Genomic DNA, 552,473 nt, shown 5'->3' with positions numbered 1-552,473 from the left:
CTCAGACCACCTCCAGAGAGCTGCAGCATCAACTTGCTGCAGATGGTGTCACTGTGCATCAGTCAACTATACAACACACTTTGCACAAGGAGAAGCTGTATGGGAGAGTGATACGAAAGAAGCTGTTTCTGCAAACACGCCACAAACAGAGTCGGCTGAGGTATGCAAAAGCACATTTGGAGAAGCCAATTTCCTTTTGGAAGGTCCTGTGGACTGATGAAACCAAGATTGAGTTGTTTGGTCATACAAAAAGGCGTTATGCATGGCGGCAAAAAAAACACAGCATTCCAAGAAAAACACTTGCTACCCACAGTAAAATTTGGTGGAGGTTCCATCATGCTTTGGGGCTGTGTGGCCAATGCCGGCACCGGGAATCTTGTTAAAGTTGAGGGACGCATGGATTTCTCTCAGTATCAGCAGATTCTTGACAATAATTTTCATGAATCACTGACAAAGTTGAAGTTACGCAGGGGATGGATCTTTCAGCAAGACAATGATCCAAAACACCGCTCCAAATCTACTCAGGCATTCATGCAGAGGAACAATTACACTGTTCTGGAATGGCCATCCCAGTCCCCAGACCTGAATATCATTGAACATCTGTGGGATCATTTGAAAAGGGCTGTCCATGCTCGGCGACCATCAAACTTAACTGGAATTGTTTTGTAAAGAGGAATGGTCAAAAATACCTTCATCCAGGATCCAGGAACTCAATAAAAGCTACAGGAAGCAACTAGAGGCTGTTATTTTTGCAAAAGGAGGATCTACTAAATATTAATGTCACTTTTCTGGTGAGGTGCCCATACTTATGCACCTGTCAAATTTTGTTTGAATGCAGATTGCACATTTTCTGTTAGTACAATAAACCTCATTTCAAGGCAGAAACATTACTGTGTCCAACAGTTATTAGATATGTGAAACTGAAATAGCTGTTGCAAAAAAAACTATTTTTATAAAACATTAAGCTTAAGATTAATAGGGGTGCCCAAACTTTTTCATATAACTGTATATTATATAGAGTCATTACACACAGAGTGATCTATTTCACATGTTTATTTCTGTTAATGTTGATGATTATGGTATACAGCCAATGAAAACCCAAAAGTCATTATCTCAGTAAATTATCTGGTGACCGCCTATCACCTCTGTTGTCAGTATTTGATGACTGCCTGCCGCCTCCATCATCAGTATCTGGTGACCGCCCGTCTCCTCCATCATCAGTATCTGGTGACCGCCCCTTTCCTCCATCATCAGTATCTGGTGACCATCTATCACCTCCATCATCAGTATCTGGTGATCGCCCATCACCTCCATCATCAGTATCTGTTGACCGCCCGTGTCACCTCCATCATCAATATCCCGTAACCTCCCGTCACCTCCATCATCAGTATCCAGCAGGGCCGCCATCAGGGCATTACTGCCGTGACTGGCGTATGGGGCACGGTGGGCAGAGGGGGCCCGCTCACCGGGCCCCTACCGGCAGCCGCAGGCCGGCACTGCAGCTGTTTAACGCTATTGACGTGCGGGCCCGCACGTCAATAGTTAACGGCCGCCAGCCAATCTGAGGCTGGCAGTTGACGTCAGCCGCAGCGTGCATGTCGCCGGCGTCTGACGTCATTGTCAGTCGCCGGCGAGTGCACGCTTCAGCTGCGTGGAGAGAGCAGGAGCGCGGCAGGTAAGCAGAACTTGTTTTTTTGGTTTTTTTTAATTTTGAGCGGCGATCCGGGCGGCCCAGGGCAGAACGCTGGACACACTGGGGCAGAATGCTGGACACACTGGGGCAGAACGCTGGACACACTGGGGCAGAACGCTGGACACACTGGGGCAGAACGCTGGACACACTGGGGCAGAACTGGAGACACGGGGGCATGACTGGAGACAGATGGGGCATGACTGGAGACAGATGGGGCATGACTGGAGACAGATGGGGCATGACTGGAGACAGATGAGGCATGACTGGAGACAGATGGGGCATGACTGGAGACAGATGGGGCATGACTGGAGACACTGGAGGCAGGATTGGAGACAGATGGGGAGATCATATGGGGCAGGATGGATACTCATTAGGGCAGGATGGGAGAACATATGGCTGACGCCAGGAATGAGACACACGGGGGCTAGGATGGGGAATATTATTACCATAGGGGCTAATTAAGGGATATTATTACTGCAGTGATGTATTTATTTTATTAGTACACTGTTTTAAATGGAGGGGCGGTCCTATTACTGTGTAGAGTGATACTATGTCGCCTTCTTCATGTGGTGTAATGTAGAAGTTGGGAAAATTAAGTAATGTGTTCTGCAAGTGGAACTCGAGATAACTGTGTTATTTCCTGCAGAGACGAGTCCTGGCTGGATGAAGTGATGGCGGTCTGTGCGGGATGAAAGATGAAGGACTTCACCTAGAGACGTCACTGGTGAGTCAGTGTGTTACCTATACACTGACACTATACACTGTATACTATATACAGAGGTCCTGTGTATGTCACCGGTGATCACTGGATTACCTATACACTATATACAGAGCTCCTGTGTATAATGTCACTGGTGATCACTGTATTACCTGTACACAGACACTGCATAACTAAGTACAGATCTCCTGTGTATAATGGCACTTATGGTGATAGTATTGTGGGGGTTTTTTTTATTATTGATCAGTATTGTAGTATTCAGTCACTATGTGGTGGTAATATGTGGTCTGGTCATGATGTTGTGGTATTTGTTCCTTGTATTTGATATTATTCGATCACTGTGGTGGTAATATGTCATCTGGTCATGGTGTGGCGGTATTTGTGCCTTGTAGATAGTATTATAGGTCACTGTGGTGATAATATGGTGTCTGATCATGGTGCTGTGGTATTTGCTCCTTGTATGTGGTATTATAGGTCATTTTAAACATTGAAAAATAAATAAAAATATACCTAAATTGTATTGCATATTTTAACAAATATTTAATAGGTTACAGTAGAGTAGGGCCCGGCCAAAAGTGTCTACCTTGTCATTTTCGTGGCTTAAATCTTTTGGCCAAAACAAAAGCTGCCGGCTATATGTGTGATCTCGTGATGGGAACTGTCAATGTGTGATAGGTGAGAAGTGGAGATTTTCCAAGAGAGAGCGGTGGGACTGTGGACAGTTTGAGGGGTGGAGCGTGGAGGCGGTGCTGGGGTGAAGAAATTTTGCCAGTATGGGGCCCCGAAATTTCTAGTGGCAGCCCTGGTATCCAGTAACCGCCCGTCACCTCCATCATCAGTATCCGGTAACCGCCCATCACCTCCATCCTCAGTATCTGGTGACCGCCCGTCTCCTCCATCATCAGTATCCGGTGACCGCCCGTCCCCTCCATCATCAGTATCCGGTGACCGCCCGTCCCCTCCATCATCAGTATCTGGTGACCGCCCATCACCTCCATCATCAGTATCTGTTGACCGCCCGTCACCTCCATCATCAGTATCTGGTGACCGCTCGTCTCCTCCATCATCAGTATCTGGTGACCGCCCGTCCCCTCCATCATCAGTATCCGGTGACCACCCGTCATCTCCATCATCAGTATCTGGTGACCGCCCGTCTCCTCCATCATCAGTATCCGGTAACCGCCCGTCACCTCCATCATCAGTATCCGGTAACTGCCCGTCTCCTACATCATCAGTATCTGGTGACTGCCCATCACCTCCATCATCAGTATCCATTAACCACCCGTCACCTCCATCATCAGTATCCAGTAACTGCCCATCTCCTCCATCATCAGTATCTGGTGACCTCCCCTCTCCTCCATCATCAATATCTGGTGACCCTCTCCTCCATCATCAATATCTGGTGATCGCCCCTCTCCTCCATCATCAATATCTGGTGATCGCCCGTCTGCTCCATCATCAGTATCTGGTGACCTCCCGTCTCCTCCATCATCAGTAACTGTTGATCGCCCGTCTCCTCCATCATCAGTATCTGGTGACTGCCCGTCACTTCCATCATCAGTATCTGGTGATCGCCCGTCTCCTCCATCATCAGTATCTGTTGACCGCCCGTCACCTCCATCATCAGTATCTGGTGACCGCCCGTCTCCTCCATCATCAGTATCCCGTGACCGCCCGTCCCCTCCATCATCAGTATCCGGTGACCGCCCGTCACCTCCATCATCAGTATCTGGTGACCGCCCGTCTCCTCCATCATCAGTATCCGGTAACCGCCCGTCACCTCCATCATCAGTATCCGGTAACTGCCCGTCTCCTACATCATCAGTATCTGGTGACTGCCCATCACCTCCATCATCAGTATCCATTAACCGCCCGTCACCTCCATCATCAGTATCCAGTAACTGCCCGTCTCCTCCATCATCAGTATCTGGTAACCTCCCCTCTCCTCCATCATCAGTATCTGGTGACCTCCCCTCTCCTCCATCATCAATATCTGGTGACCGCCCCTCTCCTCCATCATCAATATCTGGTGACCGCCCCTCTCCTCCATCATCAATATCTGGTCATCGCCCGTCTGCTCCATCATCAGTATCTGGTGACCTCCCGTCTCCTCCATCATCAGTAACTGGTGATCGCCCGTCTCCTCCGTCATCAGTATCTGGTGACTGCCCATCACCTCCATCATCAGTATCTGGTGATCGCCCGTCTCCTCCATCATCAGTATCTGGTGATCGCCCGTCTCCTCCATCATCAGTATCTGGTGACCGCCCGTCTCCTCCATCATCAATATCTGGTGATCGCCCGTCTGCTCCATCATCAGTATCTGGTGACCTCCCGTCTCCTCCATCATCAGTAACTGGTGATCGCCCGTCTCCTCCATCATCAGTATCTGGTGACTGCCCGTCACCTCCATCATCAGTATCTGGTGATCGCCCGTCTCCTCCATCATCAGTATCTGGTGACCTCCCCTCTCCTCCATCATCAATATCTGGTGACCGCCCCTCTCCTCCATCATCAATATCTGGTGACCGCCCCTCTCCTCCATCATCAATATCTGGTGATCGCCCGTCTGCTCCATCATCAGTATCTGGTGACCTCCCGTCTCCTCCATCATCAGTATCTGGTGACCGCCCCTCTCCTCCATCATCAGTATCTGGTGACCGCCCCTCTCCTCCATCATCAATATCTGGTGATCGCCCGTCTGCTCCATCATCAGTATCTGGTGACCTCCCGTCTCCTCCATCATCAGTAACTGGTGATCGCCCGTCTCCTCCATCATCAGTATCTGGTGACTGCCTGTCACCTCCATCATCAGTATCTGGTGATCGCCCGTCTCCTCCATCATCAGTATCTGGTGACCTCCCGTCACCTCCATCATCAGTATCTGGTGACCGCCCGTCTCCTCCATCATCAGTATCTGATGACCGCCCGTCTCCTCCATCATCAATATCTGGTGACCGCCCGTCACCTCCATCATCAGTATCTGGTGACCGCCCTTCTCCTCCATCATCAGTATTCGGTAACTGTAAACACTAATGACACATTGTCTACAGATCGCGTCTTTTACTTTGTGGACGAGAAGAATCAGATTAAACTCAAATCTGCCGCAGAAGATGAGATAAAAGCAAAAATCGCTAATCTGTAATCTCCATAACGGAAAATATCAGAAAATCGTCCGGAGCCGACATCAATCACTGGCGTCATCTGGCCTCCGCAGCAGCGCTCAGAGCCCGGACCGCGACTCCAGACCTGCGCGACCCGGCATCATCGGTGCCGATAATTCTCACATAGTCACAGAAGGAAAAAACGAAGTGACGACCGAAGCAGCAGCCACAGCCTGCACCGCCGCCCGAGCCGCCACGTGCACCACCGCCTACACAGCCACCGCAGCCTGCACCATCACATCAACTGCACCACCGCCTACCACCGTTTGCACCCACCTGCACCAACACCTGTACTGTGGTGACAGAAAAGGCTACAAATAGACGGCACAGATCAGAGATGTCTGCGCACAGTGTCAGCAGAGTCCCAGCATTTCCAGAGATGTCAGACACGAGTGCACAAAACATCTACACTGCAGATTGCCATCACTACACTGCAGCTCTGGAGGTGACTTGAGGATAAGACTCGATGTAACAGACTAGTGACTGCAGCTCTGCAGGTGACTGGAGGACAGGTGCCCACAATCAGTCACACCCTGCTAGGAGCAGCACCTGTCTTGTGAGCTCCAGCACTTCCAGCAGGAGGCCCAGAGTCTGCCTCTCTTCTCCCCAGGGAGAGGCAGGCTTCCTGGGAGGCCGGCATGGCTTCCCAGGCTTCTGTTCCCCGGTCTGTGCCGGCGGGGGACAGAGAGCAGCAGCAGCAACCGGCCCAAGAGGGACTGAGGAGGTCAGGACGGGTGAAGAAAACCATACCCACCTACTCCAACCCTGAGACGGCTCATCGTCCGCCCAGAGAGGGAGACAGGGGCACCCCAGGCCCCAGGAACGAGAGCCCAGGAACATCCTGGGGGGAGAGGAGCTCCGGCGAGTCCACGAGTACCTTCTCCTCCCGAGTGGTCGCCATGCTACGTGAGTATGAGGACGCCGGCAAAGCACTGACCGGGCTGAAGGAGAAGCTGCAGGAGGCACGGATCCTGAACACCCGAGCCTCTAGCAAGGAGAGACCTGCGACCTCCCAGAGGTTCAGAGCCCTCAGAGATGAGGTGGCCCGGTTAGTGCTCCTCCGGGAGGGGATTGAGAAAAGTGCAGGTCCCTTCCTGGAGAGGTTTAAGAACCAGCGGCGGTTCTCAGAAATGAAGGGGTTAAATACCTCAGGAGAGCCGCCAGCCGGCGTCCTAAGCGACGAGGAGGAGGGGGACGACGACGTGGCTGTAACTGGAGTCCTACAAGCTGGAACCAGCCGGGAGAGTGAGTCGCAGAGCCGACAACAGGGGAGCGGCCTCCCGGCACGGCAGAGGACTCCGACAGCACAGGCTGGAGTGTCAGCGGAGGAAGAGGAGGAGGGCGGTCTGCTACAGGAGATCCGACAGCTGGAGTCTCCAGTGAACCTGGACCGCTTCTCCTTTGGTGAGGACGAGCCAGCAGAGGAAACAAAGAAGAGGAAGAAGACAACGAAGGAGACCGCACGGGAGGTGGTGAGTTACAGATATGTACTGATGGATGATGTTACACCTACCACCTCCTGTGTAAACCCCACCAAACCTAAAGGCACGGGCTCTGCAGTGGGTCCGGGGCATAGGCAAGGTGGGGAGAGGAGGCGGACGTCCGGCGGTGCTACCGTCTGTGCGGGGAACAGTGCAGGGGGCGAGGCTGTGGAGGTACTCACGGCACCGGACATAGGGGCCCCCGAGGAGTTTCCCTCCCTGCCCTCTGCGGCTAAGCCGGTTATCGCCGGGGCTGAGGGGGGCGAGGGGGATGTCCATGCCGTTGCGAAAGGGGGACGGTGTGGGCAGACTCCATCCCTGCTCACTACGGCTGAGCCGGCCGACGCCGGGGCTGTGGGGAGCAGGTCCGAGAAACATGGTGCGGCGAAAAGGGGGCGCACTGTTGTGACAGGGGCGCAGTGCGCCTCAACAGAGAAGAGGCACGCGGCTGCGATAGGGGAGCAGCGAGTCCAAAAAGAAAAAAAAAAAACAGGAAAAATCATCTGCAGGGAACACTGGGCGCCCTGCTGCGACGGGAGGACAGAGTGCTCCAGCACCCACATGTGACACCAGGACCCCGAAGTCTGTGGGTGCGGGGCAGGCAGTGCCCTCCAACAAGCAGCAGGCCCAGAATAATAAAATACAAACTGCTGCAGTAGGGGGGCAAGGAGATCCAGAGAAACAGCAAAACACCAATGAAGGGAAAACGGGTGTGGTGCTGCACCCCTCCCCCGATCCAGCAGGTGTGAGTGCAGAGAAGCCAGACACAAGTGAGGAAGGAATGGATGTTACTGTGGAAGGTGCAGAGAACACTGGGACAAATGGTGGTGAGAATACTGGTAATAAAGTGATGGGAAGTGGTGAGGGGAATGATGGGAGTAGTAGTGGAGTGAATGGTGGGAGTAGTGGTGGAGTGAATGGTGGGAGTAGTAGTGGAGTGAATGATGGGAGTAGTGATGTTGCAAATGATGGGAGTAGTGGTGGAGTGAATGAGGAGAGCATTACGGGTGTTGGTGGAGGGGAAGCAGGTAGTGGTCCTGCTGCCCCCCCAGTGGTGGCGGGGGCATCAGCCCCAAGCTATTCAGGAGCTGTCACTGCTGGGGGTAGTAGTGCGCCCTTGTCTGGTGACCCTGAGGATGGTGACTTGCAACAGCGCTTCCTGGACGCCCTGAGGAGAGGGGAGAGTTCTATCAATGTAGAGGGGAGGGAGGTTGATCTGTCTTTCTGGATAGAGAGACACGGTCTTTCCGCCTTCCGAGATAGAGGGACAGAGACTGTCTGGTCTCTGCCGACACCGGGGCAGAGGAGTAACCGTAGGAACGTGGCCCGTCTCCAGTGGGTAAGCAAGGATGCCTGTCCTGATCGGTCAAAGGTTGCTGAGCTCCTGCTGGGGATGGGCTTCGTGGCATGTGACATCTTTGCCTTGATCCATCCCTATGGGACCTCCTACTTCGATGTCAGCTTCGTGAGACCGGAGGGCCTTGAGATTTTCTGGTCTCGCCATGAGTTGGCTCGGGGTCGCCCCGAATGGCAGGGTTTCCTCGCTGTAGCAATATCCCGCCAGAACTTGGTCAGGAAGGTGACCGTTTTGACCAGTAACGAGTCACTTTCCTGTGTCGACATCTCCACCTGGGTTGGACGATACGGCGACATCGTCGGTATTCCCGAGAAGACCCTCGATGAGCATGGTATCTGGTCAGGAGCCTGGACCTTCATGGTGAAATTGAAGGTTTCAGGAAACACCGTTACCCATATCCCTTCCTCAACATTTTTGGGGAGGGACAGGATCTTGATTTTCTACCGGGGGCAGCCTAAGGTCTGTCACAGGTGCGGCAGCCCCACACACTTCAGTGCGCAGTGTACCACCCAGAAATGCGCACTGTGTGGGGACCTCGGCCATCTTGCTGCTACCTGTGGCAGGATTAGGTGTAACCTGTGTGGTGACCTCGGTCACCCGTTCAGTCGCTGTCCGCGTTCCTTTGCCAATGCGGTCCTGAAAGCGGCGAGTGCGGGACAGGCGAAAGCCGGGACTAATCTCGCCGGTGAAGGGACCAGCAGAGGCGGAGGAGGCAGGGAACCGGTGAGGAGCAGGCTGCCGCCATCCAATATCAGGCGGCAGCAGCAGCGCCGTGGGAACAGGGGGCAGGGAGTAATGACCCTAAACTCTGACCCGGGTGCTTCACTTGCAGCTGAGGATCCTAAAGACGGCGAATTGAACGAGGAAGTCAAGAGACTTGAAAGGGAGGAGCAAAAGGATGCCATGTCTGCCCAGGAACCTTCATCCGGTGACAGTCTGGATGAGGGAGAGGGGGAGTGGTCACAGCAAAAGAAAAAGGGTAACAGGAAAACAACTAAGGATAAGAGGGGGTCCGGGCCTCGAGCCTCCTTGGAGTGCGACCCCTCTGACTCCGTAGCCCTGATCCAGGTGCCATTGGAAGGTCCAGCCGCCCCCCCTCTGGTGGATCTCTCTAACCGGTTCCGGGCCCTCCAGGACTCCCCTCCAGAGGGGGGCGATGGGGACCCGGGGCCGGAGGTTGCGGACAACTTTGTTGGGGCTCAGGAGGTCGCTGGATCTTCTTCTCAGGGGGCAAATACAAAGCCTTCTGGGGGGGGGGACTAACTCAGGACCACCAGACAAGGGCCAGAGTGTATGTAAGGAGAGAATGGATGAGTCTGTTTGTCTTAAGCGCACTAAAAACTCATCATTGTCAGAGGAAGAGGGTGAAACTGTTGGGGGTGGGAAGAAAAAGGCTATTTAATTCAATCAATCATGATGGCGGCACCCACCCCATTGACGCTGGCAACCATTAATGTTGCCAGCATAAAGTCAGATGCGGCAAGGTACACGGCCTTTCATTTTCTCGGCCAACTTGACGCCGACATTTTGTTTTTGCAGGAGACCAGGTTGACCGACCTATCAACCATGCATAAAGCAAGGCGGGAGTGGAGGCACGGGCCCTCCTACTGGTCTCTTGCGGCCGAGCCGTATAGCGGGGTGGCGGTCCTTTTTAAGACCGCAGCGGTTGAATGCAGACGATTGATCGAGTTAGAAATGGGGAGATGCTTGATCCTAGATGTCTCCATGGGGGGACAGGAGCTTCGGCTCATTAACATCTACGGTCCCCAGTCCAAGTGGGACCGCAAGTGTCTCTTCATGAAGATCAAACCTTACTTATTTTCGAGTCGGCAGGTGGTCTTTAGAGGGGATTTCAACAACGTCACGAGACCCTGTGATAGAGGAGGTTCCGGAGACCGGCTGGCTTACGATTCGTCGCGCTAAATAGGATAGTAAGTGAGGCATGCCTGGTGGATGTCCACATCCGGCACAACACAGGCCACGCGGGGTTCACCTTTTTTAGAGGTAGTCAGTGCAGGTCTAGGTTAGACAGGTTTTATTTGAAGGAGGAGGCCGTTTCCTCGCCGTTGTCGGTTGTGGAGGTGGAATTCTCCGATCACTGTTTGATTATGTTTTCTCTGAGCGTTACAGAGACTCCTCGGATGGGAAGAGGTTATTGGAAGCTGAATTCGTCACTCCTTGAGGAAGAAGCTGTAAGACGGTCCTTTGAGGAATTTCTTCAGAGCCAGGTACCGCTGCTGGGCCTAAGTAACACTAAGTCTGAGTGGTGGGAGATGTTCAAACATCGGGTGGCGAGATTCTTCCGGCAACTCTCGAACCTCAGAAGCCTGAACCGGGATCACCTGTATCAGAGCCTGAGGAGGAAACTCGAGCATCTTGTCTCGACTGGGGGTAGCCGCGAGGCGATCTCCAGTGTGAAGTCCTTGCTAAAGAGGTGTCAGTACGATAGGCACGCATCTTTGGTTTTTGAGAGGGACTACGGGAAGTACTACTCGCCCGACCCTTACAGAAGCTGCAAGATGTCAGTGAATAGTAAGATAGTGACAGGGCTGATGGACAGTACGGGATCCCTGAGAAGGTCCAGATCAGGGATCTTGGAGGTCGTCAGTTCATACTACTCGCACCTCTTGAGAAGGAAGGAACTGGATCGTGACAGGATGTCGGCTTTCCTGGCTGAAGCTGTTCCTGAGCCAGGGGCTGACCTCTCGCTGGGCGGTTTGGCAGAAGCGATCAAAGAAGAGGAAGTGAGACTGGCGATCAGAGGAAGTGAGACTGGCGATCGATGGGCTCCGGCCTAAAAAATCGCCAGGTCCGGATGGCTTAACATCCGAGTTCTTTAAGACCTTTAGGGACTCCTTGGTCCCCCTCTTGACTCAGGTGTTTAATGAGTGTCTCTCCTCAGGCACTCTGCCGAGATCATTAAGGAGGTCGGCTTTGATCATTTTGTCAAAGGGTAAGGATCCGTCACGCATTGAGAATTGGCGTCCCATATCACTTCTCAATGTGGACAGGAAGGTTTTGGCTAAGATACTCTTCAATAGGCTGGTGAAGTTTGCACCGCGGCTCCTTTCGGAGGCCCAGCACTGTTGCATTCCTGGCCGTAGCACTTTCAGTGCTGTTCTGGGTGTCCGAGAGGCCGTGGAGCAAGGCAGGGCGGGCCTTTGGAAGGGGTTCTTGCTGACCCTGGATCAGGCAAAAGCCTTTGATCGGGTCGACCACGAGTACCTCTGGTCCACTCTTTGAGGTATGGTCTGCCTGGAGGGTTTGTGGACTGGCTTAAGACCTTGTACGCAGGGGCTGAGACTTTCCCTCTGGTAAACGTGTGGATTGGACAACCTTTCGGGGTGGGATCTGGTGTCCGCCAGGGCTGCCCTCTTAGTCCTTTGCTTTACACATTTGCGATCAATCCCTTCCTCAGAAGGGTTGATTGTGGACCGTTGGCGGGGGTGAGGATGGGCGGGTTGGCGCCAGAGGCTATCCTGAGGGTAGTGGCCTACGCGGACGACGTTACTGTCTTTGTTTCTTCGCAAGAAGAGGCGATGGTGGTGATGTCAGAAGTGGAGAGCTACTCGGAGGCATCCGGGTCCAAGGTCAACCAGGACAAGTGTGAGAGTCTCTGGCTGGGAGGCGGGGATCCCACGTTTGATCTTCCGGACACCCTCCCCGAACCCCAAGAACATGCCAAAGTCCTAGGCATCGAATTTGGCCAGGGTGATTACCCCACGAAAAACTGGGAAGGCAGAATCAAGGGTGTCGCCCAAAAAGTGGACCAATGGAAGGGTTGGTCTTTGACCCTGAAGGAAAGGGTTGACCTGTGCAAAGCTTTCCTGCTCCCCTTGCTGGTCTACCTGGGCAGCGTCTGTGTCTTGCCGGAGCCTCTCTGGACACAGGTCTACAGTCTGTTCTTCCAGATGTTATGGGGGAATAGACTGAACTTAGTCAAACGGGAGGTCACTTATCGCACGAGGAGACTAGGGGGGTTGAATATGGTGAACCCCGTGGTGTTTCTAGTGAACACCTTTTTAAAAGTTAACTTGGCAAACCTCTGGAAGGAGAGGGCTCCTCCGTGGGTATTCTCCTGCAGGGGATGGTTTCAGCCTTTCTTCCAGGAATGAGAGACAGGGGGAAGATTGAAGGATCTTCGCACACCGCACGGGCATCTCCCGGCTTATGTTACCCCGGTTCTGAAAATGATGCGCCGGTGGGGTCTGGGAATGTGGGAAGTGAGGTCCCTCCCGAGGAAACTCCTCGACATGCGGGTCTTGCTTTCGCATTTTCAGAGACCACTGGTCCTCAAGGACTGCCCGAGTCGGGATCTAGAGGTTGGGTTAAGTTTGTTAAATTCTAGCAGGATCCCCAAGAAGTATTGGGACTTGACTTGGCGCTGCTTCCAAGGTAAGTTGTATGTGAGGGACAATTTGAAGCACAGGAGCTCCGTGGACAGGAATTGTCCCCGTGAGGCTTGCGCTACCATGCTGGAAAGCATGGAGCACTTCCTGCTTCATTGTCCCTTTAATACAGAGGTGCACAACAGGGTGGGCGCTTCCATTGGTTGGCCGCGGCTGGCCACTCTGTCCTATGCCGAGTAGGTCTATGGAGCGTTCAGAGACCTCGGGAGAAGGGACCGAGCCACTTTATTCTTAGTCAGCGCAGTGGTCAGGTACTTCACGTGGAACGCACGAGTTTTAGTTACGACGCAGAGTAAAATCCTCCGTGTAGATGAAGTTTGTAGCAGCATCCTAGGTGCCCTGGTGAAGGTGCGTTCTCTGGAGTGCGAAAGACTGGGTGCCCGGAGGGCGGCCCATCTCTGGAGGGGTTTCTCCTTCGGGGTGCCTTAGTCCGTTAGCGCTCCTATATCCTGGTGGTGATAAACCACCAAAGCACAGAACGCGATCAGAAAAGGCCAGAATATAAAAAAGTGAAAAAACTTTATTATATATATAGTTAGGCAGGATAATAACAGTGGGTACAACCACAGAACAGTTGCATTATCAAACAAGAAAAAACGCGGGACATGGAGAGATGATGGCACATAAATAGTAATAAATAGTAACAATAGTAACCCTCATGGCAGTAAACATTATATTGAGTCGCAGGACACAGCAAAACCTTTTAACAGGGGGAAGATAGTCAATGTACTGGTGTCACCAATGAATGATTGTAATAATACCGACACCAATAGTAAAGAGAATATAGCATACCTGTATGGCTAACCAAAGACCACCGGGATGTTACAGGAGGGAGCCGATAATGCTGTCCACGTCACCCCGACGCGCGTTTTGGCAGAGCCTTCGTCAGGGCGTCGGGGTGACGTGGACAGCATTATCGGCTCCCTCCTGTAACATCCCGGTGGTCTTTGTTTAGCCATACAGGTATGCTATATTCTCTTTACTATTGGTGTCGGTATTATTACAATCATTCATTGGTGACACCAGTACATTGACTATCTTCCCCCTGTTAAAAGGTTTTGCTGTGTCCTGCGACTCACTATAATGTTTACTGCCATGAGGGTTACTATTGTTACTATTTATTACTATTTATGTGCCATCATCTGTCCATGTCCCGCGGTTTTTTTTTTTTGTTTTTTTTTTTCTTGTTTGATAACACGTCAACAAAAAAAAAATTTTTTCTGGTGTCCAAAATATTTTAATGAATTTGGGGTATTTTTGGGGTGCTGATTCTGAATATGCTATCAGTTTTGCCAGATTGGCTCAAGTTTTTGACATTTTTGGTATCTTATTTATAGCACTTGTTGGTAAATGCGACGCATCATCTCATTAATTTCTTTGGATTAGTACTTGAACTGAGCAGTTCTCAATATGGTTTTGTGTTAATTAGTGTTCTAAAAGTTTGTTCATAGCTTGATTTTTGCACTAACTTTATGTTGTTGTCTGTTTTCCAGTGAAAAGCATGAACTCATCAAGAAGAAGTTGTCTTAACGATCCAGACTCATTCTGTTACATTTGTGGTGAATACACACTGCCAAAACATAGAAGAAACATAACAGACTTCGTAAAAAAAGTGTATTTTGCCTATTTTGGGGTTATGCTTGGGGACCAAGACAAGTTTTGGGCACCACACATAGTGTGCAAAGCATGTATCGAATTATTACGAAAATGGAGCAAAGGACAAAGAAAAAGCTTCAAATTTGGTGTTCCAATGGTGTGGAGAGAGCCAAAAAATCATCATGATGACTGTTATTTCTGTGCAGTGCAAGTGCAAGGATTCAATAAGCATAAGAAACGAAAATGGGAGTAACATGGAATCTGCAAGAAGGCCTGTCCCTCATTGTGAAGATGTGCCTGTACCTGTGTTTACCATAAATAACAGTCATCATGATGATTTTTTGGCTCTCTCCACACCATTGGAACACCAAATTTGAAGCTTTTTCTTTGTCCTTTGCTCCATTTTCGTAATAATTCGATACATGCTTTGCACACTATGTGTGGTGCCCAAAACTTGTCTTGGTCCCCAAGCATAACCCCAAAATAGGCAAAATACACTTTTTTTACGAAGTCTGTTATGTTTCTTCTATGTTTTGGCAGTGTGTATTCACCACAAATGTAACAGAATGAGTCTGGATCGTTAAGACAACTTCTTCTTGATGAGTTCATGCTTTTCACTGGAAAACAGACAACAACATAAAGTTAGTGCAAAAATCAAGCTATGAACAAACTTTTAGAACACTAATTAACACAAAACTATATTGAGAACTGCTCAGTTCAAGTACTAATCCAAAGAAATTAATGAGATGATGCGTCGCATTTACCAACAAGTGCTATAAATAAGATACCAAAAATCTCAAAAACTTGAGCCAATCTGGCAAAACTGATGACATATTCAGAATCAGCACCCCAAAAATACCCTAAATTCGATGAAATATCTTTGGCACCAAAAATGCTGTTGACCAGTGTAATATTTGGTTTAGTATAATGTGTTTATAGTGTATATATTGTATATAATATTGTATATAGGACGGTGTGAATGTAGTTGGGGTTGTATATAGTAGTATGAATGAAGCTGGGCCGGGGGTCTTACATGATTTTATACTATTTATTATTTATATTTATATTTTTTACAGGGGTATTCATGTAGTTATGAGTATTTTGTTTGTCGTCTTTTAGTTTTGCTTTCTTTATTTTTATTGGAATTTTTGTTTCTCGGTCCTGATTTGTAGGTAATGAACTTTCTCCTTTTTTGTTCCATTTCCGGTTTATTTCTTTGTGATTTTTGTCGTTTGTTGCCGTCTGATTGGAGCTTTGTTCTTATGTTTTGTTCTGTTGTGTTTTATTTGTAACGTATCTTAGTTATTGTCATGTAAAGTATTTTATTTTATTTAATAAAAGACCTGGAGGATAAGACACGATGTAACAGCAGAATAGTGACTGCAGCTCTGGAGGTGACTGGAGGATAAGACAGGATGTAACAGCAGACTGCATTATCAGTGGTGAACGGCTGCCTGGCCCGCTGTAGCCGCATCCACTGCCCAATGGGATTATAAAGCAGAAAGCCAGAAATTAGCAACTGAGGCCGCAACGAGCTGCAGACGAACGGAGAAAGCACCGGATCCATTCACAGGATTGTGGGCGACGGACAGATGACGAGATCTGTGCCCTCCTGCACCATGTGAACAGCGCACTGCGAGCAACCAGCAGAGCAACACAACACCTACTGTCACTAAGGGAAGCCTGCAGAGTGCAGCTCCGGAGTATAAGGCTGGGTGTAACTCAGGATGAGTAATGTAATGTATGTACACAGTGACTGCACCAGCAGAATAGTGAGTGCAGCTCTAAGGTATAATACAGGATGTAACTCAGGATCAGTAATGTAATATATGTACACAGTGACTGCACCAGCAGAATAGTGAGTGCAGCTCTGGAGTATAATACAGGATGTAACTCAGGATCAGTAATGTAATGTATGTACACAGTGACTGCACCAGCAGAATAGTGAGTGCAGCTCTAAGGTATAATACAGGATGTAACTCAGGATCAGTAATGTAATATATGTACACAGTGACTGCACCAGCAGAATAGTGAGTGCAGCTCTGGAGTATAATACAGGATGTAACTCAGGATTAGTAATGTAATGTATGTACACAGTGACTGCACCAGCAGAATAGTGAGTGCAGCTCTGGGGTATAATACAGGATGTAACCCAGGATCAGTAATGTAATGTATGTACACAGTGACTGCACCAGCAGAATAGTGAGTGCAGCTCTGGAGTATAATACAAGATGTAACTCAGGATCAGTAATGTCATATATGTACACAGTGACTGCACCAGCAGAATAGTGAGTGCAGCTCTGGAGTATAATGCAGGATGTAACTCAGGATTAGTAATGTAATGTATGTACACAGTGACTGCACCAGCAGAATAGTGAGTGCAGCTCAGGGGTATAATACTGGAGGTAACTCAGGATCAGTAATAAAATGTATGTACACAGTGATTGCACCAGCAGAATAGTGAGTGCAGCTCTGGAGTATCGGTATGTTTCCACGTTCAGGAAACGCTGCGTGTTTGACGCTGCGCAGAGCCGCAGCATCCAGATGTTACCGCATAGTGGAGGGGATTTTATCAAATCCCGTCTCCACTATGCGTGGTAACACGCACCCGGCGGCCCTGCGATTTCGGACATGCGGCGCGTCTTTTAAGATCGCAGCATGTCCGTTTACCTTGCGGCGCCGCTGCGCCGCCGCAAGGTAAAACACAGGGCCCTATGTGTGGGGTGCGATGATGCCGGATGTGTGCAATGAACACATCCGGCATCATCGCGTCACAGAAGGGGCGGAGCTTAGAGCGGAGCGGGATTGCCACTCCGTCCAAACCGCCGGCCATCCTGAAAGTGGACACATACCCTAATACAGGATTTAACTCAGGATCAGTAATGTATGTACACAGTGACTGCACCAGCAGAATAGTGAGTGCAGCTCTGGAGTTAAATACAAGATGTAACTCAGGATCAGTAATGCAATGTATGTACACAGTGACTGCACCAGCAGAATAGTGAGTGCAGCTCTGGGGTATAATACTGGATGTAACTCAGGATCAGTAATGTATGTACACAGTGACTGCACCAGCAGAATACTGAGTGCAGCTCTGGAGTATAATACAGGAAGAGGCGGAACCTGCTTGCCGTGTGCTCTGTGTGCTGCCTAGAGAGAGCTCCTGGGAAGGGAGGTAAAGTTTTTCATCCAGGACTTTTTGTCTGCCCCCTTCCCAGGAAAGAAGGCTCATTTTGGGACTGGCCTCCAGGGCTGGGCCCCCGGCTCCCACCTCCCGGTCCAAGCCGGCGGGGGGTGGGAGGACTCCAACTCCGGCTAGGGTCACAAGATCTGGCCAAGAATCAGGCAAGGGATCCAGCATGAAGACCCGTAGGAACCCTGAGGCCGCGGCGGCTCCTTCCCCCGGAGGTAGGCTGTTATGGTTCTCAATGGCAAGAGAACAGAGCCCAGCAAACATAAGTACTAGCTCTTGGAAGGATGGAAACTAAACTGACCATGAACTAAACCTGCCGCACAACTAACAGTAGCCGGGTAGCGTTGCCTACGTTTTTTATCCCTAGACGCCCAGCGCCGGCCGGAGGACTAACTAATCCTGGCAGAGGAAAATATAGTCCTGGCTCACCTCTAGAGAAATTTCCCCGATAGGCAGACAGAGGCCCCCACATATATTGGCGGTGATTTTAGATGAAATGACAAACGTAGTATGAAAATAGGTTTAGCAAAATTGAGGTCCGCTTACTAGATAGCAGGAAGACAGAAAGGGCACTTTCATGGTCAGCTGAAAACCCTATCAAAATACCATCCTGAAATTACTTTAAGACTCTAGTATTAACTCATAACATCAGAGTGGCAATTTCAGATCACAAGAGCTTTCCAGACACAGAAACGAAACTACAGCTGTGAACTGGAACAAAATGCAAAAACAAACGAGGACCAAAGTCCAACTTAGCTGGGAGTTGTCTAGAAGCAGGAACATGCACAGAAAGGCTTCTGATTACAATGTTGACCGGCATGGAAGTGACAGAGGAGCAAGGTTAAATAGCGACTCCCACATCCTGATGGAAACAGGTGAACAGAGGGGATGATGCACACCAGTTCAATTCCACCAGTGGCCACCGGGGGAGCCCAAAATCCAATTTCACAACAGTACCCCCCCCTCAAGGAGGGGGCACCGAACCCTCACCAGAACCACCAGGGCGATCAGGATGAGCCCTATGAAAGGCACGGACCAGATCGGAGGCATGAACATCAGAGGCAGTCACCCAAGAATTATCCTCCTGACCGTATCCCTTCCATTTGACCAGATACTGGAGTTTCCGTCTGGAAACACGGGAGTCCAAGATTTTTTCCACAACGTACTCCAACTCGCCCTCAACCAACACCGGAGCAGGAGGCTCAACGGAAGGCACAACCGGTACCTCATACCTGCGCAACAATGACCGATGAAAAACATTATGAATAGAAAAAGATGCAGGGAGGTCCAAACGGAAGGACACAGGGTTAAGAATCTCCAATATCTTGTACGGGCCGATGAACCGAGGCTTAAACTTAGGAGAAGAAACCCTCATAGGGACAAAACGAGAAGACAACCACACCAAGTCCCCAACACAAAGCCGAGGACCAACCCGACGCCGGCGGTTGGCAAAAAGCTGAGTCTTCTCCTGGGACAACTTCAAATTGTCCACTACCTGCCCCCAAATCTGATGCAACCTCTCCACCACAGCATCCACTCCAGGACAATCCGAAGATTCCACCTGACCAGAAGAAAATCGAGGATGAAACCCCGAATTACAGAAAAAAGGAGACACCAAGGTGGCAGAGCTGGCCCGATTATTGAGGGCAAACTCCGCTAAAGGCAAAAAAGCAACCCAATCATCCTGATCTGCAGACACAAAACACCTCAAATATGTCTCCAAGGTCTGATTCGTCCGCTCGGTCTGGCCATTAGTCTGAGGATGGAAAGCAGACGAGAAAGACAAATCTATGCCCATCCTAGCACAGAATGCTCGCCAAAATCTAGACACGAACTGGGTTCCTCTGTCAGAAACGATATTCTCCGGAATACCATGCAAACGGACCACATTTTGAAAAAACAGAGGAACCAACTCGGAAGAAGAAGGCAACTTAGGCAGGGGAACCAAATGGACCATCTTAGAGAAACGGTCACACACCACCCAGATGACAGACATCTTCTGAGAAACAGGAAGATCCGAAATAAAATCCATCGAGATGTGCGTCCAGGGCCTCTTCGGGATAGGCAAGGGCAACAACAATCCACTAGCCCGAGAACAACAAGGCTTGGCCCGAGCACAAACGTCACAAGACTGCACAAAGCCTCGCACATCTCGAGACAGGGAAGGCCACCAGAAGGACCTTGCCACCAAATCCCTGGTACCAAAGATTCCAGGATGACCTGTCAACGCAGAAGAATGAACCTCAGAAATGACTTTACTGGTCCAATCATCAGGAACAAACAGTCTACCAGGTGGGCAACGATCAGGTCTATCCGCCTGAAACTCCTGCAAGGCCCGCCGCAGGTCTGGAGAAACGGCAGACAATATCACTCCATCCTTAAGGATACCTGTAGGTTCAGAGTTACCAGGGGGGTCAGGCTCAAAACTCCTAGAAAGGGCATCCGCCTTAACATTCTTAGAACCCGGCAGGTAGGACACCACAAAATTAAACCGAGAGAAAAACAACGACCAGCGCGCCTGTCTAGGATTCAGGCGTCTGGCGGACTCAAGATAAATTAGATTTTTGTGGTCAGTCAATACCACCACCTGATGTCTAGCCCCCTCAAGCCAATGACGCCACTCCTCAAAAGCCCACTTCATGGCCAAAAGCTCCCGATTCCCAACATCATAATTCCGCTCGGCGGGCGAAAATTTACGCGAGAAAAAGGCACAAGGTCTCATCACGGAACAATCGGAACTTCTCTGCGACAAAACTGCCCCAGCTCCGATTTCAGAAGCGTCGACCTCAACCTGAAAAGGAAGAGCAACATCAGGCTGACGCAACACAGGGGCGGAAGAAAAGCGACGCTTAAGCTCCCGAAAGGCCTCCACAGCAGCAGGGGACCAATCAGCAACATCAGCACCCTTCTTAGTCAAATCAGTCAATGGTTTAACAACATCAGAAAAACCAGCAATAAATCGACGATAAAAGTTAGCAAAGCCCAAAAATTTCTGAAGACTCTTAAGAGAAGAGGGTTGCGTCCAATCACAAATAGCCTGAACCTTGACAGGATCCATCTCGATGGAAGAGGGGGAAAAAATATATCCCAAAAAGGAAATCCTTTGAACCCCAAAAACGCACTTAGAACCCTTCACACACAAGGAATTAGACCGCAAAACCTGAAAAACCCTCCTGACCTGCTGGACATGAGAGTCCCAGTCATCCGAAAAAATCAAAATATCATCCAGATACACAATCATAAATTTATCCAAATAATCACGGAAAATGTCATGCATAAAGGACTGAAAGACTGAAGGGGCATTTGAAAGACCAAAAGGCATCACCAAATACTCAAAGTGGCCCTCGGGCGTATTAAATGCGGTCTTCCACTCATCCCCCTGCTTAATTCGCACCAAATTATACGCCCCACGGAGATCTATCTTAGAGAACCACTTGGCCCCCTTTATGCGAGCAAACAAATCAGTCAGCAGTGGCAACGGATATTGATATTTAACCGTGATTTTATTCAAAAGCCGATAATCAATACACGGTCTCAAAGAGCCATCTTTCTTAGCCACAAAGAAAAAACCGGCTCCTAAGGGAGATGACGAAGGACGAATATGTCCCTTTTCCAAGGACTCCTTTATATATTCTCGCATAGCAGCATGTTCAGGCACAGACAGATTAAATAAACGACCCTTAGGGTATTTACTACCCGGAATCAAATCTATGGCACAATCGCACTCCCGGTGCGGAGGTAATGAACCAAGCTTAGGTTCTTCAAAAACGTCACGAAATTCAGTCAAGAATTCAGGAATCTCAGAGGGAATAGATGATGAAATGGAAACCACAGGTACGTCCCCATGCGTCCCCTTACATCCCCAGCTTAACACAGACATAGCTTTCCAGTCAAGGACTGGGTTATGAGATTGCAGCCATGGCAATCCAAGCACCAACACATCATGTAGGTTATACAGCACAAGAAAGCGAATAATCTCCTGATGATCCGGATTAATCCGCATAGTTACTTGTGTCCAGTATTGTGGTTTATTACTAGCCAATGGGGTGGAGTCAATCCCCTTCAGGGGTATAGGAGTTTCAAGAGGCTCCAAATCATACCCACAGCGTTTGGCAAAGGACCAATCCATAAGACTCAAAGCGGCGCCAGAGTCGACATAGGCATCCGCGGTAATAGATGATAAAGAACAAATCAGGGTCACAGATAGAATAAACTTAGACTGTAAAGTGCCAATTGAAACAGACTTATCAAGCTTCTTAGTACGCTTAGAGCATGCTGATATAACATGAGTTGAATCACCGCAATAGAAGCACAACCCATTTTTTCGTCTTAAATTCTGCCGTTCACTTCTGGACAGAATTCTATCACATTGCATATTCTCTGGCGTCTTCTCAGTAGACACCGCCAAATGGTGCACAGGTTTGCGCTCCCGCAGATGCCTATCGATCTGGATAGCCATTGTCATGGACTCATTCAGACCCGCAGGCACAGGGAACCCCACCATAACATCCTTAATGGCATCAGAGAGACCCTCTCTGAAATTCGCCGCCAGGGCGCACTCATTCCACTGAGTAAGCACAGCCCATTTACGGAATTTCTGGCAGTATATTTCAGCTTCGTCTTGCCCCTGAGATAGGGACATCAAGGCCTTTTCCGCCTGAAGCTCTAACTGAGGTTCCTCATAAAGCAACCCCAAGGCCAGAAAAAACGCATCCACATTGAGCAACGCAGGATCCCCTGGAGCCAATGCAAAAGCCCAATCCTGAGGGTCGCCCCGGAGCAAGGAAATCACAATCCTGACCTGCTGAGCAGGATCTCCAGCAGAGCGAGATTTCAGGGACAAAAACAACTTGCAATTATTTTTAAAATTTTGAAAGCAAGATCTATTCCCCGAGAAAAATTCAGGCAAAGGAATTCTAGGTTCAGATATAGGAACATGAACAACAAAATCTTGTAAATTTTGAACTTTCGTGGTGAGATTATTCAAACCTGCAGCTAAACTCTGAATATCCATTTTAAACAGGTGAACACAGAGCCATTCCAGGATTAGAAGGAGAGAGAGAGAGAGAAAGGCTGCAATATAGGCAGACTTGCAAGAGATTCAATTACAAGCACACTCAGAACTGAAGGGAAGGGGGGAAAAAAAATAAAAATCTTCAGCAGACTTCTCTTTTCTCTCCTTTCTCTGTCAATTAATTTAACCCTTTTTGGCCGGTCAAACTGTTATGGTTCTCAATGGCAAGAGAACAGAGCCCAGCAAACATAAGTACTAGCTCTTGGAAGGATGGAAACTAAACTGACCATGAACTAAACCTGCCGCACAACTAACAGTAGCCGGGTAGCGTTGCCTACGTTTTTTATCCCTAGACGCCCAGCGCCGGCCGGAGGACTAACTAATCCTGGAAGAGGAAAATATAGTCCTGGCTCACCTCTAGAGAAATTTCCCCGATAGGCAGACAGAGGCCCCCACATATATTGGCGGTGATTTTAGATGAAATGACAAACGTAGTATGAAAATAGGTTTAGCAAAATTGAGGTCCGCTTACTAGATAGCAGGAAGACAGAAAGGGCACTTTCATGGTCAGCTGAAAACCCTATCAAAATACCATCCTGAAATTACTTTAAGACTCTAGTATTAACTCATAACATCAGAGTGGCAATTTCAGATCACAAGAGCTTTCCAGACACAGAAACAAAACTACAGCTGTGAACTGGAACAAAATGCAAAAACAAACGAGGACCAAAGTCCAACTTAGCTGGGAGTTGTCTAGAAGCAGGAACATGCACAGAAAGGCTTCTGATTACAATGTTGACCGGCATGGAAGTGACAGAGGAGCAAGGTTAAATAGCGACTCCCACATCCTGATGGAAACAGGTGAACAGAGGGGATGATGCACACCAGTTCAATTCCACCAGTGGCCACCGGGGGAGCCCAAAATCCAATTTCACAACAGTAGGCCTAGTACGAGCAGGGGTGCTGCAGCGGTGCCCCTTGGTTGGGGTACCAAGGCGGCTAGAGAATCCGCCGTGGGCTATGGTTCACGCATCCATGCGCACCTCTGCGAGTATGAGGACACCTCGAGGAAGTTAAAATCCCTCTGGGGGGAGTTGAGGGTAGCTAAGGAGAGGTCTGACAGGGCCTCCGGCAATAAGAAGGCTGAGCTATCCTGTTGTGGATTCTGTTTTTGGGCTCCCTCTGGTGGTTACAGCTGGTACTGGGTGACTTTGGTGGGTTGCGGTCTCTGGTTTCCACCTGTCCATCAGAGGCTGGGTGTTTCCTATTTAACCTGGCTTTCCTGTCATTCCCTTGCCGGCTATCAATGTATCAGTGTGTCTCTGTTACCTTTGCTACCTGCTCCTAGGCCTTCAAGACAAGCTAAGTCTGGATTTCCCTGTTTCATGTTTGCTTTCATGTTTTTAGTCCAGCTTGCAGATATGTAATTCTCTGCTGCTGGTTGCTCTAGTGGGCTGAAATTACCACTCATGTACCATGAGTTGGCACATGAGTTCAAGTAATTTCAGGATGGTATTTTGAAGGGTTTTAAGCTGACCGCGCAGTTCACCTTTTGTATCCTCTGCTATCTAGCTTAAGCGGGCCTCATTTTGCTGAATCTGTTTTCATAACTACGTTTGTGCCTTCCTCTCATTTCACCGTCATTATATGTGGGGGGCTGCTATTTCTGTGGGAATATTTCTCTGGAGGCAAGATAGGTCTGTGATTCTTCTGATAGGGGTAGTTAGATCTCCGGCTGGCGCGAGACGTCTAGAGTCCCCCCAGGAACGTTCCCCGGCTGCTGTTAGTTGAGTGTTGAGGTTCAGGATCGCGGTCAGCTCAGGTTCCATCACCCTAGAGCTCGTCCTGTTTTTGCCCGTGTTATGTGTTTAATTTCCTGCCATTGGGAACATGACAGTATAGCCGGCCACAAAGTGTTAATTGTTTGGGCTGAAGCAGGAGAAAAAGAAGTGTTGAAGGGAAATTTTTATTTTTTTTTTCCCTCAGAGTTTTGCTGCCTAGCCCTTAATTGCTGTCTAGCTGCTTCTTACCTCCTCTTAACCCTTGAATGGCTCTGACCTTAGCTGTTTAACATGGATGTCCAGAGTTTGGCTTCCAGCCTGAATAATCTTGCTGCAAAAGTTCAAAACATACAGGATTTTGTTGTTCACACTCCTATGTCTGAACCTAGAATTCCTATTCCAGAGTTTTTTTCTGGAGATAGATCTAAATTGCAAATTGTTTCTTTCTTTGAAATCTCGCTCCTCTGGAGACCCTGCTCAGCAGGTCAAGATTGTAATATCTTTCCTGCGGGGCGACCCTCAGAATTGGGCATTTGCATTGGCACCAGGGGATCCTGCATTGCTCAGTGTGGATGCGTTTTTTCTGGCACTGGGATTGCTCTATGAGGAACCTAACCTGGAGATTCAGGCTGAAAAGGCTTTATTAGCCCTCTCTCAGGGGCATGATGAAGCGGAAGTATATTGTCAAAAATTTCGGAAATGGTCGGTGCTTACTCAGTGGAATGAGTGCGCCCTGGCTGCAAACTTCAGAGATGGTCTTTCTGAGGCCATTAAGGATATTATGGTGGGGTTCCCTGCGCCTACAGGTCTGAATGAGTCTATGGCTATGGCCATTCAGATTGATCGGCGTTTACGGGAGCGCAAACCTGTGCACCAGTTGGCGGTGTCTTCTGAACAGGCACCTGAGACTATGCAATGTGATAGAATTCAGTCCAGAAGTGAACGGCAAAATTATAGGTGGAAAAATGGATTGTGTTTTTATTGTGGTGATTCAGCTCATGTTATATCAGCATGCTCTACACGCACAAAAAAGGTTGATAAATCTTTTGCCATTAGTACTCTGCAGTCTAAGTTCATTTTGTCTGTAACTCTGATTTGTTCACTGTCATCCATTTCCGTCGATGCCTATGTGGATTCGGGTACTGCCCTGAGTCTTATGGATTGGTCATTTGCCAAACGCTGCGGTTTTAGTCTGGAGCCTCTGGAAGTTCCTATTCCTTTGAAGGGAATTGACTCTACACCATTGGCTATGAATAAACCGCAGTACTGGACACAAGTGACCATGCACATGACTCCCGTTCATCAGGAGGTGATTCGCTTCCTTGTACTGTATAATTTACATGATGTACTAGTGCTTGGTCTGCCATGGTTACAAACTCATAATCCAGTCCTGGATTGGAAAACAATGTCTGTGTTAAGCTGGGGATGTCAGGGGTTTCATGATGATGCACCTCTGATTTCAATCGCTTCATCTACTCCTTCTGAGGTCCCTGCGTTTTTGTCTGACTATCGGGATGTTTTTGAGGAGCCTAAGCTCAATTCGCTCCCTCCTCATAGGGATTGTGACTGTGCTATAGAATTAATTCCTGGCAGTAAGTTCCCTAAGGGTCGTTTATTTAATCTGTCAGTGCCAGAGCATACTGCTATGCGGTATTATATTAAGGAGTCCTTGGAAAAGGGACATATTCGTCCATCTTCGTCCCCTCTGGGAGCAGGTTTTTTTTTCGTGGCAAAAAAAGATGGTTCCCTGAGGCCTTGTATAGATTATCGCCTTCTGAATAAGATTACAGTAAAATATCAGTATCCATTGCCATTATTGACTGATTTGTTTGCTCGCATTAAGGGGGCTAGGTGGTTCACTAAGATAGATCTTCGCGGTGCGTATAATCTTGTGCGGATAAAGCAGGGTGATGAGTGGAAAACCGCATTTAATACGCCTGAGGGCCATTTTGAGTATTTGGTAATGCCTTTTGGACTTTCTAATGCTCCTTCAGTCTTTCAGTCCTTTATGCACAATATTTTCCGTGAATATCTGGATAAGTTTATGATTGTGTATTTGGATGATATTTTGGTGTTTTCTAATGACTGGGAGTCTCATGTTCTACAGGTCAGGAAGGTGTTTCAAGTCCTGCGGGCCAATTCTCTGTTTGTGAAGGGCTCAAAATGTCTCTTCGGAGTCCAGAAGATTTCTTTTTTGGGGTACATTTTTTCTCCTACTATTGAGATGGATCCCGTCAAGGTTCAGGCGATTTGTGACTGGACACAACCTACATCTGTTAAGAGTCTTCAGAAGTTCTTGGGTTTTGCTAATTTTTATCGTCGGTTCATTACTAATTTTTCCAGTGTTGTTAAACCTTTGACTGATTTGACTAAAAAGGGTGCTGATGTTGCTAATTGGTCTCCTACGGCTGTGGAGGCCTTTCAGGAACTTAAGCGCCGGTTTTCTTCTGCTCCTGTGTTATGTCAACCAGATGTTTCACTTCCTTTTCAGGTTGAGGTTGATGCTTCCGAGATTGGAGCGGGGGCGGTTTTGTCACAGAGAAGTTCCGATGGCTCGGTGATGAAGCCATGTGCGTTCTTTTCTAGAAAATTCTCGCCCGCCGAGCGCAATTATGATGTGGGTAATCGGGAGCTTTTGGCCATGAAGTGGGCATTTGAGGAGTGGCGTCATTGGCTTGAGGGTGCTAGACATCGTGTGGTGGTCTTGACTGATCACAAAAATCTGATTTACCTTGAGTCTGCCAGGCGTCTGAATCCTAGACAGGCTCGTTGGTCGTTGTTTTTTTCTCGTTTCAATTTTGTGGTTTCATACCTGCCAGGTTCAAAGAATGTGAAGGCAGATGCTCTTTCCAGGAGTTTTGTGCCTGACTCTCCTGGAGACTCTGGGCCTACTGGTATCCTTAGGGATGGGGTAATATTGTCCGCCGTCTCCCCAGACTTGCGACGTGCATTGCAGGAGTTTCAGGCGGATAAACCTGATCGTTGTCCACCAGAAAGACTGTTTGTTCCGGATGATTGGACCAGTAGAGTCATCTCCGAGGTCCATTCTTCTGTGTTGGCTGGTCATCCTGAAATATTTGGTACTAGAGACTTGGTGGCCAGGTCTTTTTGGTGGCCTTCCTTGTCAAGGGATGTGCGCACCTTTGTGCAGTCTTGTGAAGTGTGTGCTCGGGCTAAGCCTTGCTGTTCTCGGGCCAGTGGGTTGTTGTTATCCTTGCCTATCCCGAAGAGGCCTTGGACGCACATTTCCATGGATTTTATTTCAGATCTCCCTGTCTCACAGAAAATGTCCGTTATCTGGGTTGTGTGTGACCGCTTTTCTAAGATGGTTCATTTGGTACCCTTGCCTAAGTTGCCTTCCTCCTCTGAGTTGGTCCCTTTATTTTTTCAGAACGTGGTTCGTTTGCATGGGATTCCGGAGAATATAGTTTCTGACAGGGGATCCCAGTTTGTATCTAGATTTTGGCGGACGTTTTGTGCTAAGATGGGCATTGATTTGTCTTTCTCATCTGCATTCCATCCTCAGACGAATGGCCAGACGGAGCGAACTAATCAGACCTTGGAAACTTATTTAAGGTGTTTTGTTTCTGCTGATCAAGATGACTGGGTTGCCTTTTTGCCACTGGCCGAATTTGCCCTTAATAATCGGGCTAGTTCTGCTACTTTGGTTTCTCCTTTCTTTTGTAATTCGGGGTTTCATCCTCGTTTTTCCTCTGGTCAGGTGGAGCCTTCGGATTGTCCTGGAGTGGACGTGGTGGTGGACAGGCTACATCAGATTTGGAATCAGGTGGTGGACAATTTGAAGTTGTCTCAGGAGAAGACTCAGCAGTTTGCTAATCGCCGTCGCCGCGTGGGTCCCCGACTTCTTGTTGGGGACTTGGTGTGGTTGTCTTCTCGTTTTGTCCCTATGAAGGTCTCTTCTCCTAAGTTCAAGCCTCGGTTCATCGGTCCTTATAAGATCTTGGAGATTCTTAACCCTGTATCTTTTCGTTTGGATCTCCCAGCATCGTTTGCTATTCATAATGTGTTCCATCGGTCGTTGTTGCGGAGGTATGAGGTGCCCGTTGTTCCTTCGGTTGAGCCTCCTGCTCCGGTGCTGGTGGAGGGAGAATTGGAGTATGTTGTTGAGAAGATCTTGGATTCTCGTGTTTCCAGACGTAAACTCCAGTATTTGGTTAAGTGGAAGGGTTATGGTCAGGAGGATAATTCCTGGGTGGTCGCCTCTGATGTTCATGCGACTGATTTGGTCCGCGCCTTCCATAGAGCTCATCCTGATCGCCCTGGGGGTTCTCGTGAGGGTTCGGTGACCCCTCCTCAAGGGGGGGGTACTGTTGTGGATTCTGTTTTTGGGCTCCCTCTGGTGGTTACAGCTGGTACTGGGTGACTTTGGTGGGTTGCGGTCTCTGGTTTCCACCTGTCCATCAGAGGCTGGGTGTTTCCTATTTAACCTGGCTTTCCTGTCATTCCCTTGCCGGCTATCAATGTATCAGTGTGTCTCTGTTACCTTTGCTACCTGCTCCTAGGCCTTCAAGACAAGCTAAGTCTGGATTTCCCTGTTTCATGTTTGCTTTCATGTTTTTAGTCCAGCTTGCAGATATGTAATTCTCTGCTGCTGGTTGCTCTAGTGGGCTGAAATTACCACTCATGTACCATGAGTTGGCACATGAGTTCAAGTAATTTCAGGATGGTATTTTGAAGGGTTTTAAGCTGACCGCGCAGTTCACCTTTTGTATCCTCTGCTATCTAGCTTAAGCGGGCCTCATTTTGCTGAATCTGTTTTCATAACTACGTTTGTGCCTTCCTCTCATTTCACCGTCATTATATGTGGGGGGCTGCTATTTCTGTGGGAATATTTCTCTGGAGGCAAGATAGGTCTGTGATTCTTCTGATAGGGGTAGTTAGATCTCCGGCTGGCACGAGACGTCTAGAGTCCCCCCAGGAACGTTCCCCGGCTGCTGTTAGTTGAGTGTTGAGGTTCAGGATCGCGGTCAGCTCAGGTTCCATCACCCTAGAGCTCGTCCTGTTTTTGCCCGTGTTATGTGTTCAATTCCCTGCCATTGGGAACATGACACTATCCGCCGCGGTCAAGAAGATCAAAAAATCCATACAAGACCTGGAAAGCCGGAGGTGAGAGATCCTGGATGGCAGCGGGCCCTTCCGTGAAAAGTTGGAAAATGACGACCGGTTCAGAGCCATGACCGGTGGGGCTCTGGAGGGGTCACAGAGCTCCGGCCAGGTGGTGGAGGAGGATGATGAGGAAGAGGAATGCGAGGAGGAGGTCGCGCCCTACCCACCGCCTGGTGGCCTGGTAAGAGATATCCAGGCGTCGCATAGCGGGATAGCCCCCGAGCAGGTGGCTCTCCCATCAGATTCTGGCCCTTCAGGGGACAGCGGGAGCGAAGGGGAGGATGAGGATGGTGGTAGTAGCAGCGAGGGGGGCTGCCTCGTCATGCAGCAGATCCGGCAGATCGAGTCCCCGGTCCGTTTTAACCAGCTGAGGTTCGGGGATGAGATCTGCGAGGACGAGGCAACCAGGAGGGGGATGAAGAGAAAGGCTAAGAAAAGTAAGAAGAAGAAAACATCTACTGTGGAGAAATATGTGTATGTCCCCCTCTCTGGGGCCCCCCGATCCCGCTGTGCGGCACCCGCTACCCACCCCGGCTCGGATTCTGTTGTGGGTCCGCAGCGAGGAAGCGGGGAGATTACAGGCCATGACATGCAGGGCGCTGCCTCTGTTTGTGGTAACAGAGGGGGTAGTGATGTGTCTGATATGGAGCATGATGTGGAAGGTGGCCCAGAGGTGGGCAAGAGAGTGACAGCCGGGACCGCATCTCCGGCGGTGAGCGCTGGGGTGTCCGAGTCCCCCACTTACGGATCCGATAAAGCTGGATCGCTTCTGGGGACCCAGGCACCTAGTAAAGTAAAGGGGGAGGGGCCTGCGGCTCCGGCCGAACCGGCTCATAAAAAGAAAATGGTGGGGGCTCCCCTGGCGGGGTCTGCGGTGAAGTCGGGGCCTCCTGCATTGGGGGCACGCCACCGCCGCTGGTGGATGCTGAGGGGGAGTGGCCTAGCCTGGGGCCGGCTGCTGGAGTTGCTGTGGCCAGGCTGTTTGTGGCCCAGGGTGTGGTGGTGGGGGGTGCTGTGCCTCGGGGGACTGGTACCGCCGGGGGGATTCCTGGGGGTGGATCCAGCTCTGGGTCGGCTCTGGGGGTCCCGCTGCAGCCGGTCTCGGGGGGCATGGCCTCCTCGGCACCCGCTGCCCATGCAGGTGCAGCTTTGGATAGCTGTGCTGTGCAGCTGGAGGATGGGGGTGTGGCTTCCCAAGCAAAAGAAAAAAAAATGAACTTAGCTGCGGTCTGCAATGGAGCAGGGACTGCAGCTGCAGCAGACAGCAGCAAGGGCGCCTGCCTGGCGGGGTCCCCTGAGTCTGGGGGCTTACCTGCGGTGGGGGCTCCGGTGACAAGGCAGGATCGAGCTGGAGGCGGGTCTGCACCTGGCTTCCTACCTGCCAGTGAGGGAGGAGGCTCTGCGCCTGCTGTGGTGGAAAGTCAGGCTGTGCTGCTTAAGTCCCATGGCAGCGCGACCCTTAAAGGGACACAAGCGCTGTGTGTGCCAAACCCCCCAGCAGGGAAGATGCCACCAGTAGGTGGCGGTAGCAGAGGGGAAACAAAACCTGTAAATACCCAAAAGGTGAGGCAAAATAATACTGACCCCAGTGTGCATGTGAGTGAGAGTGGGGTGACTGATGGAGTGGATGAGGAGGGTGCAGGTATGGAAGTGTCTATGGTTGAGGATGCGAGTGGCAGTGCGTCTAAGGTGGCAAGTATGAATAGGGTGGCAAGTGTGAGTACGGTGTATGATGGTAGTGGGAGAAGGGGGCTAGTCCTTCTGCCCCCCCCCCCGCCGGCCACAGGTTCTCTGAGTTATTCGGGGGTGGTGGCTGGAGCCTCGGGGTCTAGTCAGGGGGTTTCCTCGCCTCTGGACCTCAGGGATAGCGTCTTGCGGCGCCGCTTCCTGGAGGCCCTCAAAAAGGGAGAACGGACGATCGAAGTAGAGGGAAGAGTGGTGGACTTGGCCTTTTGGCTGGATAGACACGGCCAGGCTGCCTTCCAAGATAAAAGGGAAGGGGAAACAGTTTGGTCCCTCCCGACAGCCGGGCAGGGGGTGGCCAGGGGGAATGTGGTCCGTCTTCGGTGGAGGGGCAGTGAAGCGTGCCCGCCAAGGGCGAGGGTTGTGGAGCTCCTTCTGAAGATGGACTTCAGGGCGACGGACATCTTTGCCCTGATTCATCCGTTTGGCACCTCCTTCTTCGATGTCAGTTTTGTTCGGCCAGAGGGCTTGGAGCTTTTCTGGTCGAATTTCGAACTGGCAAAGGGGGAGCCTGGCTGGCGAGACTTTGCCGTGCAGGCGGTGTCTCGCCAAAATAGTGTAAAGAGGGGGTGACCGTTCTGACAAGTAACGAGTCACTCTCTGGGGTCGACATAATGACGTGGCTTTCCCGTTATGGGGAAGTCACCGAGGTCCCTAAAAAAAAATAGGGACGAGTTTGGCATTTGGTCAGGGGGCTGGACCTTCATGGTAAAGTTGAAGGTTTCAGGAGGTACGGTCACCCACATCCCCTCCTTCAGCATTTCTGGGGAGGGACAGAATCCAGATCTTCTACCAGGGGCAACCGAAGGTCTGCCACAGGTGCGGTGATCCCCGCCATTTCAGCGCAGGCTGCAAGGTGCAGAAATGTGCCTTGTGTGGCGGGGTAGGCCATCTTGCCGCGGCCTGTGGTGACATTAGGTGTCACCTGTGTGGTGACCTAGGTCACCCGTATAGCCGCTGCCCCCGTTCCTTTTCCAGCACCATCTCTGGCCCGGCAGGGGGGAGCCAAGGGGGGGGGTCCCCGGTGGTGCAACTTCTGCTGGGGCTGAGGGTGGAGGCGTGAGGGGAGCTGAGGGGTCGGTGAGGAAAGGCGAGGCTTGTACCTCTGCCCACCAGTGGCAACAGGTGAGGCACCGTAAGGGCAGGGGGCAGGATAAGCCTCAGGCAACTGGGGTGATGACTGCCCCCACCCTGGAGACGGCAGCCGAAGCCTCTGAGGCCCGGGGGGAGAAGGCGGTGAGCAAGGAGACCTGGAGGATGGAGAGGGAGGATTTGGCTGCTTCTCATAACTCTTCCCAGTATGAAAGTCTGGATGAAGAGGTGGTGGAGCAGCCTAAAAAAATGGGTGACAATTGAACCGGTAAGAGTCGGAAGAAGAGGAAGAACAAGGCTAAAAAATCTAAGCCCCCCCCTGACCACTAGGGTGCCTACGGAAGGGCTCACCGACTCCCCTCTGATCCCCCTCTCCAATCGGTTCCAAGCCCTCGATGACTCTGCTGTGTCGGAGGTCGGGGGTGAGGGGCCGGACACAACATCTGGGGTGCCTTCGGGGAGTGGTGAGGTCTGTCCTCCGGGGGATTCACACTCCTCTGGAGGGGGGACTACCTCGGGGTCCAGGGGCGAGGAATCTATTTCTGGGAAGTCCAGTGCTGTAAAGAAGGATATGGACACCTCAGTATCTTTAAAGAGGAGGGGTGAGTCGGGCTCCTCCTCAGAGGGGGAGAGGAAATCAGGGGGTACGGTTAAAAAACAGGCCATCTAACTCAATCACCCATGATGGCGGAACCTACCCCGTTGACTCTGGCGTCGATTAATGTCGCCAGCATAAAGTCAGATACGGCTAGATTTACGGCCTTTGATTTTTTCACCCGGGTTGAGGCTCATATTTTATTTTTGCAGGAGACCAGACTAACGGACCTGGGGTCCAGCTACAAAGCAAAAAGGGAATGGAGGAGTGGGCCCTCATACTGGTCTCTTGCGGCCGAGCCGTATAGCGGGGTAGCGGTCCTTTTTAAGACCGCGGAGGTGGAATGCAGATGGGTGATCGAGGTAGAAATGGGGAGATGTTTGGTCCTTGACGTCTTCATGAGGGGACAGGAGCTTCGGCTCATCAATATCTATGGCCCGCAATCCAAGTGGGACCGTAAATGTCTCTTCCTGAGGATCAAGCCCTATCTTTTTACGAGCCGGCAGGTGGTCTTCGGTGGGGATTTTAAGACCGGAGACCGGCTGGCTTATGATAGTGTAGCCTTGAATAGCATAGTAAGCGAAGCTCGCCTGGTGGATGTCCACATCCGGCACACCCCAGGTCACCGGGATTTCACCTTTTTTAGGGGAAGCAGTAGGTCTAGGATAGATAGGTTTTTTTTAAAGGAGGAAGCCGTCTCTTCTGCAGTGTCCACTGTTGAGGTGGAGTTCTCCGATCACTGTTTCATTTTCTTTACTTTGAATGTTACAGAGACCCCCCGGATGGGGAGAGGCCTATGGAAGCTGAATTCATCCCTTCTGGAAGAGGCGGAAGTAAGATAGTCCTTTGAGGAATTTCTTCAGAGCCAGGTACCTCTCTTGGGTCTTTGTAGCAGTAAGTCTGAGTGGTGGGAGATCTTCAAAAGAAGGGTCGCAGGGTTCTTCCGTCAGCTCTCGAGCCTCAGGGGCCTGAACAGGTACCGCCTGTATCGGGAGCTGGGGAGGAAACTCGAGCAGCTCGTCTCAACTGGAGGGGACCGAGAGGAAATCTCCAGGGTGAAGACCTTGCTCATGGGGTGCCAGTATGATAGGCACACATCCTTGGTTTTTGAGAGGGATTTCGGGAGGTACCGCTCGCCCGACCCTTACAGAAACTGCAGGTTGTCAGTGAATTGTAAGATGGTGAGAGGACTGATTGACAGTACGGGGTCCCTGAACAGATCCAAATCAGGGATCCTGGAGGTGGTCGGATCCTTCTACTTGCACCTCTTGGGGAGGAGGGATCCTGATCGGGATGAGATGTCGGCTTTCCTGACTGAAACCATCCCTGAGCCAGGGGATGACCCCTCTCTTCATGTTTTGGCAGAAGCAATCAGGGAAGAGGAAGTGAGACGGGCGATTGATGGGCTCCGGCCCAAAAAGTCGCCCGGTCCGGATGGCTTAACATCCGAGTTCTACAAGACTTTTAGGGAATCTTTGGTCCCCCTCTTGACTGAGGTGTTTAATGAGTGCCTCTCCTCGGACATTCTGCCCAGTTCAATGAGGAAGTCAGCCCTGATTATCCTGTCAAAGGGTAAAGACTCGTCCCGTATTGAGAATTGGCGTCCCATAGCGCTTCTCAATATGGACCGAAAGGTTCTGGCAAAGGTGCTTTTTAATCGGTTGGTGCAGTTTGCGCCCCGGCTCCTTTCGGGGGCCCAGCATTGCTCTGTTCCAGGCCGCAGTACATTTAGTGCTGTGCTCAGTGTCCGGGAGGAAGGTGTAAAACCGAAACGTGCGTCGGGGAGGACGCACGGACCCTGTGGACGTTCCACCCAGCTCTCCACTTGGAGGTAAAATTATACTTTTTGTGCCCTATATGTATGTGCTGTATTGGTTAGTCATTACCTTGCTTGCATTGGAAAGGACCTGTTTCTAGGTCCAAACGGAGGCTTTTTTACAGTTCAATATGTGCAATATATATTTATTTATGAGATTCTTTGTGGCACATGTCCTGATTACTATGGGTGTGTACGTCCTGGGTTCCATGCGCCCTTAGTTTGTTTGTTTTTATTATCTTGCGGTGTTGAGGCACACCTTGCAGCACCTGATACTCACCTGTACCTTTTATATGTAATGTATGTTATATTTTGTATTTTGTACATGAATCTTGTGGATTAATAAAGTTATTTAAATAAACTTTCTTACATACATTATTCTATTTTTGGATATAATGGTCGTTGTTTCTAGGTCCTTGTGACCCACATCTTTTTGTTGTCCTCCATTTAAGCGACTTATCCTGTACTATAGTCCTATTAGATTTTTTTATAGCTGTATATCATTGGTGAGCTTTTTATGGCTTCTACATTGAAATCTTGTTCAGCTATGTGTTTTTTTGTTGTTATTTTGTTTATTCAGTGTCCGGGAGGCAGTGGAGCAGGGCAGGGCAGGTCACTGGAAGGGGTACTTGCTGTCCTTAGACCAGGCGAAGGCCTTTGACCTGGTTAACCATGAGTACCTCTGGTCCATGCTTCTGAGGTATGGTCTGCCTGGGAGGTTTGTTGATTGGTTGAGAGTTTTATACAATGGGGCAGAGATTTTTCCGCTCGTGAACGGTTGGGTCGGACACCCTTTTGAGGTGAGATCTGGTGTCCGCCAGGGCTGTCCTCTGAGCCCACTGTTATACGTGTTTGCGATCGACCCCCTTTTAAGGAGGGTGGAGCGTGGACCGTTGGTGGGAGTCGGGATGGACCAGGCGGAGCCAGAGGCCGCCTTGAGGGTAGTGGCGTACGCTGACGATGTTTCCCTTTTTGTATCCTCGAGAGAGAAGGCAGATTGGGTGATGTCTGAGGTTGAACGCTACTCGGTGGCATCCGGGTCGATGATCAACCGGGACAAGTGTGAGAGTCTCTGGCTGGGAGGGGGAGATCCAAGTTTTGATCTCCCGGACACCCTTCCAGGGCCTCAGGCCACAGCAAAAATATTAGGCATCAGTTTCGGCCTGGGGGACTATCCCCAGCAAAACTGGGAGGGCAGACTTAAGATTGCCGCCCAGAAGGTGGATCAGTGGAAGGGTTGGTCTTTGACCCTAAGGGAAAGGGTAAGTCTTGCCAAGGGCTATTTGCTTCCTTTGCTAATATATTTGGGCAGCGTCTGCATCTTGCCAGAGCCTCTTTGGACACGGGTCTACAGCCTGTTTTTCCAATTATTATGGGGAAATAGGCTGAACCTAATCAAGAGGGAGGTCATGTACCGCACGAGGAGACTAGGAGGGTTGGGTATGGTCAACCCAGTGGTGTTTCTAGTAAACACCTTTCTTAAGGCAAACATCGCCAACCTCTGGTTAGAGAGGGCTCCTCAGTGGGTATTCTCCTCTGGGGGGTGGTTTCGGCCTTTCTTCCAGGAATGGGAGACAGGAGGGCAGGTAAAGGACCTTCGTACACCTCATGGGCATCTTCCGGCTTATGCTACCCCGGTTCTGAAGGTGATCCGTCGGTGGGGTCTGGGAGTGTGGGAGATCAGGACCATGTCGAGAAGGTTTCTTGACAATAGGGTCCTGTTGACCCACTTTCAGAAGCCCCTGGCGCTCAGGGATTGCCCAAGCCGGGATCTGGAGATGGGGCTCGGGTTATTGAACTCTAAGCGGATCCCCTTGAAGTTTTGGGACTTGGCTTGGCGCTGCTTCCATGGGAAGCTGTATGTGAGGGACAACCTGAAGTGCAGATGCTCTGATGACCGGGATTGTCCCCACGAGGAGTGTGGCGGTATGCTTGAAAGCATGGAGAGAGAGGCGCGCAGCAGTGGAACGGGGGACAGGTAAATATAGCAAGTGCCGGGGGCCTGAGCTAGCGGCGACTCCGGCACCTGATCCCCACAGCGCGCCGGTGTCCCCGCCTGCTCAGGCCCCCAGCACTCGGCACCCAGCACAGCCGCCCGCACTCTCAGCACCACCCCGCACAGCCGCCCGCACTCACCACCGCCACGCACAGCTGCCCGCACTCTCAGCACGACCACGCACATCCGCCTGCACTCACCACCGCCACGCACAGCCGCCCGCACTCACCACCGCCACGCACAGCCGCCCGCACTCTCACCACCGCCACGCACAGACGCCCGCACTCACCACCGCCACGCACAGCCGCCCGCACTCACCACCGCCACGCACAGCCGCCCGCACTAAGCACAGCCACGCACAGCCGCCGGCACTCAGCACAGCCGCCCGCACCCAGCACAGCCGCCCGCACCCAGCACAGCCGCCCGCACTCAGCACAGCCGCCCGCACTCAGCACAGCCGCCCGCACTCAGCACAGCCGCCCGCACTCAGCACAGCCGCCCGCACTCAGCACAGCCGCCCGCACTCAGCACAGCCGCACTCGGGCAGTAGAGCCGGAGAGAGAAAGATGAGAGCAACATATGGCAGAATGGAAACAGGAACAGGCAGAATGGGTGCAGCACATTACAACAGAATGGGGGCACAGGATGGGAGCAGCACATGACAGAATGGGGGCGCAGGATGGGAGCAGCACATGACAGAATGATTGCGCACGATGGCAGCAGCACATGACAGAATGGGGCGCACACATGACAGGATGGGGTTGCAGGATGGGAGCACATGACAGAATGGGAGCAGCACATGACAGGATGGGGGCACAGGATGGGAGCAGCACATGACAGAATGGGGGCACAGGATGGGAGCAGCACATGACAGAATGGGGGCGCGCACACATGACAGGATGGGGGTGTAGGATGGAGCAGCATATCACAGGATGGGGGCGCAGGATGGGAGCACATGACAGGATGGAGACGCAGGATGGAGCAGCACATAATAGGATGGGGGCGCAGGATGGGAGCACATGACAGGATGGGGGCGCAGGATGGAGCAGCACATGACAGAATGGGAGAGCAAGATGGGAGCAGCACATACCAGGATGGAGACCATATACCAATATAAATGCTCGCCACCCGGGCGTAGAACGGGTTCAATAGCTAGTGTTATTATAAGGTTGTATATACACTCACCGGCCACTTTATTAGGTACACCATGCTAGTAACGGGTTGGACCCCCTTTTGCCTTCAGAACTGCCTCAATTCTTCGTGGCATAGATTCAACAAGGTGCTGGAAGCATTCCTCAGAGATTTTGGTCCATATTGACATGATGGCATCACACAGTTGCCGCAGATTTGTCGGCTGCACATCCCAAAGATGCTCCATACAAGGCAGGATGGATCCATGCTTTCATGTTGTTTACGCCAAATTCTGACCCTACCATCCGAATGTCGCAGCAGAAATCGAGACTCATCAGACCAAGCAACGTTTTTCCAATCTTCTACTGTCCAATTTCGATGAGCTTGTACAAATTGTAGCCTCAGTTTCCTGTTCTTAGCTGAAAGGAGTGGTACCCGGTGTGGTCTTCTGCTGCTGTAGCCCATCTGCCTCAAAGTTCGACGCACTGTGCGTTCAGAGATGCTCTTAGGCCTACCTTGGTTGTAACGGGTGGCGATTTGAGTCACTGTTGCCTTTCTATCAGCTCGAACCAGTCTGCCCATTCTCCTCTGACCTCTGGCATCAACAAGGCATTTCCGCCCACAGAACTGCCGCTCACTGGATTTTTTTTCTTTTTCGGACCATTCTCTGTAAACCCTAGAGATGGTTGTGCGTGAAAATCCCAGTAGATCAGCAGTTTCTGAAATACTCAGACCAGCCCTTCTGGCACCAACAACCATGCCACGTTCAAAGGCACTCAAATCACCTTTCTTCCCCATACTGATGCTCGGTTTGAACTGCAGGAGATTGTCTTGACCATGTCTACATGCCTAAATGCACTGAGTTGCCGCCATGTGATTGGCTGATTAGAAATTAAGTGTTAACAAGAAGTTGGACAGGTGTACCTAATAAAGTGGCCAGTGAGTGTATATGTTACATGTGTACTATGATGCGTGTAGGGGGGATTTAGTTTAGGTGGGGTGGGGGGTTTCTTGGGGGGTGGGGGGATGGGTTTTCGAGAATGGACGTCCGGCGGGATGCCAGGAAGAGGGGTAAAAAAAAAAAAAGGCCATAAACTTTTATGGACCTTGCTGTATAGTAAAGGCCACAAACTCTTGTGGGACCTGGTGTGATAGGCCACAAACTCTCGTGGGACCTGGTGTGATAGGCCACAAACTTTCGTGGGTCCTTTGGGGGAATGGTGGTGGTTTACTTTAGGAGGGAAAAATAAAAAATAAAAAAAATAAAAAAAAATATATATATATATATAAAATAAAACATTTTTTAAAAATATTTATATATAAAAATATATGATTAGGTGTCGGCCAGGTGGCCTATTTACTTTCTTTAAGGCAGTTGGCCGACTTTTGTTTATTTTTCTAGGGGTGAATGCATGGGTATGTGTGTATGAGGGGAAAAAGGTACAAGGGAAGTGAAAAAAGGATATAGGTTGAGGTCTCTTCCCTTGCTGGGGGGTATTAATGAAATGGAGGAACATTTTGTTTGTATAAATCTGCTGGACATTGGACTTTTGGGTATTGTGAATAATTTGTTTTGTTATTGAGTTTGTCTGTTAGCTTTGCCTGTAAGTTTTGTTTTGTACTTTTATAATATAAAAGAGATACAGGATGTAACTCAGGATCAGTAATGTAATGTATGAACACAGTGACTGCACCAGCAGAGTAGTGAGTGCAGCTCTGGGGTATAATACATTACATTACTGATCTTGAGTTACATCCTGTATTATACCCCAGAGCTGCACTCACTATTCTGCTGGTGTAGTCACTGTGTTCATACATTACATTACTGTTACTGAGTTACATCCTGTATTATACCCCAGAGCTGCACTCACTATTCTGCTGGTGTAGTCACTGTGTTCATACATTACATTACTGTTACTGAGTTACATCCTGTATGTACTCAGTGACTGCACCAGAAGAATAGTGAATGCAGCTCTGGAGTATAATACAGGATGTAACTCAGGATCAGTAATGTAATGTATGTACACAGTGACTGGACCAAGCAGAATAGTGAGAGAAGCTCTAGAGCATAATTTTTTATTGCTGAATGTATTTTATATATATTGTATACTTTCTCCCAGTAGACTGTGGATTGGCATCTCCCATTTAATAAGGAGCAAACTCAGTAAAGTAAGTTTTTCGTACATATTGATTACCTAAGGTAATAATATGTTTGATGATTCTGCAGTAGATTGTGTGATATAATTTCTCACCCTGAATCTGCGCCCCTCGTTCTTCCTCCTGGGGTCACAGGATGAGGAGAATGGTCGTGGGGTCGGAGGCTGTAAATCATTGTTTTACTCTCAGTTCTGGGGTTCGGATGGAGAATGAGGCCTCAGTGTCCGTAGCGTCGTCACCCCCCGCAAAGCGTTTATTATCCAATTAACTTCACATCTTAATAAGAAACTGGATTTCCCATTAAATTCTAAGATTTTTTTACAGTTCCCGGGTGACACATCCTGATGGCGTCAGAGACTCGTCAGCACAAGACTGTGGCCCGGGGAGAACATAAAGATTTGTTCTGAGAAATTAATCTACATAAAGAATCAGGTTACAAAGTGCAGAAATCGATTTTGATATAAAATCACAACGATTGTTAAGGGAAGAAGATGGAGAAGAACTTCACCAATTCTCATGATATACAACGAGGCTGATGCTAAGAAACATTGTCAACTTCCAAGAAAGGTAAAAGCCTCTCATACAGATAAGTATCGGAGAAAAAAAGAGAAAAAAGTTCAGAAATCTACAAAAGGTAACGCACAATATATACACACCAAAAACTAATACCTTTAATATGCACCTTTTATTTTAACCAATTGAAACAGATACTAATAACTCGTTACCAGGCTAAATGTCAGAATCAGTCTAGTGGTATTAGAGCCTCGGTGACCCTAATATTCCCAGTGCGGAGGTCGGCACCCTATTATGAATGCAAATTGGCGTCCCGCTCAACGATGGCTGCCCCTAAGTTACCCCTATAATTCCCTGACTGTTTAACAGATGTGCAACAAAATATATCCAAGACAGAGTAACTGCGCCCGGCCCCCCAGAACCAAACTGACAATACATATCAGTACAGAAAGAGGGTGATGCGGGAGAGAAGGCAGAAAAGACGGTAAGGGGGGGGGGGGGGGGATTTCATTTATATAGGCGCTAGTAACAGTATCAAACTCCAAGGTCCACAATACTCCCAATGCTATGAAGCCTATCGCCTCAATGCCATTTAAATGACCGTTAAGTGGGGCGCCATATTGCGTACATGGCGCCAACATCCGTGGCAAGGAAGGGACGATTGATTAGGGACACTGGAGGGGGAGTAATGATTCTTCAAACCCCATCGGTAATCCCAAAAGTCATTTGATCTGCTTATCGCTGTATATCTGATCATCAGACTTTTTGGTCTGTTTTTTTGTCATTTCAATGCCTATCTGCATTCAACATAGGGGGACAACCTCCGCAGTAAGGTGGGGGTGCACTAGGGAATATTACGGTTACCGAGGCTCCATCGTGGAGCCCGCAGCGCACCATTGTACTAAGGCTACGTTCACACTAGCGTTGTGCGGCGCAGCCGCAGCGATGCATGCGTCATGCGCCCCTATATTTAACATGGGAGGCGCATGGACATGCGTTGTCTTGCGTTTTGTGACGCGTGCGTCATTTTGGCGCAACTGTCAGGGCGCAGAGGACGCTGCATGATGCAGTTTTTTCTGCGCCAAAAATAATGCAAAAAATGAACGCATGCGTCACAAAACGCTGCGTTGTGCATGCGTTTTGCATGCGCTGTGCGTTGCGTCGCCGATGCTGCGCCGCACAACGCAAATGTGAACGTAGCCTAATTCTGACTTTTTTTTTAGCCTGGAAACGCGTGATTAGTGTCTGTTTTAATTAGTTAAAATAAAAGGTATATTTTGAAGGTATTACTTTTTGGGGAGCATTCATTCTGCTAAGAAGTAACTATCGATATTGGATTTTTTTAAACATACAATATAGAAATATAAGCAACAAAGAAAAAATCCCTTCACAGTAATTTCACCATAGGGAATATAGGTACTATATTACTGCCCCTATGGACATGAATATAACTACTATAATACTGCCCCCTATGTACAAGAAAATAACTACTATAATACTGCCCCCTATGTACAAGAAAATAACTACTATAATACTGCCCCCTATGTACAAGAACATAACTACTATAATACTGCTCCTACGTACGAGAATATAACTACTATAATACTGCTCCTATGTACAAGAATATAACTACTATAATACTGCTATGTACAAGAATATAACTACTATAATACTGCTCCTATGTACAAGAATATAACTACTATAATACTGCTCCTATGTACAGGAATATAACTACTATAATACTGCTCCTATGTACAAGAATATAACTACTATAATACTGCCCCCTATGTACAGGAATATAACTACTATAATACTGCCCCTATGTACAAGAATATAACTACTATAATACTGCTCCTATGTACAGGAATATAACTGCTATAATACTGCCCCTATGTACAAGAATATAATTACTATAATACTGCTCCTATGTACAAGAATATAACTACTATAATACTGCTCCTATGTACAAGAATATAACTACTATAATACTGCTCCCTATGTACAAGAATATAACTACTATAATACTGCCCCTATGTACAAGAATATAACTACTATAATACTGCTCCTATGTACAAGAATATAACTACTATAATACTGCTCCCTATGTACAAGAATATAACTACTATAATACTGCCCCCATGTACAAGAATATAACCACTATAATACTGCTCCTATGTACAAGAATATAACTACTATAATACCGCTCCTATGTACAAGAATATAACTACTATAATACTGGGAAAAGCAGAAGTCCAGCGTGGGTGATGTCCATAAAAAATACCTTTTATTCCATTTTTGTTAAAAAGCACATAAATCCAAAGTCCATCTTCATATCCATAGACACAAAAACGGGTGATTCCTACCAGTGACAGTCACAGGCTTAAAGTGCATTAAAATCAAACGCGTTTCAACGGTCGTGCCGCCTTACTCATTGTGATAAAAATAAAATGAAAGAGGGCTGCCATATAGGACTAGGCCCATTAGGTTACACCCCCTGATCTTGCAGACAACAGAAACAGGGCAACACCTACAGGTAATTAGTGAGTTTAGCCTGACATTTGCATGTACAAATACTATGGTTGGGGCAGGAAAAAACAAACAAAAAAAAACAAACACATATATGCAAGAATTATAACTTATCATTCATAATAATTCATAAGATCCTGCCGGATATTCATGCCTAGGGGGGCTCTGGACTTAAGTTGATACATCCACCATATCTCTCTGTTGGTTATTTTTCTTTTTATATCGCCCCCTCGAAATGGGGCTTTAACCCTTTCAATCCCGCGGACCTCCAGTGAGCTGACGTCCCCATTGTGTTTATGGATGAAGTGTTTGGATGCAGCAGAGCTCTTATGAGTAATTTTATTCACTGCATCAGACAGGTGCCTCCTTATTCTCACCTTCAGGGGACCCCCTGTGCACCCCACATATTGCTGGTCACAGGTGGTGCAGTTAATCAAATACACCACATTGGAGGTGTTGCAGTTAATGTAGTGGTTAATTTTGTACGTCTTTTTAGTGACAGATGAGTGGAATTCCTTACTGGTCACCATATATTTACAGCAGGTGCAGATATTGTGCCCACACTTGTAGGTGCCTTTAGTACTGAGCCAGTTTTCTTTCTCTTTTAACCTTTTGTCCTCACTAACAAAGAGGCTGGGGGATAAGATGTTGTTCAGACTAGGGGCTTTTTTAGCGATATAGCGCACTGGTTTGGACAGGATTTGGTTCAGCTTTTTATCCTGGCTCAGCATAGGGATTCTTTTTCTGATGATGTCAGTAATCTCTTTTACTATATACTATTTTCTGACTTGAACGTCCCGCCCTTCTCCAGGTTTTAATTACATCTCAACACAGTTGGTTCTGAGCCTCCTATATAAGTAGGCTTTATCCTGTTATTAGCCATAGGTAAGTGTTCACATTAGGCAGTCAGCTCAGATACCATAGGTAAGTGTTCACACCAGGCAGTCAGTGTAGTTACCCATTCGATCTGAGATTACCTTGACGTTTTGGTGAATGGGCTCACAACGTTTGCAAATCTTGTGCTAAAAATCTCATGTGTTTGTTCATAAAGTTCATAAGCCAGTATGCTATTCACATTTCACATATTTCACATTTCCTTAGTTTTTAGCACAGACAAATGTGGCCATTGATCTATTTTTGTATTTGACTTTTTTTGGCTACAAATTATTTATATATATATATATATTGTTCGGTCAGTTGATCTATTTTCCTAACACATCCTAGACACCTCGACACAGCCGGAGGACTAAATACCCCTATAGATGGAAATGGGAATTCTATCTTGCCTCAGAGCAGAACCCCAAAGGATAGGCAGCCCCCCACAAATATTGACTGTGAGTATTAGAGGAAAAGACACACGCAGACAGAAATCAGGATTTAGCAAAAGAGGCCACGCTAGCTAAATAGGAAAGGATAGGACAGAATACTAAGCGGTCAGTATTAAAACCCTAAAAATATCCACAGCAGATAATACAAAAATTCCACATCTAACTAAAGACATGGAATGTATATCTGCTTCTCCTGAGAATCCAACTTGACTGAAAATATCCAAACACAGTCTAAGCTGGACAAGAAAAAACCATGAATAGCACTGAATTGTAAAGCACACAGCATGTGTGCTGTAGAAACAAAAACCAGACACTTATCTTTGCTGATTTGGCAGCAGGGCAGGAGGAACCAGACAGAGATGCAAAACCTCCAAGAAACAATGGACAACTGGCAAGGGCTAATGAATCCTGCACACCTAAATATCCCAGTCAGAGCTGCAATCAGCAGGGACACCTGCCCAGGATTGCAACCCAGGGACAACTGCATTACTATCAACCACCGGAGGGAACCCAAGAGCAGAATTCACAACAGTACAGCTCACTAAATGCTTCATATCATATTTCTTCACAGTCTATGAAGAGGGGAGGAAGGAGGGAGCATGTTTGTGCTGAAGCATATTGCAGAACACACACACAAATATATATGTTCTCATTGATCCTGTTACTGTATTTCTGAATTTGAGATGTTAGAAAACAGTTTTTCCCCTTATATTTTATGTATAGTGTATATAAGTCATCAGGGCAGCTAATTTCTCCAAACATGAGTCAAGAGGAAAAGCAAACTAAAACATCAAGAATACAGAGACAACATATACTAGACTATTGATTTATAGATCCTACAGAGAACTGTGGAGTATAACATCCCAAAAATCAGAAACTGAACTTAATTATAAAAATACAAATTTTTATTGAACAAATATAGACAAAACAAGTAAAAAATCCAGTGTTTGGAAAGAAAGAATGGTGATGACACAATGACAAAAACGACACACCTAAAAACCATGTGTTGCCAAAGATGGCATTGCACCATGGTGGCACAATCAAAGGTGTAGGTACTGATAATAATACAGAGGCACTATAAACTAAATCAGGGAGACAGGTGTGATTACCCGCATGAACTGTGCATGCAACACGGGCCTAAGTTCAATAGGGAGTATGGTACCTGCGATACTCAGAGTAAAAGTACAAAATTACATGTGCCTGACCTTAAATCAGTCTAAATAAAGTGCCACATGCCTACAGAAAGTGCCATATATAGTGCTTACCCATGTGGGACATGGAGAAGATGCGTACACTGTCAAGAACCCCAACGCACGTTTCGCGCTAATGGCTTCCCTCAGGGGGCCTTGTGAGGGAGCATGTTTGTGCTGAATCATATTGCAGAACACACACACAAATATATATGTTCTCATCGATCCTGTTGCTGTATTTCTGAATTTGAGATGTTAGAAAACAGTTTTTCCCCTTATATTCTATGTATAGTGTATATATAAGTCATCAGGGCAGCTAATTTCTCCAAACATGAGCTAAGAGGAAAAACAAACTAAACCATCAAGAATACAGAGACAACATATACAGTACTGGACTATTGATTTATGCACAGTTTATTGAAAGTTTAAAAATGCTTTAAGAAGTACTTGCCTTAATCCTGCTTTCCTGTTCACTCCAGAAGTTCTGAGATGAATGCAGGCTTTCCTTCCCTGTGTGTGTTATTTTTTCCCCTTATCTGTAGAGGAGGAGCATCACTACTTATGAACATAAACTGCAGCACAGATTCATCTCAGCTAAAAGTCTAGACCTTAGATCAGGAATAAGACAAACATTTATAGGACATTTCTTAACTTTCCCTAATTCTTATGATACAAATATTCCCCACAAACTGCATTGAACTACCATACCCAATTTATTATATATTTTAGGAGTCGGAGTGGGTCCATATACCGACTCCACCAAAATGGGCTCAAACTCCAACTCCACCACTCAGACTCCACAGCCCTGGGTACCGATACGTCCTGAGTCCAAAGGTCCAAGGACTCTACAGGGCCCTCAGCTCTCTCGCTCTGTAGTTGCGGCTCTGGTTCGGGTGCCAGAGCTGTACTGACTCTTAAGCTCAGCGTGACCGGTACAGTCCACCATTCGTCATCGTAATCTTCGACTAGGGGTATGTTGCTCCTGCTGAGGTTGTTTGGGGGAGGTTGAGGGGGATCAACAGGGTCAAAGAATGTTCCAATGTAGTCGGCGTACTGGACCGGATCCGTCTTCTCGCTTCACATCGTACACTGGTCCATTCAGGTTTACCTGCTCCAACACCTTGTAGGGTCTTGACTCCAGCGAACATCCAACTTTCCAATGGCAGTCTTTACACGGAGCAGCACTCTGACCCCCGGGTGTGAACGGTTCAGTATGGACTGGACCACAGTCTCAAGGTAACTGATTTTGTTGCTTGTCTCTTTCCAATGGGTGAATAGTTTCCAGTCTGAGTCGGTGCTCCTGCGCCCATCAGTCTGGGGTGTGGTGTTCTTCTTGAGGTGCTCAAGGTATGTTCAGACACTTCTCTTCTGGACTGTCCGAATAGTAACATGTCAGGAGTGTCACCAGTAGTGCGGTGCTCTCGGTTATTGTAGAGCACTTCAATCTGGTCACCACAATTTCTTGTCTCCCTCCAGGGTTCGAAGCATCTGCAGCAATGTTTGATTAAATCGCTCACAGGCGGCATTTCCCTGTGGGTGATACAATGTTGTTCAGGACCACCAGATCCCATAAATCTCATAGAGCTTTTCCATGACTTTTCCTTGAATGCATGCTCCTTGGTCAGAGTGAACAGTCCTCGGACATCCATATACCAGAATGAAGTGTCTACACACAACACTAGCTGCTGTCTCTGCAGTGTGTTCGCGGGTTGGTACAGCCATCGCATACTCTCAAAAGTGATCTGTCATCACTAAGCATTACTGTAGCCCTCCTGCGGCAGGCCCGACCAGTAGATTATCGATTAGCAAGATCTCCAGGGGTACAGCTGACCAGATGACTTGAGTCTGTGTCCTCTGCTCCGATGTCTTCGCCAGCTCCCAAGCTCTGCGTTGCTGGCACACTTCTCTAAGGATCTGCTCCAGCTGAGGACAGGACACACATTGCTGAATCCATTTGTCAATCTTCTCTGGACCCTCCTTAGCCACACTCCGAGCTAGTCTGCTAGGATTCTCGACTTGCCACTTCTTTTCTCTCTGACAGCAAATACACTGTCCGGTACATGATGCCATCTTTAGCACAGAGTCTTTGCCATTGATGCAGAATCTTCCAGCCATCTGAGGACAATTCGGCCCGAGCCATCACTGAAGGCTATTCCCCTTCTAGTATCCAGCCCTAGACCATCAGGATTACAGGGTTGTCATCTTGGATCTGGGTCCATTCCGGCCGGTGTCCTGCTGAGCTTCATCATCTGTTCTGCTGTTACCCCCATTAGTGTTTTCTACGGAGGCCACGGGTTTCACTCGACCCAAGTCTGGTATCTCCATCTCTTCTTCTTCATCCAGCTCTCTGGAGGAAACGGGAAGGGAGACTCAAGACAAAATGTCAGCATTAACATTCTCTTTGCAGGAAGGGAACTTGGAGTAATTACACTTCACCGTCCAGGCGACCCATCTCTGTTCCAGGCCCCCGGCTTCGCACTTTGCAGATGGGCCAATGGATTATTGTCATTCCAGATCAAGATCTGGGCTCCAGTGAGGTATTCAGGGGAACTTCTCGGTCATGGCCTAGACAAGCAATGACGTCTCCAGCTTAATCAAACAGTAGTTACCAGAGTTTCATTCGGACTCCCAAGGACTGACTGGTACACTATCGCTCGTTCATGGCATTCATCCTCCTGGGCCAGCACCGCTCCCAATCCTTGAAGAATTTAGTCCATACATAGAATGAATGGACAATCATATTGAACGTATGCCAACACTGGGGATTGGTTGAGGCTTTTGTCAGCTGATCCAGGGCTCATTGTTGCGAGGGACCCCAGGGCAATGGGACGATTCTCTGGGCCTTTTGCGGTCCCCTTCAGTAACTTGTGAAGTGGCATGGTGATCTTAGCGAAGTTCTAGATGAAATGTCGATAATATACTGTTAGTCCCAGGAAGGCTCGCAGTTCTTGAATGGTCCGTGGCGGAGGCCAGTTCCTTACAGCTTCCACTTTGCTTCAGCTGGGCTGACCCCATCCGAAGACACCGCATGCCCTAGATATTTGATTTCTGTCTGAAATAAATGACACTTTCGGGGCTCCATCTTCAGACTGTGGGCCTGTAGACGGGTCAGCACTTGTAGTCTTTATAGATGTTGCTCGAAGTTGGGTGCATGAACGATGATGTCGTCCAGATAGATCAAGATGGATTCAAACTTCAGCTTTCTCAAACAGCGCTCTATGAAACATCCCCGATGTATTGGTGAGTCAGAAAGACATTCTATTGAACTTGCATGGGCCCATTGTTAAAATGAAAGCTGTTTTGGGCTTGTCTCTTCCAGCCACAGCAACCTGCCTTGGCCTGTCCAAGCACCGTCAGGGACTCTTCTACTCTATGCAAGGGGTAAGCGGTGACACTATTCATCATGCGATAGTCGACACAGAATTTCAAGCTTCCGTCCTTCTTTTAGGTGAGCACCATCAGTGCGGCCCATGGACTCGGACTCTTCCGAACTACTCAGCTTCTGTGATAGCATGGATTTTACTTCCAGGTACATCTAAAATAATCTTCATTTTTGGGGAAAGCAGCTTGAAACCCCCAGAACAGGTCTTCTACTCACCGAATTTGCTTGAAGGAGAACTGACTGGTGTCCTGTATTATTTCGAGGATCTCCCTGCCATTCCACTCCAGAGTCGCTCTGTCCTCGGAGCTTCGGACACAAAGTCCACAGTTCCTGTTCCTCAGCAATCAGGACCAATTAGACTTCGTGGAATGTCTCTCCTCCATACACGTACAAATCCGCAACTTTTTCGCCTTCCATTGAGTGTTCGGTGGTTTCCCACATCCATCTGTGCGATCTGCTCCTGATGAGGCAAGATAATATTTTGACTCCCTGGTGGGACAGTCACAATCCGCACCCTTCATCTTTAGGAACACTGTAGTGAATCCCACATACCTGGATGAGTCTCTCGAGCGCCTTCTGTGTGGCCGATGTTTGGTGACTCTCTGCCAGTTTCCCGGGACATCTTTGTGGAACATCAACAGGTCCAGATCACGCAGGACATTCATTCCTAATGTAATCGAGGTCCCTGACCGTGAAAGCCCATCCACCATCACAACCCCTTTTTGATCCCCATTGAGGTTTCCAATCTTCCCGTGCATCCACGCTATCCTGTGGACTGGAATCGTCATCTGATTAACGGTCGGCAGCTTAATCAGTTTTCCTCGCTCGGCTTTAACAAAGTGACCGAAATGGGTCTTGAAGAACTCCAGTAGCATTGTGGAGACTTCGGCACCTGTGTCCACTAGGCAACGCACGGTCTTGTCTTCAATCAGTACGTCCATCACTGGACACCAGGTTCTTAGGGCATTTCAGGCCTTGCCTACATGGGGCATTTTCTCCAGTGCGCCATACCGCTGGAGGTGATCCTCGCATAAATGTCCTGGCTCGCACTCTACCACCCGTTGTCTGAGCTGGGGGCAGATCTGGGAGACATGATCTCTTTCTCAGCACCTCCAGCATATGGGGCCCCATGATTGAGAGCGTGCAGGTGTTCTCAGGTTGGGTCCTGGTTTGAACGACATTGTCCTTGAGGGTGGGTCAGGACGCGCTGAGGCCGTGGGGTCCCAGGTCTCTTCTGGTGACCTATACAAAGGGATGTTTGTCAGATATCTCTGTTCTTCCCACATCATCTGTTGGGGCGACAGGTCATACGTTGATTGGACCAGCTTTCCCCATCCCACTTGACGGAGCTTGAGACTTTCGTAGCTGATCCACTGATCTGTTTTTTTTTATTTTTCTGTGTTAGCTGTTTTTGATACTAGTGGTAGAACTCGCAAGCAGGAGGACCCTTGACGTTGGGTTGCGAGCTTATCTATTTTGTCAAAAATATTAACGGATACCTCATTTAATGTATTTAACATATGCATTAACTTTTTCATCTTTTATTGCACTTTTTATCATTTTTTGCAGGATGCAGCTAGGCCCTTTTGTTGGCTTGATGTACTGAGGCGTCTGTCTCTGTGGGGTGCATATATATAGTGCTGGGCAGCCCGCCTGATAATACTATGGTGTCCATCAATAGGCTATTAGCCAGACACTTTGCACCACACTTAGGTCTCTCACACTTTAGTCTTTTTGTTTCAGTCAAAATCCGTCGTTGTGAAAAAAACGGATCCAGCGAATTTGCCTGCTGGATCTGCCTTTTTCTCATAGACATGTATTAGCAACGGATTACGATGGATGGCCTCACGTTTCGTCTGTTGTGCGCTGGATCCGTCGGAATTTGTTTATCCGTCGTCTGGAGAGGACGGACAAAGTAACATTTTTGTCTGTGTCGAAAAGATGGACAGTGACGGATCCAGTGGCGTCAGTCGTTGGCTAGAATGGAAGCCTATGGGCACAGGATCCGTCGCTATGCATCAAATTACTGAATCCAGCGACGGATTCCGTTTTTTTTTTTTTACACTAAGCATGCTACAAATCGGTATTCGCAGCTGCCTTCCTTCCTCCTTTTCCCGAACAATCACTGCCAACCTATTGGCCTCAAAAGCAAAATCAACATACATGGTCACAATATTTGCTAGAACTCTTTCCATTTCTGCCACTTGCTCTCTCAAAGATGGGGTGTTAAAACACTCATTATATAGGTCTCCATTATTTTCCAGTAGCCAATCACATTTGGGAGCCTCCCATTTGGAGGTATGAAAAAACGGAACCATCGAAAAAGTGGAAGAAACAGATGAAAAAAAACAAATGCAATAGATTTGGTTTTTCGACGGATCCGCTATACGGATTCGTGAAAAACAGGATCCGTTGTTTCCGTTTTTCACTATTTTTGACGGATCCGTCGCAACGACGGATTTTGACTGACGCCAGAAGACTGAAGTGTGAAATAAGCCTCACCTATGTGACTAGCGTCCTATTCAAGCCCTATTTGCGTGCAATCTTTCTACTAGGCAGCCAACCCCTCCATAATTTGCTAGGTGTGTAGGTGGTTGTTTTTATCAGTAGTTTGCACCTGTGCTGCCCCTGCCTTTATCAGTGGGGGCTGCTGCATCCTGCTAGAACAATTAAGGACAGCCATTTAACTATTTGCTATGTAAGTTGTTTTTGGTTATGCACCAGTTCAGACGACTAGTTCTCTGTTCAGTCAGTTTACAATTACTTGCATCCTGCTAGTGCATTTGTATCGGACAGGTTTTGGGAAGGCCGTATCCTTATGGTAGCAGCTCTATGATGCCCGGCCACTGACTTCATGGGAGTAGTAACATGGCAGCGCTGAGCACAGGCCCTTTAATGCAGCAGCTACGCCCTTCTACTGTAAATGCATGTCCCTAAGGGGTTAAAAGACAGCGACTTCCCAAAACTCTGCCCGGAGTTCTGTGTGTCGCCACCTAGTGGCTGTGATGATTTTTGCTCTTAGGTTATGACATTGCATTTAAAGTGAACCTGTGATTATATCATTAACTCAAAACTGAAAATAAAGATTCCACAACAACCACAAGACAGATTTCATCACCAGGTATCAGTGCAATCAGTATAACGGCGCCGACCTGACACTGCCTGTAGTCACAATCCTGCTGACAGGGGCACTTTAAGGGTTTCTCCCCCACTCAGCCCCTTCTCCAGCGCTGCATCCCCCCCATATAAGATAACAGCCTGTACCCCCCTCCAGTGCCGGCTCTATTCCTGGGGCTATGTCATGTGATCCCTGCAGCCAATCAGCAGCTGTTTCACTTCCACCAGATGAATCTCACACCCAGAAGACGTGCGAGCGGCTGCTGCCTCCGACCTCTGGATGTTGGCCGTGTCCCATGGAAGGAAGAGCGAAGCATCGCTGATTGGCTGCAGGGATCACATGACATAACATGATGGGAGCGCAGGAGCCGCCATCACCAGAGGTGTAATATATACCAGGGGAATATAGCGGCCGCCGAGAACTGGAGACTCCTTTTACTTTGCATCATCAGAATTCCTGTTCTTTTTAGAATATTACACGTCTGTACAGTGTGAATCATCCCCAACCAGAAAACTAAGTCTGCGAGCGGTGCGACCCCCGTGATGGCATTCACTCTTCTGAATCCCTCGCGCTCCCTGATAGGAGCGTCATTACTACGAGCAGCCTTGATTCCAAGGGCAAAGAAACACAAAACCTACAAAATCCGAGGCGCGGAGCGGGAGCAGCCTTGAATCCTCCTCATCTGCGTAATGGACGTCGTCATGACCTCAATCAAATATTTTGTTTTTAACTTTCAGTGAAAATGAAAAAAATAAAAAAGATTTCTGTTATTAGGACTGAATGATACATTGTCTCCATATGTAATGAGGCTGAAAATCACTAGTGGGGGAGGAAGAGTCACACGGCGACAGCCGCGGAGAGCGGGAACTTCCAGCAGTCACAAAACAGTGTTACCGGAGACCAAGTGATACAGTGCCGACATCGCATACATATATAATATATACAGGAGATGCCCAGGTTATACCAGCTGTACATATATAATATATACAGGAGATGCCCAGGTTATACCAGCTGTACATATATAATATATACAGGAGATGAACAGGTTATACCAGCTGTACATATATAATATATACAGGAGATGCCCAGGTTATACCGGCTGTACATATATAATTATATACAGGAGATGCCCAGGTTATACCAGCTGTACATATGTAATATATACAGGAGATGCCCAGGTTATACCAGCTGTACATATGTAATATATACAGGAGATGCCCAGGTTATACCAGCTGTACATATATAATATATACAGGAGATGAACAGGTTATACCAGCTGTACATATATAATATATACAGGAGATGCCCAGGTTATACCAGCTGTACATGTATACATATATAATATATACAGGAGATGCCCAGGTTATACCAGCTGTACATATATAATATATACAGGAGATGCCCAGGTTATACCAGCTGTACATATATAATATATACAGGAGATGCCCAGGTTATACCAGCTGTACATATGTAATATATACAGGAGATGCCCAGGTTATACCAGCTGTACATATATAATATATACAGGAGATGCCCAGGTTATACCAGCTGTACATATGTAATATATACAGGAGATGCCCAGGTTATACCAGCTGTACATATGTAATATATACAGGAGATGCCCAGGTTATATCGGCTGTACATATATAATATATACAGGAGATGCCCAGGTTATACCAGCTGTACATATGTAATATATACAGGAGATGCCCAGGTTATACCAGCTGTACATATATAATATATACAGGAGATGAACAGGTTATACCAGCTGTACATATATAATATATACAGGAGATGCCCAGGTTATACCAGCTGTACATATATAATATATACAGGAGATGCCCAGGTTATACCAGCTGTACATATCTAATATATAATTGTCTAAGGGTTTTTCCGTCTGTCTGTCTGTCTGTCTGTCTGTCTTTCTGTCTGTCTGTCTGTCTGTCTGTCTGTCCTGGAAATCCCGCCTCTCTGATTGGTCGAGGCCGCCGGGCCTCGACCAATCAGAGACGGGCACAGCATGGCGACGATGATGTCACAATGGAAATCCCGCGTCTCTGATTGGTCGAGGCCGCCAGGCCTCGACCAATCAGCGATGGGCACAGTATCGACGTAGATGTCATAATGGTTGCCATGGCGACGATGATGTCATAAAGGTTGCCTCGACCAATCAGCGTCGGGCACAGTCTGCTGCGAATTCTGGAATCATCATTGTCCATATACTACGGGGACATGCATATTCTAGAATACCCGATGCGTTAGAATCGGGCCACAATCTAGTCTATATATATAATTGTCTAAGGGTTTTTCCGTCTGTCTGTCTGTCTGTCTGTCTGTCTGTCTGTCTGTCTGTCTGTCCTGGAAATCACTCCATATAAGGTATGGTCTACAAACAGGATACCTTATATGGAGTGGTCGGCGGTTTGTAGACCATACCTTATATGGAGTGGTCGGCGGTTTGTAGACCATACCTTATATGGAGTGGTCGGCGGTTTGTAGACCATACCTTATATGGAGTGGTTGGCGGTTTGTAGACCATACCTTATATGGAGTGGTCGACGGTTTGTCGGGCGGCCTCGACCAATCAGAGATGGGCACAGCATGGCGACGATGATGTCATAATGGTTGCCATGGCGACGATGATGTCATAAAGGTTGCCTCGACCAATCAGCGACGGGCACAGTCTGCCGCGAATCACATACTACGGGGACATGCATATTCTAGAATACCCGATGCATTAGAATCGGGCCACAGTCTAGTATATAATATATACAGGAGATGCCCAGGTTATACCAGCTGTACATATGTAATATATACAGGAGATGCCCAGGTTATACCAGCTGTACATATATAATATATACAGGAGATGAACAGGTTATACCAGCTGTACATATATAATATATACAGGAGATGCCCAGGTTATACCAGCTGTACATATATAATATATACAGGAGATGCCCAGGTTATACCAGCTGTACATATGTAATATATACAGGAGATGCCCAGGTTATATCGGCTGTACATATATAATATATACAGGAGATGCCCAGGTTATACCAGCTGTACATATGTAATATATACAGGAGATGCCCAGGTTATACCAGCTGTACATATATAATATATACAGGAGATGAACAGGTTATACCAGCTGTACATATATAATATATACAGGAGATGCCCAGGTTATACCAGCTGTACATATGTAATATATACAGGAGATGCCCAGGTTATACCAGCTGTACATATATAATATATACAGGAGATGAACAGGTTATACCAGCTGTACATATGTAATATATACAGGAGATGCCCAGGTTATATCGGCTGTACATATATAATATATACAGGAGATGCCCAGGTTATACCAGCTGTACATATGTAATATATACAGGAGATGCCCAGGTTATATCGGCTGTACATATATAATATATACAGGAGATGCCCAGGTTATACCAGCTGTACATATGTAATATATACAGGAGATGCCCAGGTTATACCAGCTGTACATATATAATATATACAGGAGATGAACAGGTTATACCGGCTGTACATATATAATATATACAGGAGATGCCCAGGTTATACCAGCTGTACATATATAATATATACAGGAGATGCCCAGGTTATACCAGCTGTACATATGTAATATATACAGGAGATGCCCAGGTTATATCGGCTGTACATATATAATATATACAGGAGATGCCCAGGTTATACCAGCTGTACATATGTAATATATACAGGAGATGCCCAGGTTATACCAGCTGTACATATATAATATATACAGGAGATGAACAGGTTATACCAGCTGTACATATATAATATATACAGGAGATGCCCAGGTTATACCAGCTGTACATATGTAATATATACAGGAGATGCCCAGGTTATACCAGCTGTACATATATAATATATACAGGAGATGAACAGGTTATACCAGCTGTACATATGTAATATATACAGGAGATGCCCAGGTTATATCGGCTGTACATATATAATACTAGACTGTGGCCCGATTCTAATGCATCGGGTATTCTAGAATATGCATGTCCCCGTAGTATGTGATTCGCGGCAGACTGTGCCCGTCGCTGATTGGTCGAGGCAACCTTTATGACATCATCGTCGCCATGGCAACCATTATGACATCATCGTCGCCATGCTGTGCCCATCTCTGATTGGTCGAGGCCGCCCGACAAACCGTCGACCACTCCATATAAGGTATGGTCTACAAACCGCCAACCACTCCATATAAGGTATGGTCTACAAACCGCCGACCACTCCATATAAGGTATGGTCTACAAACCGCCGACCACTCCATATAAGGTATGGTCTACAAACCGCCGACCACTCCATATAAGGTATCCTGTTTGTAGACCATACCTTATATGGAGTGATTTCCAGGACAGACAGACAGACAGACAGACAGAAAGACAGACAGACAGACAGACAGACAGACAGACAGACAGACAGACGGAAAAACCCTTAGACAATTATATATATAGATATACAGGAGATGCCCAGGTTATACCAGCTGTACATATGTAATATATACAAGAGATGCCCAGGTTATATCGGCTGTACATATATAATATATACAGGAGATGCCCAGGTTATACCAGCTGTACATATGTAATATATACAGGAGATGCCCAGGTTATACCAGCTGTACATATATAATATATACAGGAGATGAACAGGTTATACCAGCTGTACATATATAATATATACAGGAGATGCCCAGGTTATACCAGCTGTACATATATAATATATACAGGAGATGCCCAGGTTATACCAGCTGTACATATGTAATATATACAGGAGATGCCCAGGTTATATCGGCTGTACATATATAATATATACAGGAGATGCCCAGGTTATACCAGCTGTACATATCATCAGTGGTGCGGTGGAGCTGCGGTGGTGGAGCTGTGTCAGTGGTGCGGCGGAGCTGCGGTGGTGGAGCTGCGTCAGTGGTGCGGTGGAGCTGCGGTGGTGGAGCTGCGTCAGTGGTGCGGCGGAGCTGCGGAGGTGGAGCTGCGTCAGTGGTGCGGCGGAGCTGTGGTGGTGGAGCTGCGTCAGTGGTGCGGCGGAGCTGTGGTGGTGGAGCTGCGTCAGTGGTGCGGCGGAGCTGTGGTGGTGGAGCTGTGTCAGTGGTACGGTGGAGCTGCGGTGGTGGAGCTGCGTCAGTGGTGCGGCGGAGCTGCGGTGGTGGAGCTGTGTCAGTGGTGCGGCGGAGCTGCGGTGGTGGAGCTGCGTCAGTGGTGCGGCGGAGCTGCGGTGGTGGAGCTGCGTCAGTGGTGCGGCGGAGCTGTGGTGGTGGAGCTGCGTCAGTGGTGCGGCGGAGCTGTGGTGGTGGAGCTGCGTCAGTGGTGCGGCGGAGCTGTGGTGGTGGAGCTGCGTCAGTGGTGCGGCGGAGCTGTGGTGGTGGAGCTGTGTCAGTGGTACGGTGGAGCTGCGGTGGTGGAGCTGCGTCAGTGGTGCGGCGGAGCTGCGGTGGTGGAGCTGTGTCAGTGGTGCGGTGGAGCTGCGGTGGTGGAGCTGCGTCAGTGGTACGGCGGAGCTGCGGTAGTGGAGCTGCGTCAGTGGTGCGGCGGAGCTGCGGTGGTGGAGCTTCGTCAGTGGTGCGGCAGAGCTGCGGTGGTGGAGCTGCGTCAGTGGTGCGGCGGAGCTGTGGTGGTGGAGCTGCGTCAGTGGTACGGCGGAGCTGCGGTAGTGGAGCTGCGTCAGTGGTGCGGCGGAGCTGCGGTGGTGGAGCTGTGTCAGTGGTGCGGCGGAGCTGTGGTGGTGGAGCTGCGTCAGTGGTGCGGCGGAGCTGCGGTGGTGGAGCTGTGTCAGTGGTACGGCGGAGCTGCGGTGGTGGAGCTGCGTCAGTGGTACGGTGGAGCTGTGGTGGTGGAGCTGTGTCAGTGGTACGGCGGAGCTGCGGTGGTGGAGCTGCGTCAGTGGTACGGTGGAGCTGCGGTGGTGGAGCTGTGTCAGTGGTACGGCGGAGCTGCGGTGGTGGAGCTGCGTCAGTGGTGCGGCGGAGCTGCGGTGGTGGAGCTTCGTCAGTGGTGCGGCAGAGCTGCGGTGGTGGAGCTGCGTCAGTGGTGCGGCGGAGCTGTGGTGGTGGAGCTGTGTCAGTGGTACGGCGGAGCTGCGGTAGTGGAGCTGCGTCAGTGGTGCGGCGGAGCTGCGGTGGTGGAGCTGTGTCAGTGGTGCGGCGGAGCTGTGGTGGTGGAGCTGCGTCAGTGGTGCGGCGGAGCTGCGGTGGTGGAGCTGTGTCAGTGGTACGGCGGAGCTGCGGTGGTGGAGCTGCGTCAGTGGTACGGTGGAGCTGTGGTGGTGGAGCTGTGTCAGTGGTACGGCGGAGCTGCGGTGGTGGAGCTGCGTCAGTGGTACGGTGGAGCTGCGGTGGTGGAGCTGTGTCAGTGGTACGGCGGAGCTGCGGTGGTGGAGCTGCGTCAGTGGTGCGGCGGAGCTGTGGTGGTGGAGCTGTGTCAGTGGTGCGGCGGAGCTGCGGTGGTGGAGCTGCGTCAGTGGTACGGTGGAGCTGTGGTGGTGGAGCTGTGTCAGTGGTGCGGCGGAGCTGTGGTGGTGGAGCTGCGTCAGTGGTGCGGCGGAGCTGCGGTGGTGGAGCTGTGTCAGTGGTACGGCGGAGCTGCGGTGGTGGAGCTGCGTCAGTGGTACGGTGGAGCTGTGGTGGTGGAGCTGTGTCAGTGGTACGGCGGAGCTGCGGTGGTGGAGCTGCGTCAGTGGTACGGTGGAGCTGCGGTGGTGGAGCTGTGTCAGTGGTACGGCGGAGCTGCGGTGGTGGAGCTGCGTCAGTGGTGCGGCGGAGCTGTGGTGGTGGAGCTGTGTCAGTGGTGCGGCGGAGCTGCGGTGGTGGAGCTGCGTCAGTGGTACGGTGGAGCTGTGGTGGTGGAGCTGTGTCAGTGGTGCAGCGGAGCTGTGGTGGTGGAGCTGCGTCAGTGGTACGGTGGAGCTGCGGTGGTGGAGCTGCGTCAGTGGTACGGTGGAGCTGCGGTGGTGGAGCTGCGTCAGTGGTACGGCGGAGCTGTGGTGGTGGAGCTGTGTCAGTGGTACGGCGGAGCTGCGGTAGTGGAGCTGCGTCAGTGGTGCGGCGGAGCTGCGGTGGTGGAGCTGCGTCAGTGGTGCGGCGGAGCTGCGGTGGTGGAGCTGTGTCAGTGGTGCGGCGGAGCTGTGGTGGTGGAGCTGTGTCAGTGGTGCGGCGGAGCTGTGGTGGTGGAGCTGCGTCAGTGGTGCGGCGGAGCTGCGGTGGTGGAGCTGTGTCAGTGGTACGGCGGAGCTGCGGTGGTGGAGCTGCGTCAGTGGTACGGTGGAGCTGTGGTGGTGGAGCTGTGTCAGTGGTACGGCGGAGCTGCGGTGGTGGAGCTGCGTCAGTGGTACGGTGGAGCTGCGGTGGTGGAGCTGTGTCAGTGGTACGGCGGAGCTGCGGTGGTGGAGCTGCGTCAGTGGTGCGGCGGAGCTGTGGTGGTGGAGCTGTGTCAGTGGTGCGGCGGAGCTGCGGTGGTGGAGCTGCGTCAGTGGTACGGTGGAGCTGTGGTGGTGGAGCTGTGTCAGTGGTGCGGCGGAGCTGTGGTGGTGGAGCTGCGTCAGTGGTGCGGCGGAGCTGCGGTGGTGGAGCTGTGTCAGTGGTACGGCGGAGCTGCGGTGGTGGAGCTGCGTCAGTGGTACGGTGGAGCTGTGGTGGTGGAGCTGTGTCAGTGGTACGGCGGAGCTGCGGTGGTGGAGCTGCGTCAGTGGTACGGTGGAGCTGCGGTGGTGGAGCTGTGTCAGTGGTACGGCGGAGCTGCGGTGGTGGAGCTGCGTCAGTGGTGCGGCGGAGCTGTGGTGGTGGAGCTGTGTCAGTGGTGCAGCGGAGCTGCGGTGGTGGAGCTGCGTCAGTGGTACGGTGGAGCTGTGGTGGTGGAGCTGTGTCAGTGGTGCAGCGGAGCTGTGGTGGTGGAGCTGCGTCAGTGGTACGGTGGAGCTGCGGTGGTGGAGCTGCGTCAGTGGTACGGTGGAGCTGCGGTGGTGGAGCTGCGTCAGTGGTACGGTGGAGCTGCGGTGGTGGAGCTGTGTCAGTGGTGCGGCGGAGCTGTGGTGGTGGAGCTGTGTCAGTGGTGCAGCGGAGCTGTGGTGGTGGAGCTGTGTCAGTGGTGCGGCGGTGTAATGCGCAGTTCTATCTTCTGTTGCACTGTGTCCTGCATTGAGAAGTCGTCATCGATATTCCGGGGACAGTGAAGGAACATGGCCGCCAGTGAGAATCAATCTTCTAATGGTTCGTTGCTTTAAATACCAGTTGAGGAAACAAACAGCGACCACAATGCGACATAAACCACATATCAATTACAGTAACTGCGCTTCACAGGCCGCGCCGTCTCTGCGCAGCATTAACCCCCCTGCAGGAGCCGATAATGCCGCCGCATTGTTCTCGCACATATGGCGGCCTGATAAGCGCTGCCTGCGCCCAGATGATAATGCACAATGAGCCGACGTAATGTCGCTGCTGGGGAAATTTCTCGGGTCTCCGTAAGAACTTCTATTAAGCCCACTGACCCCAATTGAATATTAATTAGCTAATTAACAGATTGATTGTTCCCGGTAATTTCTGGAGAGGCTTTTTTTTTTCGAGTGCCATTTTTCCTCTCCGCTCCTTTGCTTTGCGTATAATTGAATCTTTGCATCTGCCAGGAAATTTCTCTCTCGTCGTCTTTTCTGCATTTTGGCAGAGAAAATGAGAAACGGAGAAAGGGTGGAGTTGGTTTCTGCCGGAGGAACACTCTGTGACTCCTTTATCATGGGGCTTTTGGATGCAGCAGGGCCCCTTAAAGGGATGGCAAAGACTCGTCAAGTGGCGGCAGGTGCAGTGGAAGCTGCCATCCGGGTATTTGGGGCGGGAATACAATTATTCAAAATCTTAAATAAATGTAACCATTCAGTTCATTTGTTGCCAAAGAAGAGGCCGAGCGTAAATATTCACTCCCCACCCTGTGCTGTGTTCATAGAGATCAATGGGAGGACGGGATCCGCTTACACTCTAAGGCCGGCGTCACACTAGCGAGATTAACGGACGTATGAGAGGTGCAAAAACTACGCATTGCACACGGACCAATGATTCTCTATAGGGCAGCTCCTATCTGCCGTATATTTCTCGGCTGTATCCTACGGGCTGAGAAAATTGCAGCATGCTGCGTTTGTCACCGTATTGCGCAAAAAATCCGCCAATGAAAGTCTATGGGGGCAAGAAAAATACGGATTACACACGGACCAACAGTGTGACTTGCGAGAAATACGCAGCGGTGTCCTATAGAAAAGCCGGTAATTCAGTGCGGTGTACAGTAACATCACACTGACAGGTTAGAATAGAGAAAATAAATGTCTACACATAGTATGGGGAGATATATATATATATATATATATATATATATATATATATATATATATATATATATATATATATATATATATATATATATAATATGTCAGTGAGACACATTATATTATGGATTTCATACAGCGCTAGATAGCAGAAAAGCCTGTAATTCAATTGCCGGCTTCTGCTATCTCCTTAGCAAACCTGACAGGATATGAGACATGGTTACATACAGTAAACCTTTTCATATCCCTTTTTTTTTGCATAATCCTCACTAGTAATGTTCCAAGTGTCTGTGTGCAAAATTTGGGGGCTCTAGCTGTTAAAATAAAGGGTTAAATCGCGGAAAAAAACTGGCGTCAACGACTGAGGGCAGATATTAATAACCTACAGAGGGACCATGGTTATAGGACCCCCCCGGCTAAAAACATCTGCCCCCAGCCACCCCAGAAAAGGCGCATCTGGAAGATGCGCCTATTCTGGCACTTGGCCACTCTTTTTCCACTCCCGTGTAGTGGTGGGATATGGGGTAATGAAGGGTTAATGTCACCTTGCTATTGTAAGGTGACATTAAGCCAGGTTAATAATGGAGAGGCGTCAATAAGACACCTATCCATTATTAATCCTATAGTAGTAAATGGTTAATAAAACACACACACATTAGGAAAAAAGTATTTTAACCCCTTTCTGCCAGCTGACGGAATAGTACGTCAGCTGGCAGATCCCCTGCTTTGAGGTGGGCTCCGGCGGTGAGCCCACCTCAAAGCCGTGACATGTCAGCTGTTTTGTACAGCTGACATGTGTGCGCAATGAGTGCGAGTGGAATCGCGATCCGCCCGCGCCCATTAACTAGTTAAATGCCGCTGTCAAGTGCTGACAGCGGCATTTAACTAGCACTCCAGGCCGCGCGTCCGGAAGTGCTCGCACCGCTGACCCCCGTCACATGATCGGGGGTCAGCGGTGCATTGCCATAACAACCAGAGGTCTCCTTGAGACCTCTATGGTTGTTGATGGCCGATTGCTTTGAGCGCCACCCTGTGGTTGGCGTCCAAAGCAACCCTGCATTTCTGCTACATAGAGGTGATCTGTGAGTCTTTTATTAAATAAAATACTTTCACATGACACTAACTATGATACACTACAAATAGAACACAACAAAACAAAACATAAGAACAAAGCTCCAATCAGACGGCCACAAAAGACAAAAAAGAAACCTACTAATCAGGGACAAGAAAGAAAATTCCAATTAAATAAAGAAAGCAAAAAGAAAAGACAACAAACAAAATACTCATAACTTACATTAATACCCCTGTAAAAATTATAAATAGTAATAAAATCATACAAGACCCCCGGCCCAGCTTCATTCATACTACTATATACAACCCCAACTACATTCACACCGTCCTATATACAATATAAACAATATATACACTATAAACACATTATATACAGATTTATACAACGCCGCAAACACAGCAAAACCCTACTGGTCCCACTGCCTTACCTTACAGCCACCCACTTGCACCGCCACATACACCCTACAACAAACCTAAATACAATACACTATACAAAATTATTATTATTAAATTTTTTTTTTTTTTTTTTTTTTTTTTTTTTTTTTATTATTTTTTTTTTTTTTTTTTTTTTTATATATATATACACACACCTACACTAACTATCCCGCCACCCCTGATCCAGCTCTGGCCACAAAGTTCAGGAATTATCCGAGCTAGGATCAGGCCCCAAAGTTTTTCCCCAGGCGGGGCCTGGGCCAGGCCAGATCAGTCTCATATCACCGCTGTTGAAACCCCCCAATCCCCCACCCAACCTAACTAAGACCCTCTATTATACACACTATATACAATATATACAATACACTATATACAATATATACATAAACCAACTTCACAACCTACATACTCACCACCCAAGGCTCAAGTTCGATGCCTGCAAACCTTCTATTCAGGGAACAGAGATACAAAACAAAAATCTAGGGTGTGAAGATATCAGCCCACCACCAGGATATAGGAGCGCTAACGGACTAAGGCACCCCGAAGGAGAAACCCCTCCAGAGATGGGCCGCCCTCCGGGCACCCAGTCTTTCGCACTCCAGAGAACGCACCTTCACCAGGGCACCTAGGATGCTGCTACAAACTTCATCTACACGGAGGATTTTATGCTGCGTCGAAACTAAAACTCGTGCGTTCCACGTGAAGTACCTGACCACTGCGCTGACTAAGAATAAAGTGGCTCGGTCCCTTCTCCCGAGGTCTCTGAACGCTCCATAGGCCCACTCGGCATAGGACAGAGTGGCCAGCCGCGGCCAACCAATGGAAGCGCCCAGCCTGTTGTACATAGAGGTGATCTGTGCTTTACCTCTATGTTGTAGAGCCGATCATATAGTGCATGCTTCTAGCCTCCTATGGAGGCTATTGAAGCATGCCAAAATAAAAAAAAAAAGTGTTTAAAAATATAAAAAAAAATAAAAAATATCTAAAAAGTTCAAATCACCCCCCTTTCACCCCAATCAAAATAAAACAATAATAAAAAAAATCAAACCTACACATATTTGGTATCGCCGCGTTCAGAATCGCCCAATCTATCAATAAAAACAAAGGATTAAGCAAATAAGGCAGCACACTGCAGCACTGAAACATGCAAACATGAAACACGAAAATTGAACTGCATTACTGCACTAGAAATATGAAAAATGAGAGCGTTTAGCGCATAAAAATGGCCAATTTTATGTGTACCTTGTAGCCACTTTACGGCATCTCTCTTATACCAGGTCCTACGCTTTCCTTTCCTCGCTGAGTGTGCTGCCTTATTTGCTTGACTATATAAGAGTTGGTGACTCTAGGTTCAGCACCTGTTCACACTTAGTCTATGTTTGGATGTGACGGTCAGTTTTTTCAAATGTAAAAACAAAGGATTAACCTGACCGCTAAATGGCGTAGCTAAAAAAAAAAATCAAAACGCCAAAATTACGTTTTTTTGGTCGAAGTGACATTGCATTAAAATGCAATAACGGGCGATCAAAAGAACGTATCTACACCAAAATGGTATCATTAAAAACGCCAGCTTGGCACGCAAAAAATAAGCCCTCACCTGACCCCAGATCATGAAAATTGGAGACGCTACGGGTATCGGAAAATCGCGCAATATTTTTTTTTTTTTTTAGCAAACTTTGGAATTTTTTTTCACCATCTAGATAAAAAATAACCTAGATATGTTAGGTGTCTATGAACTCGTAATGACCTGGAGAATCATAATGGCAGGTTAGTTTTAGCATTTCGTGAATCTAGCAGAAAAGCCAAACAAAAAACAAGTGTGAGATTGCACTTTTTTTGCAATTTCATGACACTTGGAATTTTTTTCCCGTTTTCTGTTACACGGCATGGTAAAACCAATGGTATCGTTCAAAAGTACATCTTGTCCCGCAAAAAATAAGCCCTCACATGGCCATACTGATGGAAAAATAAAAAAGTTAGGGCTCTGGGAAGGAGGGGAGCGAAAAACAAAAACGGAAAAAGCTCCGGGGGTGAAGGGGTTAATGAAATAAAGACACAGGGTGTTGTAATAGTTTATTACACTCTTAATCCAAATGATGACCCTCGCTCTGTAAAAAAGGAGAAATAAAAAAACAACAATATCCCATACCTTTCCGGAGCTCAGTCATGTCCCATGAATTAAATCCATCTGAAGGGGTTAAATAATTTTACAGCCAGGAGCCTGCTAATGCAGCTGTGCTCCTGACTGTAAAATCTGGGGGATGAATGGGAAGCAGGGGAACGTAGCTACCTAGACTTGTGGTGCTGCGCCCCCTGCTGGCATAAACTCATATGAACTCGAGCGTGAGAAAATAATCAGAAAAATTCCCAAGCTGGAGTTCATATGAGGCCGGTTTCACACGTCAGTGGCTCCAGTACGTGAGGTGACAGTTTCCTCCCGTACCGGAGACACTGACACACGTAGACCCATAAAAATCAATGCATCTGTGCAGATGTCATTGATTTTTTGCGGACCGTGTCTCCGTGTGCCAAACACGGAGACATGTCAGTGTTCGTGGGAGCGCACGTTTTACACGGACCCAATAGAGTCAATGGGTCCGCGTAAAACACGCACCTCACACGGACATTCTCCGTCTGGGGTCCGTGTGCGTGCAGGAGACAGCGCTACAGTAAGCGCTGTCCCCCCCACATGGTGCTGAAGCCGGTATTCATATCTTCCCTGTAGCAGCGTTTGCTATAGAGAAAATATGAAGAATAGTGTTAAAAATAAAGATTTAGGTGTCCGCCGCCCCCCCCCCCCTGTGCGCCCCCCCCGCTGGTCAGAAAATACTTATCCGGGTCCCCTGTCGGCTGTCGCTCCTTCCTGGTCTGGCCGCGCCTCCTACTGTATGCGGTCACGTGGGGCCGATCAATTACAATCATGAATAGTCGGCTCCGCCCCTATGGGAGGTGGAGCCACATATTCATGACTGTAAATGATCGGGCCCACGTGACCGCATGCAGGAGAAGCCGCGGCAAGACCAGGAAGGAGCGACAGCCGACGGGGGACCCGGGTAAGTATTTTCTGACCAGCGGGGGGGCGCACAGGGGGTGGGGGGGCGGCGGACACCTAAATCTTTATTTTTAACACTATTCTTCATATTTTCTCTGCAGCAAACGTTACTGCAGAGAGGATATGAATCGCAGCTTCAGCACCATGCAGAGTGGGTACCACACGCTCCGTGTGGTACCCACTCGCCATACGGGCGGCACACGTGTGCCGCAGGTATGGCCTCCGTGAGTTCCCAGGCACACGGACACGGATAACTCCGGTACCGATTTATTCCGGTACCGGAATTATCTGGACGTGTGGGACAGCCCTGAGGTTATGCCAGCAGGGGGCGCAGCACCGCAAGTCTAGGTAGCTACGTTCCCCTGCTTCCCATTCATTCCCCAGATTTTACAGTCAGGAGCACAGCTGCATTAGCAGAGCTCCTGCTTGCAAAATTATTTAACCCCTTCAGAGGGATTTACATCGTGGGACATGACTGAGCTCCGGAAAGGTATGGGATATTGTTTTTTTATTTTTCCTTTTTTACAGAGCGAGGGTCAACATTTGGATTAAGAGTATAATAAACTATTACAACGCCCTGTGTCTTTATTTCATTAAAAATACTTTTTTCATAATGTGTGTGTGTTTTATTAACCATTTACTACTATAGTATTAATAATGGATAGGTGTCTTATTGACATCTCTCCATTATTAACAAGGCTTAATGTCACCTTACAATTGCAAGGTGAGATTAACCCTTCATTACCCCATATCCCACCGCTACAGGTGAGTGGGAAGAGAGAGGCTAAGTGCCAGAATAGGCGCATCTTACAGATGTGCCTTTTATGGGGTGGCTGGCGGCAGATGTTTTTAGCCAGGGGGGGTCCTATAACCATGGTCCCTCTCTAGGCTATTAATATCTGCCCTCAGTCACTGGCTTTCCCACTCTGGTAGAGAAAATTGCGCGGGAGCCCACGCCAGTTTTTTCCGCGATTTAACCCTTTATTTTAACAGAGCAACCAAATTTTGCACACACACACTATTAACATTAGTAGTGAGGAATATGTAATAAAAGAAGGGATATGAAAAGGTACTGTATGTAAACCATGTCTCATATCCTGTCGGGTTTGGGAAGGAGATAGCAAAAGCCGGCAATTGAATTACTAGCTTTTCAGCTACCTAGCGCTGTATAAAATATAAATTTATGTATATATATATATATATACAGTTAGGTCCATATATATTTGGACAGAGACAACATTTTGCTAATTTTGGTTATAGACATTACCACAATGAATTCTAAACAAAACAATTTAGATGCAGTTGAAGTTCAGACTTTCAGCTTTCATTTGAGGGTATCCACATTAAAATTGGATGAAGGGTTTAGGAGTTTCAGCTCCTTAACATGTGCCACCCTGTTTTTAAAGGGACCAAAAGTAATTGGACAATTGACTCCAAGGCTATTTCATGGACAGGTGTGGGCAATCCCTTCGTTATGTCATTCTCAATTAAGCAGATAAAAGGCCTGGAGTTGATTTGAGGTGTGGTGCTTGCATTTGGAAGGTTTTGCTGTGAAGTAAACATGCGGTCCAAGGAGCTCTCCATTCAGGTGAAACAAGCCATCCTTAAGCTGTGAAAACAGAAAAAATCCATCCGAGAAATTGCTACAATATTAGGAGTGGCAAAATCTACAGTTTGGTACATCCTGAGAAAGAAAGAAAGCACTGGTGAACTCATCAATGCAAAAGACAACAGTGGTGGATGATCGCAGAATAATCTCCATGGTGAAGAGAAACCCCTTCACAACAGCCAACCAAGTGAACAACACTCTCCAGGAGGTCGGTGTATCAATATCCAAATCTACCATAAAGAGAAGACTGCATGAAAGTAACTACAGAGGGTTCACTGCACGGTGCAAGCCACTCATAAGCATCAAGAATAAAAAGGCTAGACTGAACTTTGCTAAAAAACGTCCATGATCAACCTCTACCAGAATGATGGAAAGAGAAAAGTATGGCGAAGGCGTGGTACAGCTCATGATCCAAAGCATACCACATCATCTGTAAAACACGGCGGAGGCAGTGTGATGGCTTGGGCATGCATGGCTGCCAGTGGCACTGGGTCACTAGTGTTTATTGATGATGTGACACAGGACAGAAGCAGCCGAATGAATTCTGAGGTCTTCAGAGCCATACTGTGTGCTCAGATCCAGCCAAATGCAGCAAAACTGATTGGCCGTCGTTTCATACTACAGATGGACAATGACCCAAAACATAAAGCTAAAGCAACCCAGGAGTTTATTAAAGCAAAGAAGTGGAATATGCTTGAATGGCCAAGTCAGTCACCTGATCTGAACCCAATTGAGCATGCATTTCACTTGTTAAAGACTAAACTTCAGACAGAAAGGCCCACAAACAAACAGCAACTGAAAACCACCGCAGTGAAGGCCTGGCAGAGCATCAAAAAGGGGGAAACACAGCGTCTGGTGATGTCAACGAGTTCAAGACTTCAGGCAGTCCTTGCCAACAAAGGGTTTTCAACCAAGTACTAGAAATGAAAATTTTATTTAAAATTATTGAATCTGTCCAATTACTTTTGGTCCCTTTAAAAACAGGGTGGCACATGTTAAGGAGCTGAAACTCCTAAACCCTTCATCCAATTTTAATGTGGAAACCCTCAAATGAAAGCTGAAAGTCTGAACTTCAACTGCATCTGAATTGTTTTGTTTAAAATTCATTGTGGTAATGTCTATAACCAAAATTAGAAAAATGTTGTCTCTGTCCAAATATATATGGACCTACCTGTATATATATGTCTCACTGACACATATTATATACATATATATATATGCAGCGCCCCCACTGCCGCAGGGCCGAGGGGTACCCGGTACCGGGCCTCTGAGTCTCTGCTCTGGGGTTGTCACGGTGGCTAGACCCGGTCCGTGACCCTGCTGAGGGGCGCCCAATGAAAGGTGTGCGTGATGGTGATGATGTTGTAGTGGTGCGGTGCAGGTTGCAGTAAATAACGAGGACACCAGGTTGCAGTCTCTTTACCTCTTTACTGAAGGCTTCAGGATCCTCAATCCGGAATACGGTTAACCGGGCTGCGCAAGCCTGGCCGGTCCGATGGCACATCCAGAGCTCCCTTTGCAGGTGGAAATCTGTGCCTACCTTCTAGCGCTTGTGTGTTGTAGTCCTTCCCTGCTGAGCACCATGGGATAGTCCTCACAACTGTTGTGTCTGTTTCTCGTGTTCCCTCACAACTCAATTCTGATGTTCTTCCACGTCCCCCAGATCTTATGGTTAGGACGCACCCGTATGACGGGGAGGCTCGGAGCTCTTCCGGGACTCTAGCATCGCCCCACTCCTGTTGTTACCCCCCTTGTGTCTTCCTAGGTCAATTGGGTGAGACAGCCCGCCTATAACTGACTGTCCAGCCGTAGGTTTGAAGTTTGGCCTGGAGCTCTATACTTCCTCGGCGTTCCGGCCACCGGTTATGCGCCTCAATAGGATGTTGCCTCGTCTTACAGCACGACTCCTACTGGTATTCTCCTTGTTGCGTTGATCTCGTTTCTCACTCAGCACAATAAACCTCGCTTCTTGTCCTTTCTTGGGGTACCGCCGCTATATCGTGCAGGCGCGGTCCCGTAACGTTCTCTCTGTTTGCTAGGCCTCTGTCAGGATCCCACCCCTGACAGGGACCCCTCTGAATCTTCCCCTACAACACCCTCTGCCACAAGGTGTTGCCTGGTTCCAACCCAGTCCGCTTTCTCTCCTAACTTCCTGCCTAACCCCCAGTTTTACCAGATTGTGAGCAGTGGCCTAATAAATAGAACCCTTAGCTCCCCCTGGAGGCCAGACTGTGAAATGTATTGGTGTCTGTGATACCTGGTCAGATGAACTCCTTCAGTGCCATCAGACGTACCATGGCCCCCCTTAGCGGTGGAGCAACAGTACTGCAACGACCAGGACTCTGGGGCGCTGCACTCCCCCCCGGTTAAATCCAGTACTCCTGGACTGGGAAGAAAACAACAATACATGTCAGCAAATAGACATACAATTTTGAAAATGCAAGTACAAGTAAACTTTTTAACAGAGCTTCCCTTTACGGGAGGTGAGGACACTTGAACGTTACAAACATGGTTAAATACTTTAAGTAACATACTATAAATACTTTTCTTACCCAACCGGGTATTCTACTAAGTGCAAAATTTTTGAACAATAATTTAACATTGCCTTTAAGGACGTACTCGCTGAATCCACTAAAGACCTTCTTATAAAACATTATAAGGCTAATCAACTTTTATGCATTCTCCTTCTTTACATCTGCAGGACCGCCTGTCCTAACTGCTCCAGACCTACTGCCTCTCCTTTCTGTTACAGGACCACCCCTTTCTGCCCGGGCCTACTGTCTTTCTACTACTATACACAGTATAGAACATATCATCCATCTTTCAGTTCAGGATTACTGAGCCATCTCTGTATGGCTCCTAAGAGGACTCACCACTAACCCCTACGGGTTCACTTCCTGTCCCCATTTTCTAGCACATTATTAAACATTTTCTATTAAATAAAACATTAAACTTCCTTCATTACTTTCTTACTGACTTGTATGCAGGACGCTATGTCTACCCCTACGGGTCTGCTGCATCTTTCTTCTAACTTTCACCTTTACAGGACTTTATTTCAGAGCACATTACCAACATTTCTTACAACCAACTAGTTAGTTACATTTAACTTCTTCTTTCAAGACATTATTGCCATTTAACCATCTTAAGGCAACACTGTTCATAAGTGCAATATGTGAACATTCCCTTTAAGAGGGAACCAAGTCTCTATGAGGTAGTGCAACTTCTCAAGCTGCAAGTCTGTTCGCAGTAAGGACTCCGATGCTGGTTCCAAGAGCAATGTCTTCGCAAAGAGTCCTTTCCTTGTGTAAAACCAGTAGAGAGCATCTTTAAGAAGGTGCAAACTATTTACAAAAAGTTTGTAATCATGCATTGTTCGTGATTCAGCAGTTCTTTCAATGATGAATAAACAGGAAACAAAACAAAAAGCAGACGAAGGGATCCCGGGTAAACAAAGGGATCCCTTTAAGAGTTACCCTGATCGGGTTATAGCAGCAAGAGAACAAACAGTTAATTATTTACATACTCGTGGTTCCGAGGTTTACTCTCGCTCTGGCGGCCGTAGCTCCGCATAGACCTCGCCCGGCAAGGTGATCGGCGAGATCGGGGCCTTTAAGAAGTGCTCCATACCCAGGGCCTGATTCCAGGGTGTAAGGCGCTGGAGTCTATAGGTCCCAGGGAGAGGGGGTGCCGTGACGGGGCCTATCAGCAGGTCCTCTGCTGGCGGGGCAGGGTCGTTCTTCATACCTGCTTCAGATGCGGTCCCTCTGGTGCCGATCTGCTCCGTCTCCGCTGGGATCTGGAACGCTGGTTGCAGGGCCTTGCTCTGCGGCGCTGTCATCTCCGTTTGCAGCATCTCGCTTTCCGGCAGGGCCTTGCTTTCTGGCTTCGGAGCGCTGGAACTTCTTTCCGGCTCCGGACCAGACGAGGCTGCCAACAGGCGTCTGATGAGGTTCCCGATGAAGGTCTTCTTCCACCCGGCCTCAGTGCTCAGCTGCGTCTGCCGGAGTTGGTCGCCGAGCTCATCCACTCCGGCCTGCAGGAAGTCAATATCATCGGTGGAGTCCTGGTTGCGGTGCCCCTCCGGGTAGCTGGGGGAGTCCTCTGCTCTGACCCCACGCTCCGGCTCTGGGCGGCTGGCCATGGCGTCCTCCATGTCACTGACTTCTTCTTCCTCGTCCTTTTCCCGCTCTCTCCTTCGTGGGCGGTTTCTTTTTCTTTGTCTCCGCCCACCATTGAGGATTAGGAGGCGGATCTCGGCTGCTGACGGACACGTCCTCACGGTGCAGAAATACTTAGACTGGGCGGCCATTGTCTTTCACGCTCTTCAGCTCGTTTACGCCCACTTCCACTCCCTTCTTCTTCTCCTGCGCTCTCCTCAGCGCTGCAATGGCGGCGGGTTTGGTGGGAACTTTTGGCGGCAAGTAGCAATACACAGTCTTTGCAATAAGTCACAGTCCAAGTATAATAAATCACAGTTCCAAGGCACACATGACCTGATTCTTCAGGCTTAAGTAGATCCTGTTCGTGACGCCAAAATTGCAGCGCCCCCACTGCCGCAGGGCCGAGGGGTACCGGTACCGGGCCTCTGAGTCTCTGCTCTGGGGTTGTCACGGTGGCTAGACCCGGTCCGTGACCCTGCTGAGGGGCGCCCAATGAAAGGTGTGCGTGATGGTGATGATGTTGTAGTGGTGCGGTGCAGGTTGCAGTAAATAACGAGGACACCAGGTTGCAGTCTCTTTACCTCTTTACTGAAGGCTTCAGGATCCTCAATCCGGAATACGGTTAACCGGGCTGCGCAAGCCTGGCCGGTCCGATGGCACATCCAGAGCTCCCTTTGCAGGTGGAAATCTGTGCCTACCTTCTAGCGCTTGTGTGTTGTAGTCCTTCCCTGCTGAGCACCATGGGATAGTCCTCACAACTGTTGTGTCTGTTTCTCGTGTTCCCTCACAACTCAATTCTGATGTTCTTCCACGTCCCCCAGATCTTATGGTTAGGACGCACCCGTATGACGGGGAGGTTCGGAGCTCTTCCGGAACTCTAGCATCGCCCCACTCCTGTTGTTACCCCCCTTGTGTCTTCCTAGGTCAATTGGGTGAGACAGCCCGCCTATAACTGACTGTCCTGCCGTAGGTTTGAAGTTTGGCCTGGAGCTCTATCCTTCCTCGGCGTTCCGGCCACCGGTTATGCGCCTCAATAGGATGTTGCCTCGTCTTACAGCACGACTCCTACTGGTATTCTCCTTGTTGCGTTGATCTCGTTTCTCACTCAGCACAATAAACCTCGCTTCTTGTCCTTTCTTGGGGTACCGCCGCTATATCGTGCAGGCGCGGTCCCGTAACGTTCTCTCTGTTTACTAGGCCTCTGTCAGGATCCCACCCCTGACAGGGACCCCTCTGAATCTTCCCCTACAACACCCTCTGCCACAAGGTGTTGCCTGGTTCCAACCCAGTCAGCTTTCTCTCCTAAGTTCCTGCCTAACCCCCAGTTTTACCAGATTGTGAGGAGTGGCCTAATAAATAGAACCCTTAGCTCCCCCTGGAGGCCAGACTGTGAAATGTATTGGTGTCTGTGATACCTGGTCAGATGAACTCCTTCAGTGCCATCAGACGTACCATAGCCCCCCTTAGCGGCGGAGCAACAGTACTGCAACGACCAGGACTCTGGGGCGCTGCATATACATATATATATGCATATATACTGTATATATGTTTTCATGAATATTTGAGCCCTTGGATCCATTCTATGTCCATTTTGCAAGGCGGCGAGAAAATCTCACCGTACGGATGCCATATGGATTACATACGGAGGATGACATGCGTAAAATACGGTGCCACACCCTGCCTACGAATGACATACGGATCACTGTTTTGGGATCATTTCTGCGTATTACGTATGTAAAATACAGATCGTATTTCCATACGCTGAGTGTGACGCCGGCCTAACCGTCTGCACACACCCGTCTACATCCACTCCCTAACACCCAACATCGTGCGCTCATGCCTACTCGGCCACCTTTGTCCACTCCTTCCCGCCCTGCATCGTCCGCTGGCGCCCGCCTCCATCCGCTCCCAGCATCATCCACTCCCATCCAGCCAGCATCATCCACTCACACCCATCTTCGCCACTCACACGCACCCGTCTTCATCCACTCCCTCACACCCAGCATTGTCCACTCATACCTGCTTCTGCTCACCCGCTCCCGCCTCCATCCGCTACCAGCCACCCAGCATCGTCCACTCACACCCATCTTCGCCACTCACACCCACCTGCCTTCTTCCAAATCCCTCCCACCTAGCATCATAAACTCGTTCCCACCCGCCTCCATCCGCTCACACCCGCCTCTGCCCACTCGCTCGTACCCACCTTCGACCGCTCCCACTCACCCGCCTTTGTCCGCTCCCACCCCCATTGTCTATGAGGGGGCTTCTTAGCATTACAGATGCGCACTGATAAGTCTTGTATAAGGTGCCGGGCACATACGTGTAGTGCATCATGCCAGCTTACAGCCCACACTATTAGCTCAGATGGCCCCCAGCACTATGTCAGCACAACCCACAAGGACCAATACCCTAATGTCCTGATTAATGACCAGTAGGTTGTTCCCAGCATGTCCTGACATCAGTTGTGTTTGTGTCCTCAGGTCACAGATGCAGCGAGGCTGGATCGGCCAGCAGAGCGGCAGGCCAATCCCCCGGCGGGCCCCAGTACAGGAGGGGCCCTTCCATCGGCGGTGCTTGGATGCTCTATTGGCTGTAAGCCATAATCATCAACATTAACAGAAATAAACACGTGAAATAGATCACTCTGTGTGTGTGCAGCGCCCCAGAGTCCTGGTCGTTGCAGTAATGTTATCTTCCACCAGGGGGAGTGATATTACATCTGAAGGCAATAAAGGAGATCTTCTTACCAGGTATCACAAACCATACAGCACACCACACTCCAGTCCACCAGGGGGAGCCTTGCTCCTATTCACTAGGGCACTCCTCACAATTAGGTAAAACTGGTGCGTTGGATAGAAAGTTAGTCAGAGGCTGACTGGGCTTCGCCCAGGCAACATCGAGTTAGAAGCTGGCTGAGCTTCGCTCAGTGCAGTCCCTGTCAGGCAGACAGAGGGGAAGGAGGAACATCACCGAGCTGCAGACAGAGAGGTCCCTGACAGGGGTGGGATCCTGTCAGAGGCCTAGACAGAAGGCCACGGAGCTGCGCCTGCCCCACATGCGGCAGCATCCTAAGGAAGGACACGAAAGAGAATTGTATTGTAGAGGGTGAGAAACGAAGTCATAGCACAAGGAGAGGAATCCAGAAGGAGTTCTGCCCTGTAAAAGGCTGCCTCCTTCTGAGGCGCAGAAGCCGGTAGCCAGAACGCCGAGGGAGTAATAGTCTCTACGCTTTACTTCAGAGACTGGCAGGACAGTTAATTCCACGTTGGCTGGCCGACCATATACCCAGGAGGCACGGTGGCAACTTGTGGGGGATGGGGCGTCGTAGGATCCCTGTAAAAAGCCTCAGGCCACCAGTCATACGGGTTTGTCCTATCCATACCATCTGGGGGACAGAGAGGAAGACATAACATCTAGAACATCTACAACAGTTGTGAGGACCTTACCGAGAAGCTCAGCAGGGAGGTACTACAACACACAGGCGCTAGTGGAAGGCTACTGATTTCCACCTGGATAAGGGGACTCTGGATTTGCCTTCGGACCGGTTGGACTCTGCCTACCCTGTGGTCTGTACCCTGGACTGTGGATGCTGAAGCCTTCAGTAAAGGTAAAGAGACTGCAACCTTGTGTCCTCGTTATTTACTGTGCCTCACATCATCCACCATCCATCACCTACACTCTGGGAAGCCCTGGGGATATACTTCACCTGTGGGAAGGTATACCATCTTTCTGCCATAACACCACCCCAGCGGACCCCTAAGCAGCGTCGGTCACCCTGACCGAATACCACAGGTGGCGTCACGAACACTATTCTCATAGAAACTATTCCTTTTATTGGACGTCCCTCAAAGGGCCACGGACCGGGTCGGGCCACCGTGACCTCCCCACTGAGAACCGAAGGACCCGGTACCGAGTACCCCAATGCCCTTACGTGGAGGAGCTCCATGTAATGACTCTATATGATATTGGAGTTTCACTTTATGTAATGAAGAACTGAAATAAATTCACTTTTTGATGATATTCTCATTTTGTGAGATGCACCTGTATATATATTCCATGCATTGGAACAGTCGGTGTACTGTATATACCATACACTCACTGAGTCCCCCAATATCCGGCCTAGTAGTGGAAGCAGCCGCGGCCTCGCCCATCACTTATCACCCGTCAATTGCATAATTGTCCCAATGATTGGAGGCATCGGAGCTGCGTCTCGCTGACAAACTGGTAGTGGTGGGATCTGCGTGCCCCCTGTTATTCTAGACAAATTGGTGGGATATCTCGGAGTATTATTGATTTGGGTTGAACAATCATTCCTGACTTTAAAAACTTGCCCGGTCCCTGCGAGGAATCTGTGCAGTTCAGGATCAGACTCAGTGTTCATTTATACCTGGGACATTATTATACATGTAGCCATACCTCCCAACTTTTGAAGATGGGAAAGAGGGACAAAGTTTGCCGTGCGCTACGCGTGCCGCTGCAGATTTTAGGCCACGCCTCTGACCACATCCATTCATAACTAGCCACACCCATATCCACATCCCAACCACACCCATTTAGCACTGCTGATCACACTGTTTCATAAAGAATAATTATAGACAAAAAAATATGGCCACACAGTGCTCCATACTGTATAATGGCCACACATGATGCTCCATACTGTATAATGGCCCCACATGATGCTCCATACTGTATAATGGCCACACATGATGCTCCATACTGTGTAATGGCCCCACATGATGCTCCATACTGTATAATGGCCCCACATGATGCTCCATACTGTACAATGGCCCCACATGATGCTCCATACTGTATATTGGCTGCACATGATGCTCCATACTGTATAATGGCCCCACATGATGCTCCATACTGTATAATGGCCCCACATGATGCTCCATACTGTATAATGGCCATACAGTGCTCCATACTGTATAATGGCCACACATGCTGCTCAATACTGTATAATGGCCACACATGATGCTCCATACTTTATAATGGCCCCACATGATGCTCCATACTGTATAATGGCCCCACATGATGCTCCATACTGTACAATGGCCCCACATGATGCTCCATACTGTACATTGGCTGCACATGATGATCCATACTGTATAATGGCCCCACATGATGCTCCATACTGGATAATGGCCCCACATGATGCTCCATACTGTACAATGGCCCCACCTGATGCTCCATACTGTATAATGGCCCCACATGATGCTCCATACTGTATAATGGCCCCACATGATGCTCCATACTGTATAATGGCCATACAGTGCTCCATACTGTATAATGGCCACACATGCTGCTCAATACTGTATAATGGCCACACATGATGCTCCATACTGTATAGTAGCTGCACATGATGCTCCATACTGTATAATGACTGCACATGATGCTCCATACTGTATAATGGTCACACATGATGCTCCATACTGTATAATGGCCACACATGACGCTCCATACTGTATAATGGCTGTTGTGATTTTGCTTTTTGCTCCCTCTAGTGGTCATTAGTGATTTGACTCTGGAGCGTCTGTCTTTTCCTATATCCTCACCTGGGCCGTTAGTTCAGGGGCGTTGCTATATAAGCTCCCTGGACCTTCAGTTCAATGCCTGGCATAGTTGAAATCAGAGCTAATCTTTTGTGCTCTTGTCCTCTGATCCTGGTTCCTGTTTTTCAAGCTAAGTCTGCTTCTTTGCTTTTTGCTTTTGTTTTGTTTGGTATTTTTGTCCAGTTTGTTCCTATCTGTATCCTGACCTTTGCTGGAAGCTCTAGGGGGCTGGTGTTCTCCCCCCGGACCGTTAGACGGTTCGGGGGTTCTTGAATCTCCAGCGTGGATTTTTATAGGGTTTTTGTTGACCAGATAAGTTATCTTGCTTTATTCTGCTATTAGTAAGCTGGCCTCTCTTTGCTGAACCTGGTTCATTTCTGTGTTTGTCATTTCCTCTTACCTCACCGTTATTATTTGTGGGGGGCTTGTATCTTGCTTTGGGGTCCCTTTCTCTGGAGGCAAGAGAGGTCTTTGTTTTCTTCTCCTAGGGGTAGTTAGATTCTCCGGCTGGCGCGAGTCATCTAGCGATCACCGTAGGCATGATCCCCGGCTACTTCTAGTGTTGGCGTTAGGAGTAGCTATTTGGTCAACCCAGTTACCACAGCCCTATGAGCTGGATTTTTGTATCTTGCAGACTTACACGATCCTCTGAGACCCTGTCCACTGGGGTCATAACAGTATGCCAGGCCAGTATTAAATGTTTAATGCATTGCAGAAGTGGGATTATAAGAAAGAAAATTTTGAGGTTTTTTTTTCCCTCTCTCATTTTTTTTTTTTTTTCTTTTCCCCTTTACCTCAGAGTGGCTTAAGCTTGCTGCAGACATGAATGTCCAGACCTTGATTACAAGTGTGGACCAGCTTGCCGCTCGTGTGCAGGGTATACAAGATTATGTTACCAGAAATCCTAGGTCTGAACTCAAGATTCCGATTCCTGAACTGTTTTCAGGAGACCGATTTAAGTTTAGGAATTTCAGGAATAATTGTAAATTATTTTTGTCCCTGAAACCTTGTTCGTCTGGAGACTCTGCTCAACAAGTAAAAATTGTTATTTCATTCTTACGGGGTGACCCTCAGGATTGGGCTTTTTCGTTGGCGCCAGGAGATCCGGCATTGGCTGATATTGATGCGTTTTTTCTGGCGCTCGGTTTACTTTATGAGGAACCCAATCTTGAGATTCAGGCAGAGAAAGCCTTGCTGGCTATGTCTCAGGGCCAGGACGAGGCAGAGGTGTATTGCCAAAAATTTCGGAAATGGTCCGTGCTGACACATTGGAACGAGTGTGCACTGGCCGCTAATTTTAGAAATGGCCTTTCTGAGGCCATTAAGAATGTTATGGTGGGTTTTCCCATTCCCACAGGTCTGAATGATACCATGTCCCTGGCTATTCAAATTGACCGGCGGTTGCGGGAGCGCAAAACCGCAAATTCCCTCATGTTGTTGTCTGAACAGACACCTGATGTGATGCAATGTGATAGAAAAACCGCAAATTCCCTCATGGTGTTGTCTGAACGGACACCTGATTTGATGCAATGTGATAGAATCCTGACTAGAAATGAGAGGAAAATTCATAGACGCCGGAATGGCTTGTGCTACTACTGTGGTGATTCTACACATGTTATCTCAGCATGCTCTAAACGTATAGCTAAGGTTGTTAGTCCTGTCACCGTTGGTAATTTGCATCCTAAGTTTATTCTGTCTGTAACTTTGATTTGCTCACTGTCATCTTATCCTGTCATGGCGTTTGTAGATTCAGGTGCTGCCCTGAGTCTTATGGATCTCTCATTTGCCAAGCGCTGTGGTTTTATTCTTGAACCATTAGAAAATCCTATCCCTCTTAGGGGTATTGATGCTACGCCATTGGCAGAAAATAAGCCGCAGTATTGGACACAGGTTACCATGTGCATGACTCCTGAACACCGCGAGGTGATACGTTTTCTTGTTTTGCATAAAATGCATGATGTGGTTGTTTTGGGTTTGCCATGGTTGCAGACCCATAATCCAGTCTTGGATTGGAAGGCCATGTCAGTGTCTAGTTGGGGCTGTCGTGGTATTCATGAGGATTCCCTGCCTGTGTCTATTGCTTCTTCTACGCCTTCGGAAGTTCCGGAGTACTTGTCTGATTATCAGGATGTCTTTAGCGAGTCCAGGTCCAGTGCATTGCCTCCTCATAGGGAATGTGACTGTGCAATAGATTTGATTCCAGGCAGTAAGTTTCCTAAGGGAAGACTGTTTAATCTGTCGATACCTGAACATACCGCTATGCGTTCATATATCAAGGAGTCTCTGGAGAAAGGACACATCCGTCCGTCTTCTTCCCCTCTTGGTGCGGGATTCTTTTTTGTGGCTAAAAAGGACGGATCTTTGAGGCCTTGTATTGACTATCGGCTTTTAAATAAGATCACTGTCAAATTTCAGTATCCTTTGCCGCTGTTGTCTGACTTGTTTGCCCGGATTAAAGGTGCCAAGTGGTTTACCAAGATAGACCTTCGTGGTGCGTACAACCTTGTGCGCATTAAGCAAGGGGATGAATGGAAAACCGCATTCAATACGCCCGAAGGTCATTTTGAGTACTTGGTGATGCCTTTTGGGCTCTCTAATGCCCCTTCAGTTTTTCAGTCCTTTATGCATGACATTTTCCGGAACTATCTGGATAAATTTCTGATCGTTTATCTGGATGATATTCTGGTTTTTTCTGATAATTGGGACTCGCATGTGGAGCAGGTCAGGATGGTCTTTAAAATTTTGCGTGAAAATTCTTTGTTTGTCAAGGGCTCAAAGTGTCTTTTTGGTGTACAGAAGGTTCCCTTTTTGGGGTTCATTTTTTCCCCTTCTGCTGTGGAGATGGACCCAGTCAAGGTCCGAGCTATTCTTGATTGGACTCAGCCCTCGTCAGTTAAGAGTCTTCAGAAGTTCTTGTGTTTCGCTATCTTCTACCGTCGTTTTATCGCTAACTTTTCTAGCATTGTGAAACCTTTGACGGATATGACCAAGAAGGGCTCCGATGTGGTTAATTGGGCTCCTGCTGCCGTGGAGGCTTTCCAGGAGTTGAAACGTCGGTTTACTTCGGCGCCTGTTTTGTGCCAGCCTGATGTCTCGCTTCCCTTTCAAGTTGAGGTGGATGCTTCAGAGATTGGAGCAGGGGCCGTTTTGTCGCAGAGAGGCCCTGGTTGCTCTGTTATGAGACCTTGCGCCTTTTTCTCTAGGAAGTTTTCGCCTGCGGAGCGAAATTATGATGTGGGCAATCGGGAGTTGTTGGCCATGAAATGGGCATTTGAGGAGTGGCGTCATTGGCTCGAGGGTGCTAAGCATCGTGTGGTGGTCTTGACTGATCACAAAAATCTGATGTATCTCGAGTCTGCTAAACGCCTGAATCCTAGACAGGCCCGCTGGTCATTGTTTTTCTCCCGTTTTGACTTTGTTGTCTCGTATTTACCAGGTTCAAAGAATGTGAAGGCCGATGCTCTTTCCAGGAGCTTTGTGCCTGATGCTCCTGGAGTCGCTGAACCTGTTGGTATTCTTAAGGATGGTATTATCTTGTCAGCTATTTCTCCAGATCTGCGACGTGTGTTGCAGAGATTTCAGGCTGATAGGCCTGATTCTTGTCCACCTGACAGACTGTTTGTGCCTGATAAGTGGACCAGCAGAGTCATTTCCGAGGTTCATTCCTCGGTGTTGGCAGGTCACCCAGGAATTTTTGGCACCAGAGATCTGGTGGCCAGATCCTTTTGGTGGCCTTCCTTGTCTAGGGATGTGCGGTCATTTGTACAGTCCTGTGGGACTTGTGCTCGAGCTAAGCCTTGCTGTTCTCGTGCCAGCGGGTTGCTCTTGCCCTTGCCTGTCCCTAAGAGACCTTGGACACATATCTCCATGGATTTCATTTCTGATCTTCCGGTGTCTCAGGGCATGTCTGTTATCTGGGTGATATGTGATCGCTTCTCCAAGATGGTCCATTTGGTTCCTTTGCCTAGACTGCCTTCCTCTTCCGATCTGGTTCCTGTGTTTTTCCAGAACGTGGTTCGTTTGCACGGCATCCCTGAGAATATTGTGTCAGACAGAGGATCCCAGTTCGTTTCCAGATTCTGGCGATCCTTTTGTAGTAGGATGGGCATTGACTTGTCGTTTTCATCTGCTTTCCATCCTCAGACTAATGGACAGACGGAGCGAACTAATCAGACTTTGGAGGCTTATTTGAGGTGTTTTGTCTCTGCTGATCAGGACGATTGGGTGACCTTCTTGCCGTTAGCTGAGTTTGCCCTTAATAATCGGGCTAGTTCCGCCACCTTGGTTTCGCCGTTTTTCTGCAACTCTGGTTTCCACCCTCGTTTTTCTTCGGGTCATGTGGAACCTTCTGACTGCCCTGAGGTGGATTCTGTGGTGGATAGGTTGCAGCGGATCTGGAATCTTGTGGTGGACAACTTGAAGTTGTCACAGGAGAGGGCTCAGCGCTTTGCCAACCGCCGCCGCGGTGTGGGTCCCCGACTACGTGTTGGGGATTTGGTGTGGCTTTCTTCCCGCTTTGTTCCTATGAAGGTTTCCTCTCCCAAATTTAAACCTCGTTTTATTGGTCCTTACAAGATATTGGAAATTCTTAATCCTGTATCCTTTCGCCTGGATCTTCCTGTGTCGTTTGCTATCCACAACGTGTTTCATAGGTCCTTGTTGCGGCGGTACGTTGTGCCTGTGGTTCCTTCTGCTGAGCCTCCTGCTCCGGTGTTGGTTGAGGGCGAGTTGGACTACGTGGTGGAGAAGATCTTGGATTCTCGTCTCTCCAGGCGGAGGCTTCAGTACCTGGTCAAGTGGAAGGGCTATGGTCAGGAAGATAATTCCTGGGTGGTCGCCTCTGATGTTCATGCGGCCGATTTAGTTCGTGCCTTTCACGCCGCTCATCCTGATCGCCCTGGTGGTCGTGGTGAGGGTTCGGTGACCCCTCACTAAGGGGGGGGTACTGTTGTGATTTTGCTTTTTGCTCCCTCTAGTGGTCATTAGTGATTTGACTCTGGAGCGTCTGTCTTTTCCTATATCCTCACCTGGGCCGTTAGTTCAGGGGCGTTGCTATATAAGCTCCCTGGACCTTCAGTTCAATGCCTGGCATCGTTGAAATCAGAGCTAATCTTTTGTGCTCTTGTCCTCTGATCCTGGTTCCTGTTTTTCAAGCTAAGTCTGCTTCTTTGCTTTTTGCTTTTGTTTTGTTTGGTATTTTTGTCCAGTTTGTTCCTATCTGTATCCTGACCTTTGCTGGAAGCTCTAGGGGGCTGGTGTTCTCCCCCCGGACCGTTAGACGGTTCGGGGGTTCTTGAATCTCCAGCGTGGATTTTTATAGGGTTTTTGTTGACCAGATAAGTTATCTTGCTTTATTCTGCTATTAGTAAGCTGGCCTCTCTTTGCTGAACCTGGTTCATTTCTGTGTTTGTCATTTCCTCTTACCTCACCGTTATTATTTGTGGGGGGCTTGTATCTTGCTTTGGGGTCCCTTTCTCTGGAGGCAAGAGAGGTCTTTGTTTTCTTCTCCTAGGGGTAGTTAGATTCTCCGGCTGGCGCGAGTCATCTAGCGATCACCGTAGGCATGATCCCCGGCTACTTCTAGTGTTGGCGTTAGGAGTAGCTATTTGGTCAACCCAGTTACCACAGCCCTATGAGCTGGATTTTTGTATCTTGCAGACTTACACGATCCTCTGAGATCCTGTCCACTGGGGTCATAACAAATGGCCACACATGATGCTCCATACTGTATAATGGCCACACATGATGCTCCATACTGTATAATGGCCCCAGATGATGCTCCATACTGTACAATGGCCCCACATGATGCTCCATACTGTATATTGGCTGCACATGATGCTCCATACTGTATAATGCCCCACATGATGCTCCATACTGTATAATGGCCACACATGATGCTCCATACTGTATAATGGCCACACATGATGCTCCATACTGTATAATGGCCACACATGATGCTCCATACTGTATAATGGCCCCAGATGATGCTCCATACTGTACAATGGCCCCACATGATGCTCCATACTGTATATTGGCTGCACATGATGCTCCATACTGTATAATGGCCCCACATGATGCTCCATACTATATAATGGCCCCACGTGATGCTCCATACTGTACAATGGCCCCACATGATGCTCCATACTGTATAATGGCCCCACATGATGCTCCATACTGTATAATGGCCATACAGTGCTCCATACTGTATAATGGCCACACATGCTGCTCAATACTGTATAATGGCCCCACATGATGCTCGATACTGTATAATGGCCCCACATGATGCTCCATACTGTACAATGGCCCCACATGATGCTCCATACTATATATTGGCTGCACATGATGCTCCATACTGTATAATGGCCCCACATGATGCTCCATACTGTACAATGGCCCCACATGATGCTCCATACTGTATAATGACCACACATGATGCTTCGTACCGTATAATGGCCACACATAGCTACTCCTACATACGCGGCTGCGCTCCGTACACACGCGCTCCACTCCATACACCTCATACACACACGCGCTCCGCTCCATACACCTCGTACACATGCGGCTCCGCTCCGTACACCTCGTACACATTTAGCTCCGCTCCATACACCTCACACACACACGACTCCGCTCCGTACAGCTCGTACACACACGCGCTCCGCTCCATACACCTCGGACACACGGCTCCGCTCTGTACACCTCGTACACACACGGCTCCACTCCGTACACCTTGTAAACACACGCGCTCTGCTCTGTACACCTCGTACACACACGCGCTCCGCTCCGTACACCTCGTACACACACGGCTCCACTCCGTACACCTCATACACACACGCGCTCCGCTCCATAAACCTCGTACACACACGGCTCCGCTACATCCACACTGTACACCTCCTGACCCCACACATGGCAGCTTACCTCATCCAGCACCATGGCAAGTTGGCAACCAGCAAGACGAGTCCTGCAATCCACGAGGTCCCGATCATGTGACCCCTGACTCCTCCCCCCTGTGACCTCATCACAGGTCCTGTGGCCACGAAGCAGCCAATTTGTGCTGTGCTCAGCTCAGGCAGCTCTTCGGGTGCGGGGATGAGGCTGACCGCCTGATATTGCAGCACACCTCCCAACCACTGCGGGACAACTAAGGTCCCGCCCGGGATCGCGGGGCTGACTGTCAAAATTAGGACAGTCCCGCTGTATCCGGGACGGTTGGGAGGTATGATGTAGCCATTACACCCCTCCTTCGTCCCTTATTTTGTCTTCTGTTCCATGTCTTATTTGGCGAGTGACTGCCAATATGGCAGCTGCAGATAAGAAGCACGAGTCCCCCTGCTGGACACATGTATATTTTATATTTTTTATATATATTTTTTGCATATGTGATTGTTATATCTGTCTACATATTGATTTTTTCAATAGGACATATTGTGATTTTAATTCTTTTTTAATAAAATATTTTTTGTAGTGTCATTTGTTTATTACATTTATTGCTAATTTTGTGTGTAATCATGATTTTATTATTTATTAAATAAAAAATACAGTAAAATATTTTTTAGTCTTTTGGATACTTTTGTTGGGTAATCTGGTGCTACATCATCTTGATGCCTGGCATCATCCTCCACCAAGGCACAGATCAGCATCTCTTTGGTCTTTTCTGACCCATCGAGACCTCGCTCCTCACAAACACCATTCAGCAAAGGGCATAAAATTATATTAAACCATACCACCAGCAAGAAAATAAATGAATAAAAAAATATTAATCTAATATATAAAGCTGAATGTGTGTATGTGTGTATGTCCGGGATTGGCATCTGAACCGTCGCAGCTACAGCCACAAAATTTTGCACAGTCACACATCTGGACCCCGAGAGCGTCATAGGCTATGTTGTGAGGTGAAATTTTAACCCCGCGCTTTCCAATTCACCAAACAATTTTGCCCCTATCTACATAATGGGGAAAAAGTGAAAGGAAAAGTTTTGGAGGCGTCGCAGCTACAGGCACAAAATTTTGCACAGTCACACGTCTGGACCCCGAGAGCGTCAAAGCTATGTTGTGAGGTGAAATTTTAACCCCGCGCTTTCCAATTCACCAAACAATTTTGCCCCTATCTACATAATGGGGAAAAAGTGAAAGGAAAAGTGTTGGAGGCGTCGCAGCTACAGGCACAAAATTTTGCACAGTCACACGTCTGGACCCCGAGAGTGTCAAAGCTATGTTGTGAGGTGAAATTTTAACCCCGCGCTTTCCAATTCACCAAACAATTTTGCCGCTATCTACATAATGGGGAAAAAATGAAAGGAAAAGTGTTGGAGGCAAATTGACAGCTGCCAGATGTGAACAAGGGGGACTTAAAGAATGAGAGCGATGGCGCCAAAGAGTATGTAACGTACAGTTGCTAAGGTGGGGCCCCGACATGGGATAATCACCACACCACCACGGGGATATGAACACACACACAAAATGCGCCACACACTACCACGTGCTCGAACACATATACCACCCTCAGCGCACATTTCACCACACATACACCAACCTCGCCACATAAAAGTCGAAACACAAAAGTCGCCGCTCAAAACTCGCCACGCGCAAAACTCTCCACATGCAAAACTCGCCACACGTGCAAAACTCACCTCATGGAAAACTCGCCACACGCAAAACTTGCACACGCGGAAAAATTGCCACATGCACAAAAGTTGCAACACATGCAAAAGTTGCCTCACACAAAACTTGCACATACTCAAAAGGCACCACACATAAAACTCGCCATGCGCAAAACGCGCCATGCGCAAAACTTGCTGCACACAACTTGCTACACTAACCTGTCTGTCATGATTCCCAATGGCAGGGAAACATCAGAACACAAAAATAACGGACGAGCTCTGGGTGATGGAATCTCGAGCTGACCGTGAGCTAAATCTACCACACAACTAATAGTAGCCAGGGAGCATACCTATGACTTCCTAGATGCCACGCGCCAGCCGGAGGACTAACTACGCCTGGTAGAGGAAGGAACAGACCTGGCTTACCTCTAGGGAAATACCCCAAAAGATGATAGCAGCCCCCCACATGTAATAACGGTGAGTTAAGAGGAAAAGACATACACAGTATGAAAGTAGATTTAGCAAAGAGAGGTCCACTTACTAGATAGCAGAAGGATACAAAAGAAGACTTCACGGTCAACTGAAAACCCTTTCAAAAAACCATCCTGAAATTACTTTAAGACTCCTGTGTCAACTCATGACACAGGAGTGGCAATTTCAGCCCGCAAGAGCTTCCAGCTACAGAGAATAACAAAACTGCAAACTGGACAAAATATACAAAACAAAAGGACAAAGTCCACTTAGCTGATCAGCAGACTAGTAGCAGGAACATGCAACCGAAGGCTCTGGTTACAATGATGACCGGCAAGGAAATGACTGGAGAGCAAGGCTAAATAGGAAACTCCCAAACACTGATGGGAGCAGGTGAACTGAGACAGCAAAGCACACACAAGTCACCAGTACCACCAGCAACCACCAGGGGAGCCCAAAAAGCGGATTCACAACAGTACCCCCCCCTTAAGGAGGGGGCACCGAACCCTCACGAGAACCGCCAGGGCGATCTGGATGAGCCCTATGAAAGGCACGAACCAAATCCGAGGCATGAACATCAGAGGCAGTTACCCAAGAATTATCTTCCTGACCATAGCCCTTCCATTTAACCAGATATTGAAGTCTCCGTCTGGAAATACGGGAATCCAAGATCTTCTCTACAACGTACTCCAATTCACCCTCCACCAGCACAGGAGCAGGAGGTTCAGTAGAAGGAACCACCGGTACCTCATATCTCCGCAACAACGACCGATGGAATACATTATGGATAGCGAAAGATGCCGGGAGGTCCAAACGAAAGGACACAGGGTTAAGTATCTCCAAAATCCTATAAGGACCGATGAACCGAGGCTTAAACTTAGGAGAAGAAACCCTCATAGGGACAAAACGGGAAGACAACCACACCAAGTCCCCAACACGAAGGCGAGGACCAACACGACGACGGCGGTTAGCAAACTGCTGAGTCCTCTCCTGGGACAACTTCAAATTGTCCACCACTTGTCCCCAAATCTGATGCAACCGATCCACCACCGCATCCACTCCAGGACAATCCGAAGATTCCACCTGACCAGATGAAAAACGAGGATGAAACCCTGAATTGCAAAAGAAAGGAGAAACCAAAGTGGCAGAACTAGCCCGATTATTAAGAGCAAATTCTGCCAACGGTAAAAAGGCAACCCAGTCATCCTGATCCGCAGACACAAAACACCTCAAATAAGTCTCCAAAGTTTGATTAGTTCGCTCCGTCTGGCCATTAGTCTGAGGATGGAATGCAGACGAAAAAGACAAATCAATGCCCAACCTGGCACAGAATGCCCGCCAAAATCTAGACACGAACTGGGTTCCCCTGTCAGAAACGATGTTTTCCGGAATACCATGCAAGCGAACCACATTTTGAAAAAATAGAGGGACCAACTCAGATGAGGAAGGCAACTTAGGCAATGGTACCAAATGAACCATTTTAGAAAAACGGTCACACACCACCCAGATGACAGACATCTTCTGAGAAACAGGGAGATCAGAAATAAAGTCCATAGAGATGTGCGTCCAAGGCCTCTTCGGAACAGGCAAGGGCAACAATAACCCACTAGCCCTAGAACAACAAGGCTTGGCCCGAGCACACACATCACAAGACTGCACAAAAACACGCACATCCCGAGACAGGGAAGGCCACCAGAAGGATCTAGCCACCAAATCTCTGGTACCAAAAATTCCAGGATGACCTGCCAGCGAAGAAGAATGAACTTCCGAGATGACTCTACTGGTCCAATCATCAGGAACAAACAGTCTACCAGGCGGACAACGATCAGGTCTATCCGCCTGAAATTCTTGCAAAGCACGTCGCAGATCTGGGGAGACAGCAGACAAAGCCACCCCATCCTTAAGGACACCAGCAGGTTCAGAATCCCCAGGAGAGTCAGGCTCAAAACTCCTAGAAAGAGCATCTGCCTTAACATTTTTAGAACCCGGTAAGTATGAAACCACAAAATTAAACCGAGAAAAAAACAACGACCATCGTGCCTGTCTAGGATTCAGGCGCCTGGCAGACTCTAGATAAATCAGATTCTTGTGATCAGTCAAAACTACCACCTGATGTCTGGCACCCTCAAGCCAATGACGCCACTCCTCAAATGCCCACTTCATGGCCAAAAGCTCCCGATTACCAACATCATAGTTTCGCTCGGTGGCCGAAAATTTTCGAGAAAAGAACGCACAAGGTCTCATCACTGAGCAGTCGGAACTTTTCTGCGACAAAACCGCCCCAGCTCCGATCTCGGAAGCATCGACCTCAACCTGAAAGGGAAGAGAAACATCAGGCTGGCGCAACACAGGAGCAGACAAAAAGCGGAGCTTAAGCTCCCGAAAGGCCTCCACAGCAGCAGGGGACCAATTGGCAACATCAGCACCCTTTTTGGTCAAATCCGTCAGAGGTTTAGCAACGCCAGAAAAACCAGTTATAAATCGACGATAAAAATTAGCAAAGCCCAAGAATTTCTGAAGACTCTTAAGAGAAGTAGGCTGCGTCCAGTCACAAATAGCCCGAACCTTGACAGGGTCCATCTCAATAGAAGAAGGGGAAAAAATGTACCCCAAAAAGGAAATCTTTTGAACCCCAAAAACACACTTTGAACCCTTTACACACAAAGAATTCTCCCGCAAAACCTGAAAAACCCTCCTGACCTGTTGAACATGAGACTCCCAGTCATCAGAAAAAATCAAAATATCATCCAAATACACAATCATAAATTTATCCAAATATTCACGGAAAATATCATGCATTAAGGACTGAAAGACTGAAGGTGCATTAGAAAGGCCGAAAGGCATTACTAAATACTCAAAATGGCCCTCAGGCGTATTAAATGCGGTTTTCCACTCATCCCCCTGCCTAATTCGCACCAAATTATACGCCCCACGAAGATCAATCTTAGGCTACGTTCACACTAGCGTTGTGCGCCGTTGCGTCGGCGACGCAACGCACAATGCACGCAAAAACGCGTCAAAACGCACGCAAAAACGCTGTGTTTTGCGACGCAAGCGTCGGTTTTTGCCGAAAATCGGACGCAAGAAAAATGCAACTTGTTGCGTTTTCTTGGTCCGACGCTTGCGGCAAAAAAGACGCATGTGTCGCACAACGCAAAAAAAAAACCGCATGCGTCCCCCATGTTAAGTATAGGGGCGCATGACGCATGCGTCGCCGCTGCGTCGCCGACGCAAACCCGACGCACATTAGCTTAACGCTAATGTGAACGTAGCCTTAGAGAACCACTTAGCCCCCCTTATGCGAGCAAACAAATCAGTCAGCAAAGGCAACGGATACTGATATTTGACTGTAATTTTATTCAGGAGTCGATAATCAATACAAGGCCTCAGAGAGCCATCCTTTTTAGATACAAAGAAAAAACCAGCTCCTAAAGGAGATGAAGAAGGACGAATATGTCCCTTTTCCAGGGACTCCTTAATATACTCTCGCATAGCAACATGTTCAGGTACAGATAAGTTAAACAAACGACCCTTTGGAAATTTACTGCCAGGAATCAGATCTATGGCGCAATCACAATCTCTGTGAGGAGGGAGTGAACCAATTTTAGGCTCCTCAAAAATATCACGATAATCAGACAAAAATGCCGGAATCTCAGAGGGAATAGATGACGAAATGGAAACCAAAGGTATGTCCCCATGAGCCCCCCGACATCCCCAGCTTAACACAGACATTGTTTTCCAGTCAAGGACTGGGTTATGAGATTGTAACCATGGTAATCCAAGCACCAAAACATCATGCAAATTGTACAACACAAGGAAGCGAATCACCTCCTGATGGTCTGGAGTCATACGCATAGTCACTTGCGTCCAGAATTGTGGTTTATTACAAGCCAAAGGCGTGGAATCAATACCCTTCAGAGGTATAGGGACTTCCAGAGGCTCTAAATCAAACCCACAGCGCCTGACAAAGGACCAATCCATAAGACTCAGAGCGGCGCCAGAGTCCACATAGGCATCCACGGTAATAACTGATAATGAACAAATCAAGGTTACAGACAGAAGAAATTTAGACTGTAAAGTGCCAATTGAAATAGACTTGTCAACCTTCCTTGTACGTTTAGAGCATGCTGATATAACATGAGCAGAATCACCACAATAGAAGCATAACTGTCATGATTCTCAATGGCGAGAGAACATAGCCCAGCATATATGAGAACTAGCTCTTGGAAGATGGAAACTATACTGACCATGAACTAAACCTGCCGCACAACTAGAAGTGGCCGGGTAGCATGCCTACGTTTTTTTATCCCTAGATGCCCAGCGCCAGCCGGAGAACTACCTAATCCTAGCAGAGGAAAAGACAGTCCTGGCTCACCTCTAGAGAAATTTTCCCAAAAGGCAGACAGAGGCCCCCACATATATTGGCGGTGATTTAAGATGAAATGACAAACGTAGTATGAAAATAGGTTTAGCAAAATCGAGGTCCGCTTACTAGATAGCATGAAGACAGAACGGGCACTTTCATGGTCAGCAGAAAACCCTATCAAAACACCATCCAGAAATTACTTTAAGACTCTAGCATTAACTCATAACACCAGAGTGGCAATTTCCACTCACAAGAGCTTTCCAGACACAGTAACGAAACAGCAGCTGTGAACAGGAACAAAATGCAAAAACACACAAGGACAAAAGTCCAACTTAGCTGGGAGTTGTCTAGTAGCAGGAACATGCACAGAAAGGCTACTGATTACATTGTTGACCGGCATGAAACTGACAGAGGAGCAAGGTTATATAGCGACTCCCACATCCTGATAGGAGCAGGTGAACAGAGGGGATGATGCACACAAGTTAAATTCCACAAGTGGCCACAGGGGGAGCCCAGAATCCAATTTCACAACAGTACCCCCCCCTCAAGGAGGGGGCACCGAACCCTCACCAGAACCACCAGGGCGATCAGGATGAGCCCTATGAAAGGCACGGACAAGATCGGAGGCATGAACATCAGAGGCAGTGACCCAAGAATTATCCTCCTGACCGTATCCCTTCCATTTGACCAGATACTGGAGTTTCCGTCTGGAAACACGAGAGTCCAAGATCTTTTCCACAACGTACTCCAACTCACCCTCAACCAACACCGGAGCAGGAGGCTCAACGGAAGGCACAGCTGGTACCTCATACCTGCGCAACAATGACCGATGAAAAACATTATGAATCGAAAAGGATGCAGGGAGGTCCAAACGGAAGGACACAGGGTTAAGAATCTCCAATATCTTGTACGGGCCGATGAACCGAGGCTTAAACTTAGGAGAAGAAACCCTCATAGGGACAAAACGAGAAGACAACCACACCAAGTCCCCAACACAAAGCCGAGGACCAACACGACGACGGCGGTTGGCAAAAAGCTGAGTCTTCTCCTGGGACAACTTCAAATTGTCCACCACCTGCCCCCAAATCTGATGCAACCTCTCCACCACAGCATCCACTCCAGGACAATCCGAAGATTCCACTTGACCGGAGGAAAATCGAGGATGAAACCCCGAATTACAGAAAAACGGGGACACCAAGGTGGCAGAGCTGGCCCGATTATTGAGGGCGAACTCCGCCAAAGGCAAAAAAGCAACCCAATCATCCTGATCCGCAGACACAAAACACCTCAAATATGTCTCCAAGGTCTGATTAGTCCGCTCGGTCTGGCCATTAGTCTGAGGATGGAAAGCAGACGAAAAAGACAAATCTATGCCCATCCTAGCACAGAATGCCTGCCAAAATCTAGACACGAATTGGGTCCCTCTGTCAGAAACGATATTCTCCGGAATACCATGCAAACGAACAACATTTTGAAAAAACAGAGGAACCAACTCGGAAGAAGAAGGCAACTTAGGCAAGGGAACCAGATGGACCATCTTAGAGAAACGGTCACACACCACCCAGATGACAGACATCTTCTGAGAAACAGGCAGATCCGAAATAAAATCCATCGAGATGTGCGTCCAAGGCCTCTTCGGGATAGGCAAGGGTAACAACAATCCACTAGCCCGAGAACAACAAGGCTTGGCCCGAGCACAAACGTCACAAGACTGCACAAAGCCTCGCACATCTCGTAACAGGGAAGGCCACCAGAAGGACCTTGCCACCAAATCCCTGGTACCAAAGATTCCAGGATGACCTGCCAACGCAGAAGAATGAACCTCAGAGATGACTCTACTGGTCCAATCATCAGGAACAAACAGTCTACCAGGTGGGCAACGATCAGGTCTATCCGCCTGAAACTCCTGCAAGGCCCGCCGCAGGTCTGGAGAAACGGCAGACAATATCACTCCATCTTTAAGGATACCTGTGGGCTCAGAATTACCAGGGGAGTCAGGCTCAAAACTCCTAGAAAGGGCATCCGCCTTAACATTCTTAGAACCCGGTAGGTAAGACACCACAAAATTAAACCGAGAGAAAAACAACGACCAGCGCGCTTGTCTAGGATTCAGGCGCCTGGCAGACTCAAGGTAAATTAAATTTTTGTGGTCAGTCAATACCACCACCTGATGTCTGGCCCCCTCAAGCCAGTGACGCCACTCCTCAAAAGCCCACTTCATGGCCAAAAGCTCCCGATTCCCAATATCATAATTCCGCTCGGCGGGCGAAAATTTACGGGAAAAAAAAGCACAAGGTCTCATCACGGAGCAGTCGGAACTTTTCTGCGACAACACCGCCCCAGCTCCGATTTCAGAAGCGTCGACCTCAACCTGAAAAGGAAGAGCAACATCAGGCTGACGCAACACTGGGGCGGAAGAAAAGCGGCGCTTGAGCTCCCGAAAGGCCTCCACAGCATCAGGGGACCAATCAGCAACATCAGCACCCTTCTTAGTCAAATCAGTCAATGGTTTTACAACATCAGAAAAACCAGCAATAAATCGACGATAAAAGTTAGCAAAGCCCAAAAATTTCTGAAGACTCTTAAGAGAAGAGGGTTGCGTCCAATCACCAATAGCCTGAACCTTGACAGGATCCATCTCGATGGAAGAGGGGGAAAAAATGTATCCCAAGAAGGAAATCTTCTGAACCCCAAAAACACACTTAGAACCCTTCACACACAAGGAATTAGACCGCAAAACCTGAAAAACCCTCCTGACCTGCTGGACATGAGAGTCCCAGTCATCCGAAAAAATCAGAATATCATCCAGATACACAATCATAAATTTATCCAAATAATCGCGGAAAATGTCATGCATAAAGGACTGGAAGACTGAAGGGGCATTTGAAAGACCAAAAGGCATCACCAAATACTCAAAATGGCCCTCGGGCGTATTAAATGCGGTTTTCCACTCATCCCCCTGCTTGATTCGCACCAAATTATACGCCCCACGGAGATCAATCTTAGAGAACCACTTGGCCCCCTTTATACGAGCAAACAAATCAGTAAGCAGTGGTAACGGATATTGATATTTAACAGTGATTTTATTCAAAAGTCGATAATCAATACACGGCCTCAAAGAGCCGTCTTTCTTAGACACAAAGAAAAAACCGTCTCCTAAGGGAGATGACGAAGGACGAATATGTCCCTTTTCCAAGGACTCCTTTATATATTCTCGCATAGCAGCGTGTTCAGGCACAGACAGATTAAATAAACGACCCTTAGGGTATTTACTACCCGGGATCAAGTCTATGGCACAATCGCACTCCCGGTGCGGAGGTAGTGAACCAACCTTGGGTTCTTCAAAAACGTCACGAAAGTCAGACAAGAATTCAGGAATCTCAGAGGGAATAGATGATGAAATGGAAACCAAAGGTACGTCCCCATGAGTTCCTTTACATCCCCAGCTTAACACAGACATAGCTCTCCAGTCGAGGACTGGGTTATGAGATTGCAGCCATGGCAATCCCAGCACCAAAACATCATGTAGATTATACAGCACCAGAAAGCGAATAACCTCCTGGTGATCCGGATTAACACGCATAGTCACTTGTGTCCAGTATTGTGGTTTATTACTAGCCAATGGGGTGGAGTCAATCCCTTTCAGAGGTATCGGAGCCTCCAATGGCTCCAAATCATACCCACAGCGTTTGGCAAAGGACCAATCCATAAGACTCAAAGCAGCGCCAGAGTCGACATAGGCGTCCGCGGTAATAGATGACAAAGAACAAATCAGGGTCACAGATAGAATAAACTTAGACTGTAAAGTGCTAATTGAAACAGACTTGTCAGGCTTCTTAGTACGCTTAAAGCATGCTGATATAACATGAGTTGAATCACCACAATAGAAGCACAACCCATTTTTTCGTCTAAAATTCTGCCGCTCGCTTCTGGACAGAATTCTATCACATTGCATATTTTCTGGCGTTTTCTCAGTAGACACCGCCAAATGGTGCACAGGTTTGCGCTCCCGCAGACGCCTATCGATCTGAATAGCCATCGTCATGGACTCATTCAGACTCGCAGGCACAGGGAACCCCACCATAACATCCTTAATGGCATCAGAGAGACCTTCTCTGAAAATCGCCGCCAGGGCGCACTCATTCCACTGAGTAAGCACAGACCATTTGCGGAATTTTTGGCAGTATATTTCAGCTTCATCTTGCCCCTGAGACAAGGACATCAAGGCCTTTTCCGCCTGAAGCTCTAAATGAGGTTCCTCATAAAGCAACCCCAAGGCCAGAAAAAACGCATCCACATTGAGCAACGCAGGATCCCCTGGTGCCAATGCAAAAGCCCAGTCTTGAGGGTCGCCCCGGAGCAAGGAAATTACAATCCTGACCTGCTGTGCAGGGTCTCCGGCAGAGCGAGACTTCAGGGACAAAAACAATTTGCAATTATTTTTAAAATTTTGAAAGTGAGATCTATTCCCCGAGAAGAATTCAGGCAAAGGAATTCTAGGCTCAGACATAGGTGCATGAACAACAAAATCTTGCAAATTTTGTACCTTTGTGGCGAGATTATTCAAACCTGTAGCTACACTCTGAAGATCCATTTGAAACAGGTGAACACAGAGCCATTCAAGGATTAGAAGGAGAGGAAGAGAGGAAGGCTGCAGTATAGGCAGACTAGCAAGTGATTCAATTAAGAGCACACTCAGAACTAGAGGGAGAAAAAAAAAAAAAAAAAATTGTAGCAGACTTCTTTTTTCTCTCCTTTCTCAGCCAGTAATTTAACCCCTTTTTTGGGCCGGTCAAACTGTCATGATTCTCAATGGCGAGAGAACATAGCCCAGCATATATGAGAACTAGCTCTTGGAAGACGGAAACTATACTGACCATGAACTAAACCTGCCGCACAACTAGAAGTGGCCGGGTAGCATGCCTACGTTTTTTTATCCCTAGATGCCCAGCGCCAGCCGGAGAACTACCTAATCCTAGCAGAGGAAAAGACAGTCCTGGCTCACCTCTAGAGAAATTTTCCCAAAAGGCAGACAGAGGCCCCCACATATATTGGCGGTGATTTAAGATGAAATGACAAACGTAGTATGAAAATAGGTTTAGCAAAATCGAGGTCCGCTTACTAGATAGCATGAAGACAGAACGGGCACTTTCATGGTCAGCAGAAAACCCTATCAAAACACCATCCAGAAATTACTTTAAGACTCTAGCATTAACTCATAACACCAGAGTGGCAATTTCCACTCACAAGAGCTTTCCAGACACAGTAACGAAACAGCAGCTGTGAACAGGAACAAAATGCAAAAACACACAAGGACAAAAGTCCAACTTAGCTGGGAGTTGTCTAGTAGCAGGAACATGCACAGAAAGGCTACTGATTACATTGTTGACCGGCATGAAACTGACAGAGGAGCAAGGTTATATAGCGACTCCCACATCCTGATAGGAGCAGGTGAACAGAGGGGATGATGCACACAAGTTAAATTCCACAAGTGGCCACAGGGGGAGCCCAGAATCCAATTTCACAACACATAACCCATTTTTACGCCTATAATTCTGCCGCTCGCTTCTGGACAGAATTCTATCACATTGCATTTTCTCTGGCGTATCTTCAGAAGATACCGCCAAATGGTGCACGGGTTTGCGCTCCCGCAAACGCCGATCAATCTGAATAGCCATTGTCATGGACTCATTCAGACCTGTGGGCGCAGGGAACCCGACCATAACATCTTTAACGGCATCAGAAAGGCCCTCTCTGAAATTTGCCGCTAGGGCGCACTCATTCCACTGAGTAAGCACAGACCATCTACGAAATTTTTGGCAGTATATCTCAGCTTCATCTTGCCCTTGAGATAGGGCTATCAAAGCTTTTTCAGCTTGAATCTCCAAATTAGGTTCCTCATAAAGCAACCCTAAAGCCAGAAAAAACGCATCCACGTTGAGCAACGCAGGATCCCCTGGTGTCAATGAAAATGCCCAATTTTGAGGGTCACCTCGCAGCAAAGAGATTACAATCTTAACCTGCTGGACAGGATCTCCAGAGGAGTGAGGTCTGAGAGAAAGGAACAATTTACAATTATATTTGAAATTCAGGAACCGAGATCTATCTCCGGAAAACACCTCTGGTGTAGGAATTTTAGGTTCAGACATCGGAGTATGTATAACAAAATCTTGTAAATTTTGAACCTTGGTAGCAAGATTATTTAAACCTACAGCCAAACTCTGAGGGTCCATCTTTAAACAGGTGAGATCAGAGCCATTCAAGGATTAGAAGGAGAGAAAGGCAAAGGCTGTAATTAGAGCTGAAATACAACTGATCCAACTATGGAGCAAGCATAGGGGGGGGGGAAAAAAAAAATAAATCTACAGACTTCTTTTTTCTCTCCTTTCTTCTGACAATAACTTTAACATTGGCCGGTCATACTGTCATGATTCCCAATGGCAGGGAAACATCAGAACACAAAAATAACGGACGAGCTCTGGGTGATGGAATCTCGAGCTGACCGTGAGCTAAATCTACCACACAACTAATAGTAGCCAGGGAGCATACCTATGACTTCCTAGATGCCACGCGCCAGCCGGAGGACTAACTACGCCTGGTAGAGGAAGGAACAGACCTGGCTTACCTCTAGGGAAATACCCCAAAAGATGATAGCAGCCCCCCACATGTAATAACGGTGAGTTAAGAGGAAAAGACATACACAGTATGAAAGTAGATTTAGCAAAGAGAGGTCCACTTACTAGATAGCAGAAGGATACAAAAGAGGACTTCACGGTCAACTGAAAACCCTTTCAAAAACCATCCTGAAATTACTTTAAGACTCCTGTGTCAACTCATGACACAGGAGTGGCAATTTCAGCCCACAAGAGCTTCCAGCTACAGAGAATTACAAAAACTGCAAACTGGACAAAAGATACAAAACAAAAGGACAAAGTCCACTTAGCTGATCAGCAGACTAGTAGCAGGAACATGCAACCGAAGGCTCTGGTTACAATGATGACCGGCAAGGAAATGACTGGAGAGCAAGGCTAAATAGGAAACTCCCAAACACTGATGGGAGCAGGTGAACTGAGACAGCAAAGCACACACAAGTCACCAGTACCACCAGCAACCACCAGGGGAGCCTAAAAAGCGGATTCACAACACCTGTCACATGCAACTCGACACACAAAAAGTTGCTACACGCATGTCGCCACACAAAACTCATCTCACAAAAGTCACTACATGCATGTCGCCACACGCAACTCAACACACACAACTTGACACACGAAACTCGCCCTAAAACACACACAAGTCTGGTATTATCCCTCAAAAATAAAAATCTGATTAATAAGCAGACAAACTACAAGAGCAACAAATGTACCATATAGGAATCCGGCAGCTGTCAGTCACATGACCAGTCTATTTTGTGTATGTGTGAGCTAATATATACTGCCAGGGGGTGGGCTTACTGTTGGCTGGGGATTTATCAGGCTGCCAATTTAGCTTACAAATACTGAGGTAAAAATACTGACCAAATAACGTGTGAACGAGGTCTAATACAGGAGGAGATGACATACAGATATATACTATATACAGGAGATGACACACAGGTATATACTATTTACAGGGGAGATGACACACAGGTATATACTATATACAGGAGGAGATGACACACAGATATATACTATATACAGGAGAGATGACACACAGGTATATACTATATAGAGGAGGAGATGACATACAGGTACATACTACATACAGGAGGAGATGACATACAGGTATATACTATATACAGGAGGAGATGACACACAGGTATATACTATATACAGGAGCAGATTACCTACAGGTATATAGTATATACAGGAGGAGATGACATACAGGTATATGCTATATACAGGAGGAGATGACACACAGATATATACTATATATAGGTGAGATGACACACAGGTATATACTATATACAGGAGGAGATTACATACAGGTATATACTATATATAGGAGGAGATGACATACAGGTATATACTATATACAGGGGAGATGACACACAGCAGGTATATACTATATACAGGGGAGATGACATACAGGTATATACTATATGCAGGAGATGACATACAGGTGTATACTATATATAAGGGAGATGACAAACATGTATATACTGAGGTGAAAATGAGAGGTGTGAGGTGAAAATGAAAAGGTGTGAGTGCAAAATGAGAGGAGTGAGGGAAAATAGTGGAGTGATCGGAAAATGACAGATGTGAGGTCGAAATGACAAGTGTTAGGGGGGAATGAGAGGAGTGAGGGGGAAAATAGGAGTGAGGGGGAAAATGAGAGGTGTGAGGGAGAAAATGAGAGATGTGAGGGGGAAAATGAAAGATATGATGGGGAAAATGAGAGGTGTGATGGGAAAATAAGAGAAGTGAGGTGCTATAACCAACCACAGATATTTACTATGCCCAGGCAACGCCAGGCTCTTCAGCTAGTACTATATAGAGGAGGAGATGACATACAGGTACATACTACATACAGGAGGAGATGACATACAGGTATATACTATATACAGGAGGAGATGACACACAGCTATATACTATATACAGGAGCAGATTACCTACAGGTATATAGTATATACAGGAGGAGATGACATACAGGTATATGCTATGTATAGGAGGAGATGACATACAGGTATATACTATATACAGGAGGAGATGACACACAGATATATACTATATATAGGTGAGATGACACACAGGTATATACTATATACAGGAGGAGATTACAAACAGGTATATACTATATATAGGAGATGACATACAGGTATATACTATATACAGGGGAGATGACACACAGCAGGTATATACTATATACAGGGGAGATGACATACAGGTATATACTATATACAGGAGATGACATACAGGTGTATACTATATATAAGGGAGATGACAAACATGTATATACTGAGGTGAAAATGAGAGGTGTGAGGTGAAAATGAACAGGTGTGAGTGCAAAATGAGAGGAGTGAGGGAAAATAGTGGAGTGATCGGAAAATGACAGATGTGAGGTCGAAATGACAAGTGTTAGGGGGGAATGAGAGGAGTGAGGGGGAAAATAAGAGGAGTGAGGGGGAAAATGAGAGGTGTGAGGGAGAAAATGAGAGATGTGAGGGGAAAATGAAAGATGTGATGGGGAAAATGAGAGGCGTGATGGGAAAATAAGAGAAGTGAGGTGCTATAACTAACCACCCATATTTACTATACCCAGGCAACGCCGGGCTCTTCAGCTAGTAAAAAATAAAATTGATACCACACAAAATAGATGTGCAAATGAATAATACGTGTGAAAAATGCGTGAATACATACACCTAAAAATCAATAGTGGTAAAAAAGTGAGGAAAAATATATGATATGAATCGACAAAACCACTAATTGAAACCAAGTGCAACAATGTGAAAAAGTGTGTTAATAAATACCAATGTGGATTAATGATTATACAGCCACAATAAAAATATAAATAATAATGATCAAGTGATCCAAAAACCCACAAGCGCTGGGGTATAGCAGCGTAAGAAATAAATCACATAATGCTAAATGCTCACCAGCGAAAAGCTCCACCATCCCCTGCTCACACCACTCCAACGCACGTTTCGCTTCCGCTTCGTCAGGGAGTGATGTGGCAGGGGTCCGGAAGATATATATATAGGGGACACAGCTGTATCAGATAACAATCAGCGGCGCTATATTATCTGACGCCGCTCTCTGAGTCATGCAGCCGCCATCACCGCACGCCAGACACCCGGAAGCACGTGACCGAGTGCGACTGAGGTCACAGTCAATCACATGACAGCCGAGCGGCCAGAGAGACAGGGAGGCGGGCGCATGCGCAGGGCGGCGTACAGCGCGGCTGCAGCCATGTTAAAAGTGGGCAAATCAAAAGAAATGGTATAGGAGAGAAGGGCATAAGTGTAAGAAGTTTATATATAATATATAATAGCAGACAACATTGTCAGTGAATCAAAATTCATAATAGGTATTAAGCAAGGTAAACAATACCACAAAATGAATATAATCAATATCTAATGAATATATTAAAGATATACATGTAAAAAAACATGTATATTGAAATAACCCATAACTCTGAAAAGGTATTGTGACCCTAATCAATGTAAGTAAAATACATGACAATAAACCAAATAAGGTGAAAATAATTAATGTATATATATAAATAAATAAATGTGTGCTATATATACCAATTTCCTTAATAATAAATACCAAAAATAAAAACTGAAAAAAAAAAAAATAATAATAATAATAATTTTTATTTATATAGCGCCAACATATTCCGCAGCGCTTTACAACTTATAGAGGGGACTTGTACAGACAATAGACATTACAGCATAACAGAAATCACAGTTCAAAATAGATACCAGGAGGAATGAGGGCCCTGCTCGCAAGCTTACAAACTATGAGGAAAAGGGGAGACACGAGAGGTGGATAAAATATATATATATATAATAAAAAAATATATATGATAAAAATAAAAATATACACCGAATATGTGCAAAAAAATGCTGAATCTATTACACATTATAGCCCATTAATCTAATGTGCAAAAGCACATACACATGCCAACTTCTACCAAATAGTTGATTAATTAATATGTCAAAAGACACACTAAATTAATATCTACAACAAATATTTGTCCAAACCTAAAATATCCTACCCATGCTATAATCCATATGTAAGGCACACTATATTTCCCCAAAAAATAATAAATGATAAAAGAAAAAAATGATAAAAGAAAAACTATCCTAGGGAAGCCCCAACCAAACATCCCAATACCGATGAAAAATAAAAAAATAAAAAATCTTTTAAGAAAGAGGAATCCAATGTCTATACTACACAGAGACAACCTAAAGGAAACTAGCAAAACCCCACTGCTCATTTAAACCGTTAGGTATCATACACTGCAACATTGTAATCCATTTGCACTCTTTTTGTGCCAATTTTTTATTACAATCACCTCTCCTATTGCCAGGATATAAACGGTCAATACCTCTAATTTTTAACAAATGAGACTGGCCCTGATGGTATTTCCGGAAATGACGTGCCAAAGGTTTAAGTTTGGATAAATTCCCATGATCTTCATTTTTTAATTTTTCTGCCGCTTTGATATCTTTGATGTGTTCCAGGGTTCAAACGCGTAGTTCACGTGTGGTCATCCCCACATATATGAGATTGCACGGACACGTGGCTAGATATATTACATTTGACGTGCGGCAATTAATAAAATGCAAGATTTTATATTTTCTTTTACCACTTGAATCCTGGAACGCATCAGTTCTTACCATATATTGACACGCTTTGCATGTACCACAACTAGCACTACCCCAATTGGGGCCTTTAGAGTCAAATATACATTGTGAAGAATGAGGAACATAATGACTGTGAATCAATGAATCCCGCAGAGTCTTACTACGTTATGCAATAATAGAAGGATGATCATCAGACAAGAATTTTGATAATGAAGGATCTTGTGTGAGGATTGGCCAAAACTTCGAAACAATATTATTCACCTCACGCCACCTCGAGTGGTAATTGGTGATGAAACGTGTTGTGAACTGTGTTTCTGGGCTCCCTCTGGTGGTCACTAACGGTATTGTGTTAGGTATGTCTTGTTGCAGGCCTGAGCTCCAGCTGTGTCGTTAAGCAGCGGGTGTTTCCTATTTGAGTCTCCTCTGGACTCAGTCTCTTGCCTGGCATCTTTGTATCCAGACCTATTCCCTCACAACTCGATTAGATGATGTTCTGCTAATCCTCCGTCCCTCCCGGTGTTATGGTTGGGACGCACCCGTATGACGGGTAGGCTCGGAGCTCTTCCGGGACCCTAGAGTCGCCCCTCTCCACAGGTTGCCCCCTATGTCTTCTTAGGTGATTTAGGTGAGACAGCCCGCCTATGACTGACTGTCCTGCCGTTGGTTTGAAGTATTGCCTGAAGCTATATATATAGAAATACTTCCTCGGCGTTCCGGCCGCCGGCTGTGCGCCTCAGTAGGATGTTGCCTCGATCTTACAGCACGACTCCTACTGGTATTCTCCTTCTTGCTTTGATCTCGTTTCTCACTCAGCACAATATATCTCGCTTCTGATCCTTTCTTAGGGCACCGCCGCTATGCTGAGCAGGCACGGTCCCGTGACGTTCTTTCTCGTTGCCAGGCCTCTGTCAGGGTCCCAAACCTGACAGGGACCCTACCGAATCTTCCCCTACAACACCCTCTGCCACAGGGTGTTGCCTGGTTCCAACCCAGTCAGCTTTCTCTCTAACTTCCTGCCTGACCCCCAGTTTTACCAGTATGTGAGGAGTGGCCTAATGAATAGTACCCTTAGCTCCCCCTGGAGGCCCGACTGTGAAATGTATTGGTGTCTGTGATACCTGGTCAGATGAACTCCTTCAGTGCCATCAGACGTACCATAGCCCCAAATAGTGGCGGAGCCACAGTACTGCAATGACCAGGACTCTGGGGCGCTGCAAGAACACAAAGCAGAGCATGAGTTTGCAGAGTGACAGGCTAAGAGAGCTGAGTGACAAGCCGAGCGACAGGCCCAGGCCGAGCGAGCGACTGAGAGAGCGAGCGAGAGGCTGTAGAGAGACAAAGAGAGCTGATCAACAGGCCCAGGCCGAGCGAGCGGCTGAGAGAGCGAGCGAGAGGCTGTAGAGAGACAGAATAAGAGCTGAGCAAAAGGCCCAGGCCGAGCGAGCGGCTGAGAGAGCGAGCGAGAGGCTGTAGAGAGACAAAGAGAGCTGAGCGACAGGCCCAGGCCGAGCGAGAGGCTGTAGAGAGACAAAGAGAGCTGAGCGACAGGCCCAGGCCGAGCGAGAGGCTGTAGAGAGACAAAGAGAGCTCAGCGACAGGCCCAGGCCGAGCGAGAGGCTGTAGAGAGAGACAAAGAGAGCTGAGCGACAGGCCCAGGCCGAGCGAGAGGCTGAGTGAGCGAGCGAGAGGCTGTAGAGAAACAGAATAAGAGAGCTGAGCGACAGGCCCAGGCCGAGCGAGAGGCTGAGAGAGCGAGCGAGAGGCTGTAGAGAGACAAAGAGAGCTGAGCAACAGGCCCAGGCCGAGCGAGAGGCTGTAGAGAGACAGACTAAGAGAGCTGAGCGACAGGCCCAGGCTGAGCGAGAGGCTGAGAGAGCAAGCGAGATGCTGTAGAGAGACAGACTAAGAGAGCCGAGCAACAGGCCCAGGCCGAGCGAGCGGCTAAGAGAGCGAGCGAGATGCTGTAGAGAGACAGATTATGAGAGCCGAGCAACAGGCCCAGGCCGAGCGAGCAGCTGAGAGAGCGAGCGTGAGGCTGTAGAGAGACAGAATAAGAGAGCTGAGCGACAGGCCCAGGCCGAGCGAGAGGCTGAGAGAGGGAGCGAGATGCTGTAGAGAGACAGACTAAGAGAGCTGAGCGACAAGCGGAGCAACAGGCCCAGGCTGAGCAAGCGGCTGAGAGAGCGAGCGAGAGGCTGTAGAGAGACAGACTAAGAGAGCCGAGCAACAGGTCCAGGCCGAGCGAGAGGATGAGTGTTGTGAATTAGACTTTTTTGGCTCCCTCTTGTGGTCACTAGTGATATGACTCTGGGATTGTCTTTCCTCAGTTTGGCACCCACCTGGGTCATTAGTCCAGGGGTGTTGCTATATAAACTTCCTGGATTCTCAGTCCTGTGCCTGGCATCATTGTAATCAGTTCCTTTCTGTTTGCTCCTGTCTGCTGGTCCTGGATCTTTCAAAATTAAGCTAAGTCCTGCTTCCTTGTTTTTTGGTTATTTGCATAGCTCTTATTTTTTGTCCAGCTTGTACTAAATGTGATTCCTGATTTTGCTGGAAGCTCTAGGGGGCTGGTGTTCTCCCCCCGGGCCGTTAGACGGTTCGGGGGTTCTTGAATACCCAGCGTGGAAATTTTGATAGGGTTTTTGCTGACCGTATAAGTCATCTTACTATATTCTGCTATTAGTCAGTGGGCCTCTCTTTGCTAAATATCTAGTTCATTCTTATGTTTGTCTTTTCTCCTTACCTCACCGTTATTATTTGTTGGGGGCTTGTATCCAACTTTTGGGGTCTTTTCTCTGGAGGCAAGAAAGGTCTATCTTTTCCCTTCTAGGGTTAGTTAGTTCTCCGGCTGGCGCGAGACGTCTAGAACCAACGTAGGCACGTTTCCCTGCTGATGCTATTTGTGGTGCTAGGATTAGATATATGGTCAGCCCAGTTACCACTGCCCTAAGAGCTGGTTTTTTTGTGTTTGCAGACTTGGTATGTACTTTTGAGACCCTCTGCCATTGGGGTCATAACAGTATGCCAGGCCAAGGTTGAATGTTTAATGCATTGCAGAAGTGGGATTACAAGAAAGGAAAGTCTGAGTTTTTTTATTTTTTTTTCTTTCCTCTCTTTTTTCCTCCCCTTTACCTCTGAGTGGCTTGTGCTTGCTGCAGACATGAATGTCCAGACTTTGATTACAAGTGTGGATCAGCTTGCTGCTCGTGTGCAGGGCATACAAGATTTTGTTACCAGTAGTCCAATGTCTGAACCTAAAATACCTATTCCTGAACTGTTCTCTGGAGACCGATTTAAGTTTAGGAATTTCAGGAATAATTGTAAATTGTTTCTATCTCTGAGACCCCGTTCATCTGGAGACTCAGCTCAGCAAGTAAAAATTGTTATCTCTTTCTTACGGGGCGACCCTCAGGATTGGGCCTTCTCGCTAGCGCCAGGAGATCCGGCATTGGCAAATATTGATGCGTTTTTTCTGGCGCTCGGATTGCTTTACGAGGAACCCAATCTTGAAATTCAGGCAGAAAAAGCCTTGCTGGCTATTTCTCAGGGTCAGGATGAAGCTGAAGTGTATTGCCAAAAATTTCGGAAATGGTCCGTGCTTACTCAGTGGAATGAGTGTGCTCTGGCCGCAAATTTCAGAAATGGCCTTTCTGAAGCCATTAAGAATGTGATGGTGGGTTTCTCCATTCCTACAGGTCTGAATGATTCCATGGCGCTGGCTATTCAAATTGACCGGCGTTTGCGGGAGCGCAAAGCCGCGAATCCTCTGGTGGTGTTGTCTGAACAAACACCTGATTTAATGCAATGTGGTAGAATTCAGACTAGAAATGAACGGAAAAATCATAGACGTCAGAATGGGTTGTGTTTTTACTGTGGTGATTCTACACATGTTATATCAGCATGCTCTAAACGCCTAACTAGGGTTGTTAGTCCTGTCGCCATTGGTAATTTACAACCTAAATTTATTTTGTCTGTGACTTTAATTTGCTCATTGTCCTCCTACCCTGTTATGGCGTTTGTGGATTCAGGTGCTGCCCTGAGTCTTATGGATCTGTCGTTTGCCAAGCGCTGTGGTTTTGTTCTTGAGCCGTTGGTAAATCCTATCCCTCTTAGAGGTATTGATGCTACGCCATTGGCGGAAAATAAACCGCAGTTTTGGACACAGGTAACCATGTGCATGACTCCTGAACATCAGGAGGTGATTTGTTTTCTTGTTCTGCATAAAATGCATGATTTGGTCGTTTTGGGTCTGCCATGGTTACAGACCCATATTCCAGTCTTGGATTGGAAGGCAATGTCTGTATCAAGTTGGGGCTGTCAGGGAATTCATGGTGATTCCCCGCCGGTGTCTATTGCTTCCTCTACTCCTTCGGAAGTTCCTGAGTATTTGTCTGATTACCAGGATGTATTCAGCGAGTCCAGGTCCAGTGCTCTTCCTCCTCATAGGGACTGTGACTGCGCTATAGATTTGATTCCAGGTAGTAAATTTCCTAAGGGAAGATTATTTAATCTGTCTGTACCTGAGCATACCGCAATGCGTTCGTATATCAAGGAATCTCTGGAGAAGGGGCATATCCGTCCATCCTCTTCCCCTCTTGGTGCGGGATTCTTTTTTGTGGCTAAGAAGGACGGATCTTTGAGACCTTGTATTGACTATCGGCTTCTGAATAAAATCACTGTTAAATTTCAGTATCCTTTGCCTCTGTTGTCGGACTTGTTTGCCCGGATTAAAGGTGCCAAGTGGTTCACCAAGATAGATCTTCGTGGTGCGTACAACCTTGTGCGCATTAAGCAAGGAGATGAATGGAAAACTGCATTTAATACGCCCGAAGGTCATTTTGAGTACTTGGTGATGCCTTTCGGGCTCTCTAATGCTCCTTCAGTGTTTCAGTCCTTTATGCATGATATTTTCCGGAAGTATCTGGATAAATTTATGATTGTTTATCTGGATGATATTTGTTGTGGATTCTGTTTTTGGGCTCCCTCTGGTGGTTACGGCTGGTACTGGGTGACTTTGGTGGGTTGCGGTCTCTGGTTTCCACCTGTCCATCAGAGGCTGGGTGTTTCCTATTTAACCTGGCTTTCCTGTCATTCCCTTGCCGGCTATCAATGTACTCAGATGTGCTCAGTTTGGTTCCTGACTACCTGCTCCCAGATCTCTCAGGATAAGCTAAGTTCTGTTTTTCAGTTGTTTGGTTTTTTGTCCAGCTTGCTAACTATGACTCTATGCTAGCTGGTAGCTCTAGTGGGCTGAGGTTCTCCCCATGTGCCATGAGTTGGCACATGGGTTCTTGTAATCTCAGGATGGTTTTTGATTAGGGTTTTTTGCTGACCGCTCAGACCCCTTTTGTATCATTCTGCTTTCTAGTTATAGCGGGCCTCATTTTGCTAAATCTATTTTCATCTCTATGTGCGTGCCTTCCTCTCATTTCACCGTCAATACATGTGGGGGGCAACTATACCTTTTGGGGTTCATTTCTCTGGAGGCAAGCTATGTCTTTATTTCCTCTGCAGTGCTAGTTAGCTCTTAGGCTGGCGCGTGGCGTCTAGAATCAACGTAGGCACGCTCCCTGGCTATTTCTAGTTGTGTTTGTCAGGAGTAGGGCAGCGGTCAGCCCAGGTTCCATCACCCTAGAGCTCGTCCGTTATTTTTGTTATTTTGCTTGTCCAGTGCGATCCCCAGCCATTGGGATCCATGACAGATATTCTGTTTTTTTCTGATGATTGGGACTCGCATGTAGAGCAGGTCAGGATGGTGTTTCAGGTTTTGCGTGAGAATGCTTTGTTTATTAAGGGCTCAAAGTGTCTCTTTGGAGTACAGAAGGTTCCCTTTTTGGGTTTTATTTTTTCCCCTTCTGCGGTGGAGATGGACCCAGTCAAGGTCCGAGCTATTCATGATTGGACTCAACCCACGTCAGTTAAGAGTCTTCAGAAGTTCTTGGGTTTTGCTAACTTCTACCATCGTTTTATCGCTAATTTTTCTAGCGTTGTTAAACCTTTGACGGATATGACCAAGAAAGGTTCTGATGTTGCTAACTGGGCTCCTGCAGCCGTGGAAGCTTTTCAAGAGTTGAAGCGCCGGTTTACTTCGGCGCCTGTTTTGTGCCAGCCTGATGTCTCACTTCCCTTTCAGGTTGAAGTGGATGCTTCTAAGATTGGGGCAGGGGCCGTTTTGTCGCAGAGAGGCCCTGGTTGCTCTGTAATGAGACCATGTGCTTTTTTCTCTAGGAAGTTTTCGCCTGCTGAGCGGAATTATGATGTTGGCAATCGGGAGTTGTTAGCCATGAAGTGGGCATTTGAGGAGTGGCGTCATTGGCTCGAGGGTGCTAAGCATTGTGTGGTGGAGAAGATCTTGGATTCTCGTCTCTCCAGGCGGAGGCTTCAGTATCTGGTCAAGTGGAAGGGCTATGGTCAGGAGGATAATTCCTGGGTGGTTGCCTCTGATGTGCATGCGGCCGATTTAGTTTGTGCCTTTCACGCTGCTCATCCTGATCGCCCTGGTGGTCTTGGTGAGGGTTCGGTGACCCCTCCTTAAAGGGGGGGTACTGTTGTGAATTAGACTTTTTTGGCTCCCTCTTGTGGTCACTAGTGATATGACTCTGGGATTGTCTTTCCTCAGTTTGGCACCCACCTGGGTCGTTAGTCCAGGGGTGTTGCTATATAAACTTCCTGGATTCTCAGTCCTGTGCCTGGCATCGTTGTAATCAGTTCCTTTCTGTTTGCTCCTGTCTGCTGGTCCTGGATCTTGCAAAATTAAGCTAAGTCCTGCTTCCTTGTTTTTTGGTTATTTGCATAGCTCTTATTTTTTGTCCAGCTTGTACTAAATGTGATTCCTGATTTTGCTGGAAGCTCTAGGGGGCTGGTGTTCTCCCCCCGGGCCGTTAGACGGTTCGGGGGTTCTTGAATATCCAGCGTGGAAATTTTGATAGGGTTTTTGCTGACCGTATAAGTCATCTTACTATATTCTGCTATTAGTCAGTGGGCCTCTCTTTGCTAAATATCTAGTTCATTCTTACGTTTGTCTTTTCTCCTTACCTCACCGTTATTATTTGTTGGGGGCTTGTATCCAACTTTTGGGGTCTTTTCTCTGGAGGCAAGAAAGGTCTATCTTTTCCCTTCTAGGGTTAGTTAGTTCTCCGGCTGGCGCGAGACGTCTAGAACCAACGTAGGCACGTTCCCCGGCTGCTGCTATTTGTGGTGCTAGGATTAGATATATGGTCAGCCCAGTTACCACTGCCCTAAGAGCTGGTTTTTTTTGTGTTTGCAGACTTGGTATGTACTTTTGAGACCCTCTGCCATTGGGGTCATAACAGATGAGAGAGCGAGCAAGAGGCTTTACAAAGACAGGCTAAGAGAGCTGAGTGAAAAGCCAAGTGACAGGCCAAGGCCAAGCGAGAGGCTGAGAGAGAGAGCGAGACGTGATAAGCTGAACGAGAGGCTGCTGTGCGACAGGCTGACAGAGAGCACCAGCTGGCAATAGCCCGATTCCAGAAGGAGCCATCTTCCCTATCCGTGAGTCCAGTAATGCACCACTTTTAAAACCACTTTCCATGCATTTTCCACTCATGGACGTGAATCTCTACACATTTTTGTGGGGACATGAAAAGGCCCACAGACAGTACCGCCTACCTGATTCCCAGTGGGCCCAATATTTAACCCCAGGGCTACGAGGCAAAACTCTGTAGGCTTTCACCGTTCTCCCTTGAGGTCAAGACAGACACTATAAGGCCATCAAACAGGCCCTGATAAAGAAATATCAGCTGATGCCTGATGTGTACCGCAAAAAGTTCCAGACCCTTCAACGTGGACCCCACCACAGCTTCACTGATGTGGTGGTCAGGCAGTGGGTCCCGGGACTATCGGTCACCAACTTCGAGGAACTGAAGGATATGATGCTGAAGGACCAATTTCTTCAGATTTGCCCTGTGGAGGTGAGACAGTTCGTGCTGGACGGGGTGGCAAAGGAGGCCACCAAGGACGCACAGATGGCAGACGCCTATGTTGCCAACCAATGACTCAGGTGTGGAAGTCAGCCATCGCCAGTTGGAAAGGGGGTAAGTCAACAACCATCACCAATGCCCCTGCCTGCCAGTCCTTAGGGGGTCTCATGCCATCTTCCAGCATCTGGCGCGTAGTTGACTCTGGCCGGTGCTCTACCTGCAGCCGAAATGGTCACATCAGCCTCATCTGCCCAGAGAGAAGATGAACCCCATACCTAAGGCCCAGGAGCCAAGTACAGCCATTCTTTTTGTGGGCCGGGCGGTTGGGAGAGCCTGTGAGAATTTGTAACCAGTTACTATGGGTGACAACATCACTGATTGGCTCAAGGACACCGATGCATGCCCTCATCCACCCTGAGTTTGTGTTACCAAAGAACTCGTCCCTCGGAAGACCCCGACTGTCACCAGGTTTGGGGATGTGCGTTGACCTTTACCGTCTGCCAGGGTTTTCCTAGACAGGAACCTCCCCACAAATGTTATTAGGGACTGATCTGGGACGGAAATCCTCCCAGATCTGGTAAATCATATGATTCCACTGTCAATAACGAGGATGTCAGGGTCATCTATGAGGATAATGTGTTCTGTGGCAAGAGAACTTGGCCGCGTCAAGCTGCGGGGTGATGTTACTGAGGATCCCCTAAAAGGAGGCAGCGACAGTGCTGAGGGCAATAGGAACAGGTACGGGAATCATAAAGCAGGCGGTCCAGTGCAGCTGACCGGTGTCACAACGGACGGTGACATGGCCGGTGGTAACAGCCCAATATTAGCAATGGTTTTATCCCCAGCCTGACAGGCTGATGGGGATGTGGTGTTATCCCCCTGGGACGAAAGCCTACAAAAGCCACAGTCACCATTAGTCACAGTGCCCAGAACGCAGGTAACATGGCCTTCTGGACCCTCATCCTGCAGCAGGATAATAGAACCGGCTGCGGACCCAGAGCCGGTCACAGACTGTTCCAGTGAGGTTGAGGCCTTAACGTCGCCTCTAGCTGCCTCTAACCATGAGTTCCAGGTGCTCCTCACTCAGACGCCAGAGTCCGATAAGAAAAGGATATTCTGGGACCAGGGGAGGTTGTACCGGGAGACGGTTCTGTGTAACCTCCAACAGGAGTGGATGAGGGAAAGACAGCTGGTTGTGTTAAATCAGTTTAAGGGATAATTGTTGCAGTTTGTCCATGAGATCCCGCTGGCCCGACACTTGGGGATCAACAAAACCAAGGCCCAGCTGTTCCACCAGTTCCTTTGGACCAAAATGGGGACACATGTTGCCAACTACTGCCGCTCCTGTATCCCGTCAAAGAGTGGGGAAGTCAGGACCTGCTCCCAATCTTTCCCTGATCCTTTTGCCAATGAGAGGAGCCTTTCCAGAATATTGCTGTGGATATCGTTGGTCTGCTGGCCATCCCCAGCAGCTTCATGCAGTGCTCTGATTAGGTATTCATGTGTATGGCTTCTGACAGGTCACTGATCCCTCACTGACATGCCCCCTAGTTTACAAAAAAAAATCCCCTTCTGCAGGCAGGTGCCGGCGGGTACCATCTTGCCAGAGAGAAATTTCATACAGATGAATACCTAAGCAGAGTGTAACAACTTTGCTGGCATCACTACATGGCCTCCCATCCCTCACACACCATCTTACTCACTGCTCATGTCATGTCATGTCATGTTGTGTTCTGTCTGTTGCCAGCTCCATATTCTGTGTCTCTGCTCTCTGCATGCTTCCTGGCTGTGTGCATAGGGGGGCGGCGCCTTAACTCTCTGGTTCTTATAGGAATCAGGTGCACCTGTCTAATCTGTTCCTGACCAATTACCAAGAGGCCTCCAGTATTTAGGGCAGCTCCACCCAGTTGACTGGGCCTGTGCAATGTGTTAACTCAGTTTGTGTTTTGCTTCTGAGCTGCCAGGCCTTGCTCTGTGTTTCTCCTTCTCTGGAGGCTCTACTCCTTAGCTTTGCCTTGTTCTTCTTGGTCTGCCCTCCAGGAGGCTGTATATCCTGGTCTCAGTGTCTGTGTCCTTGCTTTGCCTTATTTTGGTCTGTCCGCCCTCCAGGAGGCAGAATATCCTGGTCCCTGTGTCTTTGTTCTTGTACCTTGTCTTGTTTCATTACCTTGTCTGAACTTTGTCCTACCTCTGTCTCCTTGTCTGTGGCTTCTTTCCCTGCTGTGTCTTTCCTTGTGTCCTCTGTTTGCTTATGCTCCACACTCTTACGGCTCTTGTGACTTTACCTGTGCTCCACTCTCTTGCTGCTTTACCTCTGCACCGCACTACTGCGGTTCTGCTCTGCTGCTGCAGAAATCTCTTGCTGCAGCTCCTCTCCGCATTCCTTGTGGTTCTGCCCTGCTTAGCTTTTGGTTGCTGTGCTATCTCTTGCTGCTCTACCGCTCCTACCCGCAGCCTTGCGATTCTCTTTCTGTGTGAACAGGTCCCAACCTGTTCCTTCATTCTCCTTTCATTCTCCTTTCCTTCTGGCTTGTTTCCTTACCTGCACATCCTGTGTGAACAGGACCCTACCTGTTCCTTCATACTAGATATCCGTACCTGCATCTCCAGTGTGAACAGGTCCCAATCTTTTCCTTCATACACCACACCAGCCAGCCCTGTGTCTCTGCTGTGCCTGCCAGCCATGTGTGTCTGCCGTTCCTGCCATCCCTGTCTCCGCCAGCCCTGTGTCTCAGCCGTGCCAGCCTACTTGTCTGAGTTTCATCCGTGCTCATCTGCTAGTCCTGCCTGATGCCCTCACCTGTCCTAGTGTTCCTGTTCTCCAAGTGGGATCAGCAACCACAGCCAGACACCACCCTGGAGTAGCACCTGGCAGCTGCCTGCCGCACAAGCCAGACCTCACCATCAGAGGCTCCAGTGAAGACCAAGGCAGCTGTCATAGTCACGCCCCTTCCAGGGTAGTCTGGTATGTGGCACAGTGGGGCCACAAACCCCGCAATCTCATGCCCACCAGTCAGGGCGTGAGCGTGACAGTTTGCACAGGTCATGGCCTCTGCTATATCCCATTTCCACCGCTCGCAGAGCATGGTGAACGTTCTCTCTACCCGTATGAGCAACCTGAAAAATTTGTTCCACCAAAAACGCTCAAACGCTCTCTTTAAGCAACTTCAGGCCTATGAGGAGGAGCACGACCCAGCAGACCCGCCTAGGTTCTATGGGAATCCAGAAGAATGCCAAAGCTTCCTGGAACAGTGCTTGCGCTACATCCTGCAGAATGCAGCTTGTTTCCCCTCTGACTGGGTTAAGGTGGGTTACATTATGTCCTACCTAGCAGGAGATGCTTTATTATGGATTTGTCCCCTCTGGGAAGCAGGGGATCCTATCGTCATGAACCTAGGGGTCTTCCTGGTGGCCTTCTGTAGAGTCTTTGACATGCCTCGTCCTGCTGCTCCTGTGAAGTCTTCCCTATCTACAGGTCCTTCTCAAAAAATTAGCATATAGTGTTAAATTTCATTATTTACCATAATGTAATGATTACAATTAAACTTTCATATATTATAGATTCATTATCCACCAACTGAAATTTGTCAGGTCTTTTATTGTTTTAATACTGATGATTTTGGCATACAACTCCTGATAACCCAAAAAACCTGTCTCAATAAATTAGCATATCAAGAAAAGGTTCTCTAAACGACCTATTACCCTAATCTTCTGAATCAACTAATTAACTCTAAACACATGCAAAAGATACCTGAGGCTTTTAAAAACTCCCTGCCTGGTTCATTACTCAAAACCCCCATCATGGGTAAGACTAGCGACCTGACAGATGTCAAGAAGGCCATCATTGACACCCTCAAGCAAGAGGGTAAGACCCAGAAAGAAATTTCTCAACAAATAGGCTGTTCCCAGAGTGCTGTATAAAGGCACCTCAATGGTAAGTCTGTTGGAAGGAAACAATGTGGCAGAAAACGCTGTACAATGAGAAGAGGTGACCGGACCCTGAGGAAGATTGTGGAGAAGGACCGATTCCAGACCTTGGGGAACCTGAGGAAGCAGTGGACTGAGTCTGGTGTGGAAACATCCAGAGCCACCGTGCACAGGCGTGTGCAGGAAATGGGCTACAGGTGCCGCATTCCCCAGGTAAAGCCACTTTTGAACCATAAACAGCGGCAGAAGCGCCTGACCTGGGCTACAGAGAAGCAGCACTGGACTGTTGCTAAGTGGTCCCAAGTACTTTTTTCTGATGAAAGCAAATTTTGCATGTCATTCGGAAATCAAGGTGCCAGAGTCTGGAGGAAGACTGGGGAGAAGGAAATGCCAAAATGCCTGAAGTCCAGTGTCAAGTACCCACAGTCAGTGATGGTGTGGGGTGCCATGTCAGCTGCTGGTGTTGGTCCACTGTGTTTCATCAAGGGCAGGGTCAATGCAGCTAGCTATCAGGAGATTTTGGAGCACTTCATGCTTCCATCGGCTGAAATGCTTTATGGAGATGAAGATTTCATTTTTCAGCACGACCTGGCACCTGCTCACAGTGCCAAAACCACTGGTAAATGGTTTACTGACCATGGTATTACTGTGCTCAATTGGCCTGCCAACTCTCCTGACCTGAACCCCATAGAGAATCTGTGGGATATTGTGAAGAGAAAGTTGAGAGACGCAAGACCCAACACTCTGGATGAGCTTAAGGCCGCTATTGAAGCATCCTGGGCCTCCATAACATCTCAGCAGTGTCACAGGCTGATTGCCTCCATGCCACGCCGCATTGAAGCAGTCATTTCTGCCAAAGGATTCCCGACCAAGTATTGAGTGCATAACTGAACATTATTATTTTATGGTTTTTTTGTTTGTTATTAAAAAACACTTTTATTTGATTGGACGGGTGAAATATGCTAATTTATTGAGACAGGTTTTTTGGGTTATCAGGAGTTGTATGCCAAAATCATCAGTATTAAAACAATAAAAGACCTGACAAATTTCAGTTGGTGGATAATGAATCTATAATATATGAAAGTTTAATTGTAATCATTACATTATGGTAAATAATGAAATTTAACACTATATGCTAATTTTTTGAGAAGGACCTGTAGATCCGAGAGGCGCTCCAGATGGGCGAAACCCGTGAAGAAACCTCCACTTCAAGCCATGACTGTCTGTGATCCTCCAGTTCCTCTACTCGTTAAAGCAGCTACCCAAGTGAAGCCTAAGAAGGTTGATGAGAGTGGGCTGGTAAAGCAGCAGCCTGAAATCAGCCATAAGAAGGGCATACGGTGTTGCTGCAGTTGTGAGGAACACCTGGAAGGCCTCTGTCCAGGGGATCTAAAGCTCCAAAACCTTGGGTCAGTAGGAGAGACTACCCTCGGTGAGAATAACTCCCTTCCATTAAAGTCTGTGTCTGTTCTGGTGCCTTGTGGGAGCTTCGGCCCTGCAGATGTATTCAAGCTGCTAGCCAGATGGAGTCTAAGTGTGGTTCCTGTTCCACTGCTCCAGAATCCTGTGAAGGTGTTTGGTGATGGCAGAGCCCTACTTATGAACAGTCCAGTGTCGAAGGGACAACTACAGCTTCAAATTGGAGCATTATATTTGAAGAAATTTGTTTTCCACTTGTTGACCAGTCCGCCCGTCAGTCGTTCTGAGCCGGATAATCTGCTGCCCGTTCCGGTCCGAAGACCCAGCGTGGTTCTGCGTTTGGAACTGTCAAGTCTCCAGAGTTTTCTTGTTCCTAAACTGCAAGGTCAATCTACAGTGTTAACATTCTCTTCACCTAATCAGCTGGCTATTGAGTCACAGTGTGCTGACCTTACTGAAGTAAAGGAAGCAGTGGCGCCCTCTCCGCACACCTCCAGTGACAATACCAGTGACCAGTTCCCAGGAACATCCCTGTTGCTTACAATTTTTTCTCTGAACTATGGGCAGAAGATGCTTCCTGTAAAGACGCCTTCAGACTCCATGTGGCAGGTGGATGAAGAAGTTGAAGCAGAAGCTCTTGTATCTCTGTTCTTCACCAATCCGGAGGAAGAGATGGTCCAGTTTTGTCAGAGTAACAGGCTGATGGGACTTCCTAAGTCTTCCTAAGAGACTTACTCATCCTCTAATCTAGAAGAGGAGGTCCAGTTTTCTCAGGGTACCAGGCTGAAGATGTTTCCTGTACGTATGCCTACAGCTTCCTTGTGGCCTTTGGGTGAAGATCCCAAGACAGAAGTGTTCTCATCTTTTCTTTCCACCAGTCTAAAGGAGGAGGTTCAATTTTCTTGTGATGATGGGCTTAAGTTGGATCTAGTGAAGGTGTCTTCAGTTTCCAAAGAATCAGATTATGTTGAGGTCAAAACAGAAGCTTCCAAGTCCCTGCTTTCAGTCAACCAGGTGAAAGAAGTCCTGGCCCTTGTATCTTCAGCGTGGGAAGCTGATCTTGCTGGACTCAAAGAGTCTGGGCAACCTGAGATCTCTAATATCTCATCTCCCTCACTCTACCAGAGGAATGTTGTGATGGCTCTGACTATGTGTGCTCCTATCCTTCTTCTAGAAGTAATTCTGGCAGGCTTGAAGAAGAGGGGCCGTAAAGGGGGGGTACTGTAACAACTCTGGTGGCATCACTACATGGCCTCCCATCCCTCACACACCATCTTACTCACTGCTCCATGTCATGTTGTGTTCTGTCTGTTGCCAGCTCCATATTCTGTGCCTCTGCTCTCTGCATGCTTCCTGGCTGTGTGCATAGGGGGCGGCGCCTGAACTCTCTGATTCTTATAGGAATCAGGTGCACCTGTCTAATCTGTTCCTGACCAATTACCAAGACGCCTCCAGTATTTAAGGCAGCTCCACCCAGTAGAATGGGCCTGTGCAATGTGTTAACTCAGTTTGTGTTTTGCTTCTGAGCTGCCAGGCCTTGCTCTGTGTTTCTCCTTCTCTGGAGGCTGTGCTCCTTAGCTTTGCCTTGTTTTTCTTGGTCTACCCTCCAGGGGGCTGTATATTCTGGTCCCTGTGTCTTTGTTCTTGTGCCTTGTCTTGTTTTATTACCTTGTCTTAACTTTGTCCTACCTCTGTCTCCTTGTCTGTGGCTTCAGTACCGGCGCCTGCCTAGGAGTGGTGTTGTGAATTCTGCTCTTGGGCTCCCTCCGGTGGTTGTTAGTCGTAGTGCAGTGGTCTCTGGATTGTAAGCAGGACAGGTGTTTCTGCTTATTGCAGCTCTATTAGGTATTTAGGTGTGTAGGATCCATCAATCCCTGCCAGTTGTCCATTGTATCTTGGAGGGATTGCATCTCTGTCTGGCTCCACTTGCCCTGCAGTTATTTCAGCTAAGGTAAGTGTCTAGTTTTTGTTCTCTGTAGCACGCATGCAATGTGCTTTTATGTGCAGTGCAATCTATTGTGTTTTTGTCCAGCTTAGACTTGTTTGGATTTTTCTGTCATGCTGGATTCTTTGGAGATGCAGATATAAATCCTATGTCTTTAGTTAGATGTAGTGATAGTATATTCTGCTGTGGATTTTTCTAGAGTTTCAATATTGACCGCTTAGTACTCTGTCCTATCCTTTTCTATTTAGCTACAAGTGCCTCTTTTGCTAAAATCTGTCTTTTCTGCCTGTGTACGTATTTCCTCTTAAACTCACAGTCAATATTTGTGGAGGGCTGCCTATCCTTTGGGGCTTTGCTCTGAGGCAAGATAGGATTTCCCATTTCCATCTTTAGGGGTATTTAGTCCTCCGGCTGTGTCGAGGTGTCTAGGCCATGTTAGGTACATCCCACGGCTACTTCTAGTTGCGGTGTCAGTATTAGGATTGCGGTCAGTATAGGTACCACTTACTCCAGAGATAGTCACATGCGGCTCCAGGGTCACCGGATCATAACAGAGTGGTACCTGGTGGCTGCCTGCAGCCCAGCATGTCTCCACCACCAGAGGTTCCAGCGAACACCAGGTAGCCGCTTAGTTACGCCCCTTCCATGTGTGCCACTTGCAGACGTGACACTCTTAATTCCGGCTGAGACCCTCTAACTCTCTCCTCTGCAAACAGGTAATTGAAGTTATGATCCGATAGATAACAGACAGGAATTCCATCCTCAGCTTGAAGACAAACGTGGAGGGCAACAGATTTTTGGCCTGTGGAGACACCCTATGGCTTTAGCCTCCCTGTGTACAGAGCACTGCAAACAGACTGCTTAGTTCCATGAACAGATTATGAATATTAGGTTTTTTATGGACACCCAGGGTCCAACAGTTATTAAAGTCAAATTTATGGCGTTGTGACAAAGCGCCACAAGTAACAAATTGTCTTACAACACTGGACAGTAACGGTAACATTTCCAAACTAGATATCAGAAGGATGATGCTATCAATGCCATATGCCCTCTCTATGGATAAATAAAATCATGATAAAAGAAACATGACAGTGATTTCTCCCACCTGGGACCTTCAGGGGCTTAGATATTGTGGATTTTGGGAATCCCATAATTTGCTAAATACTGAGCCACATTCCTAACCAGCCCTCTTATGAGTCACGGGAGGGGAGGTATGTGAGCGAAGCTTGTGTTAATAAAAGCAAATGACACTATAATCTGTCAGTCCTGGGGAACACAGTTCATTGTAGTTCTGTCAGTTTGTAAAAATGAACAGTTCATGTTCATAAAAGTCAGGGCCAACCCTGCGACATCAGGTTTAGTTCATTTCTTCTGTTTATAGTTTTTATTTCATGTAATTGTATATACTGTTTTGTCCATTTTGATGCATCATTTGTATGTTTTTTTATAAGCACTGCCTACTTTTCAGATTAAATATATAAAATGTAATAGCTTTGTTCCTCTTGCTCTATAAGCTGCACCCTGAAGCCATAAGCTACCTGTAACTGGTGTCCAACCGGCCTGTATAAGCGATTGGCGATGGCAGCTTGTAGTTCCTCTTGATATTGTGGAGTTTGGCAGTGAACGTATGGGTATATATATATATATATATTCGTGTGTTGGAATTGGATGTATTTATACTAGAAAATCACAGCGAGTTCCCACAATGACTGGCTTAGTATGAAAAATAGCTGCGGTCCCATCCATCACTCATCGGTCAACTGAGTGTTTCTCCTGATGATTGGAGGCAGGGGCTGTGATCCAAGACAAATTCATGGCAGTGGGCTGTTATCTTTGACAATCACATCCATGTGCTCTCTGGCACCAGTCATCAGTGAGGACCATCACCACCATGTGCTACCCGGCTGTCATGGTTCTCAATGGCAAGAGACCGTAGTAAGCATACAAAAGGACTAGCTCTTGGAAGATGGGAACTCGAGCTGACTGTGAGCTAAACCTACCGCACAACTAACAGTGGCCGGGTAGCGTGCCTACGTTTTATCCCTAGACGCCCAGCGCCAGCCGGAGAACTGACTGACCCTAGCAGAGGAAAATACAGACCTGGCTTACCTCTAGAGAAATTTTCCCCAAAAGGCAGACAGTAGCCCCCACATATATTGTCGGTGATTTTAGAGGAAAATGACATACGAAGTATGAAGATAGGTTTAGCAAATTGAGGTCCGCTTACTAGATAGTAGGAAGACAGAAAAGGGAACTTCACAGTCAGCTGAAAACCCTTTCAATACACCATCCTGAAATTACTTTAAGACTCTAATATCAACTCATGACACCAGAGTGGCAATTTCAGCTCACAAGAGCTTCCAGCCTCAGAAATATTCAAAAACAGAGAACTGGAACAAAAATGCAAAACAATCTTAGGACTACAAGTCCAACTTAGCTGATAGTAGTCTAGGAGCAGGAACATGCAACAGAAAGGCTTCTGGTAACATTGTTGGCCGGCATAGAAATGACTGAGGAGCAAGGCTAAATAGAAACTCCCACATCCTGATGGAAACAGGTGAACAGAGGAGATGAAGCACACAAGTTCAGTACCACCAGTAACCACCGGGGGAGCCCAGAAACCAAATTCACAACAGTACCCCCCCCTCAAGGAGGGGGCACCGAACCCTCACCAGAACCACCAGGGCGATCAGGATGAGCCCTATGAAAGGCACGGACCAAATCGGAGGCATGAACATCAGAGGCTGTCACCCAAGAATTATCCTCCTGACCGTAGCCCTTCCACTTGACCAAATACTGAAGTCTCCGTCTGGAAACACGGGAGTCCAAGATCTTCTCGACAACGTACTCCAACTCACCCTCAACCAACACCGGAGCAGGAGGCTCAACGGAAGGCACAACCGGTACCTCATACCTGCGCAACAATGACCGATGGAAGACATTATGAATAGAAAAAGATGCAGGGAGGTCCAAACGAAAGGACACAGGGTTAAGAATCTCCAATATCTTGTACGGGCCGATGAACCGAGGCTTAAACTTAGGAGAAGAAACCTTCATAGGGACAAAACGAGAAGACAACCACACCAAGTCCCCAACACAAAGACGAGGACCAGCACGACGACGGCGGTTGGCAAACTGCTGAGTCTTCTCCTGGGACAACTTCAAATTGTCCACCACATGCCCCCAAATCTGATGCAACCTCTCCACCACAGCATCCACTCCAGGACAATCCGAAGACTCCACCTGACCGGAAGAGAAACGAGGATGAAACCCTGAATTACAGAAGAAAGGAGAAACCAAGGTGGCAGAACTAGCCCGGTTATTGAGGGCAAACTCCGCCAAGGGCAAAAAGGCAACCCAATCATCCTGATCCGCAGACACAAAACACCTCAAATAAGTCTCCAAGGTCTGATTAGTTCGCTCGGTCTGGCCATTAGTCTGAGGATGGAAAGCAGACGAAAAAGACAAATCAATGCCCATCCTAGCACAGAACGCTCGCCAAAATCTAGACACGAATTGGGTTCCCCTGTCAGAAACGATATTCTCCGGAATACCATGCAAGCGAACCACATTTTGAAAAAACAGAGGAACCAGCTCGGATGAGGAAGGCTATTTAGGCAAGGGGACCAAATGGACCATCTTAGAGAAACGGTCACACACCACCCAGATGACAGACATCTTCTGAGAAACAGGGAGATCAGAAATAAAGTCCATGGAGATGTGAGTCCAAGGCCTCTTCGGAATAGGCAAAGATAACAACAATCCACTAGCCCGAGAACAACAAGGCTTGGCCCGAGCACAAACATCACAAGACTGCACAAAACCTCGCACATCTCGCGACAGGGAAGGCCACCAGAAGGACCTAGCCACCAAATCCCTGGTACCAAAGATTCCAGGATGACCTGCTAACGCAGAAGAATGGACCTCCGAGATGACTCTACTGGTCCAATCATCCGGAACAAACAGTCTACCAGGCGGGCAACGATCAGGTCTATCCGCCTGAAACTCCTGCAAGACCCGTCGCAAGTCTGGGGAAACAGCAGATAATATCACTCCATCCTTAAGGATACCTGTAGGTTCAGAATTACCAGGGGAATCAGGCTCAAAACTCCTAGAAAGGGCATCCGCCTTCACATTTTTAGAACCCGGTAGGTAAGAAACCACAAAATTAAACCGAGAGAAAAATAACGACCAGCGCGCCTGTCTAGGATTCAGGCGCCTGGCAGACTCAAGATAAATCAAATTCTTGTGGTCGGTCAATACCACCACCTGATGTCTAGCCCCCTCAAGCCAATGACGCCACTCCTCAAAAGCCCACTTCATAGCCAAGAGCTCCCGATTACCAATATCATAATTTCGCTCAGCGGGCGAAAATTTACGAGAAAAGAACGCGCAAGGTCTCATCACGGAGCAGTCGGAACTTTTCTGCGACAAAACCGCCCCAGCTCCGATTTCTGAAGCGTCGACCTCAACCTGAAAAGGAAGAGTAACATCAGGCTGACGCAATACAGGGGCGGAAGAAAAGCGGCGCTTAAGCTCCCGAAAGGCCTCCACAGCAGCAGGGGACCAATCAGCAACATCAGCACCCTTCTTAGTCAAATCAGTCAACGGCTTAGCAACATCAGAAAAACCAGTTATAAATCGACGATAAAAATTAGCAAAGCCCAAAAACTTCTGAAGGCTCTTAAGAGAAGAGGGTTGCGTCCAATCACAAATAGCCTGAACCTTGACAGGGTCCATCTCAATGGAAGAGGGGGAAAAAATGTACCCCAAAAACGAAATCTTTTGAACCCCAAAAACACACTTAGAACCCTTTACACACAAGGAATTAGAGCGCAAAACCTGAAAAACCCTCCTGACCTGTTGGACATGAGAGTCCCAGTCATCCGAAAAAATCTAAATATCATCCAGATACACAATCATAAATTTATCCAAATATTCACGGAAAATGTCATGCATAAAAGACTGAAAGACTGAAGGGGCATTTGAAAGACCAAAAGGCATTACTAAATACTCAAAATGGCCCTCAGGCGTATTAAATGCGGTTTTCCACTCATCCCCCTGCTTAATTCGCACTAAATTACACGCCCCACGAAGATCAATCTTAGAGAACCACTTGGCCCCCTTTATTCGAGCAAACAAATCAGTAAGCAGTGGCAAAGGATACTGATATTTAACCGTGATTTTATTCAAAAGCCGATAATCAATACACGGCCTCAAAGAGCCATCTTTTTTAGATACAAAGAAAAAACCGGCTCCTAAGGGAGATGACGAAGGACGAATATGTCCCTTTTCCAAGGACTCCTTAATATATTCCCGCATAGCAGCATGTTCAGGCACAGATAGATTAAATAAACGACCCTTTGGAAACTTACTGCCCGGAATCGAATCTATAGTACAATCGCAATCTCTGTGCAGAGGTAGTGAACCAAGTTTAGGCTCCTCAAAAACGTCACGATAATCAGATAAAAATTCCGGAATCTCAGAGGGAATAGATGACGAAATGGAAACCAAAGGTACGTCCCCATGAGTCCCCTGACATCCCCAGCTTAACACAGACATTGCTTTCCAGTCGAGGACTGGGTTATGAGATTGCAGCCATGGCAATCCAAGCACCAACACATCATGTAGATTATACAACACAAGGAAGCGAATAATCTCCTGGTGATCCGGATTAATACGCATAGTTACTTGTGTCCAGTATTGTGGTTTATTACTAGCCAATGGCGTGGAGTCAATACCCTTCAGAGGTATAGGAACTTCCAGAGGCTCTAAATTAAACCCACAGCGTTTGGCAAAGGACCAATCCATAAGACTCAAAGCGGCGCCAGAGTCGACATAGGCGTCCGCGGTAATAGACGATAAAGAGCAAATCAGGGTCACAGATAGAATAAACTTAGACTGTAAAGTGCCAATTGAAACAGACTTATCAACCTTCTTAGTACGTTTAGAGCATGCTGATATAACATGAGTTGAATCACCACAATAGAAGCATAACCCATTTTTTCGCCTAAAATTCTGTCGTTCGCTTCTGGACAGAATTCTATCACATTGCATAATCTCTGGCGCCTTCTCAGTAGACACCGCCAAATGGTGCACAGGTTTGCGCTCCCGCAAACGCCGATCAATCTGAATAGCCATTGTCATGGACTCATTCAGACCTGTAGGCACAGGGAACCCCACCATAACATCTTTAATGGCATCAGAGAGACCCTCTCTGAAATTCGCCGCCAGGGCGCACTCATTCCACTGAGTAAGCACAGACCACTTACGAAATTTTTGGCAGTATATTTCAACCTCATCTTGCCCTTGAGACAGGGCCATCAAGGCTTTTTCAGCCTGAATCTCTAAATGAGGTTCCTCATAAAGCAACCCCAAAGCCAGGAAAAACGCATCCACATTGAGCAACGCAGGATCCATTTTAATCAGGTGAAATCAGAACCATTCAAGGATTAGAAGGAGAGAGAGACGAAGGCTGCAGTAAGCAGAGATGCAAGTGAATCAACTAATGAGCAAACTCAGAAAAAAAAAAAAAAAAATTCTCTGCAGACTTCTTTTCTCTCCTTTCTTCTGCCAATTATTTTAACTCTTGGCAGGCCAAACTGTCATGGTTCTCAATGGCAAGAGACCGTAGTAAGCATACAAAAGGACTAGCTCTTGGAAGATGGGAACTCGAGCTGACTGTGAGCTAAACCTACCGCACAACTAACAGTGGCCGGGTAGCGTGCCTACGTTTTATCCCTAGACGCCCAGCGCCAGCCGGAGAACTGACTGACCCTAGCAGAGGAAAATACAGACCTGGCTTACCTCTAGAGAAATTTTCCCCAAAAGGCAGACAGTAGCCCCCACATATATTGTCGGTGATTTTAGAGGAAAATGACATACGAAGTATGAAGATAGGTTTAGCAAATTGAGGTCCGCTTACTAGATAGTAGGAAGACAGAAAAGGGAACTTCACAGTCAGCTGAAAACCCTTTCAATACACCATCCTGAAATTACTTTAAGACTCTAATATCAACTCATGACACCAGAGTGGCAATTTCAGCTCACAAGAGCTTCCAGCCTCAGAAATATTCAAAAACAGAGAACTGGAACAAAAATGCAAAACAATCTTAGGACTACAAGTCCAACTTAGCTGATAGTAGTCTAGGAGCAGGAACATGCAACAGAAAGGCTTCTGGTAACATTGTTGGCCGGCATAGAAATGACTGAGGAGCAAGGCTAAATAGAAACTCCCACATCCTGATGGAAACAGGTGAACAGAGGAGATGAAGCACACAAGTTCAGTACCACCAGTAACCACCGGGGGAGCCCAGAAACCAAATTCACAACACCGGCACCAGTCATTAGTGAGGACCATCACCACCATGTGCACCCCAGCACCAGTCATCAGTGAGGACCATCACCGCCATGTGCTCCCGGCACCAGTCATCTTTGAGGACCATCACCACCATGTGCTCCAGGACATCAGTCATCAGTGAGGACCATCACCGCCATGTGCACCAGTGAGGACCATCACCACCATGTGCTCCCCGACACCAGTCATCAGTGAGGACCATCACCACCATGTGCTCCCTGGCACCAGTCATCAGTGAGGATCATCAGCTCCATGTGCACCCCGGCACCAGTCATCAGTGAGGACCATCACCTCCATGTGCTCCCGGCACCAGTCATTAGTGAGGACCATCACCACCATGTGCACCCCAGCACCAGTCATCAGTGAGGACCATCACCGCCATGTGCTCCCGGCACCAGTCATCGTTGAGGACCATCACCACCATGTGCTCCAGGACATCAGTCATCAGTGAGGACCATCACCGCCATGTGCACCAGTGAGGACCATCACCACCATGTGCACCCCGACACCAGTCATCAGTGAGGACCATCACCACCATGTGCTCCCTGGCACCAGTCATCAGTGAGGATCATCAGCTCCATGTGCACCCCGGCACCAGTCTTCAGTGAGGACCATCACCTCCATGTGCTCCCGGCACCAGTCATCAGTGAGGACCATCACCACCATGTGCTCCTGGCACCAGTCATCGGTGAGGGCCATCACCACCATGTGCTCCCCGGCACCAGTCATCAGTGAGGACCATCACCACCATGTGCACCAGTGAGGACCATCACCACCATGTGCTTCCCGGCACCAGTCATCAGTGAGGATCATCACCTCCATGTGCTCCTGGCACCAGTCATCAGTGAGGACCATCACCAACATGTGCTCCCGGCACCAGTCATCAGTGAGGACCATCACCACCATGTGATCCCGGCACCAGTCATCAGTGAGGACCATCTGCACCATGTGCTCCCCGGCACCAGTCTTCAATGAGGACTATCACCACCATGTGCTACCCGGCACCAGTCATCAGTGAGGACCATCACCACCATGTGCACCCCGGCACCAGTCATCAGTGAGGACCATCACCGCCATGTGCACCAGTGAGGACCATCACCACCATGTGCTCCCCGACACCAGTCATCAGTGAGGACCATCACCACCATGTGCTCCCCGGCACCAGTCATCAGTGAGGATCATCACCTCCATGTGCACCCCGGCACCAGTCATCAGTGAGGACCATCACCTCCATGTGCTCCCAGCACCAGTCATCAGTGAGGACATCACCATGTGCTCCCGGCACGTCATCAGTGAGGAACATCACCTCCATGTGCTCCCGGCACCAGTCATCAGTGAGGACCATTACCCTTGTCCCGCCTCTCTATATGGGAGTAATGGATTACCGATCATTGCGACTGTAGAGATGATATTTTATGGCCGTGGGTCTCCAGCAGACACCATGCATTTCAATTTTGAAAGTTGTTTTTTTTTCTTACTTTTTTGTATTTTTTTCAAAGCCAATGATAAAAAGCCAAAGCGATTGTTTTATCTTCAGAGCGATTGTTAGAAGTGAAGTCGTTTACGGGACATAAAATAAAGAAAGAAATGAATTTCCAGTATAAAGAGCGTGATTAATTGTAACTTCTTCCATCTTGGAATCCGCCGTCGCTTTTTGGTTTGAAAACACAGAATCCTGCGACTTCCAGATACTTAGCATTAACTGCTAATTGCAGAGGAGCGGTGGGCGTTTTTTGGCACAATATTAGCGACGCCACTTCATGAATAATTTGCATACAAAATGCTTTATTTTGGCAATCTATTAAAGCAGCGAGCAGTATTTGTGGCTTATCGCAAGCAGGCAGGACGCGTGGACGCCGCCATCTCGTTACATTCTGTTGATGCATAACAATTTAAAACATGGCAGCAGCTGCAGTGACATTTAAAGGGGCCTCCGCTGAATTCTGCCGCACAAACACCCACTTGTTCTCCGCAGCGTTTGATGTGGATGGGGATGAAGGCGGATAATTAATCTGCACATATCCTACAGCAAACACTCCCACCCCAAATACCCTCTAAGTTTTAGGGGATTTCTGATTGTTGTGAAGAAGTTTTTTAACCCCTTCCTCCGTGTTCTTAGAATATCGACTGCCGTCATGACATAGGCCACACTAACTCTCATCCTGCCGAAGGCACGGACACTCTGATGTGGTAAGTCAGCGGCTGGCGACATTATAGTGGCTATGCATCTAAAGAGCAGAACTGCAGTGTAAAGCATGGAGAGGCCGGAGAAGCTCTCAAGCCTCTGATACGGGAGTATCTCTTCAGACCCTCGGGCTGTGTGCACATGTTGCGTTTTTGTGGCGTTTGTTGTAAAAGCTGAAGGGTTTTTTGATGCAAAGTGAATGAGAATCCTCAGGTGTCGTGCACACGTCGCTTACTTGTGATTTGCAGAATTAAATCCGTAGTGTCAATTGTTTCAGTGTCTTTGCTGAAGATTTCTCCCATACTAAGGAGTTGGGAAAAATTTGCACCAAAAACACTAATCAAAACAGGCAGCAAAAACGCACAAATTTTATTTTTTTTTCCTGCCAAGAGATGTAGAGAATTCTGTATCAGTTACGTTCCGTGTGCGCAGACCCTCAGACCCCAATATGGAGACGCTGGTCGGACCCGTCCACTAAGGATTCCTCAGCACAGTGACCTCTGGGGCTTTTTGGCTTGAAACTATAAATTGTGAGCACCCTGATCCTTCTGTCAATCCCATATCTTGGCATCCACTTTATCTGCAGCGCTGTGCTGTCTCCCCGTGCGCCGGATTTCTGCACACACTGACAATGTGAATGTCTGCGGCATTACTGCCATATAGACTTCTACACCGCAGGCACTTAGCGCACAAACCGGACAGTTCCTGCGCCCACCGGCCACAACAAGGTCGCCTTTTGTTTAATGGGATGTGAACCTTTCCTAAGAAATCTACGTCTCCCAGGAGCCAGAGCTACAAATGGAAAGAGCCAGTGGGATCCGGCCCTGATCACTGAGCGCCAACCATGGCCGAGCGTCTCCCGTCAGTCTGCGGCTGTGTTCACACAGAGTTATTGCAGCATTTTTTATGCCTATAAGAAGCTGTGTTTTTCTCTACCAGCTATAAGACTTCAGAAATGTCCTGCACACGCCTGGGTGTCCTGACTGAACATGAGAACTGACAAAACCTGGAATAAAACCGGCGTGAGCGAATCCTGCAGTGTGAAAGAGGAGACTTGTTAGTTACTGGATGGATCTAATAATGTAAAAGCCGCGACACGGTGCGGTCAGGATGGATCTCCCTCTGTACGTCACCGTGCGGCGTGCCAGCAGACCTCAATAGTCGGGGGCAGAGCAGGACCATGACCTGTGGGGGCTAAATACAAAACAAGGGGAGACCAAGCCCCTGAATCCACACAGTACAAAAAGACTTGTACTGGCGACAAATCACATGTAAATTGACACAAAAAAAACAGATGGAAAAATGCTGCAAAACCCTAACAAAACCTGGGTTCATGCAGTGTATTTACTGCCAGAAAGCAGAAATAGGCTGCAGAGGTGTCCTACAGTCCTTTCCATGTAGCGGTGCGATGGTCAGGCTTTATGGGAAGGGAACCTTGTTGGCCAAGTCGGATAAAGAGTCAGCTTTTCGCCTTTTGCCGGTTCATCCGTCATGTGACCGTTTCTTGGGTTGCATGTCGGATGATTGTGGACATGTGTTTGCCTATGGGAGGCTCCATCATGCTAGTATTTGGAGGTTCTCTCTTCATTCCTTGGGTCATACATTATCTAGACGATGTTCTTTATCGGTTCGGTAACATTTGTGATTATTTGTTGCACATTTCCCGCCACTTGATGAATAGAATAAAGGTCCCGATTGTTAGTGAAAACACTGAAGGTTCTGTTACAAATCTTCCCGTCTTGGGCATGGAGTTGGACACAGTGGTTTTTCGGCTACCAGATGAGAAATTGGTAAAGTTGACATCCCGTATTCATCAGTTCGTGGTGGCGAAGAAAGCCAGGTTAAAGTAGGTTCAATCCTTTTTCGGTTTGCCGTTTTTTACCTGTAGGATAATTCCTATTGGACGTGGTTTTATCTAGACGTTTGTCTTTGGCAACGAGGGGAGTAGAGCGGCCCAATTATTTTGTCAGGATTTCTAGGTCCATAAATGAGGATATGGCAAACCCTCTTACATTCTTTTGATGGTAAGGTGAAATGTCAGGAGGATGAAGTGTTGAATTTTGATTTGCAGTTACGGACGTGTCGGGTGGTTGCGGTTTTAGTTCTTGATTCACGGGTCTGATTGGCCACCTGCGTGGTAGGACTTACCTTTCATATAGAACCTTACTTTGTTAGTTTTTTCCCATCATTGTGGAGATAGACATTTGGGGTCTTACAAAATAGACGGGTCCGCTTCTGGTTGGATAATTTGGCTGCAGTCAGTGCTGTTAATTCCTTATCATCCTCTTCTCTGCTGGTGTTAGCTTTGCTGAGGCATGTAGTCCTCCGGTGGCTGCAGCTGAATATATGGTTCGTAGCGCGGCATGTGCTGGCGTGGATAGTAAAGTTGCGGATGCTTTGTCTCCTTTGCAGATGGAGCTTTTCAGGGCGCTGCATCATTGGGCGGAGGACACAGGTTTCAGGTGCCCGGACCACTTGTAGATCATCGTAGAGCGAGATAGCCCACTTAGTGCAGACATCAGTGACTCGCTCGATGTGGAAAAGTCATGGCATGAAGTCAGTGGTTGGTGTTTGCCGGGGGCAAGTTTCCTACGTGATGGGTCTCATGTAGAAACTACTCTGTCACTGCTGGAAGTTTGGAGGACGAAAGGTCTGTCGGGTTTTAGGCTGTCGGGAGAAGCGTTTATGCTAAAACTTTGAGGTTGTAGAGACAGAACGCCCACCAGGGCCGTGAGGGTACACTGTACCGCGTCTGGTCATTATTAAAGGGGTGGTCACGGTGGCAGCAGCCCGGTCCGTGCCCTGGGCGCCCAAGTAAAAGGGATTGTCTTTAAAGGGATTTGTAAAGTAGAAGTTTGTGACGCCACCTGTGGTACTGAGTCAGGGGTGACCGACGCTGCTTAAAGGGGTCCTCTGGGGTGGTGTTATGGCAGCAGGGATGGTATCGCTTCCCACAGGTGAAACTGGGTCCCCAGGGCTCCCGATGTATTTGGCAAAGGGTGATGCGGTGCCGGAAAATAAACGTAAGACACAGGGTTGCAGTCTCTTTACCTGGGTTACTGATGGTAGACAGCCTCAGTCCAGGGTACTAGCAACAGGTGTCGATGGAGTCCAGGCAACCTGAAAAAGAGTGGAATTCCCTTTTCCAGGTCAGATTGGGAGCCTTCCATTATGCGTTGGTTACTAGTCCCTTGCTGCCTATGGCTTCCTTCAAAGTCCTCTCTCTTACTCTTTGACCTGGGACAGTACCTGCATGGTAGGCAACGAGAGCCGTTTCCTTGGGGTCGCTCTCCACGGTGACTCCAGGCTCTAGATGTTGCTGTACCTCAGGTGTAATGTGGGCAAGTCACTTTCAATTTCCTGCCCTCCGGTTCTGCTGTGGGACTTGTAGTTCCATACAGCCTCGGGCTCCCGTGCCCAGTTTCTGCGTTTCAGCTTAGAGCGAGCCCTATTGCAGCTATCCTCTAGCTCCTGGCTTCTCCTATGCTCCTTCACTGTTCCTTTTCTGCTCCAGACTAACTCCTCCTCCAGGCCAGAATGTATATCTATCTAGGGAAGCTCCCCTGAAACCGGGTTCAGAGCTCCCCCTTCTGGCCTGGAGTCAGAATATGTTGCATGTACAGGTTACCTGCCAAAGGGATTCCCCTCATTTCCAGGCATGGCATCACCCTCCCCGAAAGGAAGGCAGTACTCATGGGGTGCCACATTCTCCCCCCGTTAAATCCAGTACTCCCGGACTGGGAAAAGAAAACAAACAATACAGGTCAGAAATGTGCAGAGTTTCTGAAATGCATATAAACAGGGTATACAAGTACAAACTTTTTCTTCCCTTACGGGAGGCACTTTTCTATAACATTTGATGTAACAAGGATGTAACCTTCAAGCTCCGAGGGGGATGGGGCTTCATCAAGGAGCAAGGGCTGTATGCGGAGGTCTTTGTGAACAGGAGGGATGTGGAGTCCCACCTCTGGGAAGGCCACCCAGACCGAGACCTTTACCCAGGAGACACCGTTACTTACACCAGACATTTCAGTGAAAAGGGCTGGTTCAGCTTAAATGTGCACAAAAGGAGAGACATTGTGGCACATCCTACAAAAGCCCCAGCTAAATTGTCTCTTGTGGCAACGGTGCCACCTTGCGTCCAGACTACTGCTACGACTACCACGACCACTGTCACCCCCACCTATACCGCGACTCGGATTACCACTTGCACTGTCACCACGACTGAAACTGTTGTGGCTACTGAGCCAACACCCATGGTGGCCCATGCCAAGATTAGCCCTGAGAGGAAAACAGTGGGTTCTCCGACCCCCAAATGGGATGAGAGACCTCCCTATGTAGTACCAGGCGGTAGCCAATACCTAAAAGGACTACCCCCGCGGTACTACCTCCTGAATGGTTTAAATAAACCTCGAAACCACGACAATGTAAATAGTTAACTATTCATTCCTTCTTTGCTGCTTTAAAACCCGTCCAGGGTTAACTCTTAAAGGGATCCCTTTGTTTACCCGGGATCCCTATTGTTTCAAGTTTGCACAAGTTTTCTACTTTTACAAAAGGACTACAGAATCATGGACGTGAATGATTCACAAACTGCCTGTATATAGTTTGCACCTTCTTAAAGGTGCTCTCTACTGGTTTTACATAGGAGGCTTTTACAGAGACTGCCTCTTAACAGAAACTGCTGTTAATTATGCTGTAAAAATAACTGCTTTGCCTTACAGACCTGAAGAAAAACCCGTTGGTGCGGCAGAATTCCGGGTCAGGATTACACGTCTTGTAGCCCACCCAAGACCAACGTTTGGGGGTTCGTAACGGGTCCCTCCTATCACGTCATACCACTTTAAACAAACTTGGAAATTGATGATGTGATTATTTGCACTACCTCTGAAAAGACTTGGAGTTTCCTCTTAAAGGGAATGTTTACTTATTGCACTTGGATAATGTTGCTTTAAGAAGTTAGATAGCCATAATGTTTTACATAGTGATAGTATGTAGCCAAGAATAGTAAAATGTTTGATAAATGTTGAGAGTAAAATGTTTAATGATGTACTTTGAATAAAATTGAGGACAAAAGAAATTGGAAGAAAGATATGGTGAGCCCGTAGTGGGGGTGAAACCTGTTCTGCATTTCAATAAAGTGAACCCGTAGGGGTTAGTGAGTCCTCTAGAGAGCCTTAGGAAGTGAGTTAAAAGACTTTGTACTTAGAGAAGAACAACGGTTTTATGCTTGAGTAAAGAAAATGTTAATTTATTGTTGTGTAAATGCACTTAGTAAATAGAATACCTGTATGGGTAATTGTGTTTCATAAATAGATAATAACTGTTTCCCAAATGCCTTATGCACAATGTAAATATGTTCTTGTTTGCAACGTTCAAGTGTTCTCACCTCCCATAAATGGAAGCACTGTTTAATTAATTTGTTTTATAGCATTCCAAAAATGCAGCGCCCCAGAGTCCTGGTTGCTGCAGTAATATTATTCTTCCACCAGGGGGAGTTATATTACGTCTGATGGCACTAAAGGAGTTCACATTACCAGGTATCACAAAACACACACTACACTTCACACTCCAGTCCACCAGGGGAAGCCTTGCTCCTATCTATTAGGGCACTCCTCACATTAGGGTAAAACTGGTGGGTTGGATAGGAAGTTAGGCAGAAGCTGACTGGGCTCGGCCCAGGCAACACCTGTCAGGCAGACAGGAGGAAAGGAGGAACATCTGAGCTGCAGACAGAGGGTCCCTGTCAGGGGTGGGATCCTGACAGAGGCCTAGCACGAGACAGAAAGACACAGAGCTGCGCCTGCCCCACGTGCGGCAGCATCCTAAGAAAGGACAAGAAAGGAATTGTATTGTGGAGAGTGAGAAACGAAGTCACAGCACAAGGAGAAAACACCGGGAGGAGTTCTGCCCTGTAAAGGCTGCCTCCTTCTGAGGCGCGTAGCTGGTGGCCAGAACACCGAGGGAGTAATTGACTCTACTCATTACTTCAGAGACCGGCAGAACAGTCAATTCCAAGTTGGCTGCCCGACCTTAATACCTATGAAGACACAGTGGCAAATTGTGGGGGTCGGGGCGTCTCTAGGGTCCCTATAAACAAGCCTCAGACCATCAGTCAAACGGGTTTGTCCTATCCATACCATCTGGGGGACAGAGAGAGAAAGACATCTAGAACATCCACGAAAGTTGTGAGGACCTTACCGAGTTGCTCAGCAGGGAGGGACTAGAACACACAGGCGCTAGTAGGAAGGCTACTGATCTCCACCTGGATAAGGGGACTATGGATTTGCCTTCGGACCGGCCGGACTCTGCCTACCCTGTGGTCTGCACCCTGGACTGTGGATGCTGAAGCTTCCAGTAAAAGGTAAAGAGACTGCAACCTTGTGTCCTCGTTATTTACTGCGCCCTGCATCATTTACCATCACTGCCTACACTTCTGGGAAGCCCTGGGGATACACTTCACCTGTGGGAAGGTATACCATCTTGCTGCCATAACACCACCCCAGCGGACCCCTAAGCAGCGTCAGTCAGCCTGACCGAGTGCCACAGGTGGCGTCACGAACCTTATACAAACTACACCTTTAATTGGACGCCCCTCAAAGGGCCACGAACCAAGTCAGGCCACCGTGACATCCCCCGAACCGAAGGACCTTGCGTGGGGGCGCTCCATAGTGACCTGACTGAATTCACTATCCTTGCTACCACTGCTGTAGTGCACTCTCTTATGGCTACACTTCTAGTGATTCTACTTAGCACAGGTGTACTTGATCTCCTGGGACTACTTCTGCTCACTGTGGGCATGACAGATTCACCGATAGCATGGGGTGGATTCTCTGGCTCCACTGCTGGTGTGACATCTGCTGCTTGAGCCCGCTGGTGTAGAGTCTCTTCTGTTTCAGGACGGTTTTGAGTCACATCTCTTTCTGGTACTTCCAACTGGGGAAAGGTCAAAACAGGTACCACTACGGCTTGATTTACCAGAGTCCATGACTGGGGAAAGTCTCTGAGAACGGTATGGATTCTCTTTCCTCTTCTTCCATGGGTTCAGAAGTACCCGGGTCTTTCTCTGTCTCTCAGTTGGTCAGTTCATGCTTTAAGATGATCCCTTGATACCGCAGGTTTCTCCTCCGTCCTTGCTTATGAGACATACTTTAGTGTTATCAAAGTTTGATGGAAAGATGGTAAAGGAATTATTAGATCGCAAAAAATTGGAAAAAGGAGAAGTGATCGCAGGACAAGAGGGGTCCGGTGTGTCTTGCTTTATTGTCGCAGCTCATTAGTTGGTTACTGGCAGCCCTTTGACGCGGGTGCTTTCAGCGGCTTTCCCTGTGGCTTTTAACTTTGTTGCGTGTCGGGGAGTTGGTTGCACCGAGCACAAAGGGCACGGACAGTTTAGCAGCCGGTGACGTTATCATTAGTGTTGAGCGATACCGTCCGATACTTGAAAGTATCGGTATCGGAAAGTATCGGCCGATACCGGCAAAGTATCGGATCTGATCCGATACCGATACCCGATACCAATACAAGTCAATGGGACTCAAGTATCGGAAGATATCCCTGATGGTTCCCAGAGTCTGAAGGAGAGGAAACTCTCCTTCAGGCCCTGGGATCCATATTAATGTGTAAAATAAAGAATTAAAATAAAAAATATTGATATACTCACCTCTCCGACGCAGCCTGGACCTTACCGCTGGTAACCGGCAGCCTTCTTTGCTTAAAATGAGCGCGTTCAGGGCCTTCCATGGCGTCACGGCTTCTGATTGGTCGCGGCCGCCCATGTGACCGCCATGCGACCAATCACAAGCCGTGACGTAATTCTCAGGTCCTAAATTCCTAGAATTAGGAATTTAGGACCTGAGAATTACGTCACGGCTTGTGATTGGTCGCGTGGCGGTCACATGGGCGGCCGCGACCAATCACAAGCCGTGACGTCATCTAAGGCCCTGAATGCGCTAATTCTTAGGAAGGAAGGCTGCCGGAAAGAAGCCGAGGGTGAGTATATTCCTATTAGGTATATACTCACCCTCGGACGCGCCCTGCTTCTTTCCGGCAGCCTTCCTTCTTAAGAATGAGCGCATTCAGGGCCTTAGATGACGTCACGGCTTGTGATTGGTCGCGGCCGCCCATGTGACCGCTCACATGACCAATCACAAGCCGTGACGTCATCCCTCAGGTCCTAAATTCCTAGAAGGGAATTTAGGACCTGAGGGATGACGTCGCGGCTTGTGTTTGGTCGCGTGGCGGTCACATGAGCGGCACGCGACCAATCAGAAGCCGTGACGTCATGGAGGGTGCTGAACGCGCTCATTTTAAACAAAGAAGGCTGCCGGTTACCAGCGGTGATGTCCAGGGGCCTCCGGACAGGTGAGTATATCAATATTTTTTATTTTAATTCTTTATTTTACACATTCATATGGATCCCAGGGCCTGAAGGAGAGTTTCCTCTCCTTCAGACCCTGGGAACCATACACTGGAAACTTCTGATTCCGATTCCCGATACCACAAAAGTATCGGATCTCGGTATCGGAATTCCGATACCGCAAGTATCGGCCGATACCCGATACTTGCGGTATCGGAATGCTCAACACTAGTTATCATTCATCAAGGTTGTTTAAATGTGTGTGAACTACATGGCTTCCGACGGCCATGTAGTCCAGTATAAGCAGTGAAACAATTCATGGCGATCGGTGAGTGACCATTCTCTGGTTCATGAACCTGGTGCTTCACTGACATTGTATCAGCTCACGGCCGTATTCAGGGCATGTCTGGACCATATCGGTAAGGAGGCGTCTCAGGTCTGATAGGAGCGGATACGGAGGCTAATACTTTAGCTTTGGGTGAGGAAGCGATAAGGCAGCAGGGTAGATGCACGTCTTCGTGTTTCTTACGTATGTGAGACCGGACTTGTGGTAATTAGGGGATAGTAAGTTTCTGTTTTATCTTTCATTGATGCCTCATATATGGATCATCGGCCGTTCGCTTATATATTGGGCGGAGAGACGGGTGAGAATCGCCCTCTGGGCCTGAACTTAGGTCAAGCTGATGCGGTTTTACATTGAGAAGGTTCAGACGCTCGGTACGGTAGAGGCGATAAATAGGCTGTTGTGTCAGTCATACACGCGGGGGGTAATAATCTGGGGAAAATAAAGTTGGCCAAACTCATTGATATAAAATCAGATTGTACAAGGTTTAGAAGATTGTTCCTAAAAAATGCGTATTTGGTTTAGTCCGAGGTGGTACCCCGAAGGTGTTGGAGGGGAGAGCGCAACTTGGGAGCCCTGGAGAGATCGCTGAACATGGAGGGCGACAACGGAGAGGTTTTGTTAAATGGTTTGCAAGAAGGTGTTGAAAATGCTTTATCCTTGTTGGGTGGCAGTGGTCGGAGGGTCGAATAGGTTTTTTGGCCTCCTCCCTTGGCGGTAAATTGTGGCCCATTATAATAACATGCTCACTGTGATACAGAGAGTGGCAAGATGGGAGTTGTTACAGAAGAAAGTTGGGTCAAGTGATTGTGAAGTTTAAAGAAGAAACTTAAAATAACACTGTGGCAACTGTTCTGGTCTTAGTTCATGTTACAAGAGATCATCCAGGGTAAGAATATATAAAAGCAGCCGCACCTTCCTGGTGTGCAGCGCCCCCTGTGGTCTCCTTGGTGACTGGTTCCCGCACTCTGCACCTTCATTGTGTACAGCGCTGCCTGTGGTCTCCTCGGTGTCTGGTTCCTCGGCCTTCACTTGCTCCTAGGAAGACATCATTGCGTTACTTTGTCCTTGGATGTGATCCTGAGGCCACATCGGAACAAGACACAGAGTTCGTCTAGGGGAACAATGTTCTATGTGACCGTGAGAAGAAAACAAGAGAGAGAAACATCTGAGGTCACAGAGACAAAAGAGGAAACCAAGCAGAACCTGCAGAAAGCCATGTACACGATGACGTCACAGGTGGGAGGACACGGCCGGTGACATCACAGGTGGGAGGACGCGGCCGGTGACGTCACAGGTGGGAGGACGCGGCCGGTGACGCCACAGGTGGGAGGACGCGGCCGGTGACGTCACAGGTGGGAAGACACGGCCGGTGACGTCACAGGTGGGAAGACACGGCCGGTGACGTCACAGGTGGGAGGACGTGGCCGGTGACTTCCTGCACATAGAGATAGTGATGATAATGTCACATCGGAGGACACAACATTCAGGTTCTATTTGGAAACTACACTGCTCAAAAAAAATAAAGGGAACACTTAAACAACAGAATCTAACTCCAAGTAAATCAAACTTCTGTGAAATCAAACTGTCCACTTAGGAAGCAACACTGATTGACAATCAATTTCACATGCTGTTGTGCAAATGGAATAGACAACAGATGGAAATTATTGGCAATTATCAAGACACCCTCAATAAAGGAGTGGTTCTGCAGGTGGGGACCACAGACCACATCTCAGCACCAATGCTTTCTGGCTGATGTTTTGGTCACTTTTGAATGTTGGTTGTGCTTTCACACTAGTGGTATCATGAGACGGACTCTACAACCCACACAAGTGGCTCAGGTAGTGCAGCTCATCCAGGATGGCACATCAATGCAAGCTGTGGCAAGAAGGTTTGCTCTGTCTGTCAGCGTAGTCTCCAGAGGCTGGAGGCGTGACTAGGAGACAGGCCAGTACACCAGGAAACGTGGAGGGGGCCGGAGGAGGGCAATAACCCAGCAGCAGGATCGCTACCTCAGTCTTTGTGCAAGGAGGAGCAGGAGGAGCACTGCCAGAGCCCTGCAAAATGACCTCCAGCAGGCCACAAATGTGCATGTGTCTGCACAAATGGTTAGAAAATGACTCCATGAGGATGGTCTGAGTGCCCGACGTCCACAGATGGGGGTTGTGCTCACTGCCCAACACCATGCAGGACGCTTGGCATTTGTCACAGAACACCAGGATTGGCAAATTTACCACTGACGCCCTGTGCTCTTCAGAGATGAAAGCAGGTTCACACTGAGCACATGTGACAGATGTGACAGAGTGTGGAGACACCGTGGAGAGCGATCTGCTGCCTACAACATCCTTCAGCATGACCGATTTGGAGGTGGGTCAGTAATAGTGTGGGGTGGCATTTCTTCGGAGGGCCGCACAGTCTTCCATGTGCTTGCCAGAGGTAGCCTGACTGCCATTAGGTACCGAGATGAGATCCTCAGACCCCTTGTGAGACCATATGCTGGTGCGGTTGGCCCTGGGTTCCTTCTAATGCAGGACAATGCCAGACCTCATGTGGCTGAAGTGTGTCAGCAGTTCCTGCAAGATGAAGGCATTGAAGCTATGGACTGACCCGCCCGTTCCCCAGACCTGAATCCGATTGAGCACATCTGGGACATCATATCTCGCACCATCCACCAATGTCACGTTGCACCACAGACTGTCCAGGAGTTGGCGGATGCTTTAGTCCAGGTCTGGGGGAAATCCCTCAGGAGACCATCCGCCGCCTCATCAGGAGCATGGCCAGGTGTGGTAGGGAGATCATACAGGCACGTGGAGGCCACACACACTACTGTGCATCATTTCCTTGTCTTGAGGCATTTCCACTGAAGTTGGATCAGCCTGTAACTTCATTTTCCACTTTGATTTTGAGCATCATTCCAACTCCAAATCTCCATGGGATATTAGTTGTGATTTACGTTGATCATTCTTAGGTTTTATTGTTCTCAACACATTCCACTATGTAATGAATAAAGATTTACAACTGGAATATTTCATTCTGTGATATCTAGGATGTGGGATTTTAGTGTTCCCTTTATTTTTTTGAGCAGTGTATTTTTTTTCCTTTTCCGGCTTCTGTGCGGCGCGCCCCCACACCGCCGCAGGGCCGAGGGGATACCCGGAGCCGGGCCTCTGGGTCTCAGTCTCGGGGTTGTCACGGTGGCTAGACCCGGTCCGTGGCCCTGTCCGTCAGTGGGGGACGTCCGGTGTAATAGGTGGTAGTAATGATAGCGGTGGAGCGGTGCAGTTGTGGGGTGTAAGTCGCGGTAAATAACGAGGACACCAGGTTGCAGTCTCTTTACCTCTTTACTGGAGATCTCTGAGTCCTCAGTCCAGAACACGGTTCACCAGGCTACGCAAGTCCGGCCGGTCCAATGGCACCTCCAGAGTTCTCCTCTCAGGTGGAAATCTGTGCCTTCCTTCTAGCGCTATGTGTTGTAGTCCTTCCCTGCTGTGCTTACGGAAAGTAACCCCACAACGGTTGTGTCTGTTTCTTAAGTTCCCTCACAACTCGATTTGATGTTCCTCTGTAATCCACCCCTTCCCTGTATTCAGGTTGGAATGGCACCCGTTTGTCAGGTAGGCCTGGAGTTCTTCCGGGACCCTAGAGTCGCCCCTCTCCCGCAATTGCCCCCCAAGACTTCATAGGTGATATGTGGTAGACAGCCCGCCTAAGACCGACTGTCCTGCCGCTGTTTGGAGTATGGCTTGAAGCTGTATTCTAATCCACTCCCTCGGCGTTCCGGCCACCGGTATTGCGCCTCAGCAGGGTGCTGCCTCTTTCAACAAAACCCCTGCTGGTATTCTCCTTCTGCTTGATCTCGTTTCTCACTCAGCACAATCTGTCTCGCTTCTAGTCCTTTCCTTGAGTCCCGCCGCTTCCAGGAGCCTGCGCGGACCCGTTACGTTCTTTCAATGCCAAGCCTCTGCCAGGATCCCACCCCTGGCAGAGACCCTACAGTCTCTCCCTTCACAACACCCCCTGCCACAGGGTGTTGCTCCGTTCAATCCCGTCAGCGTTCTCTCTAACTTTCTGCCTGACCCCCAGTTTACCCACTATGGTGGGGAGTGGCCTAATGAATAGCACCCTTAGCTCCCCCCGGAGGCCCAGCTGTGAAACATATTGGTGTCTGTGATACCTGATTGGAGGAACTCCTTCGGTGCCATCGAACGTACCATGGCTCCCCTTAGCGGCGAAGCCACAGTACTGCAACGACCAGAACTCTGGGGCGCTGCATCTGCCTGGAGCTTCTCAATGTTTCCCGATTGCTTTTCCTCTCGCTTTGCAGATTCACTGCCACCACTTTGTGTCACTGCTGTAAGATTGCACTTACTAAGTGTATTGGGGGACACTCGCTTGGCACGGGATTCGAGCACATGGGCACGGTTTTTCACACAAAACAGTCCATGCGGTTTATTAAAGTGTCATAAACCGGGTTATGCACAGTTCATATTATACATTTCATAGAACACAATAGGCACCAACTGGTGATATTAACTTGCAGCTTTATCTTTAACACTTCATATACGGCTTTGTCTCACAGACACTAAACATGCTGGACCTCTCACTTCATCCAGTTACCATGGGTGTTAATACGCCGAACAGTTCACCAATGTCCCTAGTCATATAGCGCATATGACATTGGGTCGCGGTCTCTAAACACGCTGAACCTCACTCTGTTCAGTCACCGTGGGAGACCACACAGTTCATAGACTATTACAAGCACCAACAGTCAATGGTACCTTATGGGAGCTCCTGCTCCACCTGCTGACTCCTCGTCAGTCCTCTCTCCTGGGAAAACTGCCTTATGGGGTTCACCAACTTGCCTGGCCGGCACACATCAGTCAGTCCAGAGCCACCGAAGGACGGTAGCTTCCCCAACACAGACCATCCAGAACCATAGTCTTACTGTGCGCTATTCAGGATGTCCATCCCACATGGGACAGTCCAACACACTGGCATGTGCTCTTCAGGATTCCTACTCCCAGGAAATCCAACACAGGTTGTGCTCTTCAGGAAGCCTACTCCCGCCCATCTCTCATAACTAGCCTAGTAAGTCTCCCTTCATAACTATACAAACTCTTGAGGGACTACAGGTCCCAGAACAACAACATTGCATCAGACTTACCACGCAGACTCCCTCTGCGACACATATTGGCCACTCACAATTCTGCCAGTCACTGTTTCACCACCATTATAACAACAGATATGCCTCCATGCATATCAGAAGGAGCACACACAGCGCCCCCTAGCTGCAACAGGGGTCACTGCATCACACAGCATACAGCGGATTCCGGTTCATACAGTGACTTGAAACCCATCGCTTGGTCCCATTGGTGCTGCACTGTAGTGTTGTCACTGTATAATTCAGTGGGGGGGATAGGGACCCCTTTACATTTGTGGGAACAGAGCATTACATGGATCGGATTGATGCCTCATTCCATGTTCAAGCAGTCGATCGTCTAGAGATCTCGGCTGGACATTCCCACAGTGGACAATTCCTTTAAGTCTCAGGAGGCCACAGTTGCAAGACCAGTGCAAGGGGCAGAGGTAACAGGGCCTTCTGGATGTAAGGCCTGACGCGAGGCTTGATAAAGGGGAATAGCTATCCTTAGGCCTGTTTCACACATTAGGTTTTCGCTGTCAGGCACAATTCGGCAAATGTTGAAAAAAAAAACAGATCTGTCGCAGATTGTGAATAACTGATGCGACGGATCCATTTTATCGACGGATCCGACTAGCTGATCCAACTAATTGGATCCTAAAAAAATCTGAGCATGCGCAGTTAAAAAAAACAGAGTCCGGCGCCGGAATTCGTCATTTGAAGGATCCGGCGCCCATAGGCTTCCATTCTAGCAAAAAGCCAGAAGCGCCGTATCCGGCGCTGTCCAGTTTTTCGCCGCAGACAAAAAACGTAACTTTGTACATTTTTTCCAGACCCCGGAAATCCCCTTTTCGCCAGAGGGGGCAAAAGACGGACGAAACATAAGGCCATCCGGTGCTAATACAAGTCTATGAGAAAAACACAGATTCAGCGACAGCTTTCGCTGGATCCGTTTTTTTGTTGTTGTTTTTTTTTAAACCGAATTTAGCCTGGCGGCGAAAACCTGATGTGTGAAAGGGGCCTTAATTAAATCTCATCACCCTACACAGGACTCAGTGATCATTAGAACTGTATAGTGATACATTGTGGCGACTTTTCTTGTTCTAATGGCGCCACCTAGAGGTAATATTTGGTATTGCCCATTCCTTGTGACTGAGAATCAAAGACATCCAGGCTTATAAATCACCTAGAGCAAAGGTCAACAATTGGGGTGAAACTACAACTCCCAGCATGTCTTCACAGTCATACAGGCATGCTAGGCAGCTCCACCCCCCAATAATGTGGCACCTCCTGGGTGGCGTGCATCTGGCACTTGTTGTACATTTGTTGATTTTTTGCAAAACTTCAATTGCGGAAAACGGCAAATTTGTGCAAAATGTAACCAACAAAATTGATACAAAACCAGCAAATGTGATGTTGTGATGCTGAGGACAGGGCTGCTGTCAGGAACAGAAGCTAAAGGGCAAAACGGATCTTCAGGAGCTGCCGTCACGTGACGAGCACAAGGTGGTCCAGAGGGGGCCGGATGGTCATTTCCAGATTACAACACTTGATTTGATAGATATTTGCACTTTATGTCCTGAGGTCGCTTATATCACATTAATCTTCCTGCTTCATATTTTGGCAAATAAAAAAATGCAATTCTGCAGTTTTGATGTTTTTCTTTAGAGCCTTTACTGAACATTTTACTAGTTTGGACTTTTATGGACTTTGCCCCATAGATATATTTTTAGATGTGAATGTTTCCACTTTATTTTCTAGCTCCCTTCGGTACTTTCACCTGCGATTGATGATTATTTGATGTTTTGTTATTATTGATTTCTATGTTATCGCTTCTTCATTCCGCGATAGTGCGGAGTTCAGCTCAGGGGGTCACACCGGCGACGTCCCCCTGCTCCGCGCACAACCTTCACCCGAGCGGAGAAAGAAGAACAATCAGCGATGATCAAAAGTCAATTGTCATTCGGCCTCTTTAGAAATAATTCCATTAAAGATAACGGCGGTTTTTAATTAGATGAAGGTTCCAATTACTGTAATTACAATGAATAAATATTCCCGTCATGGAGACGACCCGAAGAGAAGGGTTAGCCCAATAATTAGTGCCTTCATACGAAGCCCGTGTACTGGAGGAGGTCTGCGCCGGGGCCACGTCTGGAGGTCGGTGCAATGAATATTTATGGCGAGCGCGTGCACGGCTGAGATTATGGCAGAACGCGATCCTCCGACGCACGGCGTTACCCAGGGGTGAAGTCTATGGAAAAGGCACAAATAATGGACATGGAGGAACCCGTCCGATCACGGACTCACCGTTGTCATTAATGCAGCAAGCGAGGAGGGCGGCGATGGAGGCTCACTAGTGAATATAGTCCGCCAGCCCCGGCATCGGATTATCAGACCTTCTGGACTATCGGAATAATGTACAATAGGTTATATAGCTATGGAAATGTAGAGAGAAAGCCTTCACTCCAGCACTAACCCCGCCTCTTCTGCATTAAGCCACACCCCTTAACTGCTCAGACCTGGTGGCCCCTGCTCGCTCCAGGAACCGCACCATTTATCCGCTGCTGCAGTGTGAATGCGCACCTATACCAACATGTGCTCTGCCTTAAAGATGCCCAGGTTATACCGGCTGTACACACATAATTATATTATACAGGAGATGCCCAGGTTATACCGGATGTACAGTTAGGTCCATATATATTTGGACAGAGACAACATTTTTCTAGTTTTGGTTATAGACATTACCACAATGAATTTTAAACAAAACAATTCAGATGCAGTTGAAGTTCAGACTTTCAGCTTTCATTTGAGGGTATCCACATTAAAATTGGATGAAAGGTTTAGGAGTTTCAGATCCTTAACATGTGCCATCCTGTTTTTAAAGGGACCAAAAGTAATTGGACAGATTCAATAATTGTAAATAAAATGTTCATTTCTAGTACTTGGTTGAAAACCCTTGGCTGGCAATGACTGCCTGAAGTCTTGAACTCATGGACATCACCAGACGCTGTGTTTCCTCCTTTTTGATGCTCTGCGAGGCCTTCACTGCAGTGGTTTTCAGTTGCTGTTTGTTTGTGGGCCTGTCTGAAGTTTAGTCTTTAACAAGTGAAATGCTGCTCAATTGGGTTGAGATCAGGTGACTGACTTGGCCATTCAAGAATATCCCACTTCTTTGCTTTAATAAACTCCTGGGTTGCTTTGGCTTTATGTTTTGGGTCATTGTCCGTCTGTAGTATGAAACGACGACCAATCAGTTTGGCTGCATTTGGCTGGATCTGAGCACACAGTATGGCTCTGAAGACCTCAGAATTCATTCGGCTGCTTCTGTCCTGTGTCACATCATCAATAAACACTAGTGACCCAGTGCCACTGGCAGCCATGCATGCCCAAGCCATCACACTGCCTCCGCCGTGTTTTACAGATGATGTGGTATGCTTTGGATCATGAGCTGGACCACGCCTTCGCCATACTTTTCTCTTTCCATCATTCTGGTAGAGGTTGATCTTGGTTTCATCTGTCCAAAGAATGTTCTTCCAGAACTGTGCTGGCTTTTTTAGATGTTTTATAGCAAAGTCCAGTCTAGGCTTTTTATTCTTGATGCTTATGAGTGGCTTGCACCGTGCAGTGAACCCTCTGTATTTACTTTCATGCAGTCTTCTCTTTATGGTAGATTCGGATATTGATACGCCGACCTCCCGGAAAGTGTTGGTCACTTGGTTGGCTGTTGTGAAGGGGTTTCTTTTCACCATGGAGATTATTCTGCGATCATCCACCACTGTTGTCTTCCGTGGGCGCTCAGGTCTTTTTGCATTGATGAGTTCACCAGTGCTTTCTTTCTTTCTCAGGATGTACCAAACTGTAGATTTTGCCACTCCTAATATTGTAGCAATTTCTCGGATGGGCTTTTTCTGTTTTCGCAGCTTAAGGATGGCTTGTTTCACCTGCATGGAGAGCTCCTTTGACCGCATGTTTACTTCACAGCAAAACCTTCCAAATGCAAGCACCACACCTCAAATCAACTCCAGGCCTTTTATCTGCTTAATTGAGAATGACATAACGAAGGGATTGCCCACACCTGTTCATGAAATAGCCTTGGAGTCAATTGTCCAATTACTTTTGGTCCCTTTAAAAACAGGGTGGCACATGTTAAGGAGCTGAAACTCCTAAACCCTTCATCCAGTTTTATTGTGGATACCCTCAAATGAAAGCTGAAAGTCTGAACTTCAACTGCATCTGAATTGTTTTGTTTAAAATTCATTGTGGTAATGTCTATAACCAAAATTAGAAAAATGTTGTCTCTGTCCAAATATATATGGACCTAACTGTACATGCATAATTATATACAGGAGATACCCAGGTTATACCGGCTGTACATATATAATTATATACAGGAGATACCCAGGTTATACCAGCTGTACATATATAATTATATTATACAGGAGATGCCCAGGTTATACCAGCTGTACATGTATAATTATATTATACAGGAGATGCCCAGGTTATACCGGCTGTACATATATAATTATATACAGGAGATGCCCAGGTTATAACGGCTGTACATATATAATTATATACAGATGCCCAGGTTATACCAGCTGTACATATATAATTATATGCAGGAGATGACCAGGTTATACCGGCTGTACATATATAATTATATACAGATGCCCAGGTTATACCAGCTGTACATATATAATGATATACAGGAGATGCCCAGGTTATACGGGCTGTACATAGATAATTATATACAGGAGATGGCCAGGTTATACCAGCTGTACATATATAATTATATACAGGAGATGCCCAGGTTATACCAGCTGTACATATATAATTATATTATACAGGAGATGCCCAGGTTATACCGGCTGTACTTATATAATTATATACAGGGGATGCCCAGGTTATACCAGCTGTACATATATAATTATATTATACAGGAGATGCCCAGGTTATACCTGCTGTACATATATAATTTTATACAGGAGATGCCCAGGTTATACCGGCTGTACATATATAATTATATACAGGAGATGCCCAGGTTATACCGGCTGCATATAAATTACTATATTATACTGGAGATGCCCAGGTTATACCGGCTGTACATATATTATTATATTATACAGGAGATGCCCAGGTTATACCGGCTTTTTATATATATAATTATATACAGGAGATGCCCAGGTTATACCGGCTGTACATGCATAATTATATACAGGAGATGCCCAGGTTATACCGGCTGTACATGTATAATTATATACAGGAGATGCCCAGGTTATACCAGCTGTACATATATAATTATATACAGGAGATGCCCAGGTTATACCGGCTGTACATATATAATTACATACAGGAGATGCCCAGGATATACCAGCTGTACATATATAATTATATACAGGAGATGCCCAGGTTATACCAGCTGTACATATATAATTATATACAGGAGATGCCTAGATTACACCGGCTGTACATATATAATTATATACAGGAGATGCCCAGGTTATACCGGCTGTACATATTTAATTATATACAGATGCCCAGGTTATACCAGCTGAACATATATAATTATATACAGGAGATGACCAGGTTATACCGGCTATACATATATAATTATATAGAGATGCCCAGGTTATACCAGCTGTACATATATAATTATATACAGGAGATGCCCAGGTTATACCGGCTGTACATAGATAATTATATACAGGAGATGCCCAGGTTATACCAGCTGTACATATATAATTATATACAGGAGATGCCCAGGTTATTCCAGCTGTACATATATAATTATATTAGACAGGAAATGCCCAGATTATACCGGCTGTACATATATTATTATATACAGGGGATGCCCAGGTTATACCAGCTGTACATATATAATTATATTATACAGGAGATCCCCAGGTTATACCTGCTGTACATATATAATTTTATACAGGAGATGCCCAGGTTATACCAGCTGTACATATATAATTATATACAGGTGATGCCCAGGTTACATAGGCTGTACATATATAGTTATATACAGGAGATGCCCATGTTATACCGGCTGTACATATATAATTATACACAGGAGATGCCCAGGTTATACCATCTGTACATATATAATTATATACAGGAGACGCCCAGGTTATACCAGCTGTACATATATAATTATACACAGGAGATCCCCAGGTTATACCAGCTGTACATATATAATTATATACAGGAGATGGCCAGGTTACACCGGCTGTACATATTTAATTATATACAGGAGATGCCCAGTTTATGCCAGCTGTACATATATAATTATACCCAGGAGATGCCTAGGTTATACCAGCTGTACATATATAATTATATTATACAGGAGATGCCCAGGTTATACCTGCTGTACATATATAATTTTATACAGGAGATGCCCAGTTTACACCGGCTGTACATATATAATTATATACAGGAGATGCCCAGGTTATACCTGCTGTACATGGAGCGGCCCCCAAACGCAGGACAGCGGGGTACTTGGATCCGGGTCTCTTGGTTCTGAGGATGTCACGGTGGCCCGACCCGTTCCGTGGTCCTGCTAAGGGGCGCCCAATAAAAGGTGTAGGTGGTGGTGTAGGTCGCAGTAAATGACGAGGACACAGGGTTGCAGTCTCTTTACCTCTTTACTGAAGGCTTCAGCATCCACAATCCAGAGTACTGCTAACAGGGCTGGCTGAGACCGGCCGGTCCGAAGGCACATCCAGAGTTCCCTTTGCAGGTGGAAATCAGTGCCTACCTACTAGCGCCTGGGTGTTGTAGTACTTCCCTGCTGAGCACCACGGGATAGTCGTCACAACTGTCGTGTATGTTTCTGTTCTCTCTCTCCGTCCCCCAGATGATATGGATAGGACGCACCCATATGACGGGGTAGGCCTGGAGTTATTTTATAGGGACCCTAGAGACGCCCCTCTCCCACAATTGCCTCCGTTATCTTCATTAGGTGATTAAGGTGAGGCAGCCAACCTAAAGTTAACTGCCCTGCCGTTGGTTTGAAGTAATGCGTAGAGCCCAATACTTCCTCGGCGTTCCGGCCACCGGCTACGCGCCTCAGTAGGATGTTGCCGATCTCGGGGCACGACTCCTCCTGGTTCTATCGCCTTTGTGCTGTGATCTCGTTTCTCACTTCTCCACAATATACTTCGCTTCGTGTCCTTTCTTAAGATGCCGCCGCAATGAAGTGCAGGCGCGGTTCCGTAACGATCTGTCCTTTCGCTAGGCCTCTGTCAGGATCCCACCCCTGACAGGGACCCCCCTGGATCTTCCCAAGCAACGCTCTTCTCTCACTAGATGTTACCTGGGCAAAACCCAGTCAGCTTCTCTCTGACTTCCTTTCCAACCCCCAGTTTTACCAGAGTGTGAGGAGTGGCCTAATACATAGAACCTTTTGCTCCCCCTGGTGGCCAGAGTGTGAAGTGTAGTGTGTGACTGTGATACCTGGTCAGGTGAACTCTTTTAGTGCAATCAGACGTACCATCACTCCCCTTAGCGGCAGAGCGACGTTACTGCAACGACCAGGTCTCTGGGGCGCTGCAGGAGCGTAAATCAGAGGTTGAATGCTGGACTAAGAGTGGGGAGATAGATTAACCCTTGCAGGCACAACCCCAAGCAGGGGCGGACTGGGCCGGGCGGCAGGAATGCATATGCCCCCCGGGCCGGTGTCTGAGCAGCTGCACAGGGCCGCTGGAGGACCGGCAGCGATATTAATACATAGCGCGCTGCATCCCTACAGCCGACCCTTTAATTAGCCAGGTCCTGTGTGTGCGTGTTGCCCACACTGATAAGTGCCGCGGCGGCCCATGCTAGTGCGCGAGAACGGCCGCGGTCCTAGTTCCTGCGCATGATCGTCTGCTGCCCGTGTCAGCGCGGGCAAGCAGGAGACCACGCACGCACATGGAGTTATTTGAAAAGGCCGGCGCGCATAGGGTGCCTCCACCTGACTGTGTCTGAGGCTGGCCGGCCTGCACCAGCGTCAGAGAAGACGACTCACCAATGCCTGGGATCCTCTTCACCGCCAACCCTGGACAGGACCCGACCCACCTCAGCTCTTCATCCTCCCGACCTCCCCCCTATCTCAGGGACCTGGGTGAGTCCGAAGATGATTTTTTTTATGTATATACAGCAGTTGCACCTATATAATGTGTATAGACTGCTATATATACATCATATAGGTGATGTTGCTGTGTATAATTACTATACCACTATAATGTATGTATAGCAGTCTATATCTTATATAGGTGACACTGCTACTGATGCGTATATACCTTATATAGGTGACACTGCAGTGTGTGTGTATATATACATATATACACACACACATGTATGTATACACATATATGTACATGTATACACAGCAGTATCACCTATATAACTTATATACACATCAGTAGCAGTGTCACCTATATAAGATGTAGACTGCTCTACATACATTATATACAGTAGGTGGTATAGTGATTATATACATCATTATCAACTATATAATGTATATATAGTAGTCTATACACATTATATAGGCAATACCGCAACTGATGTGTATATAGGTGATACTGCTGTGTATATATGTCGTTATATAGGCAATACTGGTGTGTGTGTATTCACACACATGTACATATATACACAACAGTATCACCTATATATAACATATACACATCAGTAGCAGTGTTGCCTATATAATGTACATAGACTGCTGTATACATGATATATAGGTGATACTATCATTATATACAGCAGTAGCAGTATCGCCTGTATAATGTGTATCCAACATTTGCAGTATCACCTGTATAATGTATAGACTACTGCATATACGTTGTATAGGTGATACTGCTGTGTATAGCAGCACTATTCATCTGTGTCTAATATATATATATATATATATATATATATATATATATACATATATATATATATATATATATACAGTATATGTATATATATATATATATATATACGGTATTTATTTTTTTCAGTTTCATCTATATAATGTGTGTACAGCAGTCACAGTATCACATACAATATATAGGTGATTCTACAACTATACACATCAGTCGCAGTGTCAACTATATATTGTATATACAGTAGTTTCAATGTGATATATGTTCAGCAGTCGCGGTGTCTTCTATGTACATCAGCCTCGGTGTCTCCCATGTGATGTATGCATCATAATATAGTATAATGCTGTCCTAATTACCGTATATTGAAGAGATGTGTGTGTGTGTGTGTGTGTGTGTGTGTGTGTGTGTGTATATATATATATATATATATATATATATATATATATATATATATATATATAACAAATCAGCACTCCCAATGTGAACACGTGCAAGCTGCAAACTGCAACACATAGATAAAAAATCACAGCAGCACATGTACATGAATCGGCCATGTGAAAACACAGACAAATACACATTTCTCTAAAATATTTTTTCATAATTTTTTTTTTTTTCCAAAAATTTTGTTTTCATAAAACTTACAGTTAAATAGAGATTCTTAGCGCATAAATTGGCCAATTCATGTGTGCCCATCAACCACGGCAAGGTGATCTCCCCCTGATGGGTCCTACTCTACCGTACATGCCACTCTTGGGCCACCAGCCTACAACTCTGGACAAAACATGTCACTTTGGGCTAAGCCTACAATTTATGGGCAGGTGGAGTTGATTACCGCCACCTGCAAGGTAAAAAAAAATAAAAAAAATGTATATTTGTCTGTGTTTTCACATGGCCGATTCATGTACATGTGCTGCTGTGATTTATATATATATATATATATATATATATGTATATTTGTCTAAGGGGTACTTCCGTCTTTCTGTCGGCAACTTCAGTCACGGAAATCCTGCGTTGCAGATTGGTCTCGCCAGCTGCCTGTCATGGCTGCCGCGACCAATCAGCGACGGCCACAGTCCGATTAGCCCCTCCCTACTCCCCTGCAGTCAGTGCCCGGCGCCCGCATACTCCCCTCCAGTCACCGCAAACACGGGGTTAATGTCAGCGGTAACTGACCGCGTTATACCGCAGGTAACGCACTCCGTTATCGCTGCTATTAACCCTGTGTCCCCCCAACTTTTTACTATTGATACTGCCTATGCAGCATCAATAGTAAAAAGATGTAATGTTAAAAATAATAAAAAAAACAAAAAACCTGCTATTCTCACCTTCTGTCCTCCAACGATGCGCTCGCGCCTGCCGTCATCTTCCGTTCCCAGAGATCCATTGTGAAATTACCCAGAAGATTTAGCAGTCTCGCGAGACCGCTAAGTCATCTGGGTAATTTCGCAATGCATCCTGGGAACGGCAGATGGCGGCAGCCGCGCTCGCATCACCAGAGCTTCGCTGGATCCCGGCGGGTGAGTATATAACTATTTTTTATTTAAATTATTTTTTTTTAACAGGGATATGGTGTCCACACTGCTAAATACTACGTGGGCTGTGTTATATACCGCGTGGCTGCTATATACTACATGGGCAGTGTTATATGCTGCGTGGGCTTTGTTATATACTGCGTGGGCTGTGCTATATACTACGTGCCCTGTGTTATATACTGTGTGGCCTGTGCTATATACTACGTCGCCTGTGTTATATACTGCGTGGCTGCTATATACTGCGTGGGCTGTGTTATATAGTACGTGGGCAGTGTTATATACTGTTTGGGTTGTGTTAGATACTGCATGGCCACTGTTATATACTGCGTGGCCTGTATTAATGCATCGGATATTCTACAATATGTATGTATATAGCAGCCACATAGTATATAGCACAGGCCACGTAGTATTTGTCTACTATATACTACATGGCTCCTATATACTATGTGGCCTGTGCTATATACTATGTGGCTGCTATATACATACTGTACATACATACATATTCTAGAATACTCGATGCGTTAGAATCTGGCCACCATCTAGTATATATATAATATAGAGAGCGAGAGTTTAGAGATGTTTGTATAGTGTAGAGATGTTTATATAGTATGGCGCTATGTATATAGTGTGGAATTCACACTATATATATACACTGCTGCCACATCTCTACACTATATAATATATACACCGCTCTATATTCCTTAACACGGTATATAATATGCCTCTGTGTATATAATAGATTGTAGTATACCATATAAACTCGTGTATAACCTGAGTTTTTCAGCATATTTTTTTTGGCCTGAAAACACCCCCCTCGGCTTATACACGAATCGTTGTCCCAGAAAAATGGAGGGGGAGCAGCGGGTCACAGAATATTCCAGCACCGTGAATATTCATTTCTCTTATAGCGTTCACAGCCACAGCCGCCGGCTTCCAGCACACATCCTACTTACCTTCCCTGCGCTCCCTCGCTGCATCTCGTTCCGGCGCCAGCAGCTCTTCAGGCCGAGCGATCACGTGTCTTCCGCTCATTAAGGTAATGAGTATTCACCCCTCTCCACTCCCATAGGCGTGGGTAAATATTCATTACCTTAATGAGTGGGGGACACGTGATCACCCGGCCACAGGAGCTGCTAGCACCAGAACGAGATGCTGCAAGGGCGTACAGGGAAGGTAAGTAGGATGTGTTTTTTTTTTTTTTATCGGAACCATGCATACATGAACAAGGAAGGAGCCATGCATACAAGGACGGAGATAAGGAGCCATGCGTACAAGGACGGGGATAATGAGCCATGCATACAAAAATGGGAATATGAGGCCCATGCATACAAGGACGGGGATAGGGAGCCATGCATACAAGGACGGGGATAAGGAGCCCATGCAGACAAGGATGGGGATAAGGAGCCATGCATACAAAGACGGGGATGAGGAGCCATGCATACAAGGACGGGGATAAGGAGCCATGTATACAAGGACGGGGATAATGAGTCATGCATACAAGGACGGGGATAAGGAGCCATGCATACAAGGACGGGGATAAGGAGCCATGTATACAAGGACGGGGATAATGAGCCATGCATACAAAAATGGGAATATGAGGCCCATGCATACAAGGACGGGGATAGGGAGCCATGCATACAAGGACGGGGATAAGGAGCCCATGCAGACAAGGATGGGGATAAGGAGCCATGCATACAAAGACGGGGATGAGGAGCCATGCATACAAGGACGGGGATAAGGAGCCATGTATACAAGGACGGGGATAATGAGTCATGCATACAAGGACGGGGATAAGGAGCCATGCATACAAGGACGGGGATAAGGAGCCATGTATACAAGGACGGGGATAATGAGTCATGGATGCAAGGACGGGGATAAGGAGCCATGCATACAAGGATGGGGATAAAGAGCCATGCATACAAGGATGGGGATAAGGAGCCATGTACACAAAGACAGGGACGAGGGAGCCATGCAGACAAGGATGGCGATGAGGAGCTATGCATACAAGGACTGGGACGGGGGAGCCATGCAGACAAGGATGGCGATGAGGAGCTATGCATACAAGGACTGGGATCAGGAGCTATGCATACAAGGACAGGGATGGGGGAACCATGCATACAAGTACGGAGATGAGGAGCTATGCATACAAGAACGGGGATAAGGAGCCATGCATACAGGGACAGGGGAGCCATGCATACAAGGACGGGGATGTGGGGACAATGCATACCTGGCTTATACTCGACTCAATAAGCTTTCCCAGTTTTTTCTGGCAAAATTAGGTGCCTCGGCATATACTTGGGTCGACTTATACTCAAGTATATATGGTATATTGTGGAGCTGTGTATACTTCTACTGTCCTGCATAAATGGTGTAATTCTCAGTATCTATTCTTATTATGTATGTGTGTGCATCTGTCTATCTATCACTCCGATTAATTGTGAGAAAAGTAGCGGACTCTTCATTGGCCCTTGTGGCAACGTTTCGGATCCATAACTGCACATTTCTCTGATATGGAAGTGAAATGTTGCCACATGGGCTAATAAAGAGTATAAAAAAAAAAATTGGTTCCATTTTCTTCCACAAAAGTGGTACAATTCTCTTCTCACTTGCTGTCCGTGTGCAGTCATTTGGTTTTTTTCTCAGCAGATGTTGCAGTCTGATACACGGCGAGTCAGACCTTTGAGGAGATGGAGAAATTAATTTCTCCGTCTCCTCCACACTTGTGCTGCGAGAGCATTGGAGCACGGACACTTGGCTCACGCTCACAGCAGAGCAAGAGCCGGGTATCATTGGCAGATCACATCCGATGCCATATGCTACTGTGATTCCACCCTAATGAGCACCTGTATTAAAGGGAACCTGTCACCCCCCCAGGTGTTTTTAACTAAAAGAGCCGCCTTGTGCAGCACTACTGCTGCATTCTGTGAAGGTGGCTTTTTTAGTTCTGGTCCCTTCGAATGCTGAAGTAAACGTTTTTAGAATTTGCCTGTCATACCTGTAGTTTGTCAGGGGGGCATGTCTTTTCCCCTCTGACCCAAACGCCTTCCAGCCATCACTCAGTACTCTGCGCACCGGGCGCCGCCTCCTCTTCCTTCTTTAGCGTCCCCGGCGCCTGCGCTGTAAGTTTTTTATCGGGCATGTGCAGTTTGCACTGCCCTTCAAACTTACAGCGCAGGCGCTGGAGACGCTAATGAAGGAGAGGAGGCAGCACCTGGCTCCAGAGCAGAGACTGCTGGGCGGCAGGAGGAGCGCTGGTCCCCTGTGAGGGAGATGGCACCTCTGCTGTGACTCCTCTGCAGAGTGGTCACTGGGCGCTGTCCTCTTCAGTCCTCTACCATCCTCTGGGCTCTCCTCGTCCTCAGGGTGTCTCCGGTGCCTGCCTGCGGTGTAAAGAGCACCATGTAAATGGACCTGTGGTCGATCATGCGCACTGCGGCGCCATTCACATGTGGCTTTTCAAATAATACCTTTAAGAGGAGTGTTGAAGGACAGGACATAGTATAGCAAAATTCACTGATCGGGGATGGGGAGTGTTATAGTATGTGGGCTGGTGGGGTTTGTGTGGCAGGGCTGTTTTTTTTGTCCCAGTCCGGCCCTGTGTGTGTGTGCTTATACAGTGTGTGTGTGTGTGTGTGTGTGTGTGTGTGTGTGTGTGTGTGTGTGTGTGTGTGTGTGTGTGTGTGTGTGTCCATGAGATTATACAGTGGGGCTGTGCAAGAGATTATACAGTGGGGCTGTGCCTGTTATTATACAGTGGGGCTATGTGTGTGTGTGCCATTAATTATACAGTAGGGTTGTGCGTGTGTGTGTGTCATTATACAGTGGGGCTGTGCGTGTCATTATATAGTGGGGTTGTGCCTGTCATTATACAGTGGGGTTGTGTGTGTGTGTGCCATTAATTATACAGTAGGGTTGTGCGTGTGTGTGTGTCATTATACAGTGGGGCTGTGCGTGTCATTATATAGTGGGGTTGTGCCTGTCATTATACAGTGGGGATGTGCCTGTCATTATACAGTGGGGTTGTGTGTGTGACTGTCACTATACAGTGGGGCTGTGTGTGTGACTGTCACTATATACAGTAGGACTGTGTGTGTGTCAATATATATATCTATATATAATTAGACAATTATATAATTGTCTAAGGGGTACTTCCGTCTTTCTGTCCTCAACTTCTGTAACGGAAATCCCGCGTCGCTGATTGGTCTTGCCAGCTGCCTGTCATGGCTGCCGCGACCAATCGGCGACGGGCACAGTCCGATTAGTCCCTCCCTACTCCCCTGCAGTCAGCGCCCGCATACTCCCCTCCAGTCACCGCTCACACAGGGTTAATGCCAGCGGTAACGGACCGCGTTATGCCGTGGGTAACGCACTCCATTATCGCTGCTATTAACCCTGTGTGTCCCCAACTTGTAATGTTAAATATAATAATTCTCTCTACTCTCAAGATCGCATCTCACCACCTGTGCACTTGACCCGCTCCCAACCCACCTCATCCCAAACCTCACCACAATCTTCATCCCAACCCTAACCCATCTCTTCAACCTATCACTAACAAATGGTGTTTTCCCCTCAAGCTTTAAACATGCCTCCATCACACCTATCCTAAAAAAGCCCTCTCTTGACCCATCCTCTGTATCTAGCTATCGCCCTATATCACTTCTCCCCTATGCCTCAAAACTACTGGAACAACACGTCTACCTTGAACTGTCCTCCCATCTCTCTTCTTGCTCCCTCTTTGACCGCTTACAATCTGGCTTCCGGTTACACCATTCCACTGAAACTGCCCTAACTAAGGTCACCACTGACCTTTTAACCGCCAAGAGCAAGCGACACTACTCTGTTCTCCTCCTCCTCGACCTGTCGGCTGCCTTTGACACAGTGGACCATTCCCTATTATTACAGACCCTCTCATCCCTTGGCATCACAGACTTGGCCCTATCCTGGATCTCATCATACCTAACCGACCGGACATTCAGCGTCTCCCACTCACACACCACCTCCTCACCTCGCCCCCTCTCTGTCGGAGTCCCACAAGGTTCAGTCCTTGGGCCCCTGCTCTTCTCCATTTACACCTTTGGCCTGGGACAGCTCATAGAATCTCATGGCTTTCAGTATCACCTCTATGCTGATGACACACAGATCTACATCTCTGGACCAGATATCACCTCCCTACTAACCAGAATCCCTCAATGTCTGTCCACTATTTCATCCTTCTTCTCCGCTAAATTTCTGAAACTTAACATGGACAAAACAGAATTCATCATCTTTCCCCCATCTCACGTGACCCCCCCAACGAACCTATCCATTACAGTAAATGGCTGCCCACTCTCCCCAGTCCCACAAGCTCGCTGCCTCGGGGTTATCCTTGACGCTGATCTCTCCTTCAAACCACATATCCAAGCCCTTTCCACTTCCTGCCGACTTCAACTCAAAAATATTGCACAAATCCGTTCATTCCTCAACCAAGAATCTGCAAAAACCCTAGTCCATGCCCTCATCATCTCTCGTCTTGACTACTGCAACCTCCTGCTCTGTGGCCTCCCCTCAAACACTCTCGCACCCCTCCAATCTATTCTAAACTCTGCTGCCCGACTAATCCACCTGTCCCCCCGCTATTCTCCGGCCTCTCCCCTCTGTCAATCCCTTCACTGGCTCCCCATTGCCCAGAGACTCCAGTACAAAACCCTAACCATGACGTACAAAGCCATCCACAACCTGTCTCCTTACATCTGTGACCTCATCTCCCGGTACTTTCCTACACGCAACCTCCGATCCTCACAAGATCTCCTTCTCTACTCCCCTCTTATCTCCTCTTCCCACAATCGTATACAAGATTTCTCTCGCGTATCACCCCTACTCTGGAACCCTCTACCACAACATATCAGACTCTCGCCCACCATCGAAACCTTCAGAAAGAATCTGAAGACCCATCTCTTCCGACAAGCCTATAACCTGCAGTAACCACCGATCAACCAAACCGCTGCATGACCAGCTCTACCCTCACCTACTGTATTCTCACCCATCCCTTGTAGATTGTGAGCCCTCGCGGGCAGGGTCCTCACTCCTCCTGTACCAGTTATGACTTGTATTGTTCAAGATTATTGTACTTGTTTTTATTATGTATACCCCTCCTCACTTGTAAAGCGCCATGGAATAAATGGCGCTATAACAATAAATAATAATAATAATAATAATAATAATAATAATAAAAAAACAAAAACCTGCTATTCTCACCTTCTGTCAAGGCGGGCGCGGCTGCCGCCATCTTCCATTCCCAGAGATGCATTGCGAAATTACCCAGAAGACTTAGCGGTCTCGCGAGATCGCTAAGTCATCTGGGTAATTTCGCAATGCATCCTGGGAACGGAAGATGGCGGCAGCCGCTCGCGCATCGCCAGAGCTTCGCTGGATCCCAGCGGGTGAGTATATAACTATTTTTTATTTTAATTATTTTTTTTAACAGGGATATGGCGCCCACACTGCTGTATACTACGTAAGCTGTATACTACGTAGGCTGTATTATATACTGCGTGGCTGCTATATACTATGTGGCCAGTGTTAGATACTATGTGGGCTGTGTTTTGTACTGCGTGGGCTGTGCTATATACTACGTGGACAGTGTTATATACTGTGTGGGCTGTGTTAGATACTGCGTGGCCTGTGTTATATACTACGTGGCCAGTGTTATATACTGCGTGGCTGCTATATACTGCGTGGGCTGTGCTATATACTACGTGGGCTGTGTTATATACTGTTTGGGCTGTGTTATATACTGCGTGGCCACTGTTATATATTGCGTGGCCTATATTAACGCATCGGGTATTCTACAATATGTATGTATGTATATAGCAGCCACATAGTATATAGCACAGGCCACGTACTGTTTGTCTGCTATATACTACATGGCTCCTATATACTACGTGGCCTGTGCTATATACTATGTGGCTGCTAGGCCACCATCTAAAATATATATATATATATATATATATATATATATATATATATATATATATATATATATATATATAATCGCATGCTTGCAGTCACAAGACCACCTGTTCCCGGCGCCGTCACCAGAGAATCCTCACAGTGCGCACGATATGAGGATTCACATATAGTGACTGTAGACATGTAGCATAAGATCCGACAACCCCTTTAAGGATGGGCCGCGACTCATGGGCCACTGCTGTGTGCTTGCCCCCCAGGATAAAATTTGCCAGCCAGCCCCTGTGTAACATTGTATCATCGCTGTAGCTTTGCATGCTCTCACTATGTAACGCCGTTTCCTGACTGCTCACATGGAGGGATAGATGCTGGGGATGCAGGTCTGGCAGGAGTGAGCATGGACCAATAGGGCGGCTGGCATCACGGTCCAATCGGATTGCGTGTTGCATTGTCCGCAGGCTGCAGAGGAGCAGCCATTGGTGCAGCAGTTCATTCTGACACTGGAGATGTCCTGTTTTCTTGCAGCCGTGATCTCCAGGACAGTGTGATCCAACATGGCCTTATCCACCATCCAGAAGGTGGTCATGTTCTCCGGCCTGGTGCTGTGTGTGTCCCTGCTCCTACCCAAAACCTTCCTGAACAGGGGGAAGCCGTCCCTGCAGCAGCCGGAGGGTAAGCTGCCAGCGCTGCATGTTGTGGGCTGGGAGGGAGCGTGACAGAAGAAACATCCCCCACCCCAGTCTGTAATCTAGGGGCATTGTGTGCCAGTGAGGAGATGGGGGTCCTGTCATGTGGCCCCTCGTCACCAGTCTATCTATAGCTTGCAATCATTTTTCTCGCTGTATCTAAATACCTGAGCGAGGAACAGAGATTCCTGGAACTACATGTGTCAGAGATGAGCGAATACTTTGAAATTTGAATTTGTCAAATTTTTATCAAAAGTGCAATTAGCAGAGAAATGATATGTCCTTACAAGCAGAGAGAAAGTGTGTGCAACACTCTGAGGTCTCCTAGGACTGTAGTGAACACATCCCAAGCTGTTAAAGGGGCGCCGTCAGCCCAGAATGACTGCTCAAGCCAAGTCCAGGCGCCCAGTGCTCACGACGCCACATTTATCTTCCCCGTCCCACCTGCTTGTTTTCCATCTATCTCTGCCCTTCTCCACTCTATGAAGCCAGAGCTGTCAATCAAAGAAGAAGAGGGGGGATGGGAGATAGAGGGGAAACAAGCAGGTGAGAAGCTGCACTCTAATGTTTGGCCGCCATGATGCACAGAGGCGCCTGTGCTTGGCTTCAGCAGCCATTCTGTCCTGACGGCGCCCCTACAGAGACACACAGCCTTAGGCTGATTTCACATGTCCTGATATTTCCGGTACTGGAGAAGACAGTGTCCTTGTGTTTAATACGTACGGAACACATGTGCCAACCATGTGCCGCACCAGTGCCACACGGACAGGCGCCAGGGAAGAAGTGCTACAGCAAGCACTGTCCCCGGCGATCAGCGGAGAAAGAGGAGCGTTATATTCAAGTAATATCAATGACAGCAGGTGGCGGCTGATGGGAGTATTTATCACCCGCAGCCTGCGCTGGAAGCAAATAAAAAAAAAAAAAAACGGTGTAAGTTCCCCTCTATGTTCTATAACCAGCCAGGCAAAACTGACAGCTGCGGGATACAACCCTCAGCTGCCATCTTCAGCATGGCTGGTTATCAAGAATAGAGGGGAACCCATGCTGCTTTTTTAAATTATTTCAATAAATAATTTAAAAACTGTGTGGGGTCCCCCCCATTTTGGACAACCAGCCTTGCCGAGAGTCGCACAAGTGATATCCGTGTGGTCACCCGTGTGTAAAGCATTTGCAATGCGATTTTCTTGCACCTATGGATCCGTATGACATGCATACTGCTTTACATTTCTCACTGCTTTTGAATTTAATTGCTCAATGGGCTGAAATGAGAAAAATGTGTGCGTATTTGTCGAAGGCTAGACAAATGATCCATGTAGTGTCAGTTTTTCTTGCACCCATTGACTTGCATTGGCGAGTCTCGGACGATACACGCGTACAATCGCCGCATGCTGCAACTTTACACACATGTCAAATACGCCAGAGAAAAAAAATAGGGTGATGTGAGCTGCCCCATAGATTAACACTGGGCCGAGTGCTATGCGATGTTTTCATCCATTAGGTGCTTTGCCCGGTTTTTCCCACTTGCCCTGTAGCGGTGGAAAGTGGGGTTCATATACCCTTACCAGCCCTAGAATGCCAGCCCCCAGCTGTCAGCTTTAGCAAGGCTGGTTGTCAAAACAGTGTGGGGACCCATCTATTCTTGATAACCAACCTTGCTAACACTGACAGCTGAGGGTGAATTATTTACGTCCAGCGCAGGCACGGCTGATGAATACTCCCATCAGCCACTGCCTGATGAATACTCCCATCAGCCACCACCTGCTGTTGCTGTTATCACTTGCATATAACTCATCATTCTCCGCTGATCGGCGGCAGAGCAGGGGAGAACGATGAGAGCCGTGTTCATCGCTTACTGTAATGCTTCTTCCCTGGCGCCAGTGTGTGACACGGATGACACCCACGTGTGTCATCCATGTACGTGTGCGGGACGTTTTGCGGCCCATGCTGATGGTAAAAAACGGACATGTCAGTGTGTTTTGCACACGGACGCACGGTCCATGGAAACACACTGACGTGGGCAAAGACCCATTCACATGAATGTGTCAGTGTCTCCGCTACATGGGTAAACGGTCACCACACAGGAGACACTGACATGTGAAGAGGCCTTAGTTATGTCCGAGTGACAGGACAGCAGAGGAGCCGCTGCATCCATCCGTGATGTCACTATTTGGTCAGTATCACATCAGTGTTTCTATTTCAAAACCAAGACTGAAACTCTCAGAAAAAAAGCTACAATTGAAAGATTGACGCCCGTCCTGTGTCCTGGAGACTCACCTGGTTTGGGCACAAAATACTGATCAGTGAATGAGGCCTTAATCAGTGTCTTCTGTCCGTTTTCTCTATTGCTGCGCTGTGACGACCCCTCACTATCCAGATTGGCTATCACTCCCTCTGCATTCCCTGCCTCAGCTTTTATACAGGTTATGCTAGTCTCTGCTTGGCTGCACGGCTTTATGGGTTAGCTCCCAAGGGGCTGCACGGCTTTATGGGTAAGCTCCCAGGGGGCTGCGCGGCTTTATGGGTAAGCTCCCGGGGGTCGCGCGGCTTTATGGGTAAGCCCCCTGAGCCGCACGTGACATCAATATAACCTTCTCTGGAGGAACCAATCTTCTGTTGTGTGTAAAATGGCATCAGGCAATTTTTGCTGATTCGCACAAATCAAATCATGAATATTAGAGTTCTACGGGTCCAGCCAATTATCTAGAACACGGCACATTGTAATCATATCCATTTGATAATTTCTAGTATTTATTTAACTACAGAAAACAAAGCTCGACCTGATATCAGAGCAGATCACTGAATGTGTAAAAAGTGCTCAACAACCAGCAGGGGGCAGGAGGGAGCGGACACTGGAGCCGCCACACATCTACATCATCCATCGCCATTCACTGTATGAGGTTACTAATAATAATCACCAACCTCTGATCACCATGTGATGTCATCACTGGAGGGCGGGGCTAGAGTATAAGGGGTGTGGCCTCATGTCATATCAGTGATGTCATCACCGGGGGCGGGGCTGTTGAATTAGGGGTGCGGATCTCCGGTTTGGGTAATGCTGACAGTCTTCGCTTTGGAGGGTCACACGTCTCTGGGTCTCATCTCAATTCTTCCTTTCTCTGATTATGGGCCTCTTCGCCGCTGTGCGCAGTAAAGTTGCGGCTTCGATGTTGGCCGCAGTCACCACTGAAATTAATATTGATTGTTCCTTTCACCTTTACATCAAGCAACTGTCCCGACTGAGCGGCGGCTGAGCGAGTCCTCAACATCACACATCATAGGAACTGACATTTAATTACAGAATGTTCAGATACAAAACCGTCCAACAATGTAATCCATCATTACAGACACCAGAAAGCTCCGCAATCACCGCGAGAGCGCCAACGTCCAGAACCGCAACATATACCGCCAAATGCACATTATCCCAAATCCTGTGTATAATGACCGGCGTCATAGATACAGAGGAAGCCAGAAGTTTCCATGCACTATATATAAAGCAAAAAGAAAAGAAGCCAGCACTGCTGAAGGTCAAAACGCAATTTCCAAAGTGCATATGCACATAATAAATTCTGACTGTATTTCAAATATGAGATATTTAGCAAATAATTGATCAATTCTTTGAGCTACCCCGCCACTTCACGGCAATCTCATAATGGGGCAGTCCTAACTCTACGTTTTTTATTACAATGTGCCATTACGGCCTCCTAAATGTATGGAGAGTGAGAAAAAAAAAAGGACAAACCACATTATATAACATTACATGACAAACTGTACCTGGAGCATTGACAGAATCACTCCCTTAGTGCCAGGAAGGCGAGCGCGGATAGAGGCCGATCAGGTCCTGTGCTGACATATCAGATCTGGCCCCCACACTGCCAACCCAACACCAAAGTTAAAGGATGAAACTGGCTGAGGCACAGCTGCCTAATTAACTAGAGCCTGAGGCAGGGCAGGGCTGCTGTGTGTGTGTGTGCACAGCAGCCTATCAATCATAGTGAACCCAGAGGCTACGTTCACACGATCCGTTTTTTGCTGCGGATCCGTAGCGGAATTGCAGCTACGGATCCGCAGCCGTTTTCCATGCAGGGTACAGTACAATGTTACCCTATGGAAAACAAAACCCGCTGTGCCGACGATCCTTTTTTTCGCTGGAAAATCCGCGCGGATTTGCCAACGGAAAAAAGAAGTACCATGTCAATTCTTTCAGCGGATTCCGCTGCGGGTTTCCAACAGCACCAATAGGAAACTGCAGTTGGAAACCCGCAGTGGAATCCGCAGAAGAAAAAGGACACAAATCCGCCGAGAGAAGCACCGCCGTTTTCCACTGCGGATTTCCCCGAAAAAGGACCGGAAAAATCCGCAGTGAAAAACGGATCGTGTGAACGTAGCCAGACAGAATGGCGCATATGACCTAGCGTGCGCGGCAACAGTGGTGGTCAGCCACATACCAATACAGAAGCAAAAAGAAAAGAAGCCAGCACTGCTGAAGGTCAAAACGCAATTTCCAAAGTGCATATGCACATAATAAATTCTGACTGTATTTCATACATATTATGTGCATATGCACTTTGGAAATTGCGTTTTGACCTTCAGCAGTGCTGGCTTCTTTTCTTTTTGCTTCTGTATTGGTATGTGGCTGACCACCACTGTTGCCGCGCACGCTAGGTCATATGCGCCATTCTGTCTGGGTTCACTATGATTGATAGGCTGCTGTGCACACACACACACAGCAGCCCTGCCCTGCCTCAGGCTCTAGTTAATTAGGCAGCTGTGCCTCAGCCAGTTTCATCCTTTAACTTTGGTGTTGGGTTGGCAGTGTGGGGGCCAGATCTGATATGTCAGCACAGGACCTGATCGGCCTCTATCCGCGCTCGCCTTCCTGGCACTAAGGGAGTGATTCTGTCAATGCTCCAGGTACAGTTTGTCATGTAATGTTATATAATGTGGTTTGTCCTTTTTTTTTTCTCACTCTCCATACATTTAGGAGGCCGTAATGGCACATTGTAATAAAAAACGTAGAGTTAGGACTGCCCCATTATGAGATTGCCGTGAAGTGGCGGGGTAGCTCAAAGAATTGATCAATTATTTGCTAAATATCTCATATTTGAAATACAGTCAGAATTTATTATGTGCATATGCACTTTGGAAATTGCGTTTTGACCTTCAGCAGTGCTGGCTTCTTTTCTTTTTGCTACTATATATAAAGACACAGCTGCAGGTTTTTCTCAATATCTGACATGAAAACAGAATAAACCTTCCCCGTTTTAGGACAATTAGGATTACCAGAATTATTAATATTTGCCAAATGCCAGAATATGAGAGAGAATGTTTTAAGGCATTTTTATTACTTACTGCAAAGTCAGAAGTTTCCATCCCTTTCATTAGTATTTGGTGCCATTGCCCTTACACTGAGTGACTTGGGTTAGACGTTTGGGATCTCCTTCCACAAGCTTCTCGCAATAGTTGGTCGGAATTTAGGCCCATTCCTTCTGACAGCACTGGTGTTAGGGCTGGCAGAACGCACCAAGTATATTTAGATATTATTATTGGTGCGTTCGCAGCCCGGGGTCTACCGTGCAGGAGACGAACCTACTGCTAGCAAATGGCGCACAATATGGCGGTATAAGCGAACTCTGTTACTTCACAGAGTCGAACAGAAGGGAAAACGCTGTGCCCTGTTAGCGTCACAGGGGAACACAGCTGCCTAACAGAGCAAAAGCAATCAGTGGTCAGGGAGTAGCAAGCACACAAACACCTCCTCTACGGTGCAGCCGGAATTCTAATGGCTTTACGCCAGCCCTGAATTCACAATACAAACCCTCACCAGAGGTGCCGGTATTCTAGTGGCTTATTTCAGCCGGACCCTGACCACAAGCAGACATGACCACTGAGTAGCTAAAGCTCATAACATAAGCTGATACTAGCGCATGGCCATGCGGCCATGCGAACCTTTTATAGCTGCAGCAACTTCAGGACCTTCCTAGAGGACCAATGGGAGCTGCTACAGTACCTTAGCAACTTCAGGACCTTCCTAGAGGACCAATGGGAGCTGCCACAGTACCTGAGCATGTGACCCGTGACCTCCAATGAGAGGTCTTACCCTGGGCATGCTTAGAAGGGGAAAAGCATGACTTAGTCCCAGAGACGTCTGCTCGCCGCTGACCAGTACTGGTTACAATGGCTGAGCCTGGAAAGGAAGCAGTAACCATCCGCACAGTATCAGGCTGAGCCAGAAGCTGGGACCGATGTCTCTGCTGAGCAGGCTCCACTGTGGTAGGAGAAGAATGGGAGACTGCAGTGGAGATGGTTCGAGACTCCCCCTGTGCAGAGGTGGGGACTCGACCCCTAACAACTGGTGTAACTGATCCAGGTTTGTAGGTCGCCTTGCTGGCACCGGCCTTTTCAGTTTTGTCCATATATTTTCACTAGGATTGAGATCAGGGCTTTGCGATGGCCGCTCCAAAACTTCAACTTTGTTATCCTGAAGCCACTTTGTTACTATTTTGGCGGTATGCTTCGGGTCATCTTCCATCTGGAAGACTCATTTCTGCCCAGGCTTTAACTTCCTGGCTGATGTGTTGAAATGTTGCTTCAGTATTGCCACATAATTTTCTCATGATGCCATCTATTTTGATAAGTGCACCAGTCCCTTCTGCAGCAAAACAACCCGACAACAAGATGCTGCCACCGCCGTGTTTCACAGTTGGGATGGTGTTCTTAGTAAAGATGGGCGGACACCTGGATGTTTGGTTCCAGCACGTTTGGCTGAACAGTTATAAAAAGTTCAGGTTCTAAAACAGTACCCGAACCTGGACCCCATTCACTTGAATGGGGGGCCAGAACATCCAGTGTTTGCCACTGTCATGCACATGACAGCGCAGCAAACACCGCTTCTGATCGGAAGTGAAATCATCCCCGCAGGTCAGAGAGCCGCGGTTCCCACGCTGTCAAAAGACAGCGGGAACACTCAGCTGTGATCAGAGGTATACAGGTTACCTCCGGTCACTGGTGTCAGCAGATGGAACTACTGCTCCAATCATCTGACACCTGCTGCCGCTAATAACAGCGAGAAGGAGCAGCTGATGGGAGTAGTCATCAGCCGCTCCTGAGCTATGAATAAATAATTAAAAAAAGAAACCGCTATGGGGGTCCCCTGTATTTTTGATAACCACTCACACAAAACTCACAGCTGGGGGCTGCAACCCTCAGCTGTCAGCTTCAACAAGGCTGGTTATCAAGAACAGAGGGGTCCCCACGCCATATTTAATTATTTAAATAATTTTTAAAAACGGCGTGGGGTCCCCTCCATTTTTGACAACAAGCCTTGCTAAAGCAGACAGCTGGGGGCTGGTATTCTCAGGCTGGTAAGGGGCCTGGATGTTGCCCCATCAGCCTAAAAATAGCAGTCTGCAACTGCCCAGAAAAGGCATATTTATTAGATGCGCCAATTCTGGCACTTTGCCCGGCTCTTCCCACTTGCCCGGTAGCAGTGGCAAGTGGGGTTCATATTTGTTGGGTTAATGTCACCTTTTGTATTGTCAGGTGACATCAAGCCCACAGCTTAGTAATGGAGAGGCGTCTGACACCTATCCATTACTAATCCTATAGTTACATGGTAAATAAAGACACGGCCAGAATAAAGTCTTTTATTAGAAATAAAACAAAACACAGTTTTCCTTTTTATTTAAAAATAACAAACACAGCTATACTCACCTAACGCACATTCCACTGAATCCCTCGCCTCCTGTAATAAACCAAAAATAAAAAAAACAACAATATCCCTCACCTGTCCATCGTTCTGTCCCACACCGTAATCCATGTCTGGGGATAAACAGTTTTCAACCTGGACGGTGACAAGATGCGACCGGCCAGGCTGAGAACCACTGGTGAATGAGCTGCTACGAGCGTCAGTGACCGGCGGTGACGTTATAGAGGTTACCTCCGGTCACTGAGACTGGATTCCCAGCCGAGCTGAACTGTCGTGATCTCGGCGAGATCCCCACTAGCACCGTGAGAAAAACCATGAGAATACTCCCATCAGCCGCTCCTGCTCTCACTGTTTTCAGCAGAGGCAGGTGTCGGATGACGAGAGCTGTAGTCCCATTCACTGACCGAAGCTAAACTGCATACCTCCGATCACTGGTGCACGCTCACTGACCGGCGGGGATGATTTTACCTCCGATCAGAAGCGGTGTTTGCCGCGCTGTCAGGCACATGACAGCGTGACAAACACCCGGTGTTCGGGCAGCCGAACCCGAACAGTAACACGGACTTCCTGATGAAGTCTGTACACGAACTGTAGGTGTTCGGTATGGATGCCGAACTTAATCGTTCGGGTTCGCCCATCTCTAGTTTTTAGGCTTCCAAGCTTCTTCCTTTTTCCTCCAAACGTAATGATGGTCATTATGCTCAAAAAGTTCAATTTTAGTTTCATCAGACCACAGGACATCTCCAGAAATATAGGTCTTTGTGCATTTGCAAACATTACAGGTCCTTCTCAAAAAATTAGCATATAGTGTTAAATTTCATTATTTACCATAATGTAATGATTACAATTAAACTTTCATATACTATAGATTCATTATCCACCAACTGAAATTTGTCAGGTCTTTTATTGTTTTAATACTGATGATTTTGGCATACAACTCCTGATAACCCAAAAAACCTGTCTCAATAAATTAGCATATCAAGAAAAGGTTCTCTAAACGACCTATTACCCTAATCTTCTGAATCAACTAATTAACTCTAAACACATGCAAAAGATACCTGAGGCTTTTAAAAACTCCCTGCCTGGTTCATTACTCAAAACCCCCATCATGGGTAAGACTAGCGACCTGACAGATGTCAAGAAGGCCATCATTGACACCCTCAAGCAAGAGGGTAAGACCCAGAAAGAAATTTCTCAACAAATAGGCTGTTCCCAGAGTGCTGTATCAAGGCACCTCAATGGTAAGTCTGTTGGAAGGAAACAATGTGGCAGAAAACGCTGTACAACGAGAAGATGTGACCGGACCCTGAGGAAGATTGTGGACTGAGTCTGGTGTGGAAACATCCAGAGCCACCGTGCACAGGCGTGTGCAGGAAATGGGCTACAGGTGCCGCATTCCCCAGGTAAAGCCACTTTTGAACCATAAACAGCGGCAGAAGCGCCTGACCTGGGCTACAGAGAAGCAGCACTGGACTGTTGCTAAGTGGTCCCAAGTACTTTTTTCTGATGAAAGCAAATTTTGCATGTCATTCGGAAATCAAGGTGCCAGAGTCTGGAGGAAGACTGGGGAGAAGGAAATGCCAAAATGCATGAAGTCCAGTGTCAAGTACCCACAGTCAGTGATGGTGTGGGGTGCCATGTCAGCTGCTGGTGTTGGTCCACTGTGTTTCATCAAGGGCAGGGTCAATGCAGCTAGCTATCAGGAGATTTTGGAGCACTTCATGCTTCCATCGGCTGAAATGCTTTATGGAGATGAAGATTTCATTTTTCAGCACGACCTGGCACCTGCTCACAGTGCCAAAACCACTGGTAAATGGTTTACTGACCATGGTATTACTGTGCTCAATTGGCCTGCCAACTCTCCTGACCTGAACCCCATAGAGAATCTGTGGGATATTGTGAAGAGAAAGTTGAGAGACGCAAGACCCAACACTCTGGATGAGCTTAAGGCCGCTATTGAAGCATCCTGGGCCTCCATAACATCTCAGCAGTGTCACAGGCTGATTGCCTCCATGCCACGCCGCATTGAAGCAGTCATTTCTGCCAAAGGATTCCCGACCAAGTATTGAGTGCATAACTGAACATTATTATTTGATGGTTTTTTTGTTTGGTATTAAAAAACACTTTTATTTGATTGGTCGGGTGAAATATGCTAATTTATTGAGACAGGTTTTTTGGGTTATCAGGAGTTGTAGGCCAAAATCATCAGTATTAAAACAATAAAAGACCTGACAAATTTCAGTTGGTGGATAATGAATCTATAGTATATGAAAGTTTAATTGTAATCATTACATTATGGTAAATAATGAAATTTAACACTATATGCTAATTTTTTGAGAAGGACCTGTAATCTCGGGTGTTTTTTTGTTTCTTTTGGAGTAATGCCTTCCTCCTGGTAGAGTGGCCTTTCAGCCCATGTTGATACAGTAATTGTTTCACTGTGGATATTGATACAATCTTACCAGCTTCCGCCATCATCTTCACAAGGTCTTTAGCTTTTGTCCTTGGCTTGATATGCACATGTAGGACCAAAGCACGTTCATCTCTGGGACACAGAACCCATCTCCTTCCTGAGCGGTATGATGGCTGGACATTCCCATCTTGTTTGTACAGATGAACGAGGCACCTTCAGATATCTTGAAATTGTACCCAAGGATGAGCTGGACTTATGCAAGTCCACAATTCTCTTCCTGATATCTTGGCTGATTTCTTGAAACTTTCCCATGATGCTACACAAAGAAGCAGCGTGTTTCAGGTGTGCATTAAAACACATGAACTCATCATATGGGCATTCCAGGATAGTTTAAAAGCATAGTAACCTTAGTGTATGTAAACTTTTTACTTTGCAGTAAGTAATAAAAATGCCTTAAAACATTCTCTCTCTCATTCTGGCATTTGGCAAATATTAATAATTATGGTAATTCTAATTGACCTAAAACGGGAAAGATTTATTCTGATTTCATGTCAGATATTGAGAAAAACATGCAGATGTGTCATTCTATCTAGTGAATGGAAACTTCTGGTTTCAGCTGTATGCACAGCCGGTATAACATGGGCATCTCCTGTATATAATTATATATGTACAGCTGGTATAACCTGGGCATCTCCTGTATATAATTATATATGTACAGCCGATATAACCTGGGCATCTCCTGTATATAATTATATATGTAAAGCCGGTATAACCTGGACATCTCCGGTATATAATTATATATGTACTGCCGGTATAACCTGGACATCTCCTGTATATAATTATATATGTACAGCCTGTATAACCTGGGCATCTCCTGTATATAATTATATATGTACAGCCGGTATAAACCTGGGCATCTGCTGTATATAATTATATATGTACAGCTGGTATAACCTGGACATCTCCTGTATATAATTATATATGGACAGCTGGTATAACATGGGCATCTCCTTTATATATATGTATGTGCAGCGCCCCAGAGTCCTGGTCGTTGCAGTATTGTCGCTCTTCCACCAGGGGGAGTGATGGTACGTCTGATGGTACTAAAGGAGTTCACCTGACCAGGTATCACAGTCACACACTACACTTCACACTCTGGCCACCAGGGGGAGCAAAAGGTTCTATCTATTAGGCCACTCCTCACACTCGGGTAAAACTGGGGGTCGGATAGGAAGTTAGTCAGAAAGCTGCCTGGGTGAGACCCAGAGAAGACCTATCAGGCAGACAGGGAGAGAAGGAGGAACATCTGAGCTGCAGACAGAGGTCCCTGTCAGGGGTGGGATCCTGGCAGAGACTTAGCAAGAGACAGATCGTTACGGAGCTGCGCCTGCACCTCATTGCGGCAGCATCCTAAGAAATGACAAGAAGCAAAGTATATTGTGGAGAAGTGAGAAACGAGATCACAGCACAAGGAGATAATACCAGGAGGAGTCCTGCCTTAAGATCGGCAACATCCTTCTGAGGCGCGTAGCCGGCGGCCGGAACACCGAGGGAGTAATAGGCTCTGCGCATTACTTCAAACAACGGCAGGACAGTTAATTCCAAGTTGGCTGCCCAACCTTTAACCTAATGAAGACAACAGAGGCAAATTGTGGGAGAGGGGCATCACTATGGTCCCTATAAAATAGCTCCAGGCCTACCCCGTCATACGGGTCGTCCTATCCATATCATCTGGGGGACGGAGAGAGAATATCAGAAATATACACGACAGTTGTGAGGACTATCCCGTGGTGCTCAGCAGGGAAGTACTACAACACACAGGCGCTAATAGGAAGGCTACTGATTTCCACCTGCAAAGGGAACTCTGGATGTGCCTTCGGACCGGCCGGATTCAGCCAGCCCTGTGAGCGGTACTCTGGACTGTGGACTCTGAAGTCTTCAGTAAAAGGTAAAGAGACTGCAACCCTGTGTCCTCGTTATTTACTGCGACCTACACCATCATCATCTACCTTACTGGGAAGCCCTGGGGACATAATTCACCTGTGGGAAGGTATTCCATCTAGCTGCCATTCCATCACCCCAGCGGACCCCTAGCAGCGTCGGTCACCCTGACCGAACACCACAGGTGGCGTCACGAACACTTGACAAACTACACCTTTAATTGGGCGCCCCTTAGCAGGGCCACGGACTGGGTCGGGCCACCGTGACATTCCCAGAACCGAGACAGAGGAACCCGGTACCGAGTACCCCACTGCCCTGCGCCTGGGGGCGATCCATATGTACTGTCGGTATAACCTGGACATCTCCTGTATATAATTATATATGTACAGCTGGTATAACCTGAGCATCTCCTGTATATAATTATATATGTAAAGCTGGTATAACCTGGGCATCTCCTGTATATAATTATATATGGACAGCTGGTATAACCTGGGCATCTCCTGTATATATATATGTATGTACAGTCGGTATAACCTGGACAACTCCTGTATATAATTATATATGTACAGCCGGTATAACCTGGACATCTCCTGTATATAATTATATATGTACAGCTGGTATAACCTGAGCATCTCCTGTATATAATTATATATGTAAAGCTGGTATAACCTGGGCATCTCCTGTATATAATTATATATGGACAGCTGGTATAACCTGGGCATCTCCTGTATATATATGTATGTACAGTCGGTATAACCTGGACAACTCCTGTATATAATTATATATGTACAGCCGGTATAACCTGGACATCTCCTGTATATAATTATATATGTACAGCCGGTATAACCTGGGCATCTCCTGTATATAATTATATATGTACAGCTGGTATAACCTGCGCATCTCCTGTATATAATTATATATGGACAGCTGGTATAACCTGGGCATCTCCTGTATATAATTATATATGTACAGTCGGTATAACCTGAGCATCTCCTGTATATAATTATATATGTACAGCCGGTATAACCTGGGCATCTCCTGTATATAATTATGTATGTACAGTCGGTATAACCTGAGCATCTCCTGTATATAATTATATGTGTACAGCCGGTATAACCTGAGCATCTCCTGTATATAATTATATGTGTACAGCTTGTACAACTTGGGACTAATCTACTTTACACTAATCTTCCTTCATTGACTCTGCAGGAAATCCTGGCCGTTTTCCCTCTGCGGTTCCTCATGGGAAGCCCGTGGATGGCAGGGGAGGGGGCTTTTCGCGATCCCACCTCTCTGAAGCTGTGTCTAAGGCGAAGGCTGGCGGCGGAGGCAGTAACAGCCGGCAGAGTCTGGTGGGGCAGATCATACCCATCTATGGATTTGGCATATTATTATATATCCTCTATATACTTTTCAAGGTGAGGGACATGTTTGGTTCTGATGTGTTCTGCAGAGCGGTCAGTGGTGTAATAATCTGCAGAACATTTCTCTCTGGGTCTTCGCAGATCATTTATGGACTTGGAGACTTTTCTGTTATCACTTTTCGGGTTATTATTTTCAGCTTTCGTCTAAAGGCAGAAATGTGAAGACTGAGCCCAAAAGTGTCCCCATTGCCAACGGGAACCTGAAGAGGAAGATCAGTGAGTGCCACGTAATGATTGTCCGCTATAATAATCTCTTCATACAAAGGGGCGGGGCCTTCCTTACACAAGCCCCACCCTCGCTGGGCTATATTGGTAGCTGTCCTGTTGTTACAATGTATCGACTTCTGTTCTCAGCGGATTACGAGCTCAGTCAGCTACAGGATAAACTGAAGGAGACGGAAGATGCCATGGAGAAAATCATCCACCGCCTGGGGCCCGACAACGACAGGTGAGGGGCCCATGTGTACTAGACATGGGGCTATTCTTTCTATTTGTGGGTTGCAGGTCAGACACATCGGGTCTCCTCCATCAGGTCTGGGGTTTGCGCTCAGGACCTAATGTGGAGCTCTCTGCACTGCACTGGGAGGATTTATCCTGGGGCGCACCGAGGTCCTGAGCTGTATCAGACACCACCACTGCTGAGAAGGAAGGAACGGCAGGGAGAACTCAGCAGTATGGGGGAGGCCCCCCGGCCTCGCGTCGGAACAGGAGCCCCCCGGCCTCACCGTCGGGACAGGAGCCCCCCCGGCCTCGCCGTCGGGACAGGAGCCCCCTGACCTCACCGTCGGGATAGGAGCCCCCCCGGCCTCGCCGTCGGGACATGAGCCCCCCCGGCCTCGCCGTCGGGACAGGAGCCCCCCCCGGCCTCGCCGTCGGGACAGGAGCCCCCCCCGGCCTCGCCGTCGGGACAGGAGCCCCCCCCGGCCTCGCCGTCGGGACAGGAGCCCCCCGGCCTCACCGTCGGGACAGGGGCTGCTGTCAGAGAAATTATAGAGAATTTTCCCTCACCCTCCTTTCAGATCAATTCCAGCAGCAGCTGCGGCTCCTCCATAGGGACGGCACAAGCCTTGCACAGGACACCGCAGGGGCAGCATTGTTAGATCATCTCTACACAGCAACATTTTTTTTTAAATACATCCAGTTGTCAAAATGCTTAATTTTCCATTAGCTATTTAGTTCCCATGACGTCTAGGCTAATGATTTCAGATCTGCAGGAAAGCAAGACATCTCCTGTCTGATTCTAGCCGTCTCCAGTTATATGTTCTCCAGTCTGAGGTCGTTTACAGGAGAGCAGAACCGAGGACGGAGCCGACAATGTGCAAACCAGAGCGAGGAGACATGCTACCCTCACTTATTTACTAAAAGTGGATACATTGTATCAATGTGAATGTAGGGGTGGGGAAAAAAGAACAGAACATCTGGGAAATCACTACATGTGACTACAATCTATTACTCCCCGTTATCAGCCATTACTGGGGGAGGAGACTGCAATCTATTACTCCCTGTTATCAGCCATTACTGGGGAAGGAGACTACAATCTATTACTCCCTGGTATCAGCCATTCCAGACTGCAGAGAGGGTGACTAACTTCCTCCCCTGTATTTTCGCATTACTGGTAACTGCTCTGGGAATTGATTTTGAATCAAAAAGTGAATTTATTTCAGTTCTTCAATACAAAAAGTGAAACTCATTCTATAGAGTCATTACACACAGAGTGATCTGCCTGTGGCGCTGCTGAGGGGTTATGGAAGCCCAGGTTGCTTTGATAGCAGCCTTCAGTTCATCTGCATTGACATGGCTCCCCAAACCATCACTGATTGTGGAGACTTCACACTAGACCTCCAGCAGCTTGGATTGTGGCTGTAACGAATGGAAACGGAGGCACAGATGTAGAAGTTCACATTCGTATTTATTAAGGTTTGATGTGGAACCACTAGACCGCGGTCCGTGGGGCTCCAAAGGGGGCGTTACTGCGTGAGCCCCAGACACCTGTAGTAAGTCCCCTCAAACAGGGACAGAATGGAATGCCTGGAGGACACAGGTGCTACCTTCAGTTAGACCCCGAACTCGTGGCGGCTGTCCCAGCGGAACAGACGGTCCAGCAAGGTTAGCGGATGTTGCAGAGCTGACTGGAGGATACCAGGTGTAGGAGTAGAAGCTGGCACCAGGAGTACTGGCGTGGTCCGGAAGTGAGGCTAGCGGACTGGCAGGACTAGACGAGTCCAGTGTAGATACTGCGGAAGCAGTCCAGAATAACCGGGTAACTGGTAGCAGAAGATCTGTGGAGACAGACAGAATGAGCGGAGTTCCCTGCAGATACTTCAGAAACAGAAGCGCAAGATAACAGGAACTGGAAGTTAGCAACAGTATGCACTTTTTGCTCCGGCGCCCTCCCTATGGTGGAGGGGACAAAAATAGCAGAAAAACACGCCATTGGCTAGAGACAACATTTGTAAAATGCACACTGTCTCTTTAACCCCTTTCTGTCATTGGACGTACTATTCCGTCCATGTGGGGTGGGCCCTACTTCCCAAGGACGGAATAGTACGTCCAGCACGATTGGAGGCGCTCACGGGGGGAGCGCGGCCGAGTGTCAGCTGCCTATCGCAGCTGACATCCGGCGCTATGTGCCAGGAGCGGTCACGGACCGCCCCCGGCACATTAACCCCCGGCACACCGCGATCAAACATGATCGCGGTGTGCCGGCGGTATAGGGAAGCATCGCGCAGGGAGGGGGCTCCCTGCGGGCTTCCCTGAGACCCCCGCAGCAACGCGATGTGATCGCGTTGCTCCGAGGGTCTCCTACCTCCTTCCTCGCTGCAGGTCCCGGATCCAAGATGGCCGCGGCATCCGGGTCCTGCAGGGAGGGAGGTGGCTTACCGAGTGCCTGCTCAGAGCAGGCGCTGGTAAGCCTGCAGTGCTCTAAGTCAGATGGGTGATCTGACAGAGTGCTGTGCAAACTGTCAGATCACCAATCTGTGATGTCCCCCCCTGGGACAAAGTAAAAAAGTTTTAAAAAAAATTTCCACATGTGTCAAAAAAAAAAAAAAAAAAAAAAAATTCCTAAATAAAGAAAAAAATATATATATTATTCCAATAAATACATTTCTTTATCTAAATAAAAAAAAATCAAACAATAAAAGTACACATATTTAGTATCGCCGCGTCTGTAACGACCCAACCTATAAAACTGTCCCACTAGTTAACCCCTTCAGTAAACACCGTAAGAAAAAAAAGAAAAAACGAGGCAAAAAACAACGCTTTATTATCATACCGCCGAATAAAAAGTGGAATAAAACGCGATCAAAAAGACAGATATAAATAACCATGGTACTGCTGAAAGCGTCATCTTGTCCCGCAAAAAACGAGCCGCCATACACCATCATCAGCAAAAAAATAAAAAAGTTATAGTCCTCAGAATAAAGCGATGCCAAAATAATAATTTTTTCTATAAAATAGTTTTTATCGTATAAAAGCGCCAAAACATAAAAAATGATATAAATGAGATATCGCTGTAATCGTACTGACCCGAAGAATAAAACTGCTTTAGCAATTTTACCAAACGCGGAACGGTATAAACGCCTCCCCCAAAAGAAATTCATGAATAGCTGGTTTTTGGTCATTCTGCCTCACAAAAATTGGAATAAAAAGTGATCAAAAAATGTCACGTGCCCGAAAATGTTACCAATAAAAATGTCAACTCGTCCCGCAAAAAACAAGACCTCACATGACTCTGTGGTCTCAAATATGGAAAAATTATAGCTCTCAAAATGTGGTAACGCAAAAAATATTTTTTGCAATAAAAAGCGTCTTTCAGTGTGTGACGGCTGCCAATCATAAAAATCCGCTAAAAAAACAGCTATAAAAGTAAATCAAACCCCCCTTCATCACCCCCTTAGTTAGGGGAAAATTAAAAAAACGTATTTATTTCCATTTTCCCATTAGGGTTAGGGCTAGGGTTAGGGCTAGGGTTAGGGCTAGGGTTAGGGTTAGGGCTAGGGTTAGGGTTGGGGCTAGGGTTAGGATTAGGGTTAGGGTTGGGGCTAGGGTTAAGGCTACAGTTAGGGTTGGGGCTAAAGTTAGGGTTGGGGCTAAAGTTAGGGTTAGGGTTTGGATTACATTTACGGTTGGGAATAGGGTTGGGATTAGGGTTAGGGGTGTGTCTGGGTTAGAGGTGTGGTTAGCGTTACCGTTGGGAATAGGGTTAGGGGTGTGTTTGCATTAGGATTTCAGTTATAATTGGGGGGTTTCCACTGTTTAGGCACATCAGGGGCTCTCCAAACGCGACATGGTGTCCGATCTCAATTCCAGCCAATTCTGCGTTGAAAAAGTAAAACAGTGCTCCTTCCCTTCCGAGCTCTCCCGTGTGCCCACACAGGGGTTTACCCCAACATATGGGGTATCAGCGTACTCAGGACAAATTGGACAACAACTTTTGGGGTCCAAGTTCTACTGTTACCCTTGGGAAAATACAAAACTGGGGGCTAAAAAATAATTTTTGTGGGAAAAAAAAAGATTTTTTATTTTCACGGCTCTGCGTTATAAACTGTAGTGAAACACTTGGGGGCTCAAAGTTCTCACAACACATCTAGATAAGCTCCTTGGGGGGTCTAGTTTCCAATATGGGGTCACTTGTGGGGGGTTTCTACTGTTTAGGTACATTAGGGGCTCTGCAAACGCAATGTGACGCCTGCAGACCAATCCATCTAAGTCTGCATTCCAAATGATGCTCCTTCCCTTCCGAGCTCTGCCATGCGCTCAAACGGTGGTTCCCTCCCACATATCAGGTATCAGCGTACTCAGGACAAATTGGACAACAATATTTAGGGTCCAATTTCTCCTGTTACCCTTGGAAAAATACAAAACTGGGGGCTAAAAAATAATTTTTGTGGAATAAATTTTTTTTTTATTTGCACGGCTCTGCGTTATAAACTGTAGTGAAACACTTGGGGGTTCAAAGCTCTCACAACACATCTAGATGAGTTCCTTAGGGGGTCTACTTTCCAAAATGGTGTCACTTGTGGGGGGTTTCTACTGTTTAGGTACATTAGGGGCTCTGCAAACGCAATGTGACGCCTGCAGACCATTCCATCTAAGTCTGCATACCAAATGGCGCTCCTTCCCTTCCGAGCCCTCCCATGCGCCCAAACGGTGGTTCCCCCCACATATGGGGTATCAGAGCACTCAGGACAAATTGGACAACAACTTTGGGGGGGGCAATTTCTCCTGTTACCCTCGAAAAAATACAAAACTGGGGGCTAAAAAATAATTTTTGTGGGAAAAAATTTTTGTTTTATTTTTACGGCTCTGCATTATAAACTTCTGTGAAGCCCTTGGTGGGTCAAAGTGCTCACCACACATCTAGATAAGTTCCTTAGGGGGTCTACTTTCCAAAATGGTGTCACTTGTGGGGGGTTTCAATGTTTAGGCACATCAGTGGCTTTCCAAACGCAACATGGCGTCCCATCTCAATTCCTGTCAATTTTGCATTGAAAAGTCAAACGGCGCTCCTTCCCTTCCGAGCTCTCCCATGCGCCCAAACAGTGGTTTACCCCCACATTTGGGGTATCAGCGTACTCAGGACAAATTGTACAACAACTTTTGGGGTCCAATTTCTTCTCTTACCCTTGGGAAAATAAAAAATTGGGGGCGAAAAGATAATTTTTGTGAAAAAAAATGATTTTTTATTTTTACGGTTCTGCATTATAAACTTCTGTGAAGCACTAGGTGGGTCAAAGTGCTCACCACACATCTAGATAAGTTCCTTAGGGGGTCTACTTTCCAAAATGGTGTCACTTGTGGGGGGATTCAATGTTTAGGCACATCAGTGGCTCTCCAAACGCAACATGGCATCCCATCTCAATTCCTGTCAATTTTGCATTGAAAAGTCAAACGGCGCTCCTTCCCTTCCGAGCTCTGCCATGCGCCCAAACAGTGGTTTACCCCCACATATGGGGTATCGGCGTACTCAGGACAAATTGTACAACAACGTTTGGGGTCCATTTTCTCCTGTTACCCTTGGTAAAATAAAACAAATTGGAGCTGAAGTAAATTTTTTGTGAAAAAAAAATGTTCATTTTTATTTAAACATTCCAAAAATTCCTGTGAAACACCTGAAGGGTTAATAAACTTCTTGAATGTGGTTTTGAGCACCTTGAGGGGTGCAGTTTTTAGAATGGTGTCATACTTGGGTATTTTCTATCATATAGACCCCTCAAAATGACTTCAAATGAGATGTGGTCCCTAAAAAAAAATGGTGTTGTAAAAATGAGAAATTGCTGGTCAACTTTTAACCCTTATAACTCCCTAACAAAAAAAAATTTTGGTTCCAAAATTGTGCTGATGTAAAGTAGACATGTGGGAAATGTTACTTATTAAGTATTTTGTGTGACATATCTCTGTGATTTAATTGCATAAAAATTCAAAGTTGGAAAATTGCGAAATTTTCTAAATTTTCCGTTTTTTTTCACAAATAAACGCAGGTAATATCAAAGAAATTTTACCACTTTCATGAAGTACAATATGTCACAAGAAAACAATGTCAGAATCACTGGGATCCGTTGAAGCGTTCCAGAGTTATAACCTCATAAAGGGACAGTGGTCAGAATTGTAAAAATTCACCCGGTCCATAACGTGCAAACCACCCTTGGGGGTAAAGGGGTTAAGAGACCAGGAGCGAGCACGCGTGCGACGTAAGAACCCTGCCAGGGAACCTGCTGGCTACACGCCAGGAAGCAGGAGAGGAAGGAGGGGTGGGGGCTGTGTCCAGACAGCATGAGACCGGCACAGAGCTAGAGACCCGACAGAGACCCCCTGGAGGTACAGTAAACAGACCGGGTGTAAGGCCATGTGCACACGTTAAGTATTTTTCGCGTTTTTTCGCTATAAAAACGTGATAAAAACGCGAAAAAAACGCTTACATATGCCTCCTATTATTTTAAGTGTATTCCGCATTTTTTGTGCAAATGTAGCCTTTTTTTCCGCGAAAAAATCGCATCGCGGAAAAAAAAGCAACATGTTCATTAAAATGCGGAATTGCAGGGGATTCCGCACACCTAGGGGTCCATTGATCTGCTTACTTCCCGCACGGGGCTGTGCCCACGATGCGGGAAGTAAGCAGATTATGTGCGGTTGGTACCCAGGGTGGAGGAGAGGAGACTCTCCTCCACGCACTGGGCACCATATAAGTGGTCAAAAAATAAGAATTAAAATAAAAAACAGTCCTATACTCACCCTCGATGTCTTCCCGCCTCTCCACTGCACGCTGTCGCTTCGGTTCCTGTAGCTGGTGTGCGGTGAAAGACCTGCCGATGACGTCACTGTCCTGTGATTGGTCGTGAGCGGTCATGTGACCGCTCACGTGACCGTGACGTCACGGAAGGTCCTGTGCGCACAGACCAGCTATAGGAAGAGGAACGGACGCCGCTGAGGAGATGTCTGGGTGAGTATAAGCATTTTTTTATTTTTTTTATTATTTTTAAACATTCTATCTTTTACTATAGATGCTGCATAAGCTGCATCTATAGTAAAAAGTTGGTCACACTTGTCAAACGCTATGTTTGACAAGTGTGACCAACCTGTCAGTCAGTTTTCCAAGCGATGCTACAGATCGCTTGGAAAACTTTAGCATTCTGCAAGCTAATTACGCTTGCAGAATGCTAAAAAAACGCGAAAAAACGGGGAAAAAATGCAAAAAACAAAAATGCGGATTTCTTGCAGAAAATTTCCGTTTTTCTTCAGGAAATTTCTGCAAGAAATCCGCAACGTGTGCACATACCCTAACAGTGGCCTCTCCACTCTTCCTCCAGACTCTGGAACCTTGATTTCCAAATGAAATGCAAAATTTACTTTCATCTGAAAACAACACCTTGGGCCACTGACAACAGTCCAGTTCTTCTCCTTGGCCCAGGTAAGAGGCTTCTGGCGTTGTCTATTGGTCATGAGTGGCCTGACACAAGGAATGTGACACTTGTAGCCCATGTCCTGGACATGTCTTTGTGTGGTGACTCTTGGAGCAATGAGTCCAGCAGCAGTCCGCTCCTTGTGAATCTCCCCCACATTTCTGAATGGCAAGGGATCCTGTCACCCCCAAAATCGAAGGTGAGCTAAGCCCACCAGCATCAGGGGCTTATCTCCAGCATTCTGTAATGCATTCTGTAATGCTGTAGATAAGCCCCCGATGTAACCTGAAAGGTTAGAAAAACAGGTTAGATTATACTCACCCAGGGGCGGTCCCGCTGCGGTCCGGTCCAATGGGCGTCACGGTCCGGTCCGGGGCCTCCCATCTTCTTACGATGATGTCCTCTTCTTGTCTTCCTGCCGCGGCTCCGATGCAGGCGTACCGATCTGTCCTGATGAGGGCAGAGCAAATTACTGCAGTGCGCAGGCGCCTTAACAGGGCAGACAAAATACGCCTGCGCCTGCGGCGCAGCGTGAAGATAAGAAGAGGACGTCATCCTATGAAGATGGGAGGCCCGGACCGGACCGCGACACCCATCAGACCGGACCGCAGCGGGACCGCCCCTGGGTGAGTATAATCTAACCTCTTTTCTCCTCTTTCAGGATACATCGGGGGCTTATCTACAGCATTACAGAATGCATTACAGAGTGCTGGAGATAAGCCCCTGATGCCGGTGGGCTTAGCTCATCTTCGATTTTGGGGGTGACAGGTTCCCTTTAACAATCCTTCCAAGGCTGCGGTTTTCCCTATCGCTTGTGCACCTTTTTCTACCACACTTTCCTTCCACTCAGTTACTGAAACAGACTAAGGACCTTTATAAACACTTAGGAGCCTTTACAGGTGTTTTATGTTAATTATTCTAATTTACTGAGATAATGACTTTTGGGTTTTCATTGGCTGTAAGCCATAATCATCGACATTAACAGAAATAAACACGTGAAATAGATCACTCTGTGTGTAATGACTCTATAGAATATATGAGATTCTCTTTTTGTATTGAAGATCGGAAATAAATTTACTTTGTGATGATATTCTAATAGTGTGAGAAGCCCCTGTATATGGGGGGTCCTCAGTTATTATCAGTGTGGGGGGGTGCAGCTGTCGATGTCTTTGGTTATAATCTTGTATTTATCGCAGAGAAAATAACGTCAGTAACGACGAGGAGCAACAACTGCTGCAGAGACTGAAGGAAATCACCCGGGTCATGAAGGAAGGAAAGATCCTGGACAGCATCTCACCTGAGCAAGAAGCCGAAGAGGCTCCATACATGGAAGAATGGGAAGGTGAGGAGAGGGAATCTGGAAACAGTCAGCATTAAGATTAACCATTCTTTGCTTTTCATTCTTGTCACTGGGACTCGTTTCCATTTTTCCCTTTATATCCATTTCACTCAATGAGGTGTTAGGTTTGGATATGAGAAGAATCAGGACAATGGTCGGACGGTTATATTGTTCCTATTGCAGTGCAGTTCCCCTAGTGACTACATAACACTGCTGTTGAGCAATGTCTTCTGCTCCATGGGAACGAGCCCCCGGTTTTAAAGGTCCACTACTCAGACAGCCCCTTCTGAATCCCTATGTTCCCTCTCAGTAAGGTAATAACTCCTGTACTCCCCTCCAGTGGTGTCGGCACTGGCTCTCCGGGCTTATGTAGTATTATGTCAGGCAATCCCTGCAGCCAGCCCACAGCTGCTCCACTCTCCTCTACCTCAGACATGGCTGGCTCCTGGAGGAATCAGGGCAGATTCTTCATTCTCCTCTACCTCATACATGGCTGGCTCCTGGAGCAATCGGGGAAGCTGCTTCATTCTCCTCTACCTCAGACATGGCTGGCTCCTGGAGGAATCGGGGAAGCTGCTTCACTCTCCTCTACCTCAGACATGGCTGGCTCCTGGAGGAATCAGGGCAGCTTCTTAACTCTCCTCTACCTCAGACATGGCTGGCACCTGGAGGAACCGGGGCAGCTGCTTCACTCTCCTCTACCTCAGACATGGCAGGCACCTGGAGCAATCGGGGCAGCTGCTTCATTCTCCTCTACCTCAAACATGGCTGGCACCTGGAGGAATCGGGGCAGATTCTTAACTCTCCTCTACCTCAGACATGGCTGGCACCTGGAGGAATCGGGGCGGCTGCTTCACTCTCCTCTACCTCAGACATGGCTGGCACCTGGAGGAATCGGGGCAGCTGCTTCATTCTCCTCTACCTCAAACAGCTGGCACCTGGAGGAATCGGGGCAGATTCTTAACTCTCCTCTACCTCAGTCATGGCTGGCACCTGGAGGAACCGGGGCAGCTGCTTCACTCTCCTCTACCACAGACGTGGCTGGCACCTGGAGGAATCGGGGAAGCTGCTTCACTCTCCTCTACCTCAGACATGGCTGGCACCTGGAGGAATCGGGGCTGCTGCTTCATTCTCCTCTACCTCAAACATGGCTGGCACCTGGAGGAATTGGGACGGCTTCTTCACTCTCCTCTACCTCAAACATGGCTGGCACCTGGAGGAATCGGTGCAGCTGCTTCACTTTCCTCTACCTCAGACATGGCTGGCACCTGGAGGAATCGGGGCAGATTCTTAACTCTCCTCTACCTCAGACATGGCTGGCACCTGGAGGAATCGGGGCAGCTGCTTCATTCTCCTCTACCTCAGACATGGCTGGCTCCTGGAGGAATCGGGGAAGCTGCTTCACTCTCCTCTACCTCAGACATGGCTGGCACCTGGAGGAATTGGGGCTGCTGCTTCATTCTCCTCTACCTCAAACATGGCTGGCACCTGGAGGAATTGGGACGGCTGCTTCACTCTCCTCTACCTCAAACATGGCTGGCACCTGGAGGAATCGGTGCAGCTGCTTCACTCTCCTCTACCTCAGACATGGCTGGCACCTGGAGGAATCGGGGCAGCTGCTTCACTCTCCTCTACCTCAGACATGGCTGGCACCTGGAGGAATTGGGGAAGCTGCTTCACTCTCCTCTACCTCAGACATGGCTGGCACCTGGAGGAATCGGGGCAGCTGCTTCACTCTCCTCTACCTCAGACATGGCTGGCACCTGGAGGTATCGGGGCAGATTCTTCACTCTCCTCTACCTCAGACATGGCTGGCACCTGGAGGAATCGGCGCAGCTGCTTCACTCTCCTCTACCTCAGACATGGCTGGCACCTGGAGGTATCGGGGCAGATTCTTCACTCTCCTCTACCTCAGACATGGCTGTCTCCTGGAGGTATCAGGGCAGCTGCTTCACTCTCTACCTCAGACATGGCTGGCACCTGGAGGAATCGGGGCAGCTGCTTCACTCTCTTCTACCTCAGACATGGCTGGCACCTGGAGGTATCGGGGCAGATTCTTAACTCTTCTCTACCTCAGACATGGCTGGCATCTGGAGGAATTGGGGCGGCTGCTTCACTCTCCTCTACTTCAGACATGGCTCGCTCCTGGAGGAATCGAGGAAGCTGCTTCACTCTCCTCTACCTCAGACATGGCTGGCACCTGGAGGAATCGGGGCAGCTGCTTCACTCTCCTCTACCTCAGACATGGCTGGCTCCTGGAGGATTCGGGGAAGCTGCTTCACTCTCTTCTACCTCAGACATGGCCGGCACCTGGAGGAATCGCGGTAGGTGCTTCACTCTCCTCTACCTCAGACATGGCTGCCTCCTTGAGGAATCGGGGCGGCCGCTTCACTCTCCTCTACCTCAGACATGGCTGGCACCTGGAGGAATTGGGGAAGCTGCTTCACTCTCCTCTACCTCAGACATGGCCGGCACCTGGAGGAATCGGGGCAGCTGCTTCACTCTCCTCTACCTCAGACATGGCCGGCACCTGGAGGAATCGGGGCAGCTGCTTCACTCTCCTCTACCTCAGACATGGCTGGCACCTGGAGGAATCGGGGCAGCTGCTGCTCTCACTTCTTGTGGATGTCTGATTTGTCCGAAGGCAGCGAGAGTGAAGCAGCTGCTGACTGGCTGCAGGTATTGCCTGACATAATGTCACATGAGCCCGGAGAGCTAGTGCTGACACCACCAGAGCGCCGGAGGTGAATATAAGTGATGTTATTTACTGGCGGGGAAACATAGGGATTCAGACGGGGTTGTCCGAGTAATGGATGACCCCTTTTAATGATGCAATAATTGGGGGCAGTGCAGCTTGCACCGTGGAGGTCTGGAGAGCAGATTTCTGTCCTTGTGGAGGCTACTCTGGACATTGTTACAATGTTGCAGTCAAGTTTTCTCTTGTCCCAGGTTACCCAGAAGAGACGTATCCAGTTTACGACGGGACCGAGGGCAAGAAGAGACCCAGTACGATTCTGGTGGACCCCTCGCTGCTGGACCAGCCCTCGGCGGAGGAGATAGCTGAGCAGATGGAATTCATGGAAGATTACAATCGTTACTACACAGAGGAGCCAGCGGAGGACGGGAGGACAGGGCTGACGATGTGTGAACCTTGTGAGGACGACCGGCACAGCCCTCTCCTCAGCCCGCAGGACGACGAGATGTGCACCGAGGAGCAGAGCGATGATGAGGACCCCGCCATTATAGCGGAGAACGCTGGCTTCAGCTCCCACACAGACAGTGACGGGGAGCAGGGACCGGAGGCTCCGAGGACAAATCCTGCTGTGAACGGAAACTTACCAGAAATAATCAGCAATTCAGTCAGTGATGAGGCTCAGTCTCTGCGAAAGAGGAGCAAAAAGACACCAGACTGCTAAACACCCAAAATGTGCTGGGAGAAGAGATACTGTAGAAGTGGGGCGACCAAGGAGCCACCACAGAGCAAAAAGAACCGACACCAACGTGGGATACACCTGACAATATGCAGTACAGGGTGTATATAGCAAAAGTATTCACACTTGTCTAACATGCTCACATCGTTGTCACACTGTGCTGAAAAACAAAACAAAACACTGGACCTCTGAACCCCCAGACACAGAGCTCAGACAGATGTATCATGGTTATTACTGTCCTCCATATTGAAAAAATACATTGCTGTATGACAAAGACCCAACTCTCCAGTACAGACCAAGAGTCACATGAAACAAATCAGCAGCCACCACTAGGGGGAGCTCCCTGTATTCAGAGATACATAAGATCCAGTCACAGTCACCACTAGGGGGAGCTCCCTGTATACAGAGATACATGATAAGATCCTGTCTGCAGCCACCACTAGGGGGAGCTCCTTGTATACAGAGATACATGATAACATCCTGTCTGCAGCCACCACTAGGGGGAGCTCCCTGTATACAGAGATACATGATAAGATCCTGTCTGCAGCCACCACTAGGGTGAGCTACCTGTGTACAGACATGCATGATGAGATCCTGTCTGCAGCCACCACTAGGGGGAGCTCACTGTATACAGGGATACATGATAAGATCCTGTCTGCAGCCACCACTAGGGGGAGCTCCCTGTATATAGAGATACATGATAAGACCCTGTCTGCAGTCACCACTAGGGGGAGCTCCCTGTATATAGAGATACATGATAAGACCCTGTCTGCAGCCACCACTATGGGGAGCTCCCTGTATGCAGAGATACATGATAATATCCTGTCTGCAGCCACCACTAGGGGGAGCTCCCTGTATACAGAGATACATGATAAGATCCTGTCTGCAGCCACCACTAGGGTGAGCTACCTGTGTACAGACATACATGATGAGATCCTGTCTGCAGCCACCACTAGGGGGAGCTCCCTGTATACAGAGATACATGATAACATCCTGTCTGCAGCCACCACTAGGGGGAGCTCCCTGTATATAGAGATACATGATAAGACCCTGTCTGCAGCCACCACTATGGGGAGCTCCCTGTATGGAGAGATACATGATAATATCCTGTCTGCAGCCACCACTAGGGTGAGCTACCTGTGTACAGACATACATGATGAGATCCTGTCTGCAGCCACCACTAGGGGGAGATCCCTGTATACAGAGATACATGATAAGATCCTGTCTGCAGCCACCACTAGGGTGAGCTGTTGTGAAATTGGATTTTGGGCTCCCCCGGTGGCCACTGGTGGAATTGAACTGGTGTGCTTCATCCTCTCTGTTCACCTGTTTCCATCAGGATGTGGGAGTCACTATTTAGCCTTGCTCCTCTGTCACTTCCATGCCGGTCAACATTGTAATCAGAAGCCTTTCTGTGCATGTTCCTGCTGCTAGACAACTCCCAGCTAAGTTGGACTTTAGTCCTTGTTTGTTTTTGCATTTTGTTCCAGTTCACAGCTGTAGTTTCGTTTCTGTGTCTGGAAAGCTCTTGTGATCTGAAATTGCCACTCTGATGTTATGAGTTAATACTAGAGTCTTAAAGTAATTTCAGGATGGTGTGTTGATAGGGTTTTCAGCTGACCATGAAAGTGCCCTTTCTGTCTTCCTGCTATCTAGTAAGCGGACCTCAATTTTGCTAAACCTATTTTCATACTACGTTTGTCATTTCATCTAAAATCACCGCCAATATTTGTGGGGGCCTCTGTCTGCCTTTCGGGGAAATTTCTCTAGAGGTGAGCCAGGACTATATTTTCCTCTGCCAGGATAGTTAGTCCTCCGGCCGGCGCTGGGCGTCTAGGGATAAAACGCAGGCTACGCTACCCGGCTACTGTTAGTTGTGCGGCAGGTTTAGTTCATGGTCAGTTTAGTTTCCATCCTTCCAAGAGCTAGTTCTTATGTTTGCTGGGCTATGTTCTCTTGCCATTGAGAACCATAACAGTTTGACCGGCCATAAAAGGGTTAAATTAATTGACAGAGAAAGGAGAGAAAAGAGAAGTCTGCTGAAGATTTTTTATTTTTTTTTTCAGTTCTAGTGTGCTTGTAATTGAATCTCTTGCAAGTCTGCCTATATTGCAGCCTTTCTCTCTCTCTCTCCTTCTAATCCTGGAATGGCTCTGTGTTCACCTGTTTAAAATGGATATTCAGAGTTTAGCTGCAGGTTTGAATAATCTCACCACGAAAGTTCAAAATTTACAAGATTTTGTTGTTCATGTTCCTATATCTGAACCTAGAATTCCTTTGCCTGAATTTTTCTCGGGGAATAGATCTTGCTTTCAAAATTTCAAAAATAATTGCAAGTTGTTTTTGTCCCTGAAATCTCGCTCTGCTGGAGATCCTGCTCAGCAGGTCAGGATTGTGATTTCCTTGCTCCGGGGCGACCCTCAGGATTGGGCTTTTGCATTGGCTCCAGGGGATCCTGCGTTGCTCAATGTGGATGCGTTTTTTCTGGCCTTGGGGTTGCTTTATGAGGAACCTCAGTTAGAACTTCAGGCGGAAAAGGCCTTGATGTCCCTATCTCAGGGGCAAGACGAAGCTGAAATATATTGCCAGAAATTCCGTAAATGGGCTGTGCTTACTCAGTGGAATGAGTGCGCCCTGGCGGCGAATTTCAGAGAGGGTCTCTCTGATGCCATTAAGGATGTTATGGTGGGGTTCCCTGTGCCTGCGGGTCTGAATGAGTCCATGACAATGGCTATCCAGATCGATAGGCGTCTGCGGGAGCGCAAACCTGTGCACCATTTGGCGGTGTCTACTGAGAAGATGCCAGAGAATATGCAATGTGATAGAATTCTGTCCAGAAGTGAACGGCAGAATTTTAGACGAAAAAATGGGTTGTGCTTCTATTGCGGTGATTCAACTCATGTTATATCAGCATGCTCTAAGCGTACTAAGAAGCTTGATAAGTCTGTTTCAATTGGCACTTTACAGTCTAAGTTTATTCTATCTGTGACCCTGATTTGTTCCTTATCATCTATTACCGCGGATGCCTATGTCGACTCTGGCGCCGCTTTGAGTCTTATGGATTGGTCCTTTGCCAAACGCTGTGGGTATGATTTAGAGCCTCTTGAAACTCCTATACCCCTGAAGGGGATTGACTCCACCCCATTGGCTAGTAATAAACCACAATACTGGACACAAGTAACTATGCGGATTAATCCGGATCACCAGGAGATTATTCGCTTTCTTGTGCTGTATAACCTACATGATGTGTTGGTGCTTGGATTGCCATGGCTGCAATCTCATAACCCAGTCCTTGACTGGAAAGCTATGTCTGTGTTAAGCTGGGGATGTAAGGGGACGCATGGGGACGTACCTGTGGTTTCCATTTCATCATCTATTCCCTCTGAGATTCCTGAATTCTTGACTGAATATCGTGACGTTTTTGAAGAACCTAAGCTTGGTTCATTACCTCCGCACCGGGAGTGCGATTGTGCCATAGATTTGATTCCGGGTAGTAAATACCCTAAGGGTCGTTTATTTAATCTGTCTGTGCCTGAACATGCTGCTATGCGAGAATATATAAAGGAGTCCTTGGAAAAGGGACATATTCGTCCTTCGTCATCTCCCTTAGGAGCCGGTTTTTTCTTTGTGGCTAAGAAAGATGGCTCTTTGAGGCCGTGCATTGATTATCGGCTTTTGAATAAAATCACGGTTAAATATCAATATCCGTTGCCACTGCTGACTGATTTGTTTGCTCGCATAAAGGGGGCCAAGTGGTTCTCTAAGATTGATCTCCGTGGGGCGTATAATTTGGTGCGAATTAAGCAGGGGGATGAGTGGAAAACCGCATTTAATACGCCCGAGGGCCACTTTGAGTATTTGGTGATGCCTTTTGGTCTTTCAAATGCCCCTTCAGTCTTTCAGTCCTTTATGCATGACATTTTCCGTGATTATTTGGATACATTTATGATTGTGTATCTGGATGATATTTTGATTTTTTCGGATGACTGGGACTCTCATGTCCAGCAGGTCAGGAGGGTTTTTCAGGTTTTGCGGTCTAATTCCTTGTGTGTGAAGGGTTCTAAGTGCGTTTTTGGGGTTCAAAAGATTTCCTTTTTGGGATATATTTTTTCCCCCTCTTCCATCGAGATGGATCCTGTCAAGGTTCAGGCTATTTGTGATTGGACGCAACCCTCTTCTCTTAAGAGTCTTCAGAAATTTTTGGGCTTTGCTAACTTTTATCGTCGATTTATTGCTGGTTTTTCTGATGTTGTTAAACCATTGACTGATTTGACTAAGAAGGGTGCTGATGTTGCTGATTGGTCCCCTGCTGCTGTGGAGGCCTTTCGGGAGCTTAAGCGCCGCTTTTCTTCCGCCCCTGTGTTGCGTCAGCCTGATGTTGCCCTTCCTTTTCAGGTTGAGGTCGACGCTTCTGAAATCGGAGCTGGGGCGGTTTTGTCGCAGAGAAGTTCCGATTGCTCCGTGATGAGACCTTGTGCTTTTTTCTCGCGTAAATTTTCGCCCGCCGAGCGGAATTATGATGTTGGGAATCGGGAGCTTTTGGCCATGAAGTGGGCTTTTGAGGAGTGGCGTCATTGGCTTGAGGGGGCTAGACATCAGGTGGTGGTATTGACTGACCACAAAAATCTAATTTATCTTGAGTCCGCCAGACGTCTGAATCCTAGACAGGCGCGCTGGTCGTTGTTTTTCTCTCGGTTTAATTTTGTGGTGTCCTACCTGCCGGGTTCTAAGAATGTTAAGGCGGATGCCCTTTCTAGGAGTTTTGAGCCTGACTCCCCTGGTAATTCTGAACCTACAGGTATCCTTAAGGATGGAGTGATATTGTCTGCCGTTTCTCCAGACCTGCGGCGGGCCTTGCAGGAGTTTCAGGCGGATAGACCTGATCGTTGCCCACCTGGTAGACTGTTTGTTCCTGATGATTGGACCAGTAAAGTCATTTCTGAGGTTCATTCTTCTGCGTTGGCAGGTCATCCTGGAATCTTTGGTACCAGGGATTTGGTGGCAAGGTCCTTCTGGTGGCCTTCCTTGTCTCGAGATGTGCGAGGCTTTGTGCAGTCTTGTGACGTTTGTGCTCGGGCCAAGCCTTGTTGTTCTCGGGCTAGTGGATTGTTGTTGCCCTTGCCTATTCCGAAGAGGCCCTGGACGCACATCTCGATGGATTTTATTTCGGATCTTCCTGTTTCTCAGAAGATGTCTGTCATCTGGGTGGTGTGTGATCGTTTCTCTAAGATGGTCCATTTGGTTCCCCTGCCTAAGTTGCCTTCTTCTTCCGAGTTGGTTCCTCTGTTTTTTCAAAATGTGGTCCGTTTGCATGGTATTCCGGAGAATATCGTTTCTGACAGAGGTACCCAATTCGTGTCTAGATTTTGGCGAGCATTCTGTGCTAGGATGGGCATAGATTTGTCTTTCTCGTCTGCTTTCCATCCTCAGACTAATGGCCAGACCGAGCGGACGAATCAGACCTTGGAGACGTATTTGAGGTGTTTTGTGTCTGCGGATCGGGATGATTGGGTTGCTTTTTTGCCTTTAGCGGAGTTTGCCCTCAATAATCGGGCCAGCTCTGCCACCTTGGTGTCTCCCTTTTTCTGTAATTCGGGGTTTCATCCTCGATTTTCTTCTGGTCAGGTGGAATCTTCGGATTGTCCTGGAGTGGATGCTGTGGTGGAGAGGTTGCATCAGATTTGGGGGCAGGTAGTGGACAATTTGAAGTTGTCCCAGGAGAAGACTCAGCTTTTTGCCAACCGCCGGCGTCGGGTTGGTCCTCGGCTTTGTGTTGGGGACTTGGTGTGGTTGTCTTCTCGTTTTGTCCCTATGAGGGTTTCTTCTCCCAAGTTTAAGCCTCGATTCATCGGCCCGTACAAGATATTGGAGATTCTTAACCCTGTGTCCTTCCGTTTGGACCTCCCTGCATCTTTTTCTATTCATAATGTTTTTCATCGGTCATTATTGCGCAGGTATGAGGTACCGGTTGTGCCTTCCGTTGAGCCTCCTGCTCCGGTGTTGGTTGAGGGCGAGTTGGAGTACGTTGTGGAAAAAATCTTGGACTCCCGTGTTTCCAGACGGAAACTCCAGTATCTGGTCAAATGGAAGGGATACGGTCAGGAGGATAATTCTTGGGTGACTGCCTCTGATGTTCATGCCTCCGATTTGGTCCGTGCCTTTCATAGGGCTCATCCTGATCGCCCTGGTGGTTCTGGTGAGGGTTCGGTGCCCCCTCCTTGAGGGGGGGGTACTGTTGTGAAATTGGATTTTGGGCTCCCCCGGTGGCCACTGGTGGAATTGAACTGGTGTGCTTCATCCTCTCTGTTCACCTGTTTCCATCAGGATGTGGGAGTCACTATTTAGCCTTGCTCCTCTGTCACTTCCATGCCGGTCAACATTGTAATCAGAAGCCTTTCTGTGCATGTTCCTGCTGCTAGACAACTCCCAGCTAAGTTGGACTTTAGTCCTTGTTTGTTTTTGCATTTTGTTCCAGTTCACAGCTGTAGTTTCGTTTCTGTGTCTGGAAAGCTCTTGTGATCTGAAATTGCCACTCTGATGTTATGAGTTAATACTAGAGTCTTAAAGTAATTTCAGGATGGTGTGTTGATAGGGTTTTCAGCTGACCATGAAAGTGCCCTTTCTGTCTTCCTGCTATCTAGTAAGCGGACCTCAATTTTGCTAAACCTATTTTCATACTACGTTTGTCATTTCATCTAAAATCACCGCCAATATTTGTGGGGGCCTCTGTCTGCCTTTCGGGGAAATTTCTCTAGAGGTAAGCCAGGACTATATTTTCCTCTGCCAGGATAGTTAGTCCTCCGGCCGGCGCTGGGCGTCTAGGGATAAAACGCAGGCTACGCTACCCGGCTACTGTTAGTTGTGCGGCAGGTTTAGTTCATGGTCAGTTTAGTTTCCATCCTTCCAAGAGCTAGTTCTTATGTTTGCTGGGCTATGTTCTCTTGCCATTGAGAACCATAACAGTGAGCTATCTGTGTACAGACATACATGATGAGATCCTGTCTGCAGCCACCACTAGGGGGAGATCCCTGTATACAGAGATACATGATAAGATCCTGTCTGCAGCCACCACTAGGGGGAGCTCCCTGTATACAGAGATACATGGTAAGATCCTGTCTGCAGCCACCACTAGGGTGAGCTACCTGTGTACAGACATACATGATGAGATCCTGTCTGCAGCCACCACTAGGGGGAGATCCCTGTATACAGAGATACATGATAAGATCCTGTCTGCAGCCACCACTATGGGGAGCTCCCTGTATGCAGAGATACATGATAATATCCTGTCTGCAGCCACCACTAGGGGGAGCTCCCTGTATACAGAGATACATGATAAGATCCTGTCTGCAGCCACCACTAGGGTGAACTACCTGTGTACAGACATACATGATGAGATCCTGTCTGCAGCCACCACTAGGGGGAGCTCCCTGTATACAGAGATACATGATAACATCCTGTCTGCAGCCACCACTAGGGGGAGATCCCTGTATACAGAGATACATGATAAGATCCTGTCTGCAGCCACCACTAGGGGGAGCTTCCTGTATACAGAGATACATGATAAGATCCTGTCTGCAGTCACCACTAGGGGGTGCTCCCTGTATAATGAGATACATGATAAGATCCTGTCTGCAGCCACCACTAGGGGCAGCTCCCTGTATACAGAGATACATGATGAGATCCTGTCTGCAGCCACCACTAGGGGGAGCTCCCTGTATAATGAGATACATGATAAGATCCTGTCTGCAGCCACCACTAGGGGTAGCTCCCTGTATACAGAGATACATAAGATTCTGTCTGCAGTCACCACTAGGGGGAGTTCCCTGTATACAGAGATACATGATAAGATCCTGTCTGCAGCCACCACTAGGGGGAGCTCCCTGTATACAGAGATACATGATGAGATCCTGTCTGCAGCCACCACTAGGGGGAGCTCCCTGTATACAGAGATACATGATGAGATCCTGTCTGCAGCCGCCACTAAGGGGAGCTCCCTGTATACAGAGATAAATGATAAGATCCTGTCTGCAGCCACCACTAGGGGCAGCTCCCTGTATACAGAGATACATGATGAGATCCTGTCTGCAGCCACCACTAGGGGGAGCTCCCTGTATACAGAGATACATGATAAGATCCTGTCTGCAGCCACCACTAGGGGGAGCTCCCTGTATACAGAGATACATGATAAGATCCTGTCTGCAGCCACCACTAGGGGGAGCTCCCTGTATACAGAGATACATGATAAGATCCTGTCTGCAGCCACCACTAGGGGGAGCTCCCTGTATACAGAGATACATGATAAGATCCTGTCTGCAGCCACCACTAGGGGGAGCGCCTTGTATGCAACAAGCAGCACGCAGGCGCAGATGGAAACTACACATGAATTCCGCTTGCATGTAGCCATGGAGACATAAATCCAGATGTGTAAACTAAATGTTCTGATGTTTTTAATCAAGACTATTTATTACTTTGCGTTACTTAAAAATTTTGGATACATTGATGTAATAAAAATGAATTGCAAAGATATACCCCGCACTTTCCTCCACTACTGTATAACGAAACATTTATACTGGGTATCTGAATTCCTCACCTCTGCTTGAAGTCAGTGAGTTAGAATATTTTTTACATCATGAGGCTGAAGCTCACCCGGATCCATTGTTACAATCTGGTTAAAGGGAACCTGTCACCCCGTTTTTTCCGTATGAGATAAAAATACTGTTAAATAGGGCCTGAGCTGTGCATTACAATAGTGTATTTTGTGGACCCCGATTCCCCACCTATGCTGCCGAAATACGTTACCAAAGTAGCCGTTTTCGCCTGTCAATCAGGCTGGTCTGGTCAGATGGGCGTGGTGTCTTCCCCCAGATCTTGCTTATCTGTATGTTGGCAGAGCGCTCCATCTGCGCACGCGCGGCCACAGGAAGATGGCCGCCCCCACCGATCACCAGGGGAATAGCGCAGATCGCGCTCTTTTCCCTCCCCTGTGCAGTGGATTCTGGACTTGGGCATGCGCAAACCACTACGCCACCAACGGAAAACTAAGCAAGATCTGGGGGAAGACACCACGCCCATCTGACCAGACCAGCCTGATTGACAGGCGAAAACGGCTACTTTGGTAACGTATTTCGGCAGCATAGGTGGGGAATCGGGGTCCACAAAATACACTATTGTAATGCACAGCTCAGGCCCTATTTAACAGTATTTTTATCTCATACGGAAAAAACGGGGTGACAGGTTCCCTTTAAAGATCTTTGTTTTCGCTTCCAGGAGTTCTGTTCTTACACTGTAAAGAGCACCTCAGCTGTGAGCAGGACGAGGCCATCACTTGCGTTATTCTTAGAGGTCACTTTCCTTTTTTGTCTTGTGTTATTAGTCGCTGTTGTTTTTTTGCATCAAATTCTTGAAAATGGGACAAGCGATTCATGAGTCAAAAAATAGCTTCTCCTGTCTTACTGTATTGATAACCAGGGCCAGTTTTAGACAAAGTGGGGCCCAAATGAACACATCACAGGCACATCACATCACAGGCACATCGCATCACATGCATATCACAGGCACATCCAGGGCCGGACTGGCCATCTGGCAATTCTGGCAAATGCCAGAAGGGCCTGTCCGGTCACGGGCTGCCTTGTCTGCTACGTTGTTAACAGAATCGGCGTGTTCTCAAGACACCCATACTGTTAAGAGTTGTGATGGAGCACAAAGTCTCTGACTCCATCACTTACCCCAGCAGGCCACGGGTATCATTAGAAATATTGGTCTTGTAGAAAATCTTCCTTTCTTCCATCCAGGATAATGGTAGTAATATATCCCATCTGGTTCATGGGGACAGCATGGGCCTGTGTGATTTCAAATGCCAGGGCTGAATTTCAGCCCCAGTCCATACCTGGGCACATCACACCCATATCACAGGCACATCACACCCATATCACAGGCACATCACACCCACATCACACCCACATCACAGGCACATCACAGGCACATCACAGGCACATAACACCCATATCACAGGCACATCACAGGCACATCACACCCATATCACAGGCACATAACACCCATATCACAGGCACATCACAGGCACATCACACCCATATCACACCCACATCACTGGCACATCATACCCATATCACAGGCACATCACACCCATATCACACCCATATCACAGGCACATCACACCCATATCATAGGCACATCACACGCACATCACACCACACCACAGGCACATCACACGCACATCACACCCACACCACAGGCACACCACACCCATATCAAACCCACATCACAGGCACATCACAGGCACATCACACCCATATCACACCCATATCACAGGCACATAACACCCATATCACAGGCACATCACAGGCACATCACACCCATATCACACCCACATCACTGGCACATCATACCCATATCACAGGCACATCACGCCCATATCACACCCATATCACAGGCACATCACACCCATATCATAGGCACATCACACGCACATCACACGCACATCACACGCACATCACACCACACCACAGGCACATCACACGCACATCACACCCACACCACAGGCACACCACACCCATATCAAACCCACATCACAGGCACATCACACCCACATCACACCAACATCACACCCCCATCACACCCACATCACACCCACATCACACCCCCATCACACCCACATCACACCCACATCACAGGCACATCACACCCACATCACAGGCACATCACACCCACATCACACCCACATCACAGGCACATCACACCCCCATCACACCCACATCACACCCCCATCACACCCACATCACACCCACATCACACCCACATCACAGGCACATCACACCCATATCACAGGCACATCACATGCACATCACACGCACATCGGTTGTATTTACAAGCGCTGAGTTCAGGCCGCTAACCGAGTGTGATTGACAATATTGAAGTGCTTCGCGCTTGTTTCCTGGCCTCTTTTCACCAGCTGAGGAACAATGATGGGAGGAACGATCACTGTTAGAGCAATCTGTCCACACACAGCATCATGTTATCAGCAGCACATCTGCAGTTAGCACCAGGTGATGTGCTGCTGAGAACAAGGATTTGTGTTCCAGCCCAGTCACTCGATGAATAGGCAGCATTTTGCTTGTTTAGTATAATTCACACAGTATAAAGCGCTGCGGAATATGTTAGAGCTATATAAAAATAAAGATTATTATTATTATTATTCACCACATAGTACAATACACCCCGTGGCCCCCCACATATTACAATACACCCCGTGGCCCCCCACATATTACAATACACCCCGTGGCCCTCCACATATTACAATACACCCCGTGGCCCTCCCCATAGTACAATACACCCCGTGGCCCCCCACATAGTATAATACACCCAGTGGCCCTCCACATAGTACAATACACCCGCGGTAACTTTGATGACGTCACCACTGCACACTGTTTTCAGCAGCTCATTCATCACTAGTTCTCATCATGGACGGTCGCATCTTGGCACAGTCCAGGTTGAACACTGTTTATCCCGCACATAGATTACGCGTGGGACAGAACGACGGATAAGTGAAGGATATTGTTGTTTTTAATTTTGTTTTATTACAGGAGACGGTGGCTTCAGTGGAGTGGGCGATGTGAGTATGGTTTAATTTAGATTCATTAAAGGAGTCCGTGTCATTCTTTCATTTAACCCCTTCCCGACATGCGCCATTCTAGTACGGCACTGCTATTTCCGGTCATCGCGCGGTGATGCCGTGAGGATGGCTGCTGTTCCTGATAGCAGACTATCCCGGCATGTCACCAGGTGGGGCTGATTCCCCCCCGCATGTCGGCGATCGCTGTGATTGACTGGTGAACTCTCACCAGCCAATCACAGCAAAGTTAGCAATAAAGTTGTAAAAAAAGCATTTGACAGTGTGATCTGTGCTGTATGACGTAGCACCAATCACAGCCGTCACAATGGGTGGGGTAATCACCACGTCACCTCACCTGATTAACCCCTATGGCACCGATTGGCTGAGCAATAGCTTCTAGCCAATCAGCGCCAAAGGGATTAATCTAAAATAGGGATCACCTCCCTGCACGCCATCTTTACCTCAGATTTGGCATGCAGAACGGTTCTCCCAGCCCCTCTGTGTACCTGAGAGAAAGAATCAATTGGTGGCCAGTGCGATCAACCCGGCGATCTCCTGCCCTCCTGTGCTGTGTGCTGCTCCACTGAAATCTCCTGCGATCTGTGCTGTGCTGCAATCTGCCTGCTGTGTGACTCCTGTGATCACAGCAGCAGCACCTCCCCCACCCCTTTCCCAGTCCCCCAATCCCTGTTCCAGTACCCCTCTTCCCCCTCCAATTGAATTTTTAGCGCACTTTTTTGCTGTTTTTTTAGTGCGCGGCGTCCTGTGCAGAGCATTCGTGCTCTTCCTGTGTCCGCAGCACTCTGATCAGTATCGCTGCTGATCAGAGACTGCGTGTTAAATATTAATTATTAATTGAATTATTCTTATTCAATCCTGTACTGAGCACATTGCTTCTTACTGACATTACAAAGGGCTATTTCTGTGCATGAAGCTCAGAGTATAAGTCAACTCCATATAAAGGGCAACACGTGGTCTGTGGGACACATATAAATAACGTCTCTTAGGAGGGTGGGGGGCTTTTGTCACGTGGGGTTGTCACCTCCTGCCTTCACCATCATTCTCCATGGACGTCCGACAAAGAAGGAACAGCTGGTAGCCATGATGATTTCGGACTTCATACAAACAGACGGCTTTTACCATTCAGAACTTTTGGAAAGATGAGTATCAAGTGCTGATATCTACACATGGACAATCTGTTCGTAACTATTTCATCTATTTTATGTTTTGCTGCTATGTGGTTTTTCTGTGGACAATTCAATAAACCACTACATTTTTTATGAGAATCTCATGACATTTTTCTTTAAGAGTAACGCACCTGGTTAAGTCCTGATTAAATAAATGTGCAAAATAAGCATATTTAACACTGCTCCACGAGAATTTTTCTTTTTTAAACTAGTTAGCGTAGCGGACTTCACAGTCTAAGCTACGTCCGATTTTTTTTAATTTTTTTTTTTTTTTAAGAAAAAAATAATAATCGTAGTTAGTACACTGTCGTTTTAGATGTAGCAAGGTAGTGTAGCCGGAGTCACATAATTAGTGATGACCGATCTTCTTTTAGAGAAAAAAAAAAATTGTACAGCGTAGTTTTAGTGGTAGCGTGTTAGTGTAGCCGGCGTCACAGCGTCAGTGACGACCGATCTTGTTTTAGGAAAAAAAAAGTGCAGAGTGGTTTTATAGGTAGGGAGGTAGCTTTTTTTTTTTCTTGCATAAAAAGTGCATTAGGGGAGCGTACGTCACATAGTTGGTGACGTCCATTTTTCTTTGGTAAAAAAGAATTTGCATCCGATAAATTTATAAAAAGGGCATTAGTTTAAGCAACGTCTGTATTTTTTCTTATGTAAACTTTTTATTTACTTTTGATTTTTCTTTCCATTTTTTTTCTTCTACATTTTATGTCTCTACTTTTTTTTCTCTCTGATTTGTTATAATAAAGAGTACCCTATACACAAGCCCTACACATTACACATGTAAAAGCACCACTTACATACACATCCCCAGGGTTTGGAAATTTTTTTTAAAAATGGCCTATTTGACAAGAAGGCGCCACTCACAAGAGGAGGCTTACGCCATCCTTTCGTCCAACACGGATTCAGCCAGTGAGGAAGATCCCACATTCCTCTATTCCTCTTCATCTGGTGAGGAAGGACCCCCAACAAGGCGCCCTAGGACCCAGGCAACTCCTGCAGCAATCGATCCCGTATGGATTGCACCCCCCGAAAATTATCAGCCCATCATTCCGGATTTCAGCAGCAGCTCAGGAATACAGTTTGACACTACTGGCCTCACTGAAATTGACTTCTTCAAATTCTTTTTCAGTGATGAAGTAATAAATCTTATGGTGGCCCAGACGAACCTGTATGAATTTTTCACCCAAAATCAGACGTCATCATACACCAGATGGACCCCCGTAAATGCAGCAGGGATGATGACATTTTGGGAGAGTGGGAATTTCTGCACCCACTGCTGGATAAGGGTTATCACCTCTACATTGATAACTTTTAGGCTGTGTGCACACCTAGCAGATTTTTTGCGGTTTTTCGCTATAAAAATGCTATAAAACCGCGAAAAAAACGCTCACATTAAGCATCCTATTTAATAGAATGCAATCCGCATTTTTTGTGGACATGCTGCATTTTTTTCCTGAGCGGAATCGCATTCCAGAAAAAAACGCAGCATGTTCATTAAATTTGCGGAATCGCGGCGATTCTGCACACATAGGAGTGGGCACCATATAATTGGTTAAAAAAAAAAGAATTAAAATAAAAAATAGTGATATACTCACCTTCTGGTGGCCCGATCTCCTCCGCGGCTTCCGTTCCTATAGCTGGTGTGTGTGAAGGACCTGCGATGACGTCGCGGTCACATGACCGCGATGACGTCGCGGTCATGTGACCACGACGTCAATGGAAGGTCCTGCACACACAGCATCTATAGGAATGGAAGCCGCTGAGGACATCGGGCCACCAGAAGGTGAGTATAACCATTTTATTTATTTTTTTTAATTATTTTTAACATTCTATCTTTTACTATAATGCGGCATAGGCAGCATCTATAGTAAAAAGTTGGTCACACTTGTCAAACACTATGTTTGACAAGTGTGACCAACCTGTCAATCAGTTTTCCAAGCGATGCTACAGATCGCTTGGAAACACTAGCATTCTGCAAGCTAATTATGCTTGCAAAACGCTAGTTTTCTGCGGGAATATGCATGCCAATTCTGCATGCGATATACCCGCGGCAGGAGGCGCAGAATTGCCGCGGAAATTTCCGTGGCAATTCTGCAACGTGTGCACTTAGCCTTATACTAGCGTCCCGTTCTTCAAGGCCCTCTCTGCTAGAGGTACACTTGCATGTTGCACCGTGCAAAAAAATCAGCGAGGCCTCCCTAAGCCGCTAATTGGGCAAACGCTCAGAAAAAGGGAAAGCAGAGCCCAATGAAGCAACAACATGGTGGTGGTCAAGTATAAGGACAAAAGGGATGTCCTTGTCTTGACCACCAGACACTGTGACAACAGCAACCTTGTCACTGTTCGTGGGACCACAACAGGAGTCCAAAAGACAGATTGTATCTTGGATTACAATCCCATCACCTACACTGTCTAGCGTGTGACTGGTGTGTGTGTGTCCTGTGTCTAGCGTGTGACTGGTGTGTGTGTGTGTCCTGTGTCTAGCGTGTGACTGGTGTGTGTGTCCTGTTTGTGTGTCCTGTGTCTAGCGTGTGACTGGTGTGTGTCCTGTGTCTAGCGTGTGACTGGTGTGTGTGTGTCCTGTGTCTAGCATGTGACTGGTGTGTGTGTGTGTCCTGTGTCTAGCGTGTGACTGGTGTGTGTGTGTCCTGTGTCTAGCGTGTGACTGGTGTGTGTGTTTATGTCCTGTGTCTAGCGTGTGACTGGTGTGTGTGTGTGTGTCCTGTCTCTAGCATGTGACTGGTGTGTGTGTCCTGTGTCTAGCGTATGACTGGTGTGTGTGTGTCCTGTGTCTAGCGTGTGACTGGTGTGTATCCTGTGTTTAGCGTGTGACTGGAGTACATGTGTCCTGTATCTAGCGTGTGACTGGTGTGTGTGTGTGACTGGTGTGTGTCCGGTGTCTAGCGTGTGACTGGTGTGTGTGTGTCCTGTGTCTAGCGTGTGACTGGTGTGTGTGTCCTGTGTCTAGCGTGTGACGTGTGTGTGTGTCCTGTGTCTAGCGTGTGACTGGTGTGTGTGTCCTGTGTCTAGCGTGTGACTGGTGTGTGTCCTGTGTCTACTGTGTGACTGGTGTGTGTGTCCTGTGTCTAGCGTGTGACTGGTGTTTGTGTCCTGTGTCTAGCGTGTGACTGGTGTGTGTGTGTGTGTGTGCCTGTGTCTAGCGTGTGACTGGTGTGTGTGTGTGTGTCCTGTGCCTAGCGTGTGACTGGTGTGTGTGTGTCCTGTGTCTAGCTTGTGACTAGTGTGTGTGTGTGTCCTATTTCTAGCGTGTGACTGGTGTGTGTGTCTTGTGTCTAGCGTGTGACTGGTGTGTGTGTCTGTCCTGTGTCTAGCGTGTGACTGGTGTGAGTGTGTGTGTCCTGAGTCTAGCGTGTGACTGGTGTGTGTGTGTCCTGAGTCTAGCGTGTGACTGGTGTGTGTGTGTCCTGAGTCTAGCATGTGACTGGTGTGTGTGTGTCCTGTGTCTAGCGTGTGACCGGTGTGTGTGTGTCCTGAGTCTAGCGTGTGACTGGTGTGTGTGTGTGTGTCCTGTGTCTAGCGTGTGACTGGTGTGTGTCCTGTGTCTAGCGTGTGACTGGTGTGTGTGTGTGACTGGTGTGTGTGTGTCCTGTGTCTAGCGTGTGACTGGTGTGTGTCCTGTGTCTAGCGTGTGACTGTTGTGTGTGTGTGTCCTGTGTCTAGCGTGTGACTGGTGTGTTTGTCCTGTGTCTAGCGTGTGACTGGTGTGTGTGTGTCCTGTGTCTAGCGTGTGACTGGTGTGTGTGTGTCCTGTGTCTAGCGTGTGACCGGTGTGTGTGTGTCCTGAGTCTAGCGTGTGACTGGTGTGTGTGTGTGTGTCCTGTGTCTAGCGTGTGACTGGTGTGTGTCCTGTGTCTAGCGTGTGACTGGTGTGCATGTGTCCTGTATCTAGCGTGTGACTGGTGTGTGTGTGTGACTGGTGTGTGTGTGTCCTGTGTCTAGCGTGTGACTGGTGTGTGTCCTGAGTCTAGCGTGTGACTGGTGTGTGTGTGTGTGTCCTGTGTCTAGCGTGTGACTGGTGTGTGTCCTGTGTCTAGCGTGTGACTGGTGTGCATGTGTCCTGTATCTAGCGTGTGACTGGTGTGTGTGTGTGACTGGTGTGTGTGTGTCCTGTGTCTAGCGTGTGACTGGTGTGTGTCCTGTGTCTAGCGTGTGACTGGTGTGTGTCCTGTGTCTAGCGTGTGACTGTTGTGTGTGTGTGTCCTGTGTCTAGCGTGTGACTGGTGTGTTTGTCCTGTGTCTAGCGTGTGACTGGTGTGTGTGTGTCCTGTGTCTAGCGTGTGACTGGTGTGTGTGTCCTGTGTCTAGCGTGTGACTGGTGTGTGTGTCCTGTGTCTACCATGTGACTGGTGTGTGTGTCCTGTGTCTAGCGTGTGACTGGTGTTTGTGTCCTGTGTCTAGTGTGTGACTGGTGTGTGTGTGCCTGTGTCTAGCGTGTGACTGGTGTGTGTGTGTGTGTCCTGTGCCTAGCGTGTGACTGGTGTGTGTGTGTCCTGTGTCTAGCTTGTGACTAGTGTGTGTGTCCTATTTCTAGCGTGTGACTGGTGTGTGTGTCTTGTGTCTAGCGTGTGACTGGTGTGTGTGTGTCCTGTGTCTAGCGTGTGACTGGTGTGTGTGTGTGTCCTGAGTCTAGCGTGTGACTGGTGTGTGTGTGTGTCCTGTGTCTAGTGTGTGACCGGTGTGTGTGTGTGTCCTGAGTCTACCGTGTGACTGGTGTGTGTGTGTCCTGTGTCTAGCGTGTGACCGGTGTGTGTGTGTCCTGAGTCTAGCGTGTGACTGGTGTGTCTCTTGTGACTGGTGTGTGTCACAAGGACTGCAGGGTCATCTGAGCCCGGCCTTGTGCTCTGTATATTAGATGTCAGAGACTGATCTGTACTCTCTGCCGGTGCAGCAGAGCTGAGTGTGGTGTTACATAGGACTGCAGGGTCATCTGAGCCCGGCCTTGTGCCCTGTATATTAGATGTCACAGACTAATCTGTACTCTCTACCGGTGCAGCAGAGCGGAGTGTGGTGTTACATAGGACTGCAGGGTCGTCTAAGCCCGGACTTGTGCTCTGTATATTAGATGTCAGAGACTGATCTGTACTCTCTGCCGATGCAGCAGAGCGGAGTGTGGTGTTACATAGGACTTCAGGGTCGTCTGAGCCCGACCTTGTGCTCTGTATATTAGATGTCAGAGACTGGTCTGTACTCTCTACCAGTGCAGCAGAGCGGAGTGTGGTGTTACATAGGACTGCAGGGTCATCTGAGCCCGGCCTTGTGCTCTGTATATTAGATGTCAGAGACTGATCTGTACTCTCTGCCGGTGCAGCAGAGCTGAGTGTGGTGTTACATAGGACTGCAGGGTCGTCTGAGCCCGGACTTGTGCTCTGTATATTAGGAGATGTCAGAGACTGATCTGTACTTTCTGCCAGTGCAGCAGAGCGGAGTGTGGTGTTAGATAAGCCTGCAGGGTCATCTGAGCCCGGCCTTGTGCTCTGTATATTAGGAGATGTCAGAGACTGATCTGTACACTCTGCTGATGCAGCAGAGCTGAGTGTGGTGATACATAGGACTGCAGGGTCGTCTGAGCCCGGCCTTATGCCCTGTATATTAGGAGATGTCAGAGACTGATCTGTACTCTCTGCCGATGCAGCAGAGTGGAGTGTGGTGTTACATAGGACTGCAGGGTCGTCTGAGCCCGGCCTTATGCCCTGTATATTAGGAGATGTCAGAGACTGATCTGTACTCTCTGCCGATGCAGCAGAGTGGAGTGTGGTGTTACATAGGACTGCAGGGTCGTCTGAGCCCGGCCTTGTGCCCTGTATATTAGGAGATTCAGAGACTTCTCTGTACTCTCTCCTGATGCAGCAGAGCGGAGTGTGGTGTTACATAGGACTGCAGGGTCATCTGAGCCCGGCCTTGTGCCCTGTATATTAGGAGATTCAGAGACTGATCTGTACTCTCTCCTGATGCAGCAGAGCGGAGTGTGGTGTTACATAGGACTGCAGGGTCATCTGAGCCCGGCCTTGTGCCCTGTATATTAGGAGATTCAGAGACTGATCTGTACTCTCTCCTGATGCAGCAGAGCGGAGTGTGGTGTTACATAGGACTGCAGGGTCGTCTGATCCCGGCCTTGTGCCCTGTATATTAGGAGATTCAGAGACTGTTCTGTACTCTGCAGATGCAGCAGAGCGGAGTGTGGTGTTACATAAGACTGCAGGGTCGTCTGAGCCCGGCCTTGTGCTCTGTATATTAGATGTCAGAGACTGATCTGTACTCTCTGCCGGTGCAGCAGAGCTGAGTGTGGTGTTACATAGGACTGCAGGGTCATCTGAGCCCGGCCTTGTGCCCTGTATATTAGATGTCACAGACTAATCTGTACTCTCTGCCGATGCAGCAGAGCGGAGTGTGGTGTTACATAGGACTGCAGGGTCGTCTGAACCCAGCCTTGTGCTCTGTATATTAGGAGATGTCAGAGACTGATCTGTACTCTCTGCCGATGCAGCAGAGCAGTGTGTGGTGTTACATAGGACTGCAGGGTCGTCTGAGCCCGGCCTTCTGTCCTGTATATTAGGAGATGTCAAAGACTGTTCTTTACTCTGCAGATGCAGCAGAGCGGAGTGTGGTGTTACATAGGACTGCAGGGTAGTCTGAGCCCGGCCTATTGCCCTGTATATTAGGAGATGTCAGAGACTGATCTGTACTCTCTGCCGGTGCAGCAGAGCGGAGTGTGGTGTTACATAGGACTGCAGGGTCATCTGAGCCCGGCCTTGTGCCCTGTATATTAGGAGATGTCAGAGACTGATCTGTACTCTCTGCCGATGCAGCAGAGCTGAGTGTGGTGTTATATAGGACAGCAGGGTCATCTGAGCCCGGCCTTGTGCCCTGTATATTAGGAGGTGTCAGAGACTGATCTGTACTCTCTGCCAGTGCAGCAGAGCGGACTGTGGTGTTACATAGGACAGCAGGGTCATCTGAGCCCAGCCTTGTGCCCTGTATATTAGGAGATGTCAGAGACTGTTCTGTACTCTGCAGATGCAGCAGAACGGTGTGTGGTGTTACATCGGACTGCAGGGTTGTCTGAGCCCAGCCTTGTGCCCTGTATATTAGGAGGTGTCAGAGACTGATCTGTACTCTCTGCCGGTGCAGCTGAGCGGACTGTGGTGTTACATAGGACTGCAGGGTCGTCTGAGCCCGGCGTTGTGCCCTGTATATTAAAAGATGTCAGAGACTGATCTGTACTCTCTGCCGGTGCAGCAGAGCGGAGTGTGGTGTTACATAGGACTGCAGGGTTGTCTGAGCCCGGCCTTGTGCTCTGTATATTAGGAGGTGTCAGAGACTGATCTGTACTCTTTGCTGGTGCAGCAGAGCGGAGTGTGGTGTTACATAGGACTGCAGGGCCATCTGAGCCCAGCCTTGTGCCCTGTATATTAGATGTCAGAGACTGATCTGTACTCTCTGCCGTTGCAGCAGAGCGGAGTGTGGTGTTACATAGGACTGCAGGGTCGTCTGAGCCCAGCCTTGTGCTCTGTATAATAGATGTCAGAGACTGATCTGTACACTCTGCCGATGCAGCAGAGCTGAGTGTGGTGTTACATAGGATTGCAGGGTCGTCTGAGCCCAGCCTTGTGCTCTGTATAATAGATGTCAGAGACTGATCTGTACACTCTGCCGATGCAGCAGAGCTGAGTGTGGTGTTACATAGGATTGCAGGGTCGTCTGAGCCCAGCCTTGTGCTCTGTATAATAGATGTCAGAGACTGATCTGTACACTCTGCCGATGCAGCAGAGCTGAGTGTGGTGTTACATAGGATTGCAGGGTCGTCTGAGCCTGGCCTTGTGCCCTGTATATTAGATGTCTTCAGTCTGCAGTGTGATGCTATAAGTGTGTCCTAGAAGTGTGGATTAATCTAGAATTAAAACCAGAATTGAACCAGAAGGGAACTGAAGGTAACTGGCCAGTCACTGTAAACAATGTTTCTGTTTGTTATCACTTTCACCCCTATAATCCTTCACTTTCTGCTAACTCCCCTGATCCCTACACCAAGTAAGGAACTGTTCATCTCGTCTTCAATCCTCCTCATCCACCTCACCTCCTCCTCAGAACTGTTCCTTAACATACAATCCTCTGTCTCCAAACACAGACGCCCCCTCATGCCCTCTCCTGCTCCCACCTGCTAACACTTTCTCTGCTTTTTCTCAGTGCTGGTGACATCTCTCCAAATCCTGGTCCTCCTCACCACATTCCCACAGTCATTTCTACCTCCCATCCACGCTCTATCACAACCTTCCGTAACCTCTCTAACATTATACCCATTCACCCAGCCCCCGCTTCCCCAGTCCCACTAACAGGAGCTCTGTGGAACGCTCGCTCTGTGTGCAACAAGCTTTCCTGCATCCATGATCTTTTTGTTACTACCAAACTTTCCTTCCTCGCCATCACCGAAACCTGGCTCACCCCTTCTGACACAGCCTCTAATGCTGCACTTTCGTATGGTGGCTTCCACCTTTCTCACACCCCCCGCCCCAGCAGCAAACATGGCGGAGGAGTTGGTCTTCTCCAGTCAGATACCTGCTCCTTCACCCCAATCCCACTGCCACCCTCTGTTACCCTCCCTTCCTTTGAGGTGCACTCTGCGCGCATCTACTCCCCCTCCAACCTCCAACTGGCTGTCATCTACCGCCCCCCAGGGCCAGCCACCACCTTCTTTGACCACTTCACCACCTGGCTACTTCATTTCCTTTCCGCGGACATCCTTACTATCATCATGGGCGACTTCAACATCCCCATTGAAACTTCCCTCTCAGCTGCCACTAAACTTCTATCTCTCACTTCCTCCTTCGGCCTCACTCAATGGTCTTCTACAGCCACCCACAAAGATGGCCACACACTGGACCTCATCTTCACCCACCTCTGCTCCCTATCTAACCTCTCTAACTCACCTCTTCCTCTCTCTGACCACAACCTTCTCACATTCTCTTCCCTCTCCACTCCATGTCTACAATTCCCACCCCACAAACTTTCACACCCTCGCAGAAATCTTAAACACCTTGACCTACACTCATTCTCTGAATTCCTCCTCCCTCTCACAGATATAAGTTCCTTACACAATGCGGATGACGCTGCCGCTCTATATAACACCACAATAGCTGTAGCTTTGGAATCTGCTGCCCCACTTACACATACCAAAGCTCGCAAAATCAACAGACTGCCCTGGCACACCAGCCTGACCAAAGAACTGAGGCGAGCTTCCAGGGCAAAAAAATAAGCCCAAAATGGAGGGTAAAATTCCAATTATCTCTACCATGCTCTACACCACAGTGGGGAGAGCTTACAGGGTCGAGACTCAATCAATCAAAAGTATTTAGGACACTCCTAAACAGCTAGATACACAACGAAAGACAATGGAGTCCATGTCCATGAATAACAAAATACAGTTTTATTAGAACAAAAGATCACAAGATACAAATATGTACAGATCAGTCAAAAACAGTACTCATTCAGATTGAGAAGGACCGGGTAGCACAGACCAAAAACAAGTGTGAATCCTGAAAGACATCATATGCCGCCATAAAGTGCATAGTGCAATAGTACAAGGATATTGAACCAGGGGTGTATTAAAGAAATAAGAGACAATAGATGAGCCATGTACACAGGCTCAAACACATATCACAATCGTAACAATTTACCCTCCCGGTTCTCACCCAGATGCTGGCGTCTGACAGCTGCTGACAACTGCTGAGCGCAGATGGAAAAGATCCCACTCCAACGAGCACTTCATCGCATTCAAACAGTCCCTCACTACTTTCAAGTCCATACTCGCCACAGCTAAACAAACCTACTTCTCAGCTCTCATATCCTCCCTGTCTCACAACCCTAAACAGTTATTCAACACCTTCAACTCTCTCCTCCATCCCCCAGCACCTCCTCCCTCCCCACTCACCTCAGCTGAAGACTTTGCCTCATTTTTCAAGCAGAAGATTGATAACATTAGAGACAGTTTTGGTCATCAACCCCAAGAGCCCTTCCTCCCGACTTCCCAGCCCTCCACCTCCAAAACCAACTTCTCCACCATTACAGAAGATCGACTCTCCACTCTACTCTCAAGATCACATCTCACCACCTGTGCACTTGACCCGATCCCATCCCACTTCATCCCAAACCTCACCACAGTCTTCATCCCAACCCTAACCCATCTCTTCAACATATCACTAACAACTGGTGTTTTCCCCTCAAGCTTTAAACATGCCCTCTCTTGACCCATCCTCCTAATCTAGCTATCGCCCTATATCACTTCTCCCCTATGCCTCAAAACTACTGGAACAACACGTCTACCTTGAACTGTCCTCCCATCTCTCTTCTTGCTCCCTCTTCGACCGCTTACAATCTGACTTCCGGTCACACCACTCCACTGAAACTGCCCTTACTAAGGTCACCAATGACCTCTTAACCGCCAAGAGCAAGCGACACTACGCTGTCCTCCTCCTCCTGGACCTGTCGTATGCCTTTGACACAGTGGACCATTCCCTGTTATTACAGACCCTCTCATCCCTTGGCATCACAGACTTGGCCATATCCTGGATCTCATCATACCTAACAGACCGGACATTCAGCGTCTCCCACTCACACACCACCTCCTCACCTCGACCCCTATCTGTCGGTGTCCCACAGGGTTCAGTCCTAGGGCCCCTGCTCTTCTCCATTTACACCTTTGGCCTGGGACAGCTCATAGAATCTCATGGCTTTCAGTATCATCTCTATGCTGATGACACACAGATCTACATCTCTGGACCAGATATCACCTCCCTACTAACCAGAATCCCTCAATGTCTGTCCACTATTTCATCCTTCTTCTCCGCTAGATTTCTGAAACTTGACATGGACAAAACAGAATTCATCGTCTTTCCCCCATCTCACGTGACCCCCCCAACGAACCTATCCATTACAGTAAATGGCTGCCCACTCTCCCCAGTCCCACAAGCTCGCTGCCTCGGGGTAATCCTTGACGCTGATCTCTCCTTCAAACCACATATCCAAGCCCTTTCCACTTCCTGCCGACCTCAACTCAAAAATATTTCACGAATCCGTTCATTCCTCAACCAAGAATCTGCAAAAACCCTAGTCCATGCCCTCATCATCTCCCGCCTCGAATAATGTAACCTCCTGCTCTGTGGCCTCCCCTCTAACACGCTCGAACCCCTCCAATCTATTCTAAACTCTGCTGCCCAACTAATCCACCTGTCCCCCCCGCTATTCCCCAGCTTCTCCCCTCTGTCAATCCCTTCACTGGCTCCCCATTCCCAGAGACTCCAGTACAAAACCCTAACCATGACGTACAAAGCCATCCACAACCTTTCTCCTCCATACATCTGTGACCTCGTCTCCCGGTTCTTCCCTACACGCAACCTCCGATCCTCACAAGATCTCCTTCTCTACTCCCCTCTTATCTCCTCTTCCCACAATCGCATACAAGATTTCTCTCGCGTATCACCTCTACTCTGGAACCCTCTACCACAACACATGAGACTCTCGCCTACCATCGAAACCTTCAAAAAGAGCCTGAAGACCCACCTCTTCCGACAAGCCTATAACCTGCAGTAACCACCGATCGACCAAACCGCTGCATGACCAGCTCTACCCTCGCCTACTGTATCCTCACCCATCCCTTGTAGATTGTGAGCCCTCGCGGGCAGGGTCCTCTCTCCTCCTGTACCAGTTATGACTTGTATTGTTCAAGATTATTGTACTTGTTTTTATTATGTATACCCCTCCTTACATGTAAAGCGCCATGGAATAAATGGCGCTCTAACAATAAATAATAATAATAATAATAATAATAATGTCAGAGACTGGTCTGTACTCTCTGCCGGTGCAGCAGAGCGGAGTGTGGTGTTACATAGGACTGCAGGGTCATCTGAGCCCAGCCTTGTGCTCTGTATATTATATGTCAGAGACTGATCTGTACTCTCTGCCGATGCAGCAGAGCGGAGTGTGGTGTTACATAGGACTGCAGGGTCGTCTGAACCCGGCCTTGTGCTCTGTATATTAGAAGGTGTCAGAGACTGGTCTGTACTCTCTGCCGGTGCAGCAGAGCGGAGTGTGGTGTTACATAGGACTGCAGGGTCATCTGAGCCCAACCTTGTGCTCGGTATATTAGATGTCAGAGACTGATCTGTACTCTCTGCCGATGCAGCAGAGCGGAGTGTGGTGTTACATAGGACTGCAGGGTCGTCTGAACCCAGCCTTGTGCTCTGTATATTAGAAGGCGTCAGAGACTGATCTGTAGTCTCTGCCTGTGCAGCAGAGCTGAGTGTGGTGTTACATAGGACTGCAGGGTCGTCTGAGCCCAGCCTTGTGCCCTGTATATTAGGAGATGTCAGAGACTGATCTGTACTCTCTGCCGATGCAGCATAGCGGAGTGTGGTGTTACATAGGACTGCAGGGTCATCTGAGCCCAGCCTTGTGCCCTGTATATTAGATGTCAGAGACTGATCTGTACTCTCTGCCGATGCAGCAGAGCAGTGTGTGGTGTTACATAGGACTGCAGGGTCGTCTTGAGCCCGGCCTTGTTCTCTGTATATTAGGAGATGTCAGAAACTGATCTGTACACTCTGCCGATGCAGCAGAGCTGAGTGTGGTGTTACATAGGACTGCAGGGTCGTCTGAGCCCGGCCTTGTGCCCTGTATATTAGATGTCAGAGACAGATCTGTACTCTCTGCCGATGCAGCAGAGCAGTGTGTGGTGTTACATAGGACTGCAGGGTCGTCTTGAGCCCGGCCTTGTTCTCTGTATATTAGGAGATGTCAGAAACTGATCTGTACACTCTGCCGATGCAGCAGAGCTGAGTGTGGTGTTACATAGGACTGCAGGGTCGTCTGAGCCCGGCCTTGTGCCCTGTATATTAGATGTCAGAGACTGATCTATACACTCTACCAGTGCAGCAGAGCTGAGTGTGGTGTTACATAGGACTGCAGGGTCGTCTGAGCCCAGCCTTGTCTCCTGTATATTAGGAGGTGTCAGAGACTGATCTGTACTCTCTGCTGGTGCAGCAGAGCAGAGTGTGGTTACATAGGACTGCAGGGTCGTCTGAGCCTAGCCTTGTCTCCTGTATATTAGGAGGTGTCAGAGACTGATCTGTACTCTCTGCCGATGCAGCAGAGTGGAGTGTGGTGTTACATAGGACTGCAGGGTCCTCTGAGCCCAGCCTTGTGCCCTGTCTATTAGATGTCAGAGACTGATCTATACACTCTACCAGTGCAGCAGAGCTGAGTGTGGTGTTACATAGGACTGCAGGGTCGTCTGAGCCCGGCCTTGTCCCCTGTATATTAGGAGGTGTCAGAAACTGATCTGTACTCTCTGCTGGTGCAGCAGAGCGGAGTGTGGTGTTACATAGGACTGCAGGGTCGTCTGAGCCCGGCTTTGTGTCCTGTATATTAGATGTCAGAGACTGATCTGTACTCTCTGCCGGTGCAGCAGCGCGGAGTGTGGTGTTACATAGGACTGCAGGGTCGTCTGAGCCCGGCCTGGTGTCCTGTATATTAGATGTCAGAGACTGATCTGTACTCTCTGCCGGTGCAGCATAGCGGAATGTGGTGTTACATAGGACTGCAGGGTCGTCTGAGCCCGGCCTTGTGTCCTGTATATTAGATGTCAGAGACTGATCTGTACTCTCTGCCGGTGCAGCGCAGCAGAGCGGAGTGTGGTGTTACATAGGACTGCAGGTGACACTCTTACCTGCAGTATACCTCCTTCCACGTACTTGGGGCCCTGTTGTTCTGACTCGTGGGGGCCCCAGTGGTGCGGCTCTTAGGAAGCACTTCGAGTTAAATGTTGGTTCAGGGGAAATCCACAGGTCATATCGGCCATGGTGCAGACACTTGTGGCTTCTCCCGGGTTTTGCTTCTTTCTCTACCATTTATTGGAATCTTTGCTGTTTCCTCTTCTTTCCTTCTGATGATTTTTCATGTTCTGATCATTAACCTCACAGACCTGGATCATAGGGACCCCCGGCCAATACCGTGACCCCAATAAATAAAATCACTTTTTATTTAGACCTTTTCTTAATTCAGCATTAACAGATATAAAAAGTAACAAAATGTCGCGGGCAGACTAGGTGAGCGAGAGCTAATAACCCGGGCCCCTGCAATTTCCCTCAGACTAGGGAAATCCTGACTGACCCTCTACCTGGAGTTTACACTGATGGTGTGCATGTCCAGGCCTCAAACCTCATCCTGTCTCCTGTTTCAACCCTAGGCTGAAACCTCCGCCCACCACCCAGTGAAGAGGTAATACACCAATACCCACAGTTAGCACAGACAAGGATAAAGCAAAATACACACCACACCGCAGTCACACAGGAATACACTATAAATGTGCAGGGCAAAATAAATACTAATATAGGAAGGAGTAAATAAGACAAAGGAAAATACACCACCAGCAACGAATCTCCAACAACCAGCTCTCCAGACCGAGATAACAACGCACAAGACAGAAGCAATAATCGGCGACGCCCAATGATCAGGAGAACTATTTAAAGGCAATGGGCATGGCCCAGCTTCCAATCCGAGGATCAGGTAAATTAACCCCGGAACAGCTAGATAAAATCTAGCGACGCCAATGAGCACATAGTGGTCAAAAGCGTAATTACCGTTGTCTGTCGAACGACCTGGTCTGAACAGCGTCCGACATGACAGTACCCCGCCTTCTACGAGGGACCTCAGGGCCCTCACGGCTTATAGGACCCGGCTTGTCTGGATGGCGACGATGAAAAAATCTGACCAGCCGATCCGCATGAATGTCCGAGGCTGGTACCCAGGACCTCTCCTCAGGCCCATAACCACGCCAGTGTACCAAGTACTGTAAAGTCCGGCGCACTACACGAGAGTCAACCACCTTGAAGACTTCAAATTCCAAATTACCATCCACCAAGACTGGAGGTGGCATGGGCGCCGCGTCCACAGAACCCACCACCTTCTTTAGAAGAGACCTGTGGAACACGTTGTGTATCTTATACACCGTAGGGAGCTCCAATCGGTACGCTACTGGGTTAATGACGGCGGTGACCCTAAATGGACCAATAAACCGTGGACCCAATTTAAGGGACGGTATTTTGAGTCTTATGTTTTTTGTGGATAACCACACCCAGTCATCCACACTCAGGTCCGGACCTGGCACACGCCTACTGTCAGCCACACGTTTGTACCTAGCACCCACACTCAACAGGCGCTGTTTAACTCTCCTCCAGACTGACGACAATTGTGCTCCCAACTGGTCCTCCTCCGGAACGCTGGAAGAGACCCTCTGACTCAAAGTACAAAATTGAGGATGTAGCCCGTAAACACAAAAAAACGGAGACTCCCCAGACGACTCCTGGCGGTGATTATTGATGGCAAACTCAGCCAAAGGAAGAAAGGTAGACCACTCCTCCTGGTTATCAGAGACAAAGCAGTGTAGGTACTGTTCCAAATTTTGGTTCATACGCTCAGTCTGACCATTTGACTGATGAAACGCCGAAGAATGAGACAACTTGATCCCCAGCCGTGAGCAAAATGCTTTCCAAAATTTTGCCACAAACTGAGACCCCCTATCAGACACGATGTCAGACGGAACCCCATGAAGTCTGACCACCTCCTGTACAAATACCTGAGCCAGAGTCTTAGCGTTAGGCAACGAAGGCAAAGACACAAAGTGCAACATTTTTGAAAACCGATCAACAATCACCAAGAAGACCGTGTTCCCAGCTGATGAGGGCAAATCAGTGATGAAATCCATGGAGATTTCCGTCCATGGCTTACTAGGTACCTCAAGAGGAAGTAGTGTGCCAACAGGACGGGAGCGATGCGTCTTAGCCCTAGCGCACGTGGTACAAGCTGACACGCATGAGACCACGTACTGTCGGATCTTGGGCCACCAAAACCGACGTGACACCAACTCCAAGGTACCTCTAACCCCTGGGTGGCCAGCCAGGACAGCATCATGATGCTCCGCCAAAACCTTTAAGCGGAGATGAAGCGGTACAAAAGATTTGTTGATGGGAAGCTCAGATGGTACCTCCTCCTGAGCCTCGGCAATCTCAGCCTCAACCTCGGTAGTGAGAGCCGAAACCACAACACCCTTTTGGAGGATGGGTACTGGATCATCCCGAGGTTCTCCCCCCGGAAAACACCTGGACAGAGCATCCGCCTTAGTGTTTTTAGACCCCGGTCTGTAAGTGACAACAAAATTGAACCGCGTGAAAAACAATGCCCAGCGAGCCTGCCTGGGGGACACACGCTTGGCTGACTCCAAATACAGCACATTCTTATGATCAGTAATAACAGTAACCTGATGTACCGACCCCTCCAAGAAGTGTTGCCATTCCTCAAAGGCCAACTTAATAGCCAACAACTCCCTGTTGCCGATATCGTAGTTACGTTCGGCGGACGACAGTTTCTTGGAGAAATAGACGCACGGACGCAAACCACTCAAAGATGAGCCTTGAGATAGTACCGTCCCCACACCAACCTCAGACGCATCGACTTCCACAACAAAGGGTTTCGATACGTCTGGCTGCACAAGGATGGGGGCTGAAACAAAACTGTTCTTAAGAAATTCCAATGCGCGCACAGCAGCCTCAGGCCAAACGGAGAAATTGGTACCCTTTTTAGTCATGTCAGTTAGCGGTTTAGCAATGATGGAAAAATCCTTGATAAATTTCCTATAGTAGTTAGAAAACCCAAGGAACCGCTGAAGTGCTTTCAGGTTATCAGGATGTTCCCAATGCAGCACCGCTTGCACCTTAGCGGCGTCCATTTTAAAACCAGAAGCAGACACAATATAACCCAAGAAAGGCAACTCTTGAACAGAAAATACACATTTCTCAAGTTTCGCATATAGCTTATTCTCTCTGAGAAGCTGTAACACCTGCCTGACATGATCTAAATGAGCATCACGGTCGCAAGAATATATGAGAATGTCATCTAGGTACACGATAACGAATTTCCCCAAAACATGCGAGAACACATCATTGATGAAATGTTGGAACACTGCAGGTGCGTTAGTCAACCCAAATGGCATCACCAAATTTTCAAAATGACCCTCAGGGGTATTAAAAGCCGTCTTCCACTCATCACCTTGACGGACTCTTATGAGGTTGTACGCCCCCCTGAGGTCAAGCTTGGTAAACCACTTAGCACCTGCCACCTGGTTGAACAAATCTGGTATCAGTGGCATAGGGTATGGATCACGAACCGTAATCTGGTTCAACTCCCTGAAATCCAAACACGGGCGTAATCCGCCATCTTTCTTCTTCACGAAGAAGAACCCTGCTGCCACTGGCGAGGATGACGGCCTGATGTGCCCTTTGCTCAAGCTTTCAGCAATATAATCATTTAACGCTTGTCTCTCCGGACCCGAGATGTTAAACATCCTTGCTTTAGGCAATTTGGCCCCTGGCTTAAACCTGATAGAACAGTCATAGGGACGATGTGGTGGCAACTCTGAACAACCCTTCTCAGAGAACACATCCACAAAATCCAGAAGTGACTCCGGAACGCTTGAAGTCACCGCAGCCACACATGTGGCCAGGCAATTCTCCTGGCAGAACTCGCTCCACTGAATTATGTCCTGAGTTTTCCAGTCAATTACCGGGTTGTGCATAGACAACCAAGGAAAACCCTAAACCACCTGAGCAGGAAGATTCCTGAGTACCTTACATGTAACCCGCTCGGAATGTAGAACCCCAATGTGGAGTTTCACCTCAGCCACAAATTCAGTAATCTCCCCCTGAGAGAGAGGAGCAGCATTGATGGTGACCACGCGGATAGGATGAGACAGTTTTTCAATCCTAAAACCTGCTGTGCGCGCAAACTCCTCATCAATGAGATTTGTGGCTGAACCACTATCCACAAAAACAGTAATTGGCAGCTCACTGCCAGCGATAAAAACCTTAGCAGGGAGCATGCATTGAGAAACCACCATGGAGGATATACATAAGCTCAGATTGGTCTCCTCCACACCCTCTGAGCTTAGAAGTTTTCCGCCGTTGCATTTTTCTTAGACAGCAGAGGACAGATGTTAATAAAATGACCAGTTTTACCACAGTAAAAAAAGGCTCCCTGCTTCCTGAGCTCAGGGGCTCGACGCTTCACATGTGACACCCCTGCGATTTGCATAGGCTCCGTGGGCTCACCTGCAGCAACCTCACGTGAACCTAAACCCTCTCCCATAGGCGGTGTCTCATGCTCCCCCTGACACAAACGGCGATCAATGCGGACAACCAGACTCATAGCGGAATCTAGAGAAGCAGGAGTCTCGTACATCAGAAGGGCTTTTTTAACCCTTCCAGAAACCCCATGAATAAACTGACTCCGCAATGCTGGATCATTCCATTGTGTATCGATCGCCCAGCAACGAAATTCAGAACAGTAATCCTCTGCAACTCGCTCCCCCTGGCGAATAGTGCGTATCTTAGATTCTGCTAGAGCCATTCTGTCAGGTTCATCGTAGATTTTTCCAAGAGAGGAAAAAGAACTCTCCACAGAGTCAAATGCAGCAGAATCAGATGGCAAGGAAAATGCCCATGCTTGGGGATCCCCGCTTAACAATGACAACACCAGGCCCACATGCTGAGCCTCATTACCCGAGGAGATCGGGCGCATATGGAAATACAGTTTGCAAGCTTCACGAAAAGAAACAAAATTTACTGCGTTCCCCAGCAAATTTTTCAGGCAAAGGAAATTTAGGCTCAGCAACTCTTCCTGTCGCTCTAGCTTGCACATTAGATACTGCTAGTCCCTGTTGCTGTACTGCCCCCCTCATCTCAGTGACCTGTAGGGACAGCGCCTCCAACTGGCGGGTTATGGAAGTCATGGGATCCATGACAAAACACAAAAAAAAAAGAACCCCCTTTTTTTTTTTGTTGTTGGGCCGATTATAATGTCACGGGGAGACTAGGTGAGCGAGAGCTAATAACTCGGGCCCCTGCAATTTCCCTCAGACTAGGGAAATCCTGACTGATCCTCTACCTGGAGTTTACACTGATGGTGTGCATGTCCAGGCCTCGAACCTCACCCTGTCTCCTGTTTCAACCCTAGGCTGAAACCTCCGCCCACCACCCAGTGAAGAGGTAATACACCAATACCCACAGTTAGCACAGACAAGGATAAAGGAAAATATACACCATGCCGCAGTCACACAGGAATACACTATAAATGTGCAGGGCAAAATAAATACTAATATAGGAAGGAGTAAATAAGACAAAGGAAAATACACCACCAGCAACGAATCTCCAACAACCAGCTCTCCACTCCAGACCGAGATATCAACGCACAAGACAGAAGCTATAATCGGCGACGCCAATGATCAGGAGAACTATTTAAAGGCAATGGGCATGGCCCAGCTTCCAATCCGAGGATCAGGTAAATTAACCCCGGAACAGCTAGATAAAATCTAGTGACGCCAATGAGCACATAGTGGTCAAAAGCGGAATTACCGCTGTCTGTCGAACGACCTGGTCTGAACAGCGTCCGACATGACAGAATTCTCCAAGGGAGCTATTTTCACAAAATTGTGAACTCTATAATTTCATAGTACAGAACCATAAAGAGAATTGTGATCCGACCGTAGATACAATTATTACTGTGACATTTACAGCCACCAATCAGACGCAGGGATAGAGCGGGGGTTAATCACTGCTGGCTGAAATTAATAATGGTGCAAGATGTAATGATCGTGTCCCCAGGTAGAAGTCGCCCGATCAATGGCGAGATCCCCAGTGATCTGATGTGTACAGCATATATGGAGCCGCGGTCAGGAGAACAGATCACTGGGGATCTCGCCGGTGATCAGCTGTTGGGACCTGTACTAGAATCTTCTCTGGTTTATGGGGTGAAGATCTGAGGTTGGAATAATCACCTAGGCAGGGGAACGATGCAGCTATATTTTATTCCGAATCATTACATACACGTTTTTACAGCAACTCCGGGTACATGGTCAAAATACATTGCCCCCAGTCCACAAGATCCCCTCCCCGCTGCCGATGGTCCCACTGCTCCCGTACCAGGTGATACTTTCCCAACTTTTGGTTGGCCCACAGATCTCGTATCTCTCGCCAGTATAGTCTGTAAGTCACAGTCCAGGCTCCTCTAGACGACAGGTAACACAAGCAACGTCCATGTATCAAGCAGGAACAGTCCTTAAGAAAGTCCCTGAAATCCAGAGGACAGATACTTCAACAGTAGCACGTGTGTGTCAATCCCAGCCGGCAACCGATCTCCACACTCCATAGCCTATCCATGGCTCCAGGACCTCATCCTCCATCCTTTCCCTTCTACATCACTCTCCCAACTTCCTGACTAAGGGTACCGTTACACTAAACGATTTACCAAAGATCACGACCAGCGATACAACCTGGCCGTGATCGTTGGTAAGTTGTTGTGTGGTCGCTGGGGAGCTGTCACACAGACAGCTCTCCAGTGACCAACGATGCCGAAGTCCCCGGGTAACCAGGGTAAACATCGGGTTACTAAGCGCAGGGCCGCGCTTAGTAACCCGATGTTTACCCTGGTTACCATCGTAAATGTAAAAAAAAAAAAACAGTACATACTCACATTCCGGTGTCACGTCCCCCGGCGTCTGCTTCCCGCACTGACTGAGTGCCGGCCGTAAGGCACAGCACAGTGGTGACGTCACTGCTGTGCTCTGCTTTCACTTTACGGCCGGCGCTCACAGTCAGTGCGGGAAGCAGACGCCGGGGGACGTGACACCGGAATGTGAGTATGTACTGTTTTTTTTTACATTTACGATGGTAACCAGGGTAAACATCGGGTTACTAAGCGCGGCCCTGCGCTTAGTAACCCGATGTTTACCCTGGTTACAAGCGAACACATCGCTGGATCGCTGTCACACACACCGATCCAGCGTTGACAGCGGGAGATCCAGCGACGAAATAAAGTTCCAAACGATCTGCTACGACGTACGATTCTCAGCAGGGTCCCTGATCGCTGCTGCGTGTCAGACACAGCGATATCGTATGGATATCGCTGGAACGTCACGGATCGTACCGTCGTAGCGACAAAAGTGCCACTGTGAGACGGTACCCTAACATGTGGCTTCTTCCCCCCTCCCTGGGATCAGCCATCTGAATGGGCAGAAGTGTTCACACCCTCCCCCTTAAACATTTTGCTTTTATCTTAAAGAATGAAGCATATTCCATAAGTCCCTTACCTTACCTACTATCGCCATCCACACAATGGGCCTAGTGGCCAGGAGCACAATGACGAGGCTCCTGAGGCACAGATGAGATTGATAGGATGAGTGTTTTATATGTACCCTTAGCAATCTCCTGTCTGGCCTTAGCTATACATCCAGCCTGCTCGTCTTCCTCTGCTTACTGTCACTGAATGGAAACATTGATCCCTGAGAATGAACTGATGAGCGGGGAAATCACTAGTAATACACAACAATATATAGAGGTAACCGCAGATTGCTCCAATAGTCTTGTAGAGGCCGGCTCCTCACATCCGGTAAGGTGGAGACATATGATGTTGGGGTTCCGGGACATTTCCTATACCTGACACATATACTAGTGATCCCCGGGCAGTTTGTAGTATTATATACATCGTCATGGCAACATAACCAGGGACACGATCATTATACCTTGCACCATTATTAATTTCAGCCAGCAGTGATTAACCCCCGCTCTGCCACTGTCCCTGCGTCTCATTGGTCGCTGTAAATGTCACATTGTAGATAATTCCATCTGCGGTCGGATTAGAATTGTCCTTGTGGTTCTGTGCTATCACATGATACATTTTGCAATTTTGTGAAAATAGATTTATTACCAGTGCGTCTCCTTGGAGAACTCTTACTTTTTATGTATATTAATTCTGATTTTAGAGGCACAGTATCTGCCGGGGGTCCCTATGACTAGAGGTCCCTATGAATCGGGGGTCCCTATGACTCGGGGCGTCCCTATGACTTGGGGGACACTATGACTCGGGGGGTCCCTATGACTCGGGGGGACCCTATGACTCGGGGGGGTCGCTATGACTCGGGTGACACTATGACTCGGGGGTCCCTATGACTCGGGGGTCCCTATGAATCGGGGGGACCCTATGACTCAGGGGGGGTCCCTATGACTCAGGGGTCCCTATGACCCAGGTCTGTGCAGGTGCATCCCACATTATATATAAAGGTTGATTCAAGGATTGTTGATAACGTCTCCTCCTCCCACCGCACGGATAATCCCCCCATGACTCCGGTGCTGAGGGCGGGCTCTGAGACCAGAGAATAACCACAGACCACCGGCTCCAGATATTTCTTTTTAATATATAATTCACTTCCAAAATAGTCATCACCGTCTTTTACAGATGCTAAAAAAAAACAAAACAATAAGTTTGCGGCAATTTAAGGCGAACTGTGCGCCTGTCCGGGTCCCCAGCGACCGAAGGGTTAACGATAGAAAACAGGATGCAAAACGCTATAATCACGAGAATATCAGCAGTGACTGAAGCTCATTAGTAGAAACACGGGGGAAAAAGAACAAAGTTAAAACTGTAAAAAAACAAACAAACAAAAGAACGGAAGTGAGGCACTGACGTTACATGGGGGAGGGGCTTGTGGCAAGGAAACTCCTCCCAAAACATTGATAAAATATCGAATGATTGGCCTGACCTCTGACCCTGAAAATGTTACAGAAACCATTCTATAATTCAACATTTGGCCTCTAGGTGGCGCAGGGAGTAAAGTGAGACTGCACTCCTAGGATCAGCCTGCAGAGGTCACTATGGAGTAAGCATGATTTGTGGAGTTTTCAGAGCAGAATTCTCAGAGAAAAGGCAGAAAATCGAGAAAAAAGTGGAAAATCATGTGAAAAATTATCACTCCGGAGCAGGAGCGCATCCCCAACACTTCTCCATCTTGGGCCCCCAGGGGCCTCCATTGCCTTCACTCCTGATCATAATTATGGTGGAAATCGCTCAAACTTGCTTGCTGTCAGTGGATAGAAACATTCATCATTTACATTCACAGGTAGAAAACTAATCGTGACTTAGTCCAGTTGCCACAGAGCTGAGGTTTTTGTTACCATGCATCAGTCTGGACAATCCTGTCTGGATTCTGTCTTGTGCTGAGAATTTGTTACACTGTGTCAGAGCTGTATGCTGTCTGTATAGTAACAAGCCCACAGCGAGGGTTGGGGGTGTGTGGGGTGCCCCTCCAGTTTTAGTGGTTCTTGGGCAGGACCGTATTTACCAACATATATATTGGGATATAAGCCTCCCACTGTGACTGATCACTGAAAGCAAGCAGAGATCTTGAAGGTGACAAGGACACGGACCACCACTTAGAGATGGGCTGGGGTCCGATCACCTATTGCATAACGTCACGATGGCAGAAATTGGGGGACAGTATCTGATCTTTCCCGTGATTGGGCAGAGCGCCCCGTTCTGCTGCCCCTTGTGAATAGTAACCTATCCTCGTGATTGGGCAGAGCGCCCCGTTCTGCTGCCGCCTGTGAATAGTAACCTATCCTCGTGATTGGGCAGAGCGCCCCGTTCTGCTGCCGCCTGTGAACAGTAACCTATCCTCGTGATTGGGCAGAGCGCCCCGTTCTGCTGCCGCCTGTGAATAGTAACCTATCCTCGTGATTGGGCAGAGCGCCCCATTCTGCTGCCCCTTGTGAATAGTAACCTATCCTCGTGATTGGGCAGAGCGCCCCGTTCTGCTGCCGCCTGTGAATAGTAACCTATCCTCCTTGTGATTGGGCAGAGCGCCCCGTTCTGCTGCTCCTTGTGCTTCCATAGGTCAGTGGCGGCGTGTTAGTAACGATCTGTGCAGTTGCCATTAGTAAACTAGTAAGCAGAAAATCCCTCTCCAGGCTGCTGCCAGTGGGGGGTGCCGCCACTACCATGGGGAATGGTGGGTCCAATCACCCCTCCCCCACCACCGGCCTCAATAGAAACAAATACAAAAATAAAATGACAATTTCCACGATTGTAGAATCCGGAGCTGAGCGCGGAAGAAGGAAAGTTTTACAAATGTGTTTTCCTCCACAACGAGCGACCTCACGCCTATTTACAAAGCGACTTCTCCAGAGAAAGCGGCTGCAAGGACACGAGGCGCGCTGGTGTCCAGCCACAATACACACATACAGGCTCACTGTCCGGCTAGGAGGGTAAGACGGTGGCCTTGGCGCGGCCATTACTCGCACGCCAGTTTACTATCAAAGCTGGACAGTGCAATAGCGAAGGCCTGGAGCGCGCACATCGGGTAGTTGTAGTCCATGGTGAAGACGTCCTCCGCCACCCGACCAAACTGCATGACGATGTAATCCGCTGCAAGACAGAGAGGCAGGGTGAGATCGAGGTGAGCGCAGGGTGAGATCAGGGAGAGCACAGGGTGCGTGCACGGTGAGATCAGGGAGAGCGTAGGGTGAGATCAGGGAGAGCGTAGGGTGAGATCAGGGAGAGCGCAGGGTGCGTGCAGGGTGAGATCAGGGAGAGAGCAGGGTGAGATCAGGGAGAGCGCAGGGTGAGATCTGGGAAAGTGCAGGGTGGTGCATGCAGGGTGAGATCAGGCAGAGCGCAGGGTGAGATCAGGGAGAGCGCAGGGTGAGATCAGGGACAGCGCAGGGTGAGATCAGGGACAGCGCAGGGTGAGATCAGGGAAAGTGCAGGGTGAGATCAGGGAGAGCGCAGGGTGAGATCAGGGAGAGCGTAGGGTGCGTGCACGGTGAGATCACGGAGAGTGCACGGTGAGATCAAGGAGATGGCAGGGTGAGATCAGAGATTAGGGAGAGCACAATATGCATGCACGGTGAGATCAGGGAGAGTGTATAGGGAGATCAGGGAGAAGGCAGGGAGAGCGCAGGGTGAGATCAGGGAGCAGGCAGGGTGAGATCGAGGTGAGCGCAGGGTGCATGCACGGTGAGACCAGGGAGAGCGCACAGTGAGATCAGGGAGAGTACAGGGTGCGTGCACGGTGAGATCAGGGAGAGTGCAGGGTGAGATCAGGGAAAGCACAGGGTGCGTGCAGGGTGAGATCAGGGAGAGTGCAGGGTGAGATCAGGGAGTGCGCAGGGTGCGTGCACGGTGAGATCACAGAGAGTGCACGGTGAGATCAGGGAGATGGCAGGGTGAGATCAGAAAGAGCGCAGGGTGAGATCACGGAGAGGGCAGGGTGAGATCAGAGAGAGTGCAGGGTGAGATCGAGGTGAGGGCAGGGTGAGATCAGGGAGCGGGCAGGGTGAGATCGAGGTGAGCGCAGGGTGCGTGCACGGTGAAATCAGGGAGAGCACAGGGTGAGATCAGGGAGCGTGCATAGTGAGATCAGGAAGAGCGCAGGGTGAGATCATGGAGAGGGCAGGGTGAGATCAGAGAGAGCGCAGGGTGAGATCGAGTTGAGGGCAGGGTGAGATCAGGGAGCAGGCAGGGTGAGATCGAGGTGAGCGCAGGGTGCGTGTGCAGCGCCCCAGAGTCGGGTCGTTGCAGTAACGTCGCTCTTCCACCAGGGGGAGTGATGGTACGTCTGATGGCACTAAAGGAGTTCCCATGACCAGGTATCACAGTCACACATTACACTTCACACTCCGGCCACCAGGGGGAGCAAAAGGTCCTATCTACTAGGCCACGCCTCACACATGGGTAAAACTGGGGGTTGGATAAGAAGTTACACAGAAAGCAGCCTGGGAGAGTTCCAGGGAGGACCTGTCAGGGGTGGGATCCTGACAGCGGCCTAGCACAGACAGAGCGTTACAGAGCCGTGCCTGCACCTCATTGCGGCGGCATCCTAAGAAAGGACAAGAAGCAAAGTATATTGTGGAGAAGTGAGAAACGAGATCACAGCACAAAGGCGATAGACCCAGAAGGAGTCCTGCCATAAGATCGGTAACATCCTTCTGAGGCGCGTAGCCGGTGGCCGGAACACCGAGGGAGTAATAGGCTCTACGCATTACTTTGAACTACGGCAGGGCAGTTAACTCTAGGTTGGCTGTCTCACCTTTTACACCTAACGAAGACAACGGAGGCAATTGTGGGAGAGGGGCGTCTCTATGGTCCCTATAAAATAACTCCAGGCCTACCCCGTCATACAGGTGCGTCCTATCCATATCATCTGGGAGACGGAGAGAAAGAACAGAAACAAACACGACAGTTGTGAGGACTATCCCGTGGTGCTCAGCAGGGAAGTACTACAACACACAGGCGCTAGTAAGAAGACTACTGATTTCCACCTGCAAAGGGAACTCTGGATGTGCCTTCGGACCGGCCGGACTCAGCCAGCCCTGTTAGCAGTGCTCTGGATTGTGGATGCCGAAGCCTTCAGTAAAGAGGTAAAGAGACTGCAACCCTGTGTCCTCGTTATTTACTGCGACCTACACCGTCACCTACATCTTTAATTGGACGCCCCTTAGCAGGGCCACGGACCGGGTCAGGCCACCGTGACATCCCCAGAACCGAGGGACCCGGTACCGAGTAAACCGCTGCCCTGCGTTTGGGGGCCGCTCCACGTGCACGGTTAAATCAGGGAGAGCGCAGGGTGAGATCGAGGTGGGTGCAGGGTGAGATCAGGGAGAGCGCTGGGTGTGCGCAGGGTGAGATCAGCGTGATCGCAGAGTGAGATCAGGGAGCATGCAGGGTGAGTTCAGGCTGAACACAGGGAACGCTCGGAGTGAGCAAAGGCCACGGGGGCAGCCTTAGAGCCCCGCAGCCAATCAGCTAGCTGCACTTTACTATGGATGTCCAGAGCTGTACTCACAATTCTGCTAGCTTCCTCTGGCTGCAGACACTCCATTCTCACTGCTGCCCCCTGTAGATTTATTATGCTGTATACATGCTGACAGGGTAAAGCACTGCGAATCTGAGTGGCTGAAGTGCTCACAGGAAGTGACATCACTGCGGCGGCCCCAGAGGGGCATATCATGGTCCGCAATACTGCATTATGGGAGATGCAGTGTCTGCACCAGGCAGTTTTCTGCTACAGAAGAACCCCCCCACAATGCACTGCAGGGAACGGGCATCATGGGAATACATCTCAGATTCCGATAGTCAGCCAGCTGGCTTGTGAATGCAGCTCTGGATCTGACTACAGTATATAACATAAAGTAACAATTAGCAGAATTATAAATGCAAAACATTGTAATGTTACAAAATTATATAAAAAAAATTGTGAAACAAAATTCAGACATGTGACTGCAGCTCTGGAGGTGACTGGAGGATAAGACACGTTGTAACAGCAGAATAGTGAGTGCAGCTCTGGAGGTGAGTGGAGGATAAGACACCTTGTAAGAGCAGAATAGTGAGTGCAGCTCTGGAGGTGACTGGAGGATAAGACACAATGTAACAGCAGAATGAGGAGTGCAGCTCTGGAGGTGACTGGAGGACAGGTGCCCACAATCAGTCACACCCTGCTAGGAGCAGCACCTGTCTTGTGAGCTCCAGCACTTCCAGCAGGAGGCCCAGAGTCTGCCTCTCTTCTCCCCAGGGAGAGGCAGGCTTCCTGGGAGGCCGGCATGGCTTCCCAGGCTTCTGTTCCCCGGTCTGTGCCGGCGGGGGACAGAGAGCAGCAACCGGCCCAAGAGGGACTGAGGAGGTCAGGAAGGGTGAAGAAAACCTTACCCACCTACTCCAACCCTGAGACGGCTCATCGTTCGCCCAGAGAGGGAGACAGGGGCGCCCCAGGAAGGAGAGCCCAGGAACATCCTGGGGGGAGAGGAGCTCCGGCGAGTCCACGAGTACCTTCTCCTCCCGAGTGGTCGCCATGCTACGTGAGTACGAGGACGCCGGCAAAGCACTGACCGGGCTGAAGGAGAAGCTGCAGGAGGCACGGATCCTGAACACCCGAGCCTCTAGCAAGGAGAAACCCGTGACCTCCCAGAGGTTCAGAGCCCTCAGAGATGAGGTGGCCCGGTTAGTGCTCCTCCGGGAGGGGATTGAGAAAAGCGCAGGTCCCTTCCTGGAGAGGTTTAAGAACCAGCGGCGGTTCTCAGAAATGAAGGGGATAAATACCTCAGGAGAGCCGCCAGCCGGCGTCCTAAGCGACGAGGAGGAGGAGGAGGACGCCAATGTGGTTGTGACTGGAGTCCTACAAGCTGGAACTAGCCAGGAGAGTGAGTCGCAGAGCCGACAACAGGGAAGCGGCCTCCCGTCACGGCAGAGGACTCCGACAGCACAGGCTGCAGTGTCAGCAGAGGAAGAGGAGGAGGGCGGTCTGCTAGAGGAGATCCGACAGCTGGAGTCTCCAGTGAACCTGGACCGCTTCTCCTTTGGTGAGGACGAGCCAGCAGAGGAAACCCAGAAGAGGAAGAAGAAAACGAAGGAGACCGCACGGGAGGTGGTGAGTTACAGATATGTACTGATGGATGATGTTACACCTACCACCTCCTGTGTAAACCCCACCAAACCTAAAGGCACGGGCTCTGCAGTGGGTCCGGGGCATAGGCAAGGTGGGGAGAGGAGGAGGACGTCCGGCGGTGCTGCCGTCTGTGCGGGGAACAGTGCAGGGGGCGAGGCTGTGGAGGTACTCACGGCGCCGGACATAGGGGACCCCGAGGAGTTTCCCTCCCTGCCCTCTGCGGCTAAGCCGGTTATCACCGGGGCTGAGGGGAGCGAGGGGGATGTCCACGCCGTTGCGAAAGGGGGACGGTGTGGGCAGACTCCATCCCTGCTCGCTACGGCTGAGCCGGCCGACGCCGGGGCTGTGGGGGGCAGGTCCGAGAAACTTGGTGCGGCAAAAGGGGGGCGCACTGTTGTGACAGGGGCGCAGTGCGCCTCAACAGAGAAGAGGCACGCGGCTGCAATAGGGGAGCAGCGAGTCCAAAAAGGAAAAAAAAAGCAGGAAACATCATCTGCAGGGAACACTGGGCGCCCTGCTGCGACGGGAGGACAGATTGCTCCAGCACCCAAATGTGACACCGGGACCCCGAAGTCTGTGGGTGCGGGGCAGGCGGTGCCCCCCAACATGCAGCGGGCCCAGAATAATAAAATACAAACTGCTGCAGTAGGGGGGCAAGGTGCTCCAGAGACACAACAAAACACCAATGAAGGGAAAACGGGTGTGGTTCTGCACCCCTCCCCCGGTCCAGCAGGTGTGAGTGCAAAGAAGCCAGACACAAGTGAGGAAGGAATGGATGTTACTGTGGAAGGTGCAGAGAACACTGGGACAAATGGTGGTGAGAATACTGGTAATAAAGTGATGGGAAGTGGTGAGGGGAATGATGGGAGTAGTAGTGGAGTGAATGGTGGGAGTAGTGGTGGAGTGAATGGTGGGAATAGTGGTGGAATGAATGATGGGAGCAGTGGTGGAGTAAATGATGGGAGTAGTGATGTTGCAAATGATGGGAATAGTGGTGGTGGTGGAGTGAATGAGGAGAACATTACTGGTGTTGGTGGAGGGGAAGCAGGTAGTGGTCCCGCTGCCTCCCCAGCGGTGGCGGGGTCTTCAGCCCCAAGCTATTCAGGAGCTGTCACTGCTGGGGGTAGTAGTGTGCCCTTGTCTGGTGACCCTGAGGAAGGTGACTTGCAACAGCGCTTCCTGGACGCCCTGAGGAGAGGGGAGAGTTCCATCAATGTAGAGGGGAGGGAGGTTGATCTGTCTTTCTGGATAGAGAGACACGGTCTTTCCGCCTTCCGAGACAGAGGGGCAGAGACTGTCTGGTCTCTGCCGACACCGGGGCAGAGGAGTAACCGTAGGAACGTGGCCCGTCTCCAGTGGGTAAGCAAGGATGCCTGTCCTGATCGGTCAAAGGTTGCTGAGCTCCTGCTGGGGATGGGCTTCGTGGCATATGACATCTTTGCCTTGATCCATCCCTATGGGACCTCCTACTTCGATGTCAGCTTCGTGAGACCGGAGGGCCTTGAGCTTTTCTGGTCTCGCCATGAGCTGGCTCGGGGTCGCCCCGAATGGCAGGGTTTCCTCGCTGAAGCAATATCCCGCCAGAACTCGGTCAGGAAGGTGACCGTTTTGACCAGTAACGAGTCACTTTCCTGTGTCGACATCTCCACCTGGGTTGGACGATATGGCGACATCATCGGTATTCCCGAGAAGACCCTCGATGAGCATGGTATCTGGTCAGGAGCCTGGACCTTCATGGTGAAATTGAAGGTTTCAGGAAACACCGTTACCCATATCCCTTCCTCAACATTTTTGGGGAGGGACAGGATCTTGATTTTCTACCGGGGGCAGCCTAAGGTCTGTCACAGGTGCGGCAGCCCCACACACTTCAGTGCGCAGTGTACCACCCAGAAATGCGCACTGTGTGGGGACCTCGGCCATCTTGCTGCTACCTGTGGCAGGATTAGGTGTAACTTGTGTGGTGACCTCGGTCACCCGTTCAGTCGCTGTCCGCGTTCCTTTGCCAATGCGGTCCTGAAAGCGGCGAGTGCGGGACAGGCGAAAGCCGGGACTAATCTTGCCGGTGAAGGGACCAACAGAGGCAGAGGAGGCAGGGAACCGGTGAGGAGCAGGCTGCCGCCATCCAATATCAGGCGGCAGCAGCAGCGCCGTGGGAACAGGGGGCAGGGAGTAATGACCCTAAACTCTGACCCGGGTGCTTCACTTGCAGCTGAGGATCCTAAAGACGGCGAATTGAGCAAGGAAGTCAAGAGACTTGAAAGGGAGGAGCAAAAGGACGCCATGTCTGCCCAGGAACCTTCATCCGGTGACAGTCTGGATGAGGGAGATGGGGAGTGGTCACAGCAAAAGAAAAAGGGTAACAGGAAAACAACTAAGGAAAAGAGGGGGTCCGGGCCTCGAGCCTCCTCCTTGGAGTGCGACCCCTCTGACTCCGTAGCCCTGATCCAGGTGCCATTGGAAGGTCCAGCCGCCCCCCCTCTGGTGGATCTCTCTAACCGGTTCCGGGCCCTCCAGGACTCCCCTCCAGAGGGGGGCGATGGGGACCCGGGGCCGGAGGTTGCGGACAAGGTTGTTGGGGCTCAGGAGGTCGCTGGGTCTTCTTCTCAGGGGGCAAATACAAAGCCTTCTGGGGGGGGGACTACCTCAGGACCACCAGACAAGGGCCAGAGTGTATGTAAGGAGAGAATGGATGAGTCTGTTTGTCTTAAGCGCACTAAAAACTCATCATTGTCAGAGGAAGAGGGTGAAACTGTTGGGGGTGGGCAGAAAAAGGCTATCTAATTCAATCAATCATGATGGCGGCACCCACCCCATTGACGCTGGCAACCATTAATGTTGCCAGCATAAAGTCAGATGTGGCAAGGTACACGGCCTTTCATTTTCTCGGCCAACTTGACGCCGACATTTTGTTTTTGCAGGAGACCAGGTTGACCGACCTATCAACCATGCATAAAGCAAGGCGGGAGTGGAGGCACGGGCCCTCCTACTGGTCTCTTGCGGCCGAGCCGTATAGTGGGGTGGCGGTCCTTTTTAAGACCGCAGCGGTTGAATGCAGACGATTGATCGAGTTAGAAATGGGGAGATGCTTGATCCTAGATGTCTCCATTGGGGGACAGGAGCTTCGGCTCATTAACATCTACGGTCCCCAGTCCAAGTGGGACCGCAAGTGTCTCTTCATGAAGATCAAACCTTTCTTATTTTCGAGTCGGCAGGTGGTCTTTGGAGGGGATTTCAACAACGTCATGAGACCCTGTGATAGAGGAGGTTCCGGAGACCGGCTGGCTTACGATTGCGTCGCGCTAAATAGGATAGTAAGTGAGGCACGCCTGGTGGATGTCCACATCCGGCACAACACAGGCCACGCGGGGTTCACTTTTTTTAGAGGTAGTCAGTGCAGGTCTAGGATAGACAGGTTTTATTTGAAGGGGGATGCCGTCTCCTCGCCGTTGTCGGTTGTGGAGGTGGAGTTCTCCGATCACTGTTTGATTATGTTTTCTCTGAGCGTTACAGAGACTCCTCGGATGGGAAGAGGTTATTGGAAGCTGAATTCGTCACTCCTTGAGGAAGAAGCTGTAAGACGGTCCTTTGAGGAATTTCTTCAGAGCCAGGTACCGCTGCTGGGCCTAAGTAACACTAAGTCTGAGTGGTGGGAGATGTTCAAACATCGGGTGGCGAGATTCTTCCGGCAACTCTCGAACCTCAGAAGCCTGAACAGGGATCGCCTGTATCAGAGCCTGAGGAGGAAACTCGAGCAACTTGTCTCGACTGGGGGTAGCCGCGAGGCGATCTCCAGTGTGAAATCCTTAAAGAGGTGTCAGTACGATAGGCACGCATCTTTGGTTTTTGAGAGGGATTACGGGAAGTACTACTCGCCCGACCCCTACAGAAGCTGCAAGATGTCAGTGAATAGTAAGATAGTGACTGGGCTGATGGACAGTACGGGATCCCTGAGAAGGTCCAGATCAGGGATCTTGGAGGTCGTCAGTTCATACTACTCGCACCTCTTGGGAAGGAAGGAACTGGATCGTGACAGGATGTCGGCTTTCCTGGCTGAAGCTGTTCCTGAGCCAGGGGCTGACCTCTCGCTGGGCGGTTTGGCAGAAGCTATCAAAGAAGAGGAAGTGAGACTGGCGATCGATGGGCTCCGGCCCAAAAAATCGCCAGGTCCGGATGGCTTAACATCCGAGTTCTTTAAGACCTTTAGGGACTCCTTGGTCCCCCTCTTGACTCAGGTGTTTAATGAGTGTCTCTCCTCGGGCACTCTGCCGAGATCATTAAGGAGGTCGGCTTTGATCATTTTGTCAAAGGGTAAGGATCCGTCACGCATTGAGAATTGGCGTCCCATATCACTTCTCAATGTGGACAGGAAGGTTTTGGCTAAGATACTCTTCAATAGGCTGGTGAAGTTTGCACCGCGGCTCCTTTCGGAGGCCCAGCACTGTTGCGTTCCTGGCCGTAGCACTTTCAGTGCTGTTCTGGGTGTCCGAGAGGCCGTGGAGCAGGGCAGGGCAGGCCTTTGGAAGGGGTTCTTGCTGACCCTGGATCAGGCAAAAGCCTTTGATCGGGTCGACCACGAGTACCTCTGGTCCACTCTTTTGAGGTATGGTCTGCCTGGAGGGTTTGTGGACTGGCTTAAGACCTTGTACGCAGGGGCTGAGACTTTCCCTCTGGTAAACGGGTGGATTGGACAACCTTTCGGGGTGGGATCTGGTGTCCGCCAGGGCTGCCCTCTTAGTCCTTTGCTTTACGCGTTTGCGATCGATCCCTTCCTCAGAAGGGTTGATTGTGGACCGTTGGCGGGGGTGAGGATGGGCGGGTTGGCGCCAGAGGCTATCCTGAGGGTAGTGGCCTACGCGGACGACGTTACTGTCTTTGTTTCTTCGCAAGAGGAGGCGATGGTGGTGATGTCAGAAGTGGAGAGCTACTCGGAGGCATCCGGGTCCAAGGTCAACCAAGACAAGTGTGAGAGTCTCTGGCTGGGAGGCGGGGATCCCACGTTTGATCTTCCGGACACCCTCCCCGAACCCCAAGAACATGCCAAAGTCCTAGGCATCGAATTTGGCCAGGGTGATTACCCCACAAAAAACTGGGAAGGCAGAATCAAGGGTGTCGCCCAAAAAGTGGACCAATGGAAGGGTTGGTCTTTGACCCTGAGGGAAAGGGTTGACCTGTGCAAAGCTTTCCTGCTCCCCTTGTTAATCTACCTGGGCAGCGTCTGTGTCTTGCCGGAGCCCCTTTGGACACGGGTCTACAGTCTGTTCTTCCAGATGTTATGGGGGAATAGACTAAACCTAGTCAAACGGGAGGTCACTTATCGCACGAGGAGACTAGGGGGGTTGAATATGGTAAAACCCGTGGTGTTTCTAGTGAACACCTTTTTGAAAGTTAACGTGGCAAACCTCTGGAAAGAGAGGGCTCCTCCGTGGGTATTCTCCTGCAAAGGATGGTTTCAGCCTTTCTTCCAGGAATGGGAGACAGGGGGAAGATTGAAGGATCTTCGCACACCGCACGGGCATCTCCCGGCTTATGTTACCCCGGTTCTGAAAATGATGCGCCGGTGGGGTCTGGGAATGTGGGAAGTGAGGTCCCTCCCGAGGAAACTCCTCGACATGCGGGTCTTGCTTTCGCATTTTCAGAGACCATTGGTCCTCAGGGACTGCCCGAGTCGGGATCTAGAGGTTGGGTTAAGTTTGCTAAATTCTAGTAGGATCCCCAAGAAGTATTGGGACTTGACTTGGCGCTGCTTCCAAGGTAAGTTGTATGTGAGGGACAATTTGAAGCACAGGAGCTCCGTGGACAGGAATTGTCCCCGTGAGGCTTGTGCTACCATGCTGGAAAGCATGGAGCACTTCCTGCTTCATTGTCCCTTTAATACAGAGGTGTACAACAGGCTGGGTGCTTCCATTGGTTGGCCGCGGCTGGCCACTCTGTCCTATGCCGAGTGGGCCTATGGAGCGTTCAGAGACCTCGGGAGAAGGGACCGAGCCACTTTATTCTTAGTCAGCGCAGTGGTCAGGTACTTCACGTGGAACGCACGAGTTTTAGTTACGACGCAGAGTAAAATCCTCCGTGTAGATGAAGTTTGTAGCAGCATCCTAGGTGCCCTGGTGAAGGTGCGTTCTCTGGAGTGCGAAAGACTGGGTGCCCGGAGGGCGGCCCATCTCTGGAGGGGTTTCTCCTTCGGGGTGCCTTAGTCCGTTAGCGCTCCTATATCCTGGTGGTGGGCTGATGTCTTTACACCCTAGGTTTTTGTTTTGTATTTCTGTTCCCTGAATAGAAGGTTTGCAGGCATCGAACTTGAGCCTTGGGTGGGGAGTATGTAGGTTGTGTTCTGTGAAGTTGGTTTATGTATATATTGTATATAGTGTATTGTATATAGTGTGTATAATAGAGGGTCTTAGTTAGGTTGGGTGGGGGGGATTGGGGGGTTCAACGGCGGTGATAGGAGACTGATCTGGCCTGGCCCAGGCCCCGCCTGGGGAAAAAATTTGGGGCCTGATCCTAGCTCAGATAATTCCTGAACTTTGTGGCCAGAGCTGGATCAGGGGTGGCGGGATAGTTAGGGTAGGTGTGTGTATATATATTAAAAAAGGAAAAAAAAATAAAAATAAATAAATAATAATAATAAAAAAAAATTTTGTACACTGTATTGTATTTAGGTTTGTTGTGGGGTGAATGTGGTGGTGTAAGGGGGGGGCTGTAAGGTAAGGCAGTGGGACCAGTAGGGTTTTGTTGTGTTTGCGGTGTTGTATAGTGTTCGGTTTAGTATAATGTGTTTATAGTGTATATATTGTATATAATATTGTATATAGGACGGTGTGAATGTAGTTGGGGTTGTATATAGTAGTATGAATGAAGCTGGGCCGGGGGTCTTATGATTTTATACTATTTATTATGTAAAATTTTTACAGGGGTATTCATGTAATTATGAGTATTTTGTTTGTTGTCTTTTAGCTTTGCTTTATTTTTATTGGAATTTTTGTTTCTCGGTCCTGATTTGTAGGTCATGAACTTTCTCCATTTTGGTTCCATTTCTGGTTTATTTCTTTGTGATTTTTGTCGTTTGTTGTCGTCTGATTGGAGCTTTGTTCTTATGTTTTGTTCTGTTGTGTTTTATTTGTAATGTATCTTGGTTATTGTCATGTAAAGTATTTTTATTTTATTTAATAAAAGACCTGCAGGATAAGACATGATGTAGCAGCAGAATAGTGAGTGCAGCTCTGGAGGTGACTGGAGGATAAGACTCGATGTATCAGCAGAACAGTGAGTGCAGCTCTGGAGGTGACTGGAGGACAGGTGCCCACAATCAGTCACACCCTGCTAGGAGCAGCACCTGTCTTGTGAGCTCCAGCACTTCCAGCAGGAGGCCCAGAGTCTGCCTCTCTTCTCCCCAGGGAGAGGCAGGCTTCCTGGGAGGCCGGCATGGCTTCCCAGGCTTCTGTTCCCCGGTCTGTGCCGGCGGGGGACAGAGAGCAGCAGCAGCAACCGGCCCAAGAGGGACTGAGGAGGTCAGGAAGGGTGAAGAAAACCTTACCCACCTACTCCAACCCTGAGACGGCTCATCGTCCGCCCAGAGAGGGAGATAGGGGCACCCCAGGCCCCAGGAAGGAGAGCCCAGGAACATCCTGGGGGGAGAGGAGCTCCGGCGAGTCCACGAGTACCTTCTCCTCCCGAGTGGTTGCCATGCTACGTGAGTATGAGGACGCCGGCAAAGCACTGACCGGGCTGAAGGAGAAGCTGCAGGAGGCACGGATCCTGAACACCCGAGCCTCTAACAAGGAGAGACCCGCGACCTCGCAGAGGTTAAGAGCCCTCAGAGATGAGGTGGCCCGGTTAGTGCTCCTCCGGGAGGGGATTGAGAAAAGCGCAGGTCCCTTCCTGGAGAGGTTTAAGAACCAGCGGCGGTTCTCAGAAATGAAGGGGTTAAATACCTCAGGAGAGCCGCCAGCCGGCGTCCTAAGCGACGAGGAGGAGGAGGACAACGACGTGGCTGTGACTGGAGTCCTACAAGCTGGAACCAGCCGGGAGAGTGAGTCGCAGAGCCGACAACAGGGAAGCGGCCTCCCGGCACGGCAGAGGACTCCGACTGCACAGGCTGGAGTGTCAGCGGAGGAAGAGGAGGAGGGCGGTCTACTACAGGAGATCCGACAGCTGGAGTCTCCAGTGAACCTGGAACGCTTCTCCTTTGGTGAGGACGAGCCAGCAGAGGAAACCCAGAAGAGGAAGAAGAAAACGAAGGAGACCGCACGGGAGGTGGTGAGTTACAGATATGTACTGATGGATGATGTTACACCTACCACCTCCTGTGTAAACCCCACCAAACCTAAAGGCACGGGCTCTGCAGTGGGTCCGGGGCATAGGCAAGGTGGGGAGAGGAGGAGGACGTCCGGCGGTGCTGCCGTCTGTGCGGGGAACAGTGCAGGGGGCGAGGCTGTGGAGGTACTCACGGCGCCGGACATAGGGGACCCCAAGGAGTTTCCCTCCCTGCCCTCTGCGGCTAAGCCGGTTATCACCGGGGCTGAGGGGGGCGAGGGGGATGTCCACGCCGTTGCGAAAGGGGGACGGTGTGGGCAGACTCCATCCCTGCTCACTACGGCTGAGCCGGCCGACGCCGGGGCTGTGGGGGGCAGGTCCGAGAAACATGGTGCGGCGAAAGGGGGGCGCACTGTTGTGACAGGGGCGCAGTGCGCCTCAACAGAGAAGAGGCACGCGGCTGCAATAGGGGAGCAGCGAGTCCAAAAAGGAAAAAAAAAGCAGGAAACATCATCTGCAGGGAACACTGGGCGCCCTGCTGCGACGGGAGGACAGAGTGCTCCAGCACCCAAATGTGACACCGGGACCCCGAAGGCTGTGGGTGCGGGGCAGGCGGCGCCCCCCAACAAGCAGCAGGCCCAGAATAATAAAATACAAACTGCTGCAGTAGGGGGGCAAGGCGCTCCAGAGACACAACAGAGAGCCAGCACCAATCAAGGGAAAACAGGTGTGGTGCTGCACCCCTCTCCCGGTCCAGCAGGTGTGAGTGCAAAGAAGGCAGACACAAGTGAGGAGAAAATGGATGTTACTGTGGAAGGTGCAGAGAACAGTTTTACAAATAGTGGTGTGAATACTGGAAAAAAAGTGACGGGAAGTGGTGGCAATGGTAAGAAGAATGAAAGCAGCTGTGCAGGAAATGATGGGAGTAGTAGTGGAGTGAATGATGGGAGTAGTGGTGGAGTGAATGATGGGAGCAGTGGTGGAGTAAATGATGGGAGTAGTGATGTTGCAAATGATGGGAGTAGTAGTGGAGTGAATGATGGGAATAGTGGTGGAATGAATGATGGGAGCAGTGGTGGAGTAAATGATGGGAGTAGTGATGTTGCAAATGATGGGAGTAGTAGTGGAGTGAATGATGGGAGTAGTGATGTTGCAAATGATGGGAATAGTGGTGGTGGTGGAGTGAATGAGGAGAACATTACTGGTGTTGGTGGAGGGGAAGCAGGTAGTGGTCCCGCTGCCTCCCCAGCGGTGGCAGGGTCTTCAGCCCCAAGCTATTCAGGAGCTGTCACTGCTGGGGGTAGTAGTGCGCCCTTGTCTGGTGACCCTGAGGATGGTGACTTGCAACAGCGCTTCCTGGACGCCCTGAGGAGAGGGGAGAGTTCCATCAATGTAGAGGGGAGGGAGGTTGATCTGTCTTTCTGGATAGAGAGACACGGTCTTTCCGCCTTCCGAGACAGAAGGGCAGAGACTGTCTGGTCTCTGCCGACACCGGGGCAGAGGAGTAACCGTAGGAACGTGGCCCGTCTCCAGTGGGTAAGCAAGGATGCCTGTCCTGATCGGTCAAAGGTTGCTGAGCTCCTGCTGGGGATGGGCTTCGTGGCATATGACATCTTTGCCTTGATCCATCCCTATGGGACCTCCTACTTCGATGTCAGCTTCGTGAGACCGGAGGGCCTTGAGCTTTTCTGGTCTCGCCATGAGCTGGCTCGGGGTCGCCCCGAATGGCAGGGTTTCCTCGCTGTAGCAATATCCCGCCAGAACTCGGTCAGGAAGGTGACCGTTTTGACCAGTAACGAGTCACTTTCCTGTGTCGACATCTCCACCTGGGTTGGACGATATGGCGACATCGTCGGTATTCCCGAGAAGACCCTCGATGAGCATGGTATCTAGTCAGGAGCCTGGACCTTCATGGTGAAATTGAAGGTTTCAGGAAACACCGTTACCCATATCCCTTCCTCATGGGAGGGACAGGATCTTGATTTTCTACCGGGGGCAGCCTAAGGTCTGTCACAGGTGCGGCAGCCCCACTCACTTCAGTGCGCAGTGTACCACCCAGAAATGCGCACTGTGTGGGGACCTCGGCCATCTTGCTGCTACCTGTGGCAGGATTAGGTGTAACTTGTGTGGTGACCTCGGTCACCCGTTCAGTCGCTGTCCGCGTTCCTTTGCCAATGCGGTCCTGAAAGCGGCGAGTGCGGGACAGGCGAAAGCCGGGACTAATCTCGCCGGTGAAGGGACCAGCAGAGGCGGAGGAGGCAGGGAACCGGTGAGGAGCAGGCTGCCGCCATCCAATATCAGGCGGCAGCAGCAGCGCCGTGGGAACAGGGGGCAGGGAGTAATGACCCTAAACTCTGACCCGGGTGCTTCACTTGCAGCTGAGGATCCTAAAGACGGCGAATTGAGCGAGGAAGTCAAGAGACTTGAAAGGGAGGAGCAAAAGGACGCCATGTCTGCCCAGGAACCTTCATCCGGTGACAGTCTGGATGAGGGAGAGGGGGAGTGGTCACAGCAAAAGAAAAAGGGTAACAGGAAAACAACTAAGGATAAGAGGGGGTCCGGGCCTCGAGCCTCCTCCTTGGAGTGCGACCCCTCTGACTCCGTAGCCCTGATCCAGGTGCCATTGGAAGGTCCAGCCGCCCCCCCTCTGGGGGATCTCTCTAACCGGTTTCGGGCCCTCCAGGACTCCCCTCCAGAGGGGGGCGATGGGGACCCGGGGCCGGAGGTTGCGGACAAGGTTGTTGGGGCTCAGGAGGTCGCTGGGTCTTCTTCTCAGGGGGCAAATACAAAGCCTTCTGGGGGGGGGACTACCTCAGGACCACCAGACAAGGGCCAGAGTGTATGTAAGGAGAGAATGGATGAGTCTGTTTGTCTTAAGCGAACTAAAAACTCATCATTGTCAGAGGAAGAGGGTGAAACTGTTGGGGGTGGGAAGAAAAAGGCTATCTAATTCAATCAATCATGATGGCGGCACCCACCCCGTTGACGCTGGCAACCATTAATGTTGCCAGCATAAAGTCAGATGTGGCAAGGTACACGGCCTTTCATTTTCTCGGCCAACTTGACGCCGACATTTTGTTTTTGCAGGAGACCAGGTTGACCGACCTATCAACCATGCATAAAGCAAGGCGGGAGTGGAGGCACGGGCCCTCCTACTGGTCTCTTGCGGCCGAGCCGTATAGCGGGGTGGCGGTCCTTTTTAAGACCGCAGCGGTTGAATGCAGACGATTGATCGAGTTAGAAATGGGGAGATGCTTGATCCTAGATGTCTCCATGGGGGGACAGGAGCTTCGGCTCATTAACATCTACGGTCCCCAGTCCAAGTGGGACCGCAAGTGTCTCTTCATGAAGATCAAACCTTTCTTATTTTCGAGTTGGCAGGTGGTCTTTGGAGGGGATTTCAACAACGTCACGAGACCCTGTGATAGAGGAGGTTCCGGAGACCGGCTGGCTTACGATTGCGTCGCGCTAAATAGGATAGTAAGTGAGGCACGCCTGGTGGATGTCCACATCCGGCACAACACAGGCCACGCGGGGTTCACCTTTTTTAGAGGTAGTCAGTGCAGGTCTAGGTTAGACAGGTTTTATTTGAAGGAGGATGCCGTCTCTTCGCCGTTGTCGGTTGTGGAGGTGGAATTTTCCGATCACTGTTTGATTATGTTTTCTCTGAGCGTTACAGAGACTCCTCGGATGGGAAGAGGTTATTGGAAGCTGAATTCGTCACTCCTTGAGGAAGAAGCTGTAAGACGGTCCTTTGAGGAATTTCTTCAGAGCCAGGTACCGCTGCTGGGCCTAAGTAACACTAAGTCTGAGTGGTGGGAGATGTTCAAACATCGGGTGGCGAGATTCTTCCGGCAACTCTCGAACCTCAGAAGCCTGAACAGGGATCGCCTGTATCAGAGCCTGAGGAGGAAACTCGAGCAACTTGTCTCGACTGGGGGTAGCCGCGAGGCGATCTCCAGTGTGAAATCCTTGCTAAAGAGGTGTCAGTACGATAGGCACGCATCTTTGGTTTTTGAGAGGGACTACGGGAAGTACTACTCGCCCGACCCTTACAGAAGCTGCAAGATGTCAGTGAATAGTAAGATAGTGACAGGGCTGATGGACAGTACGGGATCCCTGAGAAGGTCCAGATCAGGGATCTTGGAGGTCGTCAGTTCATACTACTCGCACCTCTTGGGAAGGAAGGAACTGGATCGTGACAGGATGTCGGCTTTCCTGGCTGAAGCTGTTCCTGAGCCAGGGGCTGACCTCTCGCTTGGCGGTTTGGCAGAAGCGATCAAAGAAGAGGAAGTGAGACTGGCGATCGATGGGCTCCGGCCCAAAAAATCGCCAGGTCCGGATGGCTTAACGTCCGAGTTCTTTAAGACCTTTAGGGACTCCTTGGTCCCCCTCTTGACTCAGGTATTTAATGAGTGTCTCTCCTCGGGCACTCTGCCGAGATCATTAAGGAGGTCGGCTTTGATCATTTTGTCAAAGGGTAAGGATCCGTCACGCATTGAGAATTGGCGTCCCATATCACTTCTCAATGTGGACAGGAAGGTTTTGGCTAAGATACTCTTCAATAGGCTGGTGAAGTTTGCACCGCGGCTCCTTTCGGAGGCCCAGCACTGTTGCGTTCCTGGCCGTAGCACTTTCAGTGCTGTTCTGGGTGTCCGAGAGGCCGTGGAGCAAGGCAGGGCGGGCCTTTGGAAGGGGTTCTTGCTGACCCTGGATCAGGCAAAAGCCTTTGATCGGGTCAACCACGAGTACCTCTGGTCCACTCTTTTGAGGTATGGTCTGCCTGGAGGGTTTGTGGACTGGCTTAAGACCTTGTACGCAGGGGCTGAGACTTTCCCTCTGGTAAACGGGTGGATTGGACAACCTTTCAGGGTGGGATCTGGTGTCCGCCAGGGCTGCCCTCTTAGTCCTTTGCTTTACGCGTTTGCGATCGATCCCTTCCTCAGAAGGGTTGATTGTGGACCGTTGGCGGGGGTGAGGATGGGTGGGTTGGCGCCAGAGGCTATCCTGAGGGTAGTGGCCTACGCGGACGACGTTACTGTCTTTGTTTCTTCGCAAGAGGAGGCGATGATGGTGATGTCAGAAGTGGAGAGCTACTCGGAGGCATCCGGGTCCAAGGTCAACCAGGACAAGTGTGAGAGTCTCTGGCTGGGAGGCGGGGATCCCACGTTTGATCTTCCGGACACCCTCCCCGAACCCCAAGAACATGCCAAAGTCCTAGGCATCGAATTTGGCCAGGGTGATTACCCCACGAAAAACTGGGAAGGCAGAATCAAGGGTGTCGCCCAAAAAGTGGACCAATGGAAGGGTTGGTCTTTGACCCTGAGGGAAAGGGTTGACCTGTGCAAAGCTTTCCTGCTCCCCTTGTTAATCTACCTGGGCAGCGTCTGTGTCTTGCCGGAGCCTCTCTGGACACGGGTCTACAGTCTGTTCTTCCAGATGTTATGGGGGAATAGACTAAACCTAGTCAAACGGGAGGTCACTTATCGCACGAGGAGACTAGGGGGGTTGAATATGGTAAACCCCGTGGTGTTTCTAGTGAACACCTTTTTGAAAGTTAACGTGGCAAACCTCTGGAAAGAGAGGGCTCCTCCGTGGGTATTCTCCTGCAAAGGATGGTTTCAGCCTTTCTTCCAGGAATGGGAGACAGGGGGAAGATTGAAGGATCTTCGCACACTGCACGGGCATCTCCCGGCTTATGTTACCCCGGTTCTGAAAATGATGCGCCGGTGGGGTCTGGGAATGTGGGAAGTGAGGTCCCTCCCGAGGAAACTCCTCGACATGCGGGTCTTGCTTTCGCATTTTCAGAGACCATTGGTCCTCAGGGACTGCCCGAGTCGGGATCTAGAGGTTGGGTTAAGTTTGTTAAATTCTAGTAGGATCCCCAAGAAGTATTGGGACTTGACTTGGCGCTGCTTCCAAGGTAAGTTGTATGTGAGGGACAATTTGAAGCACAGGAGCTCCGTGGACAGGAATTGTCCCCGTGAGGATTGCGCTACCATGCTGGAAAGCATGGAGCACTTCCTGCTTCATTGTCCCTTTAATACAGAGGTGTACAACAGGGTGGGCGCTTCCATTGGTTGGCCGCGGCTGGCCACTCTGTCCTATGCCGAGTGGGCCTATGGAGCGTTCAGAGACCTCGGGAGAAGGGACCGAGCCACTTTATTCTTAGTCAGCGCAGTGGTCAGGTACTTCACGTGGAACGCACGAGTTTTAGTTACGACGCAGAGTAAAATCCTCCGTGTAGATGAAGTTTCTAGCAGCATCCTAGGTGCCCTGGTGAAGGTGCGTTCTCTGGAGTGCGAAAGACTGGGTGCCCGGAGGGCGGCCCATCTCTGGAGGGGTTTCTCCTTCGGGGTGCCTTAGTCCGTTAGCGCTCCTATATCCTGGTGGTGGGCTGATGTCTTTACACCCTAGATTTTTGTTTTGTATCTCTGTTCCTTGAATAGAAGGTTTGCAGGCATCGAACTTGAGCCTTGGGTGGTGAGTATGTAGGTTGTGTTCTGTGATGTTGGTTTTTGTATATATTGTATATAGTGTATTGTATATATTGTATATAGTGTGTATAATAGAGGGTCTTAGTTAGGTTGGGTGGGGGGATTGGGGGGTTCAACGGCGGTGATAAGAGACTGATCTGGCCTGGCCCAGGCCCCGCCTGGGGAAAAACTTTGGGGTCTGATCCTAGCTCGGATAATTCCTGAACTTTGTGGCCAGAGCTGGATCAGGGGTGGCGGGATAGTTAGAGTAGCTGTGTGTATATATATATATTAAAAAAGAAAAAAAAAATAGTAAAAAGAGAAAAATAAAAAAAAATGGAAATATAATAAAAAAAAAAAAAATGTGTTAGGCTGGGGTCACACATGCGAGTTTTACGGACGTAAGAGCGCAGAAACTACGTCCGTAAAACTCGCATTACATACGGCACAATTATTCTCAATGGGGCTGCTCCTATTAGCCGTATATTACGGTTCAGTATTATACGGCTTTCTACGGCCGTACAAAATCGCAGCATGCTGCGTTAGTCAGCGTACTGCGCAAATAATACGCCAATGAAAGTCTATGGGGGCGCGAAAAATACGGATTCCACACGGACCTGCAGTGTGACTTGCGAGAAATACGCAGCGCTGTTAGTGATAAATCGGTAATTCAATTGCCGGCTTTTCATTTCTCCTGCACAAACCCGACAGGATATGAGACATGGTTTTCATACAGTAAACCATCTCATATCCCCTTTTTTGTTGCATATTCCACACTACTAATGTTAGTAGTGTGTATGTGCAAAATTTCAGCGCTGTAGCTGCTGAAATAAAGGGTTAAATGGCGGAAAAAATTGGCGTGGGCTCCCGCGCAATTTTCTCCGCCAGAGTGGTAAAGCCAGTGACTGAGGGCAGATATTAATAGCCAGGAGAGGGTCCATGGTTATTGGCCCCCCCGTGGCTAAAAACATCTGCCCCCAGCCACCCCAGAAAAGGCACATCTGGAAGATGCGCCAATTCTGGCACTTGGCCACTCTCTTCCCACTCCCTGTAGCGGTGGGATATGGGGTAATGAAGGGTTAATGCCACCTTGCTATTGTAAGGTGACATTAAGCCAGATTAATAATGGAGAGGCGTCAATTATGACACCTATCCATTATTAATCCAATTGTAGGAAAGGGTTAAAAAACACACACACACATGATTTAAAAGTAGTTTAATGAAATAAACACAGCGGTTGTTGTAATAATTTATTGTTCTCCCATTCCATTTCCAGGACCTCGCTTGGCAACATAATAAACGCACAAGATACATACCTTCTGCTGTCAGATCTCGTCCCACGAAGTAATCCATCTGAAGGGGTTAACTAATATTACAGGCAGGAGCCCTGCAAATGCAGCTGTGCTCCGTGCTTGTAATCCCCGGGGAATGAATGAAATGTAGGTCATTGACCTACATTTCCTTCAGTTGCGGTGATGCGCCCCTGCTGGATGTTCTCATGAACTGCAGCCTGGGACCTTTTTCCCACGCTCCAGGTCATATGAGGACATCCACCAGGGGGCGCATCACCGCGACTGAAGGAAATGTAGGTCAATGACCTACATTTCATTCATTCCCCGGGGATTACAAGCACGGAGCACAGCTGCATTTGCAGGGCTCCTGCCTGTAATATTAGTTAACCCCTTCAGATGGATTACTTCGTGGGACGAGATCTGACAGCAGAAGGTATGTATCTTGTGCGTTTATTATGTTGCCAAGCGAGGTCCTGGAAATGGAATGGGAGAACAATAAATTATTACAACAACCGCTGTGTTTATTTCATTAAACTACTTTGTAATCATGTGTGTGTGTGTTTTTTAACCCTTTCCTACAATTGGATTAATAATGGATAGGTGTCATAATTGACGCCTCTCCATTATTAATCTGGCTTAATGTCACCTTACAATAGCAAGGTGGCATTAACCCTTCATTACCCCATATCCCACCGCTACAGGGAGTGGGAAGAGAGTGGCCAAGTGCCAGAATAGGCGCATCTTCCAGATGTGCCTTTTCTGGGGTGGCTGGGGGCAGATGTTTTTAGCCACGGGGGGGCCAATATCCATGGACCCTCTCCTGGCTATTAATATCTGCCCTCAGTCACTGGCTTTACCACTCTGGCGGAGAAAATTGCGCGGGAGCCCACGCCAATTTTTTCCGCCATTTAACCCTTTATTTCAGCAGCTACAGCGCTGAAATTTTGCACATACACACTACTAACATTAATAATGTGGAATATGCAAAAAAAAAGGGGATATGAGATGGTTTACTGTATGTAAACCATGTCTCATATCCTGTCGGGTTTGTGCAGGAGAAATGAAAAGCCGGCAATTGAATTAGCGGCTGTTCACAGATATCGCGCTGAATGAAATCTAAATACAGAATATATATATATGTGTCTCAATGACATATATATATATATATATATACTGTATATATGTTTTCCCTAACATTTGAGCACATAAATCCATTAGATGTCGGTTTTGCAAGCCTGCGCGAAAATCTCGCAGTACGGATGCCATACGGATTACATACGGAGGATGCCATGCGCAAAATACGCTGAAACACCCTGACTACGGATCAATATTTTGGGGACATTTCTCCGTATTACGGCCGTAGTACGGACGTATAATACGTGGCGTATTTTCTTACGCCATGTGTGACCCCAGCCTTAATGTTAATCTTGTACACTGCATTGTATTTAGGTTTGTGGTGGGGTGAATGTGGTGGTGTAAGGGGGTGGCTGTAAGGTGAGGCAGTGGGACGGGTAGGGTTTTGTTGTGTTTGCGGTGTTGTATAGTGTTTGGTTTAGTATAATGTGTTTATAGTGTATATATGTATATAATATTGTATATAGGACGGTGTGAATGTAGTTGGGGTTGTATATAGTAGTATGAATGAAGCTGGGCCGGGGGTCTTACGTGATTTTATACTATTATTTATATTTATATTTTTTACAGGGGTATTCATGTTGTTATGAGTATTTTGTTTGTCGTCTTTTAGTTTTTGCTTTCTTTATTTTTATTGGAATTTTTCTTTCACGTCCCTGATTTATAGGTCATGAACTTTCTACATTTTTGTTCCATTTCTGGTTTATGTCTTTGTGATTCTTGTCTTTTGTTGTCGTCTGATTGGAGCTCTGTTCTTATGTTTTGTTCTGTTGTGTTTTATTTGTAATGTATCTTTGTTATTATCATGTAAAGTATTTTATTTTATTCAATAAAAGACCTGGAGTGCAGGATGTAACTTACGATCATTATCATGTATAATTTGGAAGTTCTTCACAGAAGCCTGTGTCACCCGGCCGTGGAAGTTGAGGACGTAGGACTGGGTGTCGTCGTTCCAGACGGGCGTCTTGTTGTGCAGCTCGATGACGCTCTCCGTGTTCTTGTTCTGCCAGCGGGAGAGAAGCGTTTCGTGTTCCTGTAATAAAGTCCCCATGAAGGTTTGGCGGATTTCTGCTGTGGAGTGAATGGTGCCCGGACCCTCACTCACATTGCGGGGGCGTATGGAGACGCGCTCGTGGTCCATGTTCATGCCGGGGATGATGACGCTCATCTTCCGAGGGCCCTTAAAGCCCAGGACGTTGGTTTCCTGAAGAGAAATTCAATATTTGTCAAATCTCAGAACGGGCGAGTCCACGGACACAGAGGGTCACCCCATTAATGTCCACATCACGCCCCGAGCTTCATACTGCGGCATGTAAAAGTCTGTGCACCCCTGGTGAAAATGACAGTTATTGTGAACAGTTCAGAAGATGAAATGATCTAAAAGCCGAACGTTACGACAAATTTCCAATGTGGAGGGAAAAGGGGAGAGAGATACAGGATAACAGGAGATAGACGACACATTCTTTATATTTTAGGCAAACAATATATAGAGGTTTTCATCTTTTACATCTTCAAAATTACAAAAAGGATAATGGCCCGATGCAAAAGTTTGAGCACCCTTGGGGATTTGTGTGCTCAGATAACTTTGACCAACGTTTCAGACATTAAAGGGCGTTCTCCACCACCAGGACCACCCCTGCTTGAACTAAATGTGTGGCCCTGATAAAATAAAAAGACCCTATCTTCACCTCGCCAAACAGTCCTACTACACCACCCTGATCTCCTCACTATCCAACAACCCCAAGAAACTTTTTAACACCTTTCACTCCCTCCTCAGGCCAAAAGCACAAGACCCTATCACAGACATTTGTGCTGATGACCTGGCCTCCCACTTTATAGAGAAAATAGACAATATCCGTCAGGAAATCCGCTCTCAGACACCAAGTGCAATGACTCCCATTCCTCCCTGCATCTCCCCTGGCTCACTCTCCACATTCGATCCCATCACAGAAGAAGAAGTCTCCAAGCTCCTCTCCTCTTCTCGTCCGACTACATGCACCACCGACCCCATTCCCTCACACCTCCTCCAGTCTCTCTCTCCAGTCGTCACAACTCACCTAACTACAATTTTTAATCTCTCCCTTTCCTCTGGCATTTTTCCCTCCTCCTTCAAACACTCTATCATTACTCCATTACTAAAAAAACCCACCCTTGACCCATCATGCACAAACAACTACAGACCGGTCTCCAATCTCCCCTTCATCTCAAAACTCCTGGAGCGCCTAGTCTACTCCCGCCTTACCCGTTACCTCTCCACTCATTCCCTCCTAGACCCTTCACAGTCCGGGTTCCGCCCCCTACATTCGACAGAAACTGCACTCATCAAGGTGACCAATGACCTTCTGACAGCAAAATGTAACGGTGACCACTCTCTGCTCATTCTCCTCGATCTTTCTGCAGCTTTCGACACGGTTGACCACCCTCTCCTACTCTCTAGGCTCCAGTCACTAGGCATTAAGGACACGGCTCTCTCCTGGTTCTCTTCCTATCTTTCTGAACGCTCCTTCAGTGTTCTGTTCTCTGGCTCCACTTCATCTCCTCTTCCTCTCACTGTCGGGGTACCTCAGGGCTCAGTCCTTGGCCCCCTTCTCTTCTCCCTCTACACGGCCCCAATTGGACAGATCATCAGCAGATTTGGCTTTCAATACCATCTTTATGCTGATGACACACAACTATACACGTCATCCCCTGACCTTACCCCCGCTGTACTACAGAGCGCCACTGGCTGTCTGTCTGCAGACTCCAACATCATGTCCGCTCTCTATCTGAAACTCAACCTCTCCAAAACTGCACTTCTTCTGCTCCCGCCTTCTACTAACCTCCCTAAATCTGACATTTCCCTCTCCGTGGGTGGCACCATAATAACACCCCGGCAGCAGGCACGCTGTCTGGGTGTTATGTTTGACTCCGATCTCTCCTTCACCTCCCATATACAATCTCTTGTCCGCTCATGCCGCTTACGCCTAAAGAACATCTCTAGAATCCGCCCATTTCTCACCATGGAAACAACAAAAACTCTCACTGTCGCCCCAATCCACTCCCATCTGGACTACTGTAACGCTCTATTAATTGGCCTCCCCCTCACGACACTTTCCCCTCTCCAGTCTATCCTTAATGCGGCAGCTAGGGTTGTCCATCTGGCTAATCGTTACTCGGATGTGTCCGCTCTTCGCCAGTCGTTACACTGGCTGCCCATTCATTACAGGATACAATTCAAAGTACTTGTTCTCACCCACAAAGCTCTCCACGGTGCGGCACCCCCTTACATCTCCTCCCTCATTTCTGTCTATCGGCCTAACCGACCACTGCGCTCTGCAAACGACTTTCGACTAACCTCTGCACTAATCCGTACCTCCCACTCCCGACTCCAAGACTTCTCCTGCGCTGCGCCAATCCTCTGGAATGCTCTACCCCAAGATATTAGAACCATCCACAACTTGCATAGTTTTAGGCGCTCGCTCAAAACTCATTTGTTCAGAGCGGCCTACCACGTTCCCTAATCAAACTAATTTTATGTTTGTGTGTGTGTAGCCCATTCACTATCTCCATCTACCTCCCACCCCCTGAAGATGGCTGGACCATCATTGTAAATACATCATTGTAAATACACACCTGTACTTTGTATCTCCCCCACCTCATTGTAGATTGTAAGCTCTCACGAGCAGGGTCGTCTTATTATGTCTTATTTTGCTTTATTACTGTATTGTTAACATTGTTACCCATGACTGTTGTGTTTGAAACTGTTAAACTGTAAAGCGCTGCGGAATATGTTGGCACTATATAAGATTATTATTATTATTATTATACTCCCCTCATGTGCTGTTATGACACATGAGCCTGGCCCCCAGTCAGCGATGGCGTTACTGTCTGCAACTTCGTATGGAATATGATAAATCTACCGCACTCCCTAAGTGGAATATCTCATACAGAAATATAGATTTTGAAATGCTAATTTATTCAAATACAAGTAGAAATTAGAATCAGTCATATATATCGGATCAAAACAAAGGTGACTTGGTACAATGTGTACATGCGACACAACAATCGGACGTTTCGACCCTCCCGGGTCTTAGTCTAAGGTCGCTTAATCCAGGTATAATGAGTGGCTTTATTAGGAGCGAAGTATCCCTGTAATTTCCAGGGGCGGTAATTGCTCTCTAGATGTGTGACCTGGTTAGTGATCGGTTTCAGAATGGGGACCTTAATGGGTAGTATGTGGTCTAAGCGGCATCTGCATCTTGCTAATATAAATTCCTTAATGAATATGGAAACCTTATCAGGTGAATGAGCGACGCTCCTGCGTCCTGCTGTGTGCTGTGACTACTAGATACCAGGTACTTTCAGCTGCATCACATCTAATGTGGTGTACCTAATTATTTGTACTAAATGTCCAACTGGGGGTCTGTATGTGGGGGAGACAGGGCAAAAGCTTAGAACATGAATGAATTCTCACCGCCATACAATAAGAGAAAAAGAATGGATCTACCTGTGGCAATACATTTTTGTCTCCCAAATCATAGCATTATGGACATGAAATTACTTGTATTGAAAGGTAACTTCAATCTCAGAGAGACAGAAGAGTCTGGGAATATAAACTGATGACGACCTTTGACAGTCTTAGGGTATGTGTCCACGTTCAGGATTTGGTCAGGATTTTTCATCAGTATTTGTAAGCCAAAACCAGGAGTGGAACAATTAGAGGAAAAGTATAATAGAAACATATGCACCAATTCTGTATTTATCACCCACTCCTGGTTTTGGCTTACAAATACTGATGAAAAATCCTGACCAAATCCTGATGCAATCCTGAACGTGGACACATACCCTTAGTGGTGGAATGAATGTGTCGCATGGATTTATGTCTTTTTACATCAACTAAGGAACTTGCCCCTCAGACCATGTGGGGTCATCACAACAGAACGAGACCCCAATCAGAGGACAATAAAACATTCCTTATCTAAGAACTGGCCCAATATTTATGGACATAACTGTTTATCACTCATGGTAATTCTGCTTCATGCCACCTGTCTTATCCATGATTTTTTTTTTTTGTTCTGTGCTATGTTGTGCATAAATATGTGATTCTTCAGAATTTGTATTAGTCTATGCCTGATGAAGACACCCGAGTAGTCTCGAAAGCTTGTAATTTGTTACCATCTTTTCAGTTAGCCATTAACCCCTTCCTGACATCTGACGTACTATGCCGTCGAGGTGGGGTGGGCCCGTATGACCACCGACGGGATAGTACGTCATACGCGATCGGCCGCGCTCACGGGGGGAGCGCGGCCGATCGCGGCCGGGTGACAGCTGCATATCGCAGCTGACATCCGGCACTATGTGCCAGGAGCGGTCATGGACCGCCCCCGGCACATTAACCCCCGGCACACCGCGATCAAACATGATCGCGGTGTACCGGCGGTATAGGGAAGCATCGCGCAGGGAGGGGGCTCCCTGCGGGCTTCCCTGAGACCCCCGGAGCAACGCGATGTGATCGCGTTGCTCCGAGGGTCTCCTACCTCCCTCCTCGCCGCAGGTCCCGGATCCAAGATGGCCGCGGCATCCGGGTCCTGCAGGGAGGGAGGTGGCTTACCGAGTGCCTGCTCAGAGCAGACACTTGGTAAGCCTGCAGCCCTGCACAGCAGATCGCAGATCTGGCAGAGTGCTGTGCACACTGCCAGATCAATGATCTGTGATGTCCCCCCCTGGGACAAAGTAAAAAAGTAAAAAAAAAATTCCCCACATGTGTAAAAAAATAAATAAAAAAATATCCTAAATAAAGAAAAAAAAAATAAATATTATTCCCATAAATACATTTCTTTTGCTAAATAAAATAAAAAAAACAATAAAAGTACACATATTTAGTATCGCCGCGTCCGTAACGACCCAACCTATAAAACTGCCCCACTAGTTAACCCCTTCAGTAAACACCGTAAGAAAAAAAAAAAAAAACGAGGCAAAAAACAACGCTTTATTATCATACCGCCGAACAAAAAGTGGAATAACACGCGATCAAAAAGACTGATATAAATAACCATGGTACCGCTGAAAACGTCATCTTGTCCCGCAAAAAAAGGAGCTGCCATACAGCATCATCAGCAAAAAAATAAAAAAGTTATAGTCCTGAGAATAAAGCGATACCAAAATAATTATTTTTTCTATAAAATAGTTTTTATCGTATAAAAGCGCCAAAACATAAAAAAAATGATATAAATGAGGTATCGCTGTAATCGTACTGACCCGACGAATAAAACTGCTTTATCAATTTTACCAAACGCGGAACGGTATAAACGCCTCCCCCAAAAGAAATTCATGAATAGCTGGTTTTTGATCACTCTGCCTCACAAAAATCGGAATAAAAAGCGATCAAAAAATGTCACGTGTCCGAAAATGTTACCAATAAAAACGTCAACTCGTCCCACAAAAAACAAGATCTCACATGACTCTGTGGACTCAAATATGGAAAAATTACAGCTCTCAAAATGTGGTAACGCAAAAAATATTTTTTGCAATGAAAAGCGTCTTTCAGTGTGTGACGGCTGCCAATCACAAAAATCCGCTAAAAAACCCGCTATAAAAGTAAATCAAACCCCCCTTCATCACCCCCTTAGTTAGGGAAAAATAAAAAAATTAAAAAATGTATTTATTTCCATTTTCCCATTAGGGTTAGGGTTAGGACTAGAGTTAGGACTAGAGTTAGGGCTAGGGTTAGGGCAAGGGTTAGGGTTAGGGTTGGGGCTAGGGTTGGGGCTAGGGTTGGGTCTAGGGTTGGGTCTAGGGTTAGGGCTAGGGTTAGGGCTAGGGTTAGGGCTAGGGTTGGGGCTAGGGTTAGGGCTAGGGCTAGTGTTACGGCTAGTGATAGGGCTAGGGTTATTGCTAGGGTTAGGGCTAGGGTTAGGGCTAGGGTTGGGGCTAGGGTTGGGGCTACAGTTAGGGTTGGGGCTAAAGACAGGGTTAGGGTTTGGATTACATTTACGGTTGGGAATAGGGTTGGGTGTGTCTGGGTTAGAGGAGTGGTTAGGGTTACTGTTAGGATTAGGGTAAGGGGTGTGTTTGGATTAGGGTTTCAGTTATAATTGGGGGGTTTCCACTGTTTAGGCACATCAGGGGCTCTCCAAACGGGACATGGCATCCGATCTGAATTCCAGCCAATTCTGCGTTGAAAAAGGAAAACAGTGCTCCTTCCCTTCAGAGCTCTCCCGTGTGCCCAAACAGGGGTTTACCCCAACATATGGGGTATCAGCGTACTCAGGACAAATTGGACATCATCTTTTGGGGTCCAAGTTCTCCTGCTACCCTTGGGAAAATACAAAACTGGGGGCCAAAAAATAAGTTTTGTGGGGAAAAAAAGATTTTTTATTTTCACAGCTCTGCGTTGTAAACTGTAGTGAAACACTTGGGGGTTCAAAGTTCTCACAACACATCTAGATAAGTTCCTTGGGCGGTCTAGTTTCCAATATGGGGTCACTTGTGGGGGGTTTGTACTGTTTGGGTACATCAGGGGCTCTGCAAATGCAACGTGACGCCTGCAGACCAATCCATTTAAGTCTGCATTCCAAATGGCGCTCCTTCCCTTCCGAGCTCTGTCATGCGCCCAAACAGTGGTTCCCCCCCACATATGGGGTATCAGCGTACTCAGGACAAATTGGACAACAACTTTTGGGGTCCAATTTATCCTGATACCCTTGTGAAAATACAAAACTGGGGGCTAAAAATCATTTTTGTGAAAAAAAAAAAGAATTTTTATTTTCACGGCTCTGCGTTATAAACTGTAGTGAAACACTTGGGGGTTCAAAGCTCTCAAAACACATCTAGATAAGTTCCTTAGGGGGTCTACTTTCCAAAATGGTGTCACTTGTGGGGGGTTTTAATGTTTAGGCACATCAGGGGCTCTCCAAACGCAACATGGCATCCCATCTTAATTCCAGTCAATTTTGCATTGAAAAGTAAAATAGCGCTCCTTCCCTTCCGAGCTCTGCTATGCGCCCAAACAGTGGTTTACCCCCACATATGGGGTATCGTCGTACTCAGGACAAATTGCACAACAACTTTTGTGGTCTAATTTCTTCTCTTACCCTTGGGGAAATAAAAAAATGGGGGCGAAAAGATCATTTTTGTGAAAAAATATGATTTTTTATTTTTACGGCTCTGCATTATAAACTTCTGTGAAGCACTTGTTGGGTCAAAGTGCTCAACACACATCTAGATAAGTTCCTTAAGTGGTCTACTTTCCAAAATGGTGTCACTTGTACAGGGTTTCAATGTTTAGGCACATCAGGGGCTCTCCAAACGCAACATGGCGTCCCACCTCAATTCCAGTCAATTTTGCATTGAAAAGTCAAATGGCGCTCCTTCCCTTCCGAGCTCTGCCCTGCGCCCAAACAATGGTTTACACCCACATATGGGGTATCAGCGTACTCAGGACAAATTGCACAACAATTTTTCGGGTCCAATTTCTTCTCTTACCCTTGGGAAAATAAAAAATTGGGGGCGAAAAGACCATTTTTGTGAAAAAATATGATTTTTTATTTTTACGGCTCTGCATTATAAACTTCTGTGAAGCACATGTTGGGTCAAAGTGCTCAACACACATCTAGATAAGTTCCTTAAGGGGTCTACTTTCCAAAATGGTGTCACTTGTGGGGGGTTTCAATGTTTAGGCACATCAGGGGCTCTCCAAACGCAACATGGCGTCCCATCTCAATTCCAGTCAATTTTGCATTGAAAAGTCAAATGGCGCTCCTTCCCTTCCGAGCTCTGCCATGCGCCCAAACAGTGGTTTACCCCTACATATGGGGTATCAGCGTACTCAGGACAAATTGTACAACAAATTTTGGGGTCTATTTTCTCTTGTTACCCTTGGTAAAATAAAACAAATTGGAGCTGAAATAAATTTTGTGTGAAAAAAAGTTAAATGTTTATTTTTATTTAAACATTCCAAAAATTCCTGTGAAACACCTGAAGGGTTAATAAACTTTTTGAAAGTGGTTTTGAGTACCTTGAGGGGTGCAGTTTTTAGAAAATTCAAAGTTGGAAAATTGCGAAATTTTCAAAATTTTCGCCAAATATTCGTTTTTTTCACAAATAAACGCAAGTTATATTGAAGAAATTTTACCACTATAATGAAGTACAATATGTCACTAGAAAACAATGTCAGAATCGCCAAGATCCGTTGAAGCGTTCCAGAGTTATAACCTCATAAAGGGACAGTGGTCAGAATTGTAAAAATCGGCCCGGTCATTGACGTGCAAACCACCCTTGGGGGTGAAGGGGTTAAAAGGTATCAACCACTGAGGACTCTCAATTCTAAACATTTTCATTAAGGAATTTATATTAGCAAGATGCAGATGCCGCTTAGACCACATACTACCCATTAAGGTCCCCATTCTGAAACGGATCACTAACCAGGTCACACATCTAGAGAGCAATTACCGCCTCTGGAAATTACAGGGATACTTCGCTCCTAATAAAGCCACTCATTAGGGAGTGCGGTAGATTTATCATATTCTGTTATTAGACCATACGGTCTGTCTTACCAGCACCCCGACCTATTATAGAGTGCAGGCCAATATTTAGATTTATGCAACTTCGTATGGACTGAACATGATGAGGAAGTCCGGGATCAGCTGCAGCTCATTACATAGAGGTATTTTGCATGTGAGTCCTCCAGCATTCGCATCATTAGGTGGAGGGACTGTGCGTGTGTGTCCTCCAGCCCTCAGCTCATTAGAAGGGACTGAGCGTGTGTGTCCTCCAGCCCTCGGCTCATTAGGTGGAGGTGACTGAGCGTGTCCTCCAGCCCTCGGCTCATTAGGTGGAGGTGACTGAGTGTGTGTGTCCTCCAGCACTCGGCTCATTAGGTGGAGGGAATGAGCGTGTGTGTTCTCCAGCCCTCAGCTCATTAGGAGGGACTGAGCGTGTGTGTCCTCCAGCCCTCGGCTCATTAGGTGGAGGTGACTGAGCGTGTGTCGTCCAGCCTTCGGCTCATTAGGTGGAGGTGACTGAGTGTGTGTGTCCTCCAGCACTCGGCTCATTAGGTGGAGGGACTGAGCGTGTGTGTCCTCCAGCCCTCAGCTCATTAGGAGGGACTGAGCGTGTGTGTCTTCCAGCCCTCGGCTCATTAGGTGGAGGTGACTGAGCGTGTGTCCTCCAGCCCTTGGCTCATTGGGTGGAGGGACTGAGCGTGTGTGTTCTCCAGCACTCAGCTCATTAGGTGGAGGGACTGAGCGTGTGAGTCCTCCAGCACTCAGCTCATTAGGTGGAGGTGACTGAGCCTGTGTGTCCTCCAGCACTCAGCTCATTAGGTCGAGGGACTGAGCGTGTGTGTCCTCCAGCACTCAGCTCATTAGGTGGAGGTGACTAAGCCTGTGTGTCCTCCAGCACTCGACTCATTAGGTGGAGGTGACTGAGCGTGTGTCCTCCAGCACTCAGCTCATTAGGTGGAGGTGATGGAGCGTGTGTCCTCTAGTACTCGGCTCATTAGATGGAGGTGACTGAGTGTGTGTCCTCCAGCACTCGGCTCATTAGGTGGAGGGACTGAGCGTGTGTGTCCTCCAGCCCTCAGCTCATTAGGAGGGACTGAGCGTGTGTGTCGTCCAGCCCTCGGCTCATTAGGTGGAGGTGACTGAGCGTGTCCTCCAGCCCTTGGCTCATTGGGTGGAGGGACTGAGCGTGTGTGTCCTCCAGCACTCGGCTCATTGGGTGGAGGGACTGAGCGTGTGTGTTCTCCAGCACTCAGCTCATTAGGTGGAGGGACTGAGCGTGTGTGTCCTCCAGCACTCAGCTCATTAGGTAGAGGTGACTGAGCCTGTGTGTCCTCCAGCACTCGGCTCATTAGGTCGAGGGACTGAGCGTGTGTGTCCTCCAGCACTCAGCTCATTAGGTGGAGGTGACTAAGCCTGTGTGTCCTCCAGCACTCGGCTCATTAGGTGGAGGTGACTGAGCGTGTGTCCTCCAGCACTCAGCTCATTAGGTGGAGGTGATGGAGCGTGTGTCCTCTAGTACTCGGCTCATTAGATGGAGGGGACTGAGCGTATGTGTCCTCCAGCACTCAGCTCTTTAGGTGGAGGGGACTGAGCGTGTGTGTCCTCTAGTACTCGGCTCATTAGATGGAGGTGACTGAGTGTATGCGTCCTCCAGCACTTGGCTCATTAGGTGGAGGTGATGGACTGTGTCCTCCAGCACTCAGCTCATTAGATGGAGGGGACTGAGCGTGTGTGTCCTCCAGCACTCGGCTCATTAGATGGAGGGGACTGAGCGTATGTGTCCTCCAGCACTCGGCTCATTAGGTGGAAGGGACTGAGTGTATGTGTCCTCCAGCACTCGGCTCATTAGGTGGAGGGGACTGAGCCTGTGTGTCCTCCAGCACTCGACTCATTAGGTGGAGGTGACTGAGCCTTTGTGTCCTCCAGCACTCAGCTCATTAGGTGGAGGTGATGGAGTGTGTCCTCCAGCACTCAGCTCATTAGATGGAGGGGACTGAGCGTATGTGTCCTCCAGCACTCGGCTCATTAGGTGGAAGGGACTGAGTGTATGTGTCCTCCAGCACTCGGCTCATTAGGTGGAGGGGACTAAGCCGGTGTGTCCTCCAGCACTCGGCTCATTAGGTGGAGGGGACTGAGCCTGTGTGTCCTCCAGCACTCAGCTCATTAGGTGGAGGTGATGGAGAGTGTGTCCTCCAGCACTCAGCTCATTAGATGGGGGTGACTGAGCATATGTGTCCTCCAGCACTCGGCTCATTAGGTGGAAGGGACTGAGTGTATGTGTCCTCCAGCACTCGGCTCATTAGGTGGAGGGGACTAAGCTGGTGTGTCCTCCAGCACTCGGCTCATTAGGCGGAGGTGACTGAGCGTGTGTGTTTTCCAGCACTCTTCTCATTAGGTGGAGGTGACTGAGCGTGAGTCCTCCAGCGCTCAGCTCATTAGGTGGAAGTGATGGAGCGTGTGTCCTCCAGTACTCGGCTCATTAGATGGAGGGGACTGAGCGCATGTGTCCTCCAGCACTCGGCTCATTAGGTGGAGGTGATGGAGAGTGTGTCCTCCAGCACTCAGCTCATTAGATGGAGGGGACTGAGCGTGTGTGTCCTCCAGCACTCGGCTCATTAGGTGGAGGGGACTGAGCGTGTGTCCTCCAGCACTCGGCTCATTAGGTGGAAGGGACTGAGCCTGTGTGTCCTCCAGCACTCGGCTCATTAGGTGGAGGTGACTGAGCCTGTGTGTCCTCCAGCACTCAGCTTATTAGGTGTAGGTGATGGAGAGTGTGTCCTCCAGCACTCAGCTCATTAGATGGAGGGGACTGAGCGTATGTGTCCTCCAGCACTCGGCTCATTAAGTGGAAGGGACTGAGTGTATGTGTCCTCCAGCACTCGGCTCATTAGGTGGAGGGGACTAAGCTGGTGTGTCCTCAAGCACTCGGCTCATTAGGCGGAGGTGACTGAGCGTGTGTGTCCTCCAGCACTCTTCTCATTAGGTGGAGGTGACTGAGCGTGTGTGTCCTCCAGTGCTCAGCTCATTAGGTGGAGGTGATGGAGCGTGTGTTCTCTAGTACTCGGCTCATTAGATGGAGGGGACTGAGCGTATGTGTCCTCCAGCACTCGGCTCATTAGGTGGAGGGGACTGAGCGCGTGCGTCCTCCAGCACTCGGCTCATTAGGTGGAGGGGACTGAGCGTGTGTCCTCCAGCACTCAGCTCATTAGGTGGAGGTGATGGAGTGTGTGTCCTCCAGCACTCGGCTCATTAGGTGGAGGTGACTGAGCGTGTGTCCTCTAGCACTCAGCTCATTAGGTGGAGGGACTGAGTGTGTGTGCCCTCCAGCACTCCGCTCATTAGGTGGCGGTGACTGAGCGTGTGTCCTCCAGCACTCGGCTCATTAGGTGGCAGTGACTGAGCGTGTGTGTCCTCCAGCACTCGACTCATTAGGTGGAGGTAACTGAGCGTGTGTCCTCCAGCGCTCGGCTCATTAGGTGGAGGTGACTGAGCATGTGTCCTCCAGCCCTCAGCTCATTTGGTGGAGGTGATGGAGCTTATGTCCTCTAGTACTCAGCTCATTAGGTGGCGGGGACTGAGCGTGTGTGTCCTCCAGCACTCGGCTCATTAGATGGAAGGGGCTGAGCGTGTGTGTCCTCCAGCACTCGGCTCACTAGGTGGAGGTGATGTATGTGTACGGTCACTGACAGTAAGCAGAGATCTCGAACATGGTCCAGATGTGAAGCCCAGAGTCGATCAGTAAGCTACAGTCCCTGTCACTCACATAGCAGATGGCAGCGAGTTCCTGACGTAAGTTGCTCGCCTCCAGACTCGAGGAAGTCTTCACCGGGTTCACCCCGTTATCGTAGACTGTGAACTTGGTGCCCATCAGGTTTGACCTGCAATGATTACGTGGTTACTGTCGTCCATGTGACTCTTATCTGGGACATTGATCTGTAATCTCATTACCGGAGTTTGCCGATGAAACTCTCTCCTCCCCGCGACAAGTCGGTTGGATCTATGGAGATGAGATAATTCGAGGTTTTACTCTTCTTCCGTTTTCTTCCAGCCAATAGAAAAACCTAAAAACATTAAAATCTCACAATGTAATCGAGATTCATTGTCTGTAATTGTAAAGTGCCGCAGAATATGTTGGCGCTATAGAAATACAATGATTATTTACTGAGGAAGGGGATGTGTGGTCGCTGCGGTCTGCCCCTGGTGGCTGCTGCAGGAACAGCAGCTGCTTAGTTATTTCCACATTGGCAGTCGTCATTACAAAGTGCAGTATGTGCAGGACTATTATTAATAGATTAAACACAACATAAAGCTTCTTTCTTCTATCCTTTTTTTTATTTTTTCTTCTGTACCTGTCCCACGGTGCATCCAGTTTCTCAGAACTAAAAGGCCCTATTCATATCTACTAAAACCACATTTCCCAGTAGCACCCTGCTCCTCCTCAGTGCTGTAGATCCCTGTCATATCTGCTTCTCCTCAGTGCTGCAGATCCTTGTCATATCTGCTTCTCCTCAGTGCTGCAGATCCCTGTCATATCTGCTTCTCCTCAGTGCTGCAGATCCCTGTCATATCTGCTCCTCCTCAGTGCTGCAGATCTCTGGCCTCTCTGCTCCTCTTCAGTGCTGCAGATCCCTGTCATATCTGCTCCTCATCAGTGCTGCAGATCCCTGTCATATCTGCTTCTCCTCAGTGCTGCAGATCCCTGTCATATCTGCTTCTCCTCAGTGCTGCAGATCCCTGTCATATCTGCTTCTCAGTGCTGCAGATCCGTCATATCTGCCCCTCCTCAGTGCTGCAGATCCCTGTCATATCTGCTCCTCCTCAGTGCTGCAGATCCCTGTCATATCTGCTCCTCCTCAGTGCTGCAGATCCCTGTCATATCTGCTTCCCCTCAGTGCTGCAGATCCCTGTCATATCTGCTTCTCCTCAGTGCTGCAGATCCGTCATATCTGCTTCTCCTCAGTGCTGCAGATCCCTGTCATATCTGCTTCTCCTCAGTGCTGCAGATCAGTCATATCTGCTTCTCCTCAGTGCTGCAGATCCCTGTCATATCTGTTTCTCAGTGCTGCAGATCCCTGTCATATCTGCTTCTCAGTGCTGCAGATCCGTCATGTCTGCTTCTCAGTGCTGCAGATCCGTCATATCTGCTTCTCAGTGCTGCAGATCCGTCATATCTGCTTCTCAGTGCTGCAGATCCCTGTCATATCTGCTTCTCCTCAGTGCTGCAGATCCCTGTCATATCTGCTCCTCCTCAGTCCTGCAGATCCCGGTCATATCTGCTCCTCCTCAGTGCTGCAGATCTCTGGCCTTTCCACTCCTCCGTGCTGCAGATCCCTGGCCTCTCTGCTCCTCCTCAGTGCTGCAGATCTCTGGCCTCTCTGCTCCTCCTCAGAGCTGCAGATCCTTGGCCTCTCTGCTCCTCCTCAGTGCTGCAGATCTCTGGCCTCTCTGCTCCTCCTCAGTGCTGCAGATCTCTGGCCTCTCTGCAGATCCCTGTCATATCTGCTCCTCCTCAGTGCTGCAGATCCCTGTCATATCTGCTTCTCCTCAGTGCTGCAGATCCCTGTCAGATCTGCTTCTCCTCAGTGCTGCAGATCCCTGTCATATCTGCTTCTCCTCAGTGCTGCAGATCTCTGGCCTCTCTGCTCCTCTTCAGTGCTGCAGATCCTTGTCATATCTGCTTCTCCTCAGTGCTGCAGATCCCTGTCATATCTGCTTGTACTCAGTGCTGCAGATCCCTGTCATATCTGCTTCTCCTCAGTGCTGCAGATCCTTGTCATATCTGCTTCTCAGTGCTGCAGATCCGTCATATCTGCCCCTCCTCAGTGCTGCAGATCCCTGTCATATCTGCTCCTCCTCAGTGCTGCAGATCCCTGTCATATCTGCTTCTCCTCAGTGCTGCAGATCCCTGTCATATCTGCTTCTCCTCAGTGCTGCAGATCCGTCAAATCTGCTTCTCCTCAGTGCTGCAGATCCGTCATATCTGCTTCTCCTCAGTGCTGCAGATCAGTCATATCTGCTTCTCAGTGCTGCAGATCCCTGTCATATCTGCTTCTCCTCAGTGCTGCAGATCCCTGTCATATCTGCTTCTAAGTGCTGCAGATCCCTGTCATATCTGCTTCTCCTCAGTGCTGCAGATCCCCGTCATATCTGCTTCTCAGTGCTGCAGATCCGTCATATCTGCTTCTCAGTGCTGCAGATCCCTGTCATATCTGCTCCTCCTCAGTCCTGCAGATCCCTGTCATATCTGCTCCTCCTCAGTGCTGCAGATCTCTGGCCTCTCTGCTCCTCCTCAGTGCTGCAGATCCCTGGCCTCTCTGCTCCTCCTCAGTGCTGCAGATCTCTGGCCTCTCTGCTCCTCCTCAGTGCTGCAGATCCCTGGCCTCTCTGCTCCTCCTCAGTGCTGCAGAACTCTGGCCTCTCTGCTCCTCAGTGCTGCAGATCTCTGGCCTTTCTGCTCCTCCTCAGTGCTTCAGATTCCTGGCCTCTCTGCTCCTCCTCAGTGCTTCAGATCCCTGTCATATCTGCTTCTCCTCAGTGCTGCAGATCCCTGACCTGCCTGCTTCTCCTCAGTGCTGCAGATTCCTACATTTCGACCCCCGTAATGGGTCTTTATCAAATCTCACTTTTGGTAGAGATAAGAATCGGGAGAAGCCGCCGTGGAAAAATGTAGGGGCTCCCAGGTAGGGCTATAGGCAATATATGAGAGAGTCCAGCAGGGCACGGAGAAGGACAAGGGTCCCGGTGAGAGCTGCGGAAGCTGTAGAAGGTGCCTGTGGTGATGGGAGCTCCTACATTTTTCCACTGCGGCTTCTTCTCCCTATTCTTATCTCTACCAAAAGTGAGGTTTGATAAAGACCCATTACGGGGTCGAAACGTTACCTTGACACTTTAATATTACTGTTGTGACTTCAATAAACTTCATCTATATTACACATTTGAAAATCCATATCTTGAGTGCGGCTGTTTCTTCAATTATATACTTCAATTACACATACAGAACTCTCAGCTGCAGTTTCCTGTACCTGCGTATGTAATCCTAAACCCCTCATTTCCCCCTCCTTCAGGAATGTTTATGTCTTGGTGCTGCGAAAGCCAGACTCTGTGTAAAATCCCTCATCCCCCCTCCCACCTGATACTGGCTAAAATTGGTACAGCAAGTGTTGTGAATTCCGTTCTCGGGCTCCCTCCTGTGGTCATGAGTGGTACTTTGTGAGTTCTGTTCTTGGGCTCCCTCTGGTGGCTTTGAGTGTTACGGCTGGTCTGTAGCTGGACTCCAGCTGCCTCGTTTCCTGCTAGGCTTGCTGCCTATTTAATTCCACCTGGACCTTTACTTGTTGCCTGCTGTCGTCGTATTCAGTACTGGTTCAGATCTCTCTGGGACTTCCCTTGTGACCTGTCTCCTCGTGGAGAAGCTAAGTTCATACTAGTCCATTTTTGCTCATTGCTTTTTGAAAATGTTTCTCAGTATATGAGGAGTTCAGTCCAGCTTGCTTATATGCTATTTGATTGCTAGCTGGAAGCTCTGGGGTGCGGAGTTGCGCCCCTCACATCGTGAGTCGGTGTGGGGGTCTTTTTGTATTCTCTGCGTGGATAATTTTTGTAGTATTTTATACTGACCGCACAGATTCCTTGCTATCTTCTGACTATTTAGTTACTAGCGGGCCTCATTTGCTAAAACCTATTTTCATTTCTATGTTTGTGTTTCCCTCTTAACTCACCGTTATTATTTGTGGGGGCTGCCTACTCTTTGGGGAAAATTTCTCTGAGGCAAGTGAGGCTTTGTTTCTCTCTAGGGGTAGCTAGTTTCTCAGGCTGTGAAGAGGCGTCTAGGCCGAGTCAGGTACGCTCCACGGCTGCCTATAGTGTGTGTTTGATAGGATCAGGATTGCGGTCAGTAAAGTTCCCACATTCCCAGAGCTTGTCCTTATTTTGGTTTACTTATCAGGTCAGTTCATGTGTTCCTAACCACCAGAACCATAACAGTACAGCAGGCCTGTAAAGTGTTAATGCATCGCAAAAGAGGGATAAGAGAAGCTCTGAGGTTTTTTTTTTCCTCTGCAGTGTTTTTAGCCTCTCTCCTCCCCTTAATCTCTGGGTGGTTCAGGACTCAGCTGCAGATATGGACGTTCAAGGTCTGTCCTCTTGTGTGGATCAGCTCGCTACAAGGATACAAAGCATTCAGGATTATGTAATTCACAGTCCTATGTCTGAACCTAAAATACCAATTCCTGAGCTGTTCTCTGGAGATAGATCTAGGTTTTTGAATTTCAAAAATAATTGCAAATTGTTTCTTTCTCTGAGACCTCGTTCCTCTGGTGACCCTGCTCAGCAAGTTAAAATTATTATTTCTTTGTTACGTGGTGACCCTCAAGATTGGGCATTCTCCCTGGCGCCAGGAGATCCTGCATTGCTAAATGTGGATGCGTTTTTTATGGCGCTTGGATTGCTTTATGAGGAACCTAATCTAGTGGACCAGGCAGAAAAGATTTTGCTGGCTCTCTCTCAGGGTCAGGATGAAGCAGAGGTTTACTGTCAGAAGTTTAGGAAGTGGTCTGTGCTCACTCAATGGAATGAGTGTGCCCTGGCAGCGATTTTCAGAAAGGGTCTTTCTGAAGCCCTTAAGGATGTTATAGTGGGGTTCCCCACGCCTGCGGGTCTGAATGAGTCAATGTCTTTGGCCATTCAGATTGATCGGCGTTTGCGGGAGCGCAAACCTGTGCACCATCTGGCGGTGTTTTCTGAACAGAAGCCCGAGTCTATGCAATGTGACAGGATTCTGACCAGAATTGAACGGTAAGATCACAGACGTCAGAATGGGTTGTGCTTTTACTGTGGTGACTCCACTCATGTTATCTCTGACTGTTCTAAGCGCACAAAAAGGTTCGCTAAGTCTGTCACCATTGGTACTGTACAGCCTAAATTCATTTTGTCTGTTACTTTGATTTGCTCTCTGTCATCCTACTCTGTTATGGCTTTTGTGGATTCAGGCGCTGTCCTGAATATGATGGATTTGTCATTTGCCAGGCGCTGTGGTTTTATCTTGGAGCCATTGCAATTCCCTATTCCACTAAAGGGAATTGATGCTACGCCATTGGCCAAGAATAAGCCTCAGTACTGGACTCAAGTGACTATGTGTACGACTCCTGCACATCAGGAGGTTATTCACTTTCTGGTCTTACATAATTTGCATGATGTTGTCGTGTTGGGTCTGCCATGGCTGCAGGTTCATAATCCAGTCCTGGATTGGAAAGCAATGTCGGTGTCAAGTTGGGGTTGTCAAGGGGTACATGGCGATGTTCCTTTGGTGTCAATTGCTTCTTCTACTCCTTCTGAAGTCTCTGAATTTTTGTCGGATTACCAGGATGTATTTGATGAGCCCAAATCCAGTGCCCTACCTCCTCATAGGGATTGTGATTGTGCTATAAATTTGATTCCTGGTAGTAAGTTCCCTAAGGGTTGACTTTTTAATTTATCTGTACCAGAACATACCGCTATGCGGACTTATATAAAGGAGTCTTTGGAGAAAGGGCATATTCGTCCGTCCTCGTCACCTTTGGGTGCAGGGTTCTTTTTTGTGGTCAAGAAGGATGGTTCTCTGAGACCCTGTATAGATTATCGCCTTCTAAATAAAATTACGGTCAAATTTCAGTACCCTTTGCCTCTGCTGTCCGATCTGTTTGCTCGGATTAGGGGGGCCAGTTGGTTCACCAAGATAGATCTTCGAGGAGCTTATAATCTTGTGCGTATAAAGCAGGGCGATGAATGGAAAACAGCATTTAATACGCCCGAAGGTCATTTTGAGTACTTGGTGATGCCTTTTGGGCTTTCTAATGCCCCTTCCGTGTTTCAGTCCTTCATGCACGACATCTTCCGAGAGTATCTGGATAGATTTATGATTGTGTACCTGGATGATATTTTGGTCTTTTCTGATGATTGGGAGTCTCATGTGAAGCAGGTCAGGTGTTATGACCCCAATGGCGAGGGTCTCAGAGATATCAGCAAGTCTGCGAAGTACAAAAATCCAGCTCATAGGGCAGTGGTAACTGGGTTGACCATATATCTACTCCTAACGCCAACACTAGAAGTAGCCGGGGAACATGCCTACGTTGGTCGCTAGATGTCTCGCGCCAGCCGGAGGACTAACTACCCCTAGAAGAGGAAAACAAAGACCTCTCTTGCCTCCAGAGAATAGACCCCAAAGGTTGGATACAAGCCCCCCACAAATAATAACGGTGAGGTAAGAGGAAATGACAAACACAGAGATGAACTAGGTTTAGCAAAGAGAGGCCCACTCACTAATAGCAGAATGTAGTAAGATAACTTATATGGTCAACGAAAACCCTAACAAAAATCCACACTGGAGATTCAAGAACCCCCGAACCGTCTAACGGCCCGGGGGGAGAACTCCAGCCTCCCTAGAGCTTCCAGCAAGGACAGGATACAGATTATGTACAAGCTGGACAAAAATGCAAACAAAAACAATAGCAAAAAAGCAAGAAAGCAGACTTAGCTTAATCAAGCAGGAACCAGGATCAGTAGACAAGAGCACTACAGATTAGCTCTGATATCAACGTTGCCAGGCATTGAACTGAAGGTCCAGGGAGCTAATATAGCAACACCCCTGACCTAACGACCCAGGTGAGCATACAAGGGATGATAGACATACCCAGAGTAAAAACACTAGTAGCCACTAGAGGGAGCCAAAAGGTAAATTCACAACAGTACCCCCCCCCCTTAGTGAGGGGTCACCGAACCCTCACCAAGACCACCAGGGCGATCAGGATGAGCGGCGTGAAAGGCGCGAACTAAATCGGCCGCATGCACATCAGAGGCGACCACCCAGGAATTATCCTCCTGACCATAGCCCTTCCACTTGACCAGGTACTGAAGCCTCCGCCTGGAGAGACGAGAATCTAAGATCTTCTCCACCACGTACTCCAACTCGCCCTCAACCAACACTGGAGCAGGAGGCTCAGCAGAAGGAACCACAGGCACAACGTACCGCCGCAACAAGGACCTATGAAATACGTTGTGAATGGCAAACGACACCGGAAGATCCAGGCGAAAGGATACAGGATTAAGGATCTCCAATATCTTGTAAGGACCAATGAATCGAGGCTTAAATTTGGGAGAGGAGACCTTCATAGGAACAAATCGAGAAGACAGCCATACCAAATCCCCAACACGAAGTCGGGGACCCACACCGCGGCGGCGATTGGCAAAACGCTGAGCCTTCTCCTGTGACAACTTCAAGTTGTCCACCACATGATTCCAGATCCGCTGCAACCTATCCACCACAGAATCCACTCCAGGACAGTCAGAAGGCTCCACATGTCCCGAGGAAAAACGAGGATGGAAACCAGAGTTGCAGAAAAATGGCGAAACCAAGGTGGCAGAACTAGCCCGATTATTAAGGGCAAATTCAGCCAACGGCAAGAAGGTCACCCAATCATCCTGATCAGAAGAGACAAAACACCTCAAATACGCCTCCAGAGTCTGATTAGTTCGTTCCGTTTGTCCGTTAGTCTGTGGATGAAAAGCGGACGAAAACGACAAATCAATGCCCATCCTACCACAAAAGGATCGCCAGAACCTGGAAACAAACTGGGATCCTCTGTCCGACACAATATTCTCAGGAATGCCGTGCAAACGAACCACGTTCTGGAAGAACACAGGAACCAGATCAGCAGAGGAAGGCAGCTTAGGCAAAGGAACCAGATGGACCATCTTGGAGAAACGATCACATATCACCCAGATGACAGACATGCCTTTAGACACCGGGAGATCCGAAATGAAATCCATAGAGATGTGTGTCCAAGGTCTCTTCGGGACAGGCAAGGGCAAGAGCAACCCGCTGGCACGAGAACAGCAAGGCTTAGCTCGAGCACAAGTACCGCAGGACTGCACAAATGACCGCACATCCCTTGACAAGGAAGGCCACCAAAAGGACCTGGCCACCAGATCTCTGATGCCAAAAATTCCCGGGTGCCCTGCCAACACTGAGGAATGAACCTCGGAAATGACTCTGCTGGTCCATTTAGCAGGCACAAACAATCTGTCAGGTGGACAAGAGTCAGGCCTACCAGCCTGAAATCTCTGCAACACACGTCGCAGATCTGGAGAAATCGCTGACAAGATAATTCCTTCCTTAAGAATACCCTCAGGTTCAGCGACTCTAGGAGCATCAGGCACAAAGCTCCTAGACAGAGCATCGGCCTTCACATTCTTAGAACCTGGTAAATACGAGACCACAAAGTCAAAACGGGAGAAAAACAATGACCAGCGGGCCTGTCTAGGATTCAGGCGTTTAGCAGACTCGAGATACATCAAATTTTTGTGATCAGTCAAGACCACCACCCGATGCTTAGCACCCTCGAGCCAATGACGCCACTCCTCAAATGCCCACTTCATGGCCAATAACTCCCGATTGCCCACATCATAATTTCGCTCTGCCGGCGAAAACTTCCTAGAGAAAAAGGCACAAGGTCTCATAGTAGAGCAACCAGGGCCTCTCTGTGACAAAACGGCCCCTGCCCCAATCTCCGAAGCATCCACCTCAACCTGAAAGGGAAGTGAGACGTCAGGCTGGCACAAAACAGGCGCCGAAGTAAACCGGCGTTTCAACTCCTGGAAAGCCTCCACGGCAGCAGGAGCCCAGTTAGCTACATCAGAGCCTTTCTTGGTCATATCCGTCAGCGGTTTAACAACGCTAGAGAAATTTGCGATAAAACGACGGTAGAAGTTAGCAAAACCCAAGAACTTCTGAAGACTCTTAACTGACGAGGGTTGAGTCCAATCATGAATAGCTCGGACCTTGACTGGATCCATCTCCACAGCAGAAGGGGAAAAAATGAACCCCAAAAAGGGAACCTTCTGTACACCAAAGAGACACTTTGAGCCTTTTACAAACAAAGAATTTTCACGCAAAATCTCAAAAACCATCCTGACCTGCTCCACATGCGAGTCCCAATCATCAGAAAAAAACAGAATATCATCCAGATAAACAATCAAAAATTTATCCAGATACTTCCGGAAAATGTCATGCATGAAGGACTGAAAAACTGAAGGTGCATTAGAGAGCCCAAATGGCATCACCAAGTACTCAAAATGACCTTCGGGCGTATTGAATGCGGTTTTCCATTCATCGCCCTGCCTAATGCGCACAAGGTTGTACGCACCACGAAGGTCTATCTTGGTGAACCAGTTGGCACCTTTAATCCGGGCAAACAAATCTGACAACAATGGCAAAGGATACTGAAATTTGACAGTGATCTTATTTAAAAGCCGATAGTCAATACAAGGCCTCAAAGATCCGTCCTTTTTGGCCACAAAAAAGAATCCCGCACCAAGAGGGGAAGAAGAAGGACGGATATGCCCCTCCTCAAGAGACTCCTTGATATATGAACGCATCGCGGTATGTTCAGGTAACGACAAATTAAACAGTCTCCCCTTAGGAAACTTACTGCCAGGAATCAAATCTATTACACAGTCACATTCCCTATGAGGAGGCAGTGCACTGGACTTAGACTCGCTGAAGACATCCTGATAATCAGACAAATACGCCGGAACTTCCGAAGGCGTAGAAGAAGCAATAGACAAGGGCAGGGAATCTCCATGAATTCCATGGCAGCCCCAACTTGACACTGACATAGCCTTCCAGTCCAAGACTGGATTATGGGTCTGTAACCATGGCAAACCCAAAACAACCAAATCATGCATTTTATGCAGAACAAGAAAACGTATTACCTCCCGATGTTCGGGAGTCATGCACATGGTAACCTGTGTCCAAAACTGCGGTTTATTTTTTGCCAATGGCGTAGAATCAATACCCCTAAGAGGGATAGGATTTTCCAATGGCTCAAGAACAAATCCGCAGCGCTTGGCAAATGACAGATCCATAAGGCTCAGGGCCGCACCTGAGTCCACAAACGCCATGACAGGATACGATGACAGTGAGCAAATCAAAGTTACAGATAGAATAAATTTAGGTTGCAAATTACCAATGACGACCGGACTAACAACCTTAGTAAGACGTTTAGAGCATGCTGAGATAACATGTGTAGAATCACCACAGTAGTAACACAAGCCATTCTGGCGTCTATGAATTTTCCGCTCATTTCTAGTCAGGATTCTATCACATTGCATTAATTCAGGTGCCTGTTCAGACAACACCATGAGGGAATTTGCGGTTTTGCGCTCCCGCAACCGCCGGTCGATTTGAATAGCCAGGGCCATAGAATCATTCAGACCTGTGGGAATGGGAAAACCCACCATCACATTCTTAATGGCTTCAGAAAGACCATTTCTAAAATTTGCAGCCAATGCACACTCGTTCCACTGGGTCAGCACGGACCATTTCCGAAATTTTTGGCAATACACTTCAGCCTCGTCCTGGCCCTGAGACATAGCCAGCAAGGCTTTTTCTGCCTGAATCTCAAGATTGGGTTCCTCATAAAGCAAACCGAGCGCCAGAAAAAACGCATCAATATCAGCCAATGCCGGATCTCCTGGCGCCAGCGAGAAAGCCCAATCCTGAGGGTCGCCCCATAAAAAAGAAATAACAATTTTCACTTGCTGAGCGGAGTCTCCAGAGGAACAGGGTCTCAGGGACAAAAACAATTTACAATTATTCCTGAAATTTCTAAACTTAAATCGGTCTCCGGAAAACAGTTCAGGAATCGGTATCTTAGGTTCTGACATAGGATTTCTGGTAACATAATCTTGTATGCCCTGCACACGAGCAGCAAGCTGGCCCACACTTGTAATCAAGGTCTGGACATTCATGTCTGCAGCAATCACAAGCCACTCAGATGTAAAGGGGAAAAGAAAAAAAAAAATGAGAGAGAGAAAAAAAAACTCAGAACTTTCTTTCTTATAATCCCGCTTCTGCAATGCATTTAACATTTAATACTGGCCTGGCAAACTGTTATGACCCCAATGGCGAGGGTCTCAGAGATATCAGCAAGTCTGCGAAGTACAAAAATCCAGCTCATAGGGCAGTGGTAACTGGGTTGACCATATATCTACTCCTAACGCCAACACTAGAAGTAGCCGGGGAACATGCCTACGTTGGTCGCTAGATGTCTCGCGCCAGCCGGAGGACTAACTACCCCTAGAAGAGGAAAACAAAGACCTCTCTTGCCTCCAGAGAATAGACCCCAAAGGTTGGATACAAGCCCCCCACAAATAATAACGGTGAGGTAAGAGGAAATGACAAACACAGAGATGAACTAGGTTTAGCAAAGAGAGGCCCACTCACTAATAGCAGAATGTAGTAAAATAACTTATATGGTCAACGAAAACCCTAACAAAAATCCACACTGGAGATTCAAGAACCCCCGAACCGTCTAACGGCCCGGGGGGAGAACTCCAGCCTCCCTAGAGCTTCCAGCAAGGACAGGATACAGATTATGTACAAGCTGGACAAAAATGCAAACAAAAACAATAGCAAAAAAGCAAGAAAGCAGACTTAGCTTAATCAAGCAGGAACCAGGATCAGTAGACAAGAGCACTACAGATTAGCTCTGATATCAACGTTGCCAGGCATTGAACTGAAGGTCCAGGGAGCTAATATAGCAACACCCCTGACCTAACGACCCAGGTGAGCATACAAGGGATGATAGACATACCCAGAGTAAAAACACTAGTAGCCACTAGAGGGAGCCAAAAGGTAAATTCACAACAGTCAGGATGGTGTTTCAGGTCCTGCGTGCCAATACCTTGTTTGTGAAGGGCTCTAAATGTCTCTTTGGAGTCCAGAAGGTTTCCTTTTTGGGCTTTATTTTTTCCCCTTCTACTATCGAGATGGATCCAGTTAAAGTCCAGGCCATCTATGACTGGACTCAACCTACATCGGTGAATAGTCTTCAGAAGTTCTTGGGCTTTGCTAATGTTTACCGTCGCTTCATCACTAATTTTTCTAGTGTGGTTAAACCTTTGACGGATTTGACTAGAAAGGGTGCTGATGTGACGAATTGGTCTTCTGCGGCCGTTGAGGCCTTTCAGGAGCTGAAACGTCGGTTTTCTTCGGCTCCTGTCTTGCGTCAGCCTGATGTCTCTCTTCCCTTTCAGGTCGAGGTTGATGCTTCTGAGATTGGAGCAGGGGCTGTCTTGTCACAGAGAAGCTCTGATGGCTCGGTGATGAGACCATGTGCTTTCTTTTCTAGAAAGTTTTCGCCTGCCGAGCGGAATTATGATGTTGGTAATCGGGAGTTGTTGGCAATGAAGTGGGCATTCGAGGAGTGGCGACATTGGCTTGAGGGAGCCAAGCATCGCGTGGTGGTCTTGACGGATCACAAGAATTTGATTTATCTCGAGTCTGCCAAGCGGTTAAATCCTAGACAGGCTCGATGGTCGCTGTTTTTCTCCCGTTTTGATTTCGTGGTTTCGTACCTTCCGGGCTCAAAGAATGTGAAGGCTGATGCCCTTTCTAGGAGTTTTGTGCCCGACTCTCCGGGAGTTTCTGAGCCGGCTGGTATCCTCAGAGAGGGGGTGATTTTGTCTGCCATCTCCCCTGATTTGCGGCGGGTGCTGCAGGAATTTCAGGCCAATAGACCTGACCGTTGTCCACCGGAGAGACTGTTTGTCCCAGATAGATGGACCAGTAGAGTTATTTCCGAGGTTCATTCTTCGGTGTTGGCGGGTCATCCTGGGATTTTTGGTACCAGGGATCTGGTGGCCAGGTCCTTTTGGTGGCCTTCCTTGTCGCGGGATGTGCGTTCCTTTGTACAGTCCTGTGGGATTTGTGCTCGGGCCAAGCCTTGCTGTTCTCGTGCCAGTGGATTGCTTGTGCCTTTGCCTGTCCCGAAGAGGCCTTGGACGCATATTTCCATGGATTTTATTTCGGATCTTCCAGTCTCTCAGAGAATGTCTGTCATCTGGGTGGTGTGTGATCGTTTTTCTAAAATGGTCCATTTGGTGCCCTTGCCTAAGTTGCCCTCCTCCTCTGATTTGGTTCCGCTGTTTTTTCAGAATGTGGTTCGTTTACATGGTATTCCGGAGAACATTGTGTCTGACAGAGGATCCCAGTTTGTGTCCAGATTTTGGCGGTCCTTTTGTGCTAAGATGGGCATTGATTTGTCTTTTTCTTCGGCCTTCCATCCTCATACAAATGGCCAAACCGAACGAACTAATCAGACCTTGGAAGCCTATCTGAGATGTTTTGTTTCTGCTGATCAGGATGATTGGGTGACTTTTTTGCCATTGGCTGAGTTCGCCCTCAATAATCGGGCTAGTTCTGCTACTTTGGTTTCGCCTTTTTTTTGTAATTCTGGTTTTCATCCTCGTTTTTCCTCGGGTCAGGTTGAGCCTTCTGACTGTCCTGGGGTGGATTCTGTGGTGGATAGGTTGCAGCAGATTTGGAACCACGTAGTGGACAATTTGACGTTGTCACAGGAGAAGGCTCAGCGCTTTGCTAATTGCCGTCGCTGTGTGGGTCCCCGACTTCGTGTGGGGGATTTGGTATGGTTGTCATCTCGTTACGTTCCTATGAAGGTTTCCTCTCCTAAGTTTAAGCCTCGTTTCATCGGTCCTTATAAAATTTCAGAAATCCTCAATCCTGTGTCATTTCGTTTGGACCTCCCAGCATCTTTTGCCATTCATAATGTGTTCCATAGGTCATTGTTGCGGAGGTATGTGGTGCCTGTGGTTCCTTCTGTTGATCCTCCTGCTCCGGTGTTGGTTGAGGGAGAATTGGAGTATGTGGTGGAGAAGATCTTGGATTCTCGTATTTCGAGACGGAAGCTTCAGTACTCGGTTAAATGGAAGGGCTATGGTCAGGAGGATAATTCCTGGGTTGTTGCCTCTGATGTCCATGCTGCCGATTTGGTTCATGCCTTTCATTTGGCTCGTCCTGATCGGCCTGGGGGCTCTGGTGAGGGTTCGGTGACCCCTCCTCAAGGGGGGGGGGTACTGTTGTGAATTCCATTCTCGGGCTCCCTCCTGTGGTCATGAGTGGTACTTTGTGAGTTCTGTTCTTGGGCTCCCTCTGGTGGCTTTGAGTGTTACGGCTGGTCTGTAGCTGGACTCCAGCTGCCTCGTTTCCTGCTAGGCTTGCTGCCTATTTAATTCCACCTGGACCTTTACTTGTTGCCTGCTGTCGTTGTATTCAGTACTGGTTCAGATCTCTCTGGGACTTCCCTTGTGACCTGTCTCCTCATGGAGAAGCTAAGTTCATACTAGTCCATTTTTGCTCATTGCTTTTTGAAAATGTTTCTCAGTATATGATGAGTTCAGTCCAGCTTGCTTATATGCTATTTGATTGCTAGCTGGAAGCTCTGGGGTGCGGAGTTGCGCCCCTCACATCGTGAGTCGGTGTGGGGGTCTTTTTGTATTCTCTGCGTGGATAATTTTTGTAGTATTTTATACTGACCGCACAGATTCCTTGCTATCTTCTGACTATTTAGTTACTAGTGGGCCTCATTTGCTAAAACCTATTTTCATTTCTATGTTTGTGTTTCCCCCTTAACTCACCGTTATTATTTGTGGGGGCTGCCTACTCTTTGGGGAAAATTTCTCTGAGGCAAGTGAGGCTTTGTTTCTCTCTAGGGGTAGCTAGTTTCTCAGGCTATGAAGAGGCGTCTAGGCCGAGTCAGGTACGCTCCACGGCTGCCTATAGTGTGTGTTTGATAGGATCAGGATTGCGGTCAGTAAAGTTCCCACATTCCCAGAGCTTGTCCTTATTTTGGTTTACTTATCAGGTCAGTTCATGTGTTCCTAACCACCAGAACCATAACAAGCAAGCATGGGAGTCTTGTTCTTTTAAGGTTAGGTATCTTGGCAACGATCCGGGCTAGAGATATAAGGATTATATATTCCGATGTCCATCGAGAGATCTATAGCTCACTGAAATCGCTAGGAGCTAAACCCACAGAGTACAAGAAGTGGGTTCCTCCGTAAGCGGGTCATGTAACTACGCAGTGTTAACACTTAAAAGATTCCCCCCGATGTGGTGCACATCCTGATAATTGTGTCGTTCTTATACGAGGTTCATACAGCGAGCTAGGTATAAAAATAGTTTGTCATAACTCTAAGAAAGGGGAGGATTCAGCCCCTGAGTGAGGTCACCACAGGGGGAGTGCCTTGGTTTTGGGCTGGGAGATAACTGAGTGGGACATAAGTCTTCCAGGGTCTTTTGTCCGGGGTCTAGCTGCTAGATAGATGTGTGATATGCATCTTGATGTGTCCCCCTGAGCACATGGTCAGCCATGAGATGAAATGATCTGAACAAAATGTAAGTGTTTTTTCAACTTTAATCCCATTTTATTTGTAACTGTACTGTACATACGATACTTGTCTTCTTTATAATATCTTTTTATTCTTCTGTAAACACTGCCTACCTTTTTTGGAGTAAAATATATAAAATTACTAGCTTTGTCTCTCCTTGCTCTATAACGAACTGTCACGTCCTCTGAAGTGAATTACGCTACTAATCTGGATTGGCTCCGGACCCGTTAATATTTAAGAAATCTGAGCTGGTGGCAGAGGATTTGTCCTGTGCGTTTGGGAGGCTTTGTAGCGACTGGCGGCATTGATAATTATTGTTCCCGCCTGAGTGGGAGTAGTTATATCGCCCTCGCTGCAGTGTGCCCAATAGCCAGTACAAAGTAAGGCAGTCTTTCTGGCGACTAATTATCCTATGTTCAGTACCCTGACTGACCTGAGGGTAAGGGGTGCCAGAGAGCTGCAAGTTCCAAGTCGGAACTAGGAAGTGGGATATACAGGTCCTTCTCAAAAAATTAGCATATAGTGTTAAATTTCATTATTTACCATAATGTAATGATTACAATTAAACTTTCATATATTATAGATTCATTATCCACCAACTGAAATTTGTTAGGTCTTTTATTGTTTTAATACTGATGATTTTGGCATACAACTCCTGATAACCCAAAAAACCTGTCTCAATAAATTAGCACATCAAGAAAAGGTTCTCTAAACGACCTATTACCCTAATCTTCTGAATCAACTAATTAATTCTAAACACATGCAAAAGATACCTGAGGCTTTTAAAAACTCCCTGCCTGGTTCATTACTCAAAACCCCCATCATGGGTAAGACTAGCGACCTGACAGATGTCAAGAAGGCCATCATTGACACCCTCAAGCAAGAGGGTAAGACCCAGAAAGAAATTTCTCAACAAATAGGCTGTTCCCAGAGTGCTGTATCAAGGCACCTCAATGGTAAGTCTGTTGGAAGGCAAAAATGTGGCAGAAAACGCTGTACAACGAGAAGAGGTGACCGGACCCTGAGGAAGATTGTGGAGAAGGACCGATTCCAGACCTTGGGGAACCTGAGGAAGCAGTGGACTGAGTCTGGTGTGGAAACATCCAGAGCCACTGTGCACAGGCGTGTGCAGGAAATGGGCTACAGGTGCCGCATTCCCCAGGTAAAGCCACTTTTGAACCATAAACAGCGGCAGAAGCGCCTGACCTGGGCTACAGATAAGCAGCACTGGACTGTTGCTAAGTGGTCCCAAGTACTTTTTTCTGATGAAAGCAAATTTTGCATGTCATTCGGAAATCAAGGTGCCAGAGTCTGGAGGAAGACTGGGGAGAAGGAAATGCCAAAATGCCTGAAGTCCAGTGTCAAGTACCCACAGTCAGTGATGGTGTGGGGTGCCATGTCAGCTGCTGGTGTTGGTCCACTGTGTTTCATCAAGGGCAGGGTCAATGCAGCTAGCTATCAGGAGATTTTGGAGCACTTCATGCTTCCATCGGCTGAAATGCTTTATGGAGATGAAGATTTCATTTTTCAGCACGACCTGGCACCTGCTCACAGTGCCAAAACCACTGGTAAATGGTTTACTGACCATGGTATTACTGTGCTCAATTGGCCTGCCAACTCTCCTGACCTGAACCCCATAGAGAATCTGTGGGATATTGTGAAGAGAAAGTTGAGAGACGCAAGACCCAACACTCTGGATGAGCTTAAGGCCGCTATTGAAGCATCCTGGGCCTCCATAACATCTCAGCAGTGTCACAGGCTGATTGCCTCCATGCCACGCCGCATTGAAGCAGTCATTTCTGCCAAAGGATTCCCGACCAAGTATTGAGTGCATAACTGAACATTATTATTTGATGTTTTTTTTGTTTGTTATTAAAAAACACTTTTATTTGATTGGACGGGTGAAATATGCTAATTTATTGAGACAGGTTTTTTGGGTTATCAGGAGTTGTATGCCAAAATCATCAGTATTAAAACAATAAAAGACCTGACAAATTTCAGTTGGTGGATAATGAATCTATAATATATGAAAGTTTAATTGTAATCATTACATTATGGTAAATAATGAAATTTAACACTATATGCTAATTTTTTGAGAAGGACCTGTAGATAAATCCCTTTCAGAAGGCACCAGGGGAAACCAAACAACCCTGGTTCATGACAAATTGGTGTGAGTGGTGGGGATGATAAAGGTATCCTCCCCGTGAACCGTGACACCTGTACTGTGAAATGCAGCTAGAAGTTAGCATTAAAAAATATATATAAAACAACCGCCTGATATGAACATAGCCTAAAGGAAAGAATTACTCTCCCCAACTGTCTCTCTCCTTCCCTGTGTCTTTCTCTTTCCCTGTCTTCTCTCTCTTTAACACTTTTTCTTTAATTCCCCCCTTATTTCATTCTGTTTCCCTCTTTTGTATGTCCCTTTCCTTTCTCTCTTCCCGTCTCTCCTTTTGTATCTGTCCCTATCTCCTCTGTCCTGCAGGCATAGCAGAGCGGAGCACAACAGATCGGAGCATAGCAGGGCTGAGCAGAGCGGAGCATAGCTGAGCGGAGCTGTGTTAGAACAGCTGTCAGAGCAATGAGTTTGCAGTGAGGGGTCTGAGGGATGTGTCATTACTCGGGGTCATTTGGGTCATCTACTTGTCATTAGGGTCTTTAGGTGCATCTTCAGCTGGTATCAGTGGGATCTTCAGAGCATTTGGCAGAATGACGAGGCGGCCATGAGTGTCTTCTACCTCATATAGGTATTAGGTAATCTGCGCATGCTCAACCAATAGCATTACAGCTACTGGAGAAAGATCCAGTGACACCAGAGGTAAGCAGATCCCTGCGGGCGTGATTAGGGTGATAGCTGCAGCTCAGCGCAGATTTACATGATTAATTCTAGACGTACAGAAAACTGACAGCACATAACGATTTTGTGGCAATAGACCGATGAAACATTGCTTTATGTCCTTGGCTTCATTCACCAGCAAGGACAGTAGGATAACGGTAGATGGAAGGATTCTTTACAGTAAGGGGATGTGAGGAGACAAGAACCTGTCTGTGATCACAATGATCCAACTTCATGACAGATATTGGGAAGTTGATGTCATTTTGACCTTTTTACCGTCCTCCCGCTCCAGGTGCAGATAATAAGTGGGGTACATGCCCCGGTCCATGCCCTTCTTGTCTCTGGTAATCCGGCACTTAATGGTGACCCCCTGGGGAGCCGGCCGCATCGAAAACTCCTCCAGGTCTTCCACATCGATGGGGGGCTCGTTGGTGGCAGGGCTGGGGGCTGACGCCGTCTCCTGTGGGGGGACACACTGATAGAGACTGATCTGAGAAATATCCCCCAAGTCCTCGGCCCCCCAGATCTAGCAATCTGATGGCCACCGCTCAGCGCCCACAGAGGTTGTTAAAGATCACACACAGGTGCGTCTCACAAAATGAGAATATCATTAAAAAGTGAATTTATTTAAGTTCTTCAATACAAAAAGTGAATCTGCCATATTCTACAGTCATCACATACAGGAGCCGGCCAAGTATTGAGGGCATTTACTGAACAGACGTTTCAGTAGGGAACATTCCGGATTTTACAATCATTTTTCATGCTGGTGTTATAAAGTATTCTAATTTACTGAGATAATGACTTTTGGGTTTTCATTGGCTGTAAGCCATAATCATCAACATTAACAGAAATAAACACGTGGAATAGATGACTCTGTGTGTAATGAATATAGAATACGAGATTCACTTTTTTGATGATATTCACATTTTATGAGAAGCACTTGTATCTCTGACCCTCGGGGAAGGATTCTCGCGGCGTGGAGCAGACGCCGTCCATGGAATTTACGGACCTTATTGGATTTCTTGCTGGTGGCGGAGCCCGGTCTGGTGTTACTGTTCAGCTGGGACGAACTTGAACTGTCCTCATCCTCCTCATCCTCTTCTTCATCGAAGTTCATGCTGCTGGATATTCCTGCGGATAAAATCAGAGAGCGACTGATGACACCCGGGGGCGAGCGGAGCGGCCGGCACGGACTGCCCCGTCGGGCTCCTCACCTTTCTTCTGCATGGTCGCCCTCAGGTCCTGCTTGCTCTGTGGTTGACCGACGCTCGGCGTTTCTGCTTCGTCCTCATCATGGCTGGACTGGCTGACGGTTAATATCTGGACGTGGCTCCCTGTGTCCGTGGCCTCATCCTGGAAAGCTGCTGCGGGACCATCGATACCTGAGGGGGCAGACACCGGCAGTGAGTGGGTGCAGAACCACCAGGCAGCAGAGACAGGACAAGGGTGAGGGTTTCCTGACGCCAATCAATGGGCGTCCATTAGAGCGGGCCGTCATAGAAAACACCACAGAATGGCCCCCCGAAAAGAGAAGGAAATCACTGCAAACCCCCCACCACTACTGTGTACAGAGAAGCCACACCTGCCCCATCAGGACACACAAGACCTTCATGCTAACGGAGTCCACCCTCTGCTCAGAGGCATGGAGAGAGCAGACCCCACAACCGCCATGGAATCTGTGAGCGGCACCACCCCAGATCCCCACCTGTCGCCATCACGTCAGTGGTGTCTGCGCCCTCAGATAAAGGGGAGTAGAGCGGGGTAACAAAGCCAACGGCTCCCTCTTCCATCCTTCAGCCTGAGCGTCGGCGGTGTGATGGTGTCACTACATGGCGCCTGCTGTGCGGAGCGTCAGTCTGCACACTCACAGGATGAGGCAGCCGAGGGAGATGGGGAGAGGCGAGAAGATTTATTTCTTAATGTAGGGGTCATAATAATTTATGTGAGCGCCATCCAATGATGTGGGGGAAACCTACCTTCTGTGTGCGGGAATTTACTGCAGTCATTAGGGGGCACCATACTCTACGAGGGCCATGAAAAGGGAATGGTTGGGGTAAAGAACTCTAAGGGGCTTGAGCAGGGGCACAATTACTGTCTACATGCCCCAATAAATGTTATTTTACAGACTGTGGACAGAGGGCAACTAATAAGACCTTTTGCTTTGTAACCTATGACTACAAGGAGCTCCCCCTAGTGGTGGCTGCAGACAGAATCTCATCATGTATCTCTGTATACAGGGAGCTCCCCCTAGTGGTGGCTGCAAACCCCTAGTGGTGGCTGCAGACAGGATCTTATCATGTATCTCTGTATACAGGGATCTCCCCCTAGTGGTGGCTGCAGACAGGATCTTATCATGTATCTCCGTATACAGGGAGCTCCCCCTAGTGGTGGTTGCAGACAGGATCTTATCATGTATCTCTGGATACAGGGAGCTCCCCCTAGTGGTGGCTGCAGACAGAATCTTATCATGTATCTCTGTATACAGGGATCTCCCCCCAGTGGTGGCTGCAGACAGGATCTTATCATGTATCTCAGTATACAGGGAGCTCCCCCTAGTGGTGGCTGCAGACAGGATCTTATCATGTATCTCTGGATACAGGGAGCTCCCCCTAGTGGTGACTGCAGACCGGATATCATCATGTATCTCTGGATACAGGGAGCTCCCCCTAGTGGTGGCTGCAGGCAGGATCTTATCATGTATCTCTGTATACAGGTAGCTCCCCCTAGTTGTGACTGCAGACCAGATATCATCATGTATCTCTGTATACAATGAGCTCCCCCTAGCGGTGGCTGCAGACAGGATCTTATCATGTATCTCTGTATACAGGGAGCTCCCCCTAGTGGTGGCTGCAGACAGGATCTGATCATGTATCTCTGTATACAGGGAGCTCCCCCTAGTGGTGACTGCAGACAGGATCTTATCATGTATCTATGTATACAGGGAGCTCCCCCTAGTGGTGGCTACAGACAGGATCTTACCACGTATCTCTGTATATAGGGAGCTCCCCCTAGTGGTGGCTGCAGACAGGATCTTATCACATATCTCTGTATACAGGGAGCTCCCCCTAGTGGTGACTGCAGACAGGATCTTATCATGTATCTCTGTATACAGGAAGCTCCCCCTAGTGGTGGCTGCAGACAGGATCTTATCATGTATCTCAGTATACAGGGAGATCCCCCTAGTGGTGGCTGCAGACAGGATCTTATCATGTATCTCTGTATACAGACAGCTCCCCCTAGTGGTGACTGCAGACCGGATATCATCATGTATCACTGGATACAGGGAGTTCCCCCTAGTGGTGGCTGCAGACAGGATCTTATCATGTATCTCTGTATACAGGGAGCTCCCCCTACTGGTGGCTGCAGACAGGATCTTATCATGTATCTCTGTATACAGGGAGCTCCCCCTAGTGGTGACTGCAGACCGGATATCATCATGTATCTCTGTATACAATGAGCTCCCCCTAGTGGTGGCTGCAGACAGGATCTTATCATGTATCTCTGTATACAGGGAGCTCCCCCTAGTGGTGGCTGCAGACAGGATCTGATCATGTATCTCTGTATACAGGGAGCACCCCCTAGTGGTGACTGCAGACAGGATCTTATCATGTATCTCTGTATACAGGGAGCTCCCCCTAGTGGTGACTGCAGACAGGATCTTATCATGTATCTCTGTATACAGGGAGCTCCCCCTAGTGGTGACTGCAGACAGGATCTTATGTATCTCTGTATACAGGGAGCTCCCCCTAGTGGTGACTGCAGACCGGATATCATCATGTATCTCTGCATACAGGGAGTTCCCCCTAGTGGTGGCTGCAGACAGGACCTTATGTATTTCTGCATACAGGGAGCTCCCCCTAGTAGTGACTGAATACAGGATCTTATCATGTATCTCTGTATAGTGAGCTCCCCTAGTGGTGACTGCAGACAGGATATCATCATGTATCTCTGTATACAGGGAGCTCCCCCTAGTGGTGGCTGCAGACTGGATCTTATCATGTATCTCTGTATACAGGGAGCTCCCCCTAGTGGTGGCTGCAGACAGGATCTTAGGTATCTCTGTATACAGGGAGCTCTGTTATGATCCCAATGGCAGGGGACCTCAAAGATTACAGCAAAGTCTGCAAAACATAAATACCAGCTCATAGGGAAGTGGTAACTAGGCTGACCATATACCTGATCCTAGCGCAAACACTAACAGCAGCCGGGGAACGTGCCTACGTTGGTCCTAGACGTCTCGCGCCAGCCGGAGAACTAACTACCCCTATCAGGGAAAATAAGACCTCTCTTGCCTCCAGAGAAATGACCCCAAAGTAATACAAGCCCCCAACAAATAATAACGGTGAGGTAAGAAGAAAAGACAAACGTAAGAATGAACTAGATTTAGCAAAGAGAGGCCCACTGACTAATAGCAGAATATAGTAAGAAGACTTATATGGTCAGCAAAAAACCCTGCAAAATATCCACGCTGAATATCCAAGAACCCCCAAACCGACAGGGAGCTCCCCCTAGTGGTGACTGTAGACAGGATCTTATCACATATCTTTGTATACAGGGAGCTCCCCCTAGTGGTGGCTGCAGAAGGGATGTTATCATGTATCTCTGTATACAGGGTGCTCCCCCCTTCTGTGTGCGGGAATTTACTGCAGTCATTAGGGGGCACCATACTCTACGAGGGCCATGAAAAGGGAATGGTTGGGGTTAAGAACTCTAAGGGGCTTCAGCAGGGGCACAATTACTGTTTACATGCCCCAATAAATGTTATTTTACAGAGTGTGGACAGAGGGCACCTAATAAGACCTTTTGCTTTGTAACCTATGACTACAAGGAGCTCCCCCTAGTGGTGGCTGCAGACAGGATCTTATCATGTATCTCTGTATACAGGGAGCTCCCCCTAGTGGTGGCTGCAGACAGGATCTTATCATGTAACTCTGTATACAGGGAGCTCCCCCTAGTGGTGGCTGCAGACAGGATCTTATGTATCTCTGTATACAGGGAGCTCCCCCTAGTGGTGACTGCAGACAGAATCTTATCATGTATCTCTGTATACAGGGAGCTCCCCCTAGTGGTTGCTGCAGACAGGATCTTATCATGTATCTCTGTATACAGGGAGCTCCCCCTAGTGGTGGCTGCAGACAGGATCTTGTCATGTACCTCTGTATACAGGGAGCTCCCCCTAGTGGCTGCAGACAGGATCTTATCAGGTATCTCTGTATACAGGGAGCTCCCCCTAGTCGTGGCTGCAGACAGGATCTTGTCATGTATCTCTGTATATAGGGAGCTCCCCCTAGTGGTGGCTGCAGCCACACTTGCTTGGTTACAAATACACTTGCGCACATCATCGATAATGCAGATTGTGTGATGTTGTCCACGTGCAGGGAGGGTCATGCTGTTCTTGCTGGATGGGCACACACAGTGGTCATGCAGCTGTATGGGGGCTCATGCAGGGGTCGTCATGCATCTGACCTTTCTGCTTTCCTTTTTTCTCTTTCCTGGCGCTGCTAGATGGACAACTAGCGGCAGCTGCTGCTTTGTTCTTTTTGGTAGATTTTGGAGGTTGAGCCTCGTCTGCCACCTGCGTGTCCTCCTGCTCGGCCTCCTGCACTGCTCGGTGTACACAGGAGGAAACAGAGAGAAATGACATTACAGCAGAGTCACCGCTGTCCACACCGAGGACCACCAGGATGTACAGCCCATAATGACAAGATCACAAAGGGTCTGCCTGCAGAGAATTGCCGTTATACACAATGCCCCGTCATGGATCCCTTCTCCGTGGTGTCACTTATTCGTCATGTGCCTGCTCTCACACGTGAGTTGGGATTGTGCCTGCAAGGATTAATCCATCTCCTCTCACTCAGTCCAGCATTCAACCTCTGTCCTATGCTGTAATGGGAGCATAAATCACACACCGACCCAGGCCACACACCCGCTCATACACACTGCCACCACTCACTGAACACTCGGGCGATGAGTCACGGAACTAATAATACTAATTATGTTTATCACTCATAAGGCTCACACACCTTAGGCTATGGATTCTTTTAGAACATTCAAGGTTCACCTTGTTAAAGTTTTATACTTTAATAACAAAAGGTTCAATTCTTATAATAAGAAAACGGAATAAAATTATATTATAATAAAAAGACATACAACTTATGCAAAACAGTATAAAATAAAGAGGAGAAACTTACAGAAATTATCTAACTGGCAGTTGCTTTCTGCTCCCTAAGGGTAGGACGAATGTAGATTGGATCAGCTTCTCAGGCTGCTCCCATCATGTGAACACAATTTTCTGTCTGCAGCCTAAATTTATAACTTTGGTCTGGAGGTCAGGTTTCTAGACTGGCCCCTCAGGTTAACATCATAACTGCTGCCTGTTTGATTGGGCCACGGCCCCGCCCCCAATGAATACATTATTTTCTCTTGAGATCTTTTGTGTAACAGCTCTCCCAGAAATAGATAACCTCAGGCCGCAATTAGCATCTCCCCTCCAAGACCTAGGAGGTGCCAAATGTTACCTTTCTTCTTGGCCCTAGCTAGACCTCCTGGTGAAATATGGAGACACAATTTCTACTAGTCCCAAGGAAGTACCTATTAACACCTAGGTGCGACTTGCCTTCAGGACAGATGTTACATTATCACTAGTCACACATATAACCCTAGACATATGTCACTACACACATATAGATATATATATATACACACATATTTCACCACACCCCCACACATTAGTTCCTTTAGCAGCAGGTAATGGGGGAGCGACATTCTCTGTGGCCCCTCTCCCTGCTGTGCCCACTCATCATGGCGCAGGCAGGTGGACGCGGAGCATTTCCTACCACATCCACCTTTCTCCCCCATCCCAGCTCTCCTGTAGATTGCCCCAATACTTGTTATTTTCAGTCCTGCAGGGAATCTGCCATGTAGAATGGTTACACATCAGGCAGGTTTGTGGAATTGCTTTATATGCAGTTTTCTCATCTAGAAGTGAAGGGTCAGTAGAGACCTTGACAACATCATGGATACACGGAGACAGATAAGATGTCGCATACCGCAGATGAGCACTGAAAAATAACATTTCATTGTTGTCATCGTCCTTGAAATTCCAGGATCTTATAAAATACAGAAGTGGAAACATGGAGCGATGAGCAGGAAACGTGGCGATCCACCGCAGATCACAGGCGCCCTATGTTCCACTCACAGGTAGAGCTGCGCTTTAGCTCTCTATTTCATGTCCCGAATGTGCAAGAGGAATGGTGGATGCAGCTTTGGATGTGAGTGGAGTATCAGACATGAGATTCAGGATCGGCACACACAAAACTAACGATTTACATGGGGACTCCACTTTCTATGTAGTAAAGCGACATGGCTGCTTCACATCAGACGGTGGAGTCGTCACTGCGTCATTACTATTCACCCCGGGAGGATTTGGACTTCCTGCATGCTCAAGGGTTTCTCTACTTTTGGAAATATTTTTTTTCTTACTTAAATGCATATAATTTGGGCTAAAAATCATGTTCACATTTGTGCTGCAATAAACCTCATGCTCTGTGTTGTACTGTCTATTACTGGCTGCAGATTGAGTTAACTGAGAACCCATCAGTAAGCGCTCTAGGAGGGTCTGACAGAGGGTTTGTTTCCTGTTCTTTTCTGAGCTGTTCTCAGCTGAGCTATGACCACATCAAATGTGAAGGAAGCAAAGCGCCAATAGAAGCCAGGCAGGGTGACGACTTCCAATAAATCGAATACCAAGAATGCTTTTTTTTTTGCACCCAATAGATGCAATAAGTGAGCACAATGTCCACACAGGAGGCCTACACCTTTAAGTGTCATTTGTGTTTTTATTAATTTTGTGCCCCTTCTGGCAGTAAAGCCCGGTGACCACCACCAGGATTCCATAGAATATTGCTGCGGTCGCGTCCAGCGTCTGTTCGCACCATTGAGCGCAGTCACTTTTGGGGGATTCAGCCATTTTGCTAGAGTTGTTTTCCGGCTGAAAAAGTGATGATGACCACAGCTCCGGACTCACAGACTTCTCTCAGTCAGATCATCAGTGAGGCCACTCGGCAGCGCCTCCAGCGTAATGCTGCAGAAATGAGCACTGCGGTCAGGCGCACAGAGGAGGACGGCTACAGCAGATGATGGGGGTTGTGAGGAATGACCAAAGTGTCCTCACTATGGACCCCCCTAGATTAGGGAGCAACGCTGAGGACAATGTGGCAATGAAACCTGGAGATCATTAGTAACAATGTTCCAAATTTCAGTAAAGACGTTTCACTATTTTGTAAATATTTTATCTATAACAAATAATAGACTTAAAGGGCCGGCATCCTGTCTCTGGAAATAAAGCTTCATCTTTCTATAGATAAGTGACTTTGCATTTTCATTTCGCACTACTTTTTAAGCACTGTAAAATCACACTGGGTTGCAAGATGAAATGGAAAGTATAACTACATCCAAAAGTACACAACCAAACAATAGAGGTATCAAATACACAACATTGTAATAAATGCACTTGGACAAAAAAGGTGATTGGAAAAAGGAGCGGCAACAACACCAGCACAAGAGATGTAAACTAAATGCTGGGAAGAGGCACAAAAAATCCAGGCATCCTAACTACACCATCACGCCGGGATATGCCCATGAATCAAAAACTTTTTGCGAGAAAATTAATTTTTTAAAAATATTTTGCCTCCAAATCTGATCCTTCTTTGTCTCCAATTGACCTTCAGGTCTTGAGTGACCTGGAATCCTTGGAGGCGGAGAATATTTGTTCTGAGTCTCCTTCGGTTCCTTCCTACACACTTATATCGGCGATCACGTACCTTTCCGCCCTTGTCCGCCTGCCCCTCAGTGGAAATATTTGTCAAATTGGTGGGGAAGGAGACTGATAGATTGAATATTGGTTCTGTTCTTGACAACCTTACCCCCTCAATGAGGAAGGCCATCAAGGAGTTGAGTAATATGAAAGATGTGGTTATCAAGCAGGAGGACAAGGGCGGCAACGTCGTGATCTGGCCTGTTTCGCTTTATGAGGCTGAGGCATTCCGACAGCTTTATAGACCTGAACACTACAGAAAGCTGGATACTATACCCTTACCAGGTTTCCAACGGAGATTAAAATCTCTCTTGGATGAGGGTGTGGAATGCTCAGCAATCACTTGTAAGATGAGAGATGCTCTCTTTCCTGAATTCCCTGTTGTTCCGACCTTTTATTTGTTGCCCAAGGTTCACAAGGATCCCTCATGCCCACCGGGTAGACCTATTGTCTCAGGCATGGGGGTGGGTCTTTGTGAGCCTTCGTGCCAATTTATCGATTTTTATTTGAAAAAATGTGTGGAGACTCTTCCATCATTTGTGAAGGACACCACGGATGTTTTGAGAAGGCTGGATGGCCTTGCTCTTGAGGAGGACATGTGGCTGGTTACTTGCGACGTGGAGTCCCTGTATACGACGATAGGCCATAGCCACGGGATGCGGGCTGCCAAATTTTTTTGGATATGACTAATCTTGGACCGGAACTTATCAATTTTATTTTGGAATTATTGGAGTTCATATTGACCCATAATTTTTTTGTGTTCAAGGACCGCCCCTTCCTACAGCTCCAGGGCACCGCTATAGGGGCGTCTTGTGCGCCCTCGTATGCGAATTTGTTCCTGGGGCTGTGGGAGAGGGATGTGGTCCTTGACACACCCGGCCACAGCTCCGTCATCTCGTGGCTACGCTATATCGACGACATTTTTTTCATCTGGCAGGGCTCCACGTCGCAATTGGACACCTTTTTGAATTCCTCAATGTCAACACACTCAATATCGGGTTGACTTGGAAGTATAGCCAAACTTCCATTGATTTTCTGGATTTGGCTATCTCCAAGTTACCCGATGGTACCTTAGCCACGGATGTTTTCCGCAAGAGCACGGCCACCAACGCACTCTTACATTTCTCCCCATCTCATCCGCCTAAACTTAAGAGCTCTATACCGATAGGACAGTTTCTGCGGGCTCGCAGAATCTGTTCTGATGACACTTTCTTTAAGAAGGCAGGAGAGTTGACACGCCGGTTTAGGGATAGGGGCTACAAAACATGCTGATATCCAGAGAGGTTACTCGCGGGCATTACATTCGGACAGGTCCTCTCTCTTAGCAGGGCCGACCAGGAGGCCTCCGGTTAATACTGAATCAGCACCACGATTTATTACACAATTTAATTCAAATTGGTCTGAGATTAATGACATTTTCAGAAGACACTGGCCGGTCCTTTTGACAGACAAGGACCTGTCCGGACAACTAACTCCGTACCCACTTATTACGTGGCGTAGATCCCGCACTTTGGGTGATACACTTTGTAACAGCCACTATGTCCCCCCGAGAAGTAACCCATTTGGTGCGAATTTGAAAGGCCCCCCTTGGGGATGTTTCCCGTGTGGCAACTCTTCTGCCTGCAAGTATGTCTCCAGAACTAAGGAATTTACCAACTCCGCTGGGGACAAAACTTACAAAATAGTGCATCATATTACATGCAACACGGAAGCCATAGTATACTATGCCCAATGTCCGTGCAATCGTATATATATTGGCATGACAACTAAGGCCTTTAAAACTTGAGTACAGGAGCATGTCAGGGACATCAAAAATTCAGCCACTTGTTCTGAGCCTCTTTTATTGAAGTCTATTCCGAGACATTTTTTTGATGTTCACCACAGTAATCCCAAGGGTCTAAGTTTTCGTGGTATTGACCTTGTTTATATGGGGATTCGTGGTGGAAACATCAAACAGAAACTCCTTCAAAAAGAGACACATTGGATGGTCAATTTGGATACACTCTCACCGATGGGCCTAAATGAGGCCATCAGTTTCAAGTCTTTTTTATGAATCTAGGTTGTTTTTAATTTTGTGTGTTGGGGTTAATAATTTTATTCAATTTTTTATGTTCATTGTCCTTGTTAGGGTTCATATTTGTGTTCTCTTATGGTGTTACTTAGTTTTCATTTTTTGTTTTTGATTAGATGTTCATCCATTTTCTTCTTTGACCGCTTCATCTCTGGTGGGAACTTGTGGTGGACCCCATCTATCAGAAGATCACCTCACCTACTGGGACATTAATGCTTCATCTACTGCGGAGCGGTTTATCTATATTACCTCTGGCCCGGGGACAATGTTCTTCTTTTAGGCCTATGTGGATACTTGGGGCTGTTGGTCAGCATGACTTAATAATTTGTTTTTTGTATACAGTAGATTGTTCTAACATGCTTTGTCTTGTACATTGTCAGGCCGGTTGGCACGATATTAATCATGTACCAGTTATTGTATCCTTTTTCAATGTCAGTATATTGGTTTGGGGTGTGTTTTTTCTGGGTTTTTATTTGGTCTGCATTGTGTGTGACAGTCCCAGGAAATGTATTTCATTCCAGTATTTTGGTCGATGATTACATGCCTCTTTGCTTAGTCATTTTACATGTTTATGTTCCATTATCACTTCTTGGGGCATTATATTTCATTTATAATTTTTTTCTTTACTAGAGCTTGTCCCCCCTTTTTTAGCGGCATGACTAGGGGATTATTGGCTCTTTTTCCATTATGGGAGCCATTTCCCTAGTCAATTAGATGTTCAGTACTCCCTGTATATAGTATGTCCCTTACCCATTTCATTTGCGGTGCGGTTCCTCTTCTGTTTTCCATCCTGGTCTGAGCGTGCCCCACGCATGCGCTGTGGGGTCCTCGGCCGTGTCGGGTGCTTGCGGCGTTGCCATGGAGATGGGCGGAGATGACGTTGGTCCTCCCACCCATACTCCGTAGTGCGCGGCTGCGCCCGCCGGAGACTTCCGCATCATGATGGGCGTGCGCCGATTGGCCAGTCAGTCCCCCTAGACCCCTATTTATACCCCAGTCCTCTCCCAATTAAGCCACGCCTCCTGACGAAGCCCGCGACGGCGAAACGCGCGTCGAGGCCCTCTCCTGCTCCCACCACGCCGGCGTCCTGCCACTACCATGTCCCAAGGTAATGTTCTTATACCATCAGTAGCATGCATGTACTTTTCCTAGGATTTGGGTGTGCCGGTGACATGTACACCTTTATGCCCTGTATCATTTGAATACAGTTATACTTTTCTTATAAGTTTTCTCATTCATTTTGATGGACAACCTCCATGGGCTTACTATTTATTATACATTTTTTTATGTTGTGATGTCCTCCTGGAGGGTTGTCCATCCGTGCAACTTTTTTCATTTTTTGATTCATGGGCATATCCCGGCATGATGGTGTAGTTAGGATGCCTGGATTTTTTGTGCCTCTTCCCAGCATTTAGTTTACATCTCTTGTGCTGGTGTTGTTGCCGCTCCTTTTTCCAATCACCTTTTTTGTCCAAGTGCATTTATTACAATGTTGTGTATTTGATACCTTAATAAAAATTGTCTTTGATACCTCTATTGTTTGGTTGTGTACTTTTGGATGTAGTTATACTTTCCATTTCATCTTGCAACCCAGTGTGTTTTTATAGGTCTACATGTTTCGGCTTAGAGGTATGCCCTCTGCTGGCCGAGAGGGCATTTTTGGTTTAGGTGTTTTTTTTTTTTGTTTGTTTGTTTTTTTTAAGCACTGTATTTAGTGTCTCTGCTTGCTGTCATTGAACAGGAACGTTGTGGTTTCCATTCGATGCTGAACATTGCCCAGTCCTGGCCGTGATTCACATTAGGGAGTTGGCTGCAATCGTCTGCAGTCTTCCTTACATCTCTCCTGAGCTATATTGTAACGGATCCTCAGCTGTGTGAGCAGGAGGGGTCAGGATTCGTTTTAGCCTCTACAGATGGTTTCTTGTGAACTCAGTCACCCTGTAGAGACGCTGGAAACACGTGGAGTGGGGGGGATTCTGCATTGTCAGGGTGAAGTGTCCCCCAGACACACGGGAAGAATAGATGAAAATGCCACATAATTAATGTTAATGAGTCGTCTTACAGCAATCAGCAATTTATCCGAGGATTTCACTGCAATCTCTCAGGTCTCAGGGACAAACTCAAAGAAGTGATTGATGAATGTGTGCCAAGGTTTAATGAGTGCGACCTTGGAGGAGGGGTTAATTCATGATAGATCAAGACACGGACGTGTATGAGCGGGGGGGGGGGGGGGGGGGGGGAGGGCAATCAGTGCGACCGCATAAATCAGTGGCAAATGTCACTCAGAGCCTCCAAACATCAATGTAGCAAATGTGCGGGAATAGTAGAAACAATTTGATATATTGTCCAGTGGGTCGCGGTCTCTATAGGACTCAATATGGACTCGCTCACACAACCGTAGATCTCTCAGAGAATCAGGTGGATTCTCAGACTCTGATCCGAGTGTCACAGTGTGATCCTATTCTCTCAGATAAGGGAATCGCAGCACAGGTGAGGAGAAGACTGAGAACAAGATTTCTTCATCTTCTCCATTCTGTGAGTGCACAGATATCGGACGGCACTCAGGTGTCATCCGAGTGCAGAACAATGTTTTCCATGCATCCATAGACTTGAGGTCATACGATCACGCAGCTGACGTCACTCGCTGAAGCTGCAGAGGTGCAAAAGTGCAAAAAAGGATGCAGACACTGTATGGTGAGTGGGGGGATGTGTGCAGACACAGTATGGCGAGTTGGGGGATGTGTGCAGACACAGTATGGCGAGTGGGGGGGTTAGTGCAAACAGTATGAGGAGCAAGTGTGAAAATGTATGCGGACACAGTATAGGGAGCGAGGGTGATGGGATATGCAGACAGTATGGGGAGTTGGGGGGGGATGTGCAAGGAGGCAGCATGGAGAGGGGGTAAATATATGAGGAGATAGAGTGGCTATCTGGGGATGTGAGAGGAGACAGTATTAGGAGGGGGAAACGTGTGAGGGGAATACTGTGAGTAAACAGTATGGAAGGAGAAAAGCGTGGGTGAGCTCAGAATAGAAACTGAGTAGTGTGGGGGGGGGGGATAGCTTGGGGTAAGCCAAGGAGGGGAGTGTGGTGGGGAGCACAGTATAGCAACTGGGCCCTATTTGGGGGCCCAGTGTGAGAGGAGAGTGTGAAGAGGGGGCCGGTATGGAAAGGAGAGCACGAATTATAAGGCTATGTGCACACGTTCAGGATTCTTTGCAGAATTTTCCTGAACAAAACCGGACTCGCGCTCGCGGTTTTATTGCCTTTTTTTCGTGTATTTTTTGAGTTTTTATGCAGATTTTTCCAGAGCTTTCCACTACTATATTATATACACTGTGTTCCAAATTATTATGCAAATTGGATTTAACCCCTTCACCCCCAAGGGTGGTTTGCACGTTAATGACCGGGCCAATTTTTACAATTCTGACCACTGTCCCTTTATGAGGTTATAACTCTGGAACGCTTCAACGGATCTTGGCGATTCTGACACTGTTTTCTCGTGACATATTGTACTTCATGATAGTGGTAAAATTTCTTCGATATAACTTGCGTTTATTTGTGAAAAAAACGAATATTTGGCAAAAATTTTGAAAACTTCGCAATTTTCCAACTTTGAATTTTTATGCCCTTAAATCACAGACATATGTCACACAAAATACTTAAGAAGTAACATTTCCCACATGTCTACTTTACATCAGCACAATTTAGGAACCAAAATTTTTTTTTTGTGACGAGTTATAAGGGTTAAAAGTTGACCAGCAATTTCTCATTTTTACAACACCATTTTTTTTTTTTTAGGGACCACATCTCATTTGAAGTCATTTTGAGGGGTCTATATGATAGAAAATACTCAAGTGTGACACCATTCTAAAAACTGCACCCCTCAAGGTACTCAAAACCACTTTCAAGAAGTTTATTAACCCTTCAGGTGTTTCACAGGAATTTTTGGAATGTTTAAATAAAAATGAACATTTAACTTTTTTTCACACAAAATTTATTTCAGCTCCAATTTGTTTTATTTTACCAAGGGTAACAGGAGAAAATAGACCCCAAAATTTGTTGTACAATTTGTCCTGAGTACGCTGATACCCCATATGTGGGGGTAAACCACTGTTTGGGCGCATGGCAGAGCTCGGAAGGAAAGGAGCGCCATTTGACTTTTCAAAGCAAAATTGACTGGAATTGAGATGGGACGCCATGTTGCATTTGGAGAGCCCATGATGTGCCTAAACATTGAAATCCCCCACAAGTGACACCATTTTGGAAAGTAGACCCCCTAAGGATCTTATCTAGATGTGTGGTGAGCACTTTGACCCAACAAGTGCTTCTCAGAAGTTTGGGGTCTAGGGGGTAACGTTTCTCCTTATGGAGAGTGACATACCAGCTGGCTTGTCAAGGTAAGAAGGCTTATTCGCCGTGCAATGCTCCTCTGGGAATTTAAATATGCAAATTGCCTCTGCTGAAAAAAGAGGACTTAACTCTATAGCGCCACCTATTGGAAGTAGCGATCCTACAAGTCACAATCAACCCTTTAACGAGTCGTGCAATATGACTTAGGATAAAAGCCAAATCAGTATCTCAATTCGCAGACACGGTGTTTCGGGCTGTTGGCCCTCGTCAGTGCGAAGCATGAGAACTGATTTGGCTAGGTGAGAGGCTCTGGACTGGGGTCTAGGGGGTAACGTTTCTCCTTATGGAGAGTGACATACCAGCTGGCTTGTCAAGGTAAGGAGGCTTATTCGCCGTGCAATGCTCCTCTGGGAATTTAAATATGCAAATTGCCTCTGCTGAAAAAAGACCCCAGTCCAGAGCCTCTCACCTAGCCAAATCAGTTCTCATGCTTCGCACTGACGAGGGCCAACAGCCCGAAACACCGTGTCTGCGAATTGAGATACTGATTTGGCTTTTATCCTAAGTCATATTGCATGACTCGTTAAAGGGTTGATTGTGACTTGTAGGATCGCTACTTCCAATAGGTGGCGCTATAGAGTTAAGTCCTCTTTTTTCAGCAGAGGCAATTTGCATATCTCAGAAGTTTATAATGCAGAGCCGTAAAAATAAAAAATCATATTTTTTCACAAAAATGATCTTTTCGCCCCCAATTTTTTATTTTCCCAAGGGTAAGAGAAGAAATTGGACCCCAAAAATTGTTGTGCAATTTGTCCTGAGTACGCCGATACCCCATATGTGGGTGTAAACCATTGTTTGGGTGCAGGGCAGAGCTCGGAAGGGAAGGAGCGCTATTTTACTTTTCAATGCAAAATTGACTGGAATTAAGATGGGATGCCATGTTGCGTTTGGAGAGCCCCTGATGTGCCTAAACATTAAAAACCCCCACAAGTGACACCATTTTGGAAAGTAGACCCCCTAAGGAACTTATCTAGATGTGTTTTGAGAGCTTTGAACCCCCAAGTGTTTCACTACAGTTTATAACGCAGAGCCGTGAAAATAAAAATTCCTTTTTTTTTTTTTCACAAAAATGATTTTTTAGCCCCCAGTTTTGTATTTTTACAAGGGTATCAGGATAAATTGGACCCCAAAAGTTGTTGTCCAATTTGTCCTGAGTACGCTGATACCCCATATGTGGGGGGGAACCACTGTTTGGGCGCATGACAGAGCTCGGAAGGGAAGGAGCGCCATTTGGAATGCAGACTTAAATGGATTGGTCTGCAGGCGTCACTTTGCATTTGCAGAGCCCCTGATGTACCCAAACAGTACAAACCCCCCACAAGTGACCCCATATCGGAAACTAGACCCCCCAAGGAACTTATCTACATGTGTTGTGAGAACTTTGAACCCCCAAGTGTTTCACTACAGTTTACAACGCAGAGCCGTGAAAATAAAACATATTTTTTTTTCCACAAAACTTATTTTTTGGCCCCCAGTTTTGTATTTTCCCAAGGGTAGCAGGAGAAATTGGACCCCAAAAGATGATGTCCAATTTGTCCTGAGTACGCTGATACCCCATATGTTGGGGTAAACCCCTGTTTGGGCACACGGGAGAGCTCTGAAGGGAAGGAGCACTGTTTTCCTTTTTCAACACAGAATTGGCTGGAATTCAGATCGGATGCCATATCCCGTTTGGAGAGCCCCTGATGTGCCTAAACAGTGGAAACCCCCCAATTATAACTGAAACCCTAATCCAAACACACCCCTTACCCTAATCCCAACAGTAACCCTAACCACTCCTCTAACCCAGACACACCCCAACCCTATTCCCAACCGTAAATGTAATCCAAACCCGAACCCTATCTTTAGCCCCAACCCTAACTGTAGCCCCAACCCTAGCCCCAACCCTAACCCTAGCCCTAACCCTAGCAATAATCCTAGCCCTATCACTAGCCCTAACCCTAGCCCTAACCCTAGCCCCAACTCTAGCCCTAGCCCCAACCCCAACCCTAGCCCCAACCCTAGCCCCAACCCTAGCCCCAACCCTAGCCCCAACCCTAGCCTGTTGTGATTCGGTTCGTGGGCTCCCCCGGTGGTCTCTTGTGGTACTGGTGTCCTGCAAGCTTTGCCTTCTCAGTTCACCTGTTCCTATCAGGATGTGGGAGTATCCTATTTAACCTTGCTCCTCAGTCATTCTAATGCTGGCCATCAATGTATCCAGAGTGATTCTGTTGCATGTTCCTGCTCCCAGTTTTCTGCTCAGCTAAGTTGGACACTTTAGTCCTTAAGTCTATTTTTGTATGTTTTGTCCAGTTTGCACTTATGTGAATCTCTGCAGCTGGAAGCTCTTGTTGGGCTGAAATTACCACTCCAGTGGCATGAGTTGTCACATGAGTGAAGGTAATTTCAGGATGGTGTTTTGAAGGGTTTTGCAGCTGACCGCGAAGTCCTCTGTTGTATCTTTCTGCTATTTAGTTAGCGGGCCTCTCTGTGCTAAATCTGCTTTCATACTATGTGTGTCTTTTCATCTGCTCTCACCGTTATTATATGTGGGGGGCTGCTATCTCCTGTGGGGACATTCTCTGGAGGCAAGCCAGGACTGTGTTTTCTTCTACCAGGGGTAGTTAGTTCTCCGGCTGGCGCGCGGCATCTAGAGACAACGCAGGAATGCCCCCTGGCTACTTCTAGTGTGGTGTGTAGGTTTAGCATCGCGGTCAGCTCTAGTTTCCATCACCCGAGAGCTTGTCCGTTTATTCTATGCTTCTGATGTTTCCTTGCCATTGGAAACCATAACACTAGCCCCAACCCTAGCCCCAACCCTAGCCCCAACCCTAACCCTAGCCCTAACCCTAGCCCTAACCCTAGCCCTAACCCTAGCCCTAACCCTAGCCCTAACCCTAGCCCTAACCCTAACCCTAGCCCTAACCCTAACCCTAGTCCTAACCCTAGTCCTAACCCTAGCCCTAACCCTAATGGGAAAATGGAAATAAATAAATTTTTTAATTTTTTTATTTTTCCCAAACTAAGGGGGTGATGAAGGGGGGTTTGATTTACTTTTATAGTGGGTTTTTTAGCGGATTTTTATGATTGGCAGGCGTCACACACTGAAAGACGCTTTTCATTGCAAAAAATATTTTTTGCGTTACCACATTTTGAGAGCTGTAATTTTTCCATATTTGAGTCCACAGAGTCATGTGAGATCTTGTTTTTTGCGGGACGAGTTGACGTTTTTATTGGTAACATTTTTGGACACGTGGCATTTTTTGATCGCTTTTTATTCTGATTTTTGTGAGGCAGAGTGATCAAAAACCAGCTATTCATGAATTTCTTTTGGGGGAGGCGTTTATACCGTTCCGCGTTTGGTAAAATTGATAAAGCAGTTTTATTCGTCAAGTCAGTACGATTACAGCGATATCTCATTTATATCATTTTTTTTATGTTTTGGCGCTTTTATACGATAAAAACTATTTTATAGAAAAAATAATTATTTTGGTATCGCTTTATTCTCAGGACTATAACTTTTTTATTTTTTTGCTGATGATGCTGTATGGCAGCTCGTTTTTTGCGGGACAAGATGACGTTTTCAGCGGTACCATGGTTATTTATATCAGTCTTTTTGATCGCGTGTTATTCCACTTTTTGTTCGGCGGTATGATAATAAAGCGTTGTTTTTTGCCTCTTTTTTTTTTTTTCTTACGGTGTTTACTGAAGGGGTTAACTAGTGGGGCAGTATTATAGGTTGGGTCGTTACGGACGCGGCGATACTAAATGTGTACTTTTATTGTTTTTTTTTATTTTATTTAGCTAAAGAAATGTATTTATGGGAATAATATATATATTTTTTTTTTCTTTATTTAGGATATTTTTTTTATTTTTTTTTTACACACATGTGGGGAATTTTTTTTTTAACTTCTTTACTTTGTTCCAGGGGGGGACATTACAGATCATTGATCTGGCAGTGTGCACAGCACTCTGTCAGATCGACGATCTGCTGTGCAGGGCTGCAGGCTTACCAAGTGTCTGCTCTGAGCAGGCACTCGGTAAGCCACCTCCCTCCCTGCAGGACCCGGATGCCGCGGCCATCTTGGATCCGGGACCTACGGCGAGGAGGGAGGTAGGAGACCCTCGGAGCAACGCGATCACATCGCGTTGCTCCGGGGGTCTCAGGGAAGCCCGCAGGGAGCCCCCTCCCTGCGCGATGCTTCCCTATACCGCCGGTACACCGCGATCATGTTTGATCGCGGTGTGCCGGGGGTTAATGTGCCGGGGGCGGTCCGTGACCGCTCCTGGCACATAGTGCCGGATGTCAGCTGCGATATGCAGCTGACACCCGGCCGCGATCGGCCGCGCTCCCCCCGTGAGCGCGGCCGATCGCGTATGACGTACTATCCCGTCGGTCGTCATACGGGCCCACCCCACCTCGACGGGATAGTACGTCTGATGTCAGGAAGGGGTTAAGTGTCAAAGATTTAATTGTTTTGTTTTTCAAATAAACTCGTGGATGGTATTGTGTCTCAGGGCTCAATGGATCACTGAAATCAGTCTTAAACACATGTGATAATTAGTTTTCCAGGTGATTCGAATTAAAGGAAAACTACTTAAAAATAATGTTCCACATTATTAAGCAGGTCACAGTTTTCAAGTAACACGGGAAAGAAAAAGGATCTCTCTGCTGCTGAAAAGCATCGAATAGTGCAATGCCTTGGTCAAGGGATGAAAACATTAGAAATTTCCCGAAAACTTAAGCGTGATCATCGTACTGTTAAGAGATTTGTGGCTGTATCTGAGCACAAATGTGTTTGTGCTGATAAAGGCATAATGAGGAAGATTTCTGCCAGGCAAGTTCATCGGATTAAGAGAGCAGCTGCTAAAAAGCCATTACAAAGCAGCAAACAGATATTTGAAGCTGCTAGTGCCTCTGGAGTCCCTCGAACCTCAAGGTGTAGGCTTCCTTCAAAGGCTTGCTGTGGTTCATAAACCTACTATTCGGCCACCCTTAAACAGTGTTCACAAGCAGAAATGGTTGCATTGGGCCCACACATACATGAAGACTAATTTCCAAACAGTCTTGTTTACTGACAGGGTTGAGCAACCCTGGATGGTCCAGATGGATGGAGTAATGGATGATTGGTGAATGGCCACCATGTCCCAACAAGGCTGCAACGTAAGCAAGGAGGTGGAGGAGTCATGTTTTGTGCCGGAATCATGGAGAAACAGCTGGTAGGGCCCTTTAAGGTTCCTGAAGGTGTGAAAATGACCTCTATAAAGTATATAGAGTTTCTGACTGACAACTTTCCTCCATGGTATAAAAAGGAGAAACGTGCCTTCAGGAGCAAAATCATCTTCATGCATGACAATGCACCATCTCATGCTGCAAAGAATCCCTCTGAATCATTGGCTGCTATGGGCATAAAAGGAGATAAACTCATGGTGTGGCCACCATCTTCCCCTGACCTCAACCCTATAGAGAACCTGTGGAGTATCATCAAGCAAAAGATCTATGAGGGTGGGAGGCAGTTCACATCAAAACAGCAGCTCTGGGAGGCGATTCCAACTTCATGCAAAGAAATACAAGCAGAAACTCTCCAAAAACTCACAAGTTCAATGGATGCAAGAATTGTGAAGGTGATATCAAAGAAGGGTTCCTATGTTAACATGTAACTTGGCCTGTTAGGAGGTTTTGGAGTTAAATAGCTTTTTGTTCAGTGAATGTGACCTCCTAATGCTGCAAATTCCACAAATGAGCATTTTAATTTCTTTCAAACATATCAAATGTCTGGAAATTCTACTGTGCCTAATAATTTGGAACAGCGCATTTTGAGTTTTTATTCATTTTGGAGATTATACTGTTATCATTGGGAGGTTTCTCCAATAAAATTTGATGTATACTCTAACGGGTGATTACTTTTATTAGACTGACTGTCATTTGCACCGACCATTTAGGAAAATCAGAGAAAAATGTCATTTGCATAATAATTTGGAACATAGTGTAGTTGCAAATCCGGAGATTTTCCTCAAAATTAATGGTGCATTTTATTTCGCGATGCTTTTTTTTTTGCGGAAAAAAATGCAAAATGTGCACAAAAATTGCAGATTGCATTCTAATAATAGGATGATTAATTTAACTTTTTTTAACGTTTTTGCAGTGGAAAACCGCGAAAAATCCTGAACGTGTGCACATAGCCTAAGAGGGACAGCGTGGGGTCATATTTTGTGCAGACAATATAGTGAGGGCAATTATTTATTCTGGGGCTCAGCGCAGGGCAGATATTATTATTCGGGAGCATTATAATGACACTGCTGCATAAGGGCGTCGTGTGGGGATGTGCTGCACAAGACCGGAGAAGATGGAAGTCTGCAGAGACGGCTGTGGATGAGAAGAGTCATCATGGCGTCTGGAGAAGATGAAGAAGAACGGCTCCAGAGACGACGTCATCTATCAGGTACCTGGATGGGAATGTTATTTGTGATACTGACTAATTGTCATATTGTTATTTATGTTAGGAGCATTAAAGGGGATGTCCAGGTCTGTGCGGAGTCTGCAGTCATTCTTTGTGACTGCAGACTTCTGGATTCTCACAGCGCTCACTGCACGCTGTCAGGATTCTCTGGTGCCGGTGATTTACATACATGCGGTCATGTGCTGACTAGACATGCAGGGCTCACGGAAGACCTTCATCTCCAACCTGGACGCCCTCTTTAATTATGAAATGAAGCCCTGCCATCAATGCACGCAGCGTGTAATATCCTCACTGTCAGGACCTAGCAGTCATCACATGGCAGCGTCACTCACATGCGACTTTCGTACTTGTGGTCCTGTGACAACGAGCTTCTCTTCTGCTTCTCTCAGCTTTTCACTGAACATCGAGAGAATCAGGGCGAGCGGCTCGCCGGCATGTGACTAAGTGTGGCTTCTGTGCTGGAGAATTGTGGGGGGCGACAAACAGTTCTTGCCCCAGGTGCCAAAAAACCTACATCCACCTCTGCCTACAGCACTCGTCCGACATATACGCCGGTGTGAGCGAGTCCTATATACTGGAGAAACCTGCCGTTCAGGGATCTAGAAAAGCTGGAGGCAAACAATACGGCGACCGCAGCCACACAGCGGCTGGGAAATCTGCGCAGTTAGGCCACGTACACACCGTCAGTATTTACATCAGTATTTGTAGAGAAAATCCAGAGGAGAAGTCTAATAGAAGCCCGTCACCGCTTCTGTATCTCACCAGATTCATCATGCAGGAGTCTGGGAAAGCTGAGTGACGTCCTGTAATAATGGAGATATAGGCGCCAACTCAAATTTCCCAGGGTCAGACAACATTTGAGCAATGTTCCCCTCCATCTTATTCCATTAGAAGTCGCATGGATGGACGGCACAAGGAGTAAAAGCCGGAGTCACCAGCCCAAGCAGCAGAGTGTGAACTTACAAGATTTGTTACTTTCCTTCCTTGTGATTGGACGTCAGTGATAAAATAACAACATGATTGAGCAGAAACTGACACATAGGAGATCACGAGGGAGAGAAGAAACTGCCGATTACGGATCCTGCCGAGTATTGAGGTCATGGGGAACTGACCCGGTGCTGTTCCTGACCATTGCTGATCCTTCTGGTTACTGATCCTGCTCAGTAATGATCCTGCTGAACACTGATCCTGCTCAGTAATGATCCTACCACATACTGATCCTGCTCAGCACTGATCCTACCATACACTGATCCTGTTCAGCACTGATCCTACCATACACTTATCCTGCTGGTTATTGATCCTGTTCAGCACTGATCCTACCACCATACACTGATCCTGCCATTACTGATCCTGCTGGTTATTGATCCTGCTGGGCAGTTTCCTTCCATTACTGATCCTGCTGGTTATTGATCCTGCTGGGCAGTGATCCTTCTGGATACTGATCCTAACTGTCTGATCCTGCAGGCTGCTGAGCTGAACACTGCTGGTTATTGATCCTGCAGATGAAATTGATTCTGACAGGTAGGAGTCCCACATCGGGCTGTGTTCACACCTGTGTTTTGCTATACTCCTCTATTCTGTTATAATTAAGGTGGAGAATGGATCTGTTACATAATGGATCCAACAGCACCAAAAAAGACCCCACTATCTACAGCGGGCGGTCTCGCTGCCATCATAGTGACCTTTTACTGGAATAAATAGTGCAGCGCACAGGTATGATCAGAGCCTTGGCTGGCTCAGAGGGTAAGAGCTCTGACTGAACGGCAATGGTCTTACAAGGGACACTGCAGCCATTTTATGTGAGGATCATGTCATGTTTCGGCTGATTAATCCCAGAGGAGCAGATTCTCTTATTACTGATCTCATGTGAAAATGGATCCAACGTCTGTAAATGTTACAAAATATCAAGTGAACATGTAACGGAATCGGCGGCTCCGCTGGAGAGATTTGCTCTAATTGTCTGCGGTTTGTGATTGGAGGCCGACCTGCTGCAGTTCTGCGAGACGGTTACATTAATATTGGCCCTTGTGACTCCGGGAGGCTCACACTGGTTTCCGCTTTCTGGCTCTATGTGCACAGTCGGAGCAGATTACTCCAGACGACGGACTGGAAATTAATATTTGATTTTGTATTCGTTTTTTTAGTGAATATCTCTAGAACACAATGTCTGAAAGATCTGAACCCGGACTAAGACCCCCAGAAGCCCCCGATTCACCCTTGTGCCAGGATTGGTGCAGATAGGTGCTGTGAATAAAGACTGCACAGAGAGCAGGTAACTCACCGTGGTATATGGTGCTGCTATTACTGCTGTTATAGGACTCCACCAGAGGAGCTTGTTCCTCCGACTGCTTCATCCTGCGAGTCCGAGCGCGACTGTCCACATTAGACTGGACCATGAGCGGCTCCTGACGTTTCTTCTTCTGCTTCTGTTCTAACAGAGCGCGCTGTCCGAGAATAAGGGACAGTACGGGGTTAATGACATCCACACCCTTATATTCCAGGGCTGACCACCTGCCTATGCTGTGTGACAGGTTGTCAGCCCCGTTCACTGATACAATTGTAACATATTGTCGGGGAACTCACCTGTCTGTCAAGTTTTTGTTGTCGTAGACTACTGCTCTCATCATCCAAGACACTGCAGATACCAACACAAGATGCAGGTTAGGATTATTATATTAATAAGAGAGTAAGTGACAATTCTGCGAGTCTGCGGCCCATCTGACACTACAACTCCCAGTATGTCCTGACAGTCTGTAGCCTTTATGTTATTCCATAGGTTGGAGATTCTGTCTCCCAATAAACGGCTAAATACCGAGCTATCGTCCCCCGGCGCTGAGCCGCACGCTGTGTGTCGCTATAATGGCTCCATCGTGTCCTTTGTTATCTTGTTACATCGGGGTAGAAGATGCTGTGCACGGTGTCCACCAGTACAAACACCCGGGGGTCCCGAGCTCAGGTCCAGCTGATGCCGCTAAGCTCCCACACCAGTAAATGCAGCTCTGGATGTGACTGGAGCACAAAGCGTGGACCAGACTTGGCCAATGTATTTAGCGTATTCTGGTTCACACGAGCTGCCCCCACGTCCTCTCTGCAGAACCACAGGTGGAGGCAATTCTCCATGTAATGGTGGGTAGGATTGTGATCGCACTAATGGACCATGGATCTGCTCCCTGATCATTGGGGGCCTCCGGCACCAGACTGCAGAGACGCCTCCTGGCGGGGAAGCACATTGTCGATGGGAGATAAGTGGCAGCTCGGAGCAGCCCTGTTATTCTGCATCTTCTTCATTTCAGGCTTTTATTACATCAGAGCTGTTTAATTGGGCATTAGAGGAGGCTGGGAAGATCTACAAGTGATCTGTGATGTCTCCTGTGTCCGGGGACACGACAGTGAGAGAAAACAGCAGCCGAATGTCACAGATCCCTGAATACAAAGCACCCATATATTTACCACTTCAAGAACTACAAGTACCACCTAGAACCCTGGTCGTCACATTCTGCAATGAAAGCGCCTACAGGAGTGATCTCGTGCTGTGGTCTAGAAACTGTCAGCAAGTTGCTGGCGACGGATCTGTCGTTCTCTATTGTTCTGAGAGACAAACAGAACGATATTAGAGGCTGCTCCACGGGGGAGAGGGACATGTCTGACCGGGCAGTGGGTGACCTGCCATCCGGGATGGTCATTCTGCACCAGGAGAAACATTGGCTTTTACCCTGCGTCATGTGACGAGGCTCATTAATTAAAGGGTCGCTATTGACTTTAAGGGTTACTCCATGCAATAGGGGGCGCTAGAGTTCCTGTCCTGGTCCTTTCTGATGAGGCAGCACAACACACTGCTTTGGGGGCTCAACGGGCAGGAGTCCAAAAACGGCACCTAGGCTCCTCCAGTACCTGTCTGCTGAGGTAGGGGGCGCTATAAAGAGAGGGTCACTTATATGGGACAGCGATGGGGGTCAGCACCGCGCTATTCAGTGATTGATGTGAGAGATTCCATCAGTGCAGAAATATAACAATGTCATAAAGAATGTAACAATGTAACAAGGCAGAAACCTAAATGTAAATATTGTCGGGTTCCTTTTCCCCCCGGTCTGCACAGCGTTCACTGGTCACAGCAGCAGTTTGTGCTCCAGAGCTGCCATTGACAGTAACTAGACAGATTTGCCATTCAGGGGGCTGGGAAAGCCAGTGTCGGGGGCTTCATGATTTTGGTACATGTTGAATGAACCTTGTTCTGCAGGACATGAAATGTCTGACCCCGGAAGGAGGCACAGGAGGCGCATTATGTGACCCCCGGCCCCCTATTCATGTGTCTGGGCACAGAACCCCAGTCTTGTGGGGGGACAGTTATCTGCTCTTCCTCAACACCTGCAGCTGCACAAATGATCTAAGGAGAAGTCCGGACGGACGCTCAAAGCTCCACATTCATCCCCGAGGCTCTGGGAAGGAAGCGGAGCCCGAGCCCCCCATAGTCACCGACAACGGGGGCATTCATGCTGAGAAGAAAGTGGGGAGGGGAGGCCAGAGGAAGTAGTACTCCCATCATCCTGCACCCAGGAGCTCACACTCACAGAAGGCAGCATCACAGGATAGGATGGAGAGGATTAGATACACGGCTCAGCAGTCAGTATCACACAGGAGAGGATTAGATACAGGGCTCAGCAGACAGTATCACACAGGAGAGGATTAGATACACGGCTCAGCAGTCAGTATCACACAGAATAGGATTAGATACATGACTCAGCAGTCAGTATCACAGGATAGGATTAGATACACGGCTCAGCAGACAGTATCACAGGATAGGATTAGATACACGGCTCAGCAGACAGTATCACAGGAGAGGATTAGATACAAGGCTCAGCAGACAGTATCACACAGGGGAGAATTAGATACACGGCTCAGCAGTCAATATCAGACAGAAGAGAATTAGATACATGACTCGGCAGACAGTATCACAGGATAAAATTAGATACACGGCTCAGCAGAAGAGTGAGTGCAGCTCTGGAGTATAATACAGAATGTAACTCAGGATCAGTAATGTAATGTATGTACACAGTGACTGCACCAGCAGAAGAGTGAGTGCAGCTCTGGACTATAATACAGGATGTAACTCAGGATCAGTAATGTAATGTATGTACACAGTGACTGCACCAGCAGAATAGTGAGTTCAGCTCTGGGGTATAATACAGGATGTAACTCAGGATCAGTAATGTAATGCATGTACACAGTGACTGCACCAGCAAAATAGTGAGTGCAGCTCTGGAGTATAATACAGAATGTAACTCAGGATCAGTAATGTAATGTATGTACACAGTGACTGCACCAGCAGAATAGTGAGTGCAGCTCTGGGGTATAATACAGGATGTAACTCAGGATTAGTAATGTATGTACACAGTGACTGCACCAGCAGAATAGTGAGTGCAGCTCTGGAGTATAATACTGGAGGTAACTCAGGACCAGTAATGTATGTAGACAGTGATTGGCAGCTTGGACAGCCCTTTTCCAGGACATATCATTGGTGCAAACTATGTGGCCGCACAGGGGCCCAAGAGGTAAGGGGGCTACATCTACCTCTAAAGCAACTGGAAATGGGTACTGTAGTGAAATATGTATAGGTTTATATGTGTGACTAGCAGTAATTTAACATCTGCCCTGAAGGCTGCAGGTCTCACAGCATATGTTATCCTGAGCAAGCAGTCTACTGTCTCCAATCTCGACAGGGGGTCTGGTCTGGCTGGGAACCAGGAAGAAGGGGAACATTTCACACCTTCGGCTCTTTTGAAGAGAGATGTCAATTACAGCCTGACACTATCTGTGGAAAACTTTACACAAAGAATTTCAGAGAAAATATTATATTCATTGGTGGAGTGGCCATGGGCCAATCAAAAAACAAGCAATTATAATACCAACCTGAGAGGCTGGTCTAGAAATCTAGACTCTATAAATTAGGCCTGTATACATAGAATCGTGTTCACAGATTGAGGGTCAGCCTAGCTGATGTGTTCCAATTCATATTCACCCCTCCCCCCCCTCAGGGAGCAGAAAGCAGACTACAAAGTTTGCTAGTTCTGAAAGTTTTCTCCTGTTTATTTTTATAACTGTTTTGCATATTTGTGTGTCATTTTATTACCATATTTTTATACATTTTCTTTATTGTAAGCACTGTACCTTTTTGTATTATAGTATAAAACTTTAACAAGTTGAACCTTGTATGTTCTAAATAGTACATAGCCTTAACCTATGTGATAGCCTTATGAGTGGCAGACAGCAGTAGTAAGTTTCCGGGACTCTTCGCCCGTGTATTCAGTGAGTAGTGGCAGCGTGTATGAGCGGGTGTGTGGCCTGGGTCGGTGTGTGATTTATGCACCCATTACAGCATAGGACAGAGGTTAAATGCTGGACTGAGAGAGGGGAGATAGATTAACCCTTGCAGGCACAACCCAAGTCACGTGCTGTGAAATGGGTACATCACAAATTGGTGGCAGCACGGTGGGATCCGTGACAGGTACTATGAGGAGCTTTTAGGTTGCACTGGTCCCTTCGCTTGTTTTTGCACAGGGGCCCCTTTCTGTGTCGGCCCGTGCTCTATTCGTGCACATTCCCACCTTCCTTTGTCATCTCTGGGACTTATCTTGTCCATGATTAGTTTTTCCAGTACCATGAAGCTTTTGTGTTTCTTCTGTGAGCGGGCTGTACTACTACTCTCATTATTGTGAGATGTACATTGCTTTGCAGGCATAGTTGGACAGTTCGGAGCTCTGTACCCTGCGGTGCCTCATCCGTTGGCTGTACTACTACTCTCAATATTGAGATGTACAGTGCTTTGCAGGCATAGTTGGGTGGTTCGGAGCTCTGTACCCCGCGGTGCCTCATCCGTCAGCTATACTACTACTCATTATTGAGAGATGTACAGTGCTTTGCAGGCATAGTTGGGTAGTTCGGAGCCCTGTACCCCGCTGTGCCTCATCCGTCGGCTGTACTACTACTCATTATTGTAATATGCACAGTGTTTGCAGGCATAGTTGGGTGGTTCGGAGCTCTGTACCCTGCGGTGCCTCATCCGTCGGCTGTATTACTACTCATTATTGTATTATGTACAGCGCTTTGCAGGCATAGTTGGGTAGTTCGGAGCCCTGTACCCCGCTGTGCCTCATCCGTCGGCTGTACTACTACTCTCATTATTGTGAGATGCACAGTGTTTGCAGGCATAGTTGGGTGGTTCGGAGATCTGTACCCCGCGGTGCCTCATCCGTCGGCTGTATTACTACTCATTGTGAGAAGTACATTGCTTTGCAGGCATAGTTGGGAGGTTCGGAGCTCTGTACCCCGCGGTGCCTCATCCGTCAACTGTACTACTACTCTCACTATTGTGAGATGTACAGTGTTTGCAGGCATAGTTGGGCGGTTCGGAGCTCTGTACCCGCGGTTCCTCATCCATCCTGGGGCAATGACAGAGTGTGCCTGGCTGCTATGGAGAGAGGACAGCTGGCGCCTGAGGGCACACAGCAGCCCAGGTCACATGACGGGGTGGTTGTGCCTGCGGCCCGCTGCTGCCACTCTGACAGGACGTCTGCACCTCAGGGTCTCCTGATTGCCAGTGCACAGTATGGATGTCAGCGAGCGTCTTGTCCGTTATTGCCGCAGTCACAACCCTCTGCTTACAGACCTAAGAAAACACCAAAGGAAACTTTGGAGCATCCACATGACGACCCCCAATGTAAACCCCCACTGTGAGGTGTCATTCACAGGTGCGAAGCCCCCATAACAGAGGGCTGCTCACCAGTCTGTGCTTTCTGCTGCCTGAGCCTCTCAGCTCAGTCTCCTCATAGTCAGCCTATGGCTCAGTGACGACTCTGGAGCTCACTGATGGCTTTCCAGTTGCATCCTAGCTCTGTCTGTTGTTCACTATCAGTTTATTCTGCAGAAGAGAAAAACTGATGAAACAGATAGAGAAAACGGACGAAACACTAAAGGGAACCGACCCGTCACAGTGATGACATTCACTCCGATGTCGACCTCTGAAAATGTGAGAGCGGAGGCTAAAAAAAAACCGACCTCCAACCCGACCAAGAGGGGAACAAGTCTGATAATAGCGTCACCACCATAAAACCAGCTTCTATACACCATGACCTGAAATACAACTGTGCTGCTGTGAGGCATCCTCCATAGCTCCGGTCTCTATCCTTACAGCAGCCAGGAGATAAGAAATGGGGCGAGTCATTACTCCATCGTCACCCTAAAAGGGTCACTGACAAACTGCCCAGACCCCTAACACTAACAAAGAGGGAGGCTGGGGATGGGTCACTGCGGATCAGAGGAGGAGAACAATAGTCAGGAGCAGAGTCAGGGGTCCTGGAAAAACAATGACCGTGCCAAGAACAGGAAAAATCTCCAGGGAAGAGAGAAACAAAGTATCAACACAGGAGCGAACTGATAACATCACAGCAGCGAATTCCCCAGATATCCAGTATGTACAGTATGTGTATAACATATGTACATATACATATATACACACAGGACAGGAGGAGTGGTACTGTGCAGTGTATATACGGGAGGAGTGGTACTGTGCAGTGTATATACAGGAGGAGTGGTACTGTGCAGTGTATATATACGGGAGGAGTGGTACTGTGCAGTGTATATATACAGGAGGAGGGGTACTGTGCAGTTTATATATACAGGAGGAGTGGTACTGTGCAGTGTATATATACAGGAGGAGGAGTACTGTGCAGTGTATATATACAGGACAGGAGGAGTGGTACTGTGCAGTGTATATACATACAGGAGGAGTGGTACTGTGCAGTGTATATATACAGGACAGGAGGAGTGGTACTGTGCAGTGTATACATACAGGAGGAGTGGTACTGTGCAGTGTATATATACAGGACAGGAGGAGTGGTACTGTGCAGTGTATATATACAGGACAGGAGGAGTGGTACTGTACAGTGTATATATACAGGACAGGAGGGGTGGTACTGTGCAGTGTATATATACAGGACAGGAGGAATGGTACTGTGCAGTGTATATATACAGGACAGGAGGAGTGGTGCCGTGCAGTGTATATACAGGACAGGAGAAGTGGTACTGTGCAGTGTATATATACAGGAGGAGCGGTACTGTGCAGTGTATATATACAGGACAGGAGGAGTGGTACTGTGCAGTGTATATATACAGGAGGAGGAGTGGTACTGTGCAGTGTATATATACAGGACAGGAGGAGTGGTACTGTGCAGTGTATATATACACAGGAGGAGTGGTACTGTGCAGTATATATACAGGACAGGAGGAGTGGTACTGTGCAGTGTATATATACGGGAGGAGCGGTACTGTGCAGTGTATATATACGGGAGGAGCGGTACTGTGCAGTGTATATATACGTGAGGAGCGGTACTGTGCAGTGTATATATACGGGAGGAGCGGTACTGTGCAGTGTATATATACACGGGAGGAGCGGTACTGTGCAGTGTATATATACGGGAGGAGCGGTTCTGTGCAGTGTATATATACGGGAGGAGCGGTTCTGTGCAGTGTATATATACGGGAGGAGCGGTACTGTGCAGTGTATATACACAGGAGGAGCGGTACTGTGCACTGTATATATACAGGACAGGAGGAATGGTACTGTGCAGTGAATATGTACAGGAGGAGAGGTACTGCGCAGTGTATATATACAGGACAGGAGGAGTGGTACTGTGCAGTGTATATACAGGACAGGAGGAGTGGTACTGTGCAGTGTATATATACAGGACAGGAGGAGTGGTACTGTGCAGTGTATATATACAGGACAGGAGGAGTGGTACTGTGCAGTGTATATATACAGGACAGGAGGAGTGGTATTGTGCAGTGTATATACAGGACAGGAGGAGTGGTACTGTGCAGTGTATATACAGGACAGGAGGAGTGGTACTGTGCAGTGTATATATACAGGACAGGAGGAGTGGTACTGTGCAGTGTATATATACAGGACAGGAGGAGTGGTACTGTGCAGTGTATATACAGGTCAGGAGGAGCGGCACTGTGCAGTGTATATATACAGGAGGAGTGGTACTGTGCAGTGTATATATACAGGAGGAGTGGTACTGTGCAGTGTATATACAGGTCAGGAGGAGTGGTAATGTGCAGTGTATATATACAGGACAGGAGGAGCGGCACTGTGCAGTGTATATACAGGAGGAGCGGTACTGTGCAGTGTATATATACAGGACAGGAGGAGTGGTACTGTGCAGTGTATATATACAGGACAGGAGGAGTGGTACTGTGCACAGTATATATACAGGACAGGAGGAATGGTACTGTGCACTGTATATATACAGGACAGGAGGAGTGGTACTGTGCAGTGTATATATACAGGACAGGAGGAGTGGTACTGTGCAGTGTATATATACAGGACAGGAGGAGTGGTACTGTGCAGTGTATATACAGGAGGAGTGGTACTGTGCAGTGTATATACAGGAGGAGTGGTACTGTGCAGTTTATGTCAGACGATATGGTTTAGTATTTTGGCATTTTCCCCGTTCTCCTTCCTTTCTTATTCTGTTACCGTCACTTCTTGCTTGGGTTGATATTTGCAGTTTCTCTCACTTCTTTTTTTTCCAATTGTAATCTGAACTCGATCCTGTTATAGAATTTCCTGTTCCTTCACGGCTAAGTCTGTGGCGATACATAAATCCGCGCTGCTTTACATCCAGGCACCTTATGTCGTCATATATAGGCATTATCTGGAGCTTTACACCTAAATCTTTACGTTTTTTATCTTAGACTATGAATTGTGTCCGATTAACCCTGGAATATAGCAGCTTAGTGGGTTAATGGCTCTGGTTTCCACAGCTGAGATTTTAGAGGCATCAGATTCCCTGGTACCTACAGTACAGAGCAAGAGTTTGGACACACCTTCTCATTTAAAGATTTTTCGGTATTTTCATGACTATGAAAATTGTGCATTCACACTGAAGGCATCAAAACTATGAATTAACACATGTGGAATTATATACTTACCAAAAAAGTGTGAAACAACTGAAAATATGTCTTATATTCTAGGTTCTTCAAAGTAGCCACCTTTTGGTTTGATGACTGCTTTGCACACTCTTGGCATTCTCTTGATGAGCTTCAAGAGGTAGTCACCGGGAATGGTCTTCCAACAATCTTGAAGGAGTTCCCAGAGACGCTTAGCACTTGTTGGCCCATTTGCCTTCACTCTGCGGTCCAGCTCACCCCAAACCATCTCGATTGGGTTCAGGTCTGGTGACTGTGGAGGTCAGGTCATCTGGCGTAGCCCCCCCATCACTCTCCTTCTTGGTCAAAATAGCCCTTACACAGCCTGGAGGTGTGTTTGGGGTCATTGTCCTGTTGAAAAATAAATGATGGTCCAACTAAACGCAAACCAGATGGAATAGCATGCCGCTGCAAGATGCTGTGGTAGCCATGCTGGTTCAGTATGCCTTCAATTTTGAATAAATCCCCAACAGTGTCACCAGCAAAGCACCCCCACACCATCTCACCTCCTCCATGCTTCACGGTGGGAACCAGGCATGTAGAGTCCATCCGTTCACCTTTTCTGCGTCGCACAAAGACACGGTGGTTGGAACCTAAGATCTCAAATTTGGACTCATCAGACCAAAGCACAGATTTCCACTGGTCTAATGTCCATTCCTTGTGTTCTTTAGCCCAAACAAGTCTCTTCTGCTTGTTGCCTGTACTTAGCAGTGGTTTCCTAGCAGCTATTTTACCATGAAGGCTTGCTGCACAAAGTCTCCTCTTAACAGTTGTTGTAGAGATGTGTCTGCTGCTAGAACTCTGTGTGGCATTGACCTGGTCTCTAATCTGAGTTGCTGGTAACCTGCGATGTCTGAGGCTGGTGACTCGGATAAACTTATCCTCAGAAGCAGAGGTGACTCTTGGTCTTCCTTTCCTGGGGCGGTCCTCATGTGAGACAGTTTCTTTGTAGCGCTTGATGGTTTTTGCAACTGCACTTGGGGACGCTTTCAAAGTTTTCCCAATTTTTCGGACTCACTGACTTATTTCTTAAAGTAATGATGGCCACTCGTTTTTCTTTACTTAGCTGCTTTTTTCTTGCCATAACACAAATTCTAACAGTCTATTCAGTAGGACTATCAGCTGTGTGTCCACCAGACTTCTGCACAACACAACTGATGGTCCAAACACCATTTATAAGGCAATAAATCCCACTTACTAAACCTGACAGGGCACACCTGTGAAGTGAAAACCACTCACGGTGACTACCTCTTGAAGCTCATCAAGAGAATGCAAAACAGTCATCAAAGCAAAAGGTGGCTACTTTGAAGAACCTAGAACATAAGACATATTTTCAGTTTTTTCTCATTTTTTTTGTTAAGTATATAATTCCACATGTGTTAATTCATAGTTTTGATGCCTTCAGTGTGAATGTACAATTTTCATAGTCATGAAAATACAGAAAAATCTTTAAATGAGAAGGGGTGTAGAGACAGAGACAGAGATAGAGACAGAGATAGAGACAGAGATAGAGACAGAGATAGAGACAGAGATAGAGACAGAGATAGAGACAGAGATAGAGACAGAGATAGAGACAGAGATAGAGACAGAGATAGAGACAGAGATAGAGACAGAGATAGAGACAGAGATAGAGACAGAGATAGAGACAGAGATAGAGACAGAGATAGAGACAGAGATAGAGACAGAGATAGAGACAGAGATAGAGATAGAGACAGAGATAGAGACAGAGATAGAGACAGAGATAGAGACAGAGATAGAGACAGAGATAGAGACAGAGATAGAGACAGAGATAGAGACAGAGATAGAGACAGAGATAGAGACAGAGATAGAGACAGAGACAGAGACAGAGATAGAGACAGAGATAGAGATAGAGACAGAGACGAATCACCTTGGAAACCACAAGAATCCTCCCGAGAATGTGTCTGTATCAGCTGCACAGTTCACCGTCTCCCAAACTTCAGCACTGAGACCAAGTCTCCAAACCTGCAAAATCTGTGTATACATCAGCACAAACCCCCAGCAAATCACTCCCAAAATGTCACCAGGACCAATAATGTGATGTAATGGAGAGGCAACATTCTTATCAATAGCTACAGAGCCCAGAATTATTAACCCCTCACATTACTAAGTGACTGGGTACAGCCATGGGTCCATCCACAACCCCAAATCAGATGCTGAACAGAAATTCATGGGGGTCCTGGCACCTGGACCCATGAGACCCTTTCCTTTTGGACTCTACACCTTATTTGATCTGGCACCTACACACTCAAACATTTTTGGTCCAAACTGGAGTTTCTACAGTCTCTTGTTGGTCGAGTTGCAATCTTAGGAAGACAAATTGTTCTTGACAGCGTCCTCTATTCTGGGGAAATGGTTTGTGTGGGATGTTAAATACCAATAGTATAAATAGTTCTATTTGCTTTATATTGGGTTGCACAGGTCTTTTTAGGTATGAGGTTTAATTTCCAATTTTTAACCCCCAAGGGTCATGAGATAGCATAACGAGGTATTCCCATAGAAGACATATATGGCATAATGACGACCTACCCCAGGTGTATGGTTGACCTCACACACTCCTGCCTATCATGAGGCTAGCAGCCCTCTGCTCACTTGGTTCTCTGTCTTTCTTAATTGTAGTTAATGGAATTTAAGGAAATAGAATTTACATGGAGCTGGAGGCCTCACATAATGGTACCGTGAGCCATACATGATTCCCTGGCTGCATGTTGTGCCATCGACACTAAACTAGATGCCATCATCTCAATAATCAGCCCAACGGCAGTCAGTAACCTAAACTTCAGGAGCAACCACTGAATATTATTACTGTGCAACACATGGATTAAGATAAACTAAAAGAGGAATACCCCAACCCATCTACAACACTCAGCCCAAATCTCCTCTATCACTGACCCCAAATCAAATATTAACCCAACCAAGTGACATCCATCATTCATAACACTAGCCCCAAATACGTCACCAAGCCCAAATATGACACTCAATCCAAATCTATTCTACTGCGAAGTCCAATACTAAACTCCATCATAACAGAGACCCGCAAATAAATCACTGAAGACAAATATATCACTGAGCCCAATCCTAATCCTAACTAGTCATATCACCAGCTGTACGACTAAAACTAAAAACACCAACACCATTCCTCATACTAAATTTAGCACTAACCAAACCCTAAATCAATCATTATATTAACCCGAAACTTATAATAAGCCCAACCACAGCGCTAGCCCCCAACCACGGCGCTAACCCCCAACCACGGCGCTAGCCCCCAACCACGGCGCTAGCCCCCAACCACGGCGCTAGCCCCCAACCACGGCGCTAGCCCCCAACCACGGCGCTAACCCCCAACCACGGCGCTAGCCCCCAACCACGGCGCTAGCCCCCAACCACAGCGCTAGCCCCCAACCACGGCGCTAACCCCCAACAATGGCGCTAGCCCCCAACCACGGCGCTAGCCCCCAACCACAGCGCTAGCCCCCAACCACGGCGCTATCCCCCAACAATGGCGCTAGCCCCCAACCACAGCGCTAGCCCCCAACCACGGCGCTAACCCCCAACAATGGCGCTAGCCCCCAACCACAGCGCTAGCCCCCAACCACGGCGCTATCCCCCAACAATGGCGCTAGCCCCCAACCACAGCGCTAGCCCCCAACCACGGCGCTAACCCCCAACAATGGCGCTAGCCCCCAACCACAGCGCTAACCCCCAACAATGGCGCTAGCCCCCAACCACAGCGCTAGCCCTACACCTAATAATAGCCAGAACCTTAACGCTGAAACCAACCTGAGATTTACATCTAACCATGTAACCCTATCACTACCACCCCCCTCTAAAGCTGAAAGCATCCGCGAGCCCAGTAATCTCCGGCATCTACAGGGTTACAGCCTAATGGAATAATGACATTAATAACATCAGTGCCTCCACAATAGATCCAATGTATCCTGCGCTGCACTGAGGCCGGGGTCCTGCCGGTGACTGACGGCGCCGCTCTCTGCCGGGAGGGAAGCCGAGGACGGTACCTGTAGGGAATCCAGTCAGACTGGTGCTTAGAAGTCATCGCTCCTCACAGCCACGGGCCCGACCCTCCGGAACAAGAGAAGGCGGCGAGACCCCCTGCAGAGCTCGGCCATGTAGCCTGCAGCATCTTCGGGGAGCAGCAGAGCAGGAGCAGCGGGGTCTCTCCCGGCCAGGAACGGTCCGGAGCGGAGGCAGCCGGGCACCAGGGCGGGATGTGGGGCTACAGCCGCCTCCTGTCACCGCTGAGGCCCCGATGGAGCCGCTCCGCCCGGTCCTGCTGCACCATGATGCTCAGTCCGCTCCACCTGCGGCAGCGACAGCATCGAGTGCGTTCATTCAGGAGCAAATCCACAGCAGCAGCAGCAGCGGCCACAACCCCCAGTGATGTCATCTGCCAGTCACCAGCTGACTGCAAAACCCGAGCTGGAGCCTGCAGGAGGAGGAGAGGGCACCGGAGCCCTGCAGGAGGAGGAGAGGGCACGGTGCCCCGGAGCCCCTGCAAGAGGAGGAGAGGGCACCGGAGCCCTGCAGGAGGAGGAGAGGGCACCGGAGCCCTGCGAGAGGAGGAGAGGGCACCGGAGCCCTGCAGGAGGAGGAGAGGGCACCGGAGCCCTGCAGGAGGAGGAGAGGGCACGGTGCCCCGGAGCCCCTGCAAGAGGAGGAGAGGGCACCGGAGCCCTGCAGGAGGAGGAGAGGGCACCGGAGCCCTGCGAGAGGAGGAGAGGGCACCGGAGCCCTGCAGGAGGAGGAGAGGGCACCGGAGCCCTGCGAGAGGAGGAGAGGGCACCGGAGCCCTGCAGGAGGAGGAGAGGGCACCGGAGCCCTGCAGGAGGAGGAGAGGGCACCGGAGCCCTGCAGGAGGAGGAGAGGGCACCGGAGCCCTGCAGGAGGAGGAGAGGGCACCGGAGACCTGCGAGAGGAGGAGAGGGCACCGGAGCCCTGCAGGAGGAGGAGAGGGCACGGAGCCCCTGCAAGAGGAGGAGAGGGCACCGGAGCCCTGCATGAGGAGGAGAGGGCACGGTGCCCCGGAGCCCCTGCAAGAGGAGGAGAGGGCACCGGAGCCCTGCGAGAGGAGGAGAGGGCACCGGAGCCCCTGCGAGAGGAGGAGAGGGCACCGGAGCCCTGCAGGAGGAGGAGAGGGCACCGGAGCCCTGCAGGAGGAGGAGAGGGCACCGGAGCCCTGCGAGAGGAGGAGAGGGCACCGGAGCCCTGCAGGAGGAGGAGAGGGCACCGGAGCCCTGCAGGAGGAGGAGAGGGCACCGGAGCCCTGCATGAGGAGGAGAGGGCACGGTGCCCCGGAGCCCCTGCAAGAGGAGGAGAGGGCACCGGAGCCCTGCATGAGGAGGAGAGGGCACGGTGCCCCGGAGCCCCTGAAAGAGGAGGAGAGGGCACCGGAGCCCTGCGAGAGGAGGAGAGGGCACCGGAGCCCCTGCGAGAGGAGGAGAGGGCACCGGAGCCCTACGAGAGGAGGAGAGGGCACCGGAGCCCTGCGAGAGGAGGAGAAGGCACCGGAGCCCTGCAAGAGGAGGAGAGGGCACCGGAGCCCTGCAAGAGGAGGAGAGGGCACCGGAGCCCTGCATGAGGAGGAGAGGGCACGGTGCCCCGGAGCCCCTGCAAGAGGAGGAGAGGGCACCGGAGCCCTGCGAGAGGAGGAGAGGGCACCGGAGCCCTGCGAGAGGAGGAGAGGGCACCGGAGCCCTGCAAGAGGAGGAGAAGGCACCGGAGCCCTGCAAGAGGAGAAGAGGGCACCGGAGCCCTGCAGGAGGAGGAGAGGGCACCGGAGCCCTGCAGGAGGAGGAGAGGGCACCGGAGCCCTGCAAGAGGAGGAGAGGGCACCGGAGCCCTGCAAGAGGAGGAGAGGGCACCGGAGCCCTGCATGAGGAGGAGAGGGCACGGTGCCCCGGAGCCCCTGCAAGAGGAGGAGAGGGCACCGGAGCCCTGCGAGAGGAGGAGAGGGCACCGGAGCCCTGCGAGAGGAGGAGAGGGCACCGGAGCCCTGCAAGAGGAGGAGAAGGCACCGGAGCCCTGCAAGAGGAGAAGAGGGCACCGGAGCCCTGCAGGAGGAGGAGAGGGCACCGGAGCCCTGCAGGAGGAGGAGAGGGCACCGGAGCCCTGCAGGAGGAGGAGAGGGCACCGGAGCCCTGCAAGAGGAGGAGAGGGCACCGGAGCCCTGCATGAGGAGGAGAGGGCACGGTGCCCCGGAGCCCCTGCAAGAGGAGGAGAGGGCACCGGAGCCCTGCGAGAGGAGGAGAGGGCACCGGAGCCCTGCGAGAGGAGGAGAGGGCACCGGAGCCCTGCGAGAGGAGGAGAGGGCACCGGAGCCCTGCGAGAGGAGGAGAAGGCACCGGAGCCCTGCAGGAGGAGGAGAGGGCACCGGAGCCCTGCAGGAGGAGGAGAGGGCACCGGAGCCCTGCAGGAGGAGGAGAGGGCACCGGAGCCCTGCAAGAGGAGGAGAGGGCACCGGAGCCCTGCGAGAGGAGGAGAGGGCACCGGAGCCCTGCGAGAGGAGGAGAGGGCACCGGAGCCCTGCGAGAGGAGGAGAGGGCACCGGAGCCCTGCGAGAGGAGGAGAGGGCACGGTGCCCCGGAGCCCCTGAAAGAGGAGGAGAGGGCACGGTGCCCCGGAGCCCCTGCATGAGGAGGAGAGGGCACGGTGCCTCGGAGCCCCTGCATGAGGAGGAGAGGGCACGGTGCCCCGGAGCCCCTGCATGAGGAGGAGAGGGCAGCGTGCCCCGGAGCCCCTGCAAGAGGAGGAGAGGGCACCGTGCCCTGGAGCCCCTGCATGAGGAGGAGAGGGCCCGGAGCCCCTGCATGAGGAGGAGAGGGCACGGTGCCTCGGAGCCCCTGCATGAGGAGGAGAGGGCACGGTGCCTCGGAGCCCCTGCATGAGGAGGAGAGGGCACGGTGCCCCGGAGCCCCTTCATGAGGAGGAGAGGGCACGGTTCCCCCAGAGCCCCTGCATAAGGAGGAGAGGGCAGCGTGCCCCGGAGTCCCTGCAAGAGGAGGAGAGGGCAGCGTGCCCCGGAGCCCCTGCATGAGGAGGAGAGGGCAGCGTGCCCCGGAGCCCCTGCATGAGGCGGCTGCGGACCACTGGAGGCCTCAGTATACCCCTGTACATTCACCGCTGGCCCCCGCCATTCCAGATGTTCCCCCCTATCGCTAGCGCGTTTCCGTCTGTATCGCAGCCAGACCCATTAACCCTGCAGGCTCCTTGTATAAACAGATGAGCAGAACGTCACCTCCGGAGCAGAATTCAGCAATTACGTGTAAGGGGGCACTTATTTTTGCAGGGTCATTGCATGCCGTCTAATATAAGTGGAGACTCCTCTTCTGGAACAGTTGGATGGCGGCTATCTGGAGTGGGGTGACTGCTCCTCCAGAAGTGCAGGTGACAGGTGGCAGTGGTGAGACGTTGCGGAATGGTGCAGGTAACAATCCTTCCTCTCCCTAATGAAGCCACCTCTTGGGGTCCGCGTAGTCATGGAAACTCATAGAACAAATCCCCATCATCACCAGTCATCAGATGATCGCTAATAATAACCCACCCCATAGTAACACCTGAATGGAGGCCGCTCCTCACATGTCCTGACACTACAGGTGTCTCCTCCAGGGCGGCGATATCATCCAATGCCGGCCTCAAGACCTTGCATTCCCCAGAAATATCTGTTCCAGAGACGCCCTGTGAGTGACAACCACTGAGAGCCGCCATGACAGGGCAGCAAACACCCGGGGACCATGCAAAGTTCACACAGGATGTCACCACTGGACCCTGCAAGACAACCATGCGACCCATCGAGCCACCTATGTAGAAGACCGGACATTGGGGAGGGGGCCGCAATCTGAGCTCTGGATTCTTCCAGTGTCTTTATACCGGATGTGAGGAGCCGGCCTCTACAAGACTATTGGAGCAATTAGAGCGGAGTCCGCGGCTCTAAGGGACGCAGACTGTTCCAGCACGGGGCAGCGGTTACCTCTATATATTATTGTTGTGTATTACTAGTGATTTCCCCGCTCATCAGTTCATTCTCAGGGATCAATGTTTCCATTCAGTGACAGTAAGCAGAGGAAGACGAGCAGGCTGGATGTATAGCTAAGGCCAGACAGGAGATTGCTAAGGGTACATATAAAGCACTCATCAATCTCATCTGTGCCTCGGGACCCTCCAGCCATTGTGCTCCCGGCCACTAGGCCCATTGTGTGGATGGGGAGAGTAGACCCAGGGGAGCCATCACCACAGGGGGTCTCACATGCAGTCCCAGGTAAGGGACTTATGGGATATGCTTCATTCTTTAAAAGCAAAATGTTTAAGGGGGAGGGTGTGAACACTTCTGCTCATTCACGGTGCTGATCCCAGGGAGGGGGTAAGAAGCCACGTTAGTCAGGGAGTTGGGAGAGTGACGTCAAAGGGAAAGGAGCTAGGATGAGGTCCTGGAGCCACGGATGGCCTATGGAGTCTCCCTTGCAAGCCTCACTTCATTACTGTCTTTAGCTCTTCTAACTCTTGCCCTGCATTCCCTGCAGACAGCATTATGTTCTTCTTTAGATTTGCCCCCTCTTTCCATTTAATATACATTTCTTTTTTCCTTTTTAGCTAGTAATTAAAGAGAACCTGTCAGCAGTATTGTGCTCAATGACTACAGACAGTGTCAGGTCAACATCGTTATACTGATTACACTGATACCTGCTAATGAAATCCGTCTTGTGGTTGTTGTGGAATCTGGATTTGATTTGCAGTTAATGAGATTCTCGTGGTCCGGGGCAGGTGTCGCGATAATGTAAAAATGTCATATTGTGAGTTTAGTTCCAGAAGGTTCCATGGCAGACACACGCTGTCGGGCATTCTGCCCCCCCCCCCTCTTCTGACTCTGCCTGCTGCCTATGTGTGGGAATTCTAAACCCCTCATTTCCCCCTCCCACAAGAATTTATATGGTTCTATGCTGCAGGCAGACCAGTCTCCCTAAACTACTCATTCCCTCCTCCTGCATAATACCGGCCAAAACTGGTATAGTCACTTCCAAACTGCATGGGTCTCTTTGTTCTATTAAAGAGATATATTTGCACCGATCCTGGCTAGAGATATAAGAATTATATATTCCGGATGTCCCTTGATAGATCTTCACTCACTAAAACCACTAGTAGCTAAACGCAACGAGTGCAAAGAGTGAATTTCTCCATAAGTGGATCATGTGATTACTTAAAAGAATTCCCATGATGTCGGGCACATTCTGATCATCGTGTCTTTCATATACGATATTCATACAGCAAGCTAGGCATAAAAATAGTTTTCAAAATTCTAAGTAAAGGGGAGGTTTCAGCCTCTATTTGAGGTCACCACAGGGAGAGGGCTTTAGTTTTAGGCTAGGAAATAACTGTGTGAAGCAGGAGTCTTGTGTATTTTTTGTCCGGGGTCTAGCTGCTATACAGAGGTGATGCATCTGGATATATGCTCCCCCTCCTCCACAGCACACGGCCAGACACGATGATGCAATGACATAACAACCTGTAAGTGTTCTTTTCACTTTCAATCCTTTTTTATTTTGCAAATGTATTGTACATATAATTTGTCTCCTTTATGATATCTTTGTATACTTTGTAAAAAAGAGTAAAATATAAAACTACTAGCTTGTCTCTCCCTGCTCTGAACAAACTGTCATGTCCTCTGAAGTGAATTACGCTACTGATTTGGGTTGGCTCCGGACCCGTTAATACTTGGAAAATCGGAGCTGGTGGCAGCATAATTTGTCCTGTGTGTTTGGGAGGCTTTGTAGCGACGGCGGCGTTGATAATTATTGTTCCCGCCTGAGTGGGAGTAGTTAAATCGCCCTCACTGCAGTGTGCCCAATAGCCAGTACAAAGGCAGCCTTTCTGGTGACTAATTACTCTAGGTGCAGTACCCTGACTGACCTGAGGGTAAGGGGGTGCCAGAGAGCTGCAAGTTCCAAACCTGAACTGGGAAGTGGGATATAGTTAAATCCCCTTCAGAAGGATCCAGGGGCAACCACCCCGGTTCATGACAAATTGGTGTGAGTGGTGGGGATGATAACCTGGGAACCGTGACATATTGGTGGGATCCCTGACATATCCGATGGTATTCCTGACAGCAGGGCTGTGGGTGGGGAAGTTGCCGGGAGTGTGGGCAGGGCTTTATTTGGTGCCCTGCTTAAATATGCATCCTTCTGGGTTTATGACAGGTCACTGATCCGTCACTGACCCGCCTCCTATTTTACATACTGCATAGAATATTGTTTGGAAAAAAATCAAGAATGATCAGGCAGCAGCAGCACCTGCGCTGTCGCATGATATGATGGATAATATGCATGTGTTCACTTGATTTTGTTATATAATTTTGTTGGGGAAAAAAAAATTATCTAAATCAAAATGGCGGCAGATGCGCCTGCGCAGTACCATCATTCGGAACTCGATAGCCACTACCATACACTGTTGACATCACCGAGACCCGGCCAAGCTTCACTGTAGAGATCACCGAGCCCCCGCCGTGCTTCACTGTCAACATCAACAAGCCCCCACCATGCTTCACTGTAGACATCACGGAGTCCCCGCCGTGCTTCACTGTCGACATCACCGAGCCCCTGCCGTGCACTGTAGACATCACCGAGCCCCCATCATGCATCACTGTAGACATCCCCGAGACTCCACCATGCTTCACTGTAGACATTACCGAGCCCCGTCGTGCTTCACTGTAGATATCATCGAGCCCCCGCCGTGCTTCGCTGTAGATATCATCGAGCCCCGCTGTGCTTCACTGTAGAGATCATGGAGCCCCCGCCATGTTTCACTGTAGAGGTCACCAAGCCCCCACTGTGCTTCACAGTAGACATCACCGAGCCCCCACTGTGCTTCACTGTAGATGTCACCGAACCCCCGCCGTGCTTCACTGTCGACATCAGCGAGCCCCCACCATACTTCACTGTAGACATCACCGAGGCCCTGCCGTGCTTCTGGAGCGCCCCCACAGTCGCAGGGCCGAGGGGTACCCAGTACCGGGCCTCTCTGTCTCGGTTCTGGGAGTGTCACGGTGGCTAGACCCGGTCCTTGACCATGCTAAGGGGTGTCCAATGAAAGTTGAGAATGATGTTGTGTGGTGCAGGTCGCGATGAATAACGAGGACACAGGGTTGCAGTCTCTTTACCTCTTTACTGAAGGCTTCAGGATCCTGAATCCAGAGCACTGCTAACAGGGCTGGCTGAGACCGGCCGGTCCGATGGCACCTCCAGAGTTCCCTTTGCAGGTGGATATCTGTGCCTTCCTTCTAGCGCCTGTGTGTTGTAGTCCTTCCCTGCTGAGCACCACGGGATAGTCCTCACAACTGTTGTGTCTGTTTCTGATGTTCCCTCACAACTGATTCTGATGTTCTTCTCCGTCCCCTAGATGATATGGCTAGGACGCACCCGTATGACGGGTAGGCCTGGAGTTCTTCCGGGACCCTAGTGACGCCCCTCTCCCACAATTGCCCCCTATGTCTGCTTAGGTGATTTAGGTGAGACAGCCCGCCTATAACTGACTGTCCTGCCGTTGATTTGAAGTAATGCTTGGAGCCAGTACTTCCTCTGCATTTCCGGCCACCGGCTACGCGCCTCAGTAGGATGTTGCCTCGATCTTACAGCACGACTCCTACTGGTGTTTTCTCCTTGTTGCTATTATCTCGTTTCTCACTCTTCGCAATAAACCTCGCTTCTTGTCCTTTCTTGGGGTACCGCCGCAATGAAGTGCAGGCGCGGTCCCGTAACGTTCTTTCCTGTTCGCTAGGCCCCTGTCAGGATCCCACCCCTGACAGAGACCCCCCTGAATCTTCCCCTGCAACACCCTCTGCCACAGGATGTTGCCTGGTGCCAACCCAGTCAGCTTCTGTCTAACTTTCTATCCAACCCCCAGTTTTACCAGGTTGTGAGGAGTGGCCTAATGCATAGTGCCCTTTGCTCCCCCTGGAGGCCAGACTATGAAGTGTATTGGTGTCTGTGATACCTGGTCAGATGAACCCCTTCAGTGCCATCAGACGTACCATAGCCCCCCTTTGTGGCGGAGCAACAGTACTGCAACGACCAGGACTCTGGGGCACTGCACTTCACAGTAGATATTACTGAGCCCCCACCATGCTTCTCTGTAGACGTCACCGAGCCCCCGCTGTGCTTCACAGTAGACATCACCGAGCCCCCTCTGTGCTTCACTGTAGTCACTGAGCCCCCACCGTGCTTCACTGTCGACACCAGCGAGCCCCCACCATACTTCACTGTAGACATCACCGAGCCCCCGCCGTGCCTCACTGTAGACATCACCGAGTCTCTGCCATGTTTCACTGTAGACATCAAGCCCAGCCATGCCTCACTGTTGACATTACCGAGCCCCCGCTGTGCTTCACTGTAGACTTCACCGATCCCCCGCTGTGCTTCACAGTAGAGATCACCGAGCCCTCACAATGCTTCACTGTAGACATCATCAAACCCAGCCAGGCTTCACTGTAGACATCCCCGAGCCCCCACCATGCTTCACCGTAGAGATCACTGAGCCTTCACTATGCTTCACTGTAGACACCAAGCCCAGCCATGCTTCACTGTAGACATTACTGAGCCCCGTCGTGCTTCACTGTAGACATCCCCGAGCCCCCGCAATGCTTCACTGTAGAGATCATGAGCCCCGTCGTGCTTCACTGTAGACATCATCGAGCCCCGCCATGCTTCACTGTCGACATCAGCGAGCACCCACCATGCTTCACTGTACACATCATCAAGCCCAGCCATGCTTCACTGTAGACATTACCGAGTCCAGTTGTGCTTCACTGTAGACATCCCCGAGCCCCCGCAGTGCTTCACTGTAGAGATCACCGAGCCCCGTCGTGCTTCACTGTAGACATCATCGAGCTCCCACCATTCTTAACTGTAGACATCACTGAGCCCCCACCATGCTTCACTGTAGACATCAAGCCCAGCCATGCTTCACTGTAGACATTACCGAGCCCCGTCGTGCTTCACTGTAGACATCCCTGAGCCCCCGCAGTGCTTCACTGTAGAGATCACCGAGCCCCGTCATGCTTCACTGTGGACATCATCGAGCCCCTGCCATGCTTCACTGTAGAGATCACCTAGCCCTGCCATTCTTCACTGTAGAGATCACCGAGCCCTCACCATTCTTCACTGTAGAGATCACCGAGCCCCGTCGTGCTTCACTGTAGAGATCACCGAGCCCCCACCATGCTTCTCTGTAGAGATCACCAAGCCCCCGCCATGTTTCACTGTAGACATCCCCGAGCCCCCACCATGCTTCACTGTAGACATCCCCGAGCTTCTGCCGTGCTTCACTGTAGACATCCCCGAGCTCCTGGCATGTTTCACTGTAGACATCCTCGAGTTCCTGCCATGCTTCACTGTAGACATCCCCGAGCTCCTGCCGTGCTTCACTGTAGACATCCCTGAGCTCCTGCCGTGCTTCACTGTAGACATCCCCGAGCTCCTGCCGTGCTTCACTGTAGACATCCCCGAGCTCCTGCCGTGCTTCACTGTAGACATCCCCGAGCTCCTGCCGTGCTTCACTGTAGACATCCCCGAGCTCCTGCCGTGCTTCACTGTAGACATCCCCGAGCTCCTGCCGTGCTTCACTGTAGATATCCCCGAGCTCCTGCTGTGCTTCACTGTAGATATCCCCGAGCTCCTGCTGTGCTTCACTGTAGACATCCCCGAGCTCCTGCTGTGTTTCACTGTAGACATCCCCGAGCTCCTGCCGTGCTTCACTGTAGACATCCCCGAGCTCCTGCCGTGCTTCACTGTAGACATCCCCGAGCTCCTGCCGTGCTTCACTGTAGACATCCCCGAGCTCCTGCCGTGCTTCACTGTAGACATCCCCGAGCTCCTGCCGTGCTTCACTGTAGACATCCCCGAGCTCCTGCCGTGCTTCACTGTAGATATCCCCGAGCTCCTGCTGTGCTTCACTGTAGATATCCCCGAGCTCCTGCTGTGCTTCACTGTAGACATCCCTGAGCTCCTGCCGTGCTTCACTGTAGAGATCACCGAGCCCCCGCCATGCTTCTCTGTAGAGATCCCCGAGCCCCCGCCATGCTTCACTGTAGTTAGGAAGTGCAGCTGGTGCTCTTATGTGAACACTGCCATTAGATGTACCTAGGAACAGTCACTGCTGCTGCTACTTTTTGTGTCCCCCTTGTCTTTGCAGTCATGTCTCCAATTATTTTACCACTTTCTTGACAGCACAAGATTATTAGTGACCTGTTTGTTTGGTTTATTGCAAACTGTGGAAAGTTTGAGAATTTTACTAGTAATCTGAATTTGTAATGGAGAGGAGAATAACTTAATTTCTTCTGTATATTAAAAAGGTGACAGGATCCTGTATGCAATCAGGGCGGCTGCATCTGCGGGAGATACAAGTGTAATTCCTCCAGTTCTTTTATTTCTTCCACAGCAGCTGAGGGATCACAGCCATCCCTGCACCTGGTTGTCATACAGCTCAGTGCAGTCTGCAAGAGAGATACGCCCCCTGCTGGTCAAGACAAGGATGACAGGAGCATTAAATGACCGCATGTGAGAGGTCAGGCACACACAGATGCAATGTACCCGGAATACAGACTGAATCATCCCCCTGCCCTGATACATTGTAACAAACTATGAGAGATTGGTGCAGCTAAAATATTACCAGGCTGATAAATGTGCAGACTAAATACAACTGTAGCAAATCCTCACCTGTGAGAAGTGATGGCCTCTGCCAGGGCTGTAACTACAATAGGTGCAGGGGTGGAGATCACACCCGGGCCCTGGAGCCTGAGGGGCCCAAACATCCCTTTGGACCATTACTATTAAAGACCTGCAGTAATTGGGGCCCCGCTGGGGCTTTGGCGTTGGGGCCCATGAGCTTCAGGTTAGACCACTGGCCTCTGCTTTTGAACATGAAAGATCCCATTCACAAAAAGCAAGCAGAGATCTTGAAAATAGTGAGAATTTCTTGGTTCTGACACATGAAATGTGCGTTGTTTTTCATCGCAGTCAGTAATTCCACATTCCAGTATAATAAACCTGATTAATTGTTGGGGACACCCGCGTCCGTGGTAACTGCAATTTACTATGGATATTGGTTTCTGGTTTGTCGCTCATATGCTCATCAAAATGAAGCGATTGCCGCTCCCCTCCCCCGAGCACAGTAATATTTCTCCAAGCGTCCGAGTCACTCGCGGAGTCTCGGGATTCATTTCCTGTGGCCGCTGTTATCGGCCACATCTCCTCCTGTTATTTCTTCTCCTATAGACAATATCTAACAGTATCATACACCCACGATGGGAGAATGGGGGTGGGGAGAAATCAATAATATGGAGGGAAGATTGACAGGTGCTGAGCCAAGAGACATTTCCGAAGGCATCGTTATCACTCATCATCGTCCTTGTCACCAATCATCATTACTTATCATCATCATCATCGTCCCCATCACCACTCATGATCGTCATCACTCATCATCAGTCATTATCGTTGTCAACATCACTCATCACTGATCATCACTCATAATCGTCATCATCCCTCATCATTATAATATAAGTAGGGTACCACAAGGCTCTGTCCTGGCTCCAGTGTTACAAGTGGGGACCACAAGGCTCTGTCCTGGCCCCAGTGTTACCAGTGGGATACCACAAGGCTCTGTCCTGGCCCCAGTGTTACAAGTGGCGACCACAAGGCTGTCCTGGCCCCAGTGTTACAAATGGGGGCCGCAAGGCTCTGTTCTGGCCCCAGTGTTACAAGTGGGGACCACAAGGCTCTGTTCTGGCCCCAGTGTTACCAGTGGGATACCACAAGGCTCTGTCCTGGCCCCAGTGTTACAAGTGGGGGCCGCAAGGCTCTGTTCTGGCCCCAGTGTTACAAGTGGGGACCGCAAGGCTCTGTCCTGGCCCCAGTGTTACAAGTGGGGACCACAAAGCACTGTCCTGGCCCCAGTGTTACAACTGGGGACCACAAGGCACTGTCCTGGCCCCAGTGTTACAAGTGGGGACCACAAGGCACTGTCCTGGCCCCAGTGTTACAAGTGGGGACCACAAGGCTCTGTCCTGGCCCCAGTGTTACAAGTGGGGTACCACAACGCTCCGTCCTGGCCCCAGTGTTACAAGTGGGGTACCACAAGGCTCTGTCCTGGCCCCAGTGTTACAAGTGGGGTACCACAACAATCCGTCCTGGCCCCAGTGTTACAAGTGGGGACCACAAGGCTCTGTCCTGGCCCCAGTGTTACAAGTGGGGTACCACAACGCTCCGTCCTGGCCCCAGTGTTACAAGTGGGGACCACAAGGCACTGTCCTGGACCCAGTGTTACAAGTGGGGATCACAAGGCTCTGTCCTGGCCCCAGTGTTACAAGTGGGGTACCACAAGGGTCTGTCCTGGGCCCAGTGTTACAAGTGGGGATCACAAGGCTCTGTCCTGGCCCCAGTGTTACAAGTGAGGTACCACAAGGCTCTGTCCTGGACCCAGTGTTACAAGTGGGTTATCACAAGGCTCTGTCCTGTCCCCAGTGTTACAAGTGGGGTACCACAAGGCTCTGTCCTGGGCCCAGTGTTACAAGTGGGGATCATAAGGCTCTGTCCTGGACCCAGTGTTACAAGTGGGTACCACAAGGCTCCGTCCTGGCCCCAGTGTTACAAGTGGGGACCACAAGGCTCTGTCCTGGCCCCAGTGTTACAAGTGGGGACCACACAGCTCTGTCCTGGGCCCAGTGTTACAAGTGGGGACCACAAGGCTCTGTCCTGGCCCCAGTGTTACAAGTGGGGACCACACAGCTCTGTCCTGGGCCCAGTGTTACAAGTGGGGACCACAAGGCTCTGTCCTGGGCCCAGTGTTACAAGTGGGGAACCACAAGGCTCTGTCCTGGCCCTAGTGTTACAAGTGGGGTAGCACAAGGCTCTGTCCTGGCCCCAGTGTTACAAGTGGGGATCACAAGGCTCTGTCCTGGCCCCAGCGTTGTTCAACATTTTTATAAATGATCTAGATAAGGGAACTGAAGGTAAACTAAAGGTACCGTCACACTAAAGGATATCGCTAGCGATCCGTGACGTTGCAGCGTCCTGGATAGCGATATTGTTGTGTTTGACACGCAGCAGCGATCAGGATCCTGCTGTGATATCGCTGGTCGTTGATTAAAGTTCAGAACTTTATTTGGTTGTCAGATCGCCGTGTATCGTTGTGTTTGACAGCAAAAGCAACGATACCAGCGATGTTTTAGAATGGTAACCAGGGTAAATATCGGGTTACTAAGCGCAGGGCCGCGCTTAGAAACCCGATGTTTACCCTGGTTACCAGTGTAAAATGTAAAAAAACAAACAGTACATACTCACCTTCATGTCCCCCGGCGTCCGCTTCCTGCACTGACTGAGCGCCGGCCGTAAAGTGAAAGCACAGCACAGCGGTGACGTCACCGCTGTGCTGTTAGGGCCGGCACTCAGTCAGTGCAGGAAGCGGACGCCGGGGGATGCGAAGGTGAGTATGTAGTGTTTGTTTTTTTACATTTTACACTGGTAACCAGGGTAAACATCGGGTTACTAAGCGCGGCCCTGCGCTTAGCAACCCAATGTTTACCCTGGTTACCCAGGGACCTCGGCATCGTTGGTCGCTGGAGAGCGGTCTGTGTGACAGCTCTCCAATGACCAAACAGCGACATTGCAGCGATCGGCATCGTTGTCTGTATCGCTGCAGCGTCGCTTAGTGTGACGGTACCTTAAGCAAATTTGCAGAGGTAGGAGGGATGGCTAATATTAGAGAAGACAGAAAGGATTTGGGAGGATCTAGATAAGCTTTAACAAAGGGCAGCGACTAATAGAATGGTATTTAACAGGGAGAATTGCAAGATTCTACATTTGGGCAAGAAAAATGAAAATTACATCTGTAGAATGGGAGGAATGGAACAAAGCAACAGCACATGTGAAATAGACTTGGGTATACTAATAGATCACAGACTGAACATGAGTTAGCAGTGTGATGCAGCCACAAAAAAAGGCAAACACAGTTCTAGGATGTATTAAGAGAAGCATAGCGTCTAGATCATATGAAGTAATTCTACCCCTCCTTGTTCAGGCCTCATCTGGAATACTGGGTCTAGTTTTGGGCACCACACTATAAAAATGACATTAAAAAACTGGAGCAAGTTCAGAGAAGAGCGACCAGGATGGTGAGCGGACTGCAGAGTATGTCCTACGAGGAACGGTTACAGGATCTGGGAATATTTAGCTTCAAGAAAGAAGGCTAAGAGGAGACTTAATAGCTGTTTACAAATATCTCCAGGGCTGTCACAGTGTAGAGGGATCATCATTATTCTCATTTGCACATGGAAACACGAGTAGCAATGGGATGAAACTGACAGGGAGAAGATACAGACTAGATATTAGAAAACACTTTTTGGCAGTGAGGGTGATCAATGAGTGGAACAGGCGGCCACGAGAGGTGGCGAGTTCTCCTTCAATGGAAGTTTTCAGAGGCTGGACAGACATCTGAGATGGTTTAGTGAATCCTGCATTGAGCAGGGGATTGGACAGGAGGACCCTGCGGGTCCCTTCCATAGGTAGCATTCCAGGGTTCTATAACCATCACAAGCGGTCCAATAATATCCACTTTCATATCACAAAACATATTCCTAGCACTGATGGATCAGTGGACGGGGCCTTTTGTGATGGAGGAAACCTGTCATCAGGGCTCCAGCCGATCCCTCGTTATTACATTTAATCTGCTTTAGGGTATGTGCACACGTTGCGGTTTTTGCTGCGGATCCGCAGCGGATTTGAAGCTGCGGATCCGCAGCAGTTTTCCATGCGGTGTACAGTACAATGTTAACCAATGGAAAACGAAAACCGCAGTGCACATGCTGCGGAAAATTCCACGCGGATTCGCTGCGGAAAAAAAGAAGTAGCATGTCACTTTCTGCGGATTCCGCAGCGGTTTTCAACCTGCACCAATAGGAAAGTGCAGTTGAAAACCCGCAGAGGAATCCGCAGAAGAAACCGTGTGAAAATCCGCAGTGAAAACCGCAACGTGTGCATATACCCTAAAAGTGGTTGTCTGCTACTCGGATAACATCTGCGCAAACTTTGTTTCCCACTTGTAAAAAAAATAAAACCTATACACACCTTCCGTGCCGGCACCGTTCCCGCGATGTCGGTGCTCCCTATTCTGGGGCTCATACAGCATTATGTCATGTGATCCCTGAGGGTGTAATAACTTTACTGTCCACAGACAGAGGAATTGAGCAGAGTCTCTCGGAGCAGATTAAAAAACAGAAGGAAAACAGAGAATCCAGAGATGATGAAAGAGCAATCAATGGCAAAGACATGGAGATCTGAAGATTGTTACAGGAGACTCACCAATAACAGAGGAAGATACAAAGTAGCAAAAAAGACACAAAGGACTGATGAAGATATTAACCCTCTACATACAGGGAGGAAAAGTGAGACTGACACCAATATGGAGGAGAGGAACTGTGCAGTGTATATATACAGGAGGAGTGGCACTGTGCAGTGTATATATACAGGAGGAGTGGTACTGTGCAGTGTATATATACAGGAGGAGCGGTACTGTGCAGTGTATATATACAGGAGGAGCGGTACTGTGCAGTGTATATATACAGGTCAGGAGGAGTGGTACTGTGCAGTGTATATATACAGGAGGAGTGGTACCGTGCAGTGTATATATACAGGACAGGAGGAGTGGTACTGTACAGTGTATATATACAGGTCAGGAGGAGTGGTACTGTGCAGTGTATATACAGGAGGAGCGGTACTGTGCAGTGTATATATACAGGAGGAGAGGTACTGTGCAGTGTATATATACAGGACAGGAGGAGTGGTACTGTGCAGTGTATATATACAGGAGGAGTGATACTGTGCAGTGTATATATACAGGACAGGAGGAGTGGTACTGTGCAGTGTATATATACAGGACAGGAGGAGTGATACTGTGCAGTGTATATATACAGGACAGGAGGAGTGGTACTGTGCAGTGTATATATACAGGACAGGAGGAGTGGTACTGTGCAGTGTATATATACAGGAGGAGTGATACTGTGCAGTGTATATATACAGGACAGGAGGAGTGGTACTGTGCAGTGTATATATACAGGACAGGAGGAGTGATACTGTGCAGTGTATATATACAGGACAGGAGGAGTGGTACTGTGCAGTGTATATATACAGGACAGGAGGAGTGGTACTGTGCAGTGTATATATACAGGACAGGAGGAGTGATACTGTGCACAGTATATATACAGGACAGGAGGAGCGGTACTGTGCAGTGTATATATACAGGACAGGAGGAGTGGTACTGTACAGTGTATATATACAGGACAGGAGGAGTGATACTGTGCAGTGTATATATACAGGAGGAGTGGTACTGTGCAGTGTATATATACAGGACAGGAGTAGTGGTATTGTGCAGTGTATATATACAGGACAGGAGGAGTGGTACTGTGCAGTGTATATACACAGGACAGGAGGAGTGGTACTGTGCAGTGTATATATACAGGACAGGAGGAGAGGTATTGTGCAGTGTATATATACAGGACAGGAGGAGTGGTACTGTGCAGTGTATATATACAGGAGGAGTGGTACTGTGCAGTGTATATATACAGGACAGGAGGAGTGGTAATGTGCAGTGTATATATACAGGACAGGAGAAGTGGTACTGTGCAGTGTATATATACAGGACAGGAGGAGTGGTACTGTGCAGTATATATACAGGACAGGAGGAGTGGTACTGTGCAGTGTATATATACAGGAGGAGTGGTACTGTGCAGTGTATATATACAGGAGGAGCGGTACTGTGCAGTGTATATATACAGGAGGAGTGGTACCGTGCAGTGTATATATACAGGAGTGGTACTGTGCAGTGTATATATACAGGAGGAGTGGGACTGTGCAGTGTATATATACAGGAGGAGTGGTACTGTGCAGTGTATATATACAGGACAGGAGGAGTGGTACTGTACAGTATATATATACAGGACAGGAGGAGTGGTACTGTGCAGTGTATATATACAGGACAGTAGTGGTACTGTGCAGTGTACATATACAGGACAGGAGGAGCGGTACTGTGCAGTGTATATATACAGGACAGGAGGAGTGGTACTGTGCAGTGTATATATACAGGAGGAGTGGTACTGTGCAGTGTATATATACAGGACAGGAGTAGTGGTATTGTGCAGTGTATATATACAGGACAGGAGGAGTGGTACTGTGCAGTGTATATACACAGGACAGGAGGAGTGGTACTGTGCAGTGTATATATACAGGACAGGAGGAGAGGTACTGTGTAGTGTATATATACAGGACAGGAGGAGTGGTATTGTGCAGTGTATATATACAGGACAGGAGGAGTGGTACTGTGCAGTGTATATATACAGGAGGAGTGGTACTGTGCAGTGTATATATACAGGACAGGAGTAGTGGTATTGTGCAGTGTATATATACAGGACAGGAGGAGTGGTACTGTGCAGTGTATATACACAGGACAGGAGGAGTGGTACTGTGCAGTGTATATATACAGGACAGGAGGAGAGGTACTGTGTAGTGTATATATACAGGACAGGAGGAGTGGTATTGTGCAGTGTATATATACAGGACAGGAGGAGCGGTACTGTGCAGTGTATATATACAGGACAGGAGGAGTGGTACTGTACAGTGTATATATACAGGACAGGAGGAGTGGTACTGTGCAGTGTATATATACAGGAGGAGTGGTACTGTACAGTGTATATATACAGGAGGAGAGGTACTGTGCAGTGTATATATACAGGAGGAGTGGTACCGTGCAGTGTATATATACAGGACAGGAGGAGTGGTACTGTGCAGTGTATATATACAGGATAGGAGGAGTGGTACTGTGCAGTGTATATATACAGGAGGAGTGGTACTGTACAGTGTATATATACAGGAGGAGAGGTACTGTGCAGTGTATATATACAGGAGGAGTGGTACCGTGCAGTGTATATATACAGGACAGGAGGAGTGGTACTGTGCAGTGTATATATACAGGACAGGAGGAGTGGTACTGTGCAGTGTATATATACAGGAGGAGTGGTACTGTACAGTGTATATATACAGGAGGAGAGGTACTGTGCAGTGTATATATACAGGAGGAGTGGTACCGTGCAGTGTATATATACAGGAGGAGTGGTACTGTGCAGTGTATATATACAGGAGGAGTGGTACCGTGCAGTGTATATATACAGGAGGAGTGGTACTGTGCAGTGTACATATACAGGACAGGAGGAGTGGTACTGTGCAGTGTATATATACAGGAGGAGTGGTACTGTGCAGTGTATATATACAGGACAGGAGGAGTGGTACTGTGCAGTGTATATATACAGGACAGGAGGAGCGGTACTGTGCAGTGTATATATACAGGACAGGAGGAGCGGTACTGTGCAGTGTATATATACAGGAGGAGTGGCACTGTGCAGTGTATATATACAGGAGGAGCGGTACTGTGCAGTGTATATATACAGGAGGAGTGGGACTGTGCAGTGTATATATACAGGAGGAGTGGTACTGTGCAGTGTATATATACAGGAGGAGTGGTACCGTGCAGTGTATATATACAGGAGGAGTGGTACTGTGCAGTGTATATATACAGGACAGGAGGAGTGGTACTGTGCAGTGTATATATACAGGACAGGAGGAGCGGTACTGTGCAGTGTATATATACAGGACAGGAGGAGTGGTACTGTGCAGTGTATATATACAGGACAGGAGGAGTGGTACTGTGCAGTGTATGTATACAGGACAGGAGGAGTGGCACTGTGCAGTGTATATATACAGGACAGGAGGAGCGGTACTGTGCAGTGTATATATACAGGAGGAGTGGGACTGTGCAGTGTATATATACAGGACAGGAGGAGTGGTACTGTGCAGTGTATATATACAGGACAGGAGGAGTGGTACTGTGCAGTGTATATATACAGGACAGGAGGAGCGGTACTGTGCAGTGTATATATACAGGAGGAGTGGCACTGTGCAGTGTATATATACAGGACAGGAGGAGTGGTACTGTGCAGTGTATATATACAGGACAGGAGGAGTGGTACTGTGCACTGTATATATACAGGAGGAGAGGTACTGTGCAGTATATATATACAGGACAGGAGGAGTGGTACCGTGCAGTGTATATATACAGGACAGGAGGAGTGGTACTCTGTAGGGTATATATACAGGACAGGAGGAGTGGTACTGTGCAGTGTATATATACAGGAGGAGTGGGACTGTGCAGTGTATATATACAGGAGGAGTGGTTCTGTGCAGTGTATATATACAGGAGGAGTGGTACTGTGCGGTGTATATATACAGGAGGAGTGGTACCGTGCAGTGTATATATACAGGAGGAGTGGTACTGTGCAGTGTATATATACAGGACAGGAGGAGTGGTACTGTGCAGTGTATATATACAGGACAGGAGGAGCGGTACTGTGCAGTGTATATATACAGGACAGGAGGAGTGGTACTGTGCAGTGTATATATACAGGACAGGAGGAGTGGTACTGTGCAGTGTATGTATACAGGACAGGAGGAGTGGCACTGTGCAGTGTATATATACAGGACAGGAGGAGTGGTACTGTGCAGTGTATATATACAGGACAGGAGGAGTGGTACTGTGCAGTATATACATACAGGACAGGAGGAGTGGTACTGTGCAGTGTATATATACAGGACAGGAGGAGTGGTACTGTGTCGTGTATATATACAGGACAAGAGGAATGGTACTGTGCAGTGTATATATACAGGAGGAGTGGTACTGTGCAGTGTCTATACAGGACAAGAGTGGTACTGTGCAGTGTATATATACAGGACAGGAGGAGTGGTACTGTGCAGTGTATATATACAGGACAGGAGGAGTGGCACTGTGCAGTGTATATATACAGGACAGGAGGAGTGGTACCGTGCAGTGTATATATACAGGAGGAGTGGTACTGTGCAGTGTATATATACAGGAGGAGTGGTACTGTGCAGTGTATATATACAGGACAGGAGGAGTGGTACTGTGCAGTGTATATATACAGGAGGAGTGGTACTGTGCAGTGTATATATACAGGACAGGAGGAGTGGTACTGTGCAGTATATATAAACAGGACAGGAGGAGTGGTACTGTGCAGTGTATATATACAGGACAGGAGGACTGGTACTGTGCAGTGTATATATACAGGAGGAGCGGTACTGTGCAGTGTATATATACAGGAGGAGTGGTACTGTGCAGTGTATATATACAGGAGGAGCGGTACTGTGCAGTGTATATATACAGGAGGAGAGGTACTGTGCAGTGTATATATACAGGAGGAGTGGTACTGTGCAGTGTATATATACAGGACAGGAGGAGTGGTACTGTGCAGTGTATATATACAGGACAGGAGGAGTGGTACTGTGCAGTGTATATATACAGGACAGGAGGAGCGTTACTGTGCAGTGTATATATACAGGAGGAGTGGTACTGTGCGGTGTGTATATATACAGGAGGAGTGGTACTGTGCAGGGTATATATACAGGACAGGAGGATAGGTACTGTGCAGTGTATATATACAGGAGGAGCGGTACTGTGCAGTGTATATATACAGGACAGGTGGAGTGGTACTGTGCAGTGTATATATACAGGAGGAGCAGTACTGTGTAGTGTATATATACAGGACAGGTGGAGTGGTACTGTGCAGTGTATATATACAGGACAGGAGTAGTGGAACTGTGCAGTGTATATACACAGGACAGGAGAAGTGGTACTGTGCAGTGTATATATACAGGACAGGAGAAGTGGTACTGTACAGTGTATATATACAGGAGGAGTGGTACTGTGCAGTGTATATATACAGTAGTGGCACTGTGCAGTGTATATATACAGGAGGAGTGGCACTGTGCAGTGTATATATACAGGACAGGAGGAGTGGTACTGTGCAGTGTATATATACAGGAGGAGTGGTACTGTGCAGTGTATATATACAGGACAGGAGGAGTGGTACCGTGCAGTGTATATATACAGGAGGAGAGGTACTGTGCAGTGTATATATACAGGAGGAGTGGTACTGTGGAGTGTATATACACAGGACAGGAGGAGTGGTACTATGCAGTGTATATACAGGACAGGAGGAGTGGTACTGTGCAGTGTATATATACAGGACAGGAGAAGTGGTACTGTGCAGTGTATATACACAGGACAGGAGAAGTGGTACTCTGCACTGTATATATACAGGACTGGAGAAGTGGTACTGTGCAGTGTATATATACAGGACAGGAGGAGTGGTACTGTGCAGTGTATATAAACAGGACAGGAGGAGTGGTACTGTGCAGTGCATATATACAGGAGGAGTGGTACTGTGTAGGGTATATATACAGGACAGGAGGAGTGGTACTGTGCAGTGTATATATACAGGAGGAGTGATACTGTGCAGGGTATATATACAGGACAGGAGGAGAGGTACTGTGCAGTGTATATATACAGGGGGAGAGGTATTGTGCAGTGTATATATACAGGAGGAGTGGTACTGTGCAGTGTATATACACAGGACAGGAGGAGTGGTACTATGCAGTGTATATACAGGACAGGAGGAGTGGTACTGTGCAGTGTATATATACAGGACAGGAGAAGTGGTACTGTGCAGTGTATATATACAGGACAGGAGGAGTGGTACTGTGCAGTGCATATATACAGGAGGAGTAGTACTCTGTAGGGTATATATACAGGACAGGAGGAGTGGTACTGTGCAGTGTATATATACAGGAGGAGTGGTACTGTGCGGTGTATGTATACAGGAGGAGTGATACTGTGCAGGGTATATATACAGGACAAAAGGAGAGGTACTGTGCAGTGTATATATACAGGACGGGAGGAGCGGTACTGTGCAGTGTATATATACAGGACAGGAGGAGTGGTACTGTGCAGTGTATACAGGACAGGAGGAGTGGTACTGTGCAGTGTATATATACAGGAGGAGTGGTACTGTGCAGTGTATATATACAGGACAGGAGGAGTGGTATTGTGCAGTGTATATATACAGGACAGGAGGAGTGGTATTGTGCAGTGTATATATACAGGACAGGAGGAGTGGTACTGTGCAGTGTATATATACAGGACAGGAGGAGTGGTACTGTGCATTGTATATATACAGGACAGGAGGAGAGGTACTGTGCAGTGTATATAAACAGGACAGGAGGAGTGGTACTGTGCAGTGTATATGTACAGGAGTGTCACGATTCACCCCGTGACCGTCACCCCTACATCACGGATCGGGGTGACTTTAGGCCAACAGACGGCTATCACATGTGCAGGGGGCTTATCTTATCCCTCCACTGCTACAATGTGTTGATAAAACAACACAAGGCTATTGACCTCTTAGTTTACAGCAGGGGCTTATTTTAGTTATCCCACTGCTCTTCAATATACCACGAACTGCAGGGATTTACGTATATCCCGCTTTACAGTTCCGCTTGAAATTGCAGCTCTCTGGCGCCCCCCCTTACCCTCAGGTCAGATTAGGTACTGCACCTAGGGTAATTAGTCGCCAGAAAGGCTGCGTGCTATGTACTGTCTATTGGGCACGCTGCAGCGAGGCGATATAACTACTCCCACACAGGCAGGAACAATAATTATCAACGCCGCCGTCGCTACAACAACTCCCAAAGGCACAGAACGAGATATGCTGCCACCAGCTTCGAATAAACAGGTTCGAAGCTAACCCAAAACAGTAGCGTAATTCCCTTCAGAAGACTTAGGGTACTTTTTAGAGCATGAAGAACGAACTAGTAATTTAGATATTTTATTCTGAAAGAAAAAGGTGGCATTTATAAAAATATTACAAGGATGTTACAATAAGAGACAATTGGAGCTATGTACAACAGTAATTATAAAATAATAGGGGTTAAATGAGAAATGAACACTTACATGTGTTCAGATCATTTTTCGGCAGAACCATGCTAGTGGGCGGAGCTCCCAAATGTCCCAATGCATCAGGTCTGGCAGTCACAGCTCCTCTGGTAAGACTAACTGCTGGGGGCCTGGCAGAAACTTATAAACCGCAGCCCGTGACATCACCAACAGGGCTGGTTTACCCAGACCCTCCTCTCTCCTCAGCCTTACCAAATTTAACACTAATCTGTATAAGGCTCGTATCTCCGCTCCAGAACATGTCAGAATCCCAGCACAACCCTCATTCATCTTCTTTTACCATTGGCTTTCTATTGGTACTAAATTCGGGCTCGTTGGGATGCCCGGTTCCGGAGAAATCTGTACTCTGTCCCTGTTGGAACTAGAGGCTCATGCTTACAGGGGCTGACAGACCCGCCAATGGACGTTAGCAATATGTATTTATTATTTTCCTAGCCCAGGTCGGTGGCCCAGAATCTAACCATATTAGAACAAAGACCCTCATGGATTTTGGAGAACTTCTATATCAGTTCTAGCTGGTACAGTTGGGAGGGGGACGAGTAAGTTGCCCAGAGCCTGGAATTTACAGCCAGAGCAATAAAACCTCTTCTACACATACACATCTCAGAAACACAGAGGGAAGGGGGGTTTCAGCCCACAGCATGGGCTGGCAAGAGAAACTAAAACTTATCTTATACATTATCCTCACACCTCCCCCCTCTGTTGTGCACTACAGAGGCAGGACCACTCGGTGCTCCTCCATGTGCACCTCAACAGGTTCACCCCGGCGGGCAGTCCATCTGCATTGCCATGCTCCATGCCCATTTTGTGTTCAATGGTGAAGTCAAACTGCTGAAGGGCAAGGCTCCAGCGTAGCAACCTTCTTTTGGTTCCGCACAAGCCGTTTAGCCAGCGCAGAGGGTGATGATCAGTCAACACAGTGAAGGCATGGCCATATATGTAGGGCTGCAAGTGCTGCAGGACCCAGGCTATGGCCAGGCACTCCTTCTCGACAGTGGAGTAGGCAACTTCCCTCGGCAGAAGTTTCCGGCTCAGGTATAACATGGGGTGCTCTTGGTCCTCCGAGTCAACCTGGCTGAGCACAGCACCGAGGCCAAACTCACTGGCGTCGGTCTGTACCAAGAACGGTCGACTGCTGTCAACTGCTTTCAACACGGGCGTTGCACAGTGCTGTTTTCAATGCCTGGAAGGCCCCCTCACAGCCATCGGTCCAGTTGACGATGTGGGGTAGCTTCTTCCTGGTGAGGTCCGTCAAAGGTTTTGCCAGGCTACTATAGTGCTGTACTAAGCGCCTATAGTACCCTGCAGTGCCCAGGAAGGACATCACCTGTTTCTTGGTCCTGGGAGTGGGCCAGTTCACGATCGCTCCCACTTTTTCAGGCTCTGGCTTTAGGGTGCCTCCGCCTACCCGGTGCCCCAGGTAGTGGACCTCCCTCATGCCCATCTGGCACTTTCCCGGCTTGATAGTCAGTCCAGCTCGGTGAATTCGCCTGAGCACCTCCTCGAGATGCTGCAGGTGTTCCTTCCAGGAGGAACTGAAGATGGCAATGTCATCCAAGTACGCCATGGCGTACTTCTCCAGTCCCTGAAACAGGAGGTTGACCATCCGCTGGAAAGTGGCAGGGGCATTCTTCATGCCGAAGGGCATGACCGTGGACTCGTACAGTCCGAAGGGTGTGATAAAGGCGGACTTCTGCACCTCGGGGCTCAGGGGAATCTGCCAGTATCCTCGACTCAGATCCATTATGGTCAGGTATTTTGTGCCAGCTAACCTCTCAAGCAGCTCCTCGATGCGCAGCATTGAGTGCACGTCAGAGGCTGTGATGGCGTTGAGCCCCCTGTAATCCACGCAGAACCAGGTGGTCCGGTCCTTCTTGGGCACGAGAATTACAGGTGAGGCCCACGCGCTCTTTGACCGTCGAATCACCCCCAGCTGTAACATCTCATCGATCTCCTGGCGCATAACCTGCTGCACCTGGTCGGAGATTCGATAGGGTGTTCGCCGTAGTGGGGCATGATTCTCGGTGTCCACCTCATGGACTGCTAACTCAGTCCTTCCAGGTCGGTTGGAGAACACGACCTGGAAGGGTTCCAGTGTGGTTTGCAACTGCAACCGCTGGGGTTCAGTTAAAGAGGCGCTTACCTCCACGTCCTCGATGGACCCACTGGCCTTCGCTTGGGCCAGCATGTCCAGGAGGGTGTCTTCCTCCCTGTCTTCGGGCAAGCTGCAGACCGGTAGGATGACAGGTTCACATTCGTGATGAGCCTTCATGTTGACATGAAAGGCCTTTCGCCTACCCCGAGCGTGGTCAAGCGTGACCACGTAGGTGACCGGGTTGAGCTGTTGGTGGACGACATACGGGCCCTCCCAGGCTGCCTGAAGCTTATCCGTTGGCACAGGGACCAGCACCCACACCTTTTGACCCACGTGGTAGGTCCACTCCCGGGCGTTCTGGTCGTACCAGTGCTTCTGATCAGCCTGAGCCTGCGTCATGTTGTCATGCACCAACTGCGTCAAGGTCTGCATCTTGTCATGGAAGCGCATGACATACTCCACTATGGACACTTCAGAAGGGTTCGGCTCCTCTTCCCAGGATTCTCTGACCAACCCAATGGGTCCCCAGACTCGCCTGCCATACAGGAGCTCGAAGGGGGAGAACCCCATCGAGGCCTGCGGAACCTCTCGGTAAGCAAATAGCAGGTGGGGAGGTACCGCTCCCAGTCGTGCCCTTGGGTCTTAACCAGCAAGCGTAGCATCTGTTTGAGGGTACCATTGAAGCGTTCACACAAGCCATTGGTCTGTGGGTGATACGCACTCGATACCAGGTGCTTCACCTGCATTCTCTTACAGAGAGCCTCCATTAGGCGAGACATGAATTGGGTCCCTTGATCAGTAAGCATCTCCCTGGGAAATCCTATACGTGAAAAGATAGCCAACAGGGCATCCGCCACCTTATCTGCCCTAGTTGACGACAGAGCTACTGCCTCTGGGTACCGGGTAGCGTAGTCTACCACAGTAAGGATGTATTGCTTTCCAGAGCTGCTGGGGACGACCAGCGGGCCCACAATGTCAACCGCAATCCTCTGGAAAGGCTCCTCTATCACTGGCAAAGGGACCAGGGGAGCCTTAAGAGCAGGCCCCGCCTTCCCCACTCTTTGACAGGTGACACAGGAGCGGCAGTAGTTTGACACATCTGTCCCCATCTTAGGCTAATAGAAGTGTTGAGACAGCCGGGCCTTTGTTCTGCTGATCCCCAAATGTCCAGCTAGCGGGATCTCATGGGCAATCCGTAACAACTCACCCCGGAATTGCTGCGGGACGACCAGCTGTCTTTCCCTCAACCACTCCTTTTGTGATTTTCCGGGTACTGTCTCCCGGTACAACCTTCCTCGTTCCCAGAACACCCTCTCCTTATCAGTCATGGAGGTGGGCCTCTCGACGAGTTGTCTCAAACTCTCTAGGCTCGCATCTGCGCGCAGAGACGCGCCTGAAACTCCTGGCTAGGGGAAGCCAGAAGCGACGTCATGGTCCCTTCCCCACGGGAACCCTATGGGACCTGCTCTGGGTCCACCTCTGGTTTAGTAACAACGATGACTGAGGAGGGTCCGGAAGGCAGACAGTTATCTGCGTTCCGGGCACTCTGACTGCGGGTGACAGCAGCTACGTAGGCTGTCTCCCTGGGGATTTCTACAGACCCATCAGCCGGCGCTGCTATGGGCTCTACCTCCCCATCCACCCCCATTACCTCAGGAGCAGTGCTACTTTTGGGCCAGTTACCTTTCTCGGTGGCACTGGTCAATTGCATGGCATCACCTTCCTCACGGTTCCCATGTATCTCCCCATTTTCTGTAGCACCGACACTTGCCCCTGCTAGGGGTTCCTCAGCCGTCTCACTCCGCAGAGCGACGGGGCTGAGCACTCCTGTACCTATGGACACATCAACTTTCACAGAAAAATCATTATCAGGTTCAGTTGGCACAGGTACAACATTTTCACCATCAATCCTAGGGAAAAAATGGTTATCAGATGCATCATTACAAGATAAAGCATGGTCAGGTAACACATGCGATTTCCCATCATCATCATCATCAGGGTTAATGTTACCCTTATTAGCAGATTGGGGAGGGGTGTCAGGGACGTAGTATGCAAACATCCTCCCCAAATCAGTCCCCAACAAAACATCAGTGGGCAAATTATCAGACAGCCCCACTTCCTTCACCCCTGCTCCCGGCACCCCAATCAATATAAACTCGGGCCACTGGCAGGGGACAGCTGATGCCCCCAATCCCAGTGACAGTTAGGGTTTTCCCCGGAATGATTTCTTCAGGGGCCGCAAGTTTGGGTCGGATGAGGGTTCGTTTAGCCCCGGTGTCCTTGAGGCAGATAGCAACATGGCCTCCCACGGTGACGTGCTGTACGTTGTAACACACCCTCCCAGCCACACCACCCACCAAAATAACTGCTGCATTAGGCCCTTGGGCCTTGTGTTGTGAATTTGGTTTTTGGGCTCCCCCGGTGGTCGCTGGTGGTACTGGACTTGTGTGCTTCACTTTCTCTGTTCACCTGTTTCCATCAGGATGTGGGAGTATCCTATTTAGCCTTGCTGCTCAGTTATTCTAGTGCCGGCCATCAATGTAACCAGAGCCTTTCTGTTGCATGTTCCTGCTTCTAGACTACTATCAGCTAAGTTGGACTCTTAGTCCTAAGTTTGTTTGCATTTTTGTTCCAGTTCACAGTTATGTTATGTTTCTGTAGCTGGAAGCTCTTGTGGGCCGAAATTACCACTCCGGTGTCATGAGTTGACACATGAGTCTTAAAGTAATTTCTGGATGGTATTTTAATAGGGTTTTCAGCTGACCGTGAAGTTCCCTATTGTATCTTCTTACTATCTAGTAAGCGGACCTCGCTATGCTGAACCTACCTTCATACTGCGTATGTCTTTTCCTCTGAACTCACCGTCAATATATGTGGGGGGGCTTCTGTCTCCTTTTTGGGGGAATTTCCCTAGAGGTAAGCCAGGTCTGTTTTTTCCTCTATTAGGGTTAGTTAGTTCTCCGGCTGGCGCTGGGCGTCTAGGGATAAAACGTAGGTACGTCACCCGGCCACTGTTAGTTGTGTGGTAGGTTTAGCTCACGGTCAGCTCGAGATTCCATCACCCAAGAGCTAGTCTGTTATTTAAGTTCTCTGACGTTCCCTTGCCATTGGGAACCATGACAGTATGGCCGGCCAAGGGTTAAAACCGTTGGCAGAAGAAAGGAGAGAAAAAGAAGTCTGCAGTTTTTTGTTTTTTTTCTTCTGAGCTTGCTCTATAGTTGACTCAGTGGCATTTCTGCTCTAATTGCAGCCTTTGCCTCTCTCTCTCCTTCTAATCCTTGAATGGCTCTGATCTCACCTGATTAAAATGGATCCTCAGAGTTTGGCTACAGGTTTGAATAATCTTGCTACGAAGGTTCAAAATTTACAGGATTTTGTTATTCATGCTCCTATGTCTGAACCTAGAATTCCTATACCAGAATTTTTCTCCTGGGATAGATCTCGTTTCCTGAATTTCAAATATAATTGTAAATTATTTCTTTCCCTGAGATCTCGCTCTGCTGGAGATCCCGCACAGCAGGTTAGGATAGTAATTTCCTTGCTGCGGGGTGACCCTCAACACTGGGAGCAGATTAAAAAACAGAAGGAAAACAGAGAATCCAGAGATGATGAAAGAGCAATCAATGGCAAAGACATGGAGATCTGAAGATTGTTACAGGAGACTCACCAATAACAGAGGAAGATACAAAGTAGCAAAAAAGACACAAAGGACTGATGAAGATATTAACCCTCTACATACAGGGAGGAAAAGTGAGACTGACACCAATATGGAGGAGAGGAACTGTGCAGTGTATATATACAGGAGGAGTGGCACTGTGCAGTGTATATATACAGGAGGAGTGGTACTGTGCAGTGTATATATACAGGAGGAGCGGTACTGTGCAGTGTATATATACAGGAGGAGCGGTACTGTGCAGTGTATATATACAGGTCAGGAGGAGTGGTACTGTGCAGTGTATATATACAGGAGGAGTGGTACCGTGCAGTGTATATATACAGGACAGGAGGAGTGGTACTGTACAGTGTATATATACAGGTCAGGAGGAGTGGTACTGTGCAGTGTATATACAGGAGGAGCGGTACTGTGCAGTGTATATATACAGGAGGAGAGGTACTGTGCAGTGTATATATACAGGACAGGAGGAGTGGTACTGTGCAGTGTATATATACAGGAGGAGTGATACTGTGCAGTGTATATATACAGGACAGGAGGAGTGGTACTGTGCAGTGTATATATACAGGACAGGAGGAGTGATACTGTGCAGTGTATATATACAGGACAGGAGGAGTGGTACTGTGCAGTGTATATATACAGGACAGGAGGAGTGGTACTGTGCAGTGTATATATACAGGAGGAGTGATACTGTGCAGTGTATATATACAGGACAGGAGGAGTGGTACTGTGCAGTGTATATATACAGGACAGGAGGAGTGATACTGTGCAGTGTATATATACAGGACAGGAGGAGTGGTACTGTGCAGTGTATATATACAGGACAGGAGGAGTGGTACTGTGCAGTGTATATATACAGGACAGGAGGAGTGATACTGTGCACAGTATATATACAGGACAGGAGGAGCGGTACTGTGCAGTGTATATATACAGGACAGGAGGAGTGGTACTGTACAGTGTATATATACAGGACAGGAGGAGTGATACTGTGCAGTGTATATATACAGGAGGAGTGGTACTGTGCAGTGTATATATACAGGACAGGAGTAGTGGTATTGTGCAGTGTATATATACAGGACAGGAGGAGTGGTACTGTGCAGTGTATATACACAGGACAGGAGGAGTGGTACTGTGCAGTGTATATATACAGGACAGGAGGAGAGGTATTGTGCAGTGTATATATACAGGACAGGAGGAGTGGTACTGTGCAGTGTATATATACAGGAGGAGTGGTACTGTGCAGTGTATATATACAGGACAGGAGGAGTGGTAATGTGCAGTGTATATATACAGGACAGGAGAAGTGGTACTGTGCAGTGTATATATACAGGACAGGAGGAGTGGTACTGTGCAGTATATATACAGGACAGGAGGAGTGGTACTGTGCAGTGTATATATACAGGAGGAGTGGTACTGTGCAGTGTATATATACAGGAGGAGCGGTACTGTGCAGTGTATATATACAGGAGGAGTGGTACCGTGCAGTGTATATATACAGGAGTGGTACTGTGCAGTGTATATATACAGGAGGAGTGGGACTGTGCAGTGTATATATACAGGAGGAGTGGTACTGTGCAGTGTATATATACAGGACAGGAGGAGTGGTACTGTACAGTATATATATACAGGACAGGAGGAGTGGTACTGTGCAGTGTATATATACAGGACAGTAGTGGTACTGTGCAGTGTACATATACAGGACAGGAGGAGCGGTACTGTGCAGTGTATATATACAGGACAGGAGGAGTGGTACTGTGCAGTGTATATATACAGGAGGAGTGGTACTGTGCAGTGTATATATACAGGACAGGAGTAGTGGTATTGTGCAGTGTATATATACAGGACAGGAGGAGTGGTACTGTGCAGTGTATATACACAGGACAGGAGGAGTGGTACTGTGCAGTGTATATATACAGGACAGGAGGAGAGGTACTGTGTAGTGTATATATACAGGACAGGAGGAGTGGTATTGTGCAGTGTATATATACAGGACAGGAGGAGTGGTACTGTGCAGTGTATATATACAGGAGGAGTGGTACTGTGCAGTGTATATATACAGGACAGGAGTAGTGGTATTGTGCAGTGTATATATACAGGACAGGAGGAGTGGTACTGTGCAGTGTATATACACAGGACAGGAGGAGTGGTACTGTGCAGTGTATATATACAGGACAGGAGGAGAGGTACTGTGTAGTGTATATATACAGGACAGGAGGAGTGGTATTGTGCAGTGTATATATACAGGACAGGAGGAGCGGTACTGTGCAGTGTATATATACAGGACAGGAGGAGTGGTACTGTACAGTGTATATATACAGGACAGGAGGAGTGGTACTGTGCAGTGTATATATACAGGAGGAGTGGTACTGTACAGTGTATATATACAGGAGGAGAGGTACTGTGCAGTGTATATATACAGGAGGAGTGGTACCGTGCAGTGTATATATACAGGACAGGAGGAGTGGTACTGTGCAGTGTATATATACAGGATAGGAGGAGTGGTACTGTGCAGTGTATATATACAGGAGGAGTGGTACTGTACAGTGTATATATACAGGAGGAGAGGTACTGTGCAGTGTATATATACAGGAGGAGTGGTACCGTGCAGTGTATATATACAGGACAGGAGGAGTGGTACTGTGCAGTGTATATATACAGGACAGGAGGAGTGGTACTGTGCAGTGTATATATACAGGAGGAGTGGTACTGTACAGTGTATATATACAGGAGGAGAGGTACTGTGCAGTGTATATATACAGGAGGAGTGGTACCGTGCAGTGTATATATACAGGAGGAGTGGTACTGTGCAGTGTATATATACAGGAGGAGTGGTACCGTGCAGTGTATATATACAGGAGGAGTGGTACTGTGCAGTGTACATATACAGGACAGGAGGAGTGGTACTGTGCAGTGTATATATACAGGAGGAGTGGTACTGTGCAGTGTATATATACAGGACAGGAGGAGTGGTACTGTGCAGTGTATATATACAGGACAGGAGGAGCGGTACTGTGCAGTGTATATATACAGGACAGGAGGAGCGGTACTGTGCAGTGTATATATACAGGAGGAGTGGCACTGTGCAGTGTATATATACAGGAGGAGCGGTACTGTGCAGTGTATATATACAGGAGGAGTGGGACTGTGCAGTGTATATATACAGGAGGAGTGGTACTGTGCAGTGTATATATACAGGAGGAGTGGTACCGTGCAGTGTATATATACAGGAGGAGTGGTACTGTGCAGTGTATATATACAGGACAGGAGGAGTGGTACTGTGCAGTGTATATATACAGGACAGGAGGAGCGGTACTGTGCAGTGTATATATACAGGACAGGAGGAGTGGTACTGTGCAGTGTATATATACAGGACAGGAGGAGTGGTACTGTGCAGTGTATGTATACAGGACAGGAGGAGTGGCACTGTGCAGTGTATATATACAGGACAGGAGGAGCGGTACTGTGCAGTGTATATATACAGGAGGAGTGGGACTGTGCAGTGTATATATACAGGACAGGAGGAGTGGTACTGTGCAGTGTATATATACAGGACAGGAGGAGTGGTACTGTGCAGTGTATATATACAGGACAGGAGGAGCGGTACTGTGCAGTGTATATATACAGGAGGAGTGGCACTGTGCAGTGTATATATACAGGACAGGAGGAGTGGTACTGTGCAGTGTATATATACAGGACAGGAGGAGTGGTACTGTGCACTGTATATATACAGGAGGAGAGGTACTGTGCAGTATATATATACAGGACAGGAGGAGTGGTACCGTGCAGTGTATATATACAGGACAGGAGGAGTGGTACTCTGTAGGGTATATATACAGGACAGGAGGAGTGGTACTGTGCAGTGTATATATACAGGAGGAGTGGGACTGTGCAGTGTATATATACAGGAGGAGTGGTTCTGTGCAGTGTATATATACAGGAGGAGTGGTACTGTGCGGTGTATATATACAGGAGGAGTGGTACCGTGCAGTGTATATATACAGGAGGAGTGGTACTGTGCAGTGTATATATACAGGACAGGAGGAGTGGTACTGTGCAGTGTATATATACAGGACAGGAGGAGCGGTACTGTGCAGTGTATATATACAGGACAGGAGGAGTGGTACTGTGCAGTGTATATATACAGGACAGGAGGAGTGGTACTGTGCAGTGTATGTATACAGGACAGGAGGAGTGGCACTGTGCAGTGTATATATACAGGACAGGAGGAGTGGTACTGTGCAGTGTATATATACAGGACAGGAGGAGTGGTACTGTGCAGTATATACATACAGGACAGGAGGAGTGGTACTGTGCAGTGTATATATACAGGACAGGAGGAGTGGTACTGTGTCGTGTATATATACAGGACAAGAGGAATGGTACTGTGCAGTGTATATATACAGGAGGAGTGGTACTGTGCAGTGTCTATACAGGACAAGAGTGGTACTGTGCAGTGTATATATACAGGACAGGAGGAGTGGTACTGTGCAGTGTATATATACAGGACAGGAGGAGTGGCACTGTGCAGTGTATATATACAGGACAGGAGGAGTGGTACCGTGCAGTGTATATATACAGGAGGAGTGGTACTGTGCAGTGTATATATACAGGAGGAGTGGTACTGTGCAGTGTATATATACAGGACAGGAGGAGTGGTACTGTGCAGTGTATATATACAGGAGGAGTGGTACTGTGCAGTGTATATATACAGGACAGGAGGAGTGGTACTGTGCAGTATATATAAACAGGACAGGAGGAGTGGTACTGTGCAGTGTATATATACAGGACAGGAGGACTGGTACTGTGCAGTGTATATATACAGGAGGAGCGGTACTGTGCAGTGTATATATACAGGAGGAGTGGTACTGTGCAGTGTATATATACAGGAGGAGCGGTACTGTGCAGTGTATATATACAGGAGGAGAGGTACTGTGCAGTGTATATATACAGGAGGAGTGGTACTGTGCAGTGTATATATACAGGACAGGAGGAGTGGTACTGTGCAGTGTATATATACAGGACAGGAGGAGTGGTACTGTGCAGTGTATATATACAGGACAGGAGGAGCGTTACTGTGCAGTGTATATATACAGGAGGAGTGGTACTGTGCGGTGTGTATATATACAGGAGGAGTGGTACTGTGCAGGGTATATATACAGGACAGGAGGATAGGTACTGTGCAGTGTATATATACAGGAGGAGCGGTACTGTGCAGTGTATATATACAGGACAGGTGGAGTGGTACTGTGCAGTGTATATATACAGGAGGAGCAGTACTGTGTAGTGTATATATACAGGACAGGTGGAGTGGTACTGTGCAGTGTATATATACAGGACAGGAGTAGTGGAACTGTGCAGTGTATATACACAGGACAGGAGAAGTGGTACTGTGCAGTGTATATATACAGGACAGGAGAAGTGGTACTGTACAGTGTATATATACAGGAGGAGTGGTACTGTGCAGTGTATATATACAGTAGTGGCACTGTGCAGTGTATATATACAGGAGGAGTGGCACTGTGCAGTGTATATATACAGGACAGGAGGAGTGGTACTGTGCAGTGTATATATACAGGAGGAGTGGTACTGTGCAGTGTATATATACAGGACAGGAGGAGTGGTACCGTGCAGTGTATATATACAGGAGGAGAGGTACTGTGCAGTGTATATATACAGGAGGAGTGGTACTGTGGAGTGTATATACACAGGACAGGAGGAGTGGTACTATGCAGTGTATATACAGGACAGGAGGAGTGGTACTGTGCAGTGTATATATACAGGACAGGAGAAGTGGTACTGTGCAGTGTATATACACAGGACAGGAGAAGTGGTACTCTGCACTGTATATATACAGGACTGGAGAAGTGGTACTGTGCAGTGTATATATACAGGACAGGAGGAGTGGTACTGTGCAGTGTATATAAACAGGACAGGAGGAGTGGTACTGTGCAGTGCATATATACAGGAGGAGTGGTACTGTGTAGGGTATATATACAGGACAGGAGGAGTGGTACTGTGCAGTGTATATATACAGGAGGAGTGATACTGTGCAGGGTATATATACAGGACAGGAGGAGAGGTACTGTGCAGTGTATATATACAGGGGGAGAGGTATTGTGCAGTGTATATATACAGGAGGAGTGGTACTGTGCAGTGTATATACACAGGACAGGAGGAGTGGTACTATGCAGTGTATATACAGGACAGGAGGAGTGGTACTGTGCAGTGTATATATACAGGACAGGAGAAGTGGTACTGTGCAGTGTATATATACAGGACAGGAGGAGTGGTACTGTGCAGTGCATATATACAGGAGGAGTAGTACTCTGTAGGGTATATATACAGGACAGGAGGAGTGGTACTGTGCAGTGTATATATACAGGAGGAGTGGTACTGTGCGGTGTATATATACAGGAGGAGTGATACTGTGCAGGGTATATATACAGGACAAAAGGAGAGGTACTGTGCAGTGTATATATACAGGACGGGAGGAGCGGTACTGTGCAGTGTATATATACAGGACAGGAGGAGTGGTACTGTGCAGTGTATACAGGACAGGAGGAGTGGTACTGTGCAGTGTATATATACAGGAGGAGTGGTACTGTGCAGTGTATATATACAGGACAGGAGGAGTGGTATTGTGCAGTGTATATATACAGGACAGGAGGAGTGGTATTGTGCAGTGTATATATACAGGACAGGAGGAGTGGTACTGTGCAGTGTATATATACAGGACAGGAGGAGTGGTACTGTGCATTGTATATATACAGGACAGGAGGAGAGGTACTGTGCAGTGTATATAAACAGGACAGGAGGAGTGGTACTGTGCAGTGTATATGTACAGGAGTGTCACGATTCACCCCGTGACCGTCACCCCTACATCACGGATCGGGGTGACTTTAGGCCAACAGACGGCTATCACATGTGCAGGGGGCTTATCTTATCCCTCCACTGCTACAATGTGTTGATAAAACAACACAAGGCTATTGACCTCTTAGTTTACAGCAGGGGCTTATTTTAGTTATCCCACTGCTCTTCAATATACCACGAACTGCAGGGATTTACGTATATCCCGCTTTACAGTTCCGCTTGAAATTGCAGCTCTCTGGCGCCCCCCCTTACCCTCAGGTCAGATTAGGTACTGCACCTAGGGTAATTAGTCGCCAGAAAGGCTGCGTGCTATGTACTGTCTATTGGGCACGCTGCAGCGAGGCGATATAACTACTCCCACACAGGCAGGAACAATAATTATCAACGCCGCCGTCGCTACAACAACTCCCAAAGGCACAGAACGAGATATGCTGCCACCAGCTTCGAATAAACAGGTTCGAAGCTAACCCAAAACAGTAGCGTAATTCCCTTCAGAAGACTTAGGGTACTTTTTAGAGCATGAAGAACGAACTAGTAATTTAGATATTTTATTCTGAAAGAAAAAGGTGGCATTTATAAAAATATTACAAGGATGTTACAATAAGAGACAATTGGAGCTATGTACAACAGTAATTATAAAATAATAGGGGTTAAATGAGAAATGAACACTTACATGTGTTCAGATCATTTTTCGGCAGAACCATGCTAGTGGGCGGAGCTCCCAAATGTCCCAATGCATCAGGTCTGGCAGTCACAGCTCCTCTGGTAAGACTAACTGCTGGGGGCCTGGCAGAAACTTATAAACCGCAGCCCGTGACATCACCAACAGGGCTGGTTTACCCAGACCCTCCTCTCTCCTCAGCCTTACCAAATTTAACACTAATCTGTATAAGGCTCGTATCTCCGCTCCAGAACATGTCAGAATCCCAGCACAACCCTCATTCATCTTCTTTTACCATTGGCTTTCTATTGGTACTAAATTCGGGCTCGTTGGGATGCCCGGTTCCGGAGAAATCTGTACTCTGTCCCTGTTGGAACTAGAGGCTCATGCTTACAGGGGCTGACAGACCCGCCAATGGACGTTAGCAATATGTATTTATTATTTTCCTAGCCCAGGTCGGTGGCCCAGAATCTAACCATATTAGAACAAAGACCCTCATGGATTTTGGAGAACTTCTATATCAGTTCTAGCTGGTACAGTTGGGAGGGGGACGAGTAAGTTGCCCAGAGCCTGGAATTTACAGCCAGAGCAATAAAACCTCTTCTACACATACACATCTCAGAAACACAGAGGGAAGGGGGGTTTCAGCCCACAGCATGGGCTGGCAAGAGAAACTAAAACTTATCTTATACATTATCCTCACACCTCCCCCCTCTGTTGTGCACTACAGAGGCAGGACCACTCGGTGCTCCTCCATGTGCACCTCAACAGGTTCACCCCGGCGGGCAGTCCATCTGCATTGCCATGCTCCATGCCCATTTTGTGTTCAATGGTGAAGTCAAACTGCTGAAGGGCAAGGCTCCAGCGTAGCAACCTTCTTTTGGTTCCGCACAAGCCGTTTAGCCAGCGCAGAGGGTGATGATCAGTCAACACAGTGAAGGCATGGCCATATATGTAGGGCTGCAAGTGCTGCAGGACCCAGGCTATGGCCAGGCACTCCTTCTCGACAGTGGAGTAGGCAACTTCCCTCGGCAGAAGTTTCCGGCTCAGGTATAACATGGGGTGCTCTTGGTCCTCCGAGTCAACCTGGCTGAGCACAGCACCGAGGCCAAACTCACTGGCGTCGGTCTGTACCAAGAACGGTCGACTGCTGTCAACTGCTTTCAACACGGGCGTTGCACAGTGCTGTTTTCAATGCCTGGAAGGCCCCCTCACAGCCATCGGTCCAGTTGACGATGTGGGGTAGCTTCTTCCTGGTGAGGTCCGTCAAAGGTTTTGCCAGGCTACTATAGTGCTGTACTAAGCGCCTATAGTACCCTGCAGTGCCCAGGAAGGACATCACCTGTTTCTTGGTCCTGGGAGTGGGCCAGTTCACGATCGCTCCCACTTTTTCAGGCTCTGGCTTTAGGGTGCCTCCGCCTACCCGGTGCCCCAGGTAGTGGACCTCCCTCATGCCCATCTGGCACTTTCCCGGCTTGATAGTCAGTCCAGCTCGGTGAATTCGCCTGAGCACCTCCTCGAGATGCTGCAGGTGTTCCTTCCAGGAGGAACTGAAGATGGCAATGTCATCCAAGTACGCCATGGCGTACTTCTCCAGTCCCTGAAACAGGAGGTTGACCATCCGCTGGAAAGTGGCAGGGGCATTCTTCATGCCGAAGGGCATGACCGTGGACTCGTACAGTCCGAAGGGTGTGATAAAGGCGGACTTCTGCACCTCGGGGCTCAGGGGAATCTGCCAGTATCCTCGACTCAGATCCATTATGGTCAGGTATTTTGTGCCAGCTAACCTCTCAAGCAGCTCCTCGATGCGCAGCATTGAGTGCACGTCAGAGGCTGTGATGGCGTTGAGCCCCCTGTAATCCACGCAGAACCAGGTGGTCCGGTCCTTCTTGGGCACGAGAATTACAGGTGAGGCCCACGCGCTCTTTGACCGTCGAATCACCCCCAGCTGTAACATCTCATCGATCTCCTGGCGCATAACCTGCTGCACCTGGTCGGAGATTCGATAGGGTGTTCGCCGTAGTGGGGCATGATTCTCGGTGTCCACCTCATGGACTGCTAACTCAGTCCTTCCAGGTCGGTTGGAGAACACGACCTGGAAGGGTTCCAGTGTGGTTTGCAACTGCAACCGCTGGGGTTCAGTTAAAGAGGCGCTTACCTCCACGTCCTCGATGGACCCACTGGCCTTCGCTTGGGCCAGCATGTCCAGGAGGGTGTCTTCCTCCCTGTCTTCGGGCAAGCTGCAGACCGGTAGGATGACAGGTTCACATTCGTGATGAGCCTTCATGTTGACATGAAAGGCCTTTCGCCTACCCCGAGCGTGGTCAAGCGTGACCACGTAGGTGACCGGGTTGAGCTGTTGGTGGACGACATACGGGCCCTCCCAGGCTGCCTGAAGCTTATCCGTTGGCACAGGGACCAGCACCCACACCTTTTGACCCACGTGGTAGGTCCACTCCCGGGCGTTCTGGTCGTACCAGTGCTTCTGATCAGCCTGAGCCTGCGTCATGTTGTCATGCACCAACTGCGTCAAGGTCTGCATCTTGTCATGGAAGCGCATGACATACTCCACTATGGACACTTCAGAAGGGTTCGGCTCCTCTTCCCAGGATTCTCTGACCAACCCAATGGGTCCCCAGACTCGCCTGCCATACAGGAGCTCGAAGGGGGAGAACCCCATCGAGGCCTGCGGAACCTCTCGGTAAGCAAATAGCAGGTGGGGAGGTACCGCTCCCAGTCGTGCCCTTGGGTCTTAACCAGCAAGCGTAGCATCTGTTTGAGGGTACCATTGAAGCGTTCACACAAGCCATTGGTCTGTGGGTGATACGCACTCGATACCAGGTGCTTCACCTGCATTCTCTTACAGAGAGCCTCCATTAGGCGAGACATGAATTGGGTCCCTTGATCAGTAAGCATCTCCCTGGGAAATCCTATACGTGAAAAGATAGCCAACAGGGCATCCGCCACCTTATCTGCCCTAGTTGACGACAGAGCTACTGCCTCTGGGTACCGGGTAGCGTAGTCTACCACAGTAAGGATGTATTGCTTTCCAGAGCTGCTGGGGACGACCAGCGGGCCCACAATGTCAACCGCAATCCTCTGGAAAGGCTCCTCTATCACTGGCAAAGGGACCAGGGGAGCCTTAAGAGCAGGCCCCGCCTTCCCCACTCTTTGACAGGTGACACAGGAGCGGCAGTAGTTTGACACATCTGTCCCCATCTTAGGCTAATAGAAGTGTTGAGACAGCCGGGCCTTTGTTCTGCTGATCCCCAAATGTCCAGCTAGCGGGATCTCATGGGCAATCCGTAACAACTCACCCCGGAATTGCTGCGGGACGACCAGCTGTCTTTCCCTCAACCACTCCTTTTGTGATTTTCCGGGTACTGTCTCCCGGTACAACCTTCCTCGTTCCCAGAACACCCTCTCCTTATCAGTCATGGAGGTGGGCCTCTCGACGAGTTGTCTCAAACTCTCTAGGCTCGCATCTGCGCGCAGAGACGCGCCTGAAACTCCTGGCTAGGGGAAGCCAGAAGCGACGTCATGGTCCCTTCCCCACGGGAACCCTATGGGACCTGCTCTGGGTCCACCTCTGGTTTAGTAACAACGATGACTGAGGAGGGTCCGGAAGGCAGACAGTTATCTGCGTTCCGGGCACTCTGACTGCGGGTGACAGCAGCTACGTAGGCTGTCTCCCTGGGGATTTCTACAGACCCATCAGCCGGCGCTGCTATGGGCTCTACCTCCCCATCCACCCCCATTACCTCAGGAGCAGTGCTACTTTTGGGCCAGTTACCTTTCTCGGTGGCACTGGTCAATTGCATGGCATCACCTTCCTCACGGTTCCCATGTATCTCCCCATTTTCTGTAGCACCGACACTTGCCCCTGCTAGGGGTTCCTCAGCCGTCTCACTCCGCAGAGCGACGGGGCTGAGCACTCCTGTACCTATGGACACATCAACTTTCACAGAAAAATCATTATCAGGTTCAGTTGGCACAGGTACAACATTTTCACCATCAATCCTAGGGAAAAAATGGTTATCAGATGCATCATTACAAGATAAAGCATGGTCAGGTAACACATGCGATTTCCCATCATCATCATCATCAGGGTTAATGTTACCCTTATTAGCAGATTGGGGAGGGGTGTCAGGGACGTAGTATGCAAACATCCTCCCCAAATCAGTCCCCAACAAAACATCAGTGGGCAAATTATCAGACAGCCCCACTTCCTTCACCCCTGCTCCCGGCACCCCAATCAATATAAACTCGGGCCACTGGCAGGGGACAGCTGATGCCCCCAATCCCAGTGACAGTTAGGGTTTTCCCCGGAATGATTTCTTCAGGGGCCGCAAGTTTGGGTCGGATGAGGGTTCGTTTAGCCCCGGTGTCCTTGAGGCAGATAGCAACATGGCCTCCCACGGTGACGTGCTGTACGTTGTAACACACCCTCCCAGCCACACCACCCACCAAAATAACTGCTGCATTAGGCCCTTGGGCCTTGTGTTGTGAATTTGGTTTTTGGGCTCCCCCGGTGGTCGCTGGTGGTACTGGACTTGTGTGCTTCACTTTCTCTGTTCACCTGTTTCCATCAGGATGTGGGAGTATCCTATTTAGCCTTGCTGCTCAGTTATTCTAGTGCCGGCCATCAATGTAACCAGAGCCTTTCTGTTGCATGTTCCTGCTTCTAGACTACTATCAGCTAAGTTGGACTCTTAGTCCTAAGTTTGTTTGCATTTTTGTTCCAGTTCACAGTTATGTTATGTTTCTGTAGCTGGAAGCTCTTGTGGGCCGAAATTACCACTCCGGTGTCATGAGTTGACACATGAGTCTTAAAGTAATTTCTGGATGGTATTTTAATAGGGTTTTCAGCTGACCGTGAAGTTCCCTATTGTATCTTCTTACTATCTAGTAAGCGGACCTCGCTATGCTGAACCTACCTTCATACTGCGTATGTCTTTTCCTCTGAACTCACCGTCAATATATGTGGGGGGGCTTCTGTCTCCTTTTTGGGGGAATTTCCCTAGAGGTAAGCCAGGTCTGTTTTTTCCTCTATTAGGGTTAGTTAGTTCTCCGGCTGGCGCTGGGCGTCTAGGGATAAAACGTAGGTACGTCACCCGGCCACTGTTAGTTGTGTGGTAGGTTTAGCTCACGGTCAGCTCGAGATTCCATCACCCAAGAGCTAGTCTGTTATTTAAGTTCTCTGACGTTCCCTTGCCATTGGGAACCATGACAGTATGGCCGGCCAAGGGTTAAAACCGTTGGCAGAAGAAAGGAGAGAAAAAGAAGTCTGCAGTTTTTTGTTTTTTTTCTTCTGAGCTTGCTCTATAGTTGACTCAGTGGCATTTCTGCTCTAATTGCAGCCTTTGCCTCTCTCTCTCCTTCTAATCCTTGAATGGCTCTGATCTCACCTGATTAAAATGGATCCTCAGAGTTTGGCTACAGGTTTGAATAATCTTGCTACGAAGGTTCAAAATTTACAGGATTTTGTTATTCATGCTCCTATGTCTGAACCTAGAATTCCTATACCAGAATTTTTCTCCTGGGATAGATCTCGTTTCCTGAATTTCAAATATAATTGTAAATTATTTCTTTCCCTGAGATCTCGCTCTGCTGGAGATCCCGCACAGCAGGTTAGGATAGTAATTTCCTTGCTGCGGGGTGACCCTCAACACTGGGCATTTGCATTGGCACCCGGGGATCCTGCGTTGCTCAATGTGGATGCGTTTTTTCTGGCTTTGGGGTTGCTTTATGAGGAACCTAATTTAGAGATTCAGGCTGAAAAAACCTTGATGGCCCTATCTCAAGGGCAAGATGAAGCTGAAATATACTGCCAAAAATTTCGTAAATGGTCTGTGCTTACTCAGTGGAATGAGTGCGCCCTGGCGGCGAATTTCAGAGAGGGTCTCTCTGATGCCATTAAAGATGTTATGGTGGGGTTCCCTGCACCTACAGGTCTGAATGAGTCCATGACAATGGCTATTCAGATTGATCGGCGTTTGCGGGAGCGCAAACCTGTTCACCATTTGGCGGTGTCTTCTGAGAAGGCTCCAGAAAATATGCAATGTGATAGAATTCTGTCCAGAAGCGAACGGCAGAATTTTAGGCGAAAAAATGGGTTGTGCTTCTATTGTGGTGATTCAACTCATGTTATATCAGCATGCTCTAAACGTACAAAAAAGGTTGATAAGTCTATTTCAATTGGCACTTTACAGTCTAAGTTTATTTTGTCTGTGACCTTGATTTGTTCATTATCGTCAATTACCGCGGATGCCTATGTCGACTCTGGCGCCGCTTTGAGTCTCATGGATTGGTCCTTTGCCAGGCGCTGTGGGTTTGATCTAGAGCCTCTGGAAGTTCCTATACCTCTGAAGGGTATTGACTCTACACCATTGGCTAGTAATAAACCACAATACTGGACACAAGTGACTATGCGTATGAATCCAGACCATCAGGAGACGATTCGCTTCCTTGTGTTGTACAATCTACATGATGTTTTGGTGCTCGGATTGCCATGGTTACAATCTCATAACCCAGTTCTTGACTGGAAAGCAATGTCTGTGTTAAGCTGGGGATGTCAGGGGGCTCATGGGGACGTACCTTTGGTTTCCATTTCGTCATCTATTCCCTCTGAGATTCCGGAATTTTTATCTGATTATCGTGATGTTTTTGAGGAGCCTAAGCTTGGTTCACTACCTCCTCACAGAGATTGCGATTGTACCATAGATCTGATTCCGGGCAGTAAATTTCCAAAGGGTCGTTTATTTAATCTATCTGTACCTGAACATGCTGCTATGCGAGAATATATTAAGGAGTCCCTGGAAAAGGGACATATTCGTCCTTCTTCATCTCCCTTAGGAGCCGGTTTTTTCTTTGTATCTAAAAAAGATGGCTCTTTGAGGCCGTGTATTGATTATCGACTCTTGAATAAAATTACAGTCAGATATCAGTATCCTCTGCCACTGCTGACTGATTTGTTTGCTCGAATAAAAGGGGCTAAGTGGTTCTCTAAGATTGATCTCCGTGGGGCGTATAATTTGGTGCGAATTAAGCAGGGGGATGAGTGGAAAACCGCATTTAATACGCCCGAGGGCCATTTTGAGTATTTAGTAATGCCTTTTGGTCTTTCAAATGCCCCTTCCGTCTTTCAGTCCTTTATGCATGACATTTTCCGGGAATATTTGGATAAATTCATGATCGTGTATCTGGATGATATTTTGATTTTTTCGGATGACTGGGATTCTCATGTCCAACAGGTCAGGAGGGTTTTTCAGGTTTTGCGGGCTAATTCCTTGTGTGTGAAGGGTTCTAAGTGTATTTTTGGGGTTCAAAAGATTTCTTTTTTGGGGTACATTTTTTCCCCCTCTTCCATTGAGATGGATCCTGTCAAGGTTCGGGCTATTTGTGATTGGACGCAACCTTCTTCGCTTAAGAGCCTTCAGAAATTTTTGGGCTTTGCTAATTTTTATCGTCGATTTATAACTGGTTTTTCTGATGTTGCTAAACCTTTGACTGATTTGACCAAAAAGGGTGCTGATGTTGCTGATTGGTCCCCTGCTGCTGTGGAGGCCTTTCGGGAGCTTAAGCGCCGCTTTTCTTCCGCCCCTGTGTTGCGTCAGCCTGATGTTACTCTTCCTTTTCAGGTTGAGGTCGATGCTTCCGAGATCGGAGCTGGGGCGGTCTTGTCACAGAAAAGTTCCGATTGCTCCGTGATGAGACCTTGTGCGTTCTTTTCTCGAAAATTTTCGCCCGCCGAGCGAAATTATGATATTGGTAATCGGGAGCTTTTGGCTATGAAGTGGGCTTTTGAGGAGTGGCGTCATTGGCTTGAGGGGGCTAGACATCAGGTGGTGGTATTGACCGATCACAAGAATTTGATTTATCTTGAGTCTGCCAGGCGCCTGAATCCTAGACAGGCGCGCTGGTCGTTGTTTTTCTCTCGGTTTAATTTTGTGGTCTCATACTTACCAGGTTCTAAAAATGTGAAGGCGGATGCCCTTTCTAGGAGTTTTGAGCCTGATTTCCCTGGTGATTCTGAACCTACAGGTATCCTTAAGGATGGAGTGATATTATCTGCTGTTTCCCCAGACCTGCGACGGGCTTTGCAGGAGTTTCAGGCGGATAGACCTGATCGTTGCCCGCCTGGTAGACTGTTTGTTCCTGATGATTGGACCAGTAGAGTCATCTCGGAGGTTCATTCTTCTGCGTTGGCAGGTCATCCCGGGATCTTTGGTACCAGGGATTTGGTGGCTAGGTCCTTCTGGTGGCCTTCTCTGTCTCGAGATGTACGAGTTTTTGTGCAGTCTTGTGATGTTTGTGCTCGGGCCAAACCTTGTTGTTCTCGGGCTAGCGGATTGTTGTTATCTTTGCCTATTCCAAAGAGGCCTTGGACTCACATCTCTATGGATTTTATTTCTGATCTCCCTGTTTCTCAGAAAATGTCATCTGGGTGGTGTGTGACCGTTTTTCAAAGATGGTTCATTTGGTGCCCTTGCCTAAGTTGCCGTCCTCTTCCGAGTTGGTTCCTCTGTTTTTTCAAAATGTGGTTCGCTTGCATGGTATTCCGGAGAATATCGTTTCTGACAGGGGGACCCAGTTCGTGTCTAGATTTTGGCGGGCGTTCTGTGCTAGGATGGGCATTGATTTGTCTTTTTCGTCTGCGTTCCATCCTCAGACTAATGGCCAGACTGAGCGAACTAATCAGACCTTGGAGACTTATTTGAGGTGTTTTGTGTCTGCGGATCAGGATGACTGGGTTGCCTTTTTGCCGTTGGCGGAGTTTGCCCTCAATAATCGGGCTAGTTCTGCCACTTTGGTTTCTCCTTTCTTTTGCAATTCGGGGTTTCATCCTCGCTTTTCTTCTGGTCAGGTGGAGTCTTCGGATTGTCCTGGAGTGGATACTGTGGTGGATAGGTTGCATCGGATTTGGGGACAGGTGGTGGACAATTTGGAGTTGTCCCAGGAGAAGACTCGGCATTTTGCTAACCGCAGTCGTCGTGTTGGTCCTCGTCTTCGTGTTGGGGACTTGGTGTGGTTGTCTTCTCGTTTTGTCCCTATGAGGGTTTCTTCTCCTAAGTTTAAGCCTCGGTTCATCGGCCCGTATAAGATTTTGGAGATTCTTAACCCTGTGTCCTTTCGATTGGACCTCCCGGCATCTTTTTCTATCCATAATGTCTTCCATCGGTCATTATTGCGCAGGTATGAGGTACCGGTTGTGCCTTCCGTTGAGCCTCCCGCTCCGGTGTTGGTTGAGGGTGAATTGGAGTACGTTGTGGAGAAGATCTTGGACTCCCGTGTTTCCAGACGGAAACTTCAGTATCTGGTCAAGTGGAAGGGCTACGGTCAGGAGGATAATTCTTGGGTGACAGCCTCTGATGTTCATGCCTCTGATTTGGTCCGTGCCTTTCATAGGGCTCATCCTGATCGCCCTGGTGGTTCTTGTGAGGGTTCGGTGCCCCCTCCTTGAGGGGGGGGTACTGTTGTGAATTTGGTTTTTGGGCTCCCCCGGTGGTCGCTGGTGGTACTGGACTTGTGTGCTTCACTTTCTCTGTTCACCTGTTTCCATCAGGATGTGGGAGTATCCTATTTAGCCTTGCTGCTCAGTTATTCTAGTGCCGGCCATCAATGTAACCAGAGCCTTTCTGTTGCATGTTCCTGCTTCTAGACTACTATCAGCTAAGTTGGACTCTTAGTCCTAAGTTTGTTTGCATTTTTGTTCCAGTTCACAGTTATGTTATGTTTCTGTAGCTGGAAGCTCTTGTGGGCCGAAATTACCACTCCGGTGTCATGAGTTGACACATGAGTCTTAAAGTAATTTCTGGATGGTATTTTAATAGGGTTTTCAGCTGACCGTGAAGTTCCCTATTGTATCTTCTTACTATCTAGTAAGCGGACCTCGCTTTGCTGAACCTACCTTCATACTGCGTATGTCTTTTCCTCTGAACTCACCGTCAATATATGTGGGGGGCTTCTGTCTCCTTTTTGGGGGAATTTCCCTAGAGGTAAGCCAGGTCTGTTTTTTCCTCTATTAGGGTTAGTTAGTTCTCCGGCTGGCGCTGGGCGTCTAGGGATAAAACGTAGGTACGTCACCCGGCCACTGTTAGTTGTGTGGTAGGTTTAGCTCACGGTCAGCTCGAGATTCCATCACCCAAGAGCTAGTCTGTTATTTAAGTTCTCTGACGTTCCCTTGCCATTGGGAACCATGACAGCCTTGGATGTGGGGTTCTTCGGCTTGTCTGGACAGTGGGGACTGATATGACCAGTCCGCTTGCAGAAGAAACACTGGCGAGGTTCGGTGGTAGGTCTGGTGCTGTTGGCCACGGGGACAGGACCTCTGGTGTGTTGGCTGGCAGGGGTACTGGCGTTGGTTGCAGGCTTACCCCCTCTCCAGCTGGTGGTGACTGGCTTCCGCACTTCCGATCTATGGTTGGCCTCATAGGCATCGGCAATCTGCGCTGCTTTCGTCACGTCTTTGGGTTCTCTGTCCATCACTAACTGTCGCACCTCAGCTGGGCAAAGAAGTAAGAATTGCTCTTTGATCATCAGGTCTCCCAGCTGCTCAAAGGTGGCCACTAGGGTTGAGCGACCTTTACTTTTATAGGATCGGGTCGGGTTTCACGAAACCCGACTTTTCCAAAAGTCGGGTCGAGTGAAATCGGCCGATCCTATAAAAAAGTCGGGGTCGGCCGAAACTCGAAACCCAATGCAGTGCATTGGGTTTCCAATGGTTCCCAGGGTCTGAAGGAGCGGAAACTCTCCTTCAGGCCCTGGGATCCATATTTAAGTGTAAAATAAAGAATTAAAATAAAAAATATCGCTATACTTACCATCTGACGGGCCCTGGTACTAACCGGGAACCTTCCTTCCTTAGAATCAGCCTTCCAGGACCTCGCGGTGACGTCACGGTGACGTCGCGGCTTGTGATTGGTCGCGCGGCCGCCCATGTGACCGCTCGCGCGACCAATCACAAGCCGCGACGTCACCGTGACGTCACCGAAGGTCCTGGAAGGGCTGATTCTTAGGAAGGAAGGCTGCCGGAACGAAGCCGAGGGTGAGTATATTCCTATTAGGTATATACTCACCCTCGGACACGCCCTGCTTCGTTCCGGCAGCCTTCCTTCCTAAGAATCAGCCCTTCCAGGACCTTCGGTGACGTCACGGCTTGTGATTGGTCGCGCGAGCGGTCACATGGGCGGCCGCGCGACCAATCACAAGCCGCGACGTCACCGTGACGTCACCGCGAGGTCCTGGAAGGCTGATTCTAAGGAAGGAAGGTTCCCGGTTAGTACCAGGGCCCGTCAGATGGTAAGTATGGCGATATTTTTTATTTTAATTCTTTATTTTACACTTAAATCTGAATTCCGATACCAATTCCCGATATCTTAAACATATCGGGAATCGGTATCGGAATTCCGATTCCAGATTCAGAAGATCGCCGACTTCATGGCCGACCCCACACAGGGGTCGGGTCGGGTTTCATGAAACCCGACTTTGCCAAAAGTCGGCGACTTCTGAAAATTGCCGACCCGTTTCGCTCAACCCTAGTGGCCAATTACAGTCCTTGGATCCACTGGTTAAAGTGGGTCCTGAGTCCATGCACCACATCGCCGTAGCTGTCATGCGGGCCACGTTGGAGGTTCCAGAACTTTCTACAGTAAACCTCAGGTGTAAGCTGGTACTTTGTTACCAGGGCCTGCTTGATGGCCTCATAGTCACCATCTTGTTCTTGAGGGAGGGCAGCAAATGCCTCCAGAGCTTTGCCTCTCAGCCCTGGTGTCAGGTATCATGCCCATTCGTCTGTAGGCAGCTGGTACTGTCTGCAGGCTTTCTCAAAGGCCCGCAGAAAAGTGTCCAAGTCCCCGTCCTTTTCCATAACAGGAAAGTGATCGGGCCGGGGCTTCGGTATCTGAGCGCTGTTGGGCTCACGACTCCGGCCGGTGGAGGGCATCACCCCCTGCCGGAGCATCTCCAGTTAATATTCCCGCTGAGCTTGTTGGGCCTGGGCCTCCCACTCAGCTCTCTCAGCCTCCCGCTCGGCTCAGGCCTCTCGCTCAGCTTGCTGGGCCTGGGCCTCCTGCTGGTATTGCTGAATCAGCTGCCGACATCCATCATGGTCGTCAGTGGGGAATTCTTCCAAGGCCGCCATGCAGGTGGGGGTCCAATTTGCCCTGATTGCTAGTAGGGCCTGCATTCAGTGGTTGGACCTCTACTGCAGCACCCCCTCTGCTTGGGCCGGGTTCTGCGCCCACTGGGCTCTGGCCGGTTTCCCGTTGCACCAGAGCCACGACCAGTTGGCCTTTGTTTTTGTTCGTGGCGTCGATCCACCACACCCCGCACAGGGCAATAAGAGTGTCTTTCTTAAGCTGCTTATACCACTCTTTTCCCATTGCAGCCATGGTTGCCAAATAAAAGATAGGACAGAAAAACAAAGAGAAGTGAAGGGGATAATTACCAGTACACACAATTGTCTCAGGACTAATAAACACTGAGTTCGTTCTCCAAACTTATTTGCGTAGAGTCCTCGCAAGAACTTTGCACGTTTTTAGTGAGAGGAATGATTGCTCAAACCAGATCACTAATGCTCTAAGATCCCACCGCGCTGCCACCAATATGTCACGATTCACCCCGTGACCGTCACCCCTATGTCACGGATCGGGGTGACTTTAGGCCAACAGACAGCTATCACATCTGCAGGGGGGCTTATCTTAGCTATCCCTCCACTGCTACAATGTGATGAAGAAAACAACACAAGGCTATTGACCTCTTAGTTTACAGCAGAGGCTTATTTTAGTTATCCCACTGCTCTACAATATACCACGAACTGCAGGGATTTATGTATATCACGCTTTACAGTTCCGCTTGAACTTGCGGCTCTCTGGCGCCTCCCTTACCCTCAGGTCAGATTAGGTACTGCACCAAGGGTAATTAGTCGCCAGAAAGGCTGCCTGTTATGTACTGGCTATTGGGCACGCTGCAGCGAGGCGATATAACTACTCCCACTCAGGCAGGAACAATAATTATCAACGCCGCCGTCGCTACAACAACTCCCAAAGGCACAGAACGAGATATGCTGCCACCAGCTTCGATTAAACAGGTCCGAAGCTAACCCAAAACAGTAGCATAATTCCCTTCAGAAGACTTAGGGTACGTTTTAGAGCATGAAGAACAAACTAATAATTTAGATATTTTAAAGAAAAAGGCAGTTTTATAAAAATATTACAAGGATGTTACAATAAGAGACAATTGGAACTATGTACAACAGTAATTATAAAATAATAGGGGTTTTTGGCAGAACCAGGCTAGTGGGCGGAGCTCCCAAATGTCCCAATGCATCAGGTCTGGCAGTCAGAGCTCAACTGGTAAGACTAACTGCTGGGGGCCTGGCAGAAACTTATAAATCGCAGCCCGTGACATCACCAACAGGGCTGGTTTACCCAGACCCTCCTCTATCCTCAGCCTTACCAAATTTAACACAAATTTGTATAAGGCTCGTATCTCCGCTCCAGAACATGTCAGAATCCCAGCACAACCCTCATACATCTTCTTTTACCATTGGCTTTCTATTGGTACTAAATTCAGGCTCGTTGGGATGCCCGGTTCCGGAGAATTGTGTACTCTGTCCCTGTTGGAACTAGAGGCTCATGCTTACAGGGGCTGACAGACCCGCCGATGGACGTTAGCAATATGTATTTATTATTTTCCTAGCCCAAGTCGGTGGCCCAGAATCTTATCATATTAGAACAAAGACCCTCATGAATTTTGGAGAACTTCTATACCAGTTCTACCTGGTACAGATGGGAGGGGGAGGAGTAAGTTGCCCAGAGCCTGGAATTTACAGCCAGAGCAATAAAACCTCTTCTACACATACACATCTCAGAAACACAGAGGGAAGGGGGTTTCAGCCCACAGCATGGGCTGGCAAGAGAAACTAAAACTTATCTTATACATTATCCTCACAAGGAGGAGTGGTACTGTGCAGTGTATATAAACAGGACAGGAGGAGTGGTACTGTGCAGTGTATATATACAGGACAGGAGAAGTGGTACTGTGCACTGTATATATACAGGACAGGAGGAGTGGTACTGTGCAGTGTATATATACAGCACAGGAGGAGTGGCACTGTGCAGTGTATATATACAGGACAGGAGGAGTGGTACTGTGCAGTGCATATATACAGGATAGGAGGAGCGTTACTGTGCAGTGTATATATACAGGAGGAGTGGTACTGTGCAGTGTATGTATACAGGAGGAGTGGTACTGTGCAGTGTATGTATACAGGAGGAGTGGTACTGTGCAGTGTATATATACAGGACAGGAGGAGTGGTACTGTGCAGTGTATATATACAGGACAGGAGGAGCGTTACTGTGCAGTTTATATATACAGGAGGAGTGGTACTGGGCAGTGTATATATACAGGACAGGAGGAGTGGTACTGTGCAGCGTATATATACAGGACAGGAGGAGTGGTACTGTGCACTGTATATATACAGGACAGGAGGAGTGGTACTGTGCAGTGTATATATACAGGACAGGATGAGTGGTACTGTGCAGTGTATATATACAGGACAGGAGGAGTGGTACTGTGCAGTGTATATATACAGGATAGGAGGAGTGGTACTGTGCAGTGTATATATACAGGACAGGAGGAGTCGTACTGTGCAGTGTATATATACAAGACAGGAGGAGCGGTACTGTGCAGTGTATATATACAGGACAGGAGGAGCGGTACTGTGCAGTGTATATATACAGGACAGGAGGAGTGGTACTGTGCAGTGTATATACAGGACAGGAGTGGTACTGTGCAGTGTATATATACAGGACAGGAGGAGTGGTACTGTGCACAGTATATATACAGGACAGGAGGAGTGGTACTGTGCAGTGTATATATACAGGACAGGAGGAGTGGTACTGTGCACTGAATATATACAGGACAGGAGGAGTGGTACTGTGCAGTGTGTATATACAGGACAGGAGGAGTGGTACTGTGCACTGTATATATACAGGAGGAGTGGTACTGTGCAGTGTATATATACAGGAGGAGTGGTACTGTGCAGTGTATATATATATATATAGGACAGGAGGACCGGTACTGTGCAGTGTATCTATACAGGATAGGAGGAGTGGTACTGTGCAGTGTATATATACAGGAGGAGTGGTACTGTGCAGTGTATATATACATGACAGGAAGAGCGGTACTGTGCAGTGTATATATACAGGAAAGGAGGAGTGGTACTGTGCAGTGTATATACAGAACAGGAGGAGTGGTACTGTGCAGTATATATACAGGACAGGAGGAGGGGTACTGTGCAGTGTATATACAGGACAGGAGGAGTGGTACTGTGCAGTGTATATATACAGGACAGGAGGAGTGGTACTGTGCAGTGTATATATACAGGACAGGAGGAGTGGTACTGTGCAGTGTATATACAGGACAGGAGGCGTGGTACTGTGCAGTATATATACAGCACAGGAGGAGTGGTACTGTGCAGTGTATATATACAGGACAGGAGGAGTGGTACTGTGCAGTGTATATATACAGGACAGGAGGAGTGGTACTGTGCAGTGTATATATACAGGACAGGAGGAGCGGTACTGTGCAGTGTATATATACAGGACAGGAGGAGTGGTACTGTGCAGTGTATATACAGGACAGGAGTGGTACTGTGCAGTGTATATATACAGGACAGGAGGAGTGGTACTGTGCACAGTATATATACAGGAGGAGCGGTACTGTGCAGTGTATATATACAGGACAGGAGGAGTGGTACTGTGCAGTGTATATACAGGACAGGAGGAGTGGTACTGTGCAGTGTATATATACAGGACAGGAGGAGCGGTACTGTGCAGTGTATATATACAGGACAGGAGGAGCGGTACTGTGCACTGTATATATACAGGACAGGAGGAGCGGTACTGTGCAGTGTATATATACAGGACAGGAGAAGTGGTACTGTGCAGTGTATATATACAGGACAGGAGGAGCGGTACTGTGCAGTGTATATATACAGGACAGGAGGAGCGGTACTGTGCACTGTATATATACAGGACAGGAGGAGCGGTACTGTTCAGTGTATATATACAGGACAGGAGAAGTGGTACTGTGCAGTGTATATATACAGGACAGGAGGAGCGGTACTGTGCAGTGTATATATACAGGACAGGAGGAGCGGTACTGTGCACTGTATATATACAGGACAGGAGGAGCGGTACTGTGCAGTGTATATATACAGGACAGGAGGAGTGGTACTGTACAGTGTATATATACAGGACAGGAGGAGTGGTACTGTGCAGTGTATATATACAGGACAGGAGGAGTGGTACTGTGCAGTTTATAGACAGGACAGGAGGAGTGGTACTGTGCAGACTGTCACACACCTCCCCTTGATGACTCAAACAGGGCTGGTCATGGGATGTGGCTTCAGTTTCAGAAAATTATGAGATTCCCAACATTCATGATATCTTCACTCCTGACAATCACAGGCATTCGATATCGACATTATATTTTTTTTATTGTGATTTTACCTTTTCATAGATGAAAACATGACATGGCTTTTGTCAGCGATCTGACCAATATTAATTTGGTGCTTATAGGCATGTGTCCCCATTATGGAAAGATATTCATATTCTTCCCCTATTTGTCCTGAAGTAGAAAATGCACGTCCCATCAATATCGGATCTAAACAAACCCCAATATTCATAACTTTCCATCAGTGTCCAAGTGTCTAGATGAAGATGTCCAGTTTCCTCTGAAGAGCACAAGAGTTACCTACTTTTAACTTTCGCCCAGTGCCGCACAATATCTAGAACTGGCCCTGCCTATCATAGCAGCGTCTCTATCATGTCCCAGGTACCAGCAGTCTTATAATTTACAGATAAATATGCAGCCCCATAGATATATATCTTCAGTCAACCATGTCTCCATTTAAAAAGCTCTGCTCGCTGATAGTGAATGGGGATATTAGTGTTCGAAAATACAGCATAAAGTGGAAATAAAACATAACTTTTACTGACAATACATAGATAAAAGTCAAAACAATATCACCCAAAGTGCTATAAAAGCATGGGGTAAGGTCCACACCACGAGACCTACAAAACCCCAGGTAGGATTCAAAAAACTCCGCCTGCAGAGGCACTTGCGGAATTAAAGCAGACCAAAGTATGATTCAAACCAAAACTGCCAGAATCATATTCATATGAATGGCAGAGCAAAGCTCCATACAAATGGTTGCATGTAAACAATCATCACTCAATAACAAAATATAGCACCTACAAAATGGCATTACTAATAATTGTTAAGGTGAAATGGAAAAGGAACAATCTCACCGATTCCAACATGAATGAGCAGGAGCACCGGAAGACCTCTGGTCATGGAGTAATCCGGGACTTGATGAAGAGAGATGACATTCCCCTGTCATTCCCTATGGGGACTACCGGTAAGCTATCCCCAGAGCTCCCGCCCTTACAAGGGCAGTCCACATCTACCCCTGTCACAACATGCCCTGCACTCTCCCTATGGTCAGTCCCGACGGGTTTCCTCCAAGCCAATCATCAGGGGACCTGCTTGTGTAGAGAGATCAGTGCCTACATGCTCGAAAAGGGAGACAATAAGTTCTGCCACCCCCTATGCTATCTAGCAGAGTGAACAGACTATAGGGCCGGTCTTTAAATAGGAAGTGGTTAGTTCATTTATCCACTTAAGTTGGAGCAATCAGAACACCTGTCTGGCGGCTATGTGTCACACATGACATCTGAATGTTGATAGGCCAATGCGATCAAGATGTATATTTCTTCCTAGCTATCCACATAGGTGGATCCAAATAACCAATACACAAAGCGCTGTGAGCGCTATGGAAGGTAAACTCACCTATGGTGACGTCACACGCTGAAGATCACGAGATGCACATGGCGCCTGCATGAATAAAAGGAAACAGAGGCCAGCGCTTGCAGACATGCGCAGTGTAGACCGGACGCCGTCATTGCTAGGTAACTATGGACGCGCAGTTGCCTAACTCTGTACTGTGCTAGCGGATGTCATCATTCATTGTTCCTCAGGGTCTATGACTGAACAGAATATTCAAATCATCAATCTCTCTAATAGGAGTATTGATATTGATGAAATGTCTGTATTGAAAAAGGGTCTCTCCTTCGTTCCTAATAGTGATTTCGATCTTTTTAGAACTGTCAAAGATCTTAACCTTTTTACGTAAAATTAGGTGGAAAAAGTTCTTTCACAAACAGGATTCCCGCACATGTGCGGATCTTGGCATTCCAGCAGATATGTTGGCTGATGTTAGGCTACTGCACAGTATTGGCGAGATAGATCCCAATCAATGGGATATGGGTCCTTTTACACAACTGAAAGCCAAGAGCCATAGGATGCCTCCACCCTCTAGTGATCTCTCAGCTATAGACATTTTTTCCAATTTGGTAACGTCCGAACTCATTTGTCTTTCTCAGTCTCGTATACCATGTAGGTTTAATTGGTCTAAAAATTAGATAGAAGCAATTAATCGTCTAGAGCGTGATGACACCATTGTAATTAAGCCCTCTGACAAGGGTGGCAATGTTGTCATCCTTGATACCACACATTACCAGCAGATTTGTGATTCTATACTTTCCGACAGAGACTCTTATGAGATTCTCGCACGCAATCCAACCAAGGAGTATAGCGAAGAATTATGCCAACTTTTACAGGAGGGTTTGGAGAGAGGTGTTATTGATAAGACAGAATTTGACTTTATCTTCCCTCGCCATCCTATAATGGCTACCTTCTACTGCCTTCCCAAAGTTCACAAGGGCCTGACCCCTCTAAAAGGCAGCCCCATTGTGTCCGGGGTGGGCAGTTTATGCCAGAATGCGGGTATCTATTTAGATCGTGTGTTGTCTCCATTTGTGTCCTCTTTACAATCCTTTGTGAAAGACACGCCTGATTTGTTACGTCGTCTTGAAGGCCTTTCTGTCGATCCGAAGGCCCATCTTGCAAGTATTGACGTGGAGGCCCTCTATTCCTCCATTCCCCATGAGAAAGGTTTGGAGGCGGTGGAATTTTTTCTCCAAACAAGAGGACAACATCTCCAAGAACATAACCAGTTCATCCTAAAACTTCTCCGGTTCTGTTTAACACATAACTATTTCACGTTCAATCGTCATACCTACCACCAGCTGAGGGGGATGGCCATGGACAGCCCTTGTGCCCTGGCCTATGCCAACCTCTTCCTCGGCTGGTGGGAGGAGACTACGGTTTGGAATGGCGACTTAGAAGAGGGTGGTTTCTCTATGTATTGTGTCTCAGGAATATGGACACGATACATAGATGATATTTTTTTGATTTGGATGAGCTCTAGAGATGATTTTGAGGGTTTTGTGGACAGGCTCAATCACAATACCATTGGGCTGTTTTTCACATCAGTGATTGATTTCTCTTCACTACCCTTCCTAGATATCCTCATTACCAAAGGAATAGATGGTGAATTGGTGACATCCAATTTTAAAAAACCTACAGCCACCAATGCTCTTCTACATTGGAGTAGCTACCATCCAGAACATCTCAAGAGGGGGATTCCTAAGGGGCAATACCTCAGAATTCGGAGGAATTGCTCTATTGAGGATTCTTTCGAGTCCCAAGCTAAGGAATTGAGAAAAAGTTTCCAAGATAGGGGCTATCCATCTCAAGTCCTCAAAAGAGTGTATCATGATGCAAAAAGCAGGGACAGAACAACTCTGCTTAATCCCACGCAGAGGACACAGAATGATGAAGTGGTACGATTTATTACCACTTTTGATAACGGTGCCACCTACGTAAGAGACATCATTAAAAAATATTGGTCCATTTTACAAATGGATTCAGATATTTCTTGCTATTTGGGGGACAACCCGGCAATCACTTACAGGAAAGCACGTTCGCTTAACGACAGACTGGTTCACAGCCATTTCTCGGGCCCTAGTAATGAGACCTGGCTGAGGAGCAATATTATTGGCTGCCATAAGTGTGGACATTGCACAGCCTGCCAATACATTAATGTGAGCAATAGCTTTGTGAGCAATGTTACTGGCAGGCAATATGAGATCAAGCAATTTATGAATTGCAGCACAAAAGGGGTTGTCTATAGGGCATCCTGCTCCTGTGGTGTCGAATATATTGGCAAAACCATCAGAGAATTCAAAAAAAGAGTCGGCTAACATGTGGGTGATGTTGAGCATAGGAGAGATACTCCTATCTCTCGGCACGTGAATCAGGTGCATGATGGCCAATCCAAACATCTTAAATTTATGGCCATTGAGAAAGTCACTAAACCTATACGTGGGGGCGACTGGGACCAGTTGCTCATCCAACGAGAGGCTAAGTGGATTTTTTACCTTAATACTCTCTCCCCCCATGGTCTTAATGATCAAATTAATTACAGTTGTTTCATCTGAATTTGTCTTTTGTGCCTCTTTTCTTTTGGTCATTTTCTATCACACAGTCAATTGTTATTATCTCTAGGCCTAAGTCCTTTTCTGTCACCCATAATTATTGGGCTTTGCATGTCTACTTTAATCATTCCTTTTTCTCAATATGGGGCTCACCTGTTTTGCGGCAATTTTACGGGCTATGTCCTCAATTTTATAACGGTAACTATCTTTGGGTATACCATTGCCTTCTTATGAAATCATATGTGTCGCGCTTTGTTTATGCCAATTGCTGTATAAAGATTTATCTATTATAGCACTCATACCGATATATTATCCTGTAAGGTCCCTTTGTTTCATTGATTTATTTCTTGCCTACATTGGTTATACACAAAATCCCAGTGTATCGCGGTATTGCTCGGTATATGTTTATAACGGCACCTTACATAATTGTTTTGACTCACATACGCGGGGATTATATGTTTTCAGTACTCCGCCTGTAATCTCTTCTGGCATGCTGCCGACACAGTATGTATATGGGCAGTTGCGCGTCCCTAGTTACCTAGCAATGACGACATTCGCTGGTATAGTACAGAGATAGGCAGCCGCGCGTCCTTAGTTACCCAGCATTGATGGCGTTTGGTTCACACTACGCATGTCCTTAAGCGCTGGCCTCTGTTTCCTAGCAATGATGACATCCGCTAGCACAGTACAGAGTTAGGCAACTGCGCGTCCATAGTTACCTAGCAATGACGGCGTCCGGTCTACACTGCGCATGTCTGCAAGCGCTGGCCTCTGTTTCCTTTTATTCATGCAGGCGCCATGTGCATCTCGTGATCTTCGGCGTGTGACGTCACCATAGGTGAGTTTACCTTCCATAGCGCTCACAGCGCTTTGTGTATTGGTTATTTGGATCCACCTATGTGGATAGCTAGGAAGAAATATACATCTTGATCGCATTGGCCTATCAACATTCAGATGTCATGTGTGACACATAGCCGCCAGACAGGTGTTCTGATTGCTCCAACTTAAGTGGATAAATGAACTAACCACTTCCTATTTAAAGACCGGCCCTATAGTCTGTTCACTCTCTGCAAGATAGCATAGGGGGTGGCAGAACTTATTGTCTCCCTTTTCGAGCACGTAGGCACTGATCTCTCTACACAAGCAGGTCCCCTGATGATTGGCTTGGAGGAAACGCGTCGGGACTGACCATAGGGAGAGTGCAGGGCATGTTGTGACAGGGGTAGATGTGGACTGCCCTTGTAAGGACGGGAGCTCTGGGGATAGCTTACCGGTAGTCCCCATAGGGAATGACAGGGGAATGTCATCTCTCTTCATCAAGTCCCGGATTACTCCATGACCAGAGGTCTTCCGGTGCTCCTGCTCATTCATGTTGGAATCGGTGAGATTGTTCCTTTTCCATTTCACCTAAACAATTATTAGTAACGCCATTTTGTAGGTGCTATATTTTGTTATTGAGTGATGATTGTTTACATGCAACCATTTGTATGGAGCTTTGCTCTGCCATTCATATGAATATGATTCTGGCAGTTTTGGTTTGAATCATACTTTGGTCTGCTTTAATTCCGCAAGTGCCTCTGCAGGCGGAGTTTTTTGAATCCTACCCGGGGTTTTGTAGGTCTCGTGGTGTGGACCTTACCCCATGCTTTTATAGTACTTTGGGTGATATTGTTTTGACTTTTATCTATGTATTGTCAGTAAAAGTTATGTTTTATTTCCACTTTATGCTGTATTTTCTGATATTGTTTAGTGGTTTCATCTGTTGAATTTACAAATTAAGTACAGATTGTGCTATTGTCGGATATTAGTGTTCACATCCATACTAAATATCCATATATACCATGTCATTCTCACAGCTGAAGATTTGTTACAATTCCATCCAGTGCTCACAATCCTGTGTGAGCTACAGAGCGAGAAATTCAGACTGATATATTGTAACAAGGAATCGAGTAATTGGTGAGCAAAATGAGGGTGGAACCAGCTCAACACACCGGAAGAATTAAAAAAAAAATCACAAAATCTTTATTGAAAACCCTTAAAAATAAAAATAATTAAAAAATGGGCATCTCAGACAACAAAGCAATAAAAGGGGTGGTGTGTGTAACAGAGATAAATCCATACGCGTTTCGAGCTACATGACTCTTGAACACAGGATTTGTTGTCCGAGATGCCCTTTTTTTCCATTCTTTTTATATTTAAGGATTTTCAATAAAGATTTTGTGATTTTTTTAAAATTCTTCTGCTGGTTCCACCCTCAGTTTCCTCATTTCACTACAGCACTGTGCAGCAGTGGGGACACCGTGCTCCTCCCGGATTGGAATTGCATCTCAGGTGTGAGCTAATTTTTTTCTTTATTATTTATTGAGTAACTAGCTGAAGAGCCCGGCGTTGCCTGGGCATAGTAAATATCTGTGGTTAGTTATAGCACCTCACTTCTCTTATTTTCCCATCACGCCTCTCATTTTCCCCATCACATCTTTCATTTTCCCCCTCACATCTCTCATTTTCTCCCTCACACCTCTCATTTTCCCCCTCACTCCTCTTATTTTCCCCCTCACTCCTCTCATTCCCCCCTAACACTTGTCATTTCGACCTCACATCTGTCATTTTTTGATCACTCCACTATTTTCCCTCACTCCTCTCATTTTGCACTCACACCTTTTCATTTTCACCTCACACCTCTCATTTCCACCTCAGTATATACATTTTTGTCATCTCCCTTATATATAGTATACACCTGTATGTCATCTCCTGTATATAGTATATACCTGCTGTGTGTCATGTCCCCTGTATATAGTATATACCTGTATGTCATCTCCTCCTATATATAGTATATACCTGTATGTAATCTTCTCCTGTATATAGTGTATACCTGTGTGTCATCTCACCTATATATAGTATATATCTGTGTGTCATCTCCTCCTGTATATAGTATATACCTGTATGTCATCTCCTCCTATACATAGCATATACCTGTATGTCATCTACTCCTGTATATACTATATACCTGTAGGTAATCTGCTCCTGTATATAGTATATACCTGTGTCATCTCCTCCTGTATATAGTATATACCTGTATGTCATCTCCTGCTGTATGTAGTATGTACCTGTATGTCATCTCCTCCTCTATATAGTATATACCTGTGTGTCATCTCCTCCTGTATATAGTATATATCTGTATGTCATCTCCTCCTGTATTAGACCTCGTTCACACGTTATTTGGTCAGTATTTTTACCTCAGTATTTGTAAGCTAAATTGGCAGCCTGATAAATCCCCAGCCAACAGGAAGCCCTCCCACTGGCAGTATATATTAGCTCACACATACACATAATAGACAGGTCATGTGACTGACAGCTGCCGGATTCCTATATGGTACATTTGTTGCTCTTGTAGTTTGTCTGCTTATTAATCAGATTTTTATTTTTGAAGGATAATACCAGACTTGTGTGTGTTTTAGGGCGAGTTTCATGTGTCAAGTTGTGTGTGTTGAGTTGCGTGTGGCGACATGCGTGTAGCGACTTTTGTGAGATGAGTTTTGTGTGGCGACATGCGTGTAGCAACTTTTTGTGTGTCGAGTTGCATGTGACAGGTTAGTGTAGCAAGTTGTGTGCAGCAAGATTTGTGCATGGCAAGTTTTGCGTGTGGCGAGTTTTATGTGTGGTGCGTTTTGAGTATGTGCAAGTTTTGTGTGAGGCAACTTTTGCATGTGGTGCAACTTTTGTACATGTGGCAATTTTTCTGTGTGTGCAAGTTTTCCATGAGGTGAGTTTTCCATGAGGTGAGTTTTCCATGATGTGAGTTTTGCACGTGTGGCGAGTTTTGCGTGAGCCTAGTTTTGCATATGGCGAGTTTTGCATGTAGCGAGTTTTGCGCGTGGCGAGTTTTGAGTGGTGACTTTTGTGTTTCGACTTTTATGTGGCGAGGTTGGTGTGTGTGTGGTGAAATGTGTGCTGAGGGTGGTATATGTGTTCAAGCACGTGGTAGTGTGTGGCGCATTTTGTGTGTGTGTTCATATCCCCGTGTGTGGTGAGTATCCCATGTCGGGGCCCCACCTTAGCAACTGTACGGTATATACTCTTTGGCGCCATCGCTCTCATTCTTTAAGTCCCCATTGTTCACATCTGGCAGCTGTCAATTTTCCTCCAACACTTTTCCCTTCACTTTTTCCCCATTATGTAGATAGGGGCAAAATTGTTTGGTGAATTGGAACGCGCGGGGTTAAAATTTCACCTCACAACATAGCCTATGACGCTCTCGGGGTCCAGACGTGTGACTGTGCAAAATTTTGTGGCTGTAGCTGCGACGGTGCAGATGCCAATCCCGGACATACACACATACATACATACACACATTTAGCTTTATATATTAGATATACCTGTATGTAATCTCCTGTATATAGTATATACCTGTGTGTCATCTCACCTATATATAGTATATATCTGTGTGTCATCTCCTCCTGTATATAGTATATACCTGTACTGTATCTCATCTCCTCCTATACATAGCATATACCTGTATGTCATCTCCTCCTGTATATACTATATACCTGTAGGTAATCTGCTCCTGTATATAGTATATACCTGTGTGTCATCTCCTCCTGTATATAGTATATACCTGTATGTCATCTCCTCCTGTATGTAGTATGTACCTGTATGTCATCTCCTCCTCTATATAGTATATACCTGTGTGTCATCTCTCCTGTATGTAGTATATATCTGTGTCATCTCCTCCTGTATATAGTATATACCTGTGTGTCATCTCCCCTGTAAATAGTATATACCTGTGTGTCATCTCCTCCTGTATATAGTATATACCTGTATGTCATCTCCTCCTGTATATACTTTATACCTGTGTGTCATCTCTCCTGTATATAGTATATGCCTGTGTGTCATCTCCCCTGTATATAGTATATACCTGTGTGTCATCTCTCCTGTATATAGTATATATCTGTGTGTCATCTCCTCCTGTATATAGTATATACCTGTGTGTCATCTCCTCATGTATATAGTATATACCTGTATGTCATCTCCTCCTGTATATAGTATATATCTGTATGTCATCTCCTCCTGTATTAGACCTCGTTCACACGTTATTTGGTCAGTATTTTTACCTCAGTATTTGTAAGCTAAATTGGCAGCCTGATAAATCCCCAGCCTACAGGAAGCCCACCCCCTGGCAGTATATATTAGCTCACACATACACATAATAGACTGGTCATGTGACTGACAGCTGCCGGATTCCTATATGGTACATTTGTTGCTCTTGTAGTTTGTCTGCTTATTAATCAGATTTTTATTTTTGAAGGATAATACCACACTTGTGTGTGTTTTAGGGTGAGTTTCGTGTGTCAAGTTGTGTGTGTTGAGTTGCGTGTGGCGACATGCATGTAGCGACTTTTGTGAGATGAGTTTTGCGTGGCGACATGCGTGTAGCAACTTTTTGTGTGTCGAGTTGCATGTGACAGGTTAGTGTAGCAAGTTGTGTGCAGAAGTTTTGCGCATGGCGAGTTTTGCGCGTGGCGAGTTTTATGTGTGGTGCCTTTTGAGTATGTGCAAGTTTTGTGTGAGGCAACTTTTGCATGTGTTGCAACTTTTGTGCATGTGGCAATTTTTCCGCGTGTGCAAGTTTTGCGTGTGGCGAGTTTTCCATGTGGCGAGTTTTGCACGTGTGGCGAGTTTTGCATGTGGAGAGTTTTGCGCGTGGCGAGTTTTGAGCTGCGACTTTTGTGTTTCGACTTTTATGTGGCGAGGTTGGTGTATGTGTGGTGAAATGTGCGCTGAGGGTGGTATATGTGTTCGAGCACGTGGTAGTATGTGGCGCATTTTGTGTGTGTGTTCATATCCCCGTGGTGGTGTGGTGATTATCCCATGTTGGGGCCCCACCTTAGCAACTGTACAGTATATACTCTTTGGCGCCATCGCTGTCATTCTTTAAGTCCCCCTTGTTCACATCTGGCAGCTGTTAATTTGCCTCCAACACTTTTCCTTTCATTTTTTCCCCATTATGTAGATTGTTATGATCCTTAGTGGTTGAGGATCACAAATTACTCCAGCTAAGTAACAAACATAGGACAAGCTCTAGGGAGGTGGCAAGCTGGACTGACCGCAAATCTGAACCTAACCAAACACACTAGAAGTAGCCGGTGAATGTGCCTGAATTCCTAGACGTCTCGAGCCAGCCTAAGGAACTAACTACTCCTAGAGAGAAAGAAAGACCTCTCTTGCCTCCAGAGAAATAATCCCCAAAGATATAGAAGCCCCCAACAAATAATAACGGTGAGGTAAGAGGAAGGCACATACACAGGGGTGAAAGCAGATTCAGCAAATGAGGCTCACTAATACTAGATAGCAGAAAATAGAAAAGGGAATCTATGCGGTCAGTAAAAAACCCTTACAAAATATCCACTCTGAGATTTCAAGAACCCCCACACCAACTAACGGTGTGGGGGGAGAAACTCAGTCCCCTAGAGCAACCAGCAAGCGAAGAAATCACATTTTAGCGAGCTGGACTAAAAACATAATGAACACTGATAATCAAAAAATGATCAAACAAAAACTTAGCTTGTCTTGGAGAGACTGGGAGCAAGGTAGACACACGGAATCTGAAGAGCACTGAATAAATTGATAGCAGGCAAGGAACTGAGTATCCAGGTGGGCTAAATAGAAAACCAACCAAGGATAACGAACCAGCTGATGAAGCCAACCTGCAGAAAGACAACACTACACAGTACCGCTTGTGACCACTAGAGGGAGCCCAGAAATAGAGTTCACAACAGTACCCCCCCCTTGAGGAGGGGTCACCGAACCCTCATCAAGACCCCCAGGGCGATCAGGACGAGCTGCGTGGAAGGCGCGAGCCAAATCGGCCGCATGAACATCAGAGGCGACAACCCAGGAATTATCCTCCTGACCATAGCCCTTCCACTTAACCAGATACTGAAGTCTCCGTCTAGAGATACGAGAATCCAAAATCTTCTCCACCACGTACTCCAATTCGCCCTCAACCAGCACCGGAGCAGGAGGCTCAACAGAAGGAACCACAGGTACCAAATACCTCCGCAACAAAGACGTATGGAACACATTATGGATGGCAAACGTTGCCGGGAGATCCAAACGAAAAGACACTGGGTTAAGGATTTCCAAGATCTTATAAGGACCGATGAAGCGAGGCTTAAACTTAGGAGACGAGACCTTCATAGGAACATACCAAGAAGACAGCCACACCAAATCCCCAACACGAAGTCGGGGACCCACACCGCGGCGGCGGTTGGCAAAGCGCTGAGCCCTCTCCTGTGACAATTTCAGATTGTCCACCACATGGCTCCAAATCTGCTGCAACCTATCCACCACAGAATCCACCCCAGGACAGTCAGAAGACTCAACCTGACCCAAGGAAAAACGAGGATGGAAACCAGAATTGCAGAAAAAAAGCTAAACCAAGGTAGCAGAACTAGCCCGATTATTAAGGGCAAACTCGGCCAATGGCAAAAAAGTCACCCAATCATCCTGATCAGCAGAAACAAAACATCTCAAATAAGTCTCCAACGTCTGATTAGTTTGCTTGGTTTGGCCATTAGTCTGAGGATGGAAGGCTGACGAAAAAGACAAATCAATGCCCATCTTAGCACAAAAAGTTCGCCAAAACCTGGACACAAACTGGGATCCTCTATCAGACACAATATTTTCAGGAATGCCGTGCAAGCGAACCACATTCTGAAAAAATAGAGGAACCAAATCGGAGGAGGAAGGCAGCTTAGGCAAGGGCACCAAATGGACCATCTTGGAAAAACGATCACACACCACCCAGATGACAGACATTCTCTGAGATACTGGCAGATCCGAAATAAAATCCATGGAGATGTGCGTCCAAGGCCTTTTCGGGACAGGCAAAGGCAAAAGCAACCCGCTGGCACGAGAACAGCAAGGCTTAGCCCGAGCACAAATCCCACAAGACTGCACAAAGGAACGCACATCCCGCGACAAGGAAGGCCACCAGAAGGACCTAGCCACCAAATCTCTGGTACCAAAAATCCCAGGATGACCCGCCAACACCGAAGAATGAACCTCGGAAATAACTCTGCTGGTCCATCTATCCGGGACAAACAGTCTCTCTGGTGGACAACGGTCAGGTCTATCCGCCTGAAATTTCTGCAGCACTCGTCGCAAATCTAGAGAAATGGCAGACAAAATCACTCCCTCTCTAAGAATACCAGCCGGCTCAGAAACTCCCGGAGAGTCAGGCACAAAGCTCCTAGAAAGTGCATCAGCTTTCACGTTCTTCGAACCAGGCAGGTATGAGACCGCGAAATTGAAACGGGAGAAAAACAACGACCAACGAGCCTGTCTAGGATTAAGGCGCTTGGCCGACTCGAGGTAAATCAGATTTTTGTGATCAGTCAGGACCACCACACGATGTCTAGCTCCCTCGAGCCAATGACGCCACTCCTCAAATGCCCACTTCATAGCCAACAACTCCCGATTACCAACATCATAATTTCGCTCGGCAGGCGAAAACTTTCTTGAAAAGAAAGCACACGGCTTCATCACAGAGCCCTCAGAACTTCTCTGTGACAAAACAGCCCCTGCTCCAATCTCGGAAGCATCAACCTCGACCTGAAAGGGGAGAGAGACATCTGGCTGACATAAGACTGGAGCTGAAGAAAACCGGTGCTTAAGCTCCCGAAAGGCCTCCACGGCCGCAGGAGACCAATTAGTCACATCAGAGCCCTTCCTGGTCAAATCCGTCAAAGGTTTAACCACGCTAGAAAAATTAGCGATGAAACGACGGTAAAAATTAGCAAAACCCAAGAACTTCTGAAGACTCTTAACAGACGTGGGCTGAGTCCAGTCATGAATAGCCTGGACCTTGACTGGGTCCATCTCCACAGCAGAAGGAGAAAAAATAAAACCCAAAAAGGAGACCTTCTGTACTCCGAAGAGGCATTTTGAGCCCTTCACAAATAAAGCATTGGCACGCAGGACCTGAAACACCATCCTGACCTGCTTCACATGGGACTCCCAATCATCAGAAAAGACCAAAATGTCATCCAGATAAACAATCATAAATTTATCCAGATATTCACGGAAAATGTCATGCATGAAGGACTGAAACACAGAAGGAGCATTAGAGAGTCCAAAAGGCATCACCAAGTACTCAAAATGGCCTTCGGGCGTATTAAATGCTGTTTTCCATTCATCTCCCTGCTTAATGCGCACAAGATTATACGCACCACGGAGATCTATCTTGGTGAACCAACTGGCACCCTTAATCCGAGCAAACAAATCAGATAATAGTGGCAAAGGATACTGAAATTTGACTGTAATTTTATTCAGAAGGCGATAATCTATACACGGTCTCAAAGAACCGTCCTTCTTGGCCACAAAAAAGAATCCTGCACCAAGAGGGGAAGAGGATGGGCGAATATGTCCCTTCTCCAAAGACTCCTTTATATAACTCCGCATCGCGGCATGCTCTGGTATAGACAAATTAAAAAGTCGTCCCTTAGGGAATTTACTACCAGGAATTAAATTTATAGCACAGTCACAATCCCTATGAGGGGGCAGGGCACCGGACCTGGGCTCATCAAATACATCCTGGTAGTCAGACAAAAACTCAGGGACCTCAGAAGGAGTGGAAGAAGCAATAGACACCAATGGAGTATCGCCATGAATTCCCTGACAACCCCAACTAGACACAGACATAGCTTTCCAATCTAAAACTGGATTATGAGCCTGCAACCATGGCAGACCCAAAACGACAACATCATGTAAATTATGCAGAACAAGAAAGCGAATCACCTCCTGATGAACGGGAGTCATGCACATGGTCATTTGTGTCCAATACTGCGGTTTATTCTCAGCCAATGGCGTAGCATCAATTCCCCTCAGAGGAATAGGAAATTCCAAAGGCTCCAGGACAAAACCACAGCGCCTGGCAAATGACAAATCCATCAGATTCAGGGCAGCACCCGAATCCACAAAGGCCATAACCGAGTAGGACGACAAAGAACAAATCAAAGTAACAGACAAAATAAACTTAGGCTGTATAGTACCAATGGTGACAGGTTTAGCGACCTTTTTTAAGCGTTTAGAGCATGCTGAGATAACATGAGCAGAATCACCACAGTAAAAGCACAACCCATTTTGACGTCTATGACTTTGTCACTCAATTCTGGTCAGAGTTCGATCACATTGCATAGACTCAGGTCTCCGTTCAGAAAATACCGCCAAAGGATGAGCAGATCTGTGCTCCCGCAAACGTCGATCAACCTGAATGGCTAAAGCCATAGAATCACTCAGACTTGTAGGGGTGGGGAACCCCACCATAACATCCTTAATGGCTTCAGAAAGACCTTCTCTGAAATTTGCAGCCAGGGCACACTCATTCCATTGAGTAAGCACTGACCATTTCCGAAATTTTTGACAATACACCTCTGCTTCATCCTGCCCTTGAGAAAGGGCCAGCAACGCTTTTTCTGCCTGATTCTCAAGATTAGGCTCCTCATAAAGCAGTCCAAGAGCCAGAAAAAACGCATCCACATTAAGCAATGCAGGATCTCCTGGCGCCAGAGAGAAGGCCCAATCCTGAGGGTCGCCACGTAACAAGGAGATAACAATCTTTACTTGCCGAGCGGAATCACCAGAGGAACGAGGTCTCAGAGATAGAAATAACTTACAATTATTCTTAAAATTCTGAAACCTAGATCTATCTCCAGAAAACAACTCAGGAATGGGTATCTTTGGTTCTGACATAGGGCTATGAATAACAAAATCCTGAATACTTTGCACCCGTGCAGCAAGATGATCCACACTAGAAGTCAGAGTCTGAACATCCATGTCTGCAGCTGAGCTCAAAACCACCCAGAGTTCAAGGGGATGAAAGAAGCTAAACAGACTGCAGCAAAGGAAAAGCGGGAGGAAGGAAAAAAAAAATGTACTCAGGTCTTCTTTTTATCCCACTTCTGCGATGCATTAAAAACTTTTTGGCCTGCTATACTGTTATGATCCTTAGTGGTTGAGGATCACAAATTACTCCAGCTAAGTAACAAACATAGGACAAGCTCTAGGGAGGTGGCAAGCTGGACTGACCGCAAATCTGAACTGTCATGATCTCCATGGCCAGAGAACTAGCATAAGCCTCAATAGGAACAAGCTCTTGGAAGATGTAACTATACTGACCATGAACTAAACCTACCGCATCATCTAGAAGTAGCCAGGTAGCATGTCCTACTTTTTATCCCTATATGCCCAGCGCCGGCCGGAGAACTAAATAATGCTAGCAGAGGGAAATATAAGACCTGACTCACCTCTAGAGAAATGCCCAAAAAGGAGACAGAGGCCCCCCACATATATTGGCGGTGATATGAGATGAAACAACAAACGCAGCAGGAAAATAGTTTTAGCAAATTTGAGGTCCGCTTTCTAGATAGCAGAAGACAGAAAGCATACTTTCATGGTCAGTAGAAAACCCTAACAAAACACATCCAGAAATTACTTTAGGACTCTGGCATTAACTCATAATACCAGAGTGGCAATTCCTGATCAACAAGAGCTTTCCAGACACAGTAACGAAACTGCAGCTGTGAACTGGAACCAAAATACAAAAACAAAACATGGACGAATGTCCAACTTATCTAGTAGATGTCTGGGAGCAGGAACAAGCACAGAGAGGCTTCTGATAACATTGTTGACCGGCAAGCATCTAACAGAGAAGCCAGGTTATATAGCGACACCCAGATCTAATCAGAACAGGTGAACAGGGAAGATGATGTCACAAGTTCAATTCCACCAGTAGCCACCGGGGGAGCCCAGAATCCAAATTCACAACAGTACCCCCCCCTCAAGGAGGGGGCACCGAACCCTCACCAGAACCACCAGGGCGATCAGGATGGGCCCTATGAAAGGCACGAACCAGATCAGAGGCATGAACATCAGATGCAGTGACCCAAGAATTATCCTCCTGGCCGTATCCCTTCCACTTGACCAGATACTGGAGTCTCCGTCTGGAAACACGGGAGTCTAGGATTTTTTCCACAACGTACTCCAACTCACCCTCAACCAACACCGGAGCAGGAGGCTCAACGGAAGGCACAACCGGTGCCTCATACCTGCGCAATAACGACCGATGAAAAACGTTATGAATAGAAAAGGATGCAGGGAGGTCCAAACGGAAGGAAACAGGGTTAAGAATCTCCAATATTTTATACGGACCGATGAACCGAGGCTTAAACTTAGGAGATGAGACCCTCATAGGGACAAAACGAGAAGACAACCACACCAAATCTCCAACACAAAGCCGAGGACCAACACGACGGTGACGGTTGGCAAAAAGCTGAGTCTTCTCCTGGGACAACTTTAAATTGTCCATCACCTGCCCCCAGATATGATGCAATCTCTCCACCACCGCATCCACTCCAGGACAATCCGAGGATTCCATCTGACCGGAGGAAAATCGAGGGTGGAACCCCGAATTACAGAAAAACGGGGACACCAAAGTGGCAGAGCTGGCCCGATTATTGAGGGCGAACTCCGCCAATGGCAAAAAAGCAACCCAATCATCCTGGTCAGCAGACACAAAACACCTCAGATATGTCTCCAGGGTCTGATTAGTCCGCTCGGTCTGGCCATTAGTCTGAGGGTGAAAAGCAGACGAAAAAGACAAATCTATGCCCATCCTAGCACAGAATGCCCGCCAAAATCTAGACACAAATTGGGTTCCTCTGTCAGAAACGATATTCTCAGGAATACCATGCAAACGAACAACATTTTGAAAAAACAGGGGCACCAACTCGGAAGAAGAAGGCAATTTGGGCAGGGGAACCAAATGGACCATCTTAGAAAAACGGTCACACACCACCCAGATGACAGACATCTTCTGAGAAACAGGCAGATCTGAAATAAAATCCATCGAGATGTGTGTCCAAGGCCTCTTAGGAATAGGCAAGGGCAACAATAATCCACTAGCCCGAGAACAACAAGGCTTGGCCCGAGCACAAACGTCACAAGACTGCACAAAGCCTCGCACATCTCGTGACAGGGAAGGCCACCAGAAGGATCTTGCCACCAAATCCCTGGTACCAAAAATTCCAGGATGACCTGCCAATGCAGAAGAATGTACCTCAGAGATGACTCTACTAGTCCAATCATCAGGAACAAACAACCTATCAGGCGGACAACGATCCGGTCTATCCGCCTGAAACTCCTGCAAGGCCCGCCGCAGGTCTGGAGAAACGGCTGACAAGATAACTCCCTCCTTAAGAATACCTGTGGGGTCAGAGTTGCCGGGTGAATCAGGCTCAAAACTCCTAGAAAGGGCATCCGCCTTAACATTCTTAGAACCCGGTAGGTACGATACCACAAAATTAAACCGAGAGAAAAATAATGACCAGCGCGCCTGTCTAGGATTCAGGCGCCTGGCGGTCTCAAGATAGATCAAATTTTTGTGGTCAGTCAATACCACCACCTGATGTCTGGCCCCCTCGAGCCAATGGCGCCACTCCTCAAACGCCCACTTCATGGCCAAAAGCTCCCGATTCCCAACATCATAATTCCGCTCAGCGGGCGAAAATTTACGGGAAAAGAAGGCACAAGGCCTCATCACGGCGCAGTCAGAACTTTTCTGCGACAACACTGCCCCAGCCCCGATCTCAGAAGCGTCGACCTCAACCTGAAAAGGAAGAGTCACATCAGGCTGACGCAACACAGGGGCAGAAGAAAAACGGCGCTTAAGCTCCTGAAAGGCCTCCACAGCATCAGGGGACCAATTAGCAACATCAGCACCCTGTCTAGTCAAATCGGTCAATGGCTTAACGACATCCGAAAAACCAGAAATAAATCGACGATAAAAGTTGGCAAAGCCCAAAAATTTCTGAAGACTTTTAAGAGAAGAGGGCTGCGTCCAATCACAAATAGCTTGAACCTTGACAGGATCCATCTCAATGGAAGAGGGAGAAAAAATATATCCCAAAAAGGAAATTCTCTGAACCCCAAAAACGCACTTAGAACCCTTGACACACAGAGAATTAGACCGCAAAACCTGAAAAACCCTCTTAACTTGCCAGACATGAGAGTCCCAATCATCCGAAAAAATCAGAATATCATCCAGATACACTATCATAAATTTATCCAAAAAATCGCGGAAAATATCATGCATAAAGGACTGGAAGACTGAAGGGGCATTAGAAAGACCAAAAGGCATCACCAAATACTCAAAGTGGCCCTCGGGCGTATTAAATGCGGTTTTCCACTCATCCCCCTGCCTGATCCGCACCAAATTATACGCCCCACGGAGATCAATCTTAGAGAACCACTTGGCCCCCTTTATGCGAGCAAACAAATCAGTCAGCAACGGCAATGGGTATTGATATTTAACCGTGATTTTATTCAAAAGCCGATAATCAATACATGGTCTCAAAGAGCCGTCTTTTTTTGACACAAAGAAAAAACCGGCTCCTAAGGGAGATGACGATGGACGAATATGTCCCTTTTCCAAGGACTCCTTTATATATTCTCGCATAGCAGTATGTTCAGGCACAGACAGATTAAATAAACGACCCTTTGGGTATTTACTACCCGGAATTAAATCTATAGCACAATCGCACTCACGGTGCGGAGGTAGTGAACCCAGCTTGGGTTCTTCAAAGACGTCACGATAATCAGACAGGAACTCAGGGATTTCAGAGGGAATAGATGATGAAATGGACACCAAAGGTACGTCCCCATGAGTCCCCTTACATCCCCAGCTCAACACAGACATAGCTCTCCAGTCAAGGACTGGGTTGTGAGACTGCAGCCATGGCAATCCCAGCACCAAATCATCATGTAGATTATACAGCACCAGAAAACGAATAGTCTCCTGGTGATCCGGATTAATACACATAGTCACTTGTGTCCAGTATTGTGGTTTATTATTAGCCAATGGGGTGGAGTCAATCCCCTTCAGAGGAATAAGAGTCTCCAAAGGCTCTAAATCATACCCACAACGATTGGCAAAGGACCAATCCATAAGACTCAAAGCGGCGCCAGAGTCGATATAGGCGTCCGTAGTAATAGATGACAAAGAGCAAATCAGGGTCACAGACAAAATAAATTTAGACTGTAAAGTGCCAATGGGAACGGATTTATCAAGCTTTTTAGTACGCTTAAAGCATGCTGATATAACATGAGTAGAATCCCCACAATAGAAACACAACCCATTTTTCCGTCTAAAATTCTGCCGCTCGCTTCTGGACAGAATTCTATCACACTGCATGTTTTCTGGCGTCTTCTCAGTGGACACCGCCAGATGGTGCACTGGTTTGCGCTCCCGCAGACGCCTATCGATCTGAATGGCCATTGTCATGGACTCATTCAGACTTGCAGGCACAGGGAACCCCACCATAACATCCTTAATGGCATCAGAAAGACCCTCTCTGAAAGTAGCCGCCAAGGCACACTCATTCCACTGAGTAAGCACAGACCATTTACGGAATTTTTGGCAGTAAATTTCAGCTTCATCTTGCCCCTGCGATAGGGACATCAAAGTTTTTTCTGCCTGAAGTTCCAAATGAGGTTCCTCATACAGCAAGCCCAAGGCCAGAAAAAACGCATCCACATTGCGCAACGCAGGATCCCCTGGTGCCAATGCAAAAGCCCAATCTTGAGGGTCGCCGCGGAGCAAGGAAATCACAATCCCAACCTGCTGTGCAGGGTCTCCAGCAGAACGAGATTTCAGGGACAAAAATAACTTACAATTATTTCTAAAATTCTGAAAGCTAGATCTATTCCCTGAGAAGAATTCCGGCAAAGGAATTCTCGGCTCTGATACCGGAGCATGAACAACAAAATCCTGCAAACTTTGCACTTTCGTGGCGAGATTATTCAAACCTGCAGTTACACTCTGTAGATCCATTATAGACAGGTGAACATAGAGCCATTCAAAGATTAGAAGGAGAGAGAAAAAAAAGAAAGACTGCAGCATAGACAGACTGGCAAGTGATCCAATTAAGAGCACACTAACTACTAGAGAAAAAAAAAAAAAAAAAAAAAAATTTTCAGCAGACTTCTTATTTCTCTCCTTTCTCAGCCAAGGATTTTAACCCTTTAGTGGGCCGGTCAAACTGTCATGATCTCCATGGCCAGAGAACTAGCATAAGCCTCAATAGGAACAAGCTCTTGGAAGATGTAACTATACTGACCATGAACTAAACCTACCGCATCATCTAGAAGTAGCCAGGTAGCATGTCCTACTTTTTATCCCTATATGCCCAGCGCCGGCCGGAGAACTAAATAATGCTAGCAGAGGGAAATATAAGACCTGACTCACCTCTAGAGAAATGCCCAAAAAGGAGACAGAGGCCCCCCACATATATTGGCGGTGATATGAGATGAAACAACAAACGCAGCAGGAAAATAGTTTTAGCAAATTTGAGGTCCGCTTTCTAGATAGCAGAAGACAGAAAGCATACTTTCATGGTCAGTAGAAAACCCTAACAAAACACATCCAGAAATTACTTTAGGACTCTGGCATTAACTCATAATACCAGAGTGGCAATTCCTGATCAACAAGAGCTTTCCAGACACAGTAACGAAACTGCAGCTGTGAACTGGAACCAAAATACAAAAACAAAACATGGACGAATGTCCAACTTATCTAGTAGATGTCTGGGAGCAGGAACAAGCACAGAGAGGCTTCTGATAACATTGTTGACCGGCAAGCATCTAACAGAGAAGCCAGGTTATATAGCGACACCCAGATCTAATCAGAACAGGTGAACAGGGAAGATGATGTCACAAGTTCAATTCCACCAGTAGCCACCGGGGGAGCCCAGAATCCAAATTCACAACACTGAACCTAACCAAACACACTAGAAGTAGCCGGTGAACGTGCCTGAATTCCTAGATGTCTCGAGCCAGCCTAAGGAACTAACTACCCCTAGAGAGAAAGAAAGACCTCTCTTGCCTCCAGAGAAATAATCCCCAAAGATATAGAAGCCCCCAACAAATAATAACGGTGAGGTAAGAGGAAGGCACATACACAGGGGTGAAAACAGATTCAGCAAATGAGGCCCACTAATACTAGATAGCAGAAAATAGAAAAGGGAATCTATGCGGTCAGTAAAAAACCCTTACAAAATATCCACTATGAGATTTCAAGAACCCCCACACCAACTAACGGTGTGGGGGGAGAAACTCAGTCCCCTAGAGCAACCAGCAAGTGAAGAAATCACATTTTAGTGAGCTGGACTAAAAACATAATGAACACTGATAATCAAAAAATGATCAAACAAAAACTTAGCTTGTCTTGGAGAGACTGGGAGCAAGGTAGACACACAGAATCTGAAGAGCACTGAATACATTGATAGCAGGCAAGGAACTGAGTATCCAGGTGGGCTAAATAGAAAACCAACCAAGGATAACGAACCGGCTGATGAAGCCAGCCTGCAGAAAGACAACACTACACAGTACCGCTTGTGACCACTAGAGGGAGCCCAGAAATAGAGTTCACAACAGTAGATAGGGGCAAAATTGTTTGGTGAATTGGAAAGCGCGGGGTTAAAATTTCACCTCACAACATAGCTTTTGACGCTCTCGGGGTCCAGACGTGTGACTGTGCAAAATGTTGTGCCTGTAGCTGCGACGCCTCCAACACGTTTCCTTTCACTTTTTCCCCATTATGTAGATAGGGGCAAAATTGTTTGGTGAATTGGAAAGCGCGGGGTTAAAATTTCACCTCACAACATAGCCTATGACGCTCTCGGGGTCCAGACGTGTGACTGTGCAAAATTTTGTGGCTGTAGCTGCGACGGTTCAGATGCCAATCCCGGACATACACACACACACACACACACACACACACACACACACACACACACACACACACACACACACACACACACATACACACATTCAGCTTTATATATTAGATTGCTACATGAACTATGAGATGCTGCTACTTTTCATAATAAAAAGAATAACAGCTATTTACTGACATCAGAAATGCGCTCATTAGGGTTGAGCGAAACGGATCGGACAAATTCAAAAATCGCCGACTTTCGGCAAAGTCGGGTTTCATGAAACCCGACCCGATCCTAGTGTGGGATCTGCCATGAGGTCGGCGATCTGCGCGCAAAAGTCGCGTTTTGTATGACGCATTCAGCGCCATTTTTCAGCCAATGAAGGAGGACGCAGAGTGTGGGCAGCGTGATGACATAGGTCTCGGTCCCCACCATCTTAGAGAAGGGCATGACAGTGATTGGCTTGCTTTCTGGGTCACAGGGGCTATAAAGGGGCGTGCACTCCGACCGCCATCTTACTTCTGCCGATCTTAGCATAGGGAGAGGTTGCTGCAGCTTCATCAGAAGAAGGGATATAGTTAGGGAGGGAAGATTAACCCCCAAACTGCTTGTGCTGTAGCGATTTCCACTGTCTAACACCACCTTTTTTTTGCAGGGACAGTGGAGGCTATATTTTTGTGCATCAGCTCTGTAGCTTATAAGGCTCCCTGATAGCTGCATTGCTGTTTGCACGCTGCTGTGCAAACCAACTGCTTTTTTAAAAGCAAAAATCCTGTTCCTCCTTTCTGCACAGTTATCTTGTTTATTTGTCCACACTTTTTTGTGCAGCAGTCCTTTTTATTGCTGCCATACTTGTCCTGAGATCATTGTAGGCAGACTGAAATTGTACTACAGTCCTTGTATTTTTTCATATATCTTCCAGCCACTTTCTGCCACTTACATTGCCACTTACATTGTGTTGTTTTATGCACAGGGCCTGAGTTTTGGTTCAGTCTCCCAAAAAAAGGGAGATTTAAATTCTCAACAAGTTTATATACACCTTCTACTTTGTTTTACAGTACCATATAACGGTTGTTATTTTGGTCAGATTTTCCAAAAAATGATGAAGTCTGGTGGAAGAGCCCATGGGCGGTGGTTGCCAGCTGGTACTGATGGTGGTGGTGGTGGTGTGCAGCGCCCCAGAGTCCTGGTCGTTGCAGTAATGTCGCTCTGCCACTAAGGGGAGTGATGTTACGTCTGACTGCACTAAAGGAGTTCACCTGATCAGGTAACACTCACACTACACTTCACACTCCGGCCACCAGGGGGAGTGGTTCTATCTAGTAGGCCACTCCTCACACTCTGGTAAAACTGGGGGTTGGACAGGAAGACAGTGAGAAGTAACTAGGAAGTGCTAGAGAGAGGACCTGTCAGGGATGGGATCCTGACAGATTCCTAAGAAAGGACAAAAAGTGGGAAAACGGGAATACAGCAAAGAGGCGATAGGACCAGAAGGAGTCGTGCTGTAAGATCGAGGCAACATCCTTCTGAGGCGCAAACAGTCGGTGGCCGGAACGCCGAGAAAGTAAGGGACTTTAAGCATTACTTCAAACCACGGCAGGACAGCCAATTATAGGTTGGCTGTCTCACTTAAACACCTAAGCAGACAACGGAGGCAGCTGTGGGAGAGGGGCGACTCTAGAGTCCCGGAAGAACTCCAGGCCTACCCCGTCATACGGGTGCGTCCTAACCATATCATCTGGGGGACGGAGAGAACGAACATCAGAGACAGACAGAATAAGTTGTGAGGACTATCCCGGGGTGCTCAGCAGGGAAGGACTACAACACACAGGCGCTAGAAGGTAGACACTGATTCCCACCTGAAAAGGGAGCTCCGGATGTGCCGCTGGACCGGCCGGTCTCAGCCAGCCCTGTTAACAGTACTCTGGATTGGGTCCCTCCAAACCTTCAGTAAACCAAAGGTAAAGAGACTGCAACCTGGTGTCCTCGTTATTTACTGTGACCAGCACTGCACCGCATCATCACATCACCCCCACCAACACCTTCATTGTACGCCCCTCGGCAGGGTCACGGACCGGGTCTAGCCACCATGACAACCCCAGAGCAGAGACTCAGAGGCCTGGTACCGGGTACCCCTCGGCCCTGCGGCAGTGGGGGCGCTACAACTTGGCGTCACGAACAGGATCTACTTAAGCCTGAAGAATCAGGTCATGTGTGCCTTGGAACTGTGATTTATTGTACTCGGACTGTGACTTATTGCAAAGACTGTGAATTGCTGATTGCCGCCAAGAGCTCCTGCCACAATTCGCCATTGCCGCACACGGAGTGAGGAGCCTTAGCTTCGTGGGCGGAATCGGTTAAAAGAAGCGCGGAACGAGAAAGCGCGGTAAAGTGCCAACCCCGGAAGAGAAACTCCAACCTCCAGCAGGTTAGTGGGAGGAAGGGACAGCCATGTCCGAGTCAGGGGAAGCGGAGGCGGCGGTCGCAGCCGTGAACGCAGAGGCAGCTCCGGTCCCCTTAGCGGATGTAGCCGCGGCCCTAATATCGCCACCGGTGGCCGCAGAGGCCGCTGCCCCCATCAACCAGCCGGACACTGCCGCTACCACAAAGGCCATAATGCCCTTCTCTATGCCATACCTGCCCGGAGCGGCCTGGCTCCCGCGATACTCCGGGGAGTCGCACACCTTAACTGATTTTAAAGAGGGAATCTGCAGCCTGCTCAAGTTCTATCCCCTGACGGAGCCACAGAAGGTTCATATGATAATCGGCCAACTCTTCGGGGCGGCTCTGAGAGAAGTGAAGTCCTGGCCCGCCGCGGATAAGGGAACTGCACAGCAGGTTTTTGCAAAGCTTAAAGCCACCTTCGATACCCGCACTGCTACAGAAATTAAACTGACTTTCTATGGATGCAAACAGAGACCGCAGGATAGCTTACGGGACTATGCCCTTAATCTCCAGGAGGCGCTGCAGGCCATTAAGCAGAGTGACCCCGACAGCATGCAGGATGAGGATAAACTCCTGAAGGTGCGATTCATTGAGGGGCTCCTGTGCAGTCACCAACGGGGCCAATTGCACTTCCTGGCCATGCAAAATCCAGACTTGACTTTTGCGCAATTCAAGGATAAAGCTATCCAGGCATTGCAGGAGCGACAGCCCAGCCGTGCAGTGCCTCCCAGGCATCCCGCTCTCACATACCACCAGGAGGTGGCGTCAGATGCCCCAGTCGCCGCCGAGGCTGACGCCCAGAGCCTACAGGACGACTCCCCTGCAGGACTCCGCCTCCAGATGCAGGAGCTGACCAAGAGCGTTGCTGCCCTGGCCCGGACGGTGCAGTTACTACAGGAGGCCCCCAAGGAGAAGATCCAGCTGGCCTCCAGACCAGAAGATGTGCCCTGGATGCGACAGAGGAGGACTCCACCGACCAGAGGCCGGGACAGCGATCGCTTCCATCCGGACGGACGACCCATCTGCCGCCGCTGTCACCAGGTGGGCCACCTTGCAAGGTACTGTCCTTTAAACGAGCAACCCCTGGGGCAAAGGGCCGACCCCCAGGAGTAGGACGATCAGGCCCGCAGCATTGGAGAGCCAAATACATTGGAGGGCGACCAGTTCTTCCTGTAGTGGTTGACGGTATCCCCATGAACGCTTTGCTGGACACCGGTTCTCAGGTGACGACTATGCCTTACGTGCTTTATAAACGGTATTGGGAGGACACTGATATTACTCGTGGCCCCGATGACGATTTCACCATAATAGCCAGTCAACGGTCAGCCGTTGCCACAAGTGGGGTATAAAGAGGTCACCATCAAGGTGGGGCGGGTGGAATTGGAAGCCCAAGGGATTGTAATTGTTGATATTGACTGCCAAGAATGTAATCCCATGATGACTATCGGTACTAATGTTATAGAAAATTGTCTTGCAGAAGTTATTGTTTTGTTGCAACAGGTAGCAGAAACCTCTGGCCACAGTGAACAACGCGCCCTACAAAAAGAAATCAGAGCTCTGATGCAGAGACAGCAGGTGGAGCTGACTGGTGGTGAGATTGGTCGTGTCACTGTGAATGATTCCAACCCCATCGCGATACCCCCCAGGAGTGAGATGTTAATATGGTGTCGGGCAGCCATAGGCCTTAGGGGTAAGGACTACCAGGCCTTGGTAGAACCCGTATATTCAGACAATAGGCCTACTATCCTGACAGCCCGGGGGGGTGGTGTTGTGAACTGTGTTTCTGGGCTCCCTCTGGTGGTCACTAACGGTATTGTGTTAGGTATGTCTTGTTGCAGGCCTGAGCTCCAGCTGTGTCGTTAAGCAGCGGGTGTTTCCTATTTGAGTCTCCTCTGGACTCAGTCTCTTGCCTGGCATCGTTGTATCCAGACCTATTTGGGTCTCCTCCGGATTCCTTTCAGTCTGCCTCATGCAAGAAAAGCTAAGTCTGTTTTGTACAATTTGGATCGTTTGCATTATTCAGTGTTTTTGTCCAGATTGCTTTACATTTGATTTTTTGACTCGCTGGAAGCTCTAGGGGGCTGATATTCTCCCTCCACACCGTCAGTCGATGTGGGGGTTCTTGAATGTTCAGCGTGGATGTTTTGTAGGGTTTTCTGCTAACCGCATAGTCCACTATCTATTTTCTGCTATCTAGACTATTGGGCCTCACTTTGCTGAATCTAGTTCATCTCTACGTTTGTGTTTTCCTCTTGCCTCACCGTTATTATTTGTTGGGGGCTTTCTATATCTTTGGGGTTCAATTTCTCTGGAGGCAAGCGAGGTCTTATTTTTTCCCTCTAGGGGTAGTCAGTTCTCCGGCTGGCTCGAGACGTCTAGAACCAACGTAGGCACGTTCACCGGCTACTTTTAGTTGTTTGTGTCAGGATCAGGTATGCGGTTAGCCCAGTTTCCACCTCCCTAGAGCAGTATTTATATTTTTGCTATCTTGCCGGAATATCAGAGATCCTCTGCCATTGGGATCATAACAGGGTGGTTGACGTCCGCCAGGGGAGGGTGCCCGTCCGTGTCCTCAATTTTGGGGAGGAAGAGTTTCACCTCACCAAGTATGCCATGCTCGCCAATCTGTTCGCTGTCAATAATAGTGTGATACAGACACCTGAACCCTTGGTCCCGTCAAAAGTGGCGGAGGACAACGGTTCTGCAGGGCACTCGAAAGATTGGTGTCGGGAATTGCATGTGGGCACTGACTCTACCCCATCCCATCAGAAACAGGGGGCCTACAGGGTGGTTCACGAGTACGAGCAGGTATTCAGCAAACACCCCTTAGATTTTGGACAGGTGAAAGGGATCCAACATCACATCCCCACGGGAGATCACCGACCCATAAAAGAGAGATATCGCCCTGTACCCCCAGCTCATTACCAGTGTGCCAAGGACATGTTGCGAGAAATGAAGGAGGCCGGGGTGGTGAGAGACAGTTGTAGCCCCTGGGCAGCTCCATTAGTCCTTGTTAAAAAGAAGGATGGTACAATGAGGATGTGTGTTGATTACAGGCAGTTGAATCGCATTACACATAAGGACGCATACCCACTGCCCAGGATAGAGGAGTCTCTGGCTGCCTTAAAATCTGCTAACTACTTCTCTACCTTAGATCTCACCAGTGGGTACTGGCAGGTTCCCGTGACGGAGGCGGACAAGGAGAAGACGGCCTTCACGACACCGATGGGTCTCTGCGAATTTAACTACATGCCCTTTGGATTGTGCAATGCCCCGGGGACGTTCCAGAGGATGATGGAGTGCTGCCTGGGGCACAAGAACTTTGAAACCGTACTGCTGTATTTGGATGATGTCATTGTCTTCTCTAAGACCTACGAAGACCATCTGAAGCACCTGGCTGAGGTGTTTGAAGCCCTGTCCAACTTTGGCTTAAAGGTGAAACCGTCCAAATGTCATCTGCTGAAACCTAAAGTGCAGTACCTGGGCCATGTGGTGAGCGCCGAAGGAGTGGCCCCAGACCCCGACAAGGTCACGGTGATCCAGGACTGGCCAAAGCCCAGCAACCTCCACGAAGTCCGGCAGTTCCTCGGGCTGGTAGGCTATTACCGGAGGTTCATTAAGGACTTCACCAAGAAGTCCGCCCATCCTCTGCCCCACCATGGATGGGCGGAGACCCAGGATGGTGACCCCGCGGTCCGTCGGGTGAAAGAGCTCTTGACGCAGGCAGGGTTGCATCCCGGTCCAGACGATCCACAGGAGACCCAACAGCTGTGGAAGGGGAGAAGAAAACTGTTTATCCATGATGGCAAGCTGTGCCGGAGAAGCATCGACCCACGTACTCACGAATTGGTATGGAAGATAGTAGTGCCAAGGCGAGATGCGCCCATGGTTCTGGGAGCCTACCACGATGGAGCCGGACACTTCGGATGGAGGAAGCTGGAGAGGCTACTCCGAGGGAGGTTCTATTGGATTGGCATGAAGAGAGCCATTGAGAAGTGGTGTCGAGAGTGCGGTCCATGTAGCCTACGCAGGAGGGACCGTGGCAGCCAACGGGCTCCCTTGCAGCCTATCATCACCAAGCGGCCGCTCGTACTGGTCGCGCTGGATCATGTGAAGCTGACACCTAGCCGGTCAGGCTATGTCTACGCTCTTACCATCGTGGATCACTACTCCAGATTTTTGGTGGTTGTGCCTGTCAAGGACCTAACGGCCAGGACGGCCGCCAAGGCTTTCCAGCAGTACTTTTGTAGGCCCCATGGCTACCCGGAGAAGGTACTGACTGATCAGGGACCAGCATTCGAAGCGGAAGTGTTCCAAGAGTTCTGCCAATTGTACGGGTGTAAGAAGATCAGAACCACACCGTACCATCCCCAAACCAATGGGATGTGCGAAAAGATGAACCAGGTGGTGATCGACTTACTAAAGACCTTGCTCGTAGAGGAACGGAGCCTGTGGCCAACGAAGTTGCCTGACTTGGTGGACATATATAATCACATCCCAGTAAATTCCACCAACTGCACTCCAGCGTACCTGATGCGAGGAAGGTCTAGCAAGTTACCCGTTGATCTGGACATGGGGGTCCTAACCCCCGAGGATACCTCGCCGGATGCCGATTGGGATACCGAGAGGCAGCAAAGGTACCGCAAGGTACAGGAGTGCGTGGAAAGAAGCCTTGCTCAGGCCAGGCAAAAACAGGAAAGGGACTACAACCAGCATGCCCCTGCAATTCCCTTGCCACCTGGTGAGCACGTACTCAAACGAAAGAGGAGGCTACACAAACTCGACGACCAATGGGAAGCGGAACCGTATACTGTCCTGCCATCCGATTTCGACAACACGAAGGTTTGCCTCATCAGCAAGGATGGAGGGGAGACCTCGACGGTGATATCCAGGGACCACCTTAAAGCCTGCCCTGAGAAACTGAGAGCGAGGGAAATGGATCCAGGAACCTCCCCACCTGTAGAAAAGGAGAAGATGATCCACACTGTCCTTGGTGACTTTCCCCAGTCCTGGACTCAGATAAATCAGGCCATCGTGGTACCTGTTCTAACGTTCCCACAGCCGAATCCACCAGAACCAATGGTGGTACCAGATCATCCGGCCCCGCAACCTCAACAAGCCCTACCTGAAGATGCCGTGCCGACCGTTGAACTGGCAAATCCTCCCTCTGCTATCGGCGAGCCTGCCGTACCCACTGTTGCTAGCAGCAGCCCTGAGAACCCCAGCCTGCCAGTGCTACCCAGACTCACTAGAAGTGTAGCTAGAAGGCAGTGCACTACACCAGCAGTAGCCAGCATAGTGGGCCCTGTTAGGCTAGTAGCAACCCCTGCCCTGCGAAGGTCTACGCGCAGCACTCAGAATCAAACTCCCCTCCGCTACAAAACTTGGAGGTATTAGTGAGGGCTGCTATTTAGTTAACAATTGTTTGTGTGCATATCTTTTGTTACAGGTTTTAAAATGGACAACGGAGTAATGGACAGTGAATTACTCCAAAAACTTCTAAAAGGGGACCCCTTTGTTTACCCGGGGTCCCCGCTGTTTCAACCACTGAACTGAGAGTCATAATCTGTGCATGACCTAACTTTCGCAACGTTCAAGAGTCCTCACCTCCCATAGAGGGAAGCACTGTTATGTTTAATTGTTTATGGTATTTCAAAATTTTGTGTGTTTTCTGTTAACATGTATTGTTGTTCTTGTTTTCCCAGTCCGGGAGTACTGGATTTAACCGGGGGGGAGTGCAGCGCCCCAGAGTCCTGGTCGTTGCAGTAATGTCGCTCTGCCACTAAGGGGAGTGATGTTACGTCTGACTGCACTAAAGGAGTTCACCTGATCAGGTAACACTCACACTACACTTCACACTCCGGCCACCAGGGGGAGTGGTTCTATCTAGTAGGCCACTCCTCACACTCTGGTAAAACTGGGGGTTGGACAGGAAGACAGTGAGAAGTAACTAGGAAGAGCTAGAGAGAGGACCTGTCAGGGATGGGATCCTGACAGATTCCTAAGAAAGGACAAAAAGTGGGAAAACGGGAATACAGCAAAGAGGCGATAGGACCAGAAGGAGTCGTGCTGTAAGATCGAGGCAACATCCTTCTGAGGCGCAAACAGTCGGTGGCCGGAACGCCGAGAAAGTAAGGGACTTTAAGCATTACTTCAAACCACGGCAGGACAGCCAATTATAGGTTGGCTGTCTCACTTAAACACCTAAGCAGACAACGGAGGCAGCTGTGGGAGAGGGGCGACTCTAGAGTCCCGGAAGAACTCCAGGCTTACCCCATCATACGGGTGCGTCCTAACCATATCATCTGGAGGACGGAGAGAACGAACATCAGAGACAGACAGAATAAGTTGTGAGGACTATCCCGGGGTGCTCAGCAGGGAAGGACTACAACACACAGGCGCTAGAAGGTAGACACTGATTCCCACCTGAAAAGGGAGCTCCGGATGTGCCGCTGGACCGGCCGGTCTCAGCCAGCCCTGTTAACAGTACTCTGGATTGGGTCCCTCCAAACCTTCAGTAAACCAAAGGTAAAGAGACTGCAACCTGGTGTCCTCGTTATTTACTGTGACCAGCACTGCACCGCATCATCACATCACCCCCACCAACACCTTCATTGTACGCCCCTCAGCAGGGTCACGGACCGGGTCTAGCCACCGTGACAACCCCAGAGCAGAGACTCAGAGGCCCGGTACTGGGTACCCCTCGGCCCTGCGGCAGTGGGGGCGCTACAGGTGCATCTGGTGGTAGTGGCAAAAGCACAATAGCACCTAAGGCTGGAGGTGTTGAGCCAGCGCCATCGTCTGGCTACACAAGGCCTCGAAGGCTCCCTTATCTGGGAGTAGGAAAACAGCTTTCCTTGCTGACTCAGCCTCTAGCTCTTTCGCCTCCTCTTCAGAAAGTTCCAAATATAAAATCAGCGAGTCGTCAGTGGATGCTCCCGGTCAGGAACAAGACGTTTCCTTGTGTCCTTCACCCAAACCAAAAGTGAAGGATGCATCAGGCGATGCTACAGGTTACTCCATGAAGCTCTTTACACATACCGTGCCTGGGTTAGAAAGGGAAATTGTTAACTGTCCATTACAAGATGAATCGGACATGGAGTGCACAGATGCACAGCCACAGCTAGATTATTATGCTGTTCCATTGACTCAGATCACTACATTGTCCTCGCAGTGTACAGAGCCAGAATCTGACCTTGATGAGACTATGGTGCCCCGTCCCGAACGCTATAGCACCTTACACGTTGACACAGAGGAAGATGCACATGACATTGAAGAGGAGGTGATAGATGACCCAGTTGTTGACCCAGATTGGCAGCCATTGGGGGAAGAGGGTGCCGCTGCCAGAAGCTCAGAAGCGGAGGAGGATGATCCACAGCAGCCATCTACATCGCAACAGCTGTCATCTGGCAGGCCCGTATCAGGCCAAAAACGTTTGTCAAGAACAAAAACAGTTTTAGGACAGCGTGGCCATCCAGTGAAAGTAGCACAGCGTGCAATGCCTGAAAAGGTATTCCATAGTAGGAAGAGTGTAGTGTGGCAATTTTTAAACCAAGATCCGAATGATCAGTCAAAAGTTATCTGTAAGAAATGCTCAAAGACCTTTAGCAGAGGGAAGAATCTTCAAAATTTAAATACAACGTGCATGCTTAGACATTTAACCAGCATGCACTTGCAAGCCTGGACTAACTACCAAACGTCCCGAACCATTGGTGCACCTGCTCAGAATGAAGGTAGTCAGCAACGCTACATTGCTTCCCTCACTGTAAGCCCACCAGTTAGGACACCACCAGCAGCAAATGTGGAGGTATCGTCGCAAGGCCAAAGCAGTCAGGGAATCACAAGGTTATTGGTAGGAAACACTGTATGTAGGCCAACATCAAGAATACCATCAGCAACCCTCTCTCAATCCGCCATGTCCACCACCACCACTGCTAGTTCCACCATACGCAGCTCTCCAGTCCAGCTCACCCTACAAGAGACTTTCGTTAGGAAAAGAAAGTACTCATCCTCTCATCCGCGTACACAGGGTTTGAACGCCCACATTGCTATACTAATCTCGTTAGAGATGATGCCCTACCGGTTGGTTGAAAACTAAGCTTTCAAAGACCTGATGGCCTACGCAGTACCCCGCTATGACCTACCCAGTCGGCACTTCTTTGCAAGAAAAGCCATCCCAGCCCTCCACCAGCATGTCAAAGACCGCATTGTCCATGCACTGAGGCAATCAGTCAGTGGAAAGGTGCACCTCACAACAGATGCATGGACCAGTAGGCATGGCCAGGGACGTTACGTGTCCATCACGGCGCACTGAGTTAATGTGGTGGATGCAGGGTCCACAGGGGCCAGCCATAGTGGGACAGTTCTGCCTAGCCCACGGTCTAGGAAACAGTTGGCTGTAGGCGTTCGTCACCCCTCCTCCTCCTCCAGAATCGAAAGCTCGTCCACAGAGCGCAGTCGCACGACCACTCCATTCGCAGCTGCCAGTGTTGCACACGAGGTGTCCCATTATCGAACAGCTAGTGGTAAGCGTCAGCAGGCTGTGTTACAAATGAAGTGTTTGGGCGACAACAGACACACCGCGGAAGTACTGGCCGAGTACTTGCAGCAACAAACTCAGTCATGGCTGGGCAGTGTACATCTTGAGGCAGGCAAGGTAGTCAGTGATAACAGAAGGAAATTTATGGCTGCCATAGCCTTTTCAGAACTGAAACACATACCTGGCTCACACCTTGAACCTGGTGGTGCAGTGCTTCCTCAAAAATTATCCAGCGTTACCAGCCCTGCTCCTGAAGGTGCGAAGACTTTGCTCGCAGTTCCGCCAGTCGCCTGTACACTCCAGCCGTATGCTGAACCATCAGCGATCGCTGAATCTTCCCCAGCACTGCCTAATAATCGACGTTGCAACAAGGTGGAACTCCACACTGCACATGGTTCAGAGGCTGTGCAAACAGAGGCGTGCTGTAATTAATTTGTGGGAGGATACACATACACGGGCAGGCAGTTGGATGGCAGACATGGAGTTGTCTGGTGTGCAGTGGTCGAAGCTACAAGACCTCTGTCAAGTCCTTCAGTGTTTTGAGGAATGCACACGGCTGGTAAGTGCAGACGACGCCATCATAAGCATGAGCATCCCACTAATGCGTCTGCTGATGCAAAGTTTGACGCACATTAAGGAGCAGGCGTCTGCAGCTGAGGAGGAGGGAAGCCTTGATGATAGTCAGCCATTGTCTGCTCAGGGAACTCTCCTGGACGAGGTGGCGGATGAAGAGGAGGAGGATGATGGGGATGAATATTTATGGGAGGAGGATGCTTCTCAGGGGGCAATAGAAACTGGTGGCATTGCAAGGTCAGGTACAGGGTTTTTCCAAGAAACAAGTGATGTTGATTTGCAAGAAAGTGCTCCTCAACACAGCACAAGCAGTGAATTGACACCTGGAACATTGGCCCACATGGCTGAGTATGCCTTGCGTATCCTAAAACAGGACCCCCGCATTATCAAAATGATGACCGATGACGATTACTGGTTGGCCTGCCTCCTGGATCCACGATATAAAGGAAAATTACAAAATATCATGCCACATGAGAACCTTGAGCAAATATTGGCTACCAAACAAGCAACTCTTGTAGACCGTTTGGTTCAGGCATTCCCAGCACACAGCGGCGGTGATGGTTCTCACAGGAGCCGTAGGGGGCAACATGGCAGAGGTGTTAGAGGTGCACAAATCCGAAGTGGCGTTGGACAGAGGGGTTTTATGACCAGGTTGTGGAGTAATTTCGCAATGACCGCTGACACGACAGGTACTGCTGCATCGATTCAAAGTGACAGGAGACAGCATTTGTCCAGTATGGTTACAAACTACTTTTCCTCCCTTATCGATGTTCTCCCTCACAGGTCATTCCCCTTTGATTACTGGGCATCTAAAATAGACACCTGGCCTGAATTGGCAGAATATGCATTACAGGAGCTCGCTTGCCCTGCTGCTAGTGTGCTATCAGAAAGAGTCTTCAGTGCTGCTGGTTCAATACTGACCGAAAAAAGGACACGTCTGGCTACCCAAAATGTTGATGATCTAACCTTCATTAAAATGAACCAATCATGGATTTCAAATTATTTTGCCCCACCTTCCCCTGCTGACACGTAGCTTGCCTGAAAAATGTCTTGCTTTTGGACTCCTCTTACTGACTTCTCCAATTCCTCCATTTGCAGCTGCTGAATGTCCACCATAGGCCATTTTTATACCTCCCTAAATGGGCTGACTCCCCCCACAGGGCCGTAGTCAACACCTGGCGCAAGCACCCGTGCGAGTGCCGTTTTCCTGAACAGGTGGGTGGGCCCACTCTTGGGCAACGGCACTGACACAGGGTCCCTCATAGTACAATGAAGTGTCTCTGACAGTGGTGGTGCACAACCAATGTCAGACACACCGTCGTAATATGAGGGGCCCTGTGCCAGTACCGACGCCCACGAGAGAGTGTTCCCCCCCAGCTCGAACAGTGCTCTACCGCTTGTAATACTTACCTCTCCCTGCTCCACCACTGTGTAGTCTGTGCTGTTAAATCCTTCAGAGGCACTGCCAATACAAATTTGTTGAAATGATAGATGATAGTTAAAATATACAGGGGCCCTGGCCTCCATTTAGACCAGTTAATACTTTGCGCCTACTACCACTGTCTGCTACTCAGCAGAGGAGCCCACCCCTGTACCTAGCTATGCCACCTGTTTATTTATGAACAATTTTTTGGCAGACATTTAGCTCACTTTATTATTTGGGCCTACTAACTTAGTCAGCTACTCATTACAATTTTCCGACACTGAGCAAAGCAATGACGCCTGTTTATTTATGAACTATTTTTTGGCAGACATTTAGCCCACTTTATTATTTGGGCCTACTAACTGTGTCTGCCACTCATTACAGTTTTCCTCCAGTGAACAAAGCAATGCCACCTGTTTAGTCCTGTTACCACATTTGAACTGCATTTAGCCTACTTTATTATTTGGGCCTACTAACTGTGTCTGCCACTCATTACAGTTGTCCTCCACTGAACAAAGCAATGTCGCCTGTTTAGTCCTGTTACAATTTTGAACTGCATTTAGCCTATTTTATTATTTGGGCGTACTAACTGTGTCTGGCACTCATTACAGTTTTCCTCCACTGAACAAAGCAATGCCGCCTGTTTAGTCCTGTTACCACATTTGAACTGCATTTAGCCGCCTACTTTATTATTTGGGCCTACTAACTGTGTCTGCCACTCATTACAGTTTTCCTCCACTGAACAAAGCAATGCTGCCTGTTTAGTCCTGTTACCACATTTGAACTGCATTTAGCCTACTTTATTATTTGGGCCTATAACTGTGTTTCCTCCTCATCCTGCCCATTGCCCAGCCACTGCAAGATGAGTCTGCTGGTACATTGACCCAGACCACTACATTCCCCTTGCACTCTACACAGCCAGAATCTGACCCTGCTGAAAGTCAGGTTCCCCTTCCCGCATACTATACAACCTTACACGGGGACAAAGAGGAAGGTGCAGATGAAAGTGCAGGTTCCTTCATCAGGTGGGGGGGCATACTCATTGGCGACGTCACTGGCACAGGGCCCCTCATAGTACGCAAAAGTGTCTCTGCCAGTGGGAGGCGCCACCTGCCGTCAAACACACCGCCGTACTATGAGGGGCCCTGTGCCAGTGCCAACGAGTGGGCCTTCCTGCTTGATCAGGATCACAGCACTTGCAAAGTTGAAATACTTACCTCTCCCTGCTCCACCGCCGTGACGTATTCCGCGTTTCCTGGGCCCACGAAAATCTTGAGCCAGCCCTACCCCCCCACAATTTTAGCCAAATGACCCACAGTTTTCAATGCCTAACTATTATTATAAAGTAAATTAAGATTGACAAGCTTAAGTAATAAGAATTGATGTTTTTGGCATTAAAATGGGCACTGTAGGTGTTTTCCTGTCCTCCACTCACTGCCGACTTTGATTCCCCATTGACTTGCATTGGGTTTCGTGTTTCAGTCGGCCCCGACTCGATCCGAAAAAAGTAAAAGTCGCTCAAATCTAGCGCTCATCATTTCTCGTGCATCCACCGGCTCGTACATAAGCCCCCTTATTTCTATATTCTCAACCTCTTCAGGGCAAGATAGTACTTTCAATGTAGTTTCCAATGTTGAGACTGCATCAGGACCTTTGGCGACACCATGATCATGTGACCATGATGTCACCAAAGGTCCATTACCTTGCGTCTAGAGGAAATAAATAAGGGGATACAGACTGGTTTATATGTTTGCATGCAAAGGGTTTGTGAATACATGCGTGTGCATGTGCTCTGTGTATAGATAGGTCTATATTTATGTGCTTAGTGTGTATGTGTGTCTGTATGTATGTGCTTTGTGAATATGCGTGTATGTATGTGCTCTGTGAATACGCGTGTATGTATGTGCTCAGTGTTTTCGTGTGTATGTATGTGCTCTTGAATATGTGTGTATGTATGTGCTCTGTGAAAACGCGTGTATGTATCTGCTCAGTGTTTTCGTGTGTATGTACAGTTAGGTCCATAAATATTTGGACAGAGACATTTTTCTAATTTTGGTTATAGACATTACCACAATGAATTTTAAACAAAACAATTCAGATGCAGTTGAAGTTCAGACTTTCAGCTTTCATTTGAGGGTATCCACATTAAAATTGGATGAAGGGTTTAGGAGTTTCAGCTCCTTAACATGTGCCACCCTGTTTTTAAAGGGACCAAAAGTAATTGGACAATTGACTCCAAGGCTATTTCATGGACAGGTGTGGGCAATCCCTTCGTTACGTCATTCTCAATTAAGCAGATAAAAGGCCTGGAGTTGATTTGAGGTGTGGTGCTTGCATTTGGAAGGTTTTGCTGTGAAGTAAACATGCGGTCAAAGGAGCTCTCCATGCAGGTGAAACAAGCCATCCTTAAGCTGCGAAAACAGAAAAAAACAATCCAAGAAATAGCTACAATATTAGGAGTGGCAAAATCTAGTTTGGTACATCCTGAGAAGGAAAGAAAGCACTGGTGAACTCATCAATGCAAAAAGACCTGGGCGCCCACGGAAGACAACAGTGGTGGATGATCGCAGAATAATCTCCATGGTGAAGAGAAACCCCTTCACAACAGCCAACCAAGTGACCAACACTCTCCAGGAGGTCGGCGTATCAATATCCAAATCTACCATAAAGAGAAGACTGCATGAAAGTAAATACAGAGGGTTCACTGCAAGCCACTCATAAGCATCAAGAAGAAAAAGGCTAAAAAACAACTAAAAAGCCAGCACAGTTCTGGAAGAACATTCTTTGGACAGATAAAACCAAGATCAACCTCTACCAGAATGATGGAAAGAGAAAAGTATGGCGAAGGCGTGGAACAGCTCATGATCCAAAGCATACCACCTCATCTGTAAAATACGGCGGAGGCAGTGTGATGGCTTGGGCATGCATGGCTGCCAGTGGCACTGGGTCACTAGTGTTTATTGATGATGTGACACAGGACAGAAGCAGCCAAATGAATTCTGAGGTCTTCAGAGCCGCCATACTGTGTGCTCAGATCCAGCCAAATGCAGCCAAACTGATTGGTCGTCGTTTCATACTACAGATGGACAATGACCCAAAACATAAAGCCGAAGCAACCCAGGAGTTTATTAAAGCAAAGAAGTGGAATATTCTTGAATGGCCAAGTCACTCACCTGATCTCAACCCAATTGAGCATGCATTTCACTTGTTAAAGACTAAACTTCAGACAGAAAGGCCCACAAACATACAGCAACTGAAAACCACCGCAGTGAAGGCCTGACAGAGCATCAAAAAGGAGGAAACGCAGCGTCTGGTGATGTCCATGAGTTCAAGACTTAAGGCAGTCATTGCCAACAAAGGGTTTTCAACCAAGTACTAAAAATGAACATTTTATTTAAAATTATTTAATCTGTCCAATTACTTTTGGTCCCTTTAAAAACAGGGTGGCACATGTTAAGGAGCTGAAACTCCTAAACCCTTCATCCAATTTTAATGTGGATACTCTCAAATGAAAGCTGAAAGTCTGAACTTCAACTGCATCTGAATTGTTTTGTTTAAAATTCATTGTGGTAATGTCTATAACCAAAGTTAGAAAAATGTTGTCTCTGTCTAAATATATATGGACCTAACTGTATGTGCTCTGTGAATGTGTGTATGTTTGTATGTGCTCTGTGAATATGTGTATGTATGTGCTCTGTGAATACGTGTGTATGTATGTGCTCAGTGTTTTCGTGTATATGTATATGCTCAGTGTTTTCGTGTGTGTTTGTATGTGCTCTGTGAATACGTGTATGTTTGTATATGCTCTGTGAATATGTGTATGTATGTGCTCTGTGTATACATTTATGCGTATTTATGTGCTCTTCAGTGTAGGATACTACTTTATGTAGCTCTGTTCTTTCCTCGGCTGGTCGTTACAGGCTTGATATGAAGGCTGCGGCCTTCATGCATTCTGCCCCATCCTGACACATTCACAATTTGCATGGAGATGGGGAGGGAACATAGAATCCAGAATATGAATCCCTCCATCATAAAGGGACTCTGGTTTATATTAATCTCCATAAAGTGCAGTTAAGCATTGTGAACTTTGGCGCGGTCTCGTTGGACGCACGCTGCATAATTTCTCCAATTAAGGCTGCGTTAATGTAATATTTATGGATGCACAGATAAGAGGAAAGAAGAAGAAAAACAACATTTCTGCTGCGTCTGGACACATTATTATTGGCAACTCCTGAGCTCTGGAGGGGAAGTGATAACGAGGGGCCCGACTTCTGCCACAGCAGATTGTACAAATATAGACACCGCAGCAAAGAGACGGTTCTGATTCAGGCAAACCGTTACCACATTAGTAATGAGGCAAGAGAAACATGGATCATGTCATGTTAGCTAGTAGCTGTATCCTCACTGACCTTGACTCGTCTCCATTCATACACCACCTCTATGAGACCTCCGACCACCAGGACTAAATACAAACCCTGCGCGACCAGGAAACCCTGCAATACCAGGACCAGACATGGACCCTGTGCCACCGGGACTCGACGTGGACCCTGCGCCACCAGGAGAACCCTGCAATACCAGGACCAGACGTGGACCCTGCACAACCGGGAATCGACGTGGACCCTGCGCCACTGGGACCCAATGTGGACCCTGCGCCACCAGGAGAACCCTGCAATATCAGGACCAGACGTGGACCCTGCGCCACCAGGAGAACCCTGCAATACCAGGACCAGATGTGGACCCTGTGCATCCGGCACTCGATGTGGACCCTGCACCACCAGGAGAACCCTGCAATACCAGGACCAGACGTGGACCCTGTGCCACCAGGAGAACCCTGCAATACCAGGACCAGATGTGGACCCTGCGCATCCGGCACTCGACGTGGACCCTGCACCACCAGGAGAACCCTGCAATACCAGGACCAGACGTGGACCCTGCACCACTTGGACCTGACGTGGACCCTGCGCCACCGGGACCAGACATGAATCCCTCACAAAAAGTACAAAATATCCTCACTTGTGCCATTCTGAAAATCCTTTCTATAATGTTTAAAGGTTGAGATAAGGCAATGGCTGAATGCCTGAAACAGCAGGGTTGGACCCGAGATGGTGGAAGGCTACACAAGATGTATATATAACTGTACAAAAAGACTGAAAACTGTTCCCTCCCTGCGCTGCGTCCTGCGCTGATTAAATACAGTATAACGGTGGAGGAAATCCTTAATGTTTTATTATATCTAAATGAGATGTTCAGTTCTATGGGCAAGGCATAGATCTCAACGAGACTCTGCCTCCAGAGCTTATTGTAAATGACAGGGGGCGTTACCAGTGTGATGGAAGTGTGAGGTCTTCCAGGTGCCCAAATCAAAGATGTGTCTGATATGGCATCAAGACTCCTCAGTGCTACAGACGACCACACATGTCCACCAATACACGTAAGAACAAATGACAGCAAGAAAGGACCTGGAAACTATAGGCAGAGACTCTGAAGACATAGGCCGGAAAGTGAAGGAACTGGGAGTGCCGGTCGTCTTCTCATCCATCCTCCCAGTGAATGGACATGGACCAAGGAGATTGAACAGGATTCTACAGGTGAACAACTAGCTACATCGATGGAGCTGTGAGCAACGTTTTGGGTTTATTGACCATGGAGTGAATCACCTGTATGATGGATTCCTTGCTAGAGATGGGTTGCATCTTACCAAAACAGGAAAACACATATTTGGTAGACGCCTTACTACAGCCATCAGGAGAGCTTTACACTAGAGCAATATGGGACGGGAAATTTATGGCCAGGAAGAAATACATTACTGTTCCAAAGTTTAGGGTCACCCAGACAATTTTATGTTTTCCATGAAAACTCAAGACTTTTATTAATCCAATGAGTTGCAAGACTCGTTAAAGGGTTGATTGTGACTTGTAGGATGGCTACTTCCAATAGGTGGCGCTATAGAGTTCAAGTTCTCTTTTTCTCTGAAGAGGCAATTTGTAAATGAGTTGCCAAATGAATTGAAAATCTAGTCCAGACATTGACAAGGTTTGAAAAAAAGATTTTTATTTGAAATAATAACTTTCTCCTTCAATTTGCAGACCTTTGACATTCTAGCAGTTAATTTGCTGAGGTAATCTGGAGAAATTTGACCCCATGCTTCCAGAAGCCTCTCACACAAGTTGGTTTGGCTTGATGGGCACTTTTTGCGCAACATACGGTCAAGCTGCTCCCACAACAGCTCAATGGGTCTGAGATCTGGTGACTGTGCTGGCCACTCCATTACAGATAGATACCAGCTGCCGCCTTCTTCCCTAAATAGTTCTTGCATAATTTGGAGGTGTGCTTTGGTCATTGTCCTGTTGTAGGGTGAAATTGGCTCCAATCAAGCGCTGTCCACAGGGTATGGCATGGCGTTACAAAATGGAGTGACAGTCTTCCTTATTCAAAATCCCTTTACCTTGTACAAATCTCCCACTTTACCAGCACCAAAGCAATCCCAGACCATCACATTACCTCCACCATGCTTGACAGATGGCGTCAGGCTCTCTTCCAGCATCTTTTCAGTTGTTCTGTGTCTCACAAATGTTCTTCTGTATGATCCAAACACCTCAAACTTGGATTCATCTGTCCATAACACTTTTTTCCAATCTTCCTCTGCCCAATGTCTGTGTTCTTTTGCCCATATTAATCTTTTCCTTTTATTAGCCAGTCTCATATATGGCTTTTTCTTTGCCACTCTGCCCTGAAGGTCAGCATCCTGGAGTCGCCTCTTCACTGTAGACGTTGACACTGGCGTTTTGCATGTACTATTTAATGAAGCAGCCAGTTGAGGACCTGTGAGGCGTCGATTTCTCACACTACAGACTCTAATGTACTTGTCTTGTTGCTCAGTTGTGCAGCGGGGCCTCCCACTTCTCTACTCTGGTTAGAGCCTGTTTGTGCTCTTCTCTGATGGGAGTAGTACACACCGTTGTAGGAAATCTTCAGTTTCTTGGCAATTTCTCACATGGAATAACTTTCATTTCTAAGAACAAGAATAGACTGTCGAGTGTCACATGAAAGTTCTTTTTTTCTGGCCATTTGGAGAGTTTAATGGAACCAACAAATGTAATGCTCCAGATTCTCAACTAGCTCAAAGGAAGGTCAGGTTTATAGGTTCTCTAATCAGCCAAACTGTTTTCAGCTGTGCTAACATACTTGCACAAGGGTTTCCAAGGGTATTCTAACCATCCATTAGCCTTCTTGTGGTAGCAAACATAGAGTACCATAAGAACACTGGAGTGATGGTTATTGGGAATGGGCCTCTATACATCTATGAAGATATGGCATTGCAAACCAGACATTTGCAGCTATAATAGTCATTTACCACATTAACAATGTATAGAGTGTATTTCTGAATCATTAAATGTTAGCTTCATTGGAAAAAAACTGTGCTTTTCTTTCAAAAATAATGAAATTTCTAAGTAAAACTAATAAATGAAGATTTTATATCAACTCACCGTCTGCGCTATGACTGCTTTTTTGTCCCTTCTCATATTCAGCGATGAATCATGAATCTACATTGGGCAAGGTGATGATGCTGGAAGTTTTGTTTGGTGCCGTTCCTATGAAATTTATAAAGATGACTGCCTGAAGAGAACATGCAAATTTCCACAGTCATTGATGATATGGGGATGCATGTCAGGTAAAGGCACTGGGGAGATGGCTGTCATTACATCTTCAATAAATGCACAAGTTTATGTTGATATTTTGGACACTTTTCTTATCCCATCAATTGAAAGGATGTTTGGGGATGATAAAATAATTTTTCAAGATGATAATGCATCCTGCCATAGAGCAAAAACTGTGCAAACATTCCTTGAAAAAAGACACATAAGGTCAATGTCATGGCCTGTAAATAGTCCGTATCTCAGTCCAATTGAGAATCTTTGGTGGAAGTTGGAGAAAATGGTCCATGACAAGGCTCCAACCTGCAAAGCTGATCTGGCAACAGCAATCAGAGAAATGAAAACACCGGAGAAACAGTGGTGGGTCTAAGAATGGATACCAATAGAGAGCATGTCTCACCTGAAACTGAGGGGCCCACTGCACGTATCCCGACGCGCGTTTTGCCGCTGTCAGCACTCGCTTTCTCAAGGGGAAGTGTGGTTTGGGCTGTCTACAGGACCTTAAGTATCCATGGAAACTCATCATGTGACCATCACCTGACTTCATAGAATCAGCGCTGTGTAAGTATGGCGCATGCGCCGTCCGCCGTCCAGGTTAACCCGCCCCTGCCCGGACGTGCCCGACCGCACACACGAGTGGGCACCTACGGGTCCCAGTCATGCCTGCAGCAGAATGATGCCAGACGGGGGGCAAGCCCAGACCGCCAGCAAGCGCACGCGCACTGTTGTGGATTCTGTTTGTGGGCTCCCTCTGGTGGTTACTGCTAGTACTGGGTGACTTTGGTGGGTTGCGGCCTTTGGTTTCCACCTGTCCATCAGAGGCTGGGTGTTTCCTATTTTACCTGGCCTTTCTGTCATTCCCTTGCCGGCTATCAATGTATTCAGATGTGCTCTGTTTGGTTCCTGCCTACCTGCTCCCAGATCTTTCAGGATAAGCTAAGTGCTGATTTTCAGTTGTTTGGTTTTTTTGTCCAGCTTGCTTATTATGTCTCTATGCTAGCTGGTAGCTCTAGTGGACTGAGGTTCTCCCCATGTGCCATGAGTTGGCACATGGGTTCTTGTAATCTCAGGATGGTTTTTTTTGATTAGGGTTTTTTGCTGACCGCTCAGTCCCCTTTTGTATCGTTCTGCTTTCTAGTTTACAGCGGGCCTCAATTTGCTAAAACTATATATATCATCTCTATGTGTGTGCCTTCCTCTCATTTCACCGTCAATACATGTGGGAGGCAACTATATCTTTTGGGGTCCATTCCTCTGGAGGCAAGTGAGGTCTTATTTTCTTTGCAGTACTGGTTAGCTCTTAGGCTGGTGCGTGGCGTCTAGAACCAACGTAGGCACGCTCCCTGGCTATCTCTAGTTGCGTTTGTCAGGCGTAGGGCAGCGGTCAGCCCAGGTTCCATCACCCTAGAGCTCGTCCGTTATTTATTTGTACTTTGCTTGTCCTGTGCTATCCCTAGCCATTGGGGATTCATGACAGCGCACCACAGCTGAAGATCTTAAAGGTGCGGACCTGAATATTTATATTTCATATTTATCCATATTTATTAAGCTTCAGCATAGCAACAATGCACAGATAATAACAAAAGTCATCCTATCTAACAAATCAACATATCGATAGTCAGATGTACATTCCATCCAAGATCTGACCAGCAAAATTAACTTGTTCATCACTTCTTGTAAGTCTTTTTTCATATATTCCCAAGGAATTAAATCCAGAGGAAGACAGTATAGTACCATTTATCCAGAAGGAACCTATATATAATATGTCACAAAAACAAAAACTGTTAAAACCAAAACACACATATATGCAGCGCCCCCACTGTCGCAGGGCCGAGGGGTACCCGGTACCGGGCCTCTGAGTCTCTGTTCTGGGGTTGTCACGGTGGCTAGACCCGGTCCGTGACCCTGCTGAGGGGCGTACAATGATAGGTGGAGGGAATGGTGATGATGTTGTGGTGGTGCAGTGCAGGTGGCAGTAAATAACGAGGACACCAGGTTGCAGTCTCTTTACCTCTTTACTGAAGGCTTCAGGATCCTCAATCCGGAATACGGTTAACCGGGCTGCGCAAGCCTGGCCGGTCCGATGGCACATCCAGAGCTCCCTTTGCAGGTGGAAATCTGTGCCTACCTTCTAGCGCTTGTGTGTTGTAGTCCTTCCCTGCTAAGCACCACGGGATAGTCCTCACAACTGTTGTCTGTTTCTCGTGTTCCCTCACAACTCGATTCTGATGTTCTTCCACGTCCCCCCAGATCTTATGGTTTGGACGCACCCGTATGACGGGGAGGCTCGGAGCTCTTCCGGGACTCTAGCGTCGCCCCACTCCTGTTGTTATCCCCCTGTGTCTTCCTAGGTCAATTGGGTGAGACAGCCCGCCTATAACTGACTGTCCTGCCGTAGGTTTGAAGTTTGGCTTGGAGCTCTATACTTCCTCGGCATTCCGGCCACCGGTTACGCGCCTCAGTAGGATGTTGCCTCGTCTTACAGCACGACTCCTACTGGTATTCTCCTTGTTGCGTTGATCTCGTTTCTCACTCAGCACAATAAACCTCGCTTCTTGTCCTTTCTTGGGGTACCGCCGCTATATCGTGCAGGCGCGATACCATAACGTTCTCTCTGGTTGCTAGGCCTCTGTCAGGATCCCACCCCTGACAGGGACCCCTCTGAATCTTCCCCTACAACACCCTCTGCCACAAGGTGTTGCCTGGTTCCAACCCAGTCAGCTTTCTCATCTAACTTCCTGCCTAACCCCCAGTTTTACCAGATTGTGAGGAGTGGCCTAATACATAGAACCCTTATCTCCCCCTGGAGGCCAGACTGTGAACTGTATTGGTGTCTGTGATACCTGGTCAGATGAACTCCTTCAGTGCCATCAGACGTACCATAGCCCCCCTTAGTGGCGGAGCTACAGTACTGCAACGACCAGGACTCTGGGGCGCTGCACTCCCCCCCGGTTAAATCCAGTACTCCTGGACTGGGAAGAAAACAACAATACATGTCAGCAATAAGACATACAATTTTGAAAATGCAAGTACAAGTAAACTTTTTAACAGAGCTTCCCTTTATGGGAGGTGAGGACACTTGAACGTTACAAACATGGTTAAATACTTTAAATAACTTACTATAAATACTTTTCTTACCCAACCGGGTATTCTACTAAGTGCAAAATTTTTGAACAATAATTTAACTTTGCCTTTAAGGACGTACTCGCTGGATCCACTAAAGACCTTCTTATAAAACATTATAAGGCTAATCAACTTTTATGCATTCTCCTTCTTTACATCGGCAGGACCGCCTGTCCTAACTGCTCCAGACCTACTGCCTCTCCTTTCTGTTATGGGACCGCCCCTTTCTGCCCGGGCCTACTGTCTTTCCACTACTATACACAGTATAGAACATATCATCCATCTTTCAGTTCAGAATTACTGAGCCATCTCTGTATGGCTCCTAAGAGGACTCACCACTAACCCCTACGGGTTCACTTCCTGTCCTCATTTTCTAGCACATTATTAAACATTTTCTATTAAATAAAACATTAAACTTCCTTCATTACTTTCTTACTGACATGTATGCAGGACGCTATGTCTACCCCTACGGGTCTGCTGCATCTTTCTTCTAGCTTTCACCTTTACAGGACTTTATTTCAGAGCACATTACCAACATTTCTTACAATCAAGTAGTTAGTTACATTTAACTTCTTCTTTCAAGACATTATTGCCATTTAACCATCTTAAGGCAACACTGTTCATAAGTGCAATATGTGAACATTCCCTTTAAGAGGGGACCAAGTCTCTATGAGGTAGTGCAACTTCTCAAGCTGCAAGTCTGTTCGCAGCAAGGACTCCGGTGCTGGTTCCAAGACCAGTGTCTTCGCAAAGAGTCCTTTCCTTGTGTAAAACCAGTAGAGAGCACCTTTAAGAAGGTGCAAACTATGTACAAAAAGTTTGTAATCATGCATTATTCATGATCCAGCAGTTCTTTCAACATGAATAGACAAAAACAAAAACAAAAGACAAAAATAGGGATCCGGGTAAACTAAGGGATCCCTTTAAGAGTTAACCCTAATCGGGTTGCAGCAGCAATAAAGCAGGAAGACAAACAGTTAAATAACTATATACAGTTTCAGGCTTCCGAGGTTTACTCTCGCTCTGGTGGCCGTAGCTCCGCATAGACCTCGCTCGGCAAGGTGATCGGCGAGATCGGGGCCTTTAAGAAGTGCTCCATACCCGTGGCCCGATCCCAAGGTGTAATGCGCCGGAGTCTATAGGTCCCAGGGAGAGGGGGTGCCGCGACGGGGCCTATCAGCAGGTCCTCTGCTGGCGGGGCAGGGTCGTTCTTCATACCTGCTTCAGATGCGGTCCCTCCGGTGTCGGTCTGCTCTGCCTCCGCTGGGGTCTGGAACGCTGGTTGCGGGGCCTTGTGCTGCGACGTTGTCATCTCTGCTCGCAGCATCTCGCTTTCCGGCAGGGCCTGGCTTTCTGGCTTTGGAGCGCTGTAACTTCCTTCTTGCTCCGGACCAGACGAGGCTGCCGACAGACGTCTGGCGAGGCTCCCGATGATGGTCTCCTTCCACCCGGCCTCAGTGCTCAGCTGCGTCTGCAGGAGTTGGTGGATCAGCTCGTCCGCTCCGGTCTGCAGGAAGTCAATATCAGCGGTGGAGGCCTGGTTGCGGTGCCCCTCCGGGTAGCTGGGGGAGTCCTCTGCTCCTACCCCACGCTCCGGCTCCGGGTGGCTGGCCATGGCGTCCTCCATGTCGCTGACTTCTCCTTCCTGGTCCTTTTCCCGCTCTCTCCTTCGTGGGCGGTTTCACTTTCGTTGTCTCCGCCCCCCATTGAGGATCAGTAGGCGGATCTCGGCTGCTGACGGACACGTCTTCAAGGGGCAGAAATATTTAGACTGGGCGGCCATTGTCTTTCGCGCTCTCCAGCTTGTCCACGCCCACTTCCACGCCCTTCTTCTTCTCCTGCGCTCTCCTTAGCGCTGTAATGGCGGCGGTTTTGGCGGGAACTTTTGGCGGCAAGCGGCAACACACAGTCCTTGCAATAAGTCACAGTCCAAGTTTAATAAATCATAGTTCCAAGGCACACATGACCTGATTCCTCAGGCTTAAGTAGATCCTGTTCGTGACGCCAAAATTGCAGTGCCCCCACTGTCGCAGGGCCGAGGGGTACCCGGTACCGGGCCTCTGAGTCTCTGTTCTGGGGTTGTCACGGTGGCTAGACCCGGTCCGTGACCCTGCTGAGGGGCGTACAGTGATAGGTGGAGGGAATGGTGATGATGTTGTGGTGGTGCAGTGCAGGTGGCAGTAAATAACGAGGACACCAGGTTGCAGTCTCTTTACCTCTTTACTGAAGGCTTCAGGATCCTCAATCCGGAATACGGTTAACCGGGCTGCGCAAGCCTGGCCGGTCCGATGGCACATCCAGAGCTCCCTTTGCAGGTGGAAATCTGTGCCTACCTTCTAGCGCTTGTGTGTTGTAGTCCTTCCCTGCTAAGCACCACGGGATAGTCCTCACAACTGTTGTGTCTGTTTCTCGTGTTCCCTCACAACTCGATTCTGATGTTCTTCCACGTCCCCCCAGATCTTATGGTTAGGACGCACCCGTATGACGGGGAGGCTCGGAGCTCTTAAGGGACTCTAGCGTCGCCCCACTCCTGTTGTTACCCCCCTGTGTCTTCCTAGGTCAATTGGGTGAGACAGCCCGCCTATAACTGACTGTCCTGCCGTAGGTTTGAAGTTTGGCTTGGAGCTCTATACTTCCTCGGCGTTCCGGCCACCGGTTACGCGCCTCAGTAGGATGTTGCCTCGTCTTACAGCACGACTCCTACTGGTATTCTCCTTGTTGCGTTGATCTCGTTTCTCACTCAGCACAATAAACCTCGCTTCTTGTCCTTTCTTGGGGTACCGCCGCTATATCGTGCAGGCGCGGTCCCGTAACGTTCTCTCTGGTTGCTAGGCCTCTGTCAGGATCCCACCCCTGACAGGGACCCCTCTGAATCTTCCCCTACAACACCCTCTGCCACAAGGTGTTGCCTGGTTCCAACCCAGTCAGCTTTCTCATCTAACTTCCTGCCTAACCCCCAGTTTTACCAGATTGTGAGGAGTGGCCTAATACATAGAACCCTTAGCTCCCCCTGGAGGCCAGACTGTGAAGTGTATTGGTGTCTGTGATACCTGGTCAGATGAACTCCTTCAGTGCCATCAGATGTACCATAGCCCCCCTTAGTGGCGGAGCTACAGTACTGCAACGACCAGGACTCTGGGGCGCTGCATATACAGATTAAAAACAGGTGTAGAAGACTATTTTAAGGGTTAAAGGAGATTCTACAGAAAAGAGCCAAAGTTCAGGGAGTCATTTAGACCGGCAGGTTTCATGGTTCCCAAGGTCACAATCCATATCAATTCTCGCTGTGCTAAGAGTTTTTTTACATGTACATAGTTTTTACATTCAGGAGATTTTGGTCTTCACTGGATGTATTTATTAAATGCACTGATGCAAAGATATATGTACTATTGCACTGAGGGCCACTTATATCTGGTGTCTTTGTTCATTAACACTTTCATGACTTTGTGTTTTTAATCGTTTGTATTAGTTTATAATAAAGCTTTTTGACATTTTTTATACAAAAACTCCCGCTGTTTCTCCGGTGTTTCCATTAGTTCACATGTGGAGGTATATTGACTAAGTTAGTGACTAATAGGAATCACAATATGAATCTGGAAAATGTTGTATTAGCAATCAGAGAAAGATGGAGCCAGACTGATGAAGAGTCCTGTGTGACACTCATTAAGTCCATGCCTCAGAGACTGCAAGCTGTTCGAAAAGCCAGAGGTGGTGCAACAAAATACTAGTGATGTGTTGGAGGGTTTGTTTGTTTTTCATGATTCCATAATTTTTTTCCTCAGAATTGAGTGATTCCATAATTTTTCCCCTATGCTTGGTGTTAGGCTGTGGCCTTTGATACAGCTAGGGGGCGCTGTTTGTTCTCCCCAGAATGTGCATGCAGACGGATGAAGTCCATAGGTGTGCATGAGGGTCACGGATTTCCGGTCTGGGTTTTCCAGGTGGCTGAAGGCCACAGGTTTGTGTGTGTTTAAAAACCCTGCAGTAAGGGGTATGGGTGTGTCAGGTGTGCGAGGTGCACGTCAGTGTCAGTCTGGTGTGTGCTGGTCTGCAGAGTGCATGGAGGCACAGGCCAGCAAAGCCAGCACCCAGGGCAGCTGAATAGCCTAGCACCCGCAGCGTACACATAGATGCAAGTCGTCCATGGTACTGGTCTCGGATGTGGACAGTCCTGTGCCCGGAGGTGGATGTCCTGTGCCCAAAAGGAGTCGGATGTGGACAGTCCTGTGCCCGGAGGTGGATGTCCTGTGCCCGAAAGACAACTAGCATGTGCAACGATTGCAAACAGGTGGATATGGTGCCCGGCTGCTATCCGGAGGATATCCTGAACTGTGTACGACTGTGTGAGTAAAGATTCTGTAAAGAGACTGTGATACAGCAATGCAGGACACCCACGAGAACTAGTCGGAGGAGGGCTGGCATGTGTAGTGTCTGCAACATATGAGGCTGTGTGTATGGAGACGTATAGAGACTGTGAGATGGCGTGCGGTTGCCCAGGGAAACTGGACAAGGGAAGTCTGGCCTGTTTAGGGACCGCAAATCTAAAGCCATGTGATATGTATTGTTTTGAACCGGTGTAAACTGGTCACTGATAATATCCACTGAAGTTATATGCATTTATGTGAATTGGACTTTAATGCTGTGAAAAAACACATTAAAAGAGACTTTTGTGTTTGAATTTGTGGGTCACTGCTTCTTCACTGCGTACGATGCTACTACAGCTTTACATTGGATAAAAAAAGTAACCATTACTGACTACCACATTGTTTGTTCTTGAGTTCTTTTAGTGTTTCTTAAAGCCAGAAAGTTGTCATTTGAAATGACTTTAGTTTTGTGCCATGTCTGTGATCTGCTTTTTTTCTACAAAATTAAACAACTGAATGAACATCCTCCAAGGCTGGAGATTCCATAATTTTTGCCAGGAGTTGTAGATCGCAGACTACACAGGAGTCAACAGTGTGATGCAGCTGCAAGAAAGGCAAACACAGTTCTAGGATGTAGTAAGAGAAGCATAGTGTCCAGATCACGTGCATTAATTCTCCCCTCTACTCCTCCTCAGTCAGAGCTCACCTGGAATACTGTGTCCAGTTCTGGGCTCCACATTATATAAAAGATATTGAAAAACTGGAGCAAGTTCAGAGAAGAGTGACCAGGATGGTGAGTGGACTACAAAGTATGTCATAAGAGGAATGGGTAAAGGATCGGGGAATGTTTAGCTGCAAAAAAAGAAGACTAAGAGGAGACTTAATAGCAGTCTACAAATATCTGAGGGGCTGTTACAGTGTAGAAAGATCATCATTATTCTCATCTACACATGGAAACACGAGAAACAATGGGATGAAACTGAAAGGGAGAAGATACAGACTAGATATTAGAAAACACTTTTTGAACAGTGAGGGTGATCAGCGAGTGGAACGTACGGACACGAGAGGTGGTGAGTTCTGCTTCAATGGAAGTCTTCACACAGAGGCTGGACAGACATCTGTCTGAGATGGTTTAGTGAATCTTGCATTGAGCAGGGGGTTGGACACGAGGACCCTGGGGGTCCCTTCCAATGCTAGCAGTCTATGTGGTGGTCACCAGTGTGATGGCCGCTCTGCTCTGAACAGCTAATTTACATATAAGAGATGTGGATTTCTCTGGAACACGACATCACATTGCAGATATAAGGGCATGATTTTATTCAGCTTCCTATGACCTGCGGCCATATAGATGGCTCAGGAGCCACGATCCTACTGACATAGGGATACTACATTATTCCTTGTAAATCACCCTAATAAAAGCGATGTATTAATAATTCCAGAGGATGAAGGACACATTTTTCTGTCCATTTGCACAATTCTATGTGCTGGATGAATGATGCACTTGGTACAAATTAAGATGCAGTCCAAATTTAAAAAAATGATAAAATGCGTCCAGAGTCCGGATCCGCTGCTGATCCAGTTCCTGAGACATTGTGACGATACCCCAGCAGCTGTCACTCTGTGGATGGACACAAGGTGGTGCCAGATTGTCAGGTTTACAGAAGGAATGACGCCAAAGGTTTCCATGGAGACTGGAAGCCACAGATCCACGTCTCGCCTCCTGGAGACTGGAGCATTATGTATAAAAAGCCAACCACAGCGACTCGTGGCCCCTACCCGTGCCTCCCCATAACCCCCATCACCCTCACCGTCAACATATCCATCACCCCCACCATCCTCCTCCTGATGGCTGGTGTCTGGGACCCTCAGGTTGATCCCTATAGTCCGGATCTGTCATCTTTTTGTCCCTGTAGGGAATAGAGCGCTGGCTGTCGGGGTCCCCCAGAGACGCGGATCACTGGGGGTCTCATCTCCGGATAATAACTCTGATTATCTCAGGGACTGTTCTAACTAAAGTGGACGCTCTGCAACGTTAGACTTTGTTTGCTTTCAGTGAATGAGAACATTCTAGTTCACATTCAGAAGTTCTACTTCCATCCTGGCCTCATCCTCTTCACAGCTGAGGTTCTGTTACCATTGTATCCAGTCTGGACAATCCGATTCACAGCCAGGACTCCAGACTGAGGGTTACTTGCACTGATACATTGTAGCAAACTGTCAGGACAGGAGGGAGCTTTGTGCTGCTGTATTTCCCTCACAATGATACATTGTAACGGACTTGAGGTGTGAGACGTGTGAGGCCGGGGTGAGTTTCAGAATAATTAGCAGTGCTCCACAGTTTGTTACAACGTATCAGTGCAGGAAAAATGTATCAAGAATAGATCAGTCCACTCCAGACTCATTCTATAAGGGCTCCTACTCACTTGGATGAGTCTGGCATGTTAATACCCGGCGCTGCTGCCGGCACTCAGATCGGAGCGTGCATAGGAATACATGGAGCCGCCCGCTCCGCTCCTCTGTGCCGGCTGCAGGGCCGGGTATTGCCGGATCATAGTGAGAAGGAGCCCTAAGGCCGGGGTCACACGAGAGTAACGCCAGTCACATCCTCAGCCAGAAAATCAGGACAATTTCTCCTCACTTGTCTTTCTTTACTCAGCAGCCATTAACCATTTACACGACTATTTACAGCTTCCTAAGCTACAGAATTGTAACGTATCTCTAAGGGTATGTCTCCACATTCAGGATTGCATCAGGATTTGGTCAGGATTTTACATCAGTATTTGTAAGCCAAAACCAGGAGTGGGTGATAAATGCAGAATTGGTGCATATGTTTCTATTATACTTTTCCTCTATTTGTTCCACTCCTGGTTTTGGCTTACAAATACTGATGAAAAATCCTGACCAAATCCTGATGCAATCCTGAACGTGGACACATACCCTAAGGCTATGTCTCCACGCTCAGGATGGCCGGCGGTATCGCCGCAGCGGCGAAGCCGCTTGGCGCTTAGCCCCGCCCCCTTTCTGGGACGCGATGGTGCCGGATGTGTACAGTACACATCCGGGATCATCGCACCCCTCGCCATAGGGCCCTGTGATATGCCTTGCGGGGACGCTGCGTCCCCGCAAGGTGTACGGACATGCTGCGATCTGAAAAGACGCGCAGCATGTCCGGAGTCGCAGGGCCTCCGCGTGCGGGTTTCCACGCATAGTGGAGACGGGATTTCATAAAATCCCCTCCACTATGCAGGAACATCTGGACGCTGCTTGTTTGACGCTGCAGCGTCAAACAAGCAGCGTTTACTTACCGTGGAAACATACCCTAAGGCTGTGTGCACTGTTGTGAATTTGGATTCTGGGCTCCCCCGGTGGCTACTGGTGGAATTGAACTTGTGACATCATCTTCCCTGTTCACCTGTTCTGATTAGATCTGGGTGTCGCTATATAACCTGGCTTCTCTGTTAGATGCTTGCCGGTCAACAATGTTATCAGAAGCCTCTCTGTGCTTGTTCCTGCTCCCAGACATCTACTAGATAAGTTGGACATTCGTCCATGTTTTGTTTTTGTATTTTGGTTCCAGTTCACAGCTGCAGTTTCGTTACTGTGTCTGGAAAGCTCTTGTTGATCAGGAATTGCCACTCTGGTATTATGAGTTAATGCCAGAGTCCTAAAGTAATTTCTGGATGTGTTTTGTTAGGGTTTTCTACTGACCATGAAAGTATGCTTTCTGTCTTCTGCTATCTAGAAAGCGGACCTCAAATTTGCTAAAACTATTTTCCTGCTGCGTTTGTTGTTTCATCTCATATCACCGCCAATATATGTGGGGGGCTTCTGTCTCCTTTTGGGCATTTCTCTAGAGGTGAGTCAGGTCTTATATTTCCCTCTGCTAGCATTATTTAGTTCTCCGGCCGGCGCTGGGCATATAGGGATAAAAAGTAGGACATGCTACCTGGCTACTTCTAGATGATGCGGTAGGTTTAGTTCATGGTCAGTACAGTTACATCTTCCAAGAGCTTGTTCCTATAGAGGCTTATGCTAGTTCTCTGGCCATGGAGATCATGACAGTTTGACCGGCCCACTAAAGGGTTAAAATCCTTGGCTGAGAAAGGAGAGAAATAAGAAGTCTGCTGAGAGTTTTTTTTTTTTTTTTTTTTTTCCCTCTGTGCTCTTAATTGGATCACTTGCCAGTCTGTCTATGCTGCAGTCTTTCTTTTTTTTCTCTCTCCTTATAATCTTTGAATGGCTTTGTGTTCACCTGTTAATAATGGATCTTCAGAGTGTAACTGCAGGTTTGAATAATCTCACCACGAAAGTACAAAATTTGCAAGATTTTATTATTCATGCTCCGGTATCTGAGCCGAGAATTCCTTTGCCGGAATTCTTCTCAGGGAATAGATCTAGCTTTCAGAATTTTAGAAATAATTGTAAGCTATTTTTGTCCCTGAAATCTCGTTCTGCTGGAGACTCTGCACAGCAGGTTGGGATTGTGATTTCCTTGCTCCGCGGCGACCCTCAAGACTGGGCTTTTGCATTGGCACCAGGGGATCCTGCGTTGCGCAATGTGGATGCGTTTTTTTTGGCCTTGGGCTTGCTGTATGAGGAACCTCATTTGGAACTTCAGGCAGAAAAAACTTTGATGTCCCTATCGCAGGGGCAAGATGAAGCTGAAATTTACTGCCAAAGATTCCGTAAATGGTCTGTGCTTACTCAGTGGAATGAGTGCGCCTTGGCGGCTACTTTCAGAGAGGGTCTCTCTGATGCCATTAAGGATGTTATGGTGGGGTTCCCTGTGCCTGCGGGTCTGAATGAGTCCATGACAATGGCCATTCAGATCGATAGGCGTCTGCGGGAGCGCAAACCTGTGCACCATCTGGCGGTGTCCACTGAGAAGACGCCAGAAAGCATGCAGTGTGATAGAATTCTGTCCAGAAGCGAGCGGCAGAATTTTAGACGGAAAAATGGGTTGTGTTTCTATTGTGGGGATTCTACTCATGTTATATCAGCGTGCTCTAAGCGTACTAAAAAGCTTGATAAATCCGTTTCCGTTGGCACTTTGCAGTCTAAATTTATTTTGTCTGTGACCCTGATTTGCTCTTTGTCATCTATTACTACTGACGCCTATATCGACTCTGGCGCCGCTTTGAGTCTTATGGATTGGTCCTTTGCCAATCGTTGTGGGTATGATTTAGAGCCTTTGGAAACTCTTATTCCTCTGAAGGGGATTGACTCCACCCCATTGGCTAATAATAAACCACAATACTGGACACAAGTGACTATGTGTATTAATCCGGATCACCAGGAGACTATTCGTTTTCTAGTGCTGTATAATCTACATGAGGATTTGGTGCTGGGATTGCCATGGCTGCAGTCTCACAACCCAGTCCTTGACTGGAGAGCTATGTCTGTGTTGAGCTGGGGATGTAAGGGGACTCATGGGGACGTACCTTTGGTGTCCATTTCATCATCTATTCCCTCTGAAATCCCTGAGTTCCTGTCTGATTATCGTGACGTCTTTGAAGAACCCAAGCTGGGTTCACTACCTCCGCACCGTGAGTGCGATTGTGCTATAGATTTAATTCCGGGTAGTAAATACCCAAAGGGTCGTTTATTTAATCTGTCTGTGCCTGAACATACTGCTATGCGAGAATATATAAAGGAGTCCTTGGAAAAGGGACATATTCGTCCATCGTCATCTCCCTTAGGAGCCGGTTTTTTCTTTGTGTCAAAAAAAGACGGCTCTTTGAGACCATGTATTGATTATCGGCTTTTGAATAAAATCACGGTTAAATATCAATACCCATTGCCGTTGCTGACTGATTTGTTTGCTCGCATAAAGGGGGCCAAGTGGTTCTCTAAGATTGATCTCCGTGGGGCGTATAATTTGGTGCGGATCAGGCAGGGGGATGAGTGGAAAACCGCATTTAATACGCCCGAGGGCCACTTTGAGTATTTGGTGATGCCTTTTGGTCTTTCTAATGCCCCTTCAGTCTTCCAGTCCTTTATGCATGATATTTTCCGCGATTTTTTGGATAAATTTATGATAGTGTATCTGGATGATATTCTGATTTTTTCGGATGACTGGGACTCTCATGTCCGGCAAGTTAAGAGGGTTTTTCAGGTTTTGCGGTCTAATTCTCTGTGTGTCAAGGGTTCTAAGTGCGTTTTTGGGGTTCAGAGAATTTCCTTTTTGGGATATATTTTTTCTCCCTCTTCCATTGAGATGGATCCTGTCAAGGTTCAAGCTATTTGTGATTGGACGCAGCCCTCTTCTCTTAAAAGTCTTCAGAAATTTTTGGGCTTTGCCAACTTTTATCGTCGATTTATTTCTGGTTTTTCGGATGTCGTTAAGCCATTGACCGATTTGACTAGACAGGGTGCTGATGTTGCTAATTGGTCCCCTGATGCTGTGGAGGCCTTTCAGGAGCTTAAGCGCCGTTTTTCTTCTGCCCCTGTGTTGCGTCAGCCTGATGTGACTCTTCCTTTTCAGGTTGAGGTCGACGCTTCTGAGATCGGAGCTGGGGCAGTGTTGTCGCAGAAAAGTTCTGACTGCGCCGTGATGAGGCCTTGTGCCTTCTTTTCCCGTAAATTTTCGCCCGCTGAGCGGAATTATGATGTTGGGAATCGGGAGCTTTTGGCCATGAAGTGGGCGTTTGAGGAGTGGCGCCATTGGCTCGAGGGGGCCAGACATCAGGTGGTGGTATTGACTGACCACAAAAATTTGATTTATCTTGAGACCGCCAGGCGCCTGAATCCTAGACAGGCGCGCTGGTCATTATTTTTTTCTCGGTTTAATTTTGTGGTATCGTACCTACCAGGTTCTAAGAATGTTAAGGCGGATGCCCTTTCTAGGAGTTTTGAGCCTGATTCACCTGGCAACTCTGACCCCACAGGTATTCTTAAGGAGGGAGTTATCTTGTCAGCTGTTTCTCCAGACCTGCGGCGGGCCTTGCAGGAGTTTCAGGCGGATAGACCGGATCGTTGTCCGCCTGATAGGCTGTTTGTTCCTGATGATTGGACCAGTAAAGTCATCTCTGAGGTGCATTCTTCTGCGTTGGCAGGTCATCCTGGAATTTTTGGTACCAGGGATTTGGTGGCAAGATCCTTCTGGTGGCCTTCCCTGTCACGAGATGTGCGAGGCTTTGTGCAGTCTTGTGACGTTTGTGCTCGGGCCAAGCCTTGTTGTTCTCGGGCTAGTGGATTATTGTTGCCCTTGCCTATTCCTAAGAGGCCTTGGACACACATCTCGATGGATTTTATTTCGGATCTGCCTGTTTCTCAGAAGATGTCTGTCATCTGGGTGGTGTGTGACCGTTTTTCTAAGATGGTTCATTTGGTTCCCCTGCCCAAATTGCCTTCTTCTTCCGAGTTGGTGCCCCTGTTTTTTCAAAATGTTGTTCGTTTGCATGGTATTCCTGAGAATATCGTTTCTGACAGAGGAACCCAATTTGTGTCTAGATTTTGGCGGGCATTTTGTGCTAGGATGGGCATAGATTTGTCTTTTTCGTCTGCTTTTCACCCTCAGACTAATGGCCAGACCGAGCGGACTAATCAGACCCTGGAGACATATCTGAGGTGTTTTGTGTCTGCTGACCAGGATGATTGGGTTGCTTTTTTGCCATTGGCGGAGTTCGCCCTCAATAATCGGGCCAGCTCTGCCACCTTGGTTTCCCCGTTTTTCTGTAATTCGGGGTTCCATCCTCGATTTTCCTCCGGTCAGATGGAATCCTCGGATTGTCCTGGAGTGGATGCGGTGGTGGAGAGATTGCATCATATCTGGGGGCAGGTGATGGACAATTTAAAGTTGTCCCAGGAGAAGACTCAGCTTTTTGCCAACCGTCACCGTCGTGTTGGTCCTCGGCTTTGTGTTGGAGATTTGGTGTGGTTGTCTTCTCGTTTTGTCCCTATGAGGGTCTCATCTCCTAAGTTTAAGCCTCGGTTCATCGGTCCGTATAAAATATTGGAGATTCTTAACCCTGTTTCCTTCCGTTTGGACCTCCCTGCATCCTTTTCTATTCATAACGTTTTTCATCGGTCGTTATTGCGCAGGTATGAGGCACCGGTTGTGCCTTCCGTTGAGCCTCCTGCTCCGGTGTTGGTTGAGGGTGAGTTGGAGTACGTTGTGGAAAAAATCCTAGACTCCCGTGTTTCCAGACGGAGACTCCAGTATCTGGTCAAGTGGAAGGGATACGGCCAGGAGGATAATTCTTGGGTCACTGCATCTGATGTTCATGCCTCTGATCTGGTTCGTGCCTTTCATAGGGCCCATCCTGATCGCCCTGGTGGTTCTGGTGAGGGTTCGGTGCCCCCTCCTTGAGGGGGGGGTACTGTTGTGAATTTGGATTCTGGGCTCCCCCGGTGGCTACTGGTGGAATTGAACTTGTGACATCATCTTCCCTGTTCACCTGTTCTGATTAGATCTGGGTGTCGCTATATAACCTGGCTTCTCTGTTAGATGCTTGCCGGTCAACAATGTTATCAGAAGCCTCTCTGTGCTTGTTCCTGCTCCCAGACATCTACTAGATAAGTTGGACATTCGTCCATGTTTTGTTTTTGTATTTTGGTTCCAGTTCACAGCTGCAGTTTCGTTACTGTGTCTGGAAAGCTCTTGTTGATCAGGAATTGCCACTCTGGTATTATGAGTTAATGCCAGAGTCCTAAAGTAATTTCTGGATGTGTTTTGTTAGGGTTTTCTACTGACCATGAAAGTATGCTTTCTGTCTTCTGCTATCTAGAAAGCGGACCTCAAATTTGCTAAAACTATTTTCCTGCTGCGTTTGTTGTTTCATCTCATATCACCGCCAATATATGTGGGGGGCTTCTGTCTCCTTTTGGGCATTTCTCTAGAGGTGAGTCAGGTCTTATATTTCCCTCTGCTAGCATTATTTAGTTCTCCGGCCGGCGCTGGGCATATAGGGATAAAAAGTAGGACATGCTACCTGGCTACTTCTAGATGATGCGGTAGGTTTAGTTCATGGTCAGTACAGTTACATCTTCCAAGAGCTTGTTCCTATAGAGGCTTATGCTAGTTCTCTGGCCATGGAGATCATGACAGTGCACAGGCTGCGGATTTGCCTTAGGAATTTCTGGTGCGGATTCTGCATCTCTTGGCAGAAAACACAGGTGCGGATTTACTGCGGTTTTTACCCCTGCGGATTCCTATAATGGAATAGGTACAAAAACACTGCAGATTCGCACAAATAAGTGACATGCTCCTTCTTTAACTCTGCAGTGTTTCTGCACGGAATTTTCCGCACCGTCTGCACAGCGTTTTTTTTCATTGATTTACATTGTACTGTAAATCACATGCAGATCTGCAGCGTTTCTGCACCGCAAAAAAACGCTGTGGACCCTCAGGAAATCTGCAACGTGTACACATACCCTAAGAATCCGATGCTGTACTGGTGGTCCTTGTACTGGTGGTCCGTGTACCCGTGGTCCGTATACTGGTGGTCCGTATACTGATGGTCTGTATACCGATGGTCTGTATACCAGTGGTCCGTGTGCTGGTGGTCCGTATACCGATGGTCCACTAACTGGTGGTCCATTTACTGGTGGTCGTATATTGATGGTCCATATACCGGTGGTCCGCATACCGATGGTCCATATACTGGTGGTTCGTATACTGATGGTCCAAATACTGGTGGTCTGTATACTGATGGCCGTATACTGGTTGTCCATATAACAATGGTCCTTATACCGATGGTTCATATACCGGTGGTCCATATACTGGTGGTCCGTATACTGATGGTCCAAATACTGGTGGTCCGTATACCGATGGCCCATATACCGGTGGTCCGCACACCGATGGTCCATATACTGGTGGTCCGTATACTGATGGTCCAAATACTGGTGGTCTGTATACTGATGGCCGTATACTGGTTGTCCGTATAACAATGGTCCTTATACCGATGGTTCATATACCGGTGGTCCGTATACTGATGGTCCAAATACTGGTGGTCTGTATACTGATGGCCCGTATACTGGTTGTCCGTATAACGATGGTCCTTATACCGATGGTTCATATACCGGTGGTCCATATACTGATTGTCTGCATGATGATGGTCTGTACGGAGTGCGATGTTTTTCTCATCTGATTTAGCAGTGAAATCAATCCGCATATCTGCACGGCCTTCGAGCAGCACTGCTCAGACTGCGATCCATTTTTTTATCTGAGGCCTTACTGCTACAATCAGCTGTGTGAACAGGGTTCCATTCACTGACTGCAAGCAATTATCTTGAAGATGAACAAGAATTGTAACAAAGTTTTCTAGACAGTTGCAGAACTTTCCTTACACAATGTATAGGCTCTGTATACAGACCGGTGGGCTCTGGCCCCCCATGTGATAATGCCCGCTCATCTGTAATAACGCCCCAATAATAATAGTGAGGTTACCTATAGTTCTTCTCTCCTCCTGCAGTGCTGAAACTTTCCCTCATCTTGGATGCCACTACTGGTGATCTGCGGCGACCGAGACCCTTGTACCGTGACGTAATATTGACTCTCCTGTCAGGTGTCCAGGAATTAAGGGGGATCCAAGGTCCGAGGTGGAGACAACCCAGGAAAAGGAGAGCAAAGGTTATGGGGTCAGTGCTGACCGCTGGGACAATGAACTTCAGGACACGGACGCCATGGCAGCGTCTATACACATCCGGGACCACTGGTTTATCAGGATGTTACATGGTCATGTCAGTTCCTGGGAAAGCTGGGTGATCTCAGATGAATCCCTCCGAGGCCGTCACCCCCAGTCCTGGGGTTCAGCAAGGGAATGTGAGAAATAAAGCTGAAATCCGCCCCCACCTTCTTATACAAAGTATCTAACGCCATGAATTAAGCAACTTCTTAGGCCGGTTTCACATTTGCGGTTGTGTCCGCAGCGTTTCTTCAGCAAATATCCGCATGCGTTGTGTATTCCTATCTTTAACATTAGAGATGCATGTGTCTGCGTTCGATTGCGTTTTGCCGCGTTTGACGACACATGCGTCGTTTCGTCGTCTGCGGTTTGGCGCGGTAAACGCTACATGTAGTAATTTTAGAGGCGTCAATTTGCCGCCTAGAAACGTATGCGGTTGTTAGCGCAAGGAATGCGGCCAAAATATTTATTACTATCTATGGGAACGCATGCGTACACATGTCTTTGCGTACGCATGCGTTTGATTGCTCTTGCGTACTTCGGACTGCGCATGCCCATTAAAGACACACCCTCCTGGAAATATCAAACGCATGCGCATAAAAAGCGCAAACACATGTAAAAATGCATGCAAACGCTGCGTTTTTTTTTACCATCATGTGTAAGCTGATGCGGATAAAAAACGCTGCGTTATCAGACGTTTGCATGTGTTTTTGCATGCGTTTGCGGTTGTGGATGATACGCTGCGGATTCTAACGAAAATGTGAAAGTAGCCTTAGGCTACTTTCACACTAGCGTTTTTTTCAATACGTCGCAATGCGTCGTTTTTGCAAAAAAACGCATCCTGCAAAAGTGCTTGCAGGATGCATTTTTTTCCTATTGACTAACATTAGCGACGCATTTGCGACGCATTGACACACGTCGCAACCGTCGTGAGACGGTTGCGCCGTGTTGTGGCGGTCCGCCGGGAGCAAAAAACGTTAGGCTACTTTCACACTAGCGTCGGGCTCGGCCCATCGCAGTGCGTCGGGCCGAGGTTACCGACGCTAGCGTTGTATACGCCACACAACGGGGGCTGCGGATGCATTTTTCCAGCGCATCCGCTGCCCCATTGTGAGGTGCGGGGAAGTGCGGGGAGGTGGGGGCGGAGTTCCGGCCGCGCATGCGCGGTCGGAAAAAGCGGACCGTCGGCAGCAAAAAACGTTACATGTAACGTTTTTTGCTCACGGCGGACCGCCACAACACGGCGCAACCGTCTCACGACGGTTGCGACGTGTGTCAATGCATCGCAAATGCGTCGCTAATGTTAGTCAATGGGAAAAAAACGCATCTTGCAAGCACTTTTGCAGGATGCGTTTTTTTGCCAAAACGACGCATTGCGACGTATTGAAAAAAACGTTAGTGTGAAAGTAGCCTTACATGTAACGTTTTTTGCTGCCGACGGTCCGCTTTTTCCGACCGCGCATGCGTGGCCGGAACTCCGCCCCCACCTCCCCGCACTTCCCCGCACCTCACAATGGGGCAGCGGATGCGCTGGAAAAATGCATCCGCTGCCCCTGTTGTGCGGCACAGAGAACGCTAGCGTCGGTAACCTCGGCCCGACATACTGCGACGGGCCGAGCCCGACGCTAGTGTGAAAGTAGCCTTACATAGTTTACTGTTTGCGTCCACAGCTCCAAGGCAGAATTATGTGTAACCATGGTTACAGATAAGTCATACTCAGGGAATAAACCACATGACGCACACTACCTGCAGCCAATCAGGACAGTAGTCACATGTACAAAACCCTGCCGCCAATCAGATCATCAGAAGACAAAGGGCCACTACTCTGTTCTCAGGTGCCCGATCTGCCCTCATTATCTGGACATGAATCTACATGGGGCTGACAGTAATGATCTACATGGGACTGACAGTAATGATCTACATGGGGCTGACGGTAATGATCTACATGGGGCTGACGGTAATGATCTACATGGGGCTGACGGTAATGATCTACATGGGACTGACGGTAATGATCTACATGGGGATGACGGTAATGATCTACATGGGACTGACGGTAATGATCTACATGGGGATAATGGTAATGATCTACATGGGGCTGACAGTAATGATCTACATGGGGCTGACAGTAAGGATCTACATGGGGCCGACAGTAAGGATCTACATGGGGCCGACAGTAAGGATCTACATGGGGCCGACAGTAAGGGTATGTGCACACGCTGCGGATTTTGCTGCGGATCCGCAGCGGATTTGACGCTGCGGATCCGCAGCAGTTTTCCCAAAGTTTACAGTACTATGTAAACCTATGGGAAAAAAAACCCGCTGTGCACATGCTGCGGAAAAATCAGCGCGGAAACGCAGCGGATTATTTTGCGCAGTATGTCAATTCTTTCTGCGGATTCCGCAGCGGTTTTCAACATGCACCAATAGAAAAGTGCAGTTGAAAACCCGCAGAGGAATCCGCAGAAGAAACCGCGATAAAATCCGCAGTGAAAACCGCAGTGGTTTTGCACTGCGGATTTTCCAAATCCGCTGCGGAAAAATCCGCAGCAGAATCCGCAACGTGTGCACATACCTTAAGGATCTACATGGGGCCGACAGTAATGATCTACATGGGGCCGACAGTAATGATCTACATGGAGCCGACAGTAATGATCTACATGGGACTGACAGTAATGATCTACATGGGGCTGACAGTAATGACTTACATGGGTCTGACAGTAATGATCTACACGGGACTGACAGTAAAGACCTACATGGGGCTGACAGTAATTACTTACATGGGTCTGACAGTAATGATCTACATGGGACTGACAGTAATGATCTACATGGGGCTGACAGTAATGATCTACAGTACAGACCAAAAGTTTGGACACACCTTCTCATTTAAAGATTTTTCTGTATTTTCATGACTATGAAAATTGTACATTCACACTGAAGGCATCAAAACTATGAATTAACACATGTGGAATTATATACTTAACAAAAAAGTGTGAAACAACTGAAATTATGTCTTATATTCTAGGTTCTTCAAAGTAGCCACCTTTTGCTTTGATGACTGCTTTGCACACTCTTGGCATTCTCTTGATGAGCTTCAAGAGCTAGTCATCGGGAATGGTTTTCACTTCACAGGTGTGCCCTGTCAGGTTTAATAAGTGGGATTTCTTGCCATATAAGGCCGGCCTCACACTGGGCGTAAGACAATACGCCACGTATTATACGTCCGTACTACGGCCGTAATACGGAGAAATGTTCCCAAAATATTGATCCGTAGTCAGGGTGTGTCAGCGTATTTTGCGCATGGCATCCTCCGTATGTAATCCGTATGGCATCCGTACTGCGAGATTTTCGCGCAGGCTTGCAAAACCGACATCTAATGGATTTATGTGCTCAAATGTTCGGGAAAACATATATACAGTATATATATATATATATATATATATATATATATATATATATATGTCATTGAGACACATATATATATTCTGTATTTAGATTTCATTCAGCGCGATATGTGTTAAAAGCCGGTAATTCAATTGCCGGCTTCTCATTTCTCCTGCACAAACCCGACAGGATATGAGACATGATTACATACAGTAAACCATCTCATATCCCCTTTTTTTTGCATATTCCACACTACTAATGTTAGTAGTGTGTATGTGCAAAATTTCAGCGCTGTAGCTGCTGAAATAAAGGGTTAAATGGCGGAAAAAATTGGCGTGGGCTCCCGCGCAATTTTCTCCGCCAGAATGGTAAAGCCAGTGACCGAGGGCAGATATTAATAGCCAGGAGAGGGTCCATGGTTATTGGCCCCCCCGTGGCTAAAAACATCTGCCCCCAGCCACCCCAGAAAAGGCACATCTGGAAGATGCGCCTATTCTGGCACTTGGCCACTCTCTTCCCACTCCCTGTAGCGGTGGGATATGGGGTAATGAAGGGTTAATGCCACCTTGCTATTGGAAGGTGACATTAAGCCAGATTAATAATGGAGAGGCGTCAATTATGTCACCTATCCATTATTAATCCAATAGTACGAAAGGGTTAAAAAACACACACACACATGATTTAAAAGTATTTTAATGAAATAAACACAGCGGTTGTTGTAATAATTTATTGTTCTCTGAATCCATCAGGAACACCCTCGCTTGGAAAAATAATAAAGGCACAAGATACATACCTTCTGGTGAACCGTCTCGTCCCACGAAGTAATCCATCTGAAGGGGTTAACTAATATTACAGGCAGGAGCCCTGCTAAATGCAGCTGTGCTCCGTGCTTGTAATTCCCCAGCGAATGAATGAAATGTAGGTCATTGACCTACATTTCCTTCAGTCGCGGTGATGCGCCCCCTGGAGGATGTCCTCATATGACCTGGAGCGTGGGAAAAAGTTCCCAGGCTGCAGTTCATGAGAACATCCACCAGAGGGCGCCTCACCGCGACTGAAGGAAATGTAGGTCAATGACCTACATTTCATTCATTCGCCGGGGATTACAGGCACGGAGCACAGCTGCATTTGCAGGGCTCCTGCCTGTAATATTAGTTAACCCCTTCAGATGGATTACTTCGTGGGACGAGACGGTTCACCAGAAGGTATGTATCTTGTGCGTTTATTATTTTTCCAAGCGAGGGTGTTCCTGATGGATTGAGAGAACAATAAATTATTACAACAACCGCTGTGTTTATTTCATTAAAATACTTTTAAATCATGTGTGTGTGTGTTTTTTAACCCTTTCGTACTATTGGATTAATAATGGATAGGTGACATAATTGACGCCTCTCCATTATTAATCTGGCTTAATGTCACCTTCCAATAGCAAGGTGGCATTAACCCTTCATTACCCCCATATCCCACCGCTACAGGGAGTGGGAAGAGAGTGGCCAAGTGCCAGAATAGGCGCATCTTCCAGATGTGCCTTTTCTGGGGTGGCTGGGGGCAGATGTTTTTAGCCACGGGGGGGGCCAATAACCATGGACCCTCTCCTGGCTATTAATATCTGCCCTCGGTCACTGGCTTTACCATTCTGGCGGAGAAAATTGCGCGGGAGCCCACGCCAATTTTTTCCGCCATTTAACCCTTTATTTCAGCAGCTACAGCGCTGAAATTTTGCACATACACACTACTAACATTAGTAGTGTGGAATATGCAAAAAAAAAGGGGATATGAGATGGTTTACTGTATGTAAACCCTGTCTCATATCCTGTCGGGTTTGTGCAGGAGAAATGAAAAGCCGGCAATTGAATTACCGACTTTTCACTAACACCGCTGCGTATTTCTCGCAAGTCACACTGCTGGTCAGTGTGGAATCCGTATTTTTCTCGCCCCCATAGACTTTCATTGGCGATTTTTTTGCGCAATACGGTGACAAACGCAGCATGCTGCGATTTTGTACGGCCGTAGAAAGCCGTATAATACTAAACCGTAATATACGGCTAATAGGAGCAGCCCCATTGAGAATAATTGTGCCGTTTATTTTGCGAGTTTTACGGACGTAGTTTATGCGCTCATACGTCCGTAAAACTCGCTAGTGTGAGGCCGGCCTAAATGGGGTTGGGGCCATCAGTTGTGTTGAGCAGAAGTCTGGTGGATACACAGCTGATAGTCCTACTGAATAGACTGTTAGAATTAGTATTATGGTAAGAAAAAAGCTGCTAAGTAAAGAAAAACGAGTGGCCATCATTACTTTAAGAAATGAAGGTCAGTCAGTCCGAAAAATTGGGAAAACTTTGAAAGTGTCCCCAAGTGCAGTGGCAAAAACCATCAAGCGCTACCAAGAAACTGTCTCACATGAGGACCGCCCCAGGAAAGGAAGACCAAGAGTCACCTCTGCTTCTGAGGATAAGTTTATCCGAGTCACCAGCCTCAGAAATCGCAGGTTAACAGCAGCTCAAATTAGAGACCAGGTCAATGCCACACAGAGTTCTAGCAGCAGACACATCTCTACAACAATTGTTAGGCCGGGGTCACACTAGACCGTAATATGGGCGAGTGCTATGCGATAAAAAATCGCATAGCACTCGGCCCAATGTTAATCTATGGTCCAGCTCCCATCATCCGATATTTTCTCCACCGTATTTTGGATCCGAGGGAACTCGCAGCAGGCTGCGATTGTCAGCGTATCTCGGCCGAGACTCGCCAATGCAAGTCTATGGGTGCCCGAAAAAATCGGATTACACACGGAGCATGCGTGTGCATTGCGAGAAATACGCAGCGGTGTTCTATAGAAAAGCCGGTAATTCAATTGCCGGCTTCTCATTTCTCCTTCACAAACCCGACAGGATATGAGACATGGTTTACATACAGTAAACCATCTCATATCCCCCTTTTTTTTGCATATTCCACACTACTAATGTTAGTAGTGTGTATGTGCAAAATGTGGCCGCTGTAGCTGCTCAAATAAAGGGTTAAATGGCGGAAAAAATTGGCGTGGGCTCCCGTGCAATTTTCTCCGCCAGAGTAGTAAAGCCAGTGACTGAGGGCAGATATTAATAGCCAGGAGAGGGTCCATGGTTATTGGCCCCCCCGTGGCTACAAACATCTGCCCCCAGCCACCCCAGAAAAGGCACATCTGGAAGATGCGCCTATTCTGGCACTTGGCCACTCTCTTCCCACTCCTGTGTAGCGGTGGGATATGGGGTAATGAAGGGTTAATGTCACCTTGCTATTGTAAGGTGACATTAAGCCAGATTAATAATGGAGAGGCGTCAATTATGACACCTATCCATTCTTAATCCAATTGTCTGAAAGGGTTAAAAAACACACACACACATTATTCAAAATGATTTTTAATGAAATAAACACACAGGTTGATTTAGTATTTTATTGTTCTCTCAATCCATCAGAACACCCTCGCTTGGCAAAATAATTAACCCACAAGATACATACCTTCCGATGATCTTTCACGTCCAACGAGGTAATCCATCTGAAGGGGTTAATTATTTTACAGCCATGAGCTGCGCTAAAGCACTCGTTCGTGGTTGTAATCCCCGGGTAATGAAAGGAAATCTGAGTGATCTGTACTTACATTGAGTTGCGGTGAGGCGCCCTCTGGTGGATGTTCTCATGAACTGGAGCCTTGGAAAAGTTCCCACGCTCGAGTTCATATGAGTTCATCCAGCAGAGGGCGCCTCACCGCAACTCAATGTAAGTACAGATCACTCAGATTTCCTTTCATTACCCGGGGATTACAACCACGAACGAGTGCTTTAGCACTCATGGCTGTAAAATAATTAACCCCTTCAGATGGATTACCTCGTTGGACGTGAAAGATCATCGGAAGGTATGTATCTTGTGGGTTAATTATTTTGCCAAGCGAGGGTGTTCTGTTGGATTGAGAGAACAATAAAATACTAAAACAACCTGTGTGTTTATTTCATTAAAATCATTTTGAATAATGTGTGTTTGTTTTTTAACCCTTTCAGACAATTGGATTAAGAATGGATAGGTGTCATAATTGACGCCTCTCCATTATTAATCTGGCTTAATGTCACCTTACAATAGCAAGGTGACATTAACCCTTCATTACCCCATATCCCACCACTACAGGGAGTGGGAAGAGAGTGGCCAAGTGCCAGAATAGGCGCATCTTCCAGATGTGCCTTTTCTGGGGTGGCTGGGGGCAGATGTTTGTAGCCACGGGGGGGGCCAATAACCATGGACCCTCTCCTGGCTATTAATATCTGCCCTCAGTCACTGGCTTTACTACTCTGGCGGAGAAAATTGCGCGGGAGCCCACGCCAATTTTTTTCCGCCATTTAACCCTTTATTTGAGCAGCTACAGCGGCCAAATTTTGCACATACACACTACTAACATTAGTAGTGTGGAATATGCAAAAAAAAGGGATATGAGATGGTTTACTGTATGTAACCATGTCTCATATCATGTCGGGTTTGTGAAGGAGAAATGAGAAGCCGGCAATTGAATTACCGGCTTTTCACAGATATCGCGCTGAATGAAATATAAATACAGAATATATATATATGTGTCTCAATGACATATATATATATACTGTATATATGTTTTCCCGAACATTTGAGCACATAAATCCATTAGATGTCGGTTTTGCAAGCCTGCGAGAAAATATCGGCATACGGATGCCATACGGATGACACACGGATGTCACACGGATCATTTGATGCGAGGAAATCGCATCCTCGCACTGCACACGGATCACTGTTTTTGAAACATTTGTGCGATTCTCGTCCGTGAAAAACGGACCGTTGTTTTATACGTTAAGTGTGTCCCCGGCCTTAAGAGGAGACTTTGTGCAGCAGGCCTTCATAGTAAAATAGCTGCTAGGAAACCACTGCTAAGGACAGGCAACAAGCAGAAGAGACTTGTTTGGGCTAAAGAACACACGGAATGGACATTAGACCAGTGGAAATCTGTGCTTTGGTCTGATGAGTACAAATTTGAGATCTTTGATTCCAACCACCGTGTCTTTGTGCGACGCAGAAAAGGTGAACGGATGGACTCTACATGCCTGATTCCCACCGTGAAGCATGGAGGAGGAGGTGTGGTGGTGTGGGGGTGCTTTGCTGGTGACACTGGTGGGGATTTATTCAAAATTGAAGGCATACTGAACCAGCATGGCTACCACAGCATCTTGCAGCGGCGTGCTATTCCATCCGGTTTGCGTTTAGTTGGACCATCATTTATTTTTTCAACAGGACAATGACCCCAAACACACCTCCAGGCTGTGTAAGGGCTATTTGACCAAGAAGGAGAGTGATGGGGTGCTACGCCAGATGACCTGGCCTCCACAGTCACCAGACCTGAACCCAATCGAGATGGTTTGGGGCGAGCTGGACCGCAGAGTGAAGGCAAAAGGGCCAACAAGTGCTAAGCGTCTCTGGGAACTCCTTCAAGATTGTTGGAAGACCATTCCCGGTGACTACCTCTTGAAGCTCATCAAGAGAATGCCAAGAGTGTGCAAATCAGTCATCAAAGCAAAAGGTGGCTACTTTGAAGAACCTAGAATATAAGACATATTTTCAGTTGTTTCACACTTTTTTGTTAAGTATATAATTCCACATGTGTTAATTCATAGATTTGATGCCTTCAGTGTGAATGTACAATTTTCATAGTCATGAAAATACAGAAAAATCTTTAAATGAGAAGATGTGTCCAAACTTTTGGTCTGTACTATACATGGGGCTGACAGTAATGATCTACATGGGGCCGACAGTAAGTATCTACATGGGGCTGACAGTAAGGATTTACATGGGTCTGACAGTAATGATCTTCATGGGTCTGACAGTAATGATCTACATGGGTCTGACAGTAATGATCTACATGGGGCTAACAGTAATGGTCTACATGGGGCTGACAGTAAGGATCTACATGGGTCTGACAGTAATGATCTACATGGGTCTGACAGTAATGATCTACATGGGGCTGACAGTAAGGATCTATCTACATGGGGCTAACAGTAATGGTCTACATGGGGCTGACAGTAAGGATCTACATGGGGCTGACAGTAATGATCTACATGGGGCCGACAGTAATGATCTACATGGGGCCGACAGTAATGATCTACATGGGACTGACAGTAACAGTCTACATGGATCTGACAGTAATGATCTACATGGGGCTGACAGTAATGACTTACATGGGTCTGACAGTAATGATCTACACGAGACTGACAGTAAAAATCTACATGGGGCTGACAGTAATGACTTACATGGGGCCGACAGTAATGATCTACATGGGACTGACAGTAACAGTCTACATGGATCTGACAGTAATGATCTACATGGGGCTGACAGTAATGACTTACATGGGTCTGACAGTAATGATCTACACGAGACTGACAGTAAAAATCTACATGGGGCTGACAGTAATGACTTACATGGGTCTGACAGTAATGATCTACATGGGACTGACAGTAACGATCTACATGGGGCTGACAGTAATGACTTACATGGGGCTGACAGCAATGACTTACATGGGGCTGACAGTTATACCAGGACACAATGAGGCACACATTGATGAGACTGGATACATTGTATCTTTATGTCACTGTATAATGTAAATATTTACTGATGATATTTCTCTCCTGTTTTCCTGGCGGAGCAGCTGAGGATTATAATGTCCGACTGTCCGGAAATGCTTGTTGGTAACTATAGCGATGACATTGGGGTCTTGTCATGGGGGAGAGGGTCTCCAGGTGTGCCTGCGGCCTCCGCCCCCTAGAGATACAGGAGCTTACAGTCTACTGAGCTGTATAAACCCCAATCGCCCCGATCTTCTAATCGTCCTCATCTCGCCTGACCTTTATCTTCCTCCGTGCTCGTTCTGTGAGTGGGAGAAAACGTGAATCCTTTATTCTCTGGTTTCCGTAGCAACTGGTTCTCAGCGAGCAGGTAAAAGACACACAATGGACTGGATCCACCCAACATCAAGAGGAGACAATGAAAAGACTAGAAACACGGAGCGTGGAGGACTCCGACCTCAGCACAGAGGCACACAAGGCCTCCAGGAGGAGTGCAGCCTCACACCGCCATCAAACCAGCCACAGACTATTCCAGCTGCGCACTCAGCTTCACCTGGAGAAAGCAGTGCAAAACAGTCTGCTCCACCTGGAGAAAGCAGTGCAAAACAGTCTGCTTCACCTGGAGAAAGCAGTGCAAAACACTCTGCTCCACCTGGAGAAAGCAGTGCAAAACACTCTGCTCCACCTGGAGAAAGCAGTGCAAAACAGTCTGCTTCACCTGGAGAAAGCAGTGCAAAACAGTCTGCTCCACCTGGAGAAAGCAGTGCAAAACACTCTGCTCCACCTGGAGAAAGCAGTGCAAAACACTCTGCTCCACCTGGAGAAAGCAGTGCAAAACAGTCTGCTCCACCTGGAGAAAGCAGTGCGAAACAGTCTGCTCCACCTGGAGAAAGCAGTGCAAAACAGTCTGCTCCACCTGGAGAAAGCAGTGCAAAACACTCTGCTCCACCTGGAGAAAGCAGTGCAAAACAGTCTGCTCCACCTGGAGAAAGCAGTGCAAAACAGTCTGCTCCACCTGGAGAAAGCAGTGCGAAACAGTCTGCTCCACCTGGAGAAAGCAGTGCAAAACAGTCTGCTCCACCTGGAGAAAGCAGTGCGAAACAGTCTGCTCCACCTGGAGAAAGCAGTGCAAAACACTCTGCTCCACCTGGAGAAAGCAGTGCAAAACACTCTGCTCCACCTGGAGAAAGCAGTGCAAAACAGTCTGCTCCACCTGGAGAAAGCAGTGTGAAACAGTCTGCTCCACCTGGAGAAAGCATTGCAAAACAGTCTGCTCCACCTGGAGAAAGCAGTGCAAAACACTCTGCTCCACCTGGAGAAAGCAGTGCAAAACACTCTGCTCCACCTGGAGAAAGCAGTGCAAAACAGTCTGCTCCACCTGGAGAAAGCAGTGCAAAACAGTCTGCTCCACCTGGAGAAAGCAGTGCAAAACAGTCTGCTCCACCTGGAAAAAGCAGTGCGAAACAGTCTGCTCCACCTGGAGAAAGCAGTGCGAAACAGTCTGCTCCACCTGGAGAAAGCAGTGCAAAACAGTCTGCTCCACCTGGAGAAAGCAGTGCAAAACACTCTGCTCCACCTGGAGAAAGCAGTGCAAAACAGTCTGCTCCACCTGGAGAAAGCAGTGCAAAACAGTCTGCTCCACCTGGAGAAAGCAGTGCAAAACACTCTGCTCCACCTGGAGAAAGCAGTGCAAAACAGTCTGCTCCACCTGGAGAAAGCAGTGCAAAACAGTCTGCTCCACCTGGAGAAAGCAGTGCAAAACAGTCTGCTCCACCTGGAGAAAGCAGTGCAAAACAGTCTGCTGTATCTAGAGAAAGCAGTGCGAAAGTCTACTCCACCTGGAGAAAGCATTGCAAAACACTCTGCTCCACCTGGAGAAAGCAGTGTGAAACAGTCTGCTCCACCTGGAGAAAGCAGTGCGAAACAGTCTGCTCCACCTGGAGAAAGCAGTGCAAAACAGTCTGCTCCACCTGGAGAAAGCAGTGCAAAACAGTCTGCTGTATCTAGAGAAAGCAGTGCGAAAGTCTACTCCACCTGGAGAAAGCATTGCAAAACACTCTGCTCCACCTGGAGAAAGCAGTGTGAAACAGTCTGCTCCACCTGGAGAAAGCAGTGCGAAACAGTCTGCTCCACCTGGAGAAAGCAGTGCAAAACAGTCTGCTCCACCTGGAGAAAGCAGTGCAAAACAGTCTGCTCCACCTGGAGAAAGCAGTGCAAAACAGTCTGCTCCACCTGGAGAAAGCAGTGCAAAACAGTCTGCTCCACCTGGAGAAAGCAGTGCAAAACCGTCTGCTCCACCTGGAAAAAGCAGTGCGAAACAGTCTACTCCATCTGGAAAAAGCAGTGCGAAACAGTCTGCTCCACCTGGAGAAAGCAGTGCAAAACAGTCTGCTCCACCTGGAGAAAGCAGTGCAAAACAGTCTGCTCCACCTGGAAAAAGCAGTGCAAAACAGTCTGCTCCACCTGGAAAAAGCAGTGCGAAACAGTCTACTCCATCTGGAGAAAGCAGTGCGAAACAGTCTGCTCCACCTGGAGAAAGCAGTGCGAAACAGTCTACTCCACCTGGAGAAAGCAGTGCGAAACAATCTGCTCCACCTGGAGAAACAGCAGCACCACTGGTACAGAGCCAAATATTGGAAGCATTTTAGGCTGTGTTCACACGTGGCGTTTTTGCTGCATTATTTTTCTGCAGCAAAACCTGATCTCTTGCCAGAAAAGAAACTGAGTAAAAAATGCAGGTTGTTTTGGTGCGTTTATGTCGTGTTCATTTGTGTCTTGTGCATGCTGAGAACGTTTACTACAAAAAAAAATTCACTTCATTAGGTTTTGGCACAAAAATCGCAGCAAAACCTCATCTCTATCTCTGCATTTTTTTTCAGCCTTTTTTTAACGACCTCTTACTTTCAATAGGTGAAAAATACTGAAAAGACGCTGAAAGAAGCGACATGCTGCATTCTGCAAAACCAAGCTGTGCGCATGTAAGACTGGCACTGTAAAAAGCTGCTGAAAATCTGCATAAAAAATGCACCAAAAACGGCTAGTGTGAACACAGCCTTAATGTGAGAGAGCGCGATCCTCATTAGCATGGTGTGACGCAACGACTTTATCCTTCATAAGGCTATAACGTAATCATCTGCTACTGGCACAGTGTGACTGCAGCTCTGGGGGCAGTTCCGGGAGCAACGTGACCCCTGCAGTACGGCGCCGATGCCTCCAGAGGTAGCAGCGCTATTGTCCCTGCGAGTACCTCGCCTTTCTGCAGCGCTTATCCCCTATACCTCTAGGCGATCCAAGGCGTCTTTTGTCTCCTGGACTCCATCTGACATTGGCACCTTAGTGGGGCCATACATATATCTTGTGGCTTCCAGTACTCAAAAAAACCTTTCTGATGAAGGTCTTGTGATTAGACCGAAAACGTTTAAATTTTTGAACTGGATGCACTGAATAAACGAATTCCTTATTTTGCAAAAAGTTCTCCTGAGTGCCAAGTAATTTATTGCTTATAATTGATGGGTTGGATACCTAACTTGAGCACCTTCAAGAAGCCTAGAGTGCCGTGTATACTATTACTGCAGCTCTGGGGGTGACAGGAGGATAGGTGCCCACAATCAGTCACACCCTGCTAGGAGCAGCACCTGTCTTGTGAGCTCCAGCACTTCCAGCAGGAGGCCCAGAGTCTGCCTCTCTTCTCCCCAGGGAGAGGCAGGCTTCCTGGGAGGCCGGCATGGCTTCCTAGGCTTCTGTTCCCCGGTCTGTGCCGGCGGGGGACAGAGAGCAGCAGCAGCAGCAGCAGCAGCAGCAACCAGCCAAAGAGGGACTGAGGAGGTCGGGACGAGTGTAAAGAAACATACCCACCCATTCCAACCCTGAGACGGCTCATCGTCCGCACAGAGAGGGAGACAGGGGCACCCCAGGTCCCATGAAGGAGAGCCCAGGAACATCCTGGGGGGAGAAGAGCTCCGGCGAGTCCACGAGTACCTTCTCCTCCTGAGTGGTCGCCATGCTACGTGAGTATGAGGACGCCGGCAAAGCACTGACCGGGCTGAAGGAGGAACTGCGGGAGGCTCGGATCCTGAACACCCGAGCCTCTAACAAGGAGAGACCCGCGACCTCACAGGGGTTCAGAGCCCTCAGAGATGAGGTGGCCCAGTTAGTGCTCCTCCGGGAGGGGATTGAGAAAAGCGCAGGTCCCTTCCTGGAGAGGTTTAAGAACCAGCAGCGGTTCTCAGAAATGAAGGGGTTAAATACCTCAGGAGAGCCGCCAGCCGGCGTCCTAAGAGACGAGGAGGAGGAGGAGGAGGAGGACGCCGATGTGGTTGTGACTGGAGTCCTACAAGCTGGAACAAGCCGGGAGAGTGAGTCGCAGAGCCGACAACAGGGGAGCGGCCTCCCGGCACGGTAGAGGACTCCGACAGCACAGGCTGGAGTGTCAGCGGAGGAAGAGGAGGAGGGCGGTCTGCTACAGGAGATCCGACAGCTGGAGTCTCCAGTGAACCTGGACCGCTTCTCCTTTGGTGAGGACGAGCCAGCAGAAGAAAACAAGAAGAGGAAGAAGACGACGAAGGAGACTGCACGGGAGGTGGTGAGTTACAAATATGTACCTATGGCAGATGCTACACCTACCACCTTCTGTGTAAACCCCACCAAACCTAAAGGCACGGGCTCTGCAGTGGGTCCGGGGCACAGGCAAGGTGGGGAGAGGAGGAGGACGTCCGGCGTTGCTACCGTCTGTGCGGTGAACAGTGCAGGGGGTGAGGCTGTGGTGGTACTCACGGCACCGGACATAGGGAACCCCGAGGAGTTTCCCTCTCTGCCCTCTGCGGCTAAGCCGGTTATCACCGGGGCCGGGGAGGGTGAGGTGGGTGTCCACGCCGTTGCGAAAGGGGGACGGTGTGGGCAGACTCCATCCCTGCTCACTACGGCTGAGCCGGCCGACGCCGGGGCTGTGGGGGGCAGGTCCGAGGAACATGGTGCGGCGAAAGGAGGGCGCACTGTTTTGACAGGGGTGCAGTGCGCCTTAAAGGAGAAGAGGCACACGGCTGCGACAGGGTAGCAGCGTGTCCAAAAAGGACAGAAAAAGGATAAATCATCTGCAGGGAACACTGGGCGCCCTTCAGTGACAGGAGGACAGAGTGCTCCAGCACCCAAGCATGATACCAGGACAGGAAAAGGAAGGAGATCCAGCTCAACGATATAGTGAAAAAAATCCGTAACTTTATTCACTTCAAATCATATAGGATGAAGGACGTAACATCAGCAAGCAATAAGAATAAAAACAAGATCCAAGATCAACGCGTTTCTGGTGACAAAGCACCCTTAGTCATGACTATATGATTTGAAGTGAATAAAGTTACGGATTTTTTTCACTATATCGTTGAGCTGGATCTCCTTCCTTTTCCTGTTTGTTCACGCCCTGACACAGCGGTTCCGTGCTCCGAGTTTCCAGGAATGTCGATTGTGGTGAGCTGGACTTTCTTTTGTTCTATGATACCAGGACCCCAAAGTCTGTGGGTGCGGGGCAGGCGGCGCCCCCCAACAAGCAGCGGGCCCAGAATAATAAAATACAAACTGCTGCAGTAGGGGGGCAAGGCGCTCCAGAGACACAACAGAGAGCCAGCACCAATCAAGGGAAAACTGGTGTGGTTCTGCACCCCTCCCCCGGTCCAGCAGGTGTGAGTACAGAGAAGCCAGACACAAGTGAGGAAGGAATGGATGTGACTGTGGAAGGTGCAGAGAACAGTGGGACAAATGGTGATGAGAATACTGGTAATAAAGTGACGAGAAGTGGTGGCAATGGTAAGAAGAATGAAAGGAGCTGTGCAGGAAATGATGGGAGTAGTAGTGGCGTGAATGGTGGGAGTAATGGTGGAGTGAATGATGGGAGTAGTGAAGTTACAAATGATGGGAGTAGTGGTGAAGTGAATGAGGAGAGCATTTCTGGTGTTGGTGGAGGGGAAGCAGGTAGTGGTCCCGCTGCCCCCCCAGCGGTGGCGGGGGCTTCAGCCCCAAGCTATTCAGGAGCTGTCACTGCTGGGGGTAGTAGTGCGCCCTTGTCTGGTGACCCTGAGGATGGTGACTTGCAACAGCGCTTCCTGGACGCCCTAAGGAGAGGGGAGAGTTCTATCAATGTAGAGGGGAGGGAGGTTGATCTGTCTTTCTGGATAGAGAGACACGGTCTTTCCGCCTTCCGACATAGAGGGGCAGAGACTGTCTGGTCTCTGCCGACACCGGGGCAGAGGAGTAACCGTAGGAATGTGGCCCGTCTCCAGTGGGTAAGCGAGGATGCCTGTCCTGATCGGTCAAAGGTTGCTGAGCTCCTGCTGGGGATGGGCTTCGTGGCATATGACATCTTTGCCTTGATCCATCCCTATGGGACCTCCTACTTCGATGTCAGCTTCGTGAGACCGGAGGGCCTTGAGCTTTTCTGGTCTCGCCATGAGCTGGCTCGGGGTCACCCCGAATGGCAGGGTTTCCTCCCTGTAGCAATATCCCGCCAGAACTCAGTCAGGAAGGTGACCGTTTTGACCAGTAACGAGTCACTTTCCTGTGTCGACATCTCCACCTGGGTCGGATGATACGGCGACATCATCGGTATTCCTGAAAAGACCCTCGACGAGCATGGTATCTGGTCAGGAGCCTGGACCTTCATGGTGAAATTGAAGGTTTCAGGAAACACCATTACCCATATCCCTTCCTCAACATTTTTGGGGAGGTACAGGATCTTGATTTTCTACCGGGGGCAGCCTAAGGTCTGTCACAGGTGCGGCAGCCCCACACACTTCAGTGCACAGTGTACCACCCAGAAATGCGCACTGTGTGGGGACCTCGGCCATCTTGCTGCTACCTGTGGCAGGATTAGGTGTAACTTGTGTGGTGACCTCTGTCACCCGTTCAGTCGCTGTCCGCGTTCCTTTGCCAATGCGGTCCTGAAAGCGGCGAGTGCGGGACAGGCGAAAGCCGGGACTAATCTCGCCGGTGAAGGGACCAGCAGAGGCAGAGGAGGCAGGGAACCGGTGAGGAGCAGGCTGCCGCCATCCAATATCAGGCGGCAGGAGCAGCGCCATGGGAACAGGGGGCAGGGAGTAATGACCCTGAACTCTGACCCGGGTGCTTCACTTGCAGCTGAGGATCCTAAAGACAGCGAATTGAGCGAGGAAGTCAAGAGACTTGAAAGGGAGGAGCAAAAAGACGCCATGTCTGCCCAAGAACCTTCATCCGGTGACAGTCTGGATGAGGGAGAAGGGGAGTGGTCACAGCAAAAGAAAAAGGGTAACAGGAAAACAACTAAGGATAAGAGGGGGTCCGGGCCTCGAGCCTCCTCCTCGGAGTGCGACCCCTCTGACTCCGTAGCCCTGATCCAGGTGCCATTGGAAGGTCCAGCCGCCCCCCCCCCCTCTGGTGGATCTCTCTAACCGGTTCGGGGCCCTCCAGGACTCCCCTCCAGAGGGGGGCGATGGGGACCCGGGGCTGGAGGTTGCGGACAAGGTTGTTGGGGCTCAGGAGGTCGCTGGGTCTTCTTCTCAGGGGGCAAATACAAAGCCTTCTGGGGGGGGACTACCTCAGGACCACCATACAAGGGCCAGAGTGTATGTAAGGAGAGAATGGATGAGTCTGTTTGTCTTAAGCGCACTAAAAACTCATCATTGTCAGAGGAAGAGGGTGAATCTGTTGGGGGTGGGACGAAAAAGGCTATCTAATTCAATCAATCATGATGGCAGCACCCACCCCGTTGACAATGGCAACCATTAATGTTGCCAGCATAAAGTCAGAAGCGGCAAGGTACACGGCCTTTCATTTTCTCGGCCAACTTGACGCCGACATTTTGTTTTTGCAGGAGACCAGGTTGACCGACCTATCAACCATGCATAAAGCAAGGCAGGAGTGGAAGCACGGGCCCTCCTACTGGTCTCTTGCGGCCGAGTCGTATAGCGGGGTGGCGGTCCTTTTTAAGACCGCAGCCGTTGAATGCAGACGATTGATCGAGTTAGAAATGGGGAGATGCTTGATCCTAGATGTCTCCATGGGGGGACAGGAGCTTCGGCTCATTAACATCTACGGTCCCCAGTCCAAGTGGGACCGCAAGTGTCTCTTCATGAAGATCAAACCTTACTTATTTTCGAGTCGGCAGGTGGTCTTTGGAGGGGATTTCAACAACGTCACGAGACCCTGTGATAGAGGAGGTTCCGGAGACCGGCTGGCTTACGATTGCGTCGCGCTAAATAGGATAGTAAGTGAGGCACGCCTGGTGGATGTCCACATCCGGCACAACACAGGCCACGCGGGGTTCACCTTTTTTAGAGGTAGTCAGTGCAGGTCTAGGTTAGACAGGTTTTATTTGAAGGAGGAGGCCGTTTCCTCGCCGTTGTCGGTTGTGGAGGTGGAATTCTCCGATCACTGTTTGATTATGTTTTCTCTGAGCGTTACAGAGACTCCTCGGATGGGAAGAGGTTATTGGAAGCTGAATTCGTCATTCCTTGAGGAAGAAGCTGTAAGACGGTCCTTTGAGGAATTTCTTCAGAGCCAGGTACCGCTGCTGGGCCTAAGTAACACTAAGTCTGAGTGGTGGGAGATGTTCAAACATCGGGTGGCGAGATTCTTCCGGCAACTCTCGAACCTCAGAAGCTTGAACAGGGATCGCCTGTATCAGAGCCTGAGGAGGAAACTCGAGCATCTTGTCTCGACTGGGGGTAGCCGCGAGGCGATCTCCAGTGTGAAATCCTTGCTAAAGAGGTGTCAGTACGATAGGCACGCATCTTTGGTTTTTGAGAGGGACTACGGGAAGTACTACTCACCCGACCCTTACAGAAGCTGCAAGATGTCAGTGAATAGTAAGATAGTGACAGGGCTGATGGACAGTACGGGATCCCTGAGAAGGTCCAGATCAGGGATCTTGGAGGTCGTCAGTTCATACTACTCGCACCTCTTGGGAAGGAAGGAACTGGATCGTGACAGGATGTCGGCTTTCCTGGCTGAAGCTGTTCCTGAGCCAGGGGCTGACCTCTCGCTGGGCGGTTTGGCAGAAGCAATCAAAGAAGAGGAAGTGAGACTGGCGATCGATGGGCTCCGGCCCAAAAAATCGCCAGGTCCGGATGGCTTAACATCCGAGTTCTTTAAGACCTTTAGGGACTCCTTGGTCCCCCTCTTGACTCAGGTGTTTAATGAGTGTCTCTCCTCGGGCACTCTGCCGAGATCATTAAGGAGGTCGGCTTTGATCATTTTGTCAAAGGGTAAGGATCCGTCACGCATTGAGAATTGGCGTCCCATATCACTTCTCAATGTGGACAGGAAGGTTTTGGCAAAGATACTGGAGCGCCCCCACTGCCGCAGGGCCGAGGGGTACCCGGTATCGGGCCCCTGAGTCTCTGTCCTGGGGTTGTCACGGTGGCTAGACCCGGTCCGTGACCCTGCTGAGGGGCGTCCAATGAAAGGTGTGGATGGTGATGATGTTGTGGTGGTGCAGTGCAGGTCGCAGTAAATAACAAGGACACCAGGTTGCAGTCTCTTTACCTCTTTACTGAAGGCTTCAGGATCCTCAGTCCGGAATACGGTTAACCGGGCTACCTGAGTCCGGCCGGTCCGATGGCACCTCCAGAGTTCCCTTTGCAGGTGGAAATCTGTGCCTACCTTCTAGCGCTTGTGTGTTGTGGTCCTCCCCTGCTGTGCTTACGGGATAGTCCCCACAACTGTTGTGTCTGTTTCTGAAGTTCCCTCACAACTCGATTATGATGTTCTGCTTCGTCCCCCAGATGATATGGCTAGGACGCACCCCTATGACAGGTAGGCTCGGAGGTCTTCCGGGACCCTAGAGTCGCCCCTCTCCAAATGTTGCCCCCTATGTCTTCTTAGGTGATTTGAGTGAGACAGCCCGCCTATAACTGACTGTCCTGCCGTAGGTTTGAAGTAAGGCCTGGAGCTTAATACTTCCTCGGCGTTCCGGCCACCGTAGGATGTTGCCTCGACTTACAGCACGACTCCTACCGGTGTTTCTCCTTGTTGCATTGATCTCGTTTCTCACTCAGCACAATAAACCTCGCTTCTTGTCCTTTCTTGGGGTACCGCCGCAACGGAGTGCAGGCGCGGTCCCGTAACGTTCTTTCTGTTCGCTAGGCCTCTGTCAGGATCCCACCCCTGACAGGGACCCCCCTGAATCTTCCCCTGCAACACCCTCTGCCACAGGATGTTGCCTGGTTCCAACCCAGTCAGCTTTCTCCCTAACTTCCTATCTAACCCCCAGTTTTACCAGATTGTGAGGAGTGGCCTAATACATAGCACCCTTAGCTCCCCCTGGAGGCCAGACTGTGAAGTGTATTGGTGTCTGTGATACCTGGTCAGGTGAACTCCTTCAGTGCCATCAGACGTACCATAGCCCCCCTTAGCGGCGGAGCATCAGTACTGCAATGACCAGGACTCTGGAGCGCTGCAATACTCTTCAACAGGCTGGTGAAGTTTGCACCGCTGCTCCTTTCGGAGGCCCAGCACTGTTGCGTTCCTGGCCGTAGCACTTTCAGTGCTGTTCTGGGTGTCCGAGAGGCCGTGGAGCGGGGCAGGGCGGGCCTTTGGAAGGGGTTCTTGCTGACCCTGGATCAGGCAAAAGCCTTTGATCGGGTCGACCACGAGTACCTCTGGTCCACTCTTTTGAGGTATGGTCTGCCTGGAGGGTTTGTGGACTGGCTTAAGACCTTGTACGCAGGGGCTGAGACTTTCCCTCTGGTAAACGGATGGATTGGACAACCTTTCGGGGTGGGATCTGGTGTCCGCCAGGGCTGCCCTCTTAGCCCTTTGCTTTACGCGTTTGCGATCGATCCCTTCCTCAGAAGGGTTGATTGTGGACCGTTGGCGGGGGTGGGGATGGGTGGTTTGGCGCCAGAGGCTATCCTGAGGGTAGTGGCCTAAGCGGACGACGTTACCGTTTTTGTTTCTTCGCAAGAGGAGGCGATGGTGGTGATGTCAGAAGTGGAGAGCTACTCGGAGGCATCTGGGTCCAAGGTCAACCAGGACAAGTGTGAGAGTCTCTGGCTGGGAGGCGAGGATCCCACGTTTGATCTTCCGGACACCCTCCCCGAACCCCAAGAACATGCCAAAGTCCTAGGCATCGAATTTGGCCAGGGTGATTACCCCACGAAAAACTGGGAAGGCAGAATCAAAGGTGTCGCCCAAAGAGTGGACCAATGGAAGGGTTGGTCTTTGACCCTGAGGGAAAGGGTTGACCTGTGCAAAGCTTTCCTGCTCCCCTTGCTAATCTACCTGGGCAGCGTCTGTGTCTTGCCGGAGCCTCTCTGGACACGGGTCTACAGTCTGTTCTTCCAGATGTTATGGGGGAATAGACTAAACCTAGTCAAACGGGAGGTCACTTATCGCACGAGGAGACTAGGGGGGTTGAATATGGTAAACCCCGTGGTGTTCCTAGTGAACATCTTTTTGAAAGTTAACGTGGCCAACCTCTGGAAAGAGAGGGCTCCTCCGTGGGTATTCTCCTGCAAGGGATGGTTTCAGCCATTCTTCCAGGAATGGGAGACAGGGGGAAGATTGAAGGATCTTCGCACACCGCACGGGCATCTCCCGGCTTATGTTACCCCAGTTCTGAAGATGATGCGCTGGTGGGGTCTGGGAATGTGGGAAGTGAGGTCCCTCCCGAGGAAACTCCTCGACATGCGGGTCTTGCTTTCGCATTTTCAGAGACCATTGGTCCTCAAGGACTGCCCGAATCGGGATCTAGAGGTTGGGTTAAGTTTGTTAAATTCTAGCAGGATCCCCAAGAAGTATTGGGACTTGACTTGGCGCTGCTTCCAAGGTAAGTTGTATGTGAGGGACAATTTGAAGCACAGGAGCTCCGTGGACAGGAATTGTCCCCGTGAGGCTTGCGCTACCATGCTGGAAAGCATGGAGCACTTCCTGCTTCATTGTCCCTTTAATACAGAGGTGTACAACAGGGTGGGCGCTTCCATTGGTTGGCCGCGGCTGGCCACTCTGTCCTATGCCGAGTGGGCCTATGGAGCGTTCAGAGACCTTGGGAGAAGGGACCGAGCCACTTTATTCTTAGTCAGCGCAGTGGTCAGGTACTTCACGTGGAACGCACGAGTTTTAGTTACAACGCAGAGTAAAATCCTCCGTGTAGATGACGTTTGTAGCAGCATCCTAGGTGCCCTGGTGAAGGTGCGTTCTCTGGAGTGCGAAAGACTGGGTGCCCGGAGGGCGGCCCATCTCTGGAGGGGTTTCTCCTTCAGGGTGCCTTAGTCCGTTAGCGCTCCTATATCCTGGTGGTGGGCTGATGTCTTTACACCCTAGATTTTTGTTTTGTATTTCTGTTCCTTGAATAGAAGGTTTGCAGGCATCGAACTTGAGCCTTGGGTGGTGAGTATGTAGGTTGTGTTCTGTGATGTTGGTTTATGTATATGTTGTATATAGTGTATTGTATATAGTGTGTATAATAGAGGGTCTTAGTTAGGTTGGGTGGGGGGATTGGGGGGTTCAACGGCGGTGATAAGAGACTGATCTGGCCTGGCCCAGGCCCTGCCTGGGGAAAAACTTTGGGGCCTGATCCTAGCTCGGATAATTCCTGAACTTTGTGGCCGGAGCTGGATCAGGGGTGGCGGGATAGTTAGAGTAGGTGTGTGTATATATATTTTAAAAAAAAAATTGAAATATGATAAAAACAAAAAATAAAAAAAAAGGAAATATAATTAAAAAAACAACAACAAACAAATGTTAATTTTTGTACACTGTTGTGTAGGTTTGTTGTAGGGTGAATGTGGTGGTCTAAGGGGGTGGCTGTAAGGTAAGGCAGTGGGACCAGTAGGGTTTTGTTGTGTTTGCGGTGTTGTATAATATTTGGTTTAGTATAATGTGTTTATAGTGTATATATTGTATATAATATTGTATATAGGACTGTGTGAATGTAGTTGGGGTTGTATATAGTAGTATGAATGAAGCTGGGTCGGGGGTCTTACATGATATTATACTATTTATTATTTATAATTTTTACAGGTATTCACGTAAGTTATGAGTATTTTGTTTGTTGTCTTTTAGTTTTGCTTTCTTTATTTTATTGGAATTTTTCTTTCACGTCCCTGATTTGTAGGTCATGAACTTTCTCCATTTTTGTTCCATTTCCGGTTTATTTCTTTGTGATTTTTGTCTTTTGTTGTCGTCTGATTGGAGCTTTGTTCTTATGTTCTGTTCTGTTGTGTTTTATTTGTAATGTATCACAGTGAGGCCGGCGTCACACTTGGCGTAAGACAATACGGTCCGTATTTTACGGCCGTAATACGGCCGTAATACGGAGAAATGTTCCCAAAATAGTGATCCGTAGGCAGGGTGTGTCAGCGTATTTTGCGCATGGCATCCTCCGTATGTAATCCGTATGGCATCCGTACTGCGATATTTTCTCGCAGGCTTGCAAAACCGACATCTAATGGATTTATGTGCTCAAATGTTCGGGAAAACATATATACAGTATATATATATATATATATATATATATGTCATTGAGACACATATATATATAGTCTGTATTTAGATTTACTACAGCGCGATATCTGTGAAAAGCCGGTAATTCAATTGCCGGCTTTTCATTTCTCCTTCCCAAACCCGACAGGATAAGAGACATGGTTTACATACAGTAAACCATCTCATATCCCCATTTTTTTTTGCATATTCCACACTACTAATGTTAGTATTATTATTATTATTATTTATTGTTATAGCGCCATTTATTCCATGGCGCTTTACAAGTGAGGAGGGGTATACATAATAAAAACAAGTACAATAATCTTAAACAATACAAGTCATAACTGGTACAGGAGGAGAGAGGCCCTGCCCGCGAAGGCTCACAATCTACAAGGGATGGGTGAGAATACAGTAGGTGATGATATAGCTGGTCATGCAGCGGTTGGTTGATCGGTGGTTACTGCAGGTTGTAGGCTTGTCGGAAGAGGTGGGTCTTCAGATTCTACATTTCCTTCAGTCGCGGTGATGCGCCCCCTGGTGGATGTCCTCATATGACCTGGAGCGTGGGAAAAAGTTCCCAGGTTGCAGTTCATGAGAACATCCAGCAGGGGCGCATCACCGCGACTGAAGGAAATGTAGGTCAATTACCTACATTTCCTTCATTCGCCGGGGAATTACAAGCACGAGCACAGCTGCATTTGCAGGGCTCCTGCTTGTAAATTATTTTAACCCCTTCAGATGGATTACCTCGTGGGACGTGACGGGTCAGCAGAAGGTATGTATATTGTGGGTTTATTGTTTTGCCAAGCGAGGGTCTGGAAATGGATTGAGAGAGCAATAAAATATTAAAACAACCGCTGTGTTTATTTCATTAAAATACTTTTAAATCATGTGTGTGTGTGTTTTTTAACCCTTTCAAACAATTGGATTAATAATGGATAGGTGTCATAATTGATGCCTCTCCATTATTAATCTGGCTTAATGTCACCTTACAATAGCAAGGTGGCATTAACCCTTCATTACCCCATATCCCACCGCTACACGGGAATGGGAAGAGAGTGGCCAAGTGCCAGAACAGGCGCATCTTCCAGATGTGCCTTTTCTGGGGTGGCTAGGGGCAGATGTTTTTAGCCACGGGGGGGGCCAATAACCATGGACCCTCTCCTGGCTATTAATATCTGCCGTCAGTCACTGGCTTTACCAATCTGGCGGAGAAAATTGCGCGGGAGCCCACGCCAATTTTTTCCGCCATTTAACCCTTTATTTTAGCAGCTACAGCGCCCAAATTTTGCACATACACACTACTAACATTAGTAGTGTGGAATATGCAAAAAAAAAGGGGATATGAGATGGTTTACTGTATGTAACCATGTCTCATATCCTGTCGGGTTTAGGCAGGAGAAATGAAAAGCCGGCAATTGAATTACCGACTTTTCACTAACACCGCTGCGTATTTCTCGCAAGTCACACTGCTGGTCCGTGTGGAATCCGTATTTTTCTCGCCCCCATAGACTTTCATTGGCGATTTTTTTGCGCAATACGCTGACAAACGCAGCATGCTGCGATTTTGTACGGCCGTAGAAAGCCGTATATTACGGATCCGTAATATACGGCTGATAGGACGAGACCCATTGAGAAGCATTGTGCCGTATGTTATGCGAGTTTTACGCACGTAGTTTCTGCGCTCTTACGTCCGTAAAACTCGCATGTGTGACGGCGGCCTTAGTGTCATGTAAAGTATTTTTATTTTATTTAATAAAAGACCTGGAGGATAAGACGTGATGTAACAGCAGAATAGTGACCGCAGCTCTGGGGGTGACTGGAGGACAAGACGTGATGTAACAGCAGAATAGTGAGTGCAGCTCTGGAGGTGACTGGAGCATAAGAAGTGATTAGTGCAGGAATCGTGGGGCTGTGGATCGGGGCCCTTTTCTCTGGAATCGTGGGGCTGTGGATTGGGGCCCTTTTCTCCGGAGCTCTGTCTCTCGGATCTTTTTGTGAGAAATCTTTAATATTCATCTTCCTCGGGATTCACAAGACAAATCGTAAGGGTATGGGTATGTGTCCACGTTCAGGATTGCATCAGGATTTGGTCAGGATTTTCCATCAGTATTTGTAAGCCAAAACCAGGAGTGGAACAATCAGAGGAAAAGTATAATAGAAACACATGCACCACTTCTGCATTTATCACCCACTCCTGGTTTTGGCTTACAAATACTGATGAAAAATCCTGACCAAATCCTGATGCAATCCTGAACGTGGACACATACCCTTTGGGTATGGCTCCACGGTACGGCTTGCCGGCGGGATCGCCGCAGCGGCAAAGCCGCTCGGCGCTAAGCCCTGCCCCCTTTCTGGGACACGATGGTGCCGGATGTGTACAGTACACATCCGGGATCATCGCACCCCTCGCCATAGGGCCCTGTGATATGCCTTGCGGGGACGCTGCGTCCCCGCAAGGTGTACGGACATGCTGCGTTCTGAAAAGACGCGCAGCATGTCCGGAGTCGCAGGGCCGCCGCGTGCGGGTTTCCACGCATAGTGGAGACGGGATTTCATAAAATCCCCTCCACTATGCTGGAACATCTGGACGCTGCTTGTTTGACGCTGCAGCGTCAAACAAGCAGCGTTTACGTACCGTGGAAACATACCCTTTGTGTCCACGTTCAGGCTTGCTTCAGGCTTTGGTCAGGATTTTATGCAAGTAAAATCCTGACCAAAACTGCACCTGAGGTCACTGGCAGGTCACCTGCGGTGTGCCTGCGAGTTTTGCTCATTGTAGCAACATGCTGCGTTTTGAAAAAACGCACCGCGCATGCGTTTTCGCGGCAAAAACGCATGCGTTTTTTAACGCATAGTGGAGTCGGGATTTCATGAAATCCCCTCCACTATGCTGTAACATCTGGACGCTGCGATTGTGACGCAGCGGAAAAACGCAGCGTCAAAAACGCAGCGTTTCCTGAACGTGGACACATACCCTAAGGGTATGTGTCCACGTTCAGGATTGCATCAGGATTTGGTCAGGATTTTCCATCAGTATTTGTAAGCCAAAACCAGGAGTGGAACAATTAGAGGAAAAGTATAATAGAAACATATGCACCAATTCTGTATTTATCACCCACTCCTGGTTTTGGCTTACAAATACTGATGGAAAATCCTGACCAAATCCTGATGCAATCCTGAACGTGGACACATACCCTTAGTGACTGGACTGACACCGAGGTCTCCTGGAGCTGAACTCGGTGCAGCCGGATATTTATCAGCATGGCCCCAGCATCACCGTCATATGGAGATTCGTGGCCACCAGACCCCTGGTAACAGAACTAGGGCCTCAGGAATACCTGACTGAAGCCCCCCCACATCAGATAGGGGTCAGCCGAAAGATCACTGAGCCAACTGCTTCTATCCCTGACTCCTTTACACAGGACTGCTCGGCTGAGCAACACTCCTGTCTCCTCCAGACCCCTCTGTCACCTCCTTCAGACCCCTCTGTCACTATCTTCATATTCCTCTGTCACTATCTTCATACTCTAGACCCCTGTCACCTTCTCCAGATTCCTGACACTATCTTCATACTCTAGACCCCTCTGTCACCTTCTCCAGACCCCTGTGTCACCTTCTCCAGACTCCTCTGTCACTATCTTCATACTCCAGACCCCTGTCACCTTCTCCAGACTCCTCTGTCACCTTCTCCAGACTCCTCTGTCATTATCTTCATACTCCAGACTCTTCTGTCACCTTCTCCAGACTCCTCTGTCACTATCTTCATACTCTAGACCCCTCTGCCCTGTCCCAGACTCGTGTTTATTTCCCAGAGAACAAAAGGATGGGCTACTGGAAATCCAATCTGCAGGATCCTTCTCTCCCCAGCCACCAATTCTCAGGTGAGAGTCGGGAGACCCCCATACAGATTGGAGTGTCAGCCTATCCTGCCAATATCGACAGATTTGGACAATTTTAGTCTACCGTGCAAGGGGCCTTTATCTAATGGAGACCCATGCTGCCGGGCGCACATTCTGCAGAGAAATGGATGTAGGTGGGGAAACAAAAAGAGTAAACTGCTGCAAAATATGATGGCGCTACTTAAAAATATTATTAAGAGGGTGTGGCCTTGCCTGTGTAAGGGGGCCCTCTACATTTATTAAAGGGGTTCTCAGCGTACCTACCAGAGGGGCAGAGGGTGTGGTCGCCCCCCCGGGTCCTGTGATCTGAGAGGCCTACAAGGAGGTACGCTACACTTAACTGTACCGATGTGCACAGTGCGCCAATACAGTTAAACTCTGCAACAGAGCAGGTAGACACGATCTCCCCCCACTGCTGCAAGTCATGCGGCATCGGGACCCCCGTCCTTCATCATAAGTTCAAATGTAAGACATCCTGGAAAGCAATGATGAAAGAGGGAGCTTCAGCTGCCACTTCCTCCTCCATCATTTTTCCTCGTTGTCTGAAGTCTCAGCACTGCCAGCGCAATTATTATTATTATTATTTATTGTTATAGCGCCATTTATTCCATGGCGCTTTACATGTGAGGAGGGGTATACATAATAAAAACAAGTACAATAATCTTAAACAATACAAGTCATAACTGGTACAGGAGGAGAGAGGACCCTGCCCGCGAAGGCTCACAATCTACAAGAGATGGGTGAGAATACAGTAGGTGAGGATAGAGCTGGTCATGCAGCGGTTTGGTTGATCGGTGGTTACTGCAGGTTGTAGGCAATGATGTCACTACATGGCGTCTCCTACACTCAAATTTGCTGGGCTTCTGAATATTTACCAGAAGAAAAGGGTGAAGTGATGATGTTGAGAAGCTGAACTTTTAAATTTCTAATTTGCATCTGTTTTCTCTAAGAAAGCAAATGTAGCATCAACTGATCTTCACGGTGCCATCGAAGGAATAAAAGAATCCACACTATCCATAAACAGAGAGATGGTGAGGGAACACTTAGCTAATTTACATGAATTTACATCTCTTGGTCCAGATGAATTACATCCTAGGGTACTGAAAGAGTTAACAGAGGAAACAGCAGAACCACTGGCCAGAATCTTTGAAAAATCTTGTAGAACAGGAGAAGTCCCTGAAGATTGGAGAAGGGCAAATGTTGTCCCTATCTTCAAAAAAGGAAAGATGGAGCCAGGAAATTACAGGCCAGTGAGCCTTACTTCTATACCAGGAAAGATCTTTGAACAAATTATTACACAGCATGTATAGAAGTACTTGGATAAGAATACAGTAATTAACCAGAGCCAGCATGGGTTTGTAGCAAACAAGTCATGCCAGACTAATCTAATTTCCGTCTATGATGGAATCACTGACTGGGTGGATCAGGTAAATGCTGTAGCTATAGTATATGTTGACTTCAGCAAAGCATTTGATAAAGTATCTCATACTATCCTTATTAAAAAAAATGACCAAGTATGGGATTGACAAGGCTACGGTTACATGGATTCATAAGTGGCTCAATGATCGCACTCAAAGAGTGGTGATAAATGGCTGCACATCCAATTGGAAAAGTGCTTCAAGTGAGGTACCACAGGGTTCTGTCCTGGCCCCAGTGTTACAAGTGTGATACCACAAGACTCTGTCCTGGGCCCAGTGTTACAAGTGGGGACCACAAGGCTCTGTCCTGGCTCCAGTGTTACAAGTGGGGTAGCACAAGGCTCTGTCCTGGCCCTAGTGTTACAAGTGTACTACCACAAGGCCCCATCCTGGCTCCAGTGTTACAAGTGGGGACCACAAGGCTCTATCCTGGCTCCAGTGTTACAAGTGGGGTAGCACAAGGCTCTGTCCTGGCCCTAGTGTTACAAGTGGGGACCACAAGGCTCTGTCCTGGGCCCAGTGGTACAAGTGGACTACCACAAGGCCCCGTCCTGGCTCCAGTGTTACAAATGGGGTATACAAGGCTCTGTCCTGGCCCTAGTGTTATAAGTGGGGACTACAAGGCTCTGTCCTGGGCCCAGTGTTACAAGTCGACTACCACAAGGTTCTGTCCTGGCCCCAGTGTTACAAGTGGGGTAGCACAAGGCTCTGTCCTGGGCCCAGTGTTACAAATGGGGTACCACAAGGCTCTATCCTGGCCCCAGTGTTACAAGTGGGGTAGCACAAGGCTCTGTCCTGGGCCCAATGTTACAAGTGGGGTACCACAAGGCTCTATCCTGACCCCAGTGTTACAAGTGGGGTACCACAAGGCTCTGTCCTGGCCCCAGTGTTACAAGTGGGGTACCACAAGGCTCTGTCCTGGCCCCAGTCTTACAAGTGGGGTACCACAAGGCTCTGTCCTGGCCCCAGTGTTACAAGTGGGGTACCACAAGGCTCTGTCCTGGCCCCAGTGTTACAAGTGGGGACCACAAGGCTCTGTCCTGGCTCCAGTGTTACAAGTGGACTACCACAAGGCTCTGTCCTGGCCCCAGTGTTACAAGTGGGGACCACAAGGCTCTGTCCTGGCTCCAGTGTTGCAAGTGGGGACCACAAGGCTCTATCCTGGCCCCAGTGTTACAAGTGGGGTACCACAAGGCTCTGTCCTGGGCCCAGTGTTACAAGTGGGGACCACAAGGCTCTGTCCTGGCTCCAGTGTTACAAGTGGGGACCACAAGGCTCTATCCTGGGCCCAGTGTTACAAGTGGGTAATTTACATAGGACGCCGGAGAGATTGCAAAGGTATTTTCTCAGCAGAGGTGGGGAATCAGGAGATATAAAAGGTACTGCGGTAATGCAGAGCTCATGCTGAATTGTACGATATTTTTATCTCATATCGAAAAAAAGAGGGTGACAGATTCCATTAAAGGTGATTATTTTTTTAAAATACATATTATATTCAGTATGTAAAAAGGGGGGGCTTATATTGACCTGGTATAAGCCATACAGATGAATATATAATCAGAGCACCACATAAAGCCCCACCCACAGCCCCGCCTACAGCCCCGCCCCAGAGCACGAGCTTATCATTAGATGAAAACTGAAAATAGAGATTACACAACAACCACAAGATGGATTTCATCACCAGGTCTATCAGTGTAATCAGTATAATGGCGCCGACCTGACACTGTGTGTAGTCACTGAGCACAATCCTGATCACAGGTATCAGTGTAATCAGTATAACGGCACCGACCTGACACAGTCTGTAGTCACTGAGCACAATCCTGATCACAGGTATCAGTGTAATCAGTATAACGGCACCGACCTGACACTGCCTATAGTCACTGAGCACAATCCTGATCAAAGATATCAGTGTAATCAGTATAACGGCACCGACCTGACACTGTCTGTAGTCACTGAGCACAATCCTGATCACAGGTATCAGTGTAATCAGTATAACGGCACCGATCTGACACGGTCTGTAGTCACTGAGCACAATCCTGATCACAGGTATCAGTGTAATCAGTATAACGGCACCGACCTGACACGGTCTGTAGTCACTGAGCACAATCCTGATCACAGGTATCAGTGTAATCAGTATAACAGCACCGACCTGACACTGTCTGTAGTCACTGTGCACAATCCTGATCACAGGTATCAGTGTAATCAGTATAACGTTGCCGACCTGACACTGTCTGTAGTCACTGAGCACAATCCTGATCACAGGTATCAGTGTAATCAGTATAACAGCACTGACCTGACACTGTCTGTAGTCACTGAGCACAATCATGGTCACAGGTATCAGTGTAATCAGTATAACGGCCCCGACCTGACACTGTCTGTAATCACTGAGCACAATCCTGCTGAGGTCCCTTTAACCCCTTCATGACCGTGGGATTTTCCGTTTTTCCGTATTCGTTTTTCACTCCCCTCCTTCCCAGAGCCATAACTTTTTTATTTTTCCGTCAATTTGGCCATGTGAGGGCTTATTTTTTGCAGGATGAGTTGTACTTTTGAACGACATCATTGGTTTTACCATGTCGTGTACTAGAAAATGGGAAAAAAATTCCAAGTGCGGTGAAATTGCAAAAAAAGTGCAATCCCACACTTGTTTTTTGCTTGGCTTTTTTGCTAGGTTCACTAAATGCTAAAACTGACCTGTCATTATGATTCTCCAGGTCATTACGAGTTCATAGACACCTAACATGACTAGGTTATTTTTTACCTAAGTGGTGAAAAAAAATTCCAAACTTTGCTTAAAAAAAAAAAAAAAAAAAAAAAATTGCGCCATTTTCCGATACTCGTAGCGTCTCCATTTTTCATGATCTGGGGTCGGTTGAGGACTTATTTTTTGCGTGCCGAGCTGGCGTTTTTAATGATACCATTTTGGTGCAGATACGTTCTTTTGATCGCCCGTTATTGCATTTTAATGCAATGTCATGGCGACCAGAAAAACGTAATTCTGGCGTTTCGGATTTTTTTCTCATTACGCCGTTTAGCGATCAGGTTAATGCTTTTTTTTTATTGATAGATCGGGCAATTCTGAACGCAGCGATATCAAATATGTGTAGGTTTGATTTTTTTTTATTGATTTATTTTGATTGGGGCGAAAGGGGGGTGATTTAAACTTTTATGTTTTTTTTATTTTTTTCACATTTTTTTTAACTTTTTTTTTTTACTTTTGCCATGCTTCAATAGCCTCCATGGGAGGCTAGAAGCAGGCACAACTCGATCGCCTCTGCTACATAACAGCGATCATCAGATCGCTGCTATGCAGCAGAAAATCAGGTGTGCTGTGAGCGCCGACCACAGGGTGGCGCTCACAGCTACCGGCGATCAGTAACCACAGAGGTCTCAAGGACCTCTATGGTTACAATACTGAAGCATCGCCGACCCCCGATCATGTGACGGGGGTCGGCGATGACGTCATTTCCGGCCGCCCGGCCGGATGCGGTAGTTAAATGCCGCTGTCTGCGTTTGACAGCGGCATTTAACTGCTTAATAGCGGCGGGTGAATCGCGATTTCACCCGCCGCTATTGCGGGCACATGTCAGCTGTTCAAAACAGCTGACAAGTCCCGGCTTTGATGCGGGCTCACCACGGAGCCCTGCATCAAAGCAGGGGACCTGACGTTGGACGTACTATCCCGTCCGACGTCAGGAAGGGGTTAAAGGATCTGGGAATGTTTAGCTGCAAAAAAGAAGGAAGAGGGATCATCATTATTCTCATTTGCACATGGAAATACGAAAAGCAATTTAATGAAACTGAAAGGGAGAAGATACAGATTAGATTATACTATATAGAGGACTATGGGGAGTGCATTATACTGTATGGACTATTGGAGGTGCATTATACTGTGTGGAGGAATATGCAGAGGTGTGTTATACTGTACGGACTATGGGGAGGCATTATTCTGTATAGAGGACTGTGGGGAGTGCACTATACTATATAGGAGGACTATGGGGAGTGTAGTATACTATATAGAGGACCATGGGAGTGCAGTATAGTATATGGATGACTACGGGGAGAGCATTATACAATATGGAAGACTATGTGGGGCTATTACAATATTTGGAGGACTATGTGGGAGTCTTTATACTGTATGCAAGCAATTGTACAGTGTGAATGTTTTCATGGAGTCCATCATGCTGTGTGGGGGACATTATATAGTGTAGTGAGATGAGGGGCCATTATACTGTATGGAGGACTGTGCGGGGGTCACAGTTTGGGGGTTCATACTGTGTTGGGGTCTCCATACTTTTCTGAGGGATTTGCGGGGTGAGGTACTGTAGGGTCATCGTACTGTGCATGGGGAGGATACTGTGGAGGAATTCGCTGTAGGGGAATCTTAGTGATTGGGGGGCACTTTTGTTGACATCATACTTTATGGGTGCAATAAAAGTGGAATCTAGGGCTCCAGTAGCAGGAGAATTAGAGGGCGCACAGTACCACACAGCAGGTGCAGTAATAGGGTCACACATCGCAATACTGAGCCACTGCTGCCTTATCAGCATGATGAGTAGTTTGCGCAGATTGGACATAGATATGGACGGTGCAGGAAATGTGATAAGTCTGATGTGTCTTTGTTGTAATCTCTGCAGACGAGTCCTGACTCCTGACTGGAGAAGTCGTCATGTCGGTCTGGGCCAGATGGAGAAAACGGAAAAAGCGAACTACTCGCTCATAAAGTGCTGTCATCATCAGGCACTCTGCTCGCTCATATAAAGTGCTGTCATCATTATCAGGCGCTCTGCTCGCTCATATAAAGTGCTGTCATCATCATCAGGCGCTCTACTCGCTCATATAAAGTGCTGTCATCATCAGGCACTCTGCTCGCTCATATAAAGTGCTGTCATCATCATCAGGCACCCTACTCGCTCATATAAATTGCTGTCATCATCATCAGGCGCTCTGCTTGCTCATAAAAATTGCTGCCATCATCATCAGGCGCTCTACTCGCTCATATAAATTGCTGTCGTCATAATCATCAGGCTCTCTGCTCGCTCATATAAAGTGCTGCCATCATCATCAGGCCCTCTGCTCGCTCACATAAATTGCTGTCGTCATCATCAGGTGCTCTGCTCGCTCATATAAAGTGCTGTCATCATCATCAGGCACTCTGCTCGCTCATATAAAGTGCTGTCATCATCATCAGGCACTCTACTCGCTCATATAAATTGCTGTCATCATCATCAGGTGCTCTGCTGGCTCATATAAAGTGCTGTCATCATCATCAGGTGCTCTGCTCGCTCATATAAATTGCTGTCTTCGTCACCAGGCGCTCTACTCGCTCATATAAATTACTGTCATCATCATCAGGCGCTCTGCTCGCTCATATAAATTGCTGCCATCATCATCAGGCGCTCTGCTCGCTCATATAAATTGCTGTCGTCATCATCAGGCGCTCTGCTCGATCATATAAAGTGCTGTCATCATTCACAGGCACTCTGCTCGCTCATATAAAGTGCTGTCATCATCATCAGGCACTTTACTCGCTCATATAAATTGCTTTCGTCATCATCAGGCGCTCTGCTCGCTCATATAAAGTGCTGTCATCATCATTAGGTGCTCTGCTCGCTAATATAAATTGCTGCCATCATCATCAGGCCCTCTACTCGCTCATATAAATTGCTGTCGTCATCATCAGGCGCTCTGCTCGCTCATATAAAGTGCTGTCATCATCATCAGGCGCTCTGCTCGCTCATATAAAGTGCTGCCATCATCATCAGACGCTCTACTCGCTGATATAAATTGCTGCCATCATCATCAGGCGCTCTACTCGCTCATATAAATTGCTGTTGTCATCATCAGGCGCTCTGCTCGCTCATATAAAGTGCTGTCATCATCATCAGGCGCTCTGCTCGCTCATATAAAGTGCTGTCATCATCATCAGGCACTCTGCTCGCTCATATAAAGTGCTGCCATCATCATCAGGCGCTCTACTCGCTCATATAAATTGCTGCCATCATCATCAGGCCCTCTGCTCGCTCACATAAATTGCTGTGGTCATTATCAGGTGCTCTGCTCACTCATAAAGTGCTGTCATCATCATCAGGCACTCTGCTCGCTCATATAAAGTGCTGTCATCATCATCAGGCACTCTACTCCCTCATATAAATTGCTGTCGTCATCATCAGGTGCTCTGCTCGCTCATATAAAGTGCTGTCATCATCATCAGGCGCTCTGCTCGCTCATATAAAGTGCTATCATCATCATCAGGCGCTCTGCTCGCTCATATAAAGTGCTGTCATCATCATCAGGCGCTCTGCTCGCTCATATAAAGTGCTATCATCATCATTAGGCGCTCTGCTCGCTCATATAAAGTGCTGCCATCGTCATCAGGCACTCTACTCGCTCATATAAATTGCTGTCGTCATAATCATCAGGCTCTCTGCTCGCTCATATAAAGTGCTGCCATCATCATCAGGCCCTCTGCTCGCTCACATAAATTGCTGTCGTCATCATCAGGTGCTCTGCTCGCTCATATAAATTGCTGTCGTCATCATCAGGTGCTCTGCTTGCTCATATAAAGTGCTGTCATCATCATCAGGCGCTCTGCTCGCTCATTTACAGTGCTGCCATCGTCATCAGGCGCTCTACTCGCTCATATAAATTGCTGTCGTCATAATCATCAGGCTCTCTGCTCGCTCATATAAAGTGCTGCCATCATCATCAGGCCCTCTGCTCGCTCACATAAATTGCTGTCGTCATCATCAGGTGCTCTGCTCGCTCATATAAAGTGCTGTCATCATCATCAGGCACTCTGCTCGCTCATATAAAGTGCTGTCATCATCATCAGGCGCTCTACTCGCTCATATAAATTGCTGTCGTCATAATCATCAGGCTCTCTGCTCGCTCATATAAAGTGCTGCCATCATCATCAGGCCCTCTGCTCGCTCACATAAATTGCTGTTGTCATCATCAGGTGCTCTGCTCGCTCATATAAAGTGCTGTCATCATCATCAGGCACTCTGCTCGCTCATATAAAGTGCTGTCATCATCATCAGGCACTCTTCTCGCTCATATAAATTGCTGTCATCATCATCAGGTGCTCTGCTCGCTCATATAAAGTGCTGTCATCATCATCAGGTGCTCTGCTCGCTCATATAAATTGCTGTCTTCGTCATCAGGCGCTCTACTCGCTCATATAAATTACTGTCATCATCATCAGGCGCTCTGATCGCTCATATAAATTGCTGTCGTCATCATCAGGCGCTCTGCTCGATCATATAAAGTGCTGTCATCATTCACAGGCACTCTGCTCGCTCATATAAAGTGCTGTCATCATCATCAGGCACTCTACTCGCTCATATAAATTGCTTTCGTCATCATCAGGCGCTCTGCTCGCTCATATAAAGTGCTGTCATCATCATTAGGTGCTCTGCTCGCTAATATAAATTGCTGCCATCATCATCAGGCCCTCTACTCGCTCATATAAATTGCTGTCGTCATCATCAGGCGCTCTGCTCGCTCATATAAAGTGCTGTCATCATCATCAGGCGCTCTGCTCGCTCATATAAAGTGCTGCCATCATCATCAGACGCTCTACTCGCTGATATAAATTGCTGCCATCATCATCAGGCGCTCTACTCGCTCATATAAATTGCTGTCGTCATCATCAGGCGCTCTGCTCGCTCATATAAAGTGCTGTCATCATCATCAGGCGCTCTGCTCGATCATATAAAGTGCTGTCATCATCATCAGGCGCTCTGCTCGCTCATATAAAGTGCTGCCATCATCAGGCGCTCTACTCGCTCATATAAATTGCTGCCATCATCATCAGGCCCTCTGCTCGCTCACATAAATTGCTGTGGTCATCATCAGGTGCTCTGCTCACTCATATAAAGTGCTGTCATCATCATCAGGCACTCTGCTCGCTCATATAAAGTGCTGTCATCATCATCAGGCACTCTACTCGCTCATATAAATTGCTGTCGTCATCATCAGGTGCTCTGCTCGCTCATATAAAGTGTTGTCATCATCATCAGGCGCTCTGCTCGCTCATATAAAGTGCTATCATCATCATCAGGCGCTCTGCTCGCTCATATAAAGTGCTGCCATCGTCATCAGGCGCTCTACTCGCTCATATAAATTGCTGCCGTCATCATCAGGCGCTCTACTCGCTCATATAAATTGCTGTCGTCATCATCAGGCGCTCTGCTCACTCATATAAAGTGCTGTCATCATCATCAGGCGCTCTGCTCGCTCATATAAAGTGCTGCCATCATCATCAGGCGCTCTGCTCACTCATAAAGTGCTGCCATCATCATCAGGTGCTCTACTTGCTCATATAAAGTGCTGTAATCATCATCAGGCACTCTGCTTGCTCATATAAAGTGCTGCCATCATTATCAGGCGCTCTGCTCGCTCATATAAAGTGCTGTCACCATCATCAGGCGCTCTGCTCGCTCATATAAAGTGCTGTCGTCATCATCAGGCGCTCTGCTCGCTCATATAAATTGCTGCCGTCATCATCAGGTGCTCTACTCGCTCATATAAATTGCTGTCGTCATCATCAGGCGCTCTGCTCGCTCATATAAAGTGCTGTCATCATCATCAGGTGCTCTGCTCGCTCATATAAATTTCTGCCATCATCATCAGGTGCTCTACTCGCTCATATAAATTGCTGTCGCCATTATCAGGCGCTCTGCTCGCTCATATAAAGTGTTGTCATCATCATCAGGCATTCTGCTCGCTCATATAAAGTGCTGTCATCATCATCAGGCACTCTGCTCGCTCATATAAAGTGCTGCCATCATTATCAGGTGCTCTGCTCGCTCATATAAAGTGCTGTCATCATCATCAGGTGCTCTGCTCGCTCATATAAAGTGCTGTCGTCATCATCAGGCGCTCTACTCGCTCATATAAATTGCTGTCGTCATCATCAACAGCTCTGCTCGCTCATATAAAGTGCTGCCATCATCAGGCGCTTTGCTCACTCATATAAAGTGTTGTCATCATCATCAGGCGCTCTACTCGCTCATATAAAGTGATGTCATCATCATCAGGCGCTCTACTCGCTCATATAAATTGCTGTCATCATCAACAGCTCTGCTCGCTCATATAAAGTGCTGCCATCATCATCAGGCGCTCTGCTCACTCATATAAATTGCTGTCGTCATCATCAGGCGCTCTGCTCGCTCATATAAAGTGCTGTCATCATCATCAGGTGCTCTGCTCGCTCATATAAAGTGCTGTCATCATCATCAGGCGCTCTGCTCGCTCATATAAAGTGCTGTCATCATCATCAGGCGCTCTGCTCGCTCATATAAATTGCTGCCATCATCATCAGGTGCTCTACTCGCTCATATAAATTGCTGTCGCCATCATCAGGCGCTCTGCTCGCTCATATAAAGTGTTGTCATCATCATCAGGCATTCTGCTCGCTCATATAAAGTGCTGTCATCATCATCAGGCACTCTGCTCGCTCATATAAAGTGCTGCCATCATTATCAGGTGCTCTGCTCGCTCATATAAAGTGCTGTCATCATCATCAGGTGCTCTGCTCGCTCATATAAAGTGCTGTCGTCATCATCAGGCGCTCTACTCGCTCATATAAATTGCTGTCGTCATCATCAACAGCTCTGCTCGCTCATATAAAGTGCTGCCATCATCAGGCGCTTTGCTCACTCATATAAAGTGCTGTCATCATCATCAGGCGCTCTACTCGCTCATATAAAGTGATGTCATCATCATCAGGCGCTCTACTCGCTCATATAAATTGCTGTCGTCATCAACAGCTCTGCTCGCTCATATAAAGTGCTGCCATCATCATCAGGCGCTCTGCTCACTCATATAAATTGCTGTCGTCATCATCAGGCGCTCTGCTCGCTCATATAAAGTGCTGTCATCATCATCAGGTGCTCTGCTCGCTCATATAAAGTGCTGTCATCATCATCAGGCGCTCTGCTCGCTCATATAAAGTGCTGGCATCATCATCAGGCGCTCTGTTCGCTCATATAAATTGCTGCCATCATCATCAGGCGCTCTACTCGCTCATAAATTGCTGTCGTCATCATCAGGCGCTCTGCTCGCTCATATAAAGCGCTGTCATCATCAGGCGCTCTGCTCGCTCATATAAAGTGCTGCCATCATCATCAGGTGCTCTGCTCGCTCATATAAAGTGCTGCCATCATCATCAGGCACTCTGCTCGCTCATATAAAGTGCTGCCATCATCATCAGGCGCTCTGCTCGCTCCTATAAAGTGCTGTCATCATCATCAGGCACTCTGCTCGCTCATATTATTTCTTGATAAATGATTTATCCGCTCTATAAAATGATTAATTAACAAAGGCATGAATGATTCAGAGATGTCTATATACATTGCCTGCGCTATAGGGGGGCTCCGTGTGTCTGTATACATAGCCTGCGCTATAGGGGGGCTCTGTGTGTCTGTATACATCGCCTGCACTATAGGGGGGCTCCGCGTGTCCGTATACATCGCCTGCACTATAGGGGGCTCCGCGTGTCCGTATAAATCGCCTGCGCTATAGGGGGCTCCGCGTGTTCGTATACATCGCCTGCACTATAGGGGGGCTCCGCGTGTCCGTATACATCGCCTGCGCTATAGGGGGCTCCGCGTGTCCGTATACATCGCCTGCACTATAGGGGGCTCCGCGTGTCCGTATACATCGCCTGCGCTATAGGGGGCTCCGCGTGTCCGTATACATCGCCTGCGCTATAGGGGGCTCCGTATGAACGTATATCTCGCCTGATCTATAGCGGGGCTCCGTATGTCAGTATACCTCGCCTGCGCTATAGGGGGGCTCCATATGTCCCCAGCCGGCGCACACAAACCATATAAATCCCCCCATATCCCCAGCAAAAGGCAGATACATTGATACATTGTAACATTTCCCAGCAGCCGCTATTTGTGACACATTGTAACCGGCTCCGTTAACCCCTTGGGCGCCGGCCCCGTACCTGTCGTAGCTCCACCTGCTGTAGCACATGGTCCTGGTGCTGCCGACCCCTTCCATCTTCAGCTGCGGCCGGGCGCTGGGCTCGGGACCTCCAGTCCGCTGAGGGGGATCACACAGAGACCCCCGGAGGCTCATTGACGGCTCTCACAATCTGAGGAATGTACCACGTTCACTGTACGGAGGGGGGAGCAGAGCACGGTGTGTGTGAGACCCCCAGAGCCGTCAGTGTGCAGCTGCTCCAGAGTGATGGAGGCTCTGAGAGGAGGAGGAGGAGGAGGAGGAAGGTCTCCAGACACCGTGCTCCATCCTGACATCACAGTCCCCCGAGCCGCGTCCTACAGGTGCCATCACCAGGCTCTGCTCCTCACAGAAACAGCCCCCATCATCCCACCAAAATCATTACCGCAAGAATCAGCCCCAAATCACACAGGACGCTGAATATCCCATCAACATGAAATGTACAAGAATATAACTACTATAATACTGCCCCTATGTACAAGAATATAACTACTATACTACTGCCCCTATGTACAAGAATATAACTACTATAATACTGCTCATATGTACAAGAATATAACTACTATAATACTGCCCCTATGTACAAGAACATAACTACTATAATACTGCTCCTATGTACAAGAATATATCTACTATAATACTGCCCCCTATGTACAAGAATATAACTACTATAATACTGCTCCTATGTACAAGAATATAACTACTATAATACTGCCCCTATGTACAAGAATATAACTACTATAATACTGCCCCTATGTACAAGAATATAACTACTATAATACTGCTCCTATGTACAAGAACATAACTACTATAATACTGCTCCTATGTACAAGAATATATCTACTATAATACTGCCCCTATGCACAAGAATATAACTACTATAATACTGCCCCTATGTACAAGAATATAACTACTATAATACTGCCCCTATGTACAAGAACATAACTACTATAATACTGCCCCTATGTACAGGGATATAACTACTATAATACTGCCCCTATGTACAAGAATATAACTACTATAATACTGCTCCTATGTACAAGAATATAACTACTATAATACTGCCCCTATGTACAGGAATATAACTACTATAATACTGCCCCCTATGTACAAGAATATAACTACTATAATACTGCTCCTATGTACAGAATATAACTACTATAATACTGCCCCTATGTACAAGAATATAACTACTATAATACTGCCCCTATGTACAAGAACATAACTACTATAATACTGCCCCCTATGTACAGGGATATAACTACTATAATACTGCCCCTATGTACAAGAATATAACTACTATAATACTGCTCCTATGTACAAGAATATAACTACTATAATACTGCCCCTATGTACAGGAATATAACTACTATAATACAGCCCCCTATGTACAAGAATATAACTACTATAATACTGCTCCTATGTACAGAATATAACTACTATAATACTGCCCCTATGTACAAGAATATAACTACTATAATACTGCCCCTATGTACAAGAATATAACTACTATAATACTGCCCCCTATGTACAGAATATAACTACTATAATACTGCCCCTATGTACAAGAATATAACTACTATAATACTGCCCCTATGTACAGGAATATAACTACTATTATTCCGCTCCTATGTAGATGAGGCCTTTAGGCAATCATATAATACCGTATGCTATAAAAAATTGACCTTTAATCCCTTGTCGGCTTTTAGTGCACAACTGGATAGTATTTTGGATGCCGCTGTCGCTGGAGGCATTATTACAAAAGAACTATCCCTGGCACTTCGTGTCACCGAACCTACCGTCTCTACTTTTTACCTCCTTCCCAAGGTGCATAAGGATACCAGGGTGCCACCTGGCAGACCTATTATCTCTGGGAACGGGAACTTCCTTGAGAAAGTAAATCAGTGGATAGATTTTCACCTTCAACCATTGGTTTCTAATTTGCCTTCCTTTTTGAAGGATACTGGGGATCTCCTCAAGAAGGTTGACTCAGTCCATTTGGACGAGGATACAATTTTAATGACGGCTGATGTCGAATCCTTATATACAAACATCAAACATAGGGACGGCCTTAATGCTGTACGTTTTTTCCTCGATCTGTCTGGCTCCCCCTCTGATTTTGCAAAACTTTTGTTGGAACTACTTGAATTTGCTTTAACCCATAATTTTTTTTTTTTTAAGGGGTCCTTTTTCCTGCAGCTCCAAGGAACAGCCATGGGGGCGGCCTTCGCGCCCTCCTATGCAAATCTGTTCCTTGGGCTGTGGGAAAGGGACCTCTTCCTGTCAGATCGGGGGTCGTCAATGGACCGGGCCCTCTTCTGGGCCCGCTAAATTGACGACATACTCATGATCTGGCAGGGACCCCCCCAAGATTTGGTTACGTTTATGGATGAATTAAATATTAATGAACTGAATATCCATCTCACATACAGTGGGGCAAAAAAGTATTTAGTCAGTCAGCAATAGTGCAAGTTCCACCACTTAAAAAGATGAGAGGCGTCTGTAATTTACATCATAGGTAGACCTCAACTATGGGAGACAAACAGAGAAAAAAAAACCCAGAAAATCACATTGTCTGTTTTTTTATCATTTTATTTGCATATTATGGTGGAAAATAAGTATTTGGTCAGAAACAAACAATCAAGATTTCTGGCTCTCACAGACCTGTAACTTCTTCTTTAAGAGTCTCCTCTTTCCTCCACTCATTACCTGTAGTAATGGCACCTGTTTAAACTTGTTATCAGTATAAAAAGACACCTGTGCACACCCTCAAACAGTCTGACTCCAAACTCCACTACGGTGAAGACCAAAGAGCTGTCAAAGGACACCAGAAACAAAATTGTAGCCCTGCACCAGGCTGGGAAGACTGAATCTGCAATAGCCAACCAGCTTGGAGTGAAGAAATCAACAGTGGGAGCAATAATTAGAAAATGGAAGACATTCAAGACCACTGATAATCTCCCTCGATCTGGGGCTCCACGCAAAATCCCACCCCGTGGGGTCAGAATGATCACAAGAACGGTGAGCAAAAATCCCAGAACCACGCGGGGGGACCTAGTGAATGAACTGCAGAGAGCTGGGACCAATGTAACAAGGCCTTCCATAAGTAACACACTACACCACCATGGACTCAGATCCTGCAGTGCCAGACGTGTCCCACTGCTTAAGCCAGTACATGTCCGGGCCCGTCTGAAGTTTGCTAGAGAGCATTTGGATGATCCAGAGGAGTTTTGGGAGAATGTCCTATGGTCTGATGAAACCAAACTGGAACTGTTTGGTAGAAACACAACTTGTCGTGTTTGGAGGAAAAAGAATACTGAGTTGCATCCATCAAACACCATACCTACTGTAAAGCATGGTGGTGGAAACATCATGCTTTGGGGCTGTTTCTCTGCAAAGGGGCCAGGACGACTGATCCGGGAACATGAAAGAATGAATGGGGCCATGTATCGTGAGATTTTGAGTGCAAACCTCCTTCCATCAGCAAGGGCATTGAAGATGAAACGTGGCTGGGTCTTTCAACATGACAATGATCCAAAGCACACCGCCAGGGCAACGAAGGAGTGGCTTCGTAAGAAGCATTTCAAGGTCCTGGAGTGGCCTAGCCAGTCTCCAGATCTCAACCCTATAGAAAACCTTTGGAGGGAGTTGAAAGTCTGTGTTGCCAAGCGAAAAGCCAAAAACATCACTGCTCTAGAGGAGATCTGCATGGAGGAATGGGCCAACATACCAACAACAGTGTGTGGCAACCTTGTGAAGACTTACAGAAAACGTTTGACCTCTGTCATTGCCAACAAAGGATATATTACAAAGTATTGAGATGAAATTTTGTTTCTGACCAAATACTTATTTTCCACCATAATATGCAAATAAAATGATAAAAAAACAGACAATGTGATTTTCAGGATTTTTTTTTCTCAGTTTGTCTCCCATAGTTGAGGTCTACCTATGATGTAAATTACAGACGCCTCTCATCTTTTTAAGTGGTGGAACTTGCACTATTGCTGAATGACTAAATACTTTTTTGCCCCACTGTATCATTGGAGTAGTGAATCTGTGGAATTCCTGGATGTCATGCTTAAGAAGGACCAGCTCGGTTTTCTACAAACCGATCTGTTCTGGAAGCCGACATCCACGAATTCCTTATTACATGCGACATCATGTCATCCTTCACATGTTGTTAGAGCGGTACCGGTGGGACAGTTCCTCCGTTTGCGAAGGATCTGCTCCACCGAAGCAGACTTTGAGCAACAGGCTAAAGAGCTTCAGATGAGATTCCTCAGTAGGGGATACAGTAAACGGGCTGTTAAGAAGGCCTGCAATAGGGCAAAATTTGCCCCTCGTGAATCCCTGATTTATGATCAGAAATCCAGCTGGTCTAGACAGCCTGATAGACAAATACGTCTTGTGACCAACTTTAATTCTCAGGCGCATAAAATTCGTGAAGCTCTATCCAAATCTTGGCCAATTCTTAGGGTAGATAAAACCATCTCTAAAATTCTACCGGATCGTCCCCTTATCTCTTTTAGGCGTGCCAGGAACCTCAAAGATCATCTCACGAGGAGTCATTATGAGGGGATACCCAGGGTCACTTTCCTCGATAATACCCCCCCTCGTTTAGGTTCCTCACCTTGTGGCCACTGCGTGGCGTGCTCCAATGTGGATCGGACCCAGGTCTTTACCGATTCTAGTGGGGAGAAAACATTTAATATTAAAAAGATGATAAATTGTACAACACGCTGGGTCATTAATTATGCCACATGCCCGTGTGGCCTAATATACATAGGCCTCACATCACGTAACTTTAAAATCCGTATACGCGAGCATGTACGTGGAATTGAGGCGGCTGCCGACCCTAAAATAGATGCTACCAAACTAACCACTCTCCCTAGACATTTTAGGGAACATCACGGATGTGATGGTAAACTAATTAGATTTAGAGGTATTGACAGCTTGGATATCGGTATTAGGGGTGGTAAATTAACAACGAGGCTTGCACGCCTAGAGACAAAATGGATTTGGACTTTGCAGACACTTCACCCCCTCGGCCTTAATGAGAATTTAAGTTTTGTCCCATTTTTGTGATCATCTGACTGTTGAGTGCTCTCGCTGATAGCATATTCTTACCCACACGTTTCTTAACCTTTTCTTACCTCTGTTTTTAGTTCTTGTGTATTTAGGCTAGTTCCGTGTCTGTTCCCGTGATGGCCCGTTTATTCATGCTGTATACTTGTGGAGGAGGTCACCTGTAGAGGTGGAAGATATAAGAAATAGAACTAGAAAAAGAAGAAAAAGAGGAAAAAGAGAAAAAGTATATGAATAAAAGTGGAAAACTGCTCCACTTTTACCATCTAGTGGATATTCTCTGTGTGACATTCAAATTATGAAGGCTCTTCATGAATTATTACTGCATTAGTTCAATATATGGACTTATTTTATGTTTTTTCCTCCCTTCTATATATATTTTTTTACTATGGACATATGTCTTGCACTAAGGAGAATACCATATGTGGCTGATTGCAATATTATATGCATGTACATGACATAGAATAATCTGTTGTCATTTTATTATCTTTATATTTAATAATTCATTATTGCTTTGAGTATATGCATGTGAATGCTAATTTTCCACACTTTGAGAATCGCTGATAGCTGCGGCGCTACTAACTATCGATTGCCGCGCTACTGTCTCTTTTTATTCCTCCTTCCCACCTTCCTGGTTGTCCCCGTACCTTATACTATTTTGCGCATGCGTCCGCCGGCTGTATGGTTGGTGAATGGCGATCCAGTGTTTACTATGGGAGGATCACGTGGGGCCCCACGTGTACCGGCCCACATGACCTGGATGACGACATCTCCCTTCACCGTACTAGCGGTTGCTATGATACGTACGGCCGTTTCCGGGTTACGGCCGGTGTTTACTTCCGGTTCTTGGCCTATTTATACAGCACATGTTTTACCGGTTTTTATGCGCCCCCTGACGAAGGGTTCCGAAACGCGCGTTGGGGCGGACACCGGGACTCTGCAGCTGCCTAGTACAGGACCTTTAGGGTGATGTATTAATCTATTATCTTTCTGCCTTCTCAAAGTCTCGTTCTATATTAATATTAATGTTATACTAGCTGGTATGTTATACTGTGACACTGTTTTATGGCATTAAATGATTTTGTAGACGGGCCATTGTGCCATTGGCCATTTAACCCTGTTGGTAAAAATTGACCCTTAATGTTAACGGCTATACTAACATTTCCTTGCTTTGGGTCAGCAGCTGCCTTCTCCTGGTGTCTTTGTGTGTTACTTGCTTTTAAGATATTAATTGGGTGACTGTGTTGTCACCATTGCCTCCTTATATTTGCACTTTAATAAAGCAATTTTAGTCTAAGACATAAAGTTATCTCTTTGGATTTATTTCCTCTTTATTTGCTCCCATGAATATATCTACTATAATACTGCTCTTATGTAGAAGAATATAACTATTATAATACTGCCCCTATGTACAAGAATATAACAACTATAATACTGCTCTTATGTAGAAGAATATAACTACTATAATACTGCCCCTATGTACAAGAATATAACTACTATAATACTGCCCCTATGTACAAGAATATAACTACTATAATATTGCCCCTATGTACAAGAATATAACTATTATAGTACTGCCCTATGTACAAGAATACACTCACCGGCCACTTTATTAGGTACACCATGCTAGTAACGGGTTGGACCCCTTTTGCCTTCAGAACTGCCTCAATTCTTCGTGGCATAGATTCAACAAGGTGCTGGAAGCATTCCTCAGAGATTTTGGTCCATATTGACATGATGGCATCACACAGTTGCCACAGATTTGTCGGCTGCACATCCCAAAGATGCTCCATACAAGGCAGGATGGATCCACGCTTTCATGTTGTTTACGCCAAATTCTGACCCTACCATCCGAATGTCGCAGCAGAAATCGAGACTCATCAGACCAAGCAACGTTTTTCCAATCTTCTACTGTCCAATTTCGATGAGCTTGTACAAATTGTAGCCTCAGTTTCCTGTTCTTAGCTGAAAGGAGTGGTACCCGGTGTGGTCTTCTGCTGCTGTAGCCCATCTGCCTCAAAGTTCGACGCACTGTGCGTTCAGAGATGCTCTTAGGCCTACCTTGGTTGTAACGGGTGGCGATTTGAGTCACTGTTGCCTTTCTATCAGCTCGAACCAGTCTGCCCATTCTCCTCTGACCTCTGGCATCAACAAGGCATTTCCGCCCACAGAACTGCCGCTCACTGGATTTTTTTTCTTTTTCGGACCATTCTCTGTAAACCCTAGAGATGGTTGTGCGTGAAAATCCCAGTAGATCAGCAGTTTCTGAAATACTCAGACCAGCCCTTCTGGCACCAACAACCATGCCACGTTCAAAGGCACTAAAATCACCTTTCTTCCCCATACTGATGCTCGGTTTGAACTGCAGGAGATTGTCTTGACCATGTCTACATGCCTAAATGCACTGAGTTGCCGCCATGTGATTGGCTGATTAGAAATTAAGTGTTAACAAGAAGTTGGACAGGTGTACCTAATAAAGTGGCCAGTGAGTGTATAACTACTATAATACTGCTCCTATGTAGATGAATATATCTACTATAATACTGCTCTTATGTAGAAGAATATAACTATTATAATACTGCCCCTATGTACAAGAATATAACTACTATAATACTGCTCCTATGTACAGGAATATAACTACTATAATACTGCTCCTATGTAGAAGAATATATCTACTATAATACTGCTCCTATGTACAAGAATATAACCACTATAATACTGCCCCCTATGTACAAGAATATAACTACTATAATACTGCCCCTATGTACAGGAATATAACTACTATTATTCTGCTCCTATGTAGATGAATATATCTACTATAATACTGCTCTTATGTAGAAGAATATAACTACTATAATACTGCCCCTATGTACAAGAATATAACTACTATAATACTGCCCTATGTACAAGAATATAACTACTATAATACTGCACCTATGTACAAGAATATAACTACTATAATACTGCCCCTATGTACAAGAATATAACTACTATAATACTGCTCCTATGTAGAAGAATATATCTACTATAAAACTGCTCTTATGTAGAAGAATATAGCTACTATAATACTGCTCCTATGTACAAGAATATAACTACTATAATACTGCTCCTATGTACAAGAATATATCTACTATAATACTGCCCCTTTGTACAAGAATATAACTACTATAATACTGCCCCCTATGTACAAGAATATAACTACTATAATACTGCCCCCTATGTACAAGAATATAACTACTATAATACTGCTCCTATGTACAAGAATATAACTACTATAATACTGCCCCTATGTACAAGAATATAACTACTATAATACTGCTCCTATGTAGAAGAATATAACTACTGTAATACTGCCTCTATGTACTACAATATAACTACTGTAATACTGCCCCCTATGTACAAGAATATAACTACTATAATACTGCCCCTATGTACAAGAATATAACTACTATAATACTGCTCCTATGTACAAGAATATAACTACTATAATGCTGCCCCTATGTACAAGAATATAACTACTATAATACTGCCCCTATGTACAAGAATATAACTACTATAATACTGCTCCTATGTAGAAGAATATAACTACTGTAATACTGCCTCTATGTACTACAATATAACTACTGTAATACTGCTCCTACAGTATATACAAGATTTAGAACGGGGTTTAAAAAAAAATTGCTGAACAAGTAAATCATACAAAAGAAAAAAAAAACAACAACCGGAAGGTCAATCTTTCTCCAAGTCACATGACTATATATATATAGCAGGCAGATACGGACTGGGGATGACATTCAGCCCTGGCCCTGAAATCACACAGGCCCATGTTGTCCCCGTCCCCAATAACCAGATGGGATATATTACTAATATTACCCTGGATGGAGGAAAGGAAGATTTACTACAAGACCAATATTTCTAATTATACCCACGGCATGCTGAGGAAGTGACGGAATGACCGGCTTTGTGCTCCATCACATCTGTTAACAGTATGGGTGTCTTGAGAACATTGATTCTGTTAACAACGTAGCACACAAGGCAGCCCATGACCAGTCCGGTCCTGATAGCAGGTGAGAGAGGCAGAGTCTCTCAGAAACAAAGATGGTCAGAATTCACTGATGTGTAAGGGTATGTGCACACGCTGCGGACTGGTGTGAGGATTTTTCCACACTGATTTCGATAAATCCGCAGGGCAAAAACACTGCGTTTTTGCTGCGGATTTATCGCGGATTTTCTGCGGATTTTCCGCGGTTTCTGTGCGGATTCTTCTGCGGTTTTACACCAGCGGTTTGTTGATATGGAGCAGGTGTAAAATCGCTGTGGATTCCTCACAAAGAATTGACATGCTGCGGAAAATAAACCGCAGCGATTCCGCGTGTTTTTTTCCGCGGCATGTGCACAGCGGTTTTTGTTTTCCATAGGTTAACATGGTACTGTACACCGCATGGAAAACTGCTGCGGATCCGCAGCGTCAAAAACGCTGGGGATCCGCAGCAAGAACCGCAACGTGTGCACATGGCCTGACAGCTGCATCTAAAAACCGTTGAAGAATTTCAGAAAAAATGTTCTTTAACATAAGATTGCAATAACTGTGACTATCCTCTGTCTACAGCACCGAGTATCATCAGAAGATCCAGAGCCTATGGAGACATACAAGTGTGCAAGGGACACGGCCAACGGTCAGTATTGGAGCCTGGTGATCCCGGGTCCTTAGGCTGTATCACATACAGGCAGGATCCGGTCGTACAGATCTGTACCGTTAATGCTGGCATACCCACATGGTTGTCTGTTCTCCTCCATGCAGGGACGCTGGCATACTCACTGCTCCAGCTGCAGAGTGGTCCCCAGCAGCTCCCTGCCTCCTGTCTGTGTGTTACAATGTCAGTGCTGCAGAGTGGTCCCCAGCATGCTCCCTGCCTCCTGTCTGTGTGTTACAATATCAGTGCTGCAGAGCGGTCCCCAACGTGATCCCTGCCTCCTGTCTGTGTGTTACAATATCAGTGCTGCAGAGTGGTCCCCAGAGTGCTCCCTGCCTCCTGTCTGTGTGTTACAATGTCAGTGCTGCAGAGTGGTCCCCAGCGTGATCCCTGCCTCCTGTCTGTGTGTTACAATATCAGTGCTGCAGAGTGGTCCCCAGAGTGCTCCCTGCCTCCTGTCTGTGGGTTACAATATCAGTGCTGCAGAGTGGTCCCCAGCGTGCTCCCTGCCTCCTGTCTGTGGGTTACAATATCAGTGCTGCAGAGTGGTCCCCAGCGTGCTCCCTGCCTCCTGTCTGTGGGTTACAATGTCAGTGCTGCAGTGGTCCCCAGCGTGATCCCTGCCTCCTGTCTGGGGGGTTACAATGTCAGTGCTGCAGAGTGGTCCCCAGGGTGCTCCCTGCTTCCTGTCTGTGGGTTACAATGTCAGTGCTGCAGAGTAGTCCCCAGCGTGCTCCCTGCCTCCTGTCTGTGGGTTACAATGTAAGTGCTGCAGAGTGGTCCCCAGCGTGCTCCCTGCCTCCTGTCTGGGGGGTTACAATGTCAGTGCTGCAGAGTGGTCCCCAGCGTGCTCTCTGCCTGTCTGTGGGTTACAATGTCAGTGCAGCGGAGTGGTCCCCAGCGTACTCCCTGTCTCCTGTCTGTGGGTTCCAATGTCAGTGCTGCAGAGTGGTCCCCAGTGTCCTCCCTGCCTCCTGTCTGTGGGTTACAATATCAGTGCTGCAGAGTGGTCCCCAGCATGCTCCCTGCCTCCTGTCTGTGGGTTACAATGTCAGTGCTGCAGAGTGGTCCCCAGCTTGCTCCCTGTCTCCTGTCTGTGGGTTATAATATCAGTGCTGCAGAGTGGTCCCCAGCATGCTCCCTGCCTCCTGTCTGTGGGTTAGAATGTCAGTGCGGCGGAGTGGTCCACAGCGTGCTCCCTGCCTGTCTGTGGGTTACAATATTAGTGCTGCAGAGTGGTCCCCAGTGTGCTCCCTGCCTCCTGTCTGTGGGTTACAATGTCAGTGCTGCAGAGTGGTCCCCAGCATGCTCCATGCCTGTCTGTGGGTTATAATATAAGTGCTGCAGAGTTGTCCCAAGCGTGCTCCCTGCCTCCTGTCTGTGGGTTACAATGTCAGTGCTGCAGAGTGGTCCCCAGCATGCTCCATGCCTGTCTGTGGGTTATAATATAAGTGCTGCAGAGTTGTCCCAAGCGTGCTCCCTGCCTCCTGTCTGTGGGTTACAATATCAGTGCTGCAGAGTGGTCCCCAGCCTGCTCCCTGCCTCCTGTCTGTGGGTTACAATGTCAGTGCTGCAGAGTGGTCCCCAGCTTGCTCCCTGCCTCCTGTCTGTGGGTTACAATGTCAGTGCTGCAGAGTGGTCCCCAGCCTGCTCCCTGCCTCCTGTCTGTGGGTTACAATATCAGTGCTGCAGAGTGGTCCCCAGCCTGCTCCCTGCCTCCTGTCTGTGGGTTACAATGTCAGTGCTGCAGAGTGGTCCCCAGCGTGCTTCCTGCCTCCTGTCTGTGGGTTACAATGTCAGTGCTGCAGAGTGGTCCCCAGCGTGCTCCCTGCCTCCTGTCTGTGGGTTACAATGTCAGTGTTGCAGAGTGGTCCCCAGCGTGCTCCCTGCCTCCGGTCTGTGGGTTACAATGTCAGTGCTGCAGAGCGGTCCCCAGCATGCTCCCAGCCTCCTGTCTGTGGGTTCAATGTCAGTTCTACAGAGTGTACCAAAGCATACTCCCTGCCTCCTGTCTGTGGGTTACAATATCAGTGGTACAGAGTGGTCCCCAGTGTGCTTCCTGCCTCCTGTCTGTGGGTTACAATGTCAGCGCTGCAGAGCGGTCCCCAGCATGCTTCCTGCCTCCTGTCTGGGGGTTACAATGTCAGTGGTACAGAGTGGTCCCCAGTGTGCTCTGTTGTGAACTCTATTTTTGGGCTCCCTCTAGTGGTCACAAGCGGTACTGTGTAGTGTTGTCTTTCTGCAGGTTGCAGCATCAGCTGGTTCGTTATCCTTGTTTGGTTTCCTATTTAGCTCACCTGGATACTCAGTTCCTGCCTGCTATCAATGTATTCAGTGCTCTTCAGATTCCTTGTGTCTACCTTGCTCCCAGTCTCTCCAAGACAAGCTAAGTTTTTGTTTGATCATTTTTTGATTATCAGTGTTCTTTATGTTTTTAGTCCAGCTCGCTAAAATGTGATTTCCTCGCTTGCTGGTTGCTCTAGGGGACTGAGGTTCTCCCCCCACACCGTTAGTTGGTGTGGGGGTTCTTGAAATCTCAGAGTGGATATTTTGTAAGGGTTTTTTACTGACCGCATAGATTCCCTTTTCTATTTTCTGCTATCTAGTATTAGTGGGCCTCATTTGCTGAATCTGCTTTCACCCCTGTGTATGTGCCTTCCTCTTACCTCACCGTTATTATCTGTTGGGGGCTTCTATATCTTTGGGGATTATTTCTCTGGAGGCAAGAGAGGTCTTTTCTTTCTCTCTAGGGGTAGTTAGTTCCTCAGGCTGGCTCGAGACGTCTAGGATTTTTAGGCACGTTCACCGGCTACTTCTAGTGTGTTTGGATAGGTTCAGATTTGCGGTCAGTCCAGGTTGCCACCTCCCTAGAGCTTGTCCTATGTTTGTTACTTAGCTGGAGTAATTTGTGATCCTCAACCACTAAGGATCATAACAGTATAGCAGGCCAAAAAGTGTTTCATGCATCGCAGAAGTGGGATAAAAAGAAGACCTGAGTACATTTTTTTTTTTTCCTCCCGCTTTTCCTTTGCTGCAGTCTGCTTAGCTTCTTTCATTTCCTTGAACTCTGGGTGGTTTTGAGCTCAGCTGCAGACATGAATGTTCAGACTCTGACTTCTAGTGTGGATCATCTTACTGCACGGGTGCAAAGTATTCAGGATTTTGTTATTCGTAGCCCTATGTCAGAACCAAAGATACCCATTCCTGAGTTGTTTTCTGGAGATAGATCTAGGTTTCAAAATTTTAAGAATAATTGTAAGTTATTTCTATCTCTGAGACCTCGTTCCTCTGGTGATTCCGCTCAGCAAGTTAAAATTGTTATCTCCTTGTTGTGTGGCGACCCTCAAGATTGGGCTTTCTCTCTGGCGCCAGGAGATCCTGCATTGCTTAATGTAGATGCATTTTTTCTGGCTCTTGGACTGCTTTATGAGGAGCCTAATCTTGAGAATCAGGCAGAAAAAGCGTTGCTGGCTATCTCTCAAGGTCAGGATGAAGCAGAGGTGTATTGTCAAAAATTTCGGAAATGGTCGGTGCTTACTCAATGGAATGAGTGTGCCCTGGCTGCAAATTTCAGAGAAGGTCTTTCTGAGGCCGTTAAGAATGTTATGGTGGGGTTTCCCACCCCTACAAGTCTGAGTGATTCTATGGCTTTAGCCATTCAGGTTGATCGGCGTTTGCGGGAGCGCAAATCTGCTCATCCTTTGGCGGTATATTCTGGACAGAGACCTGAGTCTATGCAATGTGACCGAACTCTGACCAGAATTGAGCGACAAAGTCATAGACGTCAAAATGGGTTGTGCTTTTACTGTGGTGATTCTACTCATGTTATCTCAGCATGCTCTAAACGCTTAAAAAAAATCGCTAAACCTGTCACCATTGGTACTATACAGCCTAAATTTATTTTGTCTGTTACTTTGATTTGTTCTTTGTCGTCCTACCCGGTTATGGCTTTTGTGGATTCGGGTGCTGCCCTGAATCTGATGGATTTGTCGTTTGCCAGGCGCTGTGGTTTTGTCCTGGAGCCTTTGGAATTTCCTATTCCTCTGAGGGGAATTGATGCTACGCCATTGGCTGAGAATAAGCCTCAGTATTGGACACAAATGACCATGTGCATGACTCCCGTACATCAGGAGGTGATTCGCTTTCTCGTTCTGCATAATTTGCATGATGTTGTCGTTTTGGGTCTGCCATGGCTGCAAAATCATAATCCAGTTTTAGATTGGAAAGCTATGTCTGTGTCAAGTTGGGGTTGTCAGGGAATTCATGGCGATACTCCGTTGGTGTCTATTGCTTCTTCCACTCCTTCTGAGGTCCCTGAGTTTTTGTCTGACTACCAGGATGTATTTGATGAGCCCAGGTCCAGTGCCCTGCCCCCTCATAGGGATTGTGACTGTGCTATAAATTTAATTCCTGGTAGTAAATTCCCTAAGGGACGACTTTTTAATTTGTCTATACCAGAGCATGCCGCGATGCGGAGTTATATAAAGGAGTCTTTGGAGAAGGGACATATTCGCCCATCCTCTTCCCCTCTTGGTGCAGGATTTTTTTTTGTGGCCAAGAAGGACGGTTCTTTGAGACCTTGTATAGATTATCGTCTTCTGAATAAAATTACAGTCAAATTTCAGTATCCTTTGCCACTATTGTCTGATTTGTTTGCTCGGATTAAGGGTGCCAGTTGGTTCACCAAGATAGATCTCCGTGGTGCGTATAACCTTGTGCGCATTAAGCAGGGAGATGAATGGAAAACAGCATTTAATACGCCCGAAGGCCATTTTGAGTACTTAGTGATGCCTTTTGGACTCTCTAATGCTCCTTCTGTGTTTCAGTCCTTCATGCATGACATCTTCTGAGAATATCTGGATAAATTTATGATTGTTTATTTGGATGACATTTTGGTCTTTTCTGATGATTGGGAGTCCCATGTGAAGCAGGTCAGGATGGTGTTTCAGGTCCTGCGTGCTAATGCTTTATTTGTGAAGGGCTCAAAATGCCTCTTCGGAGTACAGAAGGTCTCCTTTTTGGGTTTTATTTTTTCTCCTTCTACTGTGGAGATGGACCCAGTCAAGGTCCAGGCTATTCATGACTGGACTCAGCCCACGTCTGTTAAGAGTCTTCAGAAGTTCTTGGGTTTTGCTAATTTTTACCGTCGTTTCATCGCTAATTTTTCTAGCGTGGTTAAACCTTTGACGGATTTGACCAAGAAGGGTTCTGATGTGACTAATTGGTCTCCTGCGGCCGTGGAGGCCTTTCGGGAGCTGAAGCACCGGTTTTCTTCAGCTCCAGTCTTATGTCAGCCAGATGTCTCTCTTCCCTTCCAGGTCGAGGTTGATGCTTCTGAGATTGGAGCAGGGGCTGTCTTGTCGCAGAGAAGCTCTGATGGCTCTGTGATGAAGCCATGTGCTTTCTTTTCAAGAAAGTTTTCGCCTGCCGAGTGGAATTATGATGTTGGTAATCGGGAGTTGTTGGCTATGAAGTGGGCATTTGAGGAGTGGCGACATTGGCTCGAAGGAGCTAAACATCGTGTGGTTGTCTTGACTGATCACAAAAATCTGATTTACCTTGAATCTGCCAAGCGCCTGAATCCTAGACAGGCTCGTTGGTCGTTGTTTTTCTCCCGTTTCAACTTTGTGGTCTCATACCTGCCTGGTTCGAAGAACGTGAAAGCTGATGCACTTTCTAGGAGTTTTGTGCCTGACTCTCCGGGAGTTTCTGAGCCGGCTGGTATTCTCAGAGAGGGAGTGATTTTGTCTGCCATTTCCCCAGATTTGCGACGAGTGCTGCAGAAATTTCAGGCGGATAGACCTGACCGTTGTCCACCAGAGAGACTGTTTGTCCCGGATAGATGGACCAGCAGAGTTATTTCCGAGGTTCATTCTTCGGTGTTGGTGGGTCATACTGGGATTTTTGGTACCAGAGATTTGGTGGCTAGGTCCTTCTGGTGGCCTTCCTTGTTGCGGAATGTGCGTTCCTTTGTGCAGTCTTGTGGGATTTGTGCTCAGGCTAAGCCTTGCTGTTCTCGTGCCAGCGGTTTGCTTTTGCCTTTGCCTGTTCCGAAAAGGCCTTGGACGCACATTTCCATGGATTTTATTTCGGATCTTCCAGTATCTCAGAAAATGTCTGTCATCTGGGTGGTGTGTGATCGTTTTTCCAAGATGGTCCATTTGGTGCCCTTGCCTAAGTTGCCTTCTTCCTCCGATTTGGTTCCTCTATTTTTTCAGAATGTGGTTCGCTTGCACGGCATTCCTGAAAATATTGTGTCTGATAGAGGATCCCAGTTTGTGTCCAGGTTTTGGCGGACTTTTTGTGCCAAGATGGGCATTGATTTGTCTTTTTCGTCGGCCTTCCATCCTCAGACTAATGGCCAAACCGAGCGAACTAATCAGATGTTGGAAACTTATTTGAGATGTTTTGTTTCTGCTGATCAGGATGATTGGGTGACTTTTTTGCCTTTGGCCGAGTTTGCCCTTAATAATCGGGCTAGTTCTGCTACTTTGGTTTCACCTTTTTTCTGCAATTCTGGTTTCCATCCTCGTTTTTCCTCGGGTCAGGTTGAGTCTTCTGACTGTCCTGGGGTGGATTCTGTGGTGGATAGGTTGCAGCAGATTTGGAACCATGTGGTGGACAATTTGAGGTTGTCACAGGAGAAGGCTCAGCGCTTTGCCAACCGCCGCCGCGGTGTGGGTCCCCGACTTCGTGTTGGGGATTTGGTGTGGCTGTCTTCTCGGTATGTTCCTATGAAGGTCTCCTCTCCTAAATTCAAGCCTCGCTTCATTGGTCCTTATAAGATCTTGGAAATCCTTAACCCGGTGTCTTTTTGTTTGGATCTCCCAGCATCGTTTGCCATTCATAATGTGTTCCATAGGTCTTTGTTGCGGAGGTATGTGGTACCTGTGGTTCCTTCTGTTGAGCCTCCTGCTCCGGTGCTGGTCGAGGGCGAATTAGAGTACGTGGTGAAGATTTTGGATTCTCGTATCTCTAGACGGAGGCTTCAGTATTTGGTTAAGTGGAAGGGCTATGGTCAGGAGGATAATTCCTGGGTTGTCGCCTCTGATGTTCATGCGGCCGATTTGGTTCGTGCCTTCCACGCGGCTCATCCTGATCGCCCTGGGGGTCTTGATGAGGGTTCGGTGACCCCTCCTCAAGGGGGGGTACTGTTGTGAACTCTATTTTTGGGCTCCCTCTAGTGGTCACAAGCGGTACTGTGTAGTGTTGTCTTTCTGCAGGTTGCAGCATCAGCTGGTTCGTTATCCTTGGTTGGTTTCCTATTTAGCTCACCTGGATACTCAGTTCCTTGCCTGCTATCAATGTATTCAGTGCTCTTCAGATTCTTTGTGTCTACCTTGCTCCCAGCCTCTCCAAGACAAGCTAAGTTTTTGTTTGATCATTTTTTGATTATCAGTGTTCTTTATGTTTTTAGTCCAGCTCGCTAAAATGTGATTTCCTTGCTTGCTGGTTGCTCTAGGGGACTGAGGTTCTCCCCCCACACCGTTAGTTGGTGTGGGGGTTCTTGAAATCTCAGAGTGGATATTTTGTAAGGGTTTTTTACTGACCGCATAGATTCCCTTTTCTATTTTCTGCTATCTAGTATTAGTGGGCCTCATTTGCTGAATCTGCTTTCACCCCTGTGTATGTGCCTTCCTCTTACCTCACCGTTATTATCTGTTGGGGGCTTCTATATCTTTGGGGATTATTTCTCTGGAGGCAAGAGAGGTCTTTTCTTTCTCTCTAGGGGTAGTTAGTTCCTCAGGCTGGCTCGAGACGTCTAGGATTTTTAGGCACGTTCACCGGCTACTTCTAGTGTGTTTGGATAGGTTCAGATTTGCGGTCAGTCCAGTTTGCCACCTCCCTAGAGCTTGTCCTATGTTTGTTACTTAGCTGGAGTAATTTGTGATCCTCAACCACTAAGGATCATAACAGTGCTCCCTGCCTCCTGTCTGTGGGTTACAATGTCAGTGCTGCAGAGCGGTCCCCAACGTGCTCCCTGCCTCCTGTTTGGGGGGTTACAATGCTAGTGGTACAGAGTGGTCCCCAGAGTGCTTCCTGCCTCCTGTCTGGAGGGTTACAATGTCAGTGGTGCAGAGTGGTCCCCAGCGTGCTCCCTGCCTCCTATCTGGGGGGTTAAAATTTCAGTGGTACAGAGTGGTCCCCAGCGTGCTCCCTGTCTCCTGTCTGTGGGTTACAATGTCAGTGCTACAGAGTGTTCCCCAGCGTGCTCTGTTGTGAATTCTGTTCTCGAACTCCCTCCGGTGGTTATGAATGGTACTTCGGCGAGTTCTGTCCATGGACTCCCTCTGGGGGCTGTGAGTGGAGCTGCTGGTTCTGAGGTTTCTTCCTCAGCTGACCTCGTTAAGTCCTAGGCTGGCTGCTCTATTTAACTCCACTTAGATCGTTACTTGATGCCAGCTGTCAATGTCCTAGTACTGGTTTAGTTCTCTCTTGGATCTTTCAGATGACCTGTCTACTCAAGCAAAAGCTAAGTCCCTGCTAGCTTATTTGTTTACCACTGTTTTCTTGTCCAGCTTGCTATCATGATTCTGCCTTGCTAGCTGGAAGCTCTGGGATGCAGAGTGGCACCTCCACGCCGTGAGTCGGTGTGGGGTCTCTTTTGCACACTCTGCGTGGTTTTTGATAGTTTTTTATGCTGACTGCAAAGATACCTTTTCTATCCTCAAGTCTGTTTAGTTAAGTCTGGCCTCCTTTGCTTAAACCTATTTCATTCCTGTGTTTGTGACTTCCATCTTAACTCACAGTCAATATGTGTGGGGGGCTGCCTTTCTCTTTGGGGGAATTTCTCTGAGGCAAATTAGGCCTTATTTTCTATCTTTAGGGGTAGTTAGCTCTTAGGCTGTGAAGAGGCGTCTAGGCAGAGTCAGGTACGCTCCACGGCTATTTCTAGTTGTTGTGATAGGATTAGGGGTTGCGGTCAGCAGAGCTCCCACTTCCCAGAGCTTGTCCTGTATTACTAGTTTGCTCATCAGGTCATTCCTAGTGCTCCTAACCACCAGGTCATCATAACAGTACAGCTGGCCAGTAAAGTGTTAATGCATCTCAATAGAGGGATAAAGGAAGTTCTGAGACCATTTTTTTTTCCTCTGCAGCGTGTTTTGTTTTTCTTTTCCCCTAAATCTCTGGGTGGTTCAGGACACAGGTGTAGATATGGACATTCAAGGTCTGTCCTCTTGTGTGGATCAACTCACTGCAAGGGTACAAGGCATTCAAGATTATGTAGTTCAGAACCCGATGTTAGAACCCAGAATTCCAATTCCTGATTTGTTTTCTGGGGATAGATCTAAGTTCCTGAATTTCAAGAATAATTGTAGACTGTTTTTTGCTTTGAAACCCCGCTCCTCTGGTGACCCCATTCAGCAAGTAAAAATCATTATTTCTTTGCTACGTGGCGACCCTCAAGACTGGGCATTTTCCCTTGCGCCAGGAGATCCTGCATTGCGTAATGTAGATGCGTTTTTTCTGGCGCTTGGGTTGCTTTATGATGAACCAGATTCAGTGGATCAGGCAGAGAAAATCTTGCTGGCTTTGTGTCAGGGTCAGGATGAAGCGGAGGTATATTGTCAGAAGTTTAGAAAGTGGTCTGTGCTTACTCAGTGGAATGAGTGTGCCCTGGCGGCAATTTTCAGAAAGGGTCTTTCTGAAGCCCTTAAGGATGTTATGGTGGGATTCCCCATGCCTGCTGGTCTGAATGAGTCTATGTCCTTGGCCATTCAGATCGATCGACGCTTACGTGAGTGCAAAACTGTGCACCATTTGGCGGTATCTTCTGAGCAGAGGCCTGAGTCTATGCAATGTGATAGGACCTTAACCAGAGCTGAACGGCAAGAATACAGACGTCAGAATGGGCTGTGTTTTTACTGTGGTGACTCCACTCATGCTATCTCTGATTGTCCTAAACGCACTAAGCGGTTCGCTAGGTCTGCCACCATTGGTACGGTACAGCCAAAATTTCTTTTGTCCGTTACTCTGATTTGCTCTTTGTCATCCTATTCTGTTATGGCATTTGTGGATTCAGGCGCTGCCCTGAATTTGATGGACTTGGAGTTTGCCAGGCGCTGTGGTTTTTTCTTGGAGCCTTTACAGTATCCTATTCCATTGAGAGGAATTGATGCTAAGCCTTTGGCCAAGAATAAGCCTCAGTACTGGACTCAATTGACCATGTGCATGGCTCCTGCACATCAGGAGGATGTTCGCTTTTTGGTGTTGCATAATCTGCATGATGTAGTTGTTTTGGGTTTGCCATGGCTACAGGTCCATAATCCAGTATTGGATTGGAAATCAATGTCTGTATCTAGTTGGGGTTGTCAAGGGGTACATGGGGATGTCCCATTGTTGTCAATTTCGTCTTCCCATCCTTCTGAAGTCCCTGAGTTCTTGTCAGATTACCGGGATGTATTTGATGAGCCCAAATCCAGTGCCCTACCTCCTCATAGGGATTGTGATTGTGCTATTAATTTGATTCCTGCTAGTAAGTTTCCGAAGGGCCGACTGTTCAATTTATCTGTGCCAGAACACGCCGCTATGCGGAGTTATGTAAAGGAGTCCTTGGAGAAAGGGCATATTCGCCCGTCGTCGTCACCGTTAGGAGCAGGGTTCTTTTTTGTGGCCAAGAAGGATGGTTCTCTGAGACCTTGTATAGATTACCGCCTTCTTAATAAAATTACCGTCAAATTTCAGTACCCTTTGCCGCTACTGTCTGATTTGTTTGCTCGGATTAAGGGGGCTAGCTGGTTCACTAAGATAGATCTTCGAGGGGCGTATAATCTTGTGCGTATTAAACAGGGTGACGAATGGAAAAAAGCATTTAATACGCCCGAGGGCCATTTTGAGTACCTGGTGATGCCATTCGGGCTTTCTAATGCTCCATCTGTGTTTCAGTCCTTTATGCATGACATCTTCCGAAAGTACCTGGATCGATTCATGATTGTATATTTGGATGATATTTTGGTCTTTTCGGACGATTGGGAGTCTCATGTGAAGCAGGTCAGAATGGTGTTCCAGGTCCTTCGTGCTAATTCCTTGTTTGTGAAGGGGTCAAAATGTCTCTTTGGAGTTCAGAAGGTTTCATTTTTGGGCTTCATTTTTTCCCCTTCTACTATCGAGATGGATCCTGTTAAAGTTCGGGCCATTTATGATTGGACTCAGCCTACTTCTGTGAAGAGCCTTCAGAAATTCCTGGGCTTTGCTAATTTTTACCGTCGCTTCATCGCTAATTTTTCTGGTGTTGTTAAACCATTGACTGATTTAACCAAGAAAGGTGCGGATGTGGTCAATTGGTCCACTTCGGCCGTTGAGGCTTTTCAGGAGTTGAAGCGTCGTTTTTCTTCTGCCCCTGTGTTGTGTCAGCCAGATGTTTCGCTCCCGTTTCAGGTCGAGGTGGATGCTTCTGAGATTGGAGCAGGGGCTGTTCTATCTCAAAGACGTTCTGATGGCTCAGTGATGAAGCCATGTGCTTTCTTTTCTAGAAAATTTTCGCCTGCTGAGCGCAATTATGATGTGGGCAATCGAGAGTTGTTGGCTATGAAGTGGGCGTTTGAGGAGTGGCGACATTGGCTTGAAGGAGCCAAGCATCGCGTGGTGGTCTTGACGGATCACAAGAATCTGACTTATCTCGAGTCTGCCAAGCGGTTGAATCCTAGACAGGCTCGATGGTCGCTGTTTTTCTCCCGCTTCGATTTTGTGGTTTCGTACCTTCCGGGTTCTAAGAATGTGAAGGCTGATGCCCTTTCAAGGAGTTTTGTGCCTGATTCTCCGGGAGTTCCTGAGCCGGCTGGTATTCTCAAGGAGGGGGTAGTTTTGTCTGCCGTCTCCCCTGATTTGCGGCGGGTGCTGCAGGAGTTTCAGGCTGATAGACCTGACCGTTGCCCAGCGGAGAAACTGTTTGTCCCTGATAGATGGACTAGTAGAGTTATCTCTGAGGTTCATTGTTCGGTGTTGGCTGGTCATCCTGGAATCTTTGGTACCAGGGATTTGGTGGCTAGATCCTTTTGGTGGCCTTCCTTGTCACGGGATGTGCGTTCTTTTGTGCAGTCCTGTGGGACTTGTGCTCGGGCTAAGCCCTGCTGTTCTCGTGCCAGTGGGTTACTTTTGCCCTTGCCGGTCCCGAAAAGGCCCTGGACGCATATTTCCATGGATTTTATTTCAGATCTCCCTGTCTCTCAAAGGATGTCGGTTATCTGGGTGGTTTGTGATCGCTTCTCTAAGGCTACTTTCACACTAGCGTTAACTGCAATACGTCGCAAATGCGTAGTTTTGCCGAAAATACGCATCCAGCAAAAGTTCTTGCTGGATACGTTTTTTCGTCATAGACTAACATTAGCGACGCATTTGCGACGCATTGCCAAACGTTGCGTCCGTTTTGCGATGCTTGGGCGTGTGGTAGCGGACCGTAGGGAGAAAAAAACGTTACATGTAACGTTTTTTGCTCCCGACGGTCCGCTTTTTCCGACCGCGCATGCGCGGCCGGAACTCCGCCCCCACCTCCCCGCACTTCCCCGCACCTCACAATGGGGCAGCGGATGCGTGGGAAAAATGCATCCGCTGCCCCCGTTGTGCGGCGGAGACCACGCTAGCGTCGGGAACGTCGGCCCGACGCACAGCGACGGGTTGTTCCCGACGCTAGTGTGAAAGTAGCCTTAGATGGTCCATTTGATACCTTTGCCTAAATTGCCTTCCTCCTCTGATTTGGTTCCATTGTTTTTCCAGCACGTGGTTCGTTTACATGGCATTCCGGTGAACATCGTGTCGGACAGAGGTTCCCAGTTTGTTTCGAGGTTTTGGCGGTCCTTTTGTGCTAAGATGGGCATTGATTTGTCTTTTTCTTCAGCTTTCCATCCTCAGACAAATGGCCAAACCGAACGAACAAATCAGACTTTGGAGACATATCTGAGATGCTTTGTTTCTGCTGATCAGGATGATTGGGTAACCTTCTTGCCTTTGGCTGAGTTCGCCCTTAATAATCGGGCCAGCTCGGCCACTTTGGTTTCGCCTTTTTTCTGTAATTCTGGTTTCCACCCTCGTTTTTCTTCAGGACAGGTTGAGCCTTCGGACTGTCCTGGTGTGGATTCTGTGGTGGACAGGTTGCAGCAGATTTGGACTCACGTGGTGGACAATTTGACATTGTCCCAGGAGAAGGCCCAACGTTTCGCTAACCACCATCGCTGTGTTGGTCCCCGACTTCGTGTTGGGGATTTGGTTTGGTTATCGTCTCGTTATGTTCCTATGAAGGTTTCGTCTCCTAAGTTTAAGCCTCGTTTCATTGGTCCTTATAAGATTTCTGAAATTCTTAATCCTGTGTCATTTCGTTTGGACCTTCCAGCTTCTTTCGCCATCCATAATGTGTTCCATAGGTCGTTATTGCGGAGATATGTGGCTCCTATGGTTCCCTCCGTCAACCCTCCTGCCCCGGTGTTGGTTGAGGGGGAGTTGGAGTATGTGGTGGAGAAAATTTTAGATTCTCGTATTTCGAGACGGAAACTTCAGTACCTAGTCAAGTGGAAAGGTTATGGTCAGGAGGATAATTCCTGGGTGGTTGCCTCTGATGTTCATGCTGCCGATCTTGTTCGTGCCTTTCATTTGGCTCGTCCTGATCGGCCTGGGGGCTCTGGTGAGGGTTCGGTGACCCCCTCCTCAAGGGGGGGTACTGTTGTGAATTCTGTTCTCGAACTCCCTCCGGTGGTTATGAATGATACTTCGGCGAGTTCTGTCCATGGACTCCCTCTGGTGGCTGTGAGTGGAGCTGCTGGTTCTGAGGTTTCTTCCTCAGCTGAACTCGTTAAGTCTAAGGCTGGCTGCTCTATTTAACTCCACTTAGATCGTTACTTGATGCCAGCTGTTAATGTCCTAGTACTGGTTCAGTTCTCTCTTGGATCTTTCAGATGACCTGTCTACTCCAGCAAAAGCTAAGTCCCTGCTAGCTTATTTGTTTACCACTGTTTTCTTGTCCAGCTTGCTATCATGATTCTGCCTTGCTAGCTGGAAGCTCTGGGATGCAGAGTGGCACCTCCACGCCGTGAGTCGGTGTGGGGTCTCTTTTGCACACTCTGCGTGGTTTTTGATAGTTTTTTATGCTGACCGCAAAGATACCTTTTCTATCCTCAAGTCTGTTTAGTTAAGTCTGGCCTCCTTTGCTGAAACCTATTTCATTCCTGTGTTTGTGACTTCCATCTTAACTCACAGTCAATATGTGTGGGGGGCTGCCTTTCTCTTTGGGGGAATTTCTCTGAGGCAAGTTAGGCCTTATTTTCTATCTTTAGGGGTAGTTAGCTCTTAGGCTGTGAAGAGGCGTCTAGGCAGAGTCAGGTACGCTCCACGGCTATTTCTAGTTGTTGTGATAGGATTAGGGGTTGCGGTCAGCAGAGCTCCCACTTCCAAGAGCTTGTCCTGTATTACTAGTTTGCTCATCAGGTCATTCCTAGTGCTCCTAACCACCAGGTCATCATAACAGTGCTCCCTGCCACCTGTCTGGGGGGTTACAATTTCAGTGGTACAGAGTGATCCCCAGCATGCTCCCTGTCTCCTGTCTGTGGGTTACAATGTCAGTGCTACAGAGTGTTCCCCAGCGTGCTGCCTGCCTCCTGTCTGGGGGGTTACAATGTCAGTGGTACAGAGTGGTCCCCAGCGTGCTCCCTGCCTCCTGTCTGTGTGTTACAATATCAGTGCTGCAGAATGGTCCCCAGCGTGCTCCCTGCCTCCTGTCTGTGGGTTACAATGTCAGTGCTGCAGAGTGGTCCCCAGCGTGCTCCCTGCCTCCTGTCTGTGGGTTACAATGTCAGTGCTGCAGAGTGGTCCCCAGCATGCTCCCTGCCTCCTGTCTGTGTGTTACAATGTGAGTGCTGCAGAGTGGTCCCCAGGGTGCTCCCTGCCTCCTGTCTGTGGGTTACAATGTCAGTGCTGCAGAGTGGTCCCCAGCGTGCTCCCTGTCTCCAGTCTGTGGGTTACAATGTCAGTGCTGCAGAGCGGTCCCCAGGGTGCGCCCTGCCTCCTGTCTGTGGGTTACAATGTCAGTGCTGCAAAGTGGTCCCCAGCGTGCTCCCTGCCTCCTGTCTGTGGATTACAATGTCAGTGCTGCAGAGTGGTCCCCAGCATGCTCCCTGCCTCCAGTCTGTGTGTTACAATGTGAGTGTTGCAGAGTGGTCCCCAGCGTGCTCCCGGCCTCCTGTCTGTGTGTTACAATGTCAGTGCTGCAGAGTGGTCCCCAGCGTGCTCCCTGCCTCCTGTCTGTGGGTTACAATGTCAGTGCTGCAGAGCAGTCCCCAGCGTGCTCCCTGCCTCCTGTCTGTGGGTCACAATGTCAGTGCTGCAGAGTGGTCCCCAGCATGCTCCCTGCCTCCTGTCTGTGTGTTACAATGTGAGTGCTGCAGAGAGGTCCCCAGCGTGCTCCCTGCCTCCTGTCTGTGGGTTACAATGTCAGTGCTGCAGAGTGGTCCCCAGCGTGCTCCCTGCCTTCTGTCTGTGGGTTACAATGTCAGTGCTGCAGAGTGGTCCCCAGCATGCGCCCTGCCTCCTGTCTGTGGGTTACAATGTCAGTGCTGCAGAGTGGTCCCCAGCGTGCTCTCAGCCTCCCGTCTGTGGGTTACAATGTCAGTGCGGCGGAGTGGTCCCCAGCGTGCTCCCTGTCTCCTGTCTATGGGTTAAAATATAAGTGCTGCAGAGTGGTCCCCAGTGTGCTCCCTGCTTCCTGTCTGGGGGGTTTCAATGTCAGTGCTGCAGAGTGGTCCCCAGCGTGCTCCCTGCCTCCTGTCTGTGGGTTATAATATCAGTGCTGCAGAGTGGTCCCAGCATGCTCCCTGCCTGTCTGTGGGTTACAATATTAGTGCTGCAGAGTGGTCCCCAGCGTGCTCCCTGCCTGCCTGTCTGTGGGTTACAATGTCAGTGCTGCAGAGTGGTCCCCAGCGTGCTCCCTACCTGTCTGTGGGTTATATCAATGCTGCAGAGTTGTCCCAAGCGTGCTCCCTGCCTCCTGTCTGTGGGTTACAATATCAGTGCTGCAGAGTGGTCCCCAGCGTGCTCCCTGCCTCCTGTCTGTGCGTTACAATGTGAGTGCTGCAGAGTGGTCCCCAGCGTGCTCCCTGCCTCCTGTCTGTGTGTTACAATGTCAGTGCTGCAGAGTGGTCCCCAGCGTGCTCCCTGCCTCCTGTCTGTGGGTTACAATGTCAGTGCTGCAGAGTGGTCCCCAGCATGCTCCCTGCCTCCTGTCTGTGTGTTACAATGTGAGTGCTGCAGAGTGGTCCCCAGCGTGCTCCCTGCCTCCTGTCTGTGGGTTACAATGTCAGTGCTGCAGAGCAGTCCCCAGCGTGCTCCCTGCCTCCTGTCTGTGGATTACAATATCAGTTCTGTAGAGTGGTCCCCAGCCTGCTCCCTGCCTCCTGTCTGTGGGTTGCAATGTCAGTGCTGCAGAGTGGTCCCCAGCGTGCTCCCTGCCTCCTGTCTGTGGGTTACAATGTCAGTGCTGCAGAGCAGTCCCCAGCGTGCTCCCTGCCTCCTGTCTGTGGGTTACAATGTCAGTGCTGCAGAGTGGTCCCCAGCATGCTCCCTGCCTCCTGTCTGTGGGTTACAATGTCAGTGCTGCAGTGGTCCCCAGCGTGCTCCCTGCCTCCTGTCTGTGGGTTACAATGTCAGTGCTGCAGAGTGGTCCCCAGCGTGCTCCCTGCCTCCTGTCTGTGGGTTACAATGTCAGTGCTGCAGAGCGGTCCCCAGCGTGCTCCCAGCCTCCTGTCTGTGGGTTCAATGTCAGTTTTACAGAGTGTACCCCAGCGTACTCCCTGCCTCCTGTCTGTGGGTTACAATGTCAGTGCTGCAGAGTGGTCCCCAGCATGCTCCCTGCCTCCTGTCTGTGGGTTACAATGTCAGTGCTGCAGTGATCCCCAGCGTGCTCCCTGCCTCCTGTCTGTGGGTTACAATGTCAGTGCTGCAGAGTGGTCCCCAGCGTGCTCCCTGCCTCCTGTCTGTGGGTTACAATGTCAGTGCTGCAGAGCGGTCCCCAGCGTGCTCCCAGCCTCCTGTCTGTGGGTTCAATGTCAGTTTTACAGAGTGTACCCCAGCGTACTCCCTGCCTCCTGTCTGTGGGTTACAATATCAGTGGTACAGAGTGGTCCCCAGTGTGCTTCCTGCCTCCTGTCTGTGGGTTACTATGTCAGCGCTGCAGAGTGGTCCCCAGCGTGCTCCTTGCCTCCTGTCTGTGGGTTGCAATGTCAGTGCTGCAGAGAGGTCCCCAGCGTGCTCCCTGCCTGTCTGTGCGTTATAATATCAGGGCTGCAGAGTTGTCCCCAGCGTGCTTCTTGCCTCCTGTCTGTGGGTTACAATATCAGTGCGGCAGAGTGGTCCCCAGCCTGCTCCCTGCCTCCTGTCTGTGGGTTATGTCAGTGCTGCAGAGTGGTCCCCAGCGTGCTCCCTACCTCCTGTCTGTGGGTTACAATATCAGTTCTGCAGAGTGGTCCCCAGCCTGCTCCCTGCCTCCTGTCTGTGGGTTACAATGTCAGTGCTGCAGAGTGGTCCCCAGCGTGCTCCCTGCCTCGTCTGTGGGTTGCAATGTCAGTGCTGCAGAGCGGTCCCCAGCGTGCTCCCTTCCTCCTGTCTGTGGGTTACAATGTCAGTGCTGCAGAGTGGTCCCCAGCATGCTCCCTGCCTCCTGTCTGTGGGTTACAATGTCAGTGCTGCAGAGTGGTCGCCAGCGTGCTCCCTGCCTCCTGTCTGTGGGTTACAATGTCAGTGCTGCAGAGTGGTCCCCAGCGTGCTCCCTGGCTCCTGTCTGTGGGTTACAATGTCAGTGCTGCAGAGCGGTCCCCAGCGTGCTCCCAGCCTCCTGTCTGTGGGTTCAATGTCAGTTCTACAGTGTACCCCAGCATACTCCCTGCCTCCTGTCTGTGGGTTACAATGTCAGTGCTGCAGAGTGGTCCCCAGCGTGCTCCCTGGCTCCTGTCTGTGGGTTACAATGTCAGTGGTACAGAGTGGTCCCCAGCATGCTCCCTGCCTCCTGTCTGTGGGTTATGTCAGTGCTGCAGAGTGGTCCCCAGCGTGCTCCCTGCCTCCTGTCTGTGGGTTACAATATCAGTTCTGCAGAGTGGTCCCCAGCCTGCTCTCTGCCTCCTGTCTGTGGGTTACAATGTCAGTGCTGCAGAGTGGTCCCCAGCGTGCTCCCTGCCTCCTGCCTGTGGGTTACAATGTCAGTGCTGCAGAGCAGTCCCCAGCGTGCTCCCTGCCTCCTGTCTGTGGGTTCAGTGTCAGTTCTACAGTGTACCCAAGCATACTCCCTGCCTCCTGACTGTGGGTTACAATGTCAGTGGTACAGAGTGGTCCCCAGTGTGCTCCCTGTCTCCTGTCTGGGGGGGTTACAATGTCAGTGCTGCAGAGTGGTCCCCAGCTTGCTCCCTGCCTCCTGTCTGTGGGTTGCAATGTCAGTGCTGCAGAGTGGTCCCCAGCGTGCTCCCTGCCTCCTGCCTGTGGGTTACAATGTCAGTGCTGCAGAGCAGTCCCCAGCGTGCTCCCTGCCTCCTGTCTGTGGGTTCAGTGTCAGTTCTACACAGTGTACCCCAGCATACTCCCTGCTTCCTGTCTGTGGGTTACAATGTCAGTGGTACAGAGTGGTCCCCAGTGTGCTCCCTGCCTCATGTCTGTGGGTTACAATGTCAGTGCTGCAGAGTGGTCCCCAGCGTGCTCCCTGCCTCCTGTCTGTGGGTTACAATATCAGTTTTGCAGAGTGGTCCCCAGCATACTCCCTGCCTCCTGTCTGTGGGTTACAATGTCAGTGCTGCAGAGTGGTCCCCAGCGTGCTCCCTGCCTCCTGTCTGTGTGTTACAATGTCAGTTCTGCAGAGCGCTCCCCAGCGTGCTCCCTGACTCCTGTCTGTGGTTTACAATGTCAGTTCTGCAGAGCGGTCCCCAGCATGCTACCTGCCTCCTGTATGTGGGTTACAATGTCAGTGCTGCAGAGTGGTCCCCAGCGTGCTCCCTGCCTCCTGTCTGTGGGTTACAATGTCAGTGCTGCAGAGCGGTCCCCAGCATGCTCCCTGCCTCCTGTCTGTTGGTTCAATGTCAGTTCTACAGAGTATACCCCAGCATACTCCCTGCCTCCTGTCTGTGGGTTACAATGTCAGTGCTGCAGAGTGGTCCCCAGCGTGCTCCCTGCCTCCTGTCTGAGGGGGTTACAATGTCAGTGCTGCAGAGTGGTCCCCAGCATGCTCTCTGCCTCCTGTCTGTGGGTTACTATGTCAGCGCTGCAGAGTGGTCCCCAGCGTGCTCCCTGTCTCCTGTCTGTGGGTTAAAATGTCAGTGCTGCAGAGTGGTCCCCAGCGTGCTCCCTGCTTCCTGTCTGGGGGGTTACAATGTGAGTGCTGCGAGTGGTCCCCAGTGTGCTCCCTGCCTCCTGTCTGTGGGTTGCAATGTCAGTGCTGCAGAGTGGTCCCTAGCGTGCTCCCTGTCTCCTGTCTGTGGGTTATAATATCAGTGCTGCAGAGTTGTCCCCAGCATGCTCCCTGTCTGTGGGTTACAATGTTAGTGCGGCGGAGCTGTCCCCAGCATGCTCCCTGCCTCCTGTCTGTGGGTTATAATATCAGTGCTGCAGAGTGGTCCCTAGCGTGCTCCTTGCCTCCTGTCTGTGGATTACAATGTCAGTGCTGCAGAGTGGTCCCCAGCGTGCTCCCTGCCTGTCTGTGGGTTATAATATCAGGGCTGCAGAGTGGTCCCCAGCGTGCTCCCTGCCTCCTGTCTGTGGGTTACAATATCAGTTCTGCAGAGTGGTCCCCAGCCTGCTCCCTGCCTGTGGGTTATAATGTCAGTGCTGCAGAGTGGTCCCCAGCGTGCTCCCTGCCTCCTGTCTGTGGGTTACAATATCAGTTCTGCAGAGTGGTCCCCAGCCTGCTCCCTGCCTCCTGTCTGTGGGTTACAATGTCAGTGCTGCAGAGTGGTCCCCAGTGTGCTCCCTGCCTCCTGTCTGTGGGTTGCAATGCCAGTGCTGCAGAGTGTTCCCCAGCGTGCTCCCTGCCTCCTGTCTGTGGGTTACAATGGCAGTGCTGCAGAGCGGTCCCCAGCGTGCTCCCTGCCTCCTGTCTGTGGGTTACAATGTCAGTGCTGCAGAGCGGTCCCCAGCGTGCTCCCTGCCTCCTGTCTGTGGGTTACAATGTCAGTGCTGCAGAGCGGTCCCCAGCGTGCTCCCTGCCTCCTGTCTGTGGGTTACAATGTCAGTGCTGCAGAGTGGTCCCCAGCGTGCTCCCTGCCTCCTGTCTGTGGGTTACAATGTCAGTGCTGCAGAGTGGTCCCCAGCGTGCTCCCTGCCTCCTATCTGTGGGTTACAATGTCAGTGCTGCAGAGCGGTCCCCAGCGTGCTCCCAGCCTCCTGTCTGTGGGTTCCAATGTCAGTGGTACAGAGTGGTCCCCAGTGTGCTTCCTGCCTCCTGTCTGTGGGTTTCTATGTCAGCGCTGCAGAGTGGTCCCCAGCGTGCTCCCTGTCTCCTGTCTGTGGGTTAAAATGTCAGTGCTGCAGAGTGGTCCCCAGCGTGCTCTCTGCTTCCTGTCTGGGGGGTTACAATGTGAGTGCTGCAGAGTGGTCCCCAGCGTGCTCCCTGCCTCCTGTCTGTGGGTTGCAATGTCAGTGCTGCAGTGGTCCCTAGCGTGCTCCCTGTCTCCGGGTTATAATATCAGTGCTGCAGAGTTGTCCCCAGCGTGCTCCCTGCCTCCTGTCTGTGGGTTACAATGTCAGTGCTGCAGAGTTGTCCCCAGCGTGCTCCCTGCCTCCTGTCTGTGGGTTACAATGTCAGTGCTGCAGAGTTTTCCCTAGCGTGCTCCCTGCCTCCTGTCTGTGGGTTACAATGTCAGTGCTGCAGAGTTTTCCCTAGCGTGCTCCCTGCCTCCTGTCTGTGGGTTACAATGTCAGCGCTACAGAGTGTACCCCAGCGTGCTCCCTGTCTCCTGGTTACAATATCAGTGCTGCAGAGTGTTTCCCAGCGTGCTCCCTGTCTCCTGTCTGGGGGGTTACAATGTCAGTGCTGCAGAGTTTCCTCCCATTAGAGGAGATATTGTGCACTTTCCGCGTAGTGGGGCGGTATTAGTGCCGCCACCTGTGTGCAGCGGCTCTGGCTGTCATTACATGGCAGTAGTGTTGCTCGGGGATCTTTATACATAGGACATGTAGTAGATACATTGTTGCATTAGTTTCGGTCTCGTCCAGTATTTTGCGCTGTGGCCGCATCCTGCGCCGAGATCATTGACCCCCATGTGTCGGGGCGTCACACAAAGCGCTCGTGTCCGGCTCACAGGCTACACGTTGGATGTGACAATTAGATTCTCCGCAGACTGGAGATGCCGCCCGGGGCCGAGCGCACCAACTTCTGTTCCCATAGAAACTGCTGCACGCTTGATGGGAGCTGATCAGCACTCCGGGGGTCTGCACCCTCCCCCAATAACGTCTGACACCAATTACATGGCCTCCCCATCCCTGACAGCGAAGATCACAGCAGAGTCCACAGGACGCCATAGGATGTTCCTATAAGAATATTACAGGTCCCCTCTACAAAGGGAGAGCAGGACTGAGGGCACAGCTGCTGCAGAACATCTTCCAGAGAGATTCACATCAACATGTTCCGTTCTGGGACAGCACGGCCTGAGGGCAATGTGTGGAGGGGGCTGGCTGCTCGGACCCACTAGGTCTATGCATTGGTGGTGATACAGAGGGGGCCTATTTAGCCATTGAGCAGCCAGCCCCCTTCATGCACCACACTGACAACATGGCGGCTGCTTTCTAGAGCCGGGTCGCCTCCTTCTTCACCCACAGTGCAGGCGTCACCTGGTGACACCTGTTTTCCCTGATTTAGTATTTCTTATAAACAAACACTGAGGCGCCTGCTGCTGCAAATTGGCCCCTGGGGCCCCGGAGCAGATAGTAATGTCAATCCCTGCAGAGCCTGCCCTATAATTATACAGCAGAGCATGGAAACCTGCGCAGCAGGCGGAGGCACAGTGAGACGACCAGGGGCACTGAGAGAAACAGCCAGAGGCACCGACAGATGACCAGAGGCACCGACGGACGACCAGAAACACAGCCAGGGGCACAGAGGCACAGCCAGAGGAACGGCCAGGGGCACAGAGGCACAGCCAGAGGGACGGCCAGAGGCACCAAGAGAAACAGCCAGAGGCACCGAGAGAAACAGCCAGAGGCACCGAGAGACTGCCAGGGGCACAGAGGGACGGCCAGGGGCACCAACAGACGACCAGGGGAACCGAAACAGCCAGAGGCATCGACAGACGACCAGAGGCACCGACGGACGACCAGAAACACAGCCAGGGGCACAGAGGCACAGCCAGAGGGACGGCCAGGGGCACAGAGGGACGGCCAGAGGCACCGAAACAGCCAGAGGCACCGAGAGACTGCCAGGGGCACAGAGGGACGGCCAGTGGCACCAACAGATGGCCAGAGGCACCCACGGATGACCAGGGGCACAGGGACATCCAGGGGCACAGAGGGACGGCCAGAGGCACCGAGAGAAACAGCCAGAGGCACCGACAGAAGACCAGGGGCACAGAGGGACAGCCAGGAGCACAGAAGGACAGCCAGAGACACCGACGGACGACCAAGGGCACAGAGGAACGGCCAGAGGAAAGTGACAGGAGAAACCGCTACACTGGGATCAGGTGATACATTGGACAAGTGACATCTCTGCTGTAAATGAATGGAAAAATCATTTATTATATTTTGCCTAAGAAACCGAGTGTATAATCTACAGTGGAGCGGTACAGCCGAGGGTCCATTGCGGTGGAGCGGCACAGCCGAGGGTCCGTTACGGTGGAGCGGGACAGCCGAGGGTCCGTTACGGTGGAGCGGCACAGCCGAGGGTCCGTTACGGTGGAGCGGCACAGCCGAGGGTCCGTTACGGTGGAGCGGCACAGCCGAGGGTCCGTTACGGTGGAGCGGCACAGCCGAGGGTCCGTTACGGTGGAGCGGCACAGCCGAGGGTCCGTTACGGTGGAGCGGGACAGCCGAGGGTCCGTTACGGTGGAGCGGCACAGCCGAGGGTCCGTTACGGTGGAGCGGCACAGCCGAGGGTCCGTTACGGTGGAGCGGCACAGCCGAGGGTCCGTTACAGTGGAGCGGCACAGCCGAGGGTCCCTCAGCTACTATAATACACTGTAGGGTTTCACTCGCTCTGGTGTTCGTTAGCCTTATACAGCGTTCACACCGGCCATGCAGTTTTGGTCCCAGCTGCAGTTTTTATTGCTTTCCACAGGTTGCCCAGCACAAAAACAAAACCGTACACATAAATCCTGGCCTTGTCCCGGCGCTGTCTAAACACTATTGACCCGGACTACTCACACGGGGCTGAGCGAGCATCGGTCCACAGCAGCCGGCGTCTGTAGCAATGAGAGACTCCTGGTTCTCTGCACACGGCCTGTGCAGTCTCTTCTCAGCTCCACGACGCCTCAACTTTGCTCCGCTTCCCCAGCAGACTGACACTTCCGCTGGTCACACACACTCCGCTCTGCTCAACATGTGGCAGAGCGACACTCCATGAAGCTACTTTCTGGTTCCTAGCAAATCCCTAGAGATGCATCTAATCAAGACCCCGCAGAGCTGGGATTTAACCCTGTCCTTCCCAGCTGACCTGATCCGCTTTATCTGAACAGCTGAGGTTCTGTTATAGAGTCATAAAGTAGGTAGAAGCCATGAGCCTGGAGAACAGGGCAACGGACAGATATGGGAATATCCAGACTGATACACAGTAACATACCCTCAGCTGTGAGCACAGGACAGTTCAGTCATCACAAAATGTCTGACACTGACACACTAACAAATGATCAGGCCAGGAGGCCGATGTTGGTGCTGCAGTCTGGAACGACACACTGAAACAAACACATGCTGTGCAATACCTGACTAACAACTAACTTCTTCTATTCATCGACGACAAGCAGAATCTAGAAGGAACGAAACACGAATATCAGAACGTATTACACGACCAGGAATATCTGCTCGTGTCCAGGGAAAGTGCCCCTCCTGTCACCGTGTTAAGCAGAACTGTAATACCAGACACAACCTGTTACTAGAAGGGGCGCTATTCAGGAAAAACTAACCAACTTCTCTAATATTGGACAACCCCTTTAAGCGTCAGTTGCAGGGGACTGTACCGGCCCTTTAAGACTCTATAAATGGATGCCACCCATAGGGCACGGAGGGAATCACACAGCCGCCCGGGTGGTGCGGCGTCACTCCAGTATGTAACCAGTAAACTTTATTATGATCAGAATTTGGCAACGGATAAGACGCTCACCGCCCGCGTACGACACCGCAATCACGCTCGTTCCTCCAGGGTCAGAGTTCAGATCAGGCACTTGGTTTCTTGACCGCCATCTTTTTCCGCTCAGAGTCGAGCGGCTTTAGGGCGAGTGACATCACGGTATGTGGCTGACAGAAGGGCTGCTACATTACCGCTAGAAGACGAAAATAATGACAGGGTGAAAAGCTGCCGCAGACCCTCCACCCAACAACGGCAGCCAGCGAGCCGCCACGGACAGCGCCAACGCCAGCAGAGGCAGATAAAACCACCAACGCCAGCAGAGGCAGATAAAACCACCAACGCCAGCAGAGGCAGATAAAACCACCAACGCCAGCAGAGGCAGATAAAACCACCAACGCCAGCAGAGGCAGATAAACCCACCAACGCCAGCAGAGGCAGATAAACCCACCAACGCCAGCAGAGGCAGATAAAACCACGAACGCCAGCAGAGGCAGATAAAACCACCAACGCCAGCAGAGGCAGATAAAACCACCAACGCCAGCAGAGGCAGATAAAACCACCAACGCCAGCAGAGGCAGATAAAACCACCAACGCCAGCAGAGGCAGATAAAACCACCAACGCCAGTGGTAAAAAAAGGACACTTAAAAACGGATCCGGAAAGTGAAAAAAGTTAAAAGTCCCAGTTGATATTGGGGAAGTCGCGGAGACGTGGGGCACACTGCATCCCTGCTGTCAGACCGCCGCCACGGATGGAAAGAAAATCACTTGCGGTAATAGATTATAAAACGAAAAAAAAAAGTCAGAGTCACGCTGTGGCGGAGGTGGATTTCTGGGGAGACCCGGTCTCTCCTGGGTGGGGGCAGGGCTTCAAGGGGCCATCCAGTGTCCGGAGTCTCATGGAATAAGGCCATCCTGATGACATATACCGAGATGGGGCCCCAACATCAGCACCGCGAGGACAACCATGGACAGTCCTAGCCAGTCACAGTCGTAGACAGCCACGGACAGTCCTAGACAACCACGCAGTGGCAGCCCTTCTTGTCCTTCTCCTTCCGCGTCGGCTCTGGTGACGGAGGACATTCCTGCTCCTGGAACTTCCTGTGGAGAGAGGAATATTGTCAGTGAATGATGGGAGTTATACACAGACGTGACCGCTCAGAGATTCCCAGTGTGAAATCAACCACAAATGACTGATCCATTCCATGTTCCCAAGTTCTCTGCTTGCAGTCAGTGAACAGATAGATTTGGGCTTACAGCCGGAGATGCTTACAGCTGCGGGTTTGCTCCAGGTGCATCAGTCTGGACAATCCTGCTTGAGGTCACAATTCAGGCTGACACAATGTAACAAACTATCAGGACGGGAGACACTTTTCGGTCTGTTTAGCCCACAGTCTGCACTGATACATTGTAACCAGAGCTGGGCGGATGGCTGACTCCGGTTGGTCGGGTCAGGAGTCTCGTCAATCTGTTACCTTCCGGGGTCCCCGCCATCACCTGTGCATCACGCAGAAATGGTGACGTCGCGTCAGTCTAATGAAAGGAGCCAGAGGATACTGAGCGAGCCGACACATCGCTCTGACCGTACCGCTCCGTCACGGCTGCCAGCGACAGCAAGCAGAGACTGTGGCAACGGCAAGTAATGTAACCGGCCAGTATGTTGTGTAACGGCCGGACCCTGCATTACACAGGGATCAAACCTCAGAAACCGGTGAGGAGTAACGGCGCCTGCGCTGCCTGTCACCACCTGCCGCCTCCCACCTCTGCTGCCTGCCGCCTCTACCACCTGCCGCCTCTGCTGCCTGCCACCACCCACCTCTGCTGCCTGGCACCTCCCCCGCAGCTTCTGCTGCCAGCCACCGCCTCTGCTGCCTGCACTGTCTGCCACCTACCCCACAGCTTCTGCTGCCTGCCACCTCCTCCGCCTGCCGACTCTGCTGCCTCCTTCACAGCTTCTGCTGCCTGCCGCCTCTGCTGCCTCCTCTGCAGCTTCTGCTGCCACCTCTGCTGCCTCCTTCGCAGCTTCTGCTGCCTCCTCTGCTGCCTCCTTCGCAGCTTCTGCTGCCTCCGTCGCAGCTTCTGCTGCCTGCCGCCTCTGCTGCCTCCTCCGCTGCCTGCACTGTCTGCTGCCTGCACTGTTTGCCACCTCCCCGCAGCTTCTGCTGCCTTCCTCCTCCTTCGTCGCTTCTGCTGCCTCCTCCACTGCCTGCTGCCGCCTGCACTGCCTACTGCCGCCTCCTCCGCTGCTGCGCACTCACCTCACTACTCGTACTAGCTCATGAAAGGCTTGATCGACATTCATCCGGATTTTTGCCGACGCCTCCATATATGTCAATTTCAGCTGCCGCGCCAAATGGTGGCCTTCCTCCTGTGTCACCTGCCAGAACAAGAGCAATGTGAAGGCAACGGACGTAACTGAGCAACCTGTGGACTTACCCTGCACACCAGAGCTCAGGCCAGAGCGCACCCCCAACACACACAAAAATCCAGGTTCTAAGCCCCCTCTGTAGCTCCGGGGGTGCAGCGGTGCATTGATGATGGCCGAGGACCACTAAGGAATGCTGCTTTGTAAATCATGCAGTGTAAGCAGATGCGATCACCCGACAAACAAGCAAAACAAGCGCTCGTCGGGTGAAAGGATTTTTGCGTAGGAATAACAGTCACTGTTCTCATCAGCGCATTGTGTGGTTGTAACCAGTATGTGCTGCCGAGATCAGTGATCGTCTCTGCGGCTCATTATCGTCTGTGTATTATCAATAGTCCTGTGCTTGAAGGAAGTGTGGTCGGCCGCTCTACACAGGAGATGAAACTACGGCCGATCGGCCGGGAAACAACTAATTGCCTTATACAGAGTAATAGGGGCTGCGATGAGAAGGGCCCCCTTTAATATGCACACCACAGCCTCCACAGAGAGCAGACTCCCTAGGGCAACAAGAGGAGTGATGGGGTGCAGCATTCCCTCCATGCGCCCCCACTCTGGAGTCTATCACGGCCAGGGCTGTGGAGTCGGTAGGCTAAATCTCCGACTCGCTCATACACGGCTCATGTTTTAGTGATAAATTTACTGTGGTAAAATGGTAACATCAGGCTTTTAATAATCATTATGACACAACAAGCCATTTAGACAGAACATGAAATATATTTATTGGAAAATAACTTTAGAACAAAAAACTTTTGCATATTTACAATTTATTATACACTCTGCAGTAAGTGGAGAAAAAAAAAGTTTTCAACAAAAACGCACTGAATAGCATTTGTGCAGTCTATGAATTTGTTCTGAGAAATAGTATCTCCTCCATCAGATCCTCCTCCATAGATGACCTCACATCTGACCTAATTATTTTAAGGCTGGAGAACGTCCTCTCTACACTAACTTGGGTTGGTGGTAAAGCAGTGACCACATGGGCGACATCTCTAACAATCTATAACATGGGCGACATCTCTAACAATTTCAGGGTATAAAGGAATTGCCTCGTGCACAGTCAGTTGTGATGAACGACTGAACTCTTCTACTTCTTTGAGAGCAAGTGAAAAACGTTGCTGAAATCTGGTCTGTTTTCTATGGGAGCGGAATCTTTTTCCCTGCGGCGACGCTTTGCCTGCTCCATGTCATCCAGATACTTGTCGAAATCAAACTCCTCATCTGATGAGGATGAAGGAACGGCAGCAGCACTGGCAGGACCCGAGTCCTCTTGCTCTTGGCCGTCCTGTAGCTCATCCTATCTGCTACCTCAGTCAGAGCTTCTTTTCCTTTAGTAAGCGGTTGATCATCTGGCAAAATACAATGACTCTGGTCCACATAAACAGCTGCTAGAAGAGTTTTGTTTTCTAATAGCAGTGACTCTCTCCATTTCATTGAAGCAGCAATGCCATCTGCAATTAAACCTCCTTTTTGGAACAGGCAAAACAACAAGTTCCCCACTCCTTAATAAAAATGCCCGGAGTTAAATCCTCAGCTTGTAACTTTTTAGTCACTGTAAATGGGTGATGAAGCAATTCCTTCAATTCAGCCACCTGTGTCCATTGACCTTCATGTAGTGTTACCTGAGGGTTGGCCATATCTACAAGGAAGGGTTTCAGCTCAAGCAATCGCTCAATCATTAAATAAACGCTGCCCCACCGAGGGGCTTGATTCATAATTGCCCCTTTTCCAGCAAGTCTCTTCAAGATGGAATCAATTTTAGGGGTTCTGGCAGCAATTGCCAATTTCCTCACTTTGCTAATCAGAGTTCCAGCATGTCCCTCTTGCAGACGATCTCTTATTGCCAGCTGCAGCGTGTGCACAACACAGCATGTGATGAATAGGAAAGAGGAGTGAAGCAGCTTCAACAAGATCATCTAATTGTAAAGAATCATTTTGCTGTTCTTCTGTAGTAATGTCTGTTTGCTCCTCAATTATGGGAACAGGACTGTGGCCTTCCATCTCCAACATACTGAATGTGAACTGTTCTTCCAGCTGCTGTTCACCTTCATTACTCTCATTCATCAGTTTAATTGTACTTATCATGTTTGCAGCATTATCAGTTACAATAGCAAGAACCTGTTCTTTTTTATGTTCATAATCTTGCTGAATTTTTCCACTAAGGTCTAGAGAAACTGGCTGCTGTGATGAACTTTAGCATCTTTTACTGCCAGTGTCTTAGTAACGATTTTTTTCTTGTCAAACATATCGAACATTGATCGCAAAATAGTTCACTCTGTGACGTGTGCAAGCATCCATTTTAAGAAACACAAAGCGTCTCGAGAGTCTTTAAGATCTTCCTTTTGGTTAAGGGCTTCTTCAATCACTAATTTTCTAATACTTTCTCTTTCAAGAGAAACCCCCCATATCTCCATTAAAAGCTGTAAAAGCTGGTCGTGCAAATAATGATATTGGTACACTGTCCTTCACAAGCTCGATGAGCTGTCTTTTAAACACATCTGCTGTAATTTTTACAGTAACTTTGTCACTTACAAAATATCTTGTAACGGACGTTTGAGAAGCTCTTTCCTCCTCCTTTACCTGGCGGGAAGTGCTGGTCTCTGGTTTCTTGGTGCTGCTGAGATCTTTTTCAATCACAGCTTTGTAAGCTTCTGGGTCGCAGCATTGTAAATGTCGTCTTAGATTGGAAGCTCTTGAAGGAGCATTTTTATCAATGCCTGAGTATGCACCGATTTTGGCATCACAGCATTTGTTTTCATCTGGGTCACATACACTGACACACAAAATGTTTTTTTTTATCCTGAGTCACTGTAAAATGCTCAAATACAGCTGACTTCATAAGATGCTTCTTAAACATTTTGTAATTATGTAAATTCGCTCTCAAAATATTTTTGTCCTGTAAAAAAATAAGGTACATTGTAATTCTTCCACGAATAGGGAATCATGCACCGTATAATTTAGGATAGAAATAAAACAATCTTTGCATAAATCAATAGGACAGATAAGTATAAAGTTTGTAAAATATGTTAGATAGCTTTAATGCTGAACTTTCAATGTCAGGCTTGTCTCAGGGTACAGCTCACTAAATGCTTCACATCATATTTCTTCATAGTCTATAAAGAGGGGAGGAGGGAGGGAGCATGTTTGTGCTGAATCATATTGCAGAACACACTCACACAAATATATATATGTTCTCATGGATCCTGTTACTGTATTTCTGAATTTGAGATGTTAGAAAACTGTTTTTCCCTTTATATTTTATGTATAGTGTATATATAAGTCATCAGGGCAGCTAATTTCTCCAAACATGAGCTAAGAGGAAAAGCAAACTAAAACATCAAGCATTCAGAGACAACATATACTGGACTATTGATTTATGCACAGTTTATTGAAAGTTTAGATATGCTTTAAGAAGTACTTGCCTTAATGCTGCTTTCCTGTTCACTAAGTTCTGAGATGAATGCAGGCATTCCTTCCCTGTGTTTGTTATTTTCCCCTTATCCGTAGAGGAGGAGCATAACTACTTATCATGAACATAAGCTGCAGCACAGATTCATCTCAGCTAAAAGTCTACACCTTGGATCAGGAATAGGACAGACATTTACAGGACATTTCATAACTTTCCCAAATTCTTATGAAAAAAAATATTCCCCACAAACTGCATTGAACTACTGTACCCAATTTATTATATATCTTAGGAGTCGGAGTGGGTCCGTTTTATACAGACTCCAACTCCACCTCCCTGATCACAGCGTACACGTCTACACTGCAGCTCTCACCTCACAGGACTGTCGTGCATCACGCGGACGCACAGCGCTGGGAAACTACCTCCCCTTTAAGGCTTCACATGGACTAAGGGTATCGACAAGTGATGGCCCCGATCCTGCGCCCATGGAGGGCAGTAATGAGCCACCCATCATACAGTGCTGCCACCAGCTCGGAAACATCCGGACTGGGCGCCCATGTGAGGACATGGCTTCCATCGGCCCCTATTACACATTCTACCAATATAACAGATCCCTGGAGGAGGGAGATGAATCCATAGAGCCCAAGTGTCCATGTAGACTGGAGGTTCATGAACCAGAAGGCCCCGGATGAACAGTCAGAGGTCCCTCACCCGCCACGGGTCACCGCCGCACCTGTCTCTGATGCTCCAGATCCGCCTTGTTCCCCACCAGGATCATCGGAAACTCATCGCGGTCCTTCACTCGGAGGATTTGTCTCTGGAACTTGTAGATTTCCTCAAAACTGAAAAACAAAGAAATCTTCATCATAAGGAGACAACCTGAGCCGCGGAGGAAGGTGAAGGGACGGACCACTCCTCCATCATCCACAGCACCGGCTCATGGGCTGCTGCTGCCGACAACAGTCCGAGTGCCCGCGGTAAGCGGTTGTCAGGTGCCCGGGTCTGGACGGGACGCACCTTCCTTTGTCTGTGACGGAGAACACAAGTAAGAAGCCCTCGCCGGTCCTCATGTACTGCTCCCGCATGGCTCCGAACTCCTCCTGCCCCGCCGTGTCCAGAACTGGAAGACACAGAGCAGCGACACGCGGAGGTGAGCGGCGCCACTGCCTGTATACACAGGATGTACAGCCGCATACAGTGCTCACTGCCTGCATACACAGGATGTACAGCCGCATACAGTACTCACTGCCTGCATACACAGGATGTACAGCCACATACAGTACTCACTGCCTGCATACACAGGATGTACAGCCACATACAGTACTCACTGCCTGCATACACAGGATGTACAGCCGCATACAATACTCACTGCCTGCATACACAGGATGTACACCCCCATACAGTACTCACTGCCTGCATACACAGGATATACACCCGCATACAGTACTCACTGCCTGCATACACAGGATGTACACCCGCATACAGGCGGCCGGGTCAGGCAGACTCGGGCCCGGGACATGTTACTTACTGTCCAGCCGCGCGGCGCGCTCATCGATAACGCACTGCTTGGTGTAGGAATCCTCGATGGTCGGGTCATAGTCGGTCACAAAGTAGGACTGCGGAGAAAGAAGAAAGCTGAGCGTCACTGTCAGCACCATGCAATGCCCGGGCTCACCACCAGGAGGCAACAGCACATCCGTCACCTGCAGTAATAACAAACATCCCTGCCCCATCAGACACACTCACAAATTAAAGGATGTTATTGTTTTATAGGACTTTGTTTTCCCTCTAAGGTCCCGCTAACAGCTGCGCGCTCTCACGACGGACCTCGCCAGATGCAACAGAGACAGGAGCACTTAACGGCTTCTCGCCACAGAGCGCCGATATCCCCAGATGGCACATAATGAATGTCCCGATCAATCTGCGGTGTCTAGACGAGATTTGTCTGCAAGCAGCGAGTGCCGGCAGCGGAAAGACACCCATTCATCTACATGAGGATGGATCCGGCTCTGAAAAACACCGAATCCCCCAAATAAGAGGCCGAGGGACCCCCACAATACAAAGAGCAACGGCACATTACCACAAAACCATCACAATGCAGGAGGCAGCACACCGCAATACTACATCAGTGTCCGCAGCAGAGAACGGCGGAAATACCGAGGACCAGCAATCATAACGGCACCAACCGCATGCAAAACACCTGTGCTACAACAATACCGCCACCTAGTGCTTGGGATCAGACCGCAGGCACCGCAAGACAACATGGAAGACTAACTACTATAATACTGCCCCTATGTACAAGAATATAACTACTATAATACTGCCCCTATGTACAAGAATATAACTACTATAATACTGCCCCCTATGTACAGGAATATAACTATTATAATACTGCTCCCTATGAACAAGAATATAACTACTATATTACCGCTCTTATGTACAAGAATATAACTACTATAATACTGCCCCCTATGTACAAGAATATAACTACTATAATACTGCTCCTATGTACAGGAATATAACTACTATAATATTGCTCCTATGTACAAGAATATAACTACTATAATACTGCTCCTATGTACAAGAATATAACTACTATAATACTGCTCCTATGTACAGGAATATAACTACTATAATACTGCTCCTATGTACAGGAATATAAGTACTATAATACTGCTCCTATGTACAAGAATATAACTACTATAATACTGCCCCTATGTACAAGAATATAACTACTATAATACTACCCCTATGTACAAGAATATAGCTACTATAATACTGCTCCCTATGTACAGGAATATAACTACTATAATACTGCTCCCTATGTACAAGAATATAACTACTATAATACTGCTCCTATGTACAGAATATAACTATCACGATAATGTAAAAATGTCAATCACTCACTGAACGCGCTAGCAGCTAAACGTAACGAGTGCACTCTCCGCATTCGATCCCATCACAGAAGAAGTCTCCAAGCTCCTCTCCTCTTCCGACTACATGCACCACCGACCCCATTCCCTCACACCTCCTCCAGTCGTCACAACTCACCTAACTACAATTTTTAATCTCTCCCTTTCCTCTGGCATTTTTCCCTCCTCCTTCAAACACTCTATCATTACTCCATTACTAAAAAAACCCACCCTTGACCCATCATGCACAAACAACTACAGACCGGTCTCCAATCTCCCCTTCATCTCAAAACTCCTGGAGCGCCTAGTCTACTCCCGCCTTACCCGTTACCTCTCCACTCATTCCCTCCTAGACCCTTCACAGTCCGGGTTCCGCCCCCTACATTCGACAGAAACTGCACTCATCAAGGTGACCAATGACCTTTTGACAGGAAAATGTAACGGTGACCACTCTCTGCTTATTCTCCTCGATCTTTCTGCAGCTTTCGACACGGTTGACCACCCTCTCCTACTCTCTAGGCTCCAGTCACTAGGCATTAAGGACACGGCTCTCTCCTGGTTCTCCTCCTACCTTTCTGACCGCTCCTTCAGTGTTCTGTTCTCTGGCTCCACTTCACCTCCTCTTCCTCTCACTGTTGGGGTACCTCAGGGCTCAGTCCTTGGCCCACTTCTCTTCTCCCTCTACACAGCCCCAATTGGACAGACCATCAGCAGATTTGGCTTTCAGTACCATCTTTATGCTGATGACACACAACTATACACGTCATCCCCTGACCTTACCCCCGCTGTACTACAAAACGCCACTGACTGTCTGTCTGCAGACTCCAACATCATGTCCGCTCTCTATCTGAAACTCAACCTCTCCAAAACTGAACTTCTTCTGCTCCCGCCTTCTACTAACCTCCCTAAATCTGACATTTCCCTCTCCGTGGGTGGCACCATAATAACACCCCGGCAGCAGGCACGCTGTTTGGGTGTCATGTTTGACTCTGATCTCTCCTTCACCTCCCACACACAATCTCTTGCCCGCTCATGCCGCTTACGTCTAAAGAATATCTCTAGAATCCGCCCTTTTCTCACCATGGAAACAACAAAAACTCTCACTGTCGCCCTAATCCACTCCCGTCTGGACTACTGTAACGCTCTATTAATTGGCCTCCCCTGCACGCGACTTTCCCCTCTCCAGTCCATCCTTAATGCAGCAGCCAGGGTTGTCCATCTGGCTAATCGTTACTCGGACGTGTCCGCTCTTCGCCAGTCGTTACATTGGCTGCCCATTCATTACAGGATACAATTCAAAGTACTTGCTCTCACCCACAAAGCTCTCCACAGTGCGGCACCCCCTTACTTCTCCTCCCTCATTTCTGTCTATCAGCCTAGCCGACCACTGCGCTCTGCAAACGACTAACCTCTGCACTAATCCGTACCTCCCACTCCCGACTCCAAGACTTCTCCCGTGTTGCGCCAATCCTCTGGAATGCTCTACCCCAAGATATTAGAACCATCCACAACTTGCACAGTTTTAGGCGCTCGCTCAAAACGCATTTGTTCAGAGCGGCCTATCACGTTCCCTAATCAAATTCATTTTATGTTTGTGTGTGTGTAGCCCATTCACTATCCCCATCTACCCCCCACCCCCTGAAGATAGCTGGACCATCATTGTAAATACATCATTGTAAATACACACCTGTACTTTGTATCTCCCCACCTCATTGTAGATTGTAAGCTCTCACGAGCAGGGTCGTCTTATTATGTCTTATTTTGCTTTATTACTGTATTGTTAACATTGTTACCCATGACTGTTGTGTTTGAAACTGTTAAACTGTAAAGCGCTGCGGAATATGTTGGCGCTATATAAATAAAGATTATTATTATTATTATTATTATTATTATTATTAAGTGTGGATTTCTCAGTAAGCGGTTCAGGTAATTGCTCCGTGTTTACACTTAAAAGAACGCCCCGACATGGGGAACATCATGAGCATGGTGTCTTACTTATGCGAGGTTCACACAGCAAGTTATGCATAAAAATTGTAACCATAGCTGTAAGTGAAGAGGAGGGCATGTCATAACTCAGCCCACTCAGTGATGTGACCAGGAGAGGGCATATCTTAACCTTGGGGAGTTGGAAGGGTGTTGTTGGTCCAGGAAGTGAGCTAGCAACAGCTCTTCAAAGCTGTCCTTATGCACCTTGATGTATCTCCTGAGCACATGGGCGACCAGGAGATGAAATGATCTGAACGACCTGTAAGTGTTCTCTATTCAATTTTAATCCTTTTTTATTTGTAATTGTATTGTACATATGAATTGTCTTCTTTATAAAATCTTTTATACTTTGTAAACACTGCCTACCTTTTTATGGAGTAAAATATATAATTTACTAGCTTGACTCTCCATGCTCTATAAACGAACTGTCGCTTCCTCTGAAGTGAACTGCGCTACTGATTTGGGTTGGCTCCGGACCCGTTAATCGGAGCTGGTGGCAGAATACTTTGTCCTGTGCAATCGGGCTTCTTTGTAGCGACGGCAGCGTTGATAATTATTGTTCCCGCCTGAGTGTGAGTAGTTATATCGCCCTCACTGTAGTGTGCCCAATAGCCAGTACATAGCAGGCAGCCTTTCTGGCGACTAATTACCCTAGGTGCAGTACACTGTCTGATCTGAGGGTAAGGGGGGCACCAGAGAGCTGCAAGTTCCAAACGGGAAGTGGGATATAGATAAATCCCCTTCAGCAAGAACCAGGGGCAACCAAACAACCCCGGTTTGTGACAAATTGGTGTGAGTGGTGGGGATGATGAAGGTATCCTCCTGTGAACCGTGACATAGTGGTGGGATCCCTGACATATTGTTGGCAGCACGGTGTGAACCGAGACAATAACTACTATAATAATGCTCCTATATCTAATATTGTATAACTGCTATAAGGGTAAGTTCACACTGGGCGTTTTTTTTTCTGCAGCAAAACCTGATTTCTTGGCAGAAAAGAATCTGTGGGAAAAGCCCATGTTTTGGTGCGTTTTTTTCATATGTTTTTAGAGCCATCTTATATTTCTTTGTGCATGCTAACAAAGTTGAGTGCCCCCAGAGGAAAAAAACTACTTCCTGTAGAATCATACTTCTAGATCTTTTGAAACGCCGGCAATTCATCTACTGTGTACAGTAATATCACAGTGACAGGTTAGGAGAGAGAGAGCGATATAATATATATCTATATACATATTTTACATAGATAGAAGAATAGCCGGTAATTCATCTGCTGTATTCTGTAAAAGCACTGCAGGAGCCGACAGGATAGAAGAGATGGATTACAGAGCAAACAAGTCTCCGTATAAATGCACCTGCCCTGTGATAGTCTCAGGGTTCTGTTTGAAGCACAGAGAGCATCATGAAGACCAAGGAACACAACAGGCAGGTCCGTGATACTGTTGTAGAGAAGTTTGAGGCTACGTGCACATGTTCAGGATTTCTTGCAGAAATTTCCTGAGCAAAACAGCATGCGTTTTTTGCGCGTTTTTGGTGCTTTTTTTTTTGCAGATTTTTCCGAAGGTTCCCAATGTAATAATTAAGTGAGAAATCCGCAAAAAATCCGCAAAATTAATGAACATGCTGCGTTTTTTACCGCGATGCGTTTTTTTTCGAGGAAAAAAACGCATCATGTGCACAAAAATTGCAGAATGCATTCTAAATGATGGGATGGATAATGTATGCGTTTTTTTCGCATTTTTATAGTGAAAAAACGCGAAAAATCTGCAACGTGTGCACACAGCCTAAAGCCGGATTTGGATACAAAATGATTTCCAAAACTTTAAACATCCCAAGGAGCACTGTACAAGAGATCATATTGAAATGGAAGGAGTATCATACCACTGCAAATCCACCAAGACCCGGCCGTCCCTCTAAACTTTCAGCTCAAGGAGAAGACTGATCAGAGATGCAGCCAAGAGGCCCATGATCACTCTGGATGAACTGCAGAGATCTACAGCTGAGGTGGGACAGTCTGTCCATAGGACAATCAGTCGGACACTGCACAAATCTGGCCTTTATGGAGAGTGGCAAGAAGAAAGCCATTTCTCAAAGATATCCATAAAAAGTGTTGTTTAAAGTTTGCCACAAGCCACCTGGGAGACACACCAAACATGTGGAAGAAGGTGAAACCAAAATCGAACCTTTCGGTAACAATGCCAAACGATATGTTTGGCGTAAAGGCAACACAGCTCATCACCCTGAACACACCATCCCCACTGTCAAACATGGTGGTGGCAGCATTATGGATTGGGCCTGCTTTTCTTCAGCAGGGACAGGGAAGATGGCTAAAATTGATGGAGCCAAATACAGAACCATTCTTGAAGAAAACCTGTTGGGAGTCTGCAAAAGACCTGAGACTGGGACAGAGATTTGTCTTCCACCAAGACAATGATCCCAAACAAAGTAAAATCTACAATGGAATGGTTCACAAATAAACGTATCCAGGTGTAAGGGTATGTTTCCACGTTCAGGAAACGCTGCGTTTTTGACGCTGCGTTTCTCCGCAGCGTCAAAAACGCAGCGTCCAGATGTTACAGCATAGTGGAGGGGATTTCATGAAATCCCGACTCCACTATGCGTTAAAAAACGCATGCGTTTTTGCCGCGAAAACGCATGCGCGGTGCGTTTTTTCAAAACGCAGCATGTTGCTACAATGAGCAAAACACGCAGGAACACCGCAGGTGACCTGCCAGTGACCTCAGGTGCAGTTTTGGTCAGGATTTTACTTGCATAAAATCCTGACCAAAGCCTGAAGCAAACCTGACCGTGGACACATACCCTTAGAATGGCCAAGTCAGAGTCCAGACCTCAATCCAATCGAGAATCTGTGGAAAGAGCTGAAAACTGCTGTTCACAAACGATCTCCATCAAACCTCACTGAGCTGGAGCTGTTTGCCAAGGAAGAACGGGCAAGAATTTCAGTCTCTCCATGTACAAAACTGATAGAGACAAACCCCAAGCGACTTGTAATCGCAGCAAAAGGAGGCGCAGCAAAGTATTAAGTTACAGGGGCCGAATAATATTGCACGCCCCACTTTTCAGTTTTTGAATTTCCTCAGGCTGAGGAAGGTCTAGCCGAAACGCGCGTCGGGAGGAGAGGGGACATCGGGGCACCTTGTCCAGCACCTGTCATCATCTGGTATGTTGTCAGCTTTAATACATTGTATGCCTTGCTGCTTCCTTGTACCCCCACTGTTGGGTTAGAAAGTATGTATAGGAGTGCTAGGCACTTTGGATTGGGTACTGTAGTATGTCTTAAAATTATCTGTTGGATTATGAGTGCCTCTTTGGTTCCCCTATTGTGCAATCACGGCTGCTGTGCGAGCCGATTTTAACCCTGTACTGTTATTTTTTGACCTGTTTATATTTATATCTAAATAAAGTTGTTATTGGCATTAATTTCTGGACTAGTACACCATCTTTTCTTTGTGGTAATGGTATTGTAAAAAGCAGGTGAAAATTAGCATAAAAAACGCAGCAAAAACGCCCTGTGTGAGCTTACCCCAATCCTGCCCCCTACAGACGAGTGCAGCTATTCCTGGGTAGAATCAGGGAGCGGAGGTCTGATATTCCTCTATATATGATCGGTGTCAGAGTCGTCGGACAGTTTCTGCGACATTTACAGATTATTTCAGGAAAGAGATTGAGATTCCAGACCCTCTGGGGGTCCGGGCAACGAGGCGAGGACAAACAGCTGCAGCCCCTCCATAGACTCCTCTGGGATCACAGGAATGTGGAGGCAAAACATGAGAGTGGGGAGCGGAGCACAGGACATGATGTGAGCGCAGCTCTGGAGGTGACTGGAGTACAAGGACATGATGTGAGCGCAGCTCTGGAGGTGACTTGGTTGTGGGGTCTGCCTGGTGTTTGGCAGATGAATGCTGCCCCTCTTCCCTCTTTATACAGGGGGTAGAGGGGTCCCCGGGGGGGGGGGGGGCAGTTGGGGCCGGGACACTCTGAGGGTTGGGAATCTTTAGCGGCTTCTCCACAGGCCGTGAAAGGAGAGGGAGGGGCCGCGGGAAGAGAGGGAGGGGCTGTCGTGTCCTCACAACACAGTGCAAACTTCCTGTTACAAGGTTTTCTTCTACAAAGCCACAAACATCACTAAGGCTACGTTCACATTTGCGTTGTGCGCCGCAGCGTCGGCGCCGCAACGCACAACGCAAACAAAAACGCAGCAAAACGCATGCACAACGCTGCGTTTTGCGCCACATGCGTCCTTTTTTTGATTGATTTTGGACGCAGCAAAAATGCAACTTGCTGCGTCCTCTGCGCCCGGACGCATGCGCCGCAGTGACACATGCGGCGCAAAACGCAAGTGCGACGCATGTCCATGCGCCCCCATGTTAAATATAGGGGCGCATGACGCATGCTGCGGCGCCCGACGCTGCGGCGCAGACCGCAAATGTGAACGTAGACTAAGACAGGAAGCAAAAATACAGAGGACGGGGCGACGTGCAAATGGTGCAGGGCGGCAGTTACATCCAAAATAGCGACATATCAGGTGCTGGGAGGAATCCAGAGCGGAGGCCGCTCATTAATGTCATTAAAGGGAACCTGTCACCCCCAAAATGGAAGGTGAGTTAAGTCCACCGGCATCAGGGGCTTATCTCCAGCATTCTGTAATGCTGTAGATAAGCCCCCGATGTATCCTGAAAGGTAAGAAAAAGAGGTTAGATTATACTCACCCAGGGGCGGTCCAGCACCTCCCATCTTCATAGGATGACATCCTCTTCTTGTTTTCCTGTCGCGGCTACGGTGCAGGCGTACATTATCTCCTTGTTGAGGGCAGAGCAAAGTACTGCAGTGCGCCGGGAAAGGTCAGAGAGGCCCAGCGCCTGGGCACTGCAGTACTTTGCTCTGCCCTCAACAGGACAGCTCAGTACGCCTGCGCCGGAGCCGCGGCAGGAAGACAAGAAGAGGACGTCATGGTAAGAAGATGGGAGGCCCCGGACCACGACAACTATTGGATCAGACCGCAGCAGGACCGCCCCTGGGTGAGTATAATATAACCTCTTTTTCTCATCTTTCAGGTTACATCGGGGGCTTAGCTACAGCATTACAGAATGCATTACAGAATGCTGGAGATAAGCCCCTGATGCCGGTGGCCGCAGCTCATCTTCGATTTTGGGGTGACAGGATCCCTTTAATTCATGGAAAAAAAAAATAAATAAATCAGCCTGCTACTCCACAGGAAGAAGAGCTAGAGAAAGAAAATTGTTCCTTCAAAATGGCAGCACCTGCACAAAAGCAGCTAGCCGATCGCCAATAGTCGCTACTGCCCAGGCAGCGCCATTTTCAGACTTTTTTTAATGAATTAATGGCTACCATAAAAAAATAATTAACTGCACATTACACATGCGATCAGGCTACAGTGCCTGCATGCAGCTGGGGATTATATATATACTAGCTGAAGAGCCCGGCGTTGCCTGGGCATAGTAAATATCTGTGGTTAGTTATAGCACCTCACTTCTCTTATTTCCCCCTCACTCCTCTCATTCCCCCCTAACACTTGTCATTTCGACCTCACATCTGTCATTTTCCGATCACTCCACTATTTTCCCTCACTCCTCTCATTTTGCACTCACACCCCTCATTTTCACCTCACACCTCTCATTTTCCCCTCAGTATATACATGTTTGTCATCTCCCTTATATATATATATATAGTATACACCTGTATGTCATCTCCTGTATATAGTATATACCTGTATGTCATCTACCCTGTAAATAGTATATACCTGCTGTATGTAATCTCCTCCTTTATATAGTATATACCTGTATGTCATCTCTTCTGTATATACTATATACCTGTATGTCATCTCCTCTTTTATATAGTATATACCTGTATGTCATCTCCTCCTGTATATAGTATATACCTGTAAGTCATCTCCTCCTGTATATAGTATATACCTGTAAGTCATCTCCTCCTGTATATAGTATATACCGGTGTGTCATTATCTCCTGTATATATTATATACCTGTGTCATTTCCTCCTGTATATAGTATATACCCGTGTCATCTCTCCTGTATATAGTATATACCTGTGTGTCATCTCCCCTGTATATAGTATATACCAGTGTGTCATCTCCTCCTGTATATAGTATATACATGTCATCTCCCCTGTATATAGCATATACCTGTGTCATGTCCTCCTGTATATAGTATATACCTGTGTGTCATCTCCCCTGTATATAGTATATACCTGTGTGTCATCTCCCCTGTATAGTATGTACCTGTATGTCATCTCCCCTGTATATAGTATATACCAGTGTGTCATCTCCTCCTGTATATAGTACCGTATATACCTGTGTGTCATCTCCTCCTGTATATAGTATATATGTGTGTGTCATCTCCCCTGTATATAGTATATACCTGTGTGTCATCTCCTGTATATAGTATATATCTGTGTGTCATCTCCTCCTGTATATAATATATACCTGTAAGTCATCTCCTCCTGTATATAGTATATACCTGTGTGTCATCTCCCCTGTATATAGTATGTACCTGTATGTCATCTCCCCTGTATATAGTATATACCAGTGTGTCATCTCCTCCTGTATATAGTACCGTATATACCTGTGTGTCATCTCCTCCTGTATATAGTATATATGTGTGTCATCTCCCCTGTATATAGTATATACCTGTGTGTCATCTCCTGTATATAGTATACATCTGTGTGTCATCTCCTCCTGTATTAGACCACGTTCACACGTTATTTGGTCAGTATTTTTAATTCATTATTCAATTTTTTGTAAGCTAAATTGGCAGCCTGATAAATCCCCAGCCAACAGGATGCCCTCCCCCCTGGCAGTATATGTTAGCTCACACATACATATAATAGACAGGTCATGTGACTGACAGCTGCCGTATTTCATATATGGTACAGTTGTTGCTCTTGTAGTTTGTCTGCTTATTAATCAGATTTTTATTTTTGAAGGATAATACCAGACTTGTGTGTGTTTTAGGGCGAGTTTCATGTGTCAAGTTGTGTGTGTTGAGTTGCGTGTGGCGACATGCGTGTAGCAACTTTTTGTGTGTTGAGTTGCATGTGACAGGTTAGTGTAGCAAGTTGTGTGCAGCAAGTTTTGCGCGTGGCAAGTTTTGTGTGTGGTGCGTTTTGAGTATGTGCAAGTTTTGTGTGAGGCAACTTTTGCATGTGTTGCAACTTTTGTGTATGTGGCAATTTTTCCACGTGTGCAAGTTTTGCGTGTGGCGAGTTTTCCATGAGGCGAGTTTTGCACGTGTGGAGAGTTTTGCGTGAGCCTAGTTTTGCATGTGGCGAGTTTTGCACGTGGCGAGTTTTATGTGACGAGGTTGGTGTATGTGTGGTGAAATGTGTGCTGAGGGTGGTATATGTGTTCAAGCACGTGGTAGTGTGTGGCGCATTTTGTGTGTGTTCATATCCCCGTGTGTGGTATCCCATGTCGGGGCCCCACCTTAGCAACTGTACGGTATATACTCTTTGGCGCCATCGCTCTTATTCTTTAAGTCCCCCTTGTTCACATCTGGCAGCTGTCAATTTTCCTCCAACACTTTTCCTTTCACTTTTTCCCCCATTATGTAGATAGGGGCAAAATTGTTTGGTGAACTGGAACGAGCGAGGTCAAAATTTCGCCTCACTACATAGCCTATGACGCTCTCGGGGTCCAGACGTGTGACTGTGCAAAATTTTGGGGCTGTAGCTGCGACGGTGCAGATGCCAATCCCGGACATACACACACGATAGATAGATAGATACACACTGATAACACTGGAACCCCCACCCCCCCCCCACCCCCTACATGTATAATAATCTCGGGCAGAGTTATCTCAGGGCACCGTCCACCCCAGAGCCTGGAAGACGTCACATATTATATATATATTTAAAAGATGATTTCTCAGCAACACATCTGATAAGAGACACAGGGATCGCCGTCCTCAGCAATCTATGGACTGTATGCCCATATTATCAGTTTACATAGGTCACATGTGAGGACAGATTCAGGATCGCCGTCCTCAGCAATCTGTGGCCTGTATGCCCATATTAACAGTTTACATAGGTCCCTTTAATGCAGGAAAGCTTCCAGGAGCTCTCATGATGTACAGACGGTAGCAGACAAAATATTCTATTCCTCTGTGGTGTAAGGACGATTATGAAGAATAGCGCCATGTTTGCGGTTAGCTCGTCGCTCACTGTCTTCATCTTGTGGATCAGCTATTAACATCTTACGAAATCTGCGCTGATGGCAAAAAGGAGCCAGAACTAGACAAGTCAAAGGTGAGGATGAGGGACGATCAGCACCAGGAACGACCCACCCAGCAGAGACCCTCCAGACAAAAAACTCTAGATGGTGAAACAGGGGGCCCAGGATGAACAGCTGGATGCGCTCCGCTCACATGGAGGAGTGCTGCACTTCATTAACGTCTCCCATTCATGACCAGCGGGAACAGAATGAACAGCTGTATGCCCTCTGCTCACATGGAGGAGTGCTGCACTTCATTAACGTCTCCCATTCATGAACCAGCGGGAACAGGATGAACAGCTGTATGCGCTCTGCTCACATGGAGGAGTGCTGCACTTCATTAACGTCTCCCATTCATGAACCAGCGGGAACAGGATGAACAGCTGTATGCGCTCTGCTCACATGGAGGAGTGCTGCACTTCATTAACGTCTCCCATTCATGAACCAGCGGGAACAGGATGAACAGCTGTATGCGCTCTGCTCACATGGAGGAATGCTGCACTTCATTAACGTCTCCCATTCATGAACCAGGGGGCTCAGGATGAACAGCTGTATACACCGCGCTCACATGGAGGAGTGCTGCACTTCATTTACGTCCCCCATTCATGAACCAGCAGGATCAGGATGAATAGCACTTCATGCACCTTTGCTGGGATTGCTGCCCGAGGAGCAGGATCGCCGGGAGGGCACATGTGGAGCTTGTTGCATACAGACATCACTTTGGACGAGCGCCCGGCCGCCTCCACCGCCGCTCCATCTCCTGGTTAATATTTTCTCCTCTTCTCAGTAAAGGATCAATGTCCCAGAAGAGCCGGTGCCGCCCCACAAGGTCACCGCTCAGACGTCCTAGAAATAACCTGCTCACCTGACAATATGTGGCCGCCATAATGGCTGGGGCTGTCGCCCAACAAGCCAGGACCTCAGATGGACGGGCACCACCCAAATGCAGCTCTGGGTGTGAGTGCAGCATAAGAATGTAATGGCAGACTTGTGAACGCAGCTCTGGGTGTGAGTGCAATATAAAAATGTAATGGCAGACTTGTGAACGCAGGTCTGGGTGTGAGTGCAATATAAGAATGTAATGGCAGACTTGTGAACGCAGCTCTGGGTGTGAGTGCAATATAAGAATGTAATGGCAGACTTGTGAACGCAGCTCTGGGTGTGAGTGCAATATAAGAATGTAATGGCAGACTTGTGAACGCAGCTCTGGGTGTGAGTGCAATAGAAGAATGTAATGGCAGACTTGTGAACACAGCTCTGGGTGTGAGTGCAATATAAGAATGTAATGGCAGACTTGTGAACGCAGCTCTGGGTGTGAGTGCAATATAAGAATGTAATGGCAGACTTGTGAACGCAGCTCTGGGTGTGAGTGCAATAGAAGAATGTAATGGCAGACTTGTGCAAAAAGAAAAAAAAAAAAAAAAAAAAAAGAGCATGAACCGCACATCCCAAAATCATACGTTGATCTAAAGCCGCTAGGCAAAAATGTATATACTGAACATGAGGTTTTCAGTTTAACATTCTGATCAGACTGTATGAAGCCCACTGCCACTTCACGGCAAACCTCGTAGTGGGTCCTAACGCCCTAACGGAGCGGAGCCGTGCGGCGACCACCGCCGCAGCGGCCATGCACCAGCAGGGCGGACGGCCTGTTGCCCCACAGCACCCATGCTGCGAGACTGAGCCCCCATGACTCCAGACCGCGCCGCCCCACCAGCACAAAGCCACAGCAACAATGGCCGCCACACAGCACCAGCACCAAAATGAAGGGAGCATTTACTCACCTTCCTCCAGCTCTTCAGTGAGAGCCAAAATGGGCTAGACCCCTTACTTTGCAGTCTCCTGCTAATTAAAATCACCTGTGCCAAATGGGAGGAGTGCTGGTCCAAGAAAGAGACAAGAACATGCCGCACGGCTCCGCTCCGTTAGGGCAGTAGGACCCACTACGAGGTTTGCCGTGAAGTGGCAGTGGGCTTCATACAGTCTGATCAGAATGTTAAACTGAAAACCTCATGTTCAGTACATAAATTTTTGCCTAGCGGCTTTAGATCAACGTATGATTTTGGGATGTGCGGTTCATGCTCTTTTTTTTCTTTTTGCACAATGGCAGACTTGTGAACGCAGCTCTGGGTGTGAGTGCAGTATAAGAATGTAATGGCAGACTGGTGAATGCAGCTCTGGGTGTGAGTAGAGTATTTTCAGTAATGAGAAAATCTCATTCATTCATACAAACTGAAGATAAAAACTGCTGAGAAGGAACATTCTGTAAAGCAGGGCGGGGGAGGGGGGGGGATATCCATGTAAAACCCCAGGTCCTGGGATTGAGGGTCTGTCCAGACCTTGCCGCTCTCCATCGCAGCATCACACGGGTGTCAGACGTAAAATGCTAAAAATGACTGGACAAGATGGCGGCGGGTGAGAGGGGGCAGGTCAGCAAGTGACAGCTGGCAGCACCAGGCCTGAGCAACAACAGCTGCGCCCACCCCGACCACAGGACACGGCGGCCATGCTGAGGGCCCACGCTCTGCCCGGTAAGGCCGAGCACTGGGAGCCGGCTCTGCTGCTCGCGCTGCTAACCCGAAGCCTCTGCTTGCTGTCAGTGTATGTGAAATGTGGCTGCGACAATGCTCTGTGAGATGAGGTCTGGACGGATACATTGTAACAATCTGATTCCTCAGGTCAGAGCAGCTACTGATGACCTGTGAGTAGTAGGAGGTCAGGATGATGGGAGGGTAGAGGCACACGGTCAGATGTCACAGCATAGCGGATGCACGGATGCCAGCGGATCACCTGTGGAGACGGACATGCGGTGCATCTTTCCAGACAGCAGCACGTCTATTTATCTTATGGAGAAGCTCAGTCTCCCCAGGACAAATGTCACCGTCCAATGTACTGAGCGCGGTGATTCCACACGGTTCAATGAGCGGCATCACCGGCGGTCAATAGCTGGCAGCGGACATTATTACCGATTACTGACCGTCAGGCCGTAGCCTTAGGAGCTGGACCTGAACAAGACCGTTCATGACAGCAAGCAGAGATCTGACTCCTACTCACTCATCAGCATGGAAACGGCCGTGACAAGAAGTCGGGAACCAGATGGAGACGACGCTGATCTGCAAAGGGTGAAAAGTGGAAACAGTCACAAAACCTCAGTAATATTCAGTCTGAGGCTCGTGCAGAAATCCGGGCACCTCCGGCACAAGTCCGGGCACAAGACCAGGCACCTCGGGCCTCAGCTGCTGTCATGAGGTCGTGTCAGATTGTACAGATCATCAGGATCCGCTGCCGGCAGCTCAGACATCATTGGTTGGTGATTACACAGGAGCTGCCGGCAGCAGATTCTGATGATTTGTGCAATCAGCGGCAGGACCTGAATTCCCCGGCTGGTAGAAGGACTGTGGGGTGCGGGGTGAGTGGCCCCAAAACATCCAGGGACCAAGGGAGAGGATTCCTTACACATCATTAGCTATTCCAGGCCCCACCGATATCAGACAAGTCCAAAAACCAACGACGAGGTAATAATGTGGAACCCCACACGTGACAAACATTCCTCATCCTGTGGAGGCAAGAAATGCACCGCCATAATGTGCACAGATGAGACGGCGCACCAGTAACTGACCACCAGTGCCGGACCAAGGGTACCAGGCACCGTCCACCACAGGACCAAGGGTACCAGACACCGACCACCACAGGACCAAGGGTACCAGACACCGACCACCACAGGACCAAGGGTACCAGACACCGACCACCACAGGACCAAGGGTACCAGACACCGACCACCACAGGACCAAGGGTACCAGACACCGACCACCACAGGACCAAGGGTACCAGACACCGACCACCACAGGACCAAGGGTACCAGACACCGACCACCACAGGACCAAGGGTACAAGGCACCGACCACCACAGGACCAAGGGTACAAGGTACCCACGGACTACCGCCCCCATCGCTGTACCCGCACCGACTGCCACCCCCATCGCTGTACCAGCACCGACTGCCGCCCCCATCACTGTACCTGCACCGACTAGCACCCCCATCTCTGTACCTGCACCGACTGCCACCCCCATCACTGTACCAGCACCGACTGCCACCCCCATCACTGTACCAGCACCGACTGCCACCCCCATCACTGTACCAGCACCGACTGCCACCCCCATCACTGTACCAGCACCGACTGCCACCCCCATCACTGTACCAGCACCGACTGCCACCCCCATCACTGTACCAGCACCGACTGCCACCCCCATCACTGTACCAGCACAGACTACAGCCCCCATCACTGTACCAGCACCGACTACCGCCCCCATCACTGTACCAGCACCGACTGCCACCCCCATCACTGTACCAGCACAGACTGCCACCCCCATCACTGTACCAGCACAGACTACAGCCCCCATCACTGTACCAGCACCGACTACCGCCCCCATCACTGTACCAGCACCGACTGCCACCCCCATCACTGTACCAGCACAGACTGCCGCCCCCATCACTGTACCAGCAGACTGCAGCCCCCATCACTGTACCAGCACAGACTACCGCCCCCATCACTGTACCAGCACAGACTACAGCCCCCATCACTGTACCAGCACAGACTAGCACCCCCATCACTGTACCAGCACCGACTACCGCCCCCAACACTATACCATCACTGACTACCACCCCCATCACTGTACCCGCACCGACTACCACCCCATCACTGTACCCGCACCGACTACCACCCCCATCACTATACCAGCACTGACTACAGCCCCCATCTCTGTACCTGCACCGACTACCGCCCCCATCACTATACCAGCACTGACTACCGCCCCCATCACTATACCAGCACTGACTACCACCCCCATCTCTGTACCTGCACCGACTACCGCCCCCATCCTTGCACATTCCGGCCACACCCCCTAATACAGAGCCTCAGTCACACGTAGCGGACTCTAGGACCCGGCGCGCTCCGCTCCCACATTCCAGCACTAGGGCCCCGCAGTGACCCACCTGGATGAACTGGATGGTGAGCGCAGACTTGCCCACGCCGCCGCCGCCCACAACCACCAGGCGGTACTTGTCCTGCACCGCGCCGTCCTTCCAGCCGGACATCCCGGGCCGGGTCCCTGCGACAATGACGTCCGTGCGAGGAGCCGCAGCAGCGCCGCTCCGGGGGCGGGACTATGCTAATATTCCGAGAATGTTTCGGGGCTATGGTCATATATTTGCATATTCCAATAATAGGGCGGTGCCTTACTAAGTCGTAAGCTGGGGGAGGAGCCGTTATTGTCATAGGCAGAGGCTCCGCCTCCTACTTATGCAAAATAGAAGGGGCGGAGCTTTGCTCTGCTATCGAGTGCCCCGCGCTCTGCTCCAGCGCTTCAAAGCACATGTCACGTGACCCACTGTAACGTCAACAACCGGCTGCCGCAAAGCATCACAGGAGTGCGACGGCAACCTACAGCTCACCTCAGAGCGGCGTACGGCTGACGTCACTGCTACGTCTGTCATACGTCAGTACGTCACAGCTAGCCTCCAAAAGCGAGTGCAGCTCTGGAGTATAATACAAGATCAGTAATATAATGAATGTACACAGTGACTGCACCAGCAGAATAGTGAGTGCAGCTCTGGGGTATAATAATAATAATAATAATTTTTATTTATATAGCGCCAACATATTCCGCAGCGCTTTACATTATAGAGAGGACTTGTACAGACAATAGACATTACAGAATAACAATAAACACAGATCAAAACAGATACAAAGAGGAGTGACTGAGGGCCCTGCTGCTCGCAAGCTTACAATCTATAGGGAAAAGGGGAGACACGAGAGGTGCATGGTAACAATTGCTTTAGTTATTTGGACCAGCCATAGTGTAAGGCTCGGGTGTTCATGTAAAGCTGCATGAACCAGTTAACAGCCTAAGTATGTAGCAGTACAGACACAGAGGCTATTGACTGCATAAAGTGTATGAGAACATGATGCGAGGAACCTGATTGTTTTTTTTTTATTTTTTTTTTATTTTAATAGGCCACACAGGGATATTAGGTTAATGCGTTGAGGCGGTAGGCCAGTCTGAACAAATGCGTTTTTAGGGCACGCTTAAAACTGTGGGGATTAATCGTATTAACCTAGGTAGTGCATTCCAAAGAATCGGCGCAGCACGTGTAAAGTATTGGAGACGGGAATGAGAGGTTCTGATTATTGAGGATGCTAACCTGAGGTCATTAGCGGAGCGGAGGGCACGGGTAGGTTGGTAGACTGAGACCAGGGAGGAGATGTAGGGTGGTGCTGAGCCATGGAGGAGTGCTTTGTGGATGAGGGTAGTAGTTTTGTACTGGATTCTGGAGTGGATGGGTAGCCAGTGTAATGACTGGCACAAGGTAGAGGCATCGGTGTAGCGGTTGGTGAGGAATATGATCCTGGCAGCAGCATTCAGGACAGATTGGAGCGGGGAGAGTTTGGTAAGAGGGAGGCCGATTAGTAGAGAGTTACAATAGTCCAGACGAGAATGAATAAGTGAGACAGTAAGAGTTTTTGCAGAGTCGAAAGGAAGAAAAGGGCGAATTCTAGAAATGTTTTTGAGATGCAGATAAGAAGAGCGAGCCAGTGATCGCATGTGGGGGGTGAATGAAAGTTCGGAATCAAGGATGACCCCAAGGCAGCGGGCATGTTGCTTTGGAGTAATGGTGGAACCGCACACGGAGATGGCAATGTCAGGCAAAGGTAGGTTAGTAGAGGGAGAGAACACGAGGAGTTCAGTTTTTGACAGGTTCAGTTTCAGATAGAGGGAGGACATGATGTTAGAGACAGCGGTAAGACAATCACTGGTGTTTTCTAAGAAGGTCGGCGTGAAAGCAGGAGAAGAAGTGTATAATTGGGTGTCGTCAGCATAGAGATGGTACTGGAACCCAAATCTACTGATTGTCCAATAGGGGCAGTATACAAAGAGAAGAGGAGGGGGCCTAGGACTGATCCTTGAGGAACCCCAACAGTAAGAGGAAGATGAGAGGAGGAGCCAGCAAAAGATACAGTGAAGGATCGGTCAGAGAGATAGGAAGAGAACTGTTATGATCCTTAGTGGCTGAGGATCACCGAACTGACTAGCTAAGTTACTGAACAAAGAACGAGCTCTAGGGAGGTGGTAACTGGACTGACCGCAATTCTGATCCTAACCGAACACACTAAAGGTAGCCGGTGAACGTGCCTGAATTCCTAGACGTCTCGACGCAGCCTGAGAAACTAGCTACCCCTAGAGAGAAGAAAGTAAGACCTCACTTGCCTCAGAGAAATAACCCCAAAGATATAGAAAGCCCCCAACAAATAATAACGGTGAGGTAAGGGGAAAATACAAACGTAGAGATGAAACAGATTCAGCAAATGAGGCCCGCTAATACTAGATAGCAGAAGACGGATAGGAAACTGTGCGGTCAGTAGAAAACCCTATACAAAATATCCACGCTGAGAATACAAGAACCCCCACACCAACTAACGGTGTGAGGGGAGAAACTCAGCCCCCTAGAGCTACCAGCAAGCGAGGAAATCACATATTAGCAAGCTGGACAAAGACTGATAATAAACCAGGAAACATATTGAACACTGATGATCAAAAAATGAACAAACAAAAACTTAGCTTCTCTTGGAGAGACTGATAACGAAGGTAGTCAGGAGAGATCAAAATAGCACTGAATACATTGACAGCAGGCAACAACTGAAAGTCCAGGTGAGCTAAATAGGAAACCAACCAGCAGATAACGAGACAGCTGATCCCAGCCACAGACCTGCAGAATGACAAAAAGAGCCACCAGAGGGAGCCCAAAGGTAGCACTCACACAGTACCACTTGTGACCACAAGAGGGAGCCCAAAAACAGAGTTCACAACAGTACCCCCCCCCCTTAAGGAGGGGTCACCGAACCCTCATCAAAACCCCCAGGGCGCAGGATGAGCAACATGGAAGGCATGAACCAAATCGGCTGCATGAACATCAGAGGCGACAACCCAGGAATTATCCTCCTGACCATAGTCCTTCCACTTAACCAAATACTGAAGCCTCCGTCTAGAAATACGAGAATCCAAGATCTTCTCCACCACGTACTCCAATTCGCCCTCAACCAGCACCGGAGCAGGGGGCTCAACAGAAGGAACCACAGGCACCACATACCTCCGCAACAAAGACCTATGGAACACATTATGAATGGCAAACGACGCTGGGAGGTCCAAACGAAATGACACAGGGTTAAGGATTTCCAAAATCTTATAAGGACCGATGAAGCGAGGCTTGAACTTAGGAGAGGAGACCTTCATAGGAACATACCGAGAAGACAGCCATACCAAATCCCCAACACGAAGTCGGGGACCCACACCGCGACGGTGGTTGGCAAAGCGCTGAGCCTTCTCCTGTGACAACTTCAAATTGTCCACCACATGGTTCCAAATCTGCTGCAACCTATCCACCACAGAATCCACCCCAGGACAGTCAGACGGCTCCACCTGACCCGAGGAAAAACGAGGATGAAAGCCAGAATTACAAAAAAAAGGCGAAACCAAAGTAGCAGAACTAGCCCGATTATTAAGGGCAAACTCGGCCAATGGTAAAAAAGTAACCCAATCATCCTGATCAGCAGAAACAAAACATCTTAAATAAGTTTCCAAGGTCTGATTAGTTCGCTCGGTTTGGCCATTCGTCTGAGGATGGAAGGCAGACGAAAAAGACAAATCAATGCCCATCTTAGCACAAAAGATCCGCCAAAATCTGGACACAAACTGGGATCCTCTGTCAGACACAATATTTTCAGGGATGCCGTGCAAGCGAACCACATTCTGAAAAAATAGAGGAACCAAATCGGAGGAGGAAGGCAACTTAGGCAAGGGCACCAAATGGACCATTTTAGAAAAACGATCACACACCACCCAGATGACAGACATTCTCTGAGAGACTGGAAGATCCGAAATAAAATCCATGGAAATGTGCGTCCAAGGCCTCTTCGGGACAGGCAAAGGCAAAAGCAAACCGCTGGCACGAGAACAGCAAGGCTTAGCCCGAGCACAAATCCCACAGGACTGCACAAAGGAACGCACATCCCGCGACAAGGAAGGCCACCAGAAGGATCTAGCCACCAAATCTCTGGTACCAAAAATCCCAGGATGACCTGCCAACACCGAAGAATGAACCTCGGAAATAACTCTGCTGGTCCATCTATCTGGGACAAACAGTCTCTCTGGTGGGCAACGGTCAGGTCTATCCGCCTGAAATTCCTGCAGCACTCGTCGCAAATCTGGGGAAATGGCAGACAAAATCACTCCCTCTCTGAGGATACCAGCCGGCTCTGAAACTCCCGGAGAGTTAGGCACAAAATTCCTAGAAAGAGCATCAGCCTTCACGTTCTTCGAACCAGGCAGGTACGAGACCACGAAATCGAAACGGGAGAAAAACAACGACCAACGAGCCTGTCTAGGATTCAGCCGCTTGGCAGACTCGAGATAAATCAGATTTTTGTGACCAGTCAAGACCACCACACGATGCTTAGCTCCCTCGAGCCAATGCCGCCACTCCTCAAATGCCCACTTCATAGCCAACAACTCCCGATTACCAACATCATAATTCCGCTCGGCAGGCGAAAACTTTCTTGAAAAGAAAGCACAAGGCTTCATCACAGAGCAATCAGAGCTTCTCTGCGACAAAACATCCCCAGCTCCAATCTCAGAAGCATCAACCTCGACCTGAAAAGGAAGAGAGATATCAGGCTGACATAAAACTGGAGCCGAAGAAAACCGGCGCTTCAGCTCCTGAAAGGCTTCCACGGCCGCAGGAGACCAATTAGTCACATCAGAACCCTTCTTGGTCAAATCCGTCAAGGGTTTAACCACACCAGAAAAATTAGCAATGAAGCGACGGTAAAAATTAGCAAAACCCAAGAACTTCTGAAGACTCTTAACAGATGTAGGCCGAGTCCAGTCATGAATAGCCTGGACCTTGACTGGGTCCATCTCAATAGTAGAAGGAGAAAAAATAAAACCCAAAAAAGAAACCTTCTGTACTCCGAAGAGACATTTTGAGCCCTTCACAAATAAGGCATTAGCACGCAGGACCTGAAATACCATCCTGACCTGCTTCACATGGGACTCCCAATCCTCAGAAAAGACCAAAATGTCATCCAGATACACAATCATAAATTTATCCAGAAATTCTCGGAAGATGTCATACATGAAGGACTGAAACACAGAAGGAGCATTAGAGAGTCCAAAAGGCATCACCAAGTACTCAAAATGGCCTTCGGGTGTATTAAATGCTGTTTTCCATTCATCCCCCTGCTTAATACGCACAAGGTTATACGCACCACGAAGATCTATCCTGGTGAACCAACTGGACCCCTTAATCCGAGCAAACAGATCAGACAATAATGGCAAAGGATACTGAAATTTGACCGTGATTTTATTTAGAAGACGATAATCTATACAAGGTCTCAGAGAACCATCCTTCTTGGCCACAAAAAAGAATCCTGCACCAAGAGGGGATGAGGACGGCCGAATATGTCCCTTCTCCAAAGACTCCTTTATATAACTCCGCATCGCGGCATGTTCTGGTACAGACAAATTAAAAAGTCGTCCCTTAGGGAACTTACTACCAGGAATCAAATTTATAGCACAATCACAATCCCTATGAGGAGGTAGGGCACCGAATCTGGGCTCATCAAATACATCCTGGTAGTCCGACAAAAACTCAGGGACCTCAGAAGGAGTGGAAGAAGCAATTGACACCAAAGGAGCATCGCCATGAATCCCCTGGCAACCCCAACTTGACACAGACATAGCTTTCCAATCCAGAACTGGATTATGGGCCTGCAGCCATGGCAGACCCAAAACGACAACATCATGCAAATTATGCAGCACAAGAAAGCGAATCACCTCCTGATGTACAGGAGTCATGCACATGGTCACTTGAGTCCAATACTGAGGCTTATTCTCAGCCAATGGTGTAGCATCAATTCCCCTCAGTGGAATAGGGAATTTTAAAGGCTCCAGGACCAAACCACAGCGCCTGGCAAACGACAAATCCATCAGATTCAGGGCAGCACCTGAATCCACAAAAGCCATAACCGAGTAGGATGACAAAGAACAAATTAAAGTAACCGACAAAATGAATTTAGGCTGTATAGTACCAACGGTGACAGGTTTAGCGATTTTTTTTTAAGCGCTTAGAGCATGCTGAGATAACATGAGTAGAATCACCACAGTAAAAGCACAACCCATTTTGACTTCTATGGCTTTGCCGCTCAATTCTGGTCAGAATTCTGTCACATTGCATAGACTCAGGTCTCTGTTCAGAAAACACCGCCAGATGGTGCGCAGATTTGCGCTCCCGCAAACGCCGATCAATCTGAATGGCCAAAGCCATTGAGTCATTCAGACTAACAGGCGTGGGGAACCCCACCATAACATTCTTAATGGCTTCAGAAAGACCTTCTCTGAAATTTGCAGCCAGGGCACACTCATTCCATTGAGTAAGCACCGACCATTTCCTAAATTTTTGACAATACACCTCTGCTTCATCCTGTCCCTGACAGAGGGCCAGCAAAGCCTTTTCTGCCTGGTTCTCAAGATTAGGTTCCTCATAAAGCAGTCCAAGCGCCAGAAAAAACGCATCCACATTCAGCAATGCAGGATCTCCTGGCGCCAGGGAGAAAGCCCAATCCTGAGGGTCGACACGTAACAAGGAGATAGCAATTTTAACTTGCTGAGCGGAATCACCAGAGGAACGAGGTCTCAAGGAAAGAAATAATTTACAATTATTCTTAAAATTCAGAAACCTAGATCTATCTCCAGAAAACAACTCAGGAATAGGTATTTTTGGCTCTGACATAGGACTGTGAACAACAAAATCCTGAATGCTTTGCACCCTTGCAGCAAGATGATCCACACTAGAAGTCAGACTCTGAATATCCATGTCTGCAGCTGAACTCAAAGCCACCCAGAGATTAACGGGATGAGAGAAGCTGGACAGACTGCAGCAAAGGGAGAAAAAAAATTGCACTCAGGACTTCTCTTATCCCACTTCTGCGATGCAATAAACACTTTTTGGCCTGCTGTACTGTTATGATCCTTAGTGGCTGAGGATCACCGAACTGACTAGCTAAGTTACTGAACAAAGAACGAGCTCTAGGGAGGTGGTAACTGGACTGACCGCAATTCTGATCCTAACCGAACACACTAAAGGTAGCTGGTGAACGTGCCTGAATTCCTAGACGTCTCGACGCAGCCTGAGAAACTAGCTACCCCTAGAGAGAAGAAAGTAAGACCTCACTTGCCTCAGAGAAATAACCCCAAAGATATAGAAAGCCCCCAACAAATAATAACGGTGAGGTAAGGGGAAAATACAAACGTAGAGATGAAACAGATTCAGCAAATGAGGCCCGCTAATACTAGATAGCAGAAGACGGATAGGAAACTGTGCGGTCAGTAGAAAACCCTATACAAAATATCCACGCTGAGAATACAAGAACCCCCAAAATCAAAAAATGAACAAACAAAAACTTAGCTTCTCTTGGAGAGACTGATAACGAAGGTAGTCAGGAGAGATCAAAATAGCACTGAATACATTGACAGCAGGCAACAACTGAAAGTCCAGGTGAGCTAAATAGGAAACCAACCAGCAGATAACGAGACAGCTGATCCCAGCCACAGACCTGCAGAATGACAAAAAGAGCCACCAGAGGGAGCCCAAAGGTAGCACTCACACAGTACCACTTGTGACCACAAGAGGGAGCCCAAAAACAGAGTTCACAACAGAGAACCAGGAGAGAACAGTGTCCTTGAGGCCGATGGAGCGGAGCATAGTGAGGAGGAGCTGATGATCCACAGTGTCGAATGCTGCGGAGAGATCCAAGAGAATTAGCATGGAGTAGTGACCATTAGATTTAGCTGTTAGTAGGTCATTAGAGACTTTAGTGAGGGCAGTTTCAGTGGAGTGTAAAGAGCGGAAGCCAGATTGAAGAGGGTCGAGAAGAGTTATCTGAGAGATAGCGGGTAAGACGGGAGTGGACCAGGCGTTCGAGGAGTTTAGAGATGAAGGGAAGATTAGAGACAGGTCTATAATTAGAGGCACAATTTTGGTCGAGGGATGGTTTTTTAAGTAATGGATGTATGATGGCATGCTTAAATGAGGAGGGAAAAATACCGGAAGTGAGGGAAAGGTTGAATATTTTTGTTAGGTGAGAGGTGACAGCCGGGGAAAGGGACTGGAGGAGATGTGACGGAATGGGGTCACTGATGCAAGTGGTCGGGCGAGAAGATGCAAGGAGCCTGATTACTTCTTCTTCTGTAACTGGTTCAAAGTCAGAGAGTGAACTAGATGCAGTGGGGGAGGGAGGACAGTGCATGGTATGAAGAGATTGGGAGATGATTTCCTGTCGAATGTAGTCAATTTTTTCTTTGAAGTGATTGACCAGATCGTCAGCGTGGAGATCTGTGGTTGGGGCCTGCTCTCTTGGGTTGAGTAGGGACTGGAAAGTGTCAAAGAGACGTTTAGGGTTACTTGACAGTGAGGTGATGAGGGTGTTGAAATTGGTTTGTTTGGAGAGGTGAAGGGCAGAGTTGTATGTTTTTAGCATGAACTTATAATGGATGAAATCTTCGGGTAGATTAGATTTTCTCCACAGACGTTCGGCTCACCTGGAGCACCGCTGCAGGAAACGTGTTTGCAGCGTGTGCCACGGTTGTCGCCGTCTGTGCCGAGTTGTTCTATGTATAGGAAGTGCAGCTTCATCCAGGGCACTTTGCAGGGTTTCATTGTAATGCTTCAGAGCAGAATCAGGACATGAAATGGAGGAGATTGGGGCCAATGAGGACTGCAAGTTCTTCATAAGTTTCTGGGTGTTAATAGCCTGTTTGTTTCTATAAGTGTTGTCATATCGTGACAAGTGTGGAAAGTGGGGGTGACCTGAGCGGGGTGGCAGTTCTTGATAGAGAATGAAAGAAGGTTGTGGTCAGAGAGCGGGAGAGGGGAGTTTGTGAAATCATCCACTGAGCAAAGTCGGGAGAAGACCAAGTCAAGGGAGTTTCCATCTTCATGCGTTGGAGAGTTAGTATGCTGCGAGAGGCCGAAAGAGGAGGTTAGAGATAAAAGGTGAGAAGCAGATGGGGAGAGGGGAGAAGCAATGCATGTAATACGGGAAATAGATAATGGCTGCACTTAATTTTACTGTGCTAAAGCAAGGAAATGTGCAATACATGAAATGTGAATAGCATAATGGCTTGGGAAATTTATGAAAAAACACATGAGATTCTTAGCACAAGATTTGGCCAAAAGTTGTGAGCCCATCCACCAAACGTCAAGGTAATCTCAAAACGGATGGGTACCTGAGCTACAGTGGGGCAAAAAAGTATTTAGTCAGTCAGCAATAGTGCAAGTTCCACCACTTAAAAAGATGAGAGGCATCTGTAATTTACATCATAGGTAGACCTCAACTATGGGAGACAAACTGAGAAAAAAAAATCCAGAAAATCACATTGTCTGTTTTTTTATCATTTTATTTGCATTTTATGGTGGAAATTAAGTATTTGGTCAGAAACAAACAATCAAGATTTCTGGCTCTCACAGACCTGTAACTTCTTCTTTAAGAGTCTCCTCTTTCCTCCACTCATTACCTGTAGTAATGGCACCTGTTTAAACTTGTTATCAGTATAAAAAGACACCTGTGCACACCCTCAAACAGTCTGACTCCAAACTCCACTATGGTGAAGACCAAAGAGCTGTCAAAGGACACCAGAAACAAAATTGTAGCCCTGCACCAGGCTGGGAAGACTGAATCTGCAATAGCCAACCAGCTTGGAGTGAAGAAATCAACAGTGGGAGCAATAATTAGAAAATGGAAGACATACAAGACCACTGATAATCTCCCTCGATCTGGGGCTCCACGCAAAATCCCACCCCGTGGGGTCAGAATGATCACAAGAACGGTGAGCAAAAATCCCAGAACCACGCGGGGGGACCTAGTGAATGAACTGCAGAGAGCTGGGACCAATGTAACAAGGCCTACCATAAGTAACACACTACGCCACCATGGACTCAGATCCTGCAGTGCCAGACGTGTCCCACTGCTTAAGCCAGTACATGTCCGGGCCCGTCTGAAGTTTGCTAGAGAGCATTTGGATGATCCAGAGGAGTTTTGGGAGAATGTCCTATGGTCTGATGAAACCAAACTGGAACTGTTTGGTAGAAACACAACTTGTCGTGTTTGGAGGAAAAAGAATACTGAGTTGCATCCATCAAACACCATACCTACTGTAAAGCATGGTGGTGGAAACATCATGCTTTGGGGCTGTTTCTCTGCAAAGGGGCCAGAACGACTGATCCGGGTACATGAAAGAATGAATGGGGCCATGTTTCGTGAGATTTTGAGTGCAAACCTCCTTCCATCAGCAAGGGCATTGAAGATGAAACGTGGCTGGGTCTTTCAACATGACAATGATCCTAAGCACACCGCCAGGGCAACGAAGGAGTGGCTTCGTAAGAAGCATTTCAAGGTCCTGGAGTGGCCTAGCCAGTCTCCAGATCTCAACCCTATAGAAAACCTTTGGAGGGAGTTGAAAGTCCGTGTTGCCAAGCGAAAAGCCAAAAACATCACTGCTCTAGAGGAGATCTCCATGGAGGAATGGGCCAACATACCAACAACAGTGTGTGGCAACCTTGTGAAGACTTACAGAAAACGTTTGACCTCTGTCATTGCCAACAAAGGATAGATTACAAAGTATTGAGATGAAATTTTGTTTCTGACCAAATACTTATTTTCCACCATAAAATGCAAATAAAATGATAAAAAAACAGACAATGTGATTTTCTGGATTTTTTTTTCTCAGTTTGTCTCCCATAGTTGAGGTCTACCTATGATGTAAATTACAGACGCCTCTCATCTTTTTAAGTGGTGGAACTTGCACTATTGCTGACTGACTAAATACTTTTTTGCCCCACTGTAACTGCCTAGTGTGAACACTTACCTATGGCTAATAGCATGGTAAAGCCTGCTTTTATAGGAAGCTCAGAACCGACTGTGTCTGGATGTAATTAAAATCACAGCATGGTGAAGGGCGGGGCGTTCAAGTCAGAAAAAAATAGTACATAGTAAATATAAGAAAACTGACTGAACAGCCATCTAGTCTGAACTGGTGCATAACCAAAAAGTCTTACATAGCAAATAGATAATGACTGCACTCAATTTTACTGTGCTAAAGCAAGGAAATGTGCAATACATGAAATGTGAATAGCATAATGGCTTGGGAAATTTATGAATAACATGGTTTTTTGGTTATGCACCAGTTCAGACTAGATGGCTGTTCAGTCAGTTTTCTTATATTTACTATGTACTATTTTTTCTGACTTGAACGCCCCGCCCTTCACCATGCTGTGATTTTAATTACATCCAGACACAGTTGGTTCTGAGCTTCCTATAAAAGCAGGCTTTACCATGTTATTAGCCATAGGTAAGTGTTCACACTAGGCAGTTAGCTCAGGTACCCATCCGTTTTGAGATTACCTTGACGTTTGGTGGATGGGCTCACAACTTGTGGCCAAATCATGTGCTAAGAATCTCTTGTGTTTTTTCATAAATTTCCCAAGACATTATGCTATTCACATTTCATGTATTGCACATTTTCTTGCTGGAGCACAGTAAAATTGAGTGCAGCCATTATCTATTTGCTATGTAAGACTTTTTGGTTATGCACCAGTTGAGACTAGATGGCTGTTCAGTCAGTTTTCTTATATTTACTATAATACGGGAAGGTAACTCAGGATCAGTAATGTATGTACACAGTGACTGCACCAGCAGAATAGTGAGTGCAGCTCTGGAGTATAATACAGGATGTAACTAAGGATCAGTATTGTAATGTATGTACACAGTGACTGCACCAGCAGAATAGTGAGTGCAGCTCTGAGGTATAATACAGGTTGTAACTCAGGATCAGTAATGTAATGTATGTACACAGTGACTGCACCAGCAGAATAGTGAGTGCAGCTCTGGAGTATAATACAGGAGGTAACTCAGGATCAGTAATGTAATGTATGTACACAGTGACTGCACCAGCAGAATAGTGAGTGCAGCTCTGGAGTATAATACAGGAGGTAACTCAGGATCAGTAATGTAATGTATGTACACAGTGACTGCACCGGCAGGATAGTGGGTGCAGCTCTGCTCAGCTGCTGCTCATTGTGTTGATTGTGGGTGCGGTCACCACTGAACCTGCTGTGTGCTCCTGAGCTCCTGGGAACCACCACCTCTCCACCCGGGGACCTGCTCTCTCTCTTACCCAGGGAGGGAGTGGGTTTTCTGGGATGAGTGAAGGAGCCAAGTCCCAGGCTTCTGCTTCCCGGACCAGGCTGGCGGGGGGCAGAAGGAATCAGCAACCAGCCTGCACATCAGAGGATTCGGGGGTGAGACGCTCCACCAGGAGTCGCAGCAATGTGGCTCCTACTCCCCCCAGGTCTGCAGAGACCCAGAGAAGCCGCAAGGCTTCCATGGAGGAGAAGCCCGCTAGCGTGCAAGATGGCGGTCCTTCCGGAGGAAAGCTGAGTGCTCACGGAGGTGAGGCCGACCTCACTGAGGAGGGTTGGGTGCTGCAGAGACCCCGGGAGTCTGTGTCCACCTATGCCTCCCGGGTCATGAGCCACCTCCGTGAGCATAAAGAGGCTAGTAAGGCACTGAGGAGGCTTCGGGAGGATCTGGGCTGCACAAGCAACAAAGCTGCAGGTTCCTCCAAACCGAGGAAGAATCAGCTCCAGGCGGAGGTAAGGAGACTGAAAGTTGAGATCAATGAGCTTGAAGTCAGAAAAGCTTACATCAGAGAAAAAAGTGGACCATTTAAAGAAAAGCTTATAAATGAAGACCGATTCAGAGAAATGGCTGATAACAGAGAGCAAAGGCAGATGGGGCTGCAGCCTGAGAGCCAGGTGGATGATGATGATGATGAGGAGGATGACCAGCAGAAAGCCCCACTTGGCAGCCTGCTTAGTCACTCACAGGCCACGTGCAGCGAGGTCCCTGCAGGACAGGCGACAATGACATCTCGTCGCAGTTCTGCTGGCTCTGGGGAGGACAGTGACAACATCGGCCAGGGAGGGGCACTAATGGCAGAGATCAAGCTCCTGGAGTCCCCAGTGTGCCTTCAGAACTTCCATCTTGGTGATGATTTACCAGAGGAGGCACCTGGGGGCCAGAAGAAAAAGGTAAAGAAAACCACCAAGCCAAAGCTGCAGGAAGCGGTAAGCTATGTATATGCCCCCCTCCCTGTACCCCTGAGTCGGCTGCAGGGTCGCTTGCTGTATAAGCCCCGTTGCCTAGCCCAGCCCGGGTTCTGCTGTGGATCCGGTGCAAAGGCATGGGGAGATTATAAAGCAACGCAATGAGGCGCAGAGCTCCGTCTCTGCTTGTAGTAGCAGAGACGTAGCAGCAGGTGCATCAGCCGAGAGGCAATGAGGGCGGCCCGGTGGCGGGCGAACGGTCAGGCCACAATACTGTGGTCCGCTCCTCAGTGGGAGGGGGGAGCGGCCCGGTGTCGGGGGCAGCTTTGGTAGCCTCGGTGCCCCTGAATACTGTTGCCCATATCTCCCAACTTTTGAAGATGGGAAAGAGGGAGAAAGTTTGCGGCGCACAAAGCGTGCCGTGGCAAATTTTAGGCCACGCCTCTGAACACACCCATTCATAACTAGCCACACCCATATCCACGTCCCAACCACACCCATTTAGCACTGCTGATCACACTGTTTCATAAAGAATAATTATAAACAAAAAAATATAGCCACACATTGCTCTATACTGTATAATGTATACACATGATGCTCCATACTGTATGATGACTGCACATGATGCTCCATACTGTATAATGGCCCCACATGATGCTCCATCTACTATATAATTGTCTAAGGGTCACTTCCGTCTGTCCTTCTGTCTGTAACGGTTATTCGTTCGCTGATTGGTCTCGCCAGCTGCCTGTCATGGCTGCCGCGACCAATCAGCGACGCGCACAGTCCGGAAGAAAATGGCCACTCCTTACTCCCCGCACTCACTGCCCGGCGCCCGCATACACCCCTCTGCTCACCGCTCACACAGGGTTAATGCCGGCGGGAACGGACCGCGTTATGCCGTGGGTAACGCACTCCGTTATCGCTGCTATTAACCCTGTGTCACCAAGTTTTTTACTATTGACGCAGCCTATGCAGCGCCAATAGTGAAAACATGTTAAAAATAATTTAAAAAAATAAAAAATTATTATATAGTCACCTACGCCGTCTTTCCCGCTCCTCGCAATGCAACCGCCACGTTCCGTTGGCACGGATGGTCTGGCAGAAGGACCTGCCGTGACGTCACAGTCATGTGACCGCGACGTCATCACAGTCCCTGCGCGCCTGCGCGAGCAGGCTGGGACCGGAAGCTGCCGCCTGTACCTCGCACAGGCGACAGAACTACAAGTATGGTGAGTATGTTAGAACTACAACCCTCGGATCGGAAGGTATGTTTATTTTTTATTTTTTAACCTGTGACATACATGGCTAGGCAATATACTACGTGGCTCTGTGCTGTATACTACATCGCTGTGCAATATACTGCGTGGCTCTGTGCTGTATGCTACGTCACTGGGCAATATACTGCGTGGCTGGGCAATATACTACGTGGCTGGGCAATATACTACGTGGCTGGGCAATATACTACATGGCTGGGCAATATACTACGTGTCCAGGGGTGGATTAAGGGTAGCCAGGGCCCCGGGCTGTTCAGACACTGTGGCCCCCCCCCCCCCCCGGTCATGTGACGGGGGTCATGTGATACCCGAACCAGATTATTCCAGAAAAATGTCCGGGCCCTACTCTACTGTAACCTATTAAATATTTGTTAAAATCTGCAATACAATTTAGGTATATTTTGACCAATAATATCACATACAAGGAACAAATACCACCGCGCCATGACCAGACCACAAATTATAACCACAGTGATCGAATAATATCACATACAAGGAACAAATACCACCGCACCATGTCAAGACCACATATTACCACCACTTGGTGACCACATAGCACATTCAAGGGACAAATACTACAACACCATTTCCAGACCACATATTACCACCACATAGTGACTGAATACTACAATACTGATCAGTAATTAAAAAAAAAAAAAAACACAATACTATCACCATAAGTGCCAGTATTCACAGGAGATCTGTACTTAGTATGCAGTGTCTGTGTAGAGGTAATACAGAGATCACTGGTGACATTATACACAGGAGCTCTGTATATAATGTATAGGTAATAAAGTGATCACTGGTGACATTGTACACAGGACCGCTGTATATAGTATACAGTGTATAGTGTCAGTGTATAGGTAACACTGACTCACCAGTGATGTCTCTAGGTGAAGTCCTTCATCTTTCATCCAGCACAGACCGCCATCATTTCTTCCAGCCAGGACTCGTTTCTGCAGGAAATAACACAGTTATCTCGAGCACTGCTTGCAGAACACATTACTTAATTTTTCACAACTTCTACATTACACCACATGGAGAAAAAAAGGCGATATAGTGTCACTCTGCACAGTAACAGGGCCGCCCCCCCCCCCCCATTTAAAACAGTATACTCAAAAAATAAAATAAATACATCACTGCAGTAATAATATCCCTTAATTAGTCCCTATGGTAATAATATTCCCCACCCTGGCCCCGTGTGTCTCATTCCTGGCTCCAGCCATATGTTCTCCCATCCTGCACTCATGAGTATCCATTCTACACCATATGATCTCCCCATCCTGCCCCATCTGTCTCCATCGTATCCATCCTGCCCCATGATCCAATCCTGCCCCATGTCTTTCATTCTGCCCCGTGTCTCCAATCATGCCCCGTGTCTACATTCTGCCCATGCCTCCAGTCCTGCCCCCAGTGTGTCCAGCAATCTGCCCCAGTGTGTCCAGCATATTACCCCCAGTGTGTCCAGCATATTACCCCCAGTGTGTCCAGCAATCTGCCCCAGTATGTCCAGCATATTGCCCCAGTGTCCAGCAATCTGCCCCAGTGTGTCCAGCATTGCCCCCAGTGTCTCCAGCAATCTGCCCCAGTGTCTGACTCCAGCATATTGCCCCCAGTGTGTCCAGCATTGCCCCCAGACAGCGTGTCCAGCAATCTGCCCCAGTGTGTCCAGCATATTACCAGCAGAGTGTCCAGCAATCTGCCCCAGTATGTCCAGCATTGCCCCAGTGTGTCCAGCATATTACCACCAGTGTGTCCAGCAATCTGCCCCAGTATGTCCAATTGTCCAGCATTGCCCACAGTGTGTCCAGCATTGCCCCAGTGTCTCCAGCATTGCCCCAGTGTCTCCAGCAATCATCTGCCCCAGTGTATCCAGCAGTCTGCCCCAGTGTGTCCTCCAGCATTGCCCCAGTGTCTCCAGCATTGCCCCATTGTCTCCAGCAATCTGCCCCAGTGTGTCCTCCAGCATTGCCCCAGTGTCTCCAGCATTGCCCCAGTGTCTCCAGCATTGCCCCAGTGTCTCCAGCAATCATCTGCCCCAGTGTGTCCTCCAGCATTGCCCCAGTGTCTCCAGCATTGCCCCAGTAGATCCAGCAATCTGCCCCAGTGTCCTCCAGCATTGCCCCAGTGTCTCCAGCATTGCCCCAGTGTCTCCAGCATTGCCCCAGTGTCTCCAGCAGTCTGCCAAAGTGTGTCCTCCAGCATTGCCCCAGTGTGTCCAGCAATCTTCCCCAGTGTCTCCAGCATTGCCCCAGTGTCTCCAGCAATCATCTGCCCCAGTGTGTCCTCCAGCAATCTGCCCCAGTGTGTCCAGCAATCTGCCCCAAAGTCTCCAGCATTGCCCCAGTGTCTCCAGCAATCTGCCCCAGTGTCTCCAGCATTGCCCCCATTGTGTCCAGCAATCTGCCCCAGTGTCTCCAGCATTGCCCCAGTGTGTCCTCCAGCATTGCCCCCAGTGTGTCCAGCAATCTGCCCCAGTGTCTCCAGCATTGCCCCAGTGTCTCCATCAATCTGCCCCAGTGTGTCCTCCAGCATTGCCCCAGTGTGTCCAGCAATCTGCCCCGGTGTCTCCAGCAATCTGCCCCAGTGTCTCCAGCAATCTGCCCAAGTGTCTCCAGCAATCTGCCCCAGTGTCTCCAGCATTGCCCCCAGTGTGTCCAGCAATCTGCCCCAGTGTCTCCAGCATTGCTCCAGTGTCTCCAGCAATCTGCCCCAGTGTCTCCAGCACTGCCCCCAGTGTGTCCAGCAATCTCCCCCAGTGTCTCCAGCATTGCCCTAGTGTGTCCTCCAGCATTGCTCCAGTGTGTCCGTTAGCTTATCAAAAAAACAAAACAAAAAACAAACAAACAGAGTCTCCTCACCTGACCAGCGCTCCAGGCGGCGAGCTCCCTCCAGCAGCTCACACTTGCCGGCGACTGACAATGACATCAGACGCCGGTGACGTGTGCGCTGCGGCCGACTTCAGCTGCCAGCCTCCAATTGGCTGGCGGCTGTTGTTAACTATTGATGTGCGGGCGCGCGCCCGCACGTCAATAGGAAACCACCACAGCGCCGGAAGGGTCCCAGTGAGCAGATGAGAAGGCCTCTCTCTGCCCACCGGGTCCGGGGGCACATAAATGCCGGCGCCCGGCGGGCATTCACAGCAGTCACACTCGGGCGGATTATCAGAGGGTCAATCTGTGCGGTAGCCCAGGGCCCCCCCACACCACTGGGCCCTGGGCTACCGCCCATATTGACCCTCTGATAATCCGCCCCTGTACGTGTCTGACCAATATACTACGTGGACTGTGCAATATACTACGGGGACATATTCTAGAATACCCGATGCGTTAGAATCGGGCCACCATCTAGTACTGTATAATGGCCCCACATGATGCTCCATACTGTATAATGGCCCCACATGATGCTCCATACTGTACAATGGCCCCACATGATGCTCCATACTGTACAATGGCCCCACATGATGCTCCATACTGTATAATGGCCACACATGATGCTCCATACTGTATAATGACCACACATGATGCTCCATACTGTATATTGGCCGCACATGATACTTCATACCGTATAATGGCCACACATAGCTACTCCTACACACGCGGCTGCACTCTGTACACACACGCTCCACTCCATACACCTCGTACACACGCGGCTCCGCTCCATACACCTCATACACACACGACTCCTGTCATGGTTCTCAATGGCAAGAGAACATAGTAAAGCATACAAAAAGGACTAGCTCTTGGAAGATGGGAACTCGAGCTGACTGTGAGCTAAAGCTACCGCACAACTAACAGTGGCCGGGTAGCGTGCCTACGTTTTATCCCTAGACGCCCAGCGCCAGCCGGAGAACTGACTGACCCTAGCAGAGGAAAATACAGACCTGGCTTACCTCTAGAGAAATTTTCCCCAAAAGGCAGACAGTAGCCCCCACATATATTGTCGGTGATTTCAGAGGAAATTGACATACGAAGTATGAAGATAGGTTTAGCAAATTGAGGTCCGCTTACTAGATAGTAGGAAGACAGAAAAGGGAACTTCACAGTCAGCTGAAAACCCTTTCAAAACACCATCCTGAAATTACTTTAAGACTCTAATATCAACTCATGACACCAGAGTGGCAATTTCAGCTCACAAGAGCTTCCAGCCTCAGAAATAATCAATCACAGAGAACTGGAACAAAAATGCAAAACAAACTTAGGACTACAAGTCCAACTTAGCTGATAGTAGTCTAGGAGCAGGAACATGCAACAGAAAGGCTTCTGGTAACATTGTTGGCCGGCATAGAAATGACTGAGGAGCAAGGTTAAATAGAAAACTCCCACATCCTGATGGAAACAGGTGAACAGAGGAGATGAAGCACACAAGTGCAGTACCACCAGAAACCACCGGGGGAGCCCAGAAACCAAATTCACAACAGTACCCCCCCCTCAAGGAGGGGGCACCGAACCCTCACCAGAACCACCAGGGCGATCAGGATGAGCCCTATGAAAGGCACGGACCAAATCGGAGGCATGAACATCAGAGGCTGTCACCCAAGAGTTATCCTCCTGACCGTAGCCCTTCCACTTGACCAGATACTGAAGTCTCCGTCTGGAAACACGGGAGTCCAAGATCTTCTCGACAACGTACTCCAACTCACCCTCAACCAACACCGGAGCAGGAGGCTCAACGGAAGGCACAACCGGTACCTCATACCTGCGCAACAATGACCGATGGAAGACATTATGAATAGAAAAAGATGCAGGGAGGTCCAAACGAAAGGACACAGGGTTAAGAATCTCCAATATCTTGTACGGGCCGATGAACCGAGGCTTAAACTTAGGAGAAGAAACCTTCATAGGGACAAAACGAGAAGATAACCACACCAAGTCCCCAACACAAAGACGAGGACCAACACGACGACGGTGGTTGGCAAAATGCTGAGTCTTCTCCTGGGACAACTTCAAATTGTCCACCACATGCCCCCAAATCTGATGCAACCTCTCCACCACAGCATCCACTCCAGGACAATCCGAAGACTCCACCTGACCGGAAGAGAAACGAGGATGAAACCCCGAATTACAGAAGAAAGGAGAAACCAAGGTGGCAGAACTAGCCCGATTATTGAGGGCAAACTCCGCCAAGGGCAAAAAGGCAACCCAATCATCCTGATCCGCAGACACAAAACACCTCAAATAAGTCTCCAAGGTCTGATTAGTTCGCTCGGTCTGGCCATTAGTCTGAGGGTGGAAAGCAGACGAAAAAGACAAATCAATGCCCATCCTAGCACAGAACGCTCGCCAAAATCTAGACACGAATTGGGTTCCCCTGTCAGAAACGATATTCTCCGGAATACCATGCAAGCGCACCACATTTTGAAAAAACAGAGGAACCAGCTCGGATGAAGAAGGCAATTTAGGCAAGGGAACCAAATGGACCATCTTAGAGAAACGGTCACACACCACCCAGATGACAGACATCTTCTGAGAAACAGGGAGATCAGAAATAAAATCCATGGAGATGTGAGTCCAAGGCCTCTTCGGAATAGGCAAGGATAACAACAATCCACTAGCCCGAGAACAACAAGGCTTGGCCCGAGCACAAACATCACAAGACTGCACAAAACCTCGCACATCTCGCGACAGGGAAGGCCACCAGAAAGACCTAGCCACCAAATCCCTGGTACCAAAGATTCCAGGATGACCTGCTAACGCAGAAGAATGGACCTCCGAGATGACTCTACTGGTCCAATCATCAGGAACAAACAATCTACCAGGCGGGCAACGATCAGGTCTATCCGCCTGAAACTCCTGCAAGACCCGTCGCAAATCTGGGGAAACAGCAGATAATATCACTCCATCCTTAAGGATACCTGTAGGTTCAGAATTACCAGGGGAATCAGGCTCAAAACTCCTAGAAAGGGCATCCGCCTTCACATTTTTAGAACCCGGTAGGTAAGAAACCACAAAATTAAACCGAGAGAAAAATAACGACCAGCGCGCCTGTCTAGGATTCAGGCGCCTGGCGGACTCAAGATAAATCAAATTCTTGTGGTCGGTCAATACCACAACCTGATGTCTAGCCCCCTCAAGCCAATGACGCCACTCCTCAAAAGCCCACTTCATAGCCAAGAGCTCCCGATTACCAATATCATAATTTCGCTCAGCGGGCGAAAACTTACGAGAAAAGAACGCACAAGGTCTCATCACGGAGCAGTCGGAACTTTTCTGCGACAAAACCGCCCCAGCTCCGATTTCTGAAGCGTCGACCTCAACCTGAAAAGGAAGAGTAACATCAGGCTGACGCAATACAGGGGCGGAAGAAAAGCGGCGCTTAAGCTCCCGAAAGGCCTCCACCGCAGCAGGGGACCACTCAGCAACATCAGCACCCTTCTTAGTCAAATCAGTCAACGGTTTAGCGACATCAGAAAAACCAGTTATAAATCGACGATAAAAATTAGCAAAGCCCAAAAACTTCTGAAGGCTCTTAAGAGAAGAGGGTTGCGTCCAATCACAAATAGCCTGAACCTTGACAGGGTCCATCTCAATGGAAGAGGGGGAAAAAATGTACCCCAAAAACGAAATCTTTTGAACCCCAAAAACGCACTTAGAACCCTTTACACACAAGGAATTAGAGCGCAAAACCTGAAAAACCCTCCTGACCTGTTGGACATGAGAGTCCCAGTCATCCGAAAAAATCAAAATATCATCCAGATACACAATCAAAAATTTATCCAAATATTCATGGAAAATGTCATGCATAAAGGACTGAAAGACTGAAGGGGCATTTGAAAGACCAAAAGGCATTACTAAATACTCAAAATGGCCCTCAGGCGTATTAAATGCGGTTTTCCACTCATCCCCCTGCTTAATTCGCACTAAATTATACGCCCCACGAAGATCAATCTTAGAGAACCACTTGGCCCCCTTTATTCGAGCAAACAAATCAGTAAGCAGTGGCAAAGGATACTGATATTTAACCGTGATTTTATTCAAAAGCCGATAATCAATACACGGCCTCAAAGAGCCATCTTTTTTAGATACAAAGAAAAAACCGGCTCCTAAGGGAGATGACGAAGGACGAATATGTCCCTTTTCCAAGGACTCCTTAATATATTCCCGCATAGCAGCATGTTCAGGCACAGATAGATTAAATAAACGACCCTTTGGAAACTTACTGCCCGGAATCAGATCTATAGTACAATCGCACTCTCTGTGCGGAGGTAGTGAACCAATTTTAGGCTCCTCAAAAACGTCACGATAATCAGATAAAAATTCCGGAATCTCAGAGGGAATAGATGACGAAATGGAAACCAAAGGTACGTCCCCATGAGTCCCCTGACATCCCCAGCTTAACACAGACATTGCTTTCCAGTCGAGGACTGGGTTATGAGATTGCAGCCATGGCAATCCAAGCACCAACACATCATGTAGATTATACAACACAAGGAAGCGAATAATCTCCTGGTGATCCGGATTAATACGCATATTTACTTGTGTCCAGTATTGTGGTTTATTACTAGCCAATGGCGTGGAGTCAATACCCTTCAGAGGTATAGGAACTTCCAGAGGCTCTAAATCAAACCCACAGCGTTTGGCAAAGGACCAATCCATTAGACTCAAAGCGGCGCCAGAGTCGACATAGGCGTCCGCGGTAATAGACGATAAAGAGCAAATCAGGGTCACAGATAGAATAAACTTTGACTGTAAAGTGCCAATTGAAACAGACTTATCAACCTTCTTAGTACGTTTAGAGCATGCTGATATAACATGAGTTGAATCACCACAATAGAAGCATAACCCATTTTTTCGCCTAAAATTCTGTCGTTCGCTTCTGGACAGAATTCTATCACATTGCATAATCTCTGGCGCCTTCTCAGTAGACACTGCCAAATGGTGCACAGGTTTGCGCTCCCGCAAACGCCGATCAATCTGAATAGCCATTGTCATGGACTCATTCAGACCTGTAGGCACAGGGAACCCCACCATAACATCCTTAATGGCATCAGAGAGACCCTCTCTGAAATTCGCCGCCAGGGCGCACTCATTCCACTGAGTAAGCACAGACCACTTACGAAATTTTTGGCAGTATATTTCAGCCTCATCCTGCCCTTGAGACAGGGCCATTAAGGCTTTTTCAGCCTGAATCTCCAAATGAGGTTCCTCATAAAGCAACCCCAAAGCCAGGAAAAACGCATCCACATTGAGCAACGCAGGATCCCCTGGTGCCAAAGCAAATGCCCAGTCCTGAGGGTCGCCCCGGAGCAAGGAAATTACAATCCTGACCTGCTGTGCAGGATCTCCAGCGGAGCGAGATCTCAGAGACAAAAATAATTTACAATTATGTTTGAAATTCTGGAAGCGAGATCTATCCCCGGAGAAAAATTCAGGTAAAGGAATTCTAGGTTCAGATATAGGAGCATGAATAACAAAATCCTGTAAACTTTGAACCTTCACAGCGAGATTATCCAAACCTGTAGCTAAACTCTGAGGATCCATATTAATCAGGTGAAATCAGTACCATTCAAGGATTAGAAGGAGAGAGAGACGAAGGCTGCAGTAAGCAGAGATGCAAGTGAATCAACTAATGAGCAAACTCAGGAAAAAAAAAAAAAAAAATTCTCTGCAGGGTTCTTTTCTCTCCTTTCTTCTGCCAATTATTTTAACCCTAGGCCGGCCAAACTGTCATGGTTCTCAATGGCAAGAGAACATAGTAAAGCATACAAAAAGGACTAGCTCTTGGAAGATGGGAACTCGAGCTGACTGTGAGCTAAAGCTACCGCACAACTAACAGTGGCCGGGTAGCGTGCCTACGTTTTATCCCTAGACGCCCAGCGCCAGCCGGAGAACTGACTGACCCTAGCAGAGGAAAATACAGACCTGGCTTACCTCTAGAGAAATTTTCCCCAAAAGGCAGACAGTAGCCCCCACATATATTGTCGGTGATTTCAGAGGAAATTGACATACGAAGTATGAAGATAGGTTTAGCAAATTGAGGTCCGCTTACTAGATAGTAGGAAGACAGAAAAGGGAACTTCACAGTCAGCTGAAAACCCTTTCAAAACACCATCCTGAAATTACTTTAAGACTCTAATATCAACTCATGACACCAGAGTGGCAATTTCAGCTCACAAGAGCTTCCAGCCTCAGAAATAATCAATCACAGAGAACTGGAACAAAAATGCAAAACAAACTTAGGACTACAAGTCCAACTTAGCTGATAGTAGTCTAGGAGCAGGAACATGCAACAGAAAGGCTTCTGGTAACATTGTTGGCCGGCATAGAAATGACTGAGGAGCAAGGTTAAATAGAAAACTCCCACATCCTGATGGAAACAGGTGAACAGAGGAGATGAAGCACACAAGTGCAGTACCACCAGAAACCACCGGGGGAGCCCAGAAACCAAATTCACAACGGACTCCGCTCTGTACACCTCATACACACGGCTCCACTCCATACACCTCGTACACACACGCGCTCTGCTCCGTACACCTCGTACACACACGCGCTCCGCTCCATACACCTCGTACACACACGGCTCCGCTCCATACACCTCGTACACACACGCGCTCCGCTCCATACACCTCGTACACACACGGCTCCGCTACATCCACACTGTACAGCTCCTGACCCCACACACGGCAGCTTACCTCATCCAGCAGGCACCATGGCAAGTTGGCAACCAGCACAGAGCCGAGTCCTGCAATCCACGAGGTCCCGATCATGTGACCCCATGACTCCTCCCCCCTGTGACCTCATCACAGGTCCTGTGGCCACGAAGCAGCCAATATGTGGTGTGCTGTGCTCAGGCAGCTCTGCGGGTGCAGGGAAGAGGCTGACCGCAGTGACCGCCTGATATTGCAGCACACCTCCCAACCACTGCGGGACAAAAAATGTCCCGCCCGGGATCGCGGGGCTGACTGTCAAAATCAGGACAGTCCCGCTGTATCCGGGACGGTTGGGAGGTATGCTGTTGCCGCTGATCACTTAGCTGAGGAGCGGCGGCAGCGTGAGGGGGTTACCGGGGCTGGGAGTTCCGGTCCTCCCAAAGTCCTATTTTGTGTTGGTGCCGCTGGTCAACAATTCCTGATGCTAAGGATCAGTGGTGCCTCACAGCAGCTAAAGATCAATGGCGCCTGGTAGCAACCATGAATCCGCGGAAAATATCAACTGATGATGCGGAGGGCACACATAAAACCAGGGGTGAGGTCACCTCCAGTTCTGTGGAGGAGACTCAGCCCCTTGTGCCTGATGATGCGGAGGTCAAAGTGTCACCCCCTGTTGTCACTGGTCCAGCAGGAGTGAATGTGGTGGGTATGGATGCGGAAAACTCTTTGTCTAGTGGTGTGGTTGCTGCTTTGGTAGAGGGTGAGGGGGTTATGGAGGTGGGTAATGGTGATACTGTTGGTGTGAATGTGGTCACTGGTCCGGTTGCCCCCCCCGGTGGTGGCAGCGCCTGTCAGGAGCTTTGCCGCTGTCATCTCCGGGGGAAATAGGGCGTCCTCCTCGTCTCTGGGGACAGCATGTTGCAACGGCGTCTCCTGGAGGCTCTAAAGAGGGGGGGAGAGATCACTAATGGTAGAGGGTCGAGAGGTTGATCTATCCTTCTGGATAGAGAGGCATGGCCTCGGGGCCTTCCGAGAGCAAAGAGTGGGGGATACAGTGTGGTTCCTCCCAACAGCCGGGCCGGGTAGTGTGCATAGGTGTTATGATCCCTAGTGGCTGAGGATCACAAATAGATCAGCAAGTGATTAAACTAAGGACGAGCTCTAGGGAGATGGTAACTGGACTGATCGCAAATCTGAACCTATCCAAAACAACTAGAGGTAGCCGGTGAACGTGCCTAAAAAATTCCTAGACGTCCCGAGCCAGCCTGAGGAACTAGCTACCCCTAAAGAGAAAGAAAGACCTCGCTTGCCTCCAGAGAAATAATCCCCAAAGATATAGAAGCCCCCAACAAATATTAACGGTGAAGTAAGAAGAAGGCACATACATAGGGATGAAATCAGATTCAGCAAAAGAGGCCCACTAGTACTAGAAAGCAGAAAATAGAGCAGGGGTCTGTCATGATCCCAATGGCAGGGAATTTGTCAACATAACACGGGCAAAAACAGGACGAGCTCTAGGGTGATGGAACCTGAGCTGACCGCGATCCTGAACCTCAACACTCAACTAACAGTAGCCGGGGAACGTTCCTGGGGGGCCCCTAGACGTCTCGCGCCAGCCGGAGATCTAGCTTCCCCTATCAGAAGAATCACAGACCTATCTTGCCTCCAGAGAAATATTCCCACAGAAATAGCAGCCCCCCACATATAATGACGGTGAAATGAGAGGAAGGCACAAACGTAGTTATGAAAACAGATTCAGCAAAATGAGGCCCGCTTAAGCTAGATAGCAGAGGATACAAAAGGTGAACTGCGCGGTCAGCTTAAAACCCTTCAAAATAACATCCTGAAATTACTTGAACTCATGTGCCAACTCATGGTACATGAGTGGTAATTTCAGACCACTAGAGCAACCAGCAGCAGAGAATTACATATCTGCAAGCTGGACTAAAAACATGAAAGCAAACATGAAACAGGGAAATCCAGACTTAGCTTGTCTTGAAGGCTTTAGGAGCAGGTAGCAAAGGTAACAGAGACGCACTGATACATTGATAGCCGGCAAGGGAATGACAGGAAAGCCAGGTTAAATAGGAAACACCCAGCCTCTGATGGACAGGTGGAAACCAGAGACCGCAACCCACCAAAGTCACCCAGTACCAGTTGTAACCACCAGAGGGAGCCCAAAAACAGAATCCACAACAGTACCCCCCCCTTGAGGAGGGGTCACCGAACCCTCACGAGAACCCCCAGGGCGATCAGGATGAGCTCTATGGAAGGCGCGGACCAAATCTGTCGCATGAACATCAGAGGCGACCACCCAGGAATTATCCTCCTGACCATAACCCTTCCACTTGACCAAATACTGGAGTTTACGTCTGGAAACACGAGAATCCAAGATCTTCTCAACAACATACTCCAATTCTCCCTCCACCAGCACCGGAGCAGGAGGCTCAACCGAAGGAACAACGGGCACCTCATACCTCCGCAATAACGACCGATGGAACACATTATGAATAGCAAACGATGCTGGGAGATCCAAACGAAAAGATACAGGGTTAAGAATCTCCAAGATCTTATAAGGACCGATGAACCGAGGCTTGAACTTGGGAGAAGAGACCTTCATAGGGACAAAACGAGAAGACAACCACACCAAGTCCCCAACACGAAGTCGGGGACCCACGCGGCGACGGCGATTAGCAAACTGCTGAGCCTTCTCCTGAGACAACTTCAAATTGTCCACCACCTGATTCCAAATCTGATGTAGCCTGTCCACCACCACGTCCACTCCAGGACAATCCGAAGGCTCCACCTGACCAGAGGAAAAACGAGGATGAAACCCCGAATTACAAAAGAAAGGAGAAACCAAAGTAGCAGAACTAGCCCGATTATTAAGGGCAAATTCGGCCAGTGGCAAAAAGGCAACCCAGTCATCTTGATCAGCAGAAACAAAACACCTTAAATAAGTTTCCAAGGTCTGATTAGTTCGCTCCGTCTGGCCATTCGTCTGAGGATGGAATGCAGACGAGAAAGACAAATTAATGCCCATCTTAGCACAAAACGTCCGCCAAAATCTAGACACAAACTGGGATCCCCTGTCAGAAACGATATTCTCCGGAATCCCATGCAAACGAACCACGTTCTGAAAAAACAAAGGGACCAACTCAGAGGAGGAAGGCAACTTAGGCAAGGGTACCAAATGAACCATCTTAGAAAAGCGGTCACACACAACCCAGATAACGGACATTTTCTGTGAGACAGGGAGATCTGAAATAAAATCCATGGAAATGTGCATCCAAGGCCTCTTCGGGATAGGCAAGGATAACAACAACAAACTGGCCCGAGAACAGCAAGGCTTAGCCCGAGCACACACTTCACAAGACTGCACAAAGGTGCGCACATCCCTTGACAAGGAAGGCCACCAAAAAGACCTGGCCACCAAGTCTCTAGTACCAAATATTCCAGGATGACCAGCCAACACAGAAGAATGGACCTCGGAGATGACTCTACTGGTCCAATCATCCGGAACAAACAGTCTTTCTGGTGGACAACGATCAGGTTTATCCGCCTGAAACTCCTGCAATGCACGTCGCAAGTCTGGGGAGACGGCGGACAATATTACCCCATCCCTAAGGATACCAGTAGGCCCAGAATCTCCAGGAGAGTCAGGCACAAAACTCCTGGAAAGAGCATCTGCCTTCACATTCTTTGAACCTGGCAGGTATGAAACCACAAAATTGAAACGAGAAAAAAACAACGACCAACGGGCCTGTCTAGGATTCAGACGCCTGGCAGACTCAAGGTAAATCAGATTTTTGTGATCAGTCAAGACCACCACACGATGTCTAGCACCCTCAAGCCAATGACGCCACTCCTCAAATGCCCACTTCATGGCCAAAAGCTCCCGATTACCCACATCATAATTGCGCTCGGCGGGCGAGAATTTTCTAGAAAAGAACGCACATGGCTTCATCACCGAGCCATCGGAACTTCTCTGTGACAAAACCGCCCCCGCACCAATCTCGGAAGTATCAACCTCAACCTGAAAAGGAAGTGAAACATCTGGTTGACATAACACAGGAGCAGAAGAAAACCGGCGCTTAAGTTCCTGAAAAGGCTCCACAGCCGCAGGAGACCAATCAGCAACATCAGCACCCTTTTTAGTCAAATCAGTCAAAGGTTTAACAACACTGGAAAAATTAGTAATGAACCGACGATAAAAATTAGCAAAACCCAAGAACTTCTGAAGACTCTTAACAGATGTAGGTTGTGTCCAGTCACAAATCGCCTGAACCTTGACGGGATCCATCTCAATAGTAGAAGGAGAAAAAATGTACCCCAAAAAAGAAATCTTCTGGACTCCGAAGAGACATTTTGAGCCCTTCACAAACAGAGAATTGGCCCGCAGGACTTGAAACACCTTCCTGACCTGTAGAACATGAGACTCCCAGTCATCAGAAAACACCAAAATATCATCCAAATACACAATCATAAACTTATCCAGATATTCACGGAAAATATTGTGCATAAAGGACTGAAAGACTGAAGGAGCATTAGAAAGTCCAAAAGGCATTACCAAATACTCAAAATGGCCCTCAGGCGTATTAAATGTGGTTTTCCACTCATCACCCTGCTTTATCCGCACAAGATTATACGCACCGCGAAGATCTATCTTAGTGAACCACCTAGCCCCCTTAATGCGAGCAAACAAATCAGTCAATAATGGCAATGGATACTGATATTTGACTGTAATCTTATTCAGAAGGCGATAATCTATACAAGGCCTCAGGGAACCATCTTTTTTAGCCACGAAAAAAAAACCTGCTCCCAGAGGGGACGAAGATGGACGAATATGTCCCTTTTCCAAGGACTCCTTAATATAATGCCGCATAGCAGTATGCTCTGGCACTGACAGATTAAATAAACGACCCTTAGGGAATTTACTGCCAGGAATTAATTCTATAGCACAGTCACAATCCCTATGAGGAGGGAGCGAATTGAGCTTAGGCTCCTCAAAAACATCCCGATAGTCAGACAAAAACGCAGGGACCTCAGAAGGAGTAGATGAAGCGATTGAAATCAGAGGTGCATCATCATGAACCCCCTGACATCCCCAGCTTAACACAGACATTGTTTTCCAATCCAGGACTGGATTATGAGTTTGTAACCATGGCAGACCAAGCACTAGTACATCATGTAAATTATACAGTACAAGGAAGCGAATCACCTCCTGATGAACGGGAGTCATGCGCATGGTCACTTGTGTCCAGTACTGCGGTTTATTCATAGCCAATGGTGTAGAGTCAATTCCCTTCAAAGGAATAGGAACTTCCAGAGGCTCCAGACTAAAACCGCAGCGTTTGGCAAATGACCAATCCATAAGACTCAGGGCAGCGCCCGAATCCACATAGGCATCAACGGAAATGGATGACAGTGAACAAATCAGAGTTACAGACAAAATGAACTTAGACTGCAGAGTTCTAATGGCAAAAGATTTATCAACCTTTTTTGTGCGTTTAGAGCATGCTGATATAACATGAGCTGAATCACCACAATAAAAACACAATCCATTTTTCCGCCTATAATTTTGCCGTTCACTTCTGGACTGAATTCTATCACATTGCATAGTCTCAGGTGCCTGTTCAGAAGACACCGCCAACTGGTGCACAGGTTTGCGCTCCCGTAAACGCCGATCAATCTGAATGGCCATAGTCATAGACTCATTCAGACCTGTAGGCGCAGGGAACCCCACCATAATATCCTTAATGGCCTCAGAAAGACCATCTCTGAAGTTTGCAGCCAGGGCGCACTCATTCCACTGAGTAAGCACCGACCATTTCCGAAATTTTTGACAATATACTTCCGCTTCATCATGCCCCTGAGAGAGGGCTAATAAAGCCTTTTCAGCCTGAATCTCCAGGTTAGGTTCCTCATAGAGCAATCCCAGTGCCAGAAAAAACGCATCCACACTGAGCAATGCAGGATCCCCTGGTGCCAATGCAAATGCCCAATTCTGAGGGTCGCCCCGCAGGAAAGATATTACAATCTTGACCTGCTGAGCAGGGTCTCCAGAGGAGCGAAAT

The 552,473-nt window shown here is 48.2% G+C and overlaps 3 protein-coding genes across 6 annotated transcripts; 1 reads left to right on the top strand and 2 right to left on the bottom strand.

Moving 5' to 3' along the window:
- The first annotated feature begins 158,497 nt into the window (after positions 1 to 158,497).
- Positions 158,498 to 193,378, top strand: RIC3 (RIC3 acetylcholine receptor chaperone). The gene is made up of 8 exons (XM_077286614.1): positions 158,498 to 158,693; positions 171,976 to 172,184; positions 172,328 to 172,406; positions 172,545 to 172,638; positions 181,288 to 181,433; positions 184,380 to 185,761; positions 191,994 to 192,222; positions 192,564 to 193,378. The coding sequence occupies exons 1-6, from the start codon at positions 158,576 to 158,578 to the stop codon at positions 184,844 to 184,846; spliced, it is 1,113 nt and encodes a 370-aa protein (XP_077142729.1). The 5' UTR covers positions 158,498 to 158,575; the 3' UTR covers positions 184,847 to 185,761; positions 191,994 to 192,222; positions 192,564 to 193,378.
- A 26,591-nt stretch (positions 193,379 to 219,969) lies between these two features.
- On the bottom strand, positions 219,970 to 464,555 carry TUB (TUB bipartite transcription factor). 4 transcript variants are annotated; one of them, XM_077286610.1, is made up of 12 exons: positions 464,305 to 464,555; positions 299,030 to 299,081; positions 298,728 to 298,890; positions 280,174 to 280,311; positions 275,922 to 276,089; positions 275,717 to 275,838; positions 274,976 to 275,167; positions 256,596 to 256,708; positions 256,411 to 256,525; positions 244,271 to 244,369; positions 244,027 to 244,198; positions 219,970 to 221,995 (listed from the first exon to the last, which is right to left on the bottom strand). In XM_077286610.1, the coding sequence occupies exons 1-12, from the start codon at positions 464,436 to 464,438 to the stop codon at positions 221,862 to 221,864; spliced, it is 1,602 nt and encodes a 533-aa protein (XP_077142725.1). In that variant the 5' UTR covers positions 464,439 to 464,555; the 3' UTR covers positions 219,970 to 221,861. The 4 variants fall into 4 exon arrangements, with proteins under 4 accessions (XP_077142725.1, XP_077142726.1, XP_077142727.1 ...); XM_077286611.1 differs by lacking the exon at positions 464,305 to 464,555 and adding an exon at positions 311,467 to 311,825; XM_077286612.1 differs by lacking the exon at positions 280,174 to 280,311 and having other exon boundaries at positions 464,305 to 464,530.
- Positions 464,556 to 498,306: 33,751 nt separating this feature from the next.
- RRAS2 (RAS related 2) lies at positions 498,307 to 522,636 on the bottom strand. The gene is made up of 6 exons (XM_077286609.1): positions 522,307 to 522,636; positions 505,684 to 505,771; positions 505,173 to 505,275; positions 504,889 to 504,997; positions 500,586 to 500,704; positions 498,307 to 499,428 (listed from the first exon to the last, which is right to left on the bottom strand). Exons 1-6 carry the CDS (start codon positions 522,406 to 522,408, stop codon positions 499,341 to 499,343), a joined length of 609 nt encoding a protein of 202 aa, XP_077142724.1. The 5' UTR covers positions 522,409 to 522,636; the 3' UTR covers positions 498,307 to 499,340.
- Positions 522,637 to 552,473: the final 29,837 nt, after the last annotated feature.

Source organism: Ranitomeya variabilis, chromosome 2, assembly GCF_051348905.1.
Source record: "Ranitomeya variabilis isolate aRanVar5 chromosome 2, aRanVar5.hap1, whole genome shotgun sequence".
In the NCBI taxonomy this organism is placed as follows: Eukaryota; Metazoa; Chordata; class Amphibia; order Anura; family Dendrobatidae; genus Ranitomeya; species Ranitomeya variabilis.
Note: the sequence above shows the minus strand (reverse complement) of the source record. Positions and strands in the feature narration are given on the sequence as shown.

Bases quoted from the DNA above. Each gene is read 5' to 3' on its own strand.
- RIC3 (XM_077286614.1), top strand. From the start codon at position 158,576: ATGGCCTTATCCACCATCCAGAAGGTGGTCATGTTCTCCGGCCTGGTG. The intron at 158,694-171,975 runs GTAAGCTGCCAG...TTGACTCTGCAG, and splicing joins GTCCCTGCAGCAGCCGGAGG to GAAATCCTGGCCGTTTTCCC. The intron at 181,434-184,379 runs GTGAGGAGAGGG...CTCTTGTCCCAG, and splicing joins ATACATGGAAGAATGGGAAG to GTTACCCAGAAGAGACGTAT.
- TUB (XM_077286610.1), bottom strand. From the start codon at position 464,438: ATGAGCCTCCGGGGGTCTCTGTGTGATCCCCCTCAGCGGACTGGAGGT. The intron at 275,168-275,716 runs GTCCGTAAATTC...GTCCCCCCACAG, and splicing joins CCAGCAAGAAATCCAATAAG to GAGACGGCGTCAGCCCCCAG. The intron at 256,709-274,975 runs GTCAAAATGACA...TAATGTTTTTAG, and splicing joins AGCGGGAGGACGGTAAAAAG to GTTTTTCTATTGGCTGGAAG.
- RRAS2 (XM_077286609.1), bottom strand. From the start codon at position 522,408: ATGTCCGGCTGGAAGGACGGCGCGGTGCAGGACAAGTACCGCCTGGTG. The intron at 505,772-522,306 runs GTGGGTCACTGC...CTTTCTCCGCAG, and splicing joins TCACCATCCAGTTCATCCAG to TCCTACTTTGTGACCGACTA. The intron at 500,705-504,888 runs GTGCGGCGGTGA...TTGTTCTGGCAG, and splicing joins ATCTGGAGCATCAGAGACAG to GTGACACAGGAGGAAGGCCA.